At 39.0% G+C, this 430,995-nt stretch overlaps 4 protein-coding genes and 1 long non-coding RNA gene across 11 annotated transcripts; 2 read left to right on the top strand and 3 right to left on the bottom strand.

Moving 5' to 3' along the window:
* Nucleotides 1-149,946: 149,946 nt before the first annotated feature.
* Nucleotides 149,947-296,321, top strand: LOC143901496 (nephrin). 3 transcript variants are annotated; one of them, XM_077413864.1, is made up of 13 exons: nucleotides 149,947-150,485; nucleotides 150,843-150,882; nucleotides 259,690-259,816; nucleotides 263,192-263,403; nucleotides 263,945-264,262; nucleotides 271,444-271,595; nucleotides 275,374-275,649; nucleotides 275,952-276,111; nucleotides 278,767-279,092; nucleotides 281,152-281,518; nucleotides 291,711-291,959; nucleotides 293,533-293,813; nucleotides 295,034-296,321. In XM_077413864.1, the coding sequence occupies exons 3-13, from the start codon at nucleotides 259,773-259,775 to the stop codon at nucleotides 295,175-295,177; spliced, it is 2,529 nt and encodes an 842-aa protein (XP_077269990.1). In that variant the 5' UTR covers nucleotides 149,947-150,485; nucleotides 150,843-150,882; nucleotides 259,690-259,772; the 3' UTR covers nucleotides 295,178-296,321. The 3 variants fall into 3 exon arrangements, with proteins under 3 accessions (XP_077269990.1, XP_077269989.1, XP_077269988.1); XM_077413863.1 differs by having other exon boundaries at nucleotides 150,843-150,886; XM_077413862.1 differs by lacking the exons at nucleotides 149,947-150,485; nucleotides 150,843-150,882 and adding an exon at nucleotides 197,262-199,387.
* Nucleotides 247,902-403,007, bottom strand: LOC143901497 (uncharacterized). Its single transcript, XR_013258099.1, has 4 exons — nucleotides 402,961-403,007; nucleotides 402,021-402,210; nucleotides 401,648-401,691; nucleotides 247,902-249,264 (listed from the first exon to the last, which is right to left on the bottom strand). It is a non-coding gene; the product is annotated as an uncharacterized LOC143901497 (long non-coding RNA).
* LOC143901508 (uncharacterized) lies at nucleotides 299,099-303,403 on the top strand. 3 transcript variants are annotated; one of them, XM_077413874.1, is made up of 11 exons: nucleotides 299,099-299,681; nucleotides 300,103-300,236; nucleotides 300,492-300,659; nucleotides 300,898-300,978; nucleotides 301,112-301,263; nucleotides 301,452-301,518; nucleotides 301,734-301,890; nucleotides 302,035-302,240; nucleotides 302,338-302,440; nucleotides 302,712-302,842; nucleotides 302,961-303,086. In XM_077413874.1, the coding sequence occupies exons 1-11, from the start codon at nucleotides 299,615-299,617 to the stop codon at nucleotides 302,982-302,984; spliced, it is 1,290 nt and encodes a 429-aa protein (XP_077270000.1). In that variant the 5' UTR covers nucleotides 299,099-299,614; the 3' UTR covers nucleotides 302,985-303,086. The 3 variants fall into 3 exon arrangements, with proteins under 3 accessions (XP_077270000.1, XP_077269999.1, XP_077269998.1); XM_077413873.1 differs by having other exon boundaries at nucleotides 299,103-299,681; nucleotides 300,156-300,236; nucleotides 302,974-303,403; XM_077413872.1 differs by having other exon boundaries at nucleotides 299,103-299,681; nucleotides 302,974-303,403.
* Nucleotides 403,008-415,202: 12,195 nt separating the features above from the next.
* LOC143901514 (very long chain fatty acid elongase AAEL008004) lies at nucleotides 415,203-419,631 on the bottom strand. Its single transcript, XM_077413883.1, has 7 exons — nucleotides 419,426-419,631; nucleotides 418,223-418,271; nucleotides 417,682-417,872; nucleotides 417,463-417,543; nucleotides 417,107-417,269; nucleotides 416,795-416,934; nucleotides 415,203-415,948 (listed from the first exon to the last, which is right to left on the bottom strand). Exons 1-7 carry the CDS (start codon nucleotides 419,489-419,491, stop codon nucleotides 415,784-415,786), a joined length of 855 nt encoding a protein of 284 aa, XP_077270009.1. The 5' UTR covers nucleotides 419,492-419,631; the 3' UTR covers nucleotides 415,203-415,783.
* Nucleotides 419,632-422,533: 2,902 nt separating this feature from the next.
* Nucleotides 422,534-423,560, bottom strand: Uxt (Uxt prefoldin-like subunit). Of its 3 annotated transcripts, none has more exons than XM_077413843.1 (2): nucleotides 423,479-423,560; nucleotides 422,534-423,152 (listed from the first exon to the last, which is right to left on the bottom strand). In XM_077413843.1, exon 2 carries the CDS (start codon nucleotides 423,137-423,139, stop codon nucleotides 422,702-422,704), a length of 438 nt encoding a protein of 145 aa, XP_077269969.1. In that variant the 5' UTR covers nucleotides 423,140-423,152; nucleotides 423,479-423,560; the 3' UTR covers nucleotides 422,534-422,701. The 3 variants fall into 3 exon arrangements, with proteins under 3 accessions (XP_077269969.1, XP_077269968.1, XP_077269967.1); XM_077413842.1 differs by having other exon boundaries at nucleotides 423,408-423,554; XM_077413841.1 differs by having other exon boundaries at nucleotides 423,300-423,551.
* Between the last annotated feature and the right edge of the window lie 7,435 nt (nucleotides 423,561-430,995).

Raw genomic sequence — 430,995 nt, 5'->3', positions numbered from 1 at the left:
AAAACTTTTATATTTTTTAAACACAACAAAATTATTTTTCCCTCCCAAACAAAAAAAACCCGTTTCAAAAATAGCGGGCGACTTTAAAAATTTCCCCCATTTTGGGGAAAAGAAGGTAAATTTTTTTAAATTTTTTTCTTTTTTTCCAAAGGGGGTAAAACTAAAAACAAATTTTGTTACACAAACAAACAAAACGTTTCTAAAACCCAACGCAAACGTTTTTCAAATATCTCTTTTAAAAGGGTTAAAGGGGGGGTTGTTTTTTTTTTTTTTTAATTTTTTTCGTTTTTTCCCAAAGGGGGAAATAAAAACACAAACAAATTTTTATTAAAACAATTTAAAAAATCAAAAAACCTTTAGCGCAAGCAAATTTTCAAATATAAAAATTTTAGGGCCCAAGAGTATTTTTTGAAAATTTTTTGGTTTTTGAAAAATGGGGTAAAAAAAAACCAAAAACAAAAAATTATTTACTACAAAAAATACAAAAAAAAAATGCAAAAAATTTCCTTTTTTTTTTAAAAAATTCTTTTTTTTTTAAAGTCGGGGGGGGGCCCAAACTTGGGGGAAAACCTTTTCCTTTGTTTCCTTTTTACCCATCCGCCTCCTCTGGGCCCTTTTTTTTTCGAACCTCCCCAAAAATCCACCACCCATTGGGTTTTCGCGCGCCCGCGGCCAAACCCCTCCGTAACGTATTTTTTTTTTGCCCCGGACCCCCGCCCCCCCCCCCACGGCGGGGCCCGAAAACAAACCCAAAAAGCCCGTGGGAAACGGCAGGGCCCTTTTTTTCCTTTTTGTTCACGTTTTTCCCTTACGGGGGGAAAAAGGCCGGGGGAGGGGGTTCGCTGGGGGGGGTTTTCCCCCGAAAAAAAGGGAAAAAAAAAAAAAGGGAAAATTTTTCAGACCGGGAGATATTCTGCGACCGGTAAAAATCCGCCCCCGGGTGAATTTTTAATTTTAAAAAAACCCAGAAACGCGGGGTTTTTTTTCCCCCCGGGGGGGAAGTAGTTTTTTTTTTTGGGGGGGTTTAAAGGGCTGTTTTTTTAAAAAAAGTAAAGAAAGGCGAACAAAATCCCTTTTTGGGACTTCTTCACCTCTCGCCTTTCACGTTCTTTTGTTTTCTCTCGGGCCATCGCGTTTTAAAAATTTTCATCGTACCCCCCGGGGGGGCGAGGGGGGGAGGGGGGCGTTTTGCCAGAGGGGGGGGGGGGCCGTTTTTTCCCGGCCAAAAAAATTTCGCCCAATTTTCGTAATGAGATAGCTCGACTCGAGAAGTTATCGTCGTGGGTCGGTTCCGATAAAAGATCCCATGAAAAGGGGGAAAAACTCCCCGCCGAAAACAAAAATTCGCGATTCCAAAGGGCCCGGCTAATTCGTTTTAAAAAAGGGAAAAAGCGAAAAAAAACTGTTTTTTTTTTTTTAATTTTGCTTCCTTTCGTCAAAAGCTTGGAAAAAATCCTCCAAAAAAATTAAAAACGGGGATCTCGATCGTTTTTCGAAAATTTTTGCCAAATAATTTGGCGCAAAAATAATTTTTTCTAGTTTTTTTTCCATTTTTAAAAAGTAAAAATTTGAAAAAAATTACGGGGAGTGTCAATTTTCTTTTTTTTGGAAATTTATTTTTTTAAAAAATTTTTTTTATTAATTTATTTTTAAATAATTTATTTATTGGATATTAAAAGAAAAACGAAAAAGGGGGGGGTTCAAGGTAAAAATTTGTGAGGTAAAGCAGAAAAACCAAAAAACCCCGAAATTCTTAACGAAAAAATTTTTAAAACTTGCGGTTTCCGGTATTCCTTTGTTTTTAGGGGGGTTTTTTTTCCCTTCCCCGTTATCCCTTTTTCCCTTTCGGCACGGGTTTTCCCCGAAAATTTGTAAGAAAAAAAACAACCCCAAAAAAATTTTTATGGGGGGGGTTAAAATGGAAAAAAAGGGGGGGGGGGGGTTTTTTTTTTTTAAAATTAAAAAAATTCGTTCCTTTTGAAAAAATTTAATTGGGGAAAAACCCGATGCTGAACGTCAAAAGGGGACAAGTGTTTTCCCATATAAATAACTTTTGATGGGGTTGGGAGATTGGTGCTGGTTTTGTGGGGTATCGTGCTTTTATTTTAAACTTGCCCTCATGTTTTTACCCGGCGCAGCAAATAAAAAAATAAATAAAATTTCAAATAGCCGCGTGTTTTCCCGAAAAGCCTTAAAAAAATTGAAAAAAGTCCCATTGGGTTTCCCCCCCATTTTCTCCCCAAAAAGGGGCCCCCCTTTGTGTTCGTTAAAACCCCGCCCCGGGGGAAAACCCCAATTCCCCGTGAGCATGGGAAAAATTCCCATCAAATTTTTCTCTAACTGTTTTTACGGAATGCCCTTTTTTTTTTTTCAAGCCCGGATATTCCCCATTTTTAAATTCTCCTTAACGAACGCTTCACGATTTTTTGCCTTTAGTTTTTTTTAATTTTTTTCCCGACGGGATTCTAAAAAAAATTCTCTCCCCGGTATAGGGAAGGGCTTCTTCGACAATTCCGAGCTGCGAGCTAGTTTGGGGGGGCCAAAAAGGGTTTTTTCACGGCGAAGGGGGGAGCCCCGGGGGAAAAGGGCGGAGGGAGGGGGAACGTGATAAAAAAAGAAGGCGCCTAAACCCGGGGAAAAAAAAAAACCCCGGAGAAAAGCGCGCGATAAATTTTTATTTTTTAAATTCGTTTTTTGGGGGGTTTTGGGTTTTCTCAAATGAGGGGCCGTAATATCTCCCAGTGCCGCTGCATAATGAAAGGCCCGGGAATAAAAGGAAAAAGTGTGGGGGAAAAAACGCCAAGTGGCGGGCCCCCCGGGCGCGGCCGGCGCGGTCAAAATTTTCCCCGCCGGGCCGGGCAACACTCGCGGCGCGGCCGCGCGATGAAATTAAAACGAGAGTGGAAACGTAAGCACGCTATCGCGTACAGCTGTCGCGTCGCCGTATGTCGGCGCAAACTTCCTTAAATCACTCTTTTTTTCCGCACGCCGTGACGTGCCCTCTCTCCCGTAGACGTTTTTTACGTCCGCGACGAAGACTTCCGATGCCCGATGCGAACGCGAATCGTGGCAAAGAATCCCTCGGCGCGATATTCCTGGCACAAAATCTATTTAAAAAAAAAGGAAAAAAAAGTTATCGCCGGGAACGCAGGGAGATTTCATCCACACGCGATTTACCTCGCGATTTCTTCTCGTATAAATTAATTGGTATCTCTCTCGCTATAAGCGGCTGAAAAGTATCCGTGTATAATGCTGAAGCAAACTGAAAAGACTCCGGCATTTCATCCAATGGGATATATGCGGAGCATAACAAATGAATAAATAAAATAAAATTTAATACTTTCTGGAAGTACTCATATCCCATGAGCGTCGTGTGTGATGGAGTACTCTTAAATTCCCATTTTTGTACTATCGCCCTCTCTCTCTCGTCAGTATGCTGCTCAGAGCACGCTGGATTATTCAGTGTATTTCACACAGCACACGTTACAGAATTTGCGACTTCCAACAGCATCAAAGTATTAAAGTTGCGTTTTAAATATAAAAAAAAAATAATAAAATAAATTCCCTCGGAGAGATAATCGAGGCTCTCTCTCTCTCTGCTATCTATATAGTAATACGCTAGAGTTCGATGCTCTAGCTCTCTTATATCTATCTATCGCTCGTCTATCGTATCTCTCGTTCTCTCTCATCTCTCTCTCTCAGCTCTCTCTCTCTCTCTCTCCTTCTCTCTGTCTCTCTCTCCTCTCTATTTCTATTTTTCTACGTTCTCATATTTAAACTTGCGAACGAACTTTGGACGGAAGAAGCCGTGGGTGAAATTAAATCGGCAATGGGAACGCGCTTAAACGCGACATGTATACATTCTCCGTATTACGGGAGGATCTCTCTCCCTTTATTACCATAATTTCTTTCCCGGTGCTAATAAAGTCTGGCTATTAAAAATAGCAACGCTGCCATGCGAAAAGTAGCGAGTTTGAAATGGATAGTTCGCGAATACTCGTCGTCTGTCCACCTTTAAAGCTATTATCCGGGTACTTTTCACTAATTAACTGTACATCGCTATTGGTATCATTTATTGCCGTCGAGTATCGTCATCGTTTCAATTTCTTTTCTCGCCGCTGTTAATCCCGCGCCGTCAGTGTCCGCGGTGGAATCTCTTTTTCAAACGGACGTTCAATCGATAGTCGTGTATCGCCGATAGTGGCTTAAAGGGTGCTTCGGGAAGGATGGGGTGGGTATAAACCAGCTTTACTTTGCAATAGCCGTACGTGCTGCGGGACGGTCCACTTCGCGGGATCACGTATCGCCGATGGCTCACGTCCGCGACTTACAGTTTCCACACGATCGCCGTAGCATCCTGAGTATGGATTGCCCCGCCGCCGTTGAAAGCGACGGCCCCTCGACCTCCGGGCCGTCGCGTCGGGCGAATATAGTGATCCCGATGTCGCATATTCCCGTCCCCCGCCCCCAGGAAATTTCGATTTGATCGGCCCCGCGATTCACGACGACGTGCCACGTTTCCGTGGGGAAGAACCATTCACCTAATAACACTAATAAAACGGAAACGCGTCGCTCTTGTAACCGAGCAAGTTTGCCGCGACGATAATGGTCGTCGAGCAAGGAATATCGAGGGTTATTCTCGTTAGAGAACGGAATTCTTGGTGGTATTGGCCGGAAGGAATCTCGACGTTGCGCCGTTGCGTTGGCGAGTTCCGACATTTTTTTCTTCACTTTTTTTTAGTACGAAACAGTTGGAATTGTGTGGTTAATAGAGCATTATTGCCGCTGGTAAGCGTTCTAAATAAAAATTTCCGATATAATAGCATTTCTCGCGACAGTTGGAGTTTTTTTCGGCTTCTCTTCGATAAATAAAAATTTTACCGGCATGACTGAAAACGCGAAAAACCGAGAGCGAAAAAAAGGGCGACGCGCGCGGCGTCCACCCCGCGGGAGCAGCGCAGCCGAAAAGTATATAATGCATAATTACGAGGCGTGCGTTCCGCACAACCGCGGAAACGGATCTCGGGGATTTCCTGGGGATGCATCGTGCAGGACGACGATGATGCTTTTAGTGACGGACGGTAGACTCTTTATTTCCACGTGATATACGGGCGGATTCCGGCAGTACTCTGACAGGATTAAACGAGGCGGGTCGACTGCGTCGTCAATGGACTTCGTTTCGACGGTCCTTTCATTATCCCAGAAACACGACAAGGGTGCAGATTCTGGTCGCGCGCGTTCCGCCGGGGTAAAGGGGAGTAGGAGACCCGCACGGGGGGGTCTCGCAGCAGGAAGGAAAGGAGGAACACGGTTGAAAGCGAGGACGAGAGCGGTGTGGTCGGAGAGCGGAGGAGGAAGGGGGGAAGGCAAAGCGCAAACGACGCCGACGGGCGGAATGGGGGAAGAACGCGAGGAAAAGAGAAAGGGCAGGCATTAGAAGAAACAAAAGGGGTATTTTCGTCCCGGCGACGAATCCAAATGGAGAGAAGCGGACTTTTCTCTTCTCGTTCACCCGCCGACCTACCTACCTGCCTACCTTTATGTCCGCGGTCTCCGAGGATTAATGTCGCCCGGCACGCTGCCAGAAATAGAATGGCTGACCCGCGCGAATGTATTTGCCGGCCGACTTTGAAACGGCGTTTCGCGCCGGGCGAGGATGTGCAATTGGCTGGCCGTGCGTGCATGCGCCGCGCCGTGAAATTAGTGAATAGACGTCACCCGAGGATAATGCCTCGGCAAGGATATCTTGGCGGACGATCGTATGCACGGCTGCGCGTTCCCGGCTTTAATGAAATCCGGATTTCCGTAAAAAGTAGGAAGATAAAGACGGGGGCTGTTTTAAGAGCTTCTCTCATAGGTTCAAAGCACCTTCGAGGTTTTTACAGGCTACTACGTCGCGTATCTGATATGCCCGGCCACATCCGGTATTCAACATTTTCATTCTTCCCCTGTGATAACGATTCGGGATTGTCTCCACGATTTCGAAATTACTTCAGAACTGTTCCGTTATTTATCTAAATTTCCAAGGGCGTTTAACGATTATTAATTTTAAGATTTATTACGAAGAAATTATTCAACTTATTTTTTATAAGTCGACATTTATTTAAATGTACTTATTTACATGTTACGTCTGAATCTCTCTTATTTGCAAACAAATTCAATATTAGACAGTTATATATTGTTATATTAAAAAGTTACGAAAGAGACGAGTGATATCTGCGCGGCACGTTCCTTACCGTTTAATACATGTATATCGCGAGTTTTATGCTTGCCGAAATTTGTATCTCCGCTCGCCACATAAAGATAGACAAATTGCGGAACACGTTTCGCATTTAGTATTCTTTGCGGGCGCCGCGAAACGGGCCATTGCGGCTACAATGTAACGCGAGTGTACGTTACCTACCGGAAGATATAAGGATCGCGGTACAGCAACCCCGATACAAGGTGGTAAAAGCAGAACCTTGCGTTATCGCCGGGAATGGATACCGTGCCATTTCGGTAAATACGGAAATAATATTCGCGCAAGGGTGAAGAGAAGAGAGAGAGAGAGAGAGAGAGAGAGAGAGAGAGAGAGAGAGAGAGAGAGAGAGAGAGAGAGAGAGAGAGAGAGAGAGAGAGGAGAGGAAAGACGGAGAGAGAGGAGGAGAGGAGCCGAGAGCGAGAGAGCGGCGAGTGAGAGAGAGAGAGGAGAGGAGAGCGAGAGGAGTAGAGAGAGAGAGAGAGAGAGAGAGAGAGAGAGAGAGAGAGAGAGAGAGAGAGAAAGGAGGTGGGTGCGTCTCATCTCGCGCCTTCTCGAACGCCGTTCCGTATTACCCTACTTTGTCCCGTGTGTGAACGACCGTTCCGTTCCATATTCCACTTTGTCCTGTGAACTGTGTGCACGCATATATTCCCAGAAGAGACGGACACGGGTAGGATCAAAGACCTTTAAAGTGGATCCTACTTTTATGCAGTCACGTTTCTCCACGGTCCAACGAACTCATTCTTCGGCACTCCAATAAAAAGGCCGAAGCGGGAGCACGCCGAGCGCCGACCCGATTCTTTCTCTCCTTTCCTCTCGAACGTTTTTTACATCGAGGAGTTAATCGTGTGATACTCAATGGAGTCTCAAATTCCGGGTTAAACGTGAAGGAGGGCCACGAAGTTTGTTGACCATTTAAACTTCGGCACTTGATATCGCCAATATTGTCTAATATGAGATTCTGAAATATTCTGCATGTAAGCACATTTTATTTTTGTTTCCGAGATCGTATAGCATTACCCTGAACGATATTATATCATATTAGCTATTTGATATGGCAAATGCATTCATGTAACTTTTCGATATTCATATAAAATTCATAATATCCGCATTTAAATAAAATAAATTTTAATTAACTAAAAATAATTAATGACAGAAAAAATTAATAACAATAGAAAAAAATGCTACGAAAAAAATAAATTATACTAAAAAAAGATTGAATTGAACCTTTGACCTACATTGCATCAGACTGTACGTGGAAATTTGACACGTAATACCCAACTCTATACATAACGTTTTAACGAGTTTTGATCTGACGCAAAATATTTGAAATACAGAGTGCACTCATATTTCTTCTTATATAAATGTCTACTGAGCATCAAGAGGTAGTTAGTGAAACTACATGAGTAAACGTCATTTCGCTATCGCAAATCGCGGCATCGCGGCATCGCGTATTTTCTCACGAGCACAGTCACTCGAAATATAAACCGTTCGCTTCTAGAGCGGTTAAAATTTTTATATCATTGCAAAAGCCTCATAATGGGCTCCGCGCGGCCGCCTTTTAGCTTTTATTAAGACCATTCTTTATTTTTATTAACATAAACCTGCCAACCTGATGTCTTTCCTGCGCAAACTATTATATAATAAATGTAATTTTTATATTTTGAGTAATATATCGAAATTTAAACTACAGTCTTTTTTCAAGACTTAAATATAATTCCTAAGTGAAACGAGCGGATTATTAGTCTACGGCTAATAATTATATTTCAATATTAAAATTAAATCCTGCTCAACACAAACTTTATGCACCATTGCAACTTGTTCCGTTATCCCGCTTTTAATTGCTCTCCGAGCTTCCGTATTATATTTTGAAAGATTAAGTTTCCTCCGCAGCACACCGTTGCATTTTTTATTTCTTCCTGTACTGGAAAGTGGCAGAAGTAATTCGCTGATGGTCCTCTTTGTTTACCGCGGCTACGTAATAACTACATCCCTGTCTCTTCGGCGCAAGCCTCGTAGCTTAACCGCGATCTCTCCCGCGGTCTCGCGGGAAAGTACGCAGGTTATACCGAGTGGCTGCTAAAATAAAGCATACGCAGAGCGCGAGCCGTCGCGTAAATATTTACAGGCGTTTTCCCTCGGGAGCGGGTGGGGAGGAGGGGGGGAGGGATGAAGAGAGAAAAAAGGAATGCGTGGCGAGCGAGCGGGTGGCGGAGAACGGTCCACCCTGGGGATGGGAGACCGTTCTCTAGGGGGGTGGGGTAGTGATGCAGGTGCGGGTGGTGGTGAGGAACGCGCAGGAAGTGGCGAACGAACACGTGTGCGCGACACGTTGCCCCGTGTGGTACTCACCGCTCCCATTTCACCCCTCCACCCCCCGGTCCCTCTCATGCATTCATTATTTTCTCGTCGACGCAGACGACGACGACGACGACGACGACGACAACGACAACGACAACGACAACGGTAGCAGCGACGGCAATGGCGACAGCGACGACGACGATGACAACGACGGGAACCGTCTGCTATCTCGCGTACGTGTCCCTCTCTACCCTTCGTTCCCTCACCCATCCGTCTCGCCTCGCCGCGTATGCAGCTTCTAAATTATTTTAAACCGTTGTCCCGCTGCAATATGACGACCCACCGACTCTGGGAAAAAAAATGTGCGCGCAGGTGTCACCGTTCTTTTGTATGGTACCGCTGTCGAAAGCACGGCGCAGATATATATTCACTTGAAGAATCGCCGCGAGAGAAAGAGACGCCCTTTGGCAAGAATTGGTGGCGTTTCCAGCAGCGCGAGTGTTTTGACATTTGACAAAAAACCAGGGACAAAAGGGTAACGCGTGATGTTTCGTGAAAGCGACGTTTAATGACGCTATGGAACTATAATGCTATACGCTCTTTTTAGGAAAAAAGGCTCGCTTGGACGCTACACGATCAAGTTATCACGTCGCCTTAAGTCATAAATGATTTTAGCACCTTTTGAGTGCACTTCTTTTTTAAGGCAACAGAATTGTCCATCATTTTCTTTGAATAATAAAAATCTCGCACTTATGCCCAGTTATGTCCAGTTACGTCAAAATATAAAAATAACTGAATGTTAATGTTAGCCATAATTTATAACTGCGCTCTAATAACGGTACAATTTAGTTAAATATTCGATTGCGCAAATTTAACTTAATTTGTTTTCAACATGAAACTACAAGCGTGCACTTTTCCTGTTTGTCACATACAACGCTTTATTAGGCAAGGTTAAAGAATACAGTCTGCAAGTAATAATTATCTCCTAACTAATTCGCTTTGTTCCGCCAACGTGTTTACTGTCTAGCCGAGAGAGTTACGAGAGCGGCGAGGAGGCGCAAAAGAACTACCCGGAATAAAGATGTTAAACGTAATCGTCTAACACATGTAAGACCCTAGATAAAAAAAAATACTTACGGTAGAGATAAAATTGAATTTCAAAGAACACAACGCACGGCCCAGTTCGCCCCGGACGTCGCTTTTTATGTATACCGCGGGGAGACTTTCATCCGCGAGCTTTTCTTCCAACGGCGACCAACGATGAAGAAGCTTGTTCCCGCGAGCGTGCTTAACTCGCACGTACTATATACAAACGTCTCGCGACCGCTGCTAACTGTCAACATCAAAAGGCCTTAATTACGGCAAAAAATCTAATGCGCCCGCGACGTTGTTGCAATAAGGTCAAGACGTCTCGTGCGGATGGACGTGGACGCCTGCGGGAGCGAGCAAGGGGCGAGAGATCGTAAGAAGCTCCGCGTAGATGGAGAATGGTAGACGCAGACTCCCGGCTCCAGATAAGACCATAGTTCTTCCGAGTTGAACCGTCGTAAGCGCAGAACTAAAAGTTCCTCCTGATATCAGTCGCTCCGCTACGCTACGCGGAAAGTAAGATACGTTGCTGCCTCTCTCACTCCGTTTCCCTTTCTCTCTTTTTCGCCCTTCCGTCCCGGTCCCGCGACTCCTCCCACCACCGTCGCAGTTACCGATCTCTTTCCAGAACCCGGCTTCAACCTCTTCCGCGCGCGTCTCTCGTTTCTCTCCGGTAACTTCAGAACGCCCGGAGAGTTCGGTATAAGTTATTTTATTAAATCCACGCCCCCGGGAACGGGTGGTATCGGAGGTCCTTTGAAAAGGTCGGCCGTAGAAAGAGAAAACTAGGCGTAATGAAACGATGTCTACGGGAGAAGAGCGTGACGCCGCGGACAGTCCAGGGAGGGAAAGATCAGAACCGATCCTTTCGTGTGTGTCGGGTCGAAATAATGAGGACCTACCTGTAGGCGGTCGAGAGTCTCGTTCTCGATACCGAGAAATGGGTATCGCCGTGGAATCGGCAGATATCCCTGGGCTAAAATTAAAGTTTCGTTCCACCGATCGGCGCGTCCCGGAGGGTCGAAACTCGTAGAAAGTATCGGTCCTCGATAGAAAGGGTTTCACAGTAATTAGCTGCGCCCAAAGGGCTTGGGTCAAGGTCGCTCCGCACGTATCCGGATGTGCGCATCGGGAGGAAGCGCGCCGCGTGGTTGGCTTTGACTGCTTTGAGAAAAAAATATGTTGGCGATACGCGCGATGATAAAAATATAAGGATATAATACGGGGAAGTCGCTATATTTACAGAAATCTCGAATATAACCTCGCGTTTTTAGCTCGTGACGCGAGCCTTTGCTCGATCCGATGACGCGCGCGGAAAATAAAGTCCTACAGTGCATTATTGCGCGGTGAGGATTGTGCGTCATCGGTGAAGACGATCCGCGCGCGAGATGAAGAAAAATACTCCGCCTCAATATCAAGCTCGTCCGCACGAATACAAGAAAGCAACCACCGTCGTTGCATCATATGTGCAGCAATGTGTGTCACGATCATAATGGTCCGCCGTGAATTCAGCGTCTTCCAAGCGGAAATCGCTTCCCCGTATCCGCGAACATTCAGTTACGAAAGCCGGGATTTTGCGCCAGCCGGCTATAACGGTTCGGAATAAACAGACCGCGCTGTATGTGTGGTCCCGACGTGTAGATCGTAATATCTGGCTAAGATTAAAAAGACCAAACTGCCACTGATACCATATAACTTAAAAATGTTAATATCTTGAGAAAATGTAAAGGAGAAAGAAAAAGAGAAAAAGAAAAGAGAAGAGCAATGAATTCTATTTTTAGATTTAATTATTTTTAAAATAGAAGAGTTATATTTTAGATAAAGAAGATATATCGGAATACCATGTGAATGCCTTTTAAAATAATGTGGTCACAGAATATTGCTTGTTTAATTGTAATTCACTATATTGTTATAATTACGTGAAATCAGTTGAAAAGCAAGGAATAAGAATTTAGATATTGTGCACGTTCCTTTCCGAATCCGAAGCACGTAAACTTTTTTACTTTCGATTTGTTCGGCTCGCCGTTCGGTTGGCTCGGAGTCCCTTATTCGCAATTACACACGTAAGCCCGCGTGTTGTAAGCTTTTTTCCGGAATAAAAAGCGCGTTGTCGGACATGCAGAACGGCGTTTCCAGCATTTTCCACCGTAACCGCGCCTGTAACTCTTCGATCCGTTTCGATAGCTTTTTGCCCATTGTAAAAAAGTATAGCACCTGTGCATACGATACTTCGTGTGGGTAAACATCGCGGGCGTATGCGTGCGTGCGTGCGTGCGTGCGTATAACGTACGTGCATACGTGCGTACGCGCGTGGAATTTGTAAGCACCGCAGTTAGACGCCATCGGAAAATATATTGTCGACGTAAATCTCGCGCGTTACTATACGCGCGCGATACGCGATTCTAGATGTTCGATCACACGCGCGACACAGTTTCGGGCTTCCAGACTCTGAAATATTATAAAATGATTGCTACATACGATGCGCGGGCGACCGGTGCTGGCCGATTATGAGATTACATCTGTTTCTGAGAAGACAGCTGGACGTTAATTAATAAATTCGTTTTCAAGAAAATCCTGCAGAAATCTCGATGACACCGGAAATGACGTTTAAGATAATTGGACGCAGTTCTGCAATGCGGAATCAACTTCAAAACCTTTCTTTTCTACGCTAGAGCAAATTTCGCGAAACATTAGAAATAAAATTCTGCGCCAACGTTGTCTCAAATAAATAATGACCGGATTATAATCCTTCTTAAATCAATTCTATGTGTTATATGCGCTTTTAAAAAACTCTCCTGTATACAATACAGAACTAAAGAAATACCACGAAAATGACGCTTGGTTCTTTATTGCATAACTGCGTCCAATTTTCAGTTTTTAAATAGAAAATTAGATAAATGTAAATGATTTAATCGGGTTAAAAATTGTATGCAAAATAATACATGTTGATATTTATAAACAATGCTTTTGTTTTAAAGGTATAAACTGTTTAAGTAAAATTACAGAACGATCTTGTATCATAAATTTCGGAATAATCTATCAAAATTTTAATCCTATCAATTTTATTTCTTAATTTATAGAGCTGGTTTTTCGATGATACAAACGTCTTCGATTTGAATAATTATTCTCTTGTTTTTATTAAAAATGTACAATAATCTTCACCGTAATAATCACTGTAATAATTAATGGCTTTATTAAAAGATTTCACTTAAATCTTATAATAAATTACGTTGATAATTTTAATTTTTTAGCCTATCAAGACATTGTTAAATTCTTATTGCGTCGCGTTAGTTAAGGAGAGAGAAGAAGATAATATTTCAAATTAAATTTAATTGAATAAAAGCGCGATGTCGGGATTCACCCAAATCGACACAATGCGAAACGAGAATAACTAAAGCTTCGCGCGAGAGAACGTCGGTTACAAGATTCATTCTTAACATTTATAAACTACGCATTGTATCTATCTTCGTAACTTAAGTCGTGAATAATCTTTGAAGACTAATCTTTGAAGCCTCACATTTATGTGAATTAAGGAAAGCATTTAATTTTTTTAAATTTGATTAAGGGAAGAAGAAAAAAGAATCAGAGAAGTGCATAAATGATTAATAACACAGAAAAATGAAGTAAAAATGTAATCAAATCTCTCCTTCAAAAACTTTCAGTATACACTTTGTAATTCCACAATATTTATACTAACTGATATCAATTCTTCCTCGTTAAATGGCAATAATCAAAAATATATCACAGTACCAAAGGCGATAACTATTAATTCACTTATCGGTGAAATTAGTTTTCGAAGAAATTTGCGGACGAGTCACGTTATTGGGTGACAACAGCGATGAAAGGCGGTCTTCCCGACGTCGTTCTGGACAAAACGAGAATGGAACGATCGCGGAGATTGACGAAGATGGGGTATGGGCGCGTAGCGACGAACGACGGGGGGTGGTGGGCACCCCGTTTGAAGAAGCGATGAATTTGCGGAGAGGAAGAGAGAGAGAGAGAGAGAGAGAGAGGGAGGGAGGGAGGGAGTCAGCGCACGGTTGGAGTCTCCATTCATTTCCAGCGTTACCGCGAGTGGCTGCTGCGCTTTTTTACAAAACTAATTGAATGCAGTCCCCCGTTACGTACCGTGCACCAATTACCGGTGGAACTGTCGTCCACTGAGCGCACCGGCGCGCCGTCGGCCGCCGAGGACAATATTAAGTCGGCGCCGATTTGGCAAAACAGTAGGTCCCGTAATGGCACTAATTAGGTGTACTCTGCCAGCCGTCGTTCCCCGACCTATCCGCCCTTTCACCCTCTTGTTCATCCCAGCGTTCACGGATATCCCCCCCCTCCCCGATCGCCTTCTCCTGCTTCCTGCCCCCACCTCTCCTCATCACACACATTGCTCTTCTATTCTTCCTGGCTATCCGTTTCTGTTTATCGCCGTTCGTGTGGAACGAGACGTGTACACGCGAGCGTGTACATGTATATGTGTGTGTGCGGAAACCACCCTCCTGCGAAAGAATCAACCCCGGTATGATCGTGCCCCGATCTCCTCCCCGACCGACATTCAGTCGGCGGCGTGGTAGAAATAATGGCTCGATGTTTTTCCCAAGAAATGGCAGTCGCGATGCCACTAGTGGATCCCGTTTCCACTAGAGTGACATAACCGACTTCCTTCAACGAATCTTTCCGGCTGCGATTATGTTCAACCGTAGTGTGTCGCGCGATCCACGGAAATCATCCAGAAAGTGGACGACTGAGATTACCGAACTAAAACTGCGGCGAACTTGGACTTTCTATCTATTACAAGATTGTTGCTTGGTAGAATGCAGACGCTTGCAAAGTTAAATTGCAAAAAGTTTGTATAAACGCAGCGGCGATACCGGCGGATAAAACGGTTTGTAAAACTATGTATTACACGTTAAAAAAATTAGAAATTGTTATTATTTCATGAAATAAGTATTACTCTATTATATAATTAATTTTTTATATAATTTTACATAATTAATATATATGTGTGGAGAAGTGAGAGAATGAGAGTGAGAGTGAGAGTGAGTGAGTGAGTGAGTGAGTGAGTGAGTGAGAGAGAATAACTGTCTTCAGGAGCGCCCGTGGTAACAGGCGCGATTTTCATTTAATGTTTGAATGTTTGATCAATAAATGTTTTACTCCGAATTTTGTTTTGTTGTCAAGCGAGATGCTGAGGACGATCGGTCGGAGTTCAGTCGTAAATCGGCGTTACGAGAGAGCGTGCGGAAAAGTCGTGATCCGAGAACAGAAATGTAGTGCGCGAAAGCGAAACGAGAGTTTATTATTTGTCACTAATTAAACGTTCCTTGGTCTAAACTGTTGTAGATTTCTTTTAAATAAAATAAAGATCCTACATAAATTGGGGGCTCAGCCGGGATACGGCCAATGCGGTTCGCGAGATTAGTGACATTATCGTGAGAACGAGTTCGATATGGATAGCAACGTTAGATACGCAAGCAATCTGACGGTCTTACAGCTGAAGGAGAAATTGAAAGAATTAGGACTACCTTGTACCGGCAACAAGAACGAGTTAGTGATTCGATTAAATGCGTCCACCCCTTCTGGTACATGGACTGAACCGCGTACGATAGAGAGTACGGACGAAGCCGCCGGCGCAGATATGAATGAGAGAAGAAGGAGTACGGACGAAGCCACCGGCGCAGATATGAATGAGAGAGGAGATTCAGAAGAAGAGTTGCGATCAGATTCCCGTCCTTGCGATGTACGTGTCTTTGAGATGGAGTTAAATGCGTTGAGACGAGAGATCGAGCAATTAAGAATACAACGGCGATCCGACGTTCGTGTTCCCAACGCGCATGTTGATGTGGAATCCAGGCTAATACAGCCGAGAATAAATATAAATTCGATAGCCGAGCTTCTCGTTATATTTGACGGTACAACAAATAATTTTGAGATTTGGGAGAGACAGCTTAGGCAGTTGAGACGAACTTATCGTTTAGACGAAGAGCATACAAGAGTACTGATCGGCATGCGGTTGAAGGGGAAGGCGTACGAATGGTTACATTCAAGATCGGAACTCGCGGAAATATCTGTGGAAGCATTGATTTGTGAACTCAAGGCTATGTTTGATCATCGGCCGAGTAGAATAATGTTGCGCAAGAAGTTTGAAGAACGCATGTGGAAAAAAGGTGAAACATTCAGCGACTATATGCATCAGAAGATAATTCTGGGGAACCATGTTCCAGTCGATGAAGAGGAAATTATCGACTACATTATCGACGGTATTCCTGATGTAAGACTGCGGGATCAAGCTCGTATCAGCAGTTTCAAAACGAAGAGATCGTTGCTGGAGGCATTTGAGAATGTCATGCTGTGGGAGAAGAAACATCCTGGAGTACGAGGTGACGGAACAAAAGAAAAGGTACAGCACCAGAAATCAGCCAAAAGCGGAAAGGACGAGCGGAAAGAAGCATCAGCTGATGACAAGAGGCGCTGTTTCAACTGTGGTCTACCCGATCATCTGGGCAAGGATTGTCCGACGAAGGAGAACGGTCCGAAGTGCTTCAAGTGCGGTGAGCGAGGTCACATCGCGTCCAAGTGTCTTGGAAAACGAGAGGACGTTAAAAGTAGCTATGTTGTAACGCAGGTAACGCAGACAAAATGTAATAAAGAGGTCGCGATAAATGGTTGTAATATCGTCGCGCTAGTCGATACCGGGAGTGATTTATGTCTTATGCGCGCGGATCAATACGTTGATTTAGGATCTCCGCCGTTAGAATGTAAAAACACGCGATTTACTGGTGTAGGGTTAAAAGAAAACGAAACGTTAGGAGAGTTTCACACAGAACTAACAGTTGACGGACGTTCATATCCCATTCTAATTAGAGTTGTCGCTAATGACGTGATTAATTTCAAGTTGCTTATTGGCATTGATTTTTTGAATACGGTAGAGTTGCGCATTAAAAACGGAAATGTGTTGATTAGCCCCTTGGCGGAGACAATCGTGGAGAAGTTACCGGAGATATTTCAAATAGATCTTAAATGTGAAAAGACTGACGAAGTAGATGTATCGCATGTTGTTAATTGTGAGCATCGGTCAGCTCTTGAAAAAATTGTCAGCAGCTACTCTCCTGTTAAAGTTAGAGAAACTAACATTAAAATGTCAATCATTTTAAAAGATGAAGAACCTGTTTACCAAAGAGCCCGACGATTGTCTCCGACGGAAAAAGAAAAAGTGAATGAGCATATTAACGACTGGATTCGGGATGGTATCATTCAGCCTTCCTTATCTGATTATGCGAGTCCTGTAGTTTTAGTTGCGAAAAAGGACGGAAATACGAGACTGTGTGTCGATTATCGACAACTTAATAAAAAAATTGTACGCGATCGATATCCACTTCCCCTCATAGAGGATCAATTAGATCTTTTGCAAGACGCGAAATATTTTAGTACATTAGATTTAAAGAACGGATTCTTTCACGTCCCTATGGATAAAGACAGTATAAAGTATACGGCTTTTATAGTTCCTGATGGACAATATGAATTTTTAAAAGTGCCGTTCGGACTCTGTAATTCGCCGTCGGTGTTTCAGCGGTTTATTAATGATATTTTTCGAAACGCGATAAGAAAAAAAAAAGTTTTAACATATTTAGACGACTTGATAATTCCTTCTAAAGATGAAGAGACAGGAATAATGAATCTTAAGATTATATTAGAAATTGCGAGCGAAGCCGGATTGATTATTAACTGGAGAAAATGTTGTTTCTTACAAACCAGAATTGATTTCCTTGGTTATGTGATAGAAAACGGTCGAGTATATCCGTCCACGCGTAAAATCGAGGCAGTGCGTAAATTTCCAGAGCCGATAAGTGTTAAACAAGTACAAAGTTTTCTCGGATTGAGCGGATACTTTAGAAAATTTGTGCCGAAGTATTCTATTATAGCGCGTCCGTTGACGAATCTGTTAAAATCAAATGTGAAGTTTTACTTTGGCGAAGAAGAGAAAAGAGCGTTCACTAGTTTAAAGGATATTTTGTGTGATCACCCCGTGTTACATTTGTATAGAGTCAATGCGATTACGGAATTACATACTGACGCGTCCATAGACGGTTACGGCGCGATACTTTTACAAAAAAGCGATGAAGATGGAGCTCTTCATCCTATCTATTACTCTAGTGGTAAAACTACGCTCGCGGAACGGCGTTATACTAGTTATGAGTTAGAAGTACTTGCTATAGTTAGAGCTCTTAAAAAGTTTCGCGTTTACTTGTTAGGTATCTCTTTTAAGATAGTGACAGATTGTCGTGCATTTGCATTGACAATGCATAAGAAAGATTTGTGTGTGCGAGTAGCGCGATGGGCACTTTTATTAGAAGAATTTGACTATGTTATTGAGCATAAGCCCGGTAAGAGTATGATGCATGTTGATGCGTTAAGTCGCAATCCCCTCCCGATATGTATGGTTGTGAATGAACGCGATAGTTTGACTGTAAAATTTAAACGAGCACAACAAGATGATAGTGATGTAAAGAAAATGTTTGATGCGGTAAAAGAAGAGAAACTTAATGGTTACACGATTAAAAACGATTTATTATTTAAAGAGCATAATGGAGACCTATTATTAGTTGTCCCGAAATTGATGCGTACACAGATTGTTAAACAAGCGCATGAACGTGGTCATTTTTCAGTGGCCAAAACTGAAGCGTTTTTGTGTAAAGACTATTATATTCCCAATGTGAGATCAAAGATCGAGAAAGTTGTGAGAAATTGTGTCACTTGTATCTTAGCAGAGAGAAAACAGGGGAAACAGGAAGGATATTTGAATACTATAGAGAAAGGTGAACTTCCGTTAGATACGTACCATGTAGATCATTTAGGGCCATTGCCTTCCACGAGGAAAAATTATAAACATGTCTTTTTAGTAGTCGATGCGTTCACTAAATTTACATGGTTATACGCGACTAAAACCACGAATGCTACTGAGGTTTTGAGTAAGCTTAAGAAACAAGCGATTATTTTCGGAAACCCGCGAAGGATAGTTTCAGATCGCGGAGCAGCATTTACGTCTAAAGAATTTGCAGAGTATTGTGCGGAAGAAAAGATACGTCATATATTAACCACAACCGGAGTCCCTCGAGCGAACGGTCAAGTAGAGCGAGTAAATCGAGTACTTATTCCACTGCTAACTAAACTCTCAGATAAACGAGAAGAATGGTTTAAATTTCTTGATGTGTCTCAACTTTGTTTGAATTGTACATCACATAGAAGCATTGGAACTTCACCATTTCATTTAATGTTCGGTACTCATCCGCGTGTGCGAAATGATCCTCAAATTCGAGAGTTGTTAGAAGCGGAATGGGTTAATGATTTTCAAAATGAGCGAAATGATTTGCGAGAGCAAGCAAAAGAATGTATTGCGAAAGTACAGCGCGAAAATCGAGTAACTTTTGCGAAGAAGCGTAAAGCAGCTACTAAGTATGGAGAGAATGATTTAGTGGCGATAAAGCGTACTCAATTAGGCCCCGGTTTAAAACTTGCGAACAAATATTTTGGGCCATATGTTGTAACGAGAGTATTACGTAATGATCGATATCTTGTACAAAAAGTTGGTGAGCATGAGGGACCAATGAGAACATCCACATCCGCTGATCACATGAAGCCATGGGTAGAATGTATGAGTGATGATTCCGAGGAAGAAGAAGAGGCGTAAACATTCGGGGCGAATGTTATTACAGAATGGCCGAGTGTGGAGAAGTGAGAGAATGAGAGTGAGAGTGAGAGTGAGTGAGTGAGTGAGTGAGTGAGTGAGTGAGAGAGAATAACTGTCTTCAGGAGCGCCCGTGGTAACAGGCGCGATTTTCATTTAATGTTTGAATGTTTGATCAATAAATGTTTTACTCCGAATTTTGTTTTGTTGTCAAGCGAGATGCTGAGGACGATCGGTCGGAGTTCAGTCGTAAATCGGCGTTACGAGAGAGCGTGCGGAAAAGTCGTGATCCGAGAACAGAAATGTAGTGCGCGAAAGCGAAACGAGAGTTTATTATTTGTCACTAATTAAACGTTCCTTGGTCTAAACTGTTGTAGATTTCTTTTAAATAAAATAAAGATCCTACATATGTATATTATATATTATACATAATAATAAAAAATAATAACCGCGCCGTAATCACAAATGTATCATAATGACATGTTTCTTTGTTCACATCATTGTTAATCACAGATAATTATACATGCAAAAGTGTCATGTTCCTAATGCAAGTACACACATAAATACTGACACAAATAATATAAATCTTTTTTTCTGTTCATCGTACAAAAAAATTCTATGCTTTATTTTATTATTCTATTGTCAAAAGTTTTAATTCCTTGCCTCTTTTAACGGCCATTCTTTTTCTTTTCTTCCTCCCGAGAGCTGCCGTCGCTTCTTTTATTGCGTGTAATTTTAATTAATTATGTAAATTTTACTGTCCTTATTACGTGAATTATTTATATTATCACCACCAGTTATGTCAATATTTCGCATTACTATTTATGTCTTGTTTGCATATGTATAATGGTCTTATCTTCTCAAAACTATTGATACACAGTTTTCATTATATATATATTTTTCTATATACTTCTATATCTTTTTTTGCACTCTTTTAATATAACTTTTATTATTATTAAATCTAAATATGTATTATTAAATAGCAACACCCTGTTCCTTATCTTGAGAATCAACACTTTTTCGAACGTTACGTCATGATTGGTGTAATGACAAGATCTCTGGCATTAAGCCTTGAGTTTACCAGCAAGCCCTTTTACAGATTCTAACGGGTAATCGAAGGTAAGTACGGTTTTACCCCTTCAGTCAATAAAAGCCAGCGCGGCTTAGGATAGCGGGAGGAGAACGGCGAGGATGAGCCGACGACTCCGTCTCCGATATGGCGGAGTAGCATGCGATCGCCTGACAACTTTACTATAATGAACGGGTTGCGCCGAGTACGAGAGAGCGAAGAACCGCACGGAGAACTTACGCCTATCCACTTTGACATTCGAGTGTAATCACGGAAGAGTCACGCGTGCGATGCACTGCATGTTACCGCACACAGGCATAGGCGCCGTAGTCGTCGACGTCGTCGTGCGTCGATGAAAAGCGTCGCGACGAGGCAACTTCGCCTCTCTGTGTGGCACCCTGCTCTTCTCTCGACCATCACGATTCGAGAACTCGGAATTTTTCGACAGTCGCGGAGATTGAATGTGCGCGACGATTGGTCACGAATTCGAAACATGATCCATTACTTGTGACGTTGGCGATTAAAATCATTCAATCATCTACATCACTCTATGTGTGTGTGTGTGTGTGTGTGTGTTTGTGAGAACGCGCCGACGTATAACATAATATTCAAAAGATATAACCCAAAGTGTAATATGTCCCTGTAAGATTATTTGATTACCTTGACTACTCTGGGAGCGTTTTATTGATCTCGCTTTTTAATTAAATTAACGTGAGCGATCCACGTAAATAGTCATCTCCGTAGACGTTAAACGAGAAATGTAAACCTGAAAGGCTGAAAGTTTCAGCAACCCATTTAGTGGTTATTATGTAATTTATCGACCTGGTGGTGTCAGCGATAATTCAGTCGTTGTATTTATTGCAGACGAGATAGCCAGAATCATAAAAAACGGCAAGTAGCGCCTTGAAATATAACTGTGTGAGGATAATACGTACATCGCGCTCGCACGCAATGAGGTGGATAGCAGGTATCGTTGCCACGTTTCGATAGGAATAAGGTATCGTCTCGGTAGAGCGGCTCCAAAGTGCAATAAGAGCCCCGCGCGAAGCTTTCTATATCGTTCTCAGATAAAAAGCGGGCTTCTCTCTCGAAAATAAAAAAAGAGACGAGCGCGCTTTTACCAATCGATATAGAGTATAAATGTCCATGAGCAACGGCATCCCTTCTATTGTCGACCTGACTGGATCTTTCGAATCGCGAAAGAAGAGTCGCAAGTCTCTCGCTCGACAATTACGATCTGAATGAAACGTCAAGAATCGAGCCATGAAAATTGTATAGCCATGAGAATGGAGAACAAGAATAACTGTCAATAATTTTCGGGATTACCGCGCTCGTATCGTTGCCGCTACGCGCGCGATGATTAGTTCTCTTCAATCGTTATCCGCGGATATTTTATGTCCGGCACGGGAGCGTCGAGATAGCGTGAGATCTCGTGAGTAACGATCACGGCTTTCAATAAAGTAGTATCTCTATTTCCTTCCGGCTGGACAAAAAAAGTAACGTATCTTTTCTTTCGACACCCGTCCGGCGCGAAGAGATTTTTCAGATTCTTTCAGATCTCGCGCGCGAGCCCATTTGCCTCTTACGCGTTTTCTCTCACTGGTGTGCGCCCACCCATCAACTCAACCGTTCCGTTCTACCCGTCACCGCCGCGCGTTGCTATTGTGTAGTTTACTTTATTGCGCGCATTCGTCTTGCTGTAATATTCGGGTCTGGGAGCCCTCTCCCTTCTCCTCCACCGTCTCTGCCACCCACTATTTCATTCAACCTTACAAAGACTTCTTTTCCGCCTTCGAGACGCCGCGGCGAAAGGAGGCGCACGCCCGCGCGCGCACAATTCCCGCATTGCCCCGGCCCAATAATTACATAGAACTTTTTCCAGACAATAGAGATCTAGCACTTTTCCCAATTATCGCATATGAGCAAAAGTCTCATCTATCTACGTACTTACAATTAACGAAGTAACATGGATTATAGTGTACAGTAATAGGATAGTAGCGACATAACAACTCAAAGGGTTCGCAATTAATTTAATTAACGATATACGACATCGCAGAGATGGGGCCTGTATTACAGGCGCTGTTGGCCGTTGCCCGACTTCGTCTTCACGTTCTCACCACTTAACAGGCTCGCAGGACTAATGCCGCGGTAATTTCGGCCTGGCAAAACGAGCGGACGGCCCGGACGGAGAGAATGGACGCGCATGGTTCCTTCGGTACTGACGCGGCATGATTGAAAGGCGGGTGAAGGGTCGGCCGCTCTGCGGTTCTGTACTTCGTCATCTGCCAAACGCAACTTCTGGCACAATGGTACCGCCCGAAATCAATTTGTTTCCGTAATGCGCTGGTCGTCGCGCCCCCGATCGCTCGTTCGCTTTACATTCCGCGCTTAAATCGTCTTTCACGTTTTAACGGATTCTCGCTGGTTTTATAATTGCGTGTCGTTTCGCATTAACGCTCGCCAGCCAAGCCGCGCGCTGTATCGCACAAACGAATTTCCAAGATTCCACAGACGTTAGAAAATGTAACGCTTCATAAAAGAATGTTATATTATTTGAAGAAATTTACAAAGATTTCAAAAATATATTTGTCAATTATAATCGCGAGCAAATTCGAATAATTGAAGAATTATAAAGAAGTATATCGAGTTTAATACAGAACTGCAAAGAATTAACAAAATAACTTGAAATATAATAATTACAGAATTATATATGATTATAATTATAAGTGATAAACGCGCGCTGTTGAAATTGCACGAACGTTTCCGCGAACGATTAGATCTTGATGCCTGCTTGTTTAATCTAGCAAGACGATGCTGCAAACGACTGCGTAGAAAGCGGCAAGTTTAATCGATATCATATTCTCACGACCGTCGCGTCGGTTTCCGCGTCGGTGATCGCGCCCATCGTTTCTGGAAAGCGAGTGCGATAAAGGTACTTATGTAATTCACGATGTTTGTACTTCCAGCGGCGCTTTGAGATCGAACTTCGAGAAAGGTAATTAAAGCGACGATACCGAGCGATTTATTGAGCGCATTTCTAATTACTGTCCGGATGTTAGCAGGCGTTGAAACTTTTAATTGAAATTCACTCCGTAACTACGCATGACCGGGGGAAAATTTAACAATATTAATCAATTAAACGGCAGCGTTCAACGGCTTATCAAACTAGTGCTATACTCGAATACTTAGATGGAATTCAGTTTATACAAGTTAGGCAAGGAATGAGAAACTATTTCTCGGAAATAAATTTCTGTCGATTTAGGATAATCGAATAACGCCGGTTTCGCGGAAACACGGTTATCGATTCGGCTGTCCATCGGATGGCCCATCGTCTGTCCAAAGAAAAAGAGGAAATAAAAAAAACGTTCCCCATTTACCGGAAGTGAAGAAAAAATTTGCTTCCGTTGAAACTCAAAGGGATAAAATGACAAATTCTACGTGGACGAAATATAGCGTTAATCTCGTAAAGGCGCATCGACATTCCGTGCTTTAATCTTTCAGGAACACGTACAACATCCATTACACCGGGCTCCTCTTCCGTCTCGGATCTCATGCGTCCTGTAGGTGCGCGCACACGTTGACTTCGTGATTCGCTTTGACGGACGCGCGCGCGTGAACGAGACAAACGGGACTAAAAGCCGGATACCGGCGAAACGACGTGTCGGACGTAGCCTTGATTCACGACGACCAATCAAGTAGGAGGACACATGGCCGTTAATAACGCCGTGTACAATCGACATCGGGCCTCGATACGGCTCGATACGGCGCGACGCGAATCGCACCAGATCACGGTTTTGTTCGATCGCTAATTAACTGGAGATCCACCTCTTTCGTTGGATTCATCGTTGGATCGCAATAGGCGCGTCTGCCGCACGTTTACCGAAAGGTAGTGGACAGCTATAATCCATGTGCCACATACGGCTTGGGTGTTTTACCTTCCAAATTTACCGTAATTGAAATGCCTGCGTGATACGAGGCATGCAATGAGAAAATTCCGTAAAAGATACTTTTGCAAATAGGAGTTTAGAAATTCTTATAACGAGAAATCGATATTCCGCCTGCAATCTCTATTGTATTCATTATACATATAACAATAATATACAGATAATCAATAAAAATCAGATTTTTTTATGGGCAACAACTTATTAAAAGTTTGTAAAAATTCGCTTCTGCGATTTCTTAAGACGCGCATTAATTCTTGTCTGAGTTTTTACGTTGTTAAAAGAACCTGTTCGTAAAATTAGAACCTCATGAGTTTCCGCACGGAAATGCGTTCCCTTGGTGCATCGTTTGAGATAGCCGAGATAGAATCGATCGCACCCGCGGATTCCTTCGTGAATCGTCACTTAATCGCATCGATGAAATCTGGATCGTGTCTCGTAACAGCTCAACGAGGCTGTTGATGGCTCCTCAGTGGCTCGGGGCACCAGGTGGTACCAACTGGGATTAAAATAGTTTGACGGTACAAAAAGGCCGCAAGAACCCGGCAAGCGGCGGGGGCGTGCCGGGTTGCGAGCGTGCTGTTGCTGCTTTTGCAGCCGCTCCCCCTTTACACGCGCCCGTTTTCCTTCATCGTCAAGTGCGGCCGCCTGAAGGTGTCGCGAGCTCGTTAATGTCACTTGGGAGGGAGTAAACGACTCGCGCGTAAGCAACGAAACGGCGGGCGCGGCGGTCTGATTATTTGTCTTACGGGGAAACAGAGGGAAAGGGTACGCGCGGCGGCGTGTCTCGAATTAGTAAAGATGCGTAGTTATTCGTAGTCATTGACTGCACGCCGCGATCGGGGAAACGTGACATTCAACGAATCCCGTTCCTCGGAAACGAGAACGTCCGCCCGGTTAATGACACGGGAATCTTTTAATACTTCTCGAGGACGCGTTTCCGAAAAAAGAGTGATTTAAATGCGAGTCAGTCGCGCGATTACTCGGGGGGCAATTTATCCCTGGACGATTGTTTTATAGAAACATATCCCAAAAGTCACGTATCTTTTCTTATTCTGACAATCACGATTGAATTTTTGCCAGTGGAATATATTATGCGTCGTAAATTTCATCAAAGAAAGTGACTGCAGCAAAATGCATTGCTCGCAACACGCTTTGCACGCGGAAATATAGTCAAATTGTATTTAACGAATCTAATTTGTTCATTGATATAAATTTGTCGAAGCGCGCTATATATAATGTTTCGCGCGCGCACGTTATATTTTATCATATATCTCTTTGTAGCGATAACATTCGCGTTATCATAGAGCACCACGCGCGGTTCCAATAGTTCCTCGTTAAGCTACAGCTACCCCCGCTGAATGTGCTTTGTATCGCCAATAACAACTTTCGTAACTCTACCTTACACACTCCGCGCGTTGCATATTGCAAATATTGCACATTAATTCGCTAGTAGACATACAACTATGTGCTTCAGAAGCACCGTAGCGTGCGTTTCCTGCAAACACGAGGCATCCGCGCTGGTGAACGCACGGGAAGCGCGCGCTATGACAAATAAACTGCACGTAGACGCGGACAAAGTTATGAAATTTATTTAATTCACTCTTAACATCACGCCGTACGCGAAGCTATCTGGACGTCGCCGGTGTCTCGACTTCGCCCGAACGAGCACGTTTAATTTTGCCGCGCTTGATCATATAATTCGCAGAAATGCTAATTATCGTAGAGCTAATTAATCCCGTAGTGGATTGCGCAATCCCGTATTACCAATACAACCGTATCCTTCCTTTCGCTAATGTTATTCGATATGCAGAATGTAAAATAAGTTTTAATCCTACCTTAAATATTAATTTAATTGAAGTCGTCTGCGGAAGTAATTGTTTTATCGATTGTAACAAGCAATGCCATTTTGACGCTTGCTGATGAACCATAAGGACAGATTCTAGATTCATAGCTGGACTTTTTCATCGCTCCAACTTGAGGAATCGATACGTAGTTTTTCCCATATATCGTTCCTCGCGCGCGCACGTGGAATTTCGTAATCAATTACAAACGGTAAATCTCGGGCTCGGGCTGAATCTCGGGTGTCAAGAGAAATACCGAAAGTAGAGCGCGATTGTCAGAGATGACAAATATCGTACGGTAATCGTCCGCCCGCGTGCCTCGTAGGATTTTTATGTTTCCTCCGTATAAAGGTGGTTCGTACTTTCGGCTGATATTTATCGTGCGGTCTACAAAAATTTTTTCCAACGTAATTTCACGTTAAGTCTCTCGCTCGTAAATCGTAAGTACGGTGTGTCATTTCGTTCGAAAATTTCCTAGACGTTCCGTAGCACGTATTCAATCCCCGAAATCGGGCATTGGAGCGCGAAATAATAGTGTAAATCAATAATAATAATTCAACCGTGTCGCGAGGCATAATAATGCTCAATTATCATGGCGGGTAACATAAAATTGTAGCTATTTTAGCTAAAAGAAACATCACTGTTTCAATATTGAGATAGACTATATTTTTCTTAGTTGTCCATACATATCGTATAAATTTTGTTATTAAACGCAAACGTACGTATCTATGAGCTCCCACGCCGATGTCGGACACGATTGCGTCATAATGCTTTCAATTATTCAGTTTGCCCTATGTATAACGCACCGAGTAACGAATAAACACGATGAAAATACAGAACGTACGCATCGTTTGCATAATATGCGCCGCAATTATAGGGTTAATTTTGCATAGGTGTTCGCCGTTAAAGTTTCGCATAAAAGCCCGATTTACTTGCACGCATTCCGGTATGTAAGGCATCGGCGCGACAGAAATGCAGGCCAGTGGTTATAAATAAACAAATTTTCCAACGCGCAGATTAATATAATTATAATATAATTATTTTTTGACGCACGCCTAAACAGATATAGGTGTCCGCGCGATGGGTTGGTCTCTTTTATTATATTTTTCCGCGCAAAGCGTAAACACTCGCGTGACTTATCAGAAAAATAGCAAAAATGTCAGCATGCTGTGTAAAAAGAGAACTAGGTGTTGAAAACATTTTATTACGAAAAAAAATAATTTTCACGGAACGCATGGTTGGAGATTAGCACTGACTGTCAAGCTGATTTCGGCATTGACGCCCAAAATCGAGAAAAATGCGGGTGTTTATAAAATATATGTGGAGGTAAATTAGAAAATAAACTATACCACACACACACACACACACACGCACGCACGCACGCACGCACGCACGCACGCACGCACGCACGCACGCACGCACGCACGCACGCACGCACGCACGCACGCACGCACGCACGCACGCACGCACGCACGCACGCACACACACACACACACACACACACACACACACACACACAGAAATAAATAAATATAAATAAATAAAAAATATATATTATATAGATTATTAATATTATTATACATATTTTTTTAATAGTATAATTTCAGATAGAATGAATAAAATTGTCACGTTGTTACCTAAATATAAAACTTGAAAAAAGGATGGCTATATGAGAGTCAGACGCAGTTATCTGTGCGTAAGTGATCAAATCACTAATTTATTCCATGTGTATATTCGACGAACGTTTCGGCTCGGCATTGAGCCATCTTCAGCGAGAAAAATAATAATTAAATTACTCCCTCTCTCCAATACTGTGTTGAGCGAGCTTCAGGATTTGAAGATCCAAAAACAAAATTGATTATTAGATTGATATCTGTAATAAATGATTTCCTATAAATCGAGTCAATTGGTACAAACTTATTAAACTCACCCAAAAGGCAGGAAAAAAGGAAATATCACAATTAAAGCCATGTCGAAAAGCATATAAGATCCGAACAGATTCGAATCCTGAAGCTCGCTCAACACAGTATTGGAGAGAGGGAGTAATTTAATTATTATTTTTCTCGCTGAAGATGGCTCAATGCCGAGCCGAAACGTTCGTCGAATGTATACACATGGAATAAATTAGTGATTTGATCACTTACGCAGATAACTGTGTCTGACTCTCATTATAGTCATCCTTTTTTCAAGTTTTGTAATTTCGAGAGTCCTTACTCATTATTTTACCTAAATATAAGTGACATGACAATCAAAGTGTTAATAATTTATTGCTTAATGCGGATTACATCAGTTTTATGCTATGCTGATTCGATGCCGGAATCGTTTTCTTGGGTCCAACGCGCGAACAAGGCGTGCCTCCGCTTGGAGAAATATGCGAAAATTGCGGAACGAAGATATAGAGAAACGGCTGAGATCCGGAGTCTTGAGCGTTATTACAAACTTCCCGGTAGCGTCGCTTTACGAGGCGAATAGCAACTAAGTCACTGTTGACCCATGAACTCGGTACGATGATATACGAGCATAGTTTTCACTTACGGTTCAACCCTCTCGTTCCGACCCTCTTCTCCGCGTTCATTCTCATTTCACCGCCGCCCGGCATCATTCGCGTTAGCGCGTTTACTGTTTTGCCGCGCTGCCCCGCGACCGTACACATACGGAAGTGCACCGGGGATCCTATAATTACCGCATTGTCGGAAAAGAAAATACACGGAGATGGCGCGTATGAAAATTCATATGGAAGTAAGTATACTCAACCGGGGGCGCGGGCGGAAACAAGTCGAAAAACTGCGCCGTGTGCGCGAACTCTGTGATGAAAATAATAACTAATTATCTCCACGCTTTTGAAAATGTGACGCGTGAGTATTGAATTTAATGCCCGACGTAAATGAAATGGAATATAAACGTTGAGCCCAAAAATGTGAAAATAAAGCGCCGTTAATGCGACGGTAACTCTAAAGCTTGTATACGTTGCGGATCGTTTTTACTGTTATCGCCAGCAGTAATGTAGTCGTATAATAATGTTCCACATAAAATTCATTAATAAAATGCGTTATGAGCTGTTCATTTGTCCGCTGTACAATCTTGTCTGCCGAATGCGCGCTGGCTCGATATTCCATAAAGCGTCATACGCGATATATACGGTGCGAGCCTGATGCAATTTTTCCGTACGAACGACGAGCCCGGGGGGAAAAGAGAAAGTATGGCAATTCGCACGGTAAGTATGAGCTTGCGCCTGGAGACGCTTTGTCATCGGGGTCGTGGGGAGGCGGGCAGGTAACGGTAGAAAAAGAACCGTGGCGGGGCATTATTTTTCGAATAGTCCGAAAAAGAACTCGAAAGAAACGGCGGAATCGAGGAAGGAAGGAAGGAAGGAAGGAAGCAAAGACGGGCGTTCTCCAGTCACCCTCCCGCGCTCTTCCTCTTACCCTTCTCTCTCTCTCTCTCTCTCTCTCTCTCTCTCTCTCTCTCTCTCTCTCTCTCTCTCTCTCTCTCTCTCTCTCTCTCTCTCTCTCTCTCTCTCTCTCTGTCATAGTCGACGTCGTTCGGCATTAAACTCCGAGCCAGCAAGTAGTCACGGGCACAATTGTCTTAAATTTAAATAATCACGGAAAAATGTTAATGCCCAGCCCGGCGTAACTCGATGATAAAACAAAAGGACGGGGGCCGAGCTGAGTTGGGGTTACTCCGATGGTCGGGCTCGGGCCTTCGATGGGATGAGCGGGATGGTTTGTCTGCCGAATACGAGGCAGGATAACTAACGTCTCAGTAGGAATTGCCTCGGGAAAAGAAGGCAAATTGAATTAATGCGCGCGCAAAGAAAAAGGAGGCAACGGAGTTGCGTTAAGGCTGAGATACGACTACTTAGAAGGCCGTCGGTTAAATAATTCGCCAACTTTTCGGTATGCACGGAGAATCGTTCCGCGTCGGAAGCTTTATTTTTTTCAGCATTACGCGATGTTTTTATATTCGCGAATAACATCGTGCAAAAGATAACGTGGTTTCCATAAAGAGGGCAGTTATTAAAACTCTGAAAAACGAGCGCCCGCTGTTTCAACGATGTTCGATATTCGCGACGAATATTGCACAGTTCGTAGATAGACGTACTTGATAAATTTCATCATGAATTTTCGTACAAATTGCTAGTAATAAATTGGTCCATTTGAAAATGTTTAAGAATTCATATAACACAATTCATATATAACACATTTAATTTAAAGTATTATGTAAAGTAATTTTTCTGATACAAGTAAATATCCATTTCTGATTAAACAATGTTCGATCTCTTATGAATAGGTAACGTGTGAAAAACGGAACTGTATATATAGATATGATGTTTTCCTCCATTCACAGCTCTTTTTTTTATCATTTTTCTGTAAATACTCACCGACTAATAACCGGCACTGCAGATATATACGCAATTTATTATCGTCACCTTTCACGCGGCGAGAGATCGTGCTTAATTCCCTTTCGATATCGCAATCAGATAAAGAGTCGGTACCGCGGTGTGCGGCAGAAAGCACCCTCGACGAACGACTAGTCGAGCGAAGAAAGTGAAAAAATGAAGTGGATTGAACGTCGTAACGTCGCCGTTTTTTATGAACGAATAACGCAGACTTGCTGCAGCGGGAGTAGGAGAGCTAGCTATCGATTTGTGCCGAGCCGCGCGCTCCGATCGATCGCAACGTGATTTTCCAACTGCTTATATATGTGTGTATATACATATATACATCCACAATCACATTGAACGTTGCACTCTAATATCAAGAAAATATTGCCGCATTGAACTTTTCACTCAGACATTCGATCTCTTCGAAACGCAACCATCTGAATCGGAGACCGAATCACATTATCATATTGTTTCTCTAAACTTACACGTGTTCCTTAATCGCGTCATACTCGTTATCCCATTGTCATCTCGATAGAGAATAATATGCTTGCTCTGGAAACACGACGATATGCTCTATAGTCTCAAACGCTATAATTGCTCATGCATCGTCTCTTACGTCGCGATGTTATTATGCGTTACAGTGTTTAATATTCCATGTAAGTAATGTGCAATTATTTCGGTGTTTTCGGAACTTTGGTATTCATCGTTTGTTCGCCGCTTCCCGCAGGTTTTCGCTCTATTCCTTCACTCCGAAAAATAGTTATACAAGTTATTTAATCATAGAGTACACACACAGCGCGTAAGAGGCAAAGCGAGGATCCTGAGATTGTCAGAAGTATAACGACTTTGCTGCGGTATTCTAATCAAAATGTCAACGAAACTTTCATCCATTCCACAGACTTCTACGTCATATATCACATCACATATATCATATTTAAAGTATCATAATATACTATATAGTATATAACATACACAATATATACATATATATAATTATATATATATAAATATAATATAAAAAACATGAAACACATTTTATATAAATATATATTCTTTTATATGTACATATATATATGTATTCTTCTTTTCTGTTAAAGAAAACTCGACCCAAAATAGATCGAAGAATCCACGATTAAAAGGACACCCTGGTTTCGAGACACAAGTTCAAAGGTCTGTGGACTGTTCGTGGGAGATATAGAGGTTGATTCGATCTCGACAAATCACGTCGATTCCCTCTCGGTACGTTTTTTCGCTGGAAAAACATAGAACGTTACTCCGATACTCGTTCGAAAAAGCGCGGCTCGCAGAAACGCACCTGGGAACTGACTTACAGGCTGCTATCTCTCATGATAACACATTAATCCGACTTTATAATACAACCGGTCGAGCGACAAGCTAGCACATTTATGATACTATGGCAGCAGAATTTCTCGCTGCTACGACTACGCATCCTTCCTCCAGTAGCTTTGCGTTTCCAAGGGGTAAATGTTACCGTACCCGTTGGGCGGTGCACATATCAGTTGCTGATGTGTGCTGACTTGACGCCGCGAGAGCTTTGAAAACAGTGGGCAAACGATATCGTGACGAGATGACGTCAGGAGTGTTTAGCTTTTACACAATACGTGCTGTAAAAGCTTTCTTCCTTGTATATAATCTCACACTGCATATACCAAACACGAAGACTTGTCTTCTTTAATTGCAATATTTTTTAACTCGTTTTGCATTTCTTTCAGAATATGTACTTAAAATATACAAGTGAGACGCGAAATTACGGATCTGCCGATTTTGTTTAATTATGTTGATAGTGAAATTTTTGCAGGTACCGCGACGTTTGTAAAAGATACCTTGCAGCAACCGGCAAAGACTTTCTTATAAATTTTCCCAACAAAATATGGCGTGCGGTCATAAAACTGAACTTCAGGCAGCGCGAAAGTGTTGCAACGTTATCACCCTGATGCACCTACGGCGCGTCGAACTTTTGGAAAGCAATGAGCCAGTCCCAAACTCTCGACTTTGACGTATTGCGATGTTTTTTAGTACGAGCGGGAATGTTTTTCGAAGCAAACTTAAATCTTGTGGATTGATATCGGATATTTAAGCGAAAGACGCGTACATATGAGGGTATGCTAATCGAAAATTATAAATATTTCTTACTCCTGTAAAAATTGCTCAAGCGCTGTTGTTACTTCCATGTGTTCTGAATTTCATTATGTAAACAGCCTTACGCGTATGTGTAGTTATTAGGAAAATTATATAATATACTTACACTTAAATAAATCTATTTGCTTTAAAAAAAGAGAGAAAATTGCATTATTTATTATTTTTTTCATTGCTAATTCCGCGCATGTCGACGATCCAAATTAAATTAGCGATCTCACAATAATAAATTTTTTAATTAATTATGTCGTCTATATATGAATAAACAATACCGCCTATATAACATTTTTCTCCAAATTTAAACTTTTTAGCTTCGATTGTTCCGTATCATCATTCTACAAAATAAGATCGTAAATAATCACACATTATTTACAGATGAGTTTCAATGTTCATTCAAGAATGTTCATTACATAGATAAGTCGTTGTATATATTTCACTTTTGCTACAGTTTTTTGTCTTATTGATAATGTGTGTTTCACAGAATTCAGCTGAATGATTTGCAACACGTTAAGCTCTTCGTACGACATTAACTGACAATAAAAAAACTATCGCGCTCGCTAAACCGATTAACCAACATAAAGGAGATAGGGCATCGTATCGTTTGGCGAATGATCTCTGAAAATCCCGTTTAGTAACGAATGCGACGGGGGATAATAGACGCGAGTTCTATATCGCCGATATCAATCTGTCGACCCAGAGGCGGAATCGCAGCGGATATTTCGAGTGTGCAGATATCGCTTAACGCGTGCTTTCGCGCATCGACGGATCGCCGATAGACTCTCGTCGTTTCGTCGAGTGTGGCTGAACTCGCGAAATTTTTCGTTTCTTGAAAGAGTCGATACATCGATTCGGCGATTATATCCGTCGAGCAAGGCAGTTATACGAATGGATCGCGCAGATAGATCAGCGCGCAACGAAGACGCGAGGCGGGTATACATATACTTCTCGCGCGTGTGCGAGAAGCCGGCAGGCACTCAATTTCGGCGTTAATACTTTCGCTCGCATTCGTACTCCAGCGTTTCATCTAGAAAACTCGTTATGCCGCGCGCGCTCCTTCTCGCCCGTCTCTCTTTCATCCCGCTGATTTACTCCTCCGACGCAACTCTCTATCCTCCTTTGGCGCGATGTGCACGAACGAGTGAATCGCGTTTCACAGGTACGAGCTGACCACGACTGCGGTTTGACCTGGCTGTCGTCAAACCGGGGCAAAAGCCGACCGGAATTTGTAAAGGGCACCGCGAAAGGGCGGGATGATTTGAGAAACGATTAATAGGTGAATAGCTATAGGGGATATTAGTCTAAGGTAAACAGAAAAATCTGATAGAAAAGAAAAGCAATTGTTCGAAAAAAATGTCGCATAAAAATTAGTTTCTTACAATTAACACGAACTCATATCTAACGTAAGTATTGAAAATATTTTAGGGAAAATAAATTGTCCAGCTTACCAGAAGAGACAACGGCCTCGCTCCGTTTGACGGGACTTTTTACGATTTCGAATATGTCGCGACATATGTCTTTAACGCCGTTTTCTTCCCCTCTCGCTATCCCGAAACCCCGGTTTATCCTCGCCGCAAAGTTTTCTAGCCACAACGCTTGTACCACGCGGGATACACGTGGTGTTCGACTATACTATCGATATAAGTTTCGCGATAGAAAATTCTTCCTCGAGTCGAGTTATAAATGTCGTTAGAGAAAACGTTGGTGCGCGGTGCGCTCAGGTTGTTTCATAAGTCTCTTCATCGTAATTTAATGAATACAGAGTGTGATGCTTTAACGAGCTTTTATACAAAATTTTCTCGTGCCCAATGAGATCGAGATTACGTCTCTTCTCCGAATAGATCGTTAAGATTTATCGTATAATATGATTGAGGGTTGTCATTTGTCACACAACGGCGCATTGTCTCAATTCCTGGAATAGTTTCCTATATCAAATCTACGCCCGTGCCATGGAATATCCATTACAAATTCACTAACAGAAATCTTTTATTTCGAATATAGACATTGATAAATGGATCTGATGTCGACTAAATCGACACGGAAATAGATTCCGTTTGAATTTCGGTCGGATATACGTGTTTGTTGCCATTCGATCGGGATTTGAGGAACGATGAGGTACGGGATTACTTTGACAAAGCGCGATATATTGCTCAGAGCTTAGATATGAGTACAATGACAATAATCTCTCGCTGTCGTAATCGTGGCGGTTTAATATCAGTAGAACTAAATTGTCTCTACCGTGGCGGCAGTGGATTCGATTTTGATATTACAATAACGCACGATCCTCGTGCACACATCCACATGAACGCGGATATCGATGCATTTATCTTGCACATTTCTACATATATCGCAATTATACATGATCGACGGGCCATTATCTATATATTAATATTTGCTTTTACGTAATGATACTTGCATTTAGGAAAAATCGGTCCAATCCGCTTATCGCCGTTATGGACCGTGAAGCATATGTTGAAAGCGTTACAGCTGCTGCATAATATCGAATTGATGCGCATCGTAATTGCAGATGCATCAAACTGCATTGTCGATACTTTTCTTCCGTCGAATTATTAATCACCAAGCCGCGTGCGCATACGCATTATTCGCAAATGAAAACTTATCCGCTTGACCATTCATCGTCATAATGCCGACGTCCAATGATGGATTGCCTTCATAAAGGCGGATTAATTGTAAAACATCGATTTGCATTTGTCCCGACCGCGTCAATCTTACTCGAAACGTAACGTTAAGGTATTATATTATAACGTGCAACCACGTTATTGCACGGAAGTGCTAAATTCAAATCCTTCCGTGGTGAGTATAAGAAGGATTTATTGCCGCTCATTACTTAACTCGAAATCTGTTCAGACGACTTTCATAAAGTGTAAAACGCGACTGCTCTTAAGACATGAAATGTACAATGTTTAGCGTTATTTTCTTTCGTAAATAAAAAACAATAACATAACTTTTCTTTAATTAAGGAATCTAAACAAAAACGAGTTTTAGCTATCGCTATTTTCTTCCATTTGTATTAAACACGTATATATATTCCTATTCTTCTTATTATTGTGTTGGATTAGGTATGTTGCTTGCACTTTTTCTAAAATGCCGTATAGCAACATAAAAATGTATATAATATATGTATGTAATGTGTAAATGTGAATGTATGTGAATGTATGTGAATATCCGCAGTGTATTGAGCTCGGATCCGTGGGTTCGCTAAACCCAAATGACTGTGCGGATCAGTCATCCCTGCGGAAAGCAATGATAGCTTGATCGCTATCATAGTTTCCTCAAACTCCGTAACGATACAAATATGGATTTAAATTATTAAATTTTTATCTCCTTGCTTTAAAAGAGACCGACAAGCATTTTCAAATCAGATGTCAAAATATAATAATTCTCATTAGATATCATTCAATAAAAAAAGATCTCGGTAACGGAAAGAATTTCGTTTATGTGCGCGGATCCTTTAAGTGTCCTCCATCTCTCTTACAAATTTATAAAAATACTGCAAAAGAAATAGTACGAGATAATTAAATTTATTAAAAATAAAATGTGTCATATATCGAGGTTTTCCAAAGAAGAATAACTGAAAGTCGTATTGAAGGGTGTGCTAATCTACTTTGCGTGAAAATATTGCGTCGTAAAACTTGCAAGAAAATTTGCGCCGGCTGAAAACTAATGAAAGCGCGTTATCATCGCGCGAAATATATATCCCTGCAATATTAACGCGTTAGCTCTGCAATGGATGCGTCCCTTTTGGATAGAGCTCGTTTCAGCGGAAACGCGAATGCTTATTCTGAGACCAGTTTTCACCGCAAAGTGACGGAAAAAAAGGAGACAGCACAAATTCCCAGCGAAGCAAGCCCGGTATTCTGCGATAACGTTCTTCGAGAGCATTTTACTTGCGGTAATCTCTCGCGACTAAAGTAATGGATGCCGCGCTGATTAAGTTCCCCGCATCTTACCGCCCCGGGTAACCTATACGGCCGCATCAACCTTTTACGAATAGTTCTAACCCTCCGTAGCCCAAATTATACACACCTAAATGATAGATGGTTTCCCTAGTCCTTCCGCTCGTGCGCTCAGTCATGTTGCCGTCTTCGAAGCGTTGGTACTTTACACGGACAGATGTACCCCGCGAATTTATTTTTCATATCGCGGAACGTAATGCTCGGTAACTTGTACTGCTGTTAGCGTGATGAATAATCCACGAGCAGCTCTTATAATTTTTATGAATAATGGTTCGTGCATTAAATCGTCGTTATTTCGGGCCGAGATAATAAGTATTATCATTAGGCGGAATAAATTGTTAAGAAACAAGAATGTAATGTAATAAAATGTGTATACAAAAATAGAATAGAAAACATCGCCATTACTGTTACGCATATGTAACGTAACCAGAGACACTCCTCGGCGGCAATCCCTTTCATAATTTAGCAATAAAATTTTATACTCTTTTTTAAATACTGATTATACATATGCAGTTTCAGCAGCTTAACTCCGTTTTATTAATAATCGCGCATGCATAGTTAATTTTTTAAATAAATATATTGCACTTATGTAGTAAATGTTTGATCGTCATTTATTGCACAGCTTAATAAAAGATTTGAAGTATCACAATCAAGCACTAAGTGTCGCTATGATAAAAACTGTGTTTAATTCGCGTGGGAAAACGCGAAGCATCATCGAGTCCGCGTCACTTTTTTCATACATCTAGCCCGGAAAGCGGAATAATAAAAATATGAATGGTAGGACGGGGGGCGATAATTATCGCGGCAGATTGGCGGAACAAAACGAGAGCAATGATCACGGTTGAACGAGGGAGAAAAAGTGTTAACGATGTCACAAACGAAAGTTTGATAGAAATAGCACTTGACCGCTATTTTATGCAATAAATAGTAATCGCGCGAAATAAATAATATAACAACGCTGTTCCGTTCCACAAGTTAGAGAAACGTGACAAAAATGGCGACGAGAAATCACATTAAAATATATATATGCGTCACCGTCCAATGAGATTTATTTATACATAAAATTCAGATCTAGAGCGAGCGTACAAGTATCAAAATAATTCGCTGCTAATAATATGATTAATGAGGGCACTCGGACGTAGACAATTTTGCGGCGCGATATGATTACGAAAACGTACACTCTCGCCGTTGCAATAAGTATAACGGATCGCCCGGCTGTGTTAAGCGAACGAGATGATGTCGCGGAATGCGCTGTAAAAGAACGCGGCGCATTACTCATCGTTGTTTTTGCGTGCCGTCCGCGAAAGGAACCGCATCGTCGGTCGGGGCGTAATTTTTCACATCTCGAGACGAGGCGATTAATCCTTGGCGATGCGTTACGGCGAGGGCGACGTCTCCCTGCGCCGCGCGATTTATAATCAGCTTTTCGCATCCGCCGCGCCCGCCGCGCGCCGCGCCGCGCCGCCCGCGCCGCGTAGACGCTGAGAGGTCCCGTTTCTTGCGCACCGATGCGAAACTGAATTAAGTTGTTGAGACCCGAATTAAACGGGGCATACATACGGAATACGTCGGTGTCACCGGCACACGCGCGCGCACGCACGTGCACGCACGCGTCCACCCGCGTGCACGGTGCTGGGGGGTTAAAACGCTAGAATTAACATAGCTCAGGCGTTTATACTACAATGGAATTAATTCCCGAGGATTTGGGGCACGTCTAACGAGTTTACGCTAAGACCGTGGAGGGAACAGAAACCCTTCGCCGTTAAAGACATTGTCATACGCTCCCCGCTGTTTACTTGTACTCTCCCTTGTTTCCAATGTTTCTCGCGCCCTCATTGCTTAAGGCCACTCACGAACAAAACGATAATTGAAAGATTATCTATAATCGCGGAAAGTATTTCCGGCAGAGCAGCTTATTCCAACTAAAAATATCTGCGGCGATAAGTATTTGCAAACACTGATTATCGCATGATCCACGTCAATCTCACTTATCGCATGTATTTTTGAATAATTTTGCGAACGTATCGTCCCGGCCAATCAAATAAAATATTTCCCAGACTTATCAGAATGATATCGGTATGACAACGTCAAAGTTATATTTACAATTGCGCATGACGAGCGCGAGAATTAATTAGGTATGTCTGGATATACGTGTAACATATTTATCAAAACAATAATCACGTTTGCTCCATTTTTTTTCATATTTATAATCAGTACGCCAAAATGCATAAAGCATGTTTATATATGTCCCACTTAAATTGGACTGAAGATTTTCCTTTTCTGATATTTATTTTGGATTTAATAAAATATGTAAAAACATTTCCGTTTGTTATCTTCTTATTCATGTCATACCTTTCTTATGCAACGAAGAATTATCTTATTTACCGGAAGAAATTAACGTTCGTTAAATAAAAATAAAAATCTGGATTAATTAATTAATATACTATTAATTTACATTTCAAAATGCGATCTTGTAACTCTGATTGAACTCATTAGAGATAATTGATTTAATCAAATTTCAAATGCCAATCTCATGTCAGATCTCATGCCAATATTAGTACAAAGTTGTTTAAATTTTTAAACCTAATTGAAAGCATCACCAATGAAAAAATTATCAAAGGAAATTGAATGAAAGTCTGAAACCTATATTTGCAGTAGTCAATCGATACAAACTTAGTTTATACCGATAACGATGGATTATTAAGAAATAAGTAAGATAAATTGATATATTTAATAATCAAATGTTCAGTTGAATATGTAACTCTTTTTTCTTTTAAATTATAGTATTACTCAAGTGCTAAAAAAATTTTCTGAATAACAATTTTAACTTTATATAAAAAATGTACTTTAATCTTAACATCAAGAAAAAATTGGCGAAATTTAATTAAAAATATCTTGTTTCGCGCGTTAACTTTAAAATATAATTAATTTAACCATAATGATGTAGCGATAATTTAAGCGTGAATATAATGCATTATAATTCTTTTCTTAGCTACAAGCTACACGTTTTCTTTGTTCTCTTTCTATTTTGCTTCAATCTAGTTGACTGCGGGGGTTAAAAGGTTAATTTTTTACATGAAACAATTCAGTCAGAATCCCTAGAACTTCCGGAGCTCAAAATAATTTCCTGCTTCTGGCAGAAACGACACATTGGCATTTTATGCTCGTATAGGTTTTACCGGAAATGCAGGCGAATTCAAAGGCTCGAGTGCGCGCGCGCGATTAATTACCGAGCCAAGCGGCCGAAATCGATCGCCATTGACGTCGCGATAAAGGTTCTCGAGAGCGTCCCCGCTTTATATGACGTATGTTATTCATCACATTAATGCGCTCTCTCACATGAACCTCGCTTTAATAAAATAACAACGAGCCCTTGACAATTTGATAACTCTCCTGCTCTTTTATCAGCTCGTTAAATTCGCACGTGCAAATTGAGACTCAAATTACTTTTGCTTCTACGCAACTTATTTTCATACTCTCTTGTCCATTACTGCTGTTAAAAAAAAAAAGACAAAGGAAGTTATTTGGTAACGTACGATCGATTCGCGAGTCGAAGCGCGAGATAGATCTCTGGTACAAATGCGCGAAATTGCAATTCTTATCAGGAAGAAAGTGAGACATTGTTGTACAAGCTCTTTTTTGTCCCGGCTCGTTGCCGTTCTCCCCCGGGGTAAATGCCGATTCGCGGTTCTCCGTCGTTATTTCACTCCGTCGGCGTTCGGAGAATGGAGTTTTTTAATCTGCTTTTATTGCCTGTAACTGGCTGTGACTCCTAGTCCGTGCGCCGCAACCTAAACGCGTTCTCCACTTCGGTTTCTTGCCGGCAATTTTTCCGCGGATTCACCTCGTCTATTTGTCGCTCTGTCCGCCGCCCTCTCCTTTCTCTTTTATCGATTCGCATTTTGCACACATACATGTCTAGCGAAGATATCCCTGGACAATTTTCCTGCGTATTAACATCGCGATAAGAGCGTGACAGATCTCTGTTATATAATCTTTTATGTAATACCATAAAAAAATATCTTGTTTTTAAGTAGCCATCAAACTCTAATATTTGTAGATTAAAGTCTTTTTATACAAGCGTTATTAAAGATTGTTTACAGTTAGCATTGCAGCATGATCAAAATGTCACTATATACAATAATAATTAAAACAATATTAATAGAAACGATGATAATATATCTTTCTTCTGTAATACTAGATTGCCAGGTTTTACTTCGCCTTCCTCTTTTTAAATAAAATTTATTTCAAATTATTAAACAAACCCAATTCTTTCGATAGTTTTATGGAACTTAATGATTAGTTTAATGACAAACGGAAATATTACATTTTATTAACTATATGTTCATGAAATTCAATTCATCTGATAATAGTTGCGAAACGTGTTAACAACTAATTTGTTTAACTGTTTTGGGAACAGCGAATATTTTTGATATTAATTACTGCCGGAACAAATGTGTCCAATAATTACCTGTACGCTACTGATATCAGCGTTGGACGCAATCGCGCCGAGATTTAAAGTCGAAACCGCTTAAAGACATCAGATGTTTAATCGAGCGATTAAACAGCCCCGCAAATCCCAGAATAATTGTGCAGGTGGCATTGTATCGAAATACCGGCGCCGATTATTATTAGGTCATGATTATTCGCCGCGTATACAAACCGGGGCTTATCTTTAAAGCACTATAATCCTAGACAAAATATTCATGGAACTTAGTGCATACTATTTTGATATAAAATTAGTGCCGGTGTTAATATTAATAATTCAAAATTGAGAGAAAGAATTATACCCAATATATCTAAACGTGAAAACGGATTTAGAAAAAAATGAGCGTCAATTTTATAGCAATGATACGTAATGGCAAAAAGGTCGTGAACTTTTTGCGGTCGTCAATTAATCTATCCTTTCGAATCGAGCGGTCTGAATTCAATCCCGATTTAATTAGGGAGAAAACCGATCTCTCTACACTTCTCACCGCCGACGGCGACGTCAGTAGACGGCAATAGGCGTCGACTCGCCCCGACTCTGGATGGATCTGGCCAGAGCTCATTTGGATCTAATGGCCACGCGAGGGCTTACTTTCGCACCTAAAATTAGCTCGAACTTGAACGGGCGCATTAATGGCGTCTCGCGACATAATAGGCACGGTTCTAAGAGGGCGAGCAGATAAGATTGATGGATGGCAGTTGCTAATGCGCTAATCTGATCCGCGAGATTGTTTAACCGCCATCCCAAATCTAAGGCTTTCAATTAGCTTCAAATATGCCTATATCTTTGATACCGAGTGCTCGATTACGCGAGGCGGCTATAATCCCCATATGTGCGCTTTCATATTTTAAGATATAAAATATAATATATAAAAGCATGGCAGAGTATAATTGGTAACGCTGATTATTTTATTTTTGTTATATATGCTAATGAGTGCAATGAGAGCTTCCTAAAAAAAACACGTGTCGCGCATCTATTTGACTACAATTAAAAAAGTAGTCAAATTAAAATGAAATTCAGATAATACTTTGTGTCAGTAATAGGACAATACAGCTGTTCTACACAATATAATATCAATAATAAATGAATTGTAAATTACTTTTTATTTTTAAATAAAAATTATAAATTTAAAATTTTATTATCAGTTTTTAAATAATTCTCGATTCGTCCAGCAAGGCGTTGATTATAATTGATGATAGTATTTCGGACATGGTTATCAAAGTCTACTCGACGCAACTCGGAACGCAATAGCGTTCTGCTATGCGTTCTGCTATAAGTGATCTCGAGATTCCGTAAATCTCGTAAAACGTTCCGACAGCAGCTGCGCGCCGCAACGGCTTCGTTGGCTCCCTTTACACCATATCTTTCACTCCTCTTTTCCCTGGATGGACGTAACGACCGTGCAGAATTCGAATTCTCTGAGAGCCTTCTACGGGAAATTCTCTTGGTCCCTGATAATTCCCGCGTTTTAGATATGAACGGCGGAGTTGAAATAAATCACGGCACAAAAATTTTGAGAGCAAGGATGATAGACACGACGAACGTTCGACGAATACAGTTTGACGCTGTTCGTTCAAAATTATTTGAAATTTTTCAAGATTGCATTTTAAATTCTGTCAGAATCGTGAGGATTACAAGGTTTCAGGGAGAAAGAGACATCATAATTAAATTTGTGATTGTAATGTTTAACAAATAGAAATTATAACTGCATGCATATATGGTAAAGTGACAAAATTGCTGAGTTATAAGTAAATCAGTACGCAGTCTCAAACTAAAAAAATTTTTTTATCAGCTGGTCCTCAAAATCTTGTATGCTATTTATTACCGCGTGCTCCTAAGTAGGAAATAATAATGCTTAAATTATTTTTTATTATTTTTATTTAGTAGTTTATTTTAGCATATTAAAATTGTGCATCTTACGGCAAGATAATAAATTGCGAACAATGCCTAGGTATTAGGAATTCTCTTTTCATACACATGTATGTACACATACACATATAAAATCCTATATCATGTTTTTAACGATTAACGATATATTTTTGTACTCTAATATTCAGTATAATTTCTAAATATATATAATTGTAGCATACGTTTTCAACCGTTTGAAATTAGTTTCGTTCCAAATTTCGCAGTCAAAATTTAAAAAAATAAATTCTACGTAAAGCAAAAAGGATTAATAACTAACCAAAGAGAGATAAATAATTAATTATTGGATTAACATTTAGATTTTTAATTGAGATATGCGTTCCAATTAAAAAATTGTTTTTCCAACGTGTTTCGCGCGTGAGCTCATCTGCGCTGGAAAAAAAAGGAAGAAAAAGATTCTCTGAAAAATATTCGTACGTCTCTATGTTATTCGTAACTTCATTATACAACAGCTATTCATATGCGTTTACCGCATATATGGAAGCGCTGTATGCATATGCCCCGCGTATGTGCGCTCGCGTCGAATAAGATTCGTTGCGTCGATTGCGTCGGCAAATATTTGATGTCGTGGCGTCGCGAAATCCGTGCACCATAGCGCATTACACGTTGCTTGCATTAACTGATGCAAAATAAAGCAGCGACGATATACGCGCAGCTAATGGGACACTCGCATCTCGTGTGTACAGCCGAACAAACTGGGTTCCGAGAGATTCCGCAGCGAGTTTTATCGATCCGTCGCGCGTTTCAGCGCGGCGCGGTCGGTAGAAAACTTTCGCGAGAGATCACGTCGAAATGCATGCGAGAGGATGTGCTGCTGCGCACACGTATACACACGGAGTGACTTTCACGAAGCAATTGGATTGCTCGCGTGACGGATAGGCGTGCACCTTGAGCGGGTACGGGCCCTTTAGGGAAGATAAATGGGAGATAATCACATGCGTAAAAGAGATCCTTGGCGTTTAGAAGTTCCGCCGTTCTTCTGTTCGTAGATGAAATATTTCGTCTATTTCGCAAAGGGATCACCCCGCGCCGTGTATACCCGCCGTTTCCATTTACAACGAAAATGTTGAAGGTTTAACGAGTAGAAAATGCGGCTGGAACTATAGCAAACCGCGGAAGATTTTGAGGTAAAGGAAATGGTTTTGGTCGAAGCGTTCCACTATCTTCTTGTTAGGTTTGTTGGAAAGGGAGAAGATATGAGGAAGGCGTGGTGTGGACTATCCTCGGGAGTCGGGAGTTAGGCAAGAACCACTCTCGGCCTCTCTCCCCCATTATCTCGCAACGATCATGCAAGAAAACGCCACAGTTTTTTGCGGTCTATCCAAATGCGGAAGAAGACTATATGTATATATGTATGCGTCCGCGTAAAATTTATCGCACATTTCGGGTAAATATCGCATCGGTTACTCTCTTGTGTTATATATTTTTCCCGTTTCTTTCTTTATCAGCTAAATGGAAATTATTTCAAAATTATATGTGTGTGAGAACATTATTGGGCATATAATTTATTATAATATATTAAAAAGAACATTATTATAAAATTTCTTATAATATGCAAATACTGCTTGACCTATTAACTGTAAGGATATGATCAAAATATGTTTATTCTATCGTGTTTACGACGACTGTTAAACATGCAGACTTGAAACATTAACAAACTTTGAAGTAAATTGACATTAAGCACATTGCAGTACTTGTTTTGATCAGACTAATGAGCGAGAGTGAGTGTTTATAAATATGTATAAAAATTTACGTAATTTAGAGACATGTCATCGACAGTTTGTGTACATCGGATTATCTTGAATAGCGTACGTGTTTACGGGTATTTAAAAGTGGAACGATGAATCGTGACTGATATGGAAATATCGGCAGAAATATCTGATAGTTGATGTTGAGAAAATTCCCGTACTTGTCGCGCTGGTATTTCATATATTGGATTTCTTCTGACATAAATAGCGTGAAATAAATGTCACATGTAAACCCACTCTGGAATGTATTCCGACGTGATATTTGACTTGCGATAGATCGATCGGGGTCGTCGCGTCTTCTCTACTCTTCTTCAGATTCTCTTCCTTGTGTTCTTTTCCATTCGCCTCTCCATAATACATCGCCAATATCTGCATCCTCGTCAAGATCAAACTCCCGATCTATTCCATCCGTTCTCTCTCTCTCTCTCTCTCTCTCTCTCTCTCTCTCTCTCTCTCTCTCTCTCTCTCTCTCTCTCTCTCTCTCTCTCTTTCTAGGCTCCGATCTCTTTCCACTTTTTTTTTATTGCGCTGCAAAGTTAGCTTTAATTGGGTCGACATCGATCGCTGTAATGAGAAAAGTTGTCGGTGCTACTCCTATGGGCGTCAACTACGTCCACGATGCATTATATGTCGCAGCTTTTTTTTCCCCCGCTGCTCTGAGATAAATTCTTTGTTCCCTTCTTCAATTTTAACGACAACTTTATCGACCCTATCACCTCGAGACGATTACAGTTGTTCTGGGATAATAAAACGAGTTTATCTTAATTATAGTGTAATTTTACAGAATTTTTCATGAAGATAGCTCGCAGGCAATCGAAAGACTCGAGAATATAACACGATTTATTATATGCTTAAGTAAAACATTTGCAGACGATAATACATTTCGTGAAGCAGGATAATTTTGCTCTTCTATTTTTCCATCTCAATTTCTCCTCAGTTAGAGGTCAATTAATCTTATTGAATAAAAGTTTTATTTTTATATTCTGCAACATATTTCCTTTTAATGTGCCGATCTTTGTGTACACAATATTATATTTCTGACATATACGATCGCGCGATTCCGCGATATTACGTTCCTCTATTATATATAATATTGTCTATAAATTGACATATATAAAAAAAACAAGCATTTGCATTTAACATTTAGTCTGAAAAGTAACCGACAATAAAAATTATAGATTTTTGCAGTTTTTACAGTCCACCGTTAGTACCTATCTGATATTGACATATGGATGGGTACATTATACTTGCGCTCGTATTTCAAATTGACATGTATGTACTCATATATCGCGGCAGTGCTTTCTTGTCTAAATTTGCCTGGGCGTTGTTTTAATTCATTTAACGACGGTTACGGCCGAGATATGTGCATGCTGTTCATCTATATACCATAGCTTTAACGATTACGCGTAAGTAGCGGCAACAAAGATCGCGCAACAGAACGAAGTACGACAGTTGTTGAGTACGTTTTAATAGCGTAATGAGTCCTCCCAATTGCCGTGTAATTTTAATTTGTAACTAGGATAATGATCATTACGGCGTCGCTCGTTTCAAGGCTTGAAATGCGACTCCGCAGAACGAAAAAAGAGAAGAGAGAGAAAAGATATAGCGGGAAGAGGTAAAGAAGTTTATGCGACTTTAAGGTTGCGAAATTATTCGAGCGCGATTGTTAAGCGAGCGGGAAATTAACGAGGGCGCGCGTACCCAATGGGCAGCGTAGTTGTCTACGTGCGAAAGATAAAGTTACATTATCGGAATAAAGTTCGAACTTGTTTGCTATCTCTTGTCTTACTCTCTTTTCTAATTTAAGGGAAGACTGTTGGTATATGTATAATGTAATAAATCATACACATATATCGAAATCTCGATCGTTTAAAATATCGAGCTTCAAAATGCTAACGTAATAACGCTGAAATAAGTTAGTAAGAAACTTATTTCAGTGTGTGTTATTTGCGGATAATTTTTTTATTTTTAAACCTGGAACCTTCACGGATCCTATTAAATTGTTCAATGTGTTACTGCAGGGTAAAATCTACAATACAAGTGTTTATGATGTATCAAGCCAGATTCAGTCGTATGTTTTCGGATTATCGCTGTTCTAATTCCTCTAACACGCGCACATTCCTCTAAAAATAACTTGTGACAGAGTTAAAAATACTATTGTAGAACATCCTAAAATTAAAAAAAAAATCACTTATTTTGCCGGATCCCTACACTAAATTTTTACCGTGGTAATCATATTACCTAAATTTTTTAACTCATAATATGATTAAAGAGATTAAGAATCTTGGCCAGATTTAGTTTCGGCGGAGAAGAAGAAAGTCGCCGATATTCGGGTCGCTTGTTATCGCGTACGTAAACGCGAAGGAAGAAACGAAACTAGGCACGCGGAAGTAAGGAAAGTATACCGTTGCGGAGGATTGGCGCGGAGAATGGGAAGATGGGCGAGAAAGACTTTACTGCGTCTTCGCGGTAAAATCCGCCCTCCCTTTTCACGCCTCTTTTTCTTTCTCCCCACTTGGGAAACCTGCCGCATCCCCGTGAAAGCTTTCGCCGGATGAAGACGCTTCAATTTATGCGGCACGTGCAAGCTCGGCTCGCCGCGGAAAAAGGGACCGCGCGGGGTTTCGGAAATGCACGCACTGGCGCAGCGTGCAAGCGGCTGGTCTAGTATATGGGAATGTACTGCGAAACTCGCTACTTTGTGCGAATCACGGAAGAAGATAACTCTTAGGATATAAATAAGGCGCAAAAGCTTTAACACCTATAGTTCGCTATTGTAAAGGAAAAAGTAACTCATTGTCAACATATTTTATTATCATTTAATTTTTGAAATCTTCAAATGGTGCGGCATTGTGGTGACGATATCGTAGGATACATTTAAAAATCAACGAAATACGTAACTTCCTTATCGACTGTTTTCTCTAATTTTATTAGTAAAATAAAGATCTGAGTACTTCAAATATTTTTAAATTCTACGGTTACACAGATTAATTAAATTAAAAAATTATTATCAGAGTCGTAATTTGAACAATTCTACATTGTACTTTATTTTATTATCAAATATGTCTTATATAAAATTTATGGATCCCCATTATACGCGATTGTTACTCTTAAACCTAGTTCTACCAGCTGAAATAAAAATAAAAAGTATGTCATGTCTTTAACCCAACAGCTATAAAAGGTATGCATATCAAGATTCGAACACGTATCGAGTGTTTCTGAAGAATAAAGTTGAAATGGTAATGGTATATGTAACTGGTATTCGCATATTGTGTGAGTTTTCATAGCCGATCGATTTTACCGCGAAGCAAAGCGAGTAGCTCGCACAACGAGAGATTCTGTAGATCGCGAACTAAGGGAGAAATTCTCTCTGTCTGTGCCCGTTGCCCCCTTCGTCTCGTATTTTCGGTAGCCATCCTACCGTGAAGCAGTGATACCGACCAACCGAGCGCGATGGAGGAGGAGGAGGAAGAGAAGGAGGAGGAGCAGAAAGGAGAGACGGAAGCAGGCAGAGTGTCGTAGCGCGGCTAAGAGAGACGGAGTGCCCTTTTTCCCTCGTTATTCCCTCAAACGTTCCCAGCTGCGCCATTGCTCCCGAACAGGTTTTTCCGACGCGATCGAACGTGTGTGTTCTGCGTTCGTAAAGGCAAAATCCGATCCTGGAAATTTCCTGCGGATCCCCCTATATGTGCGGCGAGTTCAACGTCCGCGTTCTCAAATCGTCCTTACCTGATCTCGCTACTGAAAACGCTTTTTGCTGAAACTCTGAGCTCCGCGTTTTGTTCGACTTACATCGGTTTGCATCGAAATTGCAATCCTGTTGTGTCAATGACGAGAATCGTTTCTTACGCGGTTTACTCTACGTAGGAGCAAAACGAACCGCCGTACGTTTTGTCAAACGAGAAACGGATTCTTCTACTATTCAATTCATTCTCTTAGTCAATGGAAGATCCATATATATATGTATAGATCCTCGCGTGTTTTCCTCGGGTTACATTCCCCTCATCCCCGAAGAAGTACAGATAATCCGTAGAGTATTAATTCACTGCCGCAGTTCGGCGGTACTTGACATTTAACGAAAAAAGATGCCGGCGCGAAAGGAGCTTTCGCTCTTCTCGCCTACAGTATTTTCTTTAATGACCGCGCTTCGCGGCAACTCTCTAATGGAAGCTGTCATCGCTGCTGGGCGAATCGTCGACCGTGGCAAATCGACGTATATCCCGGTTTTCCGCTGCACTAACAACGGACGAGCGAAAAAAAAGTGCAAGCTTGATGAGACTTTATATACGAGATAGGGACGCGGAAAATCCGAACCTACGTGTCCCCCGTTCCCACGTTCCTCACCTCCCGTCCTCGTCATGGGGTGTTCAATCGAACGGTAACGCGGCACACGACGCTGTTTCGTTTTCAATTTTCCGGCTTTTAATACGGCTGTTGCGACCGTTCGCGGAGCGTCGGGTCGCGACGCAGCAGCAGTAGTAACAACAACAGCAGCAACAACAACGGCAACAGCGCGCGGTAACAGCAGCAACAACGGTGCGGCAACTGGCATCGATGTTGCGCCGGCAACGCTCGCGATCATAAATACGGAGTTTATACACGCTGCTGGAATTAATAGCCGGTGAGATACGCGAACGGTTATTACCATAATGACCGCGGCGCAATTCGGAGCGAATATGTAGGAAATGCGCGGCAAAAGTCGCCGCTGGATTTTTGCCGGCTCGCCCGACGGGCGCGTGCCGCGTTCACAAACGCGCGAGCAAATCGGAAAATGCTTCCGCCAAAAAATAATTTGCGGCGGATATTTGCAATATCGCGTCCGGCCTCGCTGCACGGGGATTATTACAGCTTTGCGTTTGGTAAAATGAGTGCGCTTGCGAAGATGATAAATTTATCATGATCATGCCACGATGTTAGTGCACCATATATTTTGCGCTTTGTCGGAAATAATTGTTGTCAGGGTTCACAGAGACCGGAAACTCGCTCATTCGTGTTCGACGTTATCAATATTTCCTTTTTGTTTATATGTTTATAGTCTCGTTAATTTGGAAAAAGCATTTTTTCCCGCAACACACACCTACATACACACTGATTTGAATGCAAGTGCGAATGTGCGAATGTACAATTTCTATTTTTTTTTATTTTTTTTTTACGAAATCGTCTCGGAATAGGTAGGAATAGGAAATGTCCTGCGCGAAATAATTTATGACACACACGGGAAATCGTTTTATATGTATAATTCACAAGGAGATGAATTTCGACCGAAGAGAATAATTAGCGCCGTATCGTGATTTATGCGATTGCGTTAGTCTGGTAATAAGAGCGCATGAGTATACGCAATTATCGTGCTCCCAGATAATCAAACTGTAATCCAACGGTACAATAAATTCGCTTGAATTTAAAAATATTCCTTTCGCACACAATAGACCAAGAATATTTTCGCAATGTGAATAAAATTGATTTTTAATTTCTTGTCAGGTAACATTTGATAAATATACATGCAAGTATGTAATAAAAATGATTATCACGTATGATTGTTTCCATATATTGTTCAAAAGATAATAAACTTCACCAAATTTACTACCATAATTTATTTTTCGTAGAATTAAACTGTAAAAAAATTATATAAAAAGCATGAAAATCAGTTGTAATAGGTAATATAAAAAGCAATCAAAACATATGGTTTAATTTAGGCTAATTCTGAATATATTTAATTAGAATATATTAAAATTGTAAGAAATATTAACGTTTTATAAAATATTACGGTATAAAATGTTAACTAAAAAGAATAATGAATGAAGAAAAAAGTAAAAAAAATATCTTAAAAAAATAAAAAAGAAAAGATATCTCGTACAACTTTCAGTTAAAAAAAAATGATGTTATATTTTCTGAAAGATTTATCATATCACCTTTTTAAAACATCTTCAATAATTTCAAGAGATATCTTCAAGTATGAACGTACGAACATGGCTTTAAAATCTCACATTTTTGTAGGTATTATTTCATATTAAGATAAAATATTTTAGTTTTCTGTGGCATTGCGTTATCTGCAAGAAATATTTACATTTGTCTGTGGAAGATGGGTCCGTGGTCAATCTGCTATCTACTATATAAAGTAATAAATGCAAAGTTATGGACGGAATAATTATGGAAGTGAGTGAATTTCAGAAGCGAGTTGCTTTCGAATCGGGGCCCCTTGACAACTATCGTATTTAACCCTGGACTTCTGTCCTGTGTCACGTCCTCGGAGATTATATTAATTACTGTCTTATGTCGGAGTGTCGCGTTTGACAGCCGAAAGTTTTCGTACGACGGATGAACACGTGTCCCGTGGTCGTTCGATATTGTCGCGGACAGTCATATTTTATGCATTTGACGAGATTTCCCACGTTTCTCCCTTCTTGCAACGTGATCGGGCATAAAATTCGCCAGCGTGAGCTTTCACGGTGATGCGGAAACGCACGTGGAACTTAGCCAAGCGTACTCTCACGCCGCTACCGCAAAATACTGATAGCTATTATATTTAAACGGCGAAGGATTATCCTGAACGCGAGCTCTTTTGTATAGAGGCGTACAAAGGACTCGCGACCATGCGATTTAATGTGTACAGCCAGGCATTTCGTGTGTAATCGTTTAAAGTGATAATGTGTAACGCGGCAGCGCCGGGTATCGATTGCCTACCTCTTGAATAACAGAAACTTCCATTTAGGATTGTGCAAAGTACGTATTGTGACGACGGTAATCACTGATTATTCGTCTTAATGCGAATTTAATCACCTTTTACCGCAATCTGCGTCACCTTAGAGAACATTTTGGTTTATTTTGTTACATTTTGCACTCAAAAAACACGAGCGACCTAAATTAGAAATACCTATTAACTCCAAAAAGATCTCTAATAATTTACAAACGTTTTCATTATGTGAGCGACACAAAATAAATTTTCATTTATCTCCTGATCGTTTCGATGTAAATTTGTTTTACATTTAATATTTATTAAGTGATTTTCCGCTTTTCATTTCTGATAAATAATGCAAGCAGTGTTATATAACGCCACAAAAACTCATCAAGCTTTTAAAGCATAATAAAAATCTTATCATTCATATGCAAAAGTTGATTAATTTTTAAGCTCCTACAGATATATAATTAATACAGCTGTTGCATACAAATTAGGAGAGCTACAACAAAATTTTATAAAGTGTTCGGAGAGCGCAATACGAACGTTTCAGGGCATGTCCTTTATTCAAAATTCTCGCCAAAAATATCCATTCGCTATCCTTCTCCGTCTACGTGTCAGCTGTGCGCTGTGCCCCAATTTAACAGACTGTAACAGAGCCCTAGCCGCTGTCGAGTATAAACTACGGGCGAGCTAAGTGACAAGTTGTTCGAAGAGCGGCTGTTCGCCGTGTCGAATTATTGTTGCCAAGCTGGACAGGGATACACATCTCCTAGGAATGCATTTGAATTCTCCACGGCTTTCCTACCGTCGGTTCCTTGCCAGGAACGGATCTAATTGGCTCGCGGCAAGAGTTTCTCGCACGACAGATTTATATATATAGAAATATTTATCAATTGTGTTTAACGTCGCACAGAATGAAATGTTTCTTTTCTGATATATTTAATTATTTTGTTAAAGATTACCAAAGAATAATAGTTTCAAGCTTCGAAAATTCGTCCTTCGTCCCTTAACTCTAGGTCGTATCATTTCTAGCGGCACTTTGGTATCCGCAGCATCCGCTGCAGCCACGTTGAAACCTCTGGGCTCTCCGACCGAGTTCCTTTCTTATCTTCCATCCTGCGAGAGTTAGCCGCGGCGAAGCGCGCTTAGCTAGCTAGAAACGTTGGTGCAGTCGAGCGTGACGACCCCCAATGCTACGATGAAAACTAGTCGGACAGTCGGTGACCCTCGTATCCGGTCGCGCGCATAACCGAGGACAGCTAAAAATCGGGACCAGCAAAATTCTCGTGAATCGCAGGCTTGATGTCGCCGAGCTACCACAGTATAGTTCGCGTTTCATTGACTTGTCGTCTTGGTGCCATCCGACCTCACGATAAACCGTCAAAACAGGCGTTTGGACTTTTATATCCGTATTTTATCGGAACCTCGCGGAAAAGGAAATTTTCGCAAAGGTTCAACGCTTTACGGAAAATATTTGCAAAATACATGTGGCGAATATCGTGGCTCGTAAAAACTATCGACAATGATTGCACTATTGGTAGTACGGTGGTTATCCGCGTAAGATTTTGCGCACGCGACTATTTTGCTAGCTACATAGGCAAATACGATAGTAAACCGACTGTTTTGTGGTAAGCTTATAGCTTCTGTTCACCGGAGGGAACAGCATTACCAGACGTCAGGTTGTCCCACGACAATAAAATAAAATTCCCTCGAGTTATATTTTCACTCATGGCAGCCTTTAGAAGCTAAACTGAATATTTGGAGTAGAGGAGAGGTCTTGGCTGACCGCAAACGGCGCGGAGCAAACCAAGTGTGAAAAGGGGTTTGGAATATCGCGATACGAGACGAAAGAGAGAGAGAGAGAGAGAAAGAGAGAGAGAGAGAGAGAGAGAGAGAGAAAGAGAGAGAGAGAGAAATTACAGGAGAGAGAACAAATATCTAAGCGATTTAAATGTAATTCCGCTTAAGAAAGTATTGGCAAAGGATGAAGGAGCTAGGCTAATCAATTATTTAAGATATGTCTCGGAAAGAGATACCCCAGGTGTATGTACACACAGACGCAGCCAAACTTTGACGTCAATGATTTATTTGATTATCGCGTTTCACACCCTGTGCCATGTGTACTTGTTAGTTATTAAAAACTTGAATCTTATTTAATCATATCAAAATATTTGACTCAAAAATAGCGAGATTTTTTCGTGAACTCAATTGTCGAGAATTATATAATTTAATATTTTACTGTTTCACAATTATCGCAAAATTGAGTTTATCTTCTAGATAAACTCGAAATTAATTAAACTCATGGGGCGATCGAGATTGGAACTTAAAACCTCTTTTGTCAAATTTTTTGTTACAAATAGAAAACGCATCAAATTTTGGAAGTGTTACGAAGGAAATTCAATTACAACAAAAAAAAAAGAAAAATAGAAATAAACAGATTAAAATGAATTTTCAGCGCGACATAGCCGGCTTATGTTTTTCTCGTGATATAAAGAATAAAATATTAAATATTACAATCTTTTGTATATTATATCAAAAAGATTATTGATTGATAAAAAACAATTAAAAATCTTGAATTTTCTGTAAAATAAATATATATTACGAATATATGTATCACTAAATATTATCATCGTGATTAAATATACGAAAGAAGAAGTTTTATTACAATTTTTCATAATATTCATTATTTTCTATCCCCATGTGTATTGTGTTAAATATAAATTAGGAATACTTGTAAATATATATATATATATATATTGTATATAAACTTTGCATATATATATTAAAATTCTCTTTATATCCCACAGAAAGAAAAGAGAGAGAAAAGAGAAGGGGGATGCGGTGAGACTGCAAGAGTCTAATAGAACTTTCCAACTTCTCTAATTGTAGTTATTGAGTTTTCCTGTAATTCATACCACAGAGTTTCTTTGTAACGAAAAGTCCATACAGAAATTTCCTTTACTAAAATTTTTAAATAAAAATTTCAATTAGACGTTTTTAAATAGAATCTGTAGCAAAAAAGTAAAGGTTCTAAGAAAAGTTCAGTACCTTAATGGAACTTTTAAACGTATGTTATATACAAGTATTAACGATTTTCTGTAAATACCTGAGAAAGAAGTAAAAATTTTAAATAAAAACATTTTATTATTTAAAAAAAAATAATTCCATTTTTTAATTAAAAATTTCAAAATTGCTTTACTCTCGTTAAATGCAATATTTTTGGCATTCTCTTTGCCTTGATCGAAAAATCAATGACTCTTTATTAAGAACAGTTAAAAAATTTATACATTAAGATTCTATTGAAAATGGGACGCGAATTAGCGATCTACTTTCTGTGTATTATTTCAAGACATTTAACCTAAATTACATTTTTATTCCACTTTGCAGCAATTTTCCACGTAACATTCCATCATGTCACAGTAGTAGATTCATAAATGAATAAAACCTACAATCTCCAATTGTGGATACATTCCGTATAGATCAGTTTTGTTAATATTCATAAATTTATTAAAGTTGATATTGTACAAAAATGGACAATTTCCCTTCTCTCGCATTCCTACTGCCCTTCGACAGAACTCATAAGCTTCATAAAGTTCATTTCTGGCTGCGAGCGGCTTCGTCGGGAGCACCTGGTGCACGCGTAAATGCGATTATCGGATCGTTCGCGCGATCTTGTCTCGTGAAAAATCTATTGCTCAGGCGCGCCTGCCTTGCTGCCCCACATCCCTGTATCCCTGCCGCTCTCGCTCTGTTGATTCTCACCACCACCCACGCGACATGCATCCCCTTCACATCCGCGCGGGAGGGTTACATCGATCTACGCGGCCCCGACTCTTTGCTGACTAGATCGGAACGAGCCTAACAGCATCTCAAACAATGTATCCCGGTTGTCAGAGGCTACAGGCTCGGGCGGGCTTCGAGGCACCGGTTTGCCTAATATATATGGGTGTATCGATTGTCACACTCTCTCTCGCGATCCCGGAACGTAACCTCGGCGTTGTCACGTCACGCGGGTTTGACGGGCGGAGGAGAGATGGTGTGTTCTCGTTAGCGTCGTAAAACAAACGTTTCCGTCGAGCTGCCGGGCTGTCATTGGGACAAGGGACGGAGAAGCGAGGGAGCGGTTAATGTCGGGCGACCGGGCGTTAATTCCGTCTCAGGTACGGCCAGGCGAACGTGCTTTAATCCACGACGCATCAACCAAGTTTTTGATGGTTTTGTCCTAATTTGTCAGCAACGTCGTAGCTTCACTGACGCTTCCTCTCAGCTATGATAGTTATATTCAACCGTGTAATCTCCTTCGCATGTACGTTTCCTTGCTTATTTTTATATTATGAGCTACATTACGTTACGAGCTAATGCTCGTGATAAACGGATCAGTGCATTAGGATTAGATTGATCGTTTACGGTACTTATGGGCTCGAGCAATCGCCATTGGCACGCTATAAAGCGCGATGTAAAGAGGATACGTGTTAAACATGCGCATTACAGATATCACAAAGCTAATAGATATTATTATTCCATAAAAGAAATGTTACAAAAATTTTTTCACATCACTGCAACAAATTCCATAAAATAAAAATATTTATGCAATTAAATCGCTATCTGTAACAACGTCAAAAATGTTTGTAAGAAAAAAAAACAGTTCGAATATGATCGTATCTTTTTATGGCACTTTTAATGAGTAAAGTTTAGCGGTCTTGTAAAAGAAAAGATTCTTGATGTTTGTCTTCGGCATCGATGGTTTTATCTCCGGCCACGAAGGCCTTCTGCCGCGGTTATTGAATCGAGCGCGCCTCATTCAGCCGCGGCGATTCAATAGGTGAACACATAGCGACGCGCTAATTGGCGAGGTAAAATAACCAAATCGTGTTTGCGGGAGCATATATCCACAATAACGTAGTTAAGATATTTTTTACCGACCGGAGGAAGAAAAACAAAGAGAAATTTTACACAACTTCATTTTTATTTATATTTATTCGGGTATATATCGTGTTATATTGTCTGCCCCTTCGTACTTAATTCACAAGTTAATTAGAGTATATTGTGCATCTCCTGTAAATTACGCGATAACAACGTACCACGTTGTGTGGTGCTGCGGAATATAGTAGAATAAACGTGTGCCCCGCAAGCCATTTTTGTCCCCCCGAATGCTGCGCTATTTGTTCCACGCTCCAAAAAGCAGAGAGAAGTCAGAATGTTAATGATGCAAATACGGTAGCGTAATGGATATACCGCAATACATATGACTCGCAGTGCTATCAGGGACGAGAAAGAGCAAACGAGAGGGAAAGCACGAAGCTCCCGCTACGGATAAACAAGCAGGGGGAGGGGACGAGTGAGAAAGCGATGGTAGTTTTCCCTCGAAAAACGCTAAATGCGCTAATTGGCGGTGTCTACGTGTGCCGCGGGGACATACATTTTCCACGACCATTCATAACCCTTTAACGCGATTAAGCGGCACCGCTTGCAGCCGAGAGCTAAAGAGCACGAATGAACCCGTGTGCGTTGCCCCGGCTCACGACCGGCCTGTATTTTTGTTAGGGGGAATTAGGGCTTAAGAGAGAAGGGGCTCGGCGGCAGTCGGGCACCCGCGCGAATTAAAGGGGTCGACCTCGTTATCTAAAAGGAGCCGGATTAATAACGTGATGCTCCTCCATACAACTCGAGGGAGGGTGTATCTCGCCCTCTTTCACTGGCGACGCCGCGGTTGATACCGGGATTACGTTGCGGTTAAATAATGATGCGTATCCCTCTCGACGAGATGACGAAAACGTTTACAGTCCTGACCCCCCCCTTCCACTCCCCCTCCTCGGCCGACGTTACGGGCGGGGAAGCACCGTGATGTCCGACCGCCCCGTAAATTGTTCCGGTTTAATTCACGGCCGAATGAACACTCTCCGCGCATACAAACCGGCCGGTGTAATATCTCTATGTTGATATTAATTAGTTTCCACTTTTCGGAAGCAGGCGTCGGGCAATGTATATTTCGCCTCTGATATTACGCGGACGCCTTTGGGGAAAACAATTACTGGTTAATACGATTAAGTGTGAATTATTACCGTATAATTATTGATACAGCACTAATGACTAGAGTCGTTAACTTCTTTGTCTTCTGATTACGCGCGATTCTTTGACCCTCCTTTCCGTTATATATCAAACAACGATCGTGATGCATCTAAAATTATAATGTAAAGTCGATTATATAGTTAAGTTTAAAGCGCATCGTAATGCTCCGGCGTTCGATCGCCGAAAGCGATTTCTTCTGGACGAACAGAAAATGTAAATCTGTATCAATTTATTTTGAGAGTCAATTAATGCGAATAAATGGAATAGTCAGAAATCAAATTAATCAAGGACTGTTTAATTGGCTCTCCCCTCCCCTCCCTTCCCGATGTAATCAATTCGGCGCGCCAGTTATGTAACTGGCTCATATCGCCGTTTCCCATCGCTACTCATGCGGCATTAACAGCCAAAATCATCTGAATTTTCGATTAAAGGGCAGCAGACTCGATTTGGGAAATTAATAAATGGCACGTCTTATCTAAGGTCATCGTTAGACAGAGCTATTATTGGTGACCTCGATTTTCGCCGAAATACAGAGGCGCGTCGAGTTATTTTTCATTAACGAGACAACCCCCCCTCCCAGCCATTAGTAAACTCCATTGAACAAATTTGCTAGTTAATCTACTAAAGGGCTGGCGCGCGTTACACTTATAGCGGCGGGCTTAAGCGATATAATTGGGAAAGCTCGGGTACGGTTCGCGTCTCACGACTAGACTTGTATCAACTTTCACGTGAAGTATAAAAGCAAAACTGTATCTCATAATCCAATATCAATTATAGCAATAGCAATTATCAATAGTCATCGAGAGCCGCGAAAGACATTCGTGATAAAATTGGAAATTTCTACATAAGCGGAAAATAATTCCAATACGTCACGTTAATTAAATAATAATACGAATAATCGAAATTTAATCTAAATCGTTAATTTTCCTGCTTAAATCTATTTTTGGTTCAATCTGTTTTCACCAATGGTGAGATGCGCTTCTTTGACTACTTTAATCGCACGAGGTGTCTTGCATATATTCAAGTAGAGCGTAATTTCGAAATCGCGGAATCTTTTCTTAAAGGTGGCGATTTATCTTTTCGCGTCGACACGCTGTTCTCGCGACGCTCCACAAAATAACGCGGCGACGACGGAGCCGTCACACGTAAAAGCACCGCCTTTTTGCGCTATCGCCCGAGGAAGATACGTGGCGATGTTAAAACGAGAATTTCACGACAAATGCAAAAATTACACGCTTTGTCTCAATCGCGAAATTTCATCCGGCAACTCAAAGGGAAAAGGAGATGCGCGCGAAGCGTATACTCTTATATGCCGCGCGTAAAAGGCGAGATGCGTCTCTGTTACACGTCCAGGGCATTCTTCAAGCAATAAATAAATGATTAAATTGTAATATGGCGGAATCTTTGGGGAATGCATAACCCGACATCACCGGCCATTTCCGCACCGGAAAAAGGAAGTGTGCGGAAAATGTGTGCAAAAAATAAAAAAAATCAGCTGTTTATTATACATTATACAAAAATACCCTCAAGTAGAGATCTTATAGAGGTATAAGAAAACAATAATAATGAGATGTCTTTTGCATACGGTAAAGAGCTAACCGTTCAGTTTGAACGTATCGTTACGTCGTCTTATTCCTGTCTCTCTGCGCGACAACAATATGCGGGGAGAAAGAGGCAAAAAAGAGAACAAAAAATTAATATAACAGTGAGAAATGCAAGTGAGTCTACACGGAAAGAAAAACCCGGGAATATTTTTCTCTGTGGATCTTTCTCGTCTTATTGTGCTCTTTCTGTTTTTCCTTGAAAAACAGAATGCAGTATGCAGCTTGGAAGTAGCTCTTAGTGCTGTATAGATGACAAAATGATATAAAGAGAAGTAAAAGAATTGTTAAATAATGGATATTCTTCGCTCATCTCACGATTCTCATCGATTCCGTTGAAACGAAATTTTACTTTTCTTTATATCATTTTGTCATCCCATACAGCGCCAAGAGCTACTTCCAAGCTGCATACTTAATGCTCAATTCATTCTCACGCACTTGTATCTGTCTTTTATTGAAAAATATGCGACAATTTTACATAATGTAATCCATATAATATTCATTTCCCTGAAAAAAATGTTGAAGAGAGGAAAAATTGACTCTACTAAAGTACCGAAATGAAGAAGAAAGTACACATTTGCATGAAAAAAAATCTGATACTTCAAAGAGAATGTTTCATTAATATATATAAAGGCTAAGAAGATATAATAAAGAGAATAAGGAACAAGAACTTTCAATAAAAAGTGTGCCAATATCATAAAGAATGGATACAAAGGGAAGTCAATATAAAAACGGATATCATGAAGAAATGAAGCAAATGAATTGTTTTGATCTTTATCACAAAGCATATACGAAACATCCTGATGATTCATCTGATACAATATAACACAAATATGAGATACAAAATAATAAAATGTAAAATTCATAATGTTAACTCATTAAAATAGATATGTTCAATTGTATTGTAAATTTATGGATAATGATACTAAATATACAATTATACATAATTGTTGTTAATTGAATTCCGTTCATATTTCATTTATTCTTTATTCTCTCACATTTTTTTTTTTTTTTTTTTTTCCATCATTCGTTGATGTTGGAATGGTCAAGCAACGAAGTAAGTAAACGTTCAATAGTGAGAATCGAGCTTACAATTTATCGCGTGACGCGTATAGAATTTGTTCCAAAATCCTGAATTTTTGCCGAAAGCGTTTGGCGCGAAGAATCGATACCGTTCCCCGGTATCCTTTCCACGCGATATTACAGCATGCATTTTGCCTGTGGCAGCTTTTAGTTAGAAACGACAAACATAACATATACACGAGATAGATCAACAACCACCCAATATCTCTGGTAACTACGTGGCTTTTGGCGTGATTACGCAAGCTTTGAGGATATTCGTGTTTCAATACTACAAAATCGTATATTTTATTGTCCATTTGAATTTTTTTGCTGAATAATGGTTAAATGTTTCATTAAAATAACCCACATATACGCAATTTTCTTTTGTTGTTGATTTCGCGTAGAAAATATAATCTATTTTATATAATTCGTTTAAAATTAGGTTCTCCGTTTAAATAGACAAGAGAGACAGAGAGAGGACAGTGTATAATTATTTCTAAAATACCATTAAATATATAAATAGAAAATAAAAAATACACAATTCGCAAAAAATGACAATAAGCACATTACAACAATCATATCTTAATTAAAAGCTCACGCATCACAAATATGAATTGTCTGCTTTCGATATCACCCCTTTCTCTTTCTCCTTTATTATTACTTATTTTATGACTATTAAGCTAGATAAAGAAATATATTTGTCAATAATATAAGCAATAAAATTTTTCAATAATTCATAAGCACGTGGATCACCACCTTCATTTGCGAGACGCTCGATGTCAGCTAAATCGCTTATCAGGTGTCGAAATGTCGATATCGTATCTTCGACGCTCGTCGATGTCAGTCCAAAGCGTATATATCGAGATGAATGCGATCATGACGACAATTCGTTTTAAGAACATTGCTTATAGCAGTTCCGCGCTTTCTCTCACTCACGCCTATCTCTTCCTGCCCGGCCAGTCACCCCCTTTCCTATTATACGAAGTACTATCGCTCCCAGATGAAAGTGTACGCGGAAATGGACGATTTTCCTGTTGCAATAGAACGCCGAGAGGAATTGCCCTGGGTATAACCTTTTTCATTCCTAAAACAGCGATTATTGCGCGAACGCCGGTGTCTGATCGCTCAAGGGAATTTGGATACTTCTCGTCGCTTAAATTGTAATTTCGTGTTTATGCGCTGTAATGCTGCGTCGTAAATTACAAGCGCCGTGTAATTAGAAGTGTTAAAAAAAAGAAGAAGTAGGAGTGTCCGACATGTAAGTGCACAGTAGAGTACGTTTATTTTTGCTTCTCACAAAATGATCAGTATCTTTTACGATCGATATTAACATCATGCTTTTAGAGTTAATTATAATTATAATCTCCTTTACAGCTCGCACAGCCAGTTAAATTGGTTTAGAGCAGAAACGAGACATATCTAATGGTAGAAACTCAGGCAACTTCTCTTAATATGTTTGTACTGCATGCTTTAACACAGTTAACTATTTATCGTTAATTAATGTCTTGATTTATGAAGTCGACAAGCTTTTTTGTAATCAAAGTATACGAAGAAAAGAACGCTGTGTCATGTTTATGAAATACCTACAATCTATACGCCGAAGAAAATACATAAATGCATTAAAAATAAAGAAGTTAAACGTTAATTCGTATTTGCATCAACTGAAAATGTAAAGGTGTTCACATTTTCCACCTCACCTTTTGCTGCAAACTCATCAGTTGTACACGATAAATATTGAAAAATAAAATAGAGGCGCAGAAAACGCAGAATTTTAACGCAAACTTTAATCGAGACATAACAGGAAAGACCTCGCGAAGAAAATATCATATCAATATAGTAATTTCATATTATTACGTTTCTTATATATATAGTTTTTTATTTGATACATCGGGTCTGATACCGGAATATACTTTTATAATACCTTAGTTTTACGTTCCACTCTGATTGACAGAATAGATCCTTGGTACGTAATAAACGACATTTACGAGGCTAATAAACTGTATAATAAAGGAGTAATCCGGTTATACCGTAATGTTTCATTATCCACGCAGCCGTTCCAAAACAGCATACCCCAAGCTTACCCGGAAGCGGAAGAGGTCGTGATTTTCAGAATTTTCTGAGCTTGTTATTTTCAGCGAAACAAAGCAGCCCGTCTATTATGCGAGAGTATAATACAATTAAGCTCTCGACTTGTTTTCCGAAACAAAGGGAGCGCCGTTTTCGCGCGGCGCTGACTCATCGCCCTGAAATCGAAGCGTGTTTCGCAGTATGAACGAAAAAATTCGCGAGGAGAAGCAATTTGCACATTTAGTACGCTCAGAACCGAAGGTACGGCCGGACGAGTTCGTCGAAACGTGTGTTGCAGAATTTCGGGAGATGGGAACATATACGGCCACCAACGCGTTTTTTCTTTCCGATCCGACGCGGTGAATTGAGCTTTCTTTCGTTTTTCCGCGATTCATGAGTGAAACGCGTTTCGTTCTTATAAGCGCGGCCCGAGTAACGCCGGCCGAGCGAATTAGTATAATGAAATTAGGACTCCTGTGTTGTTTCCTGAGCGAGAACGTAAGTGGCAATTCGGTGAGTGGCGATTCATCGATTTCACAAACAAGGGCAAATGTACCGCGCGTATATCGACAAACACGAAGAAACCGTTGTAATTCCAAGCTGCGCGCACGTTCAATTTTGCAAGTGCCGCGAGAAAGAGAGAAAGCGAGCTCGGTCGGAAATCTGCTTGCTGCGCAACAGCACTTGTCAGCCATCAATTATCAAAGCCACGTTATGCCATGCAATTTATGCTAGGTTGGGCATATACGATCGGTTAATTACTAATCTATATTATTCCGCGTAATTTAACTAAAAACTCTAACAAACGTCGGACGAAATATCAATCAATAGATATATCGACGACAAGTAGGAAAAATATGAAACGTGGTAAAAATTAAGCGCGCGCCGTTCGAGGGAAGCTCGCACTTCGGGTAGAACGCCCGTAACGGATCTACCATCATTCAACGGGAATTGACCTTAAGTGCAACTACTTCAACGCCGAAATACCGAGGCGATCGCGCGCGGGCGCTCGTAGCAAGTTGTCGAGTTGATGCACAGGAAAACGATTCACTGATGATATCCGCACTGTCGAAGGCTGGAGTGCTCGCGAGAGCGGTCGAGATCGGACGACTACGACGGTGGCTGTTCATTCCCCGGCAGGAAATTCCGGACACTTCGACCCTGCGTCTGACCCGAGTTCGCAGCTCGTTTCACCGGTACGTGGCCTCGAAATCTAGCGGTACGTGACCGAGATACCCGGGGTGTATATATACCGTCTAGCCACTTATCCTCTCATTACTTTTAGCCGATGCGCAGCCGGGACGGTCATGATTTCTTCGCGTCTGGTGAACGACCAATTTAGACGTTGGCGTGCTACCTCGCGCGTGCTGCATCAGCATCCTATATTTCGTTCAGTCTTAAACATTTTTACTAGGCATTACGCGGGTTGTGAGAAACTGTATAGGAATACACGGTTAATGAAGGCAAACGGGGAAACTGCGAGGCATCATGTTTACGGCTACGAAATGAGATAGCGCTTCGAGAGAAGCGCGCCGGAAGCGAGCGCGAAATGAGATACATTCTTTACGGCGTTAATATTTAAGCAGACACCTAGGATCGATCAATGCCGATCTCTATATCTCTCTATCTTACTATATCGAGCGTAACGAATGCCCGTTAGTCTCGGCATTATGGCCTGCTAAGACGTCTTTATTTGTTACTTGAAGATCGTTACTCCTTATACGTATAGATCGCGGCACACGCAATCCACGAGAAGCGCAAAAGTCTACACAAGCATAAAGTAAATTAACGGTATACAATTAATTTGATGAGTTTGTATTGCAATTACTCCCCTGCTATAACATTTATCGCGGCAGCTGTTGAAACTGCGTCATATGGCTACGCGGTTATGAATGGGAGCTCGTAAATCTAGCACTATATTATTCCGCGCGATAATTCCTAATAAACTTTTATCACTATACCCATCGCCAGTTGCCGCCTTATTACACGGCCATGACTCGCGTATAATGACCGAAGATAAGTAACGCGTATACGTCAGATGGAAAACTATAATAATTAACGGGCTAACGTGAGCGCCGAGATGTTACTCACGAAATACGGTGTATCGTGATGCATGCAACATATTCGATTTTTATCGCGGCCGATCTAAAACACACAAGTTCGATTATGTTAAGGGATGTTAAAACAAAGAGATGTTACCCGTGCGTGCCCACGGGTATATATATGCGCGGGCATAAATCTTATCAAATAATATCCGGCATTACCGGTTTTTCGATCACAAATCACCCGAACGCGGATCGGCTGAAACTGACGGATATGCGAACCGACGTATGCCTGCGCGTGCATGACTATGCTAATCCGCGCACTCGATGCATGACGCAACATAGGTCTTCGTAAAATCGGGGGACAGAGAGTTTGCCAGACGTGAGGGACATAGCTTGTCGAAGGCCGTGGTCGCGCGTAACGATGTGGACTTACGTGTTTATCAACGCGTTCACACCGACGCGTTTACACGCGGCCGGTAGGTACAGCCTGGCCATCGTGTACGGCGTGTCGTTCGCTCGTTTTCGATCGATTGATCGGATCGGCCGATCGATTTTAGGACCGCTCGTGCCCCGTGCGCGACGCCATGGTAACTGCCATGGTAAGTGTTAGCGGTATGTTAAATCCTGCAAGGATGCGCGTACAATGCGTTGACTTGCTCTTTACGTTGCGCTCTGTTAACCGTTCACGCAAAAGATTCACAGAGTGAGCTCTACGGAGCGGGCGAAGGTTTGCCTCCACGTAATTAATTCATTTTTCATAAATTTAAAATTATAACATCTTCGAAACGAAAGGTCTTTGGCAGCAACACGCAAACTTCTATGTTTTTCTTTTCAAGTTAAGGATAGAGAGCAGAATAATGCGCCTAAATATTCCCTACTTGATTTATATTTGTATTTCTACAAAGTTACATCTATGGAGATTAAAAAAAAAAATTTTTTTGGGAGATATTATATAAATAAGGATAAGGCAATATCGTGAAACTATTGTCGTCGCATCAATTGCTCCTTGTCTGTATCTGTTAAGTACTTAATTGAGATGCCAACTTTGTTACCTCCAGTTTTTGATAAAATTGTAAGGAAAGAGAGAAAGGGGGAGAGGGAGACTCTAACGGCTAACTTATAATCGTTGTACTTCATTAACTTAAATTTATGCTTTGACTAAGGAGCGTCGAAGAAACGCGTTCCCACTATAAACTTTTTATTGGACTTTCCATTACGTCTTCATTTTACTTTGTTAAACTTTAGACTTTTACATTTTTGCCGTACGCTGTATTATATGAAAGACTCTATTGTGAATCTATTGAAAGAAATTCGTCTTTCGAGATATTATTGAATATTAATCATTAAGTATATCGGATGCTTTTCCGTTTTTGCAAATGTAAAACTGAAATAAAATATTAACGTCAAAATCATAAGAGTTTATTTGCTGTAACCTTGAGAAAATATAAATTTATATCCTTACTTTTTAACAATTTTAATAATATCTTTACAACATCTGTTTGCTCTTTTGACTAAAATAAGTATATTGTATATCTTTATTTAAAAGATCGGTACTGGGCTAGATTTAAGTAGAATAGTTATACAATAAGTAATTTCTGATCTCACGTCAGAAATAATCGTGTAATGAATATCAAAATTTCATAGAATATAAAACTACCATTATTTTGGGGACAAGATCGTTATACATGAATACTTGAGAACACCTTTGAAATCTTGATAACATGTCGTGGGAAAAAGAAATTTCGAGTCGAAAAATTCCGCGATATGCGTTCCGATCTTAACATATTTAACACCGTTCCGAACAGCATTTACTCAATTTCCATTTCGATTATAATACTGAAACCCGAGGTTTATCTTTTAATGTTTAATAAAAGCCGGCGAAACACTGTAAAACGCGGAGTAATCCGCTTTATCGTACGCGGCCGCAAATACGTGTGAATTACGGAGAAACGTGCCGACCGATTCACACAGGCGTTACAAACGCGCCGAGCGCTCTCGTCTATTCGTACCGTAATAGAGTCGCAGTATTACACTCTAAACTGAGATATTAACGTCGTGTTTACGCGTTCGCGTGACACCTTCGCTACCTGCCACGTTAACTTGTTTAATGGAAATTTGGCGCCGCGCTAGCTGCGAGCTCTGTGCCATGCTATTTCGCGACACATAATCGCTGATTCGACTGCGTGGTTACTATGTATATAGTTGCCTGATACACACACACATTCCGCACAAAATAATAAACTTATCCGATATTCGACGTTCAAACGTAACAGTTACATTTCGCGGCTAAAGAGCTCGTTTGTTATGCAAACAGCAATGAGAGCCAGTGTGATAAGATGTCACGAAGATAATTTCCAAAATAATTGTTTGTGCATAAATATTTTAATAGTTTAATTTCATACAATTTTTTAAAAATATTTCTGACTCTTGACTATGTATTTATTCTGAAAAATATTTTTTATCTCTTGAACCTTAATTTTTTCTCTCACAGAATATTTTCGAAAGCTCTCATAGTAGATTTCTCTACGCATATCAAATTAATCATCCACAATTGCCGTAATTATGTAATCCAACTAATGCCTCAATCATATAAATTTTTTATTACGCGATAGCTAGATGGATTGCCCATATATCACATGCCGTTTATGAATATTCAGAAATTTCGGAAGTAGATTACGTACACTGGATCCCTCGCATATATTCTGCATGAACGGGACGTAACGTATGAAAACGAAAGCATGTACAGAGCGCGGCGTACGTTAATGAATCAGAAAAAAACTAAAAAAAGATATACAGAGTCACATCTTTTATCCGCCGACGTAATATACGTTCTCCAATAGGTAGGCACGCATTTTTTCGCAGATTGCCGACGATGATAATCCCTTAATTCTTCTTCTACCCCTTCATTTATCCGCCCTCTCTTCTCCTCCGCCGGACATGTCTCGAAAATTTCTGGATATTCTGTCATATATATTATCCTCTTAGATGAAAGGAAAGAGTAATCCGAACGACGTTTGGGCTATTGTTAAATTTCATCTTCTCTGCTCTCCGCCGTAGCAGCCTTTATCCGCGATCTCGCTCGGAATTTAGACGTGTCGTAATTTCAACGATAAGAAATACCGCATTCTTAACTACGTCGTAAGGCGGTAATTACAGGCGTTCGAGGTATAGTCTCGATAATTCCGCGAACTCGAGCGACGTCCGTCGTCGCGGCGCGGAGAAGAGAGCTGAACGGTTCACCCCGTCTCGCCAATTACGTTTTCTCTAAAGGGTAACGCGTCCAGGTAACCGACCCGGCCGCTTTTTCCCCTCATTATTCGCGGCTAAAGTCGTAAAGAGCCCACCGAGCGATACTGCCCTGCGGGCGCAGACACCCGCCCGCCCGACCGTCCCCGGCCATTACTATTCATTAGGATTTTTCCAACGATGTGTCTTCCTTAAGTTTTGTTTTTCGCCTTCCGCGAGCGGGCGCATTACTAAGTGAGCACGGATTTATCACGCCGCCGTACTTTATTAAATTCGTACCTCGGGTGCCCCCCGCGCTGCCTGGCGCGCCGCGCGCGGCCCGGATAAGCTCTTTTTTCGTAATTTATTCCGATATGAGGGGGAGATACCCCCACAACAGGGGAATCATTAAGTAGTTTAAAAAGTTAATGTGCCGGGTATGGCCGTGACGCGTTTCTGCTTATTCGTTATTGCACGCGATATCTCACCCCGTGTCGAGTGCTCTCGCCCGATCATCTCGAAAGCGCAAACAGCCTCCGAGATCGCTTTATTCATTAATAAGAGCCGAGAATGCGTTTATTTGTATTAACTTCTTTTTATTCCGCACGCCGCTAGTCTGAATGCGAAGCGCATTTTTTTTCCCCGCAGCGCTTTGCCACATTCGCAGATCGAGCATTATTTTAAATTTCTTTAAAGCTAGAGAACGCAGAAAATTTGGAATTAATTGGCGTTTGCGGAAGAAGTGGTATATGCAGTATCTCTCTTATTTGTGCGAAACAAAAGACTTTGTTAATGTATATATAAAACCCTAATAATATATCAAAAGAAGACAATAAAGCGAGATAAAATAAAAGAGGAATTTCTTCATATAAGATGTCAGTACTTTCTTATTTCCGTCGCATTATCCGTGGGCTTTCGAAGGAGAATGTAGATGCTTAAGAAATCAATCTCTATTATCGCGGATGATAGAGCCTCGTCCTGTATATGATAAAGTAGCCTTGGCTTTTATCTGGCAGCGATATTTCTTTCCCCGCGCAAAACACGAAAGAAAATGCCAGAAGTGTCGCACCGAAAGAAACTCGCCCGTGCTCGTTCTTGCACCAAAGTTGGTCGATCGACTGTCTCGTGATCAATTCGCGAGAGGTAGGGTGGGAAAACGGGGGGGGGGGGAGAGCTCGGATCAGCAACTCGACCGGTTCAATTAACCATCAAGAAGAGTCTGAGAACTCTGATTCATGGGGAGGCTAGACGGAAGGAGGAAGAAGACGAAGAGAAGCGGGAAGAGAGCGAGAGGCGCAGCTGACAAATCGACCAATCAGTCGCGACGATGAAGTCCTCCGTCTTATTCCTTCCTCTCAGAAGCCCCTTCGCGACTCTATTCGCTCACGACGGAATATCATGCCCCCTTCGCAGCCTCGTGGCTTCATCCTTGTTATAGAAAAATCGACGGAAGTTTTCAGGACAATCGTTCTTAAAAATCATTCGGTCGATTAGCTCGGAGTAGAAACACCGCAAAAAGCACGGTGGAGATTACCCGAGTACTTAGGAAATAAGAAAAAGATAGGGAGAGAAAAAGAAGCCAGAAAGAGACCGAAGAAGTCGCGAAGCCGACATTTGAATAGAAAATCGTAACTCTCCGAGAACAAAGAGGAGCGAGCTCTCAGTTGATGGTCCCTATCTCGGGCACGCTTTCGACGGATTGCCCGCGGTTCGTCGATCATCCTCCCAAGATATTAATTTTCATACCTCGCGTGGTACGCGTCGCACGTACCCGGAAGGGTATCCGCAACGACTCGGGACTGAAAACCGACGGGCAAGATGTGTCCGGGTCTTGGTGGCGAAAAACACGGCGCGGGACGGTGGAAACGGAGGACGTAAAGATGGCTCCTTATTTTATCGCTGCCCAGTTATATTGGGGCATAAATCATATTCGGTAAGTCGCCCGTTATCCCGCGCACTCCAGCAGGAAGCGGCCGCCCCGACCACTGCGCTTTATCACGATGCGGTTTGCTCCTTCCTTCCTTCCTGCGTCCCACCCGCGGTACGGGCGGCGGCGCGGCGGTACGCTTTCTACCGTCTCTTTTTACCGCAGTTCTCACTGGCGGAAACTGCAAGCCACCGAAGCGCGATAAGTTTGACGAACAGAGAAGCGTCGCGCAAATAGACAAGCCTCGCGTTTCTGCGGTAATCGCGCTAATAAATTGATTTCGCGGTGCGACAAAAGCGCGCGGACGACCGAGGAATTTCGCGACGCGACGAAGAAATGGAAAATAAACTTGCGAACATTTTTTTTCGATCGATAGAGAACTCATTTTTATTTGCGACCGAATTAGGTCACCAGTGTCACCATGACTTCTCAACGAATTTTTAAGACAAAATTCAAAAGCTACATTTCATATTATATTTCAGATTCATTCTGCACGTTTTAGATCCTTCATTATTAAAAAGTTGCATAAGTCTGTCGTTGGAAATCTTGGGAGAAATATGAAAGACGTTAATGTTCCATCGCTTCATATGCCATTCTTTTATCGCTGAAGAATTAAACACATCGTACTGACGTTTGGATATTCCGTCTCCATTTGTTCGTCAATGCCATCAGACATCGGATATAATTTACCTCACCAACGACGAGTATTAGTGATCGTAATTTCGAGACGGCACGGAAGTGCGGGCAAGAGCTAAAAAGTTATCGGCAATTATTCGCAGAGACTGCAATGGTGGGTCGGTGAGACCACAAACACGCGAGATCCAATACTAACGTGGCTCGGAGCGACGATGGTACGCCCACGTCTGATGATCTGGTTCGGAAATTCTTACGGTGGATTGTAAAGATTTTATGAAGTAGTAAACAGAGACGGCGCGCGCGGGGCGCGTGCTCGCGTCAAGGACCTGCCATCGTTATCTTGAACTTTTAATAGAGCAGCGATTTGCGAAGACGACGGGCGGAGGGATTCGCGGTTGCGGTACAACGACCCCTTTATTCCCGTTCTTTGTACAACTCTTGCGTTTCGACGCCTTCCTTTCTCCCTCTCCGATGTGTTTCCTCATATTCCCCGCTTCAATGCAACCACCCGTTACCCTTCGGCCACATTTTTCCTGCATAAACAGCAGGTCATTAACCAGCGTTATGGTAGCAGATCGTATCTGACTTATCTCAACGAGACTCTATATTCTCGGTTGCCCGGGTGCTGAAATAAGAGCTAATTTTTTTCTTTCATATGTCAGCTTCGTATTATAATTAAGCATACAAATTCCGAATAAAGTTTGTTTTATCAACTCTAATTTTATTTTAAATAAAAATTGATCGGTTTTTAAACCATTGTGTAATGAAAAGTAAGAAAGCAAAAGATAGTTTAATTTAAAATTCATAGATGCTGTCAAAGAAGTGTGTAATATGCAATCTAATATGACACGAATAATTTGATAAAAGAAGATCGTTTACAATTATACTTTATCGAGCATAACTAAACCTGCGAATGCAACGTACTGCTATCGGAAGTAACATTAGTCACTTAAGAGTCTGATATATGGCGGTAATACTGCGGGTAATACTGCAAGAGAAGGAGATTTCCGCGTCGTACGTTCGTCGCAAGCTGATATAACCAGCAGTAATTTTCGCATCGGGAGTAATTATCACCCCCACCGATCGATGCGCGAGACTTCTCCGCCCGTGGCTATTTAAATGAACACACGTGCAACTGCTCGTAAGGCACGAGTTGGTGCAGCGCATGACTCTGAAATATCTTCGCGGTTGAATATACCGTGCCAAAATCCTATTATCCTTTTGCGGGACAAGTAAACTATATACATATAATGATACCGTTATATCCCTAATATCTCAATTTTTTTCGCCATTAATAGCGAAGCAGCGAGGTTGCCGAGATCTTATACCTCATTTCTGGCGTGCAATATAATAAGATCGAATCTTGTGAAAACGGTGCTACGGTAGAATCCGCGATATTTATCGATAAAATTTCAGGGGACAAGAAAGACGAAGTGCCACTGATAAGTTCAACGACATAAACAATATATTTCGTGTTCTTGTTTTGAATAAATAAGAATTAAGACTTTTAAAAGTTCTCGAGTTAAACTGTCTTTCAGAGAAAAGATTCCGCGTGCCGATTTTGTTTATACATGTGCGTTTGCATGAATGGGTCTGCAGATAAATATATTTAATCATCAGCAACACTAATAAACAAACAAGCCGATAAAATATTACTGTTAATAAAAACCCATTTGTTATCGCATTAAACCAATTAACATTACGCTTCAATGAAAACATCCTATTTAATTTTTAATCTTTTTTGCTGCGCTGCTTCATAATATCCACGATACTGCAAAACGAGTGAATTCTTTAAATAGTCTAAATCGATGGCTCGTCGATGGTCGTTTTGACACTTTCTTTATAGATGGAAAAATTGCCATTCATCGAGCCTGTTGCAAATTAATAAGAGATTACGGTATAATATAAGGGGATAAGCGGGCTGAGTGGCTGCCTGACTAACTGAAAAGGCAATAGCTCCGCGCTCACGACTAAGCTTCAATAAATCACCTTTTGTCTACAGAATTAGTAATTCTACCAACTGTCAGGAATCGCGAGTCCGCTTCGAGGATTCTGGAACGATCTCAGAAAGTGCGGTCCTTTGTCCAATGTGGTCTATTCGTCCGCATTCACGCTGCGTGCTGGCCGCTTTGCGTTGCACACAAACGATAAAAGTGCGACTACAATGCGTACCTTTGTCGATTAGTTGCAAACGCTAAAAGTCTCGTTGTGTAAAAAACATTGTAATTAATCTAATGTATTCAACACATTTGAAAACTGCAAAATTTTTGCAGAAGGCGTTTTACTCTAGGTTTAATATTAAAAACACTGAATTAATCCCGCCTTTCTAAAAGATAACTTTAATTATTTTCCTTAAAAAAAAAAAGAATTGTATTATAGAAATTGAAAACGTTACAAATTAAACGTTACAAATTGTAAATGAAAGCCGTCTGCACGGTCTATTTTAAAATTGTTCATTGTGGATTCCAATGATTGACCACTTCACGTCGAGTACTATTACTTAAATTGTGAGTGCTGCGCAGCATTTTTATTACGAGCCTTTGTAGCGAACGAGAGCGCTCATGCTCCTATGAAATTGAATACGTCATGCTAAAAATCGCTTTTTCCATAATATTCGTTCGAAAAGTTTCTCTGATCAGAAAATCACCTGAAATAGCAAAAATGTTAAAAATTTTATACGTTTTACGTTAGAAGAAAATTCAAATATTTAAATTTTTAAGCGTTGATTTTTTTAGTTTACTAATCCTTATTTGTGAACTTTATATATTTGTTCATTGTTACGTACGGAAATTTTATATTTCCGACGACGCACGTTAAAAGTCTTGAAGGCTTAGACGACGCACGCTAGGCTCGGAATTCCGAGGAAACGGCCGGGGTTAGTGTAAATGTTTAGGTTATCTTATCGGAGTCCGTTGAAGGGCTGGGGGCCAGATGGGCCCGAAACTACGCTTCTAGAATGTTCTAGAAGCTTCTAGAATACCTCCCCCCTTAAGACGCGTAAGAAAAAGGCGGGAATCTCGCGCGGGAGATTCCGGTCTTTTTCGGGTATAAATAGGGCGGAAAAACGCCGCGGAAAGCAGATAAGTTTTAACTTCGGTCTTGACTAGACGTAATTCTTAGACTCTCTCCTAACCCTATTCGATTCCCTACGTTCCGCTATACGCTAAGTTCGAGCATTCGCGCTCAATTCTGGGACTTAGTCCCTACACTATCATACCTCATAAGACCGCGCTTCACGCACAAGTTGTATCGAGATTTATATAGAATAAAGGTAAGATAAGTTAAAAAGAAACAAGTGTAAAAATCTGGAATCTCATTTCGTAATCAAAAATCGATCACTTCCAAGACTCGACTCGCAGTTGTCGCTGACAAAGTGTGGCGATCTGTGCTGGGGCGCTGACGAAGAGTGTGGCGATCCAGTGCTTTCGCTGCCGAAAGCGTGGCGATTACGGGGTTGATTCTTGGAGGTCGTAATAATCACTGTCACTTCTGGGATTCCGACTCGCAGTTTCCGCTGACAAAGCGTGGCGATCTGTGCTGGGGCGCTGACGAAGAGTGTGGCGATCCAGTACTTTCGCTGCCGAAAGCGTGGCGATTACGGAGTTGGTTCCCAGAAACAGACAATAATCTTGACAAATTCCCGAAAGTGAGTTTGACCTCTACGCTGACGATCTGAGCGCTGACGAAGAGTGTGGCGAGCAGAGGGTGTGGCGGATTGGTTTTGAGCGCTGCCGAAGAGTGTGGCGAGCTTAAAATTCATTTTCGTGAACGCGGCTGAATGACGAAGAAAGGAGGTAGGCGCGTTCGTATTAAACAAATCAGATTCCAGATTAAGCAAGCAGTCATTTCTAATCAAGATCCTCTCCCCTTCCTCCAACAATTGCAACAATTAGAAAACGCACCCCCCTTTAAACCTATTCCTGTCAATTTTGACGTTGATTATCCTAATTATAACCAAATAAATAAAGCTGATCCTCGTTACCATACGTATAAACTCAGATATCTTTTCGGTCCCGAATAATAAAAATAATAATAATATCCTTCACACGACTTGTCCAAATCCCTGGTAAATTGCTTAAATGCATTGACCAAAAAACGGACGAACTATAACAGTCAGAACGTGACATTCATAGTTTTTTTAATCTATAATATAAGCACGTTTCATGCAAATAATCTATATACGTATTATACATTTTATAATTCATTAGAACTAGATTATATCACAACTTTAGATTCGATACAAAATTTTCCTCTTCCTTCTTTTCGAATAAATTGTTCGTATATTGCTAAATAATCGACATACGTATTTCGCAAAAGTATAGATACACTTTTGATAACGTCTTCTTCTATAGGTTCTGCTTATTCATAAAAATGATATTGCTTTCAACTTCTCTCATATTTGAAAAAGTAATTATACTACAATTACACTTTGTTTCTTAAATATATTGATTGTTCAAGAAATATATCAAACTTTTACATATATCTCTTCTTTCGGTAGAAAGTTACGATGTGGCGTTAAATATCTTTTAAATTCATTACATCGCACGTAACACCCATAGAATCGCTTAACTTGTCTGCGAACGATTTAGGATTAATAATACTAGAAGGAAAATCAACTAAATCATCGGCTGCCAATATCAAGGTACAAGTTTCGCCCGCGGAATGTCGGTATATATTTAACGGGCATATACGCGCGTGGGAAGTTCGGCGGGTTCTCCTCCTTTTGTTCGCTTTTGAAAATGGCCCGCAAGATTTTTCACGCGATTCCACCTCACGTATTCCGCGAAAGTTTCCGTAGAAAGTTATCCGGGTCGGTTCACGGTCCCCGCCGTCTTCCCATTTTCTTTCTCGAGTCGGCCGAAGTTAATGGCTCGCTGATCGATAGATTTGGGTTTGACGGCTCCACGTGCTCGATCGAGAGACGGCGACGACTACGTCGGGGCGCACCATGACTGGCCGATGGCGGAGTTTGTTGATAGAGGGGACAGGGAACCAAATAGATGGCGAACAGTAATTATACTATGCGACCTGGACCAATAATAGTTGGCGAGCGGTTTTCAATGGTTGCAACTTCGGAAACGGTTTAGCTCCAATTGAACTTTTGGCCAACTTGGCGCGTTCACGAAAGATGGAACGACCGAAGGGGGACGTCGGCGCTCGTAATTCGGAAATTTAGTCGCCTCCCGGCCGCGGATTCGATCACCCAGTGATGAGGCCTTTTTATGGTCAGACAACGGAAGGGGAAACGACGGTCCACCGCGAGCCCCATCAAATCCGATGAGCGAGTTGGTTCTATAACGATTTTGCTCTCGTGACACCGTACTGTTGAGTTCGTCAAGATAATCGTCGAGTTAATTAAAAATTATATTTACTTCGTTTTGCTGACGCATGTTCTATCAATTCTTTCTATGTTGTTTTATATTCAGGTCATGTCAACATTGTTATACGTATGTGACGTATGAGAGGGATGTTAAGAATTATTTATTATATCGTAATAACTTTGTTAAAATACACATTGTATACTTTTTTTGACTTTTTTAACTGCCTATTTCGCGTTTTGCACATTGAATGACTATGTTGCGGATTTGTTGTCGCGTGGCAGAAATCAAAAACGTTAACTAAGTTCGCGTACGCAACGCGAGTGGACAGTTAATTTAAAAAACTGACTGCTACTTGTCACGTGAAGATCATTATACGGCAACGCAAGACCTTCGTTACCTGGTAATGGACAATTATACGCTACGCGCGCGTGAAAGCCGATCGATTACAATGTGGTGACAGTTGATTAATGTAATTAGATCACATTCGTGTTTACGTACATATACGCCGTAACAGGCTGGCCTACCTGTGAATAATATACAATATACAAGTGTGCGAGAGTGCATATACTGTATCAATTGCAGATTTACGTCAATTTACGAATAATCATGCAAACCAAAATACGACTCGTCTCATAAACATTAAAATAAGAAAACGTAAAAAAAGAAATAAAAATTAAAAGAAATGACGGCAGAAAATATAGTGATACATATATGTATAATATTTTATGTATACATATACGTTAGATACTTCGCAGAGAGGAGAGGGCGAAATTTTCAGCGTGAGTCATTTAAATATTCCTTTCTCGAAGTCGCGAGGAGATATTAAAATCAGTTGCAGTCAGAACTGTAACGTATAAAACATACGCAGCGTATGCATCAGGTAGGTATCACTTTTGCATCGCTTTTTAAGTATATAGTGATGCCATATTTACTTTACTTTTCATGCAATGTTTTCCTTCGATACTTTCTATTATATTTTCAATTATTTTTACTTTCGTCGTTCTCGTTTTAACTCCATAGTCAAAAAATGTTTATCCGGCACTTTTTATATCGTATACACTTTTATACAGCTTCGCGCTGCAAAAGTGTTCTTTCATTTGACAAACGAATGTACAAACAGGTTGCGAAGAACATACAGAGACGTCTTGGAATACGAGTATGCGTTTTACTACCGCAGTTTCATAATTATAACGACGTTGCACACGAGAAGAGATAACGTTTTCTTCAGGTTTTGCGCAGCGAAGCTTTTGCTACCCGCAGCTTTGTTCTTTTCCTCATCCGCGGGACAAACGACCGGAAAAGTACGTCGCTTCATCTGATTACGGACGTTGTTTAAGAGAGTGACGACAAAATTGCTTCTCGAAAACGACAAAATATAATAGAAAATATACTGAAGAGGATATATATTCTAGCATTTTCCGATAAAAATAGAACATAATATGTATAAATCAATAAAAATAAAATATTTGTAAAGTACATTTTTAATTAGCCCTCTTCGCTTTTAGATGTTCTCTCTCTCTCTTTCTCTCTCAAAATTTCTATATAGATAGAAAAATTTAAACATATTTATATTGTTTAATAAAATATCATTTTGAGAAATAGTTACTGTAATAATAGACTTCTTATCTTAGTATTTATAAAATTAGATACAGAAATATTTTAACTTGCTTTGAGTATCGTGAATACATCGTCAGTCAAGTAAAAGAATCCGATTGACATGACATTTAAACATCGATCTCTATAGCTAGAAAGATAAAACAGTCGCTGACACACTGCAAGACAAATCGATTAGAAAGTACTTTAAATCTTTTATTGGTTATCTGTTCTGGTTATCCGTTTTCTTTATATATGCCATTACTAAAATGTGCGCCGAATATAGAAAGATAAATCGTTTCAACGACGCGAATTCGAAATGGAGTAAAATTTTTCTACCAGCTTCAGATCCAGAAAAATAATAGTTGTTCGTGCTCTTATAAAAAAGGGATACAAAAAACTCTGTCACTCGTATAAGTGAGATTAATAACACCAAGGACAAGCGGAATCACATGATTCTATTTCACCTTGAATAGCTGTGAATTGAATTTTGTAATATCCTCCACGGTCGTATATAACTTTTCCTACGCGCCATTCAGGAAAAGAGCCGCGCGATTAAGCGCAAAATCTTTTCTATATGCAGTTTCTCATAGAGACTACGAGCCCGGCGTAAATGCTTTAAATCAATGGATAAGAGTATAATCCGGATTTCTAGCATGGTATAATACGGTATAATGCAGTAGATGTACATAAAATGTGATACACCGTACAGTATTATAACCTGCTGGGATTTTCGGCCATTGTCGTTAATCTACGTCGCGACAGATAATATGCTAAATGAATTTTTAACGCTCTTATAATCTGAGGAGCGTTATTGTTGTACGATTCATTGTTCGATCAACTTTTTAATTTTATCGTATTACATGATAATACGGCAGATTAATCGTGGCGTGCAATTTATGTACGAATTAAAATTTTTGGTTTTTTTTTTCGCCTGTTTCGAATTTCTATTTACAGAATTGTACAAAGTAAGTAAATTGTAATCTAACAATAATAGAATTGTCAGGTAGAAAATGATTATTAGCCGCAGGCTAATTCAATACGTTGAATTTCTGTTGCCATATGTTCGTTCCGACAAAATCGCCGAGGCACCAATGACCGTACTCGCAGTAATAATCGCGCGCATCGTGCCACTGTTTATGCACCGGCGACATTTTATTGGACAGAACGTCCTCGTCAGCGCCATATTAGATTCCAAAGTGCACCGCAGGCGTGCATACCAACCTGCCGAGCAACACTCGCCAAAGCGCGGGCGAGATATTGCGATTGGTGGTGAAGACGGTAGCGCGCCGTGGATCGGGGTTGGAGCCTCGGGAGAGCCGAAGAAGCCCCAGGAATCTCGATCCCCGAAGTATGCGGGAAACTTATCCAACGCTATATCGTAAAAAGCCACGCCGGAGGAGAGAAAGGAAACGCCATCACGGCGTTTAGGCGGCGCGAAGAATCTCGCAGATTTCGCACTAGATTTATATTACTCCCGCAACGCCGCAATTCGCAGTTTATCCTGTTTATTAAGTCGTACAGATCAACTAATCTTATTAGGTGAATTCTCGTTTTCTCGGATCGCTAATGTACGCACGAGTAAAAGAGAAGCGAGCTGGATATCCAATATCAGATCCTTCTACTTCACTTTTGAATGGAACACAGGTTCCACATCCGGAAGGCTGTACACATGACGATCGTCTCTCGGCGATTCGTCCTGTAACTTGTCGTCGTGTACAGATAATACGGATGAATCGATAATCGTAAAATACATCAAGCGAACGTAATTGGAGATGCTATCGGCATAATTCACGTTCACCCGGTATAACGGCGGGACGTTATCGATGGATTGCCAAGTTTGCACATAATATAACGACAAAACCGCACCCAACTCCGTGGACAGATTAGCGGGGCCACCGATACCGAAATCCGAGTAACCGAAGCACAAACCCGGCGAGGCTATGGTTAATTGGGTTAATCAGGTTAATTGGACACTACACGGATCCGACGGTGCTATAAATTCAGGTAAGTTAATGCGATCGCGGTTGAAACGTCAATACTGACCGGAAAGGTCGAAAAGATGTTCAAGGATGGAAGAGACACCGAGATGGGTAGGGCTACCACCGATAACGACCGTGTTGTGTCAGATCGCGTTATGCTAATCCTGTCATTAATATTCCCGCTTTGAAGTCGCGAAGGATCCCGCTCGCAATAAATATTTGTTACGTCTGCCGATCGATCGTCCCTTTTGTCGTCCGTCCGCCGTCCAGCAAAACAAACGACCCGAGAAGCCCTCACGGTGGACGAACTTGATCCTGAGGTCCACGGAAAATGGGAACTCTTTTTCAACGATCGCATGGCGGCGGGCCAGAAACCCGACGTGTTTACCGAAATAACAGGGTCAGTTGTTGCAGCTTGAGATCGGCACGAAGGGACGGACGCTTTTCCCTCCCCGTTATCGGCTTATCGAGTTACCAACTTCATGTACTAATTATACCGATGCCATTTTATACGCGTCCCAATAGGGATTCGCCGAAAAGTCCACCGTACTCCAACGCACCTGTTTTTCCGCCGATGACGAACAAATATTTTTTTCGTACCGCCCCCCCCTCCCGGATATGCATGTGCGCCCGGGCGCGCAAACAAGCGCGCGCGAAGCGCTTTTTCGAATATCCCATCGTTCGATGCATCGGGCAAATCGCTTCGCGCCGATTGACTTAACTCGATCGCTATCCGATGAGATTTATGTGTAAACACGTCACAGCGGTATCGCAAATCATAAAATACAGCACCGTGTATTCGCAACGCTCGTGAATACAGTTGGCTTGGCGTAAAAATGACCTCCAAGTTTTTAGCCGGTGTATCATATCATGTTTTTTCTCCGCGTTTTCTGCGGGAACTACTGTAAATTCATTAACGTTGCGCGGAAAAAAAAACATACGAAATTTCTTCTTCGTGGTAACAATTTTCGATTAATCCTAATCAACGTTCGAATCTACGAACGTTAATTTATGAACAATAGTACGTCACATGCGTTACGACGAAAAAAGCAATTGTTCTTATCAAAGCAACTCTGCGTGAAAGACATTCTCCGAGCGCGTCTTTCAGAAAGAGACAACGTAAATGCAACGCGTTTCGTTTTCCCCGCTCCGTTGAGAATATGTTTCGAGAGTGCGCGTATATCTCGAAATCCTGCGGTCTGAAAAGAAGGAGCGAGTCTCCTTACCTTTGAGAATCAGCTTCACCCTTAGGCTATACGATAGGACGGTTTTTCTATAATGGATGGGTGATTCGCTCACTTCGAAAGCGCATTTTTACGTAACCCTATACGAGAGGGATGAACTATAAAGTGTACTCCCCTTGACACCTCTTTTCAGTTCGATCCCTTTTCTACCTACTCTGAACGAATTCCTCGAGTTTACCCATAAACTTATTTCTTAATAATATCTAATAATCGACAATTATTATATTAAAATTATTCGCACAAAAATATTCCTATATAATTTTAGACATGCAAAAAAAAAAGTATTTTTTTTTTTTTATTGTGTATGTATAATATCTTCATACGTATATCTTTTTTGCATCAATACCTAAAATTGTTCGATCGAATATTATGAATGCTATCGCGATTGTATTCACTGCAATTCCCATATGTCCCGGAAGATCAGAGATCTGTTTTATTTTTTTATTTATGACGCTTCTCCGGTATAAGAGTGCGAAGCTTAAGTCTTTGAGTGGCCCAGTAAATATTCCCTAACACCATTACGGTCTTCTAGGCCGTAGGGTGAAAAACTCGCGAGAAATCGGTTTCCACGGTGCGAAGAATCTCCCCCGTGGGTCGGTTGCTATATGCGGGTTAATCCGTCGCGCCAGCATCCTTCGCACTCTGTCGATTTTTACGAGATCATTTTTTAGTCGTCACCCTCGGTCGCAAGCCTTATCCTCGCGTCAACCTGTTCCCAACTTAGCCACGAGACGATTTCACGAGTGTGCCAAACCGATTGATGCCTCCATCGTCATCTCGCGATTTGATCTCCGTGCCCGATATCCCTTTTGAGAATCGAAGAAAAGTTCTCTTGAAAATATCGACTATTTCCGCGACGGAAACTGTTGCAATATGTCCTCGAATATCAAGGGAGGGAAACACGTCCACTTCCTTTGAGCGCGCATATATTTTATAAGAGTGTCGTTTTGTATTAGAAAATCGTATCCGAGAAAATTTCAATCGTAAAAAAATGTTATATTTACCGAGAGAAATAATTAACTTTTGCATTTTTTTTACGCAAGATTAAGTATTATTACAATATGTTTTTGCACGATAACGATTTTAGCAATATTCCGTGAAGAGCGCGATTTATTTGTAATTTCAAACATTAATATCAGCTTATCTGCATACCTTACATTTTACTAAAATTTAGGCTACGAATATATCTCAATCAGAAATATAACTTGTATCTCGTCGCAAGAGTGAAATGTCCCAAAGTGAATCAGGATAACGTTCGGGGGATAGATACCCCGACTCTGTATAGGTAACAACCGGAAATACGCTTTGCTTATTCTCGATTTGTGATATCGCGCGGAGGACGCCAGGACTGAAACAAATGACTGTCGCATAAATTACGATGGTATCTTGACATTCCTTGGCATTGCAGACGTTTCGGATCCTCCATGAGAGGGGTCTCAGAGTGCTCTCGAGAAGCCATTATCACCAGCGTAGGTTTTAAGGTTCAAGGACCATCCAGTATCGAGCGACGACACTCGCGAAACACAGCCACAAAGAGAAAGTCGATTTATTCTTCACGTCACGACAGTAATCAGTTCCTTCTACTACCAAAGCGCCTTTCATCGTTTGTATACACAGAATTCGCGTACGAACGAGCTTCATAAAGCGTTCTCTCGTGACTATATTTTCATTGAAATAACCAACGCTTTTTCCCTTTGGCTTTTTATATTTCTAGCTCAACATAAATAAGCAACGAGCGATTTATGAGACGCTAGATGCATATGTATAATTCAATACGTTAATAGCTAGCTGTAGGTATGAAAAATAAAATAAAATGGAATATATAAATGTAGAAAAACTCGTCTAATGTGAATCTTTCGATTCCCATGCTGATTTTCTAGACATAAGTTCCTAAATAGGACGAGCAACCACAAAACAATTTTCCGTGTAATAGCATTTTTATGACGTTAAAAATTATATTAAAATATAGCAAATAAACATACCAATGCATAGATATAATACTATGCTATTTATTTGTATTTATATCTCGATATGGAATATCCTTTAAAACTATAATTATAATAACGAAACAATTATTATAATTCTTGTACAATATTTGTTATTGCACAACTCTGCAAATCGCCCCCTTAAATGTTAGATATTAAATTAATATTAATTCAATTTTAAAAAAAATTGTATATAAAAGTTAACTTTTTAAGCTTATAACTTAAAAATAAATTAGAAAAAATCCACAAAAATTATCAAAATTTTCTGGCAAAATTATTCTAAAATAAATCATGAAGCAAACGGCTCGTCCCGCTTAGGAATCGAAAGGGTAAGGACTACAGGAGATAAATATATGTATAAAAAAAAAATTAAAAAGAAGAAAAAAAGAGGTTCGGTTTTCATGTTTTAAAAAATTCTTTTGTCCGTTGGAAGCCTCGATGTTTCGTTTAATTAAGACGCAAGCTCTCTCGCGAATGTATCCAAAACATTTAAAAATATTAAAGTCAAGAGAAAGTGAAGTGTGGCAGCAGCCAGTTCAGCTCGAGGGCGAGTGACTATCGAATTAAGATAGACGTGAAGCGAAAGGAATAATCAAAGCGTATTTCTCTCAACCTTCCTAATGCAAAACGACGGGGCCAAAATAAACGACGATCGTATAAATTACGATGATATCTGGTACGGAGGTGGCGGCGCGAATGCCGGAGAAATGGTCGAGTAGTCTCAAGCTCTCGAGTGTTCCTCTCACTATTGATACTCGTTACCATGCCGGCCGACTTCGGCCGTGGTTCACGGCCGGTCGATTTACTTAACGAGCACCTCGCAAATATCCACGAGGTTTTATCGATCCGACGACTCGCTTGACACTCGGTAACATTGACATTTACAGCAAATGATTTTACTAAGTAGTCGAATCTCACTAGTCGAAATCTATTTCTCAAACACGATATTTAATCGTTGACAAGAGAGAGAGGGAGAGAGAGAGGGGACAATCTGTTTAAGCGAAAAAATAAAGGAAAATTTAAAATTGTCTAAATCGATAGGTATTTTATAGTTAGGTTTATCTCTCTCTCTCTCTCTCTCTCTCTCTCTCTCTCTCTCTCTCTCTCTCTCTCTCTCACACACAAGAATCTGAAGGTATTTTGACACAGGAGGAGCATTCATGCTCAGATAGAAAATCGCAATCCGGCAGCTCGAGTTCATGGCACTGCGACAGACATTGAGGAATATTTCTAAGACATCTGCCAGAGTATCCTCCTTGTGTAAGCCCTCGCTGTTGTGTCCCACGTAGCTGGAGAGCTCCCGTTATATTACCGCAATAACGAGATGATTCAAAGAGGAGAGAGATTCAGTGCATCTCACGAAAATCGACGAGCGATTATTGATGCACGGAAAACTTCGAGTCACGCACAAAATTATTATCCGCGGTTATAAATTCAGTAGTTTTATCAATCACTGAGTAGAGATGTCGTGAGATGAGGGACACAAGCGCCCGAGTTTTAAGTGGCGTGGGAAAGTAGAAATGCGAAGCGTTTGCCGCCCATCCATCATCCGATCCGCATTTATCGTATATCGTTTGGCATTGGTCTACCTGCTCTTCCGGCTGCTCCTATTGATAAGGGAGATAAGTGTACCCATCGCACATTTCGCTGCGGAAGAAGACGAACGACTTTGGATAATGACTAGTTTTCTGTCCGTCACATTTGCGCGTTTCATTTCGAAATCCGAATCAATCAGCGCCGTGATAAGTTACGTTAAATGCCAACTTTTGACCTGGAGCAGGCTAGTGAATCTCTAACACTGATCTCTAACACATTCCACGATAAATCAAACGATGTAATCAATTACATATTTCTATCGATATAAATCTCACATATTACTACAGAGCAGATGTTTCACTTTTACGATTTTCTTATCCGTGGGCCATACTGCGGCTGATGGGATAGCTACACACTTCAGATGTAGTTTTTATGCGTCGTAAACCTTTTTAACGCCTTCTGTGCGAAACCATTAAGGACAACCCGCGAGTTTTCTTACGATGCGTGAGACACGGCCGATGGTACAGACATAATACACGACTTTACATCAAATTTATTGGCCACGCAGAAGTTGAAACTGCCTGTACACTATGTTCCTTCAAGCACCGCCGGAACGACTGTTCGTTGAATAAACGACTGGCAAAAGTGCTATACTAGCGTTAACTCGCATGAAAGTAAACTTTCACATTGCCGATTCTCGCGCGTTAAAATTTCGTAAAATTTCTGCTTATGTAAGTTTGTAAGTACTTGTATTGCTAGTAAGCTTGCTTGTACTTTATGTTTTATTATACAAATCTCTGCAGAATGAGAAACACCTGATTCTTATGACCCACCCACTTTAATATAAAACTATAACGCGCTTCATCAAAAGTACCAAAAATCGTAAATATGTAAGTTTAATCATAGACTGTCCTTTACTTCCATTATTTCCTATTAAAACAATCTACGTTATAATCAAACGCAGACGTACAGAAGTTATAGACATATTACTTTATACGTTATTGAGAAACCATTCGTATAAAAAAAGTTAATACCTGCTAAATAAAAACGTTTGAGTTCGCAATCGGTCAACGCGCTGTGACGGTTTTGTTTTAAGAAAGATCACGATCACTCGTATAACTTTAATTTAATCATCTAGGTATATCCGGCTCACGTTAAGCAGAAACGTCCAGCCATCCGGCCAGCGTGGTGCCGTAATACGCTAATAACTGAGAAATTAGCATAACGTTATGTTACATGAAAAAATAACAGTCGTTTATGCTGGTAGCCAACGGGTGCTCAAGGGATTAAGCGTAATATACGTGACAAGAGTTCGAGAATTAGCGGCAGATATCTTGACACTAATATCTCGTTTTCAGTAAAAAGGCGAAATAACAACATGCCACTATTCACAATCCACGCATAAACTAGTAAGATTTTTGTTCGCCACTAAGTGTCCGTCAAACCCAACGATGCCTGCGCGAATAACAAAAACATTACTCTAGTCTGATCGGAACGACACAAGCGATTGGAACAAGATATTAAACGGCTGTAAAACTTTGGAGCTGCGCGCGTTTGGATTTATTGACTTGAAACAGACGTAGTTTCATTTAAGAAGAATACGCATTTCTACCGAATCGATACTAATTTCAGCTGGCATATTGACGTCGGTTCGTTTCGTATTTTATGAGCAAAATATCGGTTGGTGTGCAAAATGATCAGAGAATATTCTGCTTTTAAGAGCATTAAATAACGAACATATTTTGTGATTGCTTTGAAATTCGAGTCGTAGTTCTTTATGATTTCAATAAGCTATTTAAACGAAAAAAAATTGTCATAAAATATCTTTTTTAAAAACTATAATTTCTTTAAGTTATTATCGTAACAAATTATAAGATAATATATTAATTTAAAAATTTTTTTTTAATTTTAGAATGTAATCTTTGTGTAATAAGAAAAATAGAGTATATATGCAAATGAATGGATCAAATTGACTTATCAATTTTTCTTAACTTTCATTGATTTGACTATTCCTAAAGAAATTCTATTTTGAAATATCTATGTTTAATATCAATACATAAATTATACGTTTTAATTATCAGCACAATTATCTCTAGCAAAGTTTATTCAAAAAAAAGATTGTTTAAAAATTTTAAATATTTTATACGTAAAAAACGAAAAATGTCATTTTTTAACACTTAATTGGTCTCTCTCGCAATTAGAAATTTATACGAAGATTAATAAAACATATGTATGCCAAAGAGAAAAAATGTAAAATAATTTGGGAAGCATTTTTATATCGTTTGACGCTATATACAGTTTAAAATGAACAAGAACGTGTGAAATAGTTAACATCTTATTTGAAGATGCTCCAGCTAAAAAAAAAGTCGTTTTAAAATTATCGAAAGTTCACATGTGTGAAATATATTTAACATCTTATTTGAAGACACTCCACAGTTAGAAAAAAAGTTGTATTAAGTATCTCATAATTTTCAGCTTTAGAACTCCGAAAAATCATTATTCACACCTGCCGACATCTTCGTATCTTTGCATACTTACATTAATAAAAAGAATTCACGGGGCAAGAAAAGAATAGCTACTAGCCTGGACCAATCTTGATTCGAATCTGACTGCATTTTTTTTCCTAATGCGGGTCTGCTGCGGGCTATATGTTATCTGTTGCGTCCCAGACCGGCAGTAGCACGATCTCAAAGAAACTACCGACCGCCAAATAAATCCCATCCTTGCTATCGATTGCCTTCCGGGAGGGATGTATCGTTCGTTCGCTTGCTTGCTTTTGCTAATCCTCCATCGCCCAGCGGGAGTTGGTACATGTCCGTGTAAACATGCGGTGGATCGATGTCGCCGCGAATGAAACATCGAGCGATCGGCGAGTGCAAACAGTTAAAAATATATACATATATGCACATATACAATACGCATATATGTATGCATATATGCATATGTATATGTGTATACATGTACATGTACGTTTGATATGCACGGATTTGCAACCCGTCACAAGCAGACAGAAAGCGTGATGTAAAACGGCGAGTACCTATGTGAAAAATCGCCGTTACGACATAGACATATAGCGCGTAATTTTAAATGCTATGGTATCTATCGCGCATTCGTAAAAGATGCGAAGAAAAATATTATAATCTGATTCAATCAGATTGTTACAGACGTTATAATAAATTTGTCACAAGATCTTTACTTTTTAATTTTTATGTTTTAGTTTTATATGCAAGATTAAAACTCGAGATACCTTACGTCTGTCGGACGGTGCGATTGAGATTGCGGCGAACGAAATATGTATTTCGATGCAAGGCGATGCCTGCGCGCGAGAAACATCCGCAACGATATTGGGATAAAAGAAAAAAAGAATTCGCGGTACGCGTAATTAAGGTGATATATCGAGCTCGATAGCACCCGAGGTGTTTTCGCGTGCGAGATTCGTGCTGGAGAAAAATATCCCCGGCTTTTCAGAGTGCGCCGAACGCACCACCGCACCCGACTCACAAAGGAGCGTCAGCAAAAAAATGCCTACCGTTGTTATCGGCAGAAGACCGCACATTTATATTAAAATAATATTGAGATTCGCCAGGTGCGTATAATTAAGGACGATGACCGCACTGCGATCGGACGAGCCTTCAATTTCTGGCGGACGTGGATTTAAAACAAAAAATAATATGTCAAACGTCAGAGAATTCGAAACGTAGAACGGTAACCTCCCTATCTTCATTAAATCCGCGGCAGCGGAGTTTGAAAATTTTTCCACACGCCTAACTATCCTCTCTCTCTCGCCGCGCGAATCTGCCGCCGTCTCTTTCGCGTCCGTTCGTCATCCTTTTCGCGTTATTACCGCGACCGTGCATTTTGGCGACGGCCGCGGCGATGTACGGCAGATATAACGATTTGCAACTTTATTCAACGGCGTTATCGCGGCTATATAGCTTGTTACGGCAACTTTTCACATGCGCGCCGTTGCCGTCCATTGGGCGTAATGACGCGAAAAAAGAGCATGTGCCGAGATTCGTTTTAATTACTTAACTGCTCCACGTGCGCCGCGCCGGCTTGCAGTTTTCAGTGGGCAGCTGCCGACATCGGGCAAACAAACGTTGGAAGTCGGATTCAGAAATTTAGAACATATGGGAAGCAAAAATATTTTGTCTGTGGATTTCAGAGCTAATTTTCAATGCAAAATATAATACCAATACAAATTTTAGTTTAAGTACACGGTTAAGAAAATATAAGTGACCAGGAATGAGTATCTTGTTTTTTCGAACGCGTATTTATCGCTGTAACCGATTTGTGTTTATTTCCATAAACAAAGTTCGGTACTTGGAAAGAAGAACAATAGTATGACACTTTTTAAAGTAAAAGAAAGGCTTTTATCATCTCATACAATCACATTGTTCTTGTTCCGAGATATCAAATAGAAAAAATTTGCAATTACGTCTCGTTCTTAAAAAATGTAAAAAAATTTAAAACAAAAAAGCTTATTCCTGGTATGTAATATTTAAATTTTGTTCATTGAGATTTGACGGACATCCATAACATTGCATTGTTCCTGACTTGATTAACAGATAAAAAGTTAATGTCAGAGAGATGAGCGCACGTTCGTGTATTCTTTTTCAGATTTTTGAATACTGAATAGCTATTAGAGAGCCGAGCTTAGCGTATGTGAGAAACGTCAGAACGCGCGTTCGAATATCCCACAGATTCCATCAGCCGCGTCACTTTGTACTTGTACTAATACGAGGTGTCCCAAATGTCGTTCTCGTCGGCGGGACGGTGTCGTTCTTCGATGCGATGCTTATAGAATGCAGGAGCGTATATTAGATTTACATGTAGATAGTGCTCAAGCAGCCAGGCGGTATAGACGAGAGGAAGGAAGGGAGGGCTGGCGAAGGCCAAACACTTTGCAAGGAGTAAGTGCCCTCAAGGCACGAATTGAAAATCAGGACTTCACAACCTAAGCTAAGATAGGATAAACTAGAGAAACGCGTAGAGAGAGAGAGAGAGAGAGAGAGAGAGAGAGAGAGAGAAAGAGAGAGAGAGAGAGAGAGAGAGAGAGAGAGAGAGAGAGAGAGAGAGAGAGAGAGAGAGAGAGAGAGAAGAGGGATTTCGCGTTCGTCTATGCTTTCGCGAACGCATTGCAGACGCAGTTCTACGAGAAGATTCGGCACGCCAGCGAGCGGTGCGCGGATTGAATATTCAGTTTCGATATGCGATGCGTCGGAAGAGCTTCAGTCTCCGGTGCATTAGCAAGATTTTCGTTCCGTGGCGCAATTATATATATCCAGACTGCGCGGAGAGACGCCACCACTGCCGTTTGGATTGCCATTGTCGACGCGGAATACACCGAGATGTGCTCGCGCGTCGTCTCGTGTTTAAACGTTCTGTCTTCGAGCAAGCGGAATTAGCGCAACGTCGATAGGATCCATACAAATTCAAGATGTATGAGCGGGATACCAAGACATTAATAGTCAATGCAAGATTAAGACAGTTATCGCTTCAAATCGTATTTCTGCACTTAGTCGGTTAAAAATTAAAGATTAATAATGTTTGTAATAGCGATAATAATTTATAACTGATAATTATAGGATTATTATTATTATATGTATTACGTTCTGTGTATATATGCATTCAACATAAAATGTAGATAGCATAACTCGACTATTACTGCACACGATTTGAATAATGCAGTCGTCTTTTTTTATTACATGCAACTATATATTAATAAGAAGAGTACACTCAATCGGTAGTGCATATATTTGGGATATTTCAAACGAAACGAGATTGACGCTGAGAGTCATACAAATTTCGATTATATTCGGAGATGTCGGATCAACCTAGTTCTCGCGCTTTCTCTTTTTTGGTAATTTTGCTCGGTCGCCGCTCTAGAAATAGAGATAATTCTGGTAGTGGAACACAACGACACAATTGCTTGTCACTATACTAGAACTGATATGCATGATAATTTTTTTTTTTTTTTTTTTTTTTTTATACGTTTGCTTTGACAGTCGCAAAAAGTATAAACTATATTATCCCTTATATATTCTATAGTCACGGGGAAAATCGCAATAAAAGAAAACTAAATAAACAAATTTATAAAGATAGTTTTCACGAAATAATTTTCATTCTTCTCCCTTTTTAACCTATTTTATGAATTAATGAGAACTGAAAAACATAAATTAATATAAAAAGCTAGCTTCCAGGAAATTTTCGTCACGATATATTCAACATATCAATAAATAGCTAATATTTCCACTATCTCGCCGCCGTTATTACATGAGTAACGTCGAAAGAGTCTGCTGTACCAGCAAAGCCACCATTTTCGTAACTCAGAGACCGTTCGCTTATCTCTCTTCCAGCTCGGCAGTTAATGGTAAGGCGCGAAATTTCACAAAGCTACAGTTGGAGCGAAATTTGTGCCTAGAGCGGTAGCTACACCGGCCGGACACGAGTCGAGCCGATACGATCGCGCGGATGGTACTTGCGGGACTAGCGTCTCTCCCAGGAGACGTCGATGATGATGGCCGCAGCCGTTTCCCTTCCCGCTCAAATTCTCCTCCTCGCGAATTTCGTATTCCGCGCCGTAGACCCGCGCTCACGAAGTTAAACTAAGTGCAGTTTGTGCTCACTGGCCATCATAACGCCAAGGTGTATCAGAGTATCAGGTCGATTGGGATACGTGCCGCATTCACCCTACTTAAGCCATGGTTTCGTGTTCCGTTCTCGTTGCCGAAGCTTCGGATAAAATTAGATATCCGCTTCGATATGGCCACTATATAGTTATATATAGAAAGCACCATCTGCCCGAGCAATGCCGCTGCAATTAGTGTCGACCGAAAGAGCTCTTTGGCGATTATGTTTCTGGATGTGCGAAAGCTTTCGATACGCGTGCACCCGTATAGTAGGCAAAAAAAACGAAGAGAACGCGAATTTACTGACGCAGTTTAAAAACGCGTTCGATATATCTTAATAATATGTAGCCGTCAATCTTTTAAAATATTCAGGGGAAAATACGTAATTAGAGTGTTTGGAGAAATGCAAAACTTAACTGAGAAATAAGATGCAATGAGATTGAAACGAGTATTTCGAAGAGCACGCTATCGGAAAAAAATAATTCCTTTACAATGTTTACATATTTTTACAGTAGCAATCAACTATCTTTGTTTAATATCGTATCGGATATTTTGATTGCGGAATGCAGATATTCTTTCGTTTTATTGTATCTCTTATTCATCGCTCCTATGAGATTAAATCATCGCCGAGCGGTCTCAGTTCCATCGATAACGAATGAACGTCCATAAAATCCGATATAACAAAAAGCATTTTAATAACCGACAATGTGCATTATCGCTCTTAACGAGTTTTTCATAACGTAGCGTACGTGACATTGACTCTATTGATTTGTTTTTTACGACGTATATCACCGCGCGTTTAACACACACACACACACACACACACACACACACACACGCACACACACACACGCACGCGCTCTCGCACGCACGCACGCACGCACGCACGCACGCACGCACGCACGCACGCACGCACGCACGCACGCACGCACGCACGCACGCACGCACGCACGCACGCACGCACGCACGCACGCACGCACGCACGCACGCACGCACGCACGCACGCACGCACGCACGCACGCACGCACGCACGCACGCACGCACGCACGCACGCACACACACTTATCCGCCGATCCTTTTACTATTATGAAAGAAAACGCATCGTGTTCGTCTATCGCCTAGTTAATAGTCGACCTCGGGGAGGAGTCGTGACATGACTCATTCTGTGCGCCAGGCTGAACGTCGAAACGTGCTCGGCGAATCGTAAAACATTTAATAAAATCTAAATGACAGTAAAACGAAACGCGCAGCGAGTTGGACCGGCCGCGCACGGCGCCGCGCCGGTGTACGCTCCGTTGAAGTTGATTTCATATTGTCCGGCGTTTAATTATATTATATCTCATATATATCCCACCCCTCACAGCGGCGTTAATGGCCGTGAGCATCGGCCGCGGTCAATTATGTCAATCGTGATGCCGCTGAAAACGCCGCGTTACTCACGTGCGACTCGTCGAGCAGAATGTCGGACAGCGAACGCGCACGCTTTATTAATTCGATAAAATGCGATTAGGTACGGCGGACCACGGACGCTGTGTAATAACGCGATGATTAAATGGGAATTAATTAAAGTGTACGTGTTATCGCGTCTTCGTAATTTACGAGCGAGCTGAATCTGAGTTAAAAAAATTAATGAAACCTTATTAAACTTACCACGGAGATATAATTTAAGAAGCAAATGCAGGGTGTTTTCGTAAAATTTGCGCTTCAAATTTTAATTATAAGTTTTTCGAAAAATTTTCAAATTTATGTTTTCATGTTTAAGAGAATTATTAAATCACGAGCGGAAATGCATAGAAAAGAATAAGAACAAAAACGAGTAATACTGTTATAATATTTTGTGTCCGTTCGGATTAAGACATTCTGGATGTTATGATTATTGGTAAATTGAAAACGTACGGAGACTAGAAGCAATTTCGACATTTGAAGGGGATTCAAGCTATAGTCATTCAGTATATTCTTGGATTATGAAACGGTAGCGGGATTTCAAGCAAAGCGCAGTATCGTCGGTGCAATTCTATTATGTTCCACTAGCTTATCCTTTCAATAAAATATACGCAAAATTGAATAAGAATCCCATATGCTATAAAACACATTCAAGTCGAAATCAACGAGATCTTGGCAGTTTGTTAATTGTATCTATTGAAGATGTGTCAATGAATTTTTCTTCGTACTTGAATAAAATATCGATAAATAATTATCGTAATTGACAATTAATACGTCTTTTCACGCACTATACCAAAATTCTCGTAACTCATAGTAAAATTTTAAAACCGAAACTCGTTCTAGTTAGAACAAAGTCGTGAAGGAACAAGGATGCGAATTACAAAGGTGGACCGAAGTGCACCACGGGCCTTGGTTTTATATAGTCGTAAAAAGCATCCATTATAGAGACTGTCGATTATCACCGGCAGCACTCGTAAAAAAGAAGTAACTCTTCGCAAAAATTCTGGATTTCAAGACTAGTTCATCAAATTGTGGCTATGCGTTCGTAAGAGATTTTTTTTCGGTGCTCTTTGTACTTTTATATGGAGTAACATTAAAATCAGTCAGTACTTCATGGAATCCATATATCTTGAAATCATACATAAAATCGCCATATTAAGTACATTATTATTATTTTAATAATTATTAATTATTTTCCTGACAGTTTCTTAAACTAAATATTTTCAGTATTTCAAAATTAAAGTTTTTCGACTTAGCAAGTAATAACTGCCATAGATATTACTCAGAAGAAAAATATATAATTCAAAACTATGTTAAGAGTTTCAGCAGATTCAGCCAAATCAATTATACAGCGTGATCTATTCATTTTTAAAAAATATCACGGTAGCACCGATAAGGCCTTCACCCAATATTATATAGTTTATTATTTAATTTTCATACTTTCGAAACAATGTCGCTTAATATACAGACAAAACCAGTCTCATCGAATCGGTACCTGATTTAAATTCACTACAAGTAATTTCGCTGAAATTCATGCCGGGCGATCTCGTCCAAAGACACAGTCTGGCTCGCGCCTGAGATGCAAGAGAGAGAGAGAGAGAGAGAGAGAGAGAGAGAGAGAGAGAGAGAGAGAGAGAGAGAGAGGAAAAGGAGGAGAGGAGGAGAAGAAGGAGGGAGGAGCGATCGGTAACGGTAACGGATACCTGGCAAAGACGAAACTTGATTTTTATGGCGGACAAGTTTTAATCAAGTTCAGAAAATTAGAAGAAAACCTCGGCAAGCGCGTTACCGCCACTTCGCGCAATCCGCCACCTACTCTTGCCTTCCACTGCTAATTTCCCATTGTCTCCCATCGGCTTCAATCCCCACACGCGGTCCTTTTCTCACATCTCACTCTGGGGGTGAACAGGGTGCTCGGAAAACTCGATAAGTAGAAAATGGGTAAGTTGGCACGTTTGCTAACTTCATATGTCTGCCCTTTGCCTGATATCGAGAGGCCAAAAGAAACCGCACCTGTCCACTTTTGCCTTCCCTCTTCTTATTTCTTTCTCTCCTTTCTCCTGCGATCGCGCCTCTCAAAAAGATCCCCGAGGAGGTGCCCGTGATACTTATTTCCTCTTTCCCACATGTGTAACGTCCATCTTTTATAACTACTATAAAATATCCGAATGTCTGCTAAAACGAGAATAGCAGATGTAGGCAAAAAAAGAGCTCTATTGATAAAATAGTATTATTATTTTATGTTTGATTTTTTAATGTAAAGACTGTCCAAAGAATATATCCAAGAATAAAAACTGAAGTGTATAATAAATAATATCTCAAAAACTGTTAAAAAAAAATTAACGTAATTATGTTCGAACAGAGAACATGTAAACTTTCTTATTTACGAAATAAACGCGCAAATACATTTAAAAAATACTATATAAACTAATAGCTTCGACATCGCGTTTATTAAAACCGCTTATCAGAATTTATCGAAACATTTAACGAAAATCGTCAATATGTAACATAGGTTACCTATGCTTCCATTCATTTGCTTCTGTATATAGACATAACAATAGCGTATTAATATCTCTACGCGTTTTCATATATATTATTAATTTGTCATTGTTGTAACGAATATAATTAAGTAACGTACAATGTTCACCACTCTGAATATGTTTCAATATAAGTACCTACGAAAATACGTAATATTCATAACAAGCAAATACTGCTGTTATATTTGCTCAGTTTTTAGCGTTTGTAATTATTTTATTATTACTTATAATTATTATTATTGCAGAAATTTTAAAATAGGGTTTTAATTTTTTGCAAGATTTTATTATATCGTATACATAAACAATACTGTGAACCAATATTTTGTTTATTTACAAAATATGATTAATTACGCGCATAAATGATTTCGAAAAATAGGTAATTCATTATCTATATTAATAATAATAATATAGATATGTTTCACGCAATATGTGCATACATCTGATTACTGTTAATGTTATTTTATTATTATTATTTCATTGCGGTTATATCTCGGGCGACATTTATTGCGAAATTTAGAAAATTGGTTTTAATTGAATAAATTTCCGACGAATGTCAATTAATTATTTTCACAAAGAGTGTGACATTTACGCAATTGATTCGAACAATCTCTTTATACATATGTGCGAAACTAATTGCCTTGATAAGATTTCCAATCCGCAGCAATAGTGAATCAAATACGAGACGAGATACGAGTCGTCACATGAAAAACTTAGAAAGTTTGTCCTTCTAGGATTGTCAAGTTTGGATAGTCCCAGGCGACAGCTAGATCTTAGCCTTAATGCAATTTTACCAGCAATTTTACGCTTCGGGCATTCCGGAAAGCCACGCAAAAGAAGGGAAAGCTACGCGCTACAAACGTTCCTACTATAGGGAGGAAAAAAATGGAAATTCCCTCGAAAGCTTTTTTTTGCCATACTTAGTCTCCCGGGAGTGTCGTAAACATCGATGAAAGAACCCTTTGAACTTGTCGCCAATCGGAAACTGCCCGGATTTAAATCTTCATCTCATAATTACGAGAGTGCCCTGAGGCAGAAAATTGTCATTTATGCCGCTGGGCCCTTCCTGTTTTCTATACCAAAATATGTTGATCCTTTCATAACAACGGCGACTCGGCTGTTCGTTTAAGTATATATATTTTATACGAAACTACGCTCTCGACCACATCTTGCTAACTTTTATCAGATAAAATGCTGTTGCAAAAAAAAAGCGTTATATTCCAATTTAATAACATTAATACAGAAAATATTATCTTCAAATAAATGTGATTATATTTATTCCAATGTAAATAGATATTTTCTAGACATGTATTATCATTTTATAATGTATCAAAGTTTATTTAGTAAAAAAGATACAACGCTTCGATTGTCCTTTTCTCGAACCCCTTTCTCCTGACACGGTAATTAACAATACAAACAGCATAACATGTTTGTACATAGAACGTCACGAAACTACGCGTGCTCAATCTCGAGATCTATTGCCTCTTGATGAGGTGACCCGTAATTGATCATCGTCTCTCTAATTATGAAGTTTAATGGTTGCCGTATTCAGAAAATACGACTCCTCATAAAATCGTATCTAAAATCAGAAGCGAGTAATAACCCTTTCGTCTATCGCGTCAACTCAAAACTTTACCCGTCTATACGACCCTCTTCACCATATGCGCGCGAACTGCCGAAACCGGTTGGTTGCGGCAACCAAACGATACACGCAAAAAGTTTGACTCGCGAATGACTCTTTTTTTTTTTCATAGATTGCTCGGGTTTACGAGAGACCGGAACCGCCAATTATCGCTGCCGCAATCAAAATGCAAATGAGTATTAATCGAGTGCATGCCGGGGTAATCGCTCGGTGCATCCCCTTTTTCCGCTTTCCGCATTTTCCGCCGGCTAGAATCCCTTTTCGCCCTTCCAGCTATCCTCTCCGACGCTCTCCGGCGTTCTCCCTCTCATGTCGTCGACGTTTATGTACGTATATGCGTGCACTATGGAACGAGCCTTGTACTGCAACGGCGCACAGGCGGCGATGCAGCTGCCGTTGCTGCTGTACAAGCGCGCTGTAATTTACCGCCGGTACAATTAGTTTGCGTATATGAACTAGAGGCCCGTTCGATGTAAACTATGAATTCGTATCTGCGCGGTACACACGCCGGCGTGTGTTCGCCGGCGCGAGGATTGCGATTAAATGCAAATCGTCGAAGGCCTCCGAAGACCCTATGGGAGATCGCGGCCGAGTCGTCGCGCCGCATCGCACACCGCGACGAACACCCTCCGAGACCAGACGCGACGTGTTCTTCCGCATATAATCGCACAGTAATTGGGTTCTTGAATTTATGTGGGTGTCCCTTTATAGCACGATACGCCAGAGAGCGTTAATTAATTTGCGGATCGATTTTATGGAAATCTGAGCACTTTGCATCACGTTGGAGAAAAATTCTGATAAAACATAATTGTCACGTCCACTATATCTTCCGTTATTTGTTTAGCTTCTTAAAATTAACTCTTGTACAATTCATCAATGATTGCATAACACGTGGAAGAAAATATCTAGATAATATTTTAGAATATTATTGTTATAAGTATTACCAATATGATTCTTTCACTCAAAGTGCGAGAACGAATCATCTTTTAAACAAGAACAACTCCAAAGGCACACAGGTGATTTCCAATAAATTTATCTATCCTTCAACGAGGTCTCGTGTCTCGTTAAAGCGTTATGTGCCTGCGGTATATAAACTTTCTCTCGTTACAATAATCGAATCCTGTGGGATAAAAGATGAAAATGTGATTTCAGTAGCATATGCACAATACAGAATTGGTAGGTGCAAGCAAAGCTAATAAGGGACCCAACGCGTTCGGAATATAATAACCGTTTGCTAACAACCACTGCATTTGCATCTTCAAAGGTATCTTCTGCCGCCGTATATTTTCTTCAGTCACCAAACTTTACAAAGTATTCGATTCAGTAACTATATAAATATTCTATTTGTATGCTATACAAGTAGTAACACACATATACATCTGGATTGATAATCCAATATAAAATTTTAATCACAGACAATATAAAAACAAACTTTATAGAAACTTATATGCCATGCATTAAAAGTTCGTTAAATAGATACAGATTAAAAATTATATTTCCCATAATCTCTGGAAAAACTTTTAGAACGCAGCGCATATCGCCAGACAAATTATAACGACTTTATATTAAAAACAAAGAGAAAAAAGAAAGAAGGCCAGACTGAACTATTTACAGAAATTGCAAGAGATACGGATCAGCAGAGCTCTTTAAAAGTGCTCGCTGTTGTTGCTCGATTTACTTTTCGATATTACGAGTCACTCGTTAACGCAGATTAAAGCGACTTTGTAACGGACGACGAGACATCAGCAGACTCCCTTCTTAAAGATTATCGCGACTAACGTAACGATGGATCGTACCTCCTTGGGAAATTTTCTTATCGCTGTAATAGCTCGAGAGCTCGTATCGAGCTTTCTGTTTTTACGTTGCTCAAAGACTTTCTTTTACATGGAGGAGAAAGCTGTCGTCTGGGTTAATTATCTTGATGGAAGGGGAGGAGGGTAACATGGGAGTAACGTCGAGGAAAGACACCGCGGACCACCAGTCTGGTTACCGGGACGCGGTAACGGGATTACCTTAGTAACGCGGTAATTTGACCGCTATACTTGTCCGTGAGTCGAGAAACTAAGAAATTAAGACCGTAAAAGCATTACCACGGGGTGGTACATGAAAGGGGGTGGGAGGAGGGGAGCGTAGTGGTGAATTGCGCGTGACACGCTCCAGTCGTGAGGAATGAGCCTCAGGCGGGAAAAAAACTGATTAAAATGTAATCTAATATGCCGCAACCTTACAGCCGTTATTCTCGAATTCTTCTACGCTTCTTCATTCAACCCTTTTCGCCACCTTGGCGCATCACTTGCCATTCTCCCGCTTTCCGCGTATTTTCCTCGTACATCACTCGACCTCCAGTGTCTAATCACCGTAAATGCGTCAGCGTCACGTCGGTCACTCTTCTACACCAGGTTCCCTTAGCTACGCAGTTTTTTTCAACACGCACAACCCTTACTGTCCGGAAAGCAATGGGGTGGAGCTTAGCGTACATGTGAACAACATACGAGATCAGCGTTATTATTTTATCGATATAGTAATTCTTTTAAAAAATTTTACAGCTCGTAAAGCGCATTATTTACAAACCGATGCAATTAAAAAATATGTTTTTTTATACCAAAATATTATTAAAAGTTATTTTTAATTTTAAGCAGCATTTTTAGTTCGTTTTATTTTATTGCTTTATTTTTGTTAATCATGAAAATATACATAAGAGAAAGCTATTTCTGAAGTTATGTCTTGTTTTATTTAATTTTAAGTTGTGCGTCTTATTTTGTTTTTACGTCTGATAAATTTATTAATTTTTATTGATGGCTACAGAGCAATGAAAGATTTCATTACGTAAATCTAAAGTTTTTCAGCAACTTAGCATCACATCAGATACAGAAATATGGAATAAAGAAAGTTATCCTGTTATATTTTTTGCCAAGAGAAAATCATTTCAACGCAATCATCTTATCCGTTTCGATTTTTTGATATATTACAATTACATGAAGTTTCGAAGGCTGGGAGATAATCCGAGAAATCTTTTATGCCGCCCGCGGTGAGAAAAACTCATTATACCGTGCTAATCGAAAAAAAGTAAATAAAATGCGTAGCTGGCTCGACTCTGTTCTTTATCACGACTACCATATATTGTGCAGCTCGGCTGCAGTATATGAACATACTGCCTATTCCAGCTCTCTTACTATTATCCTAATTATTACAACCTTGTTAACCTATAATGCAGATCAACCAGCATCGCAAGTATAATTGGGGTAAAATTCTCCGCGGAGAGAATGTAATAGCACAAGGTAGGGTGATCGTTTGCACGCGTAAAGCGCAATTAAGACAGGAGCGCACGCTAAAGCGACTAATTTGGTTATATGTAAATTGAAATTATCCGAAGGGGTTTGTTGAGCTAAGAAAATGCGTCACAACGAATTCGCATCGTCGAGTGTCAGAACTAATCAAAAACATCGGGATAAAGTGAGCAAATTAACAAGTAGGAGAGTATGCCTTATTACAACGAATCTCATAAGTAAATTGTCGTTGGAACACGCAACTGCTATAATTATAGGCTTGCGGAAAATTATTACTCGAGCGTAAAACACACATTGTGCTTCGACATACACGACTTTTCATTTCCTTCTCTGCCTCAAAGACGCCGTGTCGTAATTTGTGAGAGAGCCGCGTGCCTGAAATACCAAGGCGCAAATATAGGAAATTTAGCATTTCTTCCTTGTCTAAGAAACGACGAACCTTTGTCGGAAGCGTCATTATTTTTATAAATTTCCTTTTCATCTTATTTCCATTTCATTATTTTCTACTTGCATTTTAATTGAAAAAATATATAGGTGTTATACATCATTTAATATATAATCCTTCTTAGAAGAAAAAATTGTTTAATGCGGTATTATAAGCTATTTGAAGTATTAAATTACATAATATTAATTTGTCACTATAAAAGTTGAAATACTTTTCATTACATAACTCATTATACATGCTTAATTAAATCCATTCTTCAATTAACCTCGATCTTTTTTATTATGCACATGGGTCAAATGTTAATCTTGATTTATGACATAATGTCGACAAGTGACGTACAGAAAAAAATAATGCTTCAGTATTTAACCCTTACGGTCTGTTCCATTCATAGACAGAATGTTCCCACGTTTTTCCTCCATCAGATACACGTTGCGACGCGTCGTCGACCGTGACGAACGGTCATGCGAAAAGGCATTTCCTTATCAACGATTGCGACCTCGTCGGTCAATGGGTCCCAACCTTTCGAGACATTTGCAATTACAACGTGCGGTTGCGCAGGTCATATGCAGGTATAATGCTATCGCGATAAGTCATGGCGCATGTACGCGGACGGAAATGTCGATGTTTCACGCGCTCTCGCGTTACTTTTTTTTATACCCGCTTTATCTTCCTTGCTTCTTCTTCGTGGTCTTAGTCTTCCTTTTCTTTTTTGAACAGCATCTCGGTTGAAATTCCGCTCAGCCAACACGGTCGTATTGTACGTACAGTCGGTCCGTTGGTCGCTCGGCGAATCTTCTCAGGTATAAAACGTGCAGCGGTACGATTTCTTCTCAAAGCCGGCACGAGTGCAACGTCGAAGTCGTTAACTGTCCGCAGGTGCAAACGGCTGCCCCACAACTCTACATAAATGATTATAGTGACGTTGCTGCACTGCGTCCCCAAATTTATTATAACAGACTTGTTGAACTTTGACATCAAAACTCGTCGCAAACGCTTGGTATGTCTGTAGTTTCGTGTATTTAAATTATAATCGAGCTAGCTATTCACGATGACATCTTATTCTTATATACGTGTAAATTTTAATTACCTCACGCTGTACTTTCAGGTGAAACGCAGAACGGCAAAGATGGCCTTAAAATGCTTCCGTCTGCTCATACAATAAATAAAAAAAATAATTTTAAAGCTGAGACAATAAAAACAATGTCACGACAGCATGGAATACGTATATATACGGCTAATTAAATTGTTCAAGATATATACGCGATAGTCCCAAGTTTCTGTTCCCCGTGTAAAACGATTCTCCACTTCGCTTTGCTGATGACAAAAACTTGGTGAAGAAAGATAAGCATAGTCTCCTGATTAGAAAGACGTGCAAAATTGCGCGGCGCAAAATGCATTATACGTTCCGGAAATTTATTTCCCATTTTCATCAGGAAAGTCTAAAGTACATTACCAACAAATCATGGGTCGAGAAAAATTTTACTGCAACCGCTACTATCTTGCCCTTGCCGACGAATTATTACCTCCTTTAAACCGCTACTACCGGATTTTCCACCGTTTCCGCGGCTTGGTATAACATATACACGAGAAAACTAATTTTCCTACTGTTGGGTTTCCATAAATAATATAATAAAGCTTTATCTTTTAAAAAGACATGTAAAAGGGGACTCGATGAATATAGCTTTAAATCGTACAACTTTACGGGTTTGAAACGTCTAAATTGCAGTAAACGTTGATCAAACCTAAGGTGGTATACAGTGAAAATCTGGCTAAGTGCACAATTGTCGAATGCAGGATTAAAAAATAGATTCGTATAGTATTAAGTTATAAGTCTACAAAGTATTGAGAAGTAAGCAAAAATAAATTATTAATTTACTCTGATTCCTGAGCGATCAATACAAAAAGAATTTGTAGGGTTCTCACAAAAAAGAGAACTAAACTTCACAAATTCTATCCGCATTTTCTCTACAATCTTGCACCAAGATCAAAAACACTCTTGGTATTCTGCTTTCGTTGTTCGTCGATACGAACGATGCTTCGAAAGCTTCAATCCGGGCCACTCGATCCTGTATTGCAGAAAGTAGAACGTGAGTGTAAAAATGATCCAAATTGAGGTATCGATTTTTCGTAAGTATAAATATAACATATAAAAAAATAGATGTGTTTAGTAAACATGATATAATAAAAAATTTTAACTCGTATTTTTTAGTTTCAACAGTTTACAATCAATATTTTAATTGCTGATATAGATCAAATAGCATGAGCTCGATCAGATTGTTTAATAGAATTTTCGTAGAAATATCAAATTCTGATATATCGTAATGTTTACTTAAAATTTTTCGAAGAATTTTGTCAAAGAATTTTGGCAAACTCTCGTGAAATCGAACGAAATGACACGTGGATACGTTGCAACATGGCTTTTCGAGACTGTTGCGAAGAAAATAAAGCTCCTCAGACCGACGAATTAGCTTGGCGGGCGCACTTTCTATTCATTACTCTCGCGACTGTTCATTAAAAGTAGTTAGCTGTCGCGAAAGTCGTAACTCAAGTGTCGGGCATAATCGTTGTCCCTGTCGTCGTATCTGAGTCGTGTCATAAGAAAGTCTCTTCTGCCTTCGCCCGACGCAGCTTGTAATCCCTTTTTATAATTAGCCGTCTCATTACCATAGTTACGATCGAAAGTAATTATCAGTCGGTCCCGCTCGTCCCGCTCGTGCGCCCGGCGTAATTTCATGGAAATTCGTGCGATCTGGTGGGTCGGCACGAGGAACGTAAGAATGGAGGGCCAGAACGAGACAGCAACGAGGCAAGAAGATGAGAGGATCCGAGGGCCGGAGAGGGATGCCAAAGTGGAGTCGGTGCGGCTCTCGTGAAATTACTCCTGAGGCTACGTCACTCGAGGGAAAATATCGAATCCGTAGCAATGAATATCCTCGTGACGTCGAGCCTTCTAGAGAGGATAATAAGTCGTGCGAGCCATAACGGCGCATACTCACGGCGAAGGAACATACATATATTGAGGAAACGATCTGCGCGATGTACGCGTTACGCGAAAATTCGAGGCACGCTCCTCGATACGTAAGACAGTTACAGTATTTTGATATTTGACGTATATCTTTAAGATTCTCAATACAAAGAGAGATAAATGTCTCATAAATATATCATTCATTGGTAAAAAGACATTATCACAACGCGTTAACGAAATCTTGAGATATTCTAGAGTTAAAATTAATAAATAATTAAATAAATAAAATACTCTTGTCATCAAATTATAAAATTGAACGGTCTGCGTCGGTGTCTGTATTTTTTCTTTGAAAGATAAAACCCCAAAGAGAAAAAATAAAAAATCTAAATGAATTAAAAGCCGTTCCATTCGCAAGAACAAAATAATTTTACAACATTACTTAAATATGTTGCGACATATATTTTTCAGCCGAGTAGAATCACACGTTTAGGCGCATACCGATGTACGACGACGAATGTGGGGGATGCGATTCTAAAAACCACGACAAATTTAACCAGATGATGTCTTTCCTGCTCATACAACATCCCTCTTTCATTCCCCTTGTGCATCCGATAATTTTCCTTCCATCGCTTTCATCGCCGTACGTATCACTGCGTTACACTGATACATGTGCAATGTCACGCAACGCCGCGTCCCTACTATACGTTTATTCGCGAATACGCGTGGGCGCACCTACGTAGACACGCTCGATAGACCCTCGCGCGGTGCCGTAAATAAGCGATGGCTATCGGATAATGTAGTAGCGCTCGGGACTTACCACTCGGCATGTAATATATTAATTACAAACAATTAAGTATTCTTTGCCCCTCTAGTTACGTGACCGGCCGGCCCTTACTGCACATCCACGTACATAAGTACGTGAACGTGCGCATGTAGTGTTGCAGCCTTGAGGTGATCACGAGAGAGAGAGAGAGAAAGAGAAAGAGAAAGAGAGAGAGAAACAGAGAGCGAAGAAGCAGGGTTGATGAGGACGCGGTAAAAGAAAATGCGGGGTAGTTTAGGTGGACGTAATGGTCGGTTCGCCATTCTCGCGTGCCAAGGGGTAGTTTCTCGCCCAACGGCGACGGTGGTCGAGTAGGGCCTATGGGTCATGTGCGGCTTGCGCTGCAACCTGCGTATCCGGGCACGCTCGTAACACGTACACATTTACAGGCGCGTGTGCGCTTAAATCCATTATAAAATTTGTGGGCGAGAAGGATAGGATAGGTGAAGATCAATGACATTGCTTGATAAAGAAAGCTTTAACGAAACGTTCAGTAATTGGAATAGCAGACTGATTCGGAACTGATTCAAAGATTGGTTCAATGGCGAAAATAAGTGCGACGTGCGTGCTTATTTTCCAGCAATGCCGATCCTCTATATATAAAGGCAGAACTTAATTAATCCAGTTATAGCAGCTGCTCGTTGCCGGATATGATATTACAAAGACGTCACGATATTAATTGCTTCAAGGTTTAATCGACAGGCGGCGGTGATTATTTTTGCCGTCTCCTTCCTCCGGGACTTCCAGAGGTCGATATACCATATCGCTTTTCTCTATATATTTTCCTTTCTCCCCGTTACCACGCCAAACCAACAATGTTACCTTATTGGTGACTGTTAACCATTCCGGAGGAGCGTTGCGCTCACATACACGCTACTGTGCAACACGTACACGCGCGTTTATATATTTACATGTGCATGTATGTGCTTCTTGTCTGTGTGCGCACGACAATCAATTCGCAAAAGCGCTGCGTTTTGCACCGTTGCAGAAGCTTGGCTGTACTCGAGGGAGTCACCTTCTCCCGTCTCCGCTGTTCCTATTCCTTCTTACCTACATTCGTCCGACTATTATGAAGAAAACGAGAAAGGGATGCGAAACGACGAAAACGGATCCGCAAATCAAAAATGTAGGCCAGAGCATTACGAAGCAATTCGAAAGACCTGGCTAATTATTCGTGTCAATCCCCATCAGAATCTACGACTGCGCAGATTGATCTATTCGCGACGATGTTATCAATTGATCAATAGATAATATCTGCATCCGATCGCGATCGTTATTCCAATGTAGTTCTCGCTATTGAATTTCTTTGAATTCACCGGCCAATTAGACCCCCGTGACCTCTTTCGAGTCTACTATGAACGGACCCTTGATGATATTGGAATCTGGCAGATTAAATAGAACAAACAAAAAAATCTCTTTCTACTCGCAAACGGACAGACGAATTAATGAAACGTTTTTTTTTACGAAGCAATGAAACGTGAATTTCCTTCTACCCCTCCACCCTCTGTAGACCAACGAGAGCTAGAACGATCGCGTTTTACGAATGAGACCAGTGCGTGAAGGGGTACGTTTTTAATCCTTTCAATATATCAAAATTGAAAAATGAAGTAGTTGCGACTGAAAGATCTGTCAATCTATTAATATATTAGCAGCAGCTAATAGATTCTAATAAATATAAGATTTTACATATGACAAAATACATTATTGACTAAATATCGTAAAGATTAATGTCTGTAAAGAATATATATCCTTTGTTGCAAACAAATACAACATTTTAAATTGAAAATTTTACACAATGAATCATTCGATTAATTTATCGACGTTTTACAATCGCTCGAAGAAAGGCAATCAGATGCATGCGAATTGCATAAATACGATTGGACCGTTCGCGCCAGGAGTCGCGAAGTGGTTTTACGCGTTTGTGGAAAGCTCGAGAGCGAACGGCAAATGCGAGCGTAGCGTTTCGGTGCGATCGAGAAAGCCGATTCTACCGGGGGGAGGGGGGGACACAAGCGGGTATCGAGGGGCAATAAATTCTGACAAATTGTATTACCCGCGTTATATACTGTCGCGCATGAAGTCGAGCGGTCCGTGCCTTCCGTCCCCGTCGACCACCCCTCCGCGATCGGGGTGTGCTCCTTTCGTTCCTATACCTCTCCCGCCGCTTCGAGATCCCACTGTGGGTACGCGCACCCCGGTTATTGCGGGCGAAAGAGACATGCGCCTTGTGTGCCCCTGGAACGAAAACGTTGCCATTTCCTCCTCCTCGCTATCTTTCTCGCTCCGCCAGCCGTACGCTCCTTCCCTATTCTTCTTTCCTTCCGCCTTTCTCCGACCTACCCATTCTCCCCCGCGTCCTTGCTCTCTTGATACCGCTCTCTTGATACCCCCCCTTTCTATATTCTGCGAACGTATTCCCGATTCTCTTATTGCGACCAACGTGCGCCCGATCGCAGCCCCTTTCGCCGCACTTGCATGCAGTAATGTACCCGCTCCTCGTTTTTCCTACCTTAAGTTCCGCTTTTATCCCCACGCTTTTACTCCCGCTTAGGAGTTCCTCGATTTTTCCCCATTGAAATCGATGCCTGTTTGTTCGCGTCCCTTTCACCACGCGTGCTCCCTCTCATCCCCCTTCCCCGCCCTACCAGTTATTCTCTCTCTCTCTCTCTCTCTCTCTCTCTCTCTCTCTCTCTCTCTCTCTCTCTCTCTCTCTCTCTCTCTCTTTCGGTCTTCCTTTTCAGCGCGGATATGTGCCTGATTTTCGCTGCTACTGTCGATTTCCGTCCACTTGCGCCAGCATGCGCCGTACTTATGTGCATCTGCGTATCAATCCTTCGTCCCTTTTTTCCCTCATTACTTTGCCCCGTTTATCATCCCTCCCCTTGTCCCGGCAACTCTTTCGTCACAATTGGTATCCGCATGCCGTCGTCGCGTCTTGCGTCACATTTCTCCCAGCTTATGTATCAATTTCTCATCGCTCCTCCTCTCATTTCCTACCAACGATCAATACTTTGTCACGTTCCGTCTACATACTCTTAGCTACCCTCTGCGAGGTATTAAATCCAGATAGAGTCCAGTGAATATTTGCGTATTATATTCTAGAGAGAAAAGGAGATGCGCATATTATCTGCATTTGAACGCAGTTCTGCAATGCGGAACCAACTCCAAAACCTTACTTCTCCGCTAGAGTAAATTTCGTGAACATTAAAACATTAAAAAATATAAACTACAATATTTGTTTGTTCCCTATTAACTTCTAAACCTTTGACCGATCTGGACTAAATTTTGTATATAGTTACTTTGTAGCCCCTGCAGAAAATATAGACTACCTCATGAAACCTGGAAACCCCCATCCCCTCCTTTTGATTTTTAAACTAACTACCCGGGCAACATCGGGTAATTTAATCTAGTTAGAAATATAATTCTGCACCGACGTTATCTCAAATAAAATGACTAAACTATAATCCTCCTCAAATATAATTCCATGTGTTATATGCGTTTTTAGAAAATCTCCATTTATTCCTGATCACTTTGCAGTACAAAACTAAAAATCATGAAAAAATAGCTAGCGCTTGATTTCTTATTGCGTACCTTCATCCTCATTTAAAGATACACACACATGCAAACGAGAACAACGAGTCCGATGTTAACATGATATCGAGCCGTATTGTTCGTAATGTCGTATTTTACACTACATTCACAAACTTCGTATTCATGAGGCCATTTATGCTCGCTTCTCGATCGAAGCTCCTCGAAGTATTCCAATTGCTTTTTTTCTCCTAACATGCTACATATGTTTGTATGTAGATGCGACTTCACTGTCTAACATGCACGTATCGCCGTTCGTGTATTCTGTGCGAATGGCGAACGTTACAAAGTAAGAAATTCTAAATTTAAATAAATCGCAAATCCGGTTGCCAGGATTTCGAGAAATAGAGAATTTTAAATTTGATAAAAGCCTCTCCAGACCTTTCATGGCGAAGTTTAGAGTACTGAGTTTATCCTGGGAATACAAATCGTCTCGATCACTTCTGTGGGAAACCCTATTCTCGGTGAATAACACATATACACCTATCCGCATTGTCAAGGCTCCTCATTGTCAGTCAGATTTTCTAGAATAGGGTGACATTTTAGACTTTGTAATATACATTGTGTTCTTTTTTAAATGTATTTAGAATTAAATATTTCTCAATAATTTCTAATCAATATATATTAGTTACCAAATTAAAAAATTTCGTAGATTAGATTGTAAATACATAAATGAGTGAATCACTTTTTCTTGTTAATTTTACGAAGTAAATTTGATCAGGAAAACATATATATATATAGGGGACGATTTCATCGATTATATATATATATATATATATATATATATATATATAATCAATGAAAATCGTTTAAGTTTTATGTATGTATGCGTATGTATATATAATTTTTAAATCATAAAAGGTTATAATTTATATATTAAGTTTATATAAATACTAAAAAATGCTAAAAGATCAAATGCAATTTCGTCCTGTTGTAAATTATCCTAATTTTGTGCTAGTTATTAAATTCATAATAAGTTGTAACATCATCAGTGAAATAGATAACGTTTGCGCTACATAGAGATAAAATTACGCGAAACTTTAATTACACCGATTTTGAGGGCAAGAGAGTTCTGATAATACGGATTATAAACTTTCACTCGCACGGCTTATGATTTCGGTACGACCTACGGAGTTTCGGAAGCGCGTCCGTGAAGAAGCTTTCTCATTTTCGTAATAGTTAACGTCATCGCGACAGTCTAGTAATTTGCGACTGTCCAGCGCAGAGCGGCACGACAAAAGTCTACCTACGAACTCTAAACTAGTGTTTTGGCGTTTGCCGCGCTGCGGCGTACATTATACTCTGCTAACTTGCTAAAGGTGGCTAAGTGTAACGACACCATGAATAATGACGTTAAAGGCCATGATGCCGTACAGAGAAAACTGTTTCACAAAGTGTGCAACCATGCGCAGCGTCCACGTGCAATCTATTTACATGCGCCAACATTGAATAAGAAAAAATTGAGACATTATGCTAAAATTATAAAATAAAAAGTTAAATCTTTTGAAGGAGATTGTTTTGCCGTAACTAAAAATTTAATTAAAAATCAAGAGGCTTGGTTATTAAATTCTAAGCAATAGCTCGTTTTCGCGCGGTAAATAACATTTACTTTAAAAACAAAACAAGAATATCTAAATTCTAAAAGATATTATATCACTTTTTTGCGTTAGCTTTTATTCGCGCGATTGTATATATACAATCCTAATCAGAAACTATATTTCTTTACAACTCCGCTACCCCCTGCGAAGACAGGTATGACAGCGATTGATATCGGTGGCACCGGTAGTGATAGCACACCATCGATCATAGCGCTGAGTTATCGCCATTAACGCTAAATGCATGCAAGACAAGACACAAAGGCAATTCACTTTACCTCTAAGACCCCGAGCACGCCCTGAGCCCGCAAGAACGGCACGTACGTGATGGTGAACGCGCTTAACGCTTGGAGCATGGCATCTGGTCCACTCTAACGATCCCCGTCTTCTATTAGAACTCCCCCGCGATATAATTAACGAGCGCAGAGTGGACGTGGTAATTGCAAAGGGAATGGACGATCGAAAGAACGGGTACCTGCTGACGGGGCGTCTGAAACGGTTTTCAGCTGACCAGTTTCGATTCGCAAATAACTAAATCGGTCCTCTACACGATTGTCAAGCAAATCGTTACAAAATGCTATTAATAGCCGTTATTTTGATCCTATTCCAGAATAGAAAGAATAGAAGGTCGCCCCGTATTGCTCCGCGGTTACATTTTCATGTAAAATTTCTAAGAAACGAACAAGAGAAGTTCTCAAAACATTTAAATATGTATAATCCTTTTAAGGCTCCTGGATAGTCACCGCGGCCATATTGGATTTTTACTATCGAGGCGAGGAAAACATCCAATTTTGTTGTGCATGCCATTTTCAAATAAAAAGACATTTCAATAAAACATCACTATAGATCGTTTCAGAACACTTCCAAAATTGGCCGAAAACTACCCTTTTCCTTCGACAATAAACAAACAGCCATAAAACAAAGCCTAAACATACGGGAAAAACAGCCGTTTAACGACTATCGAAAGAAGGTGAAAACGTTTCTTCCGCACGCAAATCTTACTTTTCGGCCAATTTTACGAGTTTCACGAATACGTTAAACGTTAGAGGACAAGCACAGAGCAAATAATAAAGAAATAGCACGTACAACAAAATAGGTTGTCAACATGTCACAAGACAGAATTCTCCATTGGAGAGAGTGAGAGGAGAGAGTGGCGTCGCCACCGTCAACGCAGAGTTCTCGGCTTAGGGACCAGGAGCCTTAAGTCGAGAAGAAAATTAAGTTTTACTGAATGATTATATTATCTTATATATCTAACCGAAATAAGACAAATGCTAAAATGTGTGTACTAATAACAGGTATAAGCGTATCATCGTATTTATTATGCTATTAATAGCATATCTATGATAATGAATTGATGTTATTCTAAAACAAGATCTACGACTTAGAGACAAATATCTCGTGGCAACTGCTCAGAGCTTTCTACCTAATATATGTATGTCTGTCCAATATACCCGCATATACGTTAGTTGAAACACGGGTATGCTCATCAAAATAGGTATCAATCTTCTGTAGAATTCGCATAATTGTTTCGACTCACTAGGAATTTCGGCGAGAGTTTTGGGGTTGTCTGGAAAAAAGCCTTCGTCTCAAATGTATATACGTGGCAGTTTCCCTTGTTCGACGTGCTAGAAGACGGGTTCTGTTAAAAGAGGTTCTTCCTTCCCCTTCAAATAGAGAAATGAGAATGTATTTCTCTCTCATGAGAGAATCCGTTCTCTCACACATTTAGTGGAAACGACAAGAGACAGAAACACCTGCGTAAGATATTTCAAAAATTTATAAAAAAATTAGCTTGCGAATTTGTCACAATAGAAAATCTTGCTATCAGTTCTCAAAAAATTAAAAATAATTAAAACATGTGTTTAATAATTAAAATATATTTGTATGTTATTAAATATTGCGCAATAATGTAAATGAGAAATTCTATATTTAAATATGCATAATTAGTTTAGAAATTATATTAGATCTATTATTCATTATACATAAAAGTATTATTTACGATAATTAAATAACATTGTTTTTTAAATCAAACTAACAATTGCTCTCATAGAAACTCAAATATCTATCCTACAAAAAAATTTTTTTTTACCATCAACAATTTAAGTTAAATTCATAAACTCGTCAATTTGTAGATCAAATACTCGATTAGTAGATTTTATACTTAACATAAAACACGCAGTATGCCATTTTAATTAGTCAGATACATAATTAGGGCACGCGGCTCCTTTATTATCGTAATGTGTATTCAACATCAATGCGCATTTTCGTGCAAATCCGAATGTTTTTCGAAGATAGCAGATTCAACCCAGCTACTCAAATTCCTGCGCTTATTTGACGAGCAGAAAATCGCAAATTTCTGCAATTAACTATCTAAACTCTAAACATATAATCACGAAGTTAACTGTAATCTTTTTACCTTCTGCCTTATCTTTCGTATGTTTTCTCACTGGCCTGTGTTATTCCACTTTTTTTATTATATAACCTCACCAATATATCAATATATAGATGTATACCTATATATACTTTGTAGCACGTTGTGCATAACGCACGTTACGCAGATCGCGTATTGTTTTGGCTGCAAATTTTCGAGTTTTATGCTCCATATCCCATACTCGTCCGTTCACATTAACGCATCGATAAATGGTTAAAAAAATCCACTTTTGTTCGCCAAATGTCGTTCCAGACTTAAACGGGAAAAAATGCTTATACGACTATACGCGATGGCGCCTCGTTAATAGTGAGCGTACACGAGCGACGCTGTTTTATTACACGCCGTGTTTTTTTTTTATTTACGTCGCTCTTTATTTAATTACTCTTTTTATATTGCATTTTACGAAAACTTATCGCATAGAAGGCTGCGCATGCGGTGTGCCGCTGTGTGAATACACCTTTAAACATCGTTGACGACCGTCTATACGTAATGCACCAGCTGTATGTGATTGCGAATAATTATTTAATCCCAGTCGCATGCTTCCGCAGTTGCCCGTTCAACCCCGACACCCCGTTACTCTCGTCGTATGCGTCGCACTGGGATTCACACTGTCCCCTCGTAAATCACGATGCGATATCCTGCCATCGCATCGAGAGCCGCGGCCCCCGTGCTCAACCTGCGCGATCGTCGAACCCGACTTGATGCTTACGCGAGCCGCGAGTACACCGTAGAGATATACGTGCCAAACGGGCAAGAAGACTCGCAATATTTCAAAGTTAAACTGTCGGACCTGGATAGCGTGGGCGGACAGGACGATCGATCATCGTTTCCTGTACGGTGACCGCGAAATCGTGCTTCAGTATACCGCCGGATGATGTCTTCGTCGTATACGGACGCGGTGAGAGAGCTACGCGTTTCTTCCGGACAAGCGTAAATTTCACATTGAAATTGATAAAAATTATGCAGCAACATGCGAAAAAATGGAATTGTTAAATTGTTCTGAAAATCGTGAACTTTTCACGCAGATCGAGCAAGACGCGATTACTATAGGTATATCGACGCATATATGCTTTGATCGAGTCTTGCGTTACGTGATTCGATTCGTAACGAAACTGTTTCCTGTATTTTTGCAGAATTCGCGTGTCTGTATGAATTGAATGATCAGTCAACGGCAGGCAAAAATCAGTGCAGCGCATCGCAAGTGCACTATTGCGGCGACGCTGACAGCATATAAGAGACGTTTATTTCTCGGCGCGTATATATAAACGGGAACGCGACGCGGCGAGGAAAACAGCCGAAAACTGCGGGCGCATTGGAGCACGTAGGCAAATTTGTTGCAAACACTGAGACAATGGCGTATGACCTGTCGTGAGCGGCATTTTAAATCGTATACGGTCTTTCCCCGTACGCGACACGTTCCTCTTTTCCTCGTTACTTCCCCTTTCTGCTCTGTTTTCGCGCAGCATCCGCCGGCTCCGCCGCATTTCCCCTTCAACCTCCTCGCTTCAGCGTCCTAAATTTGTTCGCTGAATACCGGCGGAGGGAAGGATAAGTGAAACTCTTGCATTTATGTAAATATCGCTAAGTACGCGTGTACACTGCACGGCCCATTTAATCACGACGCTAAATGCAACTATATACATGATTCACGCTAAAATTTGGGAAAATTAATTAGGACACGCCTTTGTGCGCAACACCGATTGAATATGTGTGAAATCAAAGATAGATTTTAATTAGAATGTTAAATAAATGCGTGTTTTATAATAACGTCTTAAATTGCTGTGAAATAAATATAAAAGCGAACTATAAAATAATTCCCCGAGAGAAAATAATATTCAAATGCCGAGGTAAATTAATAGAATAGCCCGAAGAAAAAAATCTAAATCGACGCTTACATTTAAAAAATGCTTTTATCTATTTCCTGAAGATTCCTGAAGGAGCTTTGCATCCGACAAAGTCCGTCATTATCAATCATGTACATACCTAGTCATTCACCGGGTAGAAAGCAGTCAATAATTTTGTTGATTCCGGAACGATAACATATATCATGCTCCAATCGTAACCAGTAAAGTAATTTATCTCGCATTCGTCACGCATCACGCACTCCGATCACGCAGTTTTAGTATTGATGTATTCCGTCTTGTTGCGCTAATGAGGCGGGCGTGTCTTAACTGATAGCTTGCGGGTGTAGAACAGCTCAACGCGCGAACTCTCCCCGAACTCGTTTTCCCACATATACGTCACACATGTGTGCGCGTAATAACCAAAAGTGGCGTAACACGCGGTGCATATATGTATACCATACGATGTGTAATGATACCGGCGCGGCGGTCTACGAGCACTTTGTATGAAGAAGATGAAGAAGCGAGAAACAAGTGCGCTCTTAACGATAAATATAAAGCAATGTTATATATTCCATAAAGTATAGTCTAACGATGCGGTGAATTTTGTGATAACTCAGAAAAAACCTAATTGCATGCAATAATAGAAGCGCCATTTCAAATTTCCACTGCTCTTTGATGGAATAGACGAACTTTCATAAAAAATTGCTGATAGCAAGGCAGCAATAACGGAAATAAGAAAATAACGTGATAATACACTTTTCAAAGCAATGGATGTGTCTAATACGTTCACACGACTCTCCCAATCGATTTCAAGTGTACTCCAATATCACTCAAGAAACCCAATGCCCAACGAATACGATCAATATATATGAAACAACTTTAAACTAAGATAAATCACAACTTTAAAATAACAAATAAAACAGTTTATCTTTATTTCAATTAAATAATTGCCCTATCTCACAATTTTAAGAAAATTTTTATACTAGTTGATAGAAACTACTTTTGATGACATATCAGACATCATATGAAATTATCATATATTATATAAAATTTATTCGTAAATGATTAATCGATAATTAATCGATATTATTAACGCCCATATAAATAAATTTTCTTTTTAGATAAAAAAGCTATTCTTTCTCCGACGTATTAAATTAAAATGGTTATCATTGAAATGTTTAAAGCCAGCGTAGAAAAATAATCATTTATTGTTAAATCAAATTAAAGTTCTATTTGTATATTGAAACGTTGCTATATCTAGCTTAATATTATTAACTTAACTTTCCAATTATGATAATTAGAAATTAAGAACTTTCAGTTATTGACGATTTAAATAATTCTTGAGCAATTTAGAAGCACTTTATCCTTAGTGAAAATTTGATTGATGGAAAATCAACTTCACGAATGATTCAAATCTCGTACAGAGTTTTGAGCTAAATTATGCGCAGTACTAATTGGAATATCGTCACAAGTGAATTTTTTTTAATAATTTGTGCGGATGGTGTAAAATGCTTTCGATATGATCTTTTCCAGCGAGAAATAAAATGTCTAACATTGTAGGGATGTCGAATTAAACGCGATGCACATAACTGCACGTCGATGATAAATCCTGGATTATGCTGTTAACTCGATGCCTTGTTCAAAATGGCGTAAATGATATCGTGAGAGTGTCGGAGAACGGCTCTATTCGCGGATTAAACACATGCTCGGCTAGCGATCATACATAAGTCGCACGGCTCGCACGTGTACATGAGCACGGCGCGGCTATATAATATTATTGCGCTCACCGCGAATACCGCGATGCTCGCAGCTTACGTGACTGGAGCTGTCGGTCGGCGTTTCATAAGGCGATGTAATGCCACGTGTATTATATATACGCACTTTGCACGAGAACGGTGATCGGATCGCGATTCGCGATGCCGATGACGAATCTGGCAAATTGTGCGCGGGAAAATTAGACCCGTGTAACGGCCGCGCGTCACGTCAGCCCGAGAGAATCCTGGTTTAGCGGTCGTTCAGAAAACCTGGGCCGCGAAATGGGGGCCCATTGGCAGTGACGATCGACGAAATCCCGTAGCGTGCCAAAAGTCATTGGGTGCAGCCGTTTAAAGTCGTTTGACTGGCGAAATTCGAGAGCGAGGCGAATGTTCGGTCAAATATCAACGCGCTAGTAATTTCTTCATTCCGTACCACGTGCGAGTGATATTTTCGTGATACCATTACATTCATTTACTGCACAGCATATACCGTAATAAGTAATAATAAAGCTGTTGGTCGATTGAATCAGCTTAATTATGAGTTGCAATTATAACACCGTAATAATTTTCAACAACCACTATTCGTCGTCTCTCCTTAACGATTTCGTGACCGTTGTTAATTAAGCAGATAATTTTAACATTTAATAATTTCATTACATCCGAGATTACATCGTTATTTATTATTTAAGAAATATTTGAGATATTATATTTATCCTAACACTGTTTCTGTGTATGTGTGTTTTGGTCGATTGGCCGCTCGACATAATTGTCGAATGTCACATCACATTCTGAGCCCCAATGGTCCGTAGCAATTACATATTGAATTTATTACATAAATTTATGTGGCGTTCTGTCGACCGCAAGTATAATAGTGGTAAATCAACATCGAATAAATCTTCCTGAATGACAGCCCGAATGAATGCACATGAATGCAGAAATCTCGCTTTTAATTTTCGTTTTTCAACGGGCGCGTTTAAATATATTTCATTATGCAGCGCCGCCTGTAAATTTATGTGCGTTCGCACATAATAATCGCAGATTTATGTGGCACCGCCATGGGACGATGGGTACGCGTTCGTGTACGACTGGAATGCGAGTGCGTGTTCGCGCGCGAGTAAAATTCCAATCGTATTCGAATGTATCACATTGGTCAGAAAAAATTCGATCTAACACCAGGCCCGTTCTTGCGTCAACACGCTCCGCGCTCTTGCATACCGGCGCGGGAGTAACATTAAAATTCCTCGCGTTTTTATCGTGCAATTAGTTCGAGCGTTATTCGAATAATACGTATTATATATAATGAAAATTTTAGACCGAATTATACCTATCGCCAAATTACCTCCTCGACAAGAATCAACATTTTCATTGGTTAAAACATGAAACAAAATCGGTCTGCGCGATATAATACATTGTATAATAGCGTGTTGTAATTTCGTGTGCTATATAATTGGCAAAAAATTTTTTACCACGCGGAAATTATATAATGAACAAAAATACAATGCACGCCCCGGTCTAATTAAAAGCGTTGTGCTTATATATATACAATTCACGTTTAACTCAATCAATGCTCGAATGAAATTTGGGTGAAAGGTGAAGTCGCTGAAGGGTAGTTTCATTCGATACGGACTTTTGCGTACGTACACGGTTACCATTTGTACATAATTTTCGCAAAATCTCGAGTGTGTATTTTCAGCAGTGCTTTTATACGTAAGACCGCTTTGCAAAACATACATGCAAAAAATCCGATGCAAAAAACATGTCAATCGAGCTCGATACTTCTACCAATATCGTACACACGAAAAATAACGCGAATTACTCGGCACGCTGTTATCGGTACTAACAGGTGATGAGAGCCACGTTTGTTCTCGATATTAAACGACACAATTATCAGAACCGAACGAGATCTTTCTCTTAATGCGCTAACCGGCGCGAGCGCGGCGCTCCATACATCCGCGTGCTCACGTCGACGTATCTTTTTTTTCTCTCCCGGCGTTCGCCGGGCATAACTGACGCGAAACCGCGAGTTTGCATTGCAGATTGGTAACTACATTCCGATTTTTCGCGGACGATTTTTTTTCATGCCACGTACAGTCCGCCCGCCCGCCTCCTCGTCCGTTCGATCTCCGGCATTCGCGTACCGAAAAATAGGCGATGCGCGCTGCTGCGTATCCCTGCGAGCGGCTATCTTTTTCCTGCCGAGGACAAATGACCGTCGGGCAGCACGCACGAGAGAAACGGGGAAACGTGATGGAGAAGGGCTGGAAAAAATCAAAAGAGACAAGGGACAACAAGGAAAGAGAAAACGCGAAAGGGAGGTCGGCAGATCAAATGACGAGTGGAGGGAGCGGAAAGTGCTATTATAGGAGTAGGAAGAAAGAACGACGGGAACGCGGAGATGAACAGTCCGTGATAGACTGGAGGACGCAGGGGAATAGAATCGGGCGAAAACCGGAGCGGCGCGGGCGGTGCAAGAGAGATGCCAGGTGAAACCGTTAAAAGTGCCAGCGGCACGTTGGTGGTGTTCACGTCGCCCGCTATATTGACCGGTCGCGAGGGTACGCGGGGGACGGCGAACGCGGCAACGGTGTGGTGTTGGCGGAGGCTGGACATCGCGCTATTTTATCTGCCATTGAAACTGGGACGTGCTAGGCGAAGGGGGAAAACCCGGTAGTTGACGGTGGTTTTCGAGCTCGGCGGGAAAGGCAAACGCGCAGGTAACGAAGCGCCCGCGGTAAACGAAGCATCGGGGCTGGTATATAGACTCACACTCCTGATTCCCGCGTCGCGTCGGTCCGCTTCGTCCCTTGCGGGATTACGAGCGATCGGTCGTTTCGATTTCCGATAACGTTGAAAAATTCGAAAACGCGTTCCACGGCCGCCTGTAGCGAGGAAATATCGTATATGTAAGAAACTGTTGGCTTTCATTCTGCGCTCCAAATAGATACCTGTTCCATATTTCTTTTTATCTTTTTGCATTTTATATCGTATAATATTACTTCTGTTTCTTCTTCAAAGACGAAAATTATGCCAATACATTTATTTCTAATATTACAACGAATTATTCTCGCTGTTTCTATAATGAATAATCCGAAAACAAAGAGAATGTAAAACACTTCGAATCGGTAAACATAAAAGATGTCGCATAAATATGATTTCGATTTTATCATTTTATATGCAAATGTAAAAAAATCTATGAAAATTAATAATAATTTTTGTAGAATTTATATTAAAAATATATCACGCAAATCTGATCGTACAACGACGTCATTAAATGTGATGTAATCACGCACACTAGAGTGATGGATAATTAAACCGTAACGAAGTTGCATTTCTAACGTGAGAAGTTTAAATTAACAGCTTGCATCGCAAAAGCAAATCTTCGAAAGGTTTCGACGCTAATATCATGTTCGCGAATGATGTAAGAATTATATGTAATGTCTTTAAAGTCAACACGTAAACACCTCTAAATGGCAAACATAGGTTAATCGATAAAAAAGAGATGCGAGATCGTTGATCTAAGATACATTTATGTATGATATTGTATCCCACTATAATATCTGCAAAAAATATTTCGTTACTTAATATTATCAACTACGTGTGTGTGTGATATTACTGAAAAACGTGGCAAAAAAACAACTAAACTTTAATTAAAATGTATAAATGCGCTGTAATAATATTTATGATTTTCCGTGAAAAACCATCCAGAATTTTAGCTCCGCTACGCAACATGTCAAATAAGCTTTGATCGAAACCGTAGAATTTCTCTCGGATGAAGATAAACGTACACGAGTAGATCGTCATTCGTCGTATATTACTCTATACGCGTGTCGAAGTACCTATCGTGCAAATTTTACGAGTCAAACGAGTGCACGCGGAAAGTACAGACGACCGTAAAAGTTTAACATCACTCGTCCGACAGTCCATCGTACGGTTTGTCTTTTGTACGGTCAAAATGTATATGAACGTGCGCTTTCATTGACGGAGAGAACCATCCGGATGCAGCACAAGCGTATTTATTACCAAATAAAAGAATTCTCGCGAAATGCCCTAATAAAAATAGCTGTTTGTGGCGAACGCGCGTTGTGTCGTGTTTCATATTTCCCGTGTATAACATGGAGAAGATAAACCAAGGAATTTTGTGCGCTATGAGCGGATAATATTAATCATTCGCGATACGAATCTAAACTACTCTGCCAGTGCTCTATTCTTACGAAACTTGGCGAGTACAGATTAGAGATGACATCTTACGAGATGGTTTAGTATGCTTTATCCCTTACTCAAGATCTGGCCAAGTTTCTCTCGAGGCAGACAAGCTGACTCGGTCTCCGTCTCTTTCATTTCTAACCTGAGAAGGCAACCCCTTGACCTCTGCCGCTGAAATTGGAATTTGATCCGTGTCCCTGATATCTAATAACCCCGGCGTCTTATTTATCGACGAACTGAAATTCCCACCGTAATAGCAAGAACCAGTAAGCTCCTCTCAGATTCAACCACATTCGCGCTTCTTCGGATGTGGGAAAATGGGGCAAGCACTATTGTAGTTCGTATATTCTGCAATGACGATACCGAATTTCGTCGTATTTGAGGAACTACGCGTATGACTACGAATCAGTTGTAATCGTCGCCAATCTTGCATTTCATCGAGAGCGTATTAAAGCGTATTAAAAATTCCATTTTTAATCCGTATCGCATATTCCCTTGTTAATACGAAGGAAATATATTAAGGAATAATTAATTTCGTCTCTAATAACTATAGTTGTTGCGATATGTATGTTTAATAAAAAAAAATTATTTATAGTAATATATTTACGAAAGATTATCGTCAATTAAGAATTAAATTAGGCAAATTATTTGTACAAAAAAAAAATAAATTATTTTCAGTATGAAAATAAGTGTTGATATAAGTATAAAATAAAAATCAATCTACTATTCTTAATTCTTAATTATACAAGTAAAATTAGTATTATTAGTATTTAAAAACAGTGATTAAACAGATACAACAGTGATTAAAAAGACGTAAACTATATACATTGGAAATATTCAAATTGCATGGAACGGCACTGATTGATTCATTATTCTGAAAAATTCAATGCCAGCAAACAGCTAATAATTAGCTATTTTTTGTAATCCTTCCAAATTATAAAAATTCAGAAAATATCTCCAATTTAAAATATTATAGTTAAAAACGATTTAAATTGTTAACTTATATAAAAACCAACTTATGCAACTTATACAAGATCATCCCATTATCAAAAGATAACACAATCGAATTACATCAGTATTTGTATTGTACAGAAATTTTTAAGCTTATAGGAGCTACACAATTTGCTTGAAGACCACCCAAGAATAATCCTTGTCAATCTCTTTTCTCTTTCGCAAACAGCCCTGGTGATTCTTCGATTTGGCCATAAATACACAGAAACGCACGATGTACCGTCACCGTCGTACATTACTTGGAACCTTCCCATTTCTTTTCTCCTCGCTCCCTTTTATTCTCTTCCGCCGTCGTTCCTTATCTGACGTAGAAAAGACACGAGAGAAAGTAATCGGTAAGAAACGATGTCGTTCGACATCGCATTCTTTCGTTATTAATTACGGATTGAACCGGCGCGGCGGTATAGAGTAGAGTCGATGGACGAGCGTGGAACAGTGTTCAAAGGTTGATTTTTTTTCTTTTGTAAGATGGGGTAGTCGTCCGTTGAAGCGTGCCGTTGAATGTCTCGCGAGAAAATCGTATTTCTCGCAGAGAGGGTAAATGGAGAAAAAAAGACGCCGTCGCTATTGCGCTCGTGTGTCGTATCGTTCGATTATTCGGCCCTCTCCAAAAGCTCTCTCGTAAACTATCGCGTATACACAGCGCATGCGGACCATCGCGTGTGGATGGATGGTGGTTGTGTGTACGTTTGTGCACTGTGTGTGCAACGATTTGAGGAAGAGCTCGACGACTAGGACGGCTGGACAGGAGGGATATAGGGGGTGCAGGTGCGGGACCATCCATCATACGGCGGAAACCAGCCGGCACATTGCCGGAAGTGACGTCACGCTTGAAATATCGACTAATAATTTATACGCAGACGTTAGCGCCCGCTCACGTTTTGCGGGGTTACCTATCCGTAATAACAAACTAACGCCTCCGCACGATTGTGGCTGTGTGCGCGACACGCACACGTGCCAGTATGAGTTACTGAAGGTTGGTGCCGTGGCAGGACCGTTCGTCGTGAATTTGGCATAAGCTGAAACAGGGTGTTTACCCCCAATTATTTCTTGTACATTCCGAAAACTAAGTAATTAGATGACTAATAATTTTAATTGCATCTTTGCTAGCTGCAAGTTTACCTGCAGTTGTAAGTTTATCAGTCGATTGAATTCGGATGGATTCGGTAGGGCTAGCTGTTAATTATTAGACTAATATGTTTTATATACGATATTATATTCATTAATTAAATAATTATTATTGGATGCCTTAACCTATCGAGATAATATATACTCGATCGTTGTACGATCAATGCAATTTGGCGAGCATCAAGAAAATTTAACGTTATATATCCGAAGATCAGTCTTGTTTTCAATGACGAGAGAAATCGCGCGACAAGTTATCGCTTCGCCCGCATATGGTGGAAAAAGTGTCGCTTACAGACTGCAAAACGCGCCATTTGTTTTTACTCGACAGAGGGTTGATGTAACTAACGTTCTTTCTGCCTTGTCATACGACGGCTTACCCGACGTTGGGGCCGTCTGTCACTTCGTATCAGGTGGATGTCGTGCCACGGATTCAAAATGATTGTCTCGTCAGAGCAGTAAAAGACGCGGCTGACGTTCTTTTTCATCGCTCGCGCGTCTCCCATCGCACATACCTTCGTAAAATGATTCCTCACCGTTGCGTGAGCGTCACCGGTTTCATTTATATAAATATGTTTTTTAACAAGTGTTGTTCTTCGGTGGGACTTTAAACACCGCTCCCCGATCCCTCTGGCGCGGCGTGGCTACAGGTGAAACGTTTATTTTAAAAAAAGTCTGTTTTCGAAGCGTGCGACGACAATCGGACGCAAACATCGTTTAGCACAGGTAAATTTTACTGATTTTTCGATGTTTGATGTTGTGCAAGAGGTGAAAAAAATATGTTTAGAAACTATGAATGACAAGACCGAGATACATTCAGCAACTTTTCCCCTCTCTTGGCAATCAATTTGTTGTGTTGCTTGTATTTTTTCGCGAACAAACATTTTGTTTTAAAAGACCATTGAAAATACTTTTATATATAATTTTTGTAAGACATTTAGACCGGTATTCACACATAGTTGGTTCTTGTATTTAAAACCGTCTTAAGTACAATCTTAAGATGTTATGAACCAATCAGAGAGCCGTATTAGCATCTTAAGACATTACTTAAGACAGTGAAATATAAGAACCGACTATGAATACCAGCCTTAGATTTATCTTGAAAAAACAACACTATTAATATAGCGCTCTCCCTTCACATTTACATTAATTTTTTATTTGTTTCTATACAATATTATACGTTATTCGTTATTACGCACGTGCAACTTTTTTTGTATTATATCTCTTTATATTTCTCTCTATTTCATCGCCTATTATGGAACAGCGCCTTTGTCAAATCGTAGAAAGAATTCCGATTTTGGCGTGTAATTAGAAGCACAACTAATTTTAAATATAAGTATCATGTCTTCGCTTCTCTTAGAGCCAATCTGTGTTATCCCTGGTAGAAAATTAAAAAGAAACGAGCGTATCTCGCCGTGGAAGCAGAAACGCCATTCCCTTGAGCAAAAAGAGGATGACAAAAAAAACCGGCGATAACGGGCAGAAAATTGATGCGGTGAGTCGCGTCACAGATGTCCCTCGTCGTCCCCTTCGTCACCGACCAGACATGACGCGGGATGCGTATTCATGCAGGTACACAGGCAGGTCGTCGTCATAACAACAATTTCCTGAATTCAAACAGGCGTTCTCTGTCTACGCTGCGCGCCGTGAGCCAAGGCGACAATGAGGCAAAGGAAACGGTAGAAAGGAGGAGGTTGGCGTGACTTAGAACCTTCGACCCTCCTTACGATGACAACCGGTCCCGTATCTTCATACGACCTTACTGAGGTCCTATGTAACTGGCAATGCTGCCGCTCAAGGTACCCCGTTCCCCGTCCTTGACGGCGTCTCCCAGACGCGGCGACGAGAGTAGCTTTGCTCGCACTCAATATTCCATATTTCTCGTGACAATTTCTCCAGGCGAATTTATAGACTTTCCTCTTGGTCGAAGTACCAGCGAGCGACGAAGGAGAGAGAAAGAGAAAGAGAGAGAGAGAGAGAAAGAGAAAGAGAGAGAGAGAGAGAGAGAGGAAGAAAAGAAGAAAGGCGACAGCGAGCAGTCGGATTGATACCGGTGGAGAAAGACGAAGAAGGGGATAACGGGAGAGTGGAAACGATGAGTGTAGAAAAGAAGAATGGGGAACGATGTTGCAGCTTGCAAAGAAGGCGAACATACGCGGGAAAGAGAAGTAGGAAGGGCGAATGAAAAGCTCCTGCCACCTTCTCCATCTACTATGTCGCTGCAATCAGTTATAGGGAGACACGTCGATACGTCTGCTCGTCCGTGTGGACGTCGGTACGCCGTGATGGGGATACGCGTGGGTGTGAACTCCCGCGAATTGGTATCGGTATAGTCGCGCATAGCGAACTGTAGTAGGTGCGGTTATTGTGTCAGTGGCGAGGATGCTTGAGAGCCTCCATCAGAGGCCCGGATCTCGATATCCACTTTATTGCGCGAACGTATATTCACAGAAAAATGTGGAATATTCTGCGTTTCGTGGCTCGGCCACCACGACGGTTTCGTTTATACCGCTTCCTTTGCCAATTCTTTCCCCTTCGCTCTCAAGTTCATCTCAAACCGTGTATTCTCCGCAAAAGCTAAACCAGTCCCCCCGACGAACTATCCATTCGTTTGATGAAGAAGCCCCGTTCATTGCCGACCGTAATTGTTATAGACTGCGAATAAAATTCGCTCCTCATGTTCTAGATTGTTTAACGGATATAAGTTTTACCGAGAATTTTACTTTCAGCCGTATATTTATAATACACACACGATATTCTTATATCGTAACGATAAATAATTAATGTCAGGCTATAAAAGGAAATAGATCTATCTATATAAACTGCCAGCTCGTAAAAATTATTATGCGTAAATATAAAAAAAAGCGTAAACGTGTATGATTAATCAACATGTTGCTATTATATTACTTTTTGATAATGAATAAAAATAAATGTCATAAGTAACATCATTTAACGTTTAACGTAGTCACTCGCGTGATCTGAGTACTTAAGACTCATGAAATGACTTATTACTTTTGCGAGAAAGAAAATATCTTCTCCCTTTGATTAATTAATCATCAGATTGCGCGCATACATCTTATTAAGACGTTTATCTTGACCTAAATCAGTTCGAAAATTATGCAAATTACCAGGCGGATTATATTATAATAAATTTGACAAATCGATTGCAATTAGGAATAATTATAATACGAAAACCTTATCAAGTTGGATCAAGTTGCGGTAAGAGATTGTATCGAGCGAGCTCAACGTCGCAAACAAAAAACTTTTGTAAATTTTAAAATTGTATGTAATTTGCCTTTCTTATAAAGCTTCTATTAACAGTTATTTTTACTTGTAACATAATAACGATATATATTTATCTAAAAAAGATTGTTTCTACTTTTGCAAAAGATACCCCTATTTGTCTGAATTATTATCAAAAGGTAGAATTATAGTTTTCTTTTCTTGCTTTATCACGTGCCAAAAGTAGCTTCAAGATAACGCGATACATCCCAAAATGGCGAACATTGTGTAATGCTATACACACAGTGCCCGGAACCTCTTGACAGCACAATCATGAGCCAAAGCACAAACGCGACTTATCTATTATACGATCGAACCAGCCCAGGCTCTGCAGTTGTACGCTAATCGCGCGTGTACACCGCGGTTGATACGTCGCTCGTAATGCAACTCTGGCCTCGCGAGGACGGTTTGACAGCTTGCATTCGACGATCGATTTGGCGTGAGCGGATTTGGATTGAATACGCGTCCTTCGGAATTCCGTCGTCTCACTGTCAATCTCGTCTTTCATTGTGTTATAATTGGATTATGGAGTTTAAGCCGCGCCTCGGCGATCGAACGCATTTGGTGGCTGGATAAGCGTATTAATCCGCGGCTTGAATAAGTCGAGCTTATTAACGCGATAAGACGCGTCATGATGAAACGCCGTCATACGACCCAGCCTTCTCCGGATGTTGTCAACGAGCGGTCTAATCGAATCTTTTGATAATTTATAGAATGCTGATCGATTTAATAACTTACCAATTCAATCTCTTCATAAACACACACGCACACAAAGATAGTGCATCTTGTTATTATATTTATTTTTTAAATCGACCTCGTAAAATAGCTCAAAATATATTATTCAATTATAATTTATTATTAACTTTTTCAACGTAAGCAATTTATAAATTTTAATTTAAAATATATAGAATAAAAAAATAAATGTCATTTTAAGTATGTTTCAGAATGTTTCGTTATGTCAATGGTGTAAATAATTATTTTCTTGTAGAGCTGAATAAACTAAAAAATGTGCTCTGTGATTAATATTGCATATGCTAATGCACTGAAGATGCCTAAAGCGATAATAAATATGCATTAGCTATTATGGGGAAAAATATGCCGTGCAGGAGAAGATTGCAGTAGTATAATCAATAGACTCGATTACATCTTCCAGTCAGAGACTATGCCCTCCTCACCTTTGCTTTCGCTCGGTAGTCGATGAGCCTACGCCCAGCTAATTAGCCACGAAGCCAACCAGATAATTAGTCTCTAATGGCGTTCTATGCCGCCTCGTCACTTTGTTCTTGTTCTATACTTTTTTCTTATTTTTTGGAAAATCGCTAATACGACCCAGCTTTATGTCGTTTTTGTGCGAGACGTGGAAATGAAAAATATATCCGGAACATGTTAAATTTCAATTATGTAACGAATAATAAAGAACAAATTGAGCAATTATAATCAATTTGTCATTGAAAGTTATTTAAAGTAAATCTCGGTAAATTTCCTGAATAAAAATAAAAATGAGGATAATATTGCAGGATATAAAATAAAGGATAATGATGTGTTTATCACATCGCCATTCATAAACAAAAGTGATCGTTAACAAATTTCCTGCTAGCATAGCATTATCGAATCAGTGGAGTAAAATGAATCTGTCTTTTAAATACCTAGTTTGAAATGTAAACTTATTATCACTATATTTATTATCGCTATTAAAATTAAGTAAAGGATTTAAGCTGACTGTTAACGTCGTCTCGACATAAATAAGCCAAGTATTAAATACCGCCTCGCAAATTAGCGTAATTTCACCTTAAGCACAAGATACGGAAATGATATACAACATTGCGTAAAACCTTAGCAAGTGAAACTCTTTAGATCATGATGTTGCAATTTCTGGCCGCGCATTAAAACAGCGCCTTCTGGAAACTAGAGTTAACGTGGCGATTTATGTTATTTTCGCAAAATCCGACGATCTACTGAGCTTAGGGGAATTAAAACTTTCCGGCGTCACACGTTAGCTCGCTCCGCTGGCACAGTTATACAGTTCTTACGACTAAGACCCCCTGCCATGCTCGAAAAATTACTCCAGCATGATAATTGTATCTTGTCACGAAACATGCTTGTAAGTACGTAGCGTGGTCGCGGAACAAAATGCCTCTCGTGTCGCCTTTGTGTTTCAGATCGACATAATTTGATTTAATTAATCGGTTTAAAGCGCAGAGCTTTAATGTGATACGGTTAATTATATGTTTCACGGTTTTACATCGTTTTACGGAATTGACAAAATGTAAAACGCGCCAACGTCAAAATTGTGGCGATACAAATCGAAGGCTCGACAGTCGGCAAGACGAGGGATCGAAGCGTGTCGCCCGAAAATGGGACCGCGTACGTCAGCGCAATTTCTACCTTTGTCGACGTGAATCGGCGTGAACGCGCCGAAAACGCCGCATGCATTCATGCAAACCCCGTCATTATATGCACGCGATATAATATGTGACTGCATTGCGACTCGGCAATCATCGACACGGCAACCCCCTCTGCGCGTCATTCGAATTTGCGAGTGCGTCGAGCCGTGGCTGCTAACGACCCGGGGCCCGGGGATGCGAGAGGGGTCAAGCATTCCTAAATTCCAACCGAATCTACCGAGCGGTCAGGACGTTCGTTCTCATCAGCGATGCCGCGCCAACTAATTGTAGTTATGTTTGGCGGCACCTACATCAGGCGTACTTGCACTCGCTCAATGTTAAACAGGTGAGCGCGGCCTTGTAACGCGCTTCCGGCGAGATTTATTCGATGATCGGTGAAAATCGCAGCGTTAAATGCATCTACGTCGGCGTTTGTCTCGCTGCTATGTCTCTACAAACTGTTACCAAAGATTTATCTTACGAATTTAAGGACTTTAGATTAAACCCAAAGGAGAAACGTGTCAATTTGCTTGCGTATATCGCGTATAATGGAATAACGAACGAAGGGCGCGTAGTCATAACAGAAGAACAAGTATAATTGTATAGTTGAGAAATTATAACAGGGGAGGCAGGTGCCTCTGTTGTTCTTCGATCCCGGTAAAACTAATCTTACCGGGATGAATAAGTATTTAAACGGTAGGAATCGATTTTTTAATAAAGTCGCACTTTAATAGCATAAAATTGAATCTCAACAAATTTAATTAAGACGCGGATAGGAGATTATACGATATTCATATCGCGCTCTTTTATTAAAATCTACTAAAAATTCCCGCATACAACGCGGCCGCCCCGCGTACCACCATGTCATGTAAATAGGGCTTTAATCCGCGTTTCATCTAGGCGGCAGAATCTATTTCATTTCCGAAGCCCAAGGAACCATACCAATCGGCTCGCCTGGATCCCGCGCGACGCGCATTATATTTAAATATTCATCGGCGATCTCTTATATGAAAGTCTCGGGTGCGCCATTACCGAATGGAAAAGTTAATTGCTACTTTGCATAATAATTCAATGGGAGCAAAAAGTCCATCTCTTGTCTCCTACGGCCCGGCGGTTCTTTCGTCAAAAACCGACGGAAGATCTTGAATATCGGAAGAGAGGTAATTCTGCCATGAAAATAGGAACCCCGGATCCACTTCGCGCGATTACGTGGCCCTTCGATCGACCTTTGTCAGCCGTTTCCCAGGGTTCAGTCCTTTAACGCGGAGCACCCTTTTTCGAAGGCGCGTCACGCGAACGTCCATAATTAGCTTCCGTAATATATGCGCACTTTTCAACGTAAAGTTGCGGTTTCCGTTAAATCTCGACACGAAACGACCCGTTCTTGTTAATGTATCCGCATTGTATCGATTTCCGCGGCACCCTTTCGCGCCGCTCGACGAAACACCGCCAGATTATCTGATAAAACAGCTAAATAGCCCAGTAATTATCATGATATCATTACTTAATAATATATCGCACTTTTTATTTTGTAATTCAGCAAAAGAGCAAGGATATAAAATTAGGCGATAATTAAAAGTGAGGCACATTATAACAGCAACAGAGAAAAATAAAACAGCGATGTCTATTCTAATATCAGAACTTTTGTTTTTCATTATCCTTACGCTTTCTGAAGTTGCAAAATAAAATGTAAATTCTTCCACAAATTTTCATTTCTGCGAACTTCTACGCAAATGTCAAGCTGTATAGAATGTCTAGAATTATAAAGAACCATGTTGGTACAAATGAAAAATAAGTAAAAGAATGTGTACGTTTCACGCAACGTGGAATAAGACAGAAAAAGAATTAATAAAATTAATTCAGGTATATTTAGTTAAAAACAAAGTTATATGTTAAGAAAATAATTGAACAAATTGCATAAAACACACGTAAAATAATAGTATAGGACATAAAATATATTATAATAATATATTCTCACAATTTTAATTCAAAGATCCCTTTTCATTCTACTTAAATCAAGCTTGTACGTCATTTTCTTCCTCTTGAGTCAAGTTGTACGTCTTTTCATCTACCAGCTCAACAAAATCGGAAAGCGTATAATTTCCCGTCAATCGTATAACTAGATGAGAATTCTCTCGCCGCGGAGAGCTCGTATACCGCTATTTATTTTCCTCCGCCTTTAGCGAAATGCGGAAATTGTCCGAGAGACATCCGGCGAGGACCACGCTTACGTAGTCACGAAAGCGTGTACGCGCCCCACCGTGTTAAATCGCCGTCGTAATTACTTCCGAGCGAAATTAAAGGATTTCTCAGGAATAGCGCGAGAGGATCCGCGCCGCTTTCTAATCATACCTGCGTCCGTCCTGCCGAAGCTCTTTCCTTTGCGATTCGACGATTGCGTCGCTGTTAATGTATTCCCCGCTCCCTCCCCCCGACCCTTTTTCAACCTCGTCCCCATCATCGCTTCACCTTTCTCGGTTTTCACGCTGGGATCGTTGGTTCTAAATCTCTGAAATTGTAAAAGCGACCTGACAGAAATTCCTTTACGAACCGCGGTTTACAACTCATTTGGTTCACCCGATCTCTCGGCACCTCCTCGTCGGCAAGGGAGATGCTGAGGACCGACGCGGACAAGAGGACAGAAGAGGACAAGGGGAAGCTTTTTATTACAAATGCGCCACGCGGCGCATAAATAACGCCCGTCAGCTTATACGTTCACAATTACTCGTTAAGGCTTGTTAGAGTATGAGAGAAACAGGACCACGCGCCGAGGGCGAAAACGCGCCGACACCAGACGATCTGGTACAATCTGCGTGTATCGATTGAATCATATGCGATTGTGAATTTCGATATGGTGCGATATAGCACCTTCCTTTCTGCTCTCTTCTTTGGCGCAGTTCGATTGCAGTGAAAGAATTCTATTTTTTTAAACGGCAATAATAAATAACAAAAAGTTGACGGCCATTTACGCATGGACACGTATATTATTTTTTTAAATTAATTATTTTTAATTATTTTTCTAGTAATTTAGCATTTTGGCTTATTTGATTTACTTTCTCAATAAATCACGTTAAAATAAGTTAAAATATCGCATTCTTACTCCTAATTATGATTAAAATTAAAGAGGTACTTCTCTCGTTTTAATCACAATTTATTTACAATAAATGTTACGTAGAAGCAAATTAAAATAAAATATGATTATTGAAAATATTATCAAATTTGGGCGTGTATCAATTATTCCTTCTGTTAATGTTGGCAAACATTTCAACGACATTATAATACTTTCATGTAAAATCCGAATAAAATGTTGCGCGGCAATTTTAATGCAATTAATAGAACAGCTTGATGAGGATACGCGTAAACAGATTACATTCCATCACGAATATCGAAAATGTGCATTTCATTCGGAAACTGATTTAATACATTTCAGTACCAAGCTCGAGTACCCTTTTAAATATTAATATCGCATTTTCTCGTCGCGATCGATAGAGAACAACTCTGCCCCTGAACAATATTATGTAGTAAAATTCTGTTGCTGAGATAAAAGAGCTCTAAGGAAGAAAATAAGTTTCACTTGGACTTCCTCGAGGGTGTGGCCGCCATCGTTAAGTCGCCGAGAAGGAAGAAATGATTTGCTATCAACAACTTTTAAAACGGAAAGCCAATGGCGAAGAAAAGCAAAAAATATAGCGAGATAGAATTATAAGTAAAACCGACTCATGTTTCTCTCTCTATTCTTTATCAGCTCATTATCTTATACGACAGACCTAAAGAGAGTTTACTCTATTGTTATTCCCTGATGGCTATCATTTTCTTAAATCCCTTGAATCTCAATTTGTGAGAAGTGTCTTCATCGAATTTTCGTGTATCGACGTTTCATCATCTCAATAGCGAGTTAAAAAATGTAGATATAAATTCGAATTATAAAAAATATTATATTTTTTAAATGATAGAAGAGAACTCTGTCCTCTGAAGAAAATTACGAGAATAGAATATTTTAATGTATATATATATAACAGTTGTATATCAATATATCAATAATGCAATATCAATTATATAAAATGTCAAAATGCAAGAATAATACGGATCGCATGCGAATAACTACAAACAATGCGGGGACAAATAGTATTTTGGACGTTATATAGAATCTAGTTGACTAGGAATGTATGATGGAGTTTTCCGAGTTACGAATCAGCGCTTTTTACTCGCCGGGTCGCCGTATAATAAGGGAAAACGTAAACGTTTATACTGTGATAAATCCAATGCGATGTCAGAAAGTGCGCACACGTGTGCCCTCGAAACGCTCGGCGGGAGCGAATGAGAGACACCGAAGAGGGATGACACTTCTCTTAACGTATCTTAAGAAAACACCGAGGATACAAGAAAACCGGCTACGAACGTAAACCCAGCACGGATGAGCGATCCTTCCATAACCGCCTTCTTTCATCGCGAGATTTCGTAAATATTTGTCATAGAATTCGATACAGGTCTTCCCACGGACTGCTCTCGATTTTCCGAGGGATTATTTTAAGCGGAATTGCCCGTACACGTAAACTCCTTATAAATCCTAATTTTCCACGGTACTGTTACGACTTTTACTTTTTTACGATCTGCTTATATACAAGATAACTCGATTAATAATAATTTACACTTGCGCTCTTTATTTCCCCGTCTATTTACAGATATGAGAAAATATTTCTTAAATTAGACTGAAGCTCAATTTCATTACGAGAATACAGTCGAATGTACCAAACAAAATAAAATGCACTTAACATGCAAGAATCGAAAAAACATGCGCGTATATATACGAAGGAATAGTGCAAATGCCATTGTTTCTACCAACAAACTCGTTTATTTCAAATTTGCGAACATGATCGAGTATCGTTGTAACAGATCCAATTAATCGTGTATCGTGTCGATATTTGAATTGTTTGTTATTAAAACCATGGATATCTTTTTTCAAATAAAAGACTCGCAAATATATTTTAAATCGTTTTATGTAATCGACGTTCGTGTACCTCAGCAAAAGTAAAAATTGCTTCGCTCTAGCTCCATATCTTCTTTTGAAATTACGTGCACAGAAATAATTTTCTATAATAACTGAGATTGATTAAAGCGCGCGACTTATTCGCGCTTTTATCACCTACTCGTTGATGAAAACAGAAGTATTCGGTTCCGGAGGTAGGGAAAGACTTCGTCGCGACTTTAAATTCACTCCGTCTGTTTTACGAGGCTATAACCTGTATATATATAACTTTACATTCTACGCTTTTCTTCTCCTCGTGATAGTAGCTTTTTCTTGAATTTACAAATTGCTGCAGGAATTTCATTATGCATTTTACTACCCGTGATATGCTTGCCGGCATTAATTTAACGGAAATCACGTAATCACGCGTTAAGATTTAAGTAAAAATAAATTAAATTTCCGGTCCGAGTAAAATAGGAGCGACTTTCTTGATCGGTGATTGAAACGACTTTAAATCGACTTTTCTAAGGCTACATCTCATACTTGTAATTGGATAAGCCGATTTTCATTTATGATATTCTTTAGTACGTTTCAATGGAATCTGATATTTATCAAATACCAATTCAATCTTTTCCGATGGAAAAATTGGCACGGAGATCCTCTACTTAGGAAGTTTCGACAAAGAATCGACGGATGCTTGATGACGTCTTATTTTCGTGTTGCGACGTAAAAAAAGAGAAATGCATTGATATTACGGGAATAAAAATTTCAAAGACTTCGAGTCTCGATTTCCGATAGTGGCGCTGGGCGACTTTGTCGCGGTGAACACGAAAAATCTCCATTTCCAAATTATTGTACGACGACCAGCAACAAACTCGCGTTTCTATCTCAGCGTCGGGGGAATGGGAAATGGATGGAATGAAGATGTAAGTTGGCGATGAGGGAGGCGAGTTCAGCGTAGCATCCAGTGGGGATGGAAAAGCAGTCGAAGTATCAAAGTGCGATCTCACTGCGCTACGATAACTAAATGATATTATTAGCCTTGAGCGTGATGGAAGTCGGAAGTGAAGCGGAGAGATCGAATCGGCAATGATGCGTTACGGCAAAGGAGAGAAAGAGAAAAAAGAAAGAGAAAAAGAGAGAGCATAAGGGAGAAGATAGAAAAAAAATAGTATAGATATAAATACATCATATAGATATGAGACGTGAGAATAACGCGAAAGCACAAGAAAGACGCAAAGAAAAAATAGAGAGCGAAAATACGATAGAGTGGGTTAATACGCGAAGGTAAATGCCATTTAATTCCTATCGTGCCGAAACTTTTCACCACTCGTGGATAACGCGATAGACGTGAGCACCAAAGCGTTTATTTGCAGGAAAAATGGAATTACAATAAAGTGAAATGGAGTTCTGACGATCCTACCTAACTCAGCAAACCCTCCATCGGTTTTCCATGGCCGGACGGTCGGCCGAGGCCGCGGGCAACTTTTAAAGTGCCCTTGTTAACTTTTGTTTTGGGTAAATTTTTCGCGGCGTAAGGCAAGCGCCAATTCTTTCGCGGGTCGTGCCGAAAATTCGGCGCCACGCCGTAAGCAGGATCTACCAGGGAGGAATCTCATTGTTATTCAACGATCGTGAGCACGCCCGCGCGACGAAAATCCGTCGAAATGTTTAGCTTAAGAACAGCTCAGCGGCGAACAATCGTCGAAGTATTATACGCGTGAGTGCTGATGTATATATGTATACCTCAATTAGATGTCCTAATTTTTCGAGAAACAATTTCCTTAAAATATTTTTTTCATATTGATATTGACCCAGTTTTAACTTATTAATACTATATAATATGTATATTATTCGCGTTTTTGTCTCCCTAATCCATTTTCTTTGGAATAAAGTTCTCCAAATGATTATATGTATTGTTCATTAAAGAATCGCGTTTAACTAGAGAACTAGAGAATCATTAGCATAAAACTGGCAAGATGAAAGGTTTAACGTGCTGATGAAAAAGGTGCATGCAAACATTAATCGCAGAAGTAATTATCGACAGGATAAATATCTCGACACCCGCAACTTGCTCCGCTTTTAGAATATCCAGATGTACGTGATCCCCTTTGTTGGTTCAAGTACTCTTCGGCAGTCGCGCTGATATTTCAGGAAAGAGAGACACTTGTATCTTGGTACAGTAACATATGCGGCGGGGTGTTATCATTCCCTCTCAACGATAATATTGCTCTTGCCGCCGCGTGCGTTTCTTCCGTCGGTGCATTTACTTTGGTCTACCCGACACCGTTCACGTACAATACCAGTACTCCCCCTTTTCCGCAGGAATATAAATGTGGGAACAAATTCCCATAAAGGCACCTCGAAATCGCTGACGACAATTTTCGTTCGTATAAGGACGCGTGAATTCGCGCGGAAAAAAAATACACCGGCGCACACGCGTATTTGCGTAAAACAATTTTACGGTAGCGGCGATTTAATTTCACAAAACAAATGATCGAGCACATGTCGCATCAAGAGAGTAACTTGAATATTTATCGAATATACCGCCTAAACGTGCGCTTTATGGCGCTCGCAAATTTTTGCAAACGTGCGATATTTGCGCGATTACATCGTCCGCGAAATAAAACAGCAGTAGAGGGAAAAAAATTAATTGGCCGCGAATGTATAGACGTAACCAGTTGTGTTTGAATCAACAAAAAAGCAAATGTGTATCGTCATATGCACACTTTAGAAGAAATATAAATTTATCAAAAACAAAACAAAACAAATCTTTGTTGTCTCGTCTGTATGATACCTATTTAAATGTCTATGATATATAATGTTACATTTAAACTATATCTAATAATTTTTTATTATTATTACATAAATATATTTTATTCATGTTTCGAAAAACTTTTTGATATTTAATTATCGAATGAAATAAGCACAATTGTGCTGACTATGTACTTAAGTACATATAGTCTATTACGGTAAACTTTATAATTTAATAATAATAAAAGAAATTTTATAATTTAATGTAGTTACTAAAAAAAAATAGATTAATTGCATCTAAATGCAATTACTTGCGATAAGTTACTAAAATGTTTCATGTATGAATATATGCGCAAAAGGTCGTTGGCAAATTCATACAATTACTCGACTAGAACATTCAACGCTATATTTGGGTTAAAATATCGACTCTCTATAGTTTTGGCGACTTTATCTAGACAGATATAAAAGCATTTCGCTTTTAGAAAGTGCGACGCCTTCGCATTGTCGCAATTTTCATCTAATCTACAAAAAGATTATGTCGCTATAGGTCGACTAAACGCTTTCGTACGTGCATATACTTTGGCTTAATCCTCTACACTGAAATTGAATGGAATAAACCTGAAAACTATAATAGTTGGGTTTAATCGCGTATTGTCACACCCAAAACAAATAAAAATGATATAGAAAGAAGTTATCGAAAATAATGATTTAATAACGCAATTATATTTTATAAAGAAATCTTATATGTCCGTGAAATCTATGTATCAAAATGATAATGTAGAATGTTATAAAGATTGCATTTATTATATGTATAAAATAAAATATAAATTTTTGCTTACTTACTTATTTAATTATTTTTCTCTCTGAGCAAAAAAGAATTCGGATTTATTGTAATATAATGAAATTTTCATAGAAATATTAGTAATCTATCTATGCATCGACGTAAAATGTATGTGTAATATTTGTGAGAAAGCTAAAGAATATTTTAGGCAATTATATAGAAAACAAGACAGAATTATTATACAAGTATAAAAAAATTTCAAGCTATTTGAAAGACTTTCTCATCTATTTTCTAAAGAATTGGAAAATGACTGTTTTCGATCCTTTGAACGAGATAAACAAGGTAGTAAAACGGTGGTGCAAACAATCGTGTCGTTTAACGCACTTGAGCGAACGGTAATACTGCTGCTCCCTCAGGATTTTCATCGTTCATTGGTAAAGTCGGGACCGATTGGCATTCGAGATTCGTCAAAAGTTCAAAAGGGATTTGGAGCGGAGCCAACGGTTGCTCGTTACATATGTGTGCGAGTACGTGCATGTGTGTATGCAAGTGCGTTGTCTGTCGAGAATGTCCCGAAAGTGAGTCACTTTCCACCCTCGTTCCGATTCCCTGACGGGGCGGGATGGAACGGCCGCCACGGAACCAGACGTGCTCGAAGAAAAACACGGGAGAGAAGTTCGACGGAGAAAAAGGAAACGGGGCGAGAGGAAGAGTCGCCGCAAAAAAAGAGGGAAAAAACATTCTCGTAAAGATATCGCTTCTTATGCTTCCGACAAGCGCGGCGCGACGCTCGAAATATCAGAACGCCAGGATGCAAACGGGGTGCGGAGGAAGAAAATCTCGATGGTGGTGGGGAGAGGGGAAATACTCTCGCGAAAAAAAAAAGTAATCCACGCTGCAGTGCATCTCGGGACAGACTGAAGTGGATGGTGCGCTTCGCTTGTGGCGAGCGTAAATCTCGATTCGAGAAAATGAAATTTGTACCGTGGCGCATCCCAGTGTCAATTTTTACAGTGTGTATGTGTTCGCACGTCTGTATACTCGCGCACGCGTTTTCTACGTTTCCGGGGTTTGGTTGGATTATTTTTATATCGCGCGCTTCCCGGCACGCGCGATATTTTACCATAAATCACGCCGCGCGGATGGCGAAGACGAATTTAAATTCAGCGATTGAACGTGCGTGATGTTTTCGATAGAGAGCAGCGTGTTTTTATCAGCGCTACACAAATGCATCGACATTACGATTATCAGCACGATGATATTATAAATGATGCGACACGAGATAACACGTGTATAGAAATATTAAAACATTACAAATATTGCAACGAGTCTGTCGCGACAAAAAGCAAATTTTCAAATATAATATTTATCAAGGCTTCATTTCATAATTTATATTTTATAATTTATTAATGTCTTCCCCAATAGATATTGAAAGAAATGCATGTTCGCGCTAAATACGCACTATTATTGTAAACAATAATTAAAGCGTGTGATAATTATTCGTTTTGTCGCAATAAACGATGAAAAGAAACACATGTCAATAGACATGAATAATAAATAAACAAATACATATGTTTCTAATGCAACTAGTGTACCGCAAGCGTACATAAATTGTTTTACCTAACAATAAAATATAATTTTATGACGCAAAATCGTGGTACATGCGTTTGATATTATTTGTAAAGCTACTCGACGCTAAAATATATATTGGACATCAATATGTATTAAATAGCACGATAAAAATCGGTGCACTACTCTACCCGTTTGCTAGCTATATAATATATTACTTTAAACTAATCGATGTATCAACGTGGAGAGATATTTACGTCAAGTTGAATATCAGGATGCCTGACGTATCATGCATCCTCAAATTTTCCGATTAAAGCTCGAATAATAATATGTTGACAGCCTTCAATCGTATATATGTCTTTTTTAATATTGCTTCCTCATAGAGAGGAAGCTTTGTTTTTTTCAATATATAAAAGTTTGATGTAATACTTTGTGTATATATCGACCTCTCGTAAGCTAAATAGGTATCTATTCGACTGTTAGAGACTGAATATCCAAATTAGGTGTTTAATTTATATAATATACAAAGTAAAATTTAACACAGTTTGTTGATAAAAAATGACTTTTATTCGCAGTCCCTTTTAATTTATTTTTATCGATTTAATTAATAAATAAATGTATCAATGGACGATGTTCAATTGCGCGAAGATTATCCGAGATGAATCATTTCGTTGGACAAGGAGTGTTATTTACGGGAAGAAGCACAAAGCCCAGCGCAAAATCGAGGAGAGAATAATAAATCGCAGCGTGAACGCGCGCGTTGCTTGTTTCGACGAAAGCCGAGCGTGAGGAAAATGGTATACGGCGGAGAGGGCCCGTAAAATTGTCGCCGGCACCGTGACTTGTCTATTTCCCCGCGTTTTTACGGACGCCCGCGCTCTCGCACGTAGATGGCCTTCTTTCTTCATACGAGAGCGACGTACACGCAGATACATTATTCATCGCGCGGTAGCGCGCTTGGAACGTCGCGTCGGCCGATGTGTTAGGCGCACTTCCGACAATCCGTCGTCGTACACTTCCGTCGTAGACTTCGCGAGAGCAATTGAGAAGTCAGTATCGATTCCGTCAAAATGTCAAAACTGTACTCGACGATTAGACCTCCAAATGGAGTTGTCGCAAGCGTACGGAACGATTCAAACGCTCGAGTCTGCTGGGACAAGTTGAAGAGGAGAGAATTACGTAACCGCGAGGACTCCGGAAATATTCGACGACGCAGCCCCCGTACGATAGTATTCAGTAGATAGTTCATACCAGACAATTTCGCTACTTAATTATTCTCCACTCTGCGTTTTGCCGCCCTCGCGATAGAATGCAAATGAACGTTTGAGAGTTTTTGCGGGGAATAATGAACAGCGATCTACTACGTGGCTTCGCGGGACGTTCGGCCGTGAAAACGTTCGTAATTTTGTAGTCAAATCTTCGATAGCGGATCAAGGATGCAATCTTATTCCTTCATCAGGTTAAAAAAATACCATTTTATTTAAAAATATTCAACCAGAATATATTAATTCTAGTTTTAGATTCGCAAAATTGATACAGTTTATTGAGTTTATGAAAGGATAAAAGAAGAGAATAATGAGCTTATTATTTCGCTAATCTTAACAATTTAATTACTTTGTCACTGACTGTTATAAAAAGTATTGAGTTTAGTCGCGTCAGTACATATATTAAAATAAAAAATATTATTGTAAAATTATATATTATTAAATAATATTAAATATCAATAAAAGTGCTAGCATAATATATAATTATTTATAATATTATTAAAAATGGTACATTTTTGTGATATTTTTACGATATAATAGTCTTTATAAGTCATTATTATTCGAAAATCAAGCTCAATTTCTCTCTCTCTCTCTCTCTCTCTCTCTCTCTCTCTCTCTCTCTCTTTCTCTCTCTCTCTCTCTCTCTCTCTCTCTCTCTCTCTCTCTTTCCCTACAGTATTCTCTACCAGACCTGCATAATCAAGACCTAATTAAGCGAACGGATCGCACAAGCGCTCTTATACCCTCTCGAACTAATCGTTCAAACCGGACGAGCTGGCAAAAAGCGGGTGCAGCTCACAATCGCACACGTGATTCGCAAAAACCACGTGTGTGTATGTGTATTTGTGTATATAGAAGAGTTGAGAAAAAATGCATCGGATAGCATCGTTCTGATCGATGATAAAACGCAGTCGTACGTATATAATCAATTAAGAGTCACGAAACGTTCATTTCAGCACGTTAAACACGTTAAAGAAGAATTAAATTAATTTCAATATTCATTTAATAACTTAATTGAAAATATTTCTATAATTGGCACAATAAATACTCCTTATTAAATTTTAATGCTTGCAATTACTTAGAAATGTTCAGACATCACATTAGTTTAATTTTCCTCTGCCATGAGAATAATGACTATACCAACGGTCTTTCCTTTTTGTTAAGGCTTGCTGTTATGTCCCAAAATTAAAGCGTCAAGTGCTACGCGATTCTTAATAAAACGGAGATTGCGAGTTTCTTTTGTTCACATGCCATTAATCAACGGCTGTCTATAATGCAAGCATTGCGTGCCTAATCTCATATCAATATCGGATAATTAGTTCTAACAAATTTTTATATATAATTGTTAAAGACACTATTGTAAAATAGTGTCTTTGGACACCGAGCTTGGAAAAAGATAATTAAGTAAACCTAAACGAAAGCGCGCTGAAATCAACATGAGCTGCGATAATGGAAATTAAAAATTAAGGATATAAAATGCAGTGTAAACGCATTAAATTTATCTCTATTTTATACCGGACCGAGATAAAACTGAATTTTCCATAACATTAATTGTTTCTGAAATTAGACGCGCATTACTTAATTAAATTTTCAATGACCGTGTTACCAAGATAATGTAAAATGCGTTCTCTCTCCCTCCCCCTCCTCCTGCTTCCCCCCCTCTCTCTCTCTCTCTCTCTCTCTCTCTCTTTCTCTCGTGATTCATTTTATTGGAAAGTAATCTTTGACAATTTCCGAATAAGGAACCGGCGAAAAAATATAAATGCTTATACGTGTTCTTGTATGTGAAATAATGAAATAATCGCGTATAAATTTTTCGTTTTTGTTCTACAAAAAATTTAATTATTTTACAATACAGTAGGGGAGACCGGGGCTAACTCGACACAATTTTTTCAAAGGCAATTTTCAACAATTAATTAAAATTTTCAAGCAAATATAATGGTACACATTTAAAGAGCGTTTCTTCAGGTACAAAATTGCTTAAAAAAATTTTGTTGTACGTCGTTTAGTTTTGCCCCCAGAAAAAGAAAAGTGACGCGAAGACAAATTTTCAAATTGAAAAATACCGGGATAAACTCGACACAATTTTTTCAAAGGCAATTTTCAACAATTAATTAAAATTTTCAAGCAAATTTAATGATACACATTTAAAGAGCGATCCTTCAGGTACAAAATTTCTTCAGGAAATTTTGCTGTACGTCGCTTAGTTTTGCCCGAAAGCTCGATGAAAAAATAGACCATTTTCGAGAGATCAGAAATTACTTTTCACTATCAAAAACGCTTATGTCGCGTTAAAAATTACACTATAACTCAGAATGTTACCAAATTCCGTTGATATTACTGACACATAAAGACGTATTTACAGTAGGAAAGACAAGTTTCTACGATAGATTTAAATTGGCAAGAAGCCTAGTGTCAAGTTCGCCCCGGTGTCGAGTTAGCCCCGGTCTCCCCTACTCTTTAATTAGTCACTTGCTTGTGTACGTGCAAGCGTCTAGAAAGCTTCTCTCTCAATGATTAGAAGTGCAAAGAAAAATTAGAAAATTTTTGGATATTTAATAAAAGCAAACTTATTTTAACGATATAACATTCTAATACATAAATAAGACATGATAAATTAATAGAACTTTTTGGGGATATTCAATGACATTTCGTTACAATGATCAATACCGCGTTCACAATAATATAAAAAACATATCAATCTATATCGTTATAAAATATTGATTATACGCCAACGTAAAAGCGCAGAAAATGGCGAAGCATCAAATATATACACATTCATAAATCGTGGGATATTTACCGTGTAACCATATTCTCATTTGTCACGCCATACGAACGTTTGCAATGTTTGCATACTTGAAAACGCTATTTGTACCAATCATCGCAATTTTTGAAATGCAACATATTTACATTACGTTCCAATCATCGGATAATTAATGCACTTTCGTCTGACGGAAATACATAATTATCGAAATTGTCGTATCAGTTACGCTATCTTTGGATGCGCGCATTTAAATTTTCCATGTGAATTACCTCTTCGCGAATTGTATAGATATTCGGTTTGTTCATGGAAAATGTTATTTCTATACCTGTTCCCGGAACTCATGTTCCTGAATAAGGAAACAAGGATATATATGTTGCTCCACCGTAGATGAGTGAACTATAAAAGTTTCCGTAAAGTGCGCACATATTCTTATACCTGTGTTATGTGTATGTCGAAGATCGGATTTATGCGCAAGCGGCGTGATACGTAAAAAATTTTATGAAACCTCGTCACGCCGTAATCTTCTTACACACGATGCAAAAGTTGAGTTCCCGTATAAAAAGGAAATGTCTGCCCGCGCGGAGAAAAGTAGTTGAAAATTTATTAACATCTCGTGGAAATTGTTGAAACAACATTTTATAATTATATAATTGAACAGATATATTCATATTATTATATCTCTAACTATCCGTGCCCAATGCATACTATTCAAATTGATCGGGACATATTTATATCATTTAATCAACAGCCTTTGAATAAATGATGCGATTGTGCGGTCGTGTACGCACGAAATTTGCCGCAATATGCGCGCGTTGTTGCAAAGCGAGGGCAATGCACGATTTCTCATGGCAAATGCAACGTGCTGTTGGTATCGTCTTGTACAAATAATCACGGCAATCCTTTCCTCGGCCCGACTGTCGGTGTACCGCATACCGTAAACTTACGCATTCACGAGAAGAGCGAGGCCAAAATTAAGAGAGAAAGAGACAGAAAGAGAGAGAGAGAGAGAGAGAGAGAGAGAGAGAGAGAGAGAGAGGGAGAGAAAGAGCTATCGCTTCCAGCTGGAAACCTACTCCAATCTAAATATTTAACTCGAGTCTCCCTCGAAAACGATCTGCCATTGTTTATCGCTATAAAACGAATCTTAACCGACCTAGCGTATCAGTAACAAAAAATTTAGCCGGTCTTTGATTTGACGAAGCAGATCACTAGCTTTATACTCTTCTCCGAGAATCTATACAATAGAAGCCAAGTTTCTTTATAGAAACGAGTACAAACGCGAACCCGAATGTGTAACGTAAGTAGTAAGTAATCTATTAATGTTTTATGTAGAGTAGGGAGGGAAGTTTTGAGTCATGGGGCTCTAATTATATTCTGCATTAATTTATTAATTTTTATTATTAAGGCCGATTCATGCAATGCGTTACCTGTCTTAGTTGCCCTCTCCCCTCCCAAAGCTCTTGGACTCTTCCAAGATTTTTAGACCAATTTTTTATCTTACTTTTTTCTTCAACTGATTCAAATAGCCTCTCCTTACCATATTTATTAAAAATTTTCGCTTTTTTTCAAAATTTTTGTCGATATGTTAAATTCTCAATCAATTATTTTTATATAAACGTGTATTGTTTAAAAACAAAATAAGTAATGCCAAGTTTTTCATAGCGTTATTCTTTTGAAAATAAATTAAAAGCTAAAAGAGATCGATTTTAACTTTAACTTATGCAACAACTTCGGATTAATTGCTTAAAAAACATAATTTTGTCCTTAAATGTTATTCATCGATAAACATAAAAAATGCGACATAAAGGCTCTGCAATAGAATGTACTGGTCGTACCGTGCATTTCAGGTGACTTATCGTTTCTACCAGAAGGAATTACGAGCGTCGAGGAAGAGAGACGAAGAGGCCACGCGAAGCTTTGGAGTTTGGAGACAGGTTCGACCGATCGATCGGTGGAGCAACAAAGCCATTATCTGCTTCAACCGCTCAAGCACAAGGTAAATTGTGTCCGTGTGCTGGAGTAGGTATGTTCCACCGGAAGTCAGAGGGTCACTCTCTCGACCGACTAAAGCTAGTCGAGACGTCAAGCCTGTATATACTATATGTTAGTCGCTTCCGATCCATCAAGATCCTTGTAAAGTTTCGGTCTATCAATGGATACCTTCGAACGTGCAGTATTGAATCCCCGACAATACCCTCGATATAAAATGCCAGATTCGCGAGTCTTTTTAACAAGGAGAATTACGCGAGCGACACTGTTTCACTGACTTAAAAGTATAGCATAGAATTTTCTCAATTTCCTTTCGCAAGAATGAAAAACGTATATAAAAAATGAGAATGAAACAAATTAAGAAAATAAGATTAAGTTATCATATTTTGTGCGGTAATTTTATATATCCTTGATTTATTAAACCCGCTATTCTCGATTTGTTAAAAACTCCAATTTTATTTCTCTCGAAATATAAAAATGTAAAAATAATTGAGTTTAATAATTGAGAAAACAGTTATTTATATTTATGTGTTTTATGGTTCTGTTTTATAAAAAAATACGTTGATAAACTCTTATAATTTAAATCGTTAAAAAATACCCATCCAACTTTCAAGAATTCACAATAAATTTCTTATTTTATATAAAATCTATACATATACATGTTAATATGGAGAATAACACAAAAATTATTGAGTTTTTCATATCAAAAATCATGATTGCAGAAAATGTAATAACGTAAGTAAATTTTGTTTAAGAATCGACTATTCACGTCTGCGCGCTTTTATTTATCTTAAACATATATTTCCATTTAACTTCACGGAAAAAAAGTATTTGCTACTATAGCAAATCCTGCAAATCCTTTTCTTTCATGTTTATATATTCTGGCACAAATACAGCATATACTAAATTGTCTTTGAAGATTTAGTATTGTAAAAAATTAAATAATTACAATAAATGAATTAAAATAAGAAAACAAAATTTTATTACGTTATTATTAAAATAGCCAAATATAATTTGCTAAAAAAATTGCATACATAATGCAAGTATCGAAAGTTCTTCAATCAATTATGGATTTGCAATTAATCGAACATTTCTTACGCCACAGCTTGAATCTCGAATATTTTCAATTCAAAGGAATAGAAATATCATGAGCACTGAATGTTTCTATCCCTGTCAATATCGATAATTGGTTAATTCATGTGATATTATTTTATATGAGAAACGAATCTAGTAATAACGACGTGAGAAAGACATCGAGATATACGCGAATCAACAGGCAAGCTTTGAGCCAGTTATTCGTCCAAAGTTCAGTATATATATATCACGATTAATGATATTCGGCAAGATATGGCGTTATATGTGCAATTTTTAAAGCCCTATTTATTTAAATAAAAATAAAAAATGATTAAAAACTTACCGACACGATGCGCTGCAGCGGAGTAGTTGCACAGCGCGTCAATCTGTAAAACACAAGAATATCTCAATTATAGCATGCTGGCAATATGTAATAACAATAATAAATATTTCAAAAAATGATTATTGCCACAGTGAATTATTTCTTTGATTCTTAAACCCGATTCAGACCAAGCAGGCAACTTGAAACAACCACGAATGAACGGCAGCATCATTTTGGCATTCACTGAAGCAAGCTGTACCTTCGTGTTGTTCGTTAAACGAAAATTTGACAGAAAAATTAACTTTAATAATCGTTCAGAGGCAAAGATTCATATAACAAATAAGAAATGATAATTTACTCACCTACGGTTGCTCCGCCGTCGCCTGATGCCTCCCCGGGCCTCCTCCTCCTCTCGGACTCTCCTTCCTCGGTCACTCCTTCGCGACGTTACACGGACACAACTCGAGACAGTAGGTTAATTACGATCGCGCGGCACTTTATACGGCACTCCCGACATTAATCGAACGCGACGAGCACCATTAAATACGGTTAATTACGATCGCGCGGCACTTTGCACGGCACTCCCGACGTCCCGATGCTAATCGCGAGGCGCATTTTCTCACGTTGCGAGAATCACGCGAAGAAAAGTACTCAGAATCGCGCAAAGCTAACGATCCGTCCGGCATTTCGCGACATCCCGCATATTAACGCCACGTACGGCACGTAATGGCGGACTATCCGTTACCGCCGAATCGCCCGTGACGCCGTACAATCATCGAATTCGCGTCGCGTCGCGTCGGTTATGAATATCAAGATATTTGTCAAGATACGTCACGTCGGTAAAGATGATCAAGATGTTTGCGGTTATCTACGACAATACTTACTAATTAGACATGTTTTAACATCGCACGACTCGGAATCAAGCGTTTCTCTACCCGCGAGACGCCGCGCCGAGCGCCGACGAGATTCGACAGTGCCGGCAACTTCACTTCGCGTTCGAGAATTTATAACCGAGTAGTGCACTCGCGACTCGCGACACATTTCAGACCGGCAAACTTCGCGAGATACACGAGATATGCTTCCAATCATATTGTTAGGATTATACATTGGCAATCACAATATATCGATCCTTTATCGCTTTCTGCAATCTAAATCGTGTCAGTTCGACGATATATTACTCCGTTCTTTCGAATCTAAGAACGATAGGAAAATTACATTCCAACAAGTTAGAGATACAGAGCGCGTTACGAGATAAATACGAACGGACGAAGCGACGAAGTTAGCATCGTCGCGTTTGGGTTCTTAATGACAATGAATCGCGAAATACCTACTTCGACAGATAGCCGTCGCTTCGATACGCTTGCACATCGTTCATCGAACGTCGTGCGCGCGCCGGCTAGTTAATTGTCAAATCGCGCTCGGCGTCTCGGATTAAACTTACTCGATACTTATCGTCGCGCCGGCCGCGGCGTCACGAAAGAAAGTGTGAGAAAGTGTCACCTGATGCGACATACCGCGGCTCTCACCCCCCCCTCCCGCGCGCGCCTAGCGGCCGCGCAAAAAATCACGTAAACACAACGGCCGCCGCGGCCGCCGCGCGCCACTCGCCGACGGTTGCTTCTTACTGCTCGAGCCGGCTACGAATTACTTACATATCTCGATGTATAAATTGAATTCACGTTGAGCTGAGATTATGCGCTACTCGCGATTCGTATTTTACCATTACTTCGTACACTGATTCGTGGCGATTCGCGGTGAAAGATACTTTGATTTCGTCGAGAAACCACTCTGCTCGCGAAACAGAGGCTGCGGTCCACTTGACGCTAGGTTCGAAGCGTTTGATTGACCAATCAGAACAAAGAATTTTACTAATCGACCAATCAAAGAATACTTTAAAAAGTTTGTATAGCGTCAAGTGGACCGCAGTCAGAGCGTTTGACGAATTTTCGCTTTACTTATTACATTATTCGCTAATTGCACACGAATCGCGAATATTATTACTCCGCGTAGTCAATTTGAAAAGTGACAGGCAAATTATAACTTAGATCGGTGAATAATTTAAAACCCGATGTGAGAGAGATGTACTCGAATGTAATTGCTGAGATGCAATTATCGCTCGTGTCTCAACGAAGCAATAATTTGCAAATCGCGAATACGCGCGTAATCTGGCGTCAGCTCAATTTTACATCGTTGACGAAGAGGAGCGGCGATAATCGCTGTAATTGTTAATTAGATATTAGACGATGCTCGATCAGTATTTTCGATATTTGCGACATTCCGAAACGCGAGCACGATGCCGTTCGCGGCAAACTTCATTCTCGGTACAATAACGTGAGTCTAATTAGCGGTTAATTAAATGCCGATTCTGTGAAAATATGTAATCGAAATTCACGAGTAGTATATTTCACACGCAGAACCGCCGCGAAATGCACATATTATTAATTACTCGTCGTCACACATTAATGTTATTAATACATAAATGATCGATATACATCACGGCTTTCCATTACTTGACTCACTTATAGTCGGCCGTTTATTACTCCGCGCAGTCAATTTGAAAAGTGATAGGCAAATTATAATTTAAATCAGTGAAAAATTTAAAGCCCGATATGAAAGAAATATACTCGAATCTAATTGTTAAAGACGTGATTATCGCTCCAAGTGTTTCGACGAAGCAATATAGCCTACACGATCCCCGTAGATTCTATATTGCTTCGGTAAGCGTCAAATTAATAAATCGCGAGATATTTGCTTTTATAATAGAGTCGTTTCGCCGTTTCGACACACCTACGAGTCTTTAATTGCAAGAGATAATTAATCTGACGGCAATCGGTAAACGTTCATACGGAATAATCTTACTTGCCGCGATCAACTCTAAAATGCGATACGAAGTGGTTCGTATATCTATTATTTATTCGTACATACAAGCTTCGAAATGCGAGCGACGATACGACGACCTTACTTAAACGATAGCTCGACGCGTACCATGTTATAACGTATAAAATGCATTATCAATTATTTGAAACATGTGCGCTTCGTGATTCGTAACCGACAACGTACTGGTTCAATCGGTAAACAACCGTCGGCGCGCGTACATTCGTACATATAGCAGCGAATAGGTAACGATGAGAACCTCGATCGTACTCTAGGCAGTCTAGGCCTAGGTCCGGTGTGTCTAGTGACTCTAGTGTGTCTAGTCATCTTATCCCCACTCCCCACCACTCATGTTTTCGTGAACGTGAAGCGCGGCGCCCGCGCCCCCTGTGACGTCACTGATCGGTCCGCTCGGGACTCGGGACTCGGACTCGGGACGCTTGGTCGTTCCCGGCTCCGGTCTCCTTCGGTACCCGGTACTCCGGTCTCCGTCTCCGGTCGTTTCATTCTCTCTCGTGAGGCGATACCTATAACGTCGAATTCTTCGAAACACCGAACGCGATTTGCCGTAAAATAATGAACTATTAAGTACCGGCATGTACGACGTTTGCGATGAACGATACGCAAGCGTGTCGAAGCGACGGGCGACGGCTATCTATCGAAATATGTATGTATTTTTCACGAGATTCATACATTATTGTCATTAAAAACCTAAACGGCAATGCTGAATTATCGATCTCTTCGTCGCTTCGTCTTCGTTTAACCGATCGTTTCTTGAATTACTATGTAGACTCGAATTCGTCTCGCGACGTACTTAGTATTTTTAACGTATTTAGAATTTGCCTATCATTTCCCGATTCGAGAGCACGGAGTAATATACGTATATCGTCGTGCCGGCGATTTAGGTTACGGAAACCAATAAAAGATGGATATATTTTCGTAATATGCATTAAGAGTGTCAACACTGTCAACGTGTGATACTTATTAACAATATGACTGAAAACGTATCTCGTGTATCTCGTATCTCGCGAAGTTTGCCGGTCTGAAATGTATCACGAGTCCACGGGTGCAATACATGAAATTCGATTATAAATTCTCGGACGCGAAGCGAAGTTGCCGACGCCGACGGCACACTGTCCCGTAAAGGCCTATCTACATCTACATTATGTAGATAGGCCTTAAGTCCCGTTTCCACGTGGGATATTGCGGATCGCGGATCATGGGCTGGGTGGAGAATAGCTCGTTCCATCGTGCGACGTTCAGGCCTTCAGGCACGTCTAATTACTAAGTACTATCGTAAATAAGCGCAAGTATTTTGATATTTATTACCGACTTGACGCGAATTCGATGTGACGTGATTCTGTACAGCCGTACAGCGATTCGGCAGTTATACATACGGACTGTCTGCCATTAGAGTGAGTGTGGCGTTAATATGCGGGATGTCGCGAAACGCCGAATGAATCGTTAGCTTTGCACGATTCTAAGTACTTTTCTTTTTGCAACGTGATAAAATGCGCGTCGCGATTAACGTTGGGAATGCTGTAAAAATGAGAATGAAATCGGGAATGCTTCCGACTCCGACATAGGCGACGTACGACTGATTTTGTAGAACCGACCTTATATGGTGCGTGTCCACCAGTCCACCTGCGAGTAAAAACTCTCGAGAGCTACTCTCGCTATACTCTCGCAGGTGGACACACGCACCATTAGAGCGATAATTGCATCTTAGCATTCGAATCACAACATCTCTCTCACAACACCGGGTTTTAAATTCTTCACCGATTTAATAGTTACAAAATTTGCCTATTACTTTTCAAATTGAAACTGCGCGGGAGTAATAACTAATAAATATTCGTGAATAATGTGAAGCGAAAATTCGTCGAACGTTCTGATTCGCGAGCCGAGTGGTTTCTCGACGAAATCAAAGTATCTTTCACCGCGAATCGCCACGAATCAGTGTACGAAGTAATGGTAAAATACGAATCGCGAGTAGCGCATAATCTCAGCTCAACGTGAATTCAATTTATACATCGAGATATGTAAGCAATTCGTAGCCGGCTCGAGCAGTAAGCAACCGTCGGCGAGTGGCGCGCGGCGGCCGCGGCGGCCGTTGTGTTTACGTGATTTTTTGCGCGCAGCGCGGCCGCTAGGCGCGCGCGGGAGGGGGGGGGGCGGGCAGGTGGGGGTGAGAGCCGCGGTATGTCGCATCAGGTGACACTTTCTCACACTTTCTTTCGTCACTTTCGTGACGCCGCGGCCGGCGGCCGGCGGCCGGCGTGACGATAAGTATCGAGTATTTAATCCGAGACGCCGAGCGCCGAGCGCGATTTGACAATTAACTAGCCGGCACGCACGACGTTCGATGAACGATGTGCAAGCGTATCGAAGCGACGGCTATCTGTCGAAGTAGGTATTTCGCGATTCATTGTCATTAAGAACCCAAACGCGACGATGCTAACTTCGTCGCTTCGTCCGTTCGTATTTATCTCGTAACGCGCTCTGTATCTCTAACTTGTTGGAATGTAATTTTCCTATCGTTCTTAGATTCGAAAGAACGGAGTAATATATCGTCGAACTGACACGATTTAGGTTGCAGAAAGCGATAAAGGATCGATATATTGTGATTGCCAATGTATAATCCTAACAATATGATTGGAAGCATATCTCGTGTATCTCGCGAAGTTTGCCGGTCTGAAATGTGTCGCGAGTGCGCTACTCGGTTATAAATTCTCGAACGCGAAGTGAAGTTGCCGGCACTGTCGAATCTCGTCGGCGCTCGGCGCGGCGTCTCGCGGGTAGAGAAACGCTTGATTCCGAGTCGTGCGATGTTAAAACATGTCTAATTAGTAAGTATTGTCGTAGATAACCGCAAATATCTCGATCATCTTTACCGACGTGACGTATCTTGACAAATATCTTGATATTCATAACCGACGCGACGCGACGCGAATTCGATGATTGTACGGCGTCACGGGCGATTCGGCGGTAACGGACATCAGTCCGTCATTAGAGTTAGAGTACGTGCCGTACGTGGCGTTAATATGCGGGATGTCGCGAAATGCCGGACCGATCGTTAGCTTTGCGCGATTCTGAGTACTTTTCTTCGCGTGATTCTCGCAACGTGAGAAAATGCGCCTTAATGGTACGCGTTGCGTTCGATTAATGTCAGTAGTGCCGTATAAAATGCCTCGCGATCGTAATTAACCTACTGTCTCGAGTTATATGTGTCAGTGCCACGAAGGAGTGACCGAGAAAGGCGACTCCGAGAGGAGGAAGCCCGGGGAGGCATCCGGCGACGGCGGAGCAACCGTAGGTGAGTAAATTATCATTCGTTATCTTTTATATCGACCTTTGCCTATCGACGATTATGAAAGTTTATGTCTAAAAATTCTCGGAAATTATATAATTTTTCTGTTAAATATTCATTTAACGAACAACACGAAAGAACGGCTTGCTTCAATGAATGATGCCGCCGTTGATTCGTGGTCATTCCAATTTACTTGCTTGGTCTGAATCCGGATTAAGAAATAAATAAATAATTCACTGCGGGCAATAATCATTTTTTGAAATATTTATTATTATTATCATAAATTACTGCAATATGAAATATTTATTATTATTACTATAAATTAAGTCTGGCTAATAATTTGGACATATTTGTATGTTACAGATTTTAAGCTGTGTGCAACAACTCCGCTGCTGCGCATCGTGTATGTGAGTTTTTAATTATTTTTTATTTTATTTGAGATTAAATAAATGTGTGAAAATTATTAGATCGTATATATATCATGTATAGACAAAATAAGAAATCGGAAGAAAAAAATATTAGAAGAGAACCGAAGAATTCTGAGAAAGAAGAGAACATTATGAATAAATATCTTTATAGACCCATTATCTTAAAATTGATATAGACTAGGACAGAGATTAGAGAAGATATTTAATTCTAAAATAGACTGCTTTTCATTCCTATCTTTCATAACTTATCTGTATCTATTGATGTTTACACTTTGTTAATGAAACAAACTATATATAAGATTACATGAGATTCAATAAATATTTTAATATGAGACAATTTACCATATAAATGATTTCGTAATTAATTAGTTATACATCAGCTATTACGAGCAATATTAAAACAATTTTAATATTTATTGATAACAATTAGTAATAATAGATTAGTATGTGAAAATTCCGAGTGTGCGTATTGCTGGAACATAAAAAATTCATATTGACCAGTTTGTGATCTCACGTCATCTTTTACATATTAAATTTTGAACGTTACAACAGTTTTTGTCAAGTCTAGGAAAAGCCAATTTTGATTTATACATGATTTATACATGATTTGACCAACGCTTATCATTTGATATTCGCGGAATGTCAATATTCGTTCGCTTTAGGGACTTTCTGATTAACTCTAAATAAAGTTCTTAAAATAAAATCATAGTAGCGTATACAGAGATGTATTTGAGTTAGAGAGAGCAGCTGAAAGTGGTTGCTAGCGTTCTTAATAATAATGTCACCAGTTTGAAGCCATCGTTTTTCCGAAACATTAATTTGCAAACAGCGCGGCGGTGGAATATTGTGCCGCATTCGCTGTGTATAAAGTCTCTTGTGGGAACAGTAATTTCTGCATAGCGGGTTGGATAAGTCATCTTAAGCGCATAAAACACAAGTTTGTTTCGGTCGCATTCCCGTATATACCTCTGATGCTCGCTTTTGATGCAATTTTGTATTAAAACTGTTATTTGTGTTGCATCTGCGTTTGCACTCTGTTTGGTAAACGTGCGTTATTTTGATGACCTAACTATGAAGCGAGCTATGTCGAAAGATTCGGAAACTGAAAGCCACAGTTATAAATGTATACGATGAGAATGCAAACTGATAAATTATTTTCGTAAGTTAAAAATCTCGAGTACTTTATTTGAAAACGGCTGCATCTCTCGTGTTTCCTGTGTCTTTCTGAAGCAAGCGATATTCGCTTTGAGTCTAGTTTGATTTATTTACGTCGGAAACATTTTATCTGGTGATGCAACTCTCTGGTAATGAAACTTGCGAAAGCGTACGAGTGCGTTAACTTTGTGTGAATATAAATTCTGCGATAAATGCGCAAGATATTAAAAAGGACGTTTAAGATAAAATAGAAAAGAATGGTAATCACGCAACGTCGAGGTTCAACTTTGAATATGATTTTGATTACATCATTTTTGCGAATAAAAAATACGATCTTTAATACAACTATGACTTTTTCTAATTTATGTAATAAATATATTACAATAATTTTTTTACGGGTGATAAATTGATTTTACAACTCTCTGCAAGATTTATTTTAATTCTGCTTACATATGAGTGTCGCGTGATGTTCGAAGATTTCAAGATATCCATCTCGAGTGCACGAAATAATGCATGATGTAAGGAATATCTCGCGAAATTCAAGGGCGTCTATGGTCGCTTTCGTCCGTGTTCTTGTCAAATGGCTTTATATTAGCGGAAAGCGGATTGCAGTCAAAACATTCCTCATATCGTCTGTGTTTCGCCGCGAGGTCGGGGATCGGGCCTCCATTTGTTATTCCGCGCGTACGATACACGCGACATACATGTATTTGCTGGTCAACGAAAATCAGAGAAGGGATGTCGGATGTCTTGCTTATACCGGCAAGTGCAGGTCTCTGCGAGCGCTAAAGGACTGCGGCTGAACCAAGTTCCATATATGGAAGGGAGATGGAGGGGGGCGAAGGGGGAACGCGGCGACAATCCTCTAACCACCCAGTCCTAACCGCCTAGCGCCCCGGCTTAGTTCCAAAGTGGCGGTTTCATACGCGCTATATCCCCGATATGAGCAGTTTCCGAGTGCCTGCTGGCTTGCTCGGGCCCGAAGGTGTCGGATAAAGGGAGATAGACGTAAGAAGGTAGACGACGCGCGCGCTGTGCTCGAACGCTTAGGTGTAGGTTGCCGCACCGTAGGTCGGAGGCCGGGAGGTCGAGGAGCGAGAAAGACAAAGGGCAAGATGGGGGAGAGAGATAGGTTGGCGGCAGGATGGGAGGATGGGTCTAATGTCTTACGGTCGGGTCTCATTGAAATGCGAACCTCCACCGCCGCGGAGGAATGTGCGAGTATCTACCCACTTGGATTAGAATACATATCCTATCTCCCGTGTCATCCACGTCGCGCGACTTCTCCTCGTAGCTCCCGACGCTATGCCTTTCCTGGTGGTAGGCTAATTAATTAGCCTATCGCGCCGTGCACGCGAACCACCCCCTGGCGCGCCGTTAGAGGACAAAGGGACAAAGGGGACTCAGGGGACGCCTTTGATTTTGCGATCTGTCGTGATTATCGCGTAATCGCATTCGGGACTTTTTGTGAACGCATTGGCGAAGTTGAACGATCGATGCGATGCGCGACAAAGCCGGCAACGGGTAACTCGTTGATAACGCGGGGATACATATATCTATCTAGAAAAAAAGTTAGAGCGGACGTAATTTTACCCTTTTTATAACGTGATTCTGTTGAAAAAATTTCTGAATGTGCCGATTTAAACTTCAATTTTGCAATTGAAACAAAGGTTTTACAGATATTTCAATAAATATTTGATCTACAATCATAATTTTTTTTTATTAATGCATTTGGTTAAAAAGATTCAATGTATTTTAAAATTGTATTCTGATTAATTCTATCCCAGACTTTTTACGCTCGTTGGTCTCGTTTCGAGAGAATAATTAAACAACACGGGCAATGTAATTCGTTACAAAAAAAACCGTAATAACATAGAGCTGAATATAACATAACGATGCAGCGAGTAGCGATAAATAAAAAAAAGTAATGTATTTGTATCATTTTTGCCTCAACGTGCGGCAACTGTTTTATTTATGATACATAGAACTAACAACGAGATTGCACCTTTTTTTGGACATATATAATAGCGTGTAACTTAAGGTATTCCTTTCATGACACCAAAGTCTTAAGAATTAACTAATTTTTTGGTACGAGAAAGTTAAAATGCATATCTTTACGCTAGAAGAAAATTAATTAAACCACGTTACATTACCGAGCATATAAAGAAGAATTATGACTTTGAAAATTCGATATTTTATATGTGACGTTATCGAAAAAGTCTATTTTCCACATTTTAATGTGATAATTTGTTTATCAAATATCTTAAAATATTAAATATTAACTGCGCTACACACACACACACACACACATATTCGCTAAACTCTATATTTTCGATAGTGCCGATAAAAATACAGAGTCACCGAATATTTAAATAAAATATTTATGTTAAAAGTTGACTTGAAATGTGGTTTATAGATAAATATTTTTAATGGCGACTTTCAAGGAATTATTTGGCAACGCTGCAAGCTGTGCGCTCATATGTCACACTTCAGTTCATCACGTACGGTTTATTATCAACTTTCATTTTCACAACGTGTCCCTTATTTTTGCCCACGTTACTCCTCACTTTATGTTTCTTATCACTCATTATTATTATAAAATCTCTCTTGGATGAAAAGAAAATGTCACAATATTCTTTGATTAATGAACGTGACACTTACATTGACACTTTTGTTATCAACTTCACATTTTACACGCGGCGCCCTGAAAAGCGCAGCGTTGCCATATTGTTCTGACAGTAAAATTTACCAAAAAATGAAAAATTTTTAAATACACATAACATTTTTACTTTTTTTTTATAATTAAACATAATAATCAATTATAACTTGATTTTATATAAGTTGAATGCAATATACAAGAGTTTGCTGAGGCCCTGCTTAAGCGCCTACAAAATACGCTCCTCCGTAAAAGGAATACCTTAATGATATACGGACAGAATATCACTTTCTCGTTGTAACGCGATGTGTTTATAACTGTCGTATTATTTTATATTTATTTCGATTATCATAGCACACCATGCTCGTTATCGTTTAAATCGGCATGTAGTAACGGACAGAAAATTAATTTTCATTTAGCGTATCTCATCTTTTAGCTGAGATATGCCGTAATATATCATTATCGTATTAGATAAATAGGATTCATACCCCGACAGCAGTATTCAACAACGTTTATTTAAAACGTTAGATGAATATACGGATTACGAGTAATAACATTCAAATGGGATTCAATAAATGCCGGTTATAGACATAATCTTTCTCATTTCATTGAATTTATAATATCTCTCCGAGCCGCGTTGGCATAACAGCGTCGTAACAAATAAACATTATCGCGTTGTATGCGGTGGTAATTGTCATTTTTAGATCGACGTTTATAGAACCAATCCTCTAGTCACAGGCATTACGGTGTAATTGAAAATAATCACATAGAGATCGAGATAGATCGATTGACTGCAGGCTGGATAGACGACAGCGTCAAATCATAAATTCTCTCGTACCTATATCGAGTCATCGTACTTTAAACTGCCTATCGTCTCTGAAATAACATCGCCATCGATTATCATGAAGCGTAATGGGGTAGGTCAGCCCGATTCACGATAAGTGGAATCGACCCAGTGGTTAAAAGGGTCGAAGAGGGTAATTCCGTTCGAAGCAAGAGTACGAAGTTTCGTGATTGTTCAGGTATTTAACCCGCCTGCCGTGTTCGGAATATCAGTATGAACACGGTGCAGTTAAAATTGCCAATTTCTACCGACGAGCTCCTAACGTACGCCGCATTACGCTGCCCTTAATAAGTGTAACGTACTCATTAGTTTCGCGGTAAATAATATGCTCGAACAGGAAATGCACGCGGACAAAGATTACTTAAATTAGAGATCCTAGGTTTCCTGTGTAATTGGAAAAAATCCCCATATATGAAGATATTTTACGCGCCGCAGACGCATATACGTACGCATTAACACATCTGCGAATAATATAAACTTTACACGTCAACAAATACATCAAACACGCGTGCGTCCATTAAAATTACAACGCTCTGCAACGTTTACATTCACGCTCGAGATAATCGTTGGTATTACCGTATAGTTATATTAACTTACCGGCTCATTTGGCATTGCAACCTCGATTCAGGCTCTACATATTGTTATAAAAATACATCGATCGATCCTAACACGCCTCTGCGATTTCCTCGAATACTTTATTTATCGTCGCTGTAAAATACTGACTACTTCTTTTCGCACTTTTGGCACAAAATTGAAATATCAATGTGTACGTTTTTATGATAAATTGTACACGAATACGCTCTACGCACCCTTCGCTCTTCGTGCTACTATATATGATCCGTGAATCGCCGCTCGACGAATCACGTCGTAAAAAGACGTCGAACGACTTTACCAAATGCATCGCGCGAGATCATGTCGATATTACGGTTTTCGAATTAGTTATACGTTGAGACGGCGGCAGGTCATCACATAGTCGTATACGAGCACGTGTGATAACGCATAGTTTTAAAAGTCTTGGTAACTGCTCAGGAAACTTGTAGCTACGATCTCCGTTACGATTTCTCATCACGTACCAGTAAGTGAAAAAGCGCATCCGAGTTTCGAGGGCAACGGGACGGACAAATACCGGAGTAGGTTTTACAGAATATTTCCCTCCGCAGTTTGTTCGTCTGTCATCATCATCATCATCATCATCATCGTCATCATCGTCGTCGTCGTCGTCGTCGTCGTCGTCGTCATCATCATCGTCATTGCACGTATCGTTCGTGTTTCGCGATTACTTAGAGATTCTGTAGAACGAATATATTCGATGCGCGTAACGCACTAACGCGTTCAAAATTTGCTTGTACTTTACTCAGACGTATAAAAACTGTTTTATATGCATTCGAATCGCTATGCACATTCTTTTAGACATACATAGGCACCTTTAGAAAATCTTCATGTATACAAGTTGCTGTTTCTTCATCATCATCACTTTGGCTTCAAAAAGCCGATGAGAATTACTTTAATAATAATTAATAACAATCCTAATAAAATGAGAATTAACAGTTTTCTATTATATTGCCTATTATAGTACACAATAATGAATAGATATATGTTTAGAATTTTGAAGAAGTCGAATATCATGAAAGATGTGAAGAAGGAATACGTATTATTTAATTTTTTTATTATATTCTACGTGATTTTTTTTAAAGTTTTTGTAGATCTTGCAAACATGAAAGGATATTTATTAATAAAGTAACTTATTAATTCATTACAATTGATCGATGGGCAATAAATAAGTTTGCTCAGGTAATCAATCGCCATCTTTTAAAGGTCAAAGTTTACAATATAACCATATTACGTATTTAATATAAAAAAAATTTAAGAATTTCTATCACATTGGTTTGATCATCGCGAAGGTTTAGGACCTTACAACAGGTAACTTAGTCCAAATCGTTGGACTCGCCGCGAATACACGTGTTTCCATGGTTTGGCTGCGTGCGGGCAACCATTTAAAATGATACGAATCTTTCGAGACAAGAGAAGTTGGTGCCAGCAGGTATGGTGGGCGATATAAAGATTTCTATGCCGCACTTTTAGCCACTCGCTCTTCGTCAACGTCGCCGACTCCGACACAGACTGACTGTCGTGCGCAAACCAACCGACACAATAACGTGCGGTAATAATTCATTAACAAAAGCGAACGAATTAGCATCGATCTCGCTCGGAGACTGTAAACGAACATACAAAATTCGCACAGTGGGAAATCCAGATGGATAACTGGACGTACATTGATAGGTTTTTCTCTCACGCGTCTAACACATGTACCTATGTAACGTCCTTAGAGAATCGCTATTACCGGTTTAACGAGCCGGAGTAATGCTTCGGGCAAATTGCAACCGGCCAGGATGCACTTCGTGCGTGGTAAACATGATTTGCCTTTTGACCTTTACGGATAATTTTAGATCAATAATCGTAGAGAACTAGAAAATATGTACGATATCGATTATGATTTAACATACAATCGTCACTAAAACTTGGATTGGAACTTATAATAAACGTAACTTTAATGCAACAAAGTTACTTTAAATACCTATCTATTATAACAAACTTAAACGCGCTAAATAAAATCAATTTACTGCTTTTGCGAAAGATACTGATATAGTTTAACACTTAGCAAAACTATAAACTACTTAAAAATATGATATCAATCATGGTAGTTCGTAGATCGCTAAGTTGTGGCACAACGCGATTTTATCGCGATTTTATAGCACGAACGAAGGCGATGCAAAGTCCGTTTAGCTAAGTCGCACGCCGAGCAAAGACCTTTCGCCGTAATTTAGCGTCAAGTTTTATACCTCTGTGCGATACCTCGAACTATAATAGCGTTAGTCATTACAAGGCAAGCCGAAAGCGTTTATAAAAGTCGATAGCGTGACACCATCGCTTCAGATCTCTTCAGACGGTCGGCGGCGACATTTTGATTCAAAACGCTTTGTCGCGGAACTCTTTGTACGTATATGAATATGTTCTTCTTAGTTCTCTTATACACTTTCTGTGCTCTTAAAATGAAGCAAATATATGTTTATTCTTTGAAGAACGAGGAAAAAGAAATTAGAGAAAAGTAGCTGAAAGAAAAAGAAACAAATATCTATAAATGACACGTCGACTGTCATAAACAAAAAATCTCGCTAATTTTATACAAAGATATATTTAAATAGAAAACTCAAAGCTTTAAAGATAAATATATATGCATATATTAAAAGTTTTAGATATTTTTAAATCTTATGTTACAAATCTGCTCATCTATTACGATTGAAAATAGTAATACGACATGCAATTGTTTCAATTTTAATTGTATAACCGTTTTACCGATGTTAGAAGGTTTTAAACATGATTCCTGCAAATGTGTTTCGAGTTTCTATTCGTAATTCTATATCACGAGAGAGTCTTGATCATAAAACTGGTTCCAACAGAGCAATAAAGTGAAATAATAGAAAGATATCATCGTCTGCTCGCACTAAAGAATTAAATACGGTCGACGCGATGTATCGTTTTACATTTCTACGAATCACGCGCGTCATGGAAGAAAATGGGCGGTTGTAAAACACCTGAATATATTGGCATTATTCGCAAGTTGATTTGCGGTTGACGACGTTACTGACGCGCGTCGACACGTGAAAACATTTACGACTCTCAGAGTCACAATTAGCCGGCAGATAGGTTCTCATTTGTACGTCTCATTAGTAAGGATTTCTTCGCGTGATGAAGATACCATGTGAAAATGTGAGATATTTACGTCCATGCAACGTGTCGTAAAGCGCGACGAACATGTGTCAGTTATAGCGTTGAGTCACAGAGAGAGAAAAGTGACGATATCATTTTTATTTGTATAACAAAACAAGTTATAAGGTTTATGAAAACGCGTAACATTCCATCACATTAATTAATGAATATCTTGCATCGTAAAATGCAAATGCCATAAAGAGAATTACGTCTTCGCCCAACTTTATAGTTTTCTTCGAAAGGGAAACCCCCTGCTCTAAAGTTAAACGCCGTTAACATAGTTACGTTTTCGAATAATCATCTTTCTCCCGCGGACGAGATAAAATGCAAAATCGATTTACAGTAAGAACTTTACACACTATCGTTATCTCGAATGTATTCAAGTTTGTATAATTGCTCTCGGTGTTCGGCGCATTAAGTTTGGGCCATATTTACGGAACCGTTCGACACCGTGGGAGAGCGGTCTACCTACTCCGAAATTCAACTAAGGAAAATGCGGAATTAGATCCCGCCGAGTGGATTGAGAAATGGTTGTAAGTGTATGGGAATCTAGTTTGGAAGAGCATCCCGCCCACCCACGTGGCCATTGCTTGGCGGCAGTCGTAACTCATGGAGCCACGAAGGCAGCTGGTGCATGCCCTCCTATACAGGGCAGCCCGACTGCATCAGCGCTTGAAATTGGAAACCATATCGCGGGATATACAGATTATTATGCCATTAGGGTATAATAGGAGGAGCTTCCGGGTTCGCCGGGAAACGAGGAAGCAGATTTCGTAGCCGGGAATACTGGGCTGTGCAACAATTAAAACGGCGCGGCGTGCGCAAGGGACGATGACGCGAGAGAGGAAATTATTTTCACCGTGCGGGTATCGCGTCGCGTCGCGTCGTGGCGTCGTGTTGCGTCGTGTCGTGTCGCATCGCGACGAATGAAGCGACAATAGACAGAAAAAACTGAAGTAATTAATGCCGCTCAATCGACGACATACAAATTGCGAAGCGCGAGCCGCGAAATTACTTCCTGCGGTATTATCGAAATGTACCAGCCACCATTGTCATCGACATGGAAAGATTATTCAAAGAGGGACGATTGAAACACAATAATCGTTTGACGGTATACGCCGTTAATGGATAATAGAGATTGTAGGGAAAGAGCAAACAATGTTAAATTAGAAAGATTCGAAAATGGGATTTTTCACGTCGCTTATATGTAACGTCAGTGCCTCGCCAACGTTACCGTTTTAATTAAAATCCACCGACTGCCATGACGAGGACTTTCCCCTACATCGCCAACATCAAACTATTTTTATAATTAGTTTGAAAGCAAAGTAATAAATTTTTACCAACGCGCGTCCGCAATCATTATATCATTCGTATAATAAACCTCTAATTAAAGTTAAATTATAACCATTTCCTCGCGGAACAGTCAAAATTCCATGCTTGCCGTCTGACCTCATCTGCATTCTCGTATTTTGCGGCGACGCGCGTCCCGCCGCGTTGTGCACCTGCTCTCTCTGGAAACAATATCGTGGAATCGCAGTTTGCCGATTCGCCTTCGCCAAATCAAAGCTGAGAAGAGAAGGACCGTATATTTCTGCGCCCGAGCCGCTGCGAGGGTTCTTCTCACGGCCGAGTCCGACTCATTATTCATCGCGGCGAGAGGGCCGCACAATAAAGAAGGCTTTGGAAACACGAAAGCTGGTCCAGAAGGCACGCTGTTTATAAAAACAGAAAAGAAAAAGGAAGAGAAACAGCCTTAAATGCGCCTTATGAGTCTCTCACACCCCACGCTGCCGGCCGGTCTGTTCAAAGTGCGAATAGCCTGGTTGTAAAGAGAGAGTACAAATAAGCGTTGAGTGCGTTCCAAGGTGTGGCGAGGTGTAAAACGCAACTGAAAAGTGTTACGACAGAGCGGCGAGATAGGAAGTTTTTGTAACACCGCTATGATATTCGGGATTCGGGATACAGTAATCCTCTATAAGACAATTAGAGCTGCTTTCTTCTCACTGCATGAAATTTTTAAAAATTAGAGAAAAATCGGAGAAATTAAATAAGTCTGTATATGATAGTACATTTGTCGATGACATGGTTACTGATTATTATTCTTTAGCAATCGAGCCGTCACAATGTCAAGAAATAGTTATTTTTCACAAATAATTCCACAAATATACTTCTGCATATATCGACTTATTATATTATTAAAATGCAAAACTATATATTTATAGTTACTACAAAAGGCTATATTATATATATATATATATATATATATATGTGTGTGTGTGTGTGTGTGTAACTTTGTTATAAGTATAAACACAATCTCTCTATGGCTACAACTCACGGAATATGGCAGCGTTGAATACAGCGTGTTAATTGCCACAGATATCTATCCTATTAAATATTAGAGATCTTAAGGATCATGGCCAGGACCTGAACATTCTCATATTTCCGGTGTTTCTCGGTGTATTACATTACCATTAACACGCCGAATGAAAGTGACTCTCGATTAGAGTAATCTGGAGATCTTAGCCGCAGACAACGGACGTGGGGTGCAAACAGAGCTTCTGCTTCCGGGCACCGTACATTAAGCCTCCCGGCGACATTCCCATTTGGCAAGGGAATCGGATTACCGTACGCCTTGTGGCGGCAACGAAAGCCGAAACTCACTTATACTGGCGTTTGTCCTCTCGTTCTGCCGACCATCTGAGCATATTCCGTTGTAAAGCGGTAAAGAGACTGTAGTGATGTATCGACCACATCAAACGGAAGAAAGCGAAAACACCATGTTTTAATCTTTTTTAAAATTTATAGACTTTTTAACTTTTCAGACGATTAAAGCGTACATTCTCGAAGCGTTTTCTTTATATAGTTTATATGGTAGAACAAAAAAGTTTTTACATGCATATTCTAGAGAAATGCTTAATTACACACGCTCTATATATATATAAATTAAATAAATGTTTTATGTCGTTTTCTCCCGTTTGCGTATTTTTATTGAAATTTTTTAGTGAAATATTACGATTGTATATAGAAAAAAATGGAGTATATACTTATTGTTAGCCATATTATACATAGATATTCAATTATTATGTGCTTGATTTACAAGAAATAAGAAATTTCAATATTTTTAATTCCCAATGGAACGATATTGTTAAACCAATATGTAACGCACAAACAAACACGGAATATTTAGATACAAAATGCAGTAAATTCAGAGAAACACGCCATTTGGTCAACAACTGCGGATTATCGCCGTTAAACGAGCGTCATGTACGCGGTTATGCAAATAGTACATAGTTAAGTAATACCAACTCAACATTGGATTATATGCATATATGCAGTTTGTAATTAATGACCGCACCAAAATCATTCGGTATGGTGCATACTGTTGCTTTCGCTCTCATCTCCAATCACGAATGTATACCTTTCCTCCTCGAACACGTAACACGTAGTTTTGGAATTGTTCAGTAGTCCTTGTTCACGCTCACGTTCGAAGTCGTAATTTAAGTCATTAAGTCGCTGAATCTTGAAATTTTTATAGACGTGTAGTAACAGCTTATGACAAATTTGAATTTTATTCTTGACAAATGAACTAAAAGGTTACATAAATATTTTAACGGCTCGGCTCGCTATAATGTCCGAAAAGAACCTTGCACGATTCTATCATCATATTAGCGCGGTAGAGGCGTCGTATATAAGTGTTGTATAACCAGTCGGTCCGGTCGAGGCAAGGCAATCTGCCTATGGCAACGGATACATGGTTACAGACCATTAGATTTAATTGTAATGCCGTACGGCGCGGCTGTAAACAATGCGACCGCTTCGTCAACTGATGAATATTCCATTACCGTGAATCAACTGATTAATTTCTCAGCAACGGGCCTAAGTGTTGCGTACAAATGTGCGTGAACGCACGCAAGATGTAGTGAGTGCGTGTGCCAGTAGATTAATTCTCTCGCGCGAAGCACAGACATCCTAATTTCCGTTCGTGCTCAATGGATGCTATTAAGTAATGGTCTCTGATAAGTCGTCATACATATTCTGACATGGAAGTGTAACTTCTCAAGACAGCCACGTGTAAAATAAATTACCGATCAATTAATCTTAAAATGAACAGCATAATATAGAATCGACATATATCTATGAGACGTTAACTTTGTTTGAATAAGCGTGAATACTAAGATTGCGCAAAATATCGTGAATAATATAACCGTAAATAGGTTTAGATTTTAAAATCATACTCTTTGAGATACAATTCAGTATAACGTTGCACAAAAATTAATTGATATATTCATAATTCCCCATCAGTGACGCGATAATAATGGTGAATATTACTTAATTTTAGTAGACGAACAATCTCTAAAATTCAATAAATAGACAGTAACAAAGGAACAAAAGGATAGTCGATCTATAATCATCAAATACATGACTTTCGTTTCATATGCAATAGTTTGCTAATATTTCGATACGTTTTCACAATCGTCATTCGTCAGTGATATTATACATTTTAGTAGATATCAATATAAATCAATGATTCGCATAATTCCTAATAAATTGTCAGAAATATGATAATATATTCCGTTTGTTAGCTAAAAATTGTACATGTATAATACACAATAGACCGCTAATTATCCGGGCATTGATTATTTGAATATCGATTCCGCTTGAACGGTCTTAATTTATATTAAAACTATATTATTATTATTATTATTATTATATTACATTGTTTATATTGTTTTGTTTAATATTTTACGTATATTATATACATTTCCTTATTTGGAAATTTTATGTAAATAGAAAATAATAAATTACTGTTATAACATAATACTTGTCCCAACAGTAATTAATTAATTATAATAATCTAAACAGAATTTAGAAATTAGAAGAATTGACTTGCAAGAATAAAAAATTTTTAATTATTGTTCAAAGTTAAACTTTAAAAGTCCATTGCATATCGATAGATTTTTCTTTTAACAAGACAAAGTCGAAAAAGTGCATGCGTTAATTGTCACGGTAGATTAAGCAGGCCGGATCACTCCAAACCAATCGCTTTTTTTTCTTATTGTTATTCTTATTACGTGCCAGAGTTCTCGAATCGGCTGTCTGATCTTTGTGGAATTAGGGGGGAATGGGGTCGGAATGCCTCGCTGACGAGATGATTAGACATCGGAGAGGAACGGAGGGATAAAAAAGTGGTTCCTTTAATTAGGAAACGTGCGCGCGTACCAGTCAAACGTTCCGCGCGACTTTAAACTTCAGCAACCATCGAAGGTGAAATTAATTTAACGACTCGTATCTGATGTGGAGGGTTAATTATCAATTCGACGCATAAGAATTTCGCGCTCGACGAGAGCTGTTTTAATTATATCAAGACACCAAGGGTTTTCTTTGCTATATAGTATAACATTGCGATAATTTATCCACGAGAACCAGTTTACGTCGGGGTTTCTGATACGGAATCGTTGGAATTCTTGGTTACATCGCAGGTTGCTCGGCGTATAGTTTTCCACCTCGCGAAACGTTCGTAAGTACCGATTGCCATAGCTGCGAAACATTATTGCAGTGATTACGTTGAATCGCCTATTGCGCTGTTATTTTCACAATTAAGTCTCAGCCATGGCGTATTAGTAAATGTCAATAATCAATGACCGCAACCGTTACAGGCGTTGTTCTTTCACGTACGCCTCTACGAGATGGCGAGAAAAGTATAATTGACGATGATGACTATATTAGATGACGACATTTCCGCGCTATTCGCACCACACGATACTTAATGCCTTTTTCCCCTCATTTACGATACCGTGATTACGTCGACTTTTAGGTGAAAACAGAAGATGCGGATATGCCTCGGGGTTAAATGCAAAGATTTCATAATCCTGAAAACGCTCAATAATTGCGAGAACTGCGAAGATTATATAAGCGTGAAACAGATATCTTTTCCATATCCTTGTAAACTGTATCTTTGTTAATTATTTAAAATGTTATCTGATGGATTTTAATTTACTTTCTGCCTTTATCTGGATGTATTTAAAAAAAGAGGCAGATCAATCAGTTAAATCCCAGTTAAGCTTGACCAATATTTATGGCAACGAGCCGCTGCAATGCGATCGAGGATTGTAAACACTCGACGCAACTCACCCGCGGATAGGTTACTTGTCGCGATGTTTAATGAAGAGCCCTGAAAAAATACTATTTATCCAGTCGCAACGAATGCAAACGTTTCATCGGAAATTCTGGCACGCGGAGTTTTTCACAGTGAAAAATCCAATACGCGCATACGCGTATACGAAACGAACTAGTGGGCGCGTGTCCGGGGGGGGGGGGGGGAGAGAGAGAGAGAGAGAGAGAGAGAGAGAGAGAGAGAGAGGGGGGGGGCGCGCGCTGGCCGGTGAGAGCAATGCGCTGCTGCCGATCTTCAACCAGCTTGACCCAAATACGTACTACGAGCCAGGCATATTTTTCTTTCTATTTATTTTCGTGGCTCTCGATGGTCGAGCGATATCACGTTTCCGTTCGCTGTCTCACCATCGTGGCCGCACTCTGCGGCGATCACCCTCCGGGCCGGCCGTTATTCTTTTTTTCGTTCATTATCCCGGCGCGACGCGCGGCGCAGCGACGAGTACGGAATATTCGTCGGTTCGCGTTCTCTCCCGTTCATCTCTTTTTAGCATTCGCCAAGATATCACATGCGGGTTATTGCACGTGGTGTGAATTACTCTCGCGACGCGAATGCTACACCGATTGTAATCGATAGCGTTGATCGCGTTGTCTCGTTAAAGCTGTCACCTCGATGTGGATTGTCAGCGATGTCGAAATACGCGCGAAACCATCCTTCCCTCCTTTCTCCCCGTTATCATTTGTGATTGATATCCCTTTGTTACCGATATCTTTGCGCTTGTGATTATTTTCTCGGTACGATTTTCTAAAGTACCTACCTTGAAACAAATGGCGAGATTGAACTCGAACTCGATTAATGCTTATTCACAGGGCAAAGGGAATCGATATATCGTTAAGAGCCGAAATGGAATAAATATCAGCGCAAGCAGAATTTCGCACGCTGTTTTTATAGCACGCACTTAAAATTGCTGACGTAGGTAATTAACGTAAATCGTCGGAAAACTGTGCATAAGATTTTACACTTTAAATATAATAGGATTTACTGCCATTTATGTAAATGTATGAATACATAAAAAAGAGAATCTTTTTTTTATTTTGCGCCATTGAAATAACTGAATAATTAAAACAAGCTTAGATAATTTTACCAGCTATTATTTCAAATGAATAGCTTCCGATGATTAAAAATTGTATAAAAATATTTCTTAATGATATCGAAAGTATAAAAGAGAGAGAGAGAGAGAGAGAGAGAGAGAGAGAGAGAGAGTTTTATCAGTGTCATTATATATGGCGCCTTGAAGACTGGACACTCTCATTTTTCTATAAACTATTTTTATAAATAGAGTGATTATGTTAATATCTCTCTCATAGCGAGTTAATATCCTCCTCTCATCAGCTATTATCTTCGAACTTGATAGGCAACTCTGATGGCGACGAAATAGTAGAAAGGCGGTCGCCGATGATGAAAGGGTTGCTTCCGCGAACTCAGGGATATTTGCTCCGGTTGCGCGGAGTTTGTTTATTCTGCGCATAAACCTTAGACTAATCTCACAGCCGGGGGGCCGGTTGCGTCGGTTTCAAGTACGATGCCTCTTTGTTCCATTCGGTGGCGGCGGTGGTCTGTAGCTGGAACTCCTGTTTACGCGCGGTGCAGCCTCCGGGAACACGGCGCCGCCTAAGACGCGCGTGTAGATTACACAAGCATGGTTCGTGTTCGCCGGCGTTACGATAATTGCACGATGGAGTTGCGGAAATCTTAGAAGATTGAGATGCGAAGATGCGCCGGTACCCTCTGAGTGTTACACCGCGTCGGCAACAAGATATATTTGTTTTGTAATCGCGCGATTTTATTTAAACAAACTGGTCGAGAGTGGAAACGTTCGAAATGGATATTGCGGAATGAGGGGCTTCGTATAGTGAAATAAATACGAATACGAATTCGATAAAAGTACTGTTCTAAAGGGAAGATATATTTTGTTAATTAAACGTTCGTCGATGCAACCTTAATTAGGATCAAATAAAGTTTCGGAAATTATTTGTATTTATTTTATCCCTTTTTGCAGAATAAATTGTAGTCGTTCGTTTATTTTTGTTCTTGCTACAGTTTGCGTGTAAATAAAATATCATAGCACCAAGTACGAAAAAAACATCGATCTTTATTCATTAGTTGGAGAGATAAGGCTCTGTTGGATGTCCACACGTCCATACGTGGAAGGAACCGGGCTAATTGAGAGCCGATCGCTGTTGACGGTGCGAAAATTATATTTATTCTTCTATGGAATTAAACGTACGTTTCGGTCCCTATTCGGACCATCTTTTCAGTAATGTGCTGTGTGAGATGTCACATCTCACGAATAGGGACCGAAACGTACGTTTTAATTCCATAGAAGAATAAATATAATTTTCGCACCGTCAACAGCGATTGGCTCTCAATTAGCACGGTTCCTTCCACGTTTATTCATTAGCTTAAAAAAAAGTTCTCTCCCTTTTGCCACGAGAAAAAGGAAATACGCATGGAATGTGTACTATGAATCATGTTGTCCTCGCTACGAATGCCGAAACGAAACTGCATTCCTGGCGGAAGGAGAGTCTAGAAATAGTAAGGGGTTAATTATGTGCGGAAGAGTCGGCATTCGAATGGATGTGGACCCGAAAATTGTTTTCACTAACTTGAATTCTGGGATATAAGTACATCGAGTTAATTTTATGTTTGGAAAATTTATATTGTTTAACATCCGTAAATACAAAACAATATATGGTCTCGTTCACGTCGATTTCTGATGTGTTCTCAGATCTTGAATTATATACTATTATTCCACTCATAATGTTTCAGTCATATTAGAAATTAGAAAAAAAATTTTTAATTATACATATAAATATTAGAAATATTAGGTAAGGAGTTTAGTAATCGTACTTTTAGAACTTATAGAACAATCAGTGTGTTAACTAAATGTTTATTATCAAAATATAAATACGCGACGTTAATAGTATAATTGATATTTCTATGTTAGAAAGTAGTTAAGAAGAATCTGCCAAGAATGGCATGTTAAAAGTACAGACGACATTCTCCGTTCGCAATATTCTTGGTTGCGCGTTTAAAAAGTGTTACAAAGAAAAGTTTCCACGCGACGGTTTAAGCGTGTTGAAATTTGTAGAGTGCAAGAAGCCTCGCAAGAAGATGAAGAAAACGATCTCGAGCAGTTTTCGCGAAAATGCAAAAAGTTGCTGGCAACAAGCGAAGACTTGCGCGAACAAGCGTCGCGTTGGACCACACGAAAAGAGCAGCGCTAATTAAAGCAATTAAGTTAAGAATCCATCCGAATAATTAAGGCGCCCGATAAATTTGTCCTGAGTATCCTGATTATACCACGTGTACGCTGCAAAACACGGCGCGTGATATTTTTCGAGCATGGCACGTTGTCGCGTGAAGGAAAAATTTATTACCGACGAATACGTTGTTTTCAAAGTGTATCTCGAAATTAAAACATTTTCAAGAATTAAACGGACAAAACGAATGGATAGATATCGTTGAAAAATTTTACAACAGTTAATCGTGCTATATATACTGAAATTTTGAATGCGTCTGATTTAGACGCGCGGAAGTTGAATTAAAGGCGATAGGAAATTGTTCACCGAGCGTGCCGTGATAAATATGATGTTCCATTAATTATTACGGGCTGTGTGAAAAAGAGCAAAAGGACGGTCGATAACGATTTTTCGATGTGATTGAAACGCGTGGTTTATAAATGCACACCGTTGGCATTTCTGCTGTCGATATAAATCGATGATCACTCATCCGCATTGCACCAATTAAAATTTAGTAGCGGTTCCCATTAACACACTGGCCTCGTTTACTGGCCGTTCAATGTCTATTTGAAAGCTATCATATATGTGTGCAGTAATTTCTATCACGCACAATCAGCAGCGATAATGATTGTCTGTCGACGCATTAAATTGAGCATCGAACGATGTGTCCAATTACGATCCATTAACGCAGTAAAATTGCACGCTCGGATTTTCTATTGGAAAAACACAACAGCCGCGGTGTTTAAAACAACGGTAGCCGATACGTACGCTCTCTTCTATTATCTGTTGGTTGCCCATATTTGAATATAATTGTCTATGGTTCGCTAGTTTCGGCGTACGGTCTGTAATGAAAACCAACATATCCGTACCGGTATAAATGTGGCATAACAACGTAATAAAAACTAACTATGAGCAACAGTTATTCCGATATTTAATTCTTACGTGCTCTCGTTATTGTCTATTACGACGCGTTTTTACCATCTCCATAAACTACGATTACTCTCTTAACGTTGGCGACTATTTAAAGATCATATTAGTTATAAGTTGCCTTTCCGTGGCATTTTTTCCCGGTGCAAGCTTTTAAATATGCAACGTTTTTTCTGTATCTTTATGTCTTTAAGGGGTAAAATCACCTTGTGTTTACTATTATTTTCTGAATTTATTATAAAAAAATGAAAAGATTTATTAATATTCGGGTTTTTACATGTGAAAGTACAAGTCTTAAGGTATTATACATAAAAAATTTTTTTTAGATTTTTAAAAACTACAAAATGGCAGCTCTCACAAAACAATCCTTTTTTTCCTTGCCGTACCGCTACAGGTCGCAATTTCGCACCTAGAACAACAAACCAAAAATTTTCTGAAAATATATAGCCCAAAATCTAGTGAACATCGTAGGATATTTTCGAGTTTATTAGCGCGTCCCGGATACGCAAAAGCAATACTAAATTAGTGTCTGACCTGCAGACATACGGCATATGACAGCGTGAACTTGTAAACTTAATTTACGTGACTAATTGTAAGTTGCATTCGGTATACGATTGTTTCTGTCATAACAGTTATGCGACGAATAAATATGTACGTAAAGTCTAGACACTGTCGCATTAAAAATATGCGATACAGAAAAGCTATGACCGTCTAATAGTGGAATGTCAAATTATCGAAGAATGTGTCGTGACGTGTCGTTTTACAAAAAATCGTGATCATAAATAGCTCTGAAGTTAAATTAAGAAATCATATTTCAGAACATGTATGTTAATTTATTAAAAATATCTTATATCTTAACAGAAGAATATATTACTAAAAATATGAAAAATAAAAAATTAATGTATACATAGTGTTATTTAAAAAATTACGTTAATTAAAAATACAAGATTGATGAGATTAAAACGACACTAATTTTAAATTGTATAAACATTTATTATTTACTAAAGAATGTTGTAGTATTTGCTTCAGGTTCATTTATTTCTGTTAGAACAATTGAGTTCAATTTAGACGAATGTTCAATTTAGATTTAATTTAATCTTTTTTTAAATTTCTTCTCCGACCTTTTCAGACCTGCCAGTTGCACTCGGCTGTGTTTATCTAACATCAAAACTATGTTAATTACATTCTGTGTGGTTATCCCTTATGGCTGAAGTAGATAAGAACGGACAAGGTATTAGTCCGTTGATATAACTCTCACGAATATTTATTTAGGATCCTCCGTGCACGACCCGGTCTGTCTACTGTCGCAAGATCTATCCGTCACAATCGACGATTTTAATCGACCCAATGTAAACCCATTTCGTGGAATTAACATTTCATCTGATGTTAAATCATCGTGACGGAAAGCTGTCTCATTTTTAATATGGAACATGTGACATGTATCCTCTCTATAAAACAACTATACATGTGTAAATATAAAATTTTATTTATTTGCACTGTGAAGTTTCGCGTATCACGGTATGATTGTCCATTGGGAAATTGTATTTCCATAGATTTTTACTATTGGGCTTACACACATGCTATGTTATTGATATCAATCGTTTTTAGTGCACTGCAGTTTCATTGAAAGAGTGCGATTTAACTTCGTAATAAACTTAGTGGAAATCGCTAAATAGGGATGCTTCCAAGCTGGATCTTTTGGTGGAAGTATCTTCGAGATAGCATATACGCGGTTAAGCGGAAAACACATTGCAGGTTTTCACACACATACACATACACTTCATTCCTACTATATACCATCTCTATTCATCGTCTTTTTGCTCGCTGGAATTAAACGTCCGCTTGAATTTCCGTTTGTCGCAGATGCGGCGAACCATGGTTGCGTTTTTCTATGTCTGTATATAATCGAAATACTAACTCGAGATACCCAACACTTTGTCCACGATTAAGAGAGATAAGGGGTAATGTTCAAATATCATTAGGGTAGAATAATTTATCAGCACTTCATCCTGACGCTTCAAAGAATCAATGTCGCGCACAAATGCGGTCTTATAAACATTTGCTAGATAGAAACGTTTGAATGAAAAGGACTTACTTTAGAGAAACGTGAATATCGTATAGCTGGAACGTGGAACGTGAGAAAGGAGTTCGACGGAATTTTAAACAGGGCATTAGGAAAAATAAGGTAGGGTGGATATCGGGAGTAAGCGCGAAATAAGTTAAAAGACAAAATAAGAGGAGGCATCGCATCGTGCGGAACGAACAGCCTCAGCCCCGTCCTCTAAGGACCTTCGTTTCGAGCACGTACTTCTTCCGCTTCCAGTACATTGTCTCCCCGCTGTAGCAAATGCCTTCCTTATGGTGAATTTACTTCGGCGAGCTCTGCCGCGTTCTTCACGCAAGACGTAATAAATGGGCAGAGCGATAAATCGAGTGGGAGTTATTTCGCTTGATAAGGCAAATCTGCCATGTTAACGCGCCCTCTCGGGTTAACGCTTCATCTCTTTTTCGTAATCTCTCCTTACTCGGGTTGTTCTGTATATTATAATAGCTCGCGAGTCAAGTCGTAAATATGTCTTAGGAGCCGCGTTCTTTGATCGTGCGTTGTCGGGAAGAGATACTGATTCCAGACGCGTGTTTCTTGACCGCGTTTTACTTTAAGACATTGATTAAAGACGAGAAGAGTAACGTGCTGTAGACATCAGATGTGGCATGCAAAAATATTAAATCAGCGTCTTTTTGAAAGATTTCAGAAGTTAAAAATTTAATACACTTTTCGTGTGTACACTTTATGAGATATTTATTAATGAAAAAAAGATGCTATAATTAATATCAATATTTTAGTACAGCAAATTCTAGAAAGCAAAAATTATGGAGCACAAATTTTCTCGCATCGCATCTCTTTTAACTTTTCAGATAGTGCTCAGATATGCATTCGTTTTTAGTATAGATAGTACTAAGAAAAATTCTATTTCCTTATTCCATCAAAATTATTACAGAAGTTTTTGTAGTAAAAATATCATATGTAAAATATATATGTTGTGAGATATAATTATAAAGTAGTAGTTTTGTTTAAAGAGATAGTCTTCATTATAATGCATAATGTTATCTTTTGGTAGGAATTAAATTGAAATAAATATAATATTCCTTCTTCCGCAAGCATGTTTCGATGGAGCAGGTTTTACGTAGAGTAAACTCAGTAATTCTTTTGAAAAAACTATTCATCGAGACGAGAAAAAGAAACGACGGGGTTGTTGTCAAAAGGTTGTTCTCACTTTTAGATCAACCGATATCGTATTTGCGGTGTCGTAATGATGAGTTTTTTTTTATCGTCGTTGAGAGAGGAAAAAAGGGAGACGTATTATGCTTGAATTATTAAAAATAATGAGCACATCGTCGCGAACACATAAGTATATTTTCAAAGATTGAATAGAAAAGGCAAGAAACTAGAAGATATTTCTAACGAACAAATATGCGTGCTTCTTTGCCATTTTATCGTCTCTTTGTAATGAAAAGGAAAGAAAAGTTACATAACGACGTGGAAGTCTCTATAATTACAAATACGTTTTATAAGTATGTCTATAAAAAAAGAGTCTCAAGGAATGTATATATAAAGATATCTTTCTATTGTGCTGTCTTTGATAAATTTGTTGCCTTCTTTGTAATATCTAAATATAATATTTTTATTTATGTTATAATTATAATTGTAATACTTATACATACAATTGCTTTGTTAAACTTTTGGATAAATCATATTATAGTTTGTTGTTGACACAAGTTTTACAATAGTTAAACGTTTTACAAAAGAATTCTAACAATTGTATATTACCTAGTTCTTCTTAGTGGAGATACCTAAATTATGCAATTTTGAGAATTAATTGAAAACTTTTTTGAAGCAGTAACAAAACTTATTGTTTATCTCGACCAGAATTTGTTAATTATAAACTGAATTCATTTTTGATACGACGAAATCGATTCATTAGAAGAGACATTAGAAATGCCGATGAATATGGGGCCAAATATAAGTCTAAAACTTTCGGAAGACCCACCATTTAAAGATATCCACCCACACTATCATTTTACTAGATAAATTCGTGAAGGACGGATTTAAACATGAATTTTGTACAGTCCCTAACACGAATTGGTTGTAAACGAATCCTTATTGATCGTCGCCTCTATACACTTTTGTATCGGAACAACCTCGAGGAGTTTTATCGATCTTACCGATCTCACACCGCCTTATTCGAATCTCAAATAACAGCGTCGGTGTAATTGTTAATGAAAGTTGAGACAAGTCGACAAGACGATAGCGTCAAATTTGTATCACCGATTAATCCTGATGAGATGTCCGGATAGCAGTGCGCTTTTGGGAAATAGGTAAAGTGCATTTAAATTTAAATATGGGTGTTGCAGTGATGCTTCTTGTCGCCATGAATTATGAAGCAACACTTTTCGATCTTGATAATCCTTTCTTCCTCCGGCGCCAATTATCGAAGGGTTCTGTTAAAGCTTTAAAGCTATTTCGTATATATACGTGACGAGATGCTATAAAATGTAAAGAACGGTGAGATAGAGATACTTGAGAGGAGTATGCTTAAAGTATGGTATTATAATAAATTAAAAAGTTAATGTCGTTAATGAAATTTGATCTACTGAAGTTTTTCTTTTAATTGCTGTGGATTATGTGTAATTCCAATAAAATCAATTTCAACTCTTACATTGTAACGACACCTTCGCTTTTGCCTTAGCAATTTTGTTTGACAATAGTTACTCGCTGCAAATTGTAAGAAGATAGCATCACGGCTTTAAAATAATAGTGTTCAGTTACTGTATTATATTCCGTACAGATTGTTATAATCGCAGAATTGGTCATAACATGCATCGCATTTGATAAATCGTATTTTATATTTTTAAAGCACTCTTTATAACATGAAATACTCTATACATATAACGTAAAATACTATAATCATGTTTAAATCACAATATAAAGAGTTTTATGTATGCGCTTCAGACTACATCCATTTTGAGACCAATCCACGAAATTTCGATGCGTTCACATTGTAGAAGTTACGTGAATAGCATTTTTCAGAAATGCAATATTGAGGTATTTTACTCGATTATATCAAGCGAGAATACGTAAGCTGATTGGAAGGGAAATGCAACGAAATTGAACTAAAGTCCAGTTTCATGTAAGAATACGCGACGCTCGTTTTCTTTTTTTCACAGACAAGTAGATACTGCAACTCTGACTTTTCACTTTTTTTTGGAACACAGTTAACTCCGTTTTATTGTTCGAAACGGAGTGTAAAATTGGATTCAAATGCATCAGAATATGTGATATATATACAGGTTTATTATTTGAGACAATATGAAAAAAATTAATGAAATAATGATATGTACAACGAAAGAAGCACCGTACGATGAAATCGGAGTTGTAGAATGGCCGAATAAATCACGTGTCGACTTTCACGTGAAAGATGTTATACCGACTTCGTCGGTGCTTCGGGGAAATTCTACGTTTGCAAAGTGCATCGCGTGTTGCATAGCATGTTTCGTATTATGCGCTTGTGTTGCCGTTGTGTTGCCGCGCGTCAGTTATTCCTGGAATTCGTTAATTCCGGCTCTTCCATGGAAAATACAAATGAACTTTCGACGAAGTGGCATCTCGTCAAACTTTATTGCATTTGTATAATACTCACAGAAACAGCACTGTCGATCGTTGAGTCATCCATAAATACGTTTGCTAGGTTAGTTACAATATTATATGTTTTATTTGTGAATGCTTTTCTATTAATTAACTATAAAATTATTTTACATACAAAGATCCTTAACAACAGGATGAAAAAATTACAATTAAAATAATGATTCTTTCATAAACTTGACAGCCCAAATAGACAAATCTAGTAGTGACCTATAATAAAATATAAATACGTAGCATTTTTAATATTTACAATTACACACCGCAAATATCTTTAGACCATTAGATAAATATTTGCTGTTCTCTTGATATCGGATTTCGATAAATATATCGCTTTTCCACTTTACACAATACAGAAAAATAAGAGAGAAATAAATCACAACTATATATTGATTATACCCGATGTCAATTTTCCGAAAGAACCAGATACTTAATCGATTAGAATTAATTACCTTGTCATTTTGTTCTTTTGTTATCTGATCCGCTCGAGTGATCTATTGTTGAAGTTTCATAGTACAATGAAATGACCAAGGAAAGATATTGGCGATATAATGATCACTCATCCGGTGTCGATTCAACATGATTCAGTAAGATGTAATGAAACTACTCAGACTATCCGCGGCAGTGATTTGAAACTTTATTTTTTGCGGTTTATTTTAATCGTCGAGGCGAAAAACTTTACGCATATATATATACAGTGAGAATATTTAATTTATATTATTATTTAAATTTTACGTTCTAATTTGTGTAATGGATAAAAAATTATATGACTCTTGTGCAATTCCATGGAATTCTTGATTCGTTTATTTCATACCGCTATTTTCCAATGTGCATGAAAAGTGTCTTTTTTTTTTTAACGTCGAATGTTTGAGAGATGTTTACTTCGATTTTCCAATGATATTAGTTTAATGAGAACCATCGAAAGAATGCGGGCGCAAAGACGATCATAACGATCTTCCCTGCTCCGTCATTTCTCCGTGACAGCATTCGAAGAAACCTGTTTCGTCTTGCGAGAGCGCAAGCGGCACCGTCGCGCTTTGATTACACTTTTTGCAGCGCCTACGTATTCAATTATAGGTTATCGACTGGCAGGTTGATTTCAATCTTTTGCAAGTTGACTGCAAGACGACCTGAAGCGGCACGAATTTGCAGCATCGATTTGCGCAACACAGATAAATGGGCTTTTATGACCATTTCTACCAATGTAAATTAACTTTAATCTTATTGTTGGGTTAAATTTATTTTTTATTTTTTTCTAATTCTTAAAACTAGAAAAAGATTAGCAGTAAGTTAAACCGAGATTAAAGTTAATCTACATTGGTAGAAATCGTAGAAATGGACATTATAATGGTATTATCAAACAATCATAACGCTTTAAACAAAACAATGTAGGTTCTTTTAGAAGATAATTATTATTTATTTTTTTATTTTAAAAGATTAGGATAAATTTTTTTACATGCAACACTATTAACTTTTTCACTATTTAGGAGAGTAATGATGTCACTTTAGAGAACATATTCAATTTATATATTAGGTATCTGTATCTTAGAGGTAAAGAATTGTATCTCTATTATTATAAAAACAAGGTTTAAAATTTTGAATAGGGAAATGGTGTGTATTTTTTTAGATATAAAGTAAAAATAGCAACTTGATTTATCGAGTTTTTAATAAAGTAATTAAACTGACATGTTTAATGGTACAACTGCTGCCAATAACACGCTGTACCTGATCAGAATTAAGGCACTATGCAAATTTTCAATACTTTTTTTAAACATTGTATCTTAGGAACTAGTATAGTAATAGACATATGACCTTTTATCATACAGTTTAAGCTCTTGGTATACTAAAAATGTATCAACTCTATTTCGATAAAAACTGGAGATACGATTCTTTGCCTCTTTTAAGGTACAGATATATATGTATACGCAATTCTTCCTTTTAATTTTAACTCTTAATTTTAATTTTATATGAATAATTTTTATTGCTGTTCTTATTAAAGAGTATACATGAGAATAATATATAAGGCAACAATAGAAATTATTTTTATTTTTAAGAGTAAAATACGGCGAGAAGGCTGTTTTGCGTTTATTTTTCTATCTCTTGATAGAAGAGTTAGTTACATCACTGCGTGTATCTTAGGATTACTCCATTTTATGCTTCACGCTTGTTTCTAGATTTAGGTATGTAATAGATGCGATACCTCCCGTGATCGGCTTTTTCTCGAACGCTAATCAGACTACCGCGTTATAACAGTATATCGTGTTGTGCTAGATCTGCTTTCAAAAACATAGCGTATTGGAAAACAGATTCATCTCAAAAGCGAAAATAATTGTATATATTGTTGAATAGGGCGTAACTTTCTGGGAATGAAGTTGATTTGATGTTTCAAGCATGACAGCGAACTTGTCTGAAAATAGATACGATTCACACATAGTTGACAGCAACTTTTCCTATGTCCCGACACACATGTAAATCGCATGTCAGTTGACGTGAAATGTTACTTTCGTTTCCACGAAATTCATACCTCCGTGGTAAAATGGCGTGTAACGCGAAACTTGTACGCGAAACTTAAACGCAAAATTTCGCACTTACATCCGCGACAGAGAGAACGTCTCTTTTTGATATATAACATTCACATTAGGCCAAAGAAAAACTTGACATGAACGCACACCGATGCGACAGGAAAAATTCTTACGCGTCATATCTCACTTCATTGACGGAAATTTTTAATTACAGCATAAAACCCGAGCGAGTTATTCAAGGCAAAAAAATAATAATTTTCTGGCTGTATCTCGATTAACGGTTCCTTCCTTTCAGTTGTATCGAACTGCCGATAGGCCTTCGAGCAGCTTCCGTCTCCTATAATTCGCATCTCTCATTACGATGCTCGTCCCGTCTTGTAATACGAGGTCTCTCGACTGCGAATCGAGCGTCCGCTAGGTAGATAGGTAACGTCGTCTACGACCGCGGGACCCGGCCCGTAATCCCGGAATGAAACTTGCCGTAGTTGCCTCGGCACCGGTGCGGTGGGTTATCGTGACGCGATGCCTCGTAGCGGAAGAGATACACGACGAGACGCAGCGAGACCCTGAAACCTTGAGAGGAATGTCCGATTAAATGACGTCTGGATATTCGTGCGGCGCGCTCGCCCTACGGCGGCGCGGAGCGTTTCGCCAAAGCGATTACGCGACAGCACTGTTTCTTAACTTTCGAGTTACTCGATATAAAGTTGGCCCCGGGTTCGCGCTCGCTTCCGCTGCTAATTTTCGAGGAAGTAGTTTTCTCAGCTCGCCGATATCGATGCGTCAGATATCAAGAGACACGGTAGTGTCTCGCGCCAAGTACACGCGGAGCGAGACCGACCGTGACTCTTTTACGCGACGCGACGGGTTGCGAGTACCCGAGATGTTGAGATCTCGATAACGAGTGAACGGATCAAGTTCTAAGTAGGCTTGATCGATAGCTTGGGGTCCAATTAGGGGGGGGTTTCTCTCATAATATTCCGCTACGTGCCCTACGAGCGGAGATATTGCGACGCAAAGTCCAAATGTGAAAATTTATTTTTAAGATACTTCTACTAACGCCGACGTCTGATATGATGACGTCATAATCAGAAACGTTACTTTCACTTTTTCGACGCTGGCGGCGCAGGTATCGCTAGTTTCGATATCGCGCGCGTATTTCGAAATTAGGTCGATAGACTTATCGGTCAGAAGGAAGATTTCTATTTAGGTAAATTAGGTATATATATAAATAATATATATTGAGTTAACGGAAAAGAAGATTCTCTACGCTTGGCAGAAAATGCCGCTAGGGAATTTTTAAGTCGATTCTTATGAATTAAGCTTGAATGCGATGTCTAGGTATCCCAGGTTGCCGATGACGAGGTCCAGATAGTGCGCTTCATAGTTTTTGGTGTCCAGGTGTAATCGTACGTTGAATTCGATGTCTAGGTGTCCCAGGTTGCCAATGACGAGGTCCACAAAAGTGCGCTTCGTAGTTTTTGGTGTCCAGGTGTAATAATACGTTTTAATGCGATGTCTAGGTGTTCCAGGTTGCCGATGATGATGTCTAGATAGTGAGTTCCGTAGTTTTCGGTGTCTACGTGTATTATAACCTTGAATTCGATGTTTAGGTGTCCCAGGTTGCTGATGACGAGTTCCAGATATCGCGCTCCGTAGTTTTCGGTGTCTAGGTGTAATAATATTTTTAATTCGATTTTTTACGTGTCCCAGGTTGCCGATGACGAGGCCCAAAAATAGTGCGCTCCGTAGTTTTTGGTTTTTTACGTGTTTTAAAAAATTGGGGTTCGATCCCCCCGGGGCCCCGGGTTGCCGATGACGGGCCCCCAATAATGCGCTTAATATTTTGGGGTGTCCAGGTTTAATAATACTTTGAATGCGAGTAAAATTTGCCCGGGGTTTGCCGGGGGACGAGGCCAAAACATTGCGCTCCGTTTTTTTTGGGTTTTTCCCAGGTGAATCGAAACTTTAAAATTGGAATTTCTGGTTTTGTCTCGGTTTTTCCCCTTTTGGAAAAAGGGCCCAAATAGTGCGCTCCAAAATTTTTTCGGTGTCTCGTGTTTTAAAAAACCCTTGAAATTCGATGTCCCACGTGTCCCGGTTGCCGAAAAAGGGGCCCAACAGGGCGTTTTAAAATTTTTTTGGGTCCCCGGTGTAAATACTTTGAATTCGATCCCCACGTCCCCCCAGGTTGCCTTTTGACGGGTTTTCCACACAGTGCGTTCGTTTTTTTTCGGTGTCCGGGGGGTTTTAAAAAAATGTTAATTGCGATTCTACTGTCCCGGGGGGCCTTTTGACGAGGTCACATAGTGCGTCCGTATTTTCCCCGGGGTCTACGTGTAAAAAAACCTTGAATTCGATTTTCCACGTCCCCCCGGTTTTGGGCCGGGGGACGAGGTCCAAACAGTGCGCTTTTTTAGTTTTTCGGTCCCCGGGGGGAATTTTAAAAAACTTTAAAAGGGCAATTGTCTACGTGTCCCCGGTTTTGCCGATGACGAGGTCCACACTTTTGCGCCCCATATTTTTGGGGTTGTCTACGTGTTTAATCCCCTTAATTTTCGATGCCAACGGTCTCGGTTTTTCCCGGGGGGGGGGGAAAAATTAAGCGCTTAATAATTTCGGTGCCGGTTTTGAAAAAATATTTTTGAATTCGATTTCGTGTCCCAGGTTCCGGGGATGAAAAGGTCCCCAAGGCGTCCGTAGTTTTTTTTTGGCCCCCCCGGGGTATTAATTTTTTAATTTTCTTTTGTCCAGAGTCCCAGGTTGCCGATGACGGATCCAAAAATGCTTTTCAAGTTTTCGGTGTCCGGGTTTAAAAAATCGTTAATTTTGAAAATGTAAAAGGGCCCCCATTTGGCCGATGACGAGGCCCCAAAAAGGGGCCGCTCCGTAGTTTTTGGTGTTACGTGTATTAATATCTTGAATTCGTTCCCCCACGGTCTCAGGTTGCCGAGACGGGGCCCCACACAGTGCTTTTCCTTTTTTTGGGTGTCCAGGTTAATCGTACTTTAAAATTCTTTTGTCTGGTTTTGTTCAGGGTTGCCGAGACGAGGTCCACATGGGGGCCCCCCGTGGTTTTGGTTTTCTCCGTGTTTAAAAATTCCTTTTTGAATTCGATGTCCCGGGTCCCGGGTTTCCCCGATGACGGGGCCAAAACACAGTGCTTTTAAATTTTTTTGGGGGGTCCATTTTGTAAATTTTTTGAATTCGTTGTCCAGTGTCCCGGGTTTCCCCGAAAAACGAGGTCCACACGTGGCTTCAAAATTTTTCGGGGGGGGGGAAAAAAAATTTATTTGACCCCCGATGTCTACGGGCCCGGGGTTTCCGAAAAAGAGGTCCACATAGTGCGCTGGGTTGTTTTTTTTTCCTTTTTTTAAAAACCTTAATTTTGGGATGTCCAGGGGGCCCCGGGGTTTGCCGAGGCCCCGGGTCCAACGGGGGCTTTTTCGTTTTTTTGGTTTTCCCCCGGGTAAAATAATACGTTGAATGGGGCCTAGGGCCCCCCGGGGGTTGCCGATGACGGGCCCAAACAGTGCCCCCCATTTTTTTTTGGTGTCTACGGATTAATATCTTGAATTCGATTCCCACGGGGTCTCAGGTTGCCGGGGGACGGGCCCCAGATAATGCGTTCATAGTTTTGGGGTTTGGTTCCGGTGTAAAAAAAACCTTTAATTTTCGATGTCTACTTTTTCCGGGGGGCCCCGAAAAAGAGCCCCCCATAGTGCCTCCGTTTTTTTTGGGTTTTGTCCCCCGTGTATTAAACTTGAATTCGGGGGCCCAACGACCCCCAAGGTTGCCTTTTACGGGATCCAGATAAGCTTTTCATTTTTTTTCGGTGTCCAGGTGTAATCGTATTTTGAATTCGATGTCTAGGTATCCCCGGTTTTTGCCGATAAAAAGGCCCCCACATTTTGGCTCCGTATTTTTTTTTGTCCATGCCAAAAGGTTTCCCCGTGGGGGAGGTCCAGTATCGCGCTCCGTATTTTTCGGTGTCTGGTTTAAAATAATACCTCAATTTTTTGGGGGTTCAGTGTCCCTTTTTGCCGAGACGAGATCCGGAGGGGCCCCCTTTTTCATTTTTTTTTGGTGTCCGGTTTTGTAATTAAAACTTTAAAAATTCGAGGTCTAGGTGCCCAGGTTGCCCGATCCCCGAGGTCCAAAAACCCCTCCGTTTTTTTTGGGTTTTCCTACGTGTTTTAATTAATACCTTAAAATTTTGAGTCTAGGGTTCCCAGGTTGCTGATGAGGGGTTTCCCCCAAATGGCGCTTCATAGTTTTGGTGTTAGGTTTTATTATAACTTTAAATTGAAATGGGTGCGTTTCGGGCCGATACTTCCCTACCCTAAAAATCGTGACAGTTGCTCGTTTGTGTCTTTTTCTTTTTTTTAATCCAGTAAGTCAAAAAAGAGGAAACGAGGGGAAAACAGGATGCTCACGTTTGTAGGCTACAAAATATCGGCGAACGCACCCAAAATGTGGACACTTTAATTGGGAATTCGGGGGAAATTAATACATGTAGCACCAAAAAACTACGAAGCGCACTATGGGGGACCTCGTCATCGGAACGGGGAACCCGTGGCCATCAAATTAAAAGAAATTAAATACACCTGGACACCGAAAACTATAGAGCGCGCTATGTGGACCTCGTCATCGGCAACCTGGGACACCTAAACATTGAATTCAAGCTTGATTCATAAAATCGACTTAAAATTTCCTTAGCGGCAGAATTAAAATTATGTCATGACATAATAAAAATCGCTGAATTAAAATTATGTCTAGACATAATAAAAATTGGACAAAAATTATGTTTAGACATAATAAAAATTGGATGAATTAAAATTATGTCTGACGTAAAAATCATTTTTGGAGAAAAGTTGGTAAGAAATAATTTATACAAGCAACGTAATATACATGCATATTATACATAAAAGCAATGTCCGGCAATGTGTCATATATATATATTTACAACTTCAGACACATTTCTTTATAAGGTGTAATTTTTTTTTTGTTAAGAGTAAGATGCGTAACACTACAAAAAGGCGTGATATCCGTACAAAATTACCTTTTTCAAAAAAAAAGGTAAAAAAAAATGCGCCAAGTACACGCATAGTAGTACATATATGTATTATGTTGTTACCTCGAAAAAAACAAAGTGGTAGTATTATACCTCGAAATAACACCTTGTACATACTGTTTATACAATGCGGAATACTACAAAAAGGCGTGATATCTGTACAAAATTACCTTTTTTAAAAAAAAGGTAAAGAAAAGGCGCCAAGTACACGCATAGTAGTGTATATGTTGTTACCCCATCGAAAAAAAAAAAAGCCCAGTGGTAGTATTATACCTTAAAAAAATCTAAGTAACAAGTGGTAGACGAAATCTTTGTATCTTGAAAATTCTCGAAAAACCTAAACAGTGGTATCTTCACCTAAAAAAAAAAACAAATTAGTAGGTATTATAGCCTCGAAAAAAACCTAAGTAACAAGTGGTGGACGTAAGCTTTGTATCTCCAAAAATCTCATCACAAAATTACGTTACCTTATCAAAAAATGAGTCGCGCTTCAAGTGATCTATTATTACAATTACAAAAAAGAAATGATATCTCTTCTTAAATTACAGGCGCCAATTACAGAGAACATAGCACTGAAGAAAAAAAATTTGTCAATCCCAAGAAATATGTAGTCCGATACGTTCAACTAAACATTTTAGTTAGTTAACTAAACTTAGTTGAATTAATTAATTCTTGATTAAAGAAACGAAATAAATTGTTGAAACAACTAATATTTAGTTAACTAACTAAAATGTTTAGTTGAACGTATCAAACTAAATATTTCTTGGGATTAAACAATTTTTTTTCTCAGTATATTTTTCGAGATACAAAGATAACGTCTGCCACTTGTTACTTAGGTTTTTTCGAGGTATAATATTACTACTGCTTTTCTTCGATTAGAATAAAAATTGAATCATGAAGAATTACACAGAGGTAACAGTACAAAATACAAATATTTTATTAAAATATTTAAACCCAACAAGGGAATACAAGGTATTAAATACAAAGTTTTATATATGTATTTTAAAAGATTTAATCGCATCGCAAAGAATTACAGAGGTAACAGTACAAAAAATAAAAATATTTATTAAAATACATAAATTTTTCTTGTCAAAAAACTTGGCGCTGCTAGAGAGAGAGAGAGAGAGAGAGAGAGAGAGAGAGAGAGAGAGAGAGAGAGAGAGAGAGAGAGAGAGAGAGAGAGAGAGAGAGAGAGACCTTTTACAAATGTAAATATTACTTATTCTATACGTATTCTATACTTTTAATTCTAATCGCTTTAAAAAATCTAAACTTATCCTAACTTATCCTATACTTAATAATAAGCCGCATTATTCACCGTCACATACACACAACACACACACACACACACACACACACACACACACACAAATCACACACACACACACACAACACACACACACACACACACACACCCACACACACACAACACACACAACAACAACACACACACACACACAACACACACACCACACACACACACACACAACACACACACACACACACACACACACCCCCACACACACACACACACACACACACACACACAACCCACACAAACCACACACACATCGCCACACACACATCGCCCACACACACATCGCCCACACCCCCACTCGCTCGCACACACACACCAAGCTGACCTAATTTTAAGGTCTAGCAGCGCCAAGTTTTTTGACAAGAAAAATTTATGTATTTTAATAAAATATTTTTATTTTTTGTACTGTTACCTCTGTAATTCTTTGCGATGCGATTAAATCTTTTAAAATACATATATAAACTTTGTATTTAAATACCTTGTATTCCCTTGTTGGGTTTAAATATTTTAATAAAATATTTGTATTTTGTACTGTTACCTCTGTGTAATTCTTCATGATTCAATTTTTTATTCTAATCGAAGAAAAGCAGTAGTAATATTATACCTCGAAAAAACCTAAGTAACAAGTGGCAGACGTAATCTTTGTATCTCGAAAAATATACTGAGAAAAAAAATTGTTAATCCCAAGAAATATTTAGTTTGATACGTTCAACTAAACATTTTAGTTAGTTAACTAAATATTAGTTGTTTCAACAATTTATTTCGTTTCTTTAATCAAGAATTAATTAATTCAACTAATGTTTAGTTAACTAACTAAAATGTTTAGTTGAACGTATCGGACTAAATATTTCTTGGGATTGACAAATTTTTTTTCTCAGTGTATGTTCTCTGTAATTGGCGCTGTAATTTAAAAAGAGATATCATTTCTTTTTGTAATTGTAATAATAGATCACTTGAAGCGCGACTCATTTTTTGATAAGGTAACGTAATTTTGTGATGAGATTTTTGGAGATACAAAGCTTACGTCCACCACTTGTTACTTAGGTTTTTTCGAGGTATAATACTACTACTTTGTTTTTTTTTAGGTGAAGATACCACTGTTTAGGTTTTTTCGAGATTTTTCAAGATACAAAGATTTCGTCTACCACTTGTTACTTAGATTTTTTTAAGGTATAATACTACCACTGTTTTTTTTTTCGAGGTCATTGTTACGAGAAAATTATGGTAACGATACACATCGATAATGCGATGCTCGGCATAATAAAACGCGACGGAAAAATTGACCTTTTCCGCCGATAATAAGTTTTCAGACTGCTTACTTTCAGTAAGTTACATATGGATAATTAATCGCGTAACGTTGCAGCAAAATCGTATCATTGGAAAAATTTTGAGGGATATTGATAGAATAATACACGCCCTTTAATAATTCCTTAATTCGATTCCTTTATCCGATTTGTATAATATGACAAAGCATAATGAAAATATTTGTGTTGTACGTATTTATATCTTTTTTATTTTGTTGTTTTTTAATTTTCAAAAGTTAATAAAGATCATACTGAGCGTGTAACGATTAACGACCTAATTAATAAGATTGCGGAAAAGCAGCAGCACCAATATCGACATCGATCGCGGGACAAGTCAATGGGTTTTCGTAAAGCGTTAATTCATGCTCGATGCAGTTTAACTATTGCGTGTTACATACAGTAACCGATATTTTGAGTAAACGAGTGCGAGTTGATCGTACGCGTTTGCATAGCCGAAAATTGTTACATTTTCAACGCCGATATAGGCGCCTATTGTAAACGCATCACACCGCTCGTTTCAGTCAAGCCGATGAGTTATTAAATGTCCAGGTGTTATTTCGCTAATTACGTGGCATAATCACGTGACAAACGTCACGCTAAATGAAATTTCCCGGGTGTGTAATAACAGATCCCCGCGTTGCACAATCACGCGCTCGCGAATTTACATGTTTCCGCAGCCGGTAGTTACCAAACACGCTTCTCAATTGATGAGGTAAATGAACGATATCGATATCGATATATAACATCGTGTAACATGTCTTATTGATCTTATAAGATTAAATAGGTCGTCTCAATACTATGTTTTAGTACGAGTATCTGGAATTATAGTATTTAGTACTCTGTCTGGAACATCCCCCTTAAACTCTATTAGAATTCTCTTTATCTAATAAATAATTAATTAATAAGAAATATTTATTATATACGCGAAATAAAACAGCGAATATTATTTGTTATATTGTAACTTGGCTTCTAAAAAGATTGTAGAGTCCAATATTACCTAACAGAAACGATCGTACGCCGAAGAGTCTCACATCTTTTGAAAATGTTATTCTTTCACTCATTATATCTTTCAATTAGTTGTCAATCAAGATGCCACGCGTCGTTTTGTTCCATTCCGTATAGCGCCTATGGGTGAATTTGAGTCGCGTCGCGTCTTGACTGCACCGATAAGACCATATGAAGAATCGCGCGTTGTAGAAACGAAGGAAGGATAATCCGTTTGAAATTAACCTTAAATCATCCTCTCTCTCTTCTAATCCAGGCCGAAGAGAAGGCTCGTGAAATGGTCGATCGAATCCAATCGAGAGATCGTAATATCTCTGCCAGATATCTATCGAGGAAGCGACCAGTCATGGGGGCCGACTAGGGGTCCACCTTTTTCCTTGTTCCCCGGGCGGCCGAAGGTCGGCACCGGATCGATTTGCCTGTCTTTTGTAATGGCCAAATGGTTGGGAATTGGCCGGAACCGAGGCGTTTCGTTCCGTCGAGGTAATGGATGTTTACCCGTCACGTGACAATGTTCGCCGTCGCATTGTGCCGGTCTGCCGTAAGTGTCGACCACCGTTGCTTCTCGGGAAACCGTGGAAAACTGTTTTTCTGGTAAAAAAAAGGGCGGTTACATCGTTCTGCGAAATCCAGACTTCCGGACGGGCGAGTCCCGTGTAATTACCAGCCGACGAACTGTAACTGATTGCGCTAAAACAATTAAGGAACGTGACTCAGTTGGCTGGAATCTCCTGCAGGAGCGCGTTAGACGTACGTACGGCGAAGAGAAACACCTTATCCGTCGGAGATCTTATCCCATTATGCTCGGCTGAGTCTCAGGTCCTCAACCATCTTCTAGTATCTCGCTCAGCACCAGAGAGACGATTTGAGAGAACCTTGGGATCTAGTAGAAACTCATTCTCGGTATTGATCGCTACTCTTTCAAAATTCTACGGTCGCTGATGAAGTCATTAAAATGTATCAGCAATTTCCTGACTCTCGGATGATGCTCTTTGTATTATACTATATTGATATTTTGTAGATGTGTGTGTGTGTGTGAGTGCGTATCGAAGGAAACGGAGTATCGAAGAGAAAGGAGATGTTTCGAAGGAGCTGCCCGATAAAAAGATTATCAAGAACATCTCTGGTTCGATTCCTTAATGCTTATATATAGTATATCGTGTTGCATGCGTTCATCGTGTTTATCATCTAACATCCAAACAGTAATATAACAAAATTGATTCAGTGCAACGCAAATTAAAGCAGAGGCACGGTTAAAGCCGGATATTACGCGATTATAAATTTCGGCCGCGTCAATATTCATTTTAGTGGATAACGATAGCGTAAGATCTATTTTATAGCGACCGATAAATCCTTTATATTGATCAATATGGCGCCATCGGTCTCGCATTAAATAACAATATTTATGATCAAACGTACCACGACAATAAAGATTAAACAATCGAAATGGGCAGAGGAGTCCCGAAGCCTTTATCTCTCATCCAAAATTTCGGAAGCCAAACTGCGAGCCGCCCACGGCCCCGCTATTAATGCGCATACATATATAATCTATAAATCGTACGTGTTTAATGAATTTTTCGTTAATATCGGCAATTCAATCTGCAAATAGAGCCGGACCCGTTTTGTCATGCAGCGCAATTCGAATTTATAACTCGCCCGGTGCTTTGACGTATCGTATCGCATTGGTTGTTTGCACGCGTTGGCGGATGCGTGTATGAATATATGTACGCGTTTGAATACGTGGGGCATTCGGTATCGTATCCATTACATCGTGGTGGTTGCCGTCATGGAAAATACTGACGACTTTTATCGTGGGCGTCTCTGGCGAGAGAGAAACAGTGAGGGCTATGTCTACATCTCTTACTAATTGGGAAAAGTAAAAAAGATCGATTGCAGATAAGTGACGACAGTAGATTATTAATTATTCGTGTCGATTGGTTTTGATATATCTCTTTCTTTTTTATATTTGTGATAGTTTCGCTTTATCTTAAATTTTAATGCATCAAGCAGAGGACTATGATATTTCTACCATTAGAATTTTATTAATATATTGTATTTTAAATATTTATATTATCCTTTTGTTAAAACTAAATTATATAATTACGAGGCAAGATATTTTTAAACAATTTTTGTGTGTAATATTTTCCGTAAAATTTAAAGTGACTAAATTATGAGAAATTTTCATTACGTGTTTTGTCATAATTACATAATAAATTTTTTTTCGCGACGTTGAAAAGATTTTATTCTTGCATTATGCGTTATATATTATCAAGGTGTAATCCTCGCACAGGATTATTGTTGTATTAATCGCAAGTTATGAGATGCAAGCAATTTTCGTGCTTGCAGGATAATCTTGCCAACTTAGGCAATTACACACAAAGGGTAAAATTAACCGCGTGTCATCCTCGCCTTAATTAAATTACTTCCCTAAGATTAATTGCTTTCTCTACAGCTCCTACACTACTTAATACATCATTTAAGCTAATTCGAGTATCCTAAACGATGTTCATCGCAAAATAAAGATCACTTAGGTTAACTAGATAAAAATAGTCTAATTTTTTTTCAGTGTAAAAAATTAATGATAAAAATGTTATCTTAGAAAAGTACACAAACATAAGTACAAAAGTATACATGTACAAACTGTTACATCACGAATAATTAATAATCAAAGAAATACGATAACACATCAATTAAATAAAATTCGATTAAATCGATCCTGATAAAAATTTTTTGAGATTGCCTGATAGCATAATTAAACACTAATTGCACGTTTAACATCGAAGATTATTATTTGATTTTAAAAAATCAAGAGGTAGAAGAACTTTATTATCTCATCCGGAATATAATCGCCCGAGCTACTTTATTCGTATTTTGGATTGAATAATTAAGATATTGACAAATATCGTTTATACGATACAGAATTTCGTTATGAAGAATTTATTCAATATATGCCATCAGCGGGGTTGCATCGTGTTTTGTTGTTCCGTGTGTTCGCCAATTTTTTGTTACGTAATCCTGTTCTTTGCCGCACCGGCAAAATTTCCAACCAAATCCATGAGCTACGCCGCCGTGCGCCGCACAGTTGTTTAACATCAGCCCATCGATGACAATTTATTATTACAGGCTACATCGCTATTGCGCGTAATCTGCGTCACGTTTTACAATTTATCGGCTCTCTCTCTCTCTCTCTCTCTCTCTCTCTCTCTGTCTATCTATCTGTCTATCTCTTTTTCGCACCATTCGCGAAGCCCGTTTCGTTGCAGTCTTCCAATGCCCGTCGGCGTAACATGGCGCCCGCGCCGCGTATAAGCGCGAACCCTTTAATTACGCTTTTATCTGATGCATGGCGTAATGATGTTGCAAGCGGAATCACGATGTATAACGCGACCGATGCACGACCGCGCACGGAAACCGCGTACGACACGCGCGCGGATGTGCAGCACGAGCCTCAGGTCATATGAAGAATGGAACGATGCGCCGAAATTGAGGGTTCGCGAAATTCAGAAGTGACGACGAAATGGACCTTTTCATCGGCGTACATCAGACATGTACTTTGACGTAATGGGCAATGTGGGCGCTGAGCGTTTATCGGCCCGTATCTCGCTCCGAAATTAAGCCAGACATCGGTCATGTCTACCGCCTGAGCAAAGAAAGATTACGTTAGGCATTGTGTTAAATGTACGGATATAGTGTCTGATTGACGGTGACATTTCTGCGTTGCAATTCTGGCGTATATATGTATATCATTGTCAGCGACAAGCGACGTGCAAAATTAATCGAAAAAGTTGTATCTATATCCACACACGTTCCAACATTTATGAATTTATTCCTGCAATATTGTTCCGAATGTCGCAGGAATCTATATCAGTGTGTAGTTATATAAACAACATTTTTCTCTTGAAAACTTACACAAATTATTTTTGTTAAACAACCGTAGAATCTCAGTATCGACAGCATGTGGCAGAATATTAAATTATGACAACTAATCTCATACCGCGTGCTATTTATATTGCTCTTTCAATCTATAATAAGATTGCTAATTAAGTTAGTGGACTGATAAAAGCTGATCTGCGGTTAATATAGCCCCCTGTCACGGATTATAATCGATATTTTATTATAATTTAATATTAATAATACGCAATGTCATAATTAATTAAATAAAATTACATTTTAATTACATAATGGATCAACGCCATTTTCTGAATCACGTTTCATAAAAATTGTCTCGTAGAAAGAAACGTCTTTATTTTATGTATTAAATTAAAAAAGTAAAAGATATAATTTTTTCATAATGTCTGATGACAGTTGCATTTCTCTTGATTCGCGCGAATTCCTCTCTTGGTTATTTTTGAAATCTTATTTCTATCTTTATGTCAAGTTCCACAGCAGATATATAACTTATGTGTCGCAATATCGCATCCCAGTATTATGATGAAGCTAAAGTTGTTGAGCAGTTATCTTTTATTCTAGTAATTTTACTTGATATTGTGAAAAACTTATTTATGTTTACATTTACAAATATTTCGTTTATTGTTCACATGTTATTCTTAAATATTTCTATTTATTATTTCAAGTTAACGATATGAGACCATGTGTGCATGACACATTTATACATTTGAAATAAAATAATAAGAGAAATCGGGGCAAAATATGTTTGCAATATAACTTAGTGTAAAAAGTGGCATGAGAACCGTATTTACTGTTTCGAACAGTTTCTTTATTTAGTCCTCTCATTCTTTCCTTAATATTTAAATATTAAATTATGCGTAAACATATTTTACATACGAATATATAGTAGAAGAGTATTATAATAGAGCGATATAAATAATATTGCTTCAATTTGCCGCTTTTCCAGCTACAATGTCCAAAAAGGATACGTCTTTTATTTAATTTTTTCGCCATTTTATCATTGTGGCGTAATACTACTTGTCTACAAGAAATAACTGTGCGTAAGTATTGATCGACCATGATCGTTACACACACTGTTACGGAAGAACCAATAATAGATGTTCTCCATTGGGGGATGGGTAATCACCACTTGAAACTTTTATTTTTTATTTTCCTGTTTCTTATCGCAGTCGTTTTCTTGATGTAAAAAGCGCAATATTATTCATCTTAATTACTTATTTTAGATAAATACAAAAGAAATTTCCTTTTCGATTTATATCTCAACACTTTTTATAAAAAGAATGTTTTTATAAGAAGAATGTTTCTTTCCGAACAAATTACTTTATTATCGTCGGGGAATTACTTCTAAACCTTATATTAGTTCTAATTAAAGCTGCAATAAAAGCTAAGTAGCATAATTTACAAAAATAATTTTATTAAGTTGTTTCTAAAGTTCAACTTTCTCCATCATATGTCGGGTCTTTCAATTACACATGCGTAAAAAATTTTTGTATGGCAAACATGTATTGTCAATGGTAACCGTCAACGGTTTTGCTTTTCGAAAAACCCGTCTCATACAAAACTAATTTTTTCACGGGCTCTGCAAATCCTTCGGTTCTGAGAGAAACATCTTTCTCGCTTACGCTTTTCTTGATCCCTGTTTTCCTAGTGTGGTAACGAGGACAAGTCGTTCCTCGTTAAGGAGAAAGCCTTGGGAGTAGAAGGGTCTTGAAACAACCAGTGAAGTCGGTAGCTGCGGAATCCTTGGCGAAAGGCTGCCTTTATTCCACCCTTTTCGTACTTTGTTTCCGACTCTTGCTATTTCCCGCTGCTCTTTCATCCTCTGTTATATCAATCCGCCGCCGTTTATTTTTCCACTAGTGTATGGTGATTTTTTTCACGTTTTGCACGTTTAGTATTAAACATATTTCGCAAATTGAAAGCTGGCCGAGTAAAAATAATACCGATAGGAGTCTACGGTTAAATGTAAAAATAAAATTTGCTCTCGTTTAGCTTGACTGCGACATACGGGGCGCGGTATACCTCATGTCGATATTTATCAAGAGCGAACAATAGTTTTCGCGAATTTGCATTTCTGAGAAAAACAGGTAACCCGTCGCGCAGCTAATACGCCCAATGCATATGAAGTATGCACTTGACAGTTCCGCCTTTCTTTCTCATTAAACAGGCGGGAGCAGTAGGTAGGTAGGGGAGAGCGGGGGGAAGCCGAAGGTGAGACCGCGTGATTTTCGTTCATCGAACAACGCGTTATCTGCATAATACGTGGTTTGTCCACGGGTTCTCATGGGGCGGCGCAGGTGTAACGAAGATCGCTACGTGCGAAAGAACGTGATATTCGTAGCACGCCTTGTCCTCCATTATCGTTGCCCGAACACGTTTTTCGTGAGGCGATCGCGGCATCTCTCGCCTTTCACACCTTTCTGGCATACCCCTCGCCGCAGGTTACTCAAACAAACGCAAAAAAGAACGGACGTTGAAATATTTCAGATGAATCGCGCGATAACAAACCGTGCATACGAAAACCAATAAAAACGACGCCGTGGGATTTCATCTTGATATCGCTTCGTGAATTACATCGCACGGTCGACCGTGGTTTTAACGTTACGTTTAATTATGCAATAGTTGGTAAAGTTGTAACGGCAGTTTTCTGAGAGTTACGGCAATATAAATGATAAAGCAGCAATGAATCTTGATGTACGAGGTTTTTTTTTCAGGCAAAAACAGAAATTCTCATGCGAACATATGGCGGATAGTCGAAAGTGATATCTCAGGGAAACGTAAGTGCGAAACGTGGCGTAGGTTGATGTTAAACTTGATTTCGGCTTCACGAAAGTTTTGCTCCGAGAGTTCGCTACTTCTCCAGAAGTAATTCATAACTTTTACCACGGCCCAGTTCAATAACGTCTGTTCCGCTAGCGCCGCGGTTCATACTGATAATTCATTTTAAAATAGTTCATAACTAAAAACCAAAGGGATACAGCGTCCGAGAACATTCGACGCTAAATCAGGAAACTTCCGGACGCAAAAGACGGGAATCTCGTAAAATCACATTAGGGCAATTTTCCTCCTCTGATTGCGGCCGGGGGGGTTCTGGAAATTGCACGGAGTAATGGATATTCAGGAACGTTCTCGCGCCTCGACATACCTGGTCCCCGGAAAGTTGAGAAAAACTTGGTCGGCCCATAATTCGGGAAATCCACCGCCGATTCACCGTTTCTCTCGTCTATTTTTTCCCCATCGATCGTTCCGGAATGAAGGGAGAAAAATCGCGACGCGACGCAAGATACACGCGGGGTAGAGGTTTAAAAAGACGAGACAGAATTTTCCCTCTCTTTCGACGAAAGACGGCGCGGCGGTTCGATAGATCGTAATAACTATTCCTTACCCGCTACGTTTCACACCGTGGAACGCCGCGCCGTCCACTTCACGTAAACACCGGCATAAATTCCGGAACGGCTCTTTCCCGTTCCCTGCGCCATTCGCGCGTTACGTCCCGGCCATCTCGCACCACCGTTAACTGTTACGGGACCATCGAGTGTTTCTCACCCTCTACTTAGCCAACCCGCTCGTTTCTTTCGGGCGAAACAAACGAACGGGCGGTTTTCCATTTCCCCGATCGATTTTGCCGATAATGGCGACAATAGTGGAAATAGTGAGAGCCATTAGTCCGGTGATTAATGACGCGCTTATGATCGAACAGGAGCGCCGCGTTTTCGCGTCCCAATGCTCCTCGTCTCTATACTCTACCAGAAAGATTTTAGGAATCTGGGTTCTTTCACAACACTGGGAAGAGAGAGCATTATTGTGACTCTGCGAAAATCGCAGTAATAAGAGACGCGGGACCATTATTCACACAGATGTCTTAGCGGGCAAGTGATTTGCGAGCACAATAGACAGTGGGAAGCGCGCGATGCCGCGAATGTCGAGATTATTTGTTAAATGGTATGGTAAGAAGAGAAGCGCGCGGCTATATCGCGCTCGTGTCGGTGTACGTGGAGTTTAGCGTATTTTTGAATGAATATTTTACCACGCGTATATTTTTCAACATATTCTTTGGGAGCTGGCTTAACGAGCGTTAACGATCGAGGAAAATGTCAAGTTTTGTTGGCAAGTGTTTGTTTTTGGCGCGAATAATTGGAAAATGTATAGGTATACTGAAGAGGACGAGGCATTTTCTTTGATATGCGCCGTTGTGAATCGATCGCTACCACAGTCGTCATTAAAACTCGATCGTGTATAAAGACGGGAATTAAAATAGTTATCAAAGCAACGGGAGCGCGTGCAATTAAGATATCCGAATTGAAGCTCGCTCTCAGACCCGCGCGGGGTATAATCGATAGGCTTTGTGGCACCTGTCGAACGACGGGTAAAACCCGATTTTCAGATTCCATTGAGAGACGCGAGAGCATTGGTGGTCGGGAAGACGAGAAGGCAATGTGACTGACAGGCTTCATGGTTTATTCGACAAGTCGAAGAGTACACAGGGAAGCCTATAACATCGTATCCAGCTTGCGCTTTGAATTAACAGCCTGGGTGTCCGACGATGTACCATATGATGCATGACGCGGTGTCGAGTTCCAATTCGCTGGGCATCCATGAAAGCAGGCTCTGTGCCCAATGTAAAATATCGGCGATTCGGGATGAAACGAAGCACGCAGCCGAGTGCCGAGCTTGTTGTGCGCATGGTGGTAGATGAGGACCGCCGATTGCGCCTCTTTGAACGATTACTTTTAACTCGGTGTGCAAGCGGACGGTTTTACGGCTAAGTAACACGTGTGCGTATTGTTAATAAAAATATTAACGTTATATATCAACGATGCTCTTTCGACGTGGAATAAGCGAAACGTGTTTGGCTGCTATTTCGAAAAGTCAAAGGATATACAACTGTGGGAAAAACCCTATCTATGAGGAAGAAGACTTTTCTGTCTAAAATTATTTTTAACTGAAAGGCGAATGCATTTTGCTCAGTATATCGAGAGTTATTTTCAGTGGAATATTAATTCACTACTCTTGGATCAATGACCCGAGAATCGATCGCGTGTCACCACACTTTGTGAAATCGATCGGACTATAGCTATGGTCCTCTAAATAATGTTTGCGCTTTCGTGATTGTCCAAATACGCTGAGGTAGAAATGTAAAGTCGGTTTATATTTTATTGCTCACGGAAACAAAACATTTATTTGCACAAATATTTTAGATCAACGTTGCATCAATTAGAATGCGATAACTTTATCAAGATTGTGAAACGTTAGGCAAATAGCGACATCCATCAATTATGGTTGGCTTCGGATATCGATGTAATTAGAACGTAAACGTTATTAAATATTGTTTATTATTGGATATCGATTTTCTGTGTTCTCGCATGGGATCGCGTAATAAAATCTAATGTATAATCACGAATTAATGTACAATATTTATTAAAATATGAAAATAACTATTAACATAACAATGCACCTAAATATCATTTAATGCGGTCATTAACATTTTGATTCATCGATTAATAATTAATAAAATAATTAATTAGTTGAAGTTTGGTGAGAAGCGCTTCACTATTGTGTCATCTATTTCAATATGATTCTTATACATATAATTACAAAGCGAACACGACGGGATATTCCGAGTACAAAGAAAGTATTTGGATTTTAGAGGGAAAATATTAGCTTCTTTCTAGTTGCGAAAATGTAAATTGTTTCGTATATAATATCACGTAAATTTTAGTCGAATATTTTAATACACATTATTAAAGTCTGAGATAAACGAAGAATCAACGTGAACTTTTAAATCGACGTTGTAGATGAAAAAAATAACGATATAGGACACGTATGTATATAGAAACATTCTTGAACATTCAAAGCGGATTTAGGAAGGGTACCTTCGTAGATACTACTACTCGATGAGGATTAGGAAGTGATTTGCAGGCGATTGCCGATAGCGATGGAAACACGAAAGCCGGAATTTATCGTGATTGGAGCGAGTTCTCGTAGAGAGAGTCATGAAGCTTCGAGGGCCGTTATCTCGTGTGCATGTGCTAGATACGCACGAACTATATCAGTTTTCATGAACACACTCTATGATGTAAGTACATGCTCTCATTTCTTGGAGGACATATATTTATCGTTATGTGCAATATCCTCTTTCAACAAGTACACGCGAGTTCTATAGATCTCCGAAGTCTATAGATCCGGCGGGAAAAAGTCTGAAGTCTTAAAAATATACGAATAGCGAGACGCGTAATCAGTTTCAATAAGGTCCATTCGTGATACATTTAATTAGGAAGCATCGCATTTCGTTTTCTCGGTAAAATCTATATACGTTCTGAAATTCCAGTTCGATTCCTTCGCAAGAATTTTTTTTCCTGTCTCGTGAAGCGTTTATTAATTTCATAAAAACGTAGGTAATGACCCTGACATTCCGTTCCACCACCGACTTTCGCGCGTCGCGTTCTCTCACGTACCGCCGAAAATCTTATACGTTCACGCACATCCGCGCCTGAACCACGCGGCGATTATGGCGACTCATTAGCTGCGCCTGTAAATCATCGCGGTCTTCGCGACGGAGACAGGAGATGCGCGCCGAATGTGTGTGGGAGTTCGGAGCAAAATTCGTGAGCGAGCGAGAGGCGGAGGATAAAACCGGGGTCCAGAGCGGGACGAATGGCGCGAGCGTGCCCGAAGACGACCGAGCACGAGCGGAGAAAGCCGACGCGGCTTGCGAGGGTTCCTCGCGATATTCAATGGTTTCAGTACCGAGCCGCCACGGGTCAGGACTCGATGTGGCTTCATCGTAGGGGAGGTTCGTTAACGTGCGCCTGACGACGTGGTACGCGACGCAGACGAGTGATCCATGAATCAAAATCGGAGCGAAAGCGCGCGGTGTCATCGTCCACGGGTCACCAGGTCGACCGCCTTTGCGACCCGCTTCGCGAGTGTCGATCGATGATCCGGAAGTTACGATTCGCGGAATACACGGCGGCACGATCGCGTTTTTCCGGTGTTTAAGCGTGATATCGCTGAAGTTAACGCGAGTGGATTCTTCGTTTAATGTCTTCTTTCTTTTTACGCTAATTTTGAGAATTTATCTCAATTATACTCCGGGCGCATATACGATCGACTCGCGAGTGCGCGCGTAACGCACATGCTCGCTCGCTGCACGCTCGGCCGCCGCAAGGTCGAGGGATAAGTGCGAAAAGATCGACGCCCTCGATCGGCCGCGCACTGTGCTCCAAGCAAATACTGCAACTCCGGATACTTATGTAGCCGTGTTCGATTAACCATCAGCAACGTGCGTTACAATTAGGCCTATTTGCGGCACTTTAATCGACACGCAGCGTCGATGCATCGTGTATAATTTCGTCGACAACTTTTATATACATGCAGTTTATTGATGCGTTGATTTTTGACTGCTGATCGACAAGACCGTAATGCTGAAAGATAAGAGCTAGGGAAATATAGCGGCAGAAAGTGCAACGATGAAGAGCGATGATATTTGTTCCATGACGGACAAGTGATCCGTTCCGAAACTTCCGACATCCACATAATTTCAATAGTTGGAGGACAGCTTAATTTGATTTAATCGCTCGTGCAAAGTTTAGAAGAATATGGAATGATTCGATTTTGAGACGAATGATTTTTAAGAGTGTCTCAAAATTTGCCGCATTGAATCTTCTTATTTCTGATATCGCATGTATACATATCCTTCGTCAGAAGAAATAAACTGTCTAAGGTGTTTTGAAAATTTGTCAAGTTCGTATAGACGACTGTTGCCATTGGACATCTATCGTGCTGAAGTTTCGACTATCGGAATATCGGGACACGTCAGATCCACTTTGCAAGTTCAGTTCGCAAAAGGCCCGGCGGATATCTTGTTTCATTCCGTATACGAAGGTTTACCGCACGATCGAATGCATTAGCGGGACTTGCGACGAGCGTAGAGAGACTGAGGCGCTCCGAATCCGAAGTGAACCGCTTTCGAGAGGAGGCTGCTCTGCACTCTACGACGATAAAACTACAATCGCTACTCGGAATCTGTCAGCGGAGGTTTCGCTCCGTTACCGGATCCGTTTATCCGGCAAATCCTGTGATCATCCGCTCGCCCAATACGCCCCATGGAATCCCGCAGCAGCGAAAAATTTACCTGACAGAACGCATCGGTCATGGAATAGAAAAAAGGGGACCGATAACAAACGGCGTAAATGGCCCGGAGCGGATAAAGTTTCAACTACTCGCGATATCCGCGTTTGAAGAATCGCGTCCACGTCGATCGGAAAATCTGCCGGGGAGATCGATCGCGTGCTTAAATCGTCCAACCTGAGAAGAATCTTACGCGAAGGGAAAAAACGAAAGATCGTCGAGTAAGATGGGAATACCGTATGGCGATAGCATACATCGTCATTAAAAGTCCGGTGTTTTTCGTTCTTGAGAGGCTCGAAAGACAAATAGCCGGCGTCTCATTAAATGAACGACGGGTAGGTGAGCGACAAGATAGATAGGGGACGGCTGCGTGGCGTGTCGGTTGACGGCGACGGCTACGGCAGCAACAACGACGGCAAAGAACGGTGGATGATGTGGATGGCGGCGCAATGCAGCAGCGGCGGCAGAGGCAACAGCAACGACAACGGCATCAACGACGAGAACGGCAGCAGCGTCGGGGGTTGCAATTAGTGCCGGCTCGCAACGGCCGCGAGACAACGTAACGACTAAAGGGGGGGGCGTGCAGGGGGCCGTTTGGGGGTCGAGGGTGTGTGCAGTGCGCGTGAAAAGGGGACAAAATGTGGTGGAGGTGGCGGTGGTGGAGTGTCGTGACGACGACGACGACGACGATGCTGGTCTTGGTAGCCGCCACGGCGTACTCGCCGTCTGTGGAACTATCCGATCTAGATAAGCCAAGTGAGTAATGCGCCCCGTTACGTCACTAGTTATGCCTGATTTACAACTGGGCTTAACCCTTTCGGTATACGACCGAGTCACGAGGTGCTCGCGACAAATACGCCGGTTCGCCGGTGTGACAATAACCGACGGTAGAATTTGGTAAAAACTGTTAGTTGACCCTGTACCTTGCCACTGCGCACGATATATTATTGATTATAAATCATATAAAATTTAAAATTCATATAATTATAGAGACCTGAAAATTCCATTGTCTAAAATATTATATATAGTACTTCAAGTTTTCTGGATCGCGACGCCTAGATACTTCGTTACAATGAAAGTGTCAAGATCTGAAGCCGCGCCGCGTAGTGTTTCGCGGGTCGAAGATCGTGATGCGACGAATTAAATCAAATCTCTACGGTCTCTCGTCACGAGGCTGTTATAAACTTTAAACAGCGGATTATTATCGTCGACCTCATCCAAGGAAGTTTCGCTCGACCGTGTTCCGGCTTCATCCTAGCTCGAGAACGCGTACTCCACCGAAACCCGAGGATGGCGTAGTCGATAAAGGGGGATATAAATGGAAAGGTGCTTCTGAATATCATTAGCGGCAGTTCTCCAATGTCCCATAATTAAACGGGCACTTCGCACGTGTCGAAACTGTCCTTGTGGCGCACTACCGCGTGTGTGCATCGTGCGCCGTGCCGCGGCGCCGACGAGTTATGTACGAGTTATGTACGAGTATTTAAAAATTAAAAATAACATACGGCATGTTATTTTATCACAGTCGGATTTTCAATGTAAATCATAATTGTAGGGAATTTTAATCCGACTGGGTATGCGGCCGCGCGAGGTCGATGCATATCATTAGCGATAGGAATACTGTTCTGTGATTAAAATCTCTCGCGCTATTACGTAATCGTAATTATGTTCATCAAACGACACTCGCCTACGCGATTTCAAAGATAACGTAGAACAAGGAGAAATAGATTTTAGAGAGAGAGAGAGCAATTTTTTTTAAACAATTATTCACTAACAACCTTCAATATTGCTTGAACTTTGAATAATTTTTTCTCTCTAGTTAATATCCAGTATCCAATATATATATATATATTTAGTTAATATTATCCCCGCGCGCGCGCGCGAGAGAGAGAGAGAGAGAGAGAGAGAGAGAGAGAGAGAGAGATTTGTGAATAATCTTTCTTTCTGTCTTCCCTTTTCTAATAAAAAAAAGTTTCTAAAGATTCGTCAATTACGTTAAAACCATCATTAATATAGACAGCAATATTTCGGTCTTCATAAATTACTCAAGCGATAAGTAACGCAATGAACTTATAAATGTCAAAGATCTCTCACGAAGCAGGAAACTAGTATTAAAGTTGCCTAGCTATCTTCGGACGATGAGCGATGCTATAATAACCTAATGCCTGACGTATCCGTACTAAAAATATGATCACATATTTTTTTTTCTGCGTTATTGATTGCTTGGCATATTTAGAGTAACCAGAAGAGTAGATGGCAAACTTTCGCGGATCGATTATTAGAAAACTTTTGCCATCGTGCTCATTTCGCTATGCGCGCGTCTCTCACCATAATACTTGGTCCTTTGTATGTAATATGCGCTACCTGAAATTAATTTAACACCCTGCCGGATTAACGATAAAGAAAATTGTAGGACGAAGGTGTCCGATCGATTCAGGCGCGGCACGTAGAAGAAGGCTTAGGAAAGAGAATGACGGCTAAACTAGTTTAATTAAACCACGGCGCTAAGCCCCTCTTAAATTTATAGCTGCGCGATAAAAAAGGATGTTCTACAGTGGGGACGTGAAGAGAAAAAAATTGGAGTTTCAATAGCGGAGTCCGGCCTCGTTCGACTGCGAGGGCGAAAATAATGTGACGCCAATTTTGCACTTTTGCGAAATTCCTTTGAAAAAATTTCCGACCTATCGCGCCATTAATTTTTCTCTCTATTCTTATATTATAGATGTAATATAAATACCAATGAAATATTTTCCATCTTGCATATTAATTTCGATATGCTACAGCACACACAATTACTGATTTTCATCAACTTGCACTTCGTAACAATAAAGAGTGAATAGGCTTTGATATTTTCGCGAATTTTAACCCTGATCCAAAATGTATATCTTCAACGTCTATATTTACTGAGAGAATAATGTAACAGTTTAATAGGAATATCTGGGAATATTCAGATTTTCACTGATGACATATTGAATGACCAGACGGACTAATATTAGCTGTAATTGACAATCGCTGAATATATTCTCTACAATTCTAGGAACTATATATATACTAATGCAATAATAAATGATATTTGTAGTCGATGTACATTCACGTTTATATGATTGAAAATGAGCCAATTATAATAACATTCCTACATTTATTATTTCAATCATAAATGGATAAGTATTATCGCAAAAAGATAAGCAAATAAAAAAGTCGTTCTTCAATATTGAATATTATATTTAGCGAGGAATAGGAAGACAGAAAGTAGGATAGAAAATCCGCCCTTGAGCACTGAAGGAACAAAAAAGCACCAAGTAATCTTCGGTTATTTTATAGGGAACTGCAATTGCGCATGCAATTCATGTATAGTGTAAGAGACACAGAATCGATCGCACCGTGCTGGTACCTCAAACATTTCGTCAGGCAACTTTCATGCTCGATCCACTATTCCCTTGGAAGAAATTCCAGAATACTTTCGAAGAAAATAAGGTAGATGTGTAAACATATACATATCGTTGTCGACAAGAAATTTCATTCGCGCGTAATATGAGCAGGTTCTTGCAACCATCTCGCCGATTCAAAGGCAGTTTAATTACGATCGAAATTACTCGGCTTCGTTATACAATTATTTTACAGCGTGGCGAAACGACAGCCTATGTTTTCATAAGGTTTGTCTGACTTCTACTTCAACAGGTGTTGCGAACGGCGAAAGACAACCGACGTGTACGCAGTACGCGCGTAACTAACGCGTCGCGTTAATTAACGACGCTTTCATGTTTATTCGCGCAGCATAAGGCAGCAGACGCATCTATTTTGCCGCGTTCCGGTATCGCGAAATAATAGCATTCGATTTCTCCTTAATGAGGCTAATCTCGTAGTCCAGTGCGTTAAAAAAGCAAACGCGGCGAATAAATGCCGGTAATGAGAGATACGTTTATTTTTATAGCGTTCTGTGGTTTTTAATGTCTAGTGCGGCGTGCACTTTTAGCAAATAACTGAAACCGCAAAACCGGAAAGAACTCTAATGCGCATGGCACATCATCGAGAAATGTATACTTTGTACCATAAAGGATTTTTTTAATGCTATGTTTTTATAAACACTCTGCGTCGTAAAATGTAAACCAGAATTCATCATGACAGGCTAACGTTTTAATAGAGACTGCATAACAGTTTTTACCAAGTTACAATATATGAAAATATGTTACCAGAATATATCCCCGCTTAAAAAAAAAAACAACTTACTTTTTTTACATGAACAATATTTTTTGAAACTTCTAAATCCCAGTAGAGACAGCTTGGTGAAAGGCAAGTTTCAATAATCTTTTTCAACAATTTTTAAATTTTCAAAATATAATCCTTTTTATATATTTTTTTTGTTTTAAAAATATCCCAGAAGAGATACATAAGTTCTTTTATTTTTATTTTAGGTATATGCGGAATCTTAACCCTGAGTTCAGTTACGTAGCTGATACAGTTATTAATAAGTTTTTTTAAAGAGTTAGTATAGATTTATTAGTATATAGACATTGTAGGCTCTGGATACCTCTCACGTTTCTATAACAGCGAGAGCACTTTCCAACAACAGCTTTCGAAATCACAGCTACGGCGTCGTGGTAATTAATTTTTTTACCGGCAAAGCCGAAGCGAGGGCAACGACGGAATGACCACGAAATCGACCTAATGGGTGGCCATTTGTCATTCTCCATAGGGTAGAAGGTGGCACTGCGGAAGGGGAGAGAAGGGCCTCTTGCCGCCGGCCAAGACGATAATTTGCACGCGATTTCATCCGCCGTATACACCTTCCGCGTCGGTGTATGACTTAATGGAAACACGGGTTAGCTTGTTCTAGAATTCTGAAATAGCAGAAGCTCATAAAGGGCGAATATGTCACTCTGCGTTTGCGCGAATGTCATTTTACATGGCGGTCGATGTAATTACCAGGAGTAAAAACGATTATTAACGTAACGGCACGAACGATATTATGGTACTTTCGTTGCCGTTAAAAAATATGAGATCTCTTCACCGTCGTATATCCCTGCGTAACAACCTTATCGAAATAATAGCCGGGGTAAGGTAAAAGCAGCATTATCGCGAATCTAAAACAAGGCGGAGACAATCAAGCGACGTAACATGTATGTTTCATACCCGACACGCGAATATTCAAGATTATCTCGAGTCTAATCCTAGGAAGATTAATTGGAATTGGCAGTGCACTTGTTATTCTTATAGGCGCGACCTCTGTATGCTAAATAACATTACGTACGTGCAAAAACTTCAAGGGACCAAAATGATAATTATTATATGATTTGGGTGAATAACCCCATTCCGTCGACGAAAAATTTATTTAAAGATGATTGACGAACAGCGGCGAGATGACGAGACGTATTTTGCTTGTTGAATGACCTCTTTTCGCGAAAGCGATTAAGATATACACATCTCATATGTACACGCTTGTATATGATAAAAAAATATTAAGGCTTGCTTGAAGAGGGTAATTATATAAGAATGTGGATACACGCGAGAAATTTATTGCGGTACCATCTTTAATTAACAGAAACGCCGAATGATTATTTGCACGCGATCTCGGTTCACCGCATTCGTTGGATACAATCATGATTAAAGTTTAGCACGGCATACTTCTTTGTTGAGATCCTCTTATTTAATGCGTACTTATTCTACATTTATCGGTCATTAAAACATTTCTTACTTTCTGTTTAACTATGTGCTAAGAATGATAATGCCGGTAACAAATACTCCTCAAGGGAGAGAGGTAGACTTATTAGCTCGATAAAAATCTATCTATACAAACGCGCTGCACAATTACTAATGACTCGTAGAATATAGGAAAACGACGTAAACTTATCGTGATAATTGCATATTGCGGAATAGTGCGAAAAACGCTTCGCGACGCAAGATGCGGCGCGTGATATAAAATTTGTTTCGCGCCCGCGCCGCGCGGCGAGAATGAGCCCACGCCGCCGCGAGCATTTCATATGTCGACGTAATTCGCGAAATTCTGTCAAGAAGCGACATATTTCATATTACTGTAATCCGCTGCAAGCCCGGCAACAATGGTGGGCTGCGTGCGAACGCGCATTCCGAACTACGTATATTTCTCACGGGCCTCTCATACGTGCGATAGCGAAAATTCAGAATATCGCTCCCGCGAGTCTCGTTCCGCAAAACTGCAGCGCGGGTAACGAGTGGATCCACTTCAATATGTCAATACTATGAGCTTAACTCGTGACTGGTGACGCAGAATTTCGATACGTTTCGACGCCGCCGCGATAAAACTTAAAAACCTGTGGCAAAACGCGTGACAAATTTTTCACGAATCAGCCAGATATGAACGCGTAAAATTTATTACGTCTTGAATACTTTAAAGCGCGTATAACTGTATAAAAACATGTTTTTCATGAATTTTTGGCGCGATATTTCGCGACGGCGCGCGGCGCGCGGCGCGGCGCAAAACGCAAAAGCCAAATCTATTTTATGAGCTCGTTCGACGCTGTCGCCGTCGCCACGTTGCGCGGTATATCAAGTTAATTCGTGGATGAACGAGATCGCGATGCAGTTCGATGCACTGTCTATTACAAGACATATTTTAACGTGAGAGAAAGAAAGTTATCGTCATCGTAAAATTTTCGTCGCGGCACTCGATCACCGGACGTTTCCTCCTTTTTCCATTTATCTGTAATTCATAGCCTGTGGTGTTACGACTTCTTTCTCGTAAATATGACTGGTACCTATGTGCCGCGCGTGCAGTTTATTTCTTTTACGACCTTTTCTTACTCGTCTCGCATATCATTCGAAGTCGTAGAAATTTTTGTCCGTGCTTTCGTTAGGAAGGAGGTGCGGAAGTCGCGCTTGCACGCGACTGCGAAAAACACGTATCGAGATTTCGTCACACTTCAGCTAATAATCGCGACACACTGGCGCGATACCATCGAGCCACTAAAGTCGGTGATTACCGCGGCGAAGTTTCGCAGCGGTATGGAAAAAAAAGTTTTATGGCGAATAGTAACGCAGTGTCGCTAATAACTTCGACACTAACGTGCGAACGGATTTACGTGCCTGTTTTTTACCTTCAACTTACTCGTCCGTTATACGTTGTAGTTACAGGGCTAGATTATGACGCCCGCGCTCTTTCCCATTTACATCGTAAATGAGATACCTCGATTGCGAGCAACAGTTTTTTTATATACCGTAGCGTTCGGATATAAAGTACTTTTAAAGACTCTGTTTATAAGTTTCCTGCGAGCCTCGAAAGAGCAATGAAAATGCAGCCCGTGACATGATACTTTTAGTTGAGTCAAGTCCGGGTTTACCGATTTATTTTAAGTACCTGTGCCAGGTTTCCTCTTTGGTCCCCTTTATTTCGATATGCATACTAACGAAGCTAGACCGAGGAATTTACTTTTGCTGGCTGTTACCGACCATCCTCTCATACGGTACACGCACCATCTTCCGTGTAAGAGTTTTAAATCGGCCGAGATTAAATTTGTACAAAATCAGGATGCGACAGTCGAACGACATTTTCATGCAGATTATTCTAATCAACCTAGATCTTAATTTCTAATTCCGGAATTATGCAAATCGGGCGAATGAATTTTTTCCGTTTGGCGACGATGGTATTACGGGCGCCGCGCCGGCAGCAATCCACTGGAGACTCTGGAAACGGCGCGGGCGAAAAATCTCGTCCTGTCGGTTTGTGCCCGATGAACGTAAACGACGAACCAGGAGCTGGTGCTCCCGTCGTAACTCGGTTTCTATCTTTCCGCGGCAGTGATTCCGCGTAACTTTTCTAACCGGTTAATTCGCGCCCGGCTATACATCGGCTACATCGGCTACATCCCCGTCGGTGCGTTGGCGTCGGCGTCGGCGCTAACAAGTCCACGAACGAGAACTGGAGCAGCGCGTGAGGAATAGGGGAGACAGTTTCGCAGGGATTCTTCCTGTCGAATCCGAAACGACTGTCGGCGGAACGCGCCGCGCCGGCTGCCGACCACTCGTCGTAACAATATCCGAAACAGGTTGTCGGTATCTGCGCTGCACGTATCTTAGCTTACCGCAGATTACCAGTAATCCCATGGGTTCGGGTAACAGTTACACGCTTTCAGCGAGACACGGGAACTTCGGTCGCTCAGCGGCGACGCGATGGCTCGCGGCGCAAACCCGGGACCGCCTCTCCATTGCAACGTCCGACGCCCGTATACCTAAACCGAATTCCCTCGACGTATCGGAGCGATACGACGTGAAATTAAGTTCTCCCACGACGTTTTACACACGCGCGCATTCCCTTTCGAATATCCATTATAGTTCGAGAAACGGTTCTTCGATAGAAATCAATTTTTGAGGAGGAAACGATTATGAATGATCAATGAATAAGATAATGAAAGATCAATGAATATAATAAAAAAGTTTTATATTCGTAAAATGTGTGATTAACAAGAGCAAAGGTATGTCGTATGTATCAATACCGCTATAGTATCGAATAAATTCAATTCGCTTATAATTGGTATAACTATATGATTTAACGATGAATCGGGGTCTTATACTCGGTTCGCAAGTACTCGTTATTCTATTATCGGATATCCAACGACATTACATCTATTTATGGATATTTCAATGGATACTATCAGAATCCCGGAATCATTTCAAATTATCTTAAAACGTCTATAATAATGAAAAAAAATTTCCATTTTGTTATTAAATTCTCCGGATATTTATCTGTATGAAAAGATGTGTAAATGCAAATCTCTTTATCGCTAATATAAATTGACAATTTATATGGCTCGATATTTTCTGGTATCTTGAATCTCTGAAGCGATGTTTAGAAGAAATTATATGTTATTTATTTAATTACTGCCTTCTCGCGTTTTGCTAGGCGTTTATCATTTCTTTTAATATTTGTTTTTGCTACTTTCATGATATCCAGTTGTAAGTACGCGTAATGATTGCTTTCTGTCGACATAATAGCTAGTTTTGCTCAGAAACTGCTTTCTCGCTGCTTTGCATATTTAATAGCACATTTGACTACACAATATCTTTATCGTATCTATACCGTAAACAGGTTTCGTATTGCTGTCAGCCGCAATTAAACGATTAAACTTCGTCTGATAACTGATAAAAAAACATGCTTGGAGCTTTTCTCTTATACACACATATGTATATGTATATGTATATGTACGACACATATATGTATGTATGTCCATAATCATTAATTGATTATATATTTAATTCGTAATTATTTTTACCATGCATGCGACACACGGAGTGCGTTCTCAATTGATTAAGGTAATTAACGTCAGACAATGATTAGTACGTTGTGCGACTCGATGGCATATGATACTCAACGGTTGAGAATCCCTCGTTAATCCGTGTCAACAGGATGGAACACATTAGGTATTATGAAATGAAGAAGAAACAAGAGGAGAGAAAAACTCGCAACAGAAAAATATCATCGAGGATAAACAGAGGATGGCGTTAGTAGCCTGTTTTTTCTCGACGGTGCCAGTTTTCGCGCCTTTATTCCTTTTTCCTTCTTTCGTTCCACCTTCATTCTTTATTGCGTCAGCATCTTCGCTTGTTTTAATAATTTTGGTTTAATGAATTTCCGCGATTATATATAACGATGCTCAACCGACAATTTCACATTTGCCTGTTTGGTTTTATCAGAATTCGAAACGTCACACTTCGCGTTTTGTTATCAAAGCTTTTTTAATATTCTAGTTTTCGATTCTGCCTGATGAAAGCGTTTCGATTTAACGAATTTTACCGTTGATACATATATGTATATCGCTCGTAAACTTCGTTGATTTCGGTGATCTCTCTCCAACTTTTTCAGAAAACAACGTTGTGTATACAAGATATCCTGTACACAAGTATGAAATTTGTGTATCTAGAAAGAGAGAGAGAGAGAGAGAGAGAGAGAGAGAGAGAGAGAGAGAGAGAGAGAGAGAGAGAAACGTAGTCGCCGTTTATATTTTCCAGCTAAAACGAACGAACTTGCTACGATGTAGCATATCAAATGTCTGTTCGGGATTTCGAGTTCAGATAAACTTTTACATTTGAGTGAGATCTGTTGTATCTCTTCTGTTTTCTCCGTTGAGTAAAGTTGTTCCTGGGTTCGAAGTGAATGTGCTGTTCGAAAATTGAATCGATTCACTTCATAGCAGCGCGGAAGTTAATACTCGTATCCATTTAACTCGCAGGCAGCGCAAACAATCCTCTTTTCCAATTATTGTAAAATCGTTAATTATTGCACGCTAGAGAAATATGATAAACAACTACGGCCGTGAATCTGATACGACGTATAAATTCACGAGAACGTATCGAGCACAACGAGTGACGTAAATTTAAAAAATTTAATTTTCGGCGAGCGCTGCGAGAGATAAAAATATGGCGAAATCCTGCCGTTTAAGCGGTAAGAGATAAATTAAAGGCGTTCGATGCTCGCGATCCATAAATAACCCAACAAAACGGTTTTAATATATTATCCGAGTTGGGTTCGCTAAATGATTATTAATGGGTATAGATCTTCCCGTCCTTCGTTTTTGCATATTGCACAGCGCAAATGTCCGGCTCTCACTCGCGCGTACTGTCCACTATGTACAAACTGCCATCGATCCTTGCGCTTATATGCTAATTGCCTATCCGTGCTAATTGGAAGTGCCGCCGAGTGCGTTAATTATCTAACTGACGGTTAGCTATTCCTACCACTCAGCCTCTCTCTGCGTACGCATTTCACTCGTTTCCGGGCATTCTATGGATTTCCGTAAACTTGAAGCCGATTTAGTTGTTCGCGGTGAGCGACTTTTTGTTTCTTATGATACCTAACAAACACAATTGACACATCAAGCAATTGAGGCAATGGAGAATTATTATATGCAAGAAAGATCTGTATGATAAGTATAATTGGATAAGTATAGATTATTGTAAACCAGGATATATAGCTTTTAAGAAGATTCAGCGTTTCAAATGTATATTGGTGACTTTTCTTATCGCTATTATACAGTCGCGAAGTACTAATCCGTTTTAAGATGAATCAAGCATCGTTTCGCGAAGACTTAAGCTCGTCCTATATTTGCGTAAGCGACGAAGAAAATTCATAACATTTCAGCGATATAATATTTCCCTAATGATGAAATCTTCTAAGAAAAGACTTTAATGACACAATCCGCGAAATAGAATTCGACTATTAGAAATTTTTCTGTTATACTCTATGATCTTATTGTTCAAAGGGATCATGAAATTATTTGAGTATATTTCCAAAAGTAGGCAGAGATTAATTTCATTTAAAATTGGCCATTATATTAGCTTATTTATTATATTAGTAAAAGTTCATTATCATCATATATAAATTGTTCATTGTCATTATCGTTGCTTTGTTCTAAGAGCACAATTACATTTTTATATTCTTTCTGTACCATTATGCCAGATTATATTATTACATCAATATCTGTCGTACAAAAGAATAATTTTGTATGGTTTCTCGTTTGTGATAGTTATATAACTTACATGAAATGAGCATACTGGTCATCAGCATTTTCCCCTACACAGAAGTTTCAGAAACGAGAAATTCTATTTTTGTACGACTTAATCACGCGCGTATACTACTTCATCGTCGTTAGTGGAATAGCGCTTGCTTTGTGCGGCGTGACTGCACCGCGCGTAGTACATAAGTTTTACATACGGTCTGTACACACACGAGAAATGACATTCGTCCAAGTTAATGCAATACATAGCGGAGATGTGAGGAGAGTCGCACATACGTGCCAACGCGGAAGCACACCGGTAGACGGAGAATATAAATCCCAAACAAGCGACGCAAGTAGTATATCTCTGGCACAAAAGGATTTCTGTATACCTGTCGTAGGTCCAATCTGTGGAAACGCCAATAAAACGTCGGCTCCTTTTAGCTCGATACATTCAGGAAGGCTGCGATATCCTTTGTTGAAGATGAGAAGACGTAAAATCGCGATGGGATCGCTTTTAAGGAGCCATTGTGTCGCGCGCGTGTTTAGATTTTTATAGAGACTTACCGGATAATCTTGTGCGAAACCCCTCTTTCGCTGACGAATGCTCGTATAAAACTGGTAAACACTGGTGGCCCTTCTCTAAATTGGATTTACGCTTTTTCGGGTCAGACGTCGAGAATTGCGGAACGAGTCAGCATAATTTGTCATATGTTCCCCGCGCGCGACTGAAGGCGCCTCTACTGTTTTTAACGAGCAATCGCGCATGATTTTTATGGCCAAAGATAATCCAGGCATTTTACACCGAAATGGACCAGTCGTGTCCGCTTATAGTTATATGCTCGTACCACGATTAATTTTTGCATTGCCCTGGGCCGACAGCTATGAAGGGATTTCAAAATTTTCAACGGGATCTCGTTGTTTCGTACATATTCATGTATACACACGTATGTACGGACTATACCAGAGTTGCAAATGCTTCCTCTGTCGCGCTTCGCATTGTCTATCTAATCAGGTATGATCCCTTGACCATTATAGTCTCACTATCGGCGAACCGTCCATCGTTCGCGAGCGCGATGCATGCATTTCTGTCGTTGTTCGAAATTTGAGACAAACGTGACGTTCGTTTCCTCTCCGCAAGCGTGAATACCTATTTCTCGTTAGGGAATGCGAGAACAAGCGAAATTATATTTTTCAATACGATATGCTCGGTACAGTTATATCTCGATGGAGTGAGTTCGGTACGTAGTTATGCCAAAATCAATAGAAACTTGACGTTCGCGCGAGGAAAAAGAGAAATACGCGGTACTTTCTTACCAATTTGTATCAGGCATCTTTGGGATTTCCGATAAATTTGAAGCACGAAGTTTGAAGATTCTATTCTCGATTCGCGTGGAGCGCGCATAAAAGCAGAATTCCCTTGAAAATAAAGAGATGTTCGGAAAATGCCGCGGGGATGCAGCGCCAGGATGTTTTGACAGTCCGTTTGAGATTCCGTCCGTGACACAAATCCCGTTCCCTTCATAGGGTCGCGCGATATTACGATAATCCCGACGCGCGTACTCCCGCAGGAAAGTGACGGTCACGGTAGTTAATGGCGGAACGTCGTTGAATATCCGCTATCCGATCTTACACGAGACTCGTGGGACGATACGCTAGACCATGACTACCGTGACGAATCACTACTTCACGCGGGAGGGCAGCTCGACCTAATTTTCCAATGTCATAATTCGATATGATATCAGCTACATACGCAGCTCGCGACGCGTCGATCCCATATGTCGTTTCATATAAGCAGGTGCTTGTATGTAATCAACACTCTGCTTTGAATAAATGTATGCCGAGAAGTGTCTACATATTCTAAGGCTTTGAACCGATAATCATATATTACATCACTCTTTGTACGATGAAACAGTAATAATCGTAAAGAAAACTCTCATCGAACGATCGTAACGAAAGAAAACGTCTACAATCGTCTACAAAGAACGTAATGAATCTTAATAGCTAATTGATAACTAGAGGATCACAGAATTTTGTATTACATGCGATTTAAAATAGTACGTCAGCTTGGAGCTGAAAAACTGCACGAAAGAACGGTTGAGTGAATGCTTTGACAGATAAATCAAGAAACTTACTTTTGAAAATGCACATATTGGTTTTTGACAAAATTGTTGTTTGATTTTTTCTTTATAACTGATTCAACATATGTACAAGAAAAAGGAAAAAATTAATATATCCAGAAATATATGTTTGTCAATTAGATAAATCAATATCAATATCAAATATTTGTGAAAGAGCGACATTATTGAGTATTTATTGACTTGTCCTGGCGTGCAATCGAGAACTCAGTGACGCGTTAACGAGCCTTCGTCATTACGGTTCGAGTTCCGTAATGATATTATCCAGCAGTCTGCAGTATCGTTACTGGTTGTTGGAAAACGGTGGCCAACATTGATCTCGACTTTTTACATCGTACTGCCGCGCCATGTCATTTCAATAATTTCTTCCGGATCGTTTTTATTCTCCCGACACTGATACCAATTATATATAAATAGCATGTGCAATATTTTAGGTGTATGTCAGCCGCGCTCAAAATTCTCTCACGTATGCGCCATGTTAATAGCACGGATTTAGGGAACTGTTGACCAGACTAGGTCGTTATTTCAGTGAAACTCGTTGGGAATGTATTTTGTCGCATGCTCGTCGGAAAATACTACATCCTGTCGACGACATGATTATCAAAGTCATTTGGTACGTTCGACGGCTGAAAAGAAATACCGCCGGTATAATGTACCTCCGTTGTCCCCGCGTCAATCACTTAAAACGCGTGATATAGGTAGTACACGCATAATACATCTCGCGAGAGCTTTTATCATTCATCAGTGATCCGCTTCATCGTTTTGTCGTTACTACATAATGTCGGACCGCCCCTCATTCAATGAAACTATGTATCGCGTTTGCAATAATGTAATTTCCCACTTGACATCACTTCCAGCAATATGACGTGTTTAATTATACAACTGCATTTGTGCATTATTAGGAAACATACGGTCGTTTGTGCGTATCATTCGTAATCCTGACGTATGACATTTTATTAATCATCGGATAAAGCGCGCGCCGAGTAAACGAGCGAAAATTTATCACTCATAATCTTTATTAGGTAATATCGACGCGTCGCTCGTATTGTCCAAACGAGACGATAGAGACGGCGTTTTCACAGCTTGTCCATCTCTCTTTCGGGATCGGGATGATAATATATAAACATCAGAACGCATAATTTGACCGTAAAAGAATAATCACCTTCAGACAGCTCACGCATAAATATCGGCCAACGTTTGGAAAACGTTGCTGGGCGTTTAAAAACTTGTAAAACGCCGAAAAATGGCTAATAATTGTCTAACAGTCGATAACAACCCGGCATGCCATAGCATCGTTTATGGCGAGACATAAATTTCACTGCGTATTATACGAAGACGTGACGTGCGATAAAGATTATTATCTTGACGCAGTGTATTCTCAAGTATTTCGAGTGAGGATGAGGACTCGATAAACCGCTCGCATTCATGCAAAGGTGAATTCGGACGTAAATGCCCCTCTTGTTGCATCGAGAGGTCATGTTTGAAGAAATAAGTTGATGGCAAAATAATTCACCTCTCTCGCAGCAGCTCGCTGGTGAATACGCTCACACTCCGTACGTTCCGTTGACGGAAAGCGTACTGGGATAAGAATAACAATGGAAAGGAATATGGTAGACGCCAAACAGTTTGTGATGCAAACATCGCACAGAGAAAATAATGTTTTATTTGAGGGCTCGTGAGTCGGTCGATCGATCGTTTCTGGCCGAACAAACATTTGACGACGGGTATATATATGTGAACGTACGCGTTTATATTTGTACTTGCAAAAATTCTCTCACGCGCGTGTTTGCGTATTAAATTCTACACTTTGCGATATGCATGCAACGAGCAAATTACCGATAGCGTAAAACTCTGATTTTTTTGAACTTATATTTCTGTAATTTTAACACTGCGCGGACACCGTGTTTTTGGAGCACTCACCCGGACACTCTGGGACTTTTAAGTCTAAAGGGTTTTTGAAAAATCTATAAAAATTCATGTATCATTTTTAAGGTTTCAAAAAGTGATTTCTATTCTTACATAGGACTAAACTGTTGCAAATTTTTTTTTAAGTGTTGAGTATTGGCCGCAGTCAAACTTTGATTACGTTCACGTATTATTTTGGAGAAACTATGATATCATCAAGAAATATACAGACAACCTTTTGAAAATCTTTTAGTTTCTTATATGTATATATAGATATTTTAATTTAAAAAAATGCTGCTTTATACATATATCCGAGGATACATGCAATATAATATACTAAACCTTTTAAAACATGTAATTATTTGAACAATAATAATAAGTGAAATAGAACCGTTATGATATACAATCTAATAATTTAATTATTGCAAAAATAAGCATTCTGTAAGATGTCTATTATATATATATATATATATATATATATATATATATATATATATATATATAGGGAAGAGTGGGGCAAAGTGAGCACTTGCAATAAATTTTTATGTATTTATTATAAAGTTGTAACGATTGTGCATTTAAAACTTCTATTAGAATGTATAAGATAATAAAAATTAAAATTACTTTGTAATAAATAAATAAACTTATAATAAATACATAAAAACTTATTGCAAGTGTTCACTTTGTCCCACTCTCCGTTACTGTACATTTTTTGCGCTTTATGTAATCATGACTAATTTATAATCCCTAGACGTAATATTCATCCTATCCCAATGATATTTTTTACTTTGCGCGTTATGGATTCGGGCAATGGTGTCGGAAGGATTGAAAGAGACTTTTTATCATAACGTTGCGCAATAATTCATGCTGCCCGAGTCATTAAAATATTTGCTTATTCACGAGATATAAATGCATGTAGGGGGGGAGAGGCTCGTTGCGCGAGCGGGCGCTCTTGAATACTTCTCCTCGATGATAATTTTTTCCTAAATCCGTAATTAATCTTAGTCGTCTTAAATATGCAAGTATCATTCCGGCTACGAGATAGTTATGAAGCTCTATGATAAATGACACCCGTGAGAAAAATTCGCGCTATCGCCTTCCATCGTTAGCATTCTCTTTGTCACCCCGGATTAAAAGCGCGATGAACTCTAGCGTCGCGAGCTCCGCTTCCCTGCGCCGAATTGAAGAGAGGAATAAGTCAGTCGGGAGGCTCGCGCGCGCTCCTAATTATGTACATGGTACGCCTTCCGAGCTAAATTAATAAATAATGGACACGCGAGTACTGTATGTGTGTTTTCTGATATGCATCTCGTTCAAAGGTCAATGCCTATCTTCGTAAGGTTTACCTGTCTACTAACTGTAACATTCGATAATATCTTATTCGGTTAATGAGGGACGCTATCGCAATGGAAATTGCGTGGACAAACAGTAAACAAAATGTATTTAATGTAGGGAAAAACGGCAAATATTAAACAGTAAAACATATTTTTTTATCACATACTTTATTGTGAAAATATTGTACATGCGTGCATTCGTCATATTAACAATGAAATACTATTGAGTTAACAATACAATCATATGCTGTAATAATAATAAGTGACAAACTCGCGATATTACGAAAAATAATCATGTAAGTATTACACATACGAGAATATATTTTTAAAAATATCAATTTAATTTTTTGTTTTTACTATAAATATAGCTTGAATGTGTACATTAGTAACTGTTGTTATAAAAAATCTCATTCCTTGTATGTAATCTTCTTCACTCGGCAATCTGGCGTTAGAGAACTCATTATACGCAAGGGAGCGATACATCTTCTGCTCCATCATTGGGTTCGCTTTTAACTTTCGCGGCAATTCACAAAAAAAAAGGACACGAAAGACCGATCTCGATCGCATTTCGCGATTGCCTGCGGCTTTGCTGCTTCGTCAGGAGCCGAAATGAGAATAAAGCCGACCGCCTCCGTGAGTTGCTTCGCTACGAAGTATCTTCATCTTCGCGGATCACCCAGCGGGCGGTTTTCCCTCGAGCATTTCGTATGCCGGTGGAGAAAATCCTCTTGCGAAACAACCCTGAGCCAGAGATCGGAATCGAGCGCTACGAACGATTAATATTCGCTTTTGAAGCAGACCAATTAATTAAACTGCCGTGCTAGTAACTGTTGATCACGCGAGGCGATCGGTACGTACGGCTTTTTGTTACATCGCGCACGAGCAATGAGTCCACGCGACTCGAAGCAAAAAGGTCAAAAAAGTTAAGACAAGCCCTGGCTCTCCGTGACTCGCCGATTTTTACTTTGCAGATATCCCATAATAAATTAGTAACGTAAACAGTTTATGAGCACAAATTTCTGCATGAACTTCGTGTACATAACCCATTAATTTTTGACGTGAGAATGTTAATTAGGTGTTTCTGCAATCACTTAAGAATCACGTAGCACGAACCATCAGAATGGTCGACGATGATTCAAAAAAGAGAACTCGTTTTCATCAAGAAAATGTACTATTCTCAACTGTGTTACTTTCAACACTTTCGTCACAGGTCGCAGGTTTCAAACTTTTCTATCGCCTCGACGTCGCATTCGTGCGCTTGTTGCCCGTAGCTTTGTCTCGCTTGTAACAACAGATGAACGCGCGCGAACAAGCTTGAAGCTTGAAGAGAGTTGGAAAAAGGCAGAAAAGGTGGAATTGTTATCGGGCCGAGACATATCTTTCAAACGAGTCCGGCGAGTTGGCGTCGCTCCAATTCGTCCCGACACTAGCTTTTACCTGAGAGAGAGAAACTTGCCAAGAGCTTACAAATGCTAACGAAGCACGATATTAGACGCTAATTAATAATGATTCCGATGATGAATACGCATGCAGAGGAGTAGCTGTACTCGTGAACCTCGTAGCCGTCATGCTTCTACTTAATTAAGGCCTCGTTATTGCGATTCGAGGGAAAATATCGCCGGCAATTTTCATCGTCAGTTTCTGGCACGATTCCCGACTATCTCTTTTTCCTTTAATTCGACTGGTTTGAAGATGACAAGGGAGACATAGTGCATGATCGTGTAAACCGGATGTCCAAGTCCAATGTCGCAAACTTACAATATCGAAATGTTTAATCACATCTGGAAAATATATATATATTTTATCCCGCTCAAATCGTTTCTTAATCTCGTTACTTAACGCAAATATGGCGAATCTATTTCATTGACAGCATTATGTTGTCTTTTATACTTTTTTTTTGAATAAATAAATTAATTATATCGATAAATTTATTTTAAACCACATTAAAGTATTGACACGTCTCGAGTGGCGGGTAAACGCAAAACACGTAAGTGTGAAACTCGTACACTAACATTATGCGGGGTCTCGGTCATAAGCAAGCGGAACCCGCATATTAAGCTGAAAGTAGAGACTTCAAGAAAACAACTTGTTTGCACATTTGAACTAGGAAACGGACTAAGGCAGACTACAGAGTGGCGGAGGCTGGGTCAAAAGTTCACACAGCTTGAGCTTTGGCGTTTTCAGGTCTCGAAAGTTTTCGCAGCCGATGGCCCTATATACCCATAATGGAAGCAAGGCGTCTAAACAGGATTGTAGCAGTCAGGTTTTCGCGGGGTTTATACTTTACGACATTACGCGAACAGATGTTGTCCGTGATACGAAACGTGTGCAGTAAAATAGACGAGTATATAAAAGCGCGATATAAAGATGTAAATTTGTGTGAGGATAGCCGTGTCGGAGTTGTCAGTCAATTAAAAGCAATGATATATAAATTTGTCTAGTCTGGAAATATACTCTGAATCTAGTATATATAGATATAGACTCACTATAGACTATTATAAGATATACATAGAATATGATATTGAAAAATAATTGTAACGATTAAATTCTTAGTTTAGATATTTTAAAATATTCTATGTGATTTTATAGTATTTCAAGTAAATTCGTATACATTATGAATATTGTTATCGACTTACGAACATAATTCTACCGGAAATCGGAAATTCCGATCTTTTTTGTATGAGAATTACAAAATAGAGTGTGGAATGTGTAGTACGTTATAAATAAGCAAAAATACAAAGGACATAAGTAGAAAAATATGAATACGAGCGTGCACTATAAATACTTGCAGGCGATATTTTGCAATAATAGGTAATGCGGGCTCGAGGCTTGTATTATAATTAATGTAGTCTTGCTTTAATCTTCAGTCGACAAGTTTAGTTATTTACCGCCAGATTAAAGTTGCAAAGTACTAAAGTGTGACGCATCGCCTAGCTAAACTTTGCGAGATCGAAACTCAACATGGACGTCACTATCAATCGGAGTGTGCACACATTTTGCGCAAACTTACCTTAGTTCTTCTCGAGCAGGTAATAAATAATTAGATTACTTCCACAGAGAGGACCCAATACAATACTTGCAGTAATGCCTTGTAAGACTTATTAATCCTATTTCACGTTCTCCCGCTTGCTGTATCGCGTTACAAAATAATGAGAAATGTTAATTACTTTAAATTTAGACAAAGCAACACAAATTAGAATATAAAACGCTAATTTCAGTATTTTAATAGGTATTTACGATTTTATTTTGCCTCATTATTCTCTTTATTTCAATATCCTCTCCTTTTAATGTCAGAAAATATACCAAGCGCTATTTGTTTGAAAGCAAATAATTAATTTGCTTTCAAAATGCAAAGTTTAAGCTATAAGCGTAGTCATTAATTTTCACCGAAACGATGAAACAAAATCGGGAACAAATTGAGCCAAGTATTAAATTCCTGTTTTATTCGAAACATTTTTGCCGGCTTAATGGACGAGATAGAGATTTGCTTCAGTTTATCTTTGATTTGTTCATCGATATTGTAATTTTGTTCATTAACGTTCTATCATGGTATATATTCATCGGTTACAGCGCGTGGATAAAATATGATAAATTAATTTGATCTTTTTCATCTCATGCCCAGCCCCGAGTCACTTGACGCACAAGTTTAAAGCCAAAAACTTCAAAATACATACCGTAGGTCGAATTTCAGCCGTTTGGAAATTTTAGAACTTGGTGTACACGTAGCTCGCGTAAACTCACAGCAGTACCTTCACAGGAAGTTCATAAATAATTGGGTTACTTTACACGAACTGAATATAAGTCAGGCACTTATCCCACGCAATGCGGATAATCGTATTTTATCTTCCACGACCAACGGGACATTAAAAAATTTATATGATAATAAAAGTATCGCGAAGAAAATCCCCAGAATAATGAATCTTAAATTACGTACTGTGCACACTGTACGGGTTCATTAAAATGTAGAATTGTAATCGCATATGCGTATATCATAGACTGAGATAGCATTGCTAACATTGATATATATTATTCAGAGATGCCACAGGTAGTTTTAGCTTCTTAACTGAGAGCGTTTATATTGGTTTTCTACACCTTACGATTTCGTCATTGGGTTAGTCGTGAATGCACGGATATATATTTCGCTGAACTTTCTCTCGTTAAAATATTCAAGTACTTATACTCGTTAAAATTTCTGCCTGAGAGAAATGCCATTAAATCGAGTAAAATCTAAACTCTACCTAAATTTTTCAGTAAAAAAATATTCGGTTGTTATCGCGTCTACGTTAAAGCGTCTACGTTATAAGCTACATTTACATGTTTGTGTTTCCGTTGCACGAGGAGTTAATAAATAATTGGATTACGCGGCGTTCGTGGTGGCGATATAATACGGACACGTAGCCGCTGTGATGCTCGATAGTAATTTTCCTCGCGGATACTCTCTCGCGCGATCGCTGTACAACCACGCGTAGGGCGTTAAAAGGGTGCATGCCGGTTATAAAGTGCATTGCGCCAGCCAACCTAATAGGTAATTACAACGTGGCGTGAACGTATCGCGGGTGTATAGATATAAGTACGAGCTTATAAGCGAGTGCGCGATGTGTCTCACGTTGCATAAGGTTTCTTCGCGCGAAAATATAGACAATTAACAATCCATTAAAACTGTATTCGTCTGTCAATTTGCGCGTGACAAATTTAGATTCTACTATGAAAATTACAAGAATGGCAAATATACATTTAGTTGGTTAAATTTTGGTCCTATAAATTAAAGGTATATATTTCTTTATTAAAAGAACTTTTATTAAAAGCAGAAATGCAAAATATATTGAGCTTTTCGGTTAAATAATTTATAACAACGAACATTTTCTAGTATTCGATAGATAATTATTGCAAAGCATCGATTTATTGTGAGACATATCGCGGTTATTCGTTCGTACAATTGGCGCAAAATTTGAAAATAGGAATGAGGCAAATAGATTCCTCCGGTAAAGTAGATTCACATAAGGAGATATCTCTTGTCGTTTTACCTGGCTACCCTTCAGTGGCGCGTTCAGCGATCGATCAACGTTTTCACCCCCGAGAGCGAGAACATTAAATCGCGACTGGCGGATACCATTCCTCATCTTTTCTACATTCTTGAGGCCTTACGATGCGAGGAAGACTCCGAAAATGACGATGAATTGTTGCTAGATGCAGAGGAAAGAAATTTATGACGCCGGGAAAACGCATGGCCGGCTAGCCTTTTTGGTTTGTCACTGACAAGCTTTATTGCTCCGAATAATGTTTGGCCCCCATCCTTCTACAAGGCTATTTTATTCATCCTATTTGCAATTGTAAAAGCAACATAGAACGAATAAAAAATAGAAGCGAGATTGATTACAATGCATTTATGGACTAAAGTTTGGACTAAAATGTGGAAAAACTTTAAACGCTTTTCACCGGTGAACAATAGGTAGACAATTAATTATAGTTTTTAAAATTTGAAGATTGCAAAACGCGCTAGAATAAATAAATTTTAATATCACGCTTACATGTAATGTTTTATACAGTTATACGTAACAGGTTTAATCACATATATCTCAGATAGATGCAGACATGAGGAAACATATATTCTTAATTGTTTAAATAATGTGAAATGTAAATAATTGTCAACAATATCGAGAAAGAAATGCTTTTATCGCGTATACCGACTATTTTGCTGGATTGCTCGCATCAATCGTCGCTAATGCACTGCTCTGATTCGCCCGGCAGCACAATCGCGAGAGATACATTGTTCGGTTAAAACTGCAGAAAGCCGCATAGGTGGTGGTGGAAGGTCCGGGAAACGAGCCCGTAATAGTGAAAGGGCAGAAGCGAAAGAAAATAATGATCCCTTGGCGGCGAGAGAGCAACGAGAAACGAGAAATAAAACGGTCGACGGGTGCATCGCGCATTTTGTAGATATTTAATGAAACGAAAATCACGCGGGGCGATTCCGACTGATTGATGTATCGATCATTAGTGCTCGTGGTTCTCCAGCACGACGTCGTACGGCCGTCCATCGGCCGTCCATCGTCTATCGGGGACTTTTTATTCAACCACCCAGTATTATTGCGGACCGGGTATCAATCACTGCCGCTGCTATTATTGGGCTAGTACTTTTACTGTTTATTTACGGAAAGGGAGGCCGCCGTGAACCGCTAGAAAGGGATGTCGGATCGCGGAGGGATGGACATCAGAGAAAGAGAGAAGGGCAGAAAGGGAAAAAAAGCGTTTATAAGGGGAGATGATTGGAACGGAGAGTGCGGACTGCGGAGCAGGGTCGATGACGACTGTCAAAGAAGTAAGTCGTGACAATTCGCAAGGATGCGTAGAAAAAAGGGACGCGCGTTAGGGTGGATATTATAGGTGCCACCGTACTGGCGCGATAAAACGGTTTTATCAATATTAACGGTGCTTTTCGTGGTTGTAAACGACGCTGTTGCCGAATAAAACGAAAAATAATGCCCGCGCGCAACGCCAGCTCATCCCTGCCGTTACCCATTCACGCTATACAGGCGCTTACGCGACATAAACTCGCGCGGTCTTTTTTCGGCAATTGTTATTTGGTCCCGGCCAACGTTCGCACTGAATCATCGCGGTGTCTCCGCGGATTATGATCGATTTTAGGAGGTGAATGCTCGATTTGCGTTACAAATGCGGGCGTTCATTCATCACGCACGCGCTCGGTTCACTTTGCAAGAACCTGATTACGCCGAGCGAGCCTTATGCGCACCGAAGTTGTTACGCGACATATATCTGCCGGGAAAGTTTCCTAAAGCTTCGGACAGCTTCGGAGATGTAGGAATATCACGTGGCGCGCGGTGGGGAAAATAGAGGATTACGCGGAGTCTTAAGTTATTCATTATACGTGGGACAGGCAAGAGATAGCTATACTTGCGAACGAACGGAGAGCGGAAACTGCTGAAACTCTGCGCTTCGTGTCGCGGCGGGGAATCAGAGTCGACCACGCCACGGTCTTTCATCAGTATTGCGTAACGGGCGACCCGTTGTTAGAACGTATCGTTTCCATGTATACCTACGTTTACTCGAAGTTGTTACGTTATTAACTCGGCGCGGCGACGTTGAGTTTACCGTTCGCCGAACTGACCGGATTACTGATCTCTCGATTTCGGTGTGTAATATCACAAATCTGATAGTTGATTACAGCAGTATATTCATGTTCCTGTTATGCATTTCTGGTAGTTTTATCTAATGGCTACCCCATTGAGTCATTATAGCCACACCCCGTTCGTACCTGCTTAACTCTGCAAAAATCTCGCACAACTTGTGATCAACTTCTCGTCTTTAAATTATTTTTGAGCTGTTGTAGTCTTTTCATCGATTATCTGTATATTCGTTATTGAATGGTTCGTTACAATCTTGTTTCTCGTATCGATAATGCGAGACGCTGTAAGTATTTATCTATAGGTCGCGGTTAATTGGCGTTTTCAGATTACACGCAATGTCGGAAACAGTTTAACGTAACAATATGGCTCCATTAGCCGTATGTATGCCTGCGTGGTTTCGAGAATTTTTCGAAAATCTGATTACACAATCCGCATACATCGGCAGCGCCAATGCGCAGGATTACGGCGCGGCGGTGTCGTAAACCGATAGCGGTGCGGAATTGTTTCCATTCAAATCCGAAACACAATCGATCTAACGGTAAAGCCCAGAATGCGCCGCGCCGATTTTCCATCTGATACATTGTTGCAAAATATTTGCGTGAGCACGCATTTGTTATTTCACCGAGACATTAACGTTCTAGCTATTGCAAGAACAAAATCGCGTTTGTGAAATTTTTTATTTAAAATATTGCGTCGAGGTGTAGCATCATTTCCACTTAATATCGCGCCGTATACAAATTTACACTGTCACAAAATTGCCATGTCCGGCTCTATATATTGTCCTGATATTCGTGGGAATATTCATCGTGACAGACGTCTAATCCGTAATTTTGCCGGCACTATACAGTACAAGATGAGAACCCTTCATGTATACACTGGGAATCCTGCAGCTCCTGTTCCTTGAGGCGGCAGATGTAATGTAGGGATGCGGTAGTTCGCGTTCGCAGTATGCACAAACGAACACGCGGCCAATGCATTAGTTAATTACAGTTAATTACGGAGTGGTTAATTAATCCTTATATTGTCAAAATATTATCTGTAAAGTTTCCGTAGCCTTTTTCAGAACTTAACGGTTTTCAGAGATAATGCAACATTTATGCAAATTTTAAGGATCTACAACTGGACATTCTTATTACTAATGAATTATAAAATGTAATAGATTCTGTGTGTGTGATTCTGATTATATTAAGTATAAAAAACCCCTTATATTAAGTAATAAAAAAATATATTTTACATAATTATAAATTTTTTTATGTGACTCATGTAGACTGATGGATCGATACAATTGTGTCTTTTAAAAAGAGCCAACACTAAAATTGGACTGTCGTCTAATTAATAAGCGCTTTCCAGAAGAATTCGTCAGTTCCGCGACATAAAATAGGTACTCGGATTTGCTAGTAACTAGTAAATATTAAAATTATACGTCGAATAACGCAACGATAAATTATAGAGACATATATGGCTTAAACCGCGGCGCGAGACGCCAATATTATTTACTCATATGTTACGACAAAATCGATGGGACAGGTATTCACATATCGGATAAAGCGGGATCGAAAACTGACAATTCGAATTTACGTTCGCCGTGAGAAAGTTATTATCTGTAACAGATCATAATTTCGTATCGCCTGCAGCACAAGACACACACGTTTGCGCGGTAAAATGTTTCCTCTCTTTTATTTTTAGAATTATTTGCGTACATCATGCAAACCACCAGATCGCGTTCCTATCAGATTACATGGAATTTCGGAAACAATTCTGATTCGGTAATGGCCGGGACCATTGGCCCGTTCGCCTGACGCCAATTTCGGGTATTTTGCGGAACCTGATTAATCGGTTTGCGTAAGCCATCGCGCGATAACACCGCGACGAGCAATGGAGTTTCTATCGATGATGCAGATAATCGCGCAGTGAAATGATTTTCGGTGTTTTCCATTCCTTGTGCAAAACGGGCAGCTTCGAAATAATAACGATGGCTGAATTTTCATTTATTTGTTGGAATAAGCACACGCGATAAATTAAGACGTCGATAGAGATTTGTAATTTATTTGTTGTATCAATGTTTCTAAATGAGTACGAGTTGGGATCGATTCTCTTAAAGGGACGAAAAATGGAAAAAATATATTTTTGACATTATCGATTCTCCGCTGAATCGCGGACTTAGAAAATTAGCGTATACGATGTTTCGATCTACTTACGTCGCGTGCTAACCAAGCACGAGCGAATCAACTGCTGTGAAGAAAACTTTGCCATACGTAATGGACTGAATTTTCGATTCGACCTACTACGCTTAGAAAATATATATATTTTTTTTCGATTTAGAACACGGCAGCATGTGATTACCTGAATAAAAGCGGCGATTATCGCAAGAAATGGCGAAAATCCGCGTCGACAAATCGGTACGCGCATTTCCGTACGGCAATCCACCGCATCGATATACCGTTAATTATCGTTCTCTTCTCGTGATCAACACACCCTATGCTGTCGTCTAAGTTGATAATATGGGGATGCGATGCGTTGTCTGTGTAACGGCGACATATCGTCTCCGAATACGATACCGCATCTGTTACGCGGAACGAAATTGCAGAACACCGTGAAACGGGGATGGGAACGTAGTCGGGCTTAACCGCGCGACTAGAAATTAATTCTCACAGCTGCGCGCTGTCCTTGCCCGCGACTAACGCCCGGTATCAGGTGAAGGCATTATTTAGTGTCAGCCAATTAACATGCCGGCGCGATCATGAGTGTTCACCTCGTCCGTCTCGCGGTCATCGATCGCGGAGTCCCTTTTCGTACCGTGCCGTAACTACGGGGCAAAATTGCACGCCGAGCGATAATATCGGACTCGTGTTTCAGGCACGCTATCCTGAATCGCCCCGGAGAGAAATAGCTCATGGAGAGACCTCGGGAGAAAGGTGGAAGGGCGAGGAGGCATGTGCGCTCGTGCGCATGGTGCCGAAGCCTCGGGGCCGAATTTCGCTGAAATTCCAACTAGATTCGATCGCGCGATTCTAGTTGATTTGCCGGTTCGATTACCAGCCACATATTGTCCTCGCATGTATCCGCATACATTTCTCCTAATAAACACGCGAACCTTCCTCACTCGTGTGCGCAATGCGGTTGAGCGAATACTCGTCATTCGAAACTGTGCAATTTAAGAGGAGATCTTATGAAGCGTTATATGTAAAAATATATTCTGAGAGAGAGAGACGTTTCTTTTATTTCTCTTTTAAGAATAAAATTGTGAGTCGAAAAGTAAGAAAAAAAAATAGAATTGTACATCGAGTCCTCTGAATTGTTAATTTTTTATCAAATATGATATTGATAATAATGTATATATAACAAAAAAAGTCCTGATAGATATATGCAAATAGGAATACGCGAATGAGCTTAATGGTACGGCAAGTCAAACGAATATTCGTTTAACACGTGAATGCGCGTCTATTTGCGGAATGGACGCATAGCGCGGAAGCGCTTTAAGGACGCAGTGGACAGCGGAAAACGGAATTATGTGTTCGCGCGTGCACCGCGTCCGACTGACCAGCTCTTCACACCATCTTTTGCTGCAACCAAGTACGGCAATGGCGCGAAATTACTACTCGACGAAACCGCCATAAAACCTAAGAGGACCGCACGAAGAAATGCCTCTCTCGTTTTCTATCGTTTCTCGTGGTGTACTTTCGTGCATCAGCAAGAAGTGTTTAATGCACCGCGGATTTCTCCGCTTGCGCCGATCGTTCCCCGCATTATCTTTCACGATAATATTTCCGTGTAGAGTTTGATTACCGTTCATCCATTTCCTCGGTTTAATTATATACTTTTTCGTTGCAACGTAAAATGGTACAAGATTTAGGAATGATTATATTATTTGAATAATAATATAAATATATAAAAAGTGGCGTTGAGCTTGATCTATATTATCTTGTGTAGAAATGAACGAACTATTGAAATGTAATCGCATTCTGGCGCGGCACGTGGCATATGCGTCGGCGACAGCATGATTTTTGCGATTCACATTTATCCTCGCCGGCGCCATCAGCACTTGACGCCCTAGCTTTTTTTTTTTTAATTTCGTCATTCGTCTTGCTAATGTATCTTTCCAATTCACCGTGTTTGCCGAACGATTTATCAAAGGCAGTAACAGCTAGAGCGATTGCATAACATCGGAGACTATACATCCTGAAGAATTACTGCCTGTCCCATCTGATTAATTCTAACACACTGAAACGCGCGAAACAGTCTCCGTATCTAAACACGTTAAGCAGCTGTCGAAACAATATCAAACAATGTTCGCGACCGATACGATATTCAATTGCACATACTATTGCTTCGAACAGCGTTAAATAGTACTCTGTGCATTTACCCATTTAACACTGCAAGTTTATCGCTATCTCGTTCTATCGTGTTCTAACAGAGATATGCGAACGGACGGTAACGGATGAATGAAACACATTTGCATGTATGACAGAAATAGTTTTTATATACATATTTAAGCACGATATAAAACTCCTTACACTTTTCTCTTTATTAAACGAAAAGATAAATATACTACCATAAAATTATATTTTTTGTTTAGTCTTAGTTCTTTTTTTTGAAAACGTGAAAAATGTATTTTTATATCGCTCTCCATAGTCCAAGTTTAGGCAATTGAAAGTTGTATTAAAAATCTGAAATGGATATCTCTATGAAAATTTCGGCAGTTAAATATTTAATATCTTGCGATATTAAAAAAAAGGACATTTCTACATTTTCCAAAATCCCGCTGATATTCGCTTTTGACGATCTTCCGTGTGCGGATATTCTTGGAAAGTATTGTGCTTAAGCTCTCCGAGGTCATAGCGGAGCTTTGCAGACCGTCCCTGGTGAAAAGCTGTCCGAGCCGGCGCGCTGAGCCCGTTTTAACGATTGCTTTTTCCGAGTCGGTTGGATTCGGGGACGTTGCTTCAAAAGTGGGCGATAGAATTTCGCACCCACGTACGAAACACACACACACACACACGGGCGTACAGAGTTTCACGTATATGAGTGTAAGGTGGAGAATCCGGAAGGGTCGCCAAACCGCCATTAAGAGGCACTCCATCGATCTGATCTAAATAAGATCTGGCGAGACCGCGAGGATCTTTTATAGAATTTTCCTTTTTATTGAGAAAAGATCCATAGTGCCATTGAATTTCGAGTCTACGTGCCGACACAGCCGTGAATATCATATATGGTCGGCTCTAATGATATTGGGGCATCAAGAACGGGAAGCGAGGATGAGAAGCTTTTCCCCGCGGATGATGCTGCAGGAAAGACAAGACAACGGCGCGAATAAAAAGGGGGGAAAAGAGGATTCGGCTTAGGCTCCTTGTACCCTCGAAAATCCGTAGCTCGATCCGTAGAGATCCTCAGTGTAGCGGCAGGATAATCGCGCTCCTTTGTAAACCTCAGGTTCCACTTTCTAGCACTCCACTTTCCATCGACATTTCTTTGGATTCACTTGGCGGCAGCAATTCTTATTACGAGAATAAAGTATTCGATTGTCGTCTCTTCGCCTATAACGCTTATCGTTTACATGAAAAAAATTAACCGCTCATCTCCAGCCAGCTGTTTAACTGTTATCAGTTTTCGTATGTTCGGTCGTTGCCAAAATTTGATACACAAAACATAGAGAACGAGCAATTTATTTATATTTATGAAGATAAAAATATAAATAAATGTAAATGGAGCTTTTTTATTTTACATTTATTAAATTGATATTTATATAACAAATGCATATGGAATCTCTAATATTCATAAATAATGATCACAACAATGCCATAATATAAATCTTATCTATAAATATTCCAATAGAGAGGAGCTATAATAAACATATATCATGTATTATGCCAATTACAGTATTTAAATCTTGGTATGAGCGGTAACAGTTTGTGAATATTACATAATTCAATAGGTGCCTATCACTATACACCTATACATTATCATGTATTATGCGTTATTATGTAATTTCAAAATTAATTTGGCTAATCCAGTGCGTCGAGTTATTCAATGACCACAAATCTCGTAAATTACATGACAGAAAATCCGCGCGCAAATAGAATTCAACGCTTTTGCAAACAGCATAATCGTATACGTGTGTTCTCGGAAGAAAATGCGAGCTTACGTCACGTCGCGTCTTTTCGTCACGTTATAATCCCCATGCAACTGCATGAAAGCTTTATTTCGACTTTGCGACTATCCGAAAGTGGCGCGAATGTCGGAAAGCTTCGGCTGTACGGGGAAAAGAGGATTTTAGCTGGCAATCTTGTCTTTCGGAACGAATAGGGAAGGCCGATGCCAGTGGCATTCGTCACGTAATAGAACGTACGTGGATACTTGTGCATTGAGTCGTTGGATACAGACGATGTATGGCAGTCGTGAAGGGGTAGTGACCGGCGGTTACCGGTTCGGCGAATGATGCACGGTCTCAGGACGTGCGGCGTGACACCCTCCTCATACTTGAGCCGTTACCCTCGTAACGGCTGCACTCGGGGGATCTGGGTTTATATAGCGTTTAACGCTAGTGGTTGCGTCTTGGATCGTTTGTTTAGCGCGCTCTCGTTAATGCATTAAAGCTCATCTTAGCTGCGTTATCTTTCGCTTTAACGTTCAATGCTTCAAAGGCGCAGTAAAAGATTAATTTACGTATAGACGTGTAGCGTCATTTTTCATCGATTTATTTATGTACTTACATGTTCCTCGACGAACTTAAAGCTGTATTTCTAAATCGACAAGAATGTCAATAAAATTTAACATCGATAGTTTTTAATATAAACGATCAGCGATTTAACGATTCGTATATGAAATATATTTCATAAAGGTCTTAAAAGTTAACAAAGTTTTTATTTAATTTTGAATTAATCTCATTTTAACTGAATTTATTTTAAGCGTTACATAAATATTTAAAGTTGAATGTTACGAGCTGCAAAATAAATGAGAACTGAGAGAGAGATTGAAGTTTTACCAAAGGAAAATTAATTAGCAAAGTGGAAAAATATTTATAATTGAAGTTTGTAGATAGAATAGGAAATAGAAAAATAACAAGCAGAAATAATAATAGTAACGAATGAACAGTTCTTCAGTTTAGTTTTCGTTATCACTTAATTTTTCTTTGATGAAAATTTAAATCAGGACCACTTTATAAGAAATGCCGCGTAACTTTCCTCAACATTACATCTAACCAAGTTCTTACTTAGTAATTATAAGTTTCAAATTTTATCAAACTAAAATTTCCTTTGTTTTAATTGAGATATAAAGTTCTATGATTTATTTACACTTTTAGAGTTCAACTTATCAGCTTATTTTTACTTTTTGTTATCAATTACTTTTTTAATTAAGCTAATGCTTAAATATAATAATCTGAACACAAATATTCCGCGTTTTTATTAAAAATTTTATTAAAAAATATATTTTTATTATAACTTTCCTTTTTCTATACCCATCAAGACAACGATCTTCTAAGACCTCCAATTCTATAAGGTGAATAAAGATATGAAGTATCTTACACAAATTGTAATTAACAATACAAATTTAATTTGTAGCATATACTATGCAAGCAAAACGAAATATTACGAATAAATTCGAAAGTTTATTTCACATTTCATCAAACCTCGGCGTGGCGTAAAATCAAGAAAGGATTCGTCCTGTGCATCATGCACGAAGATACGATTTGCATATCGGAAGAGTCAGCAATGAGAGCGTGGATGCGGTAGCGCGGCGAGGGAGGGATCATATCCGCGTATTACCTGAAATTACAGGTATAGGAGAGTCGATTCCCGGTCGATGCGATAAAATCACCGTCGGTACGGCCGCGATTCCCGGGTGAAGGGAAGGTTCTAAATCGGTCTTTCCTTCCGCGTCGGGGCGGTATACATATATGCACGATGTAGAACGCGGCACGTGGCCCATCATCTCTCGCGGCGGCCTCTCGTAAGTGAGTGAGTGGCACGATCACGTCGTAGGATCGCGTGTCAACTGCGAAAAGCCGGCTTTTTTGCATCTTACCTACTCTTACCTTCTTCCAGTCGCTGCTGCTGCTGCTGCTGCTGGCCATGCGAGACCCCGGTGCATGTGACCTCACACGTGAGGTGGCCGCACGCTGCTGTATGCCAGGCACGCAGCCCTTATAAATAATGGTGACTACTGGGTGCGAGAGTCCGTCGCGGCAAAGCGAAAAGTATATAGCTTTGAGAGCTCTCTACGAAGACGTCCCGATATTGCATTATTACTTTTGGGTCAGACGCCCAGAGCGAGAGAAAGAGAGAGAGAGTGAGTGGAGGGTGAAAACTCGGGTTGAGTAAACGGGGGATATAAAGGGTGAAACTGTACGAACGTAGTTCGGTCGACGACGCGACGGGTGGCTGACTCTGCCGGCTCTTCGTTTGGCGCGGTGAAAGATCGGATAAAGATTGCCGCACGTACCGATTTCTTCGTTTTCCGATGTGCGCGCCATAAGGCGCACTGCTGGCTGCCGTCGAATGGAGATTTCCCATAAATTTTACGTCGCGGTCGACGATAACCGCACGGGACACGGCGGAAAGAGGTTGCGGCTACGGTGGTGGTCGCGCTTCCGGCGTAGCGCCGCCAGAAAAGGGTGTTACATTATACCGGGGAAGAGAAATGTTTCTGCTGGTGCAATATCTGCCCTGGCTCTTTGCTATATTCGCGCGATTACACTTTCGGAAATACAATTCCACATTCCACACACGCTAATGCGTAACGCTAATGCGCGGGTAAAAATTCACGAATCTCGTCGATCTTTTCTCCCATGACACATCTCTTTTTCTCACTATATTTAATAAACACGAATAAAGTGACTTCTTGAAGTAAACTGACTTCTTCAGAGATCAAATAAAAAAAAGTCTACACGAAAAGTAAATTTGGCACAAGTTTAAAACTTAAAGTGAACCGCTAATCGATTATCTGTGCAAATTTGATAACGCTTAATTAACGCCTTAATTGCGATTGACTATGGGAATAATTGACCAATTACCGGTATAGACGAAGAAAAGCGAAAGTGCGCTCCGTTTCGCAATTGATTTCTTGTTTTCTATTGTATTGCTCTTGCCCTTCTTGACCATCAAGGTTGATCTACAATGTGCTCTTTGCTTTCTGTTTTTTGCTCTTAACCTCTTTGCGACTATCTCGTATTTTGCAATTCCGTCGCGTAACGTGATGTTTCTTGTCTCTTCTGAAGTTCGTCAATTTTTATCTTAGGCGACAGAGAACAAGAAACATCGCGTTACGCGACGCAATTGCGAAATACGGGATAGTCGCAAACAGGTTAAGGGCAAAAAACAGAAAGCAAAGAGCACATTGTAGATCAGGCTTCAGGCATGCATGTTCCTGTGGCCCTTGCTGTAATTTACATTGGCGGACATCGCACTAGCAGCAATAATTGATGGATAAAAGCATATATGCCAGGCGTATACATGCTTATATGAACCACCGACCACCGACGCATGCATTAATCTCTCACCGACGTTTAAAAAAAGTTGGAAAACTTGACGGGCCATTATTCACCTCGCCTGGCTGATGATTTACGATAACAGACCGAGAGTCTGCTTGTTCGGTGTCTTTCCGCGTAACTGCATAAGGGGACGTTATTTGGAGAAAAAGACAGTATTCCTCTATATTACGGAAATATAATCCGTTATATTTCTTACCTATTTTCCGCGTGTGTGCGTGCGTGCGTGCGTGCGTGTATGCGTGTATGTGCTTGCGCATTTCGCTCACGTACGTATAAAAATAAGCTACGAATTTATTTGTCACGTGCAATTTCTCGCATTCGCCGTTAGCATGCGTTAGGAGTGAATCCGGGTTTAGAATGCGCCAAGCACGCGCGCACGAGCTAAAAAATCGGGCACAATAATTCAAGGCGCGTGCAGCTCGGGCGCCGCGCAATTAATTCAACGTCAGCTCGCGGATGATATCCGGTCGAATCAGTATTTTCGTTTTCCGTTTTTCACGTGAAATATGCGGCGATTCGTACGAGTTGATTAACATACCATGAGAATGCCGCGGGCCGAAACGCGCGTTTAAATATTACTTTGTACGGTAAAGCGAAGGATAATGGGTTCCCGGACGTTCGTTACAGGTCCGCATTACGGAGATTGATTATATTTTACGATGTGGATTCGTAAGGGCTACTGATACCGCATTTACATACTACCGTAATGCGGTATATTACGCTAACTTATTACCGCACGGTCCTCTTTCGGCGATTTGATCAATCTGTATAAAAAATGCCATTCTTACATTCATACGCCTATAGAAATATTTCAAAAAATTTGATCTGACGTTGTTATTTATTTTATCATTTGATTTAAACCTTGTCATATTTGGTAACGTCACGAAACATTCATTACGGAATATGATCGTAGTAATTATATATCTATCGGTTCTTGACGTCCCACTGCGTTACTGCTAACTTAATTAACTTCCAGTACAATGTGTAGAAGCGCAAATTTACGAGGGTTATTATGAGGACTAGTGCTAACTTAATAAGCTTTTAAGGCCAGAAACAGCGTGTCGTACAAGTGAGTAATGAGTGTTTTTGCCATGGATACAAGTCATTGCGTAACGTATGGAGGTTTACTGCTATTCGATATACCTTACCTGCTGCCGTGGAAAGGTTTATAACTGAAGATTTATGTCGCCTTAATGTCGCCAGCTCTTACATTACAAACGAGATAATTATTATGATTGTAAAAGTCGACCTTCCTCGACTATCCTCGCGCACCACGTATTGAAAAAATATTTATTATTCTGTCACGGGCAATTACCTCGGCGGTACAAAATGATAAATGGCAACGGGTCACGTGAAATTCCGAAGAATGGACTTTTCAAAACGCGTTCGCGCAGCGTTGCAAGCATTTTCTAACATCGTTTCTCAGTGGGGTCATCTTTTATTCCTATCTCGTATCAAAGAAGTTTATGAAGCATCGCATATCCGACACCGGAAGGAAGCGACTGTCTTCGAGAATGATGAATCACCGAAAACCTACAAGAAGATAATTCAGGTTGCATCAACCTTTGCCATCCTTGCGAAATTCCGCAGCCTCCCTTCAAGCCTCGCGATAACGACGGGTCAGGGAAGTTGTTTATTAGTGACTGACATTCTCTCTTGCTTATCTTATTATATAAATAGATACTATCTGTTAAAGGGTTGATTACAAAAGTTCGATGATCTCGGCATATTAATAATAAATAATAATAATGAATGTGCTATAAAATGATATTTTATAGTCTAATTCTTTCTAAATCTCTGTCATATATATATTGAATTTGTAATTAAATTTGAGAGAAAATACACAAGAAACTATTTATATCTTCTGAAAAAAATGTATTAATACCGCTGTTTATATTAATAGCATAAAAATTTAAACCCTGAAATAACGTAAAAATTTGAATCTGTGAAAAATTTCAATTCCTTAATTATTATTTCCCTTTCGTTGTAGCAACACAGCTACCTATTTGTCAATAATATGTTCGCAGCGATATTCTTGTTAATAATATGTACGTTGCATCTTTTGTGCGGTTAATTAGGCGGTAATAAAGTCATTTGAAACAGAAAGAAGGTGACATTGGCTAATGTTGGCTCTGCTGTGAACGAGCCTGTAAAACGCGTCGGCACCGAGGGGGTTGGCGGGAAACGGTAAGGACCATCCTGGGAACGCTTCGTCATCTCTGATAACTCTCATGGACCTCCAGCCTCGCGAATCCCTTTTGGCTTCTCCAGCCCCATGAAAACTACCCCATTGCGCAGTTATCTCAGGCCCTTCTAGTATGATCAGACGTTTTGCCTGTCGCCATCCGACATTTCGCCAGCAGGCAAAAAGAGAAGACAAAACGCCAGGAAAGACCGAAGATTAAAAATTCTTTACCTCGGTGAGACCGATTTTCGGTTTCCTCATAATCCCATAAAGGAAACCGCGTTTGTAACACATAATAATACATCTTCTTTTAAGCTCGACAATTTGTTTTGCTTAAACATAGTCTCATGTTTCCAATTATGCAATCTTAACATGTTAAAACTAGACGGCGTATCGTTTTTCCCCATCATGTGTTTGTTTGCAAGCAGAGACCCGGACCGAACCGAAATCGAAATTCGAAAACCGTTGCATAACCTTGTCTTTAGTTGAACGCGGCGGAAACCGTAAATAGTACCAAATTCTAAAAAAGTTTATAACACCTAAATCATAACCGAACCAATAAAATTATTTTCAGTTTACTTCGGTTTTTTCGGTTCTTTTTCTTGTTCTTAATCTATATGTATAATTCATTACTTTTATTATAATATAAATATAAATAATACAAATAAAAAAATTTTATTAAAAAATTGTTAAGACAATTACAATCCATGTGAGATGTTCAAATTACAACAAAATAAATGTTGAATTTATTAAAGAGAATAACATATATTTTGGTTAAATATACCGTATATAATGCGACATAAATCAGTGTACGTAGAAAGAGTAAAATAGTATGTATGTCTTTTGATACGTGGGAGTTATCAATAATGGTCGATTGCCCAAGTTTCGGAACGGATAACATAACGGCTGTATACGCGGTGGATGCGTTTACGACCGCGAGTAAAAAAGATCGATCGCGCATTTCCGGTGTACCATAGACACTTCGACTGCCGTGTACCGCTTTTTCTTTCGCCGATGCCGAGGCAAAAGGTCCAATGAAAAATCACTGCGCGGACCTGAAGCCCGCGGCGGAACATAAATTTTAAAGCGGTAGCGATACAGAGTCCGTTGCTGTTTATCAAGGCTCTTTCACCTTCCGGAAGCAGGAGACCGGAGATCTATTAATTTCGGCGCAAACGGTTCACTAACTCGCGCTAACATCCCGTAAGGTCGAAAGAGGGAAAGACCTCACTCTATAATTTTTCGGAAACCGGCACAGTCGCTATCACATCTACCACATTTCGAAAACTGCGAGACATAAATGTGCAAAAAAGAGCGTTTAGCTTATATGTGTATACAGAGAGCATATTAATATCGAAAGAGCAAAATGCATTTATTTCCACATGGGCCCATTTCACGAAAGCGCGCGGACGCCAAAGGGAGTTACGAACGCTAACAGCATCAAAGGCAAATGTTCTTGTAAAGATTATTACTTTTCGTTAATATTGTAGCATCTATAATTGATTCTCTCATTGTGCGAAACACAAAAGTTATTATGTGCACAAAATGTTCGCTGCATTTTGTTTTTTATACACCAATTAAACAGCATGTGCTTGACCAAAAGCACGGGTAGCATTTCGTTTCATTTATAATTCACAAATTCGAATAATGAATGTCGAAATTTTACCCGGTCTCGCGAGAAATCAGTCGGCACAGAAGCAGTCAAATATCGAATATCGATCGCAATCAGAAAAACGTATACATAGGAATGACATGTTCCACGAAAAATGTGGTTAAATTCCGTTTCAACCGCGAATAGTCTCATTCATTGCGTTGCATTATATCGATTAACAATTTATTTTATTACGTAAAAAATTGCCTCGCTTGCTTACGAAAAGTAAAGTGGTACTTTACTTTATTTACCTCGTAAGTAGGCAAAATCACTGACAATAAGCGGAGTAAAAATTTGACGAGAGAGAGACAAGTTCGTAAGCAGTTGATGAGAGAATTATGGACAAAGTACACAAAGAAGCGCAGATTATATGTGGCTTTTAAAGAAGCTCCGCTGTTTATAATGCGCGTTAATCTTTCTTACAGTAAGTCTTGCGCGGTAAGCATTATGCTAATGTCCGTTTCTTATTTTATACTTTATGAAATTTACACGCATATTATTTATGCTCCTATCATGAGATACACGTCGTTTCGGCCAATGATTGCATGTTAAATAAAAATGTGTATCACCATAGGTAGAATCAAAGAATTTGGAATCAAGATTGAAACGGGGTCTCGTTAATTTTTCAAAGCTATTCGCGAATCTCATTCGGTTTCGTGATCGTAAAACGATAGGTCGACATACACATACCGGGAACATATACTGGAAGACATCACGCGGGATTTAACGAGCTTCCGCTACGCTTATCACTACATATTTATGCATGTAGACGATATCCCGCAAGGTTAGAACATCGAATATTTTGCAAGAAATTTCACATTCCAGACATCGTGATGTTGACTAAATAAATTTTCAATTAAATGCTTCCTCAACAAACAACTAGTATTAAACTATTTCCGGTGATTGCGTTTATTACTCCTATACTAATTTAATTTTGCCTAAATAAGTGATTGTTTGTAGTTATAATATAAGTTAGTGATTGTTAATTATATAACTTTAAAAAATTATTGTCCATAAATATTACATCGATACGATAATTTAGTAATCTCACTTTCTACTCCTTCGATATATCCTTATTTTGAAGAAACGTAAAGTATCTGCTTAAATGAATTGCACGCTTATGAATTGTTAATCATTAATAATTACTTAATCAATGCATGGACTTGTGACCTAATTATTTTAAAAATGATCGCGTTTCAAGAAATAATATATGACGAAATCTTCCGAGTAATGATTATTTCTGTCCGAGAAAAAAGTTAGAAGGTTTTTCTTTATATATGATTTATATATTATATTACTTATCTCATATTATATAGATATACACATATGAATACGTGTCACGATAAGAAGATATGCATTGAGAATAAACATATGCAGGACGTGAAACGCACATTATTCGTTTTTATTGCATATCCCTACGTCAACTCTTCGTTAAGTTATAGCGTTTTCAAAATCCGACCCGCGGACCATTCATGAAAGAAGGCCGCACACATTTTTTGCTTGTAAGTTGACAGGTATGCTAATACGTTACCAAAACACTAGTGTGAAAACACGTGTAGCTCAAGTGTTTTGATACGTGAAACACCGCCGACATCAAAGAAACGCATCCGCGCGATAGCTAACTCCTCCATTGGATCGAGATCAATGTAATCGCGAATTATCTTTGTATAGAAATATCGCAGCGAATTGATCTTGGTCTCGTTTGAAAGCTAAGATTCTAACGTTTCCAACAAGCGTAAAACCGTTTGTTTTGGGCAATTAGTTTGCAAGATATTGTGAATTAATTGCGAAAACAAAATTGATTTTGCTCCGAAAATCGATCTCAATCCTTTAGAAAATCACTATATGTCCAAATTAATGCTATTATTACTTCATGTTAATTATTTCTATGATTTTTATAAATTATGATATTAAAATTGTCAATTAGTTTCAGCCACATGCATAGATACTAATCATCATATAATTACTTGAGATTTTGGTTGGTATTCTCAGTATTAATCGTACGTTAATTTTTAAATAACCGCATTGCAGTTTTTTCTTAAATCATGCCCTAGGAGAAAATACTCATTAACTAAATGTCAATATATCTTACATGGTTTTCCGTTACTTGCATTATTTCAATCGACTATTTGTTTGTTATTTCAAGTTCTTAATTTAAAAATAGTAACGGACAGAATACATTTAAATTAGTGAAAAGTTCAAAGCAAAATATATTTGAACCTAAATATTACTATATTTATCGCTTCATTATAAAATTAGGAAAGTACAAATGCTACACTTTCTACACTTCGCTCTGTTGAAAATCAATAGGAACATCCTGTAACGCTTTAAAACATTTGGATATATTCTTTAAAAATAACTTTACTTATATAAGTATTCATGTTCATTTTCATTTACGATTACAGTATATAAAATTCTTGTGAGAATAAATCATTTCCACGGTATTAGGCACAAGGGATCGAAGTTGCATGACAGTAATAATAACAGATGTTGCGCCAAAGTACGTACATTATAATTAGGTGCGCACCTAGTAACGGAACTAGATGGAACGCTCTATCTAGTATTTCCTCGTCGAAGTTTCGGCACAACCGGAATTTCCACCAAAATTACCAAATTTGCGAAACGTGCCGACTTAAAATATCTTGTCGGCGTTTCGCGTGATGTCGTCCGCAGGAGGACTCGAAGGAAGGGAGCGGGAAGAAGAGGTAGAGAGCCGCGGATAAGTTTATACACGTCTTCGGAGTTTAGGAAACTCGAGATGTTCGTTCATCCAATTTGATTAGACTGTTAGGAACTTACTTTTGACAGAAACCGTTGTATATGCCGGATATACGTGCCGACATATATGTTACGTAATAATGTACGATATGTAGAACAAGACATCCAGCGTAAAATTGCATTGAAAATTGTAATTAAATACTTGCAAATGTGTGCACGCGCTGTTACGTGCGAAACGCAACGTAATATTTTAATAAAATAAAAAGTAGGCAATTGTCCTTTTACAAGACTTTATTTGGCATAGAACGTGTGGTATTCCTCGCTTAAAGGAATTGGTTAAATTTCCGTTGACCAATGATGCAACACATTCTAATATCGGAAGTAGTGATTGGCGCGGCTTCTTAAAAGAACAAGGTAAAACAGAAAGGTTTATGACGCGATGATCTGTTAAGCAGGGTCCACATTATCGAGCAGAACCGCGAGCCGAACTTCGCCGCGAACCGATCATGCGTCCACATTATCGAGCCGAACCGCGAGCCGAACTTCGTCGCGAGCCGATCATGCGTCCACATTGTCGAGCCAACGGGCTCGCGCGAGGCTCGCGAACCTCGAATCGAACATCAGTGCGAACCATCGCGTACTCACCCCACGAATTTACAAGGATTTTGATGATACGCGGTTTGGCTCGCAGTGTCCCACCAAAAGTCGGTATTTCGACGAAACATCAAAAGATGCTATTTATGATCAGATTACACGCTTTGTCGGGTGGTAGACTGGTAGTTAAGCTTCGAGCTAGACAAATAATGACAAAAAACAAAAAATGAACGATGAAAGAAAACGTGAGTAATTGCCCAGTCGCTGTATTTGATTCTATCCACGTATGTGCAGTCTACACGTCTACTGATAGACAAAATGGAATGGTCTGATAAAAATGTTTAAAATTAATTAGTGATTATGAGCAGAAAAGATTATTATATACGGGACGCTAAAAATCCCGAACATTATAACAATTAAAAAAATGCATATTTATATTTACAATCGTATTTTTAACGTTGCAATATATATTATAAATTTATTGCGTATTTATCATAGATTTAGAGTATGTGTTTATGCAATATTAAATATAGTTGTAACCACTCTAAATATATAGTTTTATGGTTTGAAAAGGAATTAAGCTTTGAATACAAGAAAATAATAAAAGCACGCATATGTATACACATATTTAGTCGTCTTTTCCTGTTTTCATACTTTTTTTATAAGAAGAAATAAGTAAAGAACTCGAATGTGATAGTGACATGTGATAGTGACAAAAAGATGACGACATTATATTGGCATCTCTGCAAAAAGAAAAAGCAAAAATAAAAAAAGTATGGAAACAGGAAAAGAGGTGAGTGAATATATGTATATGTGCTTTTATTATTTTTCTGTATTCAAAACTTAATTCCTTTTCAAACCATAAAACAAAATTTAGAATTAATATTGCATAAACATACTCTAAACCTGTGATAAATACGCAATAAATTTATAATATATATATTGCAATGTTAAAAATTACGATTGTAAATATAAATATGCATTTTGCATACATGTATTAAGAATTTATATAAATTTTATTATAAATTTCAATACGAGATTTAACTCCAAAAAATTTTAACTCATGTTCGCGGTTCGCGATGGAGTTCGATTTGAGGTTCGTCTGCAAGTTCTGCTCGAGATTCGGTTCGGGGCTCGGTTCGCGGTTTGGCTCGATAATGTGGACCCTGCTTTAGGATAGAACTGGTTTTTATAGTTATATATGACTCGGAAATTCAGAAAAAAAAGTTTTACATAAATAGTAGGAGAAAGTAAGATTACAGGGTAAGGGTCTAGACCGATAGCAGGACTTGGGTTTATTAGGGTTTAGTTTTTAGGCATTTGTGTGGAAAAACTGTCTTCCAAAAAGTTTCAGGAATAGAAATCATAAATATGTACATGAGATATGCGTTGCGGCACGTAACGGCGCGCATATCCGTAGCGAGTGAGTCGCGATAGATGAAAGGACGGAATACGGGGGGCTCTCGTAGAATGTAAACCATGCCAAAATACTAAGAAGTTCTTCGTGTGAAGGAATTTCAATTTAAGCAATCTTTTAGGACACAGTAGAAACGCCACGCCATTGCGATCGAGCGGCGATTTGAACGGGACGTTTCGGCCGAGGAAGAACCTATCTCCCTTTAAACGTGATTTAATAGTCCAGTTTATAAGATATTGATTTGCCCTTAGTCTTTATGGACACGCACCTAAAGCCATAGGGACGCCTCCAGCCAGGAATATATTATTTACATTAATGACAATAATCCGAGTGCGTTGGAGCACTCGGGACAAATTTTCGTGTCTTGTTTCTGGACGACGACGAAGATCAAACTTGCTTTTATGGGATATTCGTCTCTTGCTTGAGCGGTTTTGCGTCCCTTCGGTATTTCCTCGGTCCCTATTCTCTTGAAAGCGCTCGACGAATCGCATTTTGTACCTATAGCTGCGCCGAGTTCAAGGTGTTCCTGGTAGCTGAGGTGGTAAATTAACAATTAAACTGTAACAAGATTTTCAGACGTCCACCTACAGGAAATTCAACGCCGGCCACCGCTGCATCCTTCTGAGAGCTCGCTGAGTCCGTGGATAATTAAACGCAGCCGGTATGACCGATGTATGTCCTCTCCTTCCGTCGTTTCCGCTTCGTTAACCGCGTCCACCTGCGCTAGGCACAACAATTCGGCTTCTGGAAATTGGAAACCTGTAATTTATGGCGGTAACTGAGAAGAGAGAGGACAATTGGATTAATGCCCGATTTCCGAACACCTCGAGCGACGTTTGGCCATATGTTCATTCGATGATCAAACTTCATTTCCGAAAATAAGTAACACACTCGCTTCACGTTTCGATTCGACTATTTCACTATAATTGAATGAAATATGTATAAGAATTTAATGCTTTTTCGTTGTTAAGTATTGTTTCATTTATACACAGAGAGAATTTTCTCTTAGAACTTACATTGAAAATCATGGTAGTTGTGAGACAACATGTATTACGAAGAATATTTTATACGAACTATTCTGATTAATATCTACATAATAAAAAATATATTAATATTTATTACAATAAAATATAAAATATGTTTGATTAATTTTGCTAAAATATATAGTAAAATTTCAATAATTTTTCAAAAATTACTAATCTGCTTGGTAATTTTTATTACCATGTTTGTAAAATATCTCTTGTATATTTAAAAATTCGTTGGTTACCAAGTTGAATTTAACGGTAAAATATAACGAAAAATTCTCTCCGTGTATAAAGGAAAAAAAAATTTTTTTGTTTTCAGAAAGTTTCCATGCTATTTCTAGTCACTATGAAATGTATATGTATATAGATGAACTTATAATTAGAAATTTCCAGATATTTTTTAAATTACGGCAAAAAGTAGAAATAGTATCGATAGTATCTACTAATGCGCGATATTAATAGTGAAAGAATACTTATATCTATTTCTCTATATGATCTTAGGTACTTATGTATCTCTTATGTATAGGTACATATATATCAAGATTTAAATGTTTTAAGTTTTCAATACGGTCCATATAAGCGAAGTGCATTCGAAGATCACATTATAAAATCATGTGACTTTCACATGTCATTATTATTACATTTCAAGAGTTTCCACATTATTTTTATATTGTCGATTTTTTGTCAGTCAAACAATTAGTCGCTAGTATACTTTTATTAAAACCAAACTCTCTTGTTCGCTTTTGTGTTCGATTCAGTAGAAGTTAACACAGGCCGCAAAAGTTATGAATTTACAAAATTTTAATTTAGCATAGCATTTTTATACGCTTTTATTCATTTTGTCACAAAACGCGACATATATACAGCGTATACAGTAGTTTACGACCTATTTTGATATATTGAGCTTTTTCGATTAGGTTTTTTATCGATTTTTGTTTGGTTGACCGTCAGCCAAAGTTTTCTTGCACTATATATCTCTCGCACTGTACGAGATCACACTCGCCATCACGTACGCAAGGGTTAATGGAACCAGAGATGAATTTAATGGCCCGTGTTAGCCCGAGAACGTGTTTCACCTTATTTACGATGTAAAATACACCGTGACGAGCACACACATACCAAATATTCGTTTTCTTTCTTTCCCGACTAAAGAAAAAAGTCGCTTTGCTTTTATGACGAGAGTAAACTGTTGTTAAGGGCGCTCATGGTCCATTTCGTGGATTCTTGCCGTCGCAATAGTTTCTTTGTCATGATTCTATCTACGTTAGAATTGTAGGTTGCTAGCTCGTAGGAACCTTGTAACTCCTGAAATTTGCGGTACAGCGTTTGTAATATTTCGTACGGCTGAACCGCAGATTTTTTAATGTCATTTACGGTATTAAACACTTACACGTTTCTGTGCCGTAATTGTGACTCCTCGTTACGCAACTGTAACGACGTTCATAATACTACTCGTAAAAAGGTGCATTGCATAACTTCGTAGACAGACGCATCCTCTCATAATGACAAAAATTAACGTTGCCTGATTAAATTAACATTTCGGGCTTTGCGTGTAATTAGTTTAACGCAAACTCGCGGAAATCCATTGTCTGACCTCTCTCTACCATAAATTTCAGCGACACTTTATTACATTCTTTAAAATATAAGTTTATGATGTCGTTATAATCAAACTTGTGAAAAAGTTATGAAGAGCTGTAATCTAAAGACATCGTGACCCACTATTATAAGTGCAATTTGTCACGCGATTCGATGTGGGTATAAATAATGGAAATATATAGACATGATTTTCGGCCTTTTGACCAGTATAAGGGTCTCAATTTATTTGCGTGCAAGTCGTACGCGGATCTTCGATCGGACGAATTCTAAGGGAAACCAACTGGTGCTGCGGGCTCCCTCAGGGGTTAAGCCCCTGGACCTAAATCAATTCCCCGTTTGACAAATCTTCGGGCGATGCCGGACGACGGCAGATATTTCATTGGTCGTACAATTTCGCTATCTACCGCGCGCACTATAGCGTTGGCCACGCGAGTTTTAGATTCCAATTGATTGGAACATCGTGGTAAATTGATCTATATACCTTGCAAGGAAGACAATTCCAGGATTCTATTTAAGTCGTAATATTCTTCGTTGAAAAATTACAGCTGTATTATGAGACTGTGATTAAAAGTCTCTGAAGAATACTAAGAAATATAAGTATGGAGGTAGAAAACGTAAAGCAAATTTAAAGAAACTTGAGATAAATAATCGGCGCGTTGATTTCCAGCCATTTTCTTCTTTAAAAATTCATTATAAAATAACACGAAAATATAAAGTAAAGTTCGACGATTGTTCTTCTAGAAAAATATTTAAAAAGACGAGAAAATTGGTACCAATAAAAGTACTGGAAATCAAGAACGCCACATTACAACGAACAATAGAACAGCGCAAAACACGAACGGGGCATAAAACAAACATTGCAAAAGGTATTAGTTCAGCAAACTGGTGGTGAGGTGTTAACGAAATTTTCGGTGAAATGCGGTTTTGTCGGCTTAAACGTGGGGTTGGTCGACTGGCTTTACTACCATCAATGGTATTAAGAGCTTCTCGTCTTATTGCGTATATACGCGAATAACGATGCTTTAGAAAAGGAATCAAGAGTACAGAATTTTTCTCTCGAAGCTACAATTAATATGATATCGAACATTGCGCGTCTTCTCTGGTTTTAGCATCTCTCTCTAGCACGAGGGGCTATTTAATAAATGAATTTTGTTCAAAATCTATTGACAATTATAAGTGAATTGGGTGCCAACTCATTTTGCGAAGCACGTTTACAATATCACAAAGTGTACCTTGTTCAAACGGCAAACGACGACACCCTTGAGCGCGCTGATCGACTGCGGGACGTCCGGTACGCGAAGTTATTCTTTAATAACCCTCTGTTCCATTGTTCTGGATAATGTGTTGGAGCTCGATACACACTACCCCCGGCTTTATTTATCCCGACTCAAACGAAAGCTGCGGATTATATCATCCCCTAGTTCGTGGAATCGCGGCGATCACGCGCGAAGAAATTGTTTAGTACTTTTCGTGAGCCAGAGAAATAAATAGATGAAGTAGTTTCACGATCCGTTCGTGTCTCAATTGTCGAAAGATTAAAAATGAGATCGTCGGATTTCGTTCTAATATCACACTTTCGAGAACGGAATTTCCTGCCGAGTAATCACGAAACCGTTGTAATCTACTAGTACCTAGGTACAAGCACCTAGGGTGACCAAGTGCACTAAATAATGTAATTTCATTGGCGATACTGTGTGTTTCTGATCGATATCTATGATGTTGGCACGAAGTCTACTAACAAGCGGAAATATATTTAATGCATTATACGCGGATAATATGAATCTTCTGTTTTCTATGGCAAAGAAAAAAGTCACTAAACTTTTTTTAGTACTGATATTGTGTTAGGATTAGAAATAATTATGGAAGATAGTGAATCTAAAAATGTGATTTATTGAAAACTGTTTATATGTATTAATTCTTAATTAGTAAAATGCTTAATAGTTAAGATGTTCGTAAATTAAATGACTCTAATTAACAATTTCCGATTCACAAAACTTGGGAACTAGAACGTTTCGAGTATCTAAGCGACTATTTAAAATATCTAAAGTTAATCATGCATGTTTGCAAAGAAAATTCAAAGGAAGAGAAAACTTAAAATTTAAAATATAACAAGAAATTTTTGCGTAAAATTTATAATCAATTATGTTTGAAAAAAGATAATATCTAAAGAAACTTCTACATGCTTGATCGTAGTTGCGGTGGCAAATAGTTCGAATAATTCATTCGCGTACGTACTATTCGATTCCTTGAAACTTGAAACAATACGGCTTAACGATAAGTTTCCAACCGTGTCGTTGGGTTCGCTGTAATGAGATTGGTCAGCGGAATCGGGGTGAGCTTAGTATCCAGATCATGCTCTCGAAGCTTCATTGAACCGAATTGGTCACACAGAACCTGTTCTGGACCGTGAGCTTGAAATAACAGGAGCAGCGTATCTGACGAACCACATTGCGGAAATGCGTTATTGCTACGGAATATTCTTGGGGTTGATCAACAAGTTCACTCAAAATTTTCTGTTATTGTCGATTCCAATTAAAATTATTTTTTTCGCACAAAATTGGCGCTTCTTGCAATAACGCTCAATGACATTAAATTCATGTTTTCATTTAATTTATATGATATGTCATTAAAACTTTTGTATGCGCATTTTATTCTCAAAGCAATAATTAGAAAAAATTGAGCAAGTAGCTCGAGTCGCAATAATTTATGCAATTTGCTCAAATGACATTAAATGATGTCATTTAAGCGAAATGAATTCAATGATAAAGTCATATTCGCTACAGATACACGATATTGAATGAATTATTTAACATCGTGTATGTGGCAGCGCCAAAAGTTCGCGTTTAATATTTGCGCAGATATCAAATGTATTCTCAAAGTAACGATCTTAAGATAAAGTTAATCCGAACGTACGTCGAATCAATATTATCTTAACACGGAACCATCCATTCAGCCGTATAATTCGGAATTTTAAGTACGATCGCGAGAATTTGGTATTCCTATTAATCAGCATGGCGATGGCAGTCAGCGCGACGGTCCGAAATGGATTTCGCCGACATTCCCGCGTGATTTAGATCATAGTGAGGACGTATCGTTACGTGCACCGATCCAATCCACGGTAATGCACGCCAGAAACTTGGACGGATTTGGCGCACCGCGAATACTCCGAGCTCATCGCAGTATCTAATTTCGATACGTCCGGATGCATATTGTTCCAGAAACTCCGCGTCGCAATTACAATTACGCGGCAGCGTCCGGCTCGCCGTGTTGTTGTCTCAGATTACTCGATATAATATCGAGAAAGGATGCGCTCGAGCGAATGCTCCATCTTGAATCGCTGCGAATGGAACTCGCTGAAAGTTCCCACCAAGTCGCCTAAGACGACACTCGAGAGAGCTTGCCAGGGTCGCCAGCACCCATCTCGATGCGAACGCATTAAAACGAACTTCCGACGTGGAAGGATCGCATGGGAGGTAATGGAGAAGTCACTCGAGGGTCTCGCAGGTTACACACGACCGATGGTAACGGGCTATTTAACCGTCCCACGGCTCGTTCGAATTTCTCTTCTTTCTTTTTTGTTGCTACTCTCTCTCTTTCTTCCCCTCCTTTCCCCCCTCTCTCTTTTTCTCCCTCACTTTCTCTCTATTTCTCAATTCTTGAAACGAGTGTAGTTCTCTTTATTTTTCACCGACTACCAACCGAGAACATGTATCGCTGTCTCTTTGCATCTTGTCTGCGTCGCGTCTCGGCTGCTTAAAATTTTCCTTTGAGAATTATACTCGCGCTTCACCCGCTCGATCAAAGAGTAATGAGCGTCGCACAGAGGCGGTTCCTGAGCAGATTCCGGAATAGATAGAAGGATCCGTTAATTAGGTAATCCGAGACTCCGGGCCGAATCAATACCGGGTATACCGCGCGCTCAAGGAAGTTAAACTACCAATGAATCGATATATCCGCACTGAATTATTTCTCAATTAAATAAAATGTAATATTTACGATGAACATTTGACGTAACGTAATGATTTACTACTCAAATTAAATACACAAAATGCTTATCCCTTATTCCTTTCTACGCCATTGTTATACAATTTACAATCATATTGCAACCATTACATATACAATATTTCATTGATTTTGTTCTAAAAAAAAAAAACATTTGAAAAATTCCGAACAATGCAGAAAATGAACAATAGATAAGTCTATTGTTGACGAGCATATAGCCATATAATATCGTTAAAAAGATCGACTCACTTTAGAACTAATTTGATTCAGTAGATATCTAATATATATCTAATAGATACTGAATCAAATTAGTTGTGGGATGAGTCGACCTTTTCAACGATATTATATGGCTATGCTCATCAACATAAATATTATGTACATATGTAAATATTATGTACATAGGGCATCTCAAATCAAAATACTTGAATCTTTCGAACATAGGAAAATTATACGCGAACGTAAAAATATGTACGTACGTTTTATAATTTAAATCAATTAGCAGAATTGTTTTTCAATTTCTTTATAAAGCTGTGCTCAACTTAGCTGAACTTTGTCCTAATATTCGTGCTAGCTGCACGTTAACGTGGTACGTGCGCGAGTCTTTTCGCGCAATAATTTATTGAAGAAAATTGAGGTCTGTCGTCTGGACAGACTCGCGCTATAGTCTTCGCTGTTATTTTCGTCGGCGGCGGCGACTGTTACCTGCGCAAAATTATACGATAATTTCGAAACGGCGCCTTAGCCGACGCCCTATTTCCGCTCCAAGAAGTAATCTCGAGCCGGATAACACGTCGTACGCGCCGTTCGTACTCCGGAAAGCCCTCTTTCTGGATACGCGGAAGGGTATATACCGAAAGCTCCCGTTAGTTTACTGCCACGTGATTTCAGACTTTCCTGCCCGTTCATGTTCGCCGTGTGGTATATCACGTTCTTCTTTGGGTTCCATCCTCATTAGCTTTACTTTTTCGACTCTCTTCTTCACGCGCGTCGGAAATTCAACAAAGAAAAATTATGTGCGCGATCTCCCGTGATTGCGAGACTTGTAACGACTTCATCGTTTTCCTAATGACAAAATCGATAATACAACGATAAAAATAAGGTTATTAGGAATATATTGGGAATATAAATTATTCGAAATTATCGCTTTAAACGGACGTCAGAGAATTTCTCTAAATTGTTCTAATTATACAATATTTAATGAAGTAAATAATTTAAAGTCACTTAGCATTGAAAAATAGTCAGCTTTAGAAAAGCGCGGGCAATATACAAATTAAAATATTCCAGTATTCTAATTACTGACGCGCGGCACGGTTATTGAGGAATCGCGAGATATTATAGCTGAACTGCACATCGAAAGTTCACACGTGAATAAATATTCGCGACATGCGCCCTGATACTCGCCGCTGAGCACAATAACTCATCAGTATCCGCTGCAGTAGTATTGGAAAATTCTTTTGGACGGATAAATACGAGCATATTGCCGAATACGAGATAACGCAATGTCCAAGCCCCGTGCTATGCATTTAGGATGTACCCCCCGATTGAAAAGATCTTTAAAGCTCGCCAATGTGCTACTGGAAACCTTCTTCCCTGCAGCCTTTTTTCCTTAGTCGGGACGTTCTTTCAACGGGAGTAAATAAGTAACAGGATACAAAGAACGGTCTGGAACTTTATCGAAGGAGCACTCAAATCTGTCTTCTCTTCCCTGGAAAGCAGGTTTCTGTAGAACAATGTCCACGGGAAAGCTGCAGCTTTATAAAACTCGGATGGAGGCTTTCGCTAAACAAAAAGTCCTTCAAATATGTTTTTATGTTTTCTTATAATGCCGGTGGCGCTTATTCTTATCTCTCAAGTTAGTCGACTCCAGACTTTGTTACTTAATGCATCCGGCTTTAATTTCGCTTGTCCGTGTCATATTAATAAATGGGGTGCGTCGAACTTGTCTTATAAATGATTCGTTGAAATATCTGCTACCTACAACAGAAAATATATTATTTCTTTAACTTTGTGAATGAGTAAAAGGAATCTCTATTAAAAAAAACTAGCAGACGTCAAAGAGTATTGACAAGAAGAGTATAAAGATTCTTCTACCATAAATTCTATATCAATTCGTAAAAACACCGATAACCGTCTTTTAATATAGGTACTTCCAATTTTCAACAAGAAAAAATATGTTTCTATCTTGTGAAAAAATAACGTGTAATATAACATTACATATTTTACTATAATACTTTTTTATTCTAATTAGATATAGTAATTCATGAAATTGATTAATCAAATTGTACCCCTATTACGAATTTCTTTTGAATATTTATAAAAATATTTATAACAAGAGATTGTAGATATTTGTTTGTTTATATGTTACGTCAATTGATACTGAAAAGCCGTTGTCGATTATCTTCTTCGAGTCAGTTAATCGTGGATAATTGTCGTGCAGTACAAAACATTTAGATTAGTTTCGTGAGTCACTGTAAATCATGCAGACTGGCCAATTGAGTCTCTCTGCATGTATGAGTTAATCGGATTAAAAAGTATCACGTAAATGAAGCGCATTATCGTAGCTGGCGAAAGAACGATTCTACCTCTGATGCGATGAAATGCATTATGTAGAGCCACGCGCGAGATAACGTGAGAAGCATTATATTCGGAGACGAGAGAGTACGACTCGACCGCATCTCCTGAAAACTCCGGGAGTTCTGGCTGCAACGAGATCCCGCGCGGTGTCCGATGTCCCGTATTGTAGGGATATTGTCGGATTCGCGAATGGAAGAACCGCAGGAAGAAACGGCAGACAGTATCGGCAGAGGTGGGACCAGACGTCGTGCAGACGAGGAAAATAAAGAAAAGGAGGAGGGGCGGACGAACGCACATGGCGCCGAGTACGAAAGTGGCCGCGGATGCTGCTGGAGGCGAGATATCCTCCGCGTTTGAGGACGGGAAGGGTGGCGAGATGCGGTGGCACGAAGAGAGAGATGTGTGCGGAGCGAAAATAGGAGCTGTTTCCGCGGGTTCTTCCTCTCGAGGGTCAGATGCACACATACATACCACATACAGAGACACGGCACATACATTCGTATATATATGGAGGATGAGAATGACGCGAGAAGAAGAGAGCAGGGTAACTTGGCACGCGTCTGGCATACGGGACTGCCCGTTAAAACCTGCGAGGGTAGACACCAAATGCTATTCCGCACACGGCTTTCACGCTCGGCGGCACATACTCAGTGTCTGGGAAAAATAGAAACAGGAGAAAGGATTATGGGGGCGAGTACGGGGATGGTGCGCTGCCGCAGTCGATAGAACTCCGCGCCACGGTCGTTTAGCACGTTCTTGTGCTCCGCGCGAAAATTGGAAAGCACTGGGGCACGGCGCGCGTTTTCGCCGTAATTTTAAATGGGCGCCTAAAACTGGCGCGCCTCCGACGAACTCCGTTCTCTACTCTCACCCCGTCTTTTCATTTTCTCGAACGAAACGGGCGCCGCGCCGCGCGCTCGTCCGCGTGCGGTTAGGTTTCGACTTACAACAGCCCGGTAACGTCGTATCGAGTCGCAGTGCGCGAATCATGGAATTTTATTCGCACAGTCTATTTCATCCGCGAGGTAACCAATTTGAAACTCCGTTGTTGCTGCATAATACATCTCGCATCGCGATGATTTCTCTAGAGCACCTCGGCGCCGCGACGTTCGCGTTTTTATCCGTAAACAAACATAACGTACGTCGTAATTTATATCGCGATTCCGACATTCCGCGTAGTTTTATTTTGCTGTATCAATTTTTGTATGGAATAAAATTTTTTTCTCTTTCTTTATCTATCTATCTCTCTTTACATTTCATGTAATGCTTTATGAATTCATACCGGCGCTACATCGCCTCGTGCTTATGTAATTATCGACTTTCGCGTTTGCATGGATGTATTTGATTAAATGAAAATCTCGCACATAATTGGGACAGTTTCATTGCGTGTAATTACTGCAACGATTGGCGATTCATTGAACGAAATTTTTCATACGTGAGAAGCTGCAGAATCAGCCGTTGCAAGGTTCTCTCGCGGATCGATCGTTCTTTCGGTGTATACTTTTTCGCGCTTCCTCTCCCCGCGCGATCGATGATTATTACCTACAACTTCGCCGTCGCCGCAGCCAACAAAGTGATTTCACCTTTTCCCGCTTCGCGTAACGAGCATCGAGACTCCCGATAATTGCGGGATGCTCGATGCGGTTGCGGTAATTGCGCCCGACGCAGTTTGTGTTTATTTTTCTCCGTCGGCACCGATCGAGGGGGGAGGAGGGACAAGGAGGTGGACTGTGTGAGGCCACGCACGCGGAGACGCATGCGTATACATTATACATACGCGCGTTCTTTGATCGTATATTCGCATCGATGACTGCAATTCCCGCGATCCGCCGAGCACTACCACCGTCGCGTCATCGCAATTGCGTGAGTATGTGACGACGATTATTTAGTAATCTATAAATCATGAGGTGGGAACCGAGCGAGACCCGACATTAGACCCTGGCAAATGATCTGCCATCCAAGAAAGGTACAGCGCCGCGCGATAATTGAGATCGCACAGGGAGGCTGTTTATTTCTCTCTTGCTCCTTGATCGTAGGAGCAGCTGGCCCGATATCACGATTGTAAATTATAATCCCGCGCGTTTGTGTTAAAGAATAGTGTGTAACTACGAATACCGCGTGGAATAATGAAATAAGCGTACCGAGACCCGTTATTTATTCTCAGATCTTGCTCGTTTTCCACTACTTAACGTCGCAGTCGCGTTTCTTTATTCTCACTTGCGTATATATCTTCATCGTAAAAGTACACTAAGAAAAAGGAGAACCTTGTAACGACGAATCGGGCCGAAACATTGCAGCTTTTGTGCGCAATGGAAGCAACATAATTCACATACCTCACCGATCCTGTGATTATAGATCTTGCAAAGTCACGCTTTCGTGGGAAATATTTCGGTATCCGATATCCGATATTTCAAAGAGTGCCTGGTTGCGATATGCCAGTACTTGACTTTAATGCACGACGTCCATAATCGCCCGGCCAAAGTAGAACCAGGTTGACCGACATGCAAGTCATTACTCCCACGATCGAGAGATTATTTTTTTTTCGCTACTTAGTGCCACTATGGAGGACCATAAAATTATATCGCGGTGCTATGTCGTGTGAAGGCTGTCAGTCGTAAAAAAACCAAGTTTAGCACGAAAGGAGAACGTAAAAGACAGGGAAAAAATCGTTGTGTTTCGTTTTAGAATTATCTATACAATGTATGTATAACATTATGTAACGTATTAAATCAATAGATTATCAGACGAATATAACTCACTTATAGCTTATTGTAAAATGCAGAGTTTACCAGAATAGCAGAAGGCTAGAAATAAAAAGTACCATGACTTATATTTATACGATATTTCTCACAGTATATATAATATTGCGATAACAGGACCCTGATACGACAAGTAAGATATAATACAAAATATACGAGCGATAAAAGCTCGACAATTTTTATCGCTTTTGTGTATAATGATAATTAAGTTTTATTATCTTTTCCATTTTATTATTTTATTGATACTATTTTTAAGGATTGCAACACCGATTGTGAGCTTCTTGTATCTTACGTGTGCACATATATGTACGTACATATATATGTATATAGTGTGTGTGTGTATATATATATATATATATATATATATATATATATATATAAGTGTATAATATGTATACCCCCGTAACTCATAAGAGAGAGATTAATGTCTCCGGCGGAACTCGAGAACTGTAAAGCCCCGCTACAGAACTGTTCTGTTCTATGCGAAAGCTGTTATTCGCGGAGGAAACAGACGCAAGGATCGTGATGCGACTATAGAGTGTCGTAAAGAGGAGTTTAAAGCATCCCGCACTCTACGAGGAAAATTCAAGATTTCTTGCTGCGACCGAATGCGCCGTGGGGAGGGGGGTGGGCTCTGTTTACAATGATTTTTAAAATACGTTCTGCGTAAATACGGGAACGGGCAAAAGCGCTTTTTAGCGCCATGAATTTTTACGATGATCTACATATTCGCGCGAAGAAGATTCGCGCGTGAACGGCGAAAATGGAACTTCTTTGTTTGCACATCCATTTCGCCCATCGAGTCATAACGTCCGCGCTGCAAACAGCTTATTCGCGTTTTTATATATATATATATATATATATATATATATATATATTGCGCCATTTATTATCCTATAAAACGGGGACTCGGATACCTTTACGCGGCGTACTTCTCTCTGCAATACCACGCCATTTATGTGATTTAATAATTCACTCTGTTTTTCAAACGATAGCATGTAATGTAGCATGATGAATGTAACAAGAGATATCAGATATCATCTCAACACCGGATATATATGTATAAACTAAATTAAATTCTTTAGAACTCAAACTAAGATTTCCATGATCGCACAAATACTTAAAGACAAGATATTTTCATAACAAGAGCATATTTTTCATAGTGTCAGCTGTATCGCTCTCTCCGTGTTTTGAGTTTATTTTTTTTACTTTTAGAAATTAATTTTATTGCATGATATATTTACATGTTGTGCCAATATCGAATACTTTTATAAATAATGATATCGGGAAGATTCATGCGACTATCTAAAAGCTGATCGAGCTAAATTTATTTTTCGAAAGGAATACATAAGTAGATTATCGTCGGCTTTAGCCGGTTGCTAATATATAATTTGTTGTTTCGACGCCTTGCAAATCGGTTTTGCTTAGCTAGACAAATTGATGACAAACGATATACATAAATTATTGCGAGAGCAACAAGCGGAATACTTAAAAATAGTAATAATCGATTGGATAATGCCTGAAATAAGAAGAATAATGTAACAATTCATTAGTACTACAAAATAAAGAGAGAGAGCCTCATGCTAATAAAATACTGTCCGAAAACAAATTACTTAATGACAAACTCATAATTACGAATCATAAGAACTCTTACAGATTCTGACCACGATTTGAATTTAAAAAATTTTATTTTTGTTTTACGTTAAAATCATACAAATGTAAATTTAAATCATGCAAATGTTACAGCTATTTGTAATGGACAATTATGTGGAATCATGAATAATTGAAATAAAGCTGCTAGAACGGAGCGGTTGAAATAGATTGATGCTATAAGGTGTGCAATAATTTTTTTCAGTGCTGCGGTAGTCAGGTGGCAAAAGTTGTAGTTAGCAAAAGTCACGGCGTAATGGCTATGGTAATTAGTAGAGATTAAGCACGCGATTGATAAATAAACTCGATTCGACGCCGACCTGTATACTTCGCCGGTGAATAGTTTTTGATTATCTTTCGGGGACATGATGATTTATCTAAGTTTATTAGGCAAGCGACAGACTCTATCGATTCTTACCTCGTCGCACTGTCGACTTGAATAGCATTTCCTACCCGTACACGATAACCGCTGCACGTACTTCACTCGGAGCAGACGGTCTACTTAAAAAAATCGAAGCTTCGCACATAGTATACCTGCAGCGCGGGATTATATAAAATTATGAATTATTCTCCCTCATCGAATACTTTGTCGTCCCGCTAGTGTTGCAGTAACGACTGTTCTTGTTTCCAAACTTCGCCGAACAGTTGATTAGAGGATTCCTTATTATTGCAATAACTTGCGGAGTTTCGTCATATTCGCGTTTTTCTTGATAATCCAGCAGGAGACTTAATTAAGAAACCAACTTATTGGCATGTCTAAACGCTTTATATGTATCAATCGTGATTCTATTTGCGAGGAAATAATTAAACCAAAGTGCTCTCGCCACCGTAGATATATGACCAATCACATCTTGATGTAAATTGCAGCACTCGAATCACCTACATGTCAGTTACGAATATGACAAACGATTTCAGCGTCTGCGCTTTATCGAACGTCTTAAATGTATTTTCTACGCGTGCCATACGGCCCACACCGGTCGAAAGTCCTTTTCGTCATCATCTATTTAGCTCCGAGTATCTCTACACTCGAGACCTATTATTGTTGAAAACATGGGCATGTTTAATATATAATCAAACTCCGTATGCTCCTCCATTAAGGCATTCGACCATGTTTATGTAAATTATGCCCATATGCCTCGTGTGTGCCTTTGAGAATACAAACGAAAAAAACTGTTTTATCATTTTACAAACGCCTTGACGTCTCGTACGAGTTATTTTCTTCGGAGCTTCCTTATGAAGTCAATATATCAAAGAATTACCGTTCACATTCATATTATACGAATGAACAACGTTCACGTAATACGTAATTAACATTAAACCGTTTGAAAGATTGCTTTGTCGAGAGAGTTGCCCCGGGCATCATTCCTATTTCTGCAATAATCGTATAGAGCTGTAATTTTAAAGCACACGTCTACGATAATGTTCGTTTTATCGCTTGATTAATAGTACTAAAAGAAAGAAAAGGAATAACAAACATCTCACATTCTATCAGCTAACCGATTAGTTAACCGAGTTGGCTATTTATACAGCTTAAATCTCGAATGGTTTCGTTATTCGGTACGAGTCGTCGTCGTAATTCGGTCAATTATGAAGGGTGTTCTTAAATTTTACCGACAAATTTTTGTATATCTGGATTGAGAACTTTGCTCTTTTCTTACTTTGTTAATTTGAATGTTTTAATGCCACTTATAGATTTTATTTTCAACTTTTTAAAAATATCATTGGATGCATGCAATAATCGATATTATGTTTACTGCATCGGCTATTTTTCGCGTTTATGAATTTTGACCTTTGAACACATAGCTTTTCAGAATCTCTCATCGTTTGATAACATATTGGCGGCTATCAGCTGAGGAAAAAATAGCCGCATACGCTCCGCCGCTTGAAATAACGTTGTATTTCATTTCCTGATGGCGAGCGGAACCGCGAAGGAGGAAAATAGAGATCAGAGAAGAGGAAAAAAAAATAAAATCCGTTAAATTTACGTCGTCAATAAAAAGGAAAATAAACGTGGCATCCTGCGCGCGCGTTCACCCAAGGCGATCATCTTCGAGATTCAGGGCCCTCCCGCACATTCGTGGAAACGGGAAGATTACTTATTTATGGTTTCCCCGCTCGGTGTAAAGGAAGGCCAGACTCAGAGGGCGTGCACTTGCGTATACGTTTGATGTTGCCTCCAATCGTGTAGTTAACGAGAGTAACCGTTGATGGATTCGTTTTCCACGTAGAAGGATTATTTATTAACTCTACGATTCCCTCTAACGATCTCTACCGGGAACGACGTGGGCGTTTAGGATTCATTATGACATGACTCGAGTATATCCATTCAGTGAGCAACACGGAGTGAAGAAACGGCGTCGTTCCATCAACCGACGTCGGAGCTGTCGTTAAGTATGCGTCAAGATGAAAAGGATGCCCGTTACTCATAATAATGATTTTTACAGCGAGTGCGAGAGATCGCGCGTCGATAGATATCGTTCGCGTTCCTCTCGCGAAAAATAGACATTACGTATTATAGATTCAACGAGCGCGGTTCATCGATCGAACGCAGCGGGAAAACATTCGGAATTATCTTTACGAGGCAATCGTGTATTCCAGCGAGTGACGGCGCGGCGTTGCGAACTTTAATGCGGCAGCAACCACGGTTATCCGTGCTACGGGCAATTTCCGCTGCGGGTCTACCAATTAGTCTGGTAATAATTTTCCCGCCTGTGGCTCTCGTGCCACGCCGTATCGGTAGCCTCATCCGCGATGCAAATTTTTAGCGTCAACAACGTACATTCGGAACCGCATGTTTCATCCCGGCCGTGGCGCGAAGCGGCCCGAAGCGTTGCATTGACGCACTGACAATTGTCTTCCTGTATTTACTCTAAGTGCCGGCAGAGAGCACAATAAACTGTACCTACTATTGGGACCGCGACGACCTAGCGTCGGGGATGTCATCCACGCTAATACACTCGCGGTCGTGCTCTCTCCTCGTCGTCGGTTACGACGTACGACAAAGAAGAAACGACGCACCCGCCCTTGTCTTCCATTTTCCATCGCCTCGCTCTCGCCCTTCGTCTCTTGTCCCCCACGAACTCGCGGAAAATGTATGATACGCCCACTCGTGAAGTTAAACCGCTATTTTTCTTGTGATAAATGAAATTGTTTCGCGTGCGGCGCTTGTCACGCCCGCGGACGTTCCGCAAGTTGTGCGGAGCTTCCTCGAGTTTCCTTCCGGAAGCCGTTTCGAAACTTTTCTCGGGATTAAATGAGAATCGGAAGAATGTGTCCGTTTTACGATCCGTAGAATCGTTTTACATAACGAGAAGATATCTTAATTGTGCGAAACGCAATCGCGCACGATTTTTAAATGTCACGTTGTTGAACGAACATATTAGGTCCTATTACGTTAAGCGCATTGCTGGCGATAATCAAGATAAATGGATCTATTAAAATTCTTATATTTTTGATACATTATTTATATTATCAAAATACAAAATTAGTAAGAAGTTAGAAAAAATTGAAAATATACTTGTTTAACATTTATTTAATAAAGTTAATAACATATTACAATACATATACGTGTGTGTATATATAGTATATGTAATATATTAACGTATTAACGTTATGAAGAATAACGGGCTTAAGATCTTACACAGTAAAAAATTTTGTGTACCAAATGTCAATGAAAGTTCACTCTAAATTTTGTGTTAATATAACTCATTCATTGTGTTACTTGTTGACATTTAGAAATGTTATATCAACATTTTTTACAAGTTATTTTTACATTATTGTAAACATACATTGTAAAAAATATGTCGATATAACATTTCTAAATGTCAACAAGTAGCACGATGAATGAGTTATTTTAACACAAAATTTAGAGTGGACTTTCATTGACATTAAATTTTTTACTGTGTAAGATCATATTGCCGTTTGTTAATATATACACGAAAGTACTTTATTATACTAGCAAGAATCAGGATAAGCGCAAGGCAGAAAGGGCGACTGCGCTCAGTTATATGTTTGCTTATCGCGTCTCTCATATCGACCCACCCATCGCTCTGCCGAAAGTCGGCTGATATTCTAATTTCAAATTCAGAGCGTTCAGCACGATTGCTCTGGATCCTTCGGCAAACACTTCGCACGTTCACGCAATATCTTCGCGGATTTCGGAATGAACACACTGGCCTGCGCACGCGCGCGCGCTCCCTTGGAACATGTCACCGTTCGGACCAGCGATCCGTTTTCCTGGCCACTCTCGACCCTTTTCCCCGTTCACTTCTCCGTGGAAGTGTCGGCGCTTTATAGTTTAGGACGGAAATCCGTGGACTTTGAGATTGGCCGACCCTGTTGCGATCAGACGTCGAGCGACGAAATACTAGCGTGGTGATCGATGGGATCCCTGGGAACGATCGCTCCTGAGGCACGACGCTTCTTCTCGAGAAGCGATCGAGAAGTCCGATGAGACGTCAGGGAACGCGCCGTCGCGGAAAGATAGCTTCAGTGTCACTGTCAGGAAAGGAAGAGAGAGAAAGAGAGCGAGAGGAGGGGGCTAGGAAGGGAGTCAGCTCATTAAAACGCGATATCTCCATCTACATGTAAATCTAATCGAGCAGACAAAAACCGTAGCGACATCAAACCACCGTTAACCACTGTCTATCCCATCACTGACGAGAATGGCGGGACTTAAGCTCGGATACGAGCTCGCCTTTAACCGTCAGCGTGTACATCACCGCTAGATTTTCGTGTAATGAGATCTAATCCCGGTGTTTTCTTGTCTATGAAAACCGCATTACACCAACGTTTTACCTACCGTAACAATATTTCGTGTTACAGATACCTTGTTAAAAGCTTAAAGATTGATTGTAGTTAGCTGCTTCTGCGTTTTTGAGGATTAAGCAGGTCATTATTCTCTGTCGTCAGAAAAGAGGAACAATCGTGAAATTTATAACATTTTTGTCGATACATCGAATACAATTTCTGGCTGAATTTTTTGCACGGGTTCGCGGAACGAACGGTTTTGCTGAAGTATCTAAAATTTTAGCTAGATACAGATCTGAAAATAATTTTGTTGCGCCATCAAAATAATTATAGTAGGTCGCTCAAGTATGATGATAATGCTTTAAAAAGTTTTGATATTTTAGCAATCAGTTTGAGCGTTCTATATAATTATTTAACGGTGCAATAAAATTATTTTCAGATCTGTATCTAGCTAAACTTTTAAATACTTCAGCAAAACTGTTTTTTTTTTCCAATAATTTGTTTAACTGTGGCGTTTAACACTTTGAATTTTTATGACGGTAAAGAACCTATATTTGATCCAATTGGAATAACAAATGTATTCTCAAAACATTTAAAAAAGGTTACATTTATATTCAATGGTAAAAGATAATTTATATATTTCAACGTATCTTTTTCTTTGTTGCAGTACCGATCATTGCCATTGACGGTGTCATCGGAAACAAGGTGCAGCTACCTTGCGACATTCGTTCCAATAACGACGAAATCAACATGGTGCTTTGGTACAAGGAAGGCAGAAGCGAGCCGATTTACAGGTAAAATATTTCTGCATATCCATAAACTAAAAATCACTAATTGCTTTCAAATCTCGATGTCCTTAAATTCACATTTGCTTGCATCACAAAAAAAGTTATTTTTTATTTGCATACAAAAATACTTTCCATCTTCATTATAAGGTCTCAATGTGCTAGAGCCAAATGCACTGAAAGAAACTTCTCGCGAAGGAAGAGTTATCCATATCATCTATAAAGCGTATCTCCTCGGAAAAATCAAAAAGGAATAAGTTCAAGTACTTAGGTCCGGAAATTCATCGCGTTATTTTCTACAACGAAGTTCATTCGGTACTCGGGTCGCCGTTTCGCTTTTGCGGCCCGTGAAATTTTGCATATAGAATGGTCGGCACACCGTCGAGTCGTCGGGGTAGAAGTGCCGCGGCCGGAGCGGACCGACGTTAGTATCCGGTGGGTCATATTTAAGAAATGTAATAAGGTGTAAGATATGTGCTTGGAGGATGGCGATGCATCGTCTCTCGAGGTAGAAGGGCGGCGGAAAGTGTATGCGAAGCGATGCCAGAGATGCCGGAGCTGGCGCTTGGTGCGCGAGGGGGGTGCAGGTCGTCGCTTGTTGTAAAGTCAGTTTAATCCTCGCCAGGACGAGAAACTTTAAATTTAAAGGCGGCCGCCCGCGCCGGTACTAAAACGTCTCTCCCTTGGCCTCGGTAACGTACCCTAACGTGTCGGCCCTTCTCTTCACGGGACCTCTCGCAGTAAAATATTTATTGCATGACATCGTGCCCGCTTATCGTAGGTACGCCAGACAGTTAAGGAAAGGAAACTGCGAGGCTACGCGGGCATGATCGCGCATAGCTCTTTTCTAAGTATATTCCTCCTCGCGCATGTATTCAATGCTTCGTGCGTGACAGGAGTAACTCATGTGACGTGCATATCGTATCATCAAGATTTTCTCGCGCTGTAACTTATTCAAGCAGAAGAGGAAGAGGGAGTTCTTTTCTCTCTCTTTCTTTGGTTAATTTTATTGATTCAACGAAACCTTCATAATCCTTGAAGACGATTGAATCTTTTCCCTCGGTTATCTACATTGGTACGAAGGTCATCTAGTTTTTTATTTACTTAGAGAATGGAAAAGCAGAGGGGGCTTAAACGATTGACTGCATTCTTCATGATATGAATATTTGTTCGCGAATCGTGGATTCAGATCTTTGAGTTTCAATATTACTCTGTAATATCGAACACTCAGCGTCTTGATCGAACAAAACGATCGGTAATATTTACAATCTCTCGGGCGGTCTCCGCATTTTACCTTAATAGATAACACTTCGCAAAATCGAATCCACTCAATTCCATTCTACGTTTTCTCTCAGGAAAGTTTCAAGACACTTAGATCCACCGAAGCGACCTGGTGAAGTCCTTTTCTTGCGCGAGACTCGAAAGTGATCGATTTTTTAACGAGTGCTTGCCCTAGCAGAGAGTAGTAGCTAAATAGAAAACGATGAAAGACGCGTTTGCTCGCATCTCAAGTATTGTTCAAGATATCATCGTGTAATAAGCCGTTCAAAGTTTATATTATTTTAATAAAGATTAAGTTATGATATAATACGAGAATGGAAATAAACGAAATTAATTTTCTACACGAAATCTACAAACGTTTGTCGAACATTAACTCATTTACTGCGCTCGGTAATTCAATATGACGCGCGCTACTCATTTACGAATAGATTTCTCGCGAGCTATAAAAAAAAAGCTACACAAGTTCATCTACGCTGCGCAATCTCTCGAGATAACGAAGAAACGGCTGGAGGCTATGCCTTTCCGGAAAGTCTCGACGAATCAGCCTCTCGGGTCGTGATCGACGAGTCGGGTGAGTATAGGCAGGCGACCGATCGATCTTGAGAGTCGTTCCGCCGTCAATGAAAACGCCGGGGTTGAAGTTAGAAGACCGATATGGGAAAATCGCTTTTCAGGGTTATCGCGCGCGAGAAAAGTCGGTCGAACGTGTTATATCCGCGGAGTCGTTCCCGTGCCGGGACTGCCGGGCGACAGCCCTCCGTGGAACGTGTGCCCGACCTCTCCTCCGAGGTCTGCCCTCCTTCCATCGCGCCCTGTCTATACGACAACGAGACGACGGGCGGGCAGCGTCGGTGGCGCGTCACGGAAGCGCCCTCCTCGTCCACTGGAAGTGCGAAGTGGAAGAATTAAATCGTATTTCAACGTCAATGCCGCGGAAGCGAGCGTGAGGGTGGGATAGCTTTGGGACTATTCAGTCACGAGCGAAAATTCGAACTCCCGTGCAGTCGCGGAACGCAATTTAACTTTTAGTCGCTCACGAGAAGCCGTGGAGGGTTCTACGCCTGGTATTCCCTTCCCCCCTGCCCTCCCCACCCCCTCTTCCCACGAGATACCTCTTTTCTTTCTGTCCCACGCGGAGTAGGTCTCTTATACATCCCGCGACCGTCCCTCTAATCCGTCTCCCTTTGCTCCTGTTCTTGCTCACCGCAAATGCTTAATATGCAATCACGCTGCACTGGGAGAACGGCTCCCATGCGACTCCGTATATAGACACGCCTGTCCAATCGCCAGTCCTGAATCGTAGTTCCGCAAACGATTCTTCAGCGAAGCTGCTCTGTGCGACGGTAGGGTCACATGCAGGCGTGAGTCTCGACGTCGAGCATAACGAACGACGAACATAATGTTCCGACTTTAATCTTTTAGTCTATCCGAGTTCACACATTAAATTTACGCCCGTTTCCAAAGCTTTTGTGTTATATAATGAGATAAGAAAATGGCAACAGGAATTTCGTTTTTACATGTCATAAATATTTAATATAATGTAAGGTGAATTATAAACTTGCAATATGTAGTACAAATTGTGTTGATTATTTTATCGATTAGAGATATTCAATTTGGAGATAATTAGAGGTATTTAGTTAAAAATATTTAATCGGTGAGATCATAATCGACGAGAAAGTCTTGAAGCGATATTATATAGGTATTCGATCACAAAGTACCCGGGAACATACGTTCATTAGTTATCCTGTAATTAATTCAATCACAACAAGGTTTTAATAACGACGCCAGTATGTCATCTCAATTGATGTGAATATGGTGCAATTACATCGCAAATTATGTAATTAAATTGGTTTTTGGTATATGTATATAACGAGCAAAACGGCAATTATCAGCGATAAACTGGTATCTGGACTCTTATTACGGGACACGTATTCCATCGGAATCGTTCTAGTATTTTATGCCTATTAGCGAAAAGCGTTGAAATTCCATATCGCGTAATATCAAGCATTGATAAAATAATACATCGAGTATCGGTAATACATTCATAATGCGCTCGTATCTCATAACAACTGAAAAAACGATGAAGCTAATCGATTGTTGTAGCTTTGACGTACGCGGCCGCCGGCAGTACAGCAACGCCCGCCTTTGGTCGTCGCCTTTGGCATTGGGACCAAGAGCTTTTTTTGTCACGGCGACGAATCCAGCTCACCTCAGCATTGATCGGCTGGAGAGCACCGATGAGGGGACCTACCGGTGCCGGGTGGACTTCAGAAACTCGCCGACGCGGAAACAAAGGATGAACTTAACCGTTATAGGTGAGCGCATTGTATCCCGGTGAAACTCAATCAACCAGTGATCACGCAACAATTAAAGTCGGTCCTTTTGATCAAGGCGCGGTAATGGAGGTCGCGTCAAGTATCGAAGCAAGAACCACCTTCGATCTCGAGCCCCCGAGATCGCTTTTTACGTAATTTAAATTATCGAAATATAATCGTTTGATTCTTCGCGCGATACGTAAAGTTCGCGCCATGTTTGATTTAGGTACACATACATTTGCTCCTCGATACATCTCGTCGTGAGCGTTGACTTACGAACTCGGTACTTTCCAGTGCATAAATTAATCTCGGCGTAAGCCGCGGTTTGCCTCGCAAACTGGGGAGCTGCCGCGGTAATATACTTCGTAACTACGACCTGTTTTGCGGCCATTATAACAGTTAATTCTGCTACAACGCCAAAGTTCTGCCGGATTCCACCGCATCGACCGCATACGCATCTCTCGCGCTGACTGTCGTTTCGCTAGACGAACGATCGATTAGCGTCCGCGCTGGATTCTAACGACGCATGCTGTTCGCACAGTGCCTCCATCGAAGCCGGTAATATCGGATGGGGCGACGAGGACCGTTTTGGGCATCGAGAAGCGGTACAACGAGGGGAGCGACGTGAACCTGATTTGCGAGGTTCGTGGTGGCAAGCCGCTCCCAAAGCTGACGTGGTATCTCGACAATACCGTGATAGACGAGTCCTATCAGTACGATACCCGGGATGGGTTAACGGTTAACCACTTGACGTATCCGAAAATTGGACGACAACACCTCAAGGCGAGACTCATCTGTCAGGCCAGCAATACGAACTTGGTGCCACCGCAAACCAAATTGCTCATCCTCGATGTGAATCGTAAGTCGTTGACGATCTTTATTCTATACCTTCCATAATTTCTTGTGCTATTTTGACGAAACTGCATTGCGATGTTCGTTCTATCTTTCGTTTTCTCGAGTTCACAGCCATGAATCAATTTCGCCCGGCATTTAAATTTACTCGTGTTGTCGTAATTCTAATTTATAACGTTATGATAACGTGAGCGACATTTACTTTTCATATATGACACTATAGTGACATCTATTAAATGAGTTAATGGACGCGCCGCACAAAAATACCATTCAGCGTAATCTAGATCAAGCATCACGAAGTCGGTGATTGCGTTAGCGTAAATAGCGTATTCGAAATAATGTCTTACATAAATAGAAGAGTGCCGAAAGAGTGCTTTTCATCGAGTAATAGGCTATAAGCGAGAATTAGCGCTGAGTCAGCATGTCGATCATTTCGCGCGGAAAAAAAATGAAGGCCCCTTCTGGTGGATGCTTAAAACGAATCTCCGATTACCATTAGGGTAATTGGCGTTAGTACGCCCATACTGAATGACGATCAAAAAATGTTCTACTTACGCGACCTACTTTGTCAATCTCTGTTGCATGCTCGTGCAATGCGGTTTCTTAAACGTGTTTTTACGGGAATCGCAGTCTATCAAACAGGCGCCATAGCCGGTCCAATTTGCTCCGAGCCGAAAAAAATCTTAGATAAAACTTGGTAGCATTGTTACTAAGCTACTTTTTTAAACTAATACACCGATATTTTGGAATGACGTAGCATCAAAGTTACGAAACCGCGTTTATACGCGTATCATTGTAAACCTATATAATCGTTTTTTGCGCAACGTTTTTATCTTCAATAATCATATTGCAGTGGAACAAATTATTGTTTACATTTTCTAACATTTCGCTATGTATAACGCGGCCGTTAAGCGTAAACGTGCCCAGTGGACGTAAAGTGCTGCACATACGTACTTCCATGTAATCATTAATGTAAGTACGCAATTATCGCGTGCATAACGAGCTACGAGAGTTCTCCATTTGCGCGTCGAGGTAGACATGGAACTACCGACAAGTTGACGCGCGTATTTTGCGAAAGAAAAAACATTCAACTACGCTTCGCATATTTTCCTATCTAGGGATATCTTCCTGGATGGCCGTTCGTTTCTCTTTACCGAGCGACAAGTGTTGCCACTTTTGTAATGAAGTCGCTGACCCTTAACGCATTAATGCGATCCTAGCCGCAAATGTAAGCGTGTGGATTATAATTCATTCTGACAACCCTCGTTTGTCGCGTACGAAATCTCTCCAGCTGTAATATTCATGTTCATACAGCAGCGTATACCAAACGGCGTATCTATATCGAATCTGACGTTGTCTAAGGAAACGAATTCGCGAGAATAGTTCGGCATTGGAGACCGAATGCAAATCAGCGTTTCCCTTCCGTGGCCGCGTGGTTTTAGGCAGCTCTCTCTCTCTCTCTCGTATCGTACACACCGTTGGCGAATCACTCCAACGGTCACAGAGAGAAGTACATGCAGCACCGAAGGCCTTTTCACGTGGTCCTATAGCCGGGCCGCCAAAGTATTCACGTGCTGAACCTATTAGTCGTTCGGACGAGATTGGCCGATGAAGATAACGGTAACGCCTCTCGCAAGACGGATCAGTGAATCGCGTGCCTCCTGAGTCCGCAGCTTCGATTCCGTGTTTCTACGCGAGCACTTGGCGTGCGACAGCGCGTCCGTGTTCGGGCGAGCCGTTGTGTCGGCGTCGTCGGTCGATAGACGTGACGAAGAACGCCCACGCCGTGCACGCGTGTGCGTGCACGTCTGTGGGCGCGTTAATCGTCCCGTATACGGGTGTCTCGCGCGCGTGGGATGGGTGCGTGTGGGTACGGCGAGGTAAGAAGGTACGCGCGGCGCGCTAAGATATCGTGTGTAAGTGGCGGCTGGAGAGTGTTCGACTCGTAATGACCCAGTAACGTCGTGCCAAACAGAAGGGAAACGAAGAGCCGCGGCAGGGTTGGAAGAAACTATTCGAACCGGCGGCGATAACGTTAATGTAAACACGCGTAAAAGCATTAGTGCTTGACGGAGCTGCAAGAGGCGCTAATTCGTGGGCCGATTGATCTCGCCGCGATCGCACGTTGCACGCGCGCTGGCGCGCATGCCTCTGGCAACCTTTACCGTCGTACGTTAAGGGAGACGCGCGGATTAACTCGGCGATTCACTATACATGTTGCGACGCACGCTAACTCTATTTAACAGCACGACTAACAATAGTATAAAGAAAAATTATAAAATCGAAACCTTACTCCCTCGTTTTCGGCGTGTACTAATTTTATTAGAACAATCTTTGATGACTAGTACGTTCTTGACGTGATCAATTACATCCTTGCGTTTGTCCAAACGTGAGAGTGCTTTAAAAAATGCGACATTTGTCGAAGAAGTCTGTGCTTGCTCTTCCCAACAAAATTCTAATTTCTTATTTTTAACAAAAGTAATAGTTTCTTATTTCAAGCAATCATTCTTATTTCAAACACAATATTTTATGACTTGCATATAAAAAACATGTTTTGTATCTCTGTATACAGTTCCACCAAGTTAGTCTGATGTTTGCTTTTGTTCCAAGAAATTGCATTCGATAGTTATGCAGGAGGGTAGTTCGCAGTTCGCACAAACAACTAATCCTATCAAGCATAAATAATCAGACAGTATATATGCGACTAATAGACGCGAGCATACTCTTGTATGCAAATAATTTCGTACATTCCCGCGGGTGATGCCTATTAATTCATACATTGCAATGCGTGCCGAATCCGCTCGATAGAAATAATAATAAGCATGCGTATCTACGCTCCCCCGTTCGAAATGCGTATCAATTCATTCTTAATTGCTGTCACATGAATCACTTTGAAATTTTAATGACCTATTAAACGCCTTTGAACAATAAATTATCCCCTTCATCAAGATTTAACTCTTCGCATTCGAAGTTCCTCTCAATTGAGTGAGATTGATGAAATCAGATCCCGTCTCTCATTCTAAAGACTAAAGTTTGTAATCACTTTTTAATTACAAAAAAAATTAATCTGAAATTTTATTACGTAACAACAGATAAATTAAGGACTAAAGCTCTTGTAATGTCGTGACATTTCACTGCACAGTATCGTGTGCTGTTGTAGCAAGATTCGATCGGCGAGAATGGTGAAAAATAAAAGTGGGCACGAAGTGCGTGACGTGGCTGGCGTGACGAAAGCTTTCGGAGTGGTCCGGAGTGTCTGTGGCATAGCATGCAAATGCGCTTTGTTCATAAATTTTTTGCAAGGATAAAATACTTAAACAGTCGGGGCACACTTTTTTTGCGTAGCGCTTGGCAATTCGTGCCACCGGTTAAAAATTAAAGTCGACATCAATGCGATAAACGGCTCGCTAGACTTACCAATTGCAATTGCGCTAATTCGTATCCGGTCGTGCGTGCATCGGGCGCACGCACGCACACGAGCACGCACCTTCGCACGCGCGCGACGTTTATTCGTGCGCGGTCATGCGCGTCGGGAACTGTTCGCTTGATAATAATTAATAATCTCGTCCCCCCCGAGCTGGGCCGCGGCGCTTTTCCATGACGCGCGAAACATCATCGTCATTCATCAGGGAGCTATCTCGACCTTGTTCCCTGATAAGACCGGGAGATTTCTACTCACCGAGGGCCATGCGCTTTTCATCGTCGTCGACGATTTCTCGGGGCATTGATTAGTTATATTAAGCTATCTATAACCCAAATTATCAGAACACAAAACATTTTATATGGAATTAATTTGCTAATTATTTGTTATTTTTTAGTTTTAAAATTTTTAATCTTAAGCTATCAACCCTTCGTAACTTTATAATAGCTGGAGCAAAAAAATTACTTTTAAAAGCAAAAATATCAAATAATTAGCAAATTAATTCCATATAAAATTTTGTGTGTTCCGGTAATTCGGCTTAGATAGCTTTAATATACCTGCATTGATTTCGGTTGGCGCCGAGAGTCGCGCCGTGCTTTCTGACGGAGCAGGTGGCCGTTCAACCGTCTGGAAATAAATGGGAAGGTGCGAAGAGCGCCGGGTTTGATAAGTGCCCCCCCCTTCCCCCAGCCGAGGGCGTCGACTCGTAGGGAATTATTCGAACAAACGATAACGCCACGGTAAACACGCGTGAAACCATTAAGGCTCGGCCCGCAGCGAGCGTTAATTCCACGGACGTTTGTTCGCCGGTGTACGCAAATGGCATCGCTCCGCTGCTGCGCCTCGATAATACGCGAGTAAAACTTGATGAATGCGCGTTACGGTTAACGATAAAACCAGAGATTCCATATGCAGGCGCGAAGAAAGAACGACGCACACTCTCGTGTCGTGTGACGTTGCGAGGTTGACTGACCTGCTGAATTCAGTGCAACATTTAAATTTAACTAAACGTAAAAATATATATAATCTTCAAGATTTCTTTTATGGCTTCGGGATATTTCGTTCAACTTTTATCGCACATATCCCTTTTGTCTTGAATTTTTGAGCAAATAGTCACGAGTTAAGTTAACAAGCCGCTTCAGGAAAACACTAAAGCCAAGCGTGCGAACACGATATCTAACACGACCGATAGAGTGGAGTAATTTATCAAAGCTGTCGGCGATCACTGAATTACGAACGACAATGGAACCACAATGTCGAAGGGTTGATTCCACGGATATCGTAGCAGGAATCAAACATCGCTACTCGTCCAAGCAATTGCGCACCGGCTTTGCGTGCTTTTGTTCTAATTGAACGTCGAAAATAGATACAATCCTTTTTGCTCGTTCCTCGGGCGCCGTGAGGCGCGATCACGATCGACGTACACGCGATGCCGGGCGCATCAAGTGATGCTCCCGTCGATACAATCTGTGCCACCGCTATCGGACCTTCATACGTATTTCAGACCCACCTTGCGCAAAACTAAGTTACTCTCGAACGTAATCGCGCTCTCGACATGTTTTAATTAAAATCTAATCTCTCCCGAGACATCTACTTGAAATAGATCGTACCGATTCTTTATTACGTGCGTAACAAAGCGATTTCATCACTAAATCGTATTATCGTTCGCGGTATTAAGCTGATCAAGTGGATTCCTGATTATTGGATGAGTGCAATAGACGCGGAAGTTGATTATACGAATGAATGAAAGTTTCTATAAGTGAAAATATATGTCTAGACTAGCATGAGGGTCATCAAATTTATTCGTAGACACAGGCAAGTGTGTGTGTGTGTGTGTGTGTGTGTGTGTGTGTGTGTGTGTGTGTGTGTGTGTGTGTGTGTGTGTGTGTGTGTGTGTGTGTGTGTGTGTGTATGCGTGCATCAGGACGAGAGCGCAGAGCGAAACGGAGGAACCAATTTCAGAGAAGTGGCTACCAACTAATGGCAATTAGGAGTTGTATGAGTGGTTGGCCGTGACGACGCATGAGCCTTGCGTTGAAATTTACGAGGACGTCCATATGACATCAATGTTATATATTACGAATTGGCTAATTCGATCGCTTTCGATCGACATGAATATCAAATATTCGCTACAAGCAGCATACGACAAGACATGCATGTATTGAGCCATAAGCTTGTAATTTTGTAATTGTGGAACTAAATCTCCCTGTTAATAAATATGATAGTTATTCATTATATTTGTGACATTATATAGAATAAAAAATTGATTTATTTAGTAAGCAAACCACTAAAATTTCCGCTATAGTAATGATAATAATCAACAGCCGAGACACCACTCACAATCAGACTATTTCTTCATTTATTCGTCAATTTTTAAGTAACGTCTCGGGTTGTTTTTATATCTATGCAGTCATAACATCTATAATATTTATATAGAGAAGTAAAATTTTCAAATCAAATAATGTATTTTTTAATTTGTGTATTGTTGGAATTGGTACTGATATCGCTGAGGCTAATATTGATCACGTACAAAAATACGATTACAATTTTGCATTGATATTTTGAGATACTTACAGTCTGTTTTATATTATTTTAAATTTATCAATATTATTGGAGCTACGCGTCAATCTCAATAAATATAGTAGATATCACAATTATTCCCGCAAAAGGATCTTAAAATAATCGTAACAATTATAAAATTAATTACTTATTAATTAATGAATTAATTATAAAAAAAACAAATACGATGTAACTTTATTTATCTTTGTAACGTGCATTTTTTTTAAATGAACAAAGAGAAAAAATGAAAATTTTATTTTTTTGTAGCAAAAATAAAAAAGGTTTTACACATATTTCAGTATGTAAAAGATAAAGGATGAGCGACAAGAATAACTTGCTGTCTTAGATAATACTCTTATTTTTTTTGAAAATCTTATATGATCGAGGACTTTAGGAGTCAGTACGATCCTCTCGTGAATTTGCGATTTAAATAATTAAAATATATTACTGCGCCATGTGAAAAAGGCAAAATTTTAATCGCGATTTTTGAGCGCGGTCCACATCGTTCTTTAATTTGTTTCATTGCTCATCGCGAAGCTCATTCAGTTTGTCGGGTGACGAAATTTCGGAATGATTTTACGAATATGTTTCCCTGTTTCTCTCGGAATTAGATAGTCCGATTTCGTCGTTTTTCGGACCGTTTAATCTTATTCCCGGATTTTTCCTGGTACAAAACTGACCACCATCGTTTTTGTATGTAACGGGAACGTTTTCACGATTTCGCTCGCTGAGCAACTTCGAAACTGTAGCGATCCGAATAAAGTTGATTAAATTAAGATTCGCCAGTTTCAAGCAGAAACTTGGCTATACACGCACAGATAATGCTTAACGATGTAACTTTATTTATCTTTGTAACGTGGATCTTTTTTAAATGAACAGAGAGAGAGAGAGAGAGAGAGAGAGAGAGAGAGAGAGAGAGAGAAATGAAAGTTGCAAATACAATAGGATCTCTCATATTATAAGGTACACATTATATTATATGTGCAAACATCTGCCTTTTTAAATGACAAAACACCTCCACGAATAGTAAATGTACATAACTACGTTACATGCAAATTGCATCTTGTTTTCCGTAAAAAAATATAGGCTTTTTCGCTTATTAAATTGGGGCATCTCTTTTTTTCGCAAATAAAAATGCCTAAAAAATGAACCGGTCCATAGTTTACTGTAATTACAGGAAAACAACCACATTTTTTTCACTGTTGCAGTAAAACCGTTGATAGTTCAAATCCTGACGAAGGAAACGAGAGTTTCAGCCGACAAAAATTACAACGTGGAATGTCGCACGAGCGGTTCACGACCAGAAGCAATGATTACTTGGTGGAAAGCAAACAAGCCAATTATTAAGCCGACTGAAACCGTAAGTTCCCTATATATATTGCATGTAAATTATGTATGTGAAAAAAAAGTGTCGTATATAGAGCGAAACGAAAATAGACATCATTCTAAAGAAGGAGGTCATTTAAATGCGGGAAGAAGAACAAACATTCTCGGCTACTTAATAAAAAGTTCCCCTCTCGGGCTCTTTATTTGAAGATGTTAAATGTCGACACTCAGTCTGTAACTTTCTGGTGACGAAAGTAAATTTATAATGCTCTTGTTATAAAATGCGAGTAAAATTGAGAGTGACTACTTAAATTCAAGTATCGCGGTAAATCTTTCAATTCCCCCTTTGCAGGATATTTCAAGCGATAATTTGATTCCTATAAGGCTATTTTATTACGATGTAAAATTATCTTTTTCATTACACGTATTAAATTTGCTAGATGATATTTTAACTAGATTAACATAGCTGCGCAGACACACATACCCGAAAAATGTTTATTTAACAAAATAACATTGTATGTTGGACTTTGATGGTCCTTCCCCACAAGCACGTGGATTATGATCGTTTTTCTTCTGCATGGTACATCGGATTCTTTTTTATTTCCAATAAATTATAACTGTTTTTGATCAAAACAGATAAGAATTATGAAAATATTAGATAGCTGCATGATCAGATTTTGACAAAAAGTGGACTTTGATCGTTCTTTCCCTGTACTCTTCAAATGCATATAATTTTACAAGTGATTTTCGGAATCAAAGTTCGATCTTGAGGAAGAAAGTCGGGAAAATTGCTCACGCATTCTAGGAAGAGCGTAGTTCATTCACGATTCATATCCCGAGTACTATAATTTAGAAAAGTTGCGTCGAGTATTTATATATATATATATATATATATATATATATATTTTTTATATGTTATCTCTTCCGCCATCTGTGTGGATGCGAGCATTCGTGTCAAGTTCTGAAAACGGTTAGCGGAAAGCATTGCTGAAGTGCATCGCACAATTCGGGGGAAAATTCCTGAAATCGACGTCCCGTAACTTGCCGCAGTTTACGACGATTCGTCCAGAAGTTAGGACGATGCAGTTATTTCGTTTTTCTTGTGGACGACTTCTCGCACCCCTCCCTCTTCTCCTTTATTCGTCCGTTCATCCCGTCGCCTCGATCCCCGACATACCTCGACGCTCTTTTCGCAGTGACAGAAAGAGTACAGAAGTTCGCGAACGATCCAGTGGATCTTCGCTTGATAAACTCTTTCGAGACTTAACTTTCTTTTCCTATTTTCGAGATGCCCTCCTCCCCCCGTCTATCGCCTGTGGCACGAAATGTTTCAGTTATACCCGAGAGCGTTAAATTTTTAAAACGTCTCAAATATAACTGTTTTTCTTGCTTCGAGAGAAGCTAATTCCACGAATTCGTGTTATGTAATTTTTTTTTTTTTTTTTTTTTTTTACATGAGAATGTTCCGCGCGCCGATCGATATTGTATCGATTCAATAAATAACGATCGTATCGTTTTTGTCATCTCTTTTGAATTACATCGTATACGTTGGTTATTGAAGTTTAACAATTGAAATGGCAAATATGAAACATTCATCGGTATCTTTGTGATCATTAAATGATATAGTATCTGTAGCGTGTATTCATGATATTATAATATTCAAGATAATTATGCATAGATATTAAAGCGACATGCAAACTGATATAGCTTGATCGATATTACAGCTGCGGTTAGTTAACAATAATGAAGCAATATATGATAATTTCACCATTCGCATATATATTGTTAGAGACATGAAACAACATATAACATAATTGATTCTAATAAATATGAGTTTCCGTGGTAAAGTAAAGTTTTACCTTGCGTTATAGAATTCTTAATGTAAAATCACATTTTATTTCAATAATTATTTATATATTTATATATAATATATATATATTTACTCTTAAAATCTACAGATTACAGAATACGTATTAAAATAGTTCGAATTTTTTATCATTTCTATTATATTGCAAGATCACACAGTAATATATAAAATTATATTAAGTAAGCTTCGCTGATGAAAAGTATTCAGTGTTTCCACGTATCAGAATTTTACGATTATGGTAACAGAGCGACATTACCGTTTTTTGCTTATATCATATATATTTTTACTGCGCCATTATTTTATAATCATTCGCGAGCGAAAATGTTTGAAGCACTCGTGACGACCATTACCGCATACGTGATAACGGGATATTTCACAAAATGTTTGTATTACAAATTTTTTCATACGTAGGTAAATACGATAAATACGTTAGCTCATCGCAGGTTTTCAGTGCGGTACAAATTGAAAACGCAGAATAAATTTTTATCTCTCTCACAGGGATAACATCTCTTTCATTCCTACATTTGATGCGATAGAGGTGTAAAGAAAAACTGCGTTTTTTTAATTTTTGAGCCTTGTAATCTTGTCGTTGCATGAGAAATTGACTATACTTTGCAAATTCTATATTTTTTAAATATATGTTTCGCTCGTATTTCAGAATTTTACATTTGTTATTTTTCGTGAGAGTACGAGAAAGTGATCAAGATATCATCAGACTTACAATTAGTAATTGTGTCTTACTTGCATAGAGGTATAAGATCGATTAAGTTTTTTTTTTTTTTTTTTTTTTTTTTTTAATATCCATAAAGATGCGTTCACATCTTCTTAGAAATAGTGGCTTGTAAATGCTACGCCGGTAACGTTCGGTCGACGTATGCGAAATGTTGTGACTGTAACGTCAGTTCGCGTATACGATCTACCTGCGCGATATATTAATGCTCGTGTGTTGGACTGTCCAGAGGGTTTTATCGGAAAATTCGATCGCGTCGCACTGAGGCGCACTGAAAGTACAACGCAGCGAAGCTTACAAAAAAATGCACGAGATAGGGAAAGCGAGACGGAGAGGGTGAGCGAGGGAGACGAGGCACGATCGGTGGAGGGTGGAAGTGTATAAGAGAGTGAGAGACAGCGACGCACCACATTTATCCTGACGAACCATTACTTCCATTCATCGTATTCGCGATACTGATGCGGATACGTGGCTTTTCCGATATATATGCCCGATGGCACTATCATTAAAATGACATCGCGAAAGCGGGAGGGACACGGGCCGTGATGGAGAGAGGAAGCGTCAGCGATGTGACCCGCACCCGGCTTCGACCTCCATTTCCCGTCGTTGCTCTAAGCATCATAAATCTTGAAAAACCGTTAATCCCCGGCGCTCTTTTATTTCGGCATCACTTTGGCCTAACAGCTTCCAACGATGTTAAATTAATATTAGCAGCAAACGCGTGGCGCCGCATGAAAAATGGAATGGCGCTTTCGACGCAGGAAATGAGAAATGTGCGAATCTCGTGTAAAGATAGCGGAGTTTGTTAATGGGCCGATTAGTTTATGCGATCAATAGGCCGGCCGCACTTTTTAATCTGAATATCGCGCGAGTTATATATCTCAATTAATTTCGCAAAGTAGTTACATTATGAATACGATATAAACACGGCGCGAATTTTCCTACGAATTAACATGTTTTTCGAGAAAATCTATTATATCTTTGAAAATTCTACGTTATAGGGCTGTGCAAAACGTATAAAGCTGTGTTTGATTTCCAAATCGATATGTTGAATCGTTAGTTTGAAACATTTGATTCCTTAATCAACTGCGTTACTCGATTCTGCAGTACTGGGAAAATTGATACCGAAATTAAATCTATATTTTCGGTTTCGCGTGTCACAGCTCTACGTTGAAAACATTCGATTTCGAAATCAACGTGCATATTTAATTACAGTACCCGATCGAGAACAATCAGAGCTTGAGTATCCTCAGTTTCGTGCCAACTATAGAGGACGACGGTAAATATTTGACATGCCGCGCGGAAAATCCTGATATATCAGACAGCGCGTTGGAGGACAAGTGGCGGCTTGACGTACAATACCAGCCGGTGGTCACCTTAAGGATGGGCGAAACGTTGAATCCGGATGACATCAAAGAGGGCGACGACGTGTACTTCGAGTGTATAGTGCGGGCAAATCCGAAGGTGTACAAGCTCGCCTGGTTCAAAGATGTAAGTACCGCGAACACTCGCGTGTCTATCACGATATCCGAGGAAACGTTTCACGGTGTGTTTGCGTTTTGTTGCACACCCACGCCGTCCGTTCTCCCGCCGCTTTATGCAAATGTAATTCGTTCTCCATTAGATAACTCGCGTGCGTACTATACCCACGCGTTCTTTATTACAGTACAGTTTATTACAGTTTCCATCCGTTAGCGCGCGAGCATTCAAATTACATTATAATTGCAATTAAGCAACACGGACTTGTATTAAATTCAAATCGTATTGCAACGGCAATTTGTACGTGGTTTCAGGGCAAAGAATTGAAGAATAATTCTACAGCGGGCGTAGTCCTCAGCGACCACTCTTTGGTTCTCCAAGGATTGACTCGTTACTCCGCCGGCGATTACACCTGTCTCGCCGCGAACAGCGAGGGAAAGACGGCCAGTAATCCGGTGTCGCTCCAGATAATGTGTAAGTGAAAAGCACAATTAACAAGTTGAGGTTCTCGTGTAATTAATAGCCAAATTATCTCGATCGAAAATTGGCCCGGGTAAACAATGCCGTAATAGCATTGGGGCGTATGTCCTTCATAAGCGGCGTTGGTTCTCCCAATTTCCCTCTCGCAGCCACGATCCCTCGATAATTACTTAATCGATGGTAAGCAACTCCGCGGTGTGCGCACAGAGGCAAGTACAGGGGTGTTTGTCGAACGCATGAGAAACGAACGCGACGGTTAAGTCGAGGGATAAAAAGGGGGAATAGAACGGGGAGCGCGCGGTAGACAGGGTGTATAGTTTTCTGTGAAACACGGAACGCGGGTTATTCTATTAGAATGGTCGGTGCCCCTGGTGCCAGCCTGGCGTATCTGCATCTTGTAAATGACCTAAGAGGGAAGGAAGGACTGCGATGCATATTCAATGTATGTAAAGCGTAGTTGAATATTCATGTGTGGGTGAACGCAGGCTGGCAATGTGCTAAGCTAGACCGGAGCAGACGTACGGCGAGGCGCACGTAACTGAAGGAGATCGCGGATCCGTTCTGATGTTCCAAAACCCCCCTGCGGACGTTGACGACGTCGATCTTTTGCATTCACATGGGACTTCGAACAATCCGTGATCACGTCACGATATAATATTGTGCGAATGACGCGCCATGTCATGCAAAAGACATTCCCTTTCGCATCTTATTCGAATCGTTTTAGATAGTTTTTATTATTTTTCGTAATGTGATTTATAATATCATATTGCGCAATAAATCCATGCTTATTTTGTACGACATATACGGTATATTCTTATCGATTATACCTTTATTAGGCGCATTAAGACATAAAAATTTATTACCTGGTTTTATTCTAATATATTTTAAAATGTGTTTGTAAATACGTGTAATTTTAAAACGATGAAGTTTTCAAGAAAAAATGAATAACTGTTCTTACAATATTTATATGTACGAGTATATGAGGTAATAAGATCCATAGATTCCGCTTCCAACAACTTTAACTGTTTGCAATGCAAATCGTATAAGTATGAAAAGCTTCCCGGTCAACACACATTTGATTCACAAATTTAGAAGTTTGTTAACATCCATTGTTATACATGTGTGTTGAAGTATATTCAAATCTTGATAACTTTGAATCTAATAAGAATTAGAAATTAAAATTTATCTACATACTCTCTGTCAACAGCAGCAATTCTGTCGCAGATGAAAACCTCTATAATTATAAGAATTTCTTTATTTTTAGAACTTAATAGAGTTCTTTGGACTAATGTAATTTTCAGCGGTATAATTTATTTGATCTCGGTTTTTACTTTGATCATAGGATTAATGATGAATGAGCATTGATTTCTGGCCACTGAATAGTTAACAAACATATATGTGATTCGCGTTCCACGGCTTCTGAACATTTATTATTGAACACTTAATTCGTTCGCTAGAATAAAGAGTAGAGAGAAAAGTGTAGTTGCCGAATGTTTTACTGGAAAAACACGTCAACAAATTTGTCTGAATGGTTGTTCCGAAGAAATTGCGAAGTTATTCAAGTTGTCTTTTTAAAAAATACGTATCTGCGTCAAATATAAAACTGTTTTTCGCCACGTTTCCCTAAATCGTTTGAGTTATCGAACGATGAAATAGTGAATTTTCATAAAAATATTATTTTTACGAATGTAAGGCGAATCAAATAAGATGACTATGTTGAAAGGTGTTTAAAGAAAATAAACGACTCGATCGAGTTTTTGGTTTATACAAGAATCGCAAGATATACTGGGAGAGACATGTCTAAGAAAGCACCTTGTGGCATTTCGCAAAGTGATTTCCACTTCAGAATACGTCGCATTAAGCGAAGAGATCGGCCTGATTTCTCTACTACTGTCTCTTATCCGCAAACTTGGAGAACGCGGACGTTATTCCAAAACGTCTACGTAAGATATTATCCTTTAGTAAACGGACGTATCGCTCTGGTGATATACGTCGATATGTACGTAACGCGTAGCATCTCTCCAACTTCTCATCTTGGCAATTAATTTAGTATCTCATAGACTGTATCAAATTGCAACCAGACAGTCTCTCTATCCGTGATTCCTAGTCCTAGTCTTCGGTCGTAAATCATCACTCCTGCCGTGTGGGACTTCCGCATGTCATGCGCCTATCGCAAATACCGGTGTCAAGGGAATTTCCTATTAGACTATCGATCGACCGTGCAACCGGCTGAACGGTGTCGAGCTGCTTCTTCTTCCGTTTGACACTCGCGGATCTCGCCGGGATATCGGGCGTGCGCGCACGCAAGCACGGTGCGATGCAACCGTGCAACGAAACAGAACGTCGAACATCCATTTAAACTCGCCGTTAATATTATTCCGCGACAAGAATGGAATGCTGATTGATTTACGATTTATATGTACGGAGCATGACCCGGAGGAAACATAAATTAATCAGAATAGCTTTTTATGCTTATCATCGGACAATAAAATTTCTCGGGGCAGAAGAACGTCGACTTGCATACACTTTGTTATACTTTAATCTTGACAAGCGGGCCATAAATCACTCTGTACTTCAAACTTTGCGCTACTCCATCGTTGTTCGCGCAGAAAGGCCACCGTTGGCAAAGTACGACGACTTTGTTTGCAGATGCGCCGGTGTGCAAGGAGGGCAAGAGCGAAGTGGTGGTTGGCGCTTTGAAACAGGAGACCGTGTCGTTAGTGTGTTCCGTGGAGAGCCATCCGGCGCCATTGACTTTCCATTGGACATTCAATAATTCCGGCGAGCTCGTCGAGGTACCACACTCGCGTTACTCCCACGTATCGGCGCCCGGCGCGCCAGACAGCCTGAAAGAGTACCAGCAGTTTCACGGGTACAGACTGAACTACACACCGGCCACGGAAATGGATTACGGTACGGTGGCATGTTGGGCGAGCAACCAGGTTGGCAAGCAACGAACACCTTGCCTTTTTCAGGCAAGTACTTTTCCACACATGTACCTTTTCGCTTCTTTACGTTTCAGCGACTTGCGCGGTTTCCGTCCGTGCGATTCAGAATTTCGAGGCTTTTAGCTTAACGCGCGAGCATACGAAGTAACATTCGTGCGCATAGATTAATCGCTTTCATTGAAATATAGAAGGTCCTCTTTTCGTTGTCGTACTCTATTATAATAACATATACTTCGTCACTCTAAAGTGATGAGATAAAGATTTTATTTTAAATACAACTGTCGATACGTTAGTCACTTCTGTGTAATCGATGATTAAAAACGAGAAGTTTCTCGTCAGGTAGATTTGTGAATAAAAAAGATAGTAAAGTCATATTCTTGAAATAATCTTTATATTGATTTCAATAATGTTTAATTTATGACTTAGTTACAAAAATGTAAATTGTTGAAAATATCAAAAAAAGAATGATTATTTTCAGTAGTTCTACTAAAAAAAAAGTTTACATTCAAATTTATTAAATAATTTATTAATAAAATGAATTTTTTTAATGTGATAGATTCAATGTGTCATTCTGTATATTTGGACTCTAATGGTGCGTCTCCACCTGAGAGTAAGAACTCTTGAGAGCAAAAAGAAAGAGAGAGAAAGAGAGAGATACTCTCGAGAGTCTCTTTCTCTTTCTCTCTTTTTGCTCTCGAGAGTTCTTACTCGCAGGTGGACACGCACCTTTAGGATTTGTAGATGACATAAAATTATTAAACTCGGTGTTGCTTTCGCGAAATTTCTAGAGCATGCGATGTAATTGGAAATACAATATATCAACACATGGAAAAAATGGACATATTTCAAACTTTGTTTAAAAAAGTATATAGACATACACATTTGTTTCATGTGTGTGTGTGTGTGTGTGTGTGTGTGTGTGTGTGTGTGTGTGTGTGTGTGTGTGTGTGTGTGTGTGCGTGCGTGCGTGCGTGCGTGTGTGCGTGCGTGCGTGCGTGCGTGTGTGTGTGCGTGCGCGAGCGCGCGCGCGCGCGTGTGTGTGTGTGTGTGTGTGTGTGTGTGTGTGTGTGTGTGTGTGTGTGATGGATATTACATATTAAATAAAATATTTCGATCATACGTATATAAAGCTTTTCCGATTTTTGTTACAAATTTTATTCTGGTTTGTAGAATCTCGTATAAAATCCTGTCTAAATTTCTATTTTCTTTAACAAATAATTTTTTTTATTAATATAGCTTATGAATTACTCCTGACATCAAAGTTTCTGTCAAATATATTCTCGAGCGCACTCTCGGGGAACATTTTTTGCATAATCTTTTTATTTTTATACATGATTTTATGCGCGAGAAATATATAACTCATGTCAGGTTGGTTAGAGTATACTATAAAAAGAAATTATATTAGTATCCTTGAAAATCTCAGGAAAAATAGTATTTTATCGTTAATTGTAATATAGGATTTTATCTCCGTCCGATATCGAGGGTTGAAACACGGCGTTCTCCCCGATCATTACGTCGGTCACGATTCTTAGCCGTATCGATATATTCGATCTAAAAGTGGTTTAAATCATCCGTATATACTGCATGCCTGAAATATTCCAGTATTTACACGACGTGCGTCATGTTGCTAGCTATTTCCTTCATAAATTTCATGCATTGTATACTCCGGCATCACTATGCTCCATACATTTTCATTTTGATCGATCGACGGCATCTACAAAGAATGCGGGGGGGGTTGCCTTCTTTGACGATACAAACTGTGCTCGTATTTGACATGCATATGAGTCCCCGAACGTGTGTAAAGTCGTTTACTGCCGTTGCTCGAAAGATCGATCGCCCTTTCCCTATTGTGAAAATTGCGATATAGAGGAATGCACGATGTAAACATAGCGGTTAAACTATATTGTTAAACTATGCAGTTGTGTGCAGTAGTATTACGTGCGGAAGCAGTATTAAGAGCGTACTGCTTGGCCTAGGCTTCTTTTTACGGGGCAAGAAATTGAACTCCGCATCATTTGTAAATGCGATAAAGCGTATATTGATCGATCAATACAAATATATTTTATCTCCGGTCTGCTTGTTTCAGGTTATAGCCGCGGGTCGCCCGTACGCTCTTCACAATTGCAGTGCCACGGAGATGTCAGCTCCTCTGGATATGGAGGAGCTTGGCACGAAATCGGGAACGGGGCTGGTAGTCCGGTGCCTGGAGGGCTACGACGGAGGTCTTCCGATATATAGTTATCAGCTGGAGGTCGTGTCTGATGAAGACGGAGGTCCGATTCTCCTAAATAAAACCGTACCGGCGGGTCCCAACGGGCCGACTTTCGAAGTCGCGGGACTAACGACGGGAAGAAGCTATCGACTTTTTCTCTACGCGATTAATGCGAAGGGAAGGAGCGAGCCTGCCATACTCGAGCCGGTAACCCTGAAGGGTGTCGCTATGTACACGACTGGTGAGTACCTTCAGCTTTCTGAGTCTACTTTTGTATCGACGAGACAATCTTGAGACAATCTCTTTTGCTTTTCTCAGTATATATATACACTGAAATTTATATTAGTATCTTAAAATTAAAAGATCTCATTTTTTAATTTTGAACAAATACTGACTGCAAAAAAATAGAGATACAAAAGTTCTAGTTTCAGCTTAGAACTTTCCAGTGAAGGCAGCCGTATAAGACCGTTTAAAATTACGATAATCATATAAATGTAACTATTTATCTCAAGAATATCGGTGTAGGAAAGCTACGAGAAGTTTCCTCGTTAGCGAAGATGATTATTCTCGTATTACGTGCAAGCAGGGAAGGAGAATGATCTTAAGAACGTCTCCGAGTAAGTCGTAAACGAATCATAAGCGCAATTTGGTTGACTTATAAAGTTACTGGATAAGGAAACCTGTAGTAAATTCGCGCTGTAGCATCACACAAAGTTCTTTACGATATGCTCTACATTATATTTAAATTTCTTATATTGTGCAAAGTAACGATCGAGAGAGAACTTATGGCTCGTCAATTGTCTCGCTTCCACATTGCGCGGAACGGATAGGACTTCGAAGTACCCTTGCAAATGAAATATTCACTTTTCATGCGAAGTCGAGTTTTCGCTAACTGCGGGGAATAAAAAAAGAGTGATTGCATTGTATTCATCAGGCCGGCGACCAAACCAGTTTCCTTTCTCGACTTCCTGCATTTACGCGCCGATCGTCGGTCGCTGCAGCAATAACAATCGCGCTATATTTTTCTCGTCGGGTCTTGTTGAAAACCGAGCGGAGCGGACGTGCTCTCTGAAAAATGACGCGGCCCGACCGGAAAAAACGCTGAATTTCGCTTTTGACGGTCCATTAGCGTGCGTTCGGACGGGTGTGGTTATACGGCGTGCGCGGATAGCGTCTATTATATCCGATGATAGCCGTCGCGCAAGGTCGGCGGATATGATCGCAATTTCACAAATACTGCGAACGGACGCGTCAGTATTGCAATTAGTCGGTTAACCGATCCCCGTAGTCTCCGCGCTGTTCTCGACGACAGGCTCACACTGTGGTCGGCGATGTTGTGAGCCAGGATGTGAGGAACGGGAGGTAGAACGGGTGGTCTACCATCCGGATGGAGGTGGAAGCGACCAGTGCCAGTAGGAGAGTTTGTAATGCTGAACGCAGCACAACGCAACCGCAGGTATCGGGCTCTGCGGACCTTGCAATTAACAAAACAGATTACTCTCAATCAACGAACACCTATACCCGCTCCGGCGCACGGGACGTGACAGTTTCACTGGCTTTCTGCGACTCCCCATGTGACTCCATGGGGAAATAGCAAACAGCGTGTGTCCGGCGTTGATTTGAGTTGCGGTCAGTTGGCTTCTTCCCTTGACCTAAATCGAAGAAATTCGAGCTAACGAAAGAAAACAGAAAAAAAATTCATTAAATCTGAGGGGCACGACGGTACGCGCTGTCAGAATATTTATATATTTTTATAAGGTTACGAAAACCATGTTACGTATTTGTACATAAAAAGACATTGAGTGTATGATAAAACAAAAAGACAGCTTTGTTTTTCCATTAAATTTTTATCAATTAGATAATAAATTCATAATTCGGAGGAATATTATCTTCTATGTAATCTTATACATTGAATCGAATTATTGAAAAGTCTATCGAGTTTATCCGACGATCGATCGAAACTGACAAATTAGAGAACGTATGCCAAAAAGTTCAAAAAATATACATATTTATTCTCTAATATAAATTTATTTATCAGAGCGAATACTTATATATTCTCGCGTTGTCAGTAAAGCTTTCTGCTTTCACGTAACAGCAAAGGGGAAACGTTCCTTGACGTCTCGGCACATTTTCTTGTAATATTGGTGGCGTTAAACCATGTTGCAAACTTGAAAGGCATCAAACACAAAGAACTTATCGTCCGAGCGTCTGTTCGTGCTGTCGCTCGTCGACACGAAAAAGCCAAAACGCAAGAACGTAATCGTCGGCTTGATCGATGTGCTGCAGACTGCATTACATACCAAAAATTGCTGGAAGGTTGGCGTGCTCGAATTTAGCTGCAGCGAACGGAAGCTAAGCTTCCGCCGCTTTAATACGCAAAAGTAAAAGGTTGCTGCGTGCTTTCTTGTTTCGGCAAATATTTCCAAGCCAGGGGCCAACAAATCCAACAAGTCTTTCGCGCGCGAGCGGAGCCAATGCACGAACGATCGGAAAGTATAACATTTGCACAAGCATCCCAGTTGGCTGACGGCACCTCGATCATTCCTTTTCCATTCTGAGCAATGCTCGATTATAATGGACTCTATCCGTGCGGCTCCGGCAACGTAATAGAAAGTCATTTGGTAACATACGGTCGCGGGTCAACACGGGGTTAATTCAGTTTACCACCGATTTCCAACGCCACCAACCACCGTAGTCCCACCACCACCACCCCGCATCTTCGTGTTTCCTCCCGCGTCCTCCCCCTCGTTATCGTCCTTCACCGCCGGGTCCAACCCTCTTCACTCTCTCTTCTTCCTTCCTTCCTTCCTTCTTCGTTAATTCCGACACGCCTGACTTTGCACTCTGGCTCTCTGTGTGCGAGGGTGGCGAGGTGCAAATATTGATTTGACGACCGTAACCTCGCGGCGCTGATTTGCCCGAATGGCGGCCTGTCTACGAACCATCGAAGCCAATTTGTGGGCTCTTTGTATTGTCCCCGTCTAGCATTGTCCTATAAAGAGCCGCAGGCCGTCCGTCGTCCGTTGGCGACAGAAGGCACTGCGCCAGTTTTTGTGCTGCGTTTTTAACATCTGCGTCTGTTTATTCTGATCCTCGAAATCAATATTTTACATTACTCCATCGTAGCAATCACGACGCGCATACTTATCTCTCTCTCTCTCTATAGTTAAAATAATATAAATATTAAAATAAATTACTTGTGTTTATATGCGTAAACATAAAACATTTGAAAATCTTTTTATTAAAGCTCGGTAAAGTTTGATATTAGAATGGAGTAGATGTATAACCGTATAATTTATGTCCCGTACACAGAGAATGGAGATGAATCTCCACTTTGCACTTCTCGCTTATCACGTTCTGAAACAAATACTTCCCTTTTCCTTTACTCCAACAAACCATTGCGGTTCGCGCGGAGATCTTCCACTGAAATGTTTTTGCGTATCTTACCGGTACGTCCTGTAAGGAACAAGAAGTGGCCGCGAACGAACGAGACACTGGTCGGTAACGATACCGACACGCCGAGAAGAAGATATGATTCAAGTCGAGAAGTTCCTCTCGCCACTGCGCGAGAACGAGAAAAACGGTAACTCAGCGCGGCACGCCACGGTGGCGCAAGAAAACGAGCACGAGAAATAAAAGCGGTAAAGGCAAGTCGGCGCAGCTAAGACAAGTGGGAAGAAAATTGTGTAGTGGCCTCTTACCGCCACCCCACCGTTTCCTAATCTCTCATTGAACGGATACCGGCTGATCCATTAGTAAAATTAAGCGGATGACGAATATCCTTTCTCCTTCCGTGCGGTAGCGTGTTCTCGACTTGTCGACTCGCGCCGGTTTTCTACGAAATAAAAAATAACGGTAGAAGAGAAGATATCTCTTCTTTTACCACTATCTTCAGACACGGTGCGTTAACGTAGCACCGTGAGAGAAGAGGCAGCGACGGCGGAAAGGCGGAGGAAAAACAGGAGCCAGAAACGAGATACCGAGGTTGGGAGGGTAAGGAATACTTGGGTTGCTATGGGCGATCCCGAATATTCTTGTTGGAAACTCCATTCGCATATAAGTCACGTAACTCACCGAAAAGGATTTTAGGATTTTAGGATTAATCCTAAAAGTTTTGTATCAAGCGAAGGCCGCAATAAACATCGCGATACAAATTTATGCGCGTTGTTATTATAGATGATAAAGAAGTTAAGCTTTCCTCGTTTATATTCGACACCGGGGATCCTTAAATATAGACGTTTGAGAGGAAAGCGAACGTAATTATCCCGGAAAAAGGGTAAACTTTTGCAACATTTAGCTTTCATTAACGAGGGAAGGGAATATCCCCGAAATCATTCTCTCCGAGAGGATCGATCGCTTCTCTAACTCCAAGGTTTTCAAGGTCCGAGAGTTTTGGCACTCTTACGTGTGGGTAGAGTCGGTTGTTTGGCCCCGGGGTCTGCCACGTGGACGGTTTCGGAATGCAATTCTTGCGAAATTGGTTTCGCGTTTCCACGGAATTGCTTCGATTTGGGATGAATTACTTTACTCGCTCCGAAAAACGACTCACTCGCGCCCCGTCGCTCTGGCCTTTCACTCGCGGAAAATTTCCACCATGAAAATCCGTATACCCGTAACTCTGTCTACGTCACGGTATCCCTCGCCGAATGCAGTCTAATTTTATCGTGATTTCGCGCGTCTCGTTTTCGTTCTCTCAATGGTTCTCGATACCGTCGGATAAGAAGATGACGAGGAGGAAAGAGGCGGTGATATGCTGGGTACGTGGGATCAAAGCGGATTCGATTTCTCGTACTACGATTGACATTGTTTTCATAGAACGCGCAACAGGCCGTACATCTTCGCGAAAAATACGAGTTCTACCGACAAGATGAACGGGAACGTCAATATTAACTCTTTCCCCGCTCGCTACAGCGAGCCGAAATACGTCGATGCTTATGCAGCGGATTGTTGGCAGGTAATATTTCACAACGCCGCTAGCAAGTTGTTTCCGCGACACCGCGAGCGTGTTCGAAATTTGACAGCGTGTGTAATATATTTCGCAATACAGCTGTGCGTTTTTGCAAATATCTTCGGGACGTTTCCAATTTCAGTTAAATATATCAATTATTTAAAAAAAATAGCATCTTTTTTTTTTTTAATTACAGTAAAAACACGTTCATTAATCGCATCAGAGATAATTCTCAATTGTTAACAATGTGTGCTTGTGATGAATCAGATTACTTAAATGCGATCTCGTTAAACAACGAAATGATAAGAAACGCCGTAATGGAACGTCAGGGAAACACAGGCCAGTGCAAGTTTACAAGTAGTTTAATTTTTTTCCCATTATACGCCGCGGCCAGCACTTTAGCGTTATTTCAAAAATTTCTTTCCACGCTGCTGTAATATACTCAGGCAAGAATTTTAAGTGGTGCCGTTCACCTTTATCAACAAAAGAGGAGACAGTTCCTTACAGCGTCAGATGTCAGCTAATAATATCTGAATTCAAAGCGCTTGCGAGAGAGTTTGCTTTCTCTGGCAGTCCGCTGACAGATTTTTTGAATGACCGGTAGCACCGTTGCTTAACACGGGGCGACCCTGCACAACAACGTCGAGTGGCTCAAAGAATTCCTCCTGACGCGTTCTCAGCGTCGTCGAGTCCGCCTCTGCCTTATTTACGCAGGTAAGACAAAGTGCATAGTCAACACAACGCGCGACGAAAGAGCGGCTTGAGTGCATTAAAATCCTGTTTAAGGCCAAACAATTGCGCGCGCAAGAGGTGCACACGCGCGTACTCCCTCTCTCTTTTATCCTTCAACCGTGATACGAGTCGTTATAATAATTACGTTAAGTCTCGCGCGGAAGATCAATATTTTTCATAAAGTTTCAGAGTACACTCCTCGTGTTGGGATCGTTTTTCTCAACAACGTTCCTTTCTCACGTCAGCGGTAATTGCATTTTATTCTAATTGCTATCAATTGTTTTTATCACTGCTGCAACAGCGCTGAATTTTTTTCGTTCAAAGAAATCCAAACGGAAAAAAGTTATTGTAACTTGTGCCACTTGTGAAGGAACAAGATGTTAATTCAAGTGATATCGACCGTCGTTGATCCCTTCGTTCTCGCAATTATACCCGCTTTTAGAATTTTCCGCCACGATCGGGCAGCTATACCCCGCCAGATACATCGGCGCGGCCCTGCAATTTCACACTGGAAAAAGTTTAATTACTCCCGGTGCCGGGGACATATCCTGGTGTAAACATACTGTCGCGTTGGTTATACAAGCGAGAGACTCGGCTCTCGACTAAACTCTTTCATGAAGGGAACGCAGAACGCAGCAAAGCCGAGACGTAATGTCCGCATTCACTTGGTCGTCGGATGTCGTTCCGCTTGCTCTCTCTTCCTCTCTATCTATCTCTCTCTCTCTCTCTCCCCGTCTTTGGTTTTTTATTTTATTTTATTCTCAGTCCGCGAGACGGAGTTTAAATTGGTCCGCTTTCCGCCGGCAATCAAAGTCTAATCAAACTTTAACGAGTATCACGAATGCTCCCTGGGTACCCGTCAAGCCGAGAATTCCAACTATCTCTGTCTTCCGCAGGACTGCGGATAACAGCGGATTTACGGCTCTTTTAAAAATTTCAACAGCGCCGACGGTAGCCGATCTAAGGAGCGACATTGGGATTGAACGTGACAAGCCGCTTCTTCTTGTTGAACGTTCCTTGTACACGAAGTTGGAGTTTCTCGCGTCGGTTCGCACGCATTTTTTCGGCTATTAGCTTATTTCGATCAACGACTCAATGACTTTCTCTTTCCACCTGGCTGCCCGATCGGTTCCGAACCGTTATCGCATATTAACCAGCGGAAACACTACCCAGATTTTACTACCGACAGCTCGGAGAGCACAAGGAGCAATCTATCAATTTCTTATTAACAAACTTCGGTCGTTATGCCCGCGAGATGAAATTTTATGTATTTAATGCCGTGCGTCTTAAACGTCTTTTTTCAGCAAACCCTTAAGAAGCGCCTCTTTCAGGTGCATATCCTCTCGCTCGATAATATTTGCATAATGGACTTTCGCAGAAAATTTATTCGCTTGCAATTTACGCAAGCACGCGATGCTTTTGATGAATATACTGTTCAAGACTAAATTTCAAATACGCATTTATTTATTTATACGAACACAGTTAAAATCGAAATGCATGCTTAATTCGAAGTGCATACCTACAGTAATATTGCGTATAACTGATCGTTCAATCCAAACATATTTGTTATATTATATTTAAACATATTGCAAAATAAAAAATTGAATAATAAATAGCGAATATAGGCGCTGAATTAAATATAATTATGTACGAGAAGTTATTCAAAATGTTAACACACTGAAAAAAGGTATATTTTCATTCTCTTATTTTCTTCATTTCTTTAATGTAATTTTGCATTCCCCCCACGTCCGCGTGAAAATAAAAGGTCTTAAATCCCGGCTAATAATAATCCTAGATTTCGCTGTTTCTCGGTGCGGCACGCAATATTCATGCGGAACTGTCGTTAACTGAGCGTAAGATACGTAAAATAGAATTTGCTCGAACAGAAGCATTAATTTACCGAGTGAATGCATAGTACATGCCATTCCCTTTATGCGCGTAATCGTGTAACGATTATGAAATTAACTTCAAGAACAAATATGGTTAGAATATAATTACCTACATAAAGCGCATTTTAATCCGATGTCCACATCACAAATTTATGAGAAAATTAAAGCGCCATTCTTCCAAGAACAGCGTAAAATGGCTGAATAGAGACTCTGTGATGATTAATCGATAAAAATTGTTGTAGTTTATTCTCTTCGTCTAAAATATTTTAGTGCTCGATATATTTGATACATATATTATAAATACACACACACACACACACACACACACACACACACACACACACACTCACGCACATACACACATACATATACATTTTTTTTTCAAAAAAAAAATATTCTTATACGTATATAATGTATAAAAATATGTATATTAGGATAACCGCGAAAGAGATCATATTATGCCTCTTTTAACTGCAACCGCAAACAATAAACTAGGAAAATAAGAAAGCCTCAATGGCTGTAATTTAACCTAGGAGCGATCTCGTTTACACCGTTCATTTCTTTGAGATTCTCAATAGGCCGCGGTCTTCCAGCGCTAAACGAGCTTCAAAAGGCGCATTGTGGTCGTTTTTTCGTGTTTTTAACTGAGCTGCAAGCTCGTCGCTTCCGAAATTACCGCTCATTTAAGCTTTAGTTACCGCGGGCAATGTGACGGTAAACTGCGGAACTTGTATTTGCAATGTCCGCCATTATTAAGGAGGCTGCTGCTGCAGCGGTGTAAAATAACAATATATATTTTGTATGTTCCATGAATGACACGTTATGCGCTCTCCGATATTTTTTCTCAATTACAATTTTAAATTATTGTATTTGTTATTCTGCTGTATTGCATATCTAAACCGATCGAAAACCAACTCTCGCGCCGCGCTAATAGCATTCGTTTGCAATGGTAGCTTATAAAGCACGATTTCAGCTAAAAAAATTCAAGCAAAATGATTGCGACGCGTAAGGGAATACGAGGAAATGTGGAGTCGACAGGACATAGATTCCGATGCTCACGTATACGAGCCGGTTTATATTTAGGGGTGACACGAGCTGGGTAGCGAGTGATAACTCAGAGGAAGGATGGACTCGCACGAACGTCCTTGTAGGAAGGGATAGTTTTACGGGTATACGCAAGCGGCAGGGTGTGTGTTAATTGATGTAATTATATCCTCCTTGCAGCGAGATACGCAAACGGAGAGACACGCATACACGTGTACGCGGAAAACGGCAGGTCAGCAGGATGTACATAGGTATTCATATACGTGCGATATATTGCGCCGATGTGACAGGACATTTATGTAGAGGGGTTGAACTGTAATCGAGCTCTGTAATGGACTTTCATTAATTATTATCGTGCTTATTAAGCCGGACACCTGATGACGCTTATTTTCTTGATGATCAGTTACGAAGGCAAAAAAAGAGAAGGGAGAGTCAAGATACAGAAGGATATACTATCTGCGTTCTCTTATCTGATTGTGAATAGAATTATTGAATATGCGGATGGTTCCGCAACTGTAATTTGAAAGCAAAATGGTTTTGTTACTAATAAATAATTTCCCCGAGGAAAATAAACACCACATATAAATATCACGTAATTGTGAATTATTCGAAATATTAAAAGGAGAGGAAACCATGCAATAGAGTTAGTTGGAACAAACAGAGTTTTATAATCACCATTGCATTGTATCGTGATGCTCACGTAAATCATTAATACACCGATTTATTAAATAATTCCATCTTCTTTTTGTTAACGCGTTTTCGCGAAATTTGATCTTAATTATAATTTTACAATTTATTGTGTCGTTGTGACATCAAAATAATAAAAAACTTTAAATGCAAGATTTTAATTGGCAGTAAACATTTTTATGTTGCATCCAGATTGGTCATGCCGTAGTATTCTAATTAATAAATATTGCAGTTAGCAATATATGTAAATAACTGTACAGGCTGTACTGTACTCCAAAAAATATCTTACTAAAGATAAATTTAAGATGTCTTTTTAGAATTTTAAAGATGTGTTCAAGACGTCTTTTGATAAAGTTTTAAAGACCTTTTTTAGACACGCGTGTTATCTGAGAAACTGTCGCGTCGAGCAGCGTAACAGACTTTTTCTGGCGCAACTCAAAAACTCTAGCGATCGCGCCACTTTGTGACGTTATCACAAAAGAGGTTTAGTTCTTACAATCAGGCCACTTTCAGGGTAGCGCTTTGCGATATATGTGTACCAAGACGGTGCGACCGTTCAACGATCCCTTTTCGATCTATCGCTGTACGTTACTTTTTGTTCAGGGCGGTGTCACGCGTCGGTAGTAGGGGAACATTGAACCGCTCCCTTTTTGATACTTTCATTCACCTAGACAAAAGGGAAAGGCTTGAATTACAAAATACAAAACAAGTACGCGCCTGGCAAAGTCATTTAGTAGCTGGGAAAACGTGCACAACATTTACCGCGATTCCCGGATTCCGTTCACGAATTTGCTGCCGACGATCGACGAGTTGCGCCACGCAATCTGTGTGGGTAATCGAAAAGTACGAAGGGCCAATCGCACCTCTTAGCCGTATCGCCATTTCTTTCTTTCCTTTCATCGACACGACGACGTTGAGATGTCGTTAAGAGAGCGAGCGATGAAAGAAAAGTTACTTATAGCGCTTCCCGCTTTACGAATTGCGAAGTTCTATTCCGCGTTCGATGGAACGTTAGGATTGGGGAAAAGCGGGGTGGATTGCGTTATATACTAGTTGGGGAATAGGAATATCTCTCCGGAGAGATCGATAGAAGTTCCAGTTGATCGAGCATTTTGCATCGACTGTCGCGGCAGGCAACACCGATGCATCGATGCTGAATCCGTTGTTGCTGGGCTTGGCAGCCATGGCGACGCTTTTGGCCCTGGCCGTTGCTGGAATCCTGGCGGCGCTCTACCGGAAGCACTCCACCGGCCGACCCGGAAGTCCAAAGCACGCTCCCATCGTATGCGAGCCGCCTAATGCAGGTGCAACCACCCCGGTGCACCCTCAGACCAAGCAGGCGGTCGATGACATCGATCCAGACATCATACCCAACGAGTATGGTGAGTCCGTCAGCATTCCGATGTGGAAAAGAATTGCACGAAGCGAGTGTTTTTTATATCGATGAGAAACGTAACTGGTCTGTCGCATATGCATTGTCTTTCAATTGTATCGAGAACACACATAACGCAAAAAACGAGTAAAGGAGCGATAAAAATGACATCTTCGGTTTTCTTTCCAAGGAGATATAAAATTACCAGACAAAAAATTTTCTAGATATATAAATATATAATTTCAATGAAAATAATATAAAAATTTTTAATTTTCATTGAACTTTAATTATAAGACGAAACATACTATTCATTCAAAACGCTGATATATAGAAAGATAAAAACATTATATATTCTATATGAAGATATATAAAGATAAATATATTTCATTTCAATTATTCATCGACAAGTATATATTTTTATTTAAAGAAAATACATTTCTCAATCGTATTCTAAGATAGGTAATTAAAGATTGCAAGACTGTTAAATAATAAATTATATCGAAATTATATATTAGATAATAAATTATGACTTTGTTCAGACTTTGGAACAAATTGATGCAGCAATTTGAACGACGATGATGGCGTGTTTAATGTTAAATCGAATTAAAACTTGCTCCATTAAAAAAATGGAATCTAATATATATAATATATATCTATTTTCTGAATAAATTTATGTTACATTACCCATGAATTTCTTTTACGTTGCATCGTATAATCTGTTAATCGTCATGTGTGTATGAATGTAATACGGTTAGAATATTAGCAAGCGATAGTCGATATTTTATAATTTATGTTCGACTTCGTTTCTAGATTACGTATGAAATTACAAATTTTCAGCATGATACCGATAATACCAATATTCAGCAAGATATCAATAATTCAACCGAGCTTTTTGTATAATTAATGTTATAATTGTGTCAAATTAAAGACTGCATAAAATATTAACGAAAAAGGCAAATATATTACTCTTGAATGGATATGTACTCTTGAAAGAACGCATTATGCATATTCTACATCCGCGTTGAGCACAGACATAATAAAATTCTCTCATCTGATATAATTTTCCAAGTGTATAATAATAAACACGTAATATTAGTTTTTGTACTTATAGCAAGCGAGTCTATGTGTGTGAAACAAACTTCTCATTTAAATTCATTTCAGCGCGATGTTACTTTTTCCATGAAAATACATTTTCCATTTGCGATATTAATACGCGAACTACGTCGCGGTGAGCGAGCTGCGTGAATAATGATAATGTCCAGGGAATAAAGTTGGATTGAGATACTTAAAAATCGAGAGATCCCTCGTAATTTTCATCTTTCGTAATGAAAGTTTCATCGATAGAATAGCGCATATTCTTGCAGGGTCTTATTGCAAATTCCACCTTTTTCGATGCAAAAAAAAAAAGAGAAAAAATTAAAAAAAGGCGTCATGAAGAATCAGTCGCGAAGCTTATGTTGGATTTTCGCATTTATAAGAGAGTACAGTACTCATAAAAAAATAACTGTTCCTTTCTCCTGATTTAATCGACTAAGCGGCTTAGTCGTTCGGTCTCTGCATGGCTTCCGTAAATCTGTCCGCAGAAAGAAGACCCCTAACGTACACTCCCGTCTACAAGACACCGCCACAACGAAAAAAGAAAGATCGCGCCATCGATGAGGACGTCTCGCCGGAGAAAAGGCCGATCGTTCAGCACGGTCTGGACCTGCCTCCGGATCCGATGTTGACCGACTGCCTGCCAACGCCTACCATAAATTATCCGCAAAATCACGTGTCTCAGCAAAGCGCTTACAATCATCCGCCCACGATGGCTGATTTCAAACAGATGGCGATGGACGCCTATAATCAGCGTAACAACCAAAACGTAAGTGATTGTGATAAAATATATTGCCATCTTATTTGTTATTTCCTGTTTTTAATCCGTAAAGATCCTTACTATTTTCTTCGTCGAAGGAAAAATCAATGAGAGCTGCAATTTTTGAACAAAAATGTAATTATATTGAGTGTTCAACTACTAATTCAATATGATTGACGACATTATGATCTTTCGCAAAATGTTACAAATAGGGTTTATTTAATATTTTATTTAAATTTTTTGGGACGAGAAAACTCTTCAATTTTTACACTCAAATAAGCGAACGAGTAAGTAAACAACGAAATTAAAAATAGGTCGAACCATTATGTTCGAGCGCATCAAATAAGCGCTGCATTTTTTATTATTTAATATCTGATTGGATCTTCGTTAAAACATTGCGTCTAACTTCCGCAAAGCTAAGCCAGACAGGCTGTTTTAAATATTAGAAGCTTGGAGCAGAGTGATGGGAAGTTAGTCAAGAGGAGGAATCGGTTGCTTCAATATGCGGCAGTCTCTCACTTTAACTTTTCCGGTTTAGCAGGGTCTTGAGTTATCTGCGCTTTCGTAAGTTTAATTACGTCCAAGTTTTCTCGATAATTTGACGAGGCCAGTCCCAATGTACGAAACTCGTCTTCGTATTCGACTTCCGCTATTCTTTATCGGCGATTGCTTCTCTCTCTCTCTCTCTCTCTCTCTCTCTCTCTCTCTCTCTCTCTCTCTCTCTCTCTCTCTCTCTCTCTCTCTCTATTTAAGTTAATATTAAATATGGAAAACAAAAATCTTATCAATCAATAATTTCACCGATTTGTTAAACTAATAATTATACTAAAAAAGTAATACAATATCCAAAATGATATTTATAATATTATTGAATAATAATAGCTTCATAAAATTACATATTATATAAGCCATTGTAGTCATAGCAGAAAAAATATAAAAGACAGAATGACGTGTTTTTTAAAACCGTCTTATCGATAGAGATATACCTATGTGAATAAGAGGACAGAATAAACACATTTGTTTTCACGCAATTAATTAATTTACTTAAAATATTTTTTTACGTGACATCGGCGAAAGGACTGAATGCGACATATTAAAATCTTTTGATGAATACGCGCAATACTGGTTTTCCGTATTGAAACGAGTGTGACTGCACAACGCACATGTCTCTCTCTTTTATTAATCAATGAAACAGTCTGACGAGTATCGGCCGTGATTCCTGCTTTCAGGTATATTATAGCCTTCAGAGGACGAGCAAAGGGCTCTCGTCGATGCCACAGAGGCCCGTTTCATCGTCGATCTCCGCGCAAGGCAAATTCCATCAACCTGAAGTGGTGACACGCTCGAATCGGATACAGGAGAGCTGTATATAAGTTCGGAGGGGGTTTCCCTGCGGGATCGACCTCGTGAGCTTCTAAGACGCCGCTGGCGATTATATTTACACGTGTAAATGTAACGAGTACAGGCGGGGGAGCAGCGTTATGTAGGGATCCGTGGATCTCCGAGACGCGAGCGCGAAGTCTAACGTGGTATCTTCCCATATAGTTGGTACACGAGTTTCGAACCACTCCGCGAAACACACTTAACGTTTACTGTACAAAACCGTAGAGAGGCTGATGGTGGTGTTCCAGATCGTATTGATGGGAGCGCGGTCTCTCCTCGAGATTACGTTACGCCGATATGCCGTCGGGGACGGCGCCTACATTTTCATATATAATTTTGCGGGGGAGACGAGAGAGGCGAAATGAGACATTAGCGAGTTAGAGAGATACCCGTACATGTCCAGAAATATTTCTTTACTGCCATACTGAGGTATAAACGATATATCGTAACGTACAAAGAGTCTAACCCCTAAAAGTAGTTAATGTCAATAACGAGGGAGAGATGAGGCTGGGTCAAAAGGGAGCTGAAGAAAACTTTAACGACGCTTTATACCTTATTCATACTTCCGTTTTCCAAGTCGGGTACAAAACGGCGTCTTTATATATGGACCTGAACATACTAATTCTTTTGGAATTTTTACAACCTATCAAAACTACTTTCAAAGTAGAGTTGCCCTTACAACAACTGTAAGGTAACACGATTGAGGACATCAAAGCTCATTCTCCAGCCTTATCCTCAAAAATACTAACGATATTAATGTGATCGTATTCGAAGCTCATCACTGCTCATGTTTTTTCGTACGCAAAACTTTTATAACAATTCAGACAGAAAATAAAAATTCGTTCAAAAGACTTCGTCGAACTCAAGAGAATCTCTTAAGGAGCGACGTCTTCGTTCCCGATCACTGACGCGGCACTGACGAACGTGGATTTTACTGTTTATATATGAAACTAGTTTTTGTACAAAGATCTATTGTAAATAGACACGAGCCTGGCCCTAGAATTATAGTCACTAATGTCCGAATTTCATCCGTTACACGTTAAGTCGAGAGGTGTCCGATCGCGTAAGATAAAAACTCGATAGCATACGAATACGAATAAAGAGAATACGTTTCATCTGTTTTACACAAACTCATTTTCTTGTTTTTCCTTCCTTGACCTTATACCTTTCCTCTCCGTTAAGATCAAAGGATGCATGGCACGAGGAAGCAAAATTCCTATACGGTACGTGAAACGAATTTATTCGCGCAACATATACATACTTGTGTGTCTTACGCTTCCATTACTCCTCATACTCTCCATTTCGAACGTGAAAGACATTTCTCTACGCTTGAGTGTAACAACGTGAGCGTACGTGCTATGCAACACGTACTTAATACGGAACATAACGACATTGATGCATATCTCAATTTTCTGTTGTATTTAATGACGTGAAGTATCAATTATTTTGCCATGCTATTGAAAAATCTCAGCTTCTCTCTATTAGCGAATATTCACGAGCCACTTGATACCACTGTAAGAGAGTGCATGATTATAAGAATGGTCTGAAATATCATTTTACTTTATTTGCATCCTTATTTCTCAGGTAAGTACCTATCACACTTCTAATACACCAACAGTGGCACGAGTAATTACGGAGGATAGCAGCCTTTAATAACGGCGGGAAATGGAAACGTTTAATGCCAGTCTCGGTATGCTCGAGACGCGCGTCGACATCGCAATATGGGGGAGAGGCGATATATTTGGCAAAAAGAAAATTACCACGGGCGAGACGTATCGCGCCATTTCCTCGAGATAAACGCGCCGCGCGAAATGGCTGAAGTGCTTTAAGGAAAACAGATCGTCGCGCCTCTCCATTAGCTTCGAAGAGAGCTGCAAAAGCGTCCTTGACAGCTAGGTGAGCATCCTATTGGACGAAGAACAGTAATTCGAGCATTTCGGGGGAATACGGGGACGCGCTACAGTGTTTGCATACATTGTGCATTCTCGGTCTTGCTAACAAGGACTAACCCGGGTTGCCGGAGTAACCTATTATTCTATGTGCCATCCGTGTCTCCAGGGCTGTTAAGACGAACCTATTCCGCTCCTAGCGCTGTCGTAGCTATCCCCCATCAGACTGTCACCCATTCCAGCTGCGAATTGCGAGACATAATTACGATTCACCCAGGCATCATAATCGAATGATATCGCAATACGTGCAGATGGAACGGTCAATGATCGCACATCGTGCCTCACGGTATTCACTCGGCTAATGCTGTGATTGAATCACAATCCACTATCTAGCCTACACTGTCTCTCTACAATATTGAGAGGACATTAGTTTTATTTTGTAATTTCTTTTTTTTTATAAAATGCATCGTTCTCTCTCTCTCTCTTTCTTCGACGTAATGTCAGCTTGATCAATAAAATAACTTGTCAAGATGGATAGATATCTATTTATTATATCTATTTATTTTGTAGGCAAAAAATATAATCCGCTTTTTTTATAATCGGTGTTTATAATCCTGTCTTTGCTATCAAGTTTGTAATATGTTCTGCCCGATATTGTAGAGGCAAAATGTCAAATGCTTTACGTGAATTTTTAATAGAAACTACTGGGAGTAAATTGTTCGTCATTTTTGCGCGAGGAAAAGGTGTCGCACTATGATACAGTAAGTTTGAGAAGTAATCGAATCGCGAGGCAGCACGCTCAATTAGCCGCGGAAATAATTTCCGGCGGTAAGTCCGGCGGCACGATAATCCGGCGAAATGATTCTGCGGTTACGTAATCGACTCCATTTTCTCGCCGCTGAAGATTCTATTGGCTGAGTTAAAAAAAAAGAAAAATACACGCGGAATAAACGGAAGAAATACATACAGCGATAGTATGGAAAGTGTAGAGGTTTATTAACAGCGGATCAGCAAGATAAAACGAGTTCGCTATTTGTTTTTCTCCTTCTACCAATCCAGAAAAACTCGAGAGGATAGAGTACATATCGTTTTCAAACATTAATAAATAATTCCTATCTAAAAAATTAAAACTTTTATTAAATATTTTGACTTCTTTATATATATATTATATATATATATATATATATATATATATATATATACTTTTTCTACTGTCTATTTAAAAATATCAATTTATTAGATTAACATAATGGAAATTAACGAAAAATAAACAAAGATTAAAATAAGCACAGTGGAATTTGCGTAAAAATTTAAAATTTTTATTGATATGTGATATAAATCCTGAATAAATTGAATGTTTCTGTAGTTTTGTAGTAGCATATCGTGTATCTGCTAATAGGTACATAATATAGAAGAAAAATGAGGATTTTAATTATTTCCCTTTTAAATTATATTTTGAACAAGAAGGATTAGTACTAATTATTTATGTACACGTTTTAACATAATTGATGTATATGTATGTGTGTAATTCACATTTGTACACGGAAAAAACAACCATGGTTGAATTAACAAGATGCGTTTTGTTAAGAAATTTTTGGTTGAAATAAACAGAATTTTTGGTTATTGTAATCAAATATTCTGGTACGCAACCAGAATGTTTGGGTATGATACCGTTTAGAATTTGGTTAGTGCATTTGTAGTAATAATATACAAGCATCTAGTTATTATAACTACAAGGGAAGAAGAGCATAGTTGGATTAAAGTGACATGTATGATTAAAGGAGTATTGGTGGAATTAAACATAATTTCTGGTTATCGTAATCATACATGTCACGTTAATCCAATAGTTTGATTCACATGTGTCTAGTAATAACATTCAAGTGTCTGGTTATTTTGACCTATTGTGTTAAACTGAAGCCCGCGCAAAACTATTTTCTTTTGTTTTTCAACCGTCTCGACGCGCGACATCCCAACCTCGGAGCGCGACGTTGTTACGTTCACGATAGCGCGGCGTGCAGATTGCGTTTGTGCGATCATCCCTTCGAACCGTGATTGCGTTTGTGCGGCCATCTCTTCACCGCGGCGAGCGGCGGCGGCAACGACGACGACGACTGTCGCAGTGACGGTGATTAAATCGGGCGGACGGTATCGGTACCGGCGGACTCGCGGCGATTCCCGCGTTCTTTCTCGCCCTCCGCGAGACGCGACCTCGTCCCCGTTGGCGAAGGAAACGATATCCCCGTCCCCGTGGCGAGGCGATGTGTGTTGACGTGCGCGAGTGAGACCACCTCTCCCCGCGTATCGTCCTTATCCCGTTTTCGCGAACGTGGGACCCGCGCGGGTAGATCGTCTTCTGGAGTGGCGGCGACGAGAACGACGTGTGTGCGCGCGGCCACGACGGCAACGGCGACGGCGACGTGCGACGGCGACGTGCGACGGCGACGTACGACGTGTAGCATCACCCCCGCGGCCGGCGCGGCCATCGTTTCGTCCGAGTATATCTGTGCGAGACAATATACAGCTTAAGGCACTAATAAGATGGATACGAAAACGATTGATTTACTTCGTGAGTGGGGTTATGAAGACTACATCGAAATCTTCAAAGGTTTGTTTAATTTGATATAATTATTACGAGATTCGATTTCGGATGCAACATTAGACTGCTCAATACCACGCCATTGTATTATAATAAGCCAATGTATAATTTACACCATATACCCAGCGAGAAATGACCCATCGAATCGACGTCTAATCAACGTCGAAATTTCGAGATTTCGACGTTGATTAGACGTCGATTCGATGGGTCATTTCTCGCTGGGTATATGGTGTAAATTATACATTGGCTTATTATAATACAATGGCGTGGTATTGAGCAGTCTAATGTTGCATCCGAAATCGAATCGAATAATCGAATGATTAGACGTCGAATTATACATAGGCTTATTATAATACAATGGCGTAATACTGAGCAGTCTAATGTTGCATACTGTATTATATTATTAAATTAAGGCTATTGATTTTTGTAGCCAACGAAATTGATTATGAGGCTATGAGAATTATGAAGGCATCCGATTTTCAGCATGTAATACCGAAGGCAGGGCCTAGAGCCAAATTTTGTGATAAACTTGAGAGTCATAAGCTTGATCCATTATCAACAGAGGTATGTAGTAAAGATTTTAGTGGCACCTAGAAAATCATAAGAATATTAAGATATCTTAAGGGCCAATTTCTTCACAGTTGGATAACTCTATCTTTCGGTTAACCTCACTCTTCATCTCTTTCTAACTGCCCCCTTAGAAAGAGATGAAAAGTGAGGTTAACCGAAGGATAGAGTTATCTGACAGTGAAGAAATTGGCTATAAGATATCTTAAATTTTCCTAGAATATTTATGACAATTATCTTAAATATTTTTAGATATCAACAGGTTCAGCGTCACCTTTCTATACAGTGCTTATGAATGACTCAGAGACAACAGATATAACAGATGAAGTTTGTCCCTCTACTTCAAATAGCGGATCTACTATTATTTTTGATAACATTGTTAATGTCTCACAAACAGATAAAGAAGAAACGACATCACACGTGAGTAAAATTAATATTATACACTACAGTTTTTAAGTTTATGACAGTTATCTTATTCTTAAATCTTAAATACTTTCTATACTGTGTTGTATTATCAAATCTCTTAATATTTAAAAAAAAGTAAGACTTCTGGATTAAAAGTTACATAAATAATTTGATTTACAAATGTTGTACAGTATTAGTCTACACGTTAATTATTTTTTTCATGCATGGATTATAATGTATTTTACATATTTAGCCTAATGAGGCAGCACCTTTGAATGGAAAGCAAGATGAATTGAATTTAAACTGCAAGGAAAAGACACATTCAAGAACAAATGTGAGTAAAGCCGTTTTTAATTTGCATTGACACTTGCATTATGTGTTGTATAATATATGCACACAGTAATACTTTCTATATTTTTATTTTTTTATAACTGATATTTTTTTGTTTTATGTGCTTTTTCTACTAGCTTGTTCAACTTCTCAGTGACACAGATTTAGATGTAAAAGCTGCTATAACTGTCTTGACTGGAGTACAGGATAATAAACAGAAAGACACAGCGAGAAATAAACTTTGTTCAGCGATTATTAAACATGAGCTGAGTGATGATGAAAACAAAAAGTAAGTTATTTTTTCCCATGTCTTAAAGAATTGATACACAAAAACATTTATCGTTTTTCTGTAATATAAAATTGATTACTTCAATCTGCATTCTGAAATAATTGTTCTTATTGTACTACTGTATTTTTTTGTTATATTGTGCTGTACTATTGCTTCAATAGTAGTAATGTAATGTATTTATGTGTTAGAATAACCAACAAACGATTTGAAGAAATAGCTTCGCAAATACAAAGCGCCATTCCCGGAGAAGTTCAGGTTTGTAATCCAGCTTTCCATTGCACCTAACTAGAATGTTTAATTTATTAGCAAGTTCTTAGCATTTCTAATTTATTATTTACAGTTAAAAAATAATAGTTAAAAAATTGACAAAAATGTAAGATGTACAGATATATAATACTTCTAAGACGGAGATGTATGTATAGCTTAATTGTTGGTTTAAATGCTAAAATTTTACATACTTATTTTTACAGGAGGCATATTACATTCCATATAAAAGATATTCAACGGGAAAGAAAGTAAATGCCAAAGGCAAACTGTACGACAAGTATACAAATTATCTTAAACATTTACGCGTAAGTGGATTGAGGCAAAAAAGGAAGAGAGACTCGACAGATTCTGATGAATCAGGTATGATTAATGTATAAATTACTGACGTATAAAGTAAAGTGACTGAATCAATTCAAAATCCTTCGAAATAGCGGACAATTTCAAATATTTGAAATTAATAATTCGTAAAATAAAATCAATACATATACAAATTATTTTTCACAGCTGTAAATAGTGCAGTCAATGTAAACGACGATTTGCTTGGAAAGCTTGAGTGGCTTTATTGTCATAAAGATCCATACGAAGAAGTGAAAGAAAAATGGGATGCGACTCACGAAGTAAGATTAGCACAGCTACGACGAGAAACGGGTAGCGTATATGATTATATTATAAAATACGGTGCTCTTCAACTGACAACTGGCTACAAATTAGTAAGTTTTTATATAAGTGCGTAAATCTGCAACAATAGAGAGATGTTACTTTAGGATAATTAAAGATTACTTTTTCATTATTTTTTTCCTTTTTCAGCTTCTAGCCGATTTTAAGAAATTATATCCTGATTACGATACGCGAATGTGGAGTAAATGGACGGAGTTTGCAAGGAAAGCATCATTACTATTGTCTTTGGAAGGTAACCTTATTATATATATCTATATAGAATGATTTTGAAACAATATATTACTCTCTCTCTCTCTCTCTCTCTCTCTCTCTCTCTCTCTCTCTCTCTCTCTCTCTCTCTCTCTCTCTTATTGCTATAGATATTAAGTATATAAGTATTAAGTACATAAGATTACACATCTCACGTTGCAAATGTGTTTAATTTGTTTGTTTTTAATATTATTGATACTTTTCCTTATCTTCTGTTAACCTTTATTATTAAAAAATTTACTTTGTTTTTTTAGATAATTGTCACTTAAATCTTTTCTTAAAATTGGGACATCTCTTTAGTCCAGTTCCTGTACCACTAACAAATGGAAAGAGATGGAAACCTACTACCCAGGAAATGATAGATGGATTCATTCTTCATGTGAAGGTAAATTATTTGAAACAGTATACTTACGACAAACATTAACAAAAATGTTTGTTTATTTTTTATTTATTTCATTTTATTTAATGTTTGTGTGTGTGTGTGTATTTGTCCTCTTACAAAGTTATTCTATTCAGGTAATGAATGATTTGGTGCCAAATGTAGAACGAATTAGAAGCAAAGCTCAACACATGAAAACCAAAATTCAACCACTTGTTATCGCTGTCGGACCTACTGTATCACTGTGCAAGGATTTTTATGTAGTAATTGATAAGAACTATTATAGATTTGATAACATTCGTACGGCAGTGGATGTATGTTTTAAATGCGTACATGCTTTGCATGCCGAATATTCTCCTCAGAGTGAGGCTATCTGGTATTTTTTGCAATTGGCATTGTATGACTTACGTACACAGTGGGACAAAACAATACCTCAAGTGAGTAAACAATTAAAATGTTTATCCGAAAAATAATATGTTTTTTAACTTGTTTTCTTTTGTAACAAGGTAATATTATAAGTTTAATATTACAAATTTTGGAAAAATTTAATATTTTATTTTTATGGCTTTCTTGATATATAACATATACTCTATATAAATGACTTGAGTTGTCTCGTAAGAAAATTATTATATTTTATTTACTAGTTTATTTTATTTAGTATTCTTCGACAGTTTTTGTAAAGAAGCAGTTATAGTTCCTTTTTCTTTAATTTGGTTAATGCAAGTTTTAATTTTAATACATGGTCATTGTGATGAATGTTATCATGTCTCGCTGTATTATAAAAGATTGTAAGCATGATCCATTTCTGTCCGTTAAAGCACTCTATCTTCATATTCAAATGAGTCATCGATGGCATGATGTAAATAAAAAAACAAGTAGAAACTTGCACATTGTTTCCTCGTAGTTTTTAATTGTGCAAGTAGAAACTTGCACATTGCTTCCTCATAGTTCCTAAGTGTGCAAGTTTTTATTTTATTCGAGGTATAATTATCGGTATTTATTTGTTTTGGCTTCCTCATAGAGGAAGCTTTGTTAGCAAAGGTTCTGATTTCACACTTAACTCTTTTGGGGACTGCGTAAATAATTATATACATTCACTAAAAAATACTAAAAATACTTGTCCACTTAAAAACTAAAACAATACTTTATCGATAAAAAAAATCAGCCCGATATTATAAATATTTGAGATAGCGATTTATTTTTAATTCTATTATATTTTCCAGTCTTTTCTACCCCTATTTCATATATAATTGGTTAAAATTTGGTTGATCAGATCAAGTTTATAAAGCTTCTATGTATGTACGAATTCTTCGAAATTTCAAATGTGTGTAATACGAGATCTGATCAATCAAATTTTAATGAATTATATATGAAATAGGGGTAGAAAAAACTGGAAAATATAATAAAATTAAAAATTAATCGCTATCTCAAATATTGAGAAAGCGGCAGCGTAAAACACATTTTTCAAAAAAAGGAAAATCTGCATAAAGTCTATACCGGTAGACCGATTTCAATAAAATTTGAGGAGGACATACTTTCTATGATACTCTATTTGTGTGCAAAAATTCAAACTGGTATCTAAAAAATTGTAGAAGTAGATGCGTGTACAAAAATCCGTACACACACACACACACACACACACATACATACATACTTCCGGACATTTTTTACTAATATGATTTTTCGACATTTTAGAACATTCTAAACCTATTTCCATCAAAATCTCGAAAAAAAATTTTTTCACCATTACAAAGCTTCCTCTATGAGGAAGCAATATGTGTCAAGAAGAAAAATGTTATAGAGATTTTAAAGGATGGCGTGCCTTTCGTAGACACTTGATTTCATTTCATAAAGTTCCCGCCATATCATATTCTACTAACAGATCTGAAACAAATCTTGATATTGATTGTGGTAGCATGCCTCATGATCAAGATATGAAGATAGTCGCTGTAGCTGATTGTCAGAATGCGATCAATAGTGATAATTCCGAAAAGAATGAAAATATTTTGAATACGGTACAAGACTTTGCTTTGTATTTTATAACTAAGCTTTATGCCACTCCAAGTCTTCCACGTAGTATTGTTCAAAACATAGTGGATGAAACCCATGATCTTCTCAATAACATTTCGTCACTTTTAATACCTTCAATTAGAAACAATTTGGAAAATGTGATCTTGAGTGAAGATGTATTGACTGCGATAGAGAAAGGATTGGAAATTCTTAAAGAACCTTTCAGAAATATGGAAACAGAATATCAAAGACTGCAAAAAATGAAGAACAGTGGACATTATATAGAGGCAATAGATTATATAGTTGGAAGTCGCTTTGATGAGAAACTCATTCAAGGTCATATTACAAAAGATACGTGCGATGTTAAAGCTAAGTTTATACCTATAAGGAAAGTTATGCGACAGTTCTTATCTCTTCCTGGAGTATTGGAAACTATTCTCCATTATATGGATAGTGTGCAGAATGAGAAAGGAGTGCTTTTAAATTTTATTCAAGGTGAGATTTGGCAAAAGAAAGTGCAACTCCATTATAAGAATAAAATCGTTATTCCTCTTTTTTTTTTCTTTGATGACTTAGAAGTTAATAACGCACTCGGTTCTCATGCTACTGTCCAAAAACTTGGCGCTGTTTTCTATTCTATACCATGTTTACCTCCACAGTTTACTTCTCAATTGACTAACATTTTCCTTGCTTTACTGTTTCATTCTGCGGATAGAAGTCAATTTGATAATACTAGTGTCTTCGGTATTCTCGTAGATGAAATCAATTATTTACAGAAAGAGGGTTTGCATATTGAGACCGAGACAGGTGTTGTCCAAGTATTTTTTGCTTTAGGCCTAATCTTGGGAGACAATTTGGGGTTAAATTCAGCGTTAGATTTTGCAGGAGGCTTCAATGCCACATACTACTGTCGTTATATTGCAAAATGTCACGAAATGAAGCTCATTCATGCTCCGTTGAAAAAGAAAATCTATTACGAACTGAAACAAATTACAATAATGACGTATCTACAGCAATATTATGTGAAAATCAGAAGATGGGGCCTATTCTTCGTACTGATCACATTTCTCAGATTCATGGATTTCATTCATTCAAATCTTCTTTATCTCCTAGTTTTATGGGAAAATGCATGGAAGTTGCCTGGGTACAGCATAAAGGTGTAACATACAAACATAATTTCTGTGTGGTTATTGATATTTTGGATAGTCTTCCTAAATTTGGTGTTATACTCAAAATTTTATGTAACGAAAACAATGATTTGTGTTTAATCTATAAAAATCTGTATACTATAGGATTTAACGAAAACCTTCATGGTTTTGAAGTTCAGGACACTGTAGGTTTAACCGCTGTTAATGTGCCTAATTTATTCAGTCCTTTCCCTGCAATTATAGCACGTTTGCCACTGAGTGGCATTCTTTTAGTTACAACTAAGTTTGCCTTGTAAGCTTTATCCAATTTATAAATTGATAAAGCTTAATATCAATATAGCTTAAGGTTTATCAATTTATATATTAAGTTTAATTAGTTAACTGCGAACAATTGTTGTTTTATTATATTGTAAAAGAGACGTTGAATAAATTACTTTCTATAAAAATACTACAGTAATTTTCATATATATGTAATCTTTTATTTTACCCTGACACGAATAACAACCTTATTTCATATATATATTTATATACATTAATAAGGTTGTATTATTCGTTTAATGCAAGTATAGAAAATAAACGTAAAGCAATAATGCATAAAATTATATTAACCTTACTATTTGGATAAATGAACCAGATTACAGTTGTTCATCGAACAAAAAGTCTGGTTACATTAATAAGATATTGTCATCGTATTACAATCAAACGTTTTGTTGTTCTAATCCAATTTGTCCGGTTACTTCAACCAGAATGCGACTAACCAAATTTGTCTGGTTATTTTAATAAAAATTATGGATCGTTCATTTCTCACCAAACAGTCAGGTTGTTTCAACCAGATTTCCAATTATTTCAACCAAATTTTTTTTTCCGTGTACCATATCCATGTCATTATATATTCGCGTAATAATTAATGAGTTCGTGCCACAGCATCGTAAAACAAGAGCTGCACTTATTGTATCATATATTCTAGATTTATCCATTAAATCTAGAAATTTTATTTTAGGTCTCATACTTTTATTTAGCCAGGTAAAATGATTATAAACGTTTATCTTCGATTACGCTCCGATTATTTGCTATCAATATTTGTTTTGCTTCTATTCTCAATTAATACTTAATTGAGAATATATACTTAATTAATATTAGAGCCAGTTAATAATAACAACAACGCTTGCATATTATACATCATATTATATATATGGTGTTTAAAATTAAATATACATAAACATTTTTTACTTATATGTCTGAATATAGTCAATATAGTAAAGTTTAAAAATAAGAATACTAAATAAAAGCTGTAAATGATAATTTTCCAAATGAAATATGCAATGGAATTACTTTGAAAACGCGACGATTCTTTGTCATAGACTTAGCTTTGTTACCGGTGACATTATTTGTCAAGCTAATGACGTACACTCAACGAATGTGATAAAATTATGTCTAGTACTTAATCTCTAGTGAAACATTCGTTTTTTGTTTTAATGCGCTCTAACGAACGCAAAGGTAATTTTGTGTCAGCTTTGTTATAGAATAAGATGCAAGATTTAAGCCTCACAACGTAAAAGAGATAGACATAGAAAGAACAAATATTAGTAAATAAACTTGTATACGATAATAAGAGTAACATTGTGAATTACACACAATACGTGTTCTATACATTATTTTCTTCCTTTCGTGTGTATATGCTTTGAGCAAGTTGTGTATAGAATTCATTTTTCCTTAGTAAAAATTTAATTGGATAACATGTGTATTTTTTACATTGCTTTTTCATATTCAACATTGTCGATCTTTGCATAAAAACAAGAAAAGGTAGAGAGAAGAAAGGAGAGAGAGAGAGAGAGAGAGAGAGAGAGAGAGAGAGAGAGAGAGAGAGAGAGAGAGAGAGAGAGAGAGAGAGAGAGAGAGAGAGAGAGAGAGAGAGAGAGAGAGAGAGAGAGAGAGAGAGAGAGAGAGAGAGAGAGAGAGAACGAGAGGGAGGGAGGGAGAGAGAATAACATTTAAATTAAATTTCTGTCAAAAAAGTGATATATCACTTATAATATATTCGCTTGAAATGAAATAAAGATCCGTTCTCAATTTCTACTTTTTATAACTAATTAGTAAACATTCCTAGATTTTCAATTCTTTCCAATAATTAATATTTAGAGTAAGAGACATTTTTTAAATTAATTTAAAAATCTGCAAATGAAAAAATTAGAAGGCATTTAGCATATCCCATTTCGATCTCGCTTCAAGTTATCAAAGTTATAATTAAAAAGCGAGTATTTCAGTCGTGAAATGATATACCTACGCTAAAGTTGAATCGTGACTTGACTGTAGTAACGCAGTCATAGTCACTTACATTATTCATCAGCTGTCTATTATCTTGGTGTACCGTGCAATCGTTAACGAAGCTAATCGTTACGAGTTCGATTTCCGGGGTGCCGGGCATGTAAATAATTATAGATTGATCGCAGTAAAGTGGCAGTTTCAGAGTAGTTCATGCACTTATAAATGTTTGAAAGAGGTGGCATCGATCGTCGCAAATGCGGCAAGAGGTATCTATTATATATGTAACAAATCTGCACTATCTTTCGGCTATAAATCTATCAACAGCTTTCATCGTCAGTCACTAATTTTTATCGGCATATTTGTAATTTATAATCTTTCAATCCTGTTCCTCTTCTTCGTCGATATAATCGTATTAATTGTCCTTTTAACGTGTCACCTGAGATTACTCTCGGAACTACGCGGAAATCGTTATAAATAAATAATAACGAAGGCAGATACGAGCTTTTACCAATACACGCTGCATTATGTATCGACCATTCTTTCAGAGACATTAATAAAATATATTTAAAAGCGTCGAGAATGCAGTTGATTCGTTAAATCCTATTAATCTCTTGTCGCTCATAATAACATTAAATCTGCGCTAACTAAATATTTCAAGCATAAACAGATATCATCATTGCGAAGATATATTGAGAAACATAACTCCAATCCTATAGAGCGTTATTGCTCCCTTGATTCTCAGAGCAGTAAATTTCTTGAAGTATTCTTGGCAGTCGGCCTGACTCGGATTTAAGGGGCATAACTCCGTGGCCTGGATTTAGAACCGCGATACCCGCTCTCTCGCAACCAACATTGTGCATACAACGACGGTCAATCGACGCAACCTTGTCGGAAGGTTGTATCGATTACGTGCTATCGCACTGTCGACAATTCTTTTCTCGAAAAAGCAGCCGCTGTTCTTATTAAGACAAGCATATAAATGTATTGCATTTAGAGCACGGTATTCAGGAGTATTATAATCATAATCAGTTATTTAAATATTCTGCATATGCAATGCGTTTGAGATAAATTTGATAATTTCCTTATTGATATATATTATTATATATGTATGTACATAGAAATTCCACATTACATCACATAAAGAATGGTAAAAATCCTTAGTTTCCGAACCAAGACATTTTAGATTAAATAGATACACATCACTTTTTTTAACTATATTTTAAATTATATTCTTCATCTATAGATTTATAGAAACATTTGCTATGTATGACTAAATATATTGTAAGTTCTCCAGCGCGCTATATTTCCGCTTGCACTCGAAAATTTATACTATTATGTGTAATTCGTATTTAAATGTAGATTGGTATACATGCATTTCTTCGATAAACATCTACACAACAGATAGATTCGACGAAATGCTACTTAAGGATGATATTCGTGGCACGAATTGCATCTCGTCTCGATTGGACGTAGCTCCTTGCACGAGATTTCGTTTTTTACGAGGATGGACGATCATTTTTTACGATCTATCTCGGTTCCGTCGTTGTCAAGAACTCATCCTGGATGTAGTACCGCCACTTGAGTGGTCTAAGATCTCTTTTTCTTCCACCACATCGTGCGTTCCCCGGCGAGCGAAAGCGCCGGCCGAAGTTACGCGGTAACCTGGTAGCAACGCGGGAAGAATCGTCCGTGGGGGAACTAACGTCGGAAAATCCCAGGCGGCAAAAATGTCATGCGAGCTAAGATGCGGAAGAGAGAAGAACCGCTGAGTTCAGGTGCGAAAAAACCCTGCAGACCGACATCGTCGGCACGACGTTGGTAAAGAAAGTTTAGATTGAAGTTTCCGCGCGAACGAAAAGTTAAGCACTGTCATTCGCATCGTAGCAATCTGCGGTAACAACGGATGAGGCGAACGTCGTTTCGCGGCCGTAATCCGCCATGTATATGTAGAGCATGTACACACGGGATTTTCTATACCCTTAAGCGAGCCGCCGCCGCCGCCGCCGCCGCCGCCGCCGCCGCCGCCGCCGCCTGCTCAATGCTCGGATTTACATTTTGTCAACCGCTACGCTGCGGCGTGACGAGATAGTAAATGAGGCGAGGATAAATTTCGTCGGTAACGTCAAAGTGTAGAACTTTCGCTGTCTCCGAATACTTCATTTCCCTTTCTTCTCCTTTAGACGCGGCTGATGATTTCTCGGCGTCTGAATCCAACAATTTGCGAAGTTCTTCAGGAAGAGCGCGAGCAAACGTGTAGTTGCTGAAAGAAACATCTTGAAGAAAATCCTCTTCTATTCTGTATCACTTTAAATAATTGACTTACAATTAGTATAATTATTTACGTGGTGTTTTGAACACATTTGAAGGGTTGAAACTTAATTTGTATCAATTTTAATACAAGCCTGCTGCAGCTCCACCTTTTTTATAATATTACGTGTTGACTTTGGGAGGCAGCGGTGAAATCCACGAAACATCACCTGCGACGAGTGATCGGAGAGAGCACACTCACTTTCGAGGAAATGTCTACGTTCCTCGCACAAGTCGAAGCCTGCCTGAATTCACGACCGCTGCAGGCTTTATCTGACGACCCGGACGATGTTTAATTATCTTCGTTGGCCTTCTGCCACTATTCACAGTTCACGTCGTAAAATTACTTTCGCGCATCACTTTCACATACCACGAACTCGCGTTACGCATGTATCGCGAATATTTATGTGTCTTGCTCGGGATCGTCGCGCGTTATGACACTGCGCAGGCGCGCCACGCCGCTGGCGCTCGCCCGCACCACGCGCTGAAATCGCGTTCAGTGAAATCGATCGCATATCGATTCTGTCGACCGCGACGTCAGGCGCCTCATCTAGCGAGGCATCGAACACACCGTCCTGTTTCGTCAAGCATGACGAGGCGGGCGGGATGTTTGAGATCGCAAACTTTAGCATCGCGAGCTGTCCGCGCATGCATGCCAGCAGAAAATTCGGGAAAGTAATATTCGCGTGAATATTACTTTCGAGAATTGTCATGGAAATATTCGGTATAGCATGGATCGTTCGGGATCAACCTTCCAGAAACTTTCACTTTGTTATCAATAATAAAGTCAAACAACAATGCTAGAACAAAGGAACGATCCATGCTATACACAAAGCACTCGAAAACAGGTGACGACCCCGTCGGGTCACCACGCAAACGGTAACGTCAGCTCCATGACGCGAGACTCCGACGGCCAATCACCCTCCCGAAATTCTGAGAAATCTGCAGGGAGGGAGTTTCGCCTCGGAGGAGTTAAAAGGACCGCCGTTGCGCCGCGGGAACGATTTCGCTCGCAAATCACCGCTAGTATCGTTACACAATCGCCTTGCTTTACCGCTTATCACCGCTTTTCGCTAGCTTAATCGCTATATCGCCGCTTTCGCCGAGCTAAACTCTGTGCGCGCTCACGGTATTTTGCCTGAAAGGGAAACTCGTGTAAATAACTGTACATATATCGAACATTAAACTTTGTATTTCGGTACTTGCTGTTCCTCTCCGTTTCTTTTGTGGTCGTCCTCTACCGCGCGCTATCTCGCGCTACCGAGCGCTCTCGAACAATTCCTATACAGTTCCAGCGAACAAATCACGTAACATACGGTTTCATTAATCGTTTATAGAGATATTCGATTGATATATTTTCTTATCAATCAAAACAGAAGCGTTAGATTCTTGTTCCACTTTTGGAACAAATTACGTGACGAGACTCTTGATTATCCTTGAAATTGAAATCATACATACGAGAGACGCGGCTATACACGGTTCACTGTGTCACGACTTGCGCACAGAGTTCCACGTAACTGTTCTACCACGAAGACTCATATCAGTTCCGGCTATTATTCTATATCTATTTCTATTTCCACTGAAAGAAGGGAAAACTTAGGCACGTGGCCGCAATTTAAAGTGCGTCGACTTTATCCGCATCGATTAGCGTCGTGTCCAACCACCGATCGAATCTACTGCCTTCTTGATATATGCATACCGAATTCGAGGAAGCGTATTACCAATGACACATAAATAAGTGCCACTGAGAGTGACACTGAAAAAATGATATACAGTTAACGATATAATGTTAATTCACGTCATCTGTGCCATTTCACAGTTAATCGTTACTGCGAATTAATTGTTCGTATATTTGAAGCTCGATCGCGAAGTTAGTTAACGCCTAGCGTCGGTTTTAGTAAACCGCAAGTGATTAAAGAGGCTACATTGAAGTAATTTGTATGCATTGAGCTAAATAATTTATACCCCGCTATAATTGATCGCGCCGAAATGCTGCGCGCGAGAGGTAGGTTGTTGCTTGATTACGGTGCAGCCGATGCATCTCATCATGGGGTTGAATATGTTCGAGGGGCAAACCGTCCAGGAAGTAATTCAAACCGAAATAAAGTCTCCGCGTCTAGTACTCTTTTACGAAATCACCTGCTATTAACACAAACTGTCGCATCCGCCGGTAACAGTGAAGGATTAAACTTTGCACGACAGCGACACTTAACGATTGATGTCAAATGACCACAATATCAGCGAGAGAACAACGTTCCTCCACAATATTACAGAACCACAGAAGTTTCACATACGACGCCGAGTCAAATAAAACTTTCCTTAGCACAACAGTTACGTAAACGGATGCTATAACTCGAAAGAAATACGATATTGTCTTGCGACAAGGATAACTCGGCACTACCAGGTACCTTGTTTACTTTAAGCTACATTTTTGTTTGTGTTCATAAGTTTTTACCGAACACTGTCAATAAAGTTTCTGATTTTAATCAATACCAACAAAAGCCCGATAATACTAAATTTATCGATTACTTTTTCCTCGTGTCAAATTCATGGCGATGATTAAATATCGCTTCACGAATCAGACAGTCAGCTTGCAAGATCGAACGCAATGTCCTCTTAGGCTTTCTTTTCTGGTCACTTTCCGGGTCGACTGTGTTATGCGAGATCAGCGGCAAAATTGCTTCAAATCAATCTTGAAAATTGGATCGAAAACAGCCGCGGCGCCGCGCCGGTGCAGTCCGCATAAAATCACCGAGCCTCGTTGCATATTTATATCCCGAGCCATTTAAATGCGAGGAAATGCGCGACGAGTGTCGACCTTTCCCGTCGAATGGTAACGCCATGGCAGCCGGGGAGCATCGGGAGGGGTGTGTTCCGCCTTCTTCGCGTAGCGACGGAAATCCGCGTAGGAAAAAAGAAGAGGTAGAAACACGCTTGGAAAAGAATGAGACGGGGGTGGAAAAGTCCCGCGAAAATTCAACGAACTTTCGCGTGACGAGGCATAAAGAGAGAGTGGAAAGCGATACGAACTTTTTCGAAGCGCTCCACTCCGAAGCGAAGTTGAAGTGACGCTCGACGGGAGCCGAGCGCGGAGGGGCAAAATATACGAAGTGTACTTGCCAAAGGGATGTCGGAGGGAATTTTATTGCTTGTCGACATTGTTGCCGCGGGGTGGGACATAATCGCCGTTAGCATAAATTTTAATAATTGCTCGGCGTTGCAATGAAATCGGATCGTGATGAATAAAAGGCGGTCACGCACGCGCCGAGATCCAGTAGAGCAGATAATACTACGAGATTAACAGAGGGAAGGTAAAAGGCGGAGATGACGCTATCCGTGAATTGTGTGACGCGCGCGGCCTGCTCATTCCGGCAAACTCGTTATAGCCCTCATCCCGGATGCACCTAACGATGCATTAATTTTTCCGACGTAGCGCAGGTATACTCGTCGCGTCGCGCCGGTACATGCGCGAGCGAAAGTAAAGGTCTCGGTCTCGGATGACACGCGACGGCGACAGCGACGGTGACGGACGTCGAAATTAAAACGTCTGTCGCTCGGGCGAGCTTCGAACGAGTGTCTTCGTAAGAACAATTTCCAAGAGTACGGGGGTTGTTACGTCACTGTGCATGCGCGGAGTAGTAAATAGCATTAGCAAGTCAACTAGCGCTTTGCTCCCCGGGCACTTACTTCTTGAGATTCCAGTTAATTTATACAAGTGGCGCGCTGTGTAATGCAGTTACATAGTTACGGGGGTTACAGTTAGTTTTAGTTTCAGTCTAACTGTCGTCTTAGGCGGGAAGAAAAGAGGCGACGAGATAAAGAGGGTCGGAGAAAGACGTCACGGGAAGGCGCGAAGCGTCGAGCATGGAACCGCTTCAAGTGTCAAAGAGGAACACTCATCTGAAATGGTCAATTCTGCAACGCGATAAATCGCAAAGATGTGAACAATTTTATCGCTATTTTATTAACCTTCGGAGTCTTCGAACATAAAAGATTATCAAGATAGTTCTTTATGTAAGTTTCCAAACATTTAAATAACTGTCACAGACACATTAACGAATAGTTAACGATAGCGTAGACTGAATCAGATATTTTCGAAGGCACTGACTTCAGTTCGACCGTACGTGTGATGACAAGGTACACGATATGTAGCAGCGGTAGTGGCAGATACACACGTATGAAACACATAAATTTCGAACGAAAGTAATATCTAAATCGGTTAGCGGAAACCGTCCGATACGGCGAGATATCCAGAACCCGGGCTTTATTTCATTTTTCAAAGCCGATAAGATCAAAATGCCCCCAACATATCACACGGCGTCGTAAACATCGCGTCAGCGTTTCAATCAAATTGTCGCAATAGGTAAAAAAAAAAGTGAAACCCGATCTCGCCTGACGTGGGGGGGGATTCGGACATCGCAGTTATCGAGATGTCCTAATGCGTTTATCTATCACGCGCGAAGAGGAAGCCAACCTTGAATTTAGGGTGCGTATTGAAGCTCTATAAACGACAAGGGGATGTCCATTGTTATCAAACGTAGGGATTTTTTTTCTCTAAGGGTGGAACGAAATAGTGTGGAAAGCACGAGAGTCACTTAAATCGAAGCTTAGCCATCGCGATTTCTCTGAACTGACAGTTTTTTGATAACGGCATTAATCAATCTCAGCAAACACCAAGTAACTTACATGTTAGTTATAATTTCTTACTCAACAATGCAATATGACACATGTGTTGAGTAAGAAATTGTAACATGTAAGCTCTACATGTTATTTGGTGTTTGCTGGGATGTGATCACGGATCCGCTTCATAATAAATAACCAGATCATATCACGGACATACTCAAAGTAAAATTAACGCTCAGCTACGTCACGTTTTAATATTACTGCCCGTTTTCATCTAGCTGGTAAATCACGGCGCGATATAAAATCCGTTTTATCGTTCTTTGAACGTCTCTTTGCATATTTCCTGCCACCGGGCCGTCCCGTACAATGCTCTATCGTACTACTCCGGTGCACTTTCTCCCGTATCTTTGAACAACGAAATGCTACCTGCAAGCTAACATTTGAATATTTTTCATAGCCTCAGATTTTCGTCTAGATTTCAGAAATAATTTAACACCCGTGCATTGCGTCGCACGCGACTGGGATTATTATGCAAAAGGAAAGTAAGAGAGTCGGAAGATAGTACGAATTCTACCCACACTAGATAAGAATGCCCTTTGTAAAATTACAATCGACTTGTAGCCACGTAAGAGCAACCATTCATTTGAACCATAACCGTACATTACTGTCGCTATTATTATTAATCTTCAAGAACGTTTCTATCCCGATTCAATGTCTCCTATAGAGAACTTGATCTAAATTCTGCCTATATTATGACTATTATGCAATTTTAAGGATTGACTATCATAAAATTGATTGCAAAATATTTTACATGGCTGAAGAAAAAATGAAACCATGGCTAATACTTATTGGACATAATAACTCCCGTTAAAATTGTAGATTTATTCGTGAAGCTGACAAAATAGAGGAGTGCACATCTTTTATTGCAAAATATATTATGTACGTGTAATGCCAGAGTATAGTCCTTATGTAATCTCTTATAAATGGTTAATGCTATTAAACAGAAAATTTTGTCGGGTCGGAACTTGTCTCGACTAAAATTTAAATTTTGAGTCTTGTTGATAACCTAATAAGATATTCACAAGTCATCATAAATATATGACATTACCTGTCGACATGACAAAACGCAGATACAGCCACGTAATAGCAATACACAAACCATAAATACGCTATTTAATCGCAGATCTGTTACAGCTAACGAAAAGTTATCTAATAAATGACAAATAGTCGACGTATTATTAACACATTTGAGAATTAAATTATAGCAAACTCATTAAATTACGCAATGCAGCGCGGCATATTATGAATATTATGATTTAATTATTTTGATCGCTCCTGGCATTACTAACAATTTCCAACAACTGCAAAGTTGGAGGTGCATATCTAATTTATTAATTATTAAATTAGCATAATGTGTCGGAATGAAGGTATACGGTCGAAATATCGAAATAACATGAAGGAAACAATGCACTAGCGGTCATCTCAGGATTATTTATATTAATTAATAAGCTTACAGTTTAACTTGTTAAATTCCGCAACGCACTTTTCCTCGTACTATTTCTGCCTTCAAGATAAAGGCAGTTCTCATTTTTTGTGCGAGAAAGAGAGAGAGAACGCTGACGCAGAAAGGGCAAGTGAAATGGAAGGAAGCTGAACGCGAGAAGAAGGAACACGGGAATTGGCAAGAAAAAAAGGGAGGCAACACCACGAAAAGTCGAGTGGAGCGCGTGGAGAAAAAGGAAGCAAAGTAGAAGCGTTGGCCAGCAGTTACCGTGAAAAGTAATCGGAATCCCCTGATGAAGTTTACGCTTGTAACTATAAAGTTGAGTAGCTTGCTCGTCTATTAGCGATCGGATTAGCCTGCGAGAGGCGAGGCAAGGGTACCCCGGGAGAGGAAGAAAATTAATTTCTTATTCGCCGCGCAATGTCGCATCGCCGTTATTCGCCGTTTTAATAACAACTAAAAGCAACGTAGCGAGATGAACAAAAAAAGTTGAGAGAATGAGGACGGTAAGAATCCTTAAGCGGCGTGTATATCTCTCCGGAATATTTTTAGAGAGGAAAGAAGATTGGTCCCAGCGGCGGAGAAAATTATTGCTGATGGCAAAATACATGTAACTATGCGGTATCGATCTCTTCCTACCTCGTTCAGAATCAAAGAGCGTGAGAAACGTATAGGACAGAGAGCAAGAATACGATAGGGAATTCCTTTTCGAAAATTCATTATGCAAGCTTCGAAGGAAGTCAGCCCGCGTAGAGTGGTCGCTGGGTTTTATTCCTTCCGTAAGTTTGTTTAAAGTTCCAATTCGTTTCCCCGCATTGTATGTGTGTGTGTGAGTGCGCGCGCCGTGTGTATGTATGTATGTGTATGCACTCACCCGAGAAGAAACGTCATCTTCGTGATATACGTAAAAAGAACGAGGACGAGAGAAAAAGAACATGCGCATTCATAGAGATATTTAAAGAGTTTTATACTCAACGGACGTTTTACGAGATATCGTGAAGTGAAGTTTTAAAACTGATTTCTTTTTTGATGACGTATATCGCAGATTTGCTGCAACGGATGATATTTTTCAGAGATTAATCGACGAAAGCCACGCGGGATGATGCATTTTCATGAACGAATGTCTGCGGGAAAACACTTTCGCGGCTCGAAGTAAACAAACGTATACGCTCACATCCGGCTTTTCCTGTGGCGATCTGGATTTAAATTGCAGGAACCATATTTTCTAAAAAGCGTGCTGCTGTTACTTCTACGAGCCGGGAATACCTATATAAAATATGGATAAGAGAATTGGAGCGGAGAGAATCCGCTCGGAAAACATTTCCCAGGTATTCTTTCTCGATACAATTTTGGGCGAACGCAACCGCTTATCTTTCTGCGTTTTCCAAAATTATCGTATTCGTATTTTATTTTTACGCAAGCACTGAACGTACGAATCTCTTTCACAACAAAAAACGCTCTGAATAAACGTAGTGAGATATTACAAATAGGTACTATGGACCACGTTCGTTGCGACGGCTCGCATGAATTACAAACCGTGCAGCGCTTATATCATGTATCGTGATAGAGAAAAGGTTTGCAACAACAGAAGTAGTAACAGTCATTGTTCGGTCAGACACATGCGTCTGCATCTAGTCATGAAGTATGCATTAAAAGAAGAACAATTATTATCTTCATTCTAAGCATTACTGTAATAATAAATTGCTAAATTATTAATACTATAATGTAGATAAGATATTGAATTCCTTTTATTAATATAAATGTAAATTTAGTTTAAAAATTATTACTTGCATAGACCGTTTATCAAGTCACTCTTTGACCGAAATATATAATCAAAAGAATTATATTTATAATAAATATTTTAATGTATATATTAAAATATTTTTACTACGTTTTTATTGATAAGTTACAATTTTCTAAAAGTGCACGAAATTATTAAACGTTAGCTTTGATAAGCATTTAAATAATGTTAAATATCTTATTTGTTGTTACTATTTGCACAAATAATCCAAAAACTCTATGTAATAAAAAAATTATATGTATAATAGTTATATATCTATACACAACATTTTATTTATATAGCTAGATTAATATGGTCATGCAAAACTCGGAAAATGCAAATTATTCATTAGTTCTTATTAAAGATAGCATGCCCAACGAATAAATTTCTCTCGCAACATTTCAGACTCATAAAAAGCGGTTACGATTTTTAACTCTTTATAAATGTACATTATAAAATATAATATGCAGAATTAAACCTATATGTTTAAATCCAATCAGCTAATTGCTGCATATAGATGTATTATATTTGTGTACATATAGATTATTACGTCATGTATAAATTAAACAAACATTGAAAAACGTATTTTTTTTGTAATGCTAAGTCTATAAGTTTTATATTGGTAGCAAACCATAATATATTTGAATCTCAGGAAATTCAGTCTCTTTTTTCTCCGTAAAGTGCATTTCGCAATTAATTACAGAGATTTAGCCTTTGCCGTCAGGTATTGAATCCAGGTATTACGACGATTAGCCTCAATTGAAGATAAATTACAATTGACCTCTGAACTGTTGTAGAGCTTTCTGAATATCCATGATGTTGGATCAAAACCCTGTTACGCGTATCAAACAATATACGCAGCTAACGTTAACTAAGAATTATTACGCGTTCAAATTTCGTTCAAATTTGAGTAATTTACGGCAATTTTTTATGCGTTATATATATATTTAGACAAAAATAAAATTAATAGTAGTACGTTGACATATTTATACTTGACTGTACTCATAGAAATTGCTTTCCTATTTATATAGTTAACCTGAAAATTGCATATTTCCCTGTTCTTTTTCCGGTAATACTGTGCTTATACATTAAACAGGATGTAATCGTAATAACGCATGTAAAACGTATTTCCCTCTATATGTGGAACGGGAAATTCAGTATTTTAGATATCTGTGAATGTTAGTAATTAAGCTTTTATACAACATATAAATCGGATCGCATGTAAATCCGATATTGTACGAATAATTTTTCGCAGGAAACCATATATCACATTGGAACTAAATATTCCAAACAAAAACTGCGCACAATTCGAAAATATTATATGTTTTAAGCGCATAATCACGCAGCAACGCGATAGTTTGCAAAATACTGATAAACAACTTTCTAAAACTCCACGCATTCAATATAAAGGTTTTGGTAAAAGTTTGAAAATGATTACATACAACATTCGCTGACGTAGCAATGTATGCTTTAAAATATCATTTGTATGATGAAATGGTAAGTTTGCTTAATAAATCTCTATTCTTCTTGCTATTATAATTCTGCATGCGACTGTGTGTGTGCCGTTTTTTCCTCGCCCATTAGCGCGACCGAGAACGCAAAATAAATGTAACACCAAACAGTGAGCGATGAATATTCCAAAGGAGCAAGATGCGAATGCTACTAGAGCTTACGAAATGTAGTCCCGTCGAAACTTGAGAGTCGTCCATTATTTTGTCTCGCTAAAAGCGAGAGGAACGAAATAGCCGGGCCGATGAGAAGGGACGGAAAACAGGCAACACAAAAGAGATTCCCTGAATTAGGGAAAACTCTGGGAGTCCGATTACCATCCTCCAATTTACTCTATCCCCATTTTGCACCCGCGGGCATCCACGGGCGCTCCGTACATAGACCGCGCGGCCGGACGCGGATGGATGCGATCACACACACATACACACACACACCTAACACACGTGCGTATAACACAGTCACATTCAACGTCATAATTGGAAGCTTAGCGACTGCAATGTGTGTCTCTCAGTGAGGCCCGGTATACGTAATAATTTAATCCGGAGTTCGCGGACAAACACGAAAATGACTAGGTGGCCGGAAGAGAAACAACCCGGACTATCCGCTTAGCGGGAAGTGCTTACGCGAAATCCGACTTTTCATCAATTTCCCGACCCTTCGCATGGTAGTCTTCCATCAGCTTGCGCGTAAGAGCCGCCAGACGATTTGTCGATTTAATATCTGATTATTTTATCAAGAAAAATGTGTTCGACTCGCGGAACTCCCTCACTGAGAGACTTCACTGCATCCGCGCGTCTTGACTCTCCGTTCGCATGTTAGATCAATCAATCAATCATGTTAAGTTAAATTAAAGAAAAAACCATCACTCACAGCGCTCCGATCAATTAGATTGAATTAGTAAAGCACAAAGTGCTAAATAACTGAATCTATTGTCTGAATTTTCGGATAATATTGTAATACTTGCAAATAATGCATTTTCAGTTAACCAAAGCGTGTTTTTGTAATACGTCTTTGTATTATTTAGAGCAATTTATTCATTTGTCATTTTGCAAATATGTGATTAAATTTTGCGATCAAATATATTTGACGCTGTGCGACGAAAAACGAAAATAAGCTATTTTCAAAGGACTCCCACTTCCCCAAGAATGTTTTACGATTGTTCCCCTTCATCTTCTGTCGTTCGAAACTATATATGACAGATTTCACGTCCCGCGCTGCCTGAACACAAAGCGTATCCTTAAGTCAAGTTTCCCTAAAGCGATACAATGCAACCAAGAAGCCATCCTCGCGAGACCACATTGCTGCACATTAAGACCTGTCGCAAACTAGCTGGGGAATCGTTTCTCAACCGCGTCCCGGTACTGCTTCTACATCTGCCCATCCTTTGGTACATAAAGTTCGTAACAGTACTATGAACTGAATGAAGCTTTGACAAATACCAAAAGATTAATGCCGATTTCGAAGATCTGATGCGTTTAACTACTATGAGAAAATCAAAGATCCTTCAAAATGCCCATTGAGAGATATTAATTATATCTCTCTAAAGAGAAATACTACATATTTTCATGAATAAATCATTATATATATATATATTTATTCACATATATCTTTCACTCTATAGGTATTTCTAAAATATCCAATAAACTAAAGCGCAATTAATTAACAGTCAAGATTATTTCCGTTCATAACGGAATTAAAGAATCAGCGCGTTGACAATATTTTTTCTCGAATATTATAGTTGACGTGTTAAGTGCGAAATACGTGGGAGCATAATATACAAATTATTACAGTAGAAGACTTTTTCTCCGCATAGTACTAAGGTAAGGTAAACGAGTGAGAAAAAATAGCTCGACTCCAGACCTATGGAAGCTTCCAGCGACGATGGACCGGCATAGACACGCACCGGCATGGAAGCCCATTTTTCCGGAACATCCACGACAATCCTCGTCGACACGCAGCACGCTCTCATCCTGAATTACGCCGACACTAAACCGTGCAGCGCACGCGAGAGCCTCCCTTATCGTCAGGAGCAACATCCGCGATTATCAAGCCGACGAACCTTTGTTGGGGATTACCCCCGCTACCGAGATTTATCGACCCTACTTCCACTCGACCACCCTTGGAAAGGGGTCAAGAGGCCGTTTCGTCCGTTTCCCTCTCTTTCCCGAACCTTCGTCTCTCTTTCTCTATTCCGCCTACTGTCCTATCCAGAATCGTCCCTCCGGTCTCTGTTTTTTTTTTCGGTCGTTCTTGTTGATCCTTCGCCCGGTTGATGGGGAAAAAAAAAGGATTCGTATCTTTTTTCGAAAGATCGACCGTGTCTACGTTTCCTCCCTCTTCGTGTACGTCAGAAGATGCCTTCGCCTCGGGAAATGATTCACAGAATTGATCGAGATCGGTTTTTAATCCTCTAATGTATTGCAAATGTTTTATTTTTAAGAAAAGAGGCTGGGAGAATAGGCGTTTCTCTCTCACGTCGCACACGCAATACAGGCACACGGTGAAAATGGTGGGCAGATAAGGGTGACAGACACGGGAGAGATCTATCTCAAAATGTTTTATTTAAAAGGGAGAAAAATCGTGGCTCACGCGAGGAGAGCACCACCAAAATGAAAGCCAGCATAATACGTCTGTCCTTGTCGTCGAGTACGATTAGCGAACGGGCGATGGAAGTGCGGAGACAGCGTCGGGAGTTATCGCGTATCGGCGAAATAAATGCGATCTCAATGCTTTGATGGCTCTTAGAAAAGATTTTTCAAAAAATGATATCTCTATCAGATACATGTCAGATATTTTTTGTATAATTCAATAATAGATTTGCTTGAAAGTAAGGAAATGCTTGCCCTTACATAGACTGCTTTCAAGCAGAAGTATACAATTACTGTTAACTTTTATATTTTATTCTGCACTTGTCTGCGACATAAACCGAAGTAAAATACTTTTATTGTTTCTCATATAACGTTACTATGAATTCGAATAATATATCAGATGTTTCCTAGTTATAAAATCAATTCTTCGAGCCTACATTTTTCCTATTTTTCTCTCCTTATCAGAAAGATAAGCATTGTAATATACTCCCTTCCTCATATTGTACAAAAATTACAACTCTTTGTGGAAATTAAAACGCATATGATAGCGAAATCGGCAATAATTGTTTACAGCAACTTGCCTCGCATTTCCAGAAAGAATCAATTTATTACACTCTCGCTAATTCTCATTAAATGCAATTGGCCTCTTGGCGCCTGCATCGCGTCAATCTCACTTACAATTAGTTAAGATTTTATCGCTATGAGTGTGTCTAACTACATCTAGCTATTAAACAGCTTATATCGCGAATGTCGTTAACCTTTTACTGGACTGTTTATAAAGAGCTTTTTTTTATCATTACAATAAACTTATATGTCTATGTTGAATCTTTTGAAGAAATGGACAATTGCAGACGTTTAAAATATTCTTCTATTCTAAAATTAATGTTTTCTTAAAATTCACCACAACATTTATTTAACTACATTTTTTTAGACAATATAGGGATATATGTCACACACACATACTTGAAGATATAAAAATAAAGCAATTTATCGGTATAGCTTTCTTTGTATACTACTTTTTTTCGCTGTCACGCGTTTATATGATTGATGGCCCTATCAGAAACAGCTGATTTAATTCTCTCATGCTTGATGAAGTTAGCAATGCCAACGACCACAGCGCGGCCATCCTTATCTAAGACTCGACCGTCCTCGTAATTCATTACGACGAATTAAATTCCGCGAATTCTATTTTCAAACCCGAACATGCGCTTGCTGGGTATGAATTAACAGCGACGGCCAACATGCAGCGATAAAAATTTATCCGCCGCGCGAAAAGCACGAAGACGCGTTCCGGCCAATTCGCCATTGAGGTCATGAAATAGAGATAAAATCGCAATATGGACGATTAACTCGCCTTCTACCGTTAATTATCGTCATTACAGCAGTGGCAATTTTTATCCCGCCTGTTAGACGCGAGTTAATGCAACTTAACAATGTATATGTGTGTTACGCTACAACATTCGTATATACGTATACAAACTTTCACACGTAATTTCGATTGAGCGAAACATAACGTTGAACGTTTCTTTGCAATCTTATATCAATAATTCTATATCCGGTATTCCGGCAACATATTATGAGAAAGAAAAAGTGAAGTTTAATTAGGAGTAATTTCATTGTTCTAAAATAATCAGACTAAAATTGCGTGGAAAAAGAAAATATAAAACAAAAGTACTTGTCGAGAGTACGGTGGAAATTTCTCTCTCTCTACGTGCTTATTCTTAATCCTACAGAACTCTTCGATGATTATCTGGCTCAATTCTTTAGTGGAATGGCAAATATTTTTTAAACGATCCTTCTAAATCCTGCATTACGCTGCTCTCATCTACTCGCATACGAAGTAGAAAAATATGGTAGTAAAAAAAAGAGCACATTAATCGCGCTATGTTCCCTTGATGGACAAATAGATGTGTACAGCAAAGAGCGAGTTAAATAAGGGAAATGCACATGCAAAAAAAAAACCGAGAAGAGAAAGGTTGGATAACGGGGAAGGATGAAGAGGGACGGGGCGACGGGTAGAGCGGGTGGAAAACAATGGTAGAAAAGCGGGTTGAAATTCGAGAGAGATGATACAAGTACGTGAGACGAGGAATGCAAATGGACAATAAACCGCCCTCTCGTCCACCGTCTACTGACGGTATATCACCGGCGACGCCCGTACTTTTAGTTTATGTCGCATGCATAAGCGGCGCTTCGCATCAAGAACGCAAACGTCCGTGGCGATTCTTGTTCCCGTAGGAATCCTGAAGATCTCGGCCTAGTTCGTCCCTTTTTATGCCGCTCTCGACGGGATTAAAGAGAGAGAGAGAGAGAGAGAGAGAGAGAGAGAGAGAGATCCCTCCCTCGAACCGTTCCCTCCGCCCGCGAGTGTAGGCGAATTCTCTTAGAATTTTCGTCAAGCCGGAAAGTCGATAATTCACGGACTGCGCCCGTCCGCGGAAAACCTCGAATTCGCTCCACGATTTATTATATCATAAATTTCAAATACGTTATCCGCGCGGTATACGAGTGCATGAAAAATACTTGGATGTGGGCGCGATTACGCGGCGATTTTCGCCGCGAAATTAGATGAGCGATCGTGCTTCTTTCTTTTTATTCCGGCTCCGACGCCCGCTTGCAGCGTAACGATGGTGCATTGTACCGATACTTACTGTCCAACGGTTTGATTCGTGTAGTGACAAAGTCATCACCAACATTATCCAGTAATAATGGAAGACGAATGACCTCGCACTCCTCGATTGCTTTTCGTTCCGCGTTCGGCCTTAACGTAAATATTACAAACTGCGAATATAAGCAAAGTCATGCTGCAAAATTTATACATGTCATAATGCCAACAACGTGTATCTTTATTTTCTCGCGCATGAATGACGACTAGTCTTACGATGCACGCTAAGGATTGATTCTTAATTTATGTTCGTATAATAGTACATAACAAAATAATCTACTAAAAATAGATACACATGTTTTATAAAATCGTCTATGTTCTCCATTTAACAAATTTAATACAACGAAATTTTTTATTGGTATACTAATATTGCGTTATGTGTTATTCAGAGAATGCATCATAAATATGTTAAATCCATGAAAACTCACGCTACGTTGATTAATTAAATAAATCAATAAGAATATTTTATTTACTACGCGTACGAACTTTCTAAACTTCTTGCATGTAAAATGTGCATGTAAAAAAATATTGAGTTGCCGCAAATATGAATTTTTTTTCGCTCGCATATGTTTGAAACCATTCAAAATCAATCGTATACGTGTCTCTTTTTAATTGTTTATAATCTAGATGTAAATTTTATAAGTTACATAAAAATTCCTGTACTTTAATTGCCAAGATACCGAGCACTTGCGAGACGTGCGCACGGCATGCATTATAACATACAGGAATCTGGACATCGTTAAAAGTTTGTCACGCGTGTGCATGCTAAAATAACCGCGACATATCTCGTCCGCCGTAGGATTGATCTTGATCCGCGTCTCTCGTGAATTAAGCGCAAGGCGTGCATGTCACTCTTCGCACAACGACCCAAGATTACGATCGGGAAGTTTTATGCGCCTCGAATGGAAAGTGTTGAACTGCACTTTCCGCACGCGCGTCTACACAACCGCGCGCGGCCAAGCAGATGTTTTCCGATGTCTCTCTCGCTAGCATATTTCAGTGTACACTGAACTATAATCATCGCGAATGATAGAAATGCTGCTCTACTGCGATCGTGAAATTGCTTTAGCTATAGATCTTCTAGCATCCCTCATAGTTAACCACTACGCGTGTGTACCGTTAACAAAATCAAATCAAAAGAGTTTTATTTATTAATCACTAGCTGGTTACCCGGGCTTCGCCCCGGTAACGAAAAACTATACACTCTATAGTTTCTTCCGGAAAATTCTACCCCTATTTTATATGGTCTTAATACAAAATCTGTCCAGCCGTTCTTGAGTTATAAATGGTGTAACTAACCCGACTTTGTTTTATATATATAGATTTAAGTAATTTTATTTCTTTTAAGATGATAACGATATATAAAGAAGAATGTATATACATGTATATATATATATATATATATATATAAAATAAATAATATAAGTAAATTGGAAAAGAAAGATTGCAACGTGCGGAATGACTTGTAAATTCTGAAAGAATCTATATAACAAAATAGCTACCTAGCATCAAATGCTGCAATTTAATGGTGTTAGCATTTCGAAGGGATTACAATACCATTTGAATGTCGATTGCTACGTTCCAGGAAATAAGTCACTACGCGGGTTAACGCGGAACTTCCTCGATGGCTTAATTGCCGATAAATATATACGAATTATTTAAACGGAAGATTCGTCTTTTAACTGCCTCAATTAAAGTGTCCGGAGATAACCCGATGTGAATGTGCCGCACATGTGATTCTCGTGAAATGCATCTGCGATGCTCTAGTGAGCAGAGGACAGCGCGAATAAATGTGCATCTGCGAGCGACGCATTCGGTAGTAAACCATACATAGTGATGGTTCGCTTAACTCGATGTCCTAGAACTACAGATCGACGGAAGTGATGCTATCATGGAAACTAAGCGAATTATTTGCTGAGTACGCAGACAAAAAAAAAGTGTCGATATTCAAATTAATTATTCATTGTTTCGTATATGCACAACAATCTATAATCTTATAAGAATTTCTACTTCTTTTTTCTCTCTTGGTTGAATTATATAATGACTTCAGTCAAGCAACTTTTCCTCGTCTAACGCAATATATAATCTCAAAGTCTCCACGTTGAAATTAAAGATATCTTCAAATCAATAACATTCTTTTTTTTCGGTGTAACTATTTATAACTAGACATGCAGTTTTAAAAAAAGTTCGAAAATAAAAATAATTTGTATTTATATTACAATAGCATTTATTTTTAGTCTCGTCTAATTGCACGTATTTAAAAGATAAGAAGATCAGCGGAAGATTAACATAATCCGGCACATTGTTGAACGTGTAATTCCTGAATGTGTTCACAAGCGAAGCAAGAACTGTGTTTGGATGAAATAATATACGTAATCGCGCGTGAAAAAGCAATTGCAAAGACAATTTGTCTCATGAATATGTTACGCCGAGAAATAATTTAAAAAAACAGCATGCGGCTATGAGTTCCCAATGCATCGATGGGCCATTGATTATTATAGACGCACAACACATCCCCACCGGAAGCCGCTAATAAACCAGGAAGAGCCTGATGTACGGAAATTGGATACTCATGTGAAAGGATTATCCTCGATAGTAATAACACGCTGATAGCTTTCTGCTATCGCTACTGATATCGCCGTTGCACGAGAACGAGGAAAAGAGAGGGGAAAAAAGTGAATAAACCTCTATGACTTCCGATGAATCTGATCGTCGGTGGAACGGGAGACGAGTATGATTAAGTATAATAGCCGTCCAAGTAATTCAACCAACGCACGCGAGTAACAATGTATTGTATGATTGCGAATATTATGAGTTCTTTTTTGCAATATAAAAAAGATACAGCTCGCTATACAACATCAGGTTGGATTACATAAAATAAAATCTGCGCCACGACGAATGAATATTGCGGCACGACTTATTGTTAGTAAAATCAAAACAAAATATTTGAAATTAAACGAGTGGAATATAATGTGATATTTGTCAGACATATGCGCGCGCGCACATACATACTAAACTAATTCGTGTGAGCATGTGTCCGGTAACTAATGTCATAAAATTATTGAAAACGCGATCACCGTTAATTAAATATCGCAGTAATTGCGTACACCGCGGAACGTAGAATGTTCTTTCCAAGGTGTTCTACATTTGTTAAACAAGATTACATATGAGAACACCACTATACGGTCGAGCGACGAACCGTCACAATTGCGACACACACACACACATACACGCTCGCGCGTAAACGCGAATACAGAAATACGCGACTTTGCGGTTAATCTCTCCAAGGCCCTTCCGCGTCTGGGCGAACGCGATGAAAGCCGCGACCTTAGATATATACGCCCGTATATATAATGTTATTGTACATCTCCGCGCGGCAGTATGCGTCCGTGTGTGCGCACCTGTATGCAAATATTTAATTAAAGCAGCGCCGACGACAGCAGCATATGCGCTCGTCGCCGGTACGTCCGTGCGCGCGTATACGTTGCGTGCGGTGGTGGATAACGATGGACGAGGAGACGGGGAGAGAAATAGAGGACGGAATCGCGGAAACGATGGGGGAGAGGCGGGGATTATCCCCGCACTGTAAATATATCATTATACATGAGGATCGGTGATGCTGAGTGCACTTTCACGACCGCCATATGGGAACGTGTTAGCTGCATGCGCGCCGCGAGAACAAACGATAAATTATAATCGCTTTATCGAAACAGAGAGAATGACTTGTCCGATACGACGAGTCGCGCTCGTGTCCACGAAGAATTCCGAGTACCACTGAAAGCGATTGGAATGCGACGAGGTTAGACGAGACAGAATTTACGGAACAGGAATATACGATGCTGATACGCTCGAGTAATTTTTGATGTAAAAATTTGTTTGACATTCGAAGCTGCGTAACTATAGAGGTAGGCGAAGGTAAATCAAACATGAAGAATGCAATTTTTCCGAGAACGCGAAGAACACGCGGGCGCGCGTTTCCCCCCTAGAATGTTTCTTTTTTTCTTTCTTTCAGCGAAACTCTACTCGCGCGGTTCTTTCTACCTTCTAAATAAATCAAGTCTATTTCATTGCTTCGTACAATAAATAACGCACAATCGGCGGTGCGTACGAAAGCACAGTGAGACGCGATTGCCACTCTCTTCATCAATTTATTACCTTTCATTATTCTCAGCCGAGAACGCATTTCAAAAGGGCATTCAATTCTATTGATAATAAGGCAAACGGGTGAGAGATTTCGCGCAGAACTCCCGGAATTTCTCGAGGTACGCAATCGACTATTATACTCTGTGGGTACCTTTGAAGTTTGCGATCGTCTTTCGACGAGCCGCTAAAAGCACAGGAGGATATTATAGTTAAATGAAAATTCTCACAGTTTCGGCAGAGATTGTCAACACTCAACACGATTTACAGGCAGCAAAAAATCACTCAGAGCGTTACTGCCAAAAGCATGAATTGCAAAAGTATAGATTTCCGCGAATTTTTAATACGAAGAAACATGAAACAAATCTCATTTTTCATACCGCGAAATATTGTACTTGTTTGTCACTGATTTAATAACGAGCATCACGTAAAAGAATATTCGTTTACGCGCGATTAAATTGAGATAAATCTCCTAAGTTTCAATCTGCGTCGTGCCACATGTAAACTGGACGAGTTTCCGAACTAACGTGACAATTTACCGTGGAATCATCTTGTAAGGCGCAAGCACGGGAATTTGTTCGGGAACTTTTAGTGGGGCTTAACATTTTGTTTCGCGGCATCTACCGCGTAGCGCGATAAACTCGAATAGCCTCAATCTCGAGTGCTTCCATTTGGAGTGAATGTTCCTAACGAACAAAGTTACGAATATCTCCTTTCAGCGCGAAAGTGTAAGCGACGCCAAGAGCGCACGCTGTCGCGCTGCAGATCGAAGAGATCGGTTTCGAGGGGGATGGTAATATCGAGGAACGTCATCCTTCGAGATAGGACGAGAGGAACCAACAAAACCGGACGATGAAAGTAGCCGGACGAGGAAAGAGAACGGCGTGAACACCGTCGGTCGACGATTATTAAAAAAAAAACGACAAAGGGGACGCGGCGAGAACGCAGAGGATGGCGGGGGAAGATAAGTTCGCTTCAATTTGGCGGGGGAGCGAGTGCCAAACGAGGGTCATCGTGTCGGCTCATTTTATATGCATTTTAATTAATTCCACGCGGAACGGCATCGTCGCCCGGCCTAGTTTATGGCACCTGCCGTATCATCCTCTACGTATTTTCCTTGTATCCCTCCCTGCTGCCGCCCGCCCATCTCCCCTGTCGCGCCCGCGTTCCTACCGTCGCTCGTTTCTACCCTTATGCGCGACTATACGTCCAGCCATTTGCGGTCTACATCTGTTTCTCCGTCCTCGTCTCCTTCGCCACTCTGATTTATGGCTCGTGCTTTTAACTGCGGCCCGTGGGATAGTGTTCGTGCCAACGTCGCTCGTCGCGATGGAATGAGGATCACGGGGGAGCCGCCCACGTCGCTCCTCCACGTCGCCGTCGTCCGCCGAAGCTATCTTCGCCCTCCGCCAAGTCACCGCATGATCCAGATGCTCCGCGGAACTTTTATTCCGACGATATCGCACCATAACGCGCCACCGCGTTACCCCGATACAACTTGCGGGTGTGGCTGGCTCGTTGTTTATCGCTCCGCGGAAACGCGCCGACGAGAGATGCGAAACGGCAGCCCGTCCGTCGGGATTCAGCTCGTAACTCGGTTTTATTAACGGCGCGTACGCCGTTTTAGTGCCGTTCAATTTCTCGGTGAGTTAATTTTTCGACTTGTAACGTTAGCTGTAACCCACCCTGTTTGTTTACGCGTCACCCTTTGCGCAGTGAACGCTCCAGTGTGCCGCGAATTTATAATATATCAATCGTATCTAGTTGCCGTGTAAATACGCGAACTGGTACAGACTCACTGCATTTCTCTTTGTTTAGGGATTCTTTGAGTCGACTGGTGCTTTGAATTTACAAGCAATTTTCTCGTAGAAAGTTTTATTGCATAATTATTTTGATATGCAAATAATATAATGCTTTATTTCTCCAATATCACACTCAATATATAAAATAAATTAAAAGTTAATCATAAAAATTAATTTTTAGTACTAAGTGCAACGATGCCTTAAATGTATAAATTGTGATTTTAATCATATAAAATTATATAAAAACTAATTAATTTCTTTCTCTCAAATTAGGAAAAATATCATTATACCATTAATCGCTTAAAATATTTATACATTTAATATTAATACATTTATTTTTAATATGGAGGAGTAAAAACCATATATTTATAATTGATATATTTATTTTAGTTTTTTTATCCATATTAATTAAAACATTTCATTAAAAATATTTCAGTTTTATAGATATATTTTCAAAAATATGTTGTTCATAATTAAATAAGAACATTAAAATATTAAAAAACTTCACATTATTAAACAACTTACATTATGAATCAAGCTACTTTCAAGCCACCGTAACTCATTGAAATGAAGATCATTCCTATAAAGGCAGAGTAGAATAATTTTGCTTCGGTGTTATCATATGCATAACACCTCAGGCAATAGCCGCGCCGATTAACTAGTCGAATGTAACTGTCGCCTCTCTCAAGACTCTTGAAAGTCCAACAATAAATTAGCTTTCATTACGGTAGTGTGATGAATAGCCAGTGTGCGTGGAGTGACTCGTTGGCGACCTAACTCGCAACGTCAAGCGCTCGCCATGAGAGGAAGCTAATAGCGTGTTTCGTTGAATATTCAGGCCCTCCAAGTATAATACATATACACCACTTCATAATTGTTCCATCGCACCGCGAACAAGCAATAACGAAACGGTCGTCCTTTCGCCCGGCGAGCCATTCGATCGCATGCCTCCGTATTTCTGCCTCGTAATACCCGATGACTGAGAATAAGCATATACGAATGTATGTTCAATAATTTGTTGCTTTAACTCTTATAACTCCAATAAGTCAAAGACCCCAGCGTGTTTCATGTTTAAAAGGTTGCGTGTCTTTCGCTTAACTCATTACTATTATAGCATACGTTCGCTCTACAATTCTCATGCATGTTTAGATTGTAATACCCTCTGATAATGTAGATTAAAATTCTATAACGTATGTCGGCTTTTTTCTATCTGCACGTCATTGAATTAATGGCACGATTATGATGCTTATACGAAGAATGCGCGTAAAATAAAACTTTAAAAATGAGAGTAAGCGGTGAGAAATGTAATAAAAATGGAAATATGGAAATATGGAGATATTGTAGTAACATATATATACATAAGATATAATATAGCTTCTTCATTATAAATTACGAAATCACGTAATTTTCGCAGTTTTATCGTACAACACAATAAGTGTAGCAAGATGCGAGTTGCTATTGTCAGAGTGATAGAGCGCAACTGTGAGACTGCAAGGATGTCGTGCGAGAAAACTCGAACGGGATTGCTTATCCGACTTGTAGAGAAAAGTGCGCTTCGCGCAAGTTTTCTCGTAAATACGCAAGCATGGTGAATGTAAAACAGACGATGACAAAATCTTTTACGAACGACTTTTCTCTGATTTCCTTTATATACATCAAAATAATCTCAGGAATGTGAATGTGCTCTCAAGTACGCGATGAATTTAAGTTCGCTTTATTATATTTTTTGCATTTACAGAATTTCTTCAATATTGATTTTATTTAAAAAAAAATGAAAAATTGAAAAAAATATGTATGGTAAAAGAATTGAAGTAACAGGTAGTGAAAAATATTGAGAAAATCATTAACATTAAATGTAACATGTCAGCAGACATATACGAATGGACAATTTAGACCCAAATCGAGACAGTGTTCAGAAACGATAAAATCACTGCCTCTACTTATGCAATATTTTCGATACAAATAGCGCCTTTATGCTGCTCGTGGCTTACGAATTCGTCTGGCGTGTTCTTGACGTTGAGGGCATTGCGCATCGGCACCGTATAAGGTTTTCCTCGGATTCGAATGTGAAAGTCTCGGAATACCGATGGATTCATGCAAATTCGATAATACCAACAAATCGTTCAATGGATAAGTTCGCAAAGCGGCTGGAAGCCCCGGACGTTGCCGGGACTTCAGGAAACTCGAGTGCGGATTACGTAGTTCGTACGACTTATCGGAGTTTCCCCCGTTGTTCCCCGAGTTAGTACTCCGTAGGTTATGAAGGATCGAGTTGCTAGAGCGGACGGGCGGCCGGCCGGACGATTAAATACAAAAGTTGCACCGAATTGTTCATCTCGGCATATTTATGACCGGCACGGATTTTCCGCGAGGTTTTCCAGGCCGAGATACGACAACGTGACGGCGACCATTTCACTGTAGATAGCGGTTTAGTTATGCATAACGTTGATTTGCACGCTGCAATTACGCGCGGTTTCTTAATCGAACTGTAAATGCTAATAAAAACATAATAAGCGTTAGCGATCTAACGAAGTATTCTAAGCATTTACTTACTAAGTTGGCTAACTTTTGCCATAAAGCACTTTATTGCAATTAAGAGCATTATATCGAGATGTTTAACAGCTGCTTCGTTTTCCAATTGACATAATGTACGTTTGTTACTTTTCAACGAGAATCAATATTGCAATTATAAAATTTTGCAATTTTACGACACAGTTTACGAATACACGACATATACACAACAGGATGCAATTAATCCTCCGCCACGTCGTTCTAAGGGGGGGGGAAATAATTAAAATCCTTTGACAGGATTTCGTAATTAGCGTCGCGACGCATCAGCCTGCCGTGCAGCACGCGCTACCATCTTGTCTGCGAGAGTGACGAGATAATGATCAGTCACCCAAGGCACCGCACGAACTCTTCAAACCTCGAGGGGGCGAGAAAAGTTAGACTCTATGAATCACGAAGCACACCCTCGACGCCTCTCAGCGAAGATCGGTCCCCTCGGCGCTTCTTCATGGCTAAAGAGATGACCGGGTCGTCTGGCTGTACGTTTATATGAGTCATTAGTCACTGTCCCCGGCAGAGGTGACTTACTTGGATTTAAAATTAATGGCGCGGGTTTTGCGATACTCGCAAGAAAAATTTTTGCTGCACTTACATTCGCGAACGTCCGAGCGAGGCTGTGAGTAGAGAGGGGAGAGGGGCAAAGGAAAGGGCGGCGAAGAAGAGGAGGTTGGTAGTCATAAAGAGATGCCCGAAGAAATAGGGAAAGGACGGTAGCAGCTAGTCCGCCCGCGCGCCGCGAGTTCTCTCGGTTTACGAGGCGCGGTCGGGCAGGAATAAAACCCAGGAAATTTTTATTAATAGTCTTACGACCAACCGTCGTGGCGGATGAATGCTTCACGTAAGAATAAAATTAACATGGAAAAAGATATCGAAGCATCTGCAAGTGTCGCAGATATATTTTCTTCTTTCGGGGATTACTATATTTTTACCTTGGGATGAGAAATTCCTAAGAAAATTTAAATTGAGATATATTTGCTTAATAATAATTATTTATATATAAATTATTTATATATAAATAAATAAATTTATTTTTTTTTCTTTTTTTTCTCTCTTCGATCCCTCTCCACATTTTTCTCTTTGCTCATCCTGGCCAAAAATTTTTTCCGATCTAACAAATTGGGAAATTCTTTTTTTAATTGTGCTTTTGAAATAATTTGAATTACATCACAGTGAATATAAAATAAAAACAAAAAAGCAATGTCTAACACACGGGTTTGTCTCGATAGTATTTCATAATTATGTACTATGTAATTACACTTAACTTCGCGTTTTAATTATGATAGACTAACATCTCATGCCGTTCGCCAGCAATTATTCTTTTGTATTCTTACCGCGCAGAAAACAGTTTCCAATAGTTTTCCACCACGTGCATGCACCATGCACCGTCGCTCTTACAATACTATTGTAAGAGCTGTGGATATTTCTTATTGGATTCATATTGGATTACAGATGTATCAAATAATTTTTTTCTGTCACTATTACAGTCAAATAAAATAAATAGCGCACAGAGTGGAATTCTTTAACATTCGTTAAGAAACCTAAATTTATTTCCTTTAGTGAGCACTGTGAAAGAAGCCTGGCACAAATAAAAATCTATACTGCGCGGGCCCGCAAAGTGGGCAACGTGAAAAGAGCTGGTACATTAAAGTCCAATGCATTTAGCGTGCACCCAACGACTGTGAATACAATCAGGTCAGTGGCGGTGCTAAATGTGATTATTCTTTTCATACAAACGGAATTTACGATCATGCTCTTATATATAAATAAGTTCCGCTTATATAAGGCGGCAGAGAAAAGTAAGTGTATGAATTGTCAAAAAATTGCTCGCGGGCCCGAAAGTAGTGAAGAGTCTCATTCGTAATAAAGATTTCCGATAGAGTTTCGTCTATATTGATCGCAGATGATGGTATAGAATCATAAACTATAGAGTTCTGAACCAAAAACTCGCTACAGTATTGATAAACAATTTAATAGTTCGACAGGTCCGAGGACGAAAGGTGATCTTTTGCGATTTTTATTTTATTTTTATAAATTGTACAATATCACGGAATATTGACTTTTTAGTTTTTTTATATTTGCAAGAATGGAGAGCGTATCGAATGTTTTAAAATGTTGATATACCTTCGTGTATTGTTGATTTTTCGAGATCACACGCATATGCAAACACTAGATAAATTAGAAAATTTACAGTTGCATACAAATATATTTTTACATCAATTTTGTTAATTCTCGCGTAAAAATTTATAATTGAATTGCATAATATTGAATTATTATCGTGTGCGCATATCCAATTGCGTTTCAACTAACTATGCTTTATACAATTTCAAGTACATATATAGTAATTCGTAATAACGGACCGCTTCTAATATCAATCAATTTGATCTGTACGCGCGTATTGGAATGCTTGAAGTTCAAAAGGAACATACTCATGCTGTGCTAATACGTAGATATTGTGCGGCTATGCGTAAGCAGATACACACTTGATAATGTTTACTCTCATATGAGCAAAAGAGACTCGGGGAGCTGAAAATTTTGTTGCATGCATATACATCTGATCAAAAAGCTTCTCTTGATCCAACATAATTCTTTTAACATCGTGTATTTTCATTTCACGCGAAATGTAGTCTGGATAACTTTCAACGTTTGTCTATCCTTTCAAATTACGAAGCAGTCAGAGAATCGCATCTGGGGAAGGGTCCCGAATATCTCATACAAACACATGAAGTATGTGTGTGCATATAACTGAGAACAGAAATTACCAAGTTAAAATCTGGCAGAGCTCCCACGATTGCTTTGTGGAGGCCGCGGGCGTGCGAAGGCGGGTCGCGCGCGCGCGACCCGGGGTTAATAAACACGTAAGTCTCCAAGGAGTTGCCAGACGCGAGCAGAGGCGAGGGGATAGCTAAAGGATCGTTAGCTCGAGCCCCGAGCTATTCAGTCGCCGCGAAATAGTTTACGCCGAGTCGCCACCGACCGGTCGCGTCGGTGCCGTCGAGCCGGTTGGTGACACGTATTTAAGTGTCACAACTCACGAATGCACGAGGAGGTTTGGACCCGCGCAACGAGTATACTCCATTCCGCAGCGCGCGGAATGGAGAAAGCGTCGCGCGGCGACGTAGTTCGTTAATTGTTATGGAAAGTTCGCGTATTGTGTCCCGACCTCCGCAAGATTGCGGACGATATTAACGTCGCTTACAAACGCAGAATTGTTTCTGCCTCCGTGTATTACGTGAAAGCGCGAGACGCGAGCACCTTTCCGCGGATCGGACGGCGCGACATAAACGAGAGTGGCGTAGGGCCGTCGAAATGGAATCGTCACCAAATCGTCGTCCACCTGAGCTCGCGTGAATGATGACGGTATACGTACCGCTCGCTTCGATATGATAAAGTTGATAAACTATACTGGAACAGCCATTTAAAGCAATGTTACTTACGATTATGACTTGCAATACACTTGTATTACAAAGTGTCATAATATTATATATATGTTACCAAATGATCACAGGTCAATTGTTCCGTAAGACAATCGATCTTTCACACGGGTTTCGTATATAGTGTTAGTATACGAGCTATCCTAGTTTATCATTGTTGAATTCGAATTGCGTTTGATATGGGCACGCTGAATTAATGAATTTATTGCAACCATTTATTCATATATATTTCGGAAGAATATGTAAAAAAAAGGAGAGGTAAAGAAAAATCAAGATATATTGTTGAAGACATATAAAACGTATACATTTTTATTTATTAAAAATGACACGTGAATCCGAGTGAAAGCAAAATCTAGAGTCGAGATAAACCAAGATGAAAAAATTTATTTTACGATAGAACGTGCATATACTGCAAATGGTATTGGACGTAAATGAAAGTTTTAATACGTTAAAAGCCGTAAGAGTATTACTCAGTATTAGTGCGGTGCCATCCACAACGTATTCGAAATCGCTGCCCTAGTGCTCCAGTGTGGTATGATGGACGTGTAGCCGAAACCTTTCTAACGCTATGAAATACATACACGCAAATCGCAGAAACTCAATTCAGATAATATTCGTTGCGGTAGCACGTAATGCATACCGCATACTCATGTAAACGTGTATTTGCCCGTTAAACGAAAATATATATGCAATCACAAATCTGCGATAAAACATTCGATACACAATTATTTGTGAAATAAGATGACATCTCCGAAGTAATCAAAATTTTGCACTTATTTGACATTTTTCTAAGGAATATTTAATTATATATTTTTGTGAGAAATCAAGCAATGTTTTGCGAGACGATTACGTGCTGCAAACTTAATGTCCTAAATGTACGGAGAAGAATATCGTGATTGCATCTCTGAGCCTTTTCTATCAACTTTGTTTTACGCTTCGGCAATTTGCGGCACGTCAGCCTTATTTAAATTTGAAAGAAGCTTTAGAAACCCCTATCGGTAAAGAAACACGAAACGTTTCGTCGGGACTGATCAAATAAGCCCCAAAGAAGAAAGGTGGGTGATCCTGATTGAGAGAAAATGGGTAGAAGAGAAAGGGATATAATGCAAATCGCAGCTCGTTTGTTATCGAGGTTCTAACCGCCCTCATCTAGTCGCTTCTCGGGATTTTCGACAACGAAGCTGTTAAATGGATCAACGGGCAAACCGTCAAAAGCTCAATGGGTTTCCTCTAATGCGATCAAAATCAGCTAATCAAATAATGTAATACTAACTAATGGCAATTAGTGAAATACCCGATACACTTAAATCTGTCCAATTAAAGTTAAATAAGTGTTGTTCTTCGAAAGCATGCAATAATAATAATATGTTGATTTTCTGTACTACATGCAGATTCTGTCCAATTTATCGTAATTTAAAAAATGACGAAAAGTCCTTTTTGTTTTACGATATTTATGTTGCTTTGAGATTTGATAGCAACATAGTCTGTTTCATTATAAATTACATCAGAATGTATAAAATTTAAATAAAGCTAACGTGAACTCGGTGGAAATAACACAAATGAATGGGTACAACGAGAAAAGCCACTGGAATAAACGGCCGGTTTATGAATAGAACGGCGACGCTGCAAACGTGGCCGCGATGAATTAATGCTATTTAACATTTAATCTTCCACTTTAATGAGGTATTTAAGCAATGTAACGTTTTCTGTGGTTACGAGATTTTAAATATAAATTTGCTTAATCGAGTTATCGTTCTCCAAAAGTCGGTAGCGTATAAATAGAAGTGTCTATACCTATAGATATCGTTTGTGTTTTCTACTTGCCAGAGAAATGCATAAAACTCGAATATCAAAATGCTTTTTTTTCCCTTATCGAATGTATAAACGCGGGTAAAATTACTTTTCTGCGCGTATCATTTTACGGTGAAGGACATATGTAACAAGGGCTTTGACCTTACAGTAAAACCGACATTGACGTAGAGGTATAGATAGATCATTTGGCAAACGACGAGCGACACAAGGCGTACGTGACGAGAGCCCCTACGTCCAGCTCAGCGGAATACGATTGAAAATAAGAAGGCGTTAAGGCGACGTTACGGACTTCACGGTCTTACTATGTTACGAGAATCTTCCTATACCCCTTTACATCCGTACTATATATTTTCGACTGCGTGCTGCAGATGCGCCGTGATCGAAGACGCAAGCTTCTTGTGCGATTCTCTTGACCTATTTATTGGCAACGAATAATTAAAGTAAGAAATTTTTACACAGTGGCTTATCATATTTCAGGGCGGAAATAATTAACTCATCGTGTTGTTATAATTATAATCGCCCGCGTGCTGTCATAATCGGCTCACGAATATCCTCTTAAAACCTAATGTGACAGCAAAGTTCATTAGTGCGCAAAATAGAGTTCCAGTGTTCTATCTATCTTATGTTAGTATATTCGTTATTAGCCATATCTCTATCATCTAGATTTACTATCTGTAATAACACGTAACTATTTTATTACATCGTTAATTCTGGTGAAATAACTATGTCGAATCAGGTAAAAGATTCAATATAATCTGTCACATCCACTGTCTGTCACATCACACATTCAACCGTTAAAAATTAAAGGTCTATACTTATTCCCGATATTTGATAGATAAAACTTGGATAGTTATTCTGAAAAAATCTAAGCTTGCGAGATGAATGTCTCATCCACTGCGCGACTTTTTGTCTGTGCAAGGCGAACTAAGTAAACAGATAACTAAAGAGACTACGAAGTTTCGCAATGCGAGCGCTGCCGGAGAGATGGTGGATGGTCGGTGAGTACGGTTGGGGACAATTAGGGCGGTTTCACCGACGCAGGAAGTGACATCAGGTTGCCGTGTACCCTCGAGGCCATTGTTCGCGACACGTACAACCCGCGTTGCCTCTCGACTACTTCCACTCCCCCTCCCCTTCGTATCCCTACGAAACTGTCAACCATCCTCACGGCGAACCCAGTGCTGACCTACAAAATGCAGCAGCTTGTCGAGACCGGTTGCCAACGGTTTGCGACAGTTACGTGAGGAACTGCCACGGTCTAACTGCCTGCGACTTGGTTATCGAGATGCTAAACCGTCGCATCCATAAAATATGCTGGGAAGCTAAAGAAAACCGAGAACAATCGGGACATCACTACTTCACGCGTATTATTTGTTAGAGAAAGGACACGCTTATATATAATTAAAATATTTCCCCAGAAAAATAATTAGATACATTTATTTCAATTAACTTGAAATAATTTCTCCTTGCAATTTTTTACAATAGATTTATATTATGTGTTTATTACGCTAATGTTTTAATAATTGTATATACCTATAAATAACTAAATTTTATCTTGTGCGTAGCCGATTGTGTTGATTACATAAATTATGCATTAAATTAAATCTCAAAGTTGAAAATTAATTGATCATACTTTTTATTCAGACTGCACCTTTAACTTATTGTTAGTAAAACAGAGAACAAAGTTATTTTTACTTATGTGATGTGATTTTCTTGATATTAGATTTATCAATAATTGATACTGAAAAGCATTTAATAGTCACATTGAGTAAATTTGCAAAAAAAGATGACGTCTTAATATAATGTTCTAAAACTAACTAACTAATACACTTTAGTATCGACAGCATTTTAAATCATTCCTTTAATTAAAACCAGAAAGAATTCTCGGATTTCATGCGATAAAAGCTCGAAAAAACGTAAATTTTTAATAAAGAAACTGATTCCATTTTTACCTCGAAAAGATTTGTCTCGAGTATTTTTATCTTTTTTTTTAAATGTCTTAATCTTTTTTATTTGTCTAAAATTGCGATATTACCCAACGTCAATAGATATTGTCAGATTTTTAACTTCTATTTAATAAAAAAGGTATTCGTGAAAAGAAATAATTAACAATCTGTAATTAGTCCTACTTATTTGGTTGATTTTAATATTGAAATTGGAAATTTGATAACAACTGAATCCAGAATTGGATGTTTGAATATATCGTAAATATATATTACGAGAATACGCTTTGACCGAAAGCCAATTGTAATATCGAAGTCAATTTCATGATGTCCCATCCAATGTGCAAACCGAGAGATAATCGCGATTTCGATGTTTTGCTAAATGAGCCAAATTTTGGGCATGTATATTCATTCAGAATATAGAGATAAACACTACTACAATGAGGCATGAAGCAACGAGACGGACAATGGGCAATTAGCACGCTCTCCCAGCGCGCGCTGTTTCCGCGCGCGTTACTGCCGTAATTCTTCTGCGAAAAATTTGCAAGACACCTACACCATCGTGATGTAACACACGATGATACGTAAAACGGAATCATGCCCTTTGAATTTAAAGCGTGAGCGATATAAGGGCGGATGAGACACGACGAGATACGAGATTGCATCTGTGGTTAGAGAATTCCGCGCGAGAGCGAATGGGTTCCCATGGGTATATTACCATCCTACCCGCCAATGTCTCTACATACTGTAGCTATTCGCCACGGAATGAAGTTCCGTCTCAGATCGTTTTGAAATATTATATCGGTTAACTATGAGAAACGTTTCTTTTAATATCGCAGAACGCGAGTTTCATCGAACAAAATGTGCTCCGTGCTATGGTTCGCATAACGCGAAATCTCCTCGGAAAAATCCATAAGATAGGTAAAACGCGAAAATGTCGACTACAATTTCGTTGCAGCCACTGTGACGAAAAACTGATAGGACATTCACGAAATAGAGTGAGTGCTATCTTGGATATATAAAATAACATTATATAATGACGGTAATCGAACAAAATTCACACATATGTACAAAGAGGATTCGTACGGAAGGAAAAGTGCAACCTATATTACGTTTAATATGAAGAAAATTCGCACAATAATAAAAATGTGGCACAGATATATGTAATTGACAAAAATAAATATATATAGTTTTTCCAAAGACAAACATTGCAGTTAACTACTTAGATCTGAAAAGAAAAAAATAAATTTTACAAATTTTAAACATTATCATTAGAAGTTAGTGCTGCTCGTATTCTCTTTTCAAAGTCATTCTCTTATAGTGTTTAACAGTCATCCTATTTCTCCTCCAACCAGTAGTGGAAAGAAAATGTCTAAAGTTAAGCTATTATCTAATTACCTTTTATATATATACGATTACTTCGTGTGCCAACGAATAAAATCGATAATTTATCCAGAAATATTTGCATGCAGTCTTCTAACTTGTTAAATAGTTAAGTATGACACTTTCAAACGAATAATATTTATCGTGTTAGATATAAATGGAATATTTTATGATATATGTATATGTCATAGGAATGTACTTCTTTCAAATAAGTGTTCTTATGGATTTAATATCAATGGTGAGCTATAAAATATCAACGTCAAGTTTCCTAATAATATTCCTCAACTCATCGTTACTCAAATCATATTTCTCAAATTAGTTATTTATGTAACATTGAGCAGCGATTGTAAATATTTACCAACGTTAAATCAATACCGAGTAAAATTTATTCAATATTTCAATTTTCATTCGTTCTCTATAATCTGCCAACGTTTCCAATATATTTTTTCTTCTCAGCAATAATTTCGAAGTAAATTCGTATAAAAGACATTAAAATAAGATTTGTTTTCATTTGCATTGTTATATATACGAAACTGCCATGCTTTAAACTACATGATTTTCAGGCGACATAATGTAAAAACAGGACAATTAAGTAGTTACGAAAGTCTGCCGAGAATGTCGCGCAGTAAAAAGCTCCCTTGAAAACTGCGTTTTCACGCCGGGGTGCTATGGCCGAAGTCAAAAAGCGGAAGGACCACAGACGCGGATGAAGGTAGATTAAACATTTTTGAGTCGCGCCATTAAGCTCGGTAATAACGAATTTTACTACTCCGGGGCACCCCAGCTCCCGGCTTCCGCGCGCCGAGTTAATTACTTTCTCACTCTGAGGACTTTAACCTCTCTTCTCATTTGTTTGAACATCCCAGGCCGACCTGCAGAGACGCGCGGATGTGTCTCCTTGGCCTCTCTCCCCTTATCTCCGCTTATACGTTTACCTTTTCTTACCCTACCCTATACTGATGTTCTCGCCTTTATTAGTCTTTAGCTCGAACAAGTCTTCGAGGACTTTTTGAACTTCGAAGCGTCTGCTTCCTCCTCAATTTCACGGCGTCAAATACACTTAAGTCAAACATTAACACTTCCAACGCATGTTACTCGACACACTAAAAACGTTTCACCCGCGCCAGATTTTCAATATTCTCGCTTGAACACAGAAACATGCTTGTCATCTTAAAATGTTAAATTTTCTAATCTATTAATTAAATTTAAATTGCAGCATTATGTTTTGAGTGTAGTAATAAAATTAGTAATAACAACTTTTAACGCAAAGATATATTTTTATATGACTACATTTTCGTAAGAGCATTTTCTTGTTTAAGTATCTTGTTGCAATCTAATCTAATAGGATACTTTTATACATCCATTTCTTTTTAACACGTTTTTTTCTATTTGCCTGAAGATTGTTATAATCTCATATTTCTTATCAGTAATGTCGATTAATCTAGAAAACAGAAAGAAAGCAAACTAATTTTTCTCATCTCGATCTATTTAGTTCTATTGCGTTTAAAGTTTTAGATATCTTACAAGATCCAAGCATTTATTAGATTGCAACTCCAGCAAATTTTCGAGCAGCTCTCTTGAAAGTTAAAGCTTACAGCTATCAATTTCATAGTTCAATTGTAAACATACCTATACTTCAGCCGAGTACCAAGAAGTTCAGTTGCTCAATGATATTTCTTTAAGTTTAATTTCTCTCGTATCAATGCCGTAACTGCATGATTATAGCTGTTTAAACGTAAAGTAATTTGTTGCTTGTAGTCATAAAGGAATGATACGTAAATATGAAATACGTTAAAATAAGAAAAAATATTCCACGCGGTAAATTTTCCATATGCACACAATTTTATAACATGATATAAATAGTAATCGTGTCATTTTGTATCTTATTATTCACTCAATTTATTTATTATATGTTACTCTTTAATGCATTAAGATGCAATATGACAAAATAACAAACATTGAAAACATATAACAACAAACAGTAATAATATTAATAACTGTTATTACAGCAAATAAAACGATTTGATATGCTTTATTAAAGATATGATAACGTTCTATCACGCGACAAAATATGCCACTGATAATATTTTAATCCAACCACTAAAGTATATCACTGAAGTCTTAATTCCGATACACGGCATGAAAAAAAAGGTAGTATGTTTTGTGGGAGCATCGCCTGATGTCATTTATTAATTACAGGAATCCGCTTTGCTCCTACGACGAGCGACGAGAGCGGCGAAGTGACGCAGCGAAAGAATTCAGGACGAACTGCGTGATTGGCGAATAAATCGGCAGATTAAGCGAGGAAATTCTCCCGACGGCGACAGGACGAAAGAGAAACGACAGGGGTGGGTGCCGTTGGTGCGGGAGGATTGTCGGCGGAAGGGTGGAGAGTTAGGTGGCGAGAGGGGTGGTAAGCTCAGCCTGCGGGCCGCGAGGCAATATTTTCACTTTGCCCTCATCATTCTCTTCTCTTTTTCTTCCTCCTCTCTTTCTTCCCTGGGCTTTTCTTCCCGCTCCCTTTCTCACCCGCCATCCTCCCAACGCGGCCTCGCATTCGCGCTCCTCTTCGTCCCAATCGGAACTCACTGCACGCCAAATGAAAATCTATCGATCGCCATGCCCTGTAGGCGGATTTAATTTAATTTGCCACAGTGTTGTCGCCGAGAATACCAAGGGGGAGAGACAGCTGGTTGACGCTGTTGCTCGTTAAGCGGGCTGCATCCACTTTTATATTCCCTCGCGGAGGCGCTGATACGCGGCTTCTAAGAGCCCGCGGGCGTGCCATTACTCGCGCAAAAGCAATAATATCGAAAATTAAAAGGGCAACAATCTGAAGATCGTCGAAAGTCAATTTGCCGCATCTCCCCGACGGATTAATTAACCGCACGTGACAAGTTAATAACGCCGTAAACGAATAAATATCGAGGTTTAATCGAACCCTCGTTGTTCTCTCGCGCAGAAATGTTACATGCAAAATATATCTCTTATACGATTGTGTTCAACGCGATTTGTGAGCTTGTAAGAGTTAAATAAATTGTTATTAATATTTTATTTACCAAAAATATTTATTATTACCTCAAATAAATTTTGCGCTTTCTTAACTGATCAAAAAATAATTGAAAAATTGTTTATTACATAGATATCATAAAGAACAAAATAAAAGTTAACAGCGTAGAATAGGTACTAAATACTGTTAATATCTTTATGTTTCGAGAAATTTCAACTTTCATACTACACAGAGCATGTAGGATTTAATAAAAAACCAACTGATATAGATCAATGTATTTTCCGCTCTGTTCGCACTTCTCTCTATTAAACTGTTTTTCATACTGCGATACTGTTTTGTTATTTCAATGCAATGAAGTTATTTCACTTATTCGAAAAATAATACGCGAGTTTCAAATATAATTTTTCCTCGTAATAAAGCAGTAAATTGAAGCATGCAATATCAATAATATAAATACTTTAATATGAAAAAAATAACACATATTAAGTACATTATTTTGTTGTAACGCTTTATTTTATAATATACTATTTTTCTGACTAAAAGCGGCACCCTTTTACATTCAATGAAGAAGTTCAGCAGTAGAAGAAACGACAAAAACGCTTTAGAACCTGTCTATAGAATAGAATCACCTGAAGCAATACTATGTTGCCCGCAACTACGATATTCAAATAAAAACTATGTGCAAGAGCGAATGTAGAGCAGCCAAAACTTCGTGTGGCTGCGTTTCGAAAAGTTTGCGGTAAAAGATAGTTCTCTGGCCGGAAGAAACTTAGAGTTATAGTTCTTTTTGTGTCGTTACCGCGAAGCACTTCGAACGAGAAAAAAAATTCGATACGCCCGCAGCCGTGCATAACTTGGCAAAATATGTTTGAAATTCTGATCACGTAAGTCCCGACAGATACTTATATATTCAATGATGAAATACACTATTGATGAAAAAAAAATGCAATTTTAACTGATAATGATTAATGAAGAAAGAATTTCTTGCAACTTTGTTGTAAAGAAATTTGCTTCCAGAGCAATTTTTGTGTGTATATGTATGTATATTGTTTATAAAATGAGCTGCAGTTTTACTTGTTAGATTAAATAATTATTGTTATAAGATATATTATTATGCTCATCATTATTATGTCATATACAGTAAACGTCATTCATGGGCGCTAATAAACCATGGTATAATTAATCGTCTCGAGAAGTACCTAATTACGGAGAATATTGCTATTACAATAAAGTGGCATTACCGAGCAAGATCGATATCGAATAGTCTTACGACTTTAAAGCAGCTTCCGTGCATTCTCTGCGGGAAGTTAAAGGATCGATTATATTCGCATTTCCCTCCAATATAACATGATTAGACCCATCATGCATAACCACCTGTAAAATCACATATTTACTCGAATAAAACCTATCGCGTAATGCCAATTGCCGGAAAATCAGACGACTGCCTCGCGTATTACATATTTACCGTTTTTCGCTCTATACGATTTGTACTCCATTTATTTCCTTTCAACGTTCAACTCGATATTGGTATTTCCCGTAGGAATTTGTCCTACATATATAAATGCAAAACCAGCGGTTACAGGCAAACAAAATTTTCATTTTAATTTCTAGAACAATCTACTGGGATCTTTACTATAAATAAAAGCAGTTTTCGCGTTTCTTTTACAAGATAACACATTTATTATAATTTAGTTTTAAAAATATATTCTTTTGTCCGGCTATTAAACATCTTTACTTAATACTTTTTGTATGTGCAAGAGAGAGCGGTTCAAAATATCATAATATAGCTAATAATAATAAAAAATAAGTAACACAGAAGAATAAGTAACGCGGAAGAAGCTACGAGTTTAAGCCATAGAACAATTCCGGTAGGATGCATTTTGGCGCGGCAGATCTCTTGGGAGCTTCAGCAGACGGAGGTGACGGCAGTTTTCGCCATACTCGTCCTAGTTATACAGCCGGGATCGCGGTTACAACTACGATGGAAAACCACGGTGTAAAACTATTTCTTCGAGCGTAACATGCCGCATGACGTCAGCCGCGAGGAACCGAGTGAGTTCCCTCGTGTATTACGCGTATTTACCGAACATCGTCTTCTGGCTTCCACTTCGGTTACCGCTTCTTCCTACCGGTTTCCGCGGCTCTTTCCCGCTCCTTCGACGCCGCCTCGAGAGGGGGTAAAAGCGGCTTAATTTTTTCGTCGAGTAATTGAAGCCTCTCAAATGAGGCGCAAGCATGAGTTGAATGGTCGAATAACGGCAACATCATTTATTCGTGCTCGAAAGAAGCTATTTTAATTGGCGGAACGTTCCTTTGTACGTGAATAAAGTTTTGCTAAGTCTCAATATTATTATTATCGATTTATTATAAGTTCCATTTGTTTCGATTTTGAAAGGATTTTATAGTGTTTTCGTCTGCTATGATTTGTTCCTAATAATGTGTACGCTATTTTTTTTTACTATATGTAGACACGTGGAAAATTGTAACGCTCCAGGGCTTCGCGAAATAGTTTGAGAGTTGCATGCTATGTTCGAAAGACTTCAAAATTACATGTTGCATGTTCCGTCGAGTCAACTGAGGCGGTTCCTATCAAGAACATATCGCGTAACTGTGCGCACTTGCATGCAACATATTATTATTTTTATTAATACAATTTTATTATTACAATTAAATTATATATATAATTAGTAACCAACAGATCCATCTATGCGTTGCTTACAGAAAAATAATTTGTTACAAAACAGATAAAAATGTAAATAACGCGATACCAATATATGCTCTAATTCTCAAATTTGTTTCCGTTCAACACCCTTTAATTCATTGATCCCGCCATCGGCTTTCTCTACGTAACGAATGGGGGAAAAAACACCAATGGTTTCGACTGGTTGATCGGCTAAATCGGCCAAATTCCGCGTCGCTTCACTCTTGCCGCGATAGCTGCACGGCTATTATCAAAAGCAACGTGCACGGTATACCAGAAAATGGACAGGAAAAATGGCGCAAGAGGGAAAAAAAAAGCTATAGTCGGCCGGAAAACGCCGATGCCGCGGGAAGGATGGAAAACAAAATGCCTCGCAAAATCGTACGTTATCCCATGTACGATAACGCACGTGATCTGCATGCCATTGATATAGACTTGCGTACGTGTGTATGCATAAGGCAAGCTAGCATAAGAGCAGATCGCAGGAGCTACGGGAGACCAGAAACGGGCGACAAAGGTGAAAAAAGGAGGGAGAAATCGGCAGAAACAGGATGGTAGGGGAGTTTACTGGAACGCCAAGGGTTTCGTTAAATGCTCACCTATAACGAATCCGTCGACTGGCCCGGTGTTTGACGCGCTTGTTGTTCTCACTGCGCGAGAACAATTGCCCAAGTCCTCCGTGAAAACCATGCGAAACGGATAAAAAAACGGTTTTGCAGCGCGCGAACGCACTGGAGGACGGGTAACGGCCGGTAGTGGCAGGTATGACAAAGACGGCTGAGAGACATGAGAAACAAGAGAGAAAGAGAGCATCGAAAAACAGAATGATAAATCGCAGTGCGCGCGCGGTCTCCCCAGGTTTAGAACGCGAAATTCAACAATGCCGGAAAATAAAGAGCCTCCGGTGCGGGGTGTCGACGCATTCTTCCTGGCGTTTATCCATTTTTGAGGGAAATGAGTGAAATGAAAAAATAAAAGGGACAGAAAAATTGCGAGGAATAGAGAGGAGGAAGAAAAGACGGATGGTGATGTCCCGTTTAGTTGTTTCATCCATGAATGACTAAAAACGCGATCCTCTCTCTAAACACATATTCCGTTATAATAATCTCCATTACCGTGTAAAAGCAAAAACACGATATGCGCAATAGCAAAACGATTGCATGGTTTACTGACAATGAGTGTGTAATCTGCATTGTTATATTCATAATTTATACAATGTGCCGGTGCGTAGTTCTTTAATCAATTCTTCGTTGCAAACCGCGGTGTGCACACACACACACACACACACACACACACACACACACACACACACACACACACACACACACACACACACACACAATAATCCAAGAATACTTAATAAATAATATAGATAACGATTATTTTATTATGATTATATTGCGAGAAACGGGGAAGAGAGCGAGAATAGTGGTGCTTCACGGAGCTTATCCAACTAAGCTCGGCGTATTCCACCCCCCCCCCTCTTCACCCATCCCTTCGAGGTTCCACCTCGATGTTATACGAAGAAAAGCTCCGGCACACCCTTACTCTCAAGTCCCCTTTCCCCGTTTCGCACCCCGTCAGGATCATCATTGAAGTTCGTAATCACTGAGGAACGTTTCGCGAGACCTTAAATTCTCGAAGTTTTTCCACCTTCGTACACAACGACTTGTGGATTTAAAACAAACAGAACTGTTGAAGAGGATTTCGAAGAGTTTTAATTTTCGGTCCCGCGCCGACAGCGCGGCCTTACTTTAAAGGAAATTTATCGCCACGCTTTCCATTTTCTTCCTTCGCCGACCAGCAAGCTACGCGAATGCGATTAACTCTGGCGAAGATAAACTCCGCGCCCTGTAAGATCCGGTTTTATTAAACTTCTTACACGCGGGCCCGATCACTTAATTGTTATTTGCGCTATGTCGGGATAAGACGTAATTTCAGTGGCAATGTCAATTAATCTTTACATAAATCATAAATCATTTGTAAATCGACTCGATCAAAAAAGAAAATCAATAGAATATAAAAAATAATCAAATTTTTTATATTTTTCTTATCTTATTAAAAAAAAAAAAATAGAGTAATACATGCTTTCATCTTTAATTTTGCGAAGAATATTACAACATCCACTTTTTATTATGTATTATTAAATTCTAATTTTATTCCCGTGGATTTTACAATCTTTCGATATTCATTTTCCATCAACTCTAATTTTATTTTCACAGATTATTACATATATTTACGAAAATGCTCGATAACATTTGACACAGAATATAACAACGGCCATCAGCACTGACGGGCACGCTGCATAGAGTTGCAAATGTGTAGGTCAGCTATTTGTCTTCATTCGGTCCCACGTGGCATCTAGGGGTGGCGACCCCTCATTATCACCTCGCCATATCCATCCTGATTAGACCTAAACATGCAGTAAACACTCCACGTTGCCAATCTCTCGAGCGATATATCGACCAGGGAATTCTTGTTGTGTGCGTATGCATGTTGAAAAAAAAAAATATATTTTTTAGATAATTATATAGCAATGAGGAATAAATTGGCGCGTAAAACAATATTTCAATACAATTGTTTATTCTCAGATTAACTTCTATTCAATTCAACTTATTCTGCCAATCCTCTTAGGAGCTAAAAATTTTCCCATTCTGTTTCTCTCTTGCTTTAAATTCTTAAACATTGCAGTTAAAAACGAGATATTTAAGTAATCTAATTTGCAATTTATTAATAATTGCTTATATATATTACTTTAAATATATCTCACAATTTAGTCTTTTTCCATGCTTTTTTTATTAAACTTATTTTAAAATATTTTTACTGCAAGCGTATTACAATATATTTTTATGGAAAAATCATGACGATTTATTCCATCAAGCAAAATTTATTCTGACTTATGTCGATTAAAAGAATAATTTATAATAAATTGTCGAACACGAATTGCAGTACAACTGGAGCTCAATTTGCCTCTGACTACGATCGAGTATTAACTATAATAGGAAATTCCAAGGTGCGGTCTTTTTCCCACTATAATTTTCCTCAGGAACTATTTCATCATTCCACGAGCTGACCTTAATCGAGACGTCGAAACTCGTTTGAGGTTCGGCAAAATGTTAAAGGTTTTCTCTGATAGAACGTCTTGGGATTTCTAGAATTCGATTCAACCTTTTTTTCTCCTTTCCGCCGTCTAACGAGGAAACTAATGACAGGCATATTTATATGCGAATCTTCTTAGGCTCCGCGGCGTCAATCAAGCTGAATAAAAAATAACAGTCCATTAAACCCCGTCCACTTATAAACCCTTCGTATCGTGACGCGAAATGTAAATCGCAAAGCGCATCGAACAATCCGAAAAATCCTGTCTAAACAGGGACTGCAATTTAGTCTTGGATAGGAAAAGCAGAAATATATACTCATCAAGTTCGCCGTAATTTCATATTTCAGCGCGTGATACGCCTTTTCGCTGCGATAACCACCCTCTCCACGCCGAGACGCAGCACGCGAGACGCAGCGCACCGGCGCGGCGGGGGGGCGCGGCGCGGCAGCTCCGATGAGCCATATCCTTCGTCTTTTTTCCACTTTCGTTCCTCTATTGCGATACCCCGCTTCCAATTAAGGAGGCGCCGCAAGGGCACGATATATAAGTGGAAACGTACAGCGTATGTACATGCTCGCCCGTACATGCGGCATACCTTGCAAGAAAGTTCTAACAATATCCTTGTTCGCGGCCGCGGCGAAACTTCGGCTCCGGAGGCCGAGTTGAACCGGGGGGGGATGTTCCGTAGCTTCGAACTGCTACATTCGAATACCCGAGAGCCCGTTTGAAGTTCTAGAATTTTAGCGGAATACTCGATGCCCGGCAGACAAATTACGATAAATTCTCTACAGTGAGCAGCGCCGGTAGTGTACACAGGATGACCGTACCCGCGAGTATATCGAGTCGTGAATTTACTAACTAGTAACTCTACATAAACGTCGTTTTACACTATATTCCAAAACTAATAGACGAGAGAGAGAAAGAGAGAGAGAGAGAGAGAGAGAGAGAGACTGGATGTTTTTCTGCTTATCTCGGTGTAACAAAATTTCTTTATTTAAAATTTAAAGTTATATATATATATATATATATATATATATATATATATATATATGAAGACTATATATATTTAAAATTAACATGCAATTTTTTTGTTGTTAAATTTAAAGTTCACGGTTTAACCAAATATCGCAAATGATTTGTCTTGCTCTATAATGATTGATAGAATAATTACAATATCGGTTCCAACAGAGCGATCGCCGTTCCTCGCCACTGATGTGCAAAAAATTATAATAAATTCTCAGTGACTATACGTGAGTGCGAAACACAAAGACTGAGAATTGCCACGTGCCAAAGAGCCGCATGCTACACGACGAGGAACACAGCTGCATAGCCATCGGCTAACTGCTGTATAAAGTTCTCACAAACAGTATATCACGCGCCCGTAGTTACCGCCACGAAGTTCCAAGGAAGGAACAGAATTCCATCACTCCCTGGAAACGTGCTTCGATGAAATCACAGCGAATCAATTCCCACACCTATCTCGGTGTACCGTTTATTGGACTCGACCGTTTGTTACAAGTAATTGTAATCACAATGCACTTAGTCAATGTAGCAGTGACCATCCTCGAGTTTGAGATAATGCAAAATGTAAGCAACTGAAGCTAGCTTAGAACTATTGGAGATCTAGAATCTAGATACTTCTGAGCGTCGATATGAAATATATATTGGCAATATGTAATAAATATATGTAAATATTCCCAGTGTCTCTTTGAGTTTCGGAAATTACGAATAAATATTCAGTCTATGTTGAAAGAATTCTATAACTTCAACAATAGTATTCGCAGACATTACGATTTTAAGATCGGTTCCACCGCACTAAAGCTGAGCAATCTGCAACGTCTTGCTTGTCTGCTAACGTCACGGCTTGACGCGAATCTGCGCAATTGCTTTCCTTATCGTGACACCTCAATTACGGTTTTTACGAGCAAGATTTTAATAGAAATTTTTAACGACGTCGGCACTTAATCTCGCGCAACTGTACGCCGTGCTGGGAAACATTCATCACTTCTAAACCGGGAGGATGATGTACACCATTATTAAATACGGAAGGTTCAGGCGATGGAGTTTTTCGGTGGTCCACTAACGTCGTTCCGCCGGACTGCCTCACGTCATTAGCCGTTTTTCGCTCCTCGGCGGAAACTCATTTCGCCTCTTGCCCTCGGACCGTTGATTTTGACGCTTACGGGCCGTCTGGCTATCTCTTGATGAAAACCCCCCCCGATGCATCGTTGCACCCTGTATCCCGCGTGAAAAACCGTTAAGCAGGAAACGAACATTGCGAGATCGATTTATCGATTTGGTTATAGACCCATACGCTGCCTTTTTCTGCGAACGTCCACGGAAATTCGTCTTTAGCCAATAACTGGCATGACCTCGCTCGATAGACAATACACGAATGAGCCAAAAACACGATTTGGACATATATTTCAATAAATCATATCTTCCGCATCGGGTGGTATCAAACAAGCGCTAATATTATCTCTACTCCCGTACAAATTAAATTATAAAAACAACCTTAAAAATTTATAAAATCAATAATATATCGTGATGAAAAGGTTTATCGAAAATCGTTAAAACGTGCTCAATATTACAGCGCATCTTGAAATAACATGTTGATCACTTAAGGTTCTTTTAATTGAAACTATATTCAGGATTAATCGAAATTAATTGAGTTCTGTATATTAATCTGTCTCTTTTCAAACACTTTCTTTCCTCTCTATTTCTCTCATCGTAAACGTGATTAATAATAATTGGTATTAGCTGTCACGACAACCGGAAACATTTGCTATCGAAACGTAACACGTATAGATATCGCTTAAAACCAGGGATGTAAGGGTCGCTGCACGGAAAACTCGTTAACTCGAGGTTGGATTGAGTTATTGGGGTTCATTGGACCATCCAAGCGTGCTACCCACAATCCAGGTTGTGCGCGCGCTGGAATGTGCGGGATCTTTGGTACGTGTGTGCCACACACGTGACAGGCACGCGTACGCATACTTATGCGTATACCGCATGAGAGGTTGGTAAACCTCGCTACGGATTCACTAGTTTAATATACTCGCGAACGGAGATGGCTACGAAGTGGATGTTAATAAACTAGGCGGATGTCAGTGACGCAATATCTAGCCGCTCACAGATTTTCAGAGAAAATCGGCTAATAGAGAATATTATAGGCATCAGTACTTCTCTATATTTAAATTTAAATTTATATTTTAATTCACTTAAACTTTGCGAATGGATCAAATTGCAATCTTCCTAAGATTGTTCGACGATCTACAATTAATATTATTAATTCGTGACATTGGAATTAAAAATAAATATTGAAAATACTTGAGATTATAATAAATATAGACAATAGACAAATTATATATAGACCTGTAATAATTTCATCGTTTACCCTCGCAATCTTTCACTATAGAAAATTATTCTGTAAAAAAGAGATATCTATAGAATATATTAAAGAAATTCTATAGACTTATCTGCTAGTATGTGACAAAAAGAATTATATATAATATGTACCTATATCGCAAAATGAGATTTGAGAATACATATAATTTAAATCACCCATTTTCTGTGAATGCATATATTGAGTGAGTCTAGCAGGTATTAGAATGCTGTTATCAACTCATTATTAATAGGCATTTAGAAAAATAATAAACAGCGAAAATTCCATGCTAATAATCTATAGAAAATTTTAAATGAGCATCTTGAATTATCAATCTGTTTTGTTTTAGTTAACTCAAATATATATATATATATATATATATATATATGCACGAAGACTCAATCCGTATGGTAGGAATAATAATATTGTCAAATAAGAAAGGTAATGCGAATTCAATCAGCAATCATCGGAAACGCGGCGTCGCGTCTCGAATTTTACGTGAAAAAGAGATTACGTATAGTATTTGACGCGGCAACGCCCGAAAAAAGCCAGGACATCATGTCGGACGAGCGGAGTGGAGTTACGTGCCGCTCGTACGTGAAACGAGCCTGTAACTCGATCGTAAATGAGACGAGCCCGGAATGCTGGACAAGCTTGGGATAGCCACGTTTGGCCGACAGAAAGACCCTGAAGGAAGAGATCTCCGATCGGTATGGTATCGCGATATACTCCAGTTATCCCGTGGGGACGCAAGTGACTGAAGCTCGCAGTCCCGTGAAACCGATTCGGCGACGGTCGAGATGAACGTTAAATCGTTATTTCGTCAAACATTTTCCGCCATCAGTATTGAGGTTAAAGCAGAAATTGCGACATGCGCAATAGTGCTTCATGATAGTAGTCTCAGGTTCGAAATTAGAAACTTTACGAATTTAAAAGCACTCAAAGTGCATGTTATTGTACATAACTTGTTATCGAGCACGATTCGTGCAACAACATGTTATATCGCTGCTTAAGCGATAGGCATATAAAAAAAAAACCGATATATAGAAAAATTGGATGGAGAAGATGTGTTCATTTTCTCGATAGATTGTCTTTCTCATCTTAACGGATCTTCCAAGACGATTAGCGATGTTCCGGATCGAGTTAAAAAGAATTTCATACAGACAACGCTGAAAGCTTCTTATCCTGAACAAATCCGCGAGGAACTGTCGGCAATGTCTTCAAGAATCCGCTCAGATCCGAGAGCAATTTCTCGGCAGCCAGAGATCTCGTCGTTGCGCTATATCTCGTAGGTTTCATTACTTTGCGTCTTACGGGTGTGATTAGATCCTATACTTTACAATTCCCCGGTTACAATCCTTCTTATCTGCTGCGAACTGACAGCTAATTTCTATCTCGTGCTAATTCCTAAGCGAAGGAGCCGAACGGTAAATTTTGAATAAAGTGCGTGCACCCTTAGATTATGGTCATATTTCCGTGATATTATCACGATAAATAGAAATTATCATGAAAAAATACACACACATAGGTGCGCGATGCGTTTGCGAGTCGATGACGGTAGACGGTTTCCATCAGTGGTGATCGAGACATGGAAAGTCATGGAAGAAATCCAACGATTTTAGTTAGTGCCGTATGAAAGAAAAAATCATTCGACGACGCGTTCGACGCAATGTCGCAGAGGAACTATTACCAACTCGTCCGTCGTTTGCGGGGTGTCGGATGAGCACGACGCAACATAAATAGAATGTGAGAGCGTGAGTGTCTCTCCAGTGACACGCTATATCCCTGCTGCCCCTCGGTTTCCTTTGACATCGGCAATCACCCTCTGCACTGCTGCACTTCAATCACCGCGCCATCCTCGCACCGATTGCCTATCTGATTGGAAGGTATCGCAACATGATTTCCCATATGAAATACTCCGTTGCACTTTGTCCTGCGCCACGTCAACGCACTCACGTCGCAATCGTCTCTTGATTCTTTTCGTGTGGCTGAAAAATCGACCACGACAACAGATTTTCTCCTTTCGATCATTTCTGTGGATTTCTAACGTCATATCTACTTCTGATCATGTTTATCCTTGCACTGTAGTTATCGTTCCAAAAAAATATTCATTTTATTGACTATCGTAATTTTAATCTGTTACATATCTGTTAATACTCGATAAAAATAGCTGTTATGTGTCCTGATAATCTATGATTTGCCTATAATATATGAGTAAATCGACTATTGTAAATAAATTATTTAAATAATACGTTAATCAAAATCAGCAATGTGACAGAATTGCGCGTCTCGACAACTTCCGACACACTCTCCCGCTACATTATAAAATCAGTTTAATTTATTATTAGCGTCTTCGTTACATTATTCAATCTGTGTGTTAAAATTAATCGAGCATTTGATAACGATGTCGTTATAAATTCACTATATTGTGACAAATGCTATACAAATATAAATTTACTTATTCGACAGACTTATAAGTATATCGACATGTCATTCCTATCAGGTGACAGAATTGCGCGACCTAACGTACGCATAACGTGACATTAGAAATTTATAATAATTGTGTATGTTAATGCAATATACTAACAAAGCGCGATTCACATTGACTCCCGAAATAACGATGCAAATATCGTGAAACCCTTGGATTATCGCAACTGTTGTAATTTGAACAATTAATACTGTATACTGTGTGCTTTATTGCCCAATACCAACTACAAGCATCTAAATATTTATATGATAATTAGTGCACTAAATATTTGACAAATTAATGTGTATTCTGCGCACATATCCATTTTAGTATATCGTTTAGTCTATCGTTTCATAAAAAGTGTATATTAATTATAACAATTAAAAATATATCTTTGAATACCAATAAAGAACCATATAGAAATATTCGATTTACCTGCAGCGCTTTGCAATCTATTCCAATAATTATTATTATAATGGATTTATGTTTGTCACGCTAATAATTTAATTAATATATTAACCCATAATATGAAACCAAATTTTAGAACCCATTTGATAGAAATAACTAAGCTATTATCAATTATATATGTTTGTATCAATTATAATATAAGTGTATGCGATTTGAATTTTGATTAAAAAATAAAAAATAAACTAATAATGTATTTATATAAGTGTTAATTTTTTGAAAGTTCCATCATAATCGCGTCACAATTAATGAAGCTATAATCTGATGAAGAAGTTCTCTATTTAAATCATAAGTCTAGCTTATCTCGTGATCTTATATTGAGCCAAACTATTCTCCTCATAGCTCGGAAGTATCAGCGAACTTATTATTATTATTAGCCTCTTAAAACCCATCCCAATCTTGCATCAATGCAATTTTGGGACACGTTAAGTAGACACCAATAATCTCGCCCGTATTATCATGTGTTTACTTCGTGGCTATTTTCGCGCCGCGGTAATCGATATGTCGGTTTGATATTATACTCATGATGCCTCGAAATATTTTATGCTAAGAGCATTGTAAACGTATTCTAATCGAGTCTGATAATTCTCTTTGGATTTGATATGACAATACTAATCTAATAATGATATAATAATTTAATAATGAAACAATAAATTAATTAGCATATGTGCGCTATTAAAAGATATGGAAACTAAAATCTCGTCAATTTCGAACAATAAGAAGACCTATTTGAAAAAACACTTGATTGGTTAAATTGGTTTATATGCTCATGTTCAATGCGAAAACTGAATTATCGCGTGTAGAATTTGGCCACAAATAAACGTGCTACGTACAGCAAATTGCTATACTCATATAGCGACATATTGCAATTCAATCTCTTCGTATATGATTTGAAAAGCTCGCAACGTAATTCCAAAGCCGTAAAATATTTGAAGGGTAATATTCATTATATACACGCACCGCAAAAAGCGCTCGTCAAAAGCGCTGAATCCATTAGCCTGCGTAATTTTAACGTCGGAATGAAACATATGCTGTGTTTGATATGCCGTACAAGCCGCCAATTGCAATAAAACGGATCTTTGTATCTTTTCGAAGCTACCTCGCAATCGGTGTAATTAAAACGGCGAGTTTTTTCCCATAAAATCTCATAAAATCATTCTTGGCGATTATGCCACGCCTCTATCAGCCACATCATTAACGCCACAAATTAAACACTTTTGAATTTATCTGCACTAATACAAAATAAATCGCGTGATAGCCGGTTACGTATAAATATCCCGATGAATATGTTCCCAACATCGAAATGACGCTCGCATTTTGACTGAATAGATGTCGGAGTTAAAAAAGCGACATGAGCATTGTAACGTACATACAAGAGAGAGAGTATATGCGTAAAAACAATTCCAACAAAACAAAATTTTGAATCCCCTATTACAGAAAGACACCTTCAGACATATTCAGTACAGTTCTTAGATATATCAGTATCTCAGATATATGCAACTTTATAGCAACTTTTACATTATTTTCCTATTTGTATTCACTTCATTTTTAACATTTTTCAATTTAATCTCTCAGTGCAGCGTAAAGTTAGAAAAACATGTAACCCAACATTTCACTTTACTTTAAAACATTTTACTTTATTTATCATTATTTAATATCAAATAATTAATTCTATTACGTTTAATGAATGTGTTGGTCGTTGAAGAAATAGTTCCTTTGTTTTTAATTCAGCAGAGAAAGAGTTTGCTCGCTTTCTCTAAAGAACATCAGATACTTTTATTTAAAGTTTCTTTCAGATGCTTCGTTAAGTTAATTGTTCGGGCATGGCAAGACGACGCGGAACGCGGAATGAAAGATTTGCAAATCACATATGTTTCGCCGAGGCGCCTTCGATCTGTCCTGCGTTGCGTGTCCGCCGAGTTTCCGTACACGTATTTGCTTCGGAACGTGAAATTTCACGCGACGAAATCACGTTCTCGCAAGTAGGTACATCGGCGCACTCGCGTCGCGTCGCGCCGCAAATCGTTCGGAACTGACAAAAATTCGCATGCTTCGGGGATTTCGGTCGCTCCGAAAAATCTTCGGAGCGCGAACGTAGCCGCGCCGTGTCATCTTTCGAAACGTTTTTCGAATGCATCAACGTCGGGAATACGTGCGAGCAACATCTTTACATCAAATACAGTTCTCGCCGAGGAATCCCGAGTTCGCATGAATCCCCGGCAGGTAACCATTTTTTTCGTTTCACGTTTCTCCGCGGTATGTTGCGCCTGTGTGCTTACGTGCGGACACACGTGGTCATGCGAAAGAGATCGCGTGCTATTCGTCTATATAAGGTCCCACGGTACTTTCCTTCAGTCGTTTACCTTTATCACCGCCGAGCAGCTTGCACTTCCGTTGTTAATGCCGCGATATGGAAATCCGAAACAAATGCGCAGCGGAAAATGAAGAGACGTGTGTTTCTTTTCGTCTTCAAATTTTGTATTAGTAATGTTTTAGAAGAAAATGGTTAATTTATATACGTGTCGTTATACGACAATCTGCATGCATTTGCAAAATTGGAAGAAATAATTTGACGATATATTATTTGACGATAATAATCTTAACTATTTATATATAAATTTTTTTTTACTTTATAACTGTATATGTCGTAAATATTGTACACAATTGGCAATAATTTTAAGTAATGTAATAACTCAATAGAGCAATCTACATATAAATTAGATATGCACTTGTATTACAAAGAGTTCATAAAGATATATATTTTTCGTACCAAAAGAAACTTCGATACTCATATCACTTGCAATAATTGCGGTTTTCCAAAAGGGTTTTTCGAGTTTTCATCTACAACGTGTCTGCAGAAAATCAAGCTCGTATGGAATGCTCGTATACCAGGTCTGACCATTGACCACGCGGTGGCGTTTGATTTCCATCGGTGTCGCCAAACGCCGATGCCTTGCAAACTGGATTTACATGCCGCGGCTTTTGGACCCCTGCCAAATTGGTTGCACCTGATTCCGATCGACGTACTCGGAACATTATGGTATTTTATACGACGGCAACGCCGATCTCGTGCGGGCTGGTGCGCGACCAAGTTCGACCGCTCGATTTTACGACGTAAAGTTTCAACGGCGAGCACAAATGACGGACCTGCGACGAAGAACCGTGCCGGACGGCATGAACCGACGTTATAAGCGCACGTTGCGGCAAGAAAACACGTTGATCGACATTAAAGTCTTTTCCGCGCGAGACCCTCGACGATGTATCAAAAATATGCGCTAGCGTTGCAATAAATGCTAGTATCGCAATGATGATATTCGAGGCACTAAAATTTACGAACGGTCATCTTTTGCAGCTACCAACACTTCGGAAAGCGATCGAAAGGACGTTTAAATTCGTATAATTGTGCTCAGATCCAGCATGCACATAATTTCTTTATACTTTCATAGAAATATATATCGTCTGTCCGTAAAGTTCCGGGACTAATTTTTTTCCAGACATTTAAGTAGCGCTATTTATCAAACGATTGTGATACCTTGTGGTAACAACTCTCTGCCGCACACATAGCACATGATTTTTTGTGCACATGAGAATAATCTAAAATATTCAATTGCGACTTCTATTACTAAACTTAGAATATTCAAATTTGTGTTTTACTCTTTTATTGAAATGTGGCTTTTGTGTAATATCTATCACCTTTATTTCTTATAATAATAATTTCTATAATATTCTATAATATTAATTTAATATGGTAATAAATAAAAAAAAATAGATTCAAGCTGAAAAATTAAATAATAATATTAACCATGTATATAATATTATTCCATATATTAATTAAATTTAATTTTAATTCTGTGTATTTGTGATAAGTTGTGTTGCAAAATATAAAATATATTACTTATTTATTCAAAAAAATTCTTTGCGTAGATATTACGAGGTATATAGTAATTAAGGAATGAAAGTCGCGAAACTCAGTACAGCTTTTACATTATAATCATATAAAGAAGATATAAGAAAGTCTCGGAGTCCTTTTAATACCAATTGAATATCTGATAATTCCTAAATGTTTTGCTCATTTCCGTTTATCGCAGTGCGCTTCGTGCATACAAAACAGCTTTAAAATCACATTGTCTCCTTCTTCCCGTTCAATTCGCAACTTTCCACTCTATAAGCATGAAGTTTCGTTTATTTCCTGATGCAAAAAAATAATTGGTGTGACTCTCATGTAAAATCCTTCTTTAATTTATATCCAAAAATTTTTAACTACCTTTTTTAGTTGGTTTCAATATTAGCAAAATATAATTCTCGTATTGCTATCTTTTGTGTTAATAATATTAACGATATAATATGTATAATATATAAAATTGAAATCAGTAACGATACCTTTTACATCATTGTAATTTTCAATCATAGAATGTTAGCCAAACAAATTTTACAAATTTTTCAAAGTGTTAAATAATTTATTTTAAATAATTTATATCTTAAATGATCAACAGAAAAAAATTGAATAGGTTGTATCAAAAAGAGATTGACATCACTGAAAGTGTTAAATTAAATGTTTCTTGCTTTATGAATTTCAGTCTTTCGTTAGGACAATCTCTCGTATCACATATTACAGATCTGATTATTCCAACATTAGCAGCTATCGATGTAATGTCATGCTACTCACTGGAATTTTGCTTATCCATTAGTAAGCAATGCACCTTTTGAATTGGATCACTTGTCGATTGGATGGCACAGTAATTACACGATATGGATACGACTGACTACAACGTGTCGTTCCCATAGAGAATCGTCACGCCGTTGACGTTTAATCAACTAAGCTACATTTGCAAACTATATGTCAACGATTTGAAATTGCTTCGTATATCATTAGAACACGGCTGATTGAAAGATGCATATAATTGTTTAGAAGATCTGACAAGTGCGTTACGTTTGTGACGTCGCTTGATCGTATTGCTGTCGAAATATATTACAAACTTGTTATTAATTTTGACATGAACGTTAACAGCATCCTAGGTAAGTGCAGGCATCGCTAGTGAAATGTAGTTAAGCGAGAGTAATTCGTTTCCACCACGAAGCTCGCATTAATATAATGTAAACTTCAAATTTTGATAAATATATATAGAAATAGAATATATATTTCAAAATATATTACATATGTTAAAATTTTTTTTAATATGTAACATTTTCACTTATCAAATGTGTATAAAAATTACTTAATATTTAAAAATTATCATTTTATTATATATATATATAAGTTTTTTCAAAAAACCACAACTTAAAAAATTTTTGCAAACATAACTTTGTATATAAACAATTGACTTATTAGCATATTGTGATCTGTAACGTGACGATCGATGACAGTCTATGTGAAAAATTGTATTTCACTTGTAGATTTAATATTTCATTGTATTATAATTCTCAGCTAGTTTTATCACTATTAAAAATAAAAATAAAAAATTCAAAAAGAAAAAGTTTTACGCACATTATGCGAAAAAATATTCTTGACGCTAACTGAACCCGACTATCAAGTATAAGAGCAAGACGAGGTATTTCGTAGATTTCACGAAAAGAAAATATAGTAATGTGGAGTGAGAATTGAAGGTTAAATTTTGCAGAGAAAGAAGACAAAGTAGACAAAGCGAGAAAGGAAACATGAGCAGCAGATCGAGAAAGAGATAGGCGAAAATCTGCGCAATAGGTTGAATACAGTGGAAGAGAGAAAGAGAACGAAAAAAGAGATGCGTGAAAGTACGACAAAGAAAGAAGCGGAGAAAGGAGAAAGGGATACATATTAAGTCGGACAAAGAGAGGAAGAGAAACGGAGGGGCGAGCGATTGCCGCATTGCACCCTCGCCGACGCGATTTCGCCTCTATCGATTCCGCGATTCTCCATGTGTTTTGTGCCGTATAGTCGTCGGATAGCATTATCCTTTCAAACCCGCGTTTTCACATCCGTGATAGAATTCGCGAAAATTCTCTGTGCAAAGTTAATCGTTAATTTTAACCGGCTTAATCCGAGATTCTTTATTTCCCCATGGACTGCACGTAAAACGGTTTTGATGTTCACCGTTTATTTGTTTGTAAACAAAGCGAATTTCGGTTTTAACTAATTGCAACTTAATTGCAAGTTTTAATCTCATGGCCAATAAGATCTCCGGAATTAAAAATCAACAAATCATTATGCATCAATGGTATGTTCGAAATATAGTTGAGAGATATATCCAAGTAAATAGATAATTCCCTTGCCTTTGAAACAGCTTAAATAAAAAATTCTATATTTGTCCCGCGGATACGAGATAAGAATAAAACAATATAATTATTAAACGAGTTATCAATGTTTTATACCGTTATACAAATGACGAGTTCTTCGCTATATATCTACATATAATACATATTAGTTTAAAATTTGTGCGCTATGTAAAATAATGACAGAAACATATTTATCTATATCTTGTATTATTACAAGCTAATTATAATATACTTCCAATATTTAAATATTCTTGAAATACATAAAATTTTCTCAAAATGATATAATGATTTTGTCATAGATTGTACAGCTCTTTACCTACTGCACGGACATATTCTCTCATGCAAACGTCTTCCATGTGTAAATTTTCGGAACTTCGGCGCGGCACTTCGCTCAATGAGAAAATCCAATACCTGATAATTAATTGCAAAGAGAGAATAGCATAGTAGCTCGGAGAGGAATATAATTGAAATATATCATGTTACTGTGAGATATTAAGTGAAAATGCTCCCCCGTGCATTAAACTGCGAATTGTATCCCCGGCGATACGCAATAATTTACAAAAATACATCCAAACCAAACTGTAAAGCAATAAAATAATGTAAGCGTTAATTAATATGAGAAATAACCTTATATAAGCCTTAAGGGGATCCTAAAGCCGTCTGTAATACCGGCTTTTTTTCTTAGCACTAATCTTTTAATTGGCTTTATAGAAATGCAAAATTCTTGTCTAGAATTAAAGTACGCATCAAAATCTAGGTCATGGTGGTCGAATTTGTATCGAAAACGAGAAAAAATTAATATTTTTGTTAATTTTTGGTATACGTGACGACAATATTTGCTCTGTACAAAAATTCCACAATAAATATCCACAAAATAAACCGGCATGACCTAGAAACAATATTTAAGAACAATATCGTGCAATTAGATCTAAGATTGAAAACCTAGAAAAAAAGATTAGTTTAAATAAACTTTTGTATGTGCAAAAGCACATTCGGGTTGACATTGCGTGTAGCGAGAGATGGCGCAGCAATCGAAACAAGGACAAATGTTTCTCGTTAGACAAGGACAGATATAGATATATGACATAGAAAACAGGATTAGAAATGTTGACATTACCGACGTCGAGGAAGTTCAGCCTTCACTTTAGGATCCCCTTAAGCGTTAATTAATATGGGAAATAATCATATTAGAGCCTTCAATAATATACTGCAAAAACAAGAATGTGTTATAATATATAAATCGGTAATCTTTCATTTTTCGTATGTTATAATTTGCTATATTTTTAAACTCGATATAACAATAACAATCGTTACTCAATATTAATATAATGCGCTCATTGAAATGCAACCTATTACTTCGCAGCATTTATAACTTTGTACATTCTTACTTCTTTATTTTTTTTTTATTTTTACAGAAAACAACATCTTGTAAACATTTAAGTGCAGCTTAGTAGCCATATATATATTTATGCACAAAAGATAACGTTATAATAACTTTCAATATGCTTTCAGGATCCTATATTATTTTATAAGCGCATTATGTGTTACCATGAAGAAAATAAAACTGTATTAAACCATAGCAAAGAGTAAAGGTATGTGTTTTGAACGCCACCAGAGGAACCTTCTGAATACCACACTGGGAAAATTTTATACTATGCTATAGACATAAAAATGCTTCTCATACCTTATGCACAAGTTGCCCCGAGTTTCATATCCTAAAATGATATAATTCTATTCGCGACATGGAGGATCTTTGGTAAGGCACAAAGAAAAGACGCGTATAGAAAAATTCCAGTCACAAAATAAATATTGCCTTCAATAAGATTTCAGTGTAAAAAATGATATCCCTCTGCTACTAATATTATTTTCAAAGGAAATCTGTATTAATAAATGTTTACACATAAGGTTATCGAGATGAAATGATATATTATGCACTCTCTAATGACGAATGTTATGTGCTAAAACTGTCAGAATGTGTAAATGAATATACGTGAATAATACGAATAAATGCGCCGCATTAAAGTCTGAATATGCACGTATCGCTCGGCACACCATCAGCGTAACGTTTTACACGGCAACAATTTGCCGTAGGAAGAGCTCCACACGCTGACGTGCACTTGAGTTGGCAAGCTCTCCAGCCGGCATTTTTGACGGTTACATTTACCGCGAGAACTCTGCCTTAAAATCATGCGGCTGGAGTCTTGTGCCAGACAGTTTTCAATCCGTTATACAATCGCGTCCACGGAGAAATGGGTATGCGGACCAGTTGAAGTTTACAAGCGGAGAAAATTTGCGGGAGAGCATCGGCGCCGAGCATTCCCAACAAGCGTCTTCGTCCGCGGGAACATGCTCGAGCGGATTCGCTCGCTGGTTGCACGCTAGTTTCGCGATGAAGCCAGACGACTTCGCGAAACCGCCATCAACCGTTCCGCGACTACTTATTTCGCGGTATCCAGTTCACCTGAAGAGGAAAACCCTCCTTCATCGGACGTTTCGCGAACACGTTTCTGCGACGCCATAAGCAGCCGACTCGTGCAACTCGCTAGAACTAGCACGGATTTAGAGTGTGTAACCAAGTAGGTAGACACCCCCGCGACTCAACACTAGGCTTAATCCACGTGCACTGATTTCACGTACTTCCACCTGTATCCAACGACTGCACTCTCCACTCTCCTCCGTTCAGTCATACCTACTTCCGCCAGTCTCCGCGCATCTACGGCTTCCTGCACTCGAATTAACATTCTGGATGGTACACATAATATAACGAAACTAAACTGCGCGGAAATTTCACATCACATAAAACTAATTTTTAATCCTTTTAACTCTCTTTAATGTTGTAAAATAATTCTGCAAGATTATTTGGAAATAAAAACAATTTAAAACTGAATGTATTCATACAAAATTGACGTATATATATATACACACACACACACATAGAAGCTTGCAAATACTGTTGATTTCTCTAAAACAATTGTCTTGACATTTTTTTACGTATTTCCTAATTTATTCGTCTTTTCTTAATAAAACACAACAAACAAGATGCTAAGACACAATGAGGCAACAAATCCGAATTAAAGTTGCTACCTATTTACTACTGCACGACGTTATAGCGCGAGAATTATTCCGAATGCAGAAGATTTCTGTGCGCGTCGACGGCGACGAGAGCGAGAGCAGCAAGTACGTGCAACTTAAACTTAAGAACGAAGTAGAGTTTTAAGGAACTTTGTCGCCTTACTTCGAAACTGGATACGACAGTCCTCCTCAGGTTGCAATGCCGGTGTAACACATAGATTTTCCTGCGAGAAGGTACAAAGGCGCACACAATCTTGATGTAAAAATTAAAATTAATTGACGACATCGTGGAATAATTAAGCAAGCAGAACTAAACACATTTTCCTAAATTGTTACTTGTTTATATATACTCGCGTACATAGCAAAGTGACGTACAATGTGTATATCGTAATAAACTAGCATGACGGCCCAAAAATTTATGACATATAGAATCGTAAATATTAATAATAATTTTTAGTGCGACATTTGTGTTGGTCTTAATTTGACTTCGTAAGTACCGTTTAAGAAAATCGATGTTTACAACTAATAAAATTATAGCCGATGTGGCGGATGAGAGTTCGAGAACCTGCAGAGGAAATTAAATTCAGGTATTAACTGTGCATCCAACTACGCTGTTATGAGTTGACATTGTGCCAGGATAATAGACTCTGTTCCCGTAATTAACTTGCTGCAAAACACGACCGACAAACGCAGTTTACACGTTTGCTCTTTGACCATAGCAATTATAATTAACAGACGTTTGTTAGTTTGAGCTAGGGAACCTTTTCATTCGCGAAAAACAACCCATGTAAACAGCATTTATTGCGTTCTGATTACAACATGTGATGACTGAGCTTTAGTCAACGAATTGATTGATTGCTCCTGCCATTAACAGATAAATTATATCTACGTATTAATTATCGACTATCAGATTTTCCAGTTTAAACCGTTACATGAAATTCTTGTAAATAATTATTTAATTATTTATAACCAATATTTCATATAATTTATGTTTATATTTTATTTTTCTGTGTTATATAATTAGACATGCTAATAATTTTGTTACCGTTTATATAGATGCTTAAATGCACATTATCTCTAAAATCTTCTCACACATGTTACAATTGTTTTTTCTTTAAAAACGACATCAAACTCTCGTCAAAAAATTTAAATTAAAACCATTTCTTTTTTGCTTTTGTTCACACTTATATTATTAATAAATAAATACAAAGAGACTTATATTACATTATTTAAGAGTCCACCGAGTGAAACACCGAATTTCAAACAGACAATGTTCGCACACCAGGGGAATAGGATAAAATAAACGCTATGCTGAGTGCTGACAGCAATAAAAGTCGTGGAAAGAAAAATGCATTTAAAAGCATGACGAGATCAAAGATACATCGATCTACCAAATCTTCGTTCATAGAGCGAGACTCCTCAAAGAGAAATCCATGATCGTAAAATAAAAACGGAACACACAGTTCAGTTGCTACGGTAAATTTTGATAAATCTTTGAATGCATTGACGATGATGTGGCCGACGCAAAAACGAAAGATGTACCAGGAACGCCGAAGTGAACGGCGAAGGGCGAAACAGGACGACACTCCATTTCCGTACGCGCAGCCAACCCTTGATTTTGCTTGATTTTCCTGCAAACTGCGTTTCACCCGGCCTGACGGGTTTGTTCGCCCGACTGTGCATTTATGCACAAGCACATAGCGACCAGTAGAGCCCACCCTTTAACCTACCACCGGCGCTACCATTCCTGAGTTTTGTCGACCACTGTGTCCACATTCTGTACTCTCCTTCGCTTCCGCGCCATAAATGCTTGCCACAGGACATAACTATCCCGTTTCGACAACTCGGATATGTTACCGCTAACTTTCCGTTTATAACACAGAATACTATTGCATGCGTTAACTGTTTTTAACATATTTATATATCTACCAGATAATTATAAATCCTTGTTTTATACGTAGGTTCTATTAAAATATATTCTAAAACAAGCAGATCAGAAATTTGAATTTAATATATTGTATTTCTTCCCAACTTTTCCTGCTCGTATTACATATTGGCCAAAGCAAATAATAATTCTTTTTTTATATTTAATGCAAAAGAAAGTTATTAAGCACATTTGGGAAAGAACCGCAACATATTACTTTAATAAACTCGACGTCTATTCCGCCGGACGAATTTCTACTAAAAGCATGATTTAAAAAAGTTACTACAATACTTTTAATTTGCGCTTTAATTATTCTGCCAATGTATCTTTTCTAAACCATTCTGCTAGAGATTAATGAAATTCAACACATCAAAGTCCGCGTCTATTTTTCGCGATTATTACTACTTTCGTTTTATCAGAATGACGGGCGTTCACTTCTTTTTCTTTTTGTAAATTCTGACTCGGATTACCGAAGCATGCATGATGTTAGTCTGAATTAATTTTGCGCGGATCTCCGTTGTCGCACTCCCGGGAGGCCGGTCCGCTATACAAAAAGTAATATTACTGCCGCGAGCAATGGTGGAAGTGACGGCGAACAGAGAGAGAGGCGCAGAAGGCGGCGGCGGGCAGCGCGGGTGGCGGGTTGGGTGGCGGGTTGTGTGGGTATTCTCCAACCGGGCGGTGAGAACGCCGGGGAAAATGGTAACAGTAGTGTCGGAAGGAAGAGATCCACGATGGAAAGAAAGAAGGATAGCGGACAAGAGCCGGCCGACTCTGGCGGGTAAGGAAAATATAAGAAGCCCCTTCATTTTCATTAATAAAACATCTCGTCGGGTAAGAAGCAGCGGGAACTAGGACGTTGGGAGCCGAGAGCGAGCAGAGCGGTTGGGCGGCTGACGAAGGGAAGACGGAGGAGAAGCAGGACCGAGAAGAAACGAGACAGATGCGGTAGAAAGCAACGGACGGGCCACCGGTTCCAGGCGGGGCGGTTTGCGACTATTTCTGAATAACAACGAAATGCAAAGTAGCTGATAGCACGCGTTGAAGCTGTACGCGCGCCATTCCTCAAGCGCTCCTTCTCCGCCGGCTTTCGAGACCTCAAGCTCTTCTTACGTGCACTTAACGTTAGTAAGAGCCGTTTCCTCAAGATTCGTCCTCCCTCCCTCTCGATTCGCCCCAGTCACGTTAGTCTACATTCCGTCTCTCTCGACGAGGATGTAATTCCTCTAGGAGAAAATCAGCCCGCGCTGTTTGCAGCTCGTTGTGCTCGGCGTTACTTCCGGTTCAGCCGGGTACCATCTGACTTTCGGGCGAACGATGTCGCTCGATTTAAGCGCGGCCAAAGTAGTCGGTTAACGTCGTGCCAGTATTTCAGCATTTACGCGACGCCGCTGTCTGATGGCGCATTTCAAATTGTCGGAATTATGGTGAGCAATTATTTATCACTTGGGTTTAACCCTCCTCGGATTAAAAGTTTCTTCTCGTGAAAGTCTCGGATCTTTTTGAGAAGTAGGATAAATTAAGCGCTGTCAGAAACGTGATTATACAATCACAATATTATTTTCTAAAATCTTAAAATTTTTTTTAACAAAAAAAGTTGCATAAAAAGATTGCTACAAATTTTTCGAAGATTAATGCATTACTTTTTTTTACAAAATATAATATAATAAATTATTACGTTATTTATCTATATTGATATCGTTTGCATTTCATAAGGAGTATTTATAAACAATTATTGCTTCACGTTATAAGAGTTTTATTGTCTACAAATTATGCCTGTGTACGCGGTTGCAAGATGCTTAGATATAATATGAGTTTTACTGTGACTATAAACGCAACTACCGATGAACCAACCATTTAGCGAATTCGATGAATGTAAAACTCGTCGCGAATACCTCTATGCGTCTTCCTATTCAAATAAAACTTATTATTACGAGTTCGTACAAATTTTACACATGACGCGGCCTTATAAATAATCTAGCTATATTGAAACATTTTATATAATGCTGAAAGTTTACTTTACAATAACAATTATAAAGTATTTTTATTACGTATATGTTTTTTCTGGTCTTTTTTCTTAATAACGAGTTCTAAAACGCTAATCGGCGGTAATCTGTATTTTACTGTAAGAGCCCTAAAACATAAGATTGTAATTTGTATCTATGTGTGAATGTGCGTGTAGTGTGATGCATTTACACATATACAGACATATTACATACCTACATGTACACTACAAATCGTGTACATAAGCATCTGCTGTCACGTTACATACATCTCCTATTCTATCCAAAAACACTAAGCATCGCGAAATGATATATATAGTAAAGTGTAATACAACGATTTTCTCGATAAGATCGTCAACATTAAGAAGTTTACGAGTTTTTCAGAATCAAACACATAAAAGATTATCCCTCACCGCAAAGTATCGCCAACTAACAGTAAAACTTTTAATAATTAATAAGCTATCGTTTGCACGATTGGTCATTTGATAATGTCAAAGTATCTGTAATAAATCACGCGTGCTCCAACGGCAATATTTAAGATAAGAATATTTAGTTCAGATACACGCAAAAATTTTTTATAAAACGCACAAAATATATTCCCGGAGATTCAAACGAGATCGTCACGCCACGCAACTGAAATGATAAAACTGCTTGAAATCTTTATATCTCATCTACACGAGCAGCATTGCCGTTTCGCGTCTGAATTTACTGCGCGCTTGCATACATTTATACACGACAGAGAGAATATATAGAGATAAATTGCAACCGTGTTAACGTCGTGTTTTTTTTTTACTATACGCTCGCGAAAAATTCTCTACTTTTCGCGGGGAGACCCGGTCGCAATCTTTCACTATTTCCGATTAGACCATTTATTATTTGAGAGAAACAGCGGCAAAATGATGTATAGCGTGTCGCATGGCACGAAAAAGCACGTCAGAAATCTAGGGACGGCGCGACGTGATAGGAAAAATTGTTTTACTACGCATACCAGCGTGACACGTGTGCGTCATGCTTACCTTACTAGCCATAGATAAAACGGCGATGGTGATACCGGACAAAAACTCAAAGGGGACGTCTGGCTTCTGAGGAGATTCACGCCTGGACGAGTTCTTTTGACGTCGATACAGCTCTTTTTCTAAACGCAGAAGAACGAAGCCCGTACATCACGCCACGTTACACAAATAGATATCAAAAGGAACGCCCTTCGATTTCCTTAGAGATTGCGCAGCCTGAACAAATATAAGGCAATCTTCTTCATCAACAGTGAATAAAAGTGTTCGCAAAATGTACCAGAAAATTATAGCAGTTCTTAGAAATGATGTAGGGGAGACCGGGGCTCGTTGGCACCGTTTTTACAATTTCGGGGCATTTGAGTTTTTATACAACTAATTATCATGATTAAACAGTACTAATATGATAGAAAGAACCTTTCTTTACATTTTCATGCTAGGAACGCTCCTGTATACCGTATAGTTTCTTTGTAATAAATGAAATATGAACATGCTGCATTGTGGCCAACTTTCCCCGATAGTAGGGTAAGTTGGCTATGCGACAAAAATCCACGTTAAATTAATGAATACGTAATAGAAACACAAAACGGGTAACACATACGCACTTCTTGATAAAGATTGTATCTTTTAAAGTTATTTTGTAATGATCGAGAATATCAAAACGTTGTTAAATAAATATATATTTAGCTTCTATCAGCATTGTAGATAGTAAATCACGTGCTCAAACAGATCTCACGCGCACGGCAACGACAAGTCAAGCTAAGCGTGTCTTGATATGAGCCAACAACATAACCCCATCCCTACATACGTTTTATTTCAGTCGTTTTATTACAATAAATTACTATTGTTAGTCAAAATAACATGTCGTATAGTAACAGAAACTTTTCTTTTAACTAATGATACGTCACTTTGATTTACTTCTCAAGCTGAAGAACATTAATACGATATTTTGAAACGCTCAAAAATTTACTTGTTACCTCTTGAATCAGACTTTTCTCTTTTTCTATTGTAATACTTGTCTGATTAAAATAAAACTTTGTGAAAAGTACCTATGTCATATAAGAAATAATTTGTGATAACATTTCCATTGTTTTTTTCGCTATAAATACATAAACGGAACGCATTGCCAACTTGCCTCTTGTGCCAACAAGCCCCGGTCTCCCCTAGATATATACTATGGAAAATTCACGATACGCGCGGGTATAATAACAATACAGCTCAGTATCGATACAGCGAATAATGCAGCGAATATAATGTTGATTCTTTGTTAATGCGTTACTGAAATGTATGTTTATTATTCACGACAAAACGGCATTGTGCGATACTGAAAGGATGCTGGCATTACACGAACGCAAATCCGTAACGTTAAAACACAATACGGTTGAACGGTGCATACTAACTGTACCCTCGGGTAATGCGAAGGCGAGAGTAACAAACCGTAACAAACTAGTGCTGGAAATAGTATAGACAAGAGACTTAAATGCAAAGCGAATATAACTGTATTTGGTCACGCGGCGAAACGTTCTCGAAAGATAATTAATTACAATGTCGGCAAAGCCGCTTACTAACGCCCCGGAAAATTATATATGCGTGAAATTCTGCATAAGGATCCACGAAAAAAAGAGACGGCGTGCATTTTTTCTAGCAGGAATATGAATGAACATGATGTCGCGTTAATACCGCCTCACACAGATACACATGTAGCAGTCATTAAATATTTCGCGTACATTCTGGCGCGATATTCTCTCTGAATAGTTGACAGGCTTACGAAACGAGATACAGCAACGTCGCTATTACATACAACATTACAGCTCTGCAGGTGGTAATACGATACAATTCCTCACATACTAGATACGTCGGAAGCGGACTTAGCGAAAACAGCTTAGCAACAATGCATTATAACCAGACCGATCCAAGAGATTATCGATTGTGTATTCGAAATCCCACTGGTGCATTAATTAATTTAAAAATGTTTTACTCAAATATAAATTTGCCGTCCCAAATATATCGCAATTTCGAGGTATTCAAATTGAAACAGTTTTGTAATACTTGCAAACAAATAGGATAACATTTATGATATAAGAGCGTGATTTTAAATAAACTAAGGTTTAACGGTTTAACATGCTATTGTTTAAACCGCAGTTGATTTATATGATTGATTCACTAATTCTTGATGTGGCTTATTGATTTGATTTAGCTCGCACGTGTATGCATTTCGCCGTTTTAATTACAGTAAAACAAAAATGTATTTAAAAATAATTTATGTAAGATTTCTTATATAATTAAACTTCCTGAATAATAACTAAAAAATTCTCTTTAATATTATAATATCTAATATAAGAATATGTTAAAAAAAAGTGTAAGAAATTTTCTTCATATCTTGCGGGACTTACATTTTTCTTGGCATATTACAGATAAGTGTCGCTACATGCATATAATTTACAGCCATCTCGTATCAGACATTAAACTAATTTTTTCCGAAGGTGTCCAAAGCTAACAAGCATTTTACTGCAATACTGATAAGATGGTTCTTCAATTATGAATATATATTACGTCACCGTGCTTACATTAATTCTCCAGCTAGTCTCTGCCACGAATGCACCGGTGATATGACGACGCATGAACATGCACCGTAATTTCACAGCAGGATATTTTGCAAACTTAAGTTTGCGACGTTACGTCGCGAAATTCTCTGGCGCGACTAACGAAACTAAAATTCACCCGGCCACTTACGCTCTGTCATTTGCAAGAAACTAGCAACCTTCAAGACAATTGTCCTGGGTTTATTTTAGTTGGTATCATCTTAAATATTTCAGCTTTTATTACATGCAACATATTTGCAACTAATCTACTTACAATTAGTGGTCAAGATAAGTAAACAGAAAAGATTCTGACAATCAACCGATAGCATCTTATATGTATGATATTTTGTAAAAAAATCTGTCACATCTTACTGAATATATAAAACTATTTCGTCTCTATTTTGAAAATTTTGAGTTATAATATTTAGTTAGTGTCTCGGTAAACATTGCCATAAATTAACTATACTCTATTCACAATGTACTATTGTTTGTTCAATAATTAAAAACTTAATTGACTTACTTAAAAACTTTAATAAAAAAATTAATTTATTTGTATTTCTGTATTAAAAAATGTATTACCTGATGTTAACTTAGTTCATATATTGCCACTTCCCGACATTGTGATAATAGTTACTGATTAGAATTTGCTATTTCCGCGGTACTCTATAGTCATTATAATCTGTATATAGATAACAATTATTCTGCACAATAATTCTGCATATGAGATCACGTAATTTATCATCCTCGGCATAATTGTTTACATTCATTATCGTTTGATATTATACATTGATTTGCATCTATGTATATCAGTTCACATTCTACTAGATTTGTCACTATTGTAATAGTTCAACCATGTTAATGATCATATTTCCATTAAGCGCACTGTCTGATTTGTAAATTGTGCAATGACCGAATGCATGATTTCGTTCGTAAACTTGATGGGCGTGCCTAAATAATATATAGTGTGCAATATTTGATGTGTTTATTGTGATATGTGTACAATATTGCGTGTTTCGCTAAAGTGCCGAAATGTTGCTTCCAAACGCTCGGTAAAAACTAATTTGTGATATTACCATAAATTAGTACTTCACATTTTCGGCCTTGTCATAAAAAGCTGCGCGCAATCCCTGAGTCATTAATCATCTCGCAAAAGTGAAGGTAATTTGATAAAGCTAGATGATTCTCTTTAATGAATTGTGTCTATTGCTACAAAATCCTAAGGATATAACAAAAAACTTGAAAACGTGACAATATTGCAGTCCCAAAATAAGCTAAACGCTTTATAATTAATCTACAATTAATTCTATCTATTTATCGATTAATTCTGAAGAACAACGTTTCAAAAAAAATGTACCTTTATTATTTTTTTATTTTTTATTTGTTGTAATCTTTGACGTTATTCCGTGCACCCAATTTTCGATAAAACTGATATAGTATCGACCAGTTTCCCCATGAGATACAACATCAGCCAAATAGCTTTCGAGTTTAAGTAAACTATATGTATCTATTCTAGAAAAAGTCTTTATACGCTAAAATATAAAAAAAATTTATTTTCTGTAATGTTAAAAATATTAACGCTTCAAAAATTGTTGTTTAATGACTTATCTATCTATCTACAAATTATATCATATTTTTTTATTAATCGAAATTAATTAACATTATATTCTCAATAAACAAATTTTATACTATACGTATAATATTAATGCAAACGTCTTCGTTAAAAATACTAAAGTGCCATGTGCTCTAATTACAAAGAGCGTTCATTATATACTATAACTGCAGTTTAAAGCAAACTATAATTTATGTTCAAACAACATCTTGCAGTATTCCGTTAACAAATTCCTATTGAGAGCGTCAATTAGAACATCAGATACTAACATTGTATTTACAAAGAAAGACACATATGTGTTTGTGTATAATTGTTCTGTACAAATAAGTGGATATACATATTACTGCCGCATTAAAGGGAAACACACGTAGAAACAATATAGTAAAATATTTCTTACAAGTCTGGAAATTATTTTTATTCTAACTTAGGACACAGATTATTAATATTACCTAATATTATTAACTGATATTTAACTTCCACTTTTATAAATTATACGATTTTTTACTAATTTTAATCATCTTGCATATGCAAAAACACTCATACATAAAAATAAATATTAATAATTAATAATTTAATAATATTGTATTTTATTAAGCGTCTTACAATTAACGCGCGTTGTTTTTGAAAAAATCCATTAATAGTAAACTTGCAACTTATTTACATCAAATTTGATATAATCGCACGACGCGCTCTTGCGATTTCATGAAATGGAAGTTCCAGAGTTGCGGTTACCCCAACAGCTAGAAAAAACGTTCTTCAATCCATCCGGGACGAAAAGTACTCCGATAAAATATACATCCGGTTAACGATCCCCGTCACCTAGCTACGGCGAGTCGAAACCGCTGGAAACCGTACGATACTCGAAAATCAACTTACTACTCCACACTCGACCACTTTGCCCGGCGAGTTGCCTCCAACTGAGCGGGTGCTAAGAGTTCAACAGCCGAAGCGCGACCCCAGAGAGCGGAGAGACGCGACTGACCCTCTAAACTCCTTTAATATCTACGTACTTATCTACCGACCTATCCGCGCACCCGCTGCTTTTAAATTCTCCCTGAGCCTGGACTGCTGAAAGTCGACGAACGAGTCGTGAGCAGTGTATGTTTTCTGAAAGTTTCATCTCTCGTGATCTCGGGGTATCTTGCCACTCGCGCCCTTCGTTCTTGCCATCTTTTTTCTCGTGCGGCTCAACCGAATACTTCTGTCTCTTTCTATTGCGTTCAAGACGTTTTACTGGCAATGAGTTGTATTCGTTTCGTCACGATGCCGACAAAGCCGTTTGGTTCTACGAATTCAGTTTCCCGCATTATTTCGCCTTTAAAAATCTTTAACCTGATTTTGAAAAACTTTTGTCAAATTTAAAAACTTCTAAATACAGATATTTATCTAAAATATATCGGAGAATATATATATATAATTCAATATATAACAGCCATTAATCCGGGTATACAACATACATTATTGAACTACATTGTCAGAATTATTGTACAGAATAGATCCATTTTGTTTAATTACAAGTGAATTTTTATCCTTTTTATCGAAATTATAGTGAGCGATTTTTAAACAATTTCGTGAACATCAGCATACTTGAATATGAAAAAGTAGACATTGAATCGCGTAACGGCATCGAATATAAATTCGTCCGGTTTCCCAAAATGCAAATGCGAGATAGCACCGATATCGAATTCGCCGTTTTCGATTCCCCTAAACCCTTTCACGAGATTTTCTGCCTTTGAATCCGATATATGCGTCATAACCCCCGCAGGCTGATGTCCACAGATTTTCACGGTCTCGAATCTGTTGGGAAATCGTCTTCATGCAAGATTGATCACGGACGTCAAAGGTTCAACCTACTGAAAGATGTGGTCTCAATCTAATCTTCGAAAACGCCGCGCTATCCAATCCGTCAGAGAAGATCATGAAATGGCCTTGTCATTCGCACAACCTGATTTTAATCTAACCATGCACGCGTCCATTCGAATCTGTTAGCAACTCATAACGGACTCGCGAAGCTAAATAATCTTGAATCAAGAATAAAATCTGCTAAAAACTGTTCGACTATTTCGATCCATTTTGATCGGGCAAAATTCAAATTAGAGAACAGAAAGGTCACTCCGTATCTCCCACATTACCATATTCGCTGACGTAATCGTGTAATTAGGGAAACACGACTGGCCGAAACACAATAATAACACGACACGTTTTATTACGTAGCTCGCGGCTAAGTTTTGCCATAAACCGAGGCCAATTCTGAGCGGTGGTAAGGTCAGAACTAACGGCGACATAAATTTCTCGTAACGTGGATCACTGAGGCCTTAGACAGGTTAAAAGGAGCCCGTATATACGCAGACAGAACGAAACAAATTGCATTTCAGCCGGCACCGCGAAATATTCCAGGTCGAATGTAAATTTTGCCTGTGTTCTGGAAGCGTGCGGTGAGAATTCGCGGTACAGGACGGAAGAGGGGAGCGTAGTCGCTTTTGGTGAGACGGAGAAGCGTAAGAGGCTGAGTTAGAGGGTGATGTTAAGGCATGACGCCGCGGTATGGGGCGCTCGGAGAGTTATGTGGCGACAAGCCGACAACCCCTTAGCACCCAGTGACAAATACGAGGTGCGCCGTACCTTTTCCGTCGCGAGACTGCACTACGGTTAGTCGCGGCAAGAAGAAGAAAGAGGGACTTCGCTCCCACTACGCACACCCGCTAGCACAAGCCCTGCCAAGAAGTCACTCAGTCATCAGATTATGGCTGCAACTGACAGACCCTTTCGTTGCCCATACGCCGATACGCGAATATTTTTTCCCCTATCTCACATTTTTCCCGACATTTACATTTTACTGGCAAGGGTGCGGCGCGATGCGTACAGAAATTGCGGACGATTCCTTTGCCCACGAAACTTGTTAAACTTCAGCCTGCCCGTCTTTTTTGGAAGTTGTTAAGTGGGGGAGCACCGCCATTGTTATTATTTATTTTGTCGATTTTTCTGACAAGATGTATGCTCTCTCTCTCTCTCTCTCTCTCTCTCTCTCTCTCTCTCTCTCTCTCCCTCTTTCTCGCTGAGTTGTCAAACTCAGATGCAAATATTCGTGACTTTGAAACTGAATAAATTTACGACGAAGAGACAAGCCAAGTGGGAAACGAAATGGTATACATTACGTGCTCACGTGTTGCCATAGTGATAAATTCCCGACGCAATAATCTATACATTGTACAATATCGTATACTTCAGAGGAAACTAAACAGAACAAGCCTGTTCGCGTTACATGAAGTCATCACTGCCAGAGTGACCGTATGTAATTTCGCAGAAAGAAACAGCGACGGCAACGAAACCGAATCCATGAACGACGATACGAGTTGTCCATTTATTTCCTAGCCGTAAGAAACGGTTTCCTTCCCGTAAACAATTTAATTGTCGCGGGAGATTAATCGCCGCGGGCGGAATTAATGGGAGGAATGCGTTTATTTCGTAGGTACGCGAGCTTGTAATTAATGAGAAGGACGCGCTGAATGTGGCCCGACAAACTGTAGGTGTCCACAGCACTTACGGCGACAAGGACAACGACGACGTCGACGATGTTACCCGCAAATAACAAAGGAAAGTCCATAGTCATCCCTGATGATATTAAGGGCGATTATACGTAAAATGCTTAATAATACTGCGCTATATCCCACGGATGCTGCGTCATGGTCCATTATTTTTCCGTCTTCCTTCATGCATACCTCGAAATTCACACGACCGTTTATTTGAAAATTATGCATACCCCTTCTTGTAATTAAATTGTTTGAGAGAACTACATCGCGGAATAAGAAGTGCAACAATTTTAATAAATTGCATGCAGTTCAGAAATGTGTATTTTAAATACGAGACGTGACTGACGTCAGATAATAACTGACAATCTCATATAAAATATGTCGTGGGAGAGGTTTACAAACTTATTCCTCAATTTCCGCTTTTATATTTCTTAAATTATACACAGTTCTTTTATAATATATTTGGAATTAAATTTCCAATATCTCTAAGAATCTTATCGAAGTAGCGGTGCTACCACGAAATCGATAAATCGTTATCGCAGCCATCCGCGATTGCCATTCGCGACACCGCAAATCTGAGGAAAAGCCCATATAACGCTGTTTCTCGAAACGACCGCAGCAAAGGAGGCTTTCCCTCTTGCGAGAAATCGGGTCGCAGCTATATACTGCTCCGCATCGATTCCCTCTTCTCTTTCGTCAGCGTCATGTCGTACGTCTCCGTACCTAGACACTCGACCAACACGTTCACGTTGGAGTAGCGGTGATTGGTACTTGAGGAAAGGTCAAGAGAATGCAGTTAATATATGCTGTCGGCATGCGATCGGCGTTTCGAGTGTGTTTACGTGGGTAATCTTAATCGACGGTGGAAAGAAAGCCTCTTCACAACGAATTGGGGTTGCTGCGGTCAGGTGCGAGAACAGGGTATGAGAGAGCGAGGCAGGAAAAACACCACTCGAGGCACTCTCGGCGGCCTGTGACCGAGTGCTTGTGAATCCTTTCTCTACCTCTCTCTCTCTCTCCCTCTCCCTCTCTGTATATCGTCACCATCGAACCCGCCGCAACCAACATCGTTCGGATCGCGAACACGACGCACACAAATAGACGCACGACGAGCATCCACCTGACCTCCGGATATCGACCAACGTCCGCATCGCGGACAGGGACGCGCTGATAACCTTTTCCAGGACGCGTCGATAACTCTTTTTTTAGACCCGCCGCTGTGTATCGTCTCGCGAGTGTCTGCCGCCGAGGATTAACGCTCGCGGAAAAAAAAGGATGCACGGTCCACTTAATGACGAGAATAGTTGTTGCAGATTCTCGAGTTTGACACAGCGTGAATTTTAGTCACGCTTCTACGCGTTTTACCGCGAATGTTGATAAGTAATCAGAGTGAACGGACGTTGCAACGATTTTGGTACTTGCAATGTCAATTGGAGGTTGCTCTGTCTCTTTTTCTCTCTGTAAACACGTCACGCGGCTTGTACTATCGGCCTGTTTCAAACAACGCGAGTGTGATAGCCAGTCATCGTGGTCTCTCGTAACTCTCGATGTGATTCTTGTTATTCTATTTTTACTACATGGTTGCATCGTATTTTTTTATTCAACGATTTATTTCATTATCGCAGCAAAATCAATAATGTAATCCTTTAAATCTATGTAAATTTATCTGTATTGACAGATAAAGTTTTATTTTAAATATTCTATAAATTATAAATCTCTGCTCCAATAATTATAAATTTTTATTTTTATATCCGTTATTTTTATTTTTATATTCGCGCAATTAGTATATAATAAATTCATAACTTATCTTTATTTATTAAGTACTATTTATTAAGTACATAAAAATGAGAAAATAATATTGTTAATAATATGGGGTCATTAACCTAATAAGAAATCAATATTTTCTAGCGTTAATAGAAAACGCAAGAGCTAACAATGAGATGTAAATATAAAAATTTTTCTATCCCCAAGCATCTCAAGATTTATGTAACATATATGCACATATTTTAGTAAAAATACGACTTTACTTTTACAAGAATATTTTTGTTAGAATTTATGCTACCATCCACATCTTCGCAAGCATCAATGTCGCATGAACGTTATGCATTTTCAGTTAATTAGATTATTTGATATCAATGTTTACGCGCATGTGTATTTAGGAATAAAGCGTACAATTGGTGTAATCTCTCATTTGCATGAATTATGCCATAGTATTGTATATTTCGGGATCTTCTACAATTATACGCGTGCGTGTAAATAATACACGCACGTGATGTACAATAAGAATCCTCATCTAATAAGATTCCTTAAAAAAAACGAAAAGTTTGACATAATTAAAATAGAGGTAATTTAATAATCTATTCGTATAATTGTGTCTGTAATAAATTAATATCTTCTGCAAAGAATAATCGTAATTCAAAACGTATATAATTGTTAAATCTATCGCATATTTTATGCGGTTCACATCTTCGTGCAATAAAAACAAAATTTCAGAAATACAAATTTGTAACTGAATGATCCGATTGTGTAAGCCCCGTGATTTTCGCTGATAATTATCGGAAGAGACACGACCACGGATAGTTGCACGCGCAATTACTCGTAGTGGGCTCGTTTTCGCAGATTTTATCGTTTGCACGGCGGATAGGTACAGTAGACCCGCATTATTAGCTCGACAAATAATCCCCGCGGATTTCGCAGTGACAAATTATCTAGGACGCGAAGCAGTTTATTCAAATAGGTACACCGTGTCCGCTGATATTTGCGCATACACGTTATCCCAATTTCTACATAACAATTGCAAATTCGAATGGACAATCGAGATCTTTCTGCGCAGTCATGGGAGCGATTAATATTTCTATATTAATGCGTATTCCAGCTGGTGATTTTAGTGGCTTGTGATTTCATGGCATATACGCAGACATAATTTTAAGTACAGATAACTAACTGTATCTATCGGATTCACACAATTTATACATATATCGAATTGGTAAGCTAATATGTTATGTAATACATTTTGAATATACACAATATATTAATTGATATAATTTAACGCTTCATACACTGAAACCGAATCATAATCGTGGCTTGACGATGTAATCTAATTTCACAAAATAGATAGAAAAATTAAGCGGAAATATATTAAAATAATCTTTTAGAAAAGGGTTCGTAAATGAATTAAAAAATTTGCATTATTGTGAATTTACTCGACATATAAAATTTTAATTAGCGTATAAATAATTTCAAAAGCTGACGATAAAGAGAAACATAATGAAAATACTTCTGTATTGTGCGAATGATGTCTGCTTATGTTTCTTTGAATCATCGTATTCACGAGCGAATAATTTTTTTTTTAATCATTGAACGTCACACAATCTAATCGTTCAAATGGATTCATTAATTAAGACTAGAGTACTAATTAATTCGAACGTCGCTACAGACCTTCTCCCTTATCCCCAGCAATGTCGTCACCGCATCAGATAATTTTCCAAGCGGATGCACTAACGTTTGATTACAGTAGATCATTAAAAATCGTGGCTTACTTATTGAAGAATTCTTAACACACTTTCATCTTTATAATACACTATCCTAGTCTCATACGCCTTATCAGATATTAATTATTACGTAAATGTATAATATGTTCTTTCTTTAATCCGAATTAATTAAACAAGAATCGAAAGTACGATCTCGAACTTATAATAAATAAATTTTTACACTTTACAGAGTAGTTTTTTTATGCGCGGCATTAAATTACAAAAACAAGATTATAAAAGAAATTAAAGAAAAAATAGAAATTGGACAATGAAAAGTGACAATCGCCGCTTTTCTCGAAGAACTTGATAAAACTCGTACAAGAAAATAGCTCCGAGCAATTTCTCTAAATGTTCGAAAAGTTTTACGCAAGATAAACAATGGTGTTCTGCAGTTAGTAATATCTCTCGATACAAAGAAGATCGAGGAAAAGCACATCTTAGTAAAGGAGGATTTACGTGATTTCTTAGAAGTATTGTAAAACAATATGGTATATCTCCAATGATCAATTTTCTTTGACAAAAGAATTGCAACTTTTTTAATACGTTAACCGCGAGCATTTTTCTTTTATTACGATAAAAAAATCGATATTCAGCGGTCACCATTAGTCCAATGCCTCGAAGAAATCCATATCTTTAATATCATCCTTATTGGCGAAGATGGCGATTCGGAGAGACGGCCGGGAATGAAAGGAAGAAGGTTTGGGTTAGGACGAATGCTACATCAAAATTACACAGCCTTCGCCGAGACTTTTTCTCAATTTTGACCCTCGAAATAGCGGTTACGAGTTACGAGATACGACGTCGCAAGGTGCTGCCAATTTCTCGTGATCGGATGAGTCAGCAGTCACGCGCAAATGGTTATTCCTCTAATAACGGAATTCGTGGAATATTTCAAGCGTTAATATTTATTCATAAAGAAGAAACGAACGACGACAGCCGCGCAAAACGGAATTTCTGATGCACGTACTACCACAAATTAGCTATCACGGTAAGAAGCGTGTGCCTGGATTTGACTAATTATGCGCGCCTAATTCCGAACGGCATACGCCTTAATTGAGCAGATAAAAGAGACAAAGTTTGTCTTCGCGTTACATACAAAGAAATTGTACATAAGATCTAAACGGATGCTATATTCTCTCTTTGAATACACTAATCGTCAAAAGTTTACTATAGGTAAAACATTAGTACAGTAGTATAAATAAAAGCATTATACATTTGTATATAAAAATGACATAATAAATCCACGTGAAGTTCCTTCACGTAAGAAGATCAAGTTTACTTTCTCGTGTATATATTGCATATACCAATAAATATATAGAATATTCTGAAAAGCTGCCGCACATATATAAATATCGTAATAAAAATATTTCTTTGTATCTAGCGTTTGGAAATAATATATTTAAAGCATCATTGAATTTTTCCACGGCGAAAACTAATCTTTATGCTAATCTCTCCGATACAATCCGCGCGTGAGAGGAGGAATATTCGGAATTTATTTTCTGGCAAAAATATACTGAAGGGAGAGTGCATTGAATATAGCGTAAAAATAAATACATACTTCCTATCGAGCGTAAAAAAAGAGAATATTACTTAATCGTAATCATGGACGATAAATCCGATTTACTTTATACCCGTTTGCCTCATAATAATTTTCACAGAGGATTATATGACGGGAAAGAAGAGTGGCAAAGAGAGTATGTACGTGTATGTGTGTGCGCGCGTGTGTGTACATATGCATAGAGGAAGAATGGAAAGAAATAATAAGGAAAACGAGGTAGAACGAGACGCGAGGGAATTAACTCCCAATGCCGTTTTCTATTCGGTTTCGCGTCGCATTAAACACACCGACGTTTTAAAACGTATGTACGATGAGAAAACAGCCGTCTCGTACACCGACTTTCACATGTTCTGCTCTCGCCTATCTTTTTCTTGTTGCAGTCCATGCCTTTTTCTATCACATTTAAGCACAAATTTCCGAGCTGGAAATGCGCGTTGCGTTTCGGCGCAAACGCGATTTTGGCGAACCAGACGCTACGATAAAGAAGGTAAATTTCTTCGCTTCGAAAAGCAAGCGAGATAAAAATTGAGACAATCATAAAGTAATTACGATGAAAGAGATGAAGAATGACTAAGAGATAAAAAGATTTTTTTTAAATAAGAGAGATTTTTCTCCTTCTTTCCATGAAACGTTTATGAAACGTATTAGCAATTATGCCATGCGCCGTGTGGTAGTACCAGGGTATTATTGTTTTAGGCATTTTAATTTTTAGAGTGCCTGTCATAAAAAGAAATGAAATGAGATAAACGATGAAAATGATCAAATACGATGTACATGATATTGAGTAGCACAAAGATGTCAAATATTTATATGCGATATAAACTTAACTCAATTTCATATTGATTTACACATCTACATCACTGAAATTTATTACTCGAATCTCATTAAAATTATCTCATTCTTTTTTGACAATATTTTTCAATGCTTCCAAATTTTCCAAGTAATAAAATTACAATATATATCGTATATGCACTCGAGAGATTTTCGTATATTAATCTGAGACGTTGCATTAACAAAATCGTCAGTATATAGTCGCGAGCGTTTGAGGCGAGCATTTTCAGATGTCGCGAGTGGCGGATTATTAAATACGGCGATGCTCGAATTTTAATTTTGAGAGCAACTTTTCAACACCACCAAACGCACCCCAGTGACGGCCTTCACGGCCTGCTGTTGTCACTTGTCGTACTATCACCGTCCTTCCCGCTCCTCGTCGCGCAGCCGGTTTATGTTTATGCTTTATGGAAGTTTCATATTAAATTTATGATGTCGCTCGTCCCACGGAGTTTTATGATTTCGCGGCTGTAAACGCTCCTGGCAGATTTATGCTCGAAATTGGAATTAAAATCGGCGTGGTCGTACACCGCCATTACATTGCCAGCCGTTTATCGAGGATGTAAATTGTAAACGATGGTGGGTAGAGAGCTTACGGAAAGGCCCGGTATGATGGACATCGGCGGAGTAGAACAACCGCGAAGCCCTGTCCGACCAGAAAATAGCTCCTCGCTTATGAAGAGGATAATATGGCACGCCACGCTAGGTTCAAACATTTTGTCGCGGAACGTCAGCACTCTTGTTACGTCAGCACGGAAAAGGAATTTTAGCGTTTAAGCTTGAGAGAAGATAATTGTAGCAAATAAAGACAAAATTGCCTTGTCATCACGGCCGTTTACCCCAATGTCTAAGTAAGCGCAAAATGCGACGCGGTCGTATACTCTTGAATCGACAGTGTGCTATGCAGTATTCGAATACGAAATCGCCGTAACCTGAAAACAAGAGCATGACCAAAATATGCTCATATTTGCACAAAATATAACAAGGAGATGTTTTAGTGTGTATTTAATAATAATATATGTATGTATGTATATCAGAGCGTAATGCTTTCATTTATATAACGATAAATAATCTTTTCTTTTATCAGAAAAAGCTTTGGGATGTAGTGACTTGCATACTGTGTGTATTGCAGAAACATTTTGAATAAGTAGACATTGTAGATACACGCACATTCATATTATATAGACAATTGCTACAATCATTATTATTGCGAAACTGGTTTTTAAAATGGAAACTATTTTAATTATAATTATGATTTTGTAATAATTTTGTAATAACGTGCGATGCAAGTAGAATGTCAGATTATATTTAACTTGTAAATTAGATATGTTTTTAATTATTAGACGCGTTTTTTTTATATCCTGACAAAAGTCACAATATTGCTCATTAACTCTTTAATTTTTTCACAATTACTAGAAGACATGCTTGAAGCGCGCATTAATACTGTTCCAATTGCAGGGAAATGTTACATTTATCAGGTATAATATTTAAAATAAATTTAACCGAGAGCTGCGTTATTCAGCAATATGAATAGTTGGCGGGAAACAGGCGAATCCAGGCGTATAAAGCAGAAGTGGTTGGAGCACAAGAACGATGCTGATGAGTTTTAAAGCGCAGAAATTACCGTCGGCATTCGCCACCGAGTCTTTTATCCGATCTTTGTTCTACGAAGCATCACGGAGAGACATCGCGTGACCCAAATCTCAATTTAATTTTTAAATACGTTGGCATCCAGCTCTCGCGTTCGCTGTTTCACGCCGAGAACGTAAAAAAACGTTGCCGTTTCTTCGTTGGATTTCTCTCTTTATCCTTCTTTTTGTGGTTTGTTGAGCGCAATTCGGAACAGTGCGCACGATAAAGCGCAGTAACGAACAATGAAATGTTTATCAAGTGGCACTGCTACATGGAGTGTAGTTTGCGAGCGGATTTAAAAGTGCGCTACTGGGATGGCAGCGACTCGACTGATGTGGATAGCTCGAAAGAAACGCGATTTCGACGGGCGTAAAAAAAAATTCGTTACGAGCGGCCCGCTTTCGCATTCGTTACTTTGGCCGATGAAAAATTCGCTAAATAATTCAGTTCAGAAAGTGGCCGTGCGAAACTCTTGTTTATCGGCGCGAACGTAAATCTATATCTCGCCCGGTCGTTCTTCGCGTCGTCATGCCGCGCCGTGATTAATGCTTGCACCGCGCCGGCTATAGCAATAGTTTCGCAAAAGATTATCAATTTTGCCTTCGATGGTGCGCAAGGTGAACGGGCGCGTTTCCTCGCGACGACGATAAAACCGATTCAACGTGAGTAACTCCGGCGCGAGAACTTCCGAGGATCAGAGACCGCGTAAGACTCGAGAAAAGTCTCCGCAAACTCTGAGACGCTCGTAATTAATTAAACGCGTACTCCTCTTTTCCTTCCTTCCTGCCTGTCCCGTTCGCGTAGGAAAAGACGCATCGTATATTAGTAATCCCCCTTTTCATCAGCCGTCGTCCGCCAGACTAGCCGGACTCTTTTAACAAACGAGAGTGGAATACGGTAACAAATTTCGCATTTTCCAATTTATCACACGCCGTACGATTTACGATGAGCAGAGTAATTTATAGGGAAGACTGCAGTTTTTCTTACCGATTTGTCTAGCGCCGCGAAAGAAAAACTGTCGCGTTCAATCAGCGATCGAGTAGCTTTTGCATTGAAATGGAAAATTTATTCATTGCTGTTTTCCGGCGATACGGCGCTTAATACACGCAATGTCTAAGTAAATGGTCCGCGTGTAATATACGCAATTTTACGGCGTATTGAAAGATATGGGCACCGTAGAGATGAAACGACTAGAGTTTAAACCGCCTGCGCGTCTTTATATACGTCTCACGTGTGCCGATATGCACACGCGCACGTATATACGTGGACTTTATACTGAACCGGGAAAGTGCCTGCACCCGTACTAAGCAGTGCCAACAACAGCTACTGCCGATGGTATAGTTTAGTTATGCAAATAGTAAACTTCAAGCGAAGCAAGAAGGGATGGTTGTTTCCTCACGTACCATGGCACAACCCTTTCCCTAAAACCATTAGAATTCCTTTCAACTAGCCAAAATGTAAAATCAAAATGATTATTTTAATATCGGTAATTAACATCTAAAGATTTGACAAACATAAAACATGATATATATAAAATCAGATCGAAAAATAAAGATAAAAAAGTTGACTCAATCTATTGTGATAGATATATAATTAAGATAAATAAAAGTGACAAAAGTAATTTTAAAGATCATAAATTTGTGTTCTTCAGTTACCCGAAATTGTTCAATATGATATCAACTGAAAGTTGGTTTAGCAGACTCACGATTATTGGTTCGCAAAATCATTTCACATAATTATGTATCACAGGTATCGAAATTTCGTTAAAGAAGTTTCTTCAGCAATAGCAATTTAGGAAGCAGTCCTGGAGAAACCTAAACGCTTTTGGTACGGCGTACATAAAATAGGACAAAAAGCGATCGTGGTTGCGCCGGAATTGAACGCGATTTCGCCAAAGTGGAAAATAAGGGAGAAAGAGTGGTAAGAATAGCGGGATAGAAAAGATGAGGTTTGGAATGGTCGCCTTGTGTTATAGACAATGCGTAAGTGTACATTTGCGCGGGCGCACAGAATCGCGCACACACACACACACACACACGCCGCGGCCGGCTGAAAGTGCAAAGGGAAGGCGACAAGGGTAGCTTCGTACAGACGAAAAGAGGGGACCAGAGAAGAAAAGGAAGCGCGCGTAGTGCCTCATAGCTCCGACTGCAGTTTACTTTAAATCTCCCGGATGGTTCCTCGTCCGCCTTCCCAGTTTAAGATAAGCTACGGGAAACGCCCGGGAAACGGAAGTAATGGCTTACCAGATATTATCAACTGCTACAGGGCGTATCGTAAAGAGCTGCCGGGAGAGAGCCGCCTACACACACATATCCTACATCACTTTTAAGGCACTACTGTACCGAAACTAACAAGCGCCGTAAACTTTTCCGCGCGGCTTACCGCATTACGTGCTGGAATAAGCGGCTTATTGAATTCCGGAGCGCTCAACCAAAAGCTCTACCTTTACCCATCGCGCTACAAACTTTGTGCCATTTGTTGTACCGATTGCACGCTCTCCCCACTTTACTTTACCCATCTACACGCGTCAATGTTATCATCAATCTTAGCATCTTGACTTTGACGAGGATTTCATGTCATCATTGATGTCAGCCATTTTTCAAGAAATTAATGGTCTCTAGCTGTGATATATTACTACACGTGTACCTACTCCTTTAAACAATGTATTAATGCAAGTTGCGTTATATAAATATATAAGTGTGTGTATATAATTTGTTTCTTTTACACATATTGGAAGACAGTATAAAATTAACTTTGAATATAAAATTATTTGAATTGAAATTAATTATCGCGAATATATATGTCCAATTTTATCTGTTAATTTTATAACATCAAGCGCTAATTTTGTATATAATTTATACAAAGTTCTCGTTTAGTCAATAATAAGTCTGACAAGCTGAAAGTATATACGGTATTTTTCGAGAAACTAGACAAAAGATTAAGAAACGGTGAAAAGGGATCGTTCAAATGTCTACAAACAAATCACGGTACAAGTTCAATGGTTATTTAACAGGCACACGCGTTATCAGATTGTCTGACCTGCCGGAAACAGACTCGAAAGAGAGAAGTCACAAAGACGCGCAAAAGTAGGTGTTTGCCGAAGAACTTCCCATCTTTATTCCATCTGTAAAGGGAAACCTCTTCAACTTCAAACCGAGTCCGCGAATTATGATCTAAGATAAGAGACTCAAGTCTTCCTGGAAAGAGACCGGGAAGTATGATAAGAAATGAAATTCTAGCCGAGAACATTTAAGTTTTCGAAAGCGTTTTGTTTAAAATATAACAATAACACTTCCAGTATAAAATAATATATACAAAGTTAACCGCATTTTAAAGTCTTATACATTTCATCCGCGTAAGATAATTAGAAATAAGATTAAGATAAAAACGATAAATAAAGTAACGTACGTGAAATCAATTACAACTCAATTTAAATGTTACGTATCACGTGTTCTGGAGCCTAAACTCTCTCTATTTAGTTTTGTAATCGACCAAAAAGAAAACAGAATTTCTCGCACGATATTTCTCGTTAGGTCAGTAACCAACCAACGATGAATCTTGCCTTGTTTTACAGAAAAAATAGCGGTCAGGCCGGTCAGAGAAAGAGAGAAAGAGAGAAAGAGAGAGAGGGGGGGAGAAAGATAAGTATTTTCCAGACCACAAAATTCCAAACTAAATCCATTTCCAGTTTGCGCAGTGCTCTTTCTCGTCGACACTCGGACGTCCCCGGACGGTTACCAACTTCATAACAGCATCCCCAAATAATTAGAGCCCATTAAAACAATCGCGTAACACTTCAACCGAGTTAATTCGCCCCAAAATAATATTAGGCGAATGCAACGTAAGCAGCAGTTTTCCCACACTCAAAGTTTAGGCGATATACGCGCGGCTTGTATTACCCCGCACCTTATTAACAACGACCATTTCAAATCACAAATTACGAGTTAACTGTTTTCCAACAATTATTATACATAATTTAGATCACATTTGCGTCCACAATTTTAGCTCAACGTGCTAAAATTTTATTTTCATTAACAAAATAATGATTTAAATGGCATTATCTAATAGTCTAATGAAATGTATTGCGCGATACGTAAAATGCCTTTTTGTAAGAGAAAAATATATTTTGATACTACACATACGTGCTAGAATATCTAATATTCGCTTGTGAGGCATATATAACCAGAACGATTTGCAACATACTGAATGTCGGTTGAAAGGCCAGCTGGACTAAACTTTACCGAGAGTTACACAGACGGCCGTTAATCATGGTTCTTAATTGCTTTGTGCGGGCACCTACATTGAGCCGAACGAACAATTTAGAGTCTGCTCTATTGATTTATCAAATAAATCGTCGCATCGATTCGTTACCGAGATTACGACGTGAATACTTCTTTCTCGTCGCGAAAACAATTTAAACCTCGTTAGTAATCCGAATTTTCCACGATGAATTAAAGTCCGTCACCGCGACAGAGTTAAAGCGTACAGTAAAAATAGGATAATCTTCAGTTCATTAGTGAGCTGTTTATGTACTACATATATGAAACCTTTTCCAAAAATAGCATTCAGTTCTATCATACCGAGATATATTACTCTTCTTATTAGTGACGATGTAATATCATACCGCCGTATGAGATAAGTTTTTCTTAAATATATATAATCAATTTTTGTTGTAATAATTAAATCGCATATTAAGAGCTAACGTATATCTCTTCGCGACACACTTTTAAAAGTATTTAATTCAAACTGGCTCTTTCACTCGCAAAATCTTTACGTGAAATCTTCGCGCTCCGAGATTGCGACGAGATATATAGCCCGGCATTCGGAAGCATATAACCAATCTTAACTGTAGCGTCCGGCACGGTGAATAGAGTCGAGACGAAGCTGGAGGAGAGCCTTGAAAGCACTATCATGCCATCTCTCTGATGCGGCTAAGTAAACTCAAAAACCTTGGTCGAAGCTTTCAGGTCAACCGAATTTCTGTGCAGCGTCTCGCAAAGTTACGCGTCCTCGTGAAAAACCCCATTAATCGTGTGGCTGTCGCAAAGAAAGATCAGAACAGAGTATGCATACGGGGTACATCACACTAGCTGACGCAAAAGACCGAAAGTAAAGGGTAACGTTGTGCCAAGGGAGATGCTCGCTACCGTTGATGAAAACGAAGCACTCGGTATAGGACAGGACGACTTCCCGAAAGAAGAATATCATGCAGCGAATCTATTTGCCGTATCCTCATGTGACTGTGAAAGTACGTGATTAAAATGCTAGTCTCATTTTCTTTCAAACGGGTTCCATGTCCGTGCCACCATTGCTATCCGGACCCTCGTGCTTCTCATCCACGTCGCCTTCTGCGCATCCCCGCCTCGGTGTCCCTCTACGTTCAACGAGGTTCTGTTATCGTTCAACAGAAACGGAAAATGAAGTAGAGCAAACGGCGCAAAGGGAGATGGCAAATACGACAAGCTTTCCACCAGCCAGATGAGCAGAGTTCCATTCCAGCAAACCAAATGACGGATAAACGTTGCCACGTTGAATCGTCCTGGAGAGCTGACTGAGATTAGTCATTCCATGAATAAGCAGGTAAGACCGAACGACGGGAATCAGTGAAAGAATAAGCTACTTGTCCGGACGGGTGCCACTGAATACAGAGAAGGATATACAGTTGCAAGAAAAAATTGAAAAGTAGTCTATACGAAGTATGAATGATAAACGATAATTTTGTCGCTGAATAATCTAACCTAAAACGATCTATTTATATCATATTTATTCATTAGCGACTAAAAATATTATCTTACGTACATTCGAACTAAATTTGAAATACAATATATATCGTTATTTATATCAAAAGACACGTAAATATTTTATCTCTGATAATTCGAATATTATCTATATTCTATATCATGCTCTAAATTTTTTAGTTTGAAAATGCAATAATAAAAAATTTTTTAGTCTTATAAGAAAAGAAAACTTGTCCAGACAAAATAAATATTTCTCTAAAAAAAAAAAAAAAAAAACCCACCCAACAACTGAAGATAGTTGCGCGCAGCGAGCTAATTCGCGACGTTCGCGTTATCGCGAATAACCATTGCCCAATGCCCAGCACTGCCCAGCAGTCGACAAAGCGTACAAGAACTGAATATAAGAGTAGAAGAAAGAAAAGGAGTTCCGGAGCTTATGAAGGGATCCGTTATAAAAGTACTTCCGGCGTGTTGACATTACAGTCAGTTGACCCGGTTGGCTCAAAGAGAAACAGGCAGCTCTGATCGCCGCTCCTGATAACGGCAATAGAGTCTAGATTACCTCAGGGGTGCTCACATTTATCCGTCATTTACACAGAATATCGAGCTCGTGAAAGACCAGTCCTGGGATATGCAACGTAGAAGCATCTCTAACTCATCTTCAGTCGACACTGTAGTCAGAATTGAGCGGATGATCTCAAATGTATCTAGATGAATTCGAAAAGAGCTACGAAACTCTTGTCCTAAAGAAAGTAACCTATATTCCGCAAAAAATACTTCTAAGTAAATGAAAATTTGTATCTACGGACTTTTTATATTTAAATTTAATGTAATTAAATCTGATAATAAATATCATTGAAAATTACACAAAGATCATGGAACTATTGATTTTGATCTACTTATCAAATTAGAAAGATATGATATTTGGACAGTGTAAACAAATTCGAGCATATTGTTTAAAGGCACAAGTAAAATATTTGAAATCATTTCAGATATAATTCAAGTTTTCGCATGTTCCGTTCTCGATTCAAGAGTCAACGCCCGTCCATCGAACGTGGAACGGCAGAGTTTGGATTATCCGTCACTCGTCCGAACCTAAATCTTTACCCGACCCCAAAAGTTCCAACAAGATATAAAAGGTTACCCGGATGATGTATTGTGTGGGTATATGGTGCCGGCCGATAAAGATGTAATTGAAGTCTATGAGTGGCACAATGCTGCCCAGCGGCCATTGATCATCCGATCTAGATGGATACACCATTCTTCGCTATTCGTCCAATTACGCGCTTTAAACATAGCACCTCAGGCGTGTTCATAATCGAGAAACTTGCCGCTCTAACACCTGCTGTAAAAAATGTTTCCACTCTTATCACTTACTTAGTGAAATCATTTCCCACAACGTCGGCGTCGCAACCTTGATGACTCCGCAATCCTTCGTTCATCTCAGCGTTAAGATCGATTTTACTTGCGCGGGATGTTCTCTCTATACCTTGTTTTATTTCCGATTATTTTTCCGCACAGTCTAACCAGGCTGTAGCAGCGCAGCTTATCGCTGATTCATGTAGTTTTCTACGCGAAACGCTCACGTGGATTCGAAAAGCGTTGACGATTTATCACTGGTACGATAACATACCGCATATTTATCACAAGTTTGCGGGGAAATCCGCATGCCAAACTTTTGTTTAGCGTGTAATTAATTCGAGTTTAATAAAATGGAATTGTTTAAATTCTCTTCTCCTATACATCCTTACACTCCTTACGAATATATCTGGTTTCATTACTGCCTACATACATAACTTTGCGTCATATATTACTCTTATTCGACAATGTCTGTAAATTACTCTTCTACGTTACATATAAAATTGATCATCCGCATCATGAAAATCTCTTTTATCTTTTTCAAAATTAAAGTTCTGTTTCCGCATAGTTTTCTATTATCAATTTCTCACATACGTAAGTACTACAATTATAAAATAACGACAAAATTCCAGTCGGTATATCATTAATTATGTAACTTTTATAATAATACCATAATTTTCTATTCCAACGTTTTATAATCATAAAAAAAATGTTCTGAATTTTTAAAGCAAGACGTTTCCAAATATGATAGTATATATTCTATGTCATGTTAAAAAATAATAGAACCATGCACGTCTATCGAAATATATAACGAATAATACGAATCGAACTACATCCATTAAACATTTAACAGCGCAATCATCGATAGTTTCAAACTTTCGCATCTTCCTGCTTATACGATCGAGAGAGTTTACAATGTGCTTAGTCCCGTAGTGGAATTAACATAGTCATTTTGAAGTCAATCTGCGACCACTCGGTGCAAAATAGTTTGATATACCGTTCATGGCGCACAATGCACACTCGCGTGCCTTCCTGCTCGATCAAATCTCGACGTAAACTACCCCGACAACTGTTCTATCGAGAGAAAGGATTTTAGTGGTAGATCCAAGCGCGTGTTGGTACTCATGAGTGGTTCGGCCGATTGTCGGAAGCCGCATCCGGTTGGATGCTCGATCGAAGGATCCCCGCCATTCGGCGCGTAACGCGCCGCTTCCGGCCAGACAATGCAAAGATCATCAGGGCGGTTATTAGGCGGAGGATAGGCGGCATTCAATGGCAGAGTACTACCGATGCAGAACCGAATGTTAACGCGGTCTTCAGACTTTAGAATTCGCTGCGGCCAACGTCGAGTGTCACCTCCACCGCACACCGCACCGTACCGCAGCCACGTTCTGTATTGCCGAGAGAGCATTGGGCTTTCCTCTTGCGAAAACAAACGATACAATGGAGTCGGGCGAACCCACCGTTACGGAGGCAGTCCCGGCTCACCCGACAGACGGAGACGAAGGACCGAATTCCGTGGATCGAGGCTTTCGGAACAATAGGGAGTTGTCCGCGCTACCCCGTCCCGCCTGCGCTACTCTTCTGCGGATTACATAGAAAATGCCTGCTACGGTATACACGCCTGATAAATAGTTCCTTCCTCGCCTAATTCCATGGACGTCGACGTGCCCCTCCCCCCGCTCCGCCCCCTGTCGACGAACGAAACCCGAAATTCGCCTGCAATCGTTCCACGCGACTCGCTCGTATAGCGGCTTGAAAAAGTGCAGCCGCCACTCGAGGGGCCGCAAGTTCGCGAAACGGTGAGATTACACGACGACTAATAAATTGCGGTTTTACGGCCGCGGAACGAACGCGGCTGAAAGAGACTTACCGACAAAAATGGCACGGGTTTCTTACCGCCTTAATGCAATACACGGTTTAATACATACGATGGAGAGAATTAGGGCGACTCTCCTTGACTTGCTAGTGATAAAATTTAAATTTATTGCGGCTGCGACGCACTTTCCGACGTTAAACTCCGTATAAATTGCGCATTGCGCGCGCTATATGGTTTATTGTTCAGTAAAAATTTATATCGTAATTGGTAGTGATATAAAACAATAAATCAAGTATGCGCACAAGCTAAATCTAGCTGTCTCGCGATCGAAATCGTCGACTATAGAAAAAGCAATGATGCAAAATAGGTTTATGTATCACAATTTCTCATGTGATACAGTACTATCACTTGCAGAATCACAATTGAAAACGTTACCATAAAACGAATTCCGCCCCATTATCCACGAGTATCGATGTTATATTTTTTCCGAGTTTCGTCTCCGGGACATCGCGACTGTAGTGAAAGAAATCGCTGTGCGTTTTAGGTGGAGTCTACAGTCTACTATCGTAGGAAGATCGAGCTTCGTCGGGGCTTTGGACCGACATAAATTTTCGAAAGGTCACGCGGTATACAGTGGCCAATATCCTGAGAATCGAGTCGCGCGAGCACAAGCGGCAAGCTTGCGAAATGCCGTTTGCCGGCTGATTAATGGAGCAGACTTATGTACCGCAGGCTTCCATCTACTTCAGCATCGAGTGCCATTCGTTTGAACATTCATCCACTCCAGTATCTTCCTAATGCGCGTCGGCGGGAGGCTATAAGTTAAAAGGAGATAGGAGTAGACCGATAACGATGTCGACGGCGGTCGTCTGCAACGTGTTCGAAATAAACGCGCATCTCACTCGAGCTTCCCTTTGCGGCTCGAAATGAAAACAAGATTAAACTATAACCCGGATTGGAAAATATAACTTAAATATTGATAATTTAGAAATCCGAGAGTTTGCCGGAGTTATGTCTTACGCGGTTATAAATTATTAAATTGATTTGAGTGATATAATCGACAGGCCTTCTACAAAGAAAATCCCTCCTAATGGATTTATTCCCACGAGAGATACATCTGGTACAGATTAATTACAGGATTGATATACAGCGATGCTTCAATAAGCTCGAACACATCCAAGTTATTATTTTGCATATTTCACGGAAAGATTTTGCAGTTTATAGAAAAATTTATAGTAGATAACATAAAACTGATATTGTAGAGTGGATTTAAAACTGCAATTATTATTTTATAATCACTGTATGCAAACAAATAAATATGATATAAATTTATTACACATTTACATATATATATTAAATACATTTATTTTAAATATAAATTTATTTTTCTATTAAAATTCAATTTGCTTAAAATCTAGAAAAAATGGAGATTTATTATTTATATATCCAACAAATATTTTCTCTCGCTTATAATTTTACAACTTTTATTGTTTTGACATTTTTGCATTTGACATTTTTTCTGTGTGTTGTATAAGATATCAATTAATACAAAATTTTAAATTTTTAATTTGTCATTTTCAACTAAATATCCTATAGTTTATATCATAAATAAAACGATATTGTTTTACTCATGATAAAAAAATATCGCAGCACACAAATAAATGTAATAACTAAGAAACAGAACACACATAACTCGAGCTTAACTCTTGTTCTGGATAACTAGATATCTGTTAGAAAGCGAATAATTTGAAACTCCTTTCCGCATTCCATTCGCTGACTCTTTTTATTCGAAGGGGCGAATTGGATAGTTTAAAAGCGCACCTAAGGAAATGGAACAAAATTGCAGATAAGAAACAGGCGGGAAACGTCCTGTCCCAGCGCGATTCTCAAAGAGAACGCTAAGAAATTAGGAAAATTTTAAGCCGGTGATAATTTCGTAAGAATGCTTTCTCTTCACGCGCCAGCTTTGATCTTAAATTAAATCACGACACCAATTTTATAAAGGCACATAATTGCGATAATAGAACGAATCAAAAGTTCGAAATATGTGCATGAGACACTTTGATTAGTGCACGAGTATACAGCACATGGCGTAGTTTTAAATGTAATTGCATTCCTTATTCCTTTTTGATAGATGCCGTATACGAGATGCCGTAAAATTTAATTGTTCTAAATGTGATGTACATAATTTCGTTTCTTCGACAGGTCAATTTGAAAATAGACTTGCAAATATGAATTTTATTTCAGAAAAAAAGTGTGATAGGCTTACAGAAATGGAGCAATTATATTGGAGGAAAAGAGCAAGAGTTTCCGAAGAAAATCACCAGGAAAGCTTTGCTCGTTCGTGCGATCGGCGACCTCGTACTATCGGAAGGTCAGTAATTGGCTGTTACATTTTAAACAACCGACCGCGTGCGCTTTAATTTACTTTTATTTCCGCCCGGGGAATTTTCGTTCCTGCTTTCACGAAGGTTTATAACTGGACCCTACCTCCGCCCGACATTGGCTACACCATGTGAAAAAAAAAGACTTTATAGTGTACTGCTTCCATTCGTCGTTCTTTTACTCTCGATCCCGTGAAGCTGCCACAGCTGCTTAGGGAATTTTAAGTAGTATCACGAAGCGTGTGAAATATCTGTCTTTATAACGCCAAATTATATTTCTTTTAATTTAGAAGCATAATATATACATATAGCTTTTATATTATTCTTTAATTATCATTTCATTGCATTTAGTGATATCCTGAGCTCTAAATACTGCAAATATTGGATTTATTCAATTTATTAAAAATTTTAGAATAAGTTTTACGATTATTAATAAATGGCAAAACGTATTTAAAAAAATTAGATCATAACTTTCACTGGTAAACAGGAAAACAGTTTTATAAATATAAAACACAAAAAGTTCTGTCTAAAGTAATTTTGGCATTTGTAACTATACAACGTAAGAGGAAAAGTCTGTCGACATTTCGACGCATCGTTGGCCACGTGAAAGTTGGAATATAATCACGCTGTTGGTGTAGCGCAGAAAAAGGTAATAAGACAATAAAAAATTTTGGATGATAAGACGGGAATGTTACGCGTATGAAGGGTTGCTTTTTTTCAAGTACGTCAAAAAATATCCGACCGGACGGCGATAAGCCGCTATTTACGTTTGCCCCGACTAACTTACTATTCGTGTCACAGACGTGTTATTCGCAGATAAGCGCGCGAGATAGCACGCTAAACTAGAACCGTATTCGAGGAACTCGCTCAAAAATAGGTAGGTATCGTAACGATACTTCGGAAGAATCCCAGTGCGCGAATAAAACTGATAGCGAACGTCGGAGCAAACGCAGGCCGCCATTCCTTTTTACCGCATGGAGCTTAACCGATGCTGCAACCTCCATATCCCGGAATAGCTGGAAATAGGGCGAGAGGAAAGACGCGGTAAAGAGAGAGAGAGAGGGGGGGGGAGAGAGAGAGAGAGAGAGAGAGAGAGAGAGAGAGAGAGAGAGAGAGAGAGAGAGAGAGAGAGAGAGAGAGAGAGAGAGAGAGAGAGAGAGAGAAAGAGAAGGGGGACGACGGAGCTAATTGGGAGCCATCCCCCATAAATATTAATTGAGTTTCCATCGGCTTCGTCGCGCGCGAGGGCACAGAGATTTCGAACGGCGGCGGCGCGGCGTGTCGTTCGGCAGAAAACGAAAATCCGCAGGCCGCAAAGGCCATAAATCCTCAAGTTTCTGCAGCTGTCTCCGCCAACCGGAGAAGTGACGAAGAGAAGGGAAATCGGCTGGGGAGGGTTGATGGCCCGCTGTTACACCCCGCGACCACCGTATAACCGTATCTTATCCCTCCGTTCTCTATTATGTTACACGCGGCACGCTGCGCTGGATTATCCGAGAAAGTCCCGTCTCTGTGTGCCTGTTCTAGACACCGTAACGCGATGCGTGCTCATACGTAGCTCGCCTGTGTGAGTTTGCAAGCCGACATATCAACCCCGCGAATATATCTTCCCAATTTCTCGCCCGCGCGTAATCAAGCATACGGCACCTTCCGCGCCGCTTTATAAACATCGCCTGTTCCGCATCAGCACCTGCGCCGAAATGTGCGAAACTCGAAAATAATTCCCGAAAAAAGCAGAATAATAGCCCGGATAAAACAGAAATTATTATATAGTGCTCTAACGATAGGCTTGTCTAATGACAAATAGATTATAGTGAAAATAGATTATAATTCTCGAATACATTTGCCGAATACAAATCAAATAATAATATTGTCGTTATAAATAAAAAATTGTGCTTTCGTTAAAAATGCACTAATAGAAATTAAACAATGATCTCTAATATTAATTATAGTACCGAAATTATAATGCTATCATAATGCACTCACTTCGCTCGAGAGATTTACACAATTATATTATTTTGAGGTTTTTGTAGAGGAGATTGTATTTTGCTAATAAATCATTTTGCTTGTCATAGTATCATAATAAATGACATTAATAATAATAATAAATCTATAATATACTTTTGCTCTTAGAACTCATCACTGTGTAAAAATATGCAAGATGTTTCACAAACATCATATACATAGTACTTTAACTTTAATATTATTATATAATTTATACTTTTGCTTTTCAGAACTCATTACTGTGTAAAAATATGCAGAATGTTGTACAAGCATCGTATAGTACTTTAACAAATACACTGAGGATTAATTAAATTAATTATTAAAAAATATAAAATCTTAATACAAAAAGATCAAAATAATTTTCCAGTTAAAAGCATCGATTATAAATATGCATATTTGTGTAACCAATTTGTCGACTTTTGATTCTTGAGATTTTTAGTTACGATAATATTGCTTTTTACAAAATTGCGGAAAAAATTCCAAATTGATATTTTATTTAAAATTTCACTAAAAAGAAAAAAATTTGCGTGAAAAATAAAACTTGCTATTAGTCACTACTTCAATTTGCCGATAACAAATGATTGCTATAATATATGTAATGTCCAGAAATAGAAAATAAAAAGACAAAATCGAGCTGAAAATCAACATTATCCGAACTGTCGAAACCAATAACGGATGACAGATCGACACACGTGTACGTTATATTCTCAGAACACAAAATGTATGCGATACAAATGTATGCAATGCCGTTAGGCAATTTGACTTCGTATAACCGGTATAACTTAGAAATTACTACGCATCGATTAGATATTCTGATTCTAGGATATTCGACTTTAACTAATATGCCATTATTATTCAATTGTCGCGATTTTCATCATGCATATTACACAAATCACGAACTTCTTCCTTCTTCTATTTTCATATTTTATAAAATAAATTTACATAAGTATCTATGTGTATGTATTTTTGTATTTTTCATCACTTCTTCAATTAATTTTGATAGCAAATCATGAATAATAAATAATAATAAACGAATATGCAAAAACTTTCAAGTAATTTTTTATGAAAATTTTCTTTATATTTATTTTTTTTCTCTGAATTTTCTTCTTGTATGAAATCTATCATTGCTCATCAATAAAGAAAAGAATTTAATATATGTTCTAATCTATAACTCATCTTAATTCTATTCACAGATTCTATTCCACAGATCAAATAGACCTCTGACATATTTACTCACATTATTCTTTCACAATTTCTTGATTCTTTTTGAGCATTTTTTAATTTTATGCATACATGTTATATACATATCCAATAAAATTTTTCATGGATCCATCACCTCAAAATTAAGGAAAACTTATAACTCACCGGACTGCGGTGCGCAGCAGCGGAGTTGTAACAGCTACGTTCATCTGTAACATGCACAAATAATAAATAATATAAGTAAAATAATAAATTCCGATTTGCGCAATTTTTATTTTAGTTAATTAAAATTCTTGAAATAAGAGAGAGAAATATTTAATACTAACAATATATAATACTGTAATCTTAAAATAATATATAATATACCATAATCTCAAACAATTAAAATGTCTCAATCATCTATAAGACCCAAGACATCACGGTTGCATTATATTACAGTATGACACAGTGTACTGCACTACTGCATTACCGCAAGAATAACAATGAATCTCACACATAATTAAAAAATAGCAAATAAAATAAGTCATAACATTCTTACCTAAGGGTTGCTCCGCCGTCGCCAGATGCCACCTTGGCCTCCTCCTCCTCTCTCATCCCTCTGCGGTCCCACATCCATATAGCACATCACAAAACACTCACTGACTCACTCGTTTTTTTGTTCTTTAGTTGGTTAGAGCTCCGGAACACAGAATCGATGCGCAGCAGCGGAGTTGCTCAGCTACATTAATCTGTAAAATGCAAATATATCCAAATTAGAATAGCGTACAAAATAATGAATATTAAATTAATCGCGCATTTTTTATTTTTATCGTTTAAAACTTTCGTCCCTCTGCGACTGCATATCTACGGCAAATCATAAAACACTCACTCGCGAGTCACGCATAACAGCAATCACCGCATACGACGATCGCCCGGCACTTTGCAGGATACTCCCGATATCAATGGCACGCGATGCGTTCCGACATACCACGGCGAGAGGATCGTGCGAGATGTGTGGTCGTGCATAACTATCAATTCGTTCGGCACTCGGCACTCTCGGAAGTCGCACGAAACAACGCAACGGACGACAACTTCTGCCAGCGACTATATTCGGAAATCGCGCAGATAATTTCACGCGTCATGCACCTATCTCGCGGCGAGACTATGTCCATTATTAAAATAACAGTGTTCGCGCTCGCGTTTTAGGACATTTACCATCCCGTGTTACGTTACACGTGATTACGATCGTTACATATTATGCGCGCTATGTTGTACGAGAATAAATATACGAGCTATAAGGCGAGTGGAGTTTTCCCGCGGGACGCGACGTTGCCGAAGTTCCGCCGTAACAACGGTCGTCGATCGTTCGCGCAATGGATTTTCGAGCAAACGTGTCTCGTGGAATACGCGTTTCAGGAAAAAGTCGACGCGCCAGAGCCCAATGTGCTCTGTGTGGCCAACAAAGTGCGAAACAGAGAATTAATTGGTGTTATATTTACTGATTGGACGGATACCGCGCCGCCGCTCGTCCCGGTCGTCCCGGAGCCTGCACTCGCTGCAGTCGCTGCGTCGCGGGCGTTCTGAAAACCACCGAAAAGTAGCAAGCGACAACTTCACAGCGCGACACGATGCGAATTGCGAGTCAATAGCGAATTCGGGCGCGCTTGCACTAGCGCACGCTGAATGCGCGCATTAAGGCTTGTTTATAATTCGTTCTTATATTTAAAGTCGCTTAAATATACACGTTCAAAAACTTTTTAGTGAATAAAACAATCCGTGTAGATGCTTACAGATCAATTTACTGGCTAAAGTATTTAAAGAGATATTTAAGACGATCTGTAAATAAGAATTACCTAGGAATAAGCCTTATATAGGGCGTACTCGCGCGGTGTGCACCAGTGCAAGCGGCCGTATTCGCTATCAAATTAATGATCGAAGAACAATGAAATACCCAAAAATATACCGAAATTCAGAACGCGTAAACTCTGCGAAATATAATTAAGTTATTGATCGCGTTGTTACTCTTTAATCTATTAATATCATTTAATACAGTCTATACGTTACACCTTTCCGTTGTATGGAGAATCACTTGTCCCGGCAAATCGTGCACTTTCGTATCCTCGATTTGAAAAACGATAGACAGATTACCTTCTAAAAGACGGCGGTACGTGCGGAGCGTGAGATACATTCGAAATTTCGAATCTGATCGCTATAAAGAAATCTTCGGACTGTCGCCCGAAATGTCGCGAGGAAACCATTGCATTTGCGATTTCCATTCCCCGGTCGCCTCGTTTTCTCTCCGTCGAATCATTATCGTATCGCGCGAGCTGTAAGGCCGGTTCTACAATCAGTCGTATGTCGGAACGCAGTCGATGGTGCAATGAGGAAAATTCACGCTCGAAAAAGAAATTTTCTCATTGGACCATCGGTTGCGTTCCGAAATCCGACTACGGCATACTTACTACTGATTGTAGAACCGGCCTAAGTACTATAGCACATCCCCTTCGCAAAGTGAGGCGCTAATAACACGTGCAGACTGCAGACTGCAAGCTCGGCTCCTCGAAATAATAGAAAATGAAAGAAACGAGGAAAGAAACGCCGGGAGTCCTCGGACGCCTTGTTTACGATGTTTTTTTTCGTAACGGTAACTGACCAACGCTCGCCGCGCGACGCGTGCCGATGCTGATTGTTTTATATAGAAGCACCCCAGCTGTGTTTACGCGTTTGCTCCCCCCTCCCCTCCGGCTCCAAGAGACTCGAGGCAGGCGAGGCAGCTAGTCAGCGTCGTATATCACATCGCGCGTCGCCGCGGTCGCGGTCTTACCTCTTTCTCGCGCTACGATTACGATAGCAAATGAAGTATACGCCGAGCGCGATCCCGTGCGAACAATTATAGCCGCTCGCGAACGTGAAGGCTCTTATTTAAGTGCGTTATTCATCGAGTATCAAAGATAGAGAAATAGATAGCGGAAGCTCGATTCTTGAATTCATTCGCAAGAGAAACGTATGCGCGAATGTTCTTACGGAAAAGTGTTGCAAGTCGATTGGCTGTCGCACACTGCACAGCTTTTAACCAATCATCTTGCGGTATGTTTCTGTAAGCATTTTCGCCTTACGTTTCTCGCTTGCGAATGAAAATTCAAGAATCGAGCCCCAGAATGAATTGCGAGATATTTCGCTCGCGGCACTTCAGGGCGATAATCATCTCTTTAATGCTCGGATTCGATTAACATTTACAAATCCCTCTATACACTTTTCGCATATTCGAGCGTGATTCATCGTCTATTTTCAAATCGAAAACGCGTACAGTAACGGACACGGCGGTATATATCGGTCGTTAACGTATATTAATAATATTAACGTGATTAAAAAAACGTATAATTAACGGGATTTGTGTGCTCAAAATATATTACGGGCAGGTAATTATACAAATTCTATTGATTATAAATTCTCCGCGTCGCGTCGTAATTAACCGTCAATTTGATTCGCGCCGTGTCGCGAAGTTGCCGCGAGTCAAGTGGTCGGCGTCGCCGGTCGCCGCTATATATATGTTAGTTTTCGGAACGACGCGACACGCAACGGATCGACTCCGGGCTCCGGGACGAGCGGCGGCGTCGCGGTATCGTCTAATTAGTGAATGTAACGCCAATTAATCCCACAATTCGCACTTTTTTGACCGTACAGAGCATATTCGGCTCTGGCGCGTCTACTTTTTCCTGAAAAGCGTATTCCACGAGATCCATTCGATCGAAAATCCATCGCGCGATCGGTCGACGAGCGTTTATAGGCGTAACTCCGGCGACGACGTCGCGTCCCGCGGGGGAGCACCTTCTCGCCTTAGAGCTCGTACATTTATTCTCGTATAACGTATATAGCGTACGTAATATGTAACGATCGTAGTCATGTGCGCAACGTAACACGGGATGGTAATTGTCCTAAAACGCGAGCGCGGACGCTGTTATTTTAGTAATAGACGCGATCTCGCCGCGATAGGTGGAGCGTGAAGTTATCTGCGCGATCTCTCCGAATAGTCGCCGGGGCTGATGGCATAGTTCGAAGTTCGTCCGTTGCGTTGTTTCGTGCGACTTCCGAGAGTGCCGAACGAATCGTAAATCGTAACTGCGTGCATGACCGCACACCGCACATCTCGCATTTAGCCTTTCGCCGCGGTACACCCCGGAACGCGTCGCGTGCCATTGATATCGCGGAGTGTCGTGCAAAGTGCCGGGCGATCGTCGTACGTGGTGATTGAAGTGACGCGTGATTGTCGTTGTCGTTAACCTTAAAATTCTCGCGAGCGAGCGTTTTGGCTAGGCAGGAGGAAAGACGCAAGACGCAAGACGCCTTTTGCTCCGGAGCTCTGGCCAATCAAAAAAGAGCGTTTTGTGATGTGCCGCCACCGATGTGCGACCGCAGGGGGACGAGAGAGGAGGAGCAGGCCAGGGTGGCGTCGGGCGACGGTGGAGCGACTCCTGGGTAAGACTCTTTTGATTTGCTATTTCTTACTTGTGTGAGATTCATCGTTTATTTATTCCTGAGTATATAAAGCGATATTCTGCGATCTTACGTCATTGTAATACAATATATATACATTCGTAATATCTTAAATTATTTTGAGTTGTTACGGTATTATAAGTCAGTGTTTTAGATATTACGTATTTGAAATATGAAATAATAAAAATAAGAAATGCACAAGAGTTTTAAATAATAAAGAAAATTGCGCGATTAATATTCATTATTTTGTATACGCTATTATAATTTGGATATATATTTGCATATTACAGATTAACGTAGCTGAGCAACTTCGCTGCTGCGCATCGGTTCTGTGCTCCGGAGCTTTAACTAACTAAAGAAAAAAGTGAGTGAGTCAGTGAGCGTTTTGTGATGTGCCATGGATGTGCGACCGCAGAATGACGAAAGAGGAGGAGGAGGTCAGGGTGGCATCGGGCGACAGCGGAGCAACCCCTAGGTAAGAAATTTGCGATTTATTTTATTTCGTTTGCTATTTTTTACTTGTGCGAGATTCATCGCTTATTTATTCCCGGGGAAAAAGCGATACTTTACGATTTACGCCATTATAGTACAAAATTCATTCGAGATATCTTATAGTTATTTTGAGCTTTCATGACATTATAATAAGTTAGTGTTTTATAGATATTACGTATTTGAAATAATAGAAATAAGAAATGCACGACAAGAATTTTAAATAATAAAATTAAAAAGTGCGCGATTACCATTTAATATTTATTATTTTGTACGCTATTATAATTTGGATATATTTGCATTTTACAGATTGATGTAGCTGAGCAACTCCGCTGCTGCGCATCGGTTCTGTGAGTCATAAATTTTCTTTAATTTTAAGGCAATGGATGCGTGAAAAAGTTTATTGCATATGCACATGCATAAAATAACAAAAGAAAGGTTCGAACAGAACTGAGAAATTGAAAAGAAAAAGAATGTTATATATAATATAATTGTGATACTTTTTATATATCCATTTCTTTAAAATAAATATGCTACAGGTTAGCAAATATTTATTCGTACAATATGAATTAATAAACAATGATAAATTTTTATAAAAGAAGTTGAGAGAAAAATATAGAAAAACTGTTAGATATAGCAGTTGTTTTGCTCATTTTATTATTTACGATTGATTATCAAAGTTAATTAAATAACTCTTAAAATATATGCACACACTTTTGTGCTAATTGCAATTCACTTGGATGCTAATGGCTGATGCTACCGCAACGGTAGGTAATTTATTTACGTTATTTATACGCGAATAATACGATTTGAAATATCGCGACGCTTATCTTACTCTTATTGTATATGATGAAAAACAGAAAAGAGATAATGCGGGACGGAGAAAAAATTCTTACATCCGCATCGTCAAAATAAGCATCATTTGCCGGAACAGCTAGACGGCAATGTCTCGTGATAGCGGCTGGATGGTTGATAGCAATAAAACGTTATCTGACTTCCACTCCGAGTCACTTAACGTCTGCGGGAACATTTAAAGTTCTTAGAAGCGCAAACCATCCGCGCTATAAAACACTACCTCACCACCTTCGTCGTAGCTACTTATTATAACGACATTATTCTCGCTCCCCCTCATTAGCTATCCTATCAACGACACTTTCTACCATCCTTTCCCCGTTTTAAGTTCGTTCGCAGCCGACGATGCCGCCGGGATAAGTAGGAGACGTACTTTTTTCCGTCTTTTCTCACTTGTCTCTCTCTCTCTCTCTCTCTCTCTCTCTCTCTCTCTCTCTCTCTCTCTCTCTCTCTCTCTTTCTCTCGCCGTTCTATTCTTCGACGCGCCTTTGACTATCGTGACTGAATTAATTTCGGTTCGGTGCGCGTAGTCGATCGTAATCCATTTATCTCAAGAACGAGTGGTAGTAACATCGTAACTCTCCCTATTCTTAGCGATATCAGGAAACAGGACATTATCATTCGTATAGATATCAGATTCCCCCTTTCGCGTAAAGTATCCGGACGGTAATAATATCGTCGAATGTGCGATTAAATGAATAAGATTATTGACGCTTATCGCATAAAAATCGATTCGTGTATCCTGCATGATGTTTACCGTATCCGAGAAGCGCTGGACGTCTGATTATCTTCGTACGAAAGAGTTACATTATGATAATTTGCGTTAGTGTGTCATACGTAGAAAATCAGGAAAAAAATACATGGAAATTCACTTATTATTGTCCGATAAAATAAGAGTAACGATATTAGTGTGAAATATTCAGAATTTAATCACATTGCCACCGACAGAGATCGTTCTGATTAATCGACGCTCCATTTAGTTTAAATAAACTTTTGTTTATCCATTCTCTAAAATTCGCGACGTGTTAAGAACGTTCTTTCGTCCTTATACTAGAGAAAATTGATTTTCTTAGGATTTTCTTGAAACTGTGAATATACGTTAATTTAGATGTGCTTTATGCGTGGTATAAATTTCAGTACCTCTTCCGGTATAAAAAATAAAGATACTGAGCCTCAAAGTTTCAAAAAAAAAATTTAAAATTTAATTTTTTTTAATTTTGGCATTTTTTCCTTATAGAACTCGACGAGAGGAGCAACTTTGGTCCTCTTGGCCAACCTCGTATCTCTTACCGTTTGGCCTGGAAAATCTTTTCATTAGTAAAAGTTGACACTTTGAGGCTCAGTATCTTGATTTTTTATACCGGAAGAGGTACTGAAATTTATACCACGCATAAAGCACACCTAAATTAACGTATATTCACAGTTTCAAGAAAATCCTAAGAAAATCGATTTTCTCTAGTATAAGGACGAGAGAACGTCCTTAACAACACATATCACGCGACTAATTCAATTGTGCATATGTCTGTACTTGTTGTATTGGATCAAAACTACCCGTGTCTAACCATACAACATCATTCTATATATGTTAATTAAAATCAGCGTTTGCTAGTGCATTTGACGCGACGGTCATTCGAAATTTTCCTGGCTGGCTGGTTAATCCATAACATGGTGAGAATTTAATAGCAAAATTCATTACTCATACAAAATCCTAAATCTATTATTTATTGTCATCTGTAAGACAGTTGACGCGAAAAAGATTATACGTTTTGCTAAAACTTCTCTAGATTTTATAAAATTACGCGAAGTTACTGAATTATCTAGTTTCTCTAAGTCGAGAGGCAGGCAGCAAGATGAGTAGGTACTAAACAAAAAGTTGGTATCCATTTTTTATACAAGTCAGTAAATTGCCTCACCCCAAAGTTTAACTACGGCTCTAGTTAAGATGAAAACTTTGAATCGAAAGGGAGGAGCCTCTGACGAAGTGATCGCACATTTCTTGCGGATTAAACTCATTCGCCATATTTCGTCGATGCATATTCACGAATCAATGCATAAAACTTACTTGGAACATAACGGAAAGTTTTTTTGCGAGTATTCTCTTCTCTCGAATGTAACGTGACATTTGCATTTAATCTCGTTGAAAGAAAAATTAATAAGTTATCGAGAATGCGCGACATTTAAACTAATTATTTAAATATTTATATCTTTCTTATATTGCGCATGTACACTGCGCGATTCAATAAATCTTCTCGCCTCCCTGGTCAGAGAAGACTTTTCCAGCTGCATATCCAGCCACTTTCATTCTTCCAACTGAAAGTCTTAAATCCTCTGCGCGACGCAGAAATTTCATCGATATTCTCTAATAAATTCGAATGGGCCGTTCGAGAATCCCAGTCCTAGTTGTAAATATTCAAAGTTTTTATTCCAATCAGATTTTTCTTCCCGCCGTTCGCGCGTCTTTGCCTCTAACACGCATTTCCATTCTAACATCGCCGCACCACGAGAAGAAGGAACAATCGAAGTTTTACTCGAGATGGATTTCCGGACGGAAAAAAAACCTCCTCGATGTTCGAGGAGGTTTGTGTACGGCCTGAAATCGAATCTCGAAATTCTCGATGGGCCGTTGTGGTAAATTTCGGCGGAGCCTCTCTCGAGTAGTCGCCGTGATTTACGCCCCAAGTAAATCATCTCATATTATGAATACCTTTCAAACTACAACGAGCTCTGCACCATTTTAGACGTAAAATCACAACGGATAGAAATAACCCGTGTCGCTTGTGAGACTGAGAAATTTTCTTAGCAACCTTTTTTTTTCACTCTCTGTTCACGCGGTGTCCTCCTCGTCTCCTCACGTTCATTAATCTTTGCCAGCTTCCGGTGTGCCTCACGCGCCGATGTTTCGGTTGAAAAATTACAACTGCACAGTCGTATAAATGCTATAGAGTATAGAAAAAGAAATTACATTCTCGATAATCAATAATCGCGGCTAAGGAGAATGAGCAAGCGTGGCGTAGTCTGCTAAACCCTTAGATCTCAGGTTCGAATCAATCCAGTCCTGGTAGAACCAAAATAAATAAATTGTATCGCTTGTCTGATCTCTCCTCCTCGACGGAATGGCAGGCCGTCAGGAGTATCTCTTGCCTCGAAACCCCCTCTACCTTGCTGTTCGGATTCGGCGTTAAACTATGGGTTCCATCATGTGCTTGTGCGTACAACCTGCGTGCGCACCACAAGCACATTGGGGGAGGCCTAAGTCTGACTCGGACTGTTGCGCCATTGAATTGAAAAAATAGCATTCTATTAATTGAATTGTTAGATGATTTTGCCATGTCATCTAACAATTCAATTAATAGAATGCTATTTTCTTAAAACAAAAACTTATGGTTACGCAGTATAATAATTAATAATAATACCTTACAGTTGCTTGAATAAAGAGAGCATTTACATCGTTTCGCAAACATGGCGCATTCGCATTTACTGAGAAAATAATACGTTTATAAAACACAATTATCTGAGAGAGATAGTTTCACAAATTATAATGTTCATTTATAAAAAGCACAAACCTCATCTCTTTTCATAGTGCCGATTGTACCGACACATATAAGATGTACGGCAGTCGCGTGTGCTATCAACGGTCTGCGAAGGTAGGGGAAATTAAATTAAATTTAAATTAAGTTCAATTAATTAAGCCGCTTCTCCCGTGGGAACTACGCTTCTGTGCTCACTCGTTGTCCCTGAAATTCACCTCCTGCGAAAGGGCTGCCAGTGAGGATAGTGATCCTTGTTTGGCTCCGAATACGGAACTAATCTCTTTTAAATTAGTATTAAATTCTAAACGAGTCCCGAGTCTGTATATGCGGCGTTATTAAATTCCGCTGTGGTGCCACATATGTTGCCGCGAAATTTTCTCGCTTCGAACTAGTCGGCGCGGACCCCGATGTTTTACACCGATCATAAATACGGTGGACTCCTCTATTACGTTCCGGTAGCGTTACGATTTCCGCGATATATGATGTAATCTTTCATCTCCGAAATTGTCTCGACAAGATTTAAAGACCGCTTCGAAACATCTGTGGATTTTTAATGATATGCTATTAATATACGTTGCGCACAGATTCACAGATCTATATTCGCAGATCTGTTCAACATTTTTAAAATATATAACGAATTCGCAAAAAACGAATAATTCTGCGAGTGATGACTCGAATATTTTGAACGCGATGAAACGGTACTGATTTAAATAAGTATGATCAGTATGATGAATTAGATTAAAAACGGAGGTATAAAAGAAATTAATTATTTTTCCGCGCAAGCAACTTGCTTGATACAATGGTGTGAATAATGAATTAAAGTTTGATTTGATTTCGCATCAGTTTCCGGTTTCCGGCCATTATTTTCTTAAACCTATTATCATTCCGCTACAATTTGATTTAGGATTGCATATACGGATCTGTAACCGATGCTGCAAGTGGCAGGTCGCAAGACACTGCGGCACCAAAAGAGATATACGATAACGACGGACAATTCGAGCGAGCTTTCGAAACGCCGTAGGTACCGTGCCAAAGAGCTGAGACTACCTTAGCCCGTTTCAGTAGATACTACGTGCACATACACACGTACATACTCACGTATATATGTACTTTGGTATTTAAGCAACCAATTACGTCGTATACCGAGCGATCGTAACGGAGGATCGTAATATGGAAGCGGCGACCGGTGTCGGTGCTACCTTATAAATTTCACAGAATTGGCTGCGCCGCGCCGAAGAGTCACGAGGCACGCATAGCCAGCAATAATGACACCGGGTGCGGTATTAAAATTTTCCAAAAATAAGGGGCGCCGCTACTATACATTACGCGGCGCGAATTTGCCCCATATGCACTTTTGCGCACTAACTACCAATAGTGCGACTGCAATATTTGCATTTCCGTAAAACGGACGATTTTAAGTCTGAAAAATGTAGATAAAATAAGCAATCAAGTATATAATTATAATAAAATTGCTGCGTGTTATATATCATTTAATTAATATATAATCTATAAAAAACATGTCGCCACACACTGACTATATGAGAAAATTTCTTAGTGACAAGAAAAGATATTCTCTGCATATGAAAATTTTTCTTCAAATTTTAATTTATAATTTTTTATTTTCTTATATACTTCGATATTACCTTCTCTTCTATTACTTATCTTCTCAACATTGATAATAAGTTTAAAAAAATGATACATATACGTAATATCAGTTACAAAATATTTCGCGATAAAACAATATTATTTGTAGGTTTGGTTATTTATACGTGCAATTTTTTACTTGTGGGATTTCTTGGTTCTTTATCCATCAGAAGCACGTTCTAATGTGCTTAAAAGTTTCTTTTTACTTTAAAACAAGCGTAATTATACCTTTGGAGTTTCTTTCTTGAAATAGTTGCAAACGATGTTCTTCTCTCGCACTAATAGAACGCATCTACGTGCATCGCGACTCGAAACTTGCAAAATATCTTTAAAAGTTGTGGCTGTGCATTCGGTCGAGGTCACGTTTCTGGCTGGAAGCTGGCCCCACGGAGAGAGACTGAAAAATGAATCTTCTCCACAGTGAGGCGAGATAGGTGCCGAGACGGTCATACATTTCGAAAGGATCTTCCAGAGTTCGACTTTTTTTTTTGGTAGGCGGGACTATTGCATGCCGACACGTAGAGCTGCTGCCTCTTCATATTTCATGACGATGAATTAGAAGCAGGCGTCGATGCCAACTTGGTAAAGTTATTTGTTCAATAATGGAACCAAACTACATTCAATCCATTAAATATTGTATACATATATGTATGTATATCTAAAAACTTGTTTTTGTGAATTATTAGCTTCATGCTTTATTGTCTTGTTTTTGTTTTTATTTTTTACTTTATTGCATGTTATTTAATTAAAATAACATAATGAAGATAGACAAAACGATTTAGTCATCTAAATTGAGCGACAGAGCTTATTTCGAGTAAATATTTATTGCACCAAGATAATGACGAAATTCTAACTTTAATAATCCATCCTTTGTACTTTTGGCGCAAGCTCTCTCTTTCTTTTGTACGTCATCCCAAATATAGTCTTACACAGCCCTCGGATTCTTTGTATTCCGACTACCTAAGTAAATAAATCACCGTACCGTCTCAATATGTTCAGCATCAAGCAGCGATTCAGCTAAATGAATAGAAGATGGGCACACGTTGGTTATTACGTTGAAGGGTAATTTGTAAACACTCGATAGCAGAATAAAATAATTATTCGGTCATTGACATAATAATAATTTATGATTCAATATAATCACAAACGTCTCTATGTTAATAAGTTAATAATTTATATAGATATAAGAAACATTATAAATATAAAAAGCGCAATATTAATCTTCTATAAGAGAAAATAATATATGCACTAAAAGAAATTTATTATTTGCAAGAAAATAGATTTCTTGGAATTTAATTTCCTCAATTCAAAGAAGTAGGTATTGGGTTTAAGAAAACATTTTTCTGAGTTTAAAATATTTTCTTGAATCTCTACCTAATACTTAATACTTCTTTAAATTAAGGAAACTAAATTCGAAGAAATGTATCTTCTTGCAAATAATAAATTTTTTTTCAGTGTATATATATATATAGAAAAAAATTTATATTAAATATAAAAAATAAAAAGCAATGTGTGTTAATAGTATATGTTCAGTATTATACATAGAGCTATTGTCTTTGACGAAACGATTAGCCTATCGCATACCTACAGCGAGAGCCTACAGGGAAAGACGTGCTGTGCAGAAAGGGGTCGCGGCTTGAAGTACGGGATAAATACAGGCGATGTTAATAAAGTCTTATCGGCGCGAGGCCATGCGTGTCGACTTAAACCCATGGACACACTAATCCGCTATGCTAATGTCAGTCAGGCGGGAAAATAGTCGAGTAAGGTAATGCAGTCTTCCATGGCACGCGTATCTGCATAGAGAACGACGTATACGTCGGATCGTTCTCTATGCAGATACGCGTGCCATGGAAGACTGCATGCATTAATATGTACTTGACTACGTATTAGGACAGTAGGATTCTGGTTAAGATGGCTTCGAGAGAGCCACGCGCGTACTCAAGCTTCTATGACGCGGGAAATAATCGCGTACAAAAGTAACTGCAGCTTTCACCAGAAATGGTTAACAAGAATTAAGATTTTTCCAAGCACCATCGTATCTTATCCCCGCGGTGGTTTTCCGAAATATCGCCTATTTTTGATGGCAAATACTCGTGTACCATGAAGGAACAGACCATATACAGGAAGAAATGAGAATGAGAGAGGAAAAAAAACTAGCGAACTCAGCGTTGCAGATTCGGGATATCATATTTACGACGCGGACACGACGTAATCCGGAACATTGTATAATGCGTATAGCAAATCAGAAAGGAGAAAAATATTCGATGGCAGATAGTCTTGCGAATAAAATCCGAGCTGACGTAACGCAGAAGCATTACGTAGTACAGCGTAACGTATCTCATCTCATCACTTGTGTGTATGTCTGTCTGTATTTCATGCATTCCTTTTATAAATCTTTTTCTCCTGAGATCTCACGAGTAACTCGGATATTTGATTCTCCTCTCCTATCCTCCTTGTCTTTTCGACAATTATTTACAATAATAATAAAGATGTTACAAGATATTGTATATAGAATATTGGCAATTGTTATTTATTATGTCGCGGTAATAGAATTACGCAAAATTTTAAATATCCGTAATCTACAGAATGAAATTATATAAAATTATAGCGGTACCTTTCAGTACAATATATTAACGCCGATTAATCAGTTATGCAGCATGTTGGAAAAATATAATTCATAAGATTTTAATACATATAAAAAATAAATTAATAACAAATTTTTACTCTTTTATAAAATTTATAAATTTCTTGCATAACTTGCAAAATTTTGCTATTTTCATTTAATCCATCTACTCTGGAAAAAATATAACCCACTTTGGGATATATTTTTGGGGAAAATATAACCCACGATTTCAGATAATCAAATTATTTGGATATCGTATATCCCTAATTAACATTTTGGTTAGTGTCCCTTAAGTGAAAATTATTTTTGCGTAACTGAATATCGACAGAATTGATAGATATTGACAGATAATTGAGAGAATTGACTAGTATAACTTAAAAATCTTTGAAATAGATAAAATAGCTTAATTACGATTTTTAGTTACGCGTAATCGTGGGCCCCGGCCAAAGTGGATTATTTTTGTCTTTATTTTTCCCAGAGTAGATTACTAATTATTACAAATTATCGAGAATTTGCATGCATTCCTATTTATCAAAAACTAACTGTAAATTAATCAATATATATAAGAGAGAAACTATTTGTTCATTCGCATTATATTTATTCAAATCCAATGCGAACGCATCGAATCTTTTATGTCTGTGCTCCTGAGCTAGTTACTGCATTATTATGAGACATTATTTTTAATATTTACTTAATCTTTTTTTGCAAGTATGACTTCCTATAGTAATCTAAGAACATATAAAACATGAATGCTACTTGAGACATGTAAATGTAAGCTAATGGTTTCCGCGTTGGTTCGCAAGACGGTAGAAGCGCTTGAAAGGTATGGACCGTCATAATAGCAAACTGAATCTGAAACAAATAATATCATGTTGAAATTCAACATAAGAAATGAAGAAAAGACACACATGTTTACAACAATCATCTCGCGCGGATCTTTTTACAGCTGTAATAATTTAAAGTTTGCAAATGCGAAATACCTACTCATAAATGGGAATGAAGTCTAAAGGTACCTAAAGCGTTTCATTAGGGAATTATTCCGAAGAAAATGTAAATAAGTATTCGCGACGCGAGCAATGTAAAAGTAGTAAGGACACACAGTGTTCATATAGTGCACGCTTGACAGGCTCAATATACCACATGCAAAAAAGCACACACCATTTTGCTTTTCCTTGTCCAACCTCTGATCGGAATTCTAGAACGCAAAAGCTCCGCGCGAAATTAAACAACCACGTAACCCGATAAATCGTTCCGTCGATATCGCTGGAAATAAAAATTCTCTGGTAACGGATTATTTAATTAAAAACGGTACTGCGAGCTTTCGTCCACCCGTCTCCCTGCCCCTCGCTGTTACGCTCAAATGCAAACCGAATTGAGATTCGACGAGAACACACGTGATTCTGCAAGCAGCGCTTACGGAGTTTTTCAATCCCTCGTGAAAAGCCAGTTATCGAGTTATAGGTGCGCTGTAACCACAATGAAGTCCGCGTATATGAACATATCACGCGAAACGCGCTATTTCATATGTCCGCATGAATCTGATGTAGGCACGCTATATATGCTTCTCAAAACTATCACAAATCGAATGTGGAAACCTTATTATCTTGAAATTGCGATGGCTAAAAATTTATTGGAACTTATTTGTACAACACCATATCGTGTAGCGAATATAAACAGACGTAAAATATAAGTACGTACCAGTTGCAAACGAGTCACATATTTCTTCCACGGAGTTATTATCTTCTGCGTTTTGGGTCCTAAACAAGCACAGAGATAATACATGTACATAACTACATGTACTGCGCAATTGGGCAACATTACAAAGGTCCACATGCCACCTGTACATTAGATAAAATATGAAAGTAGATTGTCATATACAATAATTAGAATTAAATCAATATGATAGATATACACACATATTTCAGTACTCGATATCGTTTTCGAAATGAATTCCATAAATTGCAAAAGTTTCTTCTAAAATTATTATAATTACTGCTGTCTAGTGCATACCAGGTGCATATTTACAGGTGATCCACGCCAAAACGAGAGTCGCTGTATGATGATATACGTGAAGGAAAGAAATTTGATTATATTTCTTTCTGAGAATAAAAATGATAGTATCTGCAAGCTCGGCAATTTTCAGAATTAAAATCCACCACATCCATCGAGCCATCTTTAAATAATAGAATTTCATATATCTCTCGAGTGTTTCTGTATTAAATACTCTTATATCGATCGAGTTTTAATTTCATTTATGTTAAATTACAAATTTTTGCAATAATTAGTCAAAAGTTTTAACGTAGGTTTTAATGAGCAATAAAATACATAACTTAATTTTATCATAGATTTTAATTACAATTACTTACGCTAAGCGACATAGAATCGTCTGAGATCACAAAGGGCTCACATCCCATAGAAAGATGCGTTGTATAACCAGATGTGAGTATCTAAGAAACAGATAAAATTATAGTTTAGATTAAAAAATGTAAATAGAGAAATATGAATAGCGAAATTGAAACATCCATAATTAAAAAATTTCATCTCGCGTATATTAAATTATTTATTTATTTCTCATGTATACTCACACCATAGAATAAAACAGCGCTTGCAGTTGCAATAGAAATATTATAACATATCATAGTTTTGACGAGCGCGTGAGGTTTTTTGTCTTTCATGTAAAGTGGTCCGAAATAAAGCACAAAAAACAAATAAGCGAGTGAAATCAATACTATACTAAACGGATTTGACATTAAGGGCCAGTCAGAAACTCTGGGATCTGCAAATTGATAAAAAAGTTTTAATTTTGTACAATAAAACATTCGTAATAATATATTTAAGCTTGCGAAAAAGATTGTAGCAACACAACTCGTATATAGAAAAATATAAAAACTTACATAATTGCTAAAGAAAAGGATTAAAGATTATATCATTTAATGGAGATTTTTTTCGATATACTTAATTAAATAAGTACTTTTCTCCGTGTAAATATAATATTATACGCTATCAATTAATATATGTATTTATTTTTATATACACGTATTATATAATATTTCATATTCAATATCATTTTTTTCATAAGCTTTTTTATGACATTCGTTCTCGATCTAATTTATTCGTCTAACTTACCCGAAATTTCATCGACAAGGTAATGATAAATATCCATAACTCCCACATCCTGAAGAATAAAGACAGTTAAAGGAAAGTAAAGCGATTATATTGTTTCACGTTAGCAATAGAGTAAATAAATTCAAGGAAAATTTGATGATCGATAAACATGTAGAAGTTATATAGGGATGTATGAGATACACATTACATTATAGATATGAAGTTACAGACGGATATCGCATGTGATAGAGGGAATAAAGTTATAAGCGAAACTCCCGTAATCATTGAACTTCTGTCACGCAGTTGATTGCTAACATCGACTGTACTGTATAGTGTCGGGTCAGCATTTTACCGAAATATCTATGCCGGATAGATTTGATTTTAAATAAATGAAAAAAATATTTCGAATACAGAGACATGACATGACAATTTATTAGCAAACAGATTTAAAGGTCAAAAAATGATTTTTTGCGCTTGTTAATTATAGTATAAATTTAATCCGATCTTTTATATTTATATATATAAAAGCCACCGCGTCGCTTGTATAATCCTCTAAAAACTAATTGCTGTTAACGCCTTGAAATAAATCTATTGATTATTTCATTTAATATTGCGATGGTTATATAGCAATAATGTAATTTGTGTGATCGATAACGTTTCTAGATACACCAAAAAAAAATTTATTATTTGCAAGAAAATAGATTTCTTTGAATTTAGTTTTTTTTAATTTAAAATTGGGTAAATTTAAGAAAACATTTTTCTGAGTTTAAAATTAAAAAAACTAAATTTAAAAAAATTATTTTCTTGCAGATAATTTTTTTGCAGTGTACATATATTTTTTATATTATCAAGTAATGTTTTAAATACATTTTTATATTATTGCATTATAACATGCATATTATTATATTATAAACGCCTTTTGTTTATATTAAGATCTAAAATCATGGAATATAATATATGCGCAATGATGGGATCACAAAATCATTAAGCTTTCGGAGGTCAAAACTTTACTAAAGGTGCGTGTCCACCTGCGAGTAAGAACTCTCGAGAGCAAAAAGAGAGAAAGAGAAAGAGACTCTCGAGAGTATTTCTCTCTCTCTCTTTCTGTTTGCTCTCGAGAGTTCTTACTCTCAGGTGGAGACGCACCATAATAACGTAAATGAATGGAATGGTATAGAGATGTGTTAAAAATTAAGTATTGAAGTATACAATTAAGACACACACCTTTGAAGAAAGATTTGGCAAATTCTTCCCACATTGTGTCTTTAATTTGTGCATGTCTATCGACATTTAGGAAACTAACACTTGTGTAACTAATGTATTGATGTTAACAACCCGTCGTGTCAGTACCCTACTGCGCTTTACGTTCATCTGCAGGCCAAGAACCCCTAGCGTCGGCTTAGAACGCAGGGTTGTAATTGACGAACAAAATGCCCCCGTGAAGAATTTATTGCCAAACACCGCCAAAATACGCGTTAAATAAGAAAGAATAATATAATGAAATTATTCAATAAAAGTCATGTATTTTTCTCTTACATAATGTTAATATATCAAATTTTACAATTTATATCTTTCAATACATTAATAATTTCTTCGGTATTTTTATTTTACATGAAGATATTTTTGCGTGGGCATTATTTGCGAATCAAGAAGAAGTTCATGGATTATTAACCCCTTTTTTATCTGATTTAATGTATATTTAGTATTTTATTATGTAATAATTCTCATTTTAATAATATTTTCTATATTACATTTATCAAATTATCATATTGGCGTAAATATTCTGAGAGGCGGTTTAAATATATTAGATTGATCAATAATGATATAATATCGAAAATTTATATTTATATAATGTTTCACGTGCAAAAGTGTGAATGCGAGTATACAGCCATGGTGGCGAATTATATTCCAGTATAGATGTACGGCTTCTTCTCTTAGTCGTTTAAATGTGGATTAGCCGACTTCGTACTTGTCTTGATATAATACGATTCGAGTTGAGAAGATAGTCACGAATTTTGACCTTCTCTTAGTATTAGAAATTTACTGCTCGACCTCCCTTAATCAGATCATCCAACTACTGCGTTTCGCATAATTGAACCGTTGATTTCCGTGTCCGGAATTCGTTATTTCTTCTTCCTTTCCTCTCTCTATAGAAATTGAAATGCAATACTTATATATATTTTTATATTTTTATACTTTTATATTTTTGCAAAGAATTTGTTTCCGATGAGAAGAAAGGATGACACTATTATTAAATTCATATAGAATTTATATACACACACATCTAGAAGATTTATGTATGTAGGCAATATATGTATATTATGATGATTTATTTTATAATATTAAGGAAACATAAAATATGTCGAAAATAATTACTAAACGATATAAAAAGTTTAAAAAAATATTTATAATGCACTGGAACCAGAATTTCAGAATATTGAATGTCTATAAAACATTTACATTAAACCTCGCCTAAATATTTTCTAAACTCTTGAAATATATAAATGCTTCCGTTCGTCTGTTTTTAAAATTTTTAATGCTAAATGAAGAAAAATTATATTTCTCATGTAATGATTGACAAATAATCATTAGACTACTTTTCTTTTAGTTATATCCTTCTTTTTTTACTTTGGTATTAGTTAAACAAAAGAAATGAGAACAATTAAATAATGTGGATACCTACATGATTTAAAAAGAATGTATATAAACATTTTAATCTCTCGATTTTAGTATATTGTAAGAAAATATAATTTGAGACTTTTCATCGATGCCATCTATCTATTTCAAGAGTAACATTATTAAAAGCTTACTGATAAAATATTTACTATCAATCGCTATTAAAAGAATATTTAGTTATAACATATATAATTATTTGTGAACAAATGCTGTGAATAAATAGCAATTAATTTTGTTATAGAGTATCATATATTTATCTTTAAATTCTTGAAAATATGATATTACCCACTGACGATAGAACCTTATTGTTAGAAAAAGGCACGTACAATTTAAAATTTATTTGTGCACTGGGTGAGACTGGACACAGTCGACTGAGGGTCGAAAGACACTCGAACAATGATTGGCAGATTGATGGTATAAACTCTTTATTTCGTAATAACTGAGATGTATTACATACATACGATGGGCGCTCGTTGTCGTCAGACTGACTGATGGTAAAACTGTACGATTTATTACATCCAACCGTATGACCTCACATATTTGTCACGGACTCATGTGTTTGAACCAATTAAGTCCCTAATGCCCGTATAAGGAAAAGATTTAGCTTGTTGACTACTAACAATAAGACAGGTGAATCTTGCATATGCATGTGAGATACCGAGGGTATCTCATACAGAGGGTTCTTAATTAACGATAAGAGATAATAGCGAGGATAATAGTTAATGTGCACTCTGCATCACTCTTCTTTACCGACAGAAGTTTATATAGGGCTTATAGAAAATATGTTGTAACAACTTATTTTCTTATATTTATAATATCTTCAAGAACATATATATATATATATATATATATATATATATATATATAATCAAACAATTTATTATACATAATATATATGTATATAACATTCTTCTTTCACTTTATATCAATTATGATAATGCAATCTTTCACATGTTTATATTTAAACAAAAAATAACATATAGCATATTTTAATTATTAAATTATAAATTTTTTCATCTTATAAAAAGATTAGAAATTTGTACCCACAATTGCAATTGAGATATAGATTAATATATCCTAAATGTAAATAATATTCAATATCAATAATAGTTCAAAGTTTAGAAATTTGCATCTGAAATACTATTAACCCTTCAAGAAGCTCTGGATCTTCCTTCAAGATCTTGAAGAGTTAATAAGTGAATACATTGTGTGAACATTTTATAATAGGGATGGATAATATATGCATAAGTATACTGGTAAACACTTGAAGCATATCATGTAAGCTTTTAACTTGTAGACAGTATAGCTTAGGGATTAGCTTAAGTCATAAAGTACAAGATGCACGTATGAAGGGAGAATAGGGGAAAAAAATGCTTAGGGAGGCTACTTTCATAGATATTTGCATAAGTGCGGCTGCATCTAAAATTTGATAAAGGGAATAAAAGGAGCACTTTTTTGAAACATGTCACTTTATCTTGTGAATGTGTGTGTGTGTGCGTGGTTAAAGATATATTAAAAATGCACAAAAACATCAAATATCTTGTTCGATGATTTTAATTATCGTTATTTTTAATGATATATATTAAATGATAAAAGGAAATATGTCTTACGATTAGAGTCTTAGAGAAGCATGAATTTTTTTAAAATATATGGAACTACTTTTTTTCTACGAGTTTATTTATAAATTTATAAAAATAAATTACATATTACTGCCACGTGTACACACCTAGTGAGCATATACAGAGCAATTCTCTTACCTGTTAGGAACAAAATGAAGTTACATTTTAATATTCTTATATTAAGTTTCTTTTGTCACAGTTTTTATCAAACATCTCTCATCCCTTGTAAATCTCTCATGGTGATAAGAATTAACTTAATATGAGCGTTAGTCCTTGCAATCGCGCTTCGTAAATTCGCGATTTGTTGCTCAAGTAACTTAATTCGTATATTAATAACGACTAAGGCTTCGCCCAAAGTGAATTCAATGTAGTGCCCCAAACCAACATCCAATAAGATCTTAGAAGCATCTGGAACGTGTGCTTGAATAAAGAAGTTATTTCCGATATCGACTTTGGTCTTGAATCCGGTTTTTTCGACATTTGTATTTTGAAACGTTGTTATCATCGATTTCAGTTGCAGAAATTCGGCGACGTCAGCATTCCTAGCGTCTAGTTTTTCGGCCAATTTCGCAAGGTCGGCTTTCAGTACGTCGTTTACGAAGGTCTCAAATTGTAAGACCTTTCGCTGAATTTGCGGATCCATGTAGGCCCTCGCACTACAAAACAAAAGAACGAAATTAGTTGAAGTATAGAACGGCTTGTTTGTGTAGAAAGATTTAATATGATGCTTGAGAAAATATGCTTAAATATTCATGCAGTAATAACACGCGGTTGTCTAAGGTGAGGGAAGAGGAGAGAAGTACCTAAATATATTGAACAATCGAATGTCGAATATAACAGGTTATGTTACATACAACAACTTCACACGTGTATATCGTTTGCACTTGTATGATGATGATAATGTCACTCACATTATCGGATTTAGATTAAAGTGTGCCAAAGCCAAAGAAAATCGAATTATAAATCTGGTAAATAGAATTACATTTTTACGTTCTACTTCGATCGTGTATCGTGTGTCGTGTGTGGCTGGTGTGGCATTATTTTGACCAATTTTGACAACATTTTGACTCAGCGCCCCTAGCGGATCTAGTAGCAAGCAACAAGTTCAACAGAGATGAAGCAACAGCTGCTAAAGAAGGTCCCGACACCAGTCTAGTTTATCGATTTTTTAAGAGTTAAAAGAAAGATATTTATTAAAAAATTATGCAATTCTTGTTTTATATGAAGTATATGCATTTTATTTTATTTTTATTTACATATATCAATAATTTACCAATATACTAACGATATATATAAGTACATTAACATTAAATAAAATTAATTTTTTATTTAGTGCTTTAGTATAAATAATGAATTTTTTACAACATAAAAATTTATGTATTATTGCCATTCTATAACAATATGATAAATTCAATGTATCAAATTATCGAAGAGCTAATACCATGTATTTGATTATATTTGGTATTAATAATAGATATTTTTACTGTTAATTTTAATTTTTGATGAGATGTTTATTAATAACGTTTTGAGAAAATCTCACGTAAGTATCAGTAATGTTAGAATTTGCATTAGTTCTGAATTTCGTATAAGAACGCGCAAGCTATGTTACAAAATTATTTAATGTCCACTTTATCGAAGATTATATTCCACTTTTTTTCCGATAACTACGACACGATATCGGCAATATATCGTCGGTAGTCTTTTGCATAATTGTATAGGATGCTGCTCGATTATACAGTATACGCACAGCGTACCCGTGCGCGTAGCACCTGAATTGGAAGGTATATATATAATAACCGGTACTTATACGATAACCGCACACAATGTTATATTCTGCGTATACGTATTGTATATATACATTACATATATGTATAATAAATATAAATACATTTATATGTTAAAAAATGTATATGTATATATTTTTTAATGTATATTACATGTTACCGAATGCTAATAACAATCTCAAATTGTTTGTAAGTTAACCCTTTGCATTTCGCAGATTTTGCAACATTAATAATTTACTTCGCGCGCATCATAGTTTTAATTCACGCGCAGACTTATAATGCATATTGTATATCTCATACTTATTTGTGTATATTAAGAGCGAAATAATATTTTAGCAATTGTTATTACCAACAGAGTTGGCATGTGGAGTAGAACGCCAAAACTCTTAAAGCCGAGGTTGGCACTTAAAACACAGAATTAAAATAGCAATGAGACGATACATACGTATATTTATGATTACAATATTTATATACAAGATATTTGCGAAAGGTATACATATGTATATGAATATATGTAATTTGTACACTGTGCCGTGCACGATGCTGTTTTTCATATGTGTTCCTTCATTTACTTTCTCATTTGCAGTAACTAAAGAGTTGCGCACATAACGTCGTCGTACATATCAGACAATTACGAAACAGACTCTTTCAATTATTAATAAGTATATTAAATTGTATTTTTGATGTACGGTAAAGTGACGACTCTATACATGTATACGATAATTAATATACAACGGCACATTATTTATTTGGTAAAACCAATCGTTGCGTAACGGGATTCCGACAATAACTGACAATTTAACGAAAATACGGAAAAGTATTCGGGGTATGATAATAAGAGATCGCTTGATCTAGAATGGATTAAGAAAAGTGAATGTGTAATCGGATTGGGTCAAAAATGACGTATCTTTAAAACGCTGTTCGGTACGGTGCATTAATATTGCAAGATTTCTTGTAACTAATTTTGTACGGTGACCACAGCGAAACCGGGACTCAATAGCCGGTTTGACTAACGAAAGCGCCGGTATACGTGTAACGGGAAGTTCTCGAGAAATAAATTATTTACGCTGCAGTGAAATATGATCGCGGAAAAGACGACCATTCGTTTATCGTTTTTCCATATAGCGACACCAGTTTATTTGGACTTTTTCGCTAACATGTCGTTCATATTCGGTTTGAACGAAGCACGTCGTTTCATTTTAATAACGAGGCACAAAAAAAGACCAGACAATCTCGCGATGCATCTCGCTCACGCTATTCTGCCATGACTTAGCATTTCGAATATTCGTTTTGGGATTGACCGATACAAATGGTTCATTCTGTCTAAGTAAAAAAACCCATACCGAAACATTCGATCCACATTTACGCGCAACGGCCGATAGGAGTGGAGACCGCCTCAATTGTGTTTTGTGCTTCGATATTTTTATAGTTTATTATTCGCGTCCATCCCGCGGCAAAACGATTGTATAGCGTCGATGACTTGCGTTAAACGTCCCGGTACGTTCTGGTGACGAGATTTTTTCAACGATCATCGACGATATATTACAATAACGAGTGGCGGCATTAATTCTTGACTGGCGTGAGGAGATTTGTTATAAACTCTTATATATATAACCCCGGCGTGTATATTACTTATATATTTTTATGCCATCCTTTACAATTTTTATCTTTCATATAATAATTTAAGATTCTTTAAATTTTTAAAACAATTTTTTTTATTTTACTTGTGATGAAAGTATTTGCGTTATGAATAGTACATTATTATATAATTTAACAAATTGACCATCGAGACTTTTAATGCCGATTCTCCATCAAGTGCTCACCGCACGATATGGCTATACGATTTTGTGCACTATCCGGTTTTATATACTTCTGTCCAGCGGGAGATCGGCGAATCTTACGGAACAGCAATGCTAATTACAGAAACTAATAAAGTAAACGCAATAAAGTATGTTCTTGATGAAATAACGACGTCTAAGTTCTCCACATCTGTTCGCATTACCGTGACAGAATTTAAATTTGCACAGCGGTTCGAGTGCGCGAACAAAAGTCGGCGAATTTCGCGGCTAATTAATCGGACCTACCACCGGCCGAGAAGACACTGTTACTGATGAACCGATATCGCGTAGTCGGAAAGTGCGTTGCACGCATTCTCTCACGGCCACGGTATTCAGGGCCACGTGCAGGCTTCATGGACCTCGTAACCGGTATTCAAGAAAACACGAACATTTTTTTTCTTGCGGCATCACCGGCGACATTGAAGACACGACGAGCGCTTATTGCCCGCTTATAAGAATTCCGTTTAATTTCTTATCTTTGGTGTGCAGTGTTCGCGCAAGCATAGAGTAGCGTAGGTGTATCGCGCCCTTTTACGAGCACCATTGCGCACCAAGATTGCTTGTCAAGGCTATCTGACAGTATATCCGCGATATAACTCGTGATTTACATCCGAGATAATAATTTAGTTGTGCTTTAGCGATTTCATAAATTACTAATGTCTTGCAGTTTGCCTTTTGGTAAACTAATTAAACGAAGTATAGGGGTAAGAATAATTTTATTCGGTCTTTAATTCTTCCTATAAAAGGAAATCTTCAAAATACGTGGATGTAAATCGCTTTTTATGGCATGTCATAATTATGGAAGCGATTCTAGAAAGTAATATAATTTATCATAAATTGATAAATCTTTTTAAAGACTTTATTACCGAGTAAACCATATAGAGACGTTAGCTCATAGAGCGCAATATTTTCTTTTATTTTCAGTACTATAATTATTATTTGTTCCACGTTTAATATCACGATATATTTTGAAATATATCCACAAGAGAGCATCTCTTTTGAGGTCTATTGCAACCAATAATTGCTAAGAGCCAATCGTCCAACGTATATGTGGCTGGCGCAACGTACATCCCAAAATGAGGCACTTTTATTTAACACAAAGGAGAGTAACTGAATTACATTCAACAATATTTCTTGAACGGTTCAATGGTACATTCTATCATCCTGTAAAGAGATCAATGCCGGTGATGGGCGCCCCAGACAAATTATTTTCTTACATGCTTTTTCGCGTCGGAGAACCAGCAGCAATGTTCTTCCCTCAAGCGAGGGATAACATCGTGTCCGCAACAATATGCGCAATGGTATGCGTGAATGCACGCGATGAATGTATACATACACGTGTGTTGTGCATTAAGTGGAAATGGCGTGGTGCGTGCGGCAGGCACATCGTAACTGAACCTAAGTTGTGCAGATTCATGCATATAGGCCTATAAAAGTCATCGCAACCTCGATCGCAACGCAACGTTTAAATGTGGCGTCCAGGGATAAACGTGTTGCAGAACTTGTATAGTGTAGAAATACTCCACGGCCGGGATGCTGCAGCGCTTTTATACGTCTGTACGTCTCCGAAAAACGGCCTCGTTCGTATAGTTTTCCCGCGGCGAGAAAGCCGGATAGTATTATCTTGTCGCGCCGATCGTGTTGGCCTTCAAAGACGAAGATTGCGACTATCTGGATCGGCGGCGAGGCCGGTATTAGTCAGATCTTATATATAAAATCGTATTAAGTTCGTCTTTAGATACTCCGTAGCCAACGAAACGAATCGTACAGCAATAACTGACTATATGCAACTGACTCTCAGAATCGGTAAGACTCATCGCTTTAGAACGAGAGGAAGGTATTATAGACTCGGCGATCATGACGAAGCGCAAAGTGGCATTAACAATGGTGGTCCGTCATACAATCGAATATCTTTCGATCAATGTTTTGCCTTTTGTCGAACGATCGAACCATTTGTCGAACGGATTCAATTTTTGAGCCGCGAAATACATATAACAAGATATAACTTTCATTCAACTTTCAGAAATTGAACGCTTGTATTGTATATGTATATCAAATCATTTTATAGCCTTATTTATTAATATTAAATTCTTTAGCATTTAGGAAGTAACAAGTATATCTATCTTAAAATTACATATTGTTATATTATAAATATCGTTTTTTTACGCTATACATTTTTTAAATAAATAAAAGAATTATCGGGAACAAAATTGTGCAGCATCTAGTTTAAAAATTTAAAATATTTGTAAGACGTGTCACTCATTATATATTTATTTTAAATTCTCATACACTCTCTCATACAATAAGAAAAATGTTAAATGTAAATACGATTATATTATGTTTTTAAACTTATTATCGAAAGGCTCAATTATTTTTAATGTAGAGTAACTGTGATATAGAATGTGAAATACTCATTTGCTTTGTCGCATTCCTTTAATTTATAATAATCATATGATGAATAACTGATGATTTCATATGTGACAACTGAGAAGTTCTCTTTGATTCCATCAGATGGAATAATGAGATGCCGACAGTTTGTACCGCATTCAGTTATTGTCGTCGGGTTGTTGCGACAAGATGAAATTTCACCATGCTACTTACTGCCCTGCTATTTCGTGTCACCGCTGATTCAAATGTAGTCTCTGTTTATAACAGCGGTGAAGATTCGAGCTTAGACCACAATTGCACGATTCTGAGGCTTTCAACATTGCCAGAAAGAAATGTAGAAGCAACGTTTAAATGTAAGAGATTTGATTAACAATGACAATAGCATATATACATATAATACCAGCACGATAGAACATGTGATGTCTAAAATTTGAAATCTCTCGTAATCTTCTTTTCTGGATTTTTATATCAGTTAGAAAAATATAAGAAGCAGCATATTAAGATGATATAATTTTAAACATAATAGTCTTGTTTTAAGGCTTAGATAATTATTTCGTTTTTTTTTCGACACATTTTTACGCATGATATAATCAAATCAACTTGCCAAATAAATCATTGTATTTAAATTAAAATTTAAACAGTAATCAATTACACATAGATGAATTAGTATAAATTTAGTCGTACAAAAAACTGGACGTATGATTGCTGAAAAATAATTTCAGTTCTATTAATTGTGCATTATACATTTAGAAATTTACTTTTGCACATACTTCCTTATTTTAATCAATATAATATTTTTTTTATTATAATACTTTCAAATTTATAATATTTTTAAATTTTTATTTTAATTTGATTTCAACTTTGGTAGTATTGATGACATGTATAATATTCAGTCAATGAATAATAATAACATGTTAATGAGTTTATATATTAATATAGTTAGTACACATAAATGATATTGATCTTAACTAATATCTTTTTAAATTTTTTGTTTAATTTATCAAATTTTGTTTGTTACATCTGTCAGATCGTAAAATCCAAATTTTAAAATTTTATTTTATTACATAATAAAGTTATTAAAAATTTTTACAAATTATCAGAATAACGAGATTCATTAAAAATCGTTAATATGGTACATAAAAAAGTAAGTAAGACACACATTTTTTTTAATTGAGTGATAAAAGATTAAAATATTTAAAATGTTCAGTTTCCCAATAAATCTACGTGCTAATTTTTAAGCTAACTAAATTAAGAATAATATGAGGATAAATTGGTTGTTTGTATATCGCTGTAGTGTTAAAGATCATCTCTTCACCCACACGAGACGGAATGTTGACATTTTTATCTTCTGATATGAACACATTTTAATACAAAAATATCACATATTAACTACAGTCATTGGCGTAACGTATTTACATTTTGCGCAAACATTCCTATTTTTACATAATTATAGTAAAGCTTGCGTAAATCGTGGAAATTGGATAAACCAAATAGTCTATCGCTTGTCGTTAATAAGGGTTTAAAACAATAGGAACATTTGTTCTTATTAATCATATTTGGTGTATCCATTTATTAGCTTTTTATAAGAACCGTATGTTCGCAGAAAACAATGAAATAATTAATTATTGCAATTTACACACGCGCCGCGCACGCATGACAGACTTGCTTGTTGTAATTATATTTGATATATATGGCGCATGAATTAAAAAACACACAAATAGCGTGAGTTATCAGGCTACTATCAGGGGGCTGATTCTGTAACTCTTAACGACGAAGTCGTTTTTTTTACCATAATAATATCTGCGCAACGCAAATATAACGATAACGAAACTTACGAAACTGTTGTTAAGAGTTACAAAATAGGGCTACACAGATCTTTATTTTGCAGATTATATTTCCTTAAAATCTGCGTGCCTTGGCGAGAACGAATGGTATATATTGAAAAAGCGACACACGATCTCAATGTCGTGTTCGGCCGCATAGAGTATCAGATTTCCCGGTCCAACAAAGTCCATACTCTATAGGTTTCAATTACGACGACTTTCGCCGACACGCCGAAAATTGGTTTACAAAAATTTGATAAGTATAGTTTAACAAATTGCTCGGAGGATGGTTCGAAGTGTGAGATACCTTATTGAATCCGAAGTATGATGTTACGAACTGTGTAAGAGAGTAGCTTTATATATGTATTTAAAAAATATGATATCCGATTATAATGCATCAAAGGGTTTACTCATACGTGAGCAAGACAGAGCAATTTGCGAATTTACTGCGAGAAAATTAGCTCTATAGGTAGCGGCGCATTTTTGTGCCGCATACATATATCCGCAGCCTTCTTATTACTTCTCCCTTTTTCATCGCGTCTCCTGTTTTATACTTTTTGCTCTGTCCAGGACGCACGTACCTGAGTTCGACCGACACTCTCCCTGTATTCGTCTTATTTAAATCCTTGCGCCGCGCCTGACAAGTTGTCTTGCAGCAATGTCACT

This window comes from Temnothorax americanus, unplaced genomic scaffold, assembly GCF_048541705.1.
Source record: "Temnothorax americanus isolate GAGA-0224 unplaced genomic scaffold, ASM4854170v1 Scaffold34, whole genome shotgun sequence".
Lineage (NCBI taxonomy): Eukaryota > Metazoa > Arthropoda > Insecta > Hymenoptera > Formicidae > Temnothorax > Temnothorax americanus.
This window is presented reverse-complemented; position numbering and strand designations above follow the sequence as displayed.

What these genes read in the sequence shown, in the direction of transcription:
- LOC143901508 (XM_077413872.1), top strand. Translation starts at nt 299,615, where the DNA reads ATGGATACGAAAACGATTGATTTACTTCGTGAGTGGGGTTATGAAGAC. An exon ending in CCATTCCCGGAGAAGTTCAG is followed by an intron (nt 301,519 to 301,733) that starts GTTTGTAATCCA and finishes TTATTTTTACAG; the next exon opens with GAGGCATATTACATTCCATA. An exon ending in TGACAACTGGCTACAAATTA is followed by an intron (nt 302,241 to 302,337) that starts GTAAGTTTTTAT and finishes TTCCTTTTTCAG; the next exon opens with CTTCTAGCCGATTTTAAGAA.
- Uxt (XM_077413843.1), bottom strand. Translation starts at nt 423,139, where the DNA reads ATGGATCCGCAAATTCAGCGAAAGGTCTTACAATTTGAGACCTTCGTA.
- LOC143901514 (XM_077413883.1), bottom strand. Translation starts at nt 419,491, where the DNA reads ATGTCGATAGACATGCACAAATTAAAGACACAATGTGGGAAGAATTTG. An exon ending in ACGATTCTATGTCGCTTAGC is followed by an intron (nt 417,270 to 417,462) that starts GTAAGTAATTGT and finishes TATTATTTAAAG; the next exon opens with ATGGCTCGATGGATGTGGTG. An exon ending in CACCTGTAAATATGCACCTG is followed by an intron (nt 416,935 to 417,106) that starts GTATGCACTAGA and finishes TCTAATGTACAG; the next exon opens with GTGGCATGTGGACCTTTGTA.
- LOC143901496 (XM_077413862.1), top strand. Translation starts at nt 199,270, where the DNA reads ATGTGGTGGAGGTGGCGGTGGTGGAGTGTCGTGACGACGACGACGACG. An exon ending in TTATTAAGCCGACTGAAACC is followed by an intron (nt 271,596 to 275,373) that starts GTAAGTTCCCTA and finishes ATTTAATTACAG; the next exon opens with TACCCGATCGAGAACAATCA. An exon ending in CATCATACCCAACGAGTATG is followed by an intron (nt 291,960 to 293,532) that starts GTGAGTCCGTCA and finishes ATCTGTCCGCAG; the next exon opens with AAAGAAGACCCCTAACGTAC.